We start from the raw sequence: 576,716 nt of genomic DNA on the forward strand, positions 1-576,716 counted from the left end.
TTTTCAAAGAATTTTTCTCTATATTCCTCATTTTAAAATTGGACCTGAGAAGCTGTTTGTCAAGAAGTTATGGGACTTTTTCCCTCTGCTTTTAGTTCTCTGCAAAGGCTGAATAGTATTCGCTGGACCAGTACTAAAGTGGCCCATGGCCTAGACTTTCAGACTTTGCCTATTTCATCCTCCGACTCATGAATCACACCCTCCAGACTTCCTAGAGAGAGTGGGATGGCAGATGATCAGTTAATACATTTTTGATAAGTCAAAAATCCAACTCAAAATGTCCTTATATTAGGGAAAATAACTCTGAAGAAATCCCAAGGTATGGTAACTTTAACTCGGCTCATTCATCAGTCAACAACGTCAAGGACACATGTACATTCCTCTTTTCCCATAGCCATTTTCAGTCTGCTGGTTTTGCCCAGAGGGTCACCAAATGGCTTCTACAATTCTAGAGATAATTTTCAGACATAAAAATTTCCAACAGAAGGAGAGGAACACATTCTTTCTTACATACCTTATTACAAGTAGAACAAGTTCTCCCAGCAATGTTCCCAGAAGACTTCTCCTTGCCTGTCTTTGGCCAGAATTCTATCTTATACCTACTCCCAAACCACTTACAAGAGAAAGAAGAATGAGATTCCTAGGGATGGGCGACTGAGATACAGGGCCATGCTTAAGAGTGGATTACCTAAACAAAAGCACAGAATCTACTGGGCAGGCAACTGGCCATGTCTGTGTGTCTGCTGAAGTCAAGAGTAAAATTGGGGACTGTGCTTTTATGAAATAGCACAGAATTCACGTTTGATGGCAAACTCCAGTGAAAAACAAAAACACCACTAGATAGCTCAAACAATTCTTATACAAAAAATGTATTTCCAAATTTAGCACAAATAAGAAACTGGCTATTTTTCCCCATTATATTCAAAAGCCACAGTTCTTCAATTTCAATTTTTGTTCAGGAATATATTTGAGGGTGGATAGGCAGTACTTGAGAGCTTTGTACAATTTGGAGGACTTGTGTGCTTTCTCAGCAAGTGGTAACCAATTAAGAATCACTTTGTTTTTTTCTTCTCTTTACATCAGAAATACTTGACAAACACAAACCTGTGACCTGCCAAAAACATGCCACTCTATTTTGAAAATGTGCTTTTTGGAAAGAGATCACTGGTTCTCTCTGGCAGCTGAAACAACGTTTTCAGGTGTATCTCTGTCCCCTAAAAATCCAAGGAAAAATGAACCTAATTTATGTTTCCCCATCATTTCATGAGTTATCTAGGTATTTTTGAAGCCAAGAGACATTTCATTATTAGGGACTCTTCATGGGCAATATTTAGTAGCTTTCTGCAAACAAAGGGCACAGTTGAAAACACAGCTATATTTACATTCTGCAATAATGCACATGAGATCTTTTTTCCATTTCTTAGAACAAACTGGTTTTGGGTAAACTCCTAATATTTTCCAGAGTTAAGAGTAAAGCCACCTTTTTTTTCCGTTTACATCATTATCTATCACCTCCTTCCTGAAATTCTCTCGCATTCACCTTTCATGTCACTTAAATTTCCTTCCATCACTTCCATGACTTCCACGAAGCCTTCTCAGTGACCTTCACTAAACATCTTTCTTATTCCTATTCACAAGATAGACATTCTTCTATGTTTTGTTCTCAAGCTCTCATTTTGCTCCCTCCATATCTCCTCCTAAATCTTTCTCGTTGGTCTTAAAAGTGCCCCCAAACTTGGGCACTCATCTCTTTTCAGAGAGCTGCTGGAATACTCTCTCTAGCCCACATGACCCTATTTCCAACTACTTATTGGGAAACTCCTCTCAGAAACTATCCAAATGAACCTTAACCTGCTTCTCATGCCTTTTATTCCCTTTTTCAATTCATAGCACCACCTTCTTTCTCATCACTGATGCCACAGTTACCCCCGACTCTATCCTCCTCCCTTCATTTCCACTCTAATTACTCAGGGGACAGTCTTAGATTTGACCCTGGTAGGCATTCATATCTGTCCCTCTTGCTACATTTACTACTCAAACCAAAATTAAATCTTGTTGAAATGACCATGCACAATTGCAATAATGTGTAAACTGAGATTACTCTTTTCTGCAACTTCTTCTAAACAAAATGCACTTCCCATGTTCTGCAATCACTTATCCTAATGTATAATTCTCATTTCATGACTGCTCTGCGCAAGAAACTTTTCCTTACTCCCTATGGCCTTTGTCCTGGCATATAAAACTTTCCAATTTCAAGCCCCAATCTATTGGTCCAAGTTCATCTCTCTCTACTCACCTGTTTCCTTCCTTTTATTCAAATAGGATTAATTTTCTATTGTATCACCTGGGGTGGGTAGAATTCTAAAGCCCCCCTACTTCCCACCCTCAATTTCTGTTCTCTGGTTATTAAGTCAAACACTAATCTATGTACTGCTGTGAAAAGACTTTGAAGATGGAATTAAAATTACTACTCAGATGATTGTCAAATAGAGAGATTATTCTTGATTATATGGATGAGTACAATGTAATCACATGAGCTCTTAGAAGCAGAATGGGAAAGGAAAAGAGTCAGAGAGATATAATGGAAGATGAAGGAGAAGAAAAAAGAAAGCAGGAGACAGAGACCCCACCCATAGACCAAGCCACTGCCAGGAAGGGAGGCCACATGGAAAGCATGCAAGGAACACAGGCAGCCCCTAAGATCAGATTAATTCCAGGCTAACAGCCAGAAGGAAATGGGGACCTCAGTCCTACAACTGCAATGTGTTGAATCTGGCCGACAGCCTGAACGAGACTGGACGTGGATGCCCAGAGCCTCCAGAAAGGACCACAGCTCTAATACCTTATGAATGGCTTGCAGACTCTAAGCAGAGTACTTAGCTAAGTGATGCTGCACCCAGCATTCTGCTGTACACAATTATGAGGTGATAAATGGGCATCATTTTTAAGCCACTAAATCTGTGCTAATTTGTTATGGCATCAATGAAACCAAGCGTAACCATCAGTTAGATCCATTAACCTGTAATATGCTTAATAAATAATAAACTGTAACCTGCTTTCACTGGTCAAGCTCATTTTAATTGTTTTTATGAAATTTGCATACCCTCCAAGCATCCTATAGCCTCAACAATAGTTACAAAACCCTTCCACTACCCCTATAGATAAGTATCTCTAACTTAGAAGTCATAAGGTGTTTGCAGGAGTTATTTTTTGGGAAGCTGGAGTCAGTGTCTGTCCAATTCAAGCTTCAGCCAGTTAAGATTGGTCGGGACAACTGACCCTCCAGCTGGGAATGAGAGTGTTCATTCGGCGAATTTTTGACATCACAGAACCAAAAACTCCACCCTCAGAATGAAACAGAACACAACTCTATGGTCCTTCCCCCCACAATGTCTTCTACCTGCCTTTTGTCTGTAGAGAAGCTTTAGCAAAAGAATAAATTTAATCAGAGAAATGAGAAAATGCAGAAGCAAAGGAAAACACACAGAACAAAACAATTACAATTTAGTCCTTAAGTCAAAGACCTTTGGTTCCTTCTCAACGGCTATACATAATATTCTGAGCCACATCCTGTGAACTGTCTTGTAGAAACTGAAACCTCCACCAGGCAGAAGTTAACTCCAGGATGAGCAGACTATAACCATGACATAACACAAGCTGCCACGATTCAGAAACACTGATCAGACCACTGTATGAGCATTCAAGCTGACTGTCAGAGCTGACTGTGCTGCTTCTGCTCGTAGCCCCCTCCCTCCACCTATACACCCCCGAAACTCTCCTTTAAAAGATCTTGCCCACTGGTTGTCAGTAGGGGGAAGTCTGCCTTTTGATACAGGTTCCCTCCCCCTGCCTTGTTTGCTGACGTCCAAAATAAAGCAAACTTATTTTTCTACCAATCCTGTCTCTTTATTAGCTTTAGAGCAGCGAGCAGTTGGGCCCACTTTTCGTAACAAGTTGCTAACTCCACTATTTTCTCAACATGCATCCCACAAAGAAGCTTGTAGTGTTGTTGCAGCTGAGCAGAACACCAATTACCTCAATTTTCTTACCTCCAATGACCTTTCCCCATAAGTATCTCTCAACCTTATCTTCATGGAGGCAGATATGAGATATTATTTTCCCATCCCCTGGCTTGACTGCCTAATGAATAAACCCTTTCTCTGCTGCCAATTTTAGCATCTCAGCCTTTGGCTTACTGCATGTTGGGCAAAGGAACCTGGCTTAGTAGCAGCAATAGAAATGAAAGACATCACTCCGTTTATACTCTGCCTTCTTTTCCCCATGTTTTCCACTTTCTAAACTGGATACCATTTGGTGCCAAGGTCTTAGACTTTCTACAGCAATGCCATTGGCTAGAAACATGGGGCCACTTACATGGGTCTAATGCAAGCCCCCCACAAACATTTCCCTTTTTGTAGCCAATGTTGTGGCTCAACAGGCCCTTGTGCTTCTTATTTTGATTGCAAGACACACCTCAGCAACGAAACCAGCAGAGAACTTCAGGAAAAAAAAAAAAAAGAGAGAGAGAGATTTTTTTACTCACAAGTCCTGAAGGGTATGTGGCACACCTGCAGCTACACAGCAGGACTACAGGCAGAGAAAGGAAGCAGGCAGCCCAGGGTTCTGCTTTTATTGGGGTCGAGGATGAGGTGCCTAGGGTTTTACAAGTTCACCTTTGCTGGGAATTTAAAACATAAGAGCAATAACGGGAAAACTAGCAAACGAATGGTCAGATACCAAGCTAATCAGAACTCTAAAATAAAGGGAACTTCTGGGGTGGGGCGTCTGGCTCTTTATATAGTCCTGTATCTGGCAATGAGTTTATTTGAAATAGCTGTGTTTGAAGAGGATGCTGCAGCAATCAAAGGCTAATGTCAGGCATGTGGGTTACAACATAAAAACAAGTTCAGGTGCTTACAGTGCAAACCCCTTCTCCATCCTTATCTTGTCTGCACCATCGGCCCCAAGCCTACCTGTCCTTCAGTAGTGCTGCAAGTTTTAGAAAGTCTTTGTAAACCTGAGGCCTCTTACCTCCTCTGCAATGCCAGAATTCTTTACACTTCTTTTAAGACACTTTTCCTAGTTACTGAATAGTATACTTAAGCACAAACCATTATTTCCCCTGTAGGTTAAAATATATGAGGGAAACCTTAATTTCTCTATCAGTCAGTATTTTCTGTGTAGCAGAAGACCACTATCTTAGTGGCTTTTAACAAGAAGCCTGTATTCTCCCACTCTTATCTGCTAGTTAAAAACATACTAGTGAATCTCATCTAAACTCTGCTGAGGGATTGTACTCATTTCTGGATTGTGGGATCCGGCTGGGCTTGGATGCACTGTAGAGCTGGGCTTGGGTCTGGCCCCATGAATGTTTCTTCTCAGGTCTGGGCAGAAGGACCAGCTACCCAGCTAACATGGCAGATCTCAAATTACAAACAGCAAATTTAATCTTGTGAGCCCATGTCAAGCACCTGCTTCCATCCCATCCATTAACAGCTCATTTGCCAAGTCACATGGCCAAGACCAAAGTGAAGCGCAGATACATCCACCCCCACCCCATTTACCATTGTACCAGTGTAGATGTAGACATCTATTATAGGAAAGAGCAAAATTGGAACCTTTCATTCAATTCACTGAGGTATTCCTTAAAGATATCCTGATCCCTCCCCTAATCCAATATAAGGCAAATGGTCAGCACATAGCCATCTCTGTGTTAGGTACACGGGAGGGAGTTTATTTAGTCTCTTCTCTTGACCATACTTTGTTCCTCCTGAATAGCTGTCCCCTTCCTGGTTATTCAAAACGCATATCCCCTTTATCATCTATAGAAGTACACTTATCTGTGCTTCAATTTAGCCTTCAGTTCACTTATGATTTTTTCAAAATTATCTCCAGTATATACGTTTTACCTCCCCCAGAGAAGTCATGAATTCCTAAAAGATAACCCTGCTTCATTTATTTGTTCCAAGGCTCCCATGTGGTATCTAGCTGAGGGCTGAAAAAAAGTGCATACCCAATAAGAACCTGATGACTGCTATTTCCCATTAAAAATGATGGCTCTTCTCTGGGAATTTTCTGAATGTGTTTCCTCTCTTACCATACAGAAAACATCAATGGTGTTTACCTCATTACAAACCTGAGTGGCAGCTTTAGCTGTATTTTATTTAAAGGTGAATAATAATACATAAAAGTTTCCTAGAGTCTTGAGAAGCTGATGTGTGACATTTCCTGTCAATCTGAGCTTGTTCTGTCAGGGTAACTGACACTCTTCTTGAAATTCCTGCTGATAAAGAGCATATCTGTGCTGTTGGAGAATTAAAGGAACAGCTCCTTTCTTGTAACAAGTCATTGGTGATAATCTAATACTACTATTTGGTTGTTGGACACACGCTGAGTTGTTGAGGGGATACAAGGTGGAAGGAAGCTTGGAGACAAGAAGTGTGCTACCCCTGCATTTGATGACATTCTAGAGGGTGAAATGGAGGGCAGGAAAAGCTTTCCAACACACTCTTAAAGATGCAAAGTAATATGTTGCCTTGACTTCATTATTATTCATAAATATGCCTCTGACAAGTTAATAAACCATTGGAAAAGGCTTTGGCATTGTAGCTCATGCTATATTAAGAACTATGGCATTAGAAATTAGTCTGAATCAGTTTCTTAAAGATCTCCAGCTAGTTTCAACCCATAGCAGGTGACTGAGTCATGCTCTGGCTTCATCATCATACCTGGCAACCCCAGAGATAAAGGCAAAAACATCCCTTTGGCATGTATATGAAAATAAGTGGCTCTCCATAAACCAGAGGAGTGGAATCATACAGCTGCTTTCTTGTAACAAGTCACAGGTGCAGTGCTCTCAGCAATGTATCAAGGTCTCCTAGTCAAACTAAAGTAGACTACACAATAATGTTATATAGACCTAAACCTACTATGGAATCAGAGAGAGAAAAGTCTAATGAATGACTTTCTGCTAACTTCAAAGCTTCAACAAGACAGAAACTCTATAAGCGTATTTATGTTTGGGGAAATTCTAGAAATCACAGTGAACAGTATACAGGACTTTCTACTACAAACACTGTGTTTAAGTCATGGTGATACAATGACTATGTACACATCAATTAATCTCTCTGGGCCTCTATTATCTCATCCATAAAATGGAAAATAATTTCACCTGCTTCCTCCTAGTGCTCTAGGAAGGGTTACATGACATCATATTTTGAAGTGATCCTCTAAACTAATCACATAGAGATCAAAGCTGAAAATGTCACATTTTATAGGAAACTACAGGTCAGAAAAAATGACTTTCCCAAAGCAAAGAATTATTGTTATCTGTGGGTACTTATAGAAAAAGAGTAATAATAATAGTAATAAAAATACCTAGCACTTAGTGAGAATTTACTGTGTGACAAACACTCTTAAACATTCTATGCCATATTAATATGTTTTGTTTCCTCAGAAGCCAACTATGAAGTGACTATTGTTATCCCCATTTTTCATGTGCAAATCTCAAAGAATTTCAGGAACTCGGCTGAGGTAATAAAATTAGCGAATGGTGGAGCCAATTTTAACTTCTTAAACCAAGAAGTCTAGTTTCAAAATCTACTATTGAAGAACAAAGCGCTGGAATATTGCTTTTGCAGATAGGCAAGATCAGCCTTAATCAGTTTGCAAGAGTTTACTGAGTTTCTGTTACGAATGTTAGAGTAGTCCTTCCCACTTTCTAGAAGCTTCATAAGTGCTTGTGACCATTTTCTAACCCTGACTAATTGTCCTTTCTCCTCTAGGTCTTCCCACAGAGATTTGGTGGTAGTAGTAGTTTGCTTTGTTTTGCTGTTGTACTTTTTTGTTTTGTTTTACTCTTTGCTCTGTCAATCACTCTGCAAAATATTATACCTGAGCAATGAATCCTGCTGATCCATGACCCTACTGTCTTCTATCAGCTGAATCTAAGCTGATTTAGTTGGTCTGTGAATCAGCCAAAATGAACCCTGACTTCTCCTGCCATAATGCCCCTTAGAAATGAAGGACACTTACCTTGTCGCTTTCACTTCAGTCCCAATGACATTAACCAGCAGGCTCAGCTGCAGCAACTACCTTTGATTAAAAAGATGTAAGTGATTTCTAAGCAAATCTTAGTGGCAATCTTCCCCTGGTTTAAAAACAGAAAAATCATTATTTAAAAGAAAAATGTAAATGAAAAACTTTTTGCTTGCTTGCTCTTGCTCTCTCTCTGTCCCTAACTCCCACAGGTATAGAGGAAATTTCTTTTTTGTCCTGCTTTTTGACTAAAAGAACTAACCCAAACTCTAGCTTAATTTGAAATATAACATGCTTTTTGGCGGGGGAACCTCTCATAACTTAGCCCATACTTGTACATTGATAAAATAAATGAGAGAAAATAAAAGGCTAGAGAGAAATAGTTCTGCAAAGTTGCTTATAAAGGAAGATTTTCAGGAAATCTTTGAGAACATTGTATCTCTTTTATAAAGAAACATAGATTACACATTGGTTACAAAAATTATTTGTTGCATACACCCCTTACTACTGCAGCACACCTGGTCTCCTGTGAGATGATTATATTATGCAATTCAAAGTATTAATACTTTATTTCTGTTTGACAAAACATGGAAATATATATATATATATATATATATATATATATATATATATATAACACTAAGTGGCTACTTTGCAGATTAGCCATAAGAATTCTTGGAATAGGGCCACATGTAATGGATACCCCAATCTACAATTCACTCACAGAGTGTATTTCAGTTGATGTGGAAAATCTAAATGTACCAGGCTTCCCAGGTAAGGATCACATCTATAGTAAACTACCATTGTCTTGACTCATGCAACATTTTTCTCCTTTCCTGGAAGAAGATCAGAGCTTTTATTTGAGGAGTCACTTTTCTCCCGTCATTATGTAGTATTGGTGTAACATCCAATCAGGGAGGCCTGTGTGCCCTTTGGTGATCCAAGTCAGGCAAGACTAATTCCCTGTCCTTGGAATTTGTCTCTTGAGAGGAAGACATGTGTAGAGATGACCAGTCCTAACTGTGGATATTTAAACCAACTCTCAACCAAGTTTATTATTCCCACCTAAATTGTGTCCATTCTAAGACCCATTTATTCAGTTAACTACCTTTTGTCCTTGAGCTGCTTTGCAGCTTCTTTTGACTTTCTCTACATAAGTTTTATCAAATAAAAAAAAATCCACGCTTAATAAGGAGAGACTTTATTCGAAAGGATTACTTAAAGGGAGGTGAAGATAGAGAAGGGACTATTACAATAAGAGAGTGCTCAAACCTTAAGAAATTGTTCTCAAAGGATAGACAAAGTGTTCTTTCGCATGGAGGGAAGTAAACAAGTTTAGAAAAAAAAAAGTTCAAAAAAGTGGGGTGAAAGTATGATTTGATAGATTGTAGATTAGAGAAGGCTTTAACCTGAGACCAGCCTGTTTCCTGAGCCTTTTAAGGAAAAGCTGTTTGTAGGCTCAAAGTTCAGGTGCCTAGGGGAAGGAAAGAAATTTAACCATTTGATCACAGAGCAAATTGTTCCAAAGGATCAGTGGGGACAAGCATCTGAACAATTGAGGAGGCAAAAGGAATGGGAATTTGGAGGGTCTGTCTTTGGTCTTGTCATAAAGAAACAAGAGGAGCATCCATGAGTCTATTTAATTCACGCGGGGAAGGGCGGTTCTTTGTAGTAAGCTATTTCCCAGGACATCAAATAGTTAGAGGATTCTTAAATTTTGCCATTTTCCAGAATCCCAGGGCTCCGATAAATTTCAACATTTTTAGTTTCTATTGCCTGCAACCAAATAATTCAAAATAACGTGCTACCTCAATTCCCAGATTATTAGAGCTAAAGTGCCTTTAATTTCTTGTGCCATCTGATGCTGGATGTAGGAAGTAAGGGGAAAAAAAAACGGGGGCAGGAAGAGAAAGGAAGAGAGGAGGGAAGGAAAGAGGGAAAGCAAGCAGGAAGGAAGGGAGGCTGGGAGGGAGAAAGACAGGCATACTTACTCTAACCACGAGATGAAAGCTCGAGAGAATAATGATGAGAAAAGGGTATGTTACTCACAACCTATGAATATGCAAACCTGCAAAGGCAAACAGAGACTTAGTTTACTACTGTACAAGTTTTTTCCAGCCTGTGAAATCTTTGGGGGCATTCTGACCATCTCTTTAGTGCATCTCATAGAGACCTGCCAGAAGTCTGCCTTGCACATTTATTTGGTACAAGGACTGCATAACACATGATATAATGAATTTTCCCAAGTGCCTCATCCTCCAATATAAGAAAGTACATGGAGTGTGAGATACATTGATAATAAAAAGAGCTTCTCTCTTGACTCCATTTCCTAGTCTCTGCAAAGCCTTGCAGAGAGGCTATTGTAAAGTTCTCAGTATTATTCCAAATACAATTGTGTGCTAAGATCACCCCTAAGAAAACTTGATGGACCCACGACAAAATGATCCATAATCACTCTCGGAACAAAATTAAGACGACTTAACACATTTCATTCCTTCAAATAAAGTGTATCACAGTTTAACATCTTCATTGAAAAAGATAAGATGATCTCAGTCCCTCTGCTTAATAATTACTGTGTACATATTTATTGTGGAAACTGATCATCAAAGAGAAAATTTGGAAAGAACCTTCAAAGAACCAAACAGCGTCAATATGTTTTTAGGCAAAAGGCAAATAATCATATTTGACTTGAAACATCTTTAAAGTCCTCATTAAGATCTTGAAATTACATCATGAATTCCCATTTTTCTCCCAGGACATGACTCAGTTGTTACTGGCTTATATTTGTTCATCACCTCTTTATGCCCATTTTAACCTTTTTATGGCTATTTTATGAAGTCTCATCACGAACAACAACCTGTTTCTCCTAATAGCACCTACTTTACAGAGCACATCATTTCCACTTACCTGCTCTTGGACTTTGTGTTAAATCCAACTAAATCAATTTTAACAAGCCTCTTCTTCAATTGTGAAGAAGCAATTAGCACTTAGTGATGTCACCCAAATTCTAGTAATTGTGAAGCACACAAGTCTTCCATCTTTCCTCACAAGTTTTAAAATTCTGACAACTTGGCATTGATACTGATCCATTTGCAAATGGAATTTAATTTGTCTTTAAAAAAGAAGTCACATTTTCCCTAAGTTGTTTGAGTTATATAAGAAAAAACATATTCTGAAACTCAGAAGTCTATGAAATAGCCTGGCTTTTATGATCATCCAGCCTCCAAAATATTCTGTATTAATGATGGGGGCCAATTCAAAAGAAGGTGGTGTCTGATTGACAGGAATTCTCTTTTCTTTTATATTCTATCCTGAGCTGTCTTGTCTAGGTAAAGAATCTTTTCATTACCCTCTCTTCAGTCTTCTGGCTTCTTAATTCTGGACTCATTAGCATTATGCTAATCCTGGTCTTGCTGAATTTGTTGCCTATTGGACCACATGCTGAAATAATCAAAACCCCTCTGTGTTTCAGCGTCACAGTCTTTTTACCTTCCTCTTTACAGAATCCCTCCAGTCCCACTTCAGGCCAGATCTTTCCTATGACTAGGAGTCTCCCTTCTCAAGTCAGCCTCTCCTACATAAAATGTCATAAGAATGACAGTAAGCTGTTTCAAAATTTGATGTCTTTTATTATTTAAAAGAGACTTGTTCACAAAATTCCTGTGATTATGAAGAGATAAATTTGGTTTCAATTTGGGGATAGATTTCAAGTTGTCCCAACTCCACATCTTGGGAAAATGGCTCAGGTTAAAAGAACAGATCTGTATGTTTGTATATACTTTCTTTTCTTTCTTTTTTTTTTTCTAAATTTTATTGGAATAGAGTTGCCTCACAATGTTGTATTAGCTTCAAGTGTACAGCAAAGTGAACCAGCCATGGTTATTCCCATTCTTTTTTCCCATATAGGTCATTATAAACTACTGAGTAGACTTCCCTGGGCAGTACAATAGGTTCTTGTTAATCACCTATTTTATGCAATAGCATGTATATGTAATTCCCATCCCCCCAGTTCCTCCCTCCCCACCTGATTAACCCTATGGTAACCATAAGATTGTTTTTGAAATCTGTGTTTGTTTCTGTTTTATAAATAAGTTCTTTTCTTTCTTTTTTATTAGATTCCACATATAAGCGAATCATTTAATTGTCTCTGTCTGACTTACTTCACTCACTATGATAATCTCTATGTCCACAAATGGCAAAATTTCATTCTTTTTTATGGCTAGGTAGTATTTCATTGTGTCTATATACCACATCTTCTTTATCCATTCCTCTCTCAGTGGACATTGAGGTTGTCTTGGCTATTGTAAATACTGCTGCCATGAACATTGGGGTGCATGTATCTTTCCAAATTATGTGTTTCTTGAGATAGATGCCCAAGAGTGGGATTGCTGGATCCTATGGCAGTTCTATTTTTAGCTTTGTGAGGCACCTCCATAGTGTCCTCCATTGAGGTTATGCCAATTTACATTCCCGCCAACAGTGTAAGAGGGTTCCCTTTTCTCCACACCCTCTCCAGCATTTATTGTTTAGAGTTATTAATGATGGCCATTCTGACTGAGATGAGGTGATACCTCATGGTAGATTTGATTTCCATTTCTGTAATAATTAGTGATGTTGAACATCGCTTCTTGTGTTTTTTGGCTGTATATACCTTATTCGAGGCTTCCATGATGTATCATAGATAAATGCAACCATGACTTTCTATTTTTAGGAGGAGTAAAAGATGTGCTTTCCTTTCTTTGAAAGACAATAGAAAGAAGAAAAAAAAACATTTTTAATGCGTTGACCCTTAGAAGGGAAGTAGAGAAAATATATTGCACATTTAAAGTTTATTGGATGTTGAATACCTATTGTCAGGTAGAGACTGGAGAATGGAGGGAAAGGAACACAATGGTGACTTAGCAGCCCTCTCCTTCAATGGCAGTAATATTCCAGTAGGGGAAAAAAGAGAAAATTTTAGAAATAATATACAGGTTCCCTTGCAAAAATCTTAGAAATTTTAGAGATTCTTTGAGTGAAGTAAAGAAAGACAAGAATGGCTACCTTGTGAACAGTCTCCTAAGAAACGGTGGTCTGTATGTTTCCTAGGCCTCCAAGTTTTAAAATATCTTCTGTCCTCACTTATTTTCAAACCATCTGAAATTCTATTAATTAAATATACTTTGGATTAAATAGTTTTTGAGAAACAGAAGTACCTTTGGATGAGTTCTCGTTTTCTCTGGTGTTCTAAATTTCATGTCAATTATTCCAGTCTACTTTTTTACAAATGGGTTAGTTAGACCATAAATACCAAGGAGATGGAACATCGAAGGGATATAAACTCCTGGAGCAGAGAGTGTCCTGGGGTTGAAGGTAGGCATGGGTGGGTGTGGTGAGGGAAGGTTTAGGGACATATAAAAGCTTGGGGAAAGAAGAGGAATGTGAAAGAGCTATAGAGACACAGGATGTTTCTAGGACAGCTTGTTTAGTTTGCCTGGGGTGAGCCATCTGCTCTGGACCTGGGGGAGAAACTGAACTCTCTGCATTTACATGCTTTCTCTTTATTTGCTTTCTATTTTCCTTCTCCTTCTCCTTCAATTTCACCTCAACCTCTCCTCTTACTGTTTTTCTTTCCCTGACTTGATTCTTTTATTCAAAGCCTTACCCACCAAATGCATATTATTATGTATTCAACTTTATTAAAAGTTTCATAAACTCAGTTTTATTATAAGTTTTAGGTCATGGCTTAAAGGAATTAATGTTCTCAAGAAAATGTGTTAGGAATTAGCCATAACCAAGTTACAACCACATTTTGGAAGAAAAAACAGTGTGTAACTTAGGTCCTGAATCCTTCTGCACTCAAAGGCACAGATTATGTATCTTTTGGTTATACTGATCCTAACAGAATGATTTTCCCAAACATAGGTGACTCTGGATGGCATGGACCTGGTTTGGCGTCACCTCCAGGACAAACACAATGGAAAATGATTGAAATCTAAGAGGTAAAATAGACTTTGTTCCTTCCCCTAATTACCACAGATTTGACTGTGTTTCTGTTGATTATACCCATTCAGAAATAATCATTTTAGTATCACTGTATCATAAATACATCCCTGTTTTCATTTTACTGAATTTGCTTGGATTCCATCCAAAATACTTTCTATTCTTGATCGCTTAATTAAAACCACAAAAGAACATGTTTAAGACTTAAATGCTCTGCCCTTTAATTTTGTGCATGAATATTATGGCCCCATAGTCTGGTTATAGACCTTACCCTTACAGAGAAGCTAATTCTATGGGACAGAGTTTTTCCTTTCTAAACATGACACATCCAAGTAGTATTGGTTACTGTGTGGGTGTGTGACTGTCTTTGAGTTTACAATGTGATGGTGACCAAATAACTGAGGACTTACAAAGCTTCAAAAACCTATCATTTAAGCCACCCTATAGATAAAAAGAGAGAAAGCCAAAATATCTACAGTTGTGTTATACATACAAATGCTTTTATAGATGGTTTTGGATGTAAGCCCCTCCCACAGAGCTACCATCTATAGATGAATCCATTAGACCAAATCCTGACATTAGTAGCTTCTTTCTTCTCATCCCCTTTCAGTCTTTTCCACTGTCAATGCATTTTCATTTGCCACCACAAAAACAGTGCATATAAATCCATGACTTCATTTGAGTCATCTTATAATGACTCTTCTGGTTCCCATAAGAAACTAGCATTAAATGAAACAGAAGACAAAAGAAGATGGTATTACTTAGGAAGTGATATTAAAGCACAAGAGAATAATAAAACAATGACTATGGTTATTCAGTATGGTACATTTTACTTGTGAATTAACATAGGAATCAATATAAATTCACCACCATTTAAAAAAAAAATATGTCAGCCCCTAATAGAGCTAGGAGATGATCAAGTTTTGATTTAGAGGTCTTAGCATCATCTTCTTGCTTCTGCCATGACTTCCTTGATGCCCTCTCACCTACTTACTAATGTAAGAAGTTTCTCAACCAGAAGGTGTTTCAGGAAACATTGCTTTAAAGGGCAGCAGAAATTTCAGTAAGCCAATCGGCAAGCAGAATAAAGAATTATCCTCTAACCTTGGCTACAGAGGTTTACTTACTTCTAATTTCTGGAAATTTTCTGACTAACAGACTAACCCATAAAGCGGAACCCAAGTTCTACTAACTCTTTAAATGCCAAAAGGAACTTTCTTCCTTTAGAATTCCACCTCTGGAAGGCTCTCACTTCACTCCTACTCAGGCAGGTCAGTTTAAATGTCCCTTCCCAGACAAACTCAGATCTTCTCTATGATGAACTTTCAAAGCATCCTCTGTGTTTCCCTGGCACCAGTACTCGTTAGAATAAATTCAGTTTATGTAATAGTATGATGGTTTCTGAGATAAGATGTTCTTAAGCTGGTTTCTAAAATTAGACAACTGCCCTCAGAAGTGCTTTGAGTCTGATGGGTGTGGCAGCTTGACAACTGATTCTGTCTTTGAACATTCTGTGGCCTTTATGAAATTCCCTAAACATCCTATGACAGAGATTCCCAACTACATCTTTGACTGGCATAGGTCAGTGGAGCCCTATGGGAAAGAATTTCATCCAAAACTGGAATTAAGATCCAGGATGGTCTGGATACACTAAAGGAATTGAGCTTGAGGGAGAAAAACAAAGGAAATCCCCAGATGCATAATCACTGTTGTTGTAGAGCTGGACAGGTTGAATAACAGGACCAGAGGAGATAGATTCTAAATAGGATGGGAGACAATGCCTCACCATTTCCTGAATCAGGCTCTATTTTTATCATTTAAGGCCCACTGGATATTCATATCTTAGTGATGTGATTCATACCTTTCTAGGACTAACCATTCACAACATGTACTGTCTTGGGAGAAGGTAGTAAATATATTACCAGATCTGTCATAAAGGGTTGCCACGTTTGCCCTTTGTCACATCTACTGACATCTCTTAAGTACCTGTTCAATTAATTATCTGCTTTTGTTCCCACTTTTTAAAATTTAATGGACACTAAATAATCACTCCAACAAGGCTATTCTTAACTTGAGACTTATGGAAACATTACACCAAGGAAGAACAGCCTTGAATACTTTTGGCTGCATGGCTTTTCCAAATTTTGTTCTCTGACTGCATAGCTTTCTCTTTATTATATATTTTTTCTTTTTTGGCTGCCCCCAAGACATACGGAAGTTCCCAGGCCAGGGATTGAATCTGAGCCAGACCTGCAATCTATGCCACAGCTTCAGCAACACAGGATCCTTAATCCACTGCACAGGCCTGGGATCAAACCTGCAATGCCACAGAGACAGGCCAGATCATTAGCCACTGCACCACAGCAGGAACTCTCGCTGTCTCTTGACTATTGAGACTCATTTCTGATCCTAATTCTCTTCTTGTTTCTTTCTTTTCAATTACTTTTCCAATGACTTCAATTCCAAGTCACGATTCCTAACCCCATAATCATTTACGGATTAATTTTATAATATCATCACACACTATTTTGGGAAGATTCTCTCCCAAATAATAACATTTATTGAGCTTTTACTATGGACTCAGGCATCATTTTAAGCACTTTACATGTATTCACTCATTTAATCTTTGTAGAAACTCCACAGTGAAAGGAATCTATATATTCTATAAATGAGGATATGGAGGCAGGCACAAATGCAGCTTGTAAATGGTAGAATTGGATTGAAACACAAGCAGTCTAGTTCCACAGCCAAATTCTGAGCTACACTATTTTAATAAAATCCAAGTGTTAGTGACAGGGTTAAATATAGCCCCCTTCCATTGCAAGATTCAGCAGAATAGAACTTCAAATTAAGCCAAGATTCAAATATAAAATTTGTGTTGAAATCACTTAATTAGCAATTTTAACTTCTGAAACATAAATTGGATGATAATTCATCTCAATGGGAGGTCTTAGTTTTATGCTTCAGGGACAATAATTACAGTTAGCAGTGGAATGGCATCCATAAGAGAAAAAGAAGCAGCACAGATTTCTATTGATGACCGATGTAGAGAGGCATCTGTATTTTGTCGTCAGGGACCTGGATTTAATTTCAGCTCCAACACTTACTACCTGTATGATCTTGATCTTCCAAAGTCTACTTTTCTAATACTCCATTTCCTCATACAGATGAAAATCAATATTTTGCTGAATGTCTACTACATGACAGGCTCTCTGCTAGTACTATATGCATGTGCATGTAATTTTTAGATCTAATAGGTGTTTAATATTATCTGCATTACATAGGTTGGGAACCTGAAGGTCCACACCCCTAAATAACCTGCCCAGAAATAGTAGCTGTTCATTAGCATAGCCAGAATCTAAATCTAGTTCTGCTCAACTTCAAAATCACTCTGATCTCAGCTATACCACAAAGGCCTATGGAGATAACCCATGATGCTGCCTCATAGAATGTTGAGTTTTGAACACAGATGTGTATAGGAAAAGTCACTATTATTGTAATTGACAAGTGACAACTATTCAATGTAAGCTCAATAATGCTATCAACATGGGTTTACAAAGGTCTCTAAATTTTGGATATTGTTTTTTTTTCAGAGACTCAGTACTATAATAGAGCATAAACATATCTACTAGTCACATAAACAGACAGCTTTCAAGGGATCTCAATATCAGAACAATTGAGGTCCTGTTTTACTTGAATGGTTCAAAGTCAAGTACATAGTTTAATTTTACCCTAAAAAGGCCCTCATGTTCACCTATAGAGTAGACACTGTTGGACCCCACAGTATGACTTTCCCCTTTTCTATTCTAGAGCACATGAGCTAGAAGTTCTGCTACCAGCATATGAATTTCTTTGCCATGTATCTCTCTGTGTGGCTCTAGAGCCTCTCTGCCCATGTTCATGTAGGCTTGAAGTGTCAGGGAATTAATGCCCATCAAAAACAGCTGCCCCAAGGAGTTCCCTAGTGGCCTAGTGGTTAAGGATCTAGCGCTGTCACTATAGCAGCTAGGGTTAGTGATGCGGTTCAAGCGGGTGTGACAAAAAAAAATAGATCCCCTAAAATAATGACTAAATGACTAATGGAAGAATGAAAGTTGGTGAATAAGCAGTCCAATTTCCCCACCTCTAGACTGGGATAACTCTGGCACCATGGTCTTTACTATTTCCAGAGTTCTGCAGAAGGAGAAAGCTCCAGGAGGTCATTGTGGAAACTAGCTTAATTATATTACATGTTTTTTATTCTCTTTCACTCTTCTTTCTCAATTCCTCCATTCACCTGCTAAACTATTTGCTTTTTATTTTTTTTCTTTTTAGAGCCATACCTCTGACATATGGAAGTTCTCAGGCTAGGGGTCGAATCAGAGCTACAGCTGCTAGCCTACACTACACCACAGCAACACTGGGTCCTGAACCCACTGAGTGAGACCGGGGGTCGAACCCACATCCTCATGGATCCTATTTGGGTTCATTACTTCTGAGCCATGACAGGAACTCCCACTATTTGCTTTCTAATCCTTGTTTCAAAGCCTTCCTCTGTGAGACCACAGAATAAGGAAGACCCCTTTGTCAAAATGTTGCTATGAGAGAGTCAATCATACAGGGATCATAAATATTTTTATTACTGATAAATTTGATCACCATCTGTGTGCAAGTACTCCCTCTGGAATTTTTTAAAAACTGCTTTTTCCTGACCCCATGGGGAAAATTAGGAAATGAAGAAATGTCACTTATATTCACCTTCAGACAGATTTGATTATTGGTGTTGAGTCTATATCACTACATATCTGTTTAAGGTCTTTTCAATCATCTCAAACTTGACAACATATTTTCCCCTTTGATTTCTCATGTCTCACACTTATCAATGTACAATACCTGCCTTATACTAACCAAGTATCCATATAATGGCTCTGAAGAACTATAGAAGAGTGTGGGGTAAGGTAATAGCATTTCAGTACAATTGAAATTGAGCAGGGCATTGTGAGGCTCATAGGCACAAACTTTTCTCTGTCCCCCACTTCTTATTTTTAAGGAATAAGTTTCAGCCTCCATAACCTTCCTTGAGTTCCAAAGGGCAGGTTCAAACAGATACTTATCAGGAAAGGGAAGGGATGCTCAGACAAGGGAGGAACAGTCAAGAAACAATAGTGCATGCAGCCTTGGGACAGGATTCTAGTTCCTCTTCAAGGAATATACATAACAAATCTTTGAGCTCTTCTGCAGAACTAAAAACCCCAATAAGCAAAAACGAGAGAGGAGGACCTCTAGAACCAGTTTTAGGACCACTAAACACTAACTTTGAAGAGGAATGAAAACTTGCATCTACGCTGATCCTTATCTGTGGCCCTATTTTTCACTCCTGAACTATAAAACCACTTCCTAATCTCTCCCAAGGAAGAGCACAGTCTTTCGGGCCTTAGCCTGCTGTGACCTCGTTTGCCTGGCAAAGCAATGAAAGCTAATTTTTTATCCTTCACCCAGAACTCTGTCTCCATGTTTCTGTTTGGCACTGGTGGACAGAGGTTGAGTTTTAGCAACACACTCAACTAGACATGATATAAAAACTCATAAAATGGTGTTAAAATAGCATAGATGATGTTATTAATTAACACAGTTAATAAACAAGCATTCATAAAGACCAAAGTGCTTAAGGAAGACTTCATGAAGTAGATGACATTGTTTCCCTTATTGACTGAATTAATAACCTTTTAGAAAATACCTTTATTTTAGAAATTAGAGAGTAAAATTTAAAAAAATGAGTGGAAGAGTCTTCTCAGAGAAAGATAATCTGGACTCGAAAGAAAAACATTATAAAGAAAGGAGAAATAAAGAAAGAAGAAAAGGCAGAAAAGAAAGAAGAAAGAAAGGAAGGAAGAGCAATAGTTTGAACACTATAAGAACCAACTATGAAAGCATTTGTGAATGTTTATTGAAATTCTACTCTTCAGGCACTGTTGAAGCTACTTCTTATCTGCCTTCAAAGATTTTACATTTCTGTGGGAGAGAGATGCCTAAGGAAATAGTAATATCAATGATAATTACGTGACAAGGTAAAAAATGCTCACCAGGTGGTGAAGGACTTGCTCTACCCAAGGAATGAAAGGGGCTTCCTTCACAAAAGAAGTCAAGGAAAGCCACTAGTTAAAACATTTCAAAGGCTGGTAGATTTTTTTACATTATTTGTTTGTGTAGGTTTGGCATCCGTATACCAATAGCTGCACCCTGATTTTCTAATAGGAAACCATCCTCTTGTACTTTTATCCCAAGTTCCCTGTCATTCATCTTCATGTCATTCGGTTGGAGTAACTGACTCAGAGATGGGCTGAAAGCCTTCAAACGAAATGCAGGTGTGGGAAATACTGGTGATGTTCAGCTGATAAGCTAAAAAGCTGGAGTTGCACATACCATGGCAGAGTGGGAGCTTGCCTAAGAAAACAGCTTAAGAGAAGAGAACTGATAGTGGTGAGAAATAGATTTAGCTCTAATGGATCTACTTGAGATCCTGAATGTAGCTGTGAATAAAGCAAACTCTAATACTGGGCTTTTCAGTGACATGATTTTGAGAAATGAAACTGTCTTTTGCTTAAACCCCTTTGAGTTGTGTTGCATTCAAATAAGAGTAGGACAAGCTGACTATTACAAGGAACTAATGATGAGTGTGTTATTCTGTCTGAGATAACATTAGCCCCAAGTGAACAAAGAAAGACAGTTTCAAAGAGAGAACATATATTTTTAACAAGCTGTCACCAGCAACACCTGGCATGTGGCAGTATATTCTGCTTTTATAGCTTGCATACCACAAACAAAACCCTTTGTATTTCTAATTCTGTGAGTCATCATCGCTAAACTGATATTGTTTGTGCTGATAAAAACCCACTTAGGGACCCTGTGTGCTTTGTTTGTTTTATTTCAGACACAGGATTTTTTTCGACCCTGCAATTTCCCTTATTTTCATTGATGTGCTGGTGGTGTTAGAGATGGATTGGTATAATTCTGCTTATTGGTACCTTCTGAAATGAAAGTTGCCACATAATAATTACTGGTGAGAAGGTGCCTGGTTGTGCTGCTAGTTGCAGCAAAACAGAGATGGGCTTTACTTAATCGCCCTCTTCAGGAAACTATTAGTTTCAGGATAGAATGTGGAAGCTATTTTTTTTTTTAAGGAGAAAAGGATGAAGATACAGGTAAGAAAGGAGCTGCATGTTTTGAGCGATAGTAGAACTAGAAAATGTTACTAAGCTGGAAACCTACCAGGCACTATTAATACTGGTTTTAAAAAAAATAAATAAATGAGTGAAGAAAATAGAAGGTATTTATTACCATTGAATAGAATTTTTTTTTAACCTGATAACAAATCTTTCTTGGAAAGCATAAAAGTACCTGGAGATACCAACACAATCTGGTTTGTTCAATTAAACAACCAGTTATCTTAAGGATAACAGACAGATCCACAGCCACTGCTAAAGGGCCACTGGTATAAGCTGTGGATGGAGATTGTGGGGACAAAGATTCTGACATTCACTTCAAGGATGATTTTTCCCAAAGGGCTAGAGGATGCAGCCAAATTGAGTATAACTACAGGGAAAAATAATGATTATACCAGCATCAGCTTCACGATCATAATTCAAGAATGTGCTCACTTTCAATGGGGCTACAAAATAAATTACTGGCCAAAAAAATGTTAAGTAACAATACCAGTTGAATTCATTGCAACTGATTACTAACTGATTGAGTAAAACTGGCTGCATAGGAATGCATGAGTTCAACTGCTTTTTTGTCACAGAGCTCTTCTTTTGGAAAGGGAAGGGTTGTGATATTCTCGCCAAAGACAATGGAGAGTTTAGTTCAGTCACCCTAAAAATAAAGGTCACAATAAGAAGCACCATCTTACAATTAAAATAATATATTGTCAGCAGCAGTTTCAGTTGCTAAACTATATGTGGGTGTACAATAAAGTTTAGCAAAAATAAATGTAGCTTTCCAAACAACAACAAAATTTTTCAGTGAAATAGGAAAGTAAAATGCAAAGGATTGGCCCTTATAGGTATTTTGAGAAGGAGCAAAACCTGCACTTTAATTTAGCTATGACAGTGATATTCATTGACATTTGTTTGGAAAAAACGGCAAACATGTTGTGAGGAATCTCGACTCGTCTGAGAAGAAAAATCAAAATAATATATTTTTTAAAAAGACACACTCAATATTAGGAGCAGGTATATGCATTGAATAAAGAGCCTACAGTTTTCTAGTAGTTTCCGACCCCTTGCATATGTGCACTCCCTGGGTCTGCCCTCAGGGATCTTGAGTCAGTGACCCATCAAGAGTGTATGTGGCATTCTCACTGGGACAAGCATTTTTGGTAAAGGTCCTATGTCTCTTACAATGACACTTCCTAGAAGTCAGGCTCAAGAAATTGGAGCTTGAGATCCAATGGTGGGTCACTGATCATATTAACAAAACAAAAACATCTCCTTAGTTCAATTCCAACTCAAAGAGCAACCCAAACTCTCCTGCTTTCTCTACTCTTCACATCATAATTATCTCCCCTTCCTCTAACTGTCCTTAACAGATAATCTAACATTCATGTTCAAAGGCCTCCCTGCTCCAGAACAAAGAACAGAATCACCTCTCCTGCCAGCTTCCCTGACATGTATAATTAATTGTACCACAGTTCTTCAGCCACTCAGGCTTAAAAAAGTGTGGCTGCCTTTGATTCATGTTTCTCACTGTCCCTTCCTTTCATCTGTTCATTAGCTAAACATGAGCAATTCTACTTCTGTCGAGTTGTTCATGTATTCACAGTCTCATGTCCTACTTCAAGAGCTTCCTAACTCACATGGCTCTTCATAGTCTCCTCTATTGGGATATGGTAAACATGACAGTCTTAAAACAATCCATTTGTGCAAATACCCATCTCAGAAACTCTTCCTGATTCATTTCTCCTAACTCCTTCAGCCTTCTCTCATCTACACTGTTTCTCATGAAGCCTTCAACCCACACTAAATATTCGACTATCACTAATAAGTCCAACAAGTCCCCTAAAAAAATGCAGAAAGATGTGTGAGCTTTTTGCACATTGTTCCATGTTAATATTTTATGATGAACTGTTTTGACTTCAAATTCTGGGTGACCATTCTCCTTGAGTAAATAAAAGAAGTGTATGAAATATAGTAACCAGAGTATGAGAAAATAGAGAACATTAACTAGCTTACTATGAAGTATTAAATAGAACTCTCCCCTAAATGGAGATAGGTTGATAAGAATCTTACCCTAGGCACACAGTTAGAATTAACTATTGCTGGAGCAAGTGAGGCCTCATGCACAAGCATGTCCATCACTTGCCTTGCCCAGACCAAACTTTGAGTCAACAGGAAAAGAAAAAGTAGTAGGAATTCTCTGCTCACCATTTCCACAGTTGTCCTATTTATGGAATTACAGGATTCCTATTTGGTTTTGATTAATTCCCACATTTCCAAATGCCTGAGACAGCTCTGCTCAGAATACCTCCAACAGGACATGGTCAGATTGAAGCTACCACAAAGCAACCACAACTTCACCACAGCTCTCTTCCTTCAGACCTCCCTCAGCTTGTTCATGACACACTTATTTGTTTATTTTTGGCAGTGCTCATGTCATGCGGAAGTTCCTGGGCCAGGGATGGAACCTGCACCAGAGCAGGGACTAGAGCCACCATTGTGACAATGCCAGATCCTTAACCCACTGAGCCACCAAGGAACTCCAACACCCTTATTTAGAAAACATTGATTTAGACATCTTCTTATTTCTTCCAATCCAATCACCTTCTGTTTCTTAAAGATGAAATAGACTCAGCCAGGCTCTTGAGTCCTTTTTCTCATTTACACTTCAGCTCCTACTGTGATAGCTGAGATTCCCATTACTTCATATCTGGAAAGCTTAACTGAGCTCTCCTTTCCTCTCTCCTTTTTGAATCCATGAAACCTTCCAATGCAGCTCTTTCAGGCATGTGGGTCCTGTCCTTGCTCAAAGCCTGCACGCATGGTTCTATTTGCAAAGGTATTAGATCTAAATTAAATAAATAAACTGAGGACAGGCTGGTTAATGCTCCAGTATGACACTGACAGGCTTCTCACCACCTTCTTTGCCTCGTTTCCAAGTTTTGACATTGTTTTCTTAAAATCAGGAAACCACGTTTAAGAGGCACACACATCTTAATTCCCTTCTAGAACTATGTTAAACTAGACACATCAAAATAAACAAACAAATAAGAAAAAGGCTGGATAATGGTTCCATATTATTTATGGGGCAATAATAATTCCTAACAATTACATAGTACTTTCTGTTTGCCAGACAATGTGCCAAGAGCTTTACCTATATTAACTCATTTAATCATTATAGCACTCTGTAATGAGTATAATAACGGAACAATACCACGGTTCCCTTCCTCCATTGTCAGATTAATCTTTCTAAATCAAAGCCCAAAGTATAGCACTCACCCTTAAAAACCTTAGCTATTTCTCTATTGATTTACATTAAGTTCTGCTAACCCAGAAATCAGAGCCCTGCATGTTGTGACTCTTAACTGCTCACCTCAGAACTTGCTATTCCGTTAGCACAACTCTAACCACAGGCCCCCATCTCTAAATGCACCCCATACTTTCCCAATTCCACATCTTTTATCCCCAACACTTCCATTTCTCCTGGATCTGCAAAAATGAAATTATACCTAGTCTTTAGCTACTAGTATTTTTTACCAGTTGTTTTTCAGAAGATTTTAATTAATCCAGCTGTATGTGATCTCTCCATCCTCAATACCTACTATACTGCTGTAAATCTTTTAGTATTTATCACTTTACCACATTCCTTCTTGAAATCTAGCAATTTATGAATATGGTTTTTCTCCATTGTGAAAATTCACTGAAGTCAGGTCTCTGCCATTTTCATCTTTCTTTTTCAGAGGAGAATAAGTTGATGAATATGAAACTATTAGAACAGTGCCTGCTATATGGTAAATGCTCAATAAACGTGCGGTATTATTAGCTAGAAAAACCGCTGAATTTTCATGAGAAATCCAGCAGCGCCATGGTCCCTTGAATTAAGTATCATTATTCCTATTTCAATATGAAGAAGCTGCATCTCAATAGACTAAATGACATCCCCATATTTTTTATACAAGTAGTGGCAGTGCAAGCAAGGTTGGGAACCCAGTTTTTTGTTTTTTGTTTTGTTTTGTTTTTACTCTAAAGCAAATGCTCTCTTTATTTTACTGTTATCACACAGTTCTGGCTGCTCATTTAAGTCAATTACTGAATCCAGAGGATAAAATTAGGATGGATGGGTTACTAATCCAAGTCCTTAAGGTCAGGCCAAATTTGTCTTGTTCCTGAAAGGATTCTGGGGCAAAACACTATGTATATGTGTTGGGAGGAGGTGCCCTGCACCAAGCAATTCCCTGTGATACCAGCTGGGTGTCCTACAATGTAACTCAATTCTGATGTTATCTACCTGGAGATGGCATCAGATTCTACAGGTTAAGGGTTCAGTCCTAGAAGACTGCCTCCCCACAAACCCCAACACACACACAAACACACACACACACACACACACACACACACACACAAAGACAGTAGTCAGAAGCCCAGGTTGTAACCTGTGTGTCTAACCAACTGGCTACAGATGGGAGGCTCCAAGGATCTCCTCCTTGGGTTCAATTATTTTCCTAGAGCAGCTCACAGAACTCAGAGAAAATTTTACTTACTGGATTACCAACTTATTATGAAAGGATATGACTCAAGAACAGCCAGATTGGAACAGATGCATAGGGTGAGGTGGGAGAAAGGGCACAGAACTTTCACATGCTCACCAAGTACGGCACTTTCCCCAAGTCTCCATTCTTTCACCAACCCGAAAACTCTCCTAGCCCCATCCTTGTGAGTTTTTAATGAAGGCTTCATCACATGAGTACGGCTGATTAAGTCTTTGTCCATTTGTTATCAATTCAACTTCCAGCCCCTCTCCCCTCCCAGGAGATCGGGAGGGTGGTACTGAATGTTCCTACCCTCTATTCACCTGGTTGGTTCTCCAGGAAACCAAACCCCATCCCTAGGTATGCTCCAAAAGTAAATTCATTACCATAACAAAAGTTGCCTTTGCACTTTCCTCACTTACAAGTGTTTTACTGTCAGAGGAAAGCCCAAACATATTTTTCTTATTATAAATAAAAATCATAGTTGTAAATAGAGTTTTACTGAGATAGAGCCATACCTATTTGTTTACACATTGTTTATGGCTGCTTTCATGGCAGAGTTGCATACTTGTAACAGAGTAGTTGTGAGGCAGGAGATAGATGGCCCCAGGCTGAGCAGATGGAATATGTTGCCTGGGGACCAATACTTCAAGATAAAGATAATGGGGAGTTTGTGTCATGGCTCAGTGGCTAACAAATCTGACTAGGAACCATAAGGTTTCAGGTTCGATTCCTGACCTCACTCAGTGGGTTAAGGATCCAGCGTTGCCATGAGCTCTGGTGTAGGTCGCAGATGTGGCTCAGATCCCGAGTTGCTACGGCTCTGGCGCAGGCCAGTGGCTACAGTCTGATTAGACCACTAGCCTGAGAACCTCCATATGCTGCGGAAGTGGCCCTAGAAAAGGCAAAAAGACAAAAAAAAAAGAAAGAAAAGAATAAGGTAATGGCAGGAGAAAGGAGGGGCTGAGTCCTGATCCAGGAAAACATAAGGAGACCTAATATTTCTCATTCTTGAGGTCAAGGAGACCTCCCAAACTGCATGTAGGCTAAAAGTTTCCTCAGGGGTTGGAGAAGGGAGGGGGGCCCCAGACCAAATAGTTGTCAGCTTCCCTGAAACCCCTGCCCTAGAATCCATTTTGGCAAATAGGTGTGTATGCCCACAGGGGAGGGCCCTGAGTCAGACCCAATATGGACTGGAAGCCAGACAAAGCAAGAGGACTGGTCAGAGGAAACCTGGATGTACTGCCCGTGTAAGTGATTTTTACTAAACTAAAACCATGTGTCTCTCTCTGAGCCTACCTGTGTCTTACTCTTTTCTCCTAATAAACACTTTACTTGTTTCACTACTTTCCATCTCTTTGCTGAACTCATTCTTCAAAGCAGATAAAGAGCCATGGCCCTACTCCTATCCTCTGGCCCTCTTAGCTGGGGTAGGATTCCTTGCTCTCACTATTGCCACTGCCTCACAGCACCTCTACAGAAAAAGACTGCTGATCTGGTGTTTGTCAGTGATTCCCAATTCCGCATATTAGAATCAGCTACCATGGGGTCCTACCTCGAGAGGTTCTTATTACTTTGTTCTGGAATAGGAACCTGGGCATTTGTGGTTGTTAAAAACCTCTGAGGTGATCCCAATATGCAATCAGGCTTAAAAACTGCTGACTAGAGGAAGCTTTTACAAACTGATCATGATGATAATGAAGTCACTGGATGCAAAATTAGAAAATATGACCAAGTCACCATTCAGAATTTTGTAATATGCCTGGTTGGTGAAGACACTAGCACGATTTGCTCAGTGACTTCCTTGAGGCTCACAGTGTATAAGCACTAATTTTCTGGCTTGATGACAAAGCCATTGGAGAAACCTCATGCTAAAGGCTAGGATGATTCTAACACCCAACGTGAACAAAACTACATTTTATTCCAGAGGATCAAAGACAGTTAATTAAAAGATCACTTGTGCCTTGATTAGAAGCCTCACTTTGTGAGGAATACAGAATGCCACTTACATTAAAGACAACTGAAGCAAGTAGAATGAAACTTTAGTGAGCCTGTGTTGTTAATTATATACCTAACCAGCTTATACTTATAGCTGCCGTTGTGTATCTCATAGCAAAAAGTGATCCTTGACTAGCCCTCATACACACACACACACACACACACACACACACACACACACACACACACCTCCAGTCCACATTTTACGGAGAAAGGTTTATAAATCTTGTAAATATAACATTTTGGGTGTGTGTGTGTGCATGTGTGAGAGAGAGAAGGAGGGGGCAAGGAACTAACTAAACACTACTAAGATTAAATTCTGTAGCATGTGTTCCAATTTTGTAGCAATGCGGAGGTGATGTGAATTACGAAAAAATTAAAAGAGGGATTAACCTGTGAAGAGGATTTCTCTAGAGTTTTCATATTCACTCAGCTCATAAAATATGTTTTCACTCAATTCTTCCTTCAAGGTTTGGGAAGTTCCTAATGAGTTAGATTACTAGAAGGAATGTTTAGAGTATGGAACAACCAGGGTCTAGAGTTTACTGTCTGGTCTCATTAGAAGGGGTTATGGTAGCCAGAGAGAAACCATGAAAAAGCTAACTGAGAGTCAAACCCTGTGTCATGGAAAAGAGAGAGGAAGCCACAAAGATGATGGAGAAAAGCATGTTATAAGAAACCACTTGTTTTCCCCTAATTCTTGCCAACCTGTATACGAGGATATTTTATGGCTCAGAGGTAATGGAAAGAAAGAACCTACCCCTTTTTCCTCTCTTAGTAGCTGCTCCCCATAAGAGGGGGGATGATTTATTTGATTGATGAGACCACAGCCATCAGTCCTTATTTCTCTCATAGGCAGAACTGATGTGTTAAAGGCTGAATGTGCCACTTGAATCTTGGAAGCTTGGCCTTTCTGTGCTTGGCAAGGTATAGAGTTGGCCACTGCCTTCCGTGGGTGCCCTACAAGTGCAGTCTCCCCACTCGAATTTTGAGCTTGGAGAGAAGAGAGGATACATTAGGAAACCTAGTCTAAGTTTTGTTCCTGCTGTGTTCTTTAATCAAAACAGGCAGAAATGAAGCTGGCTCCTTGAATTTGGAATTTAGGGGGGAAATGAATGTGATTAACTAGCAGCTTCAAACCCCCAACAATACTGTTTGTTTTATTTACTATTCTTTATATGATTCACATCATAACCCTATGAAGTCACTGAAGTATTTCAAATCTCTTTTAAAAATTTCTGGTTATTCTTTCCTATATATACTGCAATGTATTTCTTCCTTTTTCCATCCTTCCAGCACACCTCCACCAAATGTATCTCTTTTGACAAATGCAAATAATTATCCCGAACTTTGGTGTTCCTTCTCCAACAAGCTCCACCAAGCAGTCTGGTTATCACTCCTAAGAAGTTTTTATTCCCTAAACTAAGCGTAAGGTGTCACAAACTGGTGGTAAGAGAAAAGCCTATATGTAGAGAGTGGATGAGGTGGGATGGCCTCATTCTCAACATAAAAGTATTTTGTTGTACCTCCAACCATGCTGCATATTGCATATTGCAGTGTTCCTTCCTTTTTACCCCTGAACCTAAGGCATATGGAAGTTCCCCGGGCCAGGGGTCAAATCAGAGCTGCAGCCATGGCAACACCAGATTTGAGCCTCATCTGCAACCTACCACAGCTTGCAGCAATGCTGGATCCTTAATCCAAAGGGCAAGGCCAGAGAACCAACCCATAACCTCATGGACACTACGTTGGTTCTTAACCCATGGTGCCATAATGGGGACTCCCAAAATAGATAAACCTTTAAAAGCAAAAATTATGTCTGCATTTACCTGTCTCATGGAAGAATTACAAAAAATAAAGAATAAAGGATATGACAATAATGGATACTGTAAATAGCCAGAATTGTTTCAAAATTCTATTGAGTATTCTTTTTAAAGGATGAACCTGAAGCATCAAAGTCTCTTTAAAATGCAGCAGCATATAAACACAATTTGCACATTTTATTTTAGTAATGATAAGCACTTTTCAGAGATTGGTTAATACATACTAGAAGGCGGATGGTCATCATGATTTTAAGAACATCCTGAGTTAATCTTGGCCTTGGCTTTCTTCAGATATTACAAATCAGACAACTTTAAAACCTGCTGGTTGGAGTGCAAATTATATCCTTTTTATGTTCTTTGTTTTTTTAAAAAAAAAAGCCCCCCAATTTTCTTCTTGAAGAAATTCATCAGTCTTTATAGTTTGGAGAGAGAGCAGGGAATCTGAAAGGAGTCTGCTCACTCTGCATTTTAGATAATTGCAATGAATATTGCAATCTTTACTAATTTAGTCATAATCACTGATCTGATTTTTGAAATCAACTAGGAGAAAACTTCATATTATATAGGTTCATGGTATGTTGGCATTTTAACACTATATTACTAAAAATTTTATATTATGTGTGGTTTTTTCCTTATATAACTTTTATTATGACACCCTTATAATTTTTAAAAATCAAGGTCTAAAATTGCTGATGCTCCTTATCTAAGAGTTTATAAAAATGAAAGAGAATCCATTTTGAAAACCTAACCCTGCTATGCCTCAGCTGAATGTCATTGGAAAAGTCACTTGACTCTGAAGATTTCTCATCTATAAGATCCAGAAAAAGTATTTACCTTAAAGTTTAACATAAGGGAATAAAATAATTTTGTGATGTTTGTTTTCAACTCTGCAAGCATCAACAAAATCCTAGCAGTGATGCACATTGTCATCATTTTCCCAGTTACTCTTCTCTATGTGTATTAGTCTTTTACATTAAAAAAAAATTAATTTTGCTGGAAGGCATTTGGATCCGGAGAAAAATGCTGGAAACAAAATTTGTTGTGGTTCTCCCCCTGAGTTCAGGTTTTAGACTTGAGATGTGAGCTTTGGCATTGGTACGGGAATGGTTAACAGCTGCCAAGAAAAACTGCTGGCCACTAAATATATTATCATTTGCCTGTGTGAATTATCTCCTCATGTTTGTCGCAAGAACAGGGCTTACCTGAAATGCTGCAGTATCATAAAATCATTCTTCAACGATAAATTCTGGATGAAGAGAGGCTATATCAGTCAGACAAGATTCCCAGGCCGTAAGGCTTAAGTATTCAAGTAATCAATGGATTTTATATAGCTCATAATGGATGAATTCATCTTTCACTTAAATAACCTGAGTAGCTAAAAGCTTCTGGTAATTTTCTCATTATAAAGTTCAGTTGTTTAAAGACAAACTGTTTTCTAACATTGACCAACAATATTCTGTAAATCACAATTCTGGCACCTTGTTCTTACAACCCCATATAAATATCTTCCCTTTTTGAAGTAGATTTGGGGTTCATGGAATATTCATTTGTGTGCCTGGACACTCCATCAAACAAAAAAAAATCCTGCATGATTAAACAGAATATATTCTGGCTCTGTATTTGCATAATAAATCAGGCCTACATTGTGGGTCATTGAGTGCCAGCTATAGCTTCTGACAAGTTGTGCCTTCAACCTCACTCCCAATTTTCAAATTAAAATAATTTTAAAGGGATACAGGGTTTCCGCAGTTCTGAAATTACAAATATTCAATAATATGTGGACTGTTTTAAAAGGAGTATTGCAGCTATGTGATGCCAAAGAAATTGCATCAATTACAGAGTTTTGGGTTTGACCTACTATGTAATTGTTGAAATACCTACTTTTGAAATTAAACACTGTATTAAGATATTATAGATACCAACGTCTCAGTCTAAACTCAGTCTAAGTATCACCAATGAAAGGTTTCTGCTTCTATTACTCTGTGTGCTCCTTTTTCCCTGTTCAAGTAAAAAATTATTTACTATACTATCCTCATGAAAGTATAAACCAAGATAACTAGACTCAAGTCATAAAAGCACTCACTTTAAATATTTAAATTATTAAAATATTATTTTAATATTTTAATATTAAAATTGAAAATAACACTGATCCATTCTGTCTGACTCTGATTCATTCTGTCTCTCATTAATCACGAAATGCATTATAAGTGAAAAAAATATTATCCAGGGCCTCAGTGACAATATTGCAATTGAAATTTATTCTACCTGAGGATACTTGCACACAGCAAAAAAACACTTTGAATATAAAATACATGAACTGATAATAGTGAACCTACATCAGTAAGTGCTTCCAAGGTGAAAGCTAAGTTACATTTTTTTCAAGGATTCAGACTTATCTGAACATCTCTGAAGACGGCTGAGGCAGCTCCACCAGAATCCTTTGAGAGATAACATCTCAAGAGAAAACAGAGTTGGGGAGGACTAGGTTGGTCTAAGAAAAATAGAATAATGATGAGGAAGAGAGAGTTTGAGTAGTGAAGAATATTGATCACTTACAGCTTTATAACTCAGTCTTCAAGAATTTATATCTTACAGTGGAGTAGATTGGTTGGAATTTTTAAAAGCAGTAAAAATAAAATGAAATAAAAGAACAGTGTAATTGAATTTTGTGAAAACATTGAGGAAATGAGGTCATTCTACTTTGTAACCTGGGTAACAGAGTAAATAGAAAGTAGTGAGGTGAAATATCATCTCTCTTCATCTTATGTATTGAGGAATGTAGAATATGAAAGTTAGTGCAAGCAAAATATGGGCTAGAGGAAGAAAGAAATGACATAGCCTATCAGTAAGTGTTTGGTGGCCTTGACAGAAAATAATGAAACAGAGGAGAAACAAGAACAAAACAAATAAAAATATGCACAAATTCATGAGCATGTAGGAATCCCCCTAGGATAACTCTTTAATAACTATTCTAATTTAATGACATTTTTTATAACTTTTTTCCCTGATGTTATACATAGTATATAAACCATATAGAAAAAATATATATAGGAAAGGTACAAATTAAGACAAATAGAATTTAGTTGTGACCTTATCAAAATCAGGAAGAACTAGAAGAAAATTGTATTCTTGCAGCAACCATAGCAAAATGATCTCACTTTTATTGTGATCTCTTGTTTACTCCTAACTGGGATAGTCCTGTTCATTTCATATGTTCATATGATAATGCTATAGATGTCCTCCATTCTATAACTTATTCCTTAAATAGTCAGCTTTTCCTGTCATGTTTATATATGCAAAAATCTAGGCAACGGCATCCCTAGAAACATGGAGTCGCAAGGCCAACAGAATATCTAGAGAGCCTCAGATGTATTTGTTCTTCTCTTGGTTATACACTGACCCTAGGCTCACTTTATTTTTCAATGAGTTTCTTTAATGTATACTAGAGCAGTCTACCTCCTAGAGAAGAAATCAACACAGTGATTAATACTGACCTCTGGGATATAATTTCATGTCATTAGCAGAGTGAAACCAATAGCAGTATCAAAATGATGCATATTTTAAGCATCTCTGCTTAGCCTGATTTCTGCAGTTTTTAAGAGGCAATTACACATGGAGTTTTGTCATTTTTTTCTCAGGAAATTGAATATCTAGGATGATGCTGGCTCCATTTACTGTTGCTTTAGTAAACATTCATGTCTACAATACCATCATACAGAACCCCCCAAATGGTGCCATCACAGCATAACGCAAGTGAGTTTGGTGGCATGGTTAAAAGGCATGGTCAATTATAAGACATTATTAAAGGAAAGGTCCTTCATTCAAATATTTTATAGATAAAATTAATGAAAGATTTGAGTTGAACATTTTGAGGCAGAGTGCTTCACCTCCATATCCCTATTTAGTTTGAGCATTTGAATCCCCACAATTGCATATTCTCTGACACATGACAGATGTTCTAGAAATGTGTATTGAATAAACGCATGCATAGATTCTCCAATTCTGAGAGTGCAATAGAGTTTTAAGGACCTAATTTCATTAGATTTACCAGCCTTTGTAGGATGGACAACGCATAATGGAATCAGATTACTGGATATCACTACATTACTGCTCTGTTGCTAACACTAGTCACATGGGATCTATCCAGTTGGTTTTCCTGTTCATTCTGTGCCTCTCTACCCAAATCCCATGCTTGGTCATTGTCTCCACCATCTCACTCCACTGCCTAAAGCTCTCCATTCACTACTGCAATACTTATGAATTCCAAACTCTTACCTTGACTTTTAAGAATTCCATGATCTGGAGTTCCCGTCGTGGTTAACGAATCCGACTAGGAACCATGAGGTTGCGGGTTCGGTCCCTGCCCTTGCTCAGTGGGTTAACGATCCGGCGTTGCCGTGAGCTGTGGTGTAGTTCGCAGACACGGCTCGGATCCTGCGTTGCTGTGGCTCTGGCATAGGCCAGTGGCTACAGCTCCGATTCGACCCCTAGCCTGGGAACCTCCATATGCCGTGGGAGCGGCCCAAAGAAATAGAAAAAAGACAAAAAAAAAAGAATTCTATGATCTGTGGCCCATGAACCTCATTTCCCATCATTCTCTTTCCCATGACTTTATCCTTTCATTGCTTTAATGTTTATGCCTTACTGAACCATAACCATTCAACTATCATTCCTTTCTCATGATTTCTGTCATGCAAGTTTCCTCTGCTACAGATACTCTTTGCTCCCTATGCCTTTCCAAATACCAGTCAGTCTTCAGTACATATACTCCATCCTCTGTGAAATCTTTTCAAACTATTGTCTCATTAATTTCTTGTTCATTCACTGCTAACTTACTCTGTACTGAGATAAAGAGTTACAGAGCTACAAGGAAAGCAAATATTAGTAAAATAAAAGTCCAACTTCTAAAATTCTTATATTCTAGTGGAAAGGTGAACATGCATCATGGATTAGAAAAATCAATATTATAAAAATGGCCATACTACCTAAAGCAATCTACAGATTCAACGCAATCCCTGTCAAATTACCCAGGACATTTTTCACAGAGCTAGAACAAACAACCTCAAAATCTATATGGAACCACAAAAGACCTAGAATTGCCAAAGCAATCCTGAGAAACAAAAACCAAGCAGGAGGCATCACTCTCCCAGACTCAAGCAATATTACAAAGCCACAGTCATCAAAACAGTGTGGTACTGGTATCAAAACAGACAGACAGACCAATGGAACAGAATAGAGAACCCGGAAATAAACCCAGACACCTATGGTCAATTAATCTTGGACAAAGGAGGCAAGAGCATAATATGGGAAAAAGAAAGTCTATTCAGCAAGCATTGCTGGAAAACCTGGACAGCTGCATGCAAAACAATGAAATTAGAACACATCCACACACCATGCACAAAAATAAACTCAAAATGGCTGAAAGACTTAAATATAAGACAAGACACCATCAAACTCCTAGAAGAGAACGTAGGCAAAACACTCTCTGACATCAACATCAGGAATATTTTCTCAGGTCAGTCTCCCAAGGCAACAGAAGTAAGAGCAAAAATAAACCAATGGGACATAATCAAACTGACAAGCTTTTGCCCAGCAAAGGAAATCAAAAAGAAAACAAAAAGACAACTTACGGAATGGGAGAAAATAGTTTCAAACGATGCAACAGGTAAGGGCTTAATCTCTAGAATGTACAAGCAACTTATACAACCCAACAGCAAAAAAGCCAATCACCCAATGGAAAAATGGGCAAAAGACCTGAATAGACATTTCTCCAAGGAAGATGTACAGATGGCCAACAAGCACATGAAAAAATGCTCAACATCTCTGATTATTAGAGAAATGCAAATCAAAACTACCATGAGATACTACCTCACACCAGTCAGAATAGCCATAATTAATAAGTCCATGAATAACAAATCCTGGAGGAGGTGTGGAGAAAAGGGAACCCTCCTGCAGTGCCGGTGGGAATGTAAAATGGTACAGCCACTATGGAGAACAGTTTGGAGATACCTTAGAATCTATACATAGAACTTCCATATGACCCCACAATCCCACTCTTGGGCATATATCCAGACAAAACTTTCCTTGAAAAAGACACATGCACCCCACATGTTCATTGCAGCACTATTCACAATAGCCCAGACATGGAAACAACCCAAATATCCATCAACAGATGATTGGATTAGGAAGATGTGGTGTATATATACACAATGGAATACTACTCAGCCACAAAATAATACTATTTGCAGCAACATGGATGGAACTAGAGAATCTCATACTGAGTGAAATAAGTCAGAAAGACAAAGACAAATACCATATGATATCACTCATATCTGGTATCTAATATACAGCGCAAATGAACATCTCCACAGAAAAGAAAATCATGGACTTGGAGAATAGACTTGTGGCTGCCTGGGGGAGAGGGAGGGAGTGGAATGGATCAGGAGCTTGGGGTTATCTGATGCAACGTGAAATGGATTTACAATGAGATCCTGCTGAGTAGCATTGAGAACTATGTCTAGATACTTATATCTCAACAGAACAAAGTATGGAAAAAAATGTATACATGTAAGTGTAACTTGGTCCCCATGCTGTACAGCGGGAAAAAAAATTAAAAAGAAGAAAGATGAACATGTAAACAAATAATTACAATATACAGAGATAAGTACAAAGCTGAATATATACAGATATGAGAGTACATTTGTAACTATTGCAATATATTCTACATATTTCATAAGGCTTTTTTATATTACACATGTTTATCTTGATTTTTAACTTGAGGACACACATCTTGAAGACAAGAACACTGTCTAATTCTATCGTGGTTTTGTGTTCTCCCCACTGCCTAGCACAAGAATATTTATTAAACAAATTTCCCTTTCCTACTCTGGATGCCTAGAATTATAGAAAAATAATTACAAATTAAGATAAACTATTTTTAAACACTATTCTTTAATAAGTCCTCTTTTAAAAGTTCCTTTTACACAAAAGGAATAAGCAGGGAATTCGTACAAAGAGAATACAAGTAGAAACTACAAGTATGAAAAGATATTCAAACTTACTAATATTAAAGCTGTTTACAATAAGTCAATAGCATACCATTTTACACAAAGTTTTGGGTGTTCCCATTGTGGCTCAGTGGTAACCAATCTGATTAGTACCAAGGAGGATGTAGTTTCAATCCCTGACCCCTCCCAGTGGGTTAACGATCTGCGTTGCCATGAGTTGTGGTGTGGGATGCAGGTGCAACTCAGATCCTGCATTGCTGTGGCTGTGGTGTAGGCTGGCAGCTGCAGCTCTAATTCAGCCCCTAGCCTGGGAACTTCCATATGCTTCAGGTGCAGCCATTAAAAAAAATTATAACTTTAGAATATTCTGTGTTATATATCACATAAGTTACAATATTTTTATAATTTAGAGTCATGTAAAGTAACTCAAGAATGTTATCAAAGAGGTGAGATTAAGATGGGGGAGGAGTAAGATGTGGCTCTCACCTTCTCCCACAAACACATAAAAAAAAAAAAAACCATCTACATTCAGAATGATTCACATAGAAAATCTGGAATACTGGAAGAAGACTTTAAACTTCCAAAAAGGGCAAGAAACCCTCCACACAATGGGTAGAACAAAAGGTGAAAAAGAGAGGGAGAGAGAAAAAGGAATCAGGACAGGACTAGCACAATTGACAGGGAGCTATGAAAGAGGAAAATAACCCACAACCTGGGAAGCCACCTAACTGACGGGGAGATCAGCCAAGACGGAAGGACCTTAAAGCCTCAGAGAAAAAGCATAGCAGTTGGACTGAGGAAGGCAAAGCAGAGGGAGAGCCCCACAGACCATCAGTCCCATCTCCTGGAACATCAGAGCCTGAGACATTCGGAAGGGGGCTGAGCACTGAGATTCAGGCTCCAGAGGTCAGTTTTGGGGAGAGGACTAGGGTGGGCTGTGTGGAGACAGCCTGAGGGGTTCGGGAGCAGTGCACAAATGGCTGGGGAACGGAGCAACACTGCTGAAGGAAGCCAGGAGGTCTGGGCCTGTAGGAGAAGCAAGGCACCATTGCTGGGGAAGGGGAGGGGCAGACTGCCATGGGAATATATTTTTCTGTGCATGCACGGACTCTCAGAGATTGGGGCTATGGGTAGCGAGGTACCTCTTGCTTGGGCAATGGACAATAGGCCCTTCTTGCATGGGTTATTGGTGGTGGCACCTTCTGTGTAGGCTAAGTATGATGAGGCACTTCTTGCATTGTCCGCAGTTGCTGGGGCAAACCAACAAAGTCATCTCAGACACCAGAGATGGGCATGGCCCTCCACCACTAGGCATCCATGAATAGATACCACCTGAGGCCCCAGTTACCTCTGAGATAGGCACAGAGAAGCACACTGCAACTGAGCACCACCCCTTGTTGCTCTCAATCCCCAGGGAATGAACATGCCCTGACACTGCCACTGCCACTGCCACTGCCAAATGCTTCTGGCACCAATTACACCTTCCTGAGAATGACTGCCACTTCCCATGGCCCTGCAACTAGGAGCAGCCTAAGCCATCTTCCCATGGGTCTTTGGCAATGTCAAGGGCCAGGCAACCAGGCACTGGCTACTAGCCCTGTTCAGTGCCTCTGTCTCCTAGGAAGCATGCACAGCACCATATCAAGGGGATAACAGCCAGCACACATTGAGGAAAGAGACATCAATCATCCAAACTAAAAGCAGCCCTCATGGCAAAAATAAATAGTAAGCCCTTACAAAATATCCAGGAGTGCTCTCACATATAAAAATAGTCCTCCAAGACTATAGCAGCTATTTTCCCTAAACTCACAGAATTAGAAAAAATAGAAGCAAAATGAAGAAACTCAGGAACCATTCCCAGTTAAAAGAACAGGAGAATTCCCCTGAAGGAGAAACAATAAAACAGACCTCAGCAGTCAAATAGACATCGAGTTCACGAAGGAGAGAGTAAAAATACTAAAGGAAATAAGAGTGTATATGAAGGAATCAAGAGTGAATGTAAACAGTAATACAGATTACTTTACAAAGGAATTAGAAAACATAAGGAGGAGCCAAGGAAAATTAGAAAATTCATTTGCAGAGATGCAAGATGAATCAAAGGCACTGAAGAATTGAATGAATAATGCAGAGGAACAAGTTAGTGACTTGGAAGATAGAATAATGGAAATCACCCAATCAGGACAGCAGACAGAAAACCCACTGAAAAAATACGAAAGCAATATAAGAGATCCATGGGATAATATAAAGCAGGCCAATCTATGCATAATAAGTATTCCAGAAGTAGAATAAAAAGAAAAAGGGATTGGAAATATATTTGAAGAAATTCTGGTTGAAAACTTTCCAAATCTAAAGGAAACATATTAAGAATCAGGAAGCACAGAAGGCCCCAAAGAAGTTGAACCCTAACAGGCCCACACCAAGACATATTATAATAAAAATGGCAAAAGTTAAATATAAAGAGAGGATTCTAAAGGCAGCAAGAGAAAAACAAAGTGTTAGTTATAAGGAAACCCCCATAAAGCCATCAACTGATTTCTCTACAGAAACACTACAGGCCAGAAGACAGGGGCAAGATATAGTCCAAGTTCTGAAAGGAAAAAATCTGCAGCCTAGCATACTTTATCCAGCAAGAATATCATTTGAAATAGAAGGCGAAATAAAGAATTTCTCCAACAAACAATAACTAAAAGAGTACAGCAATACTAAGCCCATTCTAAAAGAAATACTTAAAGGGCTCCTCTAAATTAAAAAGAAGTAAGAAGACATACTATGGATGAAATCACAACTGGTAAGAAATCACTTAAATAAGCCAGTATATAGGTCCAAAAAGAAAAAGAAAAAAAAAACTATTGTAAAAGAGATGATAAACACAAGGAATAGCAGAAGGATAAACATGAAGACGTTAAAAAAGAACATTGAAACCATAAAATGTGGAAAGGAAAGTAAGAAAATCTAGACTTTTTTTTAGAATGTGTTTGAACCTATATGACTATCAGGCTAAAGCAAGATATAGGAAGGAGTTAACATACTCAAAAAACAGGGCAACCACAAATTAAAACCAAACAATACATTCACAAAAACTAAAAAGAAGAGGACACAAGCATAAAATAAAAAGAAATCACCCAATGAAAAAAGAAAGAAAGGAGAAACATAGAATCAACTGCAAAACAGGTTTAAAATGACAATAAATACATATTTATCAATAATCACCTTAAATGTCAAGGGACTGAAGGTTCCAATCAAAAGACAGAGTGGTAGACTGGATTTAAAATATAAGAACCTACAATCTGCTGCCTACAAGAGACTCACCTTAGGGCAAAGGGCACATATAAATTGAAAATGAGGGATGGGAAAAGATATTTCACGTGAATGGAAAAGACAGGAAAGCAGAATTTGCAATACTCATATCAGACAAAATAGACTTTAAAACAAAGGCTATAAAGAAAGACAAAGAGGACACTATTTAATGATAAAAAGATCAACTCAAGGAAAAGACAGTATACTTTTCAATATACATGCCCCTAAAATAGAAGCACCTACATACATACAACTAATACTAACAGAGATAAATGGAGAAGTTTATGGGAATACAATAATAATAGATTTTAACACCCAAATTGCATCAATGGACAGATCCCCTAGATAGAAAATCAATAAGGCAACAGAGATCCTAAATGACACAATAGAAAAGTTAGACTTAATTGACATCTTCAGGACATTACATCCAAAAAAATCAGAATATACATTCTTTTCAAGTGCACACAGAACATTCTCAAGGATTGACTACATACTGGGGCACAAAACTAACCTCAACAAAGTTAAGAGTATGAAAATTATTTCAAGCATCTTTTCTTACCAAAATGGCATGACTAGAAATCAACCGCAGGAAAAGAAATGAGAGAAAACTGACTACATGGAGACTAAACAACATGCTGCTAAAAAACTGATGGGTCAATGAGGAAATAAAAAGGGAAATTAAAAAACACCTTGAAACTGATAATGAAAGCACAACCATTCAAAACCTATGTCATGCCACAAAGCAGTTCTTAGAGGTAAGTTAATAGCAATACAAGCCTTCCTCATAAAAGAAGAAAAATCTCAAATCAACTTAATCTACCACCTGAAATAATTAGAAAAAGAACAAACAAAACCTAAAGTCAGCAGAAGGAAGGGAATCATAAAGATCAGAGAGGGAATAAACAAAAATGGAGATTCAAATAGCAATAGAAAAAAATCAATAAAACCAAGAGCTTGTTCTTTGAAAGATTAAAAGAAATTGACAAACCTCTGGCCAGACTCACTAAGAAGAGGAGAGAAAGAATTCAAATAAACAAAATAACACATAAAAAAAGGAGAAATCTCAATGGATACTGCAGAAATTCCAAAAAAATTAAAAAAAAAATAAAAGAATACTACAAACAATTATATACAAACAAATTTGACAACCTAGAAGAAATGGTCAACTTTCTAGAGACATACAGCCTGCCAAAACTTAATCAAGAAGATATAGATCAATTGAACAGACTGATCACTAGAAATGAAATTGGATATGTAATAAAAACACTCCCTACAAAAAAGAGTCCAGGACCAGGAGTTTCCATCTTGAGTCAGCAGAAATGAATCTGACTAGCATCCATGAAGACAGAGGTTTAGTCCCTAACCTGGATCAGTAGGTTAAGGATCTGGATTTGCCATGAGCTGTGGTGTAGATCCCAGGCAGACACAGCTCATATGTGGCATTGCTGTGTCTGTGGCATAGGCCAGCAGCTACAGCTCTGATTCGATGCCTAACCTGGGAACCTCCATATGCCGGGGATGCAGAGCTAAAAAAAGACAAAAAAAAAAAAAAGCTCCAGTACCAGATGACTTATAGGTGAATTCTACCAAACATACAAAGAACTCATACCCATCCTTCTTAAAATTTTCCAAAAGGTTTAAGAAGAAGGAAGACTCCTAGTCATTCAATGAAGTCACTATAACCCTAATACTAAAACCAGACAAAGATACTACCAGAAAAGAAAATTATAGGCCAGTATCATTGATGAATATAAATGCAAAAATTCTCAACAAAGCCTTTAGCCAACTGAGTCCATCAACATATAACAAAGATCATACACTACAACCAAGTGGAATTCATCACAGGCATGTTTCAACACACACAAATCAAAGTCATGCCACATTAACAAAAGAAAAGTTTAAAAAAGCATGATCATCTAAATAGATGCAGAGAAAGCATTTGACAAAATCCAACATCCATTCATGATAAAAACACTTACCAAAGTACATACAGAGGGAACATACCTTAACATAATAAAAGCCGTTTATGACAAAACCACAGTCAATAAAATACTCAACAGAGAAAAGCTGAAAGCCTTCCCGCTAAAATCTGGAACAGGGCAAGGATGACAACTCTCATCGCTTTTATTCAATGTAGTGTTGGAAGTCCTAGCCACAGCAATCAGAAACAAAAGAAATAAAAAGTATCCAAATTGGAAGAGAAGAGGTAAAATTGTTACTCTGTACAGATGACATGATATTAACATATAGTATATAGAAAACCCTAGCCATCTCCACACAAAAACTACTCAAACTGATCACTGAATTCAGCAGAGTAGCAGGATATAAAATTAACATTCAGAAATTGGTTGCCTTTCTGTATACTAACAATGATATTAGAAAAGGAATATTAAAATACAAATCTTTTAAAATAACACCCCCAAAAATTAAATATCTAGGAATAAACCTGACTAAGGAAGTGAAAGATTTATATATGGAAAACTATAAAACATTAATCAAGGAAATTAAAAGGGATTCAAAGAAACTGAAAGATATTTCGTGCTCCTTGATTAGAAGAATTAACATTGTTAAAATGGCCATACTACCCAAAGCAATCTACCAAAGTTCAATGTGATCCCTATCAAATTATCCATGACATTTTTCACAGAACTAGAACAAACAATCCAAAAAATTTGTATGGGAACAAAAAAGACCAAGAATTGTCATAGCATTTCTGAGGAAAAACAAAACAAAACAAGCAGGAGGCATAACTCTCCCAGACTTCAGACAATACTACAGAGCTATAGTAATCAAGATGTTGTGATACTGGTACAAGAACAGACATACAGATCAGTGGAACAGAATAGAGGACCCAGAAATAAACCCAGACACCTACACTCAATTAATCTTTGATGGGACCCAGAAATAAACCCAGATACCTACACTCAATTAATCTTTGATGAAGGAGGTAAGAATATACAATGGGAAAAAGAGTCTCTTCAGCAAATGGTACTGAGAAAACTGGACAGCTGCATGTAAATCAATGAAAGTAGAACATATCTTCACATCATGCACAAAAATGCACTCAAAATGGCTTAAAGACTTAAGCATAAGTCAAGACATCATAAAACTCCTAGAGGAGAATATAAACAAAACATCCTCTGATATCAACAATACCAATGTTTTCTTAGGTCGGTCTCCCAAGCAATAGAAATAAAAACAAAAATAAACCAATGGAATCTAATAAAACTTACAAGGTTTTGCACATCAGAGAAAACCATAAAGAAATCAAAAAGACAACCTATTGGGAGAAAATAGTTTCAAATGATGAAACTGACAAGGGCTTAATAGCCGATATACAAACAACTCAGACATCTCAACAGCAAAAAAAAAACCCTACAACCCAATTGAAAAATGGGCAGTAGACCTGGAAAGACATTTCTCCAAAGACATGCAGATGGCCAACAGGCCCATGAAAAAATGTTCATTATTAATTATTAGAGAAATACAAATCAAAACTACAATGAGGTCCCACTTCATACTGATCAGAATGGCCTTCATTAATAAGTCTACATATAACAAATGGAACCCTCCTACACTCTTGGTGGGAATGTAAATTGGTACAACCACTGGAAACAGTATGTGGGTACCTCAGAAAATTAAATATAGAACTACCACATGATCCAGCAAGTCCACTCCTGGACATATATCCAGACAAAATTTTCATTGAGGAAGATACATGCACCCCTATGTTCATTGCAGCACTATGAAAAACCTAAATTTCCATTGACAGATGAATGGATTAAGAATATGTGTTACATATACACAATAGAGTACTACTTAGCCATAAAGAAGAAGAAAATAATGCCATTTGCAGCAACATGGATGGAAATAGAGATTCTCATACTAAGTGAAGTAAGTCAGAAAGAGAAAGACAAATACCATGTGATATCGCTTTATCCAAAATCTAATATATGGCACAAATGAGCCTATCTACACAAAAGAAACAAATCCATAGACATGGAGAACAGACTTGTGGTTGCCAAGGGGGAAGGGGAGCTAGCGGGATGGACTGGGATTTGGGGTTTAGTAGATGCAAACTATTGCGTTTGGAATGGATAAGCAATAAGGTCCTGCTGTATAGAACAAGGAACTATATCTTGTCGCTTGCAATGGAACAAGATGGAGGATAATGTGAGAAAAAGAACACACACATATATATATGTTTTATATAATATGTTTATATAGATATATAAACTGGGTCACTTTGCTATACAACATAAATTGACAGAACATTGTAAATAAACTATAATAAAACTATTTAAATAAAGAATATTATCAATCAAAGAGTCATTAATTCATCTCTTCCACTGAGAATTCAGTGATGGACAAAATAATTGGTATTTTCTTGAACTTTTATTCCAGTTGTATTTAGCTTTAGAATTAAGAGCCACATGAATATATGTATACATACCTATTAAAGCAGGTAGTGATAACTACAATGAAGATCAATGAAGCAAGGTAAGATGCATAGATAGTCTGAGGTTGTGCAATTACCCTGACAGTTTCTTTATTTCTCTTCCTACATATTGGTTAGCGATATTTCCCTTCACATTCACAAGATGGCTACTGCAACATCACACACTCATGATAGATTTTGGCACAGGAATAGTAAGAAGGAAGTGGGAATATCTTTCCCCTGTGGAAGCTTTCTGTTTTCAGTGGGATGGAAAATAATTCCCAGAACTCACTCTTTCTCTAAATCACTGACTCAGAATGGACAGTGAGGAGTTCCTGTCATGGTTCAGTGGTTAATGAACCTGGCTAGTATACATGAGGACATGGGTTCGATCCCTGGTCCTGCTCAGTGGGTTAAGGATCTAGCATTGCCATGATCTGTGGTGTAGGTCGCAGTTGCAGCTTGGATCCTGCATTGCTGTGGCTTTGGTGTAGGGCAGCAGCTACAGTTCTGATTTGACTCCTAGCCTGGGAACCTCCATATGCCTCAGATGCGGCCCTACAAAGACAAAAAAAAAAAAAAAGGAGAGTGAGACCATCACTGGCAAAAATAAAAATGATTCATCCTCTAGAGCTGGACAAGGAGTTTACCTTCAACCAAGGACACTGCCCAGCTTGATATCTGAACTAAATCATTTTTCTGTTGAAGAAAAAAGAGGAGGAAAATAGCTTTAGGAGAAGACAACCAACAATGTCTTTTCCAAGGTTAACTTAGTTTAAATTTCTTGCCATGTCACGTGACTAGTGTGACAGAGCCCTGACTAGAACCCAAGTCTTTTGACTCAATGCTGAGGGCTTTTTTAGTACTGAGAAAACTGTCAGCTCCATGCTGTTTTATTTTGCAATACATACCCATACATACCTCTAAAAAACATAGAGTCATAGAGTAAATGTGTGTGGAAGGAATAAGTGAATGAATAGAATAAACTCAATAGAAATCTATAATGTTTCTCCAGAATGTTAAGTATTATGTGTTTGTTTAAATATATTCTAGTTTTTCAAGACCTGAATAGACATTTCTCCAAAGAAGATATACAGATGGCCAACAAATACATGAAAAAATGCTCAACATCGCTGGTTACAAGAGAAATGTAAATCAAAACTACCATGAGATACCACCTCACACCAGTCAGAATGGCCATCATTAAGAAATCCACAAATAACAAGTGCTGGAGGGGGTGTGGAGAAAAGGGAACCCTCCTGCAGTGCCGGTGGGAATGTAAAATGGTACAGCCACTATGGAGAACAGTTTGGAGATACCTTAGAAATCTATACATAGAACTTCCATATGACCCCGCAATCCCACTCTTGGGCATCTATCCGGACAAAACTCTACTTAAAAGAGACGCATGCACCTGCATGTTCATTGCAGCACTCTTCACAATAGCCAGGACATGGAAACAACCCAAATGTCCATCGACAGATGATTGGATTCAGAAGAGGTGGTATATATACACAATGGAATACTACTCAGCCATCAAAAAGAATGACATAATGCCATTTGCAGCAACATGGATGGAGCTAGAGAATCTCATACTGAGTGAAATGAGCCAAAAAGACAAAGACAAACACCATATGATATCACTTATAACTGGAATCTAATATCCAGCACAAATGAACATCTCCTTAGAAAAGAAAATCATGGACTTGGAGAAGAGACTTGTGGCTGCCTGATGGGAGGGGGAGGGAGTGGGAGGGATCGGGAGCTTGGGCTTATCAGACACAATTTAGAATAGATTTACAAGGAGATCCTGCTGAGTAGCATTGAGAACTTTGTCTAGATACTCACGTTGCAACAGAAGAAAGCCTGGGGGAAATATGTAATTGTAATGTATACATGTAAGGATAACCTGACCCCCTTGCTGTACAGTGGGAAAATAAAATTAAAAAAATAATAAAAATAAAAAAAAATAAATATATTCTAGTTTTTCAACTCCCTTCCTAAAATGTGTCCACAAAATTGAACACAGGGCTGAATTCCGTCCATTCTTGAATTAGAATTTTTTTTTCTTTTTAGGGCTACACCGATGACATATGGAAGATCTCAGGCTAGAGGCTGAATCAGAGCTGCAGCTGCCAGCCTACACCACAGCCACAGCAATGACAGATCCAAGCCATGTCTACAATCTACACCATAGCTCACAGCAACGCTGGATCATTAACCCACTGAGCAAGGCCAGGGATCAAACCCCATCTTCATTGATACTAGTCTGGTTTGTGAGCACTGAGCTACAGTGGGAAATCCTAGTTCTTGGTTTATAAAACAAAGGGTTAAATCTTACGATTTCCATGGTCTCTTGGGTAAATGTGTTTCCTAACTGCAGATGTATCACTTTACCCAGTAAATGAATTCATATTCCTAATCCATAGACTTCCAAGCACTTTATGAAAAATGCATCATTTTATTATCAGTATAGAAACTTGTTAAAGAATTTGTTTTTCAAAGAGATCTAGCATTATAGGAGTTTACACCCTAGAACAGGCACATAGGTGGATATCTAGAGAGAAAACACATTTCCTCTACTTAATCTCATTCCATACTGATTACCCACTGGCTTTGGATTTGACTTTTTCCATGTGTAGCAGATGGTCTAGAATTGTGTGTAGATCTTGGGCTTCATTTGGTTCCAGACTTAGCTTAAATAAACTTGGCAAGTGGCCTTAATAAGCCATGTGATCATTCACAATCTCTACTTCTTCCCTTTAGAAAGAGGTTATTTGTATGCATCTTGTTGAATTTGGCCAAAATCATATGTGACTTTTCTATACGATAATAAATGCACAGTGCCTAGCACATAGTAATTTTTTATTAAAAGAAAAACATTGTTTTTAATACTACATTGTTATTTTTGCATCTATAATTTTTTAAAATCTCTAGTAACTTAGTTTTACTCGTTAACTATGTCTTCCCAAATCATCTCTAAGAGCCTGGAGAGCAAGGAAAAGAACAAATTATTTCTTTATTATTTTTGCTCTGCAGATTTCTGAATGCACACTAATACTAAATGTATGTGAAGTCAATGAAAATAACATATATACATGTATATATTTTTCTGTATGTATATATGTATACATAGATAGTATGTATGTATATTATATATATACTATACATGCAAATATTTGTGTGTGTGCATATATTCACAGTACTTGCTGTGAACTCCACATAAAGGAATGATGAATGATTAGCACTGAACCTCAAAAGTTGTATAAGTTAGCAGTTCTAAAACAATACATTTTGACTTAACTATGACTATGACAACTTATTTAGAAATCCCTAAGAAAATAATTCATTTTTTCCATTAAAGCAAAAGCAGGAATAAGTAAGCAAAACAAGATGAAAGATTTACTCAATCTGCAAAGACAAAGGGCTTCTTGATTTGAGATTCAAAGGGGTTAGTCAGTATAACCTTTCGTGAAATATTGGATAGAAAACAATCAGATTTAGTCAAAGTATTTGAAATTAAGTCTGGAGTGGAAATAAGAGGAAATACATTAATCTAGTTAGGGCTGCTCTCATTTTATGCTAGAAGAATGAGAGTGTTTTTATCAAAAGTGTCCTTTGATGTTGACGTCAGTTCAATTGCCCTCCCAAAGCAGAACTTCAGTGCAGGAGCCTAGAAGTTTTTATTTCCCATTCAATTATCTCCAAGGAAGATATATGAAGTCTGTATTTGCATTAGTTTGAATCACCAGCCTAAGGGAAAGAAACTGAAACCTATCTGCTTGTGAACAATGGGCTTCATTTCATTCTTTGTTCTAGGGGGCAATGGACTTTATTCAATCACTAAAGAACAGTAGCTAATTTTCCATTCTAGTCCCCAGGGCACAATTGGTATTAAATGAAAACAGTAAACTGTCATATAGAAAGCATTCAGTAAATGGTGGATAAAGCTTATCTAACCTTTGGATCATTACTATTGAAGTAGACTTTATTATTCTCATTTTGCAGATAATGAAATGGAGGCTCAGATACATTATATAATTTTGGCCTCCAACAGACCTGTATTTGAATCATGGCTTTGCCACTTTCAAACCCTGTATCCTTGAGCAAAATCCGTCCTCTTTCCGCTACGCAATAATATGTCTATTTTCCCCTCCAAGAGACAGTCAATTTCCATGGAACTCATAATTTGTGAACCTTCCACATGTACCACGTGATCTTTCCTTTGGACTAGGAAGCTTGGACACAGATCAGCACTGAGCTCTCTGTGGATTCACTGCTGGCTCTCACATCAGGATGCCTAAACTTCCTCTTACCTTGTTAGTGTCAAGAGGATTTAGAGCTTATTCTGTTTATGCAAAGTTTCAACTCATGAGCTAGGGAAGTGTTCCAACTTTTCATAAATGATTTGTCTTTTTGATAAAATTTCATCTGATAATTCATTAAAAAAGAGAGAAAACTATCACTACAGGGCACCTTGGGTTGATCAGAGCCCAATATCACAGAAACTTTCCCCAGTCTTTCCAGATCATCAAGTTAAATAATGAATCTGAAGTCTCCTGATGTCTTTCCTGCCATGAAGTTTAAATTAGATGTGGTCTCTCCTGGGTACCATTCAAAAGCGTTCTAATGACAGTGTAAAAATATTGAAAGGAGTGAAAGGAGATTCTTTTATTTAAATATGCATAACTATATATGTACTAACTTCACTTCATTGAGATGAAAAGGAAAGAGCTAACTTCAATGCTAATATCATTCTCTCATTGCTTGACTTTATATATAAATGCCAATAATTCTGAGGTTTTGCAAGATGGATATTTATAATTACTGCAGATTTCATTAGCTAAAAAGCCAGCATTAGAAGGTAAAAATTAGATTTTAATGAACAATTCCTTGGAAGGATGTCATGAATTGGTATCTGGAGGATATAATCATGATTTAAAAATCAAGCAGATTAAATGAGTCCCGGAAAGGCCTAGATAGAATAAAGATTAAAATAACTTTAAAGACAGGTCCCTCTTGAGCCACTTTTTCCACTTCTTGAGGGAAAATAACATATTAAGAAAAGGAATAAGAAGTGTGTGCTTTAAAAGTATAATTTGTATTTTAATGCTTTCTGTTTGATGGGCAAAATTTGGGTTGACAATTTTTACAGTTGTGATTTAACACAGCAAATTAAAGGCTTTGGCAGCAAATAAATAGATTCACAGTGATTGGTGCTGAAATTCAATGGCCTTCCACAGGGTATTGTCCAAACTCTGCCTCATCAGACTTCCTGAATCCATACCATCTTGGGAGAGGTTAATGACTGAAATAAATTTAGAGTATGGGTTTTCCAATGGAGCCTGGAAGGAGCTCTGTTGCTGCTGATGATAGAAATAATAACAAGGAATATTGCTATCAAGGCCAAATGCACAGAGCAGTTTTCTCTGCCATGTACTGTACTGAACATTCTATATACATAAAACATGTTTACTTGAAGAGATGATCTAACAAGGTGATTTAAGAGCCAAAATGAAAGAGACTCTTGCCTTGCAACCTTAATTTATTTATTTAAAGTGTTGTATATGGAGTCATAACAGCATCACATCAGGTTAGACTTGAAATTGACTTAATATTGCAAAAATAATATTTCTTTAAATGTAAGAGAAAGGAAGAGAACCACTTCTGTCTACTTACTGGTAATCATTAAGCATAAACACTGCATTCAAGAAGTTGACACTTATAAGAAGTTCTGAAGTTACTATGATCTTCTAACAACAGTGCTGGATTCGCAATAGATTACAGTGAGCTTGTGGTACGCTTGAGGTGGGACAAGAATTAGAATTCAGTCTAGGTAATCGTCCAGTACATCTCAGCTCACACCCAGGCTACTCATAATCTCCTTCCCTTTTGCTAAAATATATCTTCCCTTCAATGGTCTCATTCTGAAATATCTCTATCTTCTATGATTTGTATTTTATAAAGGAAACAAGGAAAGGGGATACTTTATGGCTCTGTCTTTGATCATCCACAATTCTGTTGTGGGGCATTGGCAGTAGATCATTTTAAAAACTGACCTTGATGAATTATTTGAGATGTTTTTGCCCTTCTGGAAACTTCATGTTGGTTTTTTGTTGGTTTTGGGGGTGTGTATGTGTGTGTTTGTGTGTGTGTGATGATTAAGGCATGAATTCATAGGGAGAAAACACATATGCAGGCACATTTCCACATTCATCTTCCTCCTTTTCTCTGCAAATCCTATTTATAGGCTAATTTGGCTATTCCCTGTATTTGCTAAAATGTAGTCTCTGCTACCACAAAATCTTTGTTTACACTGACCCCTAGTATTTTCAGATCTGTCCATTGACATAAAACCTATTTTTCAGGATGTAGGTAAAATATAACCATGTCTGTCAAGCCATTCATAAAATGCCAATCAAATACCCTCCCCATTCCCAATATCCTTTAGAAACATTCCCTGGAACTCCTCTATATATTATGATACTTTGCTAGTCACACATTTCCTCTCATATTAAGTAAAAGTACTTTGAAGACAAGGTCCATGATTTATCTGTCTTATCACTGCTCCTTATTCAGGGCTCTGCATTTTGAATACATTCAATAAATGTTATTGAACAGTGCATGCCTAAAACAAAATTTAAGTCCTACAGAATTTTTTCCTTTAATACCCCATTAAAAAATGATTTCTATAAATAAGAGGAATTTCTTATTTTAGTTTGTAAATCCCAAGGTCAAATGCAAAGAACGTTGCAGTCGAATTACATAGGTTCAGATCTAAATTCTTATAAATAATCAAGAGATTTTGGGCAAATTCCTTCTCTTTCTTTTTTTTTTTTTTTTTGGTTTTTAGGGCCACACCCACAGCATATGGAGGTTCCCAGGCTAGGGATCCAATCAGACATACAGCTGCCAGCCACAGCCACAGCCACAGCAACACAGGATCCGAGCTGCCTCTGTGACCTACACAGCTCAGGGCAACACCAGATCCTTAACCCACTGAGCAAGGCCAGGGATCAAACCCGCAGCCTCATGGTTCCTAAGTTAGATTCATTCCCACTGCGCCACAACGGGAACCCCAACTTCTCTTTTTCTTAGTTTCCTTAGCTGTAGAATGGACTTGATAAAAATAAAACTGATTATTAGCCCCTATTTTACAGCATTATCGGAACACTTAAACACGCTAATAGACATAAAGTACTTGAAAGTGTGTCCTCTGAGCATAAGGCACATGCTGTACAAATATTAATTCCACTGTTGTCTCTCATCTAGATGAGAGATTTCAAATTGTATCCACAGGCTAAATCTGTCCTGCAATCTTGTTGTATTCAGCCTGACACGGTTGTTATGCACAGTACTTTTTGGTTTGTTGCCAGCATTTAAAGGATATTTTGCATTATCCACATTCTGGATTTTCTTGTCAGAAATGAAAAGCTTGGTTAACACTGAAACCTTTACTAAAGGGGAAAAGTCAGCAGGAAGCCAGCAGTACTTGCCTTATTAGGCAAAGCATGAGTTCTCTGTAATTCCAGGTGCCACAGCTGCTTACTGCCTCCCCGACAACATGCCATTCCTCACAACCCATCTCATCCGAGACTCTCATCCAAGCTATCTAGTGAGCATATGTAGGCACTGGTTTTAAAAGACTCTGACGTTTTAAAAAGAATAATAATTTGTGAATACATAGCCAGTGATCACATATAGCAAAATGACACAGCCTGGATATTGATGTTACTGTTACAACAACTATAACATTGACTGTCTCTGCTACCAATGGCCAATCTTTACTGAAGACTCATTGTTTATCATGCACTGTTACAAACACTTGGTATAAATGATCTCTGCCACTATGAGAAACTTGCAAGGTAGGTATTATTAATTTACTCCTTTTACAAGTGAGGGAATGGGGGCTCAGTGTAATCCAGCTACTTGCCTAAGGTCAGTCATGGTGTCAGCGAGAAAATACAGGACTATCTTGCCCCAAACCCAATGCTTTTACACCACATTGACCTACCTACCTTCCACTTGTCAAACTTTCTGGTTTCTCTCACACAGTATTTATCCATATACCAAGGGACTTTGAAAGAGAATGATTTTAGCTTCATTGTGCATGAGGAATTAAAGCATAGGCAGATCCCAAAGGAAAAAAGTGACATGGATGAGTAAGCACAGTCCTGGGACAAAGGCAGACAGTGTTTCTCTATCCGAAATATGAAAATTAATTTAGAAAAAGATATGCTAGAGCCATTTCCAACTGAATCCTCTGAAGTGAGACAAAAGCCTTTAGAGATATAATTTTCCAATTGCTGACACTCAGTTCTATTTTAGAATATATAAAAATTTCTGTTTTGAAAGCATAACAATCCCTTTCTAATGAGGCAGAAAAACAATGCATTGCCATTAATATTATAAACTGGGAAGGGCATTTCAAGCAGGGGAAAAACCTGCACGCACATGCATGCTTGTGTGCGCACACACACGCACACAGAATCGGGTACTCATTAATTTTAATTAGAATACATGGACATTTCCATAATTTTACTAAGAATAACTTGCAGTTGCTTGTTAACAGTTGCTTGTTTACAGTTTCATGGATATACTTGGAGCTCAAACTACTACTGTTTTGCTGGATCGTTTGTGCTATCACTAGGCCTCACCCTTTCTGACCTGTTGAAGACAGAGGATCCATGTTTGCACATCTTTTCTGATTCTCCAAGAAGCAAAGTACTCAGTGCGATGTTTCAGTTCAGAATCAATTACCTAAAAAATGCAATGCCCTGGAAGTCTATCTTCTCTCTTTCCCTCATCTGGAAAAAATAGGAAAGCAAGGTAGAAATTGCCACAGTAGCAGGCTGGCAGCTCCAGTAGCCAGTGCTTGATTATCAAATCACAGTTATACTGGACTAATTAATATTTTCAAAATAAAATACTAAGTGTAAATGAGCTGGATAATACTTAGGAGAAAAGAAACAAACAAAAAACCATGAAACAATTCAAGGAAATCTCTTATAGACCAATTCCTATAAGCCCTGGAATAATTAAATCCAGAGAATTCATGAGCTCTTGAATGTTGATGGGTGTTCCACTAAGGCAGTTACCAAATAGATTCATGAAAACTCCTTACAAACAAATGAGCTGTTGCTTCAGAAAGGGGGCCAAAAAACCTCAAAATTCCTTGTATTTGTTTTAATTCCCATGCTCACTATGCTCCAGGCAGGAATAAGTGGGGGAGGGGAAATCCTAATAAGTAACACAGGAAAAATCCCTGGGAGTTCCCATCATGGCTCAGCAGAAACGAATCTGACTAGCATCCATGAGGCCGCAGGTTCAATCCCTGGTCTCATTCAGTGGGTTAAGGATCCGGCATTGTTGTGAGAAGGATCAGGCATTGCTGTGAGCTCTGGTGTAGGGTCGCAAATGCAGCTTGGATCTGGCATTGCTGTGGCTGTGGAGTAAGCCAGCAGCTGTAGCTCCATTTCAACCCCCTAGCCTGAGAACCTCCATAGGCCGCAGGTGCAGCCCTCAAAAAGATAAAAAGAAAAAGAAAAATCCCTGATCTCTATTTCAGTTACAGTGAGAATTGAGAGTCATAAGCAAAACAAACAAATGACCAAGCTCTGGATTCTATTGGAATTCACCTTAATCTTATTCAGATTTTGCCAATTCATTCTATAATAACTGAAAAATGTCACAAAAATAATGCCTTATTACAGTGTGGAATTGAGCAATTGCTGTAAATAAAGAATAATCAGGTTAAACTATTTTAACAGTATATTATTACTCTGCTGTTTTTAATCTATATGCACAAAGTAATTTATCGTGTATACAGCACCTACTCCCTTGAATATGTCAACACATCCATTTGGCTTTCTCTCTCTTGCAAGTTCTCAATCATCTTTACATAAGCAATCAGTCACATTCTAAGAGAAGCAAACATTCTAATATATTCATGCTATTATTGTTCCTTGGAAAAGATCCAGAGCCTCAATAAGGCAGTGATTGGAAATGCACAAAGTATTCTAATATCCTAATTATTTTGATTTAACTTCTTCTAATAGTTTAAATTGATACTGAATTTATTTAGAACCCATTAGAGTTTTTTTTTTCAACAGATCATAAACACAGACTGAACTTAATCTCAAGACAAAATTAATTATTCATGCTTCAAACTGCCAATACACTCTTCGAAAAACCTGCTGCCACCACCCCGCCTTTCCACACTCATGCTTTTATTTTAATTCCTTTTCCATTTCAGGAAAGTAATTACTGGCAATGTATATGTCATTCTGAAGAGCAGTGAGGCCTTCTTCTCATTGAACTGAACACAAAACAGACACTCAGAGCTACAAGGAGAGAAGCTGATAGATATCATCCATTGCGTGTCATTGTCACAGCCCACCATCCCCTTGAAGCTGAGCTACCAGGAGCAAAAGGACACAAAGTTACAAGAAGCATCTCTCCAGCATTAATAACAGGAGAATCAATCATTAAATTACCTCCAACATCACCCTGAGAAAACTCCAGGCTGTGCTTTCTGTGAACATAGTTCACTTTAGCATAAATTAAAGCTCAACTTTTAGCCATTTTTCTGAATCCATATGGCTGTTTTCAAGGAAGTGGGCTTTTTTCATCTTTTTATGGCCACACCTGCAGCATATGGAAGTTCCTGGGCAAGGGACTGGATCCTAACCACAGCTGTGGCCTATGCCAGAGCTGCAGCAATGGATCCTTGAACCTACTGCACCAGACCAGAAATCAAACTCACACCTCCACAGAGACCTGAGGTGCTGTGGTCAGGTTCTAACCCACTGTGCCACAGTGGGAATTCTGGAAGTGAGCTTTTGACTCAATGCAAATATTAAATATTCAAACTTGTTAGTAACCCACGAAGGCAAACCAAAATTTTGTGACCCTTGTTTTCTTAAACATGAGTAGGGTTACATAATAACAACAATTAAAAACCTACTAATGCCACAAATGGTGCTAGGCATTTCTCATTCATTAATCCATTTCCATTTTCAGAAGATCTTAGGAGATTAAGTTCTACTAATACCTTCATTTTATGATTTTTTAAAAGAAATCTAAACATTAGAAAAGTGAAGCAGTTTGCCGTAAATTCTATAAATGGTAAATAACAGCTAGTTCTGCATAATTTTCAATCCTGATATGATTAACTACATCATGCTACCTCTCTGCTTCCAGGGCACACATACATTTAGCTATTCATTCAACCCCTAAAGCCACCAGACCTCCTTGCATAGGACCCTGCTGTGTGCTGGAGGTTGTGAAAAATATCAAGATGTCTAAGAAAAGTTGTGAAAAATATTAAGATGCCCAATGATCAACAAACAATGTAAGAAAACAGAAATACTTAACAAATATACATTTTGATTGTAAAGAATGGAAGCGATCATTTGAAAAACACTTCTCTTTCTTTAAAATAAAGGGAGTTCCCATCATGGCTTAGCAGTAAAGAACCTAACTTGGATCCATGAGGACATGGGTTCTATCCCTGGCCTCGCTCAGTGGGTTAAAAGATCCGGCGTTGCCATGAGCTGTGGGGAAGGTTGCAGATGCAGCTCGGATCCCATGTTGCTGTGGCTGTGGTGTAGGTCCACAGCTGTAGCTCCAATTCAACCCCTAGCCGGGGAACTTCCATATGTCTCACAGTACATCCTAAAAAGCAAAAAAAAAAATAAAAATTTAAAAATTTAAAAATATAAAATAAGATAAACCCAATAATGTAAATGGAGAGAAATTTATAGCAAGAGTATATACCACCTAGTTTGACCAGGCAGAATCCAAAAGGCCTCTAGTCCTATTATTTTTGTCATTAACATCCACATTACCCTGCAAAACCTTTGACTCTCTAGTCTCAGATTCCTTATCTGTGAAGAGGGGGCTAGATTACTAGATCAAATTTTAAAGTAAAATATATCAAACTCCACTTAAAAAAAGAATAGAGCACTATTCAATCGTAACATGATATCTCTAGTTTCTCCTATGTAACTCATTTCACTTGTCTTCCATTGCACATCGTAAGAATTACTCTTACAAAGCTGCGACATATTTGTTTTGTGTTGCACTTTAATGAAGAGAACCTTTTTGGAGGAAAGATCTTATTTGTTTCCTTTTCTTCTTTTCAGGCTGATTTTCCTTAGGTGGACAGGGTCTGATCAGTGGTGTTAACCGGAGCCCAGGGCAGAGGAATAAAAGACAAATAACAAAGATTCGACAGGCTTGTCTCTCTTTCGTTCTAGTTGAAATAGCAATGGACAGGAAGCTTGTAAGTCATCTGTCTTGATATGGGATGCAATCTATTTCTGTGCATCCAGTTCACAACCTTCCAAACAACCACCCTATTGGGTCCTGCTGCACTATACTATCAGCATACCAATTATGTGATCCCAAGAGGTGTGATTTGGGCATAAATTACTTCCTAAACAAAGCTTCCTAAGCCATGGCATTTTCTGCTCCTCCTTCTTATTCCCTTCAGTGCTTTGCCCTTCTCTCTCATCCTCCTCAACGTACATCTCAATCTTTGGTTCACTGTCATGCCTTTCTTGCAGCCTTCCTTTGTCACAGTTTGGCTGTTAATTACAAGCCTTGGGTTGACTCCTGGCTCCAATCATTCATAGCTGTGTGAGTTTGGGCTAGTTAGGTAAAACTTACCTAGGTTTAGTACTCTCATCCTTAAAAGGGAAAACATAGTTCATTGTAAGAATTTATATAAACTAATACATGTGCATGACCCATAAGTGAACAAAACATGTCAATTAGTGTTACAACATGTCATAACCAAAACCCCTATAAACTCTTTCACTATGTGTAAATTCTACATGTTTTACCCAGGCCTCTCATTTGGGTGATAGCGTTAATTTTTTCTATTCGTGACAACACCTATTCTAGAATTTTCTGGGTGAGGCTTTCTAATTCAATGTATAGGATAAGAAAAATATGAGCTATGTATTTTTATATTCTCCATAGCATTGAGTAAAGTGCAGTCATATAAAAGCTGATCAATATGATTTGCTGTATAAATAAATGAATAAATGGGTGGCTTACTTGGATCCTGGAGTGTGGCCTCTGGCTAAGCTTCCTCTGAATATTTCACATGTTGGGTCTTTTGCCCCCACAAGAGTCTGATATTTGCATTATCTCCCAGCCTGTGGACAGCTTCTTCCCTTTTCATATTCTGGTGCATGCACTAGACAGCCAGTCTTTGGCTCTCACTCCATTGTGGCCCATTAAGAAAGGATAATCTCACACTGGCAGTGCTGAAGGCGGTTAGGCTCCAGGGCACAGAAGTAGAACAGGAGTCTGGACATTTGGTTGATTGACAAGAAAACACATTAAAATTTCAAGAGTAGCTTTGAGGCCAAGTACACTCACCAAACATTCAAGATATTCTTTCTAGAGGAAACAACGCAAAGTCTTCTCTGCAATATATACTCCACCCCTGCTATGTGAGGCAGAGGCACGTTATGGAAAATATCTTGGCCTTGAGAGGGAAATCAGGAAGGACCAGCATTCCTATTAGTCACTGTCTACATGAACTTGGGGAAGCAACATCTCTGTGGACCCCATTTCCCTTGTGCAAAGGAGGGTAAACCAGATGCCAGCTCAGATTTTTTCAAAATATACAGTTATATGAACATAAAGTGAATAATACATATAATAATGCATGTCATAATAAACCAGACCTGCATGAAGAAGGGGGTAGTTAAAAATAGAAGTATGTTGACGTCAAATTTAGAAAAATAAAAACCCCATTTCAGTGGATCAGGTTCACAGTTCAGTCTGGATCTGACATTATCAAAGAGTCCTTTGATCTGGAGTCAGAATGGGCGGGGGGGGGGGGGTGCTGTGCAGAGGAAAAGCAGTGACAAAAATCAGCCTATTTCAGAAGAGTGCTCAACATAAGCAAAATGCAATCGTTAACTTACTTCTTAGTTTTTAAAAGAGAGTTTAAAAAGTTAAAAACGAATTCTAACTGAGAGAAACACTGAACTGTGTTCCTACAGGTTCTTGGATAAGCAGGTTAAGAAGGCAGCCTGATATTTTAAAAATCTTTCTCTCCCAAGGAATGTGAACTCAAATACAGGAATCCGGATTTAAGCAGTTCCTATTGTTTAAAAGCTGGGAACTAAAAATCCTTCATATGAAATGCAAATGAGAAACAATCTAATGATTTGCTATCATTAGATTCTTTTGATATCTATCATTGTCCTCTGCCCCCTGCAACCCCCACACAGATCAGTATCTGTCTCTTCCGAAAGAGGTCATCTCGGGGAGAGGTGAGGAGAGAAAGGGAAGTTTGGTAGAGGAAGCTGTTTGCCATTTGTAACTATTTCCCAACAACCTGCAAATGTTCCAAGTTTCTTGGCAGCATGCTACACATCAAATTAAATCTGAAGTGCTAATTTGGCATCATTTTTTATTCATAACATCAATTCTCGACATTAATTTTGACATGTCTTTTTTGTTGTTGTTGTTAAGATTTCCAACTGAAACTAAAAATTACTTGGCAAAGTAGTATATGGTGAGAAATAAGATGAAGCTCCCACTTCTGGCTCTCTGTGGGCCGAGTTCCCATCCCTTCTAGGTAGGTGAGAGCTATTTCCTTATTAGGCCTTGGAGCCAGCTCTTTCTCCAGCTCTCTGCCATTCACTCAGAGAGCTGATAAATGGCATGTACTTCCTACTCTTGACCTAGCTTGTAAGCTCATAAATCACCCCAAACACCCTGAAACTGATTTGCTGGGGGCTCCTCTTGTTAAACCACAGAGTTTGGCACCTTGGAGAGGTCAGGGGATCAGCTCAGAGATCTGGGCTCTGCTTTTGGAGCCTATTAGGCTCAGGTGTAGGTCGTTTCAGTCATTAAAACACTGGCCAGATAGGAGGTTTACCATTAGAAGTGTATGTGAGCTCAATCTGCAGTCCGTGGAGGCCAATGAGCTGGACATTGTTTGTGTTTGTAAGGAGGAGGGAAAAAGGGAGGTACACAGGGTGACTAAGTACTGTAACACTAAAGATGAGAGTGCTTGGGTTAGAGTAGTATATCATCCTAGTGTGTGTCTTAAAGTGGTTTCACATACCCACTAAATCCAAGCATTTCCATATCACCTTGATGATTTTGCCACATCTATGTTCCCCATATAGTAATCAAAATTTTTACTTAACATCTGTATTTTCAACTCAGTATCCATCTCAACCCTTATCTTTAAAAATATCATCTGTGATGGAGTTGTGGCACAGTGGGTTAAGGATCCAGCGTGGTCACTGCAGTGACTTGGGTCACTGCTGTGGTGCAGGTTTGATCCCTGACCTGGGATCTTCCACAGGCCACAGGCACTGCCAAAAAAAAAAAAAAAAAAAGCTATCTGTGGAAACGATAGCATTAATGTTCTGCTTATATATTTTACAGTGCCTACTAAAATAAGCAAGAATACGTTTTTAAAAAGTGATCTAGGTAGCATTTGAAATTGTGCACTTATTAGCAGTAAATTATATAATACAGCTTGGAAAATTGCTCTAGAAGATTCACCATTAGTGATATTAAAGGTCAGAGGGCTAATATGAACAAGTGAAGTTTTTGATGGGAATGTTTTTGCTACTATGCTTCTAAGACAGAATGGAGCACTGCTGGGGGGTGTGCTACAGAATTCAGACTTCCTAGAGGCCTCTAGGAACTTAAGGATCCAGCAATGCTGTGAGCTGTGGTGTAGGTCACAGATGTGGCTCGGATCTGGCATTGCTGTGGCTGTGGTGTAGGCTGGCAGCTACAGCTCTGATTCGACTCCTAGCTTGGGAACTTTCATATGCTACGGATACAGCCCTACAAAGACTGGAAAAAAAAAAAAAAGGAAAGAAAATGCTTTATGATTAGAAAGGCAATATGCTAACATAAAACAATTTATCAATGAATGGTTTCAGACTCTTGAGAGACTTGAATTCAGTGGAAGTCCTTTTTCCTATAGGAGAGACTTAAATTTATCAACAATATTGCAAACAAGTCTCGGACCAAAACTGGGTTGAAACTTCATAAACCACACAATATTGAATTAATTTCATTAGCTGCAAAACTTTCACTTAGATTTTTCTGCTGGAACAGGCTTGGCTTACTGGCATAGACCTTGTTCAGAATTAAAGCTACAGTGGAAAAGATCAGGCCTTACACTTGGGTATTATGTGTTGGGTACTATGGCTCTCCAGGAGCTCCTGAACTGTAACCATTTACGCTGCTAATTGTACTGACCTTGGAGGAAGACCAGAGTCCTGGAAAGGTAGGTAAGCAGCTAGACCAGGTTCCATCCGCCCATAACACAACCAGCCCTCTGTAAATAGGAGCTCTATGCCACAAGCAGAGCAGAGGTGGAATGTAGATGGCTCAGTCCAATTCAGCTTTAACCTGGGAAAATTAGAACTCTTGCTCCAGGTTTAGAAAAGAAACAGAACAATTTTATTCTCCCAAGTCCAAAGGCCACTAAGCCATATGACAAATTTTACCGCAAAGATTTGAATGAGTTTGGCTGCATGGAAGCAGAATATTTTTGAACATACCTGGCTTTTTGAGCTGGATTTTGTTTTGATTTTTAAAAATCAATTTTATTATTTAAAATTTAATGAAATTATTTTATCATATGTATTATAATACCATATATATAATGTAACAAAAATTACATGAAATAAAATCACCTGTTTTAGACTTGCACAATTATACTTTCACAAGCTAAATACCTGTGAAACTAGCATCACAATCAAGATCAAAAATGTATCAATCACCCTAAATACCTCTCCCTATAAAAACCCATGTATTTCTTCTTCTTTTTTTTTTTTTTTGCCTTTTCTAGGGCTGCTCCTGCAGCATGTGGAGGTTCCCACGCTAGGGGTCTAATCGGAGCTATAGCCGCCAGCCTATACCAGAGCCACAGCAACTTGGGATCCGAGCAGCATCTGCAGCCTACACCATAGCTCATGGCAATGCCAGATCCTTAACCCACTAAGCAAGGCCAGGGATCGAACCCGCAACCTCATGTAAAAACCCATGTATTTCTATTTTAAATGGTTTTGATGGAGGGGAGTGGACAGGGCACAACCTTTAAAAACCACATACCAATTGAAAAGGAAGCAAAAACTTGTTAGAACCATGCGGGGAGCCGAGGAGATGCAGGAGGCCTAGGAAGGGAACTAGCCTGACAGCACAGTTCTGAAGGCAGGTTTCCTAACCAAGGAAAAAAAGCCTACCCCGCGGCACAGTTCCGAGGGCAGGTTTAGAAATAGGGAAAAGGGCTTACCCTGCGGCAGAGTTCCGAGGGCAAGCTCTAAAAATAATGAGGCTCACCTGCTAACCCGACAACAATGGCTACAATAACAAAATGAAGGCTTTGCCCGACAGTGCAAGAATAAAAATCGTTTCTTGGAAAAATCAGTCTTTCTTGTTATTTACTTATTTTTCAATCTTTCCTGTTATTTGTTTGTTATTCTTTATTATTTTGCTATATTGTTTTGTGACTCAATAAAATTGGAACAACAAAAATTGGAACAGTAATAAAATAATGAGTTTCACCTTGGTGAAATTCCCTCTATTCAGATCTAATGTAAGCAAAAACAAAGTGTTCATTGGTTTGTTACAAGTAAGAATAGGTTTTCGAGTTGGTTAATTGTGGAATGTACAATAGGTTAGAATAGGTTAGATGTACATTATTCTTGATGGAAAAAATAATAATCTTGCTTTTAATAAGTTCTGTAGGGGGCTTTTAAGTTTTATGAAATTAAGTTGCTTTGATACAAAAAATATTTTCTCATACTGTCCCCTGACCATAACACTTTGAAGTTAGTACCCCAAGCTTTAACCTAAAAAATGAGTTTTTGTAAATGTTAAATTCTTGTGCTTGTGACCTTTCTAGTTGTTAAAGATTAGCTTAAAACAATAATGGGTGGCGCTTGCTAAGAGTAACCACAAGATGTTTTATACCGAATTGCCTTATTTTCATATAATGTTTTTTCCCCATAATGATTTGTACCCATTATAATTTTACATGATGCATTGTATCTGTTAGTTTTAATTAAAACTCTTAGAATACAATGTATATCTACTATACCATGTAGTCTGAAATTTAACCTTTGAAAATATGATTTAAGCACTGTGATGTAAGCTACAATTAAGCTGTCTATATAAACTGTTACCTATGCTAATAAAATTTGAGCAGTCCACCACCCTGAAAGAAAGGACACAGAGGCTGTCTCCGTGTGCATTGCCAACACTGTCCATCCCCATAGGGATACCCTGGCTGCTGGAGCTGGACTCCGGCAGAACCAGTTAGGCCCAAGATGGCAGAAGGTTGAACTTCTAGTAGACCTTGAGCCTCATTATACACTCATTGTAATACATTAGCTAAATGACACATCTTCAGGTGCCATGACAGTTCTAAGGCTGACCATAAAAGGATAAAAAGTGGCAGCTGCCCAATTCCTGGAAATCTCTGCCCTTTCCCCAAAAAAGTTGGAAAAATCCTCCCATTCATTAGCAGGTGGAATTACCCGGCCCATGAAAATTCACCACCCCTATTTTAGGGCCTCTCACCTTCTGAGATGGCCCACATTCTGTCTATGGAGGGTTCTTCTCCCAGGGAAGCTCTCATTCCTTTTGAGATGGCCCATACTCTATTTTTAATAAATATACTTCCTACCTTATCACTTTGCCCCTTGCTGAGTTCCTTCTGCACTGAGACATAAAGATCCTGAATTTCAGTAAGTCCTGAGATGAGCTGTGTGATTTTAATTAAAAAAACAATGTGTTCTAATCCCAATTTGGGTTTTGGCTGGGTTCAAGCCTCAGCACATGGGTTCAAGTCCTAACCCAAATTTTATGGTTTCAGTTTTGTTGAAGACGGTAAACACTTGGTATTGCCTTTCTTCTAGTATGGGAAAAAATCTCTGCCTTTTAACTGGAGTATGTATATCATTTAAATTCATGATCTTCCAATATGAATAGGTTTAAATCTACAATCTTATTCACTACATCTGTGTCTGTTTATTTTCCCTTTTACCTTGCATTTTATCAGATTAATTTATTCCATCTGATCTCATCTATTAGTTTAGTGGTTGCTTAGAGTTTGCAATATGCATCCACAATTAAAAGTGTATAAGCCTGAAGTTCCCATTGTGGGTCAGCAGTAACGAACCCAACTAATATCCATGAGGATGCAAGTTCTTTCTGGTCCTGCTCAGTGGGTTAAGGATCCGATGTTGCCGGGAGCTGTCGTATAGTTCACAGACGTGACTCAGATCCCGCATTGCTGTGGCTATGGCATAGGCCGCCAGCTGCAGCTTTGATTTTACCCCTGGCCTGGAAACATCAATATCCTATGGGTGCAGCCTTGAAAGAAAGAAAAATAATAAAAAATTTAAAATGTGTAAGACTGATAGCAATATGCTTTCATTTTCCTCCTCTTATCCTTCATGCTATTCTTATCATACATTTTTCTATATATGTAAAAAACCCCATAATAAATTGATGTTTTTGTTTTAAGTAGTTAATTGTATTTTGAAGACAGTTAAAAGGTGGGACAATGTCTTTTATTTTTATCATTTGTAGTGATTTTATTGATGTAAATCCAGGTGACTCTCTGGTGTTACTTCCTACTACCTGAAATATTTTTTAAATATTCCCCATAGTATAAATCTACTGGCATAAAATTCCTTCAACATTTGTTTCTAGGATGAACATGTTTCATCTCACTTTAATTTTTCAAGAATTTTTTTGGCTGGATATGGAATTCTAGGTTATCAGATTTTCCTCACAAATACTTTCCAATTATGCTCCATTATCTTCTAAATTGCATATTTTATGCTATCTTAAATAATTCTTATCTTTGTTCTGCATTTTATGTGTCCTTTTTCTGTGGTAACCTAATCTTTGTTTCTCAGTACTACTATCTCCTGGTATTTTATATTATTGCTCCTTCCTCATTGTTTTATTTATCTATTTGATTACAATGTCCTTTGGTGTGGTTTTCTATAATCTGTGTGCATATAGTTTTCATCACATTTGGAAAAATTTGGTCATAATTTCTTCAAATATTTTTTCTGTCTTTTGACATTTTTTAAATTTGCAGCACAAATTATATGTATGTTATACAATGGATATTATTCCATAGGTCACTGAGACAATATTCTTCTTTAGTCTCCCCTTTGGTCTCTACACTTCATTTTCCAGAAATTATTTTGCTTCTTATTCAAGATGGATTATACTGTCTCTGAAACTTCTAATCTGTTATTAATTTTATTCTGTGAGTGTTTAATTTTTTTATTTCTAGGTGTACCACTAGTTCTTTTATATAGCTTCCCTTTCCCTCCTGTTAAACTTAAGTACTCTTCCCTAACTCTAAAAGCTGTTTTCACATACTTCTGAACTAATTCTATTATCTTTGTCATTTCTTAATTTTTTCAAGACTTTTTTAGAGCAGCTTCAGGTTCACACTAAAATTGAAAGGAAGATGTTGAGATCGCCCTATACCTCCTACCCCTATATAGGTATAGCTGCCCACTATCTGCATCAACATAAGAATGGTATATTTGTTACATTTAGTTCTTTCTTTTATTTCCCCAGTACATTATTTTTTTATTCTGTACAGCATGGTGACCCAGTTACACATACATGTACACATTCTTTTTCTCACATTATCAAGCTCCATCATAAGCGACTAGACATACTTCCCAGTGATATAGTCCAGTGTGAATTAATTTTTGTGAAGTGTGTCTCGATTTAAGGTTTTGTATGTGGAAGTCCAGTTGCTTCAGTACTGTTTCGTTAAAAAGACTGTCTGTGCTCTATTTTATTGCCTTTGCTCCTGTGTTAAAAGTCAGTTGACTGTATTTATGTGGGTCTACTAAACAGCTCTCTGTTTTGTTGCATTGATCTATCTGCCAATTTGTTTGCCAATATCACTGTCTCAAATCCTGTAGCTTGATAATAAGGTCTTGAAATCAGCCAGTGTCAGTCCTCTAACTTTTTCTTCTCCTTCAGTATTATGCTGGCTATTTTGGATCTTTTGCATCTCCATATAAACTTTAGAATAAATTTGTCAGTATCCACAAAATAATTTGCTGAGATTTTTGTTGGGATTGCTTTAAATCTATAGATCAAGTTGAGAACTAACATCTTGATAATATTGAGCCTTGTTATCCATGAACATGGAATAGCCCTCCATTTATCTGGTTCTTTGTTGAATGATCTGTTTTTAATGACTGATCTTTCTCTTGGTTTGAAATGCAGTTATCTGCCTTTGGCATGTGTGGTTATAGTTTGATTTTGTAAAGGTTATATTGATTAGTGTCTAAATTTGGTTGCCTTCCATTAATGAGCTGTGCTCTGTCAGGCAGTTAGATTATTTGTCTATTTATATCATCCCTTCATGGAGAGTTTAAACCACTTTCAGGTGAGTACAGAGGTAGAATAGCCTTCATTGTAGGATAGTCCAGCCTTACTTCTACAGTACGAAATTTCTGGGGAATTAATTTTTTTGGTCTGGGGCATCACAATGGGCTCTCCATTCTGGCTGATTGAAACTTGAACACCTCTTTATAATCACTGTGAGATTTCTGTCTAATTCATCTTATTTCTCTGTGATTCTTATGTATTCATCCTTGTAGTTAAGAGTTGCTTATTACTCATAATAACTCCAGGGGATACTTAGGCAGATTTCTAGATTTTTTTTTCTTCTACCTTACTCTCTTCCAGAGTTCTACTTTCACTTCCAGATGCCTCTGTCTCCTTGAATTTTGATCTCTATCTCCTCCATTCAGCAAGATCACCAGACCCTGTTCATTTGCTCTTCTCTGCCCCCATGATTCAAAAACTGTCTTTATGCATCTAGCCAGAGAAATTATAGTACTTGCTTCAATTATTTCCCTTCTCTCCTGTACCATATTCCAGGATTTCCCAGTGTTCAATGTATGAGTATGGTCTGTTAATATATTTTGCCCAATTTCATAATTGTCTATGAGGGTTCCTTTATACAATGGCCAGAAAAAGAAGAAAGCCCATTACCTCCCATATGTATTTTAAATTTTGATAAAGTATACCATGGTTGAGTTTGTTCACAATACAGTTTGCATTTTCAACATTCTAGATCTCATATAAAACAATAAATTTTGTATTTATGTCATGCCAAATAGTTAATAAACTATAGTCTTTATCTTTCCCCAAGTCATATAGAAATTTCATTGTTAGAAGATAATAAATGGGACATTTAAGTTAATCTGTGGATGGTGTCTGGTATCCTTTTACAAGAGTATTTTGTTTTAATAACAGATTATATTTGAATATCTGTAGTGGTGTGGAACTCTGCCCTCCCAAAGGAATCTTATCTCATGATAAAACAGTTCTGTTAAGAAAAATATTCCTATGTTGTCCTAAATTCTTTCTTCTTGTACTTTCCAACATCTGGCTCTTTTTCTAGCCACTGGAATAATCCAGAATTTATTTTTTTTAATCATTCATATCCTACCTGCTTCCAAATCAGATTTGAAGTAGTTTCTTCAGCAGACATGCCTGGCATATAGTTGACACACAAGAATGGCTCTCAGGTCCCCTAGGCATAATCTGGTCCAAATTAAGCACTCCTGGTCCCTCAATTATTTCTTACATGATAACAGATTAATTCCCTCATAAGAAAAGTCACCAGAAAATAGAATGGTGGTTGCCAGAGGCTAGGGGAAGAGGGGAAAAAGGAGTTTTTCAGTGGTTATATAGTTTCAGTTTTGCAAGATGAAAATGTTTTTGAGGACTGTTATATTGCTATATTTTACACTTCAAAATAGTTAAGGTGGTAAATATTAAGTTATATACTTGTCACAATTTTTTTTAAAAAATGACAATGGATGCATGCAATAAATGCAGTTGAAGCAGGAACCTAAACTGGAGTTCTCTTCCATATCACATAACATTGTTTTTATTCTATTAGCGTCAATGCTAGATCTCCTCCTCAAAGAATATGTCAAGTTAAACTTTGAGGGAGAGATAGGGGGAAAAAGGGATTAGGACCATAATAGGGATTCCAAAAATGAGGCTACAGTTTAGCCATCAGTTTGCAACTCAGTCTGGAGAACCTAAAATGCAAACTCTACTGTTACTATAGTGGTAGCCAGGGATTTAGAGGTTTTTACAATGGATTAAAATCAACACCTTATCTTGAACTTGGAAGTGACCAAGAGCCAGTGTCAATTAAAAAGTTAATGTCCTAGGCTGGGAAATCAGCCAAATGACTATGGAGAAAAACTTCACACTAGACTCAGGCTAAAGAAAATAACCAAGTCATCGGCAGAGTAAGCATACCTTGCGAGGCTAATGTTACTGTGGCAAGCCTGAATGTCACTGTGTAGGGCCACATGAAACTAAATACCATGGTTCTGCAAAGAAGAGGATTCTGTTGTTGTGCCCATGTGGCATCCATGGCCTCTTTGTCTAGTTATATTATCTCTCATTTTGGAAACTCCCAGTCCTAGTCCATGTGGTTTGGAAAATTCTAATTGACTCTAATCCTAGGGTAGACAAACAATTTAGGCCTTATAACATCAGAGAATTTCTTTCTATTGGCCACAGAGATGGATTCAGGGATTGCACATAACCCAAGCTACACTTAGTAGACTCAAATTTTCTGGGATTAATGAGAAAGACATACTTCTTCAGCTGCAGAAGCAGCTAAAAAAAGTAGGGTTCTAGAGGTCAGGCTAGAGATACTGGGTGAAGCAGAACCAAGAAACAGAGGTCATTTCCAGGTGACACTTTTCAAACCACTGGGTTTGTCTATGCAAAGTCCAGGGGTTCAAAATCCCCTCTTTGCACCTAAATCAATTTGAACTGGTATTCTATTATTTACAACACAAAATGATCTAAAAATAATACTATGCCACACTACATAATTCCAGAGCTCTTTCTCATTTCATATGCCTATAACTTGTGACTCTTAAAAGGGCTTGATCTCCCTTATGATGTATCACAATGCATAGCAAAACCCTAGAACTTAAGAAATTCTCATTTATGCAATTGGTGATTAAGCTCTATCTCCCTTACCACTCCAGCTTCATTGCACCATTCCTGAGTTTGGAAGTTCAAGGTTCAAATTGGAGCACATACCAGTGGTAGTGTCTGAATGGTTTTAGTTTTTTTTGACTGAGTCTCTGGTACCTGGAAGTTCCCAGGCCAGGAATGGAACCTATGCCATAGTAGGGACCTGAGCTGCTGCAGTGATAATACTGGATTTTTAACCAGTGGCACAAGGGAACTCCCACTTCTTTGTCACTTGTATATTTTCTCATGAAAGTGAAACTCTGAGTGCATGTTTTTAAAAAGATGTATTAAATTTTCTTTTGCATCAAAACCAACTCCCCCCTCAACAAAACACCATCCAAGAAGAAAATAAATCTTTTTAGATATCTCTGTACCTTAACTCTGCCAAAACTTCAGCTCAGCTCCCACTTGCAGGATTTCTATTGCAGGCATAACCTAAACAATGCCTACACGTCAAGGACTAGAGGGATCCTGACATGAGAATCCCAAATCCAGTACTATTTAAACGTGCTGGATGTTTCCATTAAATGCCTTGAATATTTAAGATTAGCAAGCTTTGCCCTCTTATATCTCTGGGAATAAGTAGGAAACAATAAATTGATTTTTCTTTCTTTTTAGGACTGCACCTGCTGCATATGGGAGTTTCCAGGCTAGGGGTCTAATCAGAGTTGCAGTTGCCAACCTACACCACATCCACAGCAACGCAGGATTCAAGCTGCATCTGTGACCTACACCACAGCTCATGGCAACACTGGATCCTTAACCCACTGAACGAGGCCAGGGATTGAACCCACCTCCTCATGGATTCTAGTCGGGTTCTTACCCCACCGAGGCATGACAGGAACTCTGATATTTTAAAATCCAAATGAAAGAGGGCCATGAGCAGGTGCTTTGCTTGGGACATAATTTGAGTTTGACTCCAATTGGCTTTTCTCATAAATAAAGAGCAAAGTTAAATACATGAAGAACAAAAGACGTGGTAGTTGTCTTAAGTGGTAAAGTGATCTAAGCAATATCATGGCAGTAGGGAGGGGCTTGTCTGGTCCTATTCTATTCTGGTGATATGATTAACAGCGTAAAATTAGAACTGGTGGGGTTGGAATTATCATTTATTAGCTGTATGACCTAGAGTAAAGTTGCCTCTCTGGGACTTTTGTAAGTAAAATGGCTTCATAATAGAATCTACTTCATGGGGTTATGATGGTCAGTTCATCCAACATATTTAAAACAGCTAAAATGGTGCACAAAGTAGGTTCTCAACAATGTCAGCTTCACACTGCAGAAGACAGCAAGGAGGAGTAAAGTCTCTTTCCATAGGGAGAGATAAACCTCCAGGATGAAAGAGGAATAAAACAAAGGAAACGAAACAAAATCCCCAGTCTCTCATTTTCTCCAAAGTATTCTTCCCTTCTCTCCCTCATGGGCTGAAGAAAAGCAAAGCAGTTTCTTCAACAAATACTATTGCATACCTAGTGTCCACCAATGTTCTAGATGCTATGATGCAGCAGTGGATAAAAAGGACAAAATCTGCCTAAAGGGGCTCACACGCTAGTGAAGGAGACATATGATGTGTTTTACTTGTTTGTCTGATTTTTGTGTTATAGTTGTTGATAAGTCCCAAGACAAGATAAAGCAGGGAAGAATTTTGGAAAATTTGTAGAAGACCTTGAAATAAACAAGAAGATAATTGAGTAGCCCTCCAGTGGAATACTGGGTTTTAGCTTTATGCTTCCATATCTTGACACTTGGAGATAATGCTTCTATGTACGTTGGGGTATGTGTATTTTTTTCAAATAACTTTTTTTTTTTTCTGATGTCTACCCAGCAGTGGGATGGCTAGGCCATATGGTAGTTTTTGGAGAAACCTCGATGCTGTTTTTCACAGTGGCTGCACCAATTTATATTCCCACCAACAGAGTAGGAAGGATCCCTTTTCTGAACATCCTTGCCAATGTTTGTTGTGTACTTTTTGATGACAGTCATTCTGAGAGGTATGAGGTGATAACTCATTGAGGTTTTGATTTGCATTTCCCCAATGATTAGTGATATTGAGCATCTTTTCATGTGCCTGTTGGCCATCTGCATGTCCTCTTTGGAAAAATGTCTGTTCAGTTCTCCTGCTCATTTTTAAAATTGGGTTGTTTTGCATTTTTGATGTTGAGGTGTATGAGCTGTTTATATATGTTGGTTATTAATCTCTTATCAGTTATCTTTTGCAAATATTTTCTCCCATTCAGTAGGTAGTCTTTTCATGCATCTTTTTATTCTATTCAGGCCTTCAGCTTGTTGGAAGATCCATATTAGGGAGGGCAATCTGTTTACTCAAAGTTCACCAATGAAAATGTCAATCTCTTCCCAAAATACCCTCCAAGTTAACTTTAGGTTAATCATCACAGATGTTTACCTGTGACATAAGAAGTACTATCAATAGTGAAGTGTTGAAATTTCAAAAGAATCGAACTCAAACTTAAGTGAAAGGACAAATCCTGTAGAAAACTAGGGGAAAAACATTCCTAGAAGACACACCAGTGAGTACAGAGGGCTCTGGGAGGAGGGTATTGCTCTAAGGAACAGGGAGAAACCAGCGAGACTGAGGCAGCAAGAGCATAGGAGAGAGAAGCAGGAGCTGAGGTCAGGGAAGCCATGTGAAGTCAGGTACAGATCAGTGAAAGCACACGGGGGTTAATTTATTTAATTTTTTATTTTTAATTAAAGTATAGTTGATTTACCCTGTTGTGCCAATTTCTGCTACTTAGCAAAGTGACTTGGTCATACATTCCCTTTCCTATATTATCTTCCATCATAGTCTGTCCAAAGAGACTGGCTATAGCTCCCTGTGCTCTAGAGTAGGACCTCATTGCTTATCCATTTTAAATGTAATATTTTGCATCTTCCAATCCCAAACTCCCCATCCATCCCACTCTCTTCCACCTCCCTCCTGGCAGCCACAAGTCTGTTCTCTCTTCTCTGTGAATCTCTTTTTGTTTTGAGGTCGGTTCCTTTGTAGGATACTTTAGATTCCACATCTAAGTGATATCAGATGGTATTGTCTTTCTCTTTCTGACATTTCATTTAGTATGAGAATCTCTAGTTGCATCCACGTTGCTACAAACGACATTATTTTGTTCTATTTTATGAGTAGTATAAGTAGTATTCCATTGCATATATGTACCACATCCTCTTAATCCATTCATTGGGACAGGGGTTTTTAATCTGAGTGAAATAGTAGGCATTCCATAGTATGAGCAGAGGAATAACATGATTCACTTTGCAATAAACTTTTATTGATACTATTTCAATTAAGTTGGCTGAAATGGTAGAATGATATATGCTTTTTCAGACATGTCTCAGATGTCATTTTAACAGGAATTCAAAGCATTTAGGTGAATATTGAAGGTCACAAAGCCAGCAAGTGACAGAGCCAGACACAATTCTCTTTTGCCTAGTATGAAAGGCTGACTTTCAGGTCACTCTGCCCTTTCTATGGCCTATAGGGTCTCCAGGTCAAGGTCACTATTTGGTGATTTTGAGTCATGATTACTGAATCCATTATTTAGCATTCTCAGAAAGAAGAGTCGCATTAGTCTAAAGATGAAGAGTCAACACCTCTTTTCTTTCTTGGGAGTGCAGAACTAGGATTTATAGGCAGTGGTGGCAGCCACTCCCACCTTCTACTGATGCTGTTTTGCTTCAAAATGTCAGTATACTCATTCTCCCAGATTTTAATCTACTCAGTGATATAAAAAAAAAACATGTTTTTTTTTCTTCCTGTTTCCTCTGGTCAGGAGGGTAAGAGATATTTCCCTGGATGCTGCGATTATAATATTCAACAGCAGCTCCCTGGAGAGAAAGGATCACTCAAAATCTTAAATAAGATATTCAATTTGAGATTAGTTAAGTGGTTATTTGGCTGAAAGGGATTTGACAAACAAGAAGCACTTCTCTATCATCAGGTGAAGGAAATATTCAGTTGGATTTAATTAGCGGTGGGATTTTTCTGGCACCTCTCCATTATGAACTTTCAAGCATCAAAGGATAATTAAAATTTCTGCAGGTTAATAATCACAATAAAGTTTCATTTAAAAAATGAGAATTCTAAGCTCAAGTGCAAAATACTGGTATAGGATTCCCATGCGTATTTTCCCCAAGATCACAGTTAATATGCAGACTGTAGTCATGCATTTTATTAACAGTCGTGGTCTTGATCAATTTGCTTTAAAATCACACAGCTTTCAAGTCTGGGTATTTTAGGCTTGGAAGAACACATATCATGAATAAATGTTGGCACTGAGTTTCTTCAAAATTCTCCAGGAAGCACATGATCCTCTGACACAGAAAAAATGCTTACAGATTAGAAGAGAGTCCTTGTCTCTTTGTATTGTCTTTGTTGGGCTTTTTTAGTGGAGGTACAGCAGCTCAGGATCAAGGCACTGCTGATCAAAACCAAAATGATGGTGAGAAATACAAGGATTCTGGCTGAAGGAGGTGGTGGGCAGTTAATATTCTACTCTGAAGCCTCATTTTATATATATATATATACACACACACACACATATATACATATACACACATATATATACACATATATTCATACATATATACATATATACACACACACATACACGTATATATACATATATACAATATATACATACATATACATACACACACACACACACACACATATATATATATATATATATATATATATATATATATATATATATATAGTCTTTTTAGGGCCGTACCTATGGTGCAGCATATGGAGATTACCAGGCTAGGGGTTTAATTGGAGCTACAAGACTCCCAGACTACACCATGGCTCACGGCAATGCCGGATCCTTAATCTGCTGAGGAAGGCCAGGAATCAAACCCACAACCTCATGGTTCCTAGTCAGATTCCTTTCCACTATGCCATGATGGGAACTCCCATTTTATATTTTCTAAGTGTGGGAGGACTTGATTCTCCCACTTCCTTTGCCCTTTTATTTCTCACTGGTCTTATCCCTGGTGTGGAAGATGGCTTTAAGCATGACATCCCAAAATTCTACTATGAGAGATGACAGATACTAGAAAGTAAGAAGTTTGCTACATTTTTAGGTGTTTCACCCATTATGAATGTGAGTGTTCAAGACAAAAAGTTTTGTGGAGTTCCTGTTGTGATGCCATGGAAACAAATCTGTCAAGTAACCATGAGGATGTGGGTTCGATCCCTGGCCTCACTCAGTGGGTCAGGGATCCAGCATTGCTGTGATCTCTGATATAGGTTGCAGACATGGCTTTAATTCCACATTTATGTGGTTGTGGCATAGTTCAGCAGCTGTAGCACCATTTGGACCCCTAGCCTGGGAATGTCCATATGCTATGGGTGCGGTCCTAAAAAGAAAAAAAAAAGGTAAAAGAATTGTAATGGGGAAATGGAGCTTCTGTGAGGTCCTAGAGGAAGAGTGATGAAAAACAAGGAGGGAGAAAACCAAGGGAAAGTGAACGCCAGGTGCCCTTGGAAGAAGGGGACGCTGGTAGAAGGGGACACAGAGTATGAAGCCCAAAAAGATCTCCTCCAGCCTCTGGATACTACGAGTATTCCTGGAAGCTTTCTGAGAGGATATCTTGCCTTTCCATGTTTGTAGAGTATAAGAGTAAGTTACCTTGTCTGTTTCCAAAAATGTTCAAAAGAATGCCTTGTATATACCCATCCATCTTTCACTTCTTCCAGTGATGTATGGCAACCAGCTCACACAGGCTCCTGAGAATCAATTGTTAAATTTTCAGAATCTTGTGAGGCTGTTAAATCATTGATAGCTTGGGAATGACCATAATAAAAGCACCAACACCATGGATTCCAGCAATGCTACATATCAGGCTCCACCCGCAGCGAGCCAGATTGTAAACCTTTTTCAGCACACCCCTGAAGTTTTCTACTCACTACTCCACACCATACCATGTGGTTGTTGTTTCTCACTTTCCATCCCACTCATTACCCTCCATCAGATGTCACGATGGCATCCTTTCCAAATACAGTTATTCCTCGCATTCATCCTGACCTCTCAGCATTGGACAGTGGCAACTGTGGTGTTCACCTTCCCTTTCCTCCCACAATGCTGTTATCGCTTGGGCCCCTGGTGATTCCAAATTCTCTTTTTGGTCAGTTTCAACAGTTCTGTTTCTCCCATTCTTCCCTCAAATGTCACAATTTTCCCTGAGTCTGAACTTAGGTGTCTTCGCTCTTTCTCTTTGGCCAACCCATTTGCTGTCTGGTTTCTCTCACTGCTCAGTGCAAATGACTGCCACATCAACCCCTACTTCCCAGACTCACAGTCAGTTCTGGGCTAGTATGTCAACAGCCTGCTAGCACATGGTAGACCCCATAGTATCATAAACTCAACCTTTCCAAAGGCAAACTTATTATCTCCCCATCTTTCCTCAGCTCATCCCTTCTTTATTTTTGCCAATGGCATCATTATCAGACCCATTCGATCTACCTCATCTGATGATCACAGGTAACTTATAAATAAGAAATGTTTAAAGATTCTTTGCTATTCCTTCCTGTTGACATCAAATTTATAGCACATCTTCCCCAAACATTTCTTTCTAATGTATCTCATGTGTGTTGCCCCTGACATTCCTCTTTGTCACACTGCTTTAACGAAAATCTGGTCTTCTTCACCACTGTGCTAGACCCCTAATTTATTTTCCTGTCCCAAATACATGTTGAGATGAGAGGCACCAGGTGGAAGGGAGAAAATCTCTATAGCACTCAGACGCTAAACTATCTTTGTGGGTTTTATTTAAATTCTTTGCTATCTGTCGCCTCAAGAAGTGGAGTCTAATGACCCTGCCTTTGAGTATAGGCTGGACTTTGTGACCTAATTCTCATAAAGAGAACAGAGCAGAAGTGCCAGTGTCAGACTTCAGAGACTAGGTCATTAAAAGCACCAACCTTCCTCCTCTCTCACTTTCCCTTGGATCATTCCCTCCAGGAGAAGCCAGCTGCAATGTCATGAGGATGTCAGGCAGCCCTGTAGAGAGGGCTATGTGATGAGAACCTAAGGATTTCCGTAAGTTCTATGAGACCGAGTGATCTCTGTGGATTCTCTAACCCACTGAAGACCTCATAGGATTATAGTCCTGGCCAACAGCTTGACCACTACCTCTTGAGGAACCCTGAGACAGAACCATCTAGCAAACTTATTGCTGGATCTTTGGAAACTGTGAGAAAAAGAGTATCTGTTCTCTCAAACTGGTAAGTTTTGGGGTCATGTCTTATGCAGCAATGGATAATTAATAAACCATTTATTTTTCACCCTGCTCCAAAGTCAACTTTAAAGTGAGAGCTCTGATTACACCATGTCAGTGCTAAAAATTTCCAATGGCTTTGGAAATGAATTTTCTACTAGATAAAGTCCTGTCTCTTTACTCTCGTGTTTAAGGCAATCTACAATATATCACCAAGGAACCGCTTCAGCTTTATATTCTAGAATAGTCTCTATTACAGTTGATGTTTCAGGCAATCAAAAATGTTATCCATTCTCTGTATAATAGGCTAGATTTCCTATCCCATTCCTATTCCTAAAAAGGAACGTATTTCTTTGTTATGGTGATCCTAGAGACTTTTAGCTTCACTATCTTTTCAAAATCTCTTCCTTAAAGAAATTCAGACATTAATGCTTTTCTTAAGTGTAGCAGAGGGAGAGAATTTAGAAGAGAAAGGCTTAGAATATACTTTAGGTCCTCTGGTCTTTCTGCAGTTGAAACACTGGGATCATTCTGTTTTATCTGGACAGGGGTGTGACTCTGTCCTCTTTTCTCTGCTCTTAGCCTCTATTGCCTTTAGCTTGGGCCCAGTTTCTGCAAGCATGCTGCTTTCTGAAGCATCCTGCTTAAATGTTCACTTGCCTCCTGCTTAGTCATCATACTTATTTCAACCTCCTTAATATTAAAGAATTGCTGTATTCCCAATTTGACCATAGATGTGAGTACCCTTTGTTTCCTTCAATTAGCCACTTTGCAATTCTATGGCTACCCCCCTTAGACTTATAATTAAATTCATTTCAGCATCTTGGTTTCTTAGCAAAATACCAACACCCACTACGCCCCCCTTTCCAAGGGTCTCCCAGACATGTCCTCCCTGTCTGGAGCTCCATGAAGTGATAGAAAGAGCAGCAGTGTGTGTCCCCTCCAGCCCGCTGGGTGCTTTTCACCCTCTATGGAGCATACCTTTGTGGAGGTGATGATGGGATGATTTCATGCATTGGCTGCCCAGAAAAATCTCTAGTCCTTTTCTTTCTCTCCTTTCTTCTTTTTCCTTGCTCTTGCTTTCTGTTTTTAAATCTTTATTCTCTGTCTTTTCCTTTCCTCTACACTTAAAGTATTATTCTTCATGCTTTCACCCTGTGGATAATGCGTTTGTGCAAAAATAGTCAATATTTTAAATTTTAGCGAAAACTAAACTCTAGTTCAGTCTCATGTAGCAGAAGCTGCTATAGGAAGAACAGACTTTTGATTTCTCCTGTCTGGTGCCTCTGACTTCACAATGGGATATCTCCAGTCCAGGTGCACATTGTCCATTTAAATGATCTTTACATGAATGATTTCAAGCCTATTTTAACACAACTGTCCCATGAGAACAGAGTAGCCAAGCATGAGTACGCTGTATGATATGTTTTTGAAGTGGGTAGTGACTTGAAAATACTTCTAACTTCTTTGGTGCCAAACTCCACTAGATTTATATCTGGAAGAATGGCAACAACAAAAAGTCACATTTGCTTCCTCAAGGCTGTCACATATATGCGTGACATTTCTTAGACAGACAATAGCCATTGGCCAACATTCCTACATGGAGATAATCCCACTGGCCATCCAGAAAAGGACATGAAAAATTGGAAGGACAATATCTTCTACAGGATAAATCTGAGTCTCAGAGAAATAAGTGACTTGGCCAGGACACCACAAAAGTCAGAGGAATCAAAGGGACATCAATCGCCTGCCAGACCAGTGTATATTTTGGGGAGTTACACTGATGACTTGTGATAAGTAGTGACTGTCGGTTTGGCTCTACCGCCCAATTGTTCAGTCAAACAGTCTCAAAGTCTCTGTGAAAGTATTTTTTTGATGTGATGAACATTTAAATCAGTAGACTTTGAGGATAGCAGATTATACTGCCATAATAGGAGTGGGCCTCATCCAATATGTTGAAAGCTTTTAGGGAAAAGACTGAACTTCCCAGAGGAGGAAGGAGTTGTGTCTCCAGATTGTCTTATGAGGCAAGATTGTAACATCTACTTACCAGAATTTCCAGCCTACTGGGTTGTCCTATTGATTTCAGACTCACCAGCCCCCATTATCTCCATGAGCCATTTAAAATAAATTTATGAATATATCCTATTTGTTCTGTTTCTCTGGAACCTTAACTAATATGTGAGGATACTGCATTTAAGCTGTGCTTATCATCTCTTAAACAACCAGATATGGAAACATTTACACCATTATATAGCACTAGTATTTCCCACTACCCCTAGAATTCCTGGCCATGATTTACAGAGTTCTTAGTCCACACCAGATTCTGCACTAAATGTTTTCCATAGATCATAGTTAGCATTTCTAAGGCAGTTTCTAAGTAGTTGGCCCTGGTGACAAATGGCTTAAATCCGAACAGAAAAACTAAAAATGATCAGTCTTTATCAAAAGACAATCTACAAATCAAATCTCCAGATGTGCTGGTTTCTTTAGAATAACTGAAATATAGAAGATTGATACCCCATTGAGTTTATTTACATGGCCTCATTGGGGCATTAAGATTAACACATAAGTGAGGTTTTCCTTTTTTCTTTTTTTGTTTGTGTGTGTCTTTTTTTTTTCAGGGCCACACCTGTGGCATATGGAGGTTCCCAGGCTAGGGGTCTAAACTGAGCTGTAGCCACTGGCCTATACCACAACCACAGCAATGTCAGATCCAAGCTGCATCTGTGACTTACACCACAGCTCACAGCAACACCAGATCCTTAATCCACTGAATGAGGCCAGGGGTCAAACCTGAAACCTCATCATCCCTAGTCGGATTCGTTTCCGCTACACCATGACAGGAACTCTGAAGTGAGATTTTCTTAGCTTCATTTTAAAATAAAAGGACTATGTCTTTTAATTTTCGTTCTTTCTTTTTTAAAATTACATTTGATCTACAATGTTGTGCCCATTTTTGCTGTCCAGCAAAGTGACTCAGTCATATATATACATATATACACACACACATATATACATACATATATATGACTTTTTTGATATTATTTTCCATCATGGTCTATCCCAGGAGATTGGCTATAGTTCCCCATGCAATACAGTAGGACCTTGTTGTGCATCCATTCTAAATCTAATAGTTTGCGTCTGCCAACTCCAAACTCCCAGTCCCTCCCTTCTCCCCCTTGGCAACCAACTGCAAGTTTGTCCTCTATGTCTGTGAAACTAAAATATGGCAAAATTGAACCTACTTTCAAAACAGAAAGGGACTCACAGACATAGAGAGCACCATCTCTCTTTAAATGCTGAAATCTTTAAACACAATTATTAACAAAGTTTTCTAAAATATACTATGCTTGCCACCTTCTTCTCCCACAAAAGAGACTGATCTTAATTTGAATGCAACTACCTGACATAGGGAGACCATTATAACCGTACCCTCGGTTCACAGAAACAGTTTCCAAACCTAATAATGTATTTAGAATTTTTTTTTCTTTTGCACTAAAGCGACCCAGAGGTCTGGGACTTTATATTTGTGCCTAGTTCTTATAATGCATCAATTTCCTTATATTATCTGCTGGTGCCCCTCACCACCTTCAGTGGGTCCTTATCGCCTTGCATCTTGTGTGCAAGGTATCTAAGTCTGAAATCCTTATCTTTGCCAAGACCTTCTTTTTCAAATAGCATTACTATTCCTCAGGCCCTAAATTTCATATTAATGTTTAGCTTCTCTTTATCTCTTGTTTCTCATGTTTAACATATTGCCAAATTGCATTGACTCTACTTCCTCCTATGACTTCTTAGGTGAGTTTTTTAATACCTATAATTCTCAGACGAGATTTATTCAAGAGTGCTTCTCCCTTTCCCTCAACCTTCTGTTAAAAGGAAATCAGGAGTTCCTGTTGTGGCGCAGTGGTTAGCGAATCTGACTAGGAACCATGAGGTTGTGGGTTTGATCCCCGGCCTTGCTCAGTGGGTTAACGATCCGGCGTTGCCGTGAGCTGTGGTGTAGTTTGCAGACGCGGCTCAGATCTGGCGTTGCTGCGGCTCTGGCATAGGCCAGTGGCTACAGCTCCGATTCAACCCCTAGCCTGGGAACCTCCATAGGCCATGGGAGAAGCCCTAGAAAAGATGAAATAAATAAATAAATAAATAAATAAATAAATGAAAGGAAATCAAGTGACAGGGTGGAGCTGCGGTCAGAGATTGGATCTAAGCAGTGGTCTAAGTGGATTTATACAGTAAAGAACCCTGAGTAGTGAGTGGGTGCCTGTAGGAGTAGACAAAAAAGGAAAAGGTACAGCAGCAATGATCACAACCCTCAGTAAATCAAATATATTTCAGTAAAACTTCAAATGGAAAAAAAAAAGGAAGAATATCTGTCAATATCATAGCGGAGGCAGCTAAAACAAATTTAATCAAATGAGAACAAGGGTGACTGATAAAAAAAGAAAGAAAAAGGTAGAATTGGCTGAGTGACTCCAAAGCAATTATGAAAAGGAGAAAAACTGGAACATGCAAAAGGAGCTGTCGAAAATCATGGCGAGAGTTATGATTCACATGCCCCATAGTCCTTGAAAGATGCAAACAAAAGATTTTTTTTTTTAAATTACTAGTTGATGACTAGACTGCTTCTTTAAAGTTCACACCTCGGGGACTGTCCTGCGATTTAGAAGCCATTCAAATTTCGTATGTTGAATATATGCCTGAGTAGATGAATAAACAAACGAGTAAAAATTGCTTTAATTTTCATGGATTGAGGGCCATTCTACACCCTCAAATCCTTGGTTTGTGGCAGTCGTTTTTCTCCTGTCTCCTGGATCCTCTTCTGTTCTTTGAAGGAGCTTGTCTATGTTCTGCAAGGATGGGAGTAGGGGGAGGTGTCACAGAGAAAAGAATGGAGGCTAGGAGTGTGGTGTAAGAAAGGGTATTTAATCTGGACAGAGGAGTCTCTGTTCTGCCCTAACTTGCTTCCTGTCCATGAGAAAATACCTCAATCCAAGGAAGTGACTGGCTAAGTCAACAGTCTAGCGTGAGGCCCCAGCACCTAGTCAGTGCTCAAGAAATACTCGCAATAAAAAAATAAAAAAATATAAAAAAAAGAAATATTAGGAATAAATTCTAATTTCCCTTCCAGCTTTTAAAGTTCTGAGGCTATACATCTAGCAAAGCAGTTTTGGGAAAACTTGATTCTTAATAGAGATATCCCCTGAGCACTGAAAATTTGGACTCAGGTATAGTTACTTTTTGCCCACGACTGGATGGATGACAGTCCCATCTGTAATGCCTATGAAATTATGCAGAGTGGACCACTGTAATATGCCTAATAAACCATCTGGCACTGCTTTTGTTTTGTTCCCAGAAACTGCCTACCACACATTATACACAAAAGAGTTCTTCTGCCTCTACATAGAGCACACAAACCTACTTGTTCACCAAAAAGTTTTCCCTGCCAGAGTTCAAGGTGAGTTGGTTACATGTACACTGCCTTTATTGGTTGTCTCCTAAAACTACCCAGAGCTAGGACCCTATCAGATCAGTGCTGAGGCCAAAGAAAGAGAAATAGTGTAGAAAAAAAAAAATGGAGGAAAAGAAAATGAAGACAAAAGCTATGTGAGCCTGATAACTAATGGGCAGTTACTCTCCAAGAAGCTCTGAAATGACCAGATAATCCATTGCCAAAGGGTTTGGCAGAAGTGGAATCCATATTGTCCTAGAACCAGTGCTTCCAGGATTGAAGACTCTACTAGGAGTCACCAGCTCACTTCTGGGGGAAATTGGGATGCTTTAGGTTGGGGGTCCAGAGTGCTTGGGGGTATTTTACCAAATTCCAGTGATTCTCTTCTCTCCATCACATGGCTCAGCCTGCGGAATTTTTCTTCAGTTTTCTCCTTGGACTCCAGACCCCTATTCTGTCTTTCTAATAATCCACTTAAATTAAAGCCAGGTGCCCTAATTTGTTTCTACCACTCCCTGGCCTGCAAGATCAGACCTTGCTGACCTCCCAACCCCAAAAGCCTCGGTAGAACCTGATTCATAAGCAACCAAGGAGTTCCTACTGTGGCACAGTGGGTAAGAATCTGACTGCAGTGGATCAGATCACTGTGGAGATGCAGGTTTGATCCCCAGCCCAGCACACAGTGGCCTAGGTCACAACTGTGGCTTGGATTCAATCCCTGGTCTGGGAACTTCCATATGCTGCAGGTGCAACCATAGATTTAAAAAAAAAAAAAAAAAAAAAAAAAAAAGGCAACATAGGCAGCTGACACTGATGATTGAGGACATACCAGCCTGACATGTAATATAATCACTGACTGGAATCTTTAGGTAACATGCCTTACCTATGGAATGGGGGCCAAACACAATATAGATTTTTTTATACCTCTTTGAATACTACATTAAATTCAAGAAGCAGACACTTACCTGGGTCAGACCAGGTAAGTCTCACTGGTCCTCTCCAGGCTTGCTTTCTTCTCCCTTCCCACTAAGGTCTCAGGATGCATTGTGACTAAGCAGGTGATCCCAAACCAACCAGTTTTTTTTCCCCCCTATTTGCAATAATACTGTGGACTCTCATCAGTAAAAAACAAAGTCGTGCTTGGTCAAATGTGCTTGTATATAATAGAACCACAGAGCTTCACTCCAGGGGCCAAAGTGGGGATGGAAGAGCTTGGCCTGCCATGAAGGCACTGGGAAGAAAGTTCATTCACAGGCATGAGACTCTATAAGGAATCCAACCTCCAATGGATGAAGCCACGTCTGTATCTGTGGTTTACAGGCAGCACTCTGGGAGCTGTATGAGCAGCTGGGTTTCAGATTACTTAGGGTTGGTATCTGGACAACACTTCCTTTATATCCACCTGTTTATTGAAGTGAGTAGCAAATATCAGGTCTTTCCTCTGAGAGGGCTTAGGTGGCCTATCTTCCCCATGTACCACGTCAAGGAAGGTCAAAAGGTTTAAGTCTTTATTTGTGTAGCTCAATTGCAAGGATTGAGACAGGATTTGTTGTGTGCTTTCAAAAAAATTATAACTCTTCTCCTTGGGTAAACACTTTCCCACACTCTATTTAGAGTAGGTCCCTGCGTGAACATGCAATTTTCTTATTTTAAACCATCTCCTATGTGTGGCATACCTGTGTGCGGGGGCTGAAAAGGAGGACGGTAGAGTGGAAACAGGAATAGGCATGTCCATTAGGAGTCCTGGGTTGAAATTCTGACTTTACCCCCCTACTGGACATATGACCTTGGACATAAGATTTTAATTTTCCAGACTGATGTTCCCACATTGTTTAAATGAACATACTACCTTGAGGCATTTTCATATTTTACATCATTTATTCCTTACAATATAGCAAATGGACCACCCATCACCATCTTTTTCTCCTTTTTTAGCTCATTGTCCACTACTCATATAAAACCTCCCATTCACATCCTTCTGCCCTGTACTCCTGATACCCTTGCAACATATTGCCTAAAATTAAAAAGCTAAAAAGAAGAAATAATACTTACCGAACAACTGGAAATACATCTAGAAATTGGAAATGCTATATTAGGTAGACTAAATAACTTTCTGCTTTGTTTGTCAGCCATATTAAAAAAAAAAGAAAAAGAATTCGATAGTTACCTGACCTTCTAGATTTCCGAAGAGTATTTTCAGGTTATTTCTGTGGAAGAAAACCTCATCTCACCTTAATTATTTCGCTTGCACTTGCTAGTCTAGCAATCTGTTAAAAAAATTTAAAAAAGCACACATGCCCAAGAGAAATCCATTTTCCATTTTTTCCATTTCACCAATTTATGTTTACCATCCTCGCACTCTGCATGACCAGAAATTTGACTTCATAAAACCCCAGGGACATCTATCCAGTCCTTAGCAGAAGAAAATCTCTACAGAGCAAGATGGGAGAATTGAATCTTTTCTGGTCCTTCTTCCAGACAGTACCTTGGCCAGGAGTGTCACTGAAGATAACTGTCTGTCCTGTCTTGAGCCATCTGAAATGCAGCACACTGAAGGGTTTGGAAAACTATCCTCATTGCACGGAGCAGCTTTTTTTATTTAACCCAGCTGACGAAGTTGCTTGATTTGGAACAGAATCAGTGTTGTTTCTAAGCTGCCCAAGCCCCAGGCCTGTCTAGACTTTGACCCACCATTTCATCAGCTGAGACCATCAATTAACCAGGCGCCCATTAACCAGAGAAGTGAATCTGAAACATTATTCATCTTTTAGGAGTAAAACAGTGAGGAAGGAAAAGCAATCGTTTTGATGTCATTCTCACCCGCCACCCTGTGATCACAAAAGAAACGTTTCACCAAATGTAAAAAAACAAAACCATTCTCACTTTGGGAACTCTTGGGGATTAAACGAGCACATCAAGTAGTGACATAAATAATGTTCAGAAATGGTAGCTACTTTATGATTTTCATCATCATTAATATTTTTCCATTCACTACTTCTTCATGCCAAACTTCATTCACGACTCTGAACTGTTGGCTTGTGAATTAAAAAGGTAAAAGCCTTTGGCTCTTTGGTCTTAGTGTTCATATAGACTCACACCAAGTCACAGGTTGGAACTGGACTTCACATTATGCATTCGTTTGCTTCCACCTCCAGCTGTCAATGCTCCCTCTGTGCCCTAGCCTTGGTCAGTGAGAACATCCTACCCCCAGGTATTCAGTGGACACTTGGCTAAGCTAGTCCCAGCCATTCATGAATTGTGTGTGTGTGTGTGTGTGTGTGTGTGTGTGTGTGTGTGAAATATTATATGTTGGTTCTATTCCTAAATGAGGTTGATGCTTTCATCTTGTGGCCAGAAGATGGCAGGGAGAGTGAACAGCTATTGGCTGAACAAATAATAAGGTTACTACACAAGTTAAGCCAGAGGGTATCCTCTAGAAGCTTCCACATCTTCTCCTCTAGAAGTAACTCTTCTGCTTACAGCTACCCCGCCCCCACCCCAGCACAGTTGCTGACCATGAACCTAAGAACAACATTTTCAGTGCACACTGGCTTGAGATACTCAACACACAGTCTAAGCAATGGATCCAGATTCATTAACAGGACATGTTTCTGTATGTTTAGGGCACATAACTAATTACTGTTACCTAATTATGTTTAGGTGAGTGTGTTTATAAGGCAATTGATATTATTAGAGATGGATTTTAGGATAATGCAAATTTTGTGTTTATGTGATTTTGCCCATGAGAATCACTAGATTAATACAGAAAACTTAACCCAGCTGAATTCAGTTGCAGAAAAATATACGGAACACACACAGACACAGATACCAAAAAACGGCTGGCAACCTCCATTTGCCTCTTGTGTTACGAACCACACCATTCATTTGGTGGTAGGACTTTATGTCAGATTTTGGATAAGTCTCCTTCTATCCCTTTAAAATAACCACAAACTGTAAGTACTCCACTGCCCTCTTTCTTAGGCAAATGTCAGGTCTTCTTCAAGGTAAGTGTTTTATTTGTGTCTCTGAGTGGCTGGTTCTTTTTCAAGCCAGGGACCAACTGCCCCCTTCCCATCCCCATTCCCAGTCACTCTGCTCCCTGTTATGTTTTACATTTTACCAATCAATATCTTAAATTATTCTTATATGTAGGATAGCACTGTATATGTTACATTAAACTTTACTATTTGGTCACCGTCCCCTTTAGAATATAAACCCATGAAGGCAGATATTTTATCAGCCTTGTTCACAGTGGTATTATCACCACCTAAGAAGTCTGCACCACATATGGATCAATAAGTATTTGTATTTTGTAAACCAAAGATCCCTTTTCATTTGTTTAACATGAAAACTCTAACAATTATTTCCTTCTATTTGTCCATCTGGAAATAATTTGGTATTCTCCCACTATAAAAGCATCAGCCTAACATGCATTTTCAAAATGCTATTAACCTCTAAGAAATAGGAAAACAAATTACCCAATGATTCAGAAACCAAACTTTGGCTTCTGTTTTTCATGCTGTTTTCCAGCTGGTTTTTTAAAAACTGTAATTACTGCACTTAAATTAATACCTAAGAATAACTCCCTGAATACGGCAGCTTGAATGGTAGCAGAGAGGAAAGACAAGAATCTGTGGATTCTTGACAAACAGCAACTCAACATGAAATTAGAGGTGATATAGCTGGGCAAGGGGAGTTGGATAGAGAGGGTGCCTCAGAGGTCTTTGCTAAGTGAAATGGAGTTACTTTCAACACTAAATTGAAAATTCAAGGTTGAATTTCAGCAAACATTTATCTAGTGCCCCCTCATGGGAATGTTCAGTGCTGTCAGCTAAAGCCTGGTGGTGTGAAGTGAAAACTAAAAGATCTTCCCCTAAAGGCACACAGAATTGGGTGAGAAAGGTGTAAAGGGATGTACAGAAACATAATGACAAATTTTAAATATGCATAGTTCAAAGTGGAGTATGTGAAAGCATATCAGAGAAAGAAGCACCTACTACTTAACAAGTGCCTTTGTGTTGGAGGAGATGTGTTGGATTTGACTTGGGCAGAACCTGAAAGAGGTGCTGTGCCAATCACCCATCTGTGTTCTCAAGTTGCTCCCTACTCCTCCCTGTTCTTCTTGGTATTTCAGAAAACTACATTTCCAAGGCTCCACTGTCTGCTGATCTGGGGCTGGGTTTGGCCAGTGGGAAACACTGGCTGCAGATGGGAGGCGCAGTGCAAGTTCCCCCTCCCTTTCATCTGCTTGGGCAATGGCCTTGACTCCTCCATGGCTCCAGCTTCTGCCAGACACATCCTCTATGATTTCAGCTTTAATCTGGTGGTCCTGGGTTAGAAGGACAACAGGATTGATGCTAATCTTGGGGTCACCATCCCCTATTTGACATCTTGGCTCTTCAGTTACTCAAGCAACAAATTTCCTGTATGAAATCCCTTCTGTATGGTATCTCTAGGCATGACTTTTGTTTGATTGTCTGTACCCTCAGTAGTGACACTGGGGAGAAGATACTCCTGATGGAGAAAAGCAATACTGGCTCTAGCCTGAAAAATAATGAAGGGGTGGAAGGAAGAAAGCCTATGGGAAAGGCAAGGTGAAAGACCATCTGAAAAAACAAAGTAAATTCTCACGCATGCTGGATTGTCCTAATGAGGCACTGCCTTTCTGAACCTGGCAGGACTTTGAAAAGTGTAAGGAGGGTTTTATGCCTGCACAAATGTTTCAATCAAATACATGGACAAAACATTTCCCACGAGGAAATGCCACAGGTGGAAAGGATTTGGATCCAGTTTACCCCTTTATTTTCCACCAAGTTTAAATCAGCTATTCGGGACTCTTGGGAATGACTCACCCACTCAGAATACCAGAGCTAGGTGTTCCTTTCTTTCAAAGTATATGCATGAGAACACTAAAGCTTTTGTATGTTCGAGTGCTTTGCTCAAGGTCACACAGCTGGCAGAGCTGGAAAGAAAACCCTACTCTCCTGATTCCAAGATCAAAGCCATTATTACCCTATCATTTGAGCCCCTCCCACTCCCCAAATTTCACCTCAGGTATATCTTGTCCTTCAGTAACTACAAGCTTATGAACAAATGTGAATGGGTTTGTTCCATATCAACAAGTTCTCATTTTCAAGGAACAATAGTGAACATGTTACTCAGTCCAATGCAATCTGTTTGGAGTGATTTTTAAATAAAGTAACAATAAAGCAACGGACATTATACGAGCAACTGAAACGCAGGTAGAATTCAAGTAGTAGAATATATATTTCACTTTGATATAGCAAAAAAAAAAAAAAAAAAGAAAAAAGACACACAATACCCTAAAAAACCAACCCCCTCAAACCTGTGGTATTTACTGACTCTCATGCAATTAGCCTTTATGAAACCCTATAGATGTACCACTTCTATATCTGGACACCAAGGTTTGGCATAAAATAAACACCTTGAGGCACAGACTTTAGAGACATTATCTGTTTAATAAATATGATTGTAAAAGCAATAAACAAGAGCAATTATACATTACACTACATAGTATTTAACAAAAAATACATCAAAAAAGTCATTTTAAAATTAGAAGTAGTTCCAATACTATAAGAAAACTTTTTTTTTAATTGGCTTCCTATAAAAATAAGTTGGCAAATGAGGGAATATCAATGCTCAGTTGGAATCCTGGAAAACACAGAACAGCTGCCAAGCACCCCACTGCTCTCAAAGTTGCTGTTTGGAACTTCTGAAAAAAAAGCAAAGCAAACCTCTGCATTTTGGACAATGAACCCAGTTAAAAACAAGGCAAAGGAGAAAACCTTGGTTGGGGAGTTCAGGGTAGAGCATGCATGGTTTGCCTTCTGGGCTTTTGGAAAATGTTGCAATATCAGATTTGTAGCTTGCCCTGAATCTTTGACCTTCTGCATCCATCCCTCCCCACCCACTCCTCTGGCCCCAAGCCCACCAAACTCCTCATTGTGTTTGCACCTGCTGTTAGCGAGTAGGTAGGCACTTGGGTCCCTCCCATTTGCATGCTCCGAAGTGATGCTAATTCCGCTGGTCTGGGTACCACACTTTGAGAACCATGGAGCTAGATCCCAAAAACAATGAGTTCACCTCTGAGCAGTACTTTGCCTCACTAATCTCCTACAGGTGGGAGGGAGCTCTGAGGGAGAGGCACCGGAGGACCCTAGAGATGCTGCATCTAGAACTGGCCATCTCTGATCACTTTCAAAATGCCAGGCATCTCATGTCCAATTCTGTTTTTAATTAGGATTTATAAGCTCATTCTTCCCTATGTCTTGTCACGTATTCATTCATTTATTGTTTCAATAGATAATTTCCTTCGTACTTACTCTAGGCAAGGCACTGTGCTAGATAGTGTTAGCCCCCTTTTCACAGCTTTCCAATGAAAAATAATTGAACTGCAACTCTGAGGACTTTCTGTGCTGTTTGGGGTGAGCCTCTTTTGGTTTCCAAACACTTTGTCTTCCAGATTAAATGTGGGAGGCTGCAACTGAAGAGGATCAATGAGGATGTTCCCCATGGGGTAGGAAGCCTGGGAGGTTGGGAATCAATTGAGTTCTACAAAGAGATGGCCACCTCAGGCATCATCCATCTCCCAGATTCATTCCAGGGACCTTCAACCATAAAAGCTTCTGCTTGATTAACTTCTGACTAAAGTTCTGCTTCTCTTCCCTGACCCGAGCTATCCTAGGGTGGGGGTCATCAGGATCTTAAGGACACCCCCCATGTTCAAGGCTTTGTTCTACACTGATGTTGGCCTGGGAACATGGCCAAGAAGGAGGCTACACTGCGAGCAGCCTGTTGAAAGCACTTTCTCCTTTATTTTGAAGTGGGCTTTATCCAATCCATCATACTCCAAACACTTCTACCAGACATACTTTTGTCTCCCTCTTTCTCCAGGCTTTCTTTCTCAATTGCCCTGGGAAAACTGGGATTTCTTTATGCTTTGAGCCAATCTGCTGAAGTCAGCTAACTCCTCCCCTTTATGAATTTTTCCTCTGCTGATACTATCTTACTCAGAGATCAGAGAGCACACAGTAAAAGAGTCTAGATCATTCTACATAGTCACAATCCCATCCTAATGTAAGATAAGACCTTAAATATTCTCAGACTTTTTGACTCAAACATTACATCCATTAACCTGCTGCTGCTTCTGGTTAAAAAATAAGTTTTATTTTACAAATATTTCCACTCTACTGTGAGAGAGGAAAATACTAGGTAAGGGTAACCATCACAGGAGGAAATTGCCCTGCCACAGAGTAACATGTTCCAAACATTTTTCCCAAGAAGGTTCTGGAATCTAACTGCAGGAGATTTTTGTTAGGGTGTGAGAATACCCCTATTCAGCTGCATGCTTTCTTTTCTAAGGTACAGGGCCAGGTTTGAATTGCTTTGTATATCTCAACTCTTATATTATATGTTTCCATGTGGGAAAAGGTGAGGCTATTTGGAAGAGGCAGGTTCTATAGAAGGAGATTAAAAAAAAAAATACACGAAGCTGAACGCTGCAGGGTAGGATGAGCTTGGTCAGCGTGTATGGAGGCTGGCATGCCTGGGTGTGTGAGCCCCAAAACTTCAGGTGGTAGAGGCAGGGTTGGCAGAGGCCAGGCCAGCATTTAGGGAACATCAGGATGAATGTCCAGAATCTAACGTGCTTGGGAAATAAAAGCAGGAGCAGCTGAAAGATACTTGGAGATTTGAAGGAAAGGGGACAGACGTGGACAGATCAAGAGCACACGTGGAAAGCAAACAAATGGGAGGGTCAGAATTCAGGTTAACTAGATTCTGTCTTCTACGTAGGGCAGAAGCAGAGAAAACTACAGGAGGAAGCGGTCATGATGGGAAGGGGGGAACAGAAAACACAGGTCCACTTCTAACACACTTGTCCCCTTGCCTGCCTGCCTTCCCTATTCTGCCTGCATCCATGGAATTTTAACTCACTTCTTTGTCTCCGTGGCCACACAGAATGGAGAAGGCAGTCCGGTGGCCGCTGCCGACCAACAGGGACTACCCAAGATAACTGAGAAGGGACAATGGCAATGAGGAACATGGAACAGAGAAACAGCTCAGGGTTTCAAACTCCTGTGCATGTCTTTGTGTCTTGTGAAAAGAACTGGAGTGGCTAATCCACCCATCAGCCTGTAGTGCTAAAATAGCTGTTAAATCTAGAGCCAAGAATATTTCCAAAAATACATGCAGATTTCCTTGGCCTATATATGTTAGGAATTTTCTACAAACACGACCGATCAGAAAAAAGAGAAGAAGAAAAGGGTAGGGGAGTGTTTTTCCATTAAAATAGAGCACCTGTACACTACCCCTCCAAGCATGTTCTCAAGGTATTGTCCACATGCACAGGCTTAAAGCTAAAAACCCTTGTTGTCTGTGTCTGAAGAATTAAAAAGTCCCGATGCAGTGAGTGTTTGTTTGTTTGTTTGGATTTTGATTGTTTTTATTTGATTTGTTTGTTTTTGTTTTTACTGGCGTCCTCCATTCAAACATTTACATAGGTAGGGATTTCTTTTGTGCTTTGATTCTCAGCAACTATGGAAATACTTCCTGGCAAAACAGGAAACAGAACAACAAAGGAAAGAAAGAAAACATAACGTTAGTGGTCATGAAGAAGGATGTACTTGACAAGAGCGAAATTCTTTCCTGATCAGCAGGTCGCCTGTAGCCTTTAGGGGTGTTCCTTAAATTGCAAATTGAGCCCCAGCAGATCCCCGCTTTGGCGATGCAGGTGGAGTGGCGTGTCTTGCTCTTTGCAATCGGAGAGATGAGTCACCAGGTTGAGTAGAAGGGGAGGGAGGGGAGGGTAAAGCTACTCTCCTAAGAGAAAACGTGTAACACTTACTCATTTAATGACACTGGCAATGGAAAGGTGTCAGAGACGTAGCAATATGTTGGGAGCTATTCCTGGCGAAGGAGCGATTGCTACTTTAATAAAGTCAACAGCAGCTGTGCTTCATACCCCGTGGAAAGGGGATTGAAAACCAAATGACCCACAAAAATGTACTTAGAAGCTTTAGAAGTAAATAGACAGGGTGAACGCTTCTCTGGACTTGAAGACGGAGAAGCCTTTTTCTTTTTAACCCGAAGCAATTACACATTTATCACCCTGTCTCCTCAAATAAAAGGAAGCACACTGTGAAAACTGGACACCGGGTGTGGGAGTCACGGTTACTATTACCTCTGATACAAGCCAGGCACTGCACTTAAATTTCCCTTCAATACAGCCAAAGACCTTTGCCATATTCATTTAAAGACAGGGTTCTGTTCTCATTTAGAAACTCATTTTTTTTTTCCAGGTACCAGATTAACAATCATCAGTAAGGACCTTCTAGGTGGTTCGGCTTTATCACATCAGAGTGGAGTCTGAACACTTATATAATAATTTATCCACGAGAGTCATCAATGCAGGGTCTAGATGGGAACATTTACAGCTTCCACTCCTAAGGCCATCAGACAGGAGGAATTGAAGAGTGAATGGATCACAATGATGGCTCCACGGGTTTTCTAATTTCCTATAAAATTTTCTTCTGCAATACATAGGTAGGACTTAGCAAGTCCCTTGAGACTCTCTACACCTAGCCGCTGGGTTCCCACGCTTCCTTTCCAGGCAGAGACTGAGCTCTGCTGAATGATGCTGAAACCCATTTTAAGACTTCTGGTAGGGCGTGGGTGGAAAGGAGGAGGAAATCTACCACCATGCTCAGTAACAGCCTAACCCTCCAGGGGTCTCTCTCAGGAAGCCCTACTCCTGAGATATTCTGCCAATTGTATGCCTCCTGTCCTCAACATTCTCAGGTTGCATGTTTCCTGGAGGACTGTTTTTAGATTATTGCCAGATTTTTTTTAAAAATTCAGGAGTGATCAGTCTGTCTCTCTTCCACAAGTGTCCTGGAGCAGTTTGTCCTAAGAGCTGTGCCCAGGTAAGGCTGCCATGGCTTGCTCTAGTCATTATACACCTTTCCCTCAAACCCCGCCCAGCCCTCCAGGCCACCAGCTCCAGCCTCCGAGGCCTGCCCTTCTTGGATACTACTGTTAGAGCAACCACTTTGTTTTTTACCAATAACCACGTCAAGCCCAATGTTTCAGCAAGGGTTTTTGCAAAAAGAAGAATCAACTCATAAGAGGAAAAAAAAAATAGGATCAAGAAGGCTTTTTTTTTTTTTTCCTTCTATATCTAATGGAAGGAAGCAGGGAAAGAGGCATCTTAGCTGTTTCTCTCAGGGATGTTAGAGCAGAGAAAGTGGTTATGTCAAGCCAGAAAGGGGTTAGAGAGAAAGTCAGCCATTGACTACTCAGGCTGAAGAGCTGAGGACTACCGGGATTCATTTACCTATGAGCTGGGATTCCACCTTCTCATCTATCAGCTGGCCAGGCCGCCTGAGTTCAGTCTGAGGGATATGGGGCCTGCTTTCAGGGTGACTGACTCGACTGACCATCTCTCGTTCTTTCTCATTCTGCATCTGGGCATAAACATTAATCCCCGGGATCTTCCTAAAACATTAACAGAAACCATCACTGGGGTGCACGGGACAGGTACGTCACTGCCACAAAAGCTTCTGAACCTGCTGTGGAGGAGGAGAGACGTAGATGGAGGGACACGTACCTTTTAAACTTGTAGATGACGAACACGGCCAGCCCCACAAACACCACGGACAGCAGCATCAGCATGGCAGATCCACTGTGGGTCGGCGTGAGGTCCACCAGCGGGGCTGAGGGAGAAGACGAGGCACGGTCATGAGCAGGCAGGTAGGCGGGTGGTATTCTAACAGGCTGGCACTCTTCACACACACAGAGGCATGGTGGTCCCCGAAAACCAAGTGGCATAATATGCGTGTCATGAGGCTTGACTTGTGGATGCTAGTGCTAGGCACATAGTAAGACCTTTATTAAGTATAAGCTTTTATTGCTACTGCTATTATGACTTTGAAGCACTATTTATAAGAGTGCAGTTATTAAATTTTCCTGTACTCTGAATACAAGCAAGCTTCTTCCACTCAGCAATGCAGAAAACTAGAAAAACCACCGACAGGAATATGTTTATGAACTTTCCAATCCCTCCTGCGCCTATCCCCGCAGTTGTCCTGTGAGAGAAAGAACTGGAGAATAACAGAACATGCTCATATGTTTGGCACATAGGAAACTGATGGCTAAGTGAATATTTTACAAGGGCAGCTGCTCTGATGCTACAGGAGGAGTGGGCAAGCTAGTGTCACCTCAATAATTTGCCAAAGTCTTGACTGCCCGCGCCAGGAGGCGCCAGCCTCTTAGAGGCCGTGAGTTCTCCTCTTGGACCAAGCAGATGCCTTTGCATCCATTAAAGATTTTCCCTCCCTGACTTTGCTCTTCGAGTACAGCTCTGGGCCCTCCTCTATTTCAGGGCCAAGTCTGTTGTACTTTAATGACTTTGCAATTAATTTTCACCCTCTCGAAAACTGCCATTTTTGCAAACATAGCATAGCTCAAGCATAAAAGGCAAGCCTCACGTACCCCTTAGATGCCTGGAAACTGACCTTTACCTTCCAATAATTTAAGCAAAGCCTGATAGCCAGAAATGCAGGTGACCTTTAAGCACCATTTTCTGTGGCTTTTCGCTGTTGAGAGCCAAGAGGGCAACATTCTGGTCATTCAGATACAAAAATTCAAGAATAGGTGAATTCTGGTGGTTTCAGACAAGACTCGAGGCTGCTTCTGCTCTATTTATTGAAGGATTATAGCCCAGGCACTCGGTAACCACCGCTGGAAAGCTATTCCATGAAACAGTTTGGGTGAAAAACAGAAGTCAAGCTCTCTTTCTCAGAAAACAGGCTTGGTTGTTTTAATAGAATCGCCTTTTAAGGAAGCACTAAAATGAAACAACCTCTGTGATCCTCCTCTGTAAGACAAGCAGTGCTTATGCCGTGAAGTGTGAGTATGAGAAAGGAGGGGTTCACTGGGTGGAACCCCCAAGGCAAATGTGCTTTCAGCTCAAAATTGAGAAAAAAAAAATGTCTCTTTCATTTGCTGAGGAAAATGCAGTGCAAAAGAGTCTGGAAATACTTCAGAACTTGACACAACTGGCTGGAAGTTGGGGGTGGCGGTGGGGACAAAACACCTACTATGTGTCATAGACATTGCAATTGACTTTCCTCAATGTCCCTCCACTGAACAGATAGGGACAGCAGGAGCCTCACAGGTTAACAGGTTAATGTCATTCCAAAGGACTCAGAACTAATAATCAGAAGACTTAAGACTTAAACTCAAGTCATTTCTTTTTTCACACACACACACTTTCCTTTTTTTGCTTTTTAGGGCCATACCAGTGGCATATGGAGGTTCCCAGGCTAGGGGTCTAATTGGAGCTATGGCTGTGGACCTATGCCACAACCACAGCAAAGCAGGATCCAAGATGTGTCTGTGATGTACACCATAGCTCACGGCAACACCAGATCCTTAACCTACTCAGCAAGGCCAGGGATCGAACCCGCAACCTCATGGTTCCTAGTCAGATTTGTTTCCACTGCGCCACGATGGGAACTCCTGGCTTTGAGTTTTGCTTTCATTTTGGTTTTTGTTTTTAGGGCCCTACTTGTGGTATACAGAAGTTCCAGGGCTAGGGGTCGAATTAGAGCCGAAGCTGCTTGCCTCCACAGCCACAGCAATTCAGGATCTGAGCCATATCGGATAGAGACTGATTCTGGGACCTATGCTTGCAGAAATGCCAGATCCTTAATCCACTAAGAGGCATCAGGGATTGAACCTGCATCCTCATGGATACTATCTGGGTGCTTAGCTCACTGAGCCACAACAGGAACTCCAGTTTTTGTTTTTCACATTTCTATATACCTCAACCCTGGGCTAATTTCAGCAGGGGATACCAGAAAATTAAAAAAAAATTCTGAGACTGAGAATGAAAGATAAAAGTAGAGCATAAAAAGCAAATTAACAAGTGACAAAGTCAAAATTCTAATAAGGACTAATTAGAATCCTGGGACATACACTCTTAAATGTTGATGACATGTATATGCACATATATGTGCACATGTGTGTATATACCGGTGGATTTTACGTGCACATAGAGAAATAAAGCTTCATGCCCCCACCACCCTTCAACAACCATCAACCCACAGACAATGGTATTTCATTTCTACCCTGGTCCAGTGCCCACAACCCCAACACTGGATTATGTTGAAGCAAATCTCAGCTCTCAGGGACTTTCATCTCTAACTCTAAAAGATAAGGTCTCTCTCCCTCTCTGTTTCTTTCTGAACATCATCGCAACACAATCATCACATTTATGGAAATAATGATAGAAGGGACCTTTAAAAATAATCCTCTAATGCAAACCCCTAATTTGACAGGGAGCAAAGGGAGGCTCAGAGAGGGGCCACAGGTTGCAAGGATGATTCGAGGCAGGTTAGCATGACTGGCTGAACTTCTAATTCCCAGCTGAATGTCCTTTCAGAATAAGCAGAACATTAGTTATGGAGCAACCAGAAAGAATACTAGGACTGCCTGAAAGCGCTGGCATTTGAAATAAATGGAAAACTAAAGAGAGGAAATTGCTTTAGCCAGGCTCTCACTGACACTGAAAGCAAACATACAAATGGACTCATTTCCTTTCTCTTCCTTTCTTCCTCCTCTCTCCCATCACAAGCTTAAATCTTTCCATTTTGAATCATCCCCACTCAAATCATCATTCCAACACAAGTGGCATTAACACTGTTAAGTAATTAGCATATCATCCTGGGAAAATAAGCTTCTACATTCCAAGTTCTCTGATCCCCTGTGTGCTCTCGTCTCCCCTCTGCCCCATCTCTGCATCACTTAGTAGCCTCTCAGTTGCAGGAAAGCAAGCAAGCAGGCAGGCAAGCAGGCAGCAGCACTGAGAGGTTGGGTACCACTACCCTCTGTATTTCCTGGGTAGCTGCTGCTTGCTGATCTGTGCCTGAACAGATACAGGACTCTAATTGCTCAGATGCAGGTCTTGGTTTGCCTCAGCACTGAGGTGGGCTTGTGTGTGTCTTGCTGAGGAATGAAAACTTGTGATAAATGAGATTCTGCTTGTTGTGTGGAATTAGCATAAACAAATCCCCCTCCAACTGCAGTCTAAACGAATTAGTAGGGGCAAGTGCTGAGTGGTTTATCTGCCACTGTTCACACACAGCAAAGCGTGGACACAGCAGTACTGCGTGTGACGCCACATTCTAAGTCTGGTGCTGGCACACACCGTTTCTACACTCCTGCCGATATACACTGAATTATTATATGAGGACCTGGATTGATGATGATAATAACAAGGATGCATACAGCAGTAACAAGAGTCTTCTTGTGAGAAGTGATACACACACAGTGAGGGCTAAACAAATGGCCAGAGGCTGCATGTACATGAGGAGAGTGAACCCAAAACTCCACCTCTGGGATGAAGTAACTGACATGATCCCTTTTGGAAATCAGATTCTTACTTGGCCACTTATAATCTAAATGACTTAAACTGAACCTCAGCTTCCTCATCTGTGAAATGGAGATAAAACTAGTGTTAGTTTTAGAAAGCTATGAGAATACAACAAGGTGGACTTTATAAAGCACTTTATAAAGTACATGGCCAACAGTTTTAAAACCATCTTATCATCACTATTCTATTTTTTTTATCTCTCTTTTTTTTTGGTGGTGGGGGGGGGGGGTGCTGTGCCCATGGCTTGTGAAATCTCCTAGGCCAGGGATCGAATACATACCACAGCAGTAACCAGAGCTCCAACAGTTATGACACTAGATTCTTAACTTGCTGCTCCACCAGGGAACTCCCCGATCATCACTACCGTATTTCTGAAAGTGTATTCTATGGAGAACAAGCCCTGATAGATGACTAGAGTTCCACAGTCAAATAATTTTGGGAAACAGTCTTTATGGCATTTCCCATTTTGGAGATTCTGCATATGAAAGTTCACAGCAGTTCTTCAGGAAAGAAGCTCACGTGACTTCATCATAGCGATTCACCAACTCATCAGAGCACAGACCCTTTGCAGACCTAGGTCCCACAAATCACACTTTAGGGAATGCCTCAGCCCGAGCATCACTTCCTCCTTTGCTGCAGCCTTGCCCCACTGGGTTATTTCCAAGTTTTAAAGCCAACAATATGGTGGCATCACCTGGTAAAGCCCCAGGGACACCCTTACTGCTGTCCATATTGACTCTCATTCTATCAAAGGGACTTGCTTGGACAACTTCTACCTGCTCTACAATCCTGAAACTCTGGACTTGAACTGCATGTCTTTTTTTTTTTTTTCCCTTTTGTCTTTTTTTGCCATTTCTTGGGCCGCTTCCACAGCATATGGAGGTTCCCAGGCTAGGGGTCAAATCGGAGCCGTAGCTGCTGGCCTACCCCAGAACCACAGCAACGCAGATCCAAGCTGTGTCTTCGACCTACACCACAGCTCACAGCAATGCCGGATTGTTAACCCACTGAGCAAGGCCAGGGATCGAACCCGCAACCTCATGGTTCTTAGTCGGATTCGTTAACCTCACTGAGCCACGACGGGAACTTCTTGAACTGCATTTCTAACCCAAAAGTTAGTAATATCAAGAAGTTACAAAAGCAAGTTCAAGTTTGCATACTTTGATTTTATTTCCCTTCTCCTGCCTCCAAAGCATTCCCAAACCAGGCTTTACTTACATACCTTGAATATCACAAAATCCATATGGTTTGAAATCCATTTTTAAGAAATGAAGGTGATAGGGAAATGACAGGGAGAAAGTTTATCTAGATCACAGAAAGGGTTGACAGGTCTTTATGACAGAGCATTCTCCCTTATCTCATCACCCTTCTGTCCAGTTCAAAGCCAATAATAACAGCCTTAAGGACTGCTATAACCAAGTGACATAAAAGCCATGATCTTGCAGGCCAGATGGAATGGGAATGCCCAGGAAAATTTCTAATGACTAGTGAAACACAGCTACTAGCTTTAAACTGAGGATGAGTCTTCAGGAACTGAGGTCACTTGGCCAAGTAATGACAAACATGGGTACCTCAAAGACCAACTTACCACTATAATTGATAGAAAGAGAAGGATGCCTTTTGGTTTCTTAGGGTTGCAAGTCAATGAGGAATCCTGCTGGCTATTAAAATATTTCTCAAAGTATAGTTTCTAGACCACCTGAATTGAAATCACCTGTCAAACTTGTGAACATCTGACTTCCTAGGCTTCACTAGAGAAAAAAATACATCAGTCTCTGAGAGAGTGTCCCAGAAATCTATGTATGTAACAAACTGCACAGGTTGTTATTATGCATACCAGCTGGTGAGTACTGTGTGGTTAGCTTCTCCTACTGTCATTCATAAAATACAATTCTTATCTTTTTTTGGCCACACACCCACAGCATGCAGAAGTTCCTGGGCAAGGGAATGAACTGGTGTCATAGAATGGACCCAAGCCACAGCAGTGACAATGCCAGGTCCTTAACCCACTGAGCCACATAGGAACTCCCCAGTTTTTATCTTTAGAGTGTGCCTGATCTTTATACACTCTGGGTCACTAACACAAAACAAAACTAAGCAAGAAAACACACCTCCAGTAGTAGCTCAATCCCATTATGACTCAGGGAGAATTTTCTAAAGTACCGAAAAGCATCTCAAATCTCCTCTAAACAACTGGTAAGCCTCCTGCAGATTAATTGCATCACTGGGTCAATTCTCTACTTCTTTCTGACTCCAAGCCTTGGGCAATTTGAATTTGAAGTTTCTCCTAGCAAGAGTTGAAGTCTGTTTCCTCACCTCCCTGAATCTGAGCTAGCAGTGGGACTTGACTTGGCAATGGAATGTGACACAAGTGATGATGTGCCAGTGGTGAGCTTCAAGGCCTTGTGCACTTTTGTTCTCCCTCTTGGAATCCTCTCCTTGCCATGAGTGAGCAAGCCCAGCGAGGCCTACTGAAGGATGAGAGACCACGTGGAGGAGAGCTTAGCAATCCCAACTGAGGCTGTTCTAGATGTTCTTAGTATGGACTTCTGTCTCCACTGGCAGGGTATAAGTGAAATGTTCTAAACCAGGACACTTTGCGAATGAAAGGGAACACTATTAAAACTTATGTAACACAACAGATATGGCCTGACAGTGTTGGTCACTCTAGGTATAAGAAAATTGGTGTCTAGGAATTCCCACTGTGGTGCTGTGGGTTAAGAATCTGACTGCAATGGTTCAGGTCACTGCAGAGGTGTGGGTTAAATCCCTAATCCATTGCAGTGGATTAAAGAATCCAGCATGGCTGCAGCTGTGGTACAGGTCACAGTTGTGGCTTGGATTCAGTCCCTGGCCTGGAAGATACCATGTACCATGGGTGCCAGAAAGTAAGAAAGAAAAAGGAAGAAGGAAGGAAAGAATGAAGAAAGGAAGGAAGGAAGGGGAGAAAGAGAAAGAGAGAGAGAGAAAGAAAAGAGAAGAAAGAGGGAGAGAGGAAAGAAAGAAAGGAAAGAAGCGAGGAAGGAAGGAAGGAAAAAAGAAAGAAACTTCGCATCTAAAATGTAGCTTGTCCTGAATTCTGGGATCTTCTCTGTATTCTGCATGTGTTCTCCTGCCTTCTTTTGCTCCTGCCCATTTCTTGGGACTATCTGCCTTGCCTTCCCCATGCATGAGGAACTGTATCTCCTGCATCCTGACCACTGCTGATTTCCAACCTGAGGCATGTTTGTACCCTGTTTCTGAAGTGCCTCTGATCACTCTCTCCTGACCATTCTCCATCCACGAGATTCTAGGTACATCCTCAGACCTGGCCACTAGCAGGCCAGCTACCCTATAGTCATCTCTGTGGGTTAAGTATCCGGCATTGCCACTGCTGTGGCTTGAGTCACTGTTGTTCAATCCCTGGCCCGGAAACTTCCACATGCCTCAGGTGTGGCCAAAAAAAGAAAACAAACAAACAAACAAACAAACAAAAAACCCTGAAGAATCTGTTAGAAGCTAAAGAGCAACTTACTTTCTGGTCTTTGGTAGATTTATGACAGTATCACATTCATTTAGTCACTTTAGGGAGTGGGCTATGTTTAATACCTTGGTACCTGGTATGACTTATCATAACACTGTAACAGCTTAATAATTGTCAAAAGCTACTGGGTCCACATGCCTGGAAAACAGCCTAATTATTTGTAGAGGAAAAAGATTATTTGAGGGGTAAAAGTGGAAGAAAGGAAAAATATTACTATCATGACTTTACTCACAAAAGACTTGTAAATGATAACTGCGTAGATAATAAGGCAACCAGAGACTAAAAAGACAGATAAATTTATCGGCTGTGGAAGAATTCCACTAGTACTAATTTCATCCCTAAATGGAAAATGTTATTGCAGCAATTTATTTCACTTTACAGTTCGGAGCTCCACAACTCCATAATTTGGCATCTGCATCTATAACAATGGGGCTTAGATTATATTATGTTTTCTAAAGCTTCTGGACTCATGCTAACTCTACTTTCCAGTGGAAAAGTTCTTCTCAGTGTAAATTGTTTTGCAGAATTCATGATGTATCCTGACCTAGGTGGAAATTCTAAGTGCCTTATCCCTTCCTACATTTACTCATAACATATCCAGAGGTAGCAACGAAAGCTGGGAAATATTAATTCTCTAATATCTCTGTGGTAATATCTTTTTATTACACCTGAAAAAGAAATTGAACTAGTCAGCAGTAACTATGGAGACCCAGATAACACAAGATAACAGTTTTATTAAAAGCCAACACATACCCTTGACAAAGGACAGTTTTCCTAAACACAATAGCTGAAACAAGGCAACAGCTAGACAGACAAGAGGGGTTGAGAGCATTATTAATTTTTTTTAATTCAACGTCTGAGGCTCTTCCTTTGAAAAGTATTAACCTTTCACATGTTTTATTGTCAGTATCCAAAACTCCAGAAAAGTGGTGACCCCCCCACTGGAAAACTAGAAGGGCACCCCGATTTTCCAATGTGTGCAGAAATATAGTGAGATGCGGATGTGTCCTTTTCTGTTCACACTAGTGCATTAATAACATGAGATAATATCATCTGTTTAACTTTCATAAAACTCATGGCCATTCAATTACATCTGCCACTAACATTCTAGTTCACGCTTTAATCATTTTTCAACTGCTTCACGGCCATGGCTCTTGGCTGGCCTTTGCCATTCATCTAGATTATGGATTGAGTATATCCCAGATTCAGAGACAGGTCTCATTTTTTTCCCTACTCCCACTGTCCTCTACCCAGTCTGCCAATTCAATTGGCTCCAAATATGCCAAGGAATTAGATTTTAATGTTTATTACTAGTTTCCTCCTACACTTAATATCAAGGGCTCTTATTTTTAAAGACATGCATGTTTTAGTGGCTGCCCTGAGTCGTAAATCAGATTTATTGCTGGAGTGAGCTGTGCACCTTTCCTTGTTATGCATATGGATTGCTATCTGTGGAATATTCCATAATAGCAGTTGGCAGGAGTTCCCGTTCTAGCTCAGTGGGTGAAGAACCTGACTAGTATCCATGAGGACGTGGGTTTGATCCTTGGCCTCGCTCAGTGGGTTAAAGGACCTGGCATTGCCTCAAGCTGCAGTGTGGGTCAAAGATGCAGCTCAGATCTGGCATTGCTGTGGCTGCAGCTCTGTTTGGATCCCTGGCCTGGGAACTTCCATATGCTGCAGGTGTAGCCCTTAAAAAAAAAAAAAAAAAAAAAAGCATTTGTTGAAGCTGGTGAAAGGCCTGGCTGCATAAGCAGCATTTGGGGAACTTGTTATAAATGCAGATTTCCTGCTCTCTCTCCCTGGGATATGAACTCCGATGTGTGCAGGAAAGTTAGAAGAACCTCTACTTTTATGAAGCTTCCTCAGTAACTGTGATGTACAATCAAAGGTAAGGACAACTGCTTCAGGAGTTCCCTTCATGGCGCAGTGGTTAATAAATCCGACTAGGAACCATGAGGTTTCGGGTTTGGTCCCTGGTCTTGCTCAGTGGGTTAAGGATCTGGCATTGCTGTGAGCTGTGGCGTAGGTTGCAGACGCAGCTCGGATCTTGCATTGCTGTGGCTCTGGTGTAGGCCGGCAGCTACAGCTCTGATTGGACCCCTAGCCTGGGAACCTCCATATGCCGCAGGAGCGGCCCTAGAAATGGCAAAAAAACAAAAACAAACAAACAAACAAACAAAAAACCAACTGCTTCATAGCAGAGTTCGCCTACAATGTTACAAAGAAGTGTTCCAACCATAGAACAGGGTTACATTTATCCCAAATACTTTGAAGAAACCAGTCAGCACCAGCCTGTTCAGTCCCTCTGCGTAGAAATGCATCACCCAAGTTTTAGTCTATTTACCCCCAAAAATAATTCCTATGAAACATAAAAAGTCCCTTAGTATTATTGTTTGTAATTTAGTATGAATCCATCTAACTAGGTTTTGTGGTGCCCTTTGCTTGCTTAGTCTTTATCTTCTATTCTCACTGACCTCATCTATTGTGCCAAAGAAGAAACAACACATTTTTTTAAGCTGCTTCTCCCATCCTCTGCCCCCACCTCCACTTCCAAATGGAATCGCTGAATTTACTCATAACCCCGGGTCCTCACTTGAACAAAGACATAGAGTTTGATGTAGTTTGAAAGATTTGCATCTGAAATTAGGGCTTTCGTTTACTACCTGTCAGCAGATTCCCTCCACCTGGTCTACTAAAAGGTGATAAAATAAAGCTCACAGTCTAAAGTACAGTCTGGTCCTCTTCTCCCCTGTCAGCCTGCTATTTCAGTAAGGTTTTTCACTTGTACATTTTACAACATCAAACCCAACATAACCACGAAACTTACCTTCTTTGGCAACTCTAAAAAAGGCTCCTTCTCCTAGGTTTTCAACTCTGTCAAATAAATTACCATCTTTTTCTACTGGGGTTAAAAAATTCTTGTAAAATGGGTAAATACTTTGTGAAAAGAAAAAAGATTATTGACTGTTTTCCAAATTTATTGTCAGAGTTCCCGCTGTGGTCCAGTGGTTAAGAATCTGACTGCAGTAGCTTCGGTCGCTGGGGAGGCATGAGTTCGATCTCTGGCCTGGCACAGTGGGTTAAAGGATCTGGTGTTGCCGCAGCTGAGGCTCAGATTCAATCTCTGGCCTGGGAACTTCTGCATGCTGCTGGTGAGGCCATTAAAAAAATAAAACAAAAAACTATTGTCTTAAAAAAATCCTTTTGGAGTCCCAACTGTGGCACAGCGGAAATGAATCTGACTAGGAACCATGAGGTTGTAGGTTCGATCCCTGGCCTTGCTCAGTGGGTTAACGATCCGGCGTTGCCGTGAGCTGTGGTGTAGGTCACAGATGCAGCTCGGATCTGGTGTTGCTGTGGCTGTAGTGTAGGCCAGTGGCTCAGCTCTGAATCGAACCCTAGCCTGGGAACTTCCATATGTCACAGGTGTGGCCCTAAAATGCAAAAAAAATAAAAAAAATTTAAAAAAATCATCTCTCCTGTCCCTCCCTTCCTCTCCATGTGTAAAATACTTTGCAATCTTAAATGTGCATTTATGAGCGTTTTCTCAACAGCATACATGGATGGACAATAAACAAGGTGTATATGTAAATGACATCCCAAATTGTTTGATTTCCCTGAATTTTATCCCTCTCCCTTTCCTCTGTTCATAGATTTACCTTCAATAAATATACCACTCAGGAATATTTGAGGGTATATGTCTAGATGCCCCAAACCATGTCAAGTTCTGCATCTCTTTACATATAAACCAAACAATGTCACTTTGCTCTACTTCTGCTCAAAAGAGCCCCTCAACCTGGCATACTTATCTTCTCTCCTTGTGGTGAACTCCTATTCAACACGAAGGCTCACTTTTACTGAACCTTCTGCATGGAATGTTTTTCATCCTCTTCATTTAGAATTAGGCAAGTTTCATGTGACTAGTATCTGGGCCTCAGGTCTCCATTGTTCACTGAGGGAGGGTCCAAGTTCACCTCAAATTCCTGGATAAACCATAGTTTTAAAGGAATCATTGTAAAGTGAGGCACAGAGTCATGTGAGAAGTAAACCGATAAGTCTGAAATGGATTGTGCCCTTGAGTAAATTCCAAGTTACCAGGGGCAATGAGAAAACTATTGGCATTTGAGGGATATTTTCTTAACAGCTCAGGTTTTTTCTGCCAGAAGTACCTACAGAAATCAAATGCAACAGATTCCAAGCCTTCTTGTAAGTCTTGCTAGAAAAACTCTTCCTAATTCATTCCTACATCACAGATCCCTATATCACAGCTCTTCAAATACAGAAAATATAAGTGAATAAAGTAAATAAACAATAAAAGAATAGAAGGCTAAGGTAAAAGCATCAATAAAAGAGAAGTCTCTGGAAAGATGCCATGGAAATTTTGGTACTGAGCTGAGCCTTAAAATGCAGAGATTTAATAGGTGTAGGAAAGATGTAGAGATGAGGGAGAAACATTCCAAATGGGAATCCCACAAGCAAAGGTACACTTAGATTAAATACCAGGTCTTCCAATCCAGCCCCAGCTTGACTGATTCCTACTCCCTTGTGTGCTAAACATGGCTGCCATCTGTCATGAGGTCCTAAAAGCCAATGAAAGGCTCAAATTTCTTGATAACAGCTCCTCATCCTCTCCTTATTCTCATACAAGCTGAAATCATTCCTTTCTACAAGACAGTTTCAGACACATAGCTGTCAGGAGTGGTTAGGCCCTCAAGAGGCATTGCGCAGAAACTAAGAAGCACAGGAGTAGCTAAAAACAAAATGAGGATTGTGTTCAGAGTTTAGCTCCGCCTAGATACCACAGTTAATGAACTTCCAAATAGAACATGTGGGGGAAACAAATGAGATCCAGTCTCTAATGACATCCAGGTATCTGGAAATGCTTACCTTGTGTTCCCATAAAAGCAAACAGGGAACTGAATTTGAAAAACAAAATAAGGCCAGTAAATTCCTGAAAGGAGACAGTTCTTTTCCCTTGGAGACAAACCAAATTATGCATTGCCTCTCCCACCAGCAACATACTCTGGCTCAAACATTTTTAAAAGAAGGCTGGTGAACATCTGCTGAGCAATTAATGGAATGCAGCAGCGTGTAAGAATGGTCCCTGGGAAAGTATTAGCAATCCTACTTATGAGACATGAAATGTTGCAAGCGGTGTCCTTTCTCCTTTTCTTAAATTTCATTTTATTTTTATTTTCTCCTGCCTGCAGAGAAGATGAGGGAAAGGGAGCAGAGGTGGAAATTCTGCATCAAATGCTCTCCCTCAGTGTTTTTTCTTTTCCCCAGGGACCTTCCTCCTTCTCTTTCTGGCCATCCTGATGTGAATGTGTCAATTTCAACTTATCAAAGAAATCTCAGCAATTGTCTCAGTCCACTAGCCAACTGATCCAGTAGCCAACCTGTCAAGTTTTCTACGTGAAACTTGAAAGGAGAAGTCCCTCCACTGTCTTGGAAACATAGTCTATCACCCTGTATTAATAGTTTAAAAAAAAAAAATCAGATCGAGCTAACTTAGGAACAATCTCCAAAGAACACTGATCCCTCCTATATTTTACCTATGCATCACTGAAGAGGGCCAACCTTAACACCAGCCTTGCCTTGTGCATATAAAAGTCTGGCTGAGAGTGACTGTGTATCTGTGGGTACCATTTTTAACACTATCATGATAAATACGGTTAAAATCAATATAGTGAAAGTTTCCACGACTCGGTTATTATGTCAGCCCTTGGCACTGCCTTCCTTTACTCTTCAAATTGGAGCTGATAACCCACACATAAGTCTACATTTACTCCTAGTAAGCCAGTCATCCAAGCCAGTGATCTGAGGAAGCTCAGTAACTGCCAAAAGGCTCTATGACCAGATTTAACAGGGAGGAACCCTGAACAGCCCCAATGACTGGAAGCCAAAGGATTTTCTCACTCTCTCCAAACTGCCCCTGTCTGAGTTCAGGCTTTTGGCTCAAACTGCAGTTTTATCTTGTTCCTTTGGCAACCCTGCACAGAACATAAGCATGCTGCAGGGGTCTCTCCTTCAAATCTGAGCATGTTTATGGAGCACCCAGGAACATACCTCCCTTTGCCAGCACCCTCTTCCCAGGGATATGAGTATTGTTTCCCAAATTTCCCAGCTGTGGGATGAAGTGAACATCAACTGGATACATTTTCCAGATCTTCACCACTTTGTATTACTTCTTGCCCTCTGGAACTGACATGAGTGGGGTTAATTTTTCCTGGGTATCAGGAACACCCTTTCTTTCCCACAAGGAACTAGGGATCCATGGATGCACTTGCTCTGTCACTTTCCCTGGCCAAGCCGCTGGCCAAACCAATTTCAGCTAATCGGCCACTTTTTGGATGCCTATCTTTTCCACTTGATTCCCAGGACTAAACCAGATGTCATCTGAGGAAGGCATCCTTTAGTAATCTTTAAAACAAGATTCACATTCAGTAAACTAATCTGAACCATCTTTGGAGTGTGCTATGACAATCTGTTAAATGAATACCAGGCACATACAATAACCAATGAAAGAGAGAGAGGTATGGGGAAAAGGTATGAAATGCAAGTTGCCTCTAGAATTGGAGATTGTGGTCAGTTCTCTACCTATCTTGACCTAAGGGAATGTGGTCAGTTCTTTGCCTATCTTGACCTAAGGGAATGTGGTCAGTTCTCTGCCCCCCTTTCAATCAGAAGCCCCTGGGGAGTTTTCTAATAAGTCAGGCTACTCTACAGCAAAATATGCTGCCTGAAGGTAATGTTCCTTTAGAAGCTGAGTATGGTCAGAGATGGTTGCTCACATTTCTTCAAACACAGAGTTCAGTATGGAGTATCAGGCATGGCTGTGTTTAGCCTCTAAGCTCAAAGAGGACAAGCATCTCTAGTTATCCTAAAAGAGAATGATGAGGGGCAATCTTCCATCTAAACAGGTGAAACTCTTTTAAGTAGCTAAAATAAATCTGTAAACTGATTTCAACCAATTTCAAGTAGTTACTTTCTCATTTGACAACATTTGTGGCTTGGTCATCAGGATGTGGCTTGGCCATCAGGATGACTACAAGGGATGTTTCTGGACTTTGTTTTCTAGTTCGACTTGGTATATAACTGCCATGTATCACCAACATTCACCAAAGACCAAAGGCCAAACCTTCTTGATAGGAAACAGTCAATCTTGATCATCAAATGCTTTAAGATAAGTTGGCAGATTTTGTCCAGACCATAGGCTTAGGGGTTGCCCTCATAGAGTTTCATTGTGCCCTATTCTCTTACACTTACTTATTTCCTCTAGGGCAGGGTATTTGCATCATTATGATTCAGAAAGTAGCACTGCTTCCCTGCTGGGCTTTCCCCAGTGATGGAAGCTTCATGAAGGTAGGGACTTGATCCCATGCTGAAAACAATTCTCGGTTCAAAGTAGCCAGGTACTCAAAAATGTCTGTTCCAATGGATGAATTAGAAGGACAAGCTGCAGAATGTCAAACTGGCTCCACTCAACCTTTGTTCTGAAGAGCCATCTTCCTCAAGTGACACTCTGAATCCATCACACCTCTGCTCATGGGTCTCCACAGCTTCCCAGAGCCCAGTCAAGGAAATACAAACTGCTTAGCCTGCTGTAATTCCACATTCCACCTCCATATCCCATGCTCAGGACAGTGCCTTTTAAATATTTGCATTTTTTTTTAATTCAGTGGGGATTTTTAAAGAAAAAAAAATTATGAAACCCAAATAAAGAATCCAAGCAGAAAAGAGGCCAGTAGCCAACCTGCTTGCCCTCTCTCTAGACCCAGGCACACCTCCAGAAACCTCCAGGAGACCAGAGAATGGAGCTGGAAACACTTGCTCCTTGTTCCTACTTGTTCTGCATCCCCAAAGCCCTCAGGGCTTTCTTGGTGCTTTGGTGCTTAGAATAATCTCTTGAATTCAACTCTACCCATCTTTCAAGGTCCTTCCCAAAGACCACCTCTTCCATGACGCTTTCTGGTATCATTTGGAGTGGGCACCATTGATCTCTGCTTTAAGTGTCCTGTAAAGCTTTGATTGTTAATAATAATAATAATAAAAAGTGAAAACAAAAATAATATCTTACTATGCACCAGGAACTATTCTCAGGGCACACTATTCTCTAAATTCACTTAATCCAGAGTTCCCCGTTGTGGCACAGCAGAAATGAACCCAACTGGTATCCATGAGGATGACAATTCTATCCCTGGCCTCGCTCAGTGGGTCAGGGATCCAGCATTGCTGTGAGCTGTGATGTAGGTCGCAGATGTGGCTTGGATCTGGTGTTGCTGTGGCTGTGGTGTAGGCCAACACCTGTAGTTCCAATTCAACCCTTAGCCTGGGAACCTCCACATGCTGCAGATGCAGCCCTAAAAAGCAAAAACAAAACAAAACAAGTCACTTAATCCTTGCACAATCCCACTGTGATAGGTGCTACTGCCATCACTAAGGCACAGAGGAGTGAAGTCTCCTCTCGAGGTCTGCATATAAGTGATAGAGCCAAGATGGAAACCAATGGTCTGGCTGCAAAGCTGCAAAGCCTAAGTGCTTAGAAACGCCTCTATAAAGGCATATACGCATTTCACTCATTGGGATAGAGCACCACTGTCCATTTCTCCCACCCACAGAGCCGCCACTGTTGCTACCACCAAACTTTGAAACACCACCACCACATTATGTGTTTTTTTGAGGGCAAAGACCATTTCCTACTCTATCCAGGACCAGTATAACACTCTGTGAAAGTAAGTACTCAATAAACAGTGTTAATTTAACTTATTAATATAACATAATAATATATACTTGGGATTACCTCAATTATTATTGAGACTTCTCTATAGCCTTAGGAAGATTTTCCCTTTTCCCTTTCACAGGTGAAGTGACAGAAATTCATGACATTAATTAATTTATAAGATCCTGACCCACCTGGGGTTCAACTCCTGGCTATGACCTGGTACAGGTCCCAGCTATTTCTATGGCATTATTTTATCCCAAAACTGAAAGAAAGAAATTCCTTTGTAAAGTGATGACTTAAAAATAAGGTTTTTCAGAAAGACCAGGAAAAAAAAGTAATTTGTAAGGCTAACTTTATTTTCAATATTTCTGTAAGATACAGTATGCTATCATTTGAAGGTCTTTATCTAAGTGATTCACTGAGTGTTTTTGCCAGGGATTTAGGAGGAAAAATCACCTTATTCTGTTGTTTCATGGGTCCCCATTAAGGCAAAAATACCAAGTAAGGGAACTTCTAAAGACAGATGCCCTACATCTGATTAGCAGTGGTGCCATCTAGTCTTGTTATGCTGAAAAAACAAACTGGGGTCCCTCTTTGCAAGAGCCACCAACCAGAAGCCAGGAACAGGAACACTGACCTGCTGTCAAGTGGGCTGCATGGACAAGGACTTGGACACCAGGCTTCAGCTCAAAGTGCACAGAGTTTTGGTTGAGCTTGTGAATTAGCAGTTCCGATATCTGAAAGAAGAAGTGTCAGAGTGAGTGGCACCAAGACTGTCACACTAACTATATGGAAGTTTGCTGAGCAACATTTGCCATATATCCCAATATTATACTTGTAAATTATATAACTGAGTTTTATACGATTTTGAGTTTTTAGTGCAGAATATGCAGGCAGAATTGTTTTCTAAGCATGACTTGACTTTACATCCAAATTGCTACAAAATAAGACAATTAGTAAATCACATCATTTCTACTGTTAAAAAAATGTTGCTGTTATTAGCTTAGAAAAAAATTTAAGAAAGGGTTTCTTTCTTTTTATTTTGGTAGTGCTTGTGGCACATGGAAGTTTCTGGGACAGGGATCGAACCTACGCCACAGCAATGACCTGAGCCATAGCAGTGACAAGGATGGATCCTTAACCCTCTGAGCCACCAGGGAACTCCATGAGAGAATATTTCTTATAAACAACAACTTAAAAGAAGTAAATATGCTGGTGAGATGTGTACCCATTTATTTTACTTCTTATAGTAGACTTCACTTTTTTCCTATCTTGGCTCCCCTCCCCTTCCCAAAATCATTCTCTCGGCTTTCTCATAATAGATATTTCATGGATATTTATTGATGATAAATACCATTCTGATAAAATAATAAATGATACATTTAAAACAAAGTATAACCACAACTTAAGTAACACATTGGCTGACCCTTGTTTTATGTTCATGGACCCAAAATTGCTCCTCAGGCTGAAACACAAGTACTGGGCAGGTTCCTGAAATTCTGGGCTTTGAAATATTTAATCCTAACAAGGGGCAAAGGAGCTGGTTTTAGGTAGTAACAGTATAAGGTAAGGTTTTCTAGACAAAGTATTAAAACTCCATGTGTTTAAAGTAGAAAATCCAGTTCAATGTGCTCTGTTTTAAAGTAGAAAATCCAGTTCAATGTGCTCTGTTTTAAAGTAGAAAATCCAGTTCAATGTGCTCTGTTTTAAAGTAGAAAATCCAGTTCAATGTGCTCTGTTTCACTCACTCTTTTGAGTAACTTGTGACATGCTATCAGAGAAATCCATACTCCTATTATCTGATCTCCTTGCCTCATTTTTAATATTCTACTCACCAAAGTAGTCTTTTATTTAATATGCTATTTGAGTCTAGTTAGATGCCTTCTGAACATCTGCTAGTTAAATTCTTCAATTATTTTTTTCTTTTATTTGTATTGATTTTCACTTAGTCCATTGATTTGCCAAAAATGACACCTTTGATCCTATTATCAATTAAGCAGGGTCTAGTGGCTTTGTTTTAAAGAAAAAAGTGCCCTGCCGAGGCCCTTGTCCAATAGTGGACCTGAACTGCTCTGCAGATGAATTTCTTTGCTTAATAACAGGAACTTGAATGACTGTCAGTGACCTATGCTTAAACACCCAGGATCCAGCTCATGCTCAGCCTCTCAAATGTTTCCACTTGGCCAACCATGCAGAAAAACAAGGTTGTGATAACATTATATTGAACACAATTTTATTCTCTCTATATAAGCTATTCTTTTTCCTGGGCCCTAGGAACTTTCCAGAATATTCCAGGCTTACAGGAAGAGTGGATTTCTAACAGACTCTGTACATGGTTTTCTCTGTGTTCTGTAAAGTGTTGACGTGCACAAGAATCCTATTCTATCTTAATCTTATCATTCAACACATAAGATCTTTATAAGAATCTGACAGTGAGTTTTTAGCAGAAGCTAAACAGAAAGGTTTTGGCTCTGAAATAAATCTATACACAGAGGAAAAAAAATATATATATGCATATGTGAGAAATATATATAATTATGCATGTACAAAATACATATGTTTATATACATATGCATACACATCCATACTTATATTTTCAGAAAAAAATATTTTAACTCAAATAGGAAAAACTTCATAGAAGTAATTAAGGAATTGTCTGGTTTTGCAGTCTATCACCTAGACAAAAGGGACTATGTTTGTAAGATAAAGACTTCTCTATTTCAACTAGTTAAAGAGATATTTATTTCTTCTCCCTGAGAATGCTTGTGGAAAAAAAAAAAAAGATATAGATAACTAAAGCAGAAAATAGTGTTCATCAGAACAACATACTTCTAACTTATAATTTCCAGGAGAGTCCCTTGTGAAAATAATTAACTTCCCAAATTTGTTTTGGTTTATAACATTGCTTCATTGGCTTTATCTGTATCATTTACAACATTATGCAGGTGAGGCAAGGAATAAATAATCTAGTAGCAGAAAGTGTGTTTCATGTATTTCACTTGCATCAAAGGGCATGCAATAAAGAATACATACTGTGTGAGAAAGAATTTATGCGCAGAAACAAAACTAAATGAAATTTACACTGGATACAAAAATAATCTCAATTAGAACCATGTATAATTGAACATGAAACTGTTGACAGATTTTGACAACATTTTAAATGTTTGCCATATCACTTGCAGGAATGTTTTTCCTGGATTGTTTTTATCTGTTTGTGAATTGTTACATACATTTGCAACTGTATTATCTATGCACTGAACACCTTACATTGGCAAAGGTGCATATTTCATACTTTTTCTACATAACGTATCTCAGGTGTTAGTGTCAGTATCTCCACTGAAAGGAATATAGAGCTTAAAGGACATTCCTAAATTTATTCAGTTAATATTTGAGAAGAATTGAGACTAGAATTTAGTTTTGTTTGACTTATAATCCTAGGGCATTTCCATGAAGATTATTTCCTTGACCCAGTTGACAAGGAAATAAAAAGTATTTGGAAGAAGGTCCAGCCAAACAGATTTAAGAGATAAAAAGTGCAGCATTTCATTCATCATGTTTCTATCTCTCATCCAACTGTGAAGCACACAACTTATAGACACTGGTCCAAGTCAGCTGACCAATATGAACTACAGGAAGAGGCAGTTCCTAAACCTAGCCTTGGGATGGCCACATTCTGTTCCCCAGTTAGCACAATTTGCAATGTTTGGCAGAGTCTTTGGCTAAAGGAGTAGAATAAACAGCAACTATAGAACACTGTGGTGACAGATTAAATGAAAAGAACACAAGCTTGCATGAAAAAGACTCGGGTGAAACAACATGTGATGGCTGGGAGATTGGCCCTGCCGGGGGAAGTTAAATCCATTTATTTTTCTTTTTCTGTCCCGTGAAAGTGTGTTGTCTTAGCAAGTTTCATTTACCCTTTGTACTGTCATCCCTCTTCTGCTGCTCTCCATTGTCTATTCTCCTTCAGGTATATAATCACAGCCAAAGAAAGAATGTATTATTCTTTTTATCTGCCTGTTTGGTGGAATATGCCTCTGATTCCAATGCAACCCACACTTCCTTTAAAGTACCACTTAAAAATACTGGGAACTCAATAAAAATACTTGGAAAGACACCATCTAAAGGATGTAGTGGATGGAGCCTGGTACAGGCCCATTCTCCTCCTCATCTTCTTGACAAAATACAAATTTTAAGCATAGCAATCAGAATAAGCTAGGTCAGCCTGAGGTAACAATGTTAAAATTTCGGGGACTTGAGACAAAGGAAGTACATTTCTTGCTCACATTCTGCATCCACTGGAGGCAGGCGATGGTGCTGTGCTCATTATTGTCAGGCAGGGACACAGGCTGGTGGATCAGCCCCCCTCAAATGTATATAACACCACAGGAGGGAAAAAGGATTCTCAAGGTCCCACAACCCACATCTAAGTACTTCAGCTTGGAAGTGACACTCACACTTCTGCTTCCATCTCACTGGTCAGAATTAGTCACATGGCTCTGCTTACAGAAGTAAGATGGGTACATGGGTACGACTCTACCAGGTACCCAGAAGCAGTGAGCTGGAGATGTTTAGTCAACAGAAGCGATAGGTACCACACAAAGAACACATTCAACATCTGAACAACTTTTAATGAAACCAATAGAGAAAAGCAGACTCTCAGACTATCAGAATGGAAGTGTCAAACATCGAAACACAAGAAAAGAGAAGTTTGAAGGCAATAGAGCAGTTGGCAATTTATGAAACATGAAACACCAAGAAGTGGTGGAAAGTGAAATGGGCTTTGGCAGATTTACTGATGGCCAAGCTACACTGGGCCAAACAACTATGCTTATCTCTGCATCTGGTAGGAGGAATGCAAACCCTACTAAACAGACATCGCATTTTGGTGCCATGCTTAGAGGGAGACTTGCCTGGGATGACCTGGGAACTGACCCAGTCAGTCAGTCCTCATCCTAGTATGTTATTCAGGCTCCTTCACATAGTAACTGAATGATACTACTTCTAGAATCAACAGAGGAAGTTCTTTCACAATTCATCTAGCATAATTTCTGGATTAAAACATAGAGTTAGCAATGGAGCCAAACGCAAATTCTACTTAACAATTCTCTTCTTTGTTAGCACAAAAGAATCAGCTTGATGAAAGTGCCTAATAAGGTAGGATGTCAAAACAAAGAAAGAATGTGGTCATATACATTTCCTTTCCTTGGGTTCCCCATCACCAGCTCAAGGCGTCTCTCTCCTGTTGTCATGTTCTTTGGCCCAGCTCTTAACCTATTCTACTTTCAGTTACAGTTTCCTGTTTTAATGACCTTCCTTGTGAACTCCAAAATATTTTTTCAATTCCTCACTTTAAAAAAATATAGACAGGACAGACTATGTGAGTATATAGAAAATAGTCTGAGATTATTCATTGCATTTAATAATTAATTTTAATTTCTTTACAAAATTTATTGGAAAATATCTGACTCACAAAGCTGTGTTAATCTCAGATACACAGCAAAGTAAATCAGCCATACATACACACATATCCATTCCTTTTCAGATTTTTTTCCCATACAGTATTTAATTTCTAAAAATGCTGCCAACAGACTGTTCCATTTCCAGAGGCATCTTTCCTTTCCCTCTGTTTTGTTTTGTATTCTGCACCTGTCAAATGTATATGCTAACACAAACAACTGAAGGGAAACTCGTTGGTGGTTGACATTTTGTCCATCATCTTTATGTTCCTTTTAAGTGTGTTCATGTCCTTTAGAGATTCAGCAAGAAAACATGTTGGTTCTCTATCTCCCCAGCACAGCATCAGGACCAGAGCACGATGGTCATTCTTCTTTCCAGGACAGCCAGATATAGATGTCCTCCCCTCCAATGACTCAGAGAGGAGCCAGGGAGTATAGCGGTAGAGGGGGTGGGGTTAACAACACACCTGAGCACCTGGCCTCAGGGCAGCAGGAGGCACTGTCCTTGATGAGGCCAGCTAAGGGCAAGTAAGTCTTTTCTCACTCTCCGGAGATTTCTGACATAAGGGTGGTGGAACCCTTCCAGACAGAGGTCACTTGATTAACCCAGCCTAGCGTTATCCGGATAACAAGGTCAAGTACTTCTCACTGTGAGGAATTTTCAATTTATCTCACAGACAAGAAAGATCAATCCAAGCCAGCATCCCTGCTCCCCTGGGGATGCTAGGAGAGGCTGTGGGAGGAGAACCAAGTGCCCTTTCCCAGGGTCGTGCTGTCAGTCTTCAGGGTCTGTCTGGCTAGGGTCCCACTCCTTCCCCTGGTGGGAACTCTGTGCAGTACCTTTACAAGGAAGGGACCAGAATATTAACAGAGGGGATGAAGCCAGCTCTTCCCAAGTTCCACCTGAGATTCAGAGGGCAGCCTTCAAAGGAGTGGGGTCCTTTCGGTTATCTGGTCTTACTCTGCATTCAGTTGAAATTTCTATGTAATTTATGACAAAGGAAGTCAGTTTCTTTTGCCTGTCTGCCATTCCTTCACTGCTCCACATTTTCCTTCTTTATTCTCTGCCCTTTTGACTTAGGAGAGGCTCCCTAAACCCCTAATCCAGGGAGGGTATAAAACATCTGCATTGTCACTGACAGAGCTCTGCCCCTCTGACTCCCATGCTAGTTAAGAGAGGCCCACTTCACCTAAGTCAAGCCAGTAAGAATTATCAACCTAGGTGCTTGGGGTGCACTCAGTGGGGAGGCACCATCTTTTGAATGGGGTTGATAAGTTGACTACATAAAACACTGGTGCTCCTCATGGCCATTCTTGTCTTCCTATGCATTTGCTTCATTCCCAGGCAGACTTCCCATTTGGTAGCAACAAAGAGGTGGAGAAAGAGGGAGAGAGGGAAGTAACTGGTGATACTTTGAGTTCCCCCATGCCTGAACTGCATCCTTGGACTTTCCAACTAAATAAGCTCATAAATTCACCTTTTCCCCTTAAATTTGTTTGAGTTAAATATATGTTCATTGCATCAGAAGACAACACACCCCACACACAAATTCAAAACAAAGCAAAGCATCTCCTGTTTGTTCCGTGGTGCAACAGCCTTAGTATTTTGGGAGCCCACGGAAGTCAAGCAGCATCGAAATCCATGTCTGTGGCATGGCTGAGTATGGGTGCTGCTAGGCTTGAGAGTTAGTCCCAGAAAACAGAACTAGAATTTCATTCTCCCTGAAGAGTTGTGTTACCTAAAGCAAGTCACAGCTTCCTGTTGGGGCCTGAATTCCTCCATTTTAAAGTTAAAGAGTCAGGAGTTCCCATCCTGGCACAGCGGAAACAAATCCAACTAGGAACCATGGGGTTGCGAGTTCAACCCCTGGCCTCACTCAGTGGGTTAAGGATCTGGCATTGGCGTGAGCTGTGGTGTAGGTTATAGACATGGCTCGGATCTGATGTTGTTGTGGTTGTGGTGTAGGCCAGCAGCTGTAAGCTCTGATTTGACCCCTCTTCTGGGAACGTCCATATGCCACAGGCATGGCCCTAAAAAGCAAAAAAAAAAAAAGACAGACAGAGAAAGAAAAAGTGACAGAGAGAAGGATTAAAGGGACTCCTGTGGGCAGCCTCTGTTTCATAGGTTCTTGACACATAGCTCAGTTTTATATTTTGACTTCAATACTGCATTTATTAATTGGAGTAATTATATTCTCACACACTGCTTATACGTTTGGTCTCGCCTTTGGTCACTGTATTTAATTTGAGTTCTGGATAAGACTGCTATACTGGCAATTTCCTTAACCAAAGTTACAAACTCTCACTTGGTACCCTGTTTTCCCTAAATGCTATCAACCTACACAATAACTTAGATGAGTTATTCTTCCTCCAGCTTAGTCTTTCACACCCATTCTGCTTCCTGTTGTTCTTGTTCTCTTGCGTAATTTCATTCATTAATCTTTTTCTCCTACTGTCATACAACTTTGCATTTCCCATATTCACGCCTCCTATCACAAAATGTCCATAAATGTAACCATCATCCATTTGCCACTTACTGAATATCTACTAAAGGTCCAGGGCTTTGCTGTATCATTTCTTTAATGACCCTATACATATTATAGATTATGTGGTTTTGGCTGAATTATTTAACTTTTCTAGTCGGAATTTTCCTCATCTAAAAGACATACACAATGAATTAGAGAGCTGAAACTAGAAATCTGATTTACTTTTCTTCAAACACGTGCTCTTTCTAATAAAAATGGCTGGACTCCCTACATGGGCATCAAATGTTAAGTTCCCCAGCCTTCAAATAAGCCAGGCCAGCTGCCTTTAGGGTTCTGACTAAATGGCTCATCAATAACTGACACCAGCCTGCCTTGGGGACAATCGCTCAACTCTTTGAGAATGTTTTTGGAGGAGCCACTCAGACAAGACAGAGAATAAAGAGAAAAAAGAACTCCAGGGAAAACAGACAGTCAGGACAAGATACGTCGCTACATAAGTGTAAGAAGGTTTGCAGAACACCTTTCCACATTTCCCCTCAAAGACACATCTAGAAAATATTATACTTTTCAAGAAAAATGGAAAGGATGAGAAATAGAGAGGCACAGCTGATGTGGTACCTAGGAAATGAGGCTGGCTCAAAATCTGAGAAGACATATTGAGAAGACAACAACCTGGATTTTACGGACAATCCACAAGCTTTCCAGAGGAGGAACATCTGCAAAGGTTCTTACCTAGAGGCCATGGACAGGGATCTACCTCCACTCTACGTCTCATTAGCAGTGTTGTGATAAGAAATAAGCTATTCTTTCTCCCACAGAAGTGCAGACGCAGATAAGAATCTGTAGACTATAATGGGAAGCTGAGTGCCAGGGCTGAGCAAAGTCAGATGCAAATCTAAGGAGTTACCAGCTGCCCACCTCCAATTGCAGTTCACTAGGAAATGGGCTTCAATGGGATTTTCCTTGACAGCTTTGTTTTTCATTACTTGCACATGAAAAAAATGATAGAGGCAAGACTTTCACCAAGTGAGAAAGCAGTAGTTGAAAGGAGGGTGTGTGCTAGGAGGTGGGCCCTGCTGGAATTCAGGGTGGTTGTTATAAGGGTGTTATAATAGGCGGCTTTCAAACCATCTTTCAAGATGAGACACCATGGGACTAGATTATGGGTTTATTCTAAGTACACTGAAAAGCTCCAAGTACTGGAAGGGAAAAAGCCAATATTTACTTAGTGTCTGAAAGGAATGCTATTTTTAATCTATCTGCCAGAAAGAATTGAGAAACCATAATCATGTAGTTTCTAACAGGGTAACCAGACCAAGACTGATCATTTTAAGTGAATGGATGAAGAGTGAGAACAACAGTAACAGCATCATAATTCTCACTATAGAGACTGAAGAATCTTTTGAAGATAAAAGGAAAAAAGAGGAGGAAAAAGACCTAAGGGAGCAGAAGAGAGAGAAACACACATGTGCGCACACATACACACACACACATCCTCTCTCTAATACTCCAGAGGTGGTGGAGATGAAGTAGACCCCACATAGCCAGGAGAGGTCCTTGGAGCCAAAATTACTCATTTACTATCAACTGAAATCAGGTCACCTTATGTATGGTGGTGATAAAGAGGATTCACGGTATATTTAAAAGGTGTACCTTTTTAAAAGATTATCATACTAAGTGAAGTAAGTCAGACAGAAAGACAAACATCATATGATACCACTTACATGTGGAATCTAAAAAATAAGAGAAATGAACTTATGTCAAAACAGAAACAGCAAAACTGGAGACATTAAGAAGATCAGTGGTTACCATGGATTAAGGGGGAGAGAGAAATGAGTAGTCAGAGCACTACTGTAATTGTGGATACATGTCATTACACACATGTCCAAACCCACAGAATGTACAACATCAAGAATGAACCTTAATGTAAACTGTCGACTTTAAGTGATAATGATGTGTCAATTCAGGTTCATGGATTATAACAAATTTAGCACTGTGGTGCAGGATGTTGACAGTGGGGGAGTTTTGAGTATGTGGGGACACAGAGTATGTGGGAACGCTCTGTATTTTCCCTAGAATTTTACTGTAACCTAAAACTGTGCTAAAAAAAAACAAATCAATTAAAAAATAAAAAAGAAAAAAAAAAAGAAAAAAAGAAACAGACTCACCGACTTGGAAAACAAATTTACAGGTATCAAAAGGGAAAGGTGAGACAGAGGGATGGATTGGAGGCTTGGCTTTGGCATATGCACACCATTGTAGATGGTCAACTGACCACCCATTGTCCATTGACCCATGGATGGTCAGTGAGGACCTACTGTACAGCACAGGGAAGTCTGCTCAATATTCTCTAATAACCTATATGGGGAAAGAATCTGAAAAAGAATGGGTATATGGATATGTGAGTCACGTTGTTGTGCAATAAAAATCATCACACCATTGTAAATCAAGTATACTTCAAAAAAACAGAAAAAATATACTCCCACAAAAAAATGTTGTACCTTTTAAAAAGTATGTCATTTGATTCTCATGACGTTCCCATACGAAAGTATGTGCAGTAAGATATAAATGGGCTCAACGTCTAGGTATTGTTCAGCCTCCTGTCTTCCTCCCCCACCTAATACGGTGGACAGTTTATCATGTCAGTACACATAGATTTATCTCATTCATTGGACGCATTGTAGAATATCTCACAGGGCAACATACTATGAGTGATGTAGCCACTGCTGACAATACACACGTTTGCGCATGTATTTTGGTAGTTCAGATCACCAGATTATGTTTCTCAATAGAGGACCAGGAGGTCAAAGACTCCTACAACAGCTGGTGCCCTCCCTCCCAAACGGAGACCTCCAGAGCTGCTGTGGTGGTCAGATACTAGCAGGGTTGGGCTCAGACTGCTGGAGACACTGATACGTCAGCTGGGGGACTCACCTGCTCCAGGTCTTCAGCTGACCGTTTGTTTTCTCCTGTCGGATCCTGATAGGGCAGGACAAAGAGTTCAGCGGCAGTGGGTAAGCCAGGGAGCACTGCCACCAAGATGTGCTGGCCAGGAACCCCAGTGGCCTGAGGGAGAGACACAGAGGTACACATAAGTCCTGCAGGAGCAGTGACAAGATGGGATCAAGGATTCAGTGGGGAATTGGGGGTGGATGGTTGAGAAGACATAGGGTAGGCAGGGAGTATAAAAGCAGGGTCCTGGGTGCACTGTGCAGGAAGGGGTGTGAGAGATGGCATGGTCAGGCTCTGAGGTTTGATCCCAGCTCCATCCTCGTAAGACCTTAAACACTTCTGTGCGTGTATCACCTCAAATAAAACATGGGGATAACAGCTGAACCTGCCTTGCACAAGTAAGTGGACCATGCCAGTGAGAGGGCCCTGATTTACTACACTTTATCTTCTGCCCCTCATGACTGAATACTTTCTAAGCCAGCTTCCTTTTCCTCCTGGCACTAGAGTTACTCCCCAGATGGACCAGTCATACTGAGGTATGATTGGACTTGCCCATACACAGTACAACCCACACACCCCTGCTGACTTCAAAGAGTCAGAGCCTGATGTCAGCCTGTTCCAGGAAGCTCTCTCAGCCTTTACTCTGCCATGCTAAATCTTCTGTTAACATGTTAGATATCACCCAAGAACTTCCAATTTCCTGAGCACACTCTCTAGAAGGTTCTAGAATCCAGGGCTAGAATCCCAGCTTCTCTCTCCAGCAGCTAGAGAGTCAACTGGTTGTTTTATGAGAATTTCTCATGTTCACCCCCCCAAATCTTCCTTCTACATGTGCATCGTGGGAGACCCTCCTTTCCCAGATCCCCCTGCTGGAAGTCTTAGGCTTACCTCAAATACTACCTAATCAGCCCATGAAATCTTGACAAGTCACCCTCCACTCTCATGGTCCTGGTGGTTCCTTCCCATTGAAATGCACCCCCCTTAATATCTCAATTCAACCTTTATGTTCTCTCCCCCAAGTTTTACTATAGCCTCCCCATCTCCAGGAGACAGGCTTCTACATCTAGGCTTAGTACAGTCCAACTCAGATCATGTTTCTCTATCTAACTTCATGCACAAATTCCCACTGCCAACTGCATTAAATACATATTCAAATCCTCCCACAATATGGTCCCACCTTTCCCTCCTAAACTAACCGTCCACAACTCTCACTGTCATCTTATGCTTAGCCAAGTGGACTCATGTATAATTTCTCAATATCCTAGTCTTTTCTTGCAAATGTTTTTGTGCAGGACATCTCTCACAGAATGTCTTTTCCATGCATTGGCTGCTAGAACATAACTTATCCTTCATGTCCACTTATTTCATTATATGACTAATTCAGTGTTCCCAGTATATTCATGCTTTACCAATTAAGTAATGGTTCGTTTCTGAACTCTACATGTACACCTTTTTTGAAGCAGCAAGAAATTTCATTTATCAGGTCCTTACCATGTGTCTGGCACTGGTAAAATGTGTCTCAGTTTTACCTAATGCAACCCCCTAACCCCACCCCTGCCCAGTAACTCTTTGGAGCAAGTATTTTTATGTCTCTCTTTGCAGGTGAAGACATGATACAGACTGGGAGTCCTCAGGAAGCTAGCTCTGAGTGTAGCACATAGGGTGTTTATTAGGGGACATTCTTGGAATCAACAACTATGGGAGGGAAGAAAAGGAAAAAGGAATGGGCAGAGGGAGAAGCTGAACCATGATAAAGGGCAACGTCAGCCTCAGAAGACCTTACAGAGAGGGACAGGAGCCCTTCGTATTTTTCTGAGTTTGAGCTGATTGGCCATGTCTTTATATAACTGTGCCACTGGACTGGAAAAGGACATGGCATGGGGAAGGTGGCTGAAGCCTCTGCTCACAGCACTCCTAGCAGCTAACAGTCTCTCCATGAGTGGGGATCTGGGCAGTGCATCCCTATTTCTGCTGTAGGACAGATAGCAGATGGAGGGAAGTTCAACAGTGGCTCAACATCATCTAGGTAGTGAGTGATGACACTTAGTTTGAATACAGCAGCTCTTATCATAGCTGGTATAATAATGTTTTATGGCCTTCTTAGAGTTTAAACTCAAAGATTACATCTAAACTATCAGCAGCAGCATCTACAAAAATGTTTACTGAATGACATCCAATTAAAGACTCCATTGCAGGAGTTCCCGTTGTGGCTCAGAGGAAACAAATCTGACTAGTGTGAGGATGCAGGTTTGATCCCTGGCCTCATTCAGGGGGTTGGGGATCCGGCATTACCATGAGCTGTGGTGTAGGTCGCAGGTGTGGCTTGGATCCTGCATTGTTGTGGCTGAGGTGTAGGCCAGCGGCTACAGCTCCAATTCAACCCCTAGCCTAGGAACCGCCATATGCTGCAGGTGCGGCCCTAAAAAGATTAAAAAAAAAAACAAAAAACAAAAAACAGAAACAACTCTATGGCAAAATGTCCACAGAAAAACCCCAATCAGTGAGGAAAAGGCAACTGATTTTATATCACATTCTGTTACAGAATGACTAGGAGGAAAACTACAAGCAAGATGACTCCCAGCTGTACATCTTGCAGAATTTATTAGGATACACTTGGAAACATGGTACTTCAAGGTTTGAGAAAGCAGCCAAGTGTAATGGCTGATTTCAATGACGGTGGGATTCTAGGGACCAGGGGTTGGCTCAGCTCATCCTCTTAGGATTCGGTAACCAAAAAGTCCTCAAAACTCCACCCCATCACATTTTGTCCTGAGGGATGCTGAGTCAACCTATTTGTTCTACATGTAGCTGATTACACTAGGCAACAGCCTAGAAATATTAATGACCAGTCATTTCTAGCCTAGTGGACAGCTGGTGTAAAGGTGGAGGCCCAGGGCATCTGATCCTTGGACAATTGATGCGAGGAGAAATCAGCCTGGAAAACATCACTGCTGAGCTAATGTCCAGCTGCTAAATCACCTGGGGCGTATTGGACAGCTGTCTAGGAGATCTACAGGGACCAGGAACTCTGGAGCACTGTGGATTGAAGGAGGTGGGCTGTGGGTTCATTGAAGGGTATAAGTCAGTTCTCTTGCAGAGCGGAGGAGAGAAACCAGCTGTCACACCAGGGACAAACAGCTCCAAGGGCAGAAGGGCCTATTCCAGCTGGGCCTGCAGCCTAGTGGCTGCACCCCCTGGTGGCCACAATGTTTAGCCATAACCAAGGTCATGAATGCTGAGTCATTCAGAAACACATAGGTACCCAGAGGCACTTGAAGACACCTCTTTCCACCCCGCAAATCCATTCATTTATCTCTGTTTTTCCACATAACAAGGCAAAGCATGGCAGGAGTAGAGTGTTTAGAAAACCACGAAATCAAGTTTCCGACCTCACTGGTCTGGCTCCAGAGTCTGATATTTAACTGTACTTGGCATGTTATCTGCCTCTAAATTCAGCTTTCTCACCTGTAAAATGGGAAAAATCATACTGTCTACATCCTAAGCTAGTGTTTGTGTGTATATGTGTGCGTGTGTGTGAGATTACTGTGTTTAAAAAAAAAACGCAAAACACTGAGAAGAGTTTCTGGGATACTCTCAGTGCTAAACCACATCAACAAAGATAATGAATGGTATGGATACAAGGAAGGCCAGCTCTTTGCCAAAGGCTGGAGGTGAGACCTGTTTTCTGAATAGGTCTTATCCCAGTGCCTTTATCTCTCCTCAGCCCTCTGTGTCATGAGGCACTGCCTACTGGGTGCAGGAAAGGATGTATAACTCATCCTAAATTGACCTCTCTCTGGGGCTAAGAATGTACCTTAAGTAAAAGTCATCTCTAATTTTCTGGTTTGAGCAATAAATCCAAGACGCTACATGAGCGGATCTCCCATTCCTCTGATTGCAGTTAGCTGTGAGGCTTTAAATAAGTTCTTTAACCTCTCGGAACCTCAATTGCTTAATCTGCAAATGAGGACAATAATATTCCTTCTTGGGGCAGTTGTAGGAGAGAAATGTCATTCAAAGAAATGGGATAGGAGTTCCCTGGTGGGTGAGCAATGAAGGATTCAGCATTGAACTTTGTTACTGCTATGGCTTTCCAGGAAACTTCTACATGCCAGAGGCATGGCCAAAGATAAATAAATAGATAAGAAAGAAAGAAAGAAAATGTTTGACCCTTGACTGTTGATCAGTCAAGCAGAGATCTTTCAAAAACAAGAACAGGAAATTTTAAAAGCCTGTTTACATACCTCCCTCCTCCCTCCCATACTTCCCTCCTCCCTCCCATACCTCCACTATAGTCATGGGTGAAATAATTTGTGGGAAAAAAAATTAGTGTGATTTGCAAGAAAAATAGCAATAGTGGGGGGAAAAAAAAAGAACTGGCACATTGTGAGATGACCGCCCTCCTGCTCAGGGTGCTGCTGTGCTGGCCATGTGTGGGAGTTGAATCCCAGGCTGCTCTTACTAAGTGTACCAGGCTATGCCTTTCAGTACCATGCACAGTAGCTGATTTTACAGGTACTAATGGCTGATCGCAAACTTTGACTGTCACGTATTCCCATGGTCATCTTCTCTCAGCAGAACAAGAATTTCGCAAAGAGTAAGGACCCCGTATTTATTCACTTTCTCTCCCCATCCTGTGATGTGTATGCAGCTGTGGGACAAGGTTCAGCAGGTACTCTTCCCCTGGCCTCCAGCCCTCTCCTGCCACCTCTCTGTGTAAGGAAGGGTCCCCTCTCTGGGAAGCTCTGCAAGGACAGAGAGGAAAGGACCTGGGCAAGAGGAGGAGCTGTCTGCACTCACTTCCACCAGGGACTTTTTGATGACTCGGCTGATGTCCCTTCTCCACTCAGGGATGTCCGGGTTGTAGTCGTCCAGGTTTGGAGAAAAGGACAGGCGAAGAGATCGGAATTCCTCTGGGGACACAACAGTAGGATGATGACTGTTAGGTCTGACACGTCTCTCAAGAAGTCTGTTATACTTTATATTTTAGGCAAAGCCCTAATGGAGGGTCCTTTTCCTCCATACTCACCAGAGAGCCCTTCCTGGAAGGCAAATTCGATTTCCCATCCCTCTTAATTCCCAGCTCATTTTTCAAACCAAAGCCCTAGGCTCTGGCCGATGCTCAGCTCCACAGCCCTTGTCCACTGTCCCCCATCCCAGGCCCTGCATCCTTGGACTCTAAATGCACACCCCTGGAGTGGCCTGGATGCATCGCAGGTTTACGACCCTTGGCCTTTGCCCACACACTGCCCCTTGCCTAAAACACCCCATCTTTTCCATCTTATGTGCACACGGCATCCAAGCTCTAGTTCGAGTATTTACTGACTGAATACTCACTATTCCTCACCAGGTTTTAATTTTCTTCCTTATGGTATGACTGTGTTTTGCACATACTTTTGTGATCATTGTATGATAATAATTATTACGTAATTACAATTATTATGGTGGTCATTCTATTGCTAACTTTTGTTTGCCCCAAAGTTTCAGTTAAAGGAAGGTTATAGGCTTTTTAATTCAAGGATTTTGTTAATTGTCTCTGTAGCCTCTGAGTTAATCTTGGAAATAGATGGAATTATAAAGGCAAGGACTTTGTGTACAGCATTATCTCTAAGAGATCATGGTGAATAAGCCAGAAGAGGCTGGAGCAATCAGACCGGATGCATATGTGACAGTGCAAGACAGGGAGGAAGAGTGACACAGATGGTGGGATATCTCCAGGCCAGCATCAGAGGAGTCCATGTCCCAGGAATCAGTCTGCCTAGTATTCCTACCACTCAGCCACTGGCTAGAAGGCATGGCCTTGGCCCTGGCACAGTCACAGATTTCACAGAAGAGCACAGCGTTTGGCACATGGCATACTCAGATCACATTGCTTCCCTGAAATTAGTGGGTGGCTCTACATTGCATTGAGAATAAAATTCAGCTTTTTAGTACAGCCTGCATAGTCCCACACAACCCAGCCCTGACTTTCTTTCCTGCCTCGTGTCCTGTGCACTGCCTTACACTCCAGGACCCTGTCCTTTCTGAGTTACTCTGTCTGTTCCTTCCCATGTTGGTATGCCTCCAGTTCCCTAGAGGACAGCCTGCTGGGCTCCTTTTCAGCCTTCCATCTCTCCTGGGAGGAGCCCCTCCCATCAGCAACCTCAGGTATCCTCCCTTTCACCAGCTCTAATACCCTTCCTCATACGGCCCTTATTGGTCTTCTTCATACTTCTTGCTACTTAAATGATTTTGTTTTTATTGTCTGTCTCCCACACTGGAAGAGGAGTTCAGTGACAATCAGGGCTTTGTGTTCCTAGCCCTTTAGGGCAGTTCCCAGTTCGTGGTAGGTTTTCAACATACTCATTTAATTAAAACAGTTTTTGTTGAATAAACAAATGCATCAATAGAGGCTCTCTGTAATTTAAGCATTTTACTATTCATCACACATTTCTTTCTTGTTTTAAGTATGTTCTGATGTTTCAGGAGGGGGTTAGCAACATCGACAATGCCGATTACACACACAGTAAACACAAAATCCCACTCGTGCATCTCCTAACAATGCTAAAGGCTTATCAGGCAAAGCATTAGTGTCTCTTACACTAGGAAGCCTGTATTTATGGCAGTCAGCTTATTCCAAAGATGTATTTTTCGAAGTTTGACTATTTTATGAGTCACTGGCCACCTATGTGAATGTCACCGCTTCAGTTCTGATGGAGAATAATGAAATGCATATTTATTAGCCACTCGGTAAATGGCAGCGCTAAGGAATCACCCACTGGGTCCTAACTCTTCACTCTGAAGATGTACGCTTTTGTCATTCTCACTTCCCTTAAACCTCTTAACCAAACTGTGGAGACTTCATCTACAAGAGAAGATATTTATCTTAATAAAAAGACACAAATGAGAAAGATGGTGCAGCTCCCTCCATAATTACTTAGTATGCTAAACAGCAGGGCAGAAACATTATCCCTAAGTTTATTCAACAAATAGGGGATGGGTGGTGGGGAGTGGACTGAAAACAGTAAAGGCCAAAAATGTATATATGCCTTTTTTGCAGCTGCTGAGAGAGAAGAATTCTACACATTTACACTTTCTTTTTGTATTTAAAGGCAAACCTGAGTCCTGAGGCAAACGAGGGAAAATCCTGCAAACTAAATTTTCTTTCCTCCACTCTATTTCATGGCTTTGGGTAGATAATCTTTCCTCTGTCAACTGCCTGAATATGACTCCTCCTTCAGTCTGACCGTGAGAATCTTAATGGTCCCCTTACCTTAAACTTCAGACAGGTTTCTTCCAGATGCCAGCCCTGACCTCCATTTTCTTAGAGCACTGACATTAGACAACTTCCAATGGTAAATTCTTTCTCTGTACTTTTGAGATGCACATCTTCTGCAACCCAGAAATACCTTTCTCTGGGACCTGGGAGCCATCTCTGAAAGGGTTATCATCCAGAATGATAGGACCCTCTGCCTAAGTTCCCTGAGCGCCAATTAGCAAACACCTGCTGCCTAAGCACACCGATCATCTCCTCCCCCTAAAATCCTCCAGTACTTTCTACTGGCTCATCCCAGAAACTGAAACCACTGGAATTCCCTGGTGATCTGGCATTGTCACTGCTGTGGCTTGGGCTTCGTCCCTGGCCTGCGAACTTCCATGTGGCCGACACCCCCCCCAATTCCTCCAATTTGTTTCTGTTGGGTTCAGTCTTGCCTGTTTGACTTCCATGACACGATTTTCCTTTAACAGGTCACACCTGTTGTTAGAATTTTCTAGTTATATATGTGAAACTCTGGACAACCCATCTGACTGAAGATGGACGAGGGATGTTTGATTACTCAGGAATTCAGTTAGAGGAGGGGAAGCCCACTTCCCTGCTCAAGCTTGAAATTAAGAGATCCTTTTAAGTGAAGATAAGCCATTCGATGAAGAGTGACTCGCTCTGACATGATGCCTTTAGCAAGATTTTAGGAAGAGGAAGAGCTCAGCATAGCAAGGGATAGAAGGTGGTTAGAAACAGTCCTGCTAGATGCAGAATGCATAGGCTCTGTTTGTTTCTTATACTTATCTCAAAATTTCTCACTTATGAAAGAGAAATAATCATAGCGTGATTCTTATAAATCTGTTCAAAGGATGCAATGAAACGGATCATATGTAGCAAGTGCTCAGGACAGAAGCTGGTAAGGGCCTCATCAATGTTCATTTCTACCACGGCCACTGCTATCATTATTATCAGATCTTGTTACTGACGAGCAGAATAACGTTAAGCCAGGATTTTCCAATTTGGGGGCCACAATTTCCTAGCTGTGAAATAATGGGTTGGACTAGATAAGCGCAAAGACCTTCTAGATTTAAAGTTCCGTCTGGTTCCAATGAGGAGGTAGCTGAGATCCTTCACCAAGAGGACGGCTGTTAGGTTGATGGGTCAGTGCCCATTAGTGACACCTGCAACATCCAAGAAGCAGAGAAGAAAGAGAGCTCCGACAGAAAAGACTCAAGAGCCAGTAGTGTAGGATAATCACAGCATGAGCTGTGGAAAGCCCAGCTCTGCCCTTGTCTAGCTGGGGCAAGTTTTGACCTCTCTAAGAAAAATATGTATAATATTCCAATACATATAATGGAATATTACTCAGCCATTAAAAAGAATGAAATACTGTCATCTGCTGCAGCATGGATGAACCTACAGATTATCACACGAAGTGAGGTCAGACAGTGAAAGACAAACATCATATGATATCACCATGTGAGCAATCTTAAAAAAAGAAAAAAAGGATGCAAAGGAACTTATTTGCAGGACAGAGACAGACTTTGAAAAACTTATGGTTACCAAAGGGGACAGGTGGGGGGGGGTGGTAGGAGGGATGGACTGGGGGTTTGGGATTGGTATATGCACACTGAGTTATATGGAATGACTGGCCAACAGGGACATGCTGTATAGCACAGAGACCTCAACCCAGTATTCTGTGATAATGTATGTGGGAAAAGAATCTGAGCGAGACTAGATGTGTGTATATACATGGCTGAGTCACTTTGCTGTATAACAGAAATTATCACAGCCTTGTAAATTAACTATACTTCAATAAAACTTAAAAAGAAGTGCATTGCCACAATGTAGAAAGGAGATGAAGAAGGAAGGAGAAGCAAAAGCTTTCCTCCATTCCAGGCCATCTGGCTACGAGGTCTTACTGACGAGATGCACAGGAAAACCAGCGCTGATTAGTTTCACTTAGTGTTTGGGCTTATCGAGCTTCTCCAGGAAGGGAGAAGGGAAGAAACATTATGAAATCTTAACAGGCAGCCATGCGGGAAGCAGGGTACTCAGAAATGTTCCAAGTTGCTTACAAATTACTTTCTGAATTTGAAGGTCAAGTTGGCAAGATGAGAAATGAAAAACAGAACCTGCCTCGGAATCAATTAATTCTGGAGCTGGGACAAGTGATATTTTTGGACCACAAGCTCGTGTGTCTCTGACTCTCCATCCCTCTCCATCTCTGCCTCACCTTCCCTTACTCCCTTCTTTGACCCCTCCCTCATGCTCTCTCCCTGCATAACATTTATTTCCCTATCTGTCTCCTTTTACACTGCTGCTTTCTAAATTTTAATTTCCCATGAAGGATTTGTGCCACTTTCATATTAACAATAAAAGTTCACATTTTTCCCATCTACTAAAGCACTTAGTGCAGAGCCATCTAAATATCTACGCAGAAAAAAAAAAAATTGCCAAAATGAGAGCAACTGTTTTTTTTTAATCTCTCATCAATGACTCTACCTTTGCATTACTATAAATTTTCATTCCATGTAATACCCTATGTTCAAGTTCCCCAACTGATGATAAGATTGTTCCATATAGCTGTTTGTTCAAACTAATATCTAGTCTATGAAGATACATGACTTGTGCTTATTATGACTCTCCTCTCACTTTTAAACTAGCAGAGTATCAAACAACAAGGTCCCACTGTGTAGCACAGGGAATTATAGTCAATATCCTGTGATAAGCCATAGTGGAAAAGAAGATGTAAAAGAATATATATGTATAATTGAATCACTTTGCTGTAGAGCAGAAATTAATACAACACTGTAAATCAACTATACTTCAATAAAATCTAAAAAAATAAAAATAAACTAGTAGATTTTTTTTTAATGATACACACATTTGTGGAAGAGTTTTTCAGAGCATTTAAACATTGGTAAATTCTTCTTAATGATCATGACTCTTGAAGTTGAACTTTAAAAAAAGCCTCAATATTAACCACTTTCTTTTATAATGGGTTTTAGCTATTTATATATCACCAAACCACCGAATGGGATGAATCAGCCTTATACATAATGAAACTCACTGTTCTCTTCCTAAGGTAGGTGAGCAGAGAGCTGCTCTATGGGCACCAGACCCAGTTTGAAAAATCAAAAGCAATGACCCCTTTTGGAGTTGAGACTACACATTGAGAACACCATTTTGCTAGCGAACTACATCTTCCCCAAATAGGAGATGAGACTTGACTCAGCTCTTTCTCCACTACTCCCCTCTGTTCTCTGGGTAGAGGTCATAAGCTAGGAGGTCCCTCGGCGCCAAGGTACCAAACCACTTCATCTGGAGCACACAAGGACAGTGTGCTCAGCAGAAGGACCACTCACCATACACCGCGATGGTTTTCGTGTCCTGCAGGATGGCATTCCCGGCTGAGACTTGCACGGTGATGGTGTTCATCCCTTCAGCAGTGAACTTGAACGATATGCTTCCCTCCAGGGTGATCAGGGGCTAAAACCAACAAGGGAGCAGAGTGAGGGGAAAGTTGCTCAGTTACAGGTGAGTCCGGCACCAGCTCCAAGTCACTAGCAAGCTCCTTAAATCAGCAGAGGCTTGTCTGTGTGACCACCTGCATCCATACCACCTATCACAAATCCAGGCCAGAGAGGGGCTGTTAGGGGCACGACCCCAAGAAACGCTACTCATTCCTTATGAATCTGATACCCTTTTTCTGACAGCATCCTGATTCAGGGCTGGGGAGATCAATAGGTCTGGCCTCCTGGTGGAATAGAAACTTCACAGAGAATCCTACACCTCTCTTTTTGACAATCCACTTGTATCCAGCAGATGGCTTAATCCAAGGCAACATTAAAATCAGACCAAACCAGGGATTTTTTAAAATTAATTCAGATTTAAGCTGTAGTCACTGAAAAAGAAAATTTATAATTGACTAGTTGTTCATTTCCAGGGTATACTAGTTATATAAAATTACAATGGAATGGAGTGACCAAGGACACTCAAACTACACCCATTAGACAGGGGAGGCCTCGTGTGGCCTGGCTTCCTCTGAGAGGCTCTATCAGCAGTTTCCTGGATGGAGCTGCTATGGAAACAAGTACTAATTGGATAGTGGTTTGAGGACTCAAAAAAAAGAAAAAAGATTTGGAGCAGTGCCTGTAATGCAATTGGACACTGGGGCCCTAGAGGAAAAGATTATTAGCCTACTAACCTCCCTTGACTCACTCCCCACAAACATTTCATTCCTGTCTTTCCTTAATTAATTTTAAGATCAAAATTCATTTAACTCCTGGCATAACACAAGGAAGACTAAACCCAGCATAAGCAGTCTACTCAACGTAATCTGTTGAGAATTTGGTTTTCTGTTAAAATTCAGGAAAAAAAAAAAACAGAAGCAAGTTTTTGAGGACTTTCACCTTCAGGTACCAGCTTTCAGGCAAATAACATAGCTTTCTCCTCTGCCACTGTGGGTAGCAGGCCCAGTTTGGGCCCGATTTACATGCATCTCTTCTCAGCAGATTTATGGCAGCAGTAGAGGCCAGAGATTCCTTGGACTTCAGGTGTACAACAGGTCTAGTGTCAGGAGAGGTTTCCTCCCAGGGCTGGTGCAAAGTCATGGCTGCAGTGAAAGCCACAACTCAGCTCTGGGGTATAAAGGGATTTGTATTCACACAAGATGTGCTGCATTGGAAGAGCAAAGTCACAAGTGAAAGCAACTCTGCTGGAGGAGAAAGCTTTCCAGTCCAAGGCAGTTGGTCCCAGTGTCCTTTGGGATGTTTCAGGGCCTCAGTCCTTACTGCCTTTTCTAATGTTTGCAAGCAAACATCAATTTCTGCAACTGGACTGAGTTCCAAACTGAAGCAGAGCATGCAGGTTGGCATGAGAGGAAGACAAATCCATGTAGGCCCAAGAAGGCCTTGGAGTTGGCCTCTGCCTGAAGCAGCCGAATGAGATGCGAGGAAGCCGATTCATGCATGTTCTCATCTTTCTCATCTGTACAATGAAGGACTCAGAGACATGAGGTTTAAGGTGTCTACTGGTTTTGGAACTGCTGCTGACTTTGGATCACTGGGAATGTTTGGGGGAAACATATAGCTGAATGCTGAGCTGGGAGTTCCCGCTGTGACTCAGGGGGTTAAGAACTGGACATAGTCTCTATGAGGATGTATGTTCAATGTTAAGGACCCAGCATTGCCATGAGCTGTGGTGTGGGTCACAGATGAAGCTTTTGGATCCTGCGTTGCTGTGGCTGTGGCTAGGCCTGCAGCTACAGTTCAGATTCTACCAGTAGCCTGGTGACTTCCACATGCTGCAGGTGCGGCTATAACAAAAAACAAAAAAAAAACAAAAAAAAACTGAGATGAAGAAGGGCCACATCTGATTCATGGTGAGGAGGTCATGGCAGGGAGAAGGACCAGGCTGTATAGACATCTGTGGCTCTAGTCTGTCTGGTGTCCACTGGCCTCTTTTCCTTGCGGGGTCCATACTCTCCCTCCTTTCAATCAGGTGGTTATAGGGAAGCCGACTTCCCCATCTGTTTCCGCCCCCATCACTGTGATCAAGGCCTGGGTGATATGACTCCATTCTGGGACTTCTGTTAGTGTTCTGGGGAAAGACAGCTTCTTCTCTGCTGAGCTGTGGGGGCATAAAGCTCGGGCTGCTGCCAAGGGCCACAGGAAGGCAAAGCCCACCTGGGGAAGAGCTACCTCAGAGGAAGGCAGGGGTAAGAGGGAGGGTGCAGCTAAGAGAGACCGAGGGCATACTGATGACATGACTGGGATACTCAGAGCCCACCCGAAGCTGTGACAAGCCCCAGACTCAAGTAACGGCAGCTATTTCTTCCCCCTTTCTGCTCCAGCCAGTTTCTGTGGAGCTGCCCAGACCCCGTGTGGAAGGTGACCCACCTCCGTGTTGTTTCCGTACCACCACACGTAGGTGAGGGTGCCCACCTGGCTGGGCCACAGCACAGCAGTCGCATTGACCTCTTTGTTCTTCGTGGTGACAAAGGGAAGAGACAGGTGTACGTGCTCCAGGGGACCTGGGGACAAGAGGAAAGAGGAGGCATGGAGAGAAGAGCTCTCCCTGCTGCACCTTCCCTGCTCTGGAGAGGATACATATCTGTCCTGGAAGCTTCCAAACCATCAGTCCTGCTCCCTAAGGGCCTAGGTGCTGTCCCTAATCTGGAGAGGTTATATTGTAAACAATTCTATCTCGACAGTTTCCATTTACCAGTCTTTCTTCTAGGCCTAAAACCTGAGTTATTTATGTGGTAAAACCTACAAGTAACTGATGAAGTCCTTAAAGGAATAGGCAAGATATGAGATTTCACAGGAAGATGTCCAGTGTTTCCAAGAGGTTATACCCTGGTATATTTCATAACCAGATTATAAAAACCTCACAGAATTTGTGTTGGGTGGGGAGTGGGGGTGGTTATTGTACAAATCCCTCAACCACTCTACATGTAATCATTCTTTACTCTTTACCGGATTTTAAAGATCCATGTGAGTGTGTGTAAATGTGTGTTTGTGCATGACTGCATGTGAGTGTGTGTTTGTGCAAGTGCAGGTAAAGCTAGCCACCTGTGAGGTAAGCACGGTACTGAGTTAAGCTTGAACAGGACAAAGGCAGGCATGAGTTGGCAAGATCAAGGGTAGAGATTGCTGGTGGGCCTCAGGTTCTCAGGATACGCTCAGCTGAAGAAGGGGATAATTCCACCCACGGGGGCCTGTAGACCAGAAATCTTAACCAGATGTCAAACTCACAAGGATACAAACATCCTCTTCCCAGAGAACCACTAGTCCTATCCTTCAACCCCTGACCTCTCTGAGTCACTGTTACCAGACAAAATGCCTTTTCCTTTAAGGTAACATGACAAACACCTGTCAACCCAATCTTTCTTCTACAAGGTGGAGAATAAAGTGGTTATCTCAGGCCTTTCCATGCGCCTTAATCACATCTCCTCTTCTACTTGACCATTCCATGTGATTCTTTGGGCTTTTTCTCCCTCCAGCTACACTTCTGAGCAATACCATCCGCACCCTGACCTTCGACTATGAACTACATGCTTAGGGATCCATCTTCTCAACTCCAGACTCAATTAGCAGCCAGATGTTCCTATGAATGCCACCATTTTTCCCCTCTGCACTTTCCAGTCTTGATGAATAACACCCATGTTTATCCAGGGGCACAACTCAGAAGCAGAAAGTCAGTCCCAGTTCCTTATCTCCTTGCTGCCCGCATCCACTGATTTGGTTTCAAAACCACCTCTCAGAGCCCTTCTCATCCTGCCCTGGTTCATGCACTAAACACCCCTCTCGCCTGGGCCATTACAGATTTTCCACCCTCCAACCCTTCCCCACTTTAATCTATCCTTCTACTCTATGCATTCAGTGCCTGCTTCCCTCAGTAATACAAAAGCTGGACCAAGTGCCAGGTGTCCCCATCAGTTTTGCTCCAGGGGGAGGGTAAAGCAAACACACAGAGACACTGAGGACGAGGTGGCTCTCCATGTCTGAGGAATAGTAAGAAAAGGAGCAATGGAGGGAAAGAGTGGAAGATGACGAGATCTCAGAGGCATTTAGGACATAGAGCATGTTGGCCTTATTGGTCCTGAAATATGTATAGGTGTGTTTGCGTAAATTCATTCTTGCATATTATGTGTGTGTGTGCACATATACATATTATATATTCATATGATGTATAGTAATGACTACGTATGTTTTCACCCTCCAGATTGTGACAGTGATTTTTCTAGAAAGCCATGCTCACTTGCTCAAAATTAAGATTGTTATTACCTAATTATAATAATAACAATAGCTAATACACACACATCTACAGTTTGTGAGGCAGAGAACATAGGCTGTAAATTTTTAGAGGGGAAGCATCTTTCATAGTTCTCTTTTTAGATAAAGGTGTGCACAGTTCTTGAGACAAAGCAAGTACAAGAACATTGGCTGGATAAGTGGACAAATGATAGAATTTCAAGTTTCTGTGGTTGTCCTTGTTTTTCTTTTTTATAGATCAGAGTCTTGGAGACTAGCAAACAGAGTGGAAGTGATTTTCTGGTTTATAAAACAAATGATAAGAAGTGGTTGATCATAAGCCAGAATGATTCAATGAGATAATATAAGGGCCATGTTTACTGAGCAATGATCCGTACCACACATTCTGGGGATAACTTCTTATTCTCATTTAATCTTCACAGCAACCTTAGGAAGTAGGCATTACTATGCCCCATGCAGAGATGAACAAAAAGCAGAAGTCATCTTCCTCAACTCCAGGGTGTGGACCAAAGCAGTTCAAGTTCAGAGCGTGGGCCAGCTGACAAGTGCTCCATAAGACCCATGCTAATGAAAGAGTTATTAAGAGTCACTGCTTACTGATGACTTAAATATGTCGCAGGCACTGGGAACTGCTCATTACACCTGCTCTTGTTAATCACACAGGTTGCTCCAGCAGGCTCTGCCCTGCTCCACCCAAGGACTTTGCTTACACACCTCTCCCACGGGACCTGTCACCTCCAAGTCTCAGTCCCAGTGTCCTCTCCTCTATGACACTCTTCCTGACAACCCTAATTGGAGTTACATCAATTGATTAGAATGCAAGAGCTAGATAAGCTCTGACAGACATGTCATGTCCATTCTAAAAGGGTTCATTTTGGTCTCTGTCACGTAGGAGGGTTCAACATTTTTTTCTAATTCCAATTATCGAAGTAAGGATGATGTCTGTGTGTCCTGTTAGCAACACATGTTGAATCTTGCTCCTGAAATATAGTCACTCCTGCCTTCAGTGGATTTTGAGTGCTACTATGTGTCAGGCACTATTCTAGGTGCTGGGGACACCTGGCACTGGGTGGAGATTATGTATTATTGAGATAGGCAGTGAATGCAAGAAGCAGGGGTTGGTGAGAGTGTTATTTCTGAGAGGATATTCAAGTAAAATCTCTCAGAAGCAATGACATTTAAGAAGTGACCTGAACACCATGCAGGAGTATACCAGGTAACTCTGGGGGAAGCTCCAGGCTGAAGGTAGGGCAAATGCAAAGACTCTGAGGAGGAGGTAGCTTGCCATGTGTAAGGAATGGCAGGAAATAGCTTCAGTGGAGAGACTGAGGAAAGAAGACCTGACACTCAGGACACTCGGCATGTCACTGGAGACCCTGAAGTATTTGTACATATGTTTGTATAAGTTCCTTCTTGCATGTATACACATCATCCATTCTTACAGATATGTGGAATTTAGCTTTCAGATCACCAAATCCTCTTGTGTCCATTGACTTTTTATGTGTTTAATATACCTGGTTCCTGATACCCAACGCCCATCTTTCAAGCCTCACTTTTCTGCCAAGACGGTGTGATCTGCCCTCACAGAGTTTTAGAAGTGAAACTCCAGCCCCTGGGGGCCCCAGAGGGCTGGCCACACTCAGGTGTGAGCAGAATAAGCTGGCGGGAATCACTTCTTCGGACAAGTGCCTGAAATGAACAAAAAGGACAGCAGGTGGCGCTGCATTACTCCTTATGAACCTCCCCAAGGTGGTGAGAGAAAGGGGGAAATTGTATGCATTGAGATTCCCTTCTCGTGGTTTCTCTGTGCTGCAGAGTGATGTCTGTGTGACCGAACACACTGTGTGTGTGTGTGTGTGTGTGTGTGTGTGTGCGCGCGCAGACGTGCACATGCACACTCTGCTCTGGCATTTGTTTTGACAACCTCCTGACCACCAATTTAAATGCTGTGTATGTATCATATTGCAGTTTGTCTGAGGTGTTAAAAAAAATCCACTAAAAGATATAAGAGAAACTCAAAGTGTAAAGATGAGATCCTACAACAGAGTCCCTCAAACTTCAGTGTGCATGAAGACTACTACTCTGTTAAAGACACATCATGACGCTGCACTTCCAGAAATCCTAATTTAATAGGTCTGGGATGGGGCCCAGGACAGCACATTTCTACCATCTAACTCTGGGGCAGGTGGCTCATTAACCACACTTTGCAAAACCCAGGTCTGATACATGCTGGCCTGGGTTTTGATCATGTGATTAGTTTCAAAGCTACACAGGTTTTTAAGAAACTTCACACTTTACCCTAAGATGGGGCCAGAAAGGCATCTGCAGAGGGCTTCTATGTAAAGGGGTACTTGAGGAGAGAGGTTTGGGAAGTATCAGAAAACTCCCCTCATCTTTTTTTTTTCACCATCTCTTCTACAAATTTGCACAATATACATTGGGTTTTTTGTTGTTGTTTTCCTGCAAGAATGGCTGAGGTACGTCAGCCTTCTGAGTAGAAATCTCCATGTCCTCTAAATTCTCTACCCCATCCTGCTGAAGGCAACCCTGGCTGAACCACATGTCTCATTAGTTTGCAAAACTAGTAGAGCAGAGAGAATACATTCCCCAAGGAATGCTCAACGGTCAGGCTACAGCAGATTACCAAGCTGCCCCGAGAGCTGCCCGGGCCTGCAAGCATTATAGCAGGAACATCATTTCCACTTGCTTCTGATGACCTCTGCAAATCCATATTTAAGAACCTCTGATTTAGAATCAAAGCACCTTTCTGAATTGGAGAGTAGAAGAAGTGTGTGCTCAAGACGGGCTAGGGGGCTTTCTGGAAAAGCCCTGGGTAGGGGGGAGGGGAAGGGACGAGGGGCTGAGAGCACATTTGGCAAGCTAAGAACCCACTAAGTACAAGACGCACAAGCTGCATTGTGATAATGGAAAATCAAACTTTGCTAGTTGATGGGACACAGCATACTTTCAGTGATGGAACTCTTGGGAAACAAGATGTGCATTCTTCATATGATGGAGGAGAAAAATTAGTTTCAGAGAAATGCAGTGACTTGGCCAGGAGTTCAGGCCAGCATCTGGACCTAACAACTCCCAATGCAGTCCAGTGCTTGTTTTTGTTTTTCCTACAAAGCCATCTATCTCCCTTCTATATTCTGGAACTGTGACACTAAAAACCACCATGCTGTCCTTCATATTTGAGATTATTGAGAGTGTAAGTCAATTATGGTTTTATAGTCATTTCCTTTTAGGGTAAAATAGCGTCAAATCATAGTACTTTTCTAATCTTTGCTTGTCTCATCTGAAAGAAGGGCCAAATGCTGCCTGTCATGGTAGAGGAGAAAGGATAAGCAGAGAAGTTCACATGCAGAAGAAAGCACAATGGGTCCTTCAGGAGAGAAGCCCTAGCAAAGAAGTTAGAACCTGCTGGCATGGCTTAGTCCATGGCTTTGAGACATATGGGAGTTAATGAAAATTTAAAAAATAACCCTGCTTTAATATGATTAGTTCAAAAAGTTGATTCTTGTTCCCAAGACCAGGCTTAGAAAGGGGTCCTGTGACAGGAGGCAGCTTATCTGACTGCTTAACCCATAAGTCTGACAAAATTAAAATCATAACACAGAACTCTCCATTACAAATCATCTGCCATGGAGGTTAAGGTCAAATCGCTTAAGCCATTCAATTAGGCTAATGAGGTGAAAGAAATTGCAAGTGAACAAAGCAACTCATTTCTTTCGGAAATCTTGGCTTCAGCAACCCTTAATCTTGGGCAGAGGCAAGCTCTGTGCTTTTTTGCTCCCCAGAATTCAGTCAGCCCAGAAGAAAGCTAGGATAGGGAAATTTTTTCCTATCAAGGGATATGGTTGTATGTAGGGGGAAGGAGATCTGGCAGGGCAACCAGGACAGGGGGAGCTGTGGCTGCCTCTATGAGAGACTCTGAGAAATGGAGATGAAAAGCTGCTGCTGAATTTTAACTTAGTTAAATTTTTTTTTTGTCTTTTTGTCTTTTTTGTTGTTGTTGTTGTTGTTATTGTTGTTGCTATTTCTTGGGCCGCTCCCGCCGCATATGGAGGTTCCCAGGCCAGGGGTTGAATCAGAGCTGTAGCCACTGGCCTACGCCAGAGCCACAGCAACGGGGGATCCGAGCCGTGTCTGCAACCTACACCACAGCTCACAGCAACGCCGGATCATTAACCCACTGAGCAAGGGCAGGGACCGAACCTGCAACCTCATGGTTCCTAGTCGGATTCGTTAACCACTGCGCCACGACGGGAACTCCAGTTAAATTTTTTTTTGGCCACACCTACAGCATGTGGAAGTTCCCAGGCCAGGATCTGAATCTACACTACAGCAGCAAGCTGAGCCACTGCAGTGATGCCAGGTCCTTAACCCACTGAGCCACCAGGAAACTCCTATAAATCAGTATTGATATGTAGTTGGAGTTCAGGGATGTTTAATACATATATGGGACCTGGAACACCACTTCTCTCTCTCTCTCTTTTTTTTTTTTCTTTTTAGGGCTGCACAAGCAGCATATGGAAGTTCCCAAGTTAGGGGTCAAATTGGAGCTGCAGCTGCTGGTCAGAGCCACAGCCACAGCCACAGCCACGCAGGATCTGAGCCTTTTCTGTGGCCTACACCACAGCTCACAGCAATGCCAGATCCTTAATCCACTGAGCAAGGCTAGGGACCAAACCCGTGTCCTCATGGATACTAATCGGGTTCATTACTGCTGCGCCACAGCAGGAACTCCTGCAACTACTCTTATTCTTAAGGAGAGTAGATCTCTAACAGAAACCCTCTTTACAGAATAAGGTTTGCAGAATAAGCTGTGAGGTAAGCAGCCATTCTCAGCAAACGTACTGTCATTTGTGTTGTGATATGTTTTTTCATTTATAATCAAGGGTTGTGACGCATTTTAAAAATATTTTCGGAGTTCCCGTCGTGGCGCAGTGGTTAACGAATCCAATTAGGAACCAGGAGGTTGCGGGTTCGGTCCCTGACCTTGCTCAGTGGGCTAACGATCCGGCGTTGCCGTGAGCTGTGGTGTAGGTTGCAGACGTGGCTCGGATCCCCAGTTGCTGTGGCTCTGGCGTAGGCCGGTGGCTACAGCTCCGATTTGACCCCTAGCCTGGGAACCTCCATATGCCGCGGGAGCAGCCCAAGAAATAGCAAAAAGACAAATAATAATAATAATAATAATATTTTCTTTTTTAATTACTTCATGAATTTTATTACATTTATAGGTGTACAATAATCACAACCAAATTAAAAATATTTTCTGATTACTCCTAGAAAATGATCAGTTCCTCCCCCATACAGAATGATAGAGAGGGAAGGATTATCTTTTAGGAAGAGGGAACTCCATGAAGTCTATCTTGGGCATCTGAGGGGAGGCATCAGCAGAAAGAGCCTGGGAGACATGTCTGGAATATCTGTCATTGTGTGGTCAGTACACGGCTTTTATCCTAAGTGTTCACATTGCTGCAGCATGATGTGTGAAGACATGGAGGGGAATCCAAGCTGAGGGTGACTCAGATCCTCCAACTCTGAGCCGGCACAGGAGCTGAAATAACAGTGATCAGGAGCTGGGGTTCCTGAGACCTGCATCTGAGGCCTGGCTCTGCTAGACAGTAGGTCTGCAGCTTCAAATGGGTGACTCAAGCTCTCTGAACCTTACGGTCCTTTGTGGTGTTTCTAACAGTGCTTACTTCATAGGGCTGTTTTGAAAAGGAAGACCGTACCCATAAAGAACTTGTTTAGCACAAAGTCTGGCACACAGTAAGAGCTTAACAAACATTGACTGAAAAGGGGGAGGTGGAGTTGGCAGGCTGGGGATCCTGTAGAACATTGTTTCAACCCAAAGAAGCACCCGGGTGTTTCTTCGAAGCCCCTTGGTCCTGGGTATAGAGATGGATCAAGAATGACTGATGGAGGAAGTTCCCACTGCTGCTCAGCTGATTAAGAAACTGACTCGTTCCCATTGTGGCCCAGCAGTTAATGAACCTGACTAGTATCCATGAGGACATGGGTTCAATCCCTGGCCTCGCTCAGTGGGTTAAGGATCCAGTGTGGCTGCAAGCTGTGGCACACGTCACACACAGAAATGGCTCTGCCCCAGCATTGCTGTGGGTGTGGCATAGGCCAGTAGCTGCAGCTCTGATTCAACCTCTAGCCTGAGAGCTTTCATATCCTGCAGGTGGAGTCCTCATAAGAACAACGACAAAAAAATAATGACTAATAGAGCAGACCTCACTAAGGAACAATTTCTCGGGGACCCTGAAATAGTCTTGTCCTCCCATTGGATCACAGCAGCTTAACAAGAGATCCTAGTTGGTACTTTCTGGGCTCCATCTGTTTCGATAGGCGAGAGTCATGAAATAATGTCCAGCCTTAATGCTTCTGGCCTAGAACTTGGAATATGAACATTCATATAAAGGGGCTAACTTTCATTCAAATGTAAACCATTTCTGCAGCAATCTAACCACGTTTTATGCCCATTTGGCAACAACCACACACTGACCATAAAAGGCATCATGGCAGGCATTTTTACCAAACATAGCATAGAAGCTACCATTTCTCATTAGGAGAACAGCCTCTGACTTCCACAACAGGGGAAAAGCTTTAACACGTCTTAAAAGTCTTTCTTATTGGAGCTTCCTGAACATTGTTTACCTTCTTTCCCTCCACACCAGCTTCTAGGACCACATCATCACAGAGCAAAGTCTAGGAAACATACTTAAAAAAACTATGAGCACAAGTCTAAAAGAATTATTGGCAGTGAGATATAACATGGAAAGAAAAAAAATCACTAGAGATTCTCATACTAAGTCAGAAAGAGAAATACCATATTATATCTCTTATATGTGGAATCTAAAATATAGCACAAAGGAACCTATTTAAAAAAAGAAACAGACTCACAGACATGGAGAACAGACTTGTGGTTGCTAAGGGGGAGGGGGTGGGATGACTGGAAGTTTGTGGTTGGTAGATGCAAACTATTACATTTAGAATGGATAAGCAATGAGGTCCTGCTGTGAACACAGGGAACTATATCCAATCACTTGAGACAGAACACGACAGAAGATAATATGAGGAAAAGAATGTGTGTGTGTATATATATGTGTGTGTGTGTGTGTGTATATGACTAGGTCACTTTGCTGTACAGCGGAAATTGACAAAACACAAATCAACTATACTTCAGTGAAAAAAAATTAAAAAATCAGATGGGGAAAAATTCCATTACTTGTGCTAATGTGGACTGTTCTCAAATATTTCTGATTAACCCTCCCCCAAATAAAACACCCACACATCCATCAAATCCACCAGCTCAGGCTGCAGATACAGGTATCATCTGTCAGAAGCATCTGGAAGAGGCAGTCAGTGAAGGGAAGTATTCTGAAACAAACCAGATTATGCAAAACCACGCCCTAGTTTCTCCCTATTTCCTCTCTCCTTGTTCTCTTACTTCCTCACTCCCCTATCCCTAAAAGGTAACTAGGGAGCTTCTCCTAGATATGACATTTTTGATTGTATATTTAAAAGGACATGATATTTAAACTATGTCATAAACCAACAACAGTAATAACATACAAGTTACATGTAAGTACAGGACGGCGCTGTCAGACCCCAGACTGTTGTCCACCTGCACGGTCACTCGGAAAATGCCCACATTGTGATAGACGTGCTTGATCCCGTCTTCTGTGGAGCTGAGGTTGACGTAAGACACTGCGATGCCATCCCCGAAGTCCACCTGGATGAGCGTCCTCTGGACGTCGCCCTGAAAGACAGAATGACACCAGAGGAAGGGGAGTCAGTGTCTGGCTGCTTCTGCTGCAGGGGCTGGGGCTTGTCCTGGTCCGGGGCTCAGGGAGGACAGCAGCCCCAGTTCCCTCCTGCAGCTGGGAACATCTGTCTGTGCCACAGAATCCCTGTGACATTCCTTGGCAGACAAGCATTTCCTAGGATGGATGCTCTCCAAATCTGAAGGGCACAGACTACCGAAAGTTCCAAGGTTTGGAAAAGTGTTTGACTTTCAGCTCCAATTTGATACTCAATGCCTCTGAAGGCTTTGTTTTAGTCTACTCAACCACATAAATAAAAGTTGTATAAACACAATTCTAAAAATTCAGCCTACCTGACATGGCTACAGACCCTTGAATCTCCTTCTCCCCACCCGCTGTCTTTTTTTTTTTTTTGGTCTTTTTACAGCCACACCTGCAGAATATGGCAGTTCCTGGGCCAGGGGTCGAATCAGAGCTGCAGCTGCAGGCCTATACCACAGTCACGGCAACACCAGATCCAAGCCACATCTGCGAGCTACACTGCAACTTGTGGCAACAGCAGATCCTTAAGCCACTGACTGAAGCCAGGGATGGAACTTGCTTTCTCAGGGACACCATGTCAGGTTCTTAACCTGCTGAGCCACAATGGGGACTCCTGAATCACCTTCTTTACTTCTGGTTCCCCAACCACTTTGGAAGGACAAGAGACACCTTGCCTTCTATCTGATATGACACTGGACTCAGCCCTATTATTAAGGTAAGGATGGTTAATTCTTTTATATTTCAGCATTTCATACTATAAAAACATTCTCATTTTATTCTTCACAGAAACTTAGTCTGGAGAGGAGAGTAGGCAATGTTTGCCTATTTTACAGATGAGGATGCTGAAGGGAAGAAAAGTTTAACCATTTGCTGAAGGTTACCATAGCAAGTCAGCTGCAGTCAAGATTTGAGCCATCTCCTTGGACTTAACATTTCACTCATTGTAAGTGGGAAAAGCACTGACAGCTTCCTCCAGGCTTGAATCTCATTGTGCCATTAACCAGCTGGATGACTTCATGCAAGTCATTAAGCTCCCTTTGGTCTCAGTTACCTAATCTCTGAAATGGGAATATTAATATCTTACCGTCTTCACTCCAGGGGTTGTTATAAAGGTCATATGAATAATTAGTCATCTGTAAAATTCAACACCGAAACAAAGGACTGTAAAAATAACACAGCCGTAAAAGACCTGCAATAGCCCATTTAAAGTTTGATTGGAATCATATGATTCTAAATTTCTGCAGGTAGCTAGAAGAAAAAAAAAAAAAAAAAAGCCTGTGGAATTAGTTGAGATTCTCCAGGAACAAAGTATCTTAGAAAAACCAACAAAACCCAGCTTCCCTCACAGATAATCCATCCTTTACCAAGTTTGTTTGTTTTGTTAGTGTTTCCCATTTTCAGAGTGGGGGGGGGGGCACAAAAAAACCTTTGAACTAGAAATGTATTTTCGATTAAGTAAGGTTCATATGGTATCATATTTTTTGAAAAGGGCAGCTTAAAACACTGACATTTAAAAGATTAATTCACAGGGAAAGGAAAAACAGTTCAAATCCTATGAATCTATGTGACCTACTCTGCTGATCTGTACCCAGCCAAGCATTTTGTGGGAAACACACAGCTGCTAACCCTCAGTAAGGACATGGGCAAAAGTTCTCCCCAGAGTGAGAAAAAGAAACTCCATTCAAAACCAGAAAACAAATACCCACCAGCCTAGACATTGTGCAATTACTTAATTCCCTTCACTGATATATATAAATGTCAGCCACTCTTGCTGATTTGTCTCTCTTTGGGACAAACAAATTAGACAGGTCAATTTCTCATTCTGCTTCTGGCCAGTTTCCTCCCATATTTTATGGATTTTCAACAGAGATGTTGCCAGTAAATCCTAGGTTTGGGCATGGAAGAAGAATCCACCTTAAAATCTAGACAAGCGTCTCAAGGAAAGTAAACAGTGGCTAGGGGTAACCAGGTCAGCTATGGAGTAAAGCAAGCAATGGTTTCAGAGAGAGAGAAAGAGATTGAGAAAGACAGAGAGGGAGAGAGACTGAGAGAGGTTGAAAGAGAGGGAGACTGAGAGAGATTAAGAGAGACAGAGAGGGAGATTGAGACTCAGAGAGAGATTCAGAGAGACTGCGAGGGACAGGTGTAAGGCTCTTCATGAAGAAAAGAGTGGCATCAGGGAAGACAAGAAGACAGAAGGAGGATTCACCCATCAGCTGATTCTACTTCAGCCTCCCCTGAGAGAGAACAGCTGCTCACACAACTGGAAAGGTACAGGTCTGGCTGCCACCCCTTCAGGCTACCTTGTCTGGCTCTATCAGCTTGGTACCCACACTCTGTGTGGACCTGGGCTCAGACTTCTTGTGAATCACCCAAAACTCCTCCCAAGTTCTGTCTGGATGTCTACTGTCTGTCATGCTGGTCTGGTAGCACTCCTCATTCTCCGCTGCTGACAATGCTCTCTATGTACATTACAGGTAAAAGGAGGGAGCCATGTGGTATTTGGACCAGTGCAACAGCAGGACTGCCTTTAGAGAGGAGGAGCCAGGCTTTCAGAACATTAGGGCAGGTTCAGGGATGGAGATGTGGACATAGACATAGATACATGTGTATTAGGTTTACCACACACCTGAGAACACCTGTAGGCAAAAACATGGAATCCCCCAATCCAATGAGAGGTTCCGAGGGCCTCCTAATGTGGCTCAGGAGGGGCCAAGTCTGACAGCCGAAGGTGGCAGATTTCATCCTTGCTGGCATAGCTTTGTCCACTCAAGTAGAACAACTGGATCTCATACCTTGGCTTTCGGGGGCTCCCGGGTGCTTGGAAAGCCTAACACAGCTATAGCTGCATCACTTAGGTGCTCACCTGTTATCAGCCTCTGACTTCCTTAGGCCACAATTACCATCTCAGGAGGGAATACCAACTTCTTTTAGAGAATAAAAAACAGGGCAAAGGAAAGAGCCCCAAAGTCCTAGGTCACCACATGTCCGGCCATAACAGGCTTTCTGGTCATTCATTCATTCAACCAACCGACAGACATTTACTGAATGTCTATCTTATGTCAGATACTAAATGGAGAAAATGCTGTTAAGTAATTATAGCCAATCAAACAAAAGAGATGTGATCTGGGCTTTCGTGAGCCAAAAGACTGCTAGTGAGAGAGAGAACACTGTTTATCAAACGAATACATAAAAAGTTACTATGGGGGATGATATGAAAAAGAGGTCCACAGTGTTACAAGCTTGTATAATAGGTGGAGAAATGGAAAGCTAACCCAGACTGAGAACTTCAAGAAAGGCTTCACAGAAGAAGTGATTTCTGAACCGAAAAGGCCTAAAGGGAAGAAGGAGATCAACCGAACAAAGGACATGAGAGAATGAGATCCAGGTGAGAAGTCCAGGCAATTAGGGCAGAGGGAACCAGATGGACAGTTAAAGGAAGCTGAAGATACAGACACAGCAGGAAGGTATGAAATTAGACTGGAGGGGAGACAACGACATTCTAGGACTTGAGGGCCAAATTTCTGACTGATATAGCTCCAAAGAGCAACTGGAGACATGAACCTATTTGATGTGGAGTTTGGGGAACGATGGCATGATAATATCTTTAATTCAGAAAGATCACTCTGGCTACAATGTGGGGGATGTGCTGGAAGGAGGCCCGAGTATTCTGGGAAGCCAATCATGGGACAGTTCAGGGTAGATGATGGTAGATTTTGATATATGAGGTGCAACAGGAAATTACATTCACTTTCCTGTCAAAATTAATTCCCATAGTTTATTGGTTTCAAAATCAGTGAATCTCAGCCTTAGATATCAACATCTCCTGGAGAAATTAAAAGAAAAAAAGCTGATGCCCAGTTACCATCCAACACCCCCCTCTTGGCTCAGGGTCTCTGAGGAGGATGCTGGATCCAATTGTGGCCTGAGAAAGTGCACCGCTGACGCTGGGCTGCACTGAAGGCTGAGACCCTCTGGCTCAGATGGGTGAGCATTAGGTTTTCTTGGGGCTGAATTCATTGGAAAATGAATATGTTACAGCACAAGCTGATGCCATTCCTATTCCACTTTGGTACCATGGTGAAAGTTTTCCAGGATGGTTTAGGATTCTGAGTGCCAAGGGCACATCCATAAAGTCAGGTACAAAAGAACTAAACCCACTGTTAGTGACTGTGATCAATCACAAAATTTCCACAATACGGAGTTCCCATCGTGGCGCAGTGGTTAACGAATCCGACTAGGAACCATGAGGTTGCGGGTTCGGTCCCTGCCCTTGTCAGTGGGTTAACGATCCGGTGTTGCCGTGAGCTATGGTGTAGGTTGCAGACGCGGCTCAGATCCCGCGTTGCTGTGGCTCTGGCGTAGGCCGGTGGCTACAGCTCCGATTGGACCCCTAGCCTGGGAACCTCCATACGCCGCAGGAGCGGCCCAAGAAATAGCAACAACAACAACAACAAAAAAGACGAAAAGACAAAAAAAAAATTCCACAATACATGCACTCACGGTTAGTTAACTTTTCTAGGAAATCAAGTTGCTGGATAACATGTGGGCAGTTTGTATAAAGGGCTAAGATGTGTCCTTAATGGCTATATCCCCCGTACCTAACACCGTGCTTGCAGCCAATTCTTTTCTGTTCAATACATTTTGAAATTTGATTTAAAAAAAAAAAGAAAAATAATCTGTCTTTTTAGGGCCACCCCCATAGTATATGGAGGTTTCCAGGCTAGGGGCAGAATTGGAGCTGTAGCTGCTGGCCTATACAACAGCCATAGCAATGGGGGATCTGAGCTGTGTCTGTGACCTATACCACAGCTCATGGCAATGCCGGATCCTTGACCCACTGAGCAAGGCCAGGGATCGAACCTGTGTCCTCATGGATGCTAGTCAGATTTGTTTCCACTGAGCCACAATGGGAACTCTAAGAAAAATAAATTCTGAATATTGTGCAATTCTAATATTGCATCAAAGTGCTTTCCTATATATTATCTCATGTGGCTGTGAGGGCATCTGGGAGAGAGTGAGGTCAGATGTTATTTCTATTTAATATACCAGGAGAACTGGGGCACAGACAGGTTAAACAAGAAGGCTCAAGTCCCACATCTGGTGAGCAAGGTTTAAGATGATCTGTGGTTTAACTTATATCCATGCAGCTCAGTCCTTGCTGAGTTTCTTTAGTTGGAAGTTACTTGTGATGCCTTTCAGAGTGAGAAAAAAGATGAAAACAAAGGTAAGCCTCACTTTCTTTTATTAGACACTATTCCTGGCTTTGACCATTTCTGCCTCTCACAATATTTTTGCTTATCAGTGGAAAGATGGGTTGTCATGAACTCCAGGCACCACCCTTATGCCTTCCCTCTGGTGAAGCAGCATCATGTTCAAGCCATAAATTAAAAAGAAAGAGAATATGGGAAGCAAGAGGTATTCCTAATTACTAGTCAGAAAAATCTGTGGGGACTTCAAGTGAATAAATGATAAGCCATCATGCTTGAGACACAACATAGGCTGGGAAATATCAAGACTGTCATGTAAAATTCTTCAGACCTAATGCCACTTGGTCACGTGCCCTAATAGACATGGAACTGAGAATACCAGCTCAAAAGAAGTGCTCACGAAAGGTAGAAAGGCCACAAGACACCTATGTGTGGTTTCTCCAGGGGCGGCACTGACATCTGTGATAGGAAAACAAATATATCAAATGGCTACAACGAAGCCAAGGTTAACCTGAAGAATGAAAGGCATATGAACCTATCAGTTCCTGTTAACAGCTTCAGGGAAAAGAGGAGAAACAAATGCTGCAGTAACTCAATACTGACAGCCTCATCCGGAAATGAGATTCTGAGACACTCTTGAAGGCACGAGGCACCCACTGCAGAGAGACACTGGACTCGTGTCAGAGGCTGGTCACTGCAAAACTCAAGGGTGGGCCTGACTCAGGCTTCACTGAAACTCAGTCTTGGAAGGGACGTTGATGTTCCTGCAGTGAAAACAGCATTGAAAAACCTATAGTAGACCCTAATGTTTTTAATGCATATATGAACTATAAGTCTGTATGGGTTTGAATGAGCATAAATATACTGGTAAAAAAATAACCTTGACTCCTCCAGAGCGGAAGGAAGTGAGGAAGTGAGCAGAGGAAGATGAGCAGGATTAAAAGAGAGAAGTAAATGAGGAGAAACAAAGATTTCACCAGATTTAAAAGAAGGGGCAAAGGATGGTGTGGAAAGTAACATGATGTCTTTTCTATCAAAGGAAATCTTGGTGACTCCATTTTGCTCTGGCTTCGCCTTCCTGTGACCCCCACCCTTCCCCTTTCCCTCTTCTCCCAGTAACAATGTGTTTCATATTAGCCAACCAGGAAGAATGTGCGCCCTGACCTGACCAATGGGAAGGGGACAGGTAAACCATCTGCGTTAGGGATAAATAGGGGAGGGTCCTTTGTTCAGCGCGCACACTTTTTGGAGTGCCTGTGTCCTTCTGCAGAAGTAAAGAGCCTTGTTGAGATTTCTCCTTGTCCACGTGTCTCACTTTCCAACACTGACAACCTGAGCCAGAGTTACTATGATTTCCAACAATGGTACAACACAAGAAACATGGCAGAACACAACATTCTACCCTATGGTTATGGTAAAGTATGTCAATATTGAGGAAGTCTACAGGAAATAACCAGGAGGTAACCCAGACCCTGGTCGGACTGATAATGGGATACAGCCAACTTTGGTCTTGGGTTTCTGCTGTTATTTTAATGACTTTTGAGGCGTTCCCACTGTGGCTCAGCGAGTTAAGAACCTGACTAGTATCCACGAGAATGTGGGTATGATCCCTGGCCTTGCTCAGTGGGTTAAGGATCTGGAAGCAAGCTGCAGCACAATTCACAGACGCAGCTCCGATCTGGCATTGCAGTGGCTATAGCACAGGCCAGCAGCTACAGCTCCACTTTGACCCCCAGCCTGGGAACTTCTATATACCACAGGTGCAGCCCTAGAAAGACAAATAATAATAATAATAATAATAATAATAATAATAATAATAATAATATTCTTTTGACAATGATATTTGAACAAATTTATAACTGAGCAGCATTAAATGCCAGAAATAAAAATCAGGCATTTCAGTCTTTTCTTCTATGGTTGAAGGTATGTAGGCAGGGTGGGGAGTGTGAAATAAAAATAACCCCCCGTTGCCTTGTATGCCCTACTCCAGGGCATGCTACTCAGGCTAGTGACTTTAAACTCAGATTGGTGAGGTCTCAACAAGAAACAGCAAAGACGGAACTGCAGTATAATGTGCTCTGGTCCCCAAAGGAGAGATTTTGTCAGCTGATGGAAAGGAGTTCATGGAGAGAAGCACTATCCCCTTTGCAGTTATTCAATACGACTGAACACTCACATGTAACTTCTGACATGAATTGTGAAAGTTAAGATTGCTCTAGAACATCCCCGATGGTCACTAAGGGAAAAGACAGAGAACATTCCTTGAAAGTTTACTATCCCACAAGAGCTGTTCTCTATGTAGTTTCTCATTGACTCTTTAACCCTAAAAGACTCAGACCTAAAAGATTGTTAACATTTGCCTAGAGTCACAAGATGAGTTTGAACCAAGCTCTATGTAACTCTAAGTTCAGCACTATTACTTCTGGTTCACAGAAGCCACTTGAACTCTTCCATTGTGCTCATCCCAGGTGGGTGCTGAAGAACAGACTAAGGTGCAAAACCAGAGAGTGTTTGTAGGCTTTAGGAACAAAAATCCTTTAGAGAAACGTCAGCACAGACCAAATTCTTCATCAAAGAGTGATGTAAGAGGAGCCCAGTGTAACATGCCAGCTCTATAAAATCCCGAGGAAGTCACGAAGCGCATTTGTGAAGGCCCCTGGTGATAAGAGTATTTGACAGAGAGTGAGATGGCTGTAAACCAGAGGCAGCTGCTGCAGCTGTTTTGGACCTACCATTTTACAATGGAAAACAGACTCCTTCTGGCACAGGACGGCATTAGTCCACGATAAAAGGTAGCTGCACATGCTCTAGCTTCTGTTCCTAAGCAAGAGATACAATGTTGATGAAAGCAGAGGCTGCCTCCACCAGACAAGCTGGGAAAGAGTGTTTCCTAAATGTCTGGTTTGAGACATGCCCTGAGCCTCTTTGCATCTTCAAAACTGAGCTGTGGATATAACCCCAAGATATCTAGATATTGGCATAATTGCAAAATATAGAAATGTCCTCTTCTCCTTGCTTAGTCAGAGATGGTTTTCAATAGCCCTACCTTGATTCACTTTTTAGGTGGTAAAGGGCATTGCTATGCTATTAGCACTACGTGGTGGCTTCAGGAATTACTGTAGCAGGCTTTGGCAGGAAAGTTATAGGGCTGCCAAATAACATACATTGTACAAATGGTTTTGAATGACTTAAAAAAATCACTCTAAAAGTAAACATTCAGGTACATAATAAGAACAAAATTACATTTAAAAAAAAGTAGGAAGATTCCTTACTCCTTTTCATAAATCTATAACAAGTTTTCCCTACTAGTTATGTAATAGAAATATTTTAAATTTATTGAAAGAAGAAAAAAAACTGTGTGACTTATTCAAGAAAATTGTAGAATATATATAAAATTTGGAAGAAAATTCAAATTGCTCATATCACACCACCCAGAGATTACACTGTTGGACTGATGCCCACCATACTAACCAATGACAATCCACATGAACACATATATACACACACCACCACCACAGCAACACTAAAATTATTACACTGTTTTATGTTATCCCATCAACATTTTTAAACACTTTTCAAAGCTTTTAAATCTAGAATCACTAGGTAGATTTAACTGAGCCATAAGCTCCCATCTATGGATATATGATTTCTTGCCCTGGAGGTCACTTCATCACTTTTCCAAGTTTTCCAAGTTATTAGGTTGCTCTAAATGAGTTTACAGAGGTCTATAAAGGAACTATTTGTGGAAGAGGTGCCCTACAGAATGCAGGTGGTGACCTGGGATTTAGAAGACCCAGTTAAATGCCCTTTGAAATGCATTTTACAATTAGACCTCAAATTTCTTTACCTATAGATGGGCAGAATGAAGATGACCCTAGTTGTCATTTCTAGTTCAAATAACCTGCAACTTTTATTACCCTGCTCTTCTTGGGACTGGCATTACTGGACATCTGCACATATTCCAACATCCCTCCAGGTCGTTGAAATAATCTCCACTCTCAGGTGAAGATGCAGAATTGATTCAAATACTATTGTCGCATGATGGAGACATTCCATTGCATGTGAAGGGTGGATAACACGGAGGAATGAGCTGATAAGAGAGAGGGCCATGTAATAATGAAGGGCAGAGTGCAAAATCAGAAATCCCAGGAAGTCACACACCTGGGCAAGAACTGTGTGGTATGGTGAAGCTCTGATGCAAGGGGTGGTGGACATCTGTATTGGAGGGCTTGAAGCAGACAGGATGAAAGACTGAAAAATCCAAACTGAAGACTACAGTTTCATGACCTCTGCTCTTGGGATGCTCACCATAGTAGAACCCTCAGTAATGAGTCAAGTATCTCTCTTTGCTTGCCAAGGTAGACTGAAGGTCTTTGCAAACATCTATTCTCTGAAACACTAAAGAACAGCAATAACCCAATGCACATGGACCAGCATTAGGGGGAGAGAAAAGCAAAGCCTTAGAAAGAGCTGTTAACCAATCCAACTTGAACTTCATGCATCAGGCCCCTGGCTAAGGACAAGCTATATTGTCTGTGTCTTTTCCTCCTTTCCTTTTTAACCCCAGGCCACCAGGGTGAGGAAATAAGGTGGCTCAATCACCTTGCTAGAGTCAAAGAGAATAAAGCTCAATGGTGTGAAGAATACAGGGAAGCCTCTTAAATCTCAATGCAATCAGCTCTCGTTCCTTTGTGTGGAAGAAGAAAACAGCTGAGCCTTCTCTGTTAGACCTGGGCTGGCTTTGAAAGTGATAACTGCTTGGACTCAATGCTACCTGCTAACTCTCTGTGCCATTTTTAAAAGCTCTGCTTTTTCTCCAGATGAAAAAGTAGGTCACTTAGTATGAGAGTCTCTGGTTGCATCTATGTTGCTGCAAATGGCATTATGTTGTCCTTTTCTATGGCTGAGTAGTATTCCATTGTACATATGTACCACATCTTCTTAATCCATTCATCTATCAATGAATGGAAGATATGAGAAAAAAATGTATACATATGTTTGACTAGGACACTAGGCTGTACAGCAGAAATTGACACAACATTATAAATCAACTATAATTTAAAAAGTAGGTCAGATTCCTTTATCATTTCAATAGATGAGTGTCACACACACGCATGCGCGCACACACATGAACTGATCAAGTTACCTTCTCTACCATCTCATGGCTGGCAGCATCCTGCAATATTTATGAAGTGTTATAACACTGTGGTTACTTTTATGCTGCCATAAGTCTTTCAATGTATGTGAAATTACAGCTCACTGAAATCCATTTAATGAGGACACTGCCTTCACATTTTGGAGTTAAATCTCACAGAAGAAGTTATAATCATGAATTTTCCTTATTAAGTTCCAGTCTTTGTATGTAAATTGAAGTATTAAAACAATGAGATACGGATCAAAGTTTTTAATTTTAGTCCCTTGCCTCAGATTTAATTTAAAAGTCTTAAATTATGCAGTGAATTGCATCTCTTTATTCTTACAGCTGTTTAAAACAGATTTAATTATCTCCTGTAACATGCAGACACCACTTCTGCCTAGCAGTCCTCTCAAATGAATGCCTTTCAAATCAGTTTTGTTGAGTTCTTAAGACTGATTAGGCCCTTTGCCATCCATCCTGTGCCTTCAGGTTCTCACACTGGATTTCCCTAGAAAGCTGAGTTACTGCATTGAACGTCTACAGACTCATTAGGTGCTCATTAGTGGTCCAGAAGACATCCATCTTCAGTGATTCTCCAGAGAGAGAGATGCCACCTCTGCTTGGATGCAGGGGTCTGACTGCAAAACACTTTCGATCGGCTTTCTAAATAGCAGGTGTCTTCATAACATGTAAAACATTTGGCTTCTTAAATACAACTGCATGGACTCCTCCTCTTCCCTTTTGGTTGCTTCTGGATCAATGTTCTTTGTCCTTAAGAAAACACTGATGAATATGGCACAAATTGTATTTACTGCACGTAATGTGAAAAAAAAAAGAATGTATACATGTATCTGTAACTGGGTCACCATGCTGTACAGTAGAAAAAATATAAAGAAATAAAAAATATATACTGATGCATAAATGCATGGTGTGAATGTGTGTATGTGTGTGTGTGTGTGTGTGTGTGTGTGTGTGTGTGTATTCTTGGATATGCCAAAATGAGTGAATCTGGGATGGAAGCAAGACTGGCTCCTTTGCCTTGTGGCTTCTAATGAAGATTCTTCCATTGCAGTATATTTGGAGAGAACCCTCAAAGCAGCAGCATAGGTTCCCGACAACAGGGCTTTTCATCAACTTCAACAGAACTATGTGGTTCTCTGAGTGACCAAGTTGTGGAATTTTGAAAGAGTTGTGTTATGGAGTCATTGTGTCACCTAGATGTGGAGGGTAGCCTCACATGTCATTTAAAGAGAGGGGTTCCATGTATTGCCTTTGTCTAAGCTGCAAAATTTTGGCTCAGGTGTGTACTATCAAACATGAAGTTACAAGCTGGTCTCAGTGTACTTAGCCTTTGATTATCTTCAGTCAGTAAGAAGTTCTCTTATTTGCACTGGTTTTAGCATGGTTTTCATTGATATTCTTATGTTACATGCACTAGAACAGAATAAAGGAAGGGATTTAGATTTCAGATGAAGACTTTAACACGTTTGGGATTTATTCAAATTTTAAGAGCCTTTTCCTTTTAAGTTTAGGCTTTATCTCTACACTCCTTAGGGAAGCCTATCCATAGTCACACACATCTATTGAGTTCCTATCAATATGTTGGGTATGGTAAGCGGTAATGCTTGAGCTGCAACCAGGCATGATGGGATTCCTACGTTAACAATATTTATCATTTATTGGGAGATGCCAAAAGAAGATTATTATTATAGATGAGTAATATAGATATAGATGTCTATAATGAATATATATATATATTATTATTATTGTTAGAATATATTTCAGGGAGTTCCCTTCATGGCTCAGTGATTAATGAACCTGACTGGATCCATGAGGTTGCGGGTTCGATCCCTGGCTTTGCTCAGTGGGTCAAGGATCCTGCATTGCCGTGAGCTGTGGTGTAGGTCACTGACATGGCTGGGATCCTGCATTGCTGTGGCTGTGGCATAGGCCGGCAGCTGTGGCTCCATTTCGACCCCTAGCCTGGGAACTTCCAGATGCTTCAGGTGCGGCCCTAAAAAATAACCGAAAAAAAAAAAAAAAAAAGAATATAATTCAGTAAATTTTGTTTTGAATGATTATAAAATATTTCTATTTTATAACATCTATTTTTCTAGTATTTTCTACCTTGAGTATTTAGATTTTTATTTAAAATCTGATATAGCAGAGGTCCTTGCTAACCCAAAACTTGTATTTCCACAAACTGAAATATGCCTAGTCATAAGTGAAAAGTACATGACATAAAATTGGAATTCAGTGAAATATTTGTTGAAGGATAAATAAACCCACATCTCTAACTAGCTGGTGGGAGAGTCGATGCCTCAGGTATCTAATGCTATAGTTGATATGCCTAAGAGATGGAGCCTACATGGAGCACTTGTGTGTGCAAGTAACTGGGGACAAAGAAAAGAGGGTTTGCATCAATCTCTAGCCCAATCTGGCCTCAGAGACAGAAGACAAGTGTACAGGACAAAGAACCAGGAAGAAACCAGGAGACACAGAAGCATGACCTCTGGTGCCCAAATGATAAAACATTACACTGGCTTGGATAGTCTTCTGCCCACATCTCCTTAACTACACTACAGGTCATATCAAAATGTAACAGGGACCTCCTGGTTCCTTTGGCAGCTGGAGGACTTGCCACTTTAGGGGCATCAGAAGCATGGCATTAAGATCCCTAGGTGTTACTAAGGAATTGGCACTAGGTATGGCGGCAGGTTGGACATTTTATTCAAAGTAAATTTAGGAGCAGCAAATTCAAATGAGAAGTGAACTCACAGAAATTTTGAGGAGGACATAGAGACCCCAAGTATTACCAGCAGCACATGCCAGAGGACTTTGTTTTTGTTTTAGATTTAATTAAGCAATAATTATAGCCTAGTTCATACCCAGGACTCTGGATACATGGATGTTAAAGTCCTTGAGTACTGTACTCTTATGTTATGTTTTCCAGCATTCTTTAGAATAAACAGCACCAGATACAATGTAGCCACTCAACAAAAGCATTGTTTTGTAAAAAGGGAGATAGATGCCTGCACCAGGATATGGCCTCTCTCTTTGCTAAATTGGTTTTCAACAAGCTGAATCCAAGTCATGAATATTCTCAGAAAATCCAGAAGAGTCCAGACTGAACTATGGCTTTCTACTTTCTTTCTACTTCTTGTTCCTTGATCTGGCCTCCAGCCAAGCATTTCTAAGGAGGCTTAGGGACTACATGAAGTTCTTTGCCAGAAAATAGTTCTTCCCAGCCCAGAGAAGTGGTAGAAAGGCAGGATACCAAAGAGCCTGGATTTGACTCCTTGCTCAACTGCCTAGTAGCTGTGTGATCTCAGGGGAGTCACTGCCTTTCTGTGCTTTGGTGCACCATCTATAAGGTGATGATAATGATAATACCTACACAGAGAGGACTGCTGCTATAGGATGGAAATGAGACAATCCATGAAAGCATTCACAAACTGGACCACAGTTAGTCCTCAATCACTGCTGGATATCTGAATTATTATTATGTCAAATTTCAATGCTCCCCAGCTTCTCCAAGATACTCTGCTATTCTGTCCTGCATTGCTCATCGCATGTATCAGCCATGCCTATGTATATAACTTCCAGATTAATAGAGAAATGAAGGTTGTTTCTACAAGGAGAGCTTGTGAGTCATTAGCATAGGATTCAATAATGAAATGTGAGGTCCCCAAGGCCTCCTGCTATGGGGACAATCTTACTGCTTGGTGCTCTGTACTGGGAGACAAGAGCATCAAGGAGCCACATCCGACAGCTGAAGGCAGCAGATTCATCCTTGCTGTTGTAGCTTTGCCCACTCAAGTGGAATGAACTGACTTGTTATTTTTCTTCCCCTTTTTGTGCCCAGAAGGCATGAATTTACACATCTTAGAATCAGATTCCTCAATCTGTTCCCACATCGCTCAGCCAAGTTTGAGATGCCTGATGATCTTTGTTACACAGAAGAGCAAAGATGAATAGATGAGAGCTTGGCATCTCTCCCTGGAGGATGTACAGAGGTTGGAGCTGACCAGGACTGAATTCTTATTTCAGATCTTGCTCTACAATGTTCTTTGAAATGAAACAAAAATCTAAATTCTGAATCCTGTGCTGGCATTAACATCAGCTGCTTCAAAAGTTGATGTTCTTTTTGAGTATCATTATCAGGTTCCTTATATTTCTGGGAAAGGGACCTTCACATTCACCACAGGGTACAGGATTGACCTGGAAAAATGAATCCCTCCCTGACAGTTTCCTATTTGTTTAAAGTTCCTTATTGTTTAAAGGCCTACATACAAAGTACTCTATTTTATTGAAATTTCTAAAATGATGTTTAAGTAAGCTTTTTTTTGAATATAGCAGAAAGAAAACTATGCATATCCTTAAATATGCAACCTGAATTTTACAAAGTAAATGCGTTCATTAATAATCAAGAAATTTTACATTGCCAATACCCCCAAAATCCTCCTTGCCACTCTACCTCCAAAGGTAATAGTTATTTTCACTTCTATCATTAAATTAGCTTTGCCTATTTTTTGCAGTTTAATTAAGTAGACTCATATAATATGCACTTTTTCAGTCTGATTTCTTTAGCTCAATATTAGATGGGTGATTCATTCAAGTTTTTGTATGGAGAAATAGTTTGCCCTTTTTAATTGTTGCATGGTATTCCATTTTATAAATATGCTGTAATTTATTTCTCCAGGCTAATGTTGATGAATGTATATTTTCAGTTGTGAGCTCTTAGCAATTCTTCCGCTAAGCATTTTACATATATTCTTGTGCATATCTGTATGCACTTCTGATGAGTATAACTTAGGAGTAGAAATGCTGGCTCTTAGGTTTGCATATATTCAGCTAGAGTAGTTAAGGTCAAACTGGTCTCCAACATGCCACTCTAAGCTCCCAATAGCTGGAGTTCTCGTCATGGCGCAGTGGAAATGAATCTGACTAGGAACCATGAGGTTGTGGGTTCGATCCCCGGCCTCTCTCAGTGAGTTAAGGATCCGGCGATACTGTGAGCTGTGGTGTAACTCGCAGACATGGCTTGGATCTGGTGTTGCTGTGGCTCTGACATAGGCTGGCAGCAACAGCTCTGATTAGACCCCTAGCCTGGGAACCTCCATATGCCAAGGGTGCTGCCCTAAAAAGACAAAAGACAAAAAAAAAAAATGATAAACTCCCAGTAGCATAGGATGACTGACAAGTTATGTGATATTATTATTCTTTTAAAATACAAATCTTCTGATGATTGCGCAGAATAACATACTGTAGTCTTTAAGTTGCATTTTCTGGATGAGCAGTGGTGATGAGACTCCTTTAATATGCTCATTAGCTATTTGGTTATCCTCTTTGAGATATCTAAGTCATTTGTGCATTTTTCTATTGGGTTGCTGGAATTTGTCTTATTGATTTTTAGTATTTATTTATATTTTTCTGGATATGAGTTCCTTATTGAATGTATGTACTGCAGATAACTTCTTCTCCTCTAGAGCTTCCCTTATTATTTTTTAAAAATAGCGTCTCTTGAAAAACAATTCTTAGTTTAATATAGCCTAAGTAAACCACATTTTCTTTTATATTTATCAGGTTTTGTTTCCTGTCATAGGTAGAACTTTATAGGAGTCTTGAGAGCATAGTCTTGTGCTGTTCACCAAGGCTTTCCTTCTGGATAGTGCCTCAGTTCAAATTTTTATCTCCCCAAAATGTAGTAAAAATATGTCTGACTTCACACCCTATTAGTGACTTACTCTCTATTTTGCCTGTATCCTTTAGAGATTGTCATATAATTCAAGGGAAAAGAAGCACATAATACTGTATGAACTCTCTAGATTCCCTTTCTCACTGGGATTTGACCTCATCAGTCTCAGGGAACCTGGTGACCTTGAAGTCCAATTTTTGTCTTTCCATCCTTGCGCTTCCACAAATAACTGTCTACTGTGGATATGAAATCTGACCTCTTCTACAGTGTGATGTATGAACGGGCAAAGTTCTTGAGGGGAAATAACAGCATAAAATGTTGGACTCATCACAGTGAATTTCCCATCTCTCAAGAAAAGAATTGTACCTTCTCAAATCCTCTTCCTCCTTCTGTCTGTATGTCTATCTGTCTCTCTCTCACTCCCACTCTCACTCTTGCTCTAAATATATATGGATATATTTGTTTTGCAGTAAGCTAGTCTGTCACAGCCTCAGGCAGAAGTCCTCAAAGATTTATTTCTGTGAAAGGCAAGCAACTCCAACTGGCCTAATTTGGTCTGCCTCTTTCTAGTTCCAGCTGAAGAACTTTGAGGAGCCATAGTGTTCAGAAGGTTGGGTATGGTTAAAAGGCACTTATTAGGGAGACAAAAGAAAAGAGCATTACGTTAGAGTGGGGGTTTTCTAAGGGTTCCTTACACTAAAAGCATCAGCATCATCTGAGCCAGAGTTTCAAACTCATTAGTTCACAGTTGTTTTTTTTTTTTTTTTCTATAGGAATTAAAATACTAAGTATTTGGAACAACCATGACAATGTAATCCTAACTGCTTCATCTTTTCCCTTCATGTCAGAGCCTCTCGGACTGGACTATCCCTTTTGACTTTACCCTTGTTTCTTTCTTTTTTCTTGAGGCATAAGGCATAATCCCTGAGCTCATTAGAAATGCATCCTCTTGGGTCCTATCTCAACCTACTGCATAAGACTCTTTAGAGATGGAGCTTGGATAACTGTTTTAACATGCTTGCCAGGTAATTCTCACATGTGTTAAAGACAAAGAACCAAGGAGGTATCAAAAGAGAAGAGGAGAAGTTAATGTTGTACCTCTTCATCCTGGTGTCATTATGAACTTTTAAAATCCCTTTTATATTCACAAGGTCTAGCACAGTGTTGGTCATACTTGAGTTACACAGAAAACATGGTTGAAGGAAGGACGCACAGCTTAATAACAGATCATTTAGTCCTTTAGAGGCTGTCTTACTCATTTACAAGATGACAAATATGCCTGTGTACACTGTAAAATAAAGAATATAAATGTCATCTTATTCTACCACTTGAATACTCATAAATTTCAGAAAACCATAACTTGGCAAATAATAATTGGTGCTTATCATGATATACCTGAGGTGCTCTTAAAAATAAACCTCCCGTCGTGGCTCAGTGGTTAAAGAACCTGACTAGTATCCATGAGGAGGCAAGTCTGATCTCTGGCCTCACTCACTGGGTTAAGGATCTGGCATTGCTGTGAGCTGTGGTGTAGGTCACAGACATGGCTCGGATCTTACGTTGCTGTGGCTGTGGTGTAGGCCAATATCTACAGCTCCAATTTGACCTCTAGCCTGGGAACCTCCATATGCCATGGATATAGTCCTAAAAAGACAGTAAATAAATAAATAAACCTCTCAATTACCAAATAAATTATAATTAATTATGTTTAGATTGGCCCTGATGCTTATATGTATGACCAGCATGCTGCCTTTGGAAAGGAAAAGCCAAGACTTGAAGGTAAGAGAAGATGGCATCAGCAGCTTTTAGGTTAACTGAGCATATGTGTGTAAGTTGTTCTAGGAATACGGTTGATGTATTCTGAGAAAACATGTTGCTAAAGGGCCAATAAGGCAAAGTTAAAACCAAAAAGAATCCCTAAGAGGTGAGAGATTAAGTAAAAGTGAAGAACAATTTGCAGGGAAATAAAAATAAGTGAAGAAATGCATCGGAGAAGGTGAAATGATAACAACAAAAACCAAGGATGTAAAAGTAGAATAAAAATGTGAAACAAAATTAAAAATGAAGGAAGTATACACATGTAAACAAAAACAGAAAGACATAAACAGAACCATGGTTTCTGAGGAAAAATTACTGGCTCTGGAAGGCAGAGAGGAGATGGAATTTGTCCTACCTCTTCCAATTGAACCATGAGAGTCACATTGTGGCCTTGCTCTGCTGTTAGCTTTCCATCAGCAGTGACAATCCGGAGCCCTCGAGGTGCCTTCCCTGGACACTTCTGTGGTTTGGCTGTGTATTGTTCTCTCACTCCATCCGTGCAGTTATTGGAAACCACCTTTCGATACCTATGCAGAGAAAAAAAAAAAAGAGCTCAAATTGTAACCCAGCTCATTATAATATGGGTGACTCCCAGCTTTTAAAGCTGGACCCTCTGCCTAGCCCCAAGGGCTATCCATTGCTACCTTCGTAATGCTCTAAAGATGACACTTTATTCACAGAAGGTTCCCAACAGAGATACAAATCATCATAGGAACACTGTATCTATTATCCACATTTTAATTAATTGATTTTATTCATTTAGTCAGTTTTATTCATTTAGTCATTCCTTTGATCAAGGAATCAAATCATTTCAGTAGAAGACATGGTCCTTCCTTGCCCTTGATAAGTTTATAATCTAGTTGAAAAGACAAACATGGATAATTGAGGATATACGTCAAAGGCTACATCATTAAGGGTTAGGATGAGCAATACATATTGCAAAGAAATGTTTCCATTTAGAGAAAGATGCATCATATCACTCAATATTAGGTACCAGAGACTGTAGTATTTGTATAGTGCAAAAAGTTGGATAGATCTCATAGTTTCTACTCAGTATCTCGTGAGGGGTTACATATACTGCCTTCTATTGAAACTTCATATTAAGGAGACTTCAGTCTGCAGATTGAGTAAATCCTTCCTACTTTTTGTTTTTTCTTCTTGTTTTCACTTTAATAGAAACAGACCAAGAAATTAAGATTCATAGAACTTAACTTGTTTTCTCAAGATCAGATAGCCAGCACCCTAGACCATTTGTCTCTAGAATACACATATTCTTTATTATTACACTACTTTATTTTACTACATACTATTATACTATATTCCTTAATATTACTATTCTTTACTATTGCCCTAGCTGTTGGGTATTATCACTGCCCCCAACTCTTTAAGTATCCCACCCACCAAGCCAGCTATGCTGGTCCCCATCCTTGGAGCTCCTGCTTCACCTAGCAATCCAGCAGCAAATGAGTTAACACCTCACACACCAAGGATCCCCTCCAAGCCCTGCTCCTGCACTGAGATTACCTAGTTATTCTAATTGGTCATTGCCATGTCTGAGCAACTTCCACAACATCCCATCTGATTTTTATTTTATTTTATTTTATTTTATTTTATTTATTTATTTATTTATTGCTTGCTTTTTACGGCTGTACTGACAGCATATGGAAGTTCCCAAGCTAGGGGTTGAATCAGAGCTGCAGCTACCAGTCTACATGGTCTACATCACAGCCATGGCAACACCAGATCCCAGCTGCATCTGCGACCTACGCCACAGCTCACAGCAACACCAGATCCTTAACCCACCGAGCGAGGACAGGGATCGAACCCGCATCCTCGTGGGTACTTGTCAGATTCTTACCGACTGACTCACAATGGGCACACCTATCTGATATTTTTAGAAGTCCACTGTAGATGCTTATGACTGTATGCTGATTTAAAAAGAAAATAAGGGCAGATGAGAAAGAGAAGGGAGGAAAAAAGGTGCAGACAGTGAAGAATAGTAACTTTCTGGTACCAGCAATAGTAGCAAAGAAATGACCAGCTATGTCACACAGTAATTATGGCATCTCAGTTAGTTAAACTGCAACAGAAACTCCCTGTGGGCTTCAGAGGCAAAGCACTATGCAAATGAAAGGCAGGTTATGATTTTTAATCATTTGGCATCCAAGTACACCTGTGACTTTATCTTGGCGAGCTGCTATGGAGGCAGGGGCTCACCGTCATCAGCTAGAGAACATTCCTGTTGTTTGTCACTGTTCCGACCAATCGTTGCCCCAGGCTTTCCTAAACCCTGCAGCAACAGGAGTTCTGCTTAAATCCAAAGCACGAATCTTTCCCCCTGGGATTGTGCCACAGAGAAGACTGTTGGTAATTTTTTTAAATGCTCATTAAAAAGCATTCTGAAATTGTTATATTTCCTGGATGAAAATGGCATTGCATTAGCCCAATCAGACTGGTCCCCGAAATTTAGAAGAAAATTGTGCAGAAATACAGAGTTCATTTACTCAAGTAAGCACACACCTGCTTTCTGCAGTACAGAATGGTTCTATTTTCATCTCAGCAGCTGTCCCTGGGTCTGTTACATAAATGAATAATACATTTAATATGTTATTAAATGGGGCTGCTACCTCTGCAATAACAAGGCAACTTATGATTATGTTGGACCTAAGCTCTGAATATTACTGGGATGCATTTAGTTGGTAAAACATTTTTCAATCTGCCAAGAAGGAAAGTGCTTTGTAATGGCAAAGGAGTCTTTGTGCAATTTCTGAAAGGAAACATTCTGCAAATATGCCTTTGATATTACCGACCGCTCATCAGTAGATAGTGTCTGATTACTTCAACAACCCCAATTTAAACTATTCTCTTCCTTCCTTTCTTGATACTTGTCTGTCACCTTTTCCTTTTTACCCCTACCCTCTTTGATTTTGCTTCTGTGCTGCCTGCCAGTCTTTAAAAAGATAAAGGCCATAGTTTTTCTTTGTGAGAGTAAAACAGGAAAAAAGCACCAAAAGTCTTCATATCCTGTGATCTTACTATTTAGTAGGGGTTTTTTTGTTTGTTTGTTTTTTTAACTTAGGATTTTGGTACAAATGTTTGGTACAGACATTTATGACTATTTAGCATATGTTAAGGTGATAGTATATTCTAGCTTAGTCAATCACAACCCTGTCCTCGATGTCAAAGCCCTGCCCCCAGAAATTATGGTTTAATTGAGAATTCTGGGTATCAGTATACTTTCATTTATGTTTTAAGTTCCCCTGGTGATTTCAGTGTGCAACCAGGATTAAAGATCACTGCCCTGGTGGTCAAAACTAGTGTTGTGGAACCAAATTGCCTCAGTTTAAATGCAGGTTCTTACTCATTATACAAACTTGGGCAATTTACCCAGACACTAATGCTTAGGTTCTCTGCCTGTAAAATATGGATAATTACAGAATCTTTTCCTAAAGTTCTTGGGAGCCGCAAATGAGATAATGCATTCATGAAGACCACACAGAATCTGGCACACTGCAAGACCTTACCAAATACTAAAATATCAAAAGGTAGTAAAAAGTTTGTATTTAAAGTATTAAATATTAACTTGGTATTATACAGCAAGTTCCCTGAAAATAGAAACTAAACTCTTATTGCCAAGATTCTCTTAAGATCAAATTAGACCATGTTAATTTCTTCCTTAAAATAATTCAAAACTTCCCATGGTTTATTCATAAAGGGTAAAATTCAGGTTTAAAGGAGAGGTCCATGGTCTGTCCTCAATGCATTTTTCTTTTTTGGCTGCCCCACAGCATATGGGGTTCCCTGGCCAGGGATCAGATCCAAGCTGTGGTTGCCACCTATGCCAGATCCTTTAACCCATTGTGTCAGGCCAGGGATCAAACCTGTGTCCTGGTGCTGCAGAGATGCCACCGTTCCCATTGCACCACAGTGTGAACTCCAATCCCCAAGTATTTTTTAAGCTTTATCTCTCTCCGCTGCCTGACATGCTTCCTGAGCTCAGGCCAGTCTGACGTTGACATGCCTTTTCCTGTCTGTGCAATTCGTTCTGTCTGGGATGGTCTTACTCCAGTCAAGATTCTATTTATTCATTAAAAATCAGTGTAGAGGGAGTACCCCTTGTGGTACAGTTGGTTAATGATCTTACACTGCTGCAGCTGTGGCAAAGATAGGTCACAACTGTGGCTCGGATTTGATTCCTGGCCCAAGAACTTCTCTATGCCATGGTGCGGCCAAAAAAAGAAAAAAAAAATTCAGTATAGAAATGACGTCTTCCTATGATGATGTTTATTCCCCATTTTCACAGAAGTTATTATTTGTAATGATCAAGAAGAGCTAGAACTTCAGGTTTTCCTATAGCCAAGGCAGGTCTTATTGTCACTGAGCTCTGGTATCCCTCATTTGTGTGCACAGTGAGAAGAACTGAAACTGTTTAATATAATCTTGGATTATACTACGAATCTCTCTTTTTAAAGGAAACTTCCTTGTTACAATGACATGGAACAAAAATGGGGCAAGTCCTGGGGACATAGAAGAGAGCTAGTTCTGGATATAGTCTTCTGCTAACACCTGAAATCTTTCTAGACCCTATGTGCCCATATGTCATCAATAACCCTATATAGCAGTATGGCTGCTAACATACTACTAACACCAACATTCAGAAAGAATGGGGTTCCATGGTTGACTAAGCAGGTTCGCCAAGTGTCTCTCCTCCAGGCAATAGCTGAGGACTTTCTCCTTAAACCAAGTAAATAGACCTCGGGGACTGCTGTCAGACAGAAGACTAGGTGGAAGGAAGAAAACTTTTCTTGCATTAAATAGGATGGAAGCACACATCTTTTAATTTGAACAATAAATAGAATGTAACTACATCTGAATGCCAACTTGATGAAGCGGAACATATGGCCAACCAAATTCAATGACTTCCTATCAAAAATCATGAGAATGGCTTGTGGAATCCACTACCGGAGCCAACCAGCCATCTAACTCACAGGGAGAATGCCCCTTCTTTTAAACACCTGCAGTCTTAATATCAGATCATTTCAAATTGGTCATGGACATGTCAGGGCCTGAAGGGATCTCAGAGAACATCCAACACAATCCCTCTAGGTTGCACAGAAGAAAGAGATACAGTGTAGAGGGTTTCCCAAGATCACACAGGAGATGAGTGGTGGTTACAGACCTCTGGCCTGAATTTTGCGCTCTCCTGCCACACAATGCAGTACCACTCAGATGAGTATTGTTATTGCCAATGCCACTGACGAGGGCAGGACAGCGATGTGGGGAACCAGGTCTGCACATGCAGAGACGTGCGCCTTCCTCTCCATTGCCAACATTCATGCCATCCCACAAATACGTGGGGGAGATGCATCTAAGAAAGATATTCAGAAGAATCAACTTTGTAGCAACAGCCAATTATAGTGCATCTGCTGTGAGACTGCGTGGGTGTTTTCCAAGAAAACGGCTACACGGGCCCCTGCAGGGTTGAGTCTGTAAATAATGCAAGTGATTTCCTTTCTGTAGACGTGAGACCCATACACCGCTTTCGGACCCATCATTCTCCGAGATGTACACTGACAAATCCCGCTGAGGAAATCCGACCGAACACCAAGATCCCCATCAGGTACAGAAATGGGGTCACTGAGGAAAAGACCACAGCCCCCAAAGACCCTGGAAATAGCAACCCCAGAGCAATGGCAGGATAGCCTGGGTCTAAGTGTTTTCATGGCTGACGTCGAGAGGAATACGTTTATAGAAAGCATTTTTAAAACATTCTCAATGTATGTTGACAGTATGGAGATTACTATTTTGCTATATTTATGTGTATATATTTTTTTCCTGGACTCACTAAATGTTCTTATATAGATACTGAATTAATGCTATTTTTAAATCCTTTTTTTCAGGCTTCCTGAGTAAATATCTCCACTGAATATTGAGAAACTAACCCTGAGGAAAAATAAGAATGTAAATTGTATGTTTACATTCTTCCAGGAGGGATTATTGGCTCCTCTAAAGTAACTCCACAGACAGAAATTTCTATACCCACTTTTTTTAAAACACATCTAGAAATATCTCTAGCTTAATAGCAAGAAGAAATCTGTCCCCTGAGAAGATTATCTTGGTTTCTTAGAATAAACCAGCCCAGTGCCCACTTTATTTTACATCTAAAGAAACTTTTACGGTTGGCATGAAACAAGCAATGTTCTATTTAATTTAGCAACTTAAATTTGTATTATGTTCCCTGGATCCCAAACAGTATAAACAAGATTTAATTGTATATCAGTTCGGCAAAATAAACCTGTGCTTCTATATGTGCAAACTGAGATATTTATAGTCATTGATGGAGAGGCAAAGAAGAATATATTTGGGATTATTTCAGTACTAAATGCAAGATGATATGTAGATGAATACTGATTTCATCTTATTTGAAGAAAAGGAAGTCGTTCACTAATCAGGTAAATGTGTCTCTGCCTTGAGTGGCAATGATGGACCGGACACCTGTTCTGGTGTATGGTGGTTTTCTAATTATGTGACTTTATGAGCCTATACAAGTTATCATTTCAGTTTATAGATGAGGAAACGGGTTTGGATTAAATGCGTTCAAGATCTCAGTGCTGTCATGACTCTAAGTGTCTGACTCTAGATCCACAATAAAAGAAAGTTTTCCCCTTCTTTTTACCTTCACCTCCAGAGGAGTCCATAGGTGATGACCACTGGTGATGGTACCTGCCCTTTGTAAAGTGATTACTATTTGCTAGGCACTGTGCTGCAGGCTTCATACACAGCATCCTATTTCATCAAACCCCAAAAACAAACAGCAAAATTTTATAGGTGAAGAAACTGAGGCTCAAAGAAAGGAGGTCACTTGCCAAAAAGAACAGTAAATGTCAGGGGTTGTGTTTCACTTTAAAATCACGCTGTTTTAGAAATATACTCACACAGAGTACAGACTTGTGGTTGCCAAGAGGGAGGGAGGGATGAATTGGGAGTTTGGGATTAACAGATGCAAACTATTATATATTCAATAGATAAACCACAAAGTCCTACTGTCTAGCTGAGGCAACTATATAGATTCAATCTTGTAATAAACCATATAATGGAAAAAATATATACATATATGTGCATAACTGAATCACTTTTCTGTACAGCAGAAATTAACACACCACTGTAAATCAATCTATAAAATAATTCTTTTAAAAAAACATATCATGGAGGAAAAGAGAAAAAAAAAAATCTCTGTTTTCTACCAAGCAACCCATCCCCCATTAGAGTTCCCCCTCTACCCATAATAGGCTAAAGGCTCTAGTACCAGCCTCCCTGCCTTCCACGGAATGGCTTATGGAAGGCGTGAAGGCCAAGGGTGAAAAGCAGCAGACAGAATGTTGTAGAACCCTGCTTACATGCCATCCACATGGTGTGGACATTGGAAACCTGACACTAGGGGCTGGTGACTACAGCCACCTGGAGGGACATGCTTCACCCACTTCAGCTCTTATTCCAACCCATCTTTTCTAAGACCTTTCCAAGAACTGAAACAAAAATTGCATACCCATGCACTTTTACGTGGTGAAGCTGTGACAGTCTGGGCATCTTCTCAAAATACCATTTCTACTGGGCATACGAAGAACCGAAGTTAGACTGTGAAGTGAGTGAACCTGACAACCCAGCTATCTACACAGGGTAATAAGCTGACTGAGAGCAGCCATAGCCATTGCTAAAGTGAGCTCTTAAAAAAAATAAATAAAAGGCAGGTTTACCTGCATGCCTTCAACTAAACTCTCATAAACGTGCTACTGGCAGAGCTGCCTGTTAAACTTGAAGGACAAGGTAGGATTGCTCAGCAGACCCCCTTCAATTCAAGTTCTGACTGCATGGCTGTAGCACATGGGGCAAGGAAGGTACCTGGGGAATGAGACCTATGGAGGCCAACCCTGAGCTCCTGATTCCTCTGCACTTCATCCCCATCTGAGCTAATACCGATTCTTTAAGGACAACCCGAGATGCCCGAGGATGGGTTAAAACAGGCATTGGAGAGGTGTAGGAGGCAGGGTGGCTCCTTAATTCTGCAGACTTCCAGGCACTGATATCAGGGCTTGTCCTTGAGAAAACTATCAGCATGGCCCTTTCACCTGAGTCATCTCTTGTTTCTTTTGCTTAAAACAACCTGCCTCACCTTGTCAGTGAGGGCAATCCTACTTACCCGTCCTCTCAGCATTCCCTTACTGGCATATGTATTTTAAAGGAGAAGAGCAGTTAATACAATTGAATCTCTGGGGCTCACAGGCAGTGTGTGGTCAGGAGGCTGGTGTTTTGTTTGTTTGTTTGTTTTTGTTTTTCCTTTTTTAGAGCCATACCAGTGGCAGATGCAAGTTCAAGCTAGGGGTCAAATCAGAGCTACAACTACAACTGCTGGCCTACACCAAAGCCACAGCAACGCCAGATCCAATTTGTGTCTGCGATCTATACCACAGTTCATAGCAATGCCAGATCCCCCAACCCACAGAGCAAGGCCAGGGACCAAACCAGCATCCTCATGCATACTAGTCAGGTTCGTTTCTGCTGTGCCACAACAGGAAACCCGAGGAAGCTGGTGTTTTAACATTTATGGAGATGCTTGGCAATGCCTGGAGACAGAGCTCTAAGAATTAACCAGCTCACTGGGTGGAATTTGCTTTAGGAGCTGGCAGAAAGAGCTTCAATTGCCAAAAGAGACTCTAATTAATGTTGTACGGTTTTAATAACAATTATTATGGTATGAGAATGCTAATTACAGCATGCTTTATAGTGGTAGGAAATAGGAAATGATCACAATGTCCCTGAAAGGGGTGACTACATAATCCCAGCTGCTCGATTACAGGAAGTTCAAAAAAATTTGATAGCAAGTAGCTTTATATACTCTGACCTGGAAAGATGCATAAGACACATGTTTGAATGGAAAAGGCAAAGAGAAAAATAATACATCTAGTTGAAAATTGCATCTAAAAACTATATCCCAAATTATATATTTTTCTTGACATAATTATTCATTGACAAATGCAAAGGAAGGTGTTTAAAAGCATGCATGCCAAACAGACCACAATTGTATGGGAAATGGGTCCAGGATTGGAGTGATAATCTAAATTAGCTTTTTTTCTTCTTTTTACAGCTGACTTTGTGGCATATGGAAGTTCCCAGGGGGGTCAAATCAGAGCTGAAGCTGCCAGCCTGTACCACAGCCATTGCAACATCTGATCTGCATCTGTAACCTAAGTCACGGCTTGCTACAATGCCAGATCCTTAACCCACTGAGTGAGGCCAGGGATTGAACTCACATCCTCATGGAGACTATGTTGGGTTCTTAACTTGCTGAGCTGCAATAGAAACTCCTAAATTGGCTTTTTAAACATAAAAATATATGTGTGTGCAAGTGCATGTATATATAGTAATTAGATGTCTTTAAGTGAAAAGCTAAATGATTAAAGTCAGCCTTGTAATGACTATAACATTACTGAGTATGTCCTTATGAAATGCCACTGAGTCAACATATAGATAAGTGACATCTGGGGTGAGGGGCTGGAGTGGGATTAAGAAGGACAGAAAGTTCTTTTTCAAATTCATCTACACATTAGCTCTTGCCCACTCTTGAGTTGGCTATAGACACTGCAAATGGGAATATGAGGTCTGGACCCTCCTTTGAGGATGATTTCAGGTCCCTGTCCTGGCCAACAGTCTTCTTATTCCTGATGCAAATGTGTCATGTAGACAATGCATCATCTGTGGGGCACAAATGACACCCTTTCCCCTAACCTTAGTCCATAGGGCCTTATGCAGGTGGTCACTCCTCCTCCTGGGAGCATTTAACTCTGGAGAACAATGCATTTATCCCACCTGCTGATGGCTGGTATTTATCATATGTTCTTTTTACACAAAGTCACTCTTTGATGCTGATGCTTTTCTGCAAAAAGTCTGAATGAAATGAATAGAACCAGCATACGCAATAACTCAACAAAGATCCTTTAGGATCAGACGCTCTCACGTAATACCCACGGATAGGAATAACCTTCTGAGAGCAGAGACAGAGCCTTGGGAAGTAATATTTGTGATTTGGTGATTAATAAACACAACTGCATTGACAAACATGTACATACCCGGACATTTATTACTGAACCACTTTTGTCACTGAAATGGTAATTTTATGGGGCACAGTTGAAAAATCCCATTGAATAGAATATTATAAATTATTCATCTCTGATGTTTTACTTTATATGGCTTAGGATTAATTTGGGTTTCACAAACTAAAGTTTTCCAAAGGAATGGTGAAATCTTTTTAAGTAGACTTAAAATAGTGTATGTTTGTATATGTGTGTGTGTATACATATATATATAATTATAAAATTAGAATAATATATATTCTCAATAAACTGAAACATGAGGGGTCATCAGCCGTTATTCTGCCTTATTGCAGCGAGTTGATTAGCATCTGGAGCAAATTAGACTCCTCTGAACTTCAGCTTCCTGTCATCAACATCAAAGAGGGAATAAGTATAGCTTCCTCAACTGACTTGTGAGAGAAAAATCAATTCTGAAATTAGCTTCAGGGGCTCCCAATGTGCATTACAATACCTAAACAGGCTGGTACCTGCAAATGATAACGCCCCTTCCTTTGGCATTTCTTCACCACTGAGTTTAGTTATTTCATCAGCCCTTTTCCATTTGTTCCCACAGTGCTAGATGCTGAAGACCTCGCTACCCCCACGCTGTAAAAATGTTATTTGTACTTTTCTCAGGTTTTGTGCTACACTTCCAACAAATTGCAGCTTATCTCTTTATTCAAAAGTTGTAGGACTCCTTAACATCACTGGTAAGAATATTGACATAGGTGCTTGTGTTTCTTCTCTCCTTTAAAAAAGTAGGATTTGTTATTTTGTTAATTTTTTTAAAGAAACTTCCAAAATTTCAAATACAAAAGTACATAAATGAAAACATGGATGTCCTCACCTCTCTACTGCAGCTGGTATGCAAAGAACAACTGTCAAGTAGTACCAGTTGCTCCTCCCCTTCCCTCTTCCTTCCTTTCCTCCTTTTCCTGGTCTGTTGGTGAGGTGCCTGCTCCTCTCTCCCTCTCCCCATCCCCCCTTCCCTCTTCCTTCTTTCCTCCCTCCCTCTCTCCTTCCTTCCTTCCCTCTCTCCATCCCTCTGCCCCTCCCTCCTTCTCCCCATCCCTCCCTTTCTTCCTCCCTTTTTAACTTTTCAATGTCAGAATTCGCAAATATGCACAAACAAGAGAGAAGGCAGTATAATATCCATGCCTCGTTAATTTATCTTCAACATTTATTAATACCTACCTTTTCAAAAATATTTTAAAACAAATGTCACATATTATGTGTTTCTAAAAGATAAGGTTTCCTTTTCTTTTTTATCCTAACCAGAATACCATCATCACAGCTAAATATATAATATCTTTAGTTAATATGATATACATATTTAAACTTAGCTATAACTTAGTATCACCTGTGATAGTTAAGTTTATGCATCAACTTGAATGGGCCAAAAGGTGCCCACATATTGAGTCACATATTATTCTGGATGTTTCTCTGAGGGTGTTTCTGGATGCGAGTAATAGTTAAAGCAATAGGCTGACAAAAGCAGATTGTCCTCCCCAAGATGGGTGGGCCTCAGCTAATCCGTTGAAGGCTTAAAAAGGCCAAAAAGGTTAACCCTCTTCTGAAGAAGAGAAAATGTGCCTTGTCCCACTGCCTTCACCCTGGACATGACGTTTCCTGCCTTCACACTCAGATGGAAACATCAGCTCTTGCTGGGTTTCGACCCTGCGGCCTCGGCGAGGAACGGCACCATCAGCTTTCCTGGCTCACCACCAGTGTCGAGACTGGAACTGGAAACACCATCCATTCTCCTGGATCCCTAGCGAGCCAAGAGATCTCATGACCTGGACTTGCCAACCTCCATAACTGGGTGATCCGACTGCTTATAAGGCATCTTTTTATTTATATACACATGTATATCTCCAATTGAAGATAGAAAAATGCATCTCCAGAAAACCCTGATTAATACCTCACTCGTTAGGCCCTCTTCATCAATGTGTTTTTATAGACTGTTGAATTAGAATCCGAATAGTTTCACCCACTCTATTCTCAGTCTATAAATATCAGTTACAACTGCAGGTAAGTCAAAGACTATTTTCCCTTTGAGGGTGTTTCTTAAATAATATTGTATAACCCCCCACAACACAGAACATTAAACACACAATTTTAGATGCTGATTTCAGATTTATAAAGAAAGAATGCATGCCTTCAACGTGTCAAGAGCGGACATGGAGAAAATTAAACACAGTTCTACTAACACTAGCACACTCTTGAAAAGTCAATGAGCTTCCTTTCTGCCTCCAGGTTCCACATTTGTAAAACAGGAAACACACATGGAAAATACTTATTTGGCTGTCCACACAGGGATGGAGTGAAGGTAAAAGGTATCCTCATATGACTGAACAGTTCTGAAATAAAAGTTTCAAAAAATGAAGAAATGACTATTATCAATACTGCCACCTTCATCTAAAGAATTTGTTTCATTTCTTTATTTGCACCTAGGGTCTTATTCTCAGGTGAAATTTGCCTTATCAAGGCAAATCTGTGCTGCATTACTAAAATGAACACAGGCAAATACATTGGTGCTGTCATGAAATAGGTATGGTCTCTGATCAAAGCAATTCTGTAAACTTCACACATGTTCAAAAGCAGCCGAAGTTGACCTCCTAAGGCCCCTGCTTCAGACACTCACCCAGTGCTATTGAGGTAACTCTGTCCCAAGCTGCAGTCCTTCGACAGAGAAGACGGATTGAACCAAAATGCTGGCAGGCACTGGCCATTGCTGTGTCGCTCATAACCGTAGTCACTGTTGGGCAGAGCCGAGAGAAACCTTTCAGTAGGTGACAACGTTACTGAGGACAATTTCATGTCAGTCCATGGCCAACCTCTACTCTAGTCAATTCGTCAAAGAACAAGCATTTGTTGAGTCAATGCTTTTCCAAAAATGGAGGCTTTTTTTCCCCATGAATTATCTATAAATCACCCATGGAAACATTCTAGAGAACCCATTTTGAGAAATGCTAACTTGGAGGCCAGAGAGAGGCATGTGTAGATAGGAAAGCCTAATGCCCAATTAATTCCCATCAAATACTTTTAAGTCAAGAGGAGACACTATTCTCCTTAGTGAGAGACACAATACTGACTCTGGCTGGACCCAGAGAAAGCTATAGTGGGGGATGCTCCCATCCTCAGTGTCGGGTTTCAATGAAGAGTTGAATGACACCACAGGTGGCATTATCCTCACACTAGTGATGTCTTTGGGGTGCTCTTCCAAGACATCTGGATACACCAAGGGGAGCTGAGCCAGGGCTTTCTGTGCAAAGCCATATGTTTCAAAGTTAGCAGGAGAAGAAATGTCCTTCAGGAGTGTTGCTAGCATTCCCCCAAAGAAAAGCTCTGCTCTCCTCAGTTAACACTGCCAATTGGGAAAAACTGCTTTAAATCATCTCTCTAGTTTGAAAACAGTCAAAGACTTTTCCCTTGCCTCCAGGAGCCTCTGAATGGCCTGATATTCTTGGCGTCTGAAAGATAAACTCGGGTGCAAAGATGGCAACAAATTGCACCTCCACATGCACAGACAAATTGCTGGCAGCACTCAGCAAGCATTAGTATGAATTGGCCCATCTGTGTCATGGAGGTGAGATGCTGGCGCATGAAGGCTGGGAGAGAAGAACTCAGCTTGCTAAGGACCCTGTCACCAGGCAGCTGGCACTCAGAATTATGCACATACCAGCTGGATTTGATGCCAGCTCAAGACAGCATGGGTAGGAAGACTTCAGAAATGCTGCCTACAGGGTGCCCAATGTTCATGTCTGGAAGTTACTTTACAAATGCTGGAGAATAACTGTCAAGGTCATCTGGGTTGTGCGGGGATAGGGGAGTCTGTCCAGGGGAGAGCCAAGCCAAGACAGAACACTCAATGACAATCACCTTTTGTGATGCAACAGTCAGTTGGAATTACCTAAGCTCTAGCTACTGTGAGAAATCAACGAGGTCATGGTGAGCCTTCCAAAATATTTTCAGAAATCATGCAGTTTCAAAAATCCCATTTGACCAGATAACCTTACAGTGACCTCATTCATGATGCACTTCCCACTCCTCTGATGACATTTTAGTTAGTGGGATGAGCAGCAGATTGCAATCACAAAGGAATGCAAGAATTGGGCCAAGCCTAAGGGGAGTGAGAGATGAAGGAAGGGAGAAACTTAATCTCTTTCCTTTAGCCCGAGTTCTCTTCACACTCAACTAGCTTAGAATTGAACAGAAAAACAATACATGGTAAGGCCGACAACAAATGACTGGCTTATGTTGGGACCCTGTAGAAAAGATTCCCAAAGGAACAGGAACAGATGTTTTCAGAAAAATTAAGGGAATTGGGACTGGCTTTTTTTTTTTTTTTTGGTCTTTTGTCTTTTTAGGGCCACACCCTAAACATATGGAGGCTCCCAGGCTAGGGTTCTAATCGGAGCTGTTTCTGCTGGCCTACGCTACAGCTTTAGCGACACCAGATCCGAGCCATGTCTGGGACCTACACCACAGCTCATGGCAATGCCAGATCCTTAATCCACTGAGCGAGGCCAGGGATCGAACCCACAACCTCGTGGTTCGTAGTCGGATTCCTTTCTGCTGCACCACGATGGGAACTCCGGGACTGGTTTTTATGAGAAAGGATATTTGCCCTCTGCCCAAGAATGACTGTTTGGTAAGGCTGAAGTTAATTCACTAAGACAAAAAGTTAGGCTCCCCTTACAAACTCTCCTTAAATAGAATAAAAGAGACGCAGTCAGGCTTCAGAAAGAGGGATGTGATGAACGACAAACACTCCGTGGACATTTTCCCTGTGAATGTGTTTCAGGATGTTAATCCTAAAAGGTAGGACAGGGATAAAATATCTTTATGATTTTAACAACGTTGCACAGACTGAAAAGGAAGTCAGGGCTGGGGAGGCCTCTGCAGAATTCCTGTGAGGCTCCCTGTAACTGAAGCTCTGTTTGGCCTCTGGCTGAGCCCAGCTAAACACAGTACTGGCTCTTGGCTTGCCTTCTCTACCAACAGGAGAGGAACAGCTTTGGGTGATCAGTCTGAGTGCTGGCAGCCAATTTGCCAGGCCTGCCCAGTACTATTTATTTAGAGAATGCTCCTCAAGGCCTCCATGAGAGATGACATCCTTTTTCTAAGATAAGAGATGTGTATATACACAGTATATCAGTCCAATCACTGATATTTTGATGACCAGATATATGACCTATGATGGCCACACAGCTAATCCTATTGTTAAATGAATGGCTTTGGTTCTTATGCTGGTCAAGTTTAATTTATTTAACACCGATATATATATATATGGAGCAGTTGCTTTCTCTAAACCCAAAATATATAAACACATTTTTAAAAAGAAGGAGGAAAAAAGAAACAGAAACTGAGATGGATGCGATCAAGGGAGTTACCACCTACTCACCCTCAACCATGTTTCAAGCTCATCTGAATGTCGAAACTAGAACAAAGCAAGGCCATCACTGGCCCCAAAACTAGCTTTCTGCTTAACCCATGCTCCAGAAAGAACACTGTGGCCCTCTGACTACTTTTCCAGCTTACACTAGCTTAATTGTGGTAAAGGAAGAAGGCGGCCTTACCACTGGGTTCACAAAGCCAAGGATGGCAAAGCCATGGACTCCATCTTTGAATTGAATTCAGAGGAGTCTTTCAAGGCTCTCATAAACAACAGCTAACCACTGATTGAACGTCTCCAGGTAGGAGTTCCCGTTGTGGCTCAGTGGTTAACGAATCTGACTAGGAACCATGAGATTGCGGGTTCGATCCCTGGCCTTGCTCAGTGGGTTAAGGATCCAGCGTTGCTGTAAGCTGTGGTGCAGGTTGCAGACGCAGCTCAGATCCCAAGTTGCTGTGTCTCTGGTGTAGGCGAGTGGCTACAGCTCCAACTGGACCCCTAGCCTGGGAACCTCCATGTGCCACAGGAGCAGCCCTGGAAAAGACAAAAAGACAAAAAAAAAAAAAGAAAAGAAAGAAAGTCTCCAGGTAGACTACCTTACATGACCATTGTCCCACTACCAGGGGAATCTTTTATACCCTAGATTCTAGAAAGGTTTTCATCTTAAACACAAATACATTTGCTCCCTGAAAAGTTCACTTATTATTCTCAGTGTTGCTGTCTGAAGAAACTCAGGGTGTATCTGGTCTTTCTTTTTGTGCAGAGATCTGTTAAATATGTGAAGATAACTACCAGCCATCTTCTGAATCTTCCTTAAGCCTAAAGAAACCCCTGGTTCTTCCTTATACGCATGCACACAGCTAGGAAGCCATGATGACCCCAAGCGGTAAGCTCACAGGAAGATGAGGCCTGCCACTTGGATCTATGCATGTTACTAGAAGTTCAAATCTCAGCTTTCACTAAGGTCCACGCTAGTTTGCTATAACGGATGACTCCATGGGAGAAGCGCACAAGCTCACCAGTCAAAATCGGCCTCTGTGCAGACGCAGGGCTCTGACTCCATAGCTCCTGCGTATTTTCCTTGCATACATTTCCGCTCCGATTTTCTCTTCTTATATATCCTTTTTGCTCCCATGATGCACGCTTCCCCCTGTAAGGACACAAGAACCTCACACAGTCAAGTACATGGCTTGGACTTTCTCTACTCCACATCAGGACAGTTTGGAGATATGTTCTCAAACCTTAGTGTAACCTGGACTCACATAGTCTGCTTTGTGCTAACAAGTATTTCCTTTTTTGATGTCTAGAGCCCTATTAATAGCCCTATTATAGATAAAGGTCATCCTAAGAAGGCTTGAGGGTGTGTCAAAAAATTCTCTATGTATTCTGCAAGGCTTTACCTGCCAAGGTGCTAGGTACAGTGCTATGAGGAATACACAGATAACTAAGAGAGCCTATAACAGGCTATTGGCAACAAATCTCAGTAATTAACTTCGATCTTTCTGCATTTGATCTTTTACAAGCATATGGGGGAAAAAAAGAGTATTGCTAAGAAATACAATGGCCCATGTTGCCCCGATTTACTCTCTATCCACTCAACTTTACAGCACGGATTTTATATACATCCACCAGACAAGCAAGAGAACTAAATTCTGTGTCTTTCCACAAAAGACATAAAAACACTGAATATCATAATGCCTGTGCACTCCAAAGGGGGAAATACCAGCAATGTCAATCGGCAGTAATTTTACTGTTGAGCCTCCAGGTAGAGAAGATGATTCTAGCCGATGCAGTTCCCATGGTCAAACTCAGCTCCCTCTGTGTATCTCAGGGACTAGAACAGAGCTTTGTCTAAGCCACGCTACACTGCCTTTCTTGAACAGACTCACTGGAACCAGCTGCATGACACATTCCACATGTAAGTATGTCACTTAGTTTAGGTTTAGGGTATAGGATGTGTCACTGCCGGGATGTGGTGACGGCTCTGCAGCAGAGGACTCTGTCATGTCCTTTGAGAGACCAGCAGAGTGACTTCTACCTCAGGAAATCAAAGGAGAGAGGCTTTCAGCCATGCATGCTGACATAAGCTGAGTTGGAGAGGGGCCTGGATGAAGGAAATTTTCCTATTAATAATCCCACATCCTTATTTTTAGGGCCACACCTGTGGCATATGGAAGTTCCCAGGCTAGGGGTCGAATTGGAGTTGCAGCTACCAGCCCTATGCCACAGACATAGCAACTCAGGATCTGAGCCGCATCTGCAGCTTGCAGCAACACCAGATCCTTAACCCACTGAGTGAAGCCAGGGATTGAACCCACACCCTCGTGGTCACTAGTTGGGTTCCTAGCCTTCCAGAGCCACGATGGAAACTCCTAATTTTGCGTACTTATAACACCAGTACCTTGGAAGGAGATAAGAACTGCTACCTAACCCTAGGGAATCACAGCTGTGGAGAGGAGGCATTTGACTGGCACCACTCGCCAGCTTAATTTTGTTATTTTATATTTCCCTTTGCATTGCTAGATAAAACTGAAGAGCTTTCCTCACCCCTGCCCCCACCCTGCAACCAGATAACATGCTCAGATAAATTACATTTGGATCTCTGTGCTGAGCTGCTATTTCATCTTAAGTTGTAAGTCTAAGCCAAGCACATTTGAATTTTATCTCATTATATCGTAGCACAATAAAAACAGAAATTACTTCACAACAAGCCATAAATGTTGAGTTTATTCACTGCTATAGAACACAAAACACGTAAGAAAGTCCTAAGTGGACATTTTTGCTCAGAGAACCCCAATTCTGACACTTTAATGACTAGCTTTCTTCCCAATACTCTTCATGCTCCCCACCCAGGACTCAACCTAGCCCCCTCCTCCTACCTGGCTGTGCAGCTGCCAGGGTCTGTAGTCCTCCTCGGCACATCGCCTATCGAAAATAGACTTATAGTCCACTTTGACCAGCTGCCATTCAGAGCGGTGGCTAAAGTGTCCAAACACTCTGCAGAGTTCATGATGATAAAAAATAATCACAATAATAGCAATGCCAATGGTTATGACCACAGCTCCCATGTGCTGAGTGTGTGCTATGAGCTTAGCACAAGGCTAATAAGCCCTTGACATCGGTCATATCATTTGATGCCCTAAACACATTTCTGAGGAGGGTTGCTGTTATTGACTCCACTTCGCATTCTGGTAACTTGAGGCTCAAAGAGTTTTGTTAACATGCAAAAAAAACAAAGTCAAATCACTAAGAACTGATAGAGTCAGAACCCAGGGTGTCTGACTTAAAAGCCCACTTCTATATATTGTACAAGAATGATTGAAAGGAAAAGATGGAGAAAACAATCACAAATGCCACCTTCTATGCAGTACGAGATTATACTCCTAGGTTCTCTTGGTAATGCACACGGTTCCCATGGTTTCCACCCTATTTCACTTTCCCATCAGTCCCGAGGGAAAGTGGGCAGCAAGCCTGAGGAGTCATAACTATTTCCTACCGTGCTCATTCTCCCCTCCTTACTCAGGGAGACTCAGCTATTTAATGAGGCATTTGAATCACCTATTGAAGATGTGAATAAAAGCCACAAAGTAGCCTTTTCAGGCAGCTTTTTTTTCATCTGTGTTTTGCAAATATAAAAATTGAATAAAGACAAACTATACAATAACATTTTAATCAAACTATGTTTACCATAAGCAAAAAGGTAGCTATTAGGCATATTAAATTTCTGTTGATCTTTTCCACTGTATTACAAAAAAAAAAAAAAAAGCAGGGGGGTAGGGGAGAAAATATTAGAAAAAGATACCAACTATTCATTTTGATTTAAAAATTTTTGTTGCTATAGGATCAACCCCTTTAAAACCTTCCCCTCTCTGTTTTCTATGTCTGATTTTCCAGGAGAAGGAAAAAAATCCATTTCAGATTTCACATTCAAAGCTCACGTTTTAAAACCCATAGGCAGGCAAGCCATTAATCAAGTCTTTCACAAATTAATGATCATCACTTTCCAGACAAGAATGAGCTGTAAATGCAATTTTATAAGAACAGACTGTTCTCACGGTTTCCCTAATATGCCTCACAATTGGGTTAGGTAAAGAGCCAGGGAAAAATAACGTCCTTTGCAGCGTTTTGATCAAGCTCTGTGTTCTGCCTGAAAGTGAAATCATTCCTATATAACTGTAATTTTCTGTATATCAAGCGTGTTTATTATTAAAGTTTTAAGTTGATAGCTTTATTTTCTATTGAAATAATCACATCTCATTTCCCTACACTCATTCAGTATAGGAAGAAATCGCCTGTACCATTTTGCTGCCAGCCCTCAGTGTGGGTCTCCTAATAGCGAGTAAAGAGACAAGAAAATGGATAACCACATTCTTCTTTCCTCTTTGCTGGGGAATCATGAAATCAGAGGTACTGCCTTTGCTAGCAACTTCAAACCTGACCGTAGCAAGTTGAATAGGTTTAACTAAAAACAGCATGTTTCTGGATTTATGTCAAAACTAGAGGACAAGGCAGTTTTCCACTTACGTCATGATTAGAGTTTCTTCCCCAGGCTCACCCAGAACCCCATCCACAAAAAGTGGAATAGATGTGAAACTGTATTTGCTCCAAGACCTCCCTTCATCAAAACTCAACCTAATGACAGGAAAAAAAAAATAACAGTCATCAGCTCTCAAAAGAAAATCCTTTCCATGAAAAGATACTATTACCAGGACAGGATACATTTTAGAAGTATTTGGGGCATTGTCAAAGTGTGCCTCTTCTATGACTATGGGTTCTTAATTACATCAGAAGATAGAGGCAGTTAGCCAAGTGATTTAGGACCCAGATGTATTACAGCAGCAGTAAGGGGAGAACTGCATGAAACAGGAATTATAATAAGCCTTTGATAGAATTTTTTTAAATTTTGGATGTTTTATTAGATCTCAGGTTTCAATGTGAGCCTCTCCAAAACCTCACTGCAATCAAGCAGCAAAGCTTACAGGTGATTCCAAGAGCAATGGCCTTATGAGACCCACTGAGACGGACTGGAACCAGCCACCTCTATATGATCAAACCCTCAGTGGTATTTTTCTTACATTGTTGTAAATCCTGGTTGACTCAACTGAGTGAAAGGGTGTAGAAGAACAGACTCTAGAAAGTAAGAGAGGACTTGCACCCCTGATGGCCGCAAAGGACATTTCCTTTGCTCTGCCCTTCCCCAAGCTAAGCCTCTGGTTCTCTTATTCTGCAGCTTTTCCATTGGTCCCCAAAGTCATCATCAGAGGAGGGAAAATCAAGCTTCTGACTTTGAATAAGCTCGCATGTGGAGAGAGCCGTGTTCAAAAACAAAGATGATCGAGTCTGTTGACATCCCTCTGCATGTTAGGCCTTGCATGTCAGCCTATGGAAGACCTACAGGAAGACTTTGAGAATATCACCTCTCCAAAAGGAAGCTGAGGAAGTAGGGTCAGGAGAAATGGGACTGGAGTAGAAGGGTCATGAACTGCTGATCCCTGTGTAGAATGCACATAGTGAATGCAAATACTAAACTCCAGGAGATGTTACCTGAGACAAGTGGTTGCAAAAAGATAAGCTATTCAGAGATTATCCTTGATGCATTATTCTACTCACAAATATACTGAAAGAATAAGGTATTAGGGGTGCTGGGCGGGGAGAGGGTTCTGCCACATATGAAAACCATAACACAATTCCTCTCTAAGGGGCAGAACCAAGCTGCCTCTCTCTTCTTCCCTCCCTCTCTCTCTTTTCTTCCTCCTTCTTGTTTTAGTAAAACAAAGGAATAAGTTATATTCTAGCAGACCTCGACAATTTTCTATAAGCACAGTCACAGACTGATAGCCTAACTCAGATTGGTCTTAGCTGTGTGGAACCATCAGGTACATGACCCATGCGCAACAGATGCCTTTACCAGAGATGTCGAATTGGGAGAGATGTGTGCTTCATGGCGACCAGGACTCCACCTTGATCCAGATACAAAACGCTGTGCTCTTCTTCAAAGATCTGGAAAAGGAAAACACATACCCAGGGACACACACCCACATCCACACGTACCCAGGATTCAGAGAACTAGTCTTCCACAGCAGAACTCTCTCCATAATAGAACTGGGTTCCCCCAAATCTTTGAGAAGACACAGTTATGAACAATGCTTCCCAAGGCTGGCTACAAGTACCATGGGAGTTACATAAAATACCTTTAGGGAGTTCCTGTCATGGCTCAGCAGAAACAAATCTGACTAGTATCCGTGAGGATACAGGTTCAATCCTTGGCCTCGCTCAGTGGGTTAAGGATCTGGCATTGCCGTAAGCTGTGGTGCAGATGGCAGATACAGTTCGGATCTCGTGATGCTGTGGCTGTGGCGCAGGCCAGTGGCTACAGCTCCAATTTGACCCCTAGCCTGGGAAACTCCATATGCCACAGGTGCAGCCCTAAAAAGACAAATAATAATAATAATTGTTGTTATTATTATTTTAGGTGTTCCACAAAATAAATTTAAATAATTAAAATTATGCATTTATATTTGTTTTCCCATTTTTTGGTGGTAAGTCTATTGATTCTCATTTAAGAAGATGTTGGAATATCGGGTAACTGTCATATTGGGTAGCATCTTTAGACTGAAGAAACCTTAGGGAGACTTTATTGCAATATTCTCATTTTTCCAGATGAGAAAACTAAGGTGTAGAAATAAGGGTGAATTGCCACATCAGTTACCATTAGATGGTAACTGATGCTGATGGGACTTGCAGCATTACAGCATCCATTACAGATGTAATTATTTCAAAGTTTTCCAGTATTATGAGGGCAGATGTACTTGTTCAACTCAGAGATTCTCTAACAAGCTATAAAGTAGTTCTGATCAAAATGGGATCATCACTTGGGTACAAGTGCCAGTGGGTCTTTCTCAAAATATAAAGAGACGAATTGGAGGTCAAAAGGAAACAGGATGAAAACAACTTCTAAGTCCTCTCTGTATGAGATGTGGGCTGTTTTCTCACAATTACACTGTTAGTATCGGCTTGTCTGCGGTTACACTATAGGCATAATTTTCCCCCTTTCTTTACCTCTTATACCCAAGAGTATCCCAGGAGTATAGCAGAGATTTCTTAGCTTTCTTCTTTTTTCAAAAATTTTATTGGAGTATAGTTGATTTACAATGTTGTGTTAGTTTTGGGTGTACAACAAGGAGAATCATGAGTGTATACACACACACACACACACACACACACATACACACACACTACATGGGAAACGAATCTGAAGAAGAATGGATATATATATCCAATATCATGTGTGTGTGTGTATAGATATATAGATATATAGATATACATAGCCATTTCTTTTCAGATTCACTTCCCTTACGGGTTATTATGGAATATTGAGTAGAGTTCCCTGTGCTATACAGTAAGTCCCTGTTAGTTACTTATTTTATATATAGTAATGTGTATGTGTTAATTCCAAATTCCTAATTTATCCCTTCTTGGCTTTGTTTGGGATGTTAGAAAGAAAAAAAAAAAAAATAAGACCTTGGATCTCATTCTCTTCTTCATAGGAAGCTTAATATCCTGCGTACCTCCTAGACCAAAAGACCAGAGACTTCTTAAGCAAGTTTCTTTCTTGCCCCACTCTTCTCAAAACATGGGAATTGCAGTGCAGATCTATGAAGCTAGGAAATGGTAGCTAGATCATAACATGAACATCTCTATATAAAATTTAAAGCAGAGAGTTCTCATTGCAGTGTGATTACCTGTGTGTTAGATTTCAATTTATGGTGTTAGTTATTGTATGATAATTAAATGTCAGTGGCTTATTAAAACATATTTATTGAAGTGCAACAACTAGGCATCAGGCACATATCTTGTTATGATTGCTAAACCTCATTAAGTGTCTGTTTTATAAGCTATGATTACATAATTTTCATTCAGAAGAAAGAGGAAGCATTTAAGCTAAACACATTGGTTTAAAGTCATTCCATTTGACTTTCCCTAACATATGCACCCTGATGGTTATCACTTTGTCTTTTGCACATGAGCTTGAAACATCTCTGACACCACCTGGGTAATGGCTATTTCTATATCATCGCATTCCTCTCTGTTCTGACTTCAAGGCAAGGGGAATTTATGAAGGCAACCCAGTGTTGAGTAGATAATCTCCCTTCCAGGTTCCCTCCATAATAAATTCCCGAGAATTCTAGTTTTCTTTCATGGGAAAAATTCAGTCACATCTAATTTGGTTTCACTGACACTTATAAAATTTCTTACATATAGGCTCTGAGAACATTTTTATCAAACAGAAACCAAATTTTGTAACTATTTTACTAAACTCAAGACTTTTTAAAAAGACTTTCATAAAACAAAAAGGAAAATAAACCCGTTGGCAAACTTGAGGATTTATGTGTGGCTGAGTAAGTTCCCAGAAGTGAACCAATTTTTAGATTCTTTTAACTTCAGTAACTTGACCCAGGATACTTTCTTACCTGCCTCCAAGTGTTCCCTGCATCTGAAGAGACAAACATGCTGATGTCGCTGTCTGACAACTCAGAGCCTATGTTACCTGGAGAGAACACATAACCATCAGTGAAGGGAACTTTCTGCAAAAGCTAATGATGGGCTATGCTGGCAGTGTGCCTTGCCTGAGATGGATTTAGACTGCGGATGTTATATCTGAGCAGGGTTTTGCAGCATACTTGCCTCAGGGTCAATGGTTTTGGCGTCTTTCAAAAATATTTTTAGCTTGCTCATTAAGTTCCAAGCACAGAGAGCTAGCTTCTTAAAATAACGCACTTTACAGTAGCAAGCAAACCAGGCAAGCTTCTTACCTGAAGCCACTATGATGCTGGGAGCTGTGTCTCGGCTGGCAATGATCCCTGAGGTGTAGGGATTTTCAGAGACCTTAAGGTGAAGGTGTAGTGAGCAGTAGGGCTGAGAAGAGGAGAAATGAGGGTCATAAATGCACATAATCTAAATGGTCACTTAAAGCTCAGATTCAGAGCATCCATCCATGAACCCACCATTCATCCATCTTTCATTCCACATACATCTGCTATCCACTAAGTATAAGACAACTGCCAAGTCTGTGAAAAAGAGAGCACCTGCAATTGAAGTTTAATCTACTGCTATAATCACTATTTGGCCATTCAACAAACACTTTAGTAGTGTATTTACAAAACATGTGGTATAGCCTATGAAACAGTTATATTCACTAATTTTGGTTTCTGCCACTATTGAGTATATATATTTTAAGATCTTTTTATTACTATTAAGAGAATATTTTAACAGACATGGGATCAGTACAGACAAAATATGAAATTCTGGAGGATAACTAGACCACTACAAACTTTGGATTGGGGGAGTTTCAAGGAGAAAATGGTAGCCAAGGCAAAGGTGAGTAGATATGAACCACAGATGAGGTAGTCAAGAGGATAAAGGATATTTTCAGTCTGAGTACCATCAATAACAAAGAAAAGAAGTGGAAGAGTTGAACTGTAATACAGTAGGTAGTCAGGTACCATCAAGGAGGAGAAATGGGATATGACATAGGAAGAAAAGTTTGGCTAGGCTTTGATGAAATCACTTAGTGTCTCTTAGCCGTTTGAAATCTTGGTCTCAGTTCCACAGACAAGCTGCATGAAATGTGAAACTGTCCTAACATCCACCAGATAACTGGCATAGGGTCTGTGTCAAGGTCTTATCAGACTCAGTGTTATTCAACATAAAAATCATTCTTGTAAACAAAATGCACTATTAATAACAATTTAAATTTAAGGGACCTTTTTGTATGTCAATACCTCGAACAAGTTCTCAGATTAAGACATCCATAGTTTTCACAAACAAGATAATAAATCTCATACAAATTTTATTTAAAGATAATTCTTATACTGAGTAGTCAAAAACTAAAAGTTTGTGTCTGAATCCACATCTCTTTTCATCTCTTAGGAAGATTATTTTCTAATCTTATCGACTTGAGTTTTTAGAATCACCAATGCGTCTCTGTTATTACTTTCATTCTGCTCTGTCTCAGCCAGCAGATATTCAGAAAGCTAAGGAGATACAATGATTACATTTATATGGGACAGAGTAGACGACAAACTAAAAATGAAACTCAGGAATAAAAGTAGCCAAAAGGCTGGTGAAATAGAACACTGGATCATAACAGAGGGTCTTTGCCTCACTGCCAAGACAGAGAGTAAACTCTCAAGGAATGATGATTGTAATAAACTATTTGTTTTGCATGAAAATTTCATGTGAAGCTTTCAAAAAAGGAAACTTTTTTACTCTATAATGCTCCATAAGAATAAGGAAGGCCACCCTATAAGAAGAAAGAGTCAGACCCCAAAATAGGGCATCCTTTTGTCCAAGAGGAAAACCAGAGGGAGTATTGTTTTCTGTTTTAGGGTCCCAGAGCAGTGCTGCACAAAACTTAGGCAGATGTGGACACAGGATAACACAGAGGTGTCAAACTGTTTTTCCATGAAAATTTTCCTGACCACTGCAGCCTATCAGGACCTTCCCTGATTTATAATTACCAAGCAGAGTCCTGGATTATCTGTCCAAGGCATGCACAGTTTTATCCCTCTAAGAGACACATGCTACAAATAAAGAGAAAACATTAAGTACTACTTTGCATCCTCTGTAAAACCTCGCATAGCATCTAAAAAAGGCAGTCAATAAACACTTGAAATATAAAGCTTTCAAGTTAGGACATGAAAGACCTTACTTTACTGTTTTACTCAGAACAATGCCAGAAGTACATGGGCTTATATGTAACCACATCATCAGAATAATGTGAAGATCTCCATGGCATTTTAAAAAGTGATTATTCCTTGGGGATTATACTTAGGCATATGGGCTTAGTGGGGGGGGGGGTTGCACCACCCAACATAGCAGGACACCTCTGGTCAAGTGAGTACTCGGTTTGGAATCATGAGCCAGCCATGCGCCACATGCTCCATAACCCTGCAGTCTGGAAGACTGAGAAGCTAAGTTGCCACCTGACCCAAGAATTATTTGATATAGGGCACTTGCTATTACAAAAGAAAGAGGGCATTTTCCATCGGCCATCTCAGCACTAGTCTGCTGCTATGACTTTCAGAGGCTGGAGCTAAATTAATTTGAGAAGAAACGACACCACCTCATGCAGTTGCAGCAACATCAGAAATGATCTTTTTTGTGCACTTTTTTTCTCCACTCTCATATTTGTAGTACTGGATTGCCCCCAACTGGTACAAGGAAAATATTCTGTGGCTTTTCTTTTCCCTTCTTCCATTTTTGTCAGGGAAGTTATACCGTCCACATCAATGTTTGCAGAAAAACAATGTTAAGTGATTCACCTTCACTTTTTTAACTTAAGCTTTTCTACTTGAACGGTTCTGGACATTTATCAAAGTTAAATCACCAAAGATTATTAGGTAGGTTTGTTAAAATGACTATCAAGCCATTGCAAACTCATGAAAAACACAAGACAAGGCTCTCTAGTTCTCATAATGCACATTTTGCCCAGGCAGAGGGCACTCTGTCCACTTTTCTCTCCCTGCCTTCCTTTCTTCCATTAGCAGACATGTACTGAATATCTAAACATCTTTCCAGAATTACTGCCAATAGAGTCAAAGTACAGCTTATCTCATAGATATTTCTCTATTCCCCTCTGTATTAAGAAAATGCAGGCCTGTTCAGTGAAACCATGATGATCTAGCAGCTAACCTACAGAGAATGGTTGGACCAGCATCTCTGTTTGTAAGCTGCCCCTTGTCCTTACTCATACATAGTCACAAGGCATGGAATATCATCAGTTGGCTAATACTAGAAACAGCTAGGTCTGTATTCTTTTTTTTTTTTTTCAGAGTCAGGTACAGAGTTTGAGAATCTGATGTAAATTGAAGACTCTTTTCAAGAAAAAGTGCATAAAGTCAAGCACAGACAAAGTTTTGTATTCGAATTCAGGGAGAACACAAATTCCTCAGGTCCATCATGAACCTCTATGCTCCAGTTACCTTCTTTTGCCTTATTCTTTTTTTTTTTTTTCTCACTTTAACCAACAAAATCATTTGGCCATTGCAAGTGTTAGGTAAGTGCCTGCTAAATTCAACTGATCCATGAACTAGATATTATCGTCCTAGCACTGCAGGGTAGCCCGTGGAGAAATAACAAATGATACAAGGCAGTCCCCCAAAATGAAACAAATCAATTTAAAAAAACTGTGGTGCAGTGGGTTAAGAATCAGACTGCAGTGGCTCCAGTCACTGGGGAGGTGTGGGTTTAATCCCTGGCTGGCCCACCACAGTGGGTTAAAGGAACCAGAGTTGCCACAGCTGTATCACAACTGTGGCTTGGATTCAGTTCCTTACACAGGAACTTCCATATGCTGCTGGTGCAGCTATAAAAAACAAACAAACAAAAGAACCAAAAATAAAAACCAAAAAACTGATTATTTAAGTCAATCAGCTTCTCATTTCACTTTCTCTTTCCCCCTAACCTCGGAATTAACAGCCTTTACATCTCCTCTTCATGGTACCTTCATCCTTATGGCTCCTAACCTGAATACTGTACTGAAAAGCCAGCTCAGAGCTTTCATAAACAGTAAGGCAGCAGGTAAATTCCCCAAAAGTGTCCACCCCCTACACACATATTTGTGCAGTTTCTGACACTGATTTGGAACATGGAATCCACTTGATTTTTCAAAGAGTCAGTGGCAAAGAAGAGAGAGGCCCAGGGGATTGTACCCCAGACAGCTGGCTGGGTGTGGGGCATTCAATCCTGCTTCAATTCAGCAGAACAAGGAGAGTAACAGCCTATACAAAGGAGTAGGAAGCAGAGTCAAGCGCCTCCTGGGGTAGCTGGACGCTTTAGCTCTAGTAGAAAACTGCCAAGTGAAACCATAAAGAAGTCACGACCTCTCTCCATGAAACACTATGCTTTCCCTAGGGGCCCAAGGATTTGTCACAGGCTCAGCTCACATCCTACCTCTTGGGAGCCCGATTCTAAGGTTTTGGAGGCAGGTGGACCATGACCTACAACACCCCATCTAATTGTCTTAGACGCAGTCTTCAGAGGAAAGAAATCCCAGCTGAACCCTCCAGGCAATCAGTCTAAAAGTCCTAAAAATACAGCCCCAAATTACCTTGGATGTCTTATTTCTAGAGAATACATTTTACCAGGAACATTCCATTTGGGGCTGCAATTCTGAACTTGTTCCACATTTGTAACAGCTCTGCTGGAAAAATCTCTTTTCTAATCACTAGGCTGTGCTTTCAGTGACACTGTCACTTTCCAAGTATTCACAACCTAAAATCACTTTTTATCTCCTTTCTGCTACCAGCTCCCAAACCTACAGAAGGTTTTCACAGTCTGGGTTTTGTTTCCTATTTTCTTCCTTTGGCAGATTTTTATAAAATTATTTTGGTTTCTTCTTCCTTTTGTCATTTTCCCCTTCTCAGCCTGCTGCCTGTTTTCTAAAGCTCAGATTAGACTACATTAAACAACAGGGTTCATGAGGGAGAAAGGCCAAAGGATTCTTGGGTACCACACATTGGTATCTCATTAATTCATCTTTGCTCAACCTTGATGAACCTACTGATTTTGCAATTTGGGGTCAACTTGTGCCTTGAGCTTCAGGAGGTGGATGCTATGACAAATCCTTCCATGTGACTATCAATGGCAAGGAAAGGTTTCTATTAAGGTCCAAATAGGAAACTCACACATATGACTGTGGTGTGACAGCTTCAAACAAACACAGCACCCTCAACAACTTGTGTGGTGAGCCCCTACCATGCATCAAGTGTGACTGTTGAGCTGATTCTCTGGAGTGACCAAAAAGAGAGCCACGGCCCCTGCACTCATGGAGCTCACTTGCAGCAGAGAAAGCTGGACCAAAACCCAATAAATGCACAGGCTGGCTTCAGAGGGTAAGAAAGTTCATGAATATAAAATGCTGGGCCAAGTGAAACTTCAGAGAATGCTCAAGGAAGCTTTCTGAAATTAAGGTGATCAAGCAAGGATCTGAATGCCAAGATAAAGCCAAGTTAGAAGGAGGGTATTTTAAGACATACGATGGCAAATGTAGAACATGAAACATAAATGAGCAGAGTGCGCTAATGGTATAGAAAGGTGTGCCCTGCTCCCCAACTGTGACCTATGAGTAAGGAAGGAAGAGTTGAGACTAGGCAGGACAGGGGCCAGACCATATGGGATCTTGTGGGCCATGGTTAAGTATTTGGACTTCATTCCACCTGAATTAGAAAGTCATTAAAAGGTTTAAATAAAGGAAGGACATGCTCTGAATTTTTAAAGCTCAAGTTGATTCAATTTACATAAAATTTTAGAAAAGAACAATCTAATTTCTCATGAAATAAAACAGATTAGCGGTTGTCTGGGGCCAAGGGTGGGGGGGTGAATATTGATTGCAAAGAGGCACAGAGCAATTTTTTAGGGTGATGAAAAGATTCAATCCTGACTGTGCAAAGTGGTTATATGAGTCTACACATTTGTCAAGATTTATCACTGTACTCTTAAAATGGGTAAATTTATGTATTCATGTTTCAACTCAATAAAGTTGGATTTAAAAAAAAAAAAAGGTTGCATTGGCTGCTATGTGGAGAAGAGACTGGCAGGTAGAGGAAGGAGGAAGGATGATGGCTTGTGTTAGGATGGTCACAGTGGAGATAGGGAGATGCTGATACTGCATTTAGAGTTTGGAGGCACAGCAGTAAAACTTCCTAACACTGAGCTGGGGATTGATCAGGGTGCTAAGTGCTTCATTTAAGAGGCATTTCTAATGGCCCATTTATGATGCCAGAGCACCCAGGAAAGCCTCTTCATGTGATACAATTAATTCTCTCTCATGAACATTCAATCACCAAAAAGCATGCTGGGATGGAGGATCACATGAAGGCACAGTACCTGCTGGGCATCTTTGGCTAAATATCACGTTGTTCCAACTTGGAAGAGCTGAGCAAGGAAGCCAGGGGCGGGGGGGGGGGTTGTTTTTAAAATGCTATTGAAGCATGTCTTGCATAGAGTAGGCATTCAATAACTAACTGTTACACTTACTTACTCTGTAACAGGCGTTGTGCCCTTACTGTAACAACTGGCTTCCCACTGCCCCCTACTCCCCTCCCACCCCCCAGAAGTTGCCAATAATAAGCATAGAAGGTGAGTGGGAAGCTGAATTTCAGACTGCTTCCCTGATGCATGGTGACAACCATGATATCCTCTGCAACCAATAAGGTCAAGCTATGGATGCTGGCATCTTCTCATCTAGGAGGGTGACCTGTCTACAGCTGTAGGAGATGAACCTGCAAAGTGACTACTCAAAATTCATGGGACCAGAGGAAGGGCACGGAGTATGGGTAATACTCAAGTTGGGGCTGTATGATGGGTATCAATACTGATGAGTATCAAGCCCTTCTTACTTAAACTATGAGGTCTCTCCTCCGCTATACAGACTAATCTTTTCATTTTATGAAATGAAATAAAACTTTGGAACTGTTTTCTAGACATTAGCATTTAATGATACTTTGCTTTACAATCAATCTCTTCCTCCCCTCCATCTTCATTCACTCAGTGTCTATTCAGATGTCAAGTACAGGGCAGGCAACAAAACTATTAAAAGGAGTGAGGTGTGACCTTGTAATCATTCACTCATTGATGTATTCCCTCCCAAGTAGACAATAAGCACCTTGAAGGCAGAAACCATTTTTGATTCCTCTCTTGGATACCATCATATAACCAGATATATAAATAAATTCATCTGGTAATTTTTAAAAAGCCAAACTTCAAAGCAAGGATCAACAAACTTTTGTTGTTAAGGGCCATATAACAAACATCTTAGGCTTGAAGGACTATACGGTTCCTGTCATGACCACTCAGTTCTTGCCACTATAGAGCAAAAGCAGCAATCAGCAATATATAAATGAATAAGCATGAGTATGTTCCAATGAAACTTTATTTAAAAAACAAGTGGTGGGCCAGATTTGCCCCACAGGCCACAGTTTGCCAACAACAGCTTTCTACAATGACACAAATGAATGGAACATATTATAAAGAGTATAAAGGGGGAGTTCCTGTCATGGCTCAGTGGAAATGAATCTGACTAGCATCCATGAGGATGCAGGTTCAATCCCTGGCTTCACTCACTGGGTTGAGGATCTGTGTTGCTGTGGTGTAGGCCAGCGGCTATAGCTCTGATTCAACCTCTAGCCTGGGAACCTCCATATGCCTTGGCTGCAGCCCTAAAAACAAACAAACAAACAAACAAAAACAAACTTATAAAGAGTATAAAGGATTTAAATCACCTTTGAGGCATAAATTCCTCTGAAAATATGAATCAACATCTCATCTGGAAAGTAAATCTACATAATTCCATTTATCAATTCTACAGCTGCGTTTCTGTATCACTAGCTTCACAACAGATCACTCATGGGAAAGTAAGGGTCCATTTCCTCACCATAGATGGATACTATCATTTTTTCCCTTACACTACAATTTGAGGTCTTCATCAGAAATGGGGCAGCAACTGAACATCTTTGGAAGTGAGCAAGAAACTTACTCATGTTTTCTTATTGCTTTGGTCCATCACAAAAGGCAGATCTGTGGCTCTTCTACACACTGCCTTCAGGACCTTCCCTGAATCCTTCTGATCATCAGTTGAGCAAGAAGCCATGGAACCACGTTCATCTGCGTGTTTAACCTCCTCCTCCAGCCCTCAGTGTGTGGGGGCATTTCACCCCAATATGAAGACTCACCAGCAAGCAGTGCACAGGGTCCCCCCTGAGGTCCGTGTCTGGTGCCTGCAGCAAACGCCAGTCTCTGCCTTTGTTGTACGTGATGAAAGTCTTCACTTGGTTGTCAATCTTCTTGTTAGCCAAGAACATTCCCTTTATCCCTGCTACCTGGGAAAAATTGACATGGCTGAAAAGTACATCCATTTGAGAAGAAATATATTTGTTGTACTTAAAAAAAAAATACAAAAAAAAAAAATCCAGCTGTGAGCAATTGTCTTGGAGGAAAGATGGGAAAGGTGTATAATGACTCTCTGGGTTGTAGGACAGAATGAAATAGACCCATGCCCCTATGGTGGGGGGATCCTAATCCAAGTTTGATAGAGGTGTCTTATTTCCCTAAGGTAGGCTAGTAGTACCTTGCAGTTGCCTAGAGATAAACTCTGATGCCATTGGTTTTGTGCTTGGCAAATGATAAATAAATGGGGGATATACTTTTATTTTAGGCGTAGCACCCAGGATCTTAAATATGATATCTAATTTAATCCTTGTAAGAGTACTTTTGGGTAAGTATCACTTATTCTATTGTGCAAATGAGGATACTAAGGCTCACTCAAGTAAACTGACTTGCCCAATGTCACACTGCTGAAGGTCATATAGACAGTAGGTAGTGGACCAGAAATTTTGACCCAGAGCTCTGTGGGTTCACAGCCCCTTATCTTTAGTGACTAAATCACTGTGCAGTCTATAGTCTTGGGCAATAGAAAGAGCTCCGTTAAAGCTCATGATCCACTTACTATTACTTTTTTTTTTTCTGTAAAAGATCTCTCTATTAAGCTACCAAAGTATACTGAACAAAAGAGAACGGCTTTTGAACTTGAAGAAGTAGTAGTTTTACTAAACTTTCAAGCAATCCCTCAGCCATTTCTATGACACTATTGTTCTCACTATAAATAGTCCTTATTAATTATTTGGTTCTGAAAATAAGATTGCCTTCTCTCTTCTATATGTTAGGGACGAGGTAACAATTGATAAGTTGCCAAAGCTGTGTAGTAACACATCATTAATTGTGTGTCACATTTTTCATGTGTTTTAGAACTTATGAAACCAATTCATACATATTTGAATCTGTTTGCAATTATGACAATCCGGAAAAGATGAAGGCAGGGAGAGAAAGGTCTGAAATGTGTTGACTAAGACATTTCAACACTATGCAAAGGTCATCTCATTTAATGCTCACCAAAAACAACCAACCAACCAAGAAAAAACACTAAGCGATATAGTTACCCTCAGCCTCCTTTGAAGATGAGATAACAGAAAGTTAGATTAAGCAGCTTTGTGGCACACAGACAGGAGAGTAAGCAAGTAAGCTATCAAGCATATTTGAACCCATTTAACATAACTTAGGCCCCTTATATTATAATTTTAAGCAGAAGAATGAAACAGTAGTATTACTTCTTGCCAATCTGAACCACTGTTACTAATACTTTATGTACAAAACGGCCAAAGTTCACTATAAACAGCATAAAAGTTATTATCATGATTCTATGGATGACGAGAGTGAGGTATAAACAAAATTGAATTGCTTAATCCAGGGAGTTGAGGTTCAGACCTATATCTGTTTGACTCCCAACATTTTTCTCAACAAATACACTCTGAATTTGTCAATTCAAAGAGGTTGGGTTTCAATCGATAGAATACGCATGTTGTGCCTTTGCTTTCGACATAGTCAAACCTCACTAGTTTGTACCTGCTGATTTAGCATCTGGCAACATTTAGAGGTGGGCCAACTCTTTTGGAACAATAAGTTTGTTAAGCAAATAAATGGTGTATAAATGAGTCGCTGGGAGGAATACTTTGAAACTACTTGGGAAATCAATCTCATTTGGGGTCAGCAGCAATAGACAGCATACTTTCTTATACATTGTAGATCCTTGATGAATGTGAGGACATAATTTCCAGGAGTACTCTACCCCCCAACAATACTATGTTAATTAAAAATAATATTTAGTTATTCACTATACCAGCTCCCTAAGGAACACCCACCAGGGAACCCCATGTTGGTTTTGCATATGTTGGAGAAGCTGTTACATAGTTCTATGACTAAACTGCCAATTCCTTAAAGATTAAATTACATTTAGAATGGGTAAGCAATGGGGTCTGACTGTATAACACACAGAGCTACATCCAGTCTCTTGGGATAGACCATGATGGAAGATAATATGAGAAAAGGAATATACAGGTATGACTATACAGTATATGAACGAATGTATAGGTATTGACTGGGTCACTATGCTGTACAGCAGAAATTGAGAAAACTCTGTAAATCAACTATACTCTAATAAAAAATTAAATTTCATAAATCAGAATTTTCTCACAGCCATACCTGTCTTCCCTCCAGAGCAGACTCAGCCATGAGAAACAGCACTGTCTTAACCATGCAGCAGGCCAGACGCTTACAATCCGTAGAGAAGGGAGAAAAATATCACCTGTCCTGGTCGTTCCCTTGCCCATTTCCCTCCCTGCCCTCTCCCTCCTTTGACCCAGGGTCAGAACAGGGTTATGCCTGTTTAGAAGCTGGTTCATTTGATTTGCAGATTCAGTGACCTTATTGGCCCCCCATGGCCTGACATTACCAAAGGCCACTTGAGTAGAAAGGCCTGTGCTTTGTAATTCATCTCTGGCAGCCTGGCCTTCAGGTTTATCTTGAGGAATAAAAACTTGGCAAAGAAAGCGGAGGGAATGTGCGAATGAAGCTGGAGAGGGTCTGCTTCTTTTTCTCTTGCAGCCAAGGCATTTAATCTGTGAAAATCCCGGGTCTTCTTATTTATTTATCTTTGGCCTTTGTGGTCTGATCTGCACGGATGGGCACTCCTGCCTGCTCTTAGGTTTTTGCACTGTTCGTTGTTCCTTTTGCCCTGAGCCTGAGAAGCCCACCTTTCTGTGTGTCTCCATGCACCCCTTTGCATGAGGTACCTTCCTCTATGGCTCTTTTTGAGATTTCATCATATAGTTCTTAGAACCACTACCCTCTTCCTACAGGACTTTGGATATCAAAGAAACAGTACTATTGCCCAAAAGGTGGAATGTGTGTGAACTGGTGTGCTGATGGGTGCATTTCTGTGAACATGTATGTGCATGTGTATTAATGTGGGTGTGTGTGTGTAAGGTCTGGGCTTCAGCTGAGGATGAGGAGACATGTTTTCGTAACCAGACAATCCTCTCTGCATCCATCGTCTGTGCCTGTTTGGGGACTGGGGTGAGGCTGTGGTGGGAAAGGTTGGGAAACCAGTATTCCAGACCACTGGAAGTCATGCCTTCACACAGACACAGGGTTCTGAGGACACTATTCCTAGTGGGGTGTTACATCTCACCACTGGGAGTTTGTCTTCCTTCAAGGAAAGACCTGTTGTTACCTTTTCTACTTTCTGAATCCTGCACAAAGATGCCAAGGGTATTGAGAAGCCACTTTTCCTTCTTTCCCTCTCATATGGGGGGAATTTGATGCCAGAATCTTCAAGGTAATTAGTAAGTCTTTCTTTTTCTTTAAAAAAGAAGCCAAAATACCATTTGATTAGTTTTTTTTTTTTTTTTTCTCCTTTTTAGGGCCACATCTGTGGCACATGGAAGTTTCCAGGCTAGCGGTCAAATCAGAGCTGCAACTGCTGGCCTATGCCACAGCCACAGCCATGGAGAATCCAAGCCACAACTGTGACCTAAGCTGCAGGTTATGGCAATGCAGGATTCTTAACCCACTGAGTGAGGTCAGGGATCAGTCATGTCCTCATGGATACTAGTTGAGTTCATTACCACAGAGCCATGATGGTAACTCCCCTGATTAGATTTTTAAATCTGAAGTGTTATAGCTCAAATTTCAACCCAAAACAAAGCGTATCAGAACTCTGGCCATGCCCAAAGATAATAACCTCAATGTGTTACCTTCCCTCCTCTTACTTTCTTTGATCACGTAGGCGCTCCCTCACTTCTCTTGGTAGCATCTTACAGGTCTCGACTTATCCATCTTCAAGGCCCAGCTCACTGAGACTTTATCCAGAAACCAGGACCTCTTTTTCATTCTGAATTTCCCCAACTCTTCATCCCTGTCCTCCAATGTGTTTCTCACATACATGATATATACATCTCGGCTCTAAACAACTTCTCAAGGGCATCCGTCTTCCTAGAAACTTACCTGGGACTCCTTATATTCCTTACCACATGTTAATTCTATAGCATCTTCTGTCCTTCCTCACACCACGGTCTCTCACTCCAGTATAACTTTTGGATTATCATTCAAGCCACCCTGTTCCTTCATTAAAATTAACAATTGAAAAGTCACTTAGGGAAAAAAAAAAAAGAGTTCCTGTCATGGCACAGCAGAAACAAATCTGACTAGAAACCATGAGGTTTCAGGTTTGATCCCTGGCCTTGCTCAGTGGGTTAAGGATCTGGCATTGCCACGAGCTGTGGTGTAGGTCACAGACGTGGCTCATATATGGTGTTGCTGTGGCTGTGGTGCAGGCCAGCAGCTGTGGCTCCAATTAGATCCCTAGCCTGGAAACCTCCATATGCTGCAGGTGAGGCCCTAAAAAGCAAAAAAAAAAAAAAAAAAAGTCACTTTGTACAAGAAGTCCTATTTTGTTTGTAATAATACAGGTAGTAAGAATTCTGCCTTAGAAGATACAGAACAACAATAACAGTGCCCCCAACTTATTGAGTCCATAAGAAATGTCAGGCACTACAGGAATGGCTTTGCAATGTTAGCACATCAATCTCTCAGTGCATTCTAGGTAGACTCACTGCATTCGTATCTCATACATGCAAGAACCAAAGTCTGAATGTGGTCAGTCATCTGCCTGAGGTCATTCCTGATAGAATCTTAGGACTAGACTCCACATTAGTCTAACTCAGAGTCCAAGCACTTTGGCAGTGCTATTTCTTCAAATTTCTCCCTCATTCTAGAGTATCTTGAACAAAATATCACGTCTGGATAATATACTTACAGGAGGCTACCTTTTACTTACTCTTCAGTACATGCACTCAATAATTGTTCAATTAATACTTTTTGAACCTTTGTCACATGTCATGCATTCTTCTAAGCACTGGGAATATGGCACCTGGAATGTCTAAGTAATTACACATTCACTCAACAGATGACTTTTTTCTTTTTTCTTTTTTATTCTGTGTGTTAGGATATGCTAGGTGCTGAGAGTTGGGTTTCTTTGGTGATTTAAAGAAAGAACCCCAGATACTTCCCTTGTTTTTTTTAACTATCCACCCCTAGAGGGAGCTCTCCTGTCCCAATCTTTCAGAGGTTCCACATGGAGGCTACTTCGGGAAGACCCTGCCTTGCACAGGAGTTTTCACTTATTTCTGTCTCTGGTACTGATCAGGCTGACTCCTCCCACCCCCTCTGCCTCAGACTTTAATTACAAACCTGAAGTGTCAAAATCTGAAGAGAATTAAAAAAAAGATGAATCAACAACTATGGCAAGAAAGAGAACCTATCCGTAACCATGATTTCTTGGGGCTTTGGAAACAGGAGGAAATCTGTTCTAAAGAGAGGATCTCAGCCAGGAGAGATCATACTCAGCAAGGGCCAAGGGTGCCTCGGCCATCAGGGAAACCACTGCCAAGAAAGTCTAAGTGTTCTTTCCCTCCTTGTTGCTTTCGTCAGTCAGCACTTGCCTACCCAGGGAGAAAGTCGTCTTAAATAATTAGGTGGTCCATTCTATGTGCTGTAATAAATATGTCCTGGATGGAAGAGCATTTTCCTTCCCTACCTCTTAGGCTGCATTGTAAGGGGCGGTAAGCTACATTATCATTATCAGAACCATGAAGCTTTCTTTTTTAAAGAAAATGTACTCATAACATACAGAAACTATGAAGTTCCTCCTGTGGGTCAGTGGTAACAAACCCGACTAATATGCATGAGGACATGAGTTCAGTCCCTGGCCTTGCGCAGTGGGCTAAGGATCCGGCATTGCTGTGAGCTGTGGTGTAAGTTGCAGAAGTGGCTCGGATCCACATTGCTATGGCTGTGGTACAGGCCAGCGGCTGCAGCTCTGATTTGACCCCTAGCCTGGGAACTTCCATTTGCCGTGGGTGAGGTCCTAAAAAGCAAAAAAAGAAAATAAACAAACAACCAAAACAACAACAAAACCTACAGAAGACACTAGGTGTGCAACAGAACATGGACTGGTCATTGGTTCTGTCTTTCACGATGCCCACTGTGCCTCATTCGTGAGTGCATGCATTCTGTGCATTCTGAAGTTGTCACCCAGGTGGCTTCATTCCCAACACAACACTTTCCGCCTGGCTGGGGTGAACTGTCATTGTCCATTAAACTGAAGCGCTCTTCATCATCATTAATTAATATTCCCTTCCCAGAGGAGACAGTATTGTCCAAAGCTGTCAGACACCTCTCATCACCCATACCAGACAAACACACTAGGACTCACATGTCTCAGACACACACATCACATCTCTTTTGCTCTGGCTACCATCAGACACGCTCTCTTCTGTGACTCATCCCACATGGTGCCACCAGGGAATTTGTGCTATTCAGGAATGACAGGATTTTAGGACACTTGTTTCTAGGATTTTCTTGAACAAAAACATCCACTAGACAAAACTGGGAGCCCCAGGATAAGACAGCTTGAATTTACCTGTAACTGCAGGCTCGGGATTTGGTTCAGGGGATGGTGAATAGGTCCTCTACTGATTATGTTTCTGTTGGCTTTCCCCAGATCATTTTCTTCTTCTTGTCTCTTTTCTCTCATTGCTTGATAAAGTCTGATATTTATTCTGCTCTTTACTAGGCTTCTACCTTAGCGTTATTACTCAGCGCAATCAAATATAAGCCTGAATAGGGGTTCTGTTGTGACACAGAGGAAGCTAGCCAACTAGTATCCATGAGGATTCAGGTTTGATCCCTGGCCTCGCTCAGTGGGTTGGTGATCTGGCATTGCCATGAGCAACGGTGTAGGTCACTACGTGTCTCAGATCCTGCATTGCTATGGCTGAGGCACAGGCTGGCAGCCGTAGCTCTGATTTGACCCCATATGCTGAGGGTGTGGCAACGTCCCCCCAAAAAAGAAAATATATATACTGATCTTTCCCAGGGATATGCAATAGTTTCATCCTAATTCTGGTACTTCCTAGCTCTGCGATCTGTAAAAACGATTTCATTCTATCTGCCTCCATTTACTTATACATGGAAGTGATTAAAATCTGTGTCATAAACTGAATATAGACTGAATAATTAGGAAAGGTTCTTTATAAGGTGCCTGGCACATAATGATATCCCACAAATTATCTACTTATTATGACCTTTCATCAACAAAAATAACTATCTAGCAGTTCTGCGCTATAGCCAACTTTCCTGGCTCCTGTCTTACTCTTTTGAATGGGGTCGATGTTCAATGGCCAACTTACACTGAGGGAAATTCTGATATTTCAATAACCCTATACCATGTACGATGGCCTTCAGCACTCTTGCACCAACATTTCCCCATCTCATCACAGACACATATATAGTTCTGCTGTAGAGACCACTACGACAGTTGTAAGGTTCCAAGGTGTGAGTGAATGAAATGACTGATTTCAGTGAGAACTGTGCCTCCCTCTGCACTTCACACAAAGACTCATCAACAGTACATGTTCCTGACACACAGACTCATCATACAGTCATACACTACACAGTGTGCCTCCACGACATCATTTAAAGAGGACATAAGAACAGTAGGTAATCAGCATGCAGAAGCATATGAGCAAAGAGCACACGCCATCCTCCTCTGTCACCTCCACGTGTGAGCAGACACGCACTTCATACGGTCCATCTGCTACCCCCACCTTGTATACTGCTCATCTCTCATTGTTATTAATTCACTCATGGATTTTCTTACTTTTCATTTATCTCTAACCACTCATCATTCATTGAAATTCTACTGGGAAATTCATACTGGATGGTTTTCAGCTTCCTGCGAGGCAGAACAATCCGATTTAAGGAACATTTGTGCCAGGTTCTGTGTCAGCCAATATTCTTTCTATCTAGGTAATCAGCAGATACGGCACCGCCATTCTAATCACATCAATTTCAATTCAAGTTGCTGTGAACTGTCAGGCTAATAAAACAAAGACTCTTCTTCCCGGCCCCAGGATGCAGAACTCCTTTACATAATGTAGTCATGCTGCTGCTCAAAGGGATGGTAAGAAGAGCCAGCAGTTTCCCCACAGATAGTCACACAAAGGGAAAACATAAAGATTACCCAAAAAGGGTTTTCAGTGGCCAGAGGTCACTGTTTCCTCTGACTCCCTATCTGTTAGCGATTTTCGAATGCAGAAAATCATGCAGGGAAACAGTTGAAAATAATAGGACCTGCCAAAGTCACTCATGTTCAAATCTGCCATCCTTTCCATTCACCAAGGGACTAATTAAAATAGTCTCTATTTTGGCAAAAAACAAAACTATCCAGAGAAACTATTCCACATTGACTTGAAAAGATGGGAGAAGATAATCCAGAAGGAAAAATGCAGCCTGAAAATCAGAAAACGTTTTCAGGAGAGCAAGGAGAAAGTTGAGGCCAGGGAAGCAAACCAGGTGATCAATCTGGAACAGAGGATGTGACTTTATACTCTCAAAGCAAGGTATTTCCATTGTAAATACAAGATCAAGGCAAGAAAATGCATGGCATTTCCACAAAATACCCTGAAAGTTTAAATGTTTATAAGACATTTACAAAAGAGGAAAGAAATGTGGTAATTTACATTTGTTTATAAGACGACAACTAGCTGGTGATAAAGGATGTCATATGGCCATGCTAATTGCAATATGGGATGGAGGAGAGTTCCAAAACAGTGGAAATGTGTTGGACATTTAAACAATGTCGGTAGATTTTAAGAATACAAGACCAAAACATTGTATTGGAACTTAAACTCACTGGAACATAATATTAATGATGCTATCTATAATTTGTTAAGTCTTGCTATATTTCAGGCACTGTTCATGGTACTTTAAGATTACCTTATCTAATCCTCAGAGAAATCCTATCAAGGAGGTGCCACGTTTCTCTCCTTCTTTTAAACAAGGTCACTGAGGCTCAGACATTCCTGGATTTATCTCAAGAATATATACATGCGGTATGGCCAGGATTTAAACCCGGCCAGCCTTGACTCCAAAAGTTATACCCTAAAAATCACAATGTTTACAACATGAATTCGAAAGTAAATCACTAGAATATGTAAATGTTTTCCAGAATACATGTTCAGTTTGAGGCTGAGATATATGATACTATATTTATCTAGAACATGGGCAGGAAATGAAGTGGAAGAAACTTGCGAATGCATAAAATAGTTCACAGTGTATTTTTCTAAATATATACGCACAAACTGTGTCTTATGCTTGCCTCCTATAATTTTCATTACAAATACTGGAGCTCTGAGTTGGGCACACAGTTTTGTTAACAGGCTTTTATACAGACAGAGACCTTCAGGTACTAGAACAGAATTCCCAAGAATACCTAAAGACGAAGGAATGGAGAGTACTGAAAGGAGTTCCAATGACAGGTTTAAATTTTTTAAGTGAAATTGGTTTCTTTTTTTTCCCCCCCTGCTTTTGTTTTAGAGCCACACCCAGGGCATATGGAAGTTCCCAGACTACAGGCTGATTTGGAGCTGCAGCTGCTGGCCTGTACCACAGGCAGATCCAAGCCAATCTGGCAGCTCAAGGCAACACCATTTCCTTAACTCACTGAGCAGGGCCAGGGATCAAACCCACATCCTCATGGATAATAGTCAGGTTCTTTAACTGCTGAGCCACAATGGGAACTCCACTAATCCATTCTAAATGTAATAGTTTGCATCTACTAACCACAAACTCCCATTTTATCTTGAACCTTGGTCATTCTGAGAAACAAAGAATCAGAGTTCCCCTAGGGAAACCTGGTAAACTCTGCTTTTTGTTTCTCCTCCCTTCTCCCCTCTTAGGAAAAAAAGACTTATGGATCTTATCTCACTCAGTGGCCCTCTGAGGGGCGGGCAATTAGCCAGTAGAAGGTAGGTAGTCAGAAAGGTCTTCAAGTCCAAGGCAGTGTCTTCTGATGCAATGCAAAGACGTGCGCTCAGGTCTTTCTTCAGAGAGACTTAGGGAGCACTGCCCATGCCTGTTACCTCCTTGCCCCACCCCAACACCCTACTGCCTGTTCAAGACTATTTTCGAATTTCACACTAGGGTCACTCTTGTTCAAATTCTTTAACTGACTGTGCTTCCCCAGACACTTTCCAAGTCTTTTGAGGCTTCATGGCCTTGGACTTAGTCAACAAAGAAGCCCTCCCAGAGCTGTTTTGCAGATTGCCACTTAACCAATAAAAATATTCCACAACTCCCCCCCTCTGCCAAATGGAATAAGCCACATAACGAACTAGTAATTAAAGTGATTGAGGAAACAGCCGACGCTGGGCCTTCACCCACCAGTCCAGGCCCTGCAGTGACCCACAACCACACGTGCCTTGTGACATACCTCATAGAGGTCAATCATGACATTGCCCTCAGGGCCTCTACTGCTCTGGACATTCTCCAAGGCCAGGGTGAAGTAGACACCTCTGGTATCTGAGATGTAGAGGTTGTATGTGTCATTTTGGTTCCATTCTTGGACGGCTGCAAACACTTGGTTCTCATCAGTGCTGATGACGTGCATGTCCTGAGGAAAGACACGGGGAAGGAAAGAGGAAGAAGAGGTTTTTTTAAGTGCACTTGACACACATCCCCAGAATGTGGAATCTGACGAGGAACACCAGAATACGGGTGTAGGCACTGCAAGGGAGGACATAGATATTCCTTCAGTCTGTTTGTGAGATGATAACAAGTTACACGGCAGCCACATATTTCCTTTGTTGTTATGAGGTTAGGCAGTAAGGTCATCAGAAAAAAAGGACACAGTGATGCTTGACAGCTCAGTTACAATTTAATTACCTCATTAGATAATTTGAAGAATAATTTCTCAAATACATATGACTTTGGAGAATCAGGTATCCAGATGTATTTGCCAAGCACAAACACGGGGAAGGCTCAGAAGGCATATGAGGGGTGAATACGAGGGGCAGAGAGAACACAGACAAGCCTTGAGCCTCTCAGAGTGGTCCATGGACCTGCAGCATGCCCATCCCCTGCAGGTTTGTCAGACACACAGAGCATGGGGCCTCACTTATTGAATAGAAATCTGTATTTCAATACGATCCAGGGATGATTAAGATGCATATTAAAGATTAAGAAGCATTGCGTGCAGGCTTAGCCACATCCAGAAGCCCCAGAGGAAGAATGCTCACCTGAGAACCCCAGAGCCCTCATCTTCAGGTTAAGGCATGTTCAAGAACTTAGCTTATCTAAAATTCATCTCTGAGAAGTTTATCAGGAAACCTTAAATACAAGAGGGGAAAACCAAGAGTTGCCTGTGCCACAGCTAGTTCAGTACCCAGCATCATCACTGCGGTGGCTTGGGTCCTTGCTGCAGCACAAGCTCGATCCCTGGCCCAGGAACTTCCACAAGCTGCCAGCGAGGCCAAACTCAAACAAACAAACAAACAAACAAATAAAAATCAGCAGAAGGGAGGGAATCAGTCTGCATAATTGATGATATTTTCGGACTCTGGTTTTCTTAGACAATAAAAACAAGGCAGAGGAATAGACATCCCAGGGTGGGGACTCAATTTTTTCTCTAGCCATTCAAAACTTTGGAGGAGTAGGCATTCAGGCTGACACAGAGAAAGGCCTGCTGTCTCAGGGGGACACCAGCTCCCTGCAGCCTCCCACCCCCCTTTACCCAAAGTGGTACACATTGGTATCACTTCCAAAAAGCAAAGTACAATCCAAAACAAACCTAAAAAAAAAAAAAAAAGGATTACATATAAGTCTAAAGGTAGAAGAACAACCTGGAGAGATTCTTAACCTTTCTGTAGTTCAGTGCCAAGATCTTCCCAGACAGACCATCCACTATCCTCAAAAAGCTTCAGGAGATCTGTCAGTCTTCCCTGGCAACAATTCCACTGCTGGAAAATTCTGCCTCCTAACTTCTCAATTTCTATTGTAATATGCCCATGTGTCCTCAATCAATCAATCAGCAATTGAGCTTCAACTCTGCTTTAGACATAGACAGACAAGTCTCTCACTCCTCTTTAGCCTTGATCTGAGTGACCTCAAGTGATCTGAAAAGGAAGAAGTCCTTTTCCAAAAGTTTCATGTTCCTGACCCCCTCTCAGGCCTTGCCGCCATACTGTAGAGCTGGATCATGTTTTTACAGAAAGAGTCCAGAGTGGGGAGGCCAAAAATGAATCCTTCTCATGAATTCAAGGTGGTTGACAATACCAACTAAGGTTTGGTATAAAAGCTGGCCATGTCATACATCTGCCCAACACCTAAGTACATTTCTTGTGGCAACTATAGCTTGACGTTCTTTGAAAAACATCCTTATCCTCAGACAAATTTCTTCCCCATACTCAATCTTTGCTACTTTCTCCCATCCTGTGCAATTACAAGAGAGAGAGAAAATGTTCTTATTGGTTCACAAGCAGTTAGAATATTAACAAAGTCTAGATCACATGAAGACATATCTTGGAGGTTGAAGACAAGCCAATCCTAAAAACATAGGCTCAAAAGGAGTTCTCCTGTGGCACAATGGGTTAAGGATCTGGTGTTGTCACTAAAGTGGCTTGGACTGCTGCTGTGGTTTGGGTTCTATCTATCCCTGGCCCAGGAACTTTCACATGCCATGGGAGGAGCCAAAAAAAAAAAAAAAAAGGTTCAAAAGATGGAGAGAGATGGTCCAAATTCTGGGACATTTTTTGAGTCACTGGATGTGGATATCTACGAAGCCTGCCTTACCTATAAACTTGTTAGGACAGAAGAGCAAAAGGATTAAAAGAATGGTCTTCGATGTAATAGTACTTGAGTTCAAATCCTGTCTTTGTAAGTTAGTTTTGTGAACTGAACTTTGTGCTTCAGAAACTGTCTCTCTAGTTCCCACCTGCAAACTAAAGATAACACTACTCCCTTTGCGGAGCTGTGAGGATTAAAGCAGTCAGTGAGTACTGGGCACTCACACCAGTGCCTGGCACTTAGCACCCCTCCACACTTGCTAGCTCTTTTCAGTTAAGCAAACCCTCAATCCCTTTATTGATTAGGCAAGGTTGACTTGGCCTTTCTGTTCACTGCAAACACGAGGGTGCTAACTCATATGTTTAACAATACATGGTTTGACCAAATGTTCTGTAGCTTTCTAATGGAGGGAATTAGCTGTGGAAGTTAGCCCAAGGACCATTCATCCACTGAGGGCCCAACCTTCCATGGCTCCCCATTTCTTATGGGACAAAGATCAAAATTCTCATCCTAGCATTTAGAACCCTGAAACAATGACTCTCTTAACTCATGTGCCCATCCTTGTCAGCAGGATGGAGCATCAATTCACTGAATTCAATTCACTGAATTCAAGTGAAAAATTTTCAGCCCTAACTGGTCCCTGCATGATTAATTTCTACCTCTGTGCCTTTGGAGTAAATCCTTGCCCTGGTGAACCTCAGATGCCTAGCTCACAATAGACAACTCATCAAATAAAGCCTGGGGCTAGGGTAAATCACCTATACAATCCCAGCCCACTCAAACCCTTGCTTGGTAGACGTGGAATGGAAAACATAGATGTATCAAGTGTTTAAGTCACTTGGAGAGCTGGTTACAGAACAAAAATAGATTAAAATGGTCATTGACAGATAAGGGTCAAGGGCAGATCTCTATATATACATAAAATCTAACTACATTGAATAGACTGTTTAAAAATGATGCTGGTCTTAAATATTTTAATTGAAATGTTTGACTTATTTAAATGTCATTTGTCCTTTTTCTTCTTGCTGATATCCTCTTGTTTCAGGAAACTATGCTCTTGCTCCCAAATGGCACTTTATGTTGAAAGCTTATACTGAGACACAAGATTTTGGACCAAAAAGTGAACTTAGAAATCTTCTAGAGGATTTCCCAACATCTGTTCCATAGGACAACAGTATTGCTGGATTTTAATAGCTGTTTGTTTGTTTGTTTTGTTTTTTGTCTTTTTTTTTGGCATTTTGGCTTTTTGGCTTTTTAGGGCCACACCCACAGCATATGGAAGTTTCCAGGCTACAGGTTGAATCGCAGCTGCAGCTGCCAGGCCACACCACAGACACAGCAAAGGGGGATCTGAGCCACATCTGTAACCTACAACCACAGCTGACAGCAATGCCAGATACTTAACCCACTCACCAAGGCCAGGGATGGAACCCACATCCTCACGGACACTATGTCAGGTTTCTTAACTTGCTGAGCCAAAATGGGAACTCCACAATTCTTCTGTAATTTGAAAATGATTTCAAAATAAATTGAAAGGGAAGGAGTTCCTTTTGTGGCTCGGCAGTAGCAAACCTGACTGGTATCCATGAGGATGTGGGTTCAGTCCCTGGCCTCGCTCGGTGGAATAAGGATCTGATGTTGCTGTGGCTGTGAGTGTAGTCCAGCAGCCTATATACGCCATATCTCATGGGTGTGCCCCCCCAAAAAAAAAGTTAAGGGGAGAAAACTATAAACTATACCCAAATCTCATCTATGCCACAGCTTGCAGCAATGCTGGATCCTTAACCCACCGATCGAGGCCAGAGATCTAACCCGCACCCTCATGGACACTAGTTGGGTTATTAACCCACTGAGCTGCAATGAGAGCTCCTTTAACATATTTTTTTAATGGATCCTTTTGTAAAATTCTTTGATTAATGTTAATTATTATATCTTTATTGCTCACGGGACATCCTAGAGCTTTCAACATACCGGTGGGTTTCTGTTAGTCTCTAGGCAAGGAGTATGGAATGGAATTTACTTCTTTTTTTTTTTTAAACTTATAATCATAGAACCAAATTTTCATGAATCATCTCTAAGGGCATTTTATTGAGTAACACATTTGAGAAGATACTGCTGTGAATCTAAGCTCTGTCTTTTAAAAATGTAAAACACAAACGAGCAAAAAAGGAAAAAAAAAAAAGAACAGAGAAAGAGAAATTGATAAACCAGCCAAAAGTTCAAAGCAGATGAGTGACAGATTGAGGTCTGGAATTAGGGTCTCTTGCTATGAATCAAGAAGCCTTTTCACCACCCACACCCCACTTTCCATTGATCTCTTCCAACACAGACAACTAGATCCATACTAATAATAATATTACCTTGCTTTTATAGAGTATCTGTCCTCCAAAATGCTCTAAGCACTTTCACATGTATTGCCTCATTTATCTCACTTGAGTAGCTCAGAATGTGTTCCAAGTATGTTAAGGGAGGGAAACTGTTACTGGGTCTCCCTGTCTGGAGGGGATCCCAATCGTAATGATAACAGTGATATTAAAATCTCCCCATCCCCCTCTCTGGTCATCTTTAACATTATATATTTTTTTTTTAAAAAGAATACAATTCAGTGCAACCACAGTCTTTCAAGAGCTGCTACAATGGAAGGGGATGATTAAAGAAAACTCGAGCATGAAAGGGCTGGTTGGTCTCAATTCTTTTGGTAGACAGGAAGCTTTGTTCCTTTCCAGCTGCAGAGGCCCTGCTCTGATAGAGGGCTCTGAAATATATGCACCTTTGCCAGGCATCACTCCACCCAAGCTGGGGCATCTCTGCGAAGGTGTAATGGGGCTGTAATGAGGCCTCTCATGGCCTTAAATAATAAACACCTGCTTGGACCAATTGCTGTAGTGGCTCCTCTTTTTCTGGGGACAAAACTAAATTAATCACTGCATTCTACCCTCAGACTCCGATGAGGCAGAATAATGAAACATACTCATGTGGGAGAGACGGGGAGGAGAGAGACAGCCAATTCAGGTTCACAGCAAAACCTTTTCCTTTCTGACTGGTGAGATGCCACTGGGGCAACTGTCAACAGCGATCTGCGCTACGGCTCTGAACAAACAATGCGAAGTATGTGTTTCCTAACATGTCAGGAAAGGGGTCAAAGAGGATTCCTGGGTTTTAAACTACCATTTGGGGGGTTGATTAGGCCAATGGGACTTTTCTCTGAATACCCCTCATATATTAAAATTTGGGGGGGAGGTGATGCTGCTCCCTTTTAATAATAGAACTGCTCATTGATTTCAAGAGTAGAAAAGTATAATAGAAGGAATGCCAGTTTGGGAGTCAGGAGACTTGGATTCTCACCTCAATTCTGTAGCAAATAGCATTATGTTTGGTTGAAACTTATTCCACTCAAAAAGCATATGCCGGAGTTCCCATCATGGTGCAGTGGTTAGGGAATCCAACTAGGAACCATGAGGTTGTGGGTTCGATCCCTGGCCTCGCCCAGTGGGTTAAGGATCCGGCGTTGCCGTGGGCTGTGGTGTAGGTCACAGATGCGGCTCGGATCCCGTGTTGTGGTGGCTCTGGCGTAGGCTGGCTGCTACAGCTTGGATTGGACGCCTAGCCTGAGAACCTCCATATACCGCAGATGTGGCCCTAGAAAAGACAAAAAAAAAAAAGGCATATTCCTGGGCTTAAGCAGGCATGAGATAAATGACTTGGATCTGTCACCTGATTGGCTCTCAGTTCCTACATGCCTCTTAAACAGAAGCATCTCACTTCATTGAGTTAATTATTGTTTTTAAAGGTGTTAATATTTCTCTTTTTTTGGTTGTACCAGTGGCATGCGGAAATTCCTGGGCCAGGGCTCAAACCCACAATGCTATAGTGACAATGCTGGATCCTTTACCCACTAAGCCACAAGAGAAATCTTAAAGGTATAATTCTTGCAAGCCAACTATTTCATTTGTTGGTCAATCAATGAAGCAGCAAACACAAGGGAAAAACACAACCAAACACAACCAAACACCTCTGTTGGACTTACCGAGGTAACATTATCACTGCCCAATGGACCTTCTTAAAAGATTACCAAGGGTCATTTTCATAACACTGCCGTTTTCCTTTTACATACTGACTTTACACCATTCTTATCCTAGGCACAACTCCAATGCTGTGTTTGTCTTTGGAGAAAGTATTTTAAGCCAAATCAAGAGCAAGGACCACCGAAACATAAACAGGCACCAGCATAAAGTTCTGGGCAATTACCACTGTCATTAATCTCTGAATCTCTTACCAGCTGAACATAATAATGACTCACATGGATATATTTCCTCGGAGTTAATAGCGTAATTTAATGTGTTATTACCTCTCATGGGCTGAGGTTTACAGCTCACCTTTCACTATCATAGAGTTAGGGGGCAGAGGGATGGCCAAGAAGGAGGACTCTGCCTGGAGAAGGCAGAGCACTCAGATACTACTGGCTTTCCAGGGGAAGGGGATGTGTAGTGCCCTTGTGCATAAAACCACAGATTTCCTGGGCAGGTAGCTGGCACTGGTCCAAGGCAACATACTACAAAGTCATGGATAAAAATATAAGAGTCATGAAAACACCATAAAAATTGTTTATTTTCTTTGTTCAACCAAAGAGTTCAAAGTTGAGCTAGAACTATATTTAAACATACACTGTCTCGTTCTTACAGCCACATACCTCTCCCTTGTCTATGACCAAGGCACACCTGTCAGAATGTATATTGTCAGAAAGTCTACAAATAACAAACGCTGGCAAGGATACAGAGAAAATAGAACCCTCATACACTGTTGGTGGGAATATAAACTGGTGCAGCCGCTATGGAAAACAGTATGGAAGTTCTGTAAGATGCTAAAACTAGAACCATATGATACAGCAATTCCACTGCTAGGTATATATCCAAAGAAAACAAATAAACAAAAACCCACTAATTCATAAAGATAAATGCACTGCAATGTTCACAGCAATATCACTTACAATTGCCAAGATATGTAGGCAACCTAAGTGGCCATCAGCCAATGAATGGATAACAAAGATGTGGGATACACACATACAATAGAATATTATTCATCCATAAAAATGAATAAAATCTTGCCACTTGTGAAAACATGGATGGATCTAGGGAGTATTATGTTTAGTGAAATACATAGGACAGAGAAAGTCAAATACTCTACGCTATCATGTATATGTGGGATCTAAAAAATAAAACAAATAAATATATATAACAAAACAGAAACAGGAGTTCCCGTTGTGGCTCAGAGTAAACAAATCTGACTACTATCCATGAGGATGAAGTTTCAATCCCTGGCCTTGCTCAGTGGGTTAAGGATCCAGTGTTGTCATGAGCTGTGGCTGCAGACACGGCTCAGGTCTGGTGTTACTGTGGCTACGGTATAGGCCAGCGGCTACAGCTCCAATTTGACCCCTAGCCTGGGAACCTACATAGGCCATGGATGTGGCCCTAAAAAGACAAAAAAGAAAAGTAGAAACATACTCACAGAGATAGAGAACAAACTACCAGTGGGGTGTGGAAGTGGGTAGGGACATGAGGATAAGATAGAGGTATAGGATAAAAGACATGGACTACTATGTATAAAATAAATAAGCAACAAGGATACATTGTACAGTACAGAGAAACATAGCCAATATTTTGTAATGACTTTAAGTGTAATATAATCTATAAAAATACTGACTCATTATGTTGGACACCTGAAATGAATATAATATTGTAAATCAACTACACTTCAATAAAAATTTAAACTAAAGACACTGGAAATTCAGCGACTGTTGCTAGGGGGAGAAAAGGCAAAAGGTGTTGATTTCTGGCAACTTTATTAAAACACATCACAGTGGCAGCAAGGTCTCAAATCCACAGCTTTGAGCGCCCAAGTCAGTTTCAACTCCACTAGGTGGCGCTCTGTATTAACATAGTTTAGTGCTTTTGGCGAGCCTGGGGACGTCTGCAGCTGGAAGTCTTTTAACATTTGTCTGCCACTATTTTCAAAGGAGCGTGTCTTTGGGAAAGTCTAAAAAATTAGCTGTGTCTCCGAACCCTAAAGACAACCAGTCTCATAAGTTCCAATGAGTGAAAGCACAGTCAGACAGTTACAGCTGCACAACCTCTCCATAATTAATAACAAAGAAATGGGATGTAAATGTATCCTGTCTGTTGTACTACTATACTGTGTAGCCAAAGCATAGTTTCTGTCTTGCTAGAAAACCAATAATACACTGGAAAAGCAAAAGCCAACCAGTTATCTGTTTACTCAGATGCTCCTATACCAAGAATTCCAAAGGATTAGAGGGGGTGGGGTGGGGGAGGGATGGAGGAGGGAGGGACCACTGAGAGAAGGGAAGGTTATGACATTGGCAAAAAAGAAAAGAAGTGAACATGAGAATCAGAGATGGGGGATGCAGATAAATAAATAACTCTGAGAGACAGAAAGGGTCCTTGGGGAAAAGAGTGGATACTGAAACTGAGAGACTGATTCAGGCCATACCTTAGGCAAAGCATACTTGGGCAGCTTCATCTGGGCAAAGGTATTCCTTCGATAGGACACGTAGTAATGTGGCCGTCCTCCTGACGTCAGCTGGAGCATAAACACAAAGGTCGTAAGAGGAGCTGTTGACAGCAGTTCCAGCTCCAGGTCCTACAAGACCAGGCCCTGAATGCAAGTGGGTAGCTGCCAACACAAGGGCATGAATGACCGCTGTGGGCACATGTAAAGAGTTGGCATTCTTTTCCAAAACAACTTAGACAGTGTATGTGAGTTGGTTAGAGGCCCAGACGGAACCCAGTGGACAAAAATACAATCCTGCGATTTGCCCTGTGGCTGGGGAGCCAGGAAACATTTTTGTTGTTTTTTTAAAAGTGATACAAGCCTCAGGGATCAATGTGCTGCAGCAGCCCAGCAATCTAGCCCTGAGACTGAGAGTACCCGGGCCAGATCAGAAGCGAACCATACACGTCAGAATCGGAGTCCCCTCCACGCTGGGCACTGAATTCTGTGCAGTCACACTGCTGGCTGCGAACATGGCCCCCAGAGCAGTGGTGCCAATGTGTTAGACGAAGAGCCAAGCCAGGATCACGGTTCAGACTCATTCCAGTGCAGTTCAGAGTCATTCTAGCCCAGGGCCTCCCAGAAGAGAACTGTGAGCTACCCCTCACAGCCATCAGCCACTGGGTCTGTCCAGGGCGTCCAGCCCCAAGAAGCTGTGGGTTTGAGGGAGAGTGAGTAGCGGCTTGGTCTCCACCTCAGCTAAGCACCAGCAGGTGACTTGGCAGGGGTGTACCGCCAATCTCTCTCTCCCTTGGAGCCACGCTTTTTTCCCAGCTTTCTCAATATACTAAACAAATTACACATGCGAATTTAAAGTGTACAACAGGATGACCTGACAGGCATACTTTGTGAAACTATAAGGTTAGTTACCACATATAAAATCAGTTAACACCTTCATCCTTTCCCTTAAGATTTTTGTGTGTCTCTGTGTGTGTGTTGTTGGGGATAACATTTCAGAGCTATTCTCTTAATACCTTTTCAAGCATATAATGTAGTATAGCCACCAAGCTGTACATTGCATCCCCAGAACTTCATCATCTTATAACTGGACATGTACGCCCTTTGACCAACAGCTTCCCATTTCCCTACCCACACCTCCAGCCAAGGAAAACCACCATTCTAACTCTCAGTTTCTGTGAGTTCATGTTGTCACTCTTAACTCATGTAAACATCTGGAGTTTGAAGTCAGCTGGAGTTTGTGTACTCAGAATGTCAACAAATGCTCTGGGGGAATTTCATCAGATGCATGAAAAAGGTGACTAGAAAGTTATCATCTTCAGCACCATGTGGCCAGATCACCTCTTTGTCCTAGTGATGGGTTACAGGATCATGTTCCTAGTGGCCTGGGCAGGAAATATATGAAACTCTAAATGCAGAATGGATTCACCTTTCTAAATCATATATGTGGATTATAAACTTGTTATTAGAAAATTGGGTCAGCCCCTGGAAGCAAGACTGATAGAGAAATGAATTATAAATAAAACTAATAAGTGTAACCATTTTCCATTTTAATGTCACTTGATAATTTGATGCTGAAGTTATCAGAGTGCTCATTACTCATTTTCCTGAAGGAAAAGGATGTATGTGTGTATGTATGTGTGTGTGTGTGTGTGTGTGTGTGTGTGTGATTATGTACACAGGCAGATAATAAGCACTTGGAACACCTGCTTACCAATACATGGGCTTAAATACTCTGAATTATGATTTCTTGTCCAAATAAATACAATAGTGCCTAAATGTCTCATAGTAAAACCATATATGTATTTATATATACACACTATTTGGCAAATATACTTTTGTCAATTTTAACATGGAAAGCAATAACTGAATTTTTAAATGTTCTGTCCAAACAAGCCTAGATATGAAAAAAAAAAAGCCTATTTATTTGCTCCTTCTCTCTTCTAACCACCCTTGAACCCACAGCTTCTCTTTGGAGGTAAAAAACCTGTCTGAATACATTTCGTCTACATTCTCTCCATCCTAATCACAGTCGTGCCTGACAATAATGGCTGATTACATTCCACCTCAGCTCTGCCTCCCACCACCTCCAGCCACCACACCGCTTCCTGTCACCACCTGTTTCTGCATTTTCAAGGCAGGTACTAGGAGGAGACTCATTGTCTGAATGCTCTCCTGATAGGAAGAGACCCCCTTCTTCTGCTCCTTCCTATTGATGACTGAAGGGAGCCTCTCTGGAACGCAGATGAGGGGGAAGAAGGCAAGTGCCCCTGATCTAGAGACAAAGCTGAGTACTCTGGGCACTGTCTGCAGCACCCCCACTGACAGGGTCCTCCAAATACTGCCCCAGGGAACTAATTACTACTCTGTTAGGATTCAAGCTTCAACTTGGTAAAGTTCCTTTTGTTAAAAAAAAATAAGGCTTTTTTCTTTCTTTATTGCTCTTAAGGAAGTGTAAGCAGGCAAAGGGGGCTGCCTTAGGAGCAGAAGCAGGGAAAGGAAAATGTCTTTGAGACAATCCAGGGAAGTGGATCTTTCATACCTGAACAAACACGTAATCGTCCTGGACAATCAAAGAGTCTGGGTCAATGTAGCCTGGGAAAGGTTTATTTCTGTTGGCCTCTGTGCAGTTCTGCATTCTGCAAGTCAGATACTGTGAATCTGAAAAAAAAAAAAAAATGGGGGTAGGGTGATAAGACACATGAGCATGAGGGTCACAGGCGACATCTCCAATTCTTCGAACAAACCCCACGTTTTTTATTAACTACATTACTGTCATTGTTATTGTTAACATTATCATTATCATTTTACTCACTTGTTATCAACAACACCATCACTATGTCTACCAATTCTTGTTATCCTAGAATACTAAATTCCTGTTACATTTTTTCCTCCCAAACCTAAGTAAAAGTATTTTCACAAACTGGCAACAGTGTTTGTGCTTTCACAGTTATTTCTTCTCATGAAGAGGTCCACCTTTACATTCTGACTCCTGATAAATCAACACACATCCATGCAGTCATCAGTCATCTGATGCAGTTGTTATGAACAATAAGGTTCTATGTCATGATCAAGGTTTTTCTTCCACTACTAACTGAAAGTAAAGTAGAACGGAGGAGATTACCAACTCAAAAATGGTGCTCTCATTTTATAGATGAGTAAACCAAGACCTAGCATCTCACCTGAGATTACAGCAGGTGATAACCGTCAGTAGTAATAACTTAATAGATGTGATTTCTGTTGCTGAAAATATATTGTATCAGGGAGGCTGTCCCTGTTTTTCACCCACAGCTATTCCGCCCTCTCTACTAATCAGATGTCACCTCCTAACTAAAAACTCCCTTTGCCTCCTTGCACTCAGAATAAATTCAAGCCCTCCACAACCACTCCTTCCATCTCCCCTCAAGCTCATCTCTCCTCTCCCTGTGATTCTTCTAATCTGACCTACACTTTGTTCAGAAATTTGGCCAAACTTTCTACCATTTCAGAAGTTTTTCATTTGTATGCCCTCTGCCTAAAATGCTTCTCCCCAGGTTGTTTCCAAAGAAGGTCTAGAGTTCAGCCTGCCATGATTACTTTTGGTAACACTCCATCCTCTTCATGTCCATCATGGAACTTATCACAATCTAAAAACCACCTTGGTTATGATTTATTTCTGCTCTGCCCCAATCAGAATTTAATCTTCATGAAGACAGAGGAGACCTCTTTTGCTGTTGTTGTTCCCAGATTCTAACACCGTTCCTGGCACATAGTACCCAATAAATAAATACTCCTTGGCACATGCCACTTTACTGGACTCTATCTTTTTGAGTAAAAAAGTAAGTTATATTACCTCTTTTTGATGCTTAATGAATGGGTGAGTTTGATTTTAGGACATCAAAGATGTATGAAGAAATCAACTCTTTCAAATGAAAAAAAAATCAGGACATGATTATTTATGTGCAATGGGAGTAGAAAATAGTATGCTGAGCTGGATATAAGGATTCACTAATGATTTCCCTTAAGGAAACATCATCCAATACCTTTACTTAAAGAACTTGGGTAAACTTGTATTCTACAAGGAGTGCCACTAGGGGGCGGCATGCACATTGGCTCCATCTGGCTCTAAGGACAGGAGGAAAGCTTTATCCAAGGTTTTCCTTTACCCCACTGTCAGGTGTGGGTATGGGGAAGCTCTCAAGTACTTTATCCCATCTAGTCCTCCAAAGAAAAACTAAAGAAAAGCCTTCTACAGTGCCTTCCCTATCTCCTTTTCCAGACATCCTGATAGTTTAATTTTAGGGCATAACTCATGACCTGTATCCTTGAAAAGAATGTCTGGGACTCATCCTTTTCCTAGATGGTCTTCTCCACTGCACACAATTTTTTTTTTTGTCTTTTTAGGGCCACACTTGTGGCATGTGGAAGTTCCCAGGCTAGGGGTTGAATTGGAGCTGCAGCCACTGGTCTACAACACAGCCACAGCAATTCAAGATGGGCGCTACACCTGTGACCTACACTGCAGTTTATGGGAATGCCAGATCCTTCACCCACCATGTGAGGCCAGGGATGGAACCTGCATCCTTGTGGATACTAGTCAGGTTCTTAACCCATTGAGACACAATGGGAAACGTGCCCCTCTGCCAACAAAGTTCACACTCCATCAGACCCTTTTACAGCTTTTAGCTGAGTTCTGTTTTTCAAAAGGTGTCTCAGGGTCATATATAGGGAGACTGGCATCCATGAGACCTGGGCTTGAATTCTGGTGTGGTCACTTCCTAGCTGCATAATGCAAAGGAAATCTCTTCGTCTTCCTGAGTCTTGCTACCTGCATCCATTAAATGAGGATGCCAAGGTTAACTATCTTACAATTTGGCTCCAAGAATTAACAGAAATAACATATGTTAAATGCTTTGAAACTGAAAGTTGTACAAATGTCAGGTGTTACTATCAACAATACTATGCCTGTTTTCTCTTTTGGTACTTTTCATAATGATTAAATCAGTGTGAGGTACACTGAAGTTCCTTAAAAACAAAACAAAACAAAACAAAACAAAACAAAACAAAACACCTGAATTTGAGTATTTCAGTTATATTTCACTATCGGGTACTGTTGGTGACCTGCCCAGGGTCCATTCCCCCTCTGCCTCTTTGCCAGAAAAAACAGTACTGGATCTGATGGCTTGTCTTTCTTCCACATGACTCAGAAGCTCTGACATGCATGGAATAATCCACTTGGGTCTGTGCCCACTCAAAGTCTTCCTATTCTACTTTTCACTGTTTGCTTTAGGTGAGGGCATTTAAACTAAGTTCTAATACATAAGAAGTGAGAGATCTTTAAAGGGGCTACAGGGAGGCACAACAAAAGACCCTCTTCTACCACCATACCACACTGCGTCAGTGTGATGTTGGGACAGCTCTAGCCTTCTTGTACATACAGTTAAGTTTACATAACAAGTATGACACAGAGATGGAACGAACTTGTTTCTGATGACATTACTGAGTACATGGTTTCTGATTGTACTGAACCTACAGCTGCCTTTTCTCCATGCTTCTACTTATGTGAGATAAGGAATAAAAGCAATTGACTCAAAGATTCCTAAAGTCTCAGGCTTCAAATCACAAAAACAACTTTCAATTAGACTTTCTAAGACTGCCATCTAATGAGGACTTCTTGATGAATACACAGTGCTTATTTCATTTGCAATGGTATTTAATACTTTCTTAAAACCTCAACTTCTTCTTTAAAGGTCTCTGAACAAACATAAGACAGAAAATATAAAAATAAACTTTTCAGTAGTTTCCTGGTGACCTAGCGGTGAAGGATCCGGAGTTATCACTGCTGTGGCTCAGCTTTGATCCCTGACCCAGGAACCTGAGTATGCTGCAAGGTTGGCCAAAAATAAATATAAATATAAATATATATATATATATATATAAACTTTTCATATTTATAACTCAACTGTACAGAAATCATGAATCTGAGGGATTTGAGGAGAAATTAAAAGAACAAGAAAACTAATACATCTGTTGAGCATCTATGTGTCTGGTATTCTAATGCATGTCCACATTTAATCTTAACAATACCTCAGAGTATATTTTATCAACTGATTGTGCAGATAAAGAGAACGAAGCTCAAGGAGCTTATAGAAATGGCAGTATGGGGTTTCAAACTGTGTTAGCCTGACACCAAGTCTGGTTTATTTCCACCGTGTTGCATAAAAGACCCCAGAAAATTTGGGGTCAATTTTTGTTAAGTGTATTTTGGCTTCTAACTACTAATGGATACACCTAGATGCAAAAAAAAAAAAAAAAAGACGATTTGTACATTTCTATTTTTCTGGGGGGTAATTTGGCAATGTGATCAAATACCTTTTGACCCTTGTTCATTACTGAAAGTTCTACTTGAAGAAATAATTAATGATGTATGTCAAGATGTAGCTACTTTGGTAGCTGTATGGTGCTGTTTATAAGACATAAAAAACAAAATGGCCAACAATTAGAGAAACAGCTAAATAGGCTGTGGATCATACAGAGCCTGCTATTAAAATTCTGCTTCTGGAGTATATATGATTTACAGAAATGCTGAATACATTTTATATCACAAAAATAACCATTAATAATGTTATATTGATGTCAATTTCTTAGTTTTAAAAAATAGAGCACGGTTGTATAAGATGTTAACATTAGGGGAAGCAGGCTAAAGCTGCACCATCTTGGTAACATCGCTGTTTATCTAAAACTATTCCAAAATAAAAGTTTTTTTTAAAAGTAGGTTACCAAAATACGTGCATATGGACCCAATTTGGCGCAAGTGGTATATATAGATATCTACATATGTATGTTTGCATGGGAAAAGTGAATAAAAGATACATATGAGATGTCACCACTAGCAGAGAGGCAGTGATAGGAGAGAAGCAGACAACCAGGGTGCAAATCTCTAGTCCGCATCTCTCAGGGGAAGGGGCCGAGGCTCCCTGTGGGTTTCAGCAGTCCTACTCACAAGAATTAGAGAATCGTTTCTAATGCCTCTGCATGTCCTAGCTTCCTCCCCTCCTCAAGCCACCAACTGAGGCAGAGTTATGCCATGAGCTGAGAATTACAAAATGGACTACTGAGGGGCACAAGAAAAGTCCTGGGAAGAGGTCCTGAAACCACCATTTCTTGCTTAGTGTGGCTCAAAGTGAAATTTGCAACCTGAAGGGGAAATGATGAATTCCCAGCCGCCTGCCGGTGGTGAAGTGCTCCTGGTTTGTTCTCTTTCCCCTCCTAATGAAACAGAAAGAAATTGGCTGTACTTCATAATGAGGGACCAATCACTCTTTCTTCCCCTAGGGGCTTGCTGTAATAGCATTAAGTATGATGAACTCTTTCCATATTCAATTCTGGTGAGTGTATGATGCGATTCCATAGGAAGTATCTTGTAATTTGGCATTAATTAACGTCAATTAATGTAGGCAACCGCTAGACTTTAGAATTAATTTCATTACTTTCCCCACACAGATGTTTTCCTTGCCACAGGTAATTAGGACACTGTGCTGCTCTTTTTAAGCAGCCTCGTTCTCTGCAACAGCTGCTGCTTGGAATAATGCAATTCCCATGCCCCCAATCTGTGCTGCACTAAAGAAAAGAAGCTGTCTTTTATAGGCTAGATGTGAAGCAGAGGAACAGGGGTTTAAATGCAGGCTCAAGGCCTGTTAGCTTGGTAGACCTAGGCAAATCACTTTACCTCACAAGTCTGTAAAATGGGAATAAACAGGCACCATCTTTCAGGTGGTTGTGAGGACTTCAGTCTGGACTCAAGAAATGTGTTCAGCCAGGGTCTGGCTGGACTGTGCTCAAATAATGGGAACTGTGCCCCCATGATCAAAGCCCCCCTTTCATCACCAGTACTGCTCACTGTTTCTCAAGGGAACCAACTATTAAGTACTACAGATTTCTACCTGAGACCATCTTCCCTCCTTCCTTCCTTCGTTCCTTTCGTCTTTTTAGGGCCACACCTGTGGCACGAGGAGGTTCACACATGTGAACCTAAGGGTTAGGGTCAAATCAAATTGGAGCTGCAGCAGAGTCCAAATCAAGGGTCAAAGTCAAATCAAAGGTTAAGGGTCAAATCAAATTGGAGCTGCAGCAGCCAGCCTATACCACAGCCACAAGAATTTAGGATCCAATCCAAGCCGAATCTGTGACCCACACCACAGCTCACAGCAACGCTGGATTCTTAACCCACTAAGTGAGTTCAGGGATCAAACTCATGGATACTAGTCAGGTTCATAACCCACTGAACCACAATGGGAACTCCAATATCTTCCTTTATATTCATTTTGGGGGGGTTCAGATTAATGCTATTTTTACAGTAACTTCTTTAAAACACCAAAGACATTCTCTGTGTATAATTAACAGATAATAAACAGTCCATGCAGGCAGGTGAGGTAGTTTTTGGGGCAGAACTGGAAAATACCTAGGGCTCTGAGGAGGGCAGGCAGTCACCTTGGCGCTCAGCACCCAGAGTGGCCTGCTGGCAGCCACGTTTGTTGGTCAGGGTCTCCCTCCCCTTCGAGTGAAGTTCTAGGTCTGGGCTCTGTCTGTCACATGCTATGTGACCCTGAGAAGGTCATTTACCAAATGAGGCTTCAGACATTTTCTCCATAAAATGAGGGTTCTTAGAATTTAAAAAAAAAAATAGATTTTCAAAGTCAGATGACTGACTTCAAGGTCTGACACATTGTTACCATATTTTAGCCATTGAAACCTGTTTCCTTCTCACTCTTCCCCAACAAAGCTCTATGATGCTGCTGGCCCCTGTGTTTCTCCAGGGCTCTTCTCTTTTCTAAACCCCACGTGCATTCCTGGCTGGCACCTCATGCTCATTCGGAGAGCTCCCTTGCTTTCAACTGCCTTTTCTTTTCCTATTATCCTATCTAAATACTTCCTGAGCCTTCTTCTGGAGAGTTTTTCCTGAGGCTCAGGCAGACCTCTCCCTTCCCAGAATGGCTCTATTGACAGCAACTGCAGCATTAACCTCCAAAATAACCAGAGCAACCTCTCCTCTGGGTCAGGAACTGTGCTTAATGGGATCATATACCATGCTTTTTTTTTTTCTTTTAAACTTTGTAAAAAATCCAGAGAAAGGTACTTTTTACAAGTGAAGAACTCCATATTTAGGAGGAGATTTGTACAAGCTGATATGCTACTAGATGATGAAGCAAAAACTGTAGTGACGATTGCCAGAACTCTATTCACTGATTCTACCATTTAACACATTTAAATAGCCCCAAATCCTTTCATATGCCTTCATGTTGTAAAAGTTTAATTTTAAATAAAACCATAAATTATGCCAGCAAGATTAAGCACTAAAAGTCTCCTTCGCTCCCCCCATTAATTTTCAACTTTAAAAAAGTTTTTAAAGCCCCTACATCTGTATATATATTTTTTGTTCTTTCTACCATCCTAGTATTTGTTCTAGAACATTCCTATTAATGTTCCCACCAAACACACACACACACACACACACACACAGGTGTACACATGTCAACGAAATTGTGCTCAAATAAATTTCATTCCCATCAGGATCCTAGAGTTCTCTGTAACAGATACTAGCTAGAAACCGAGATCTTCCTAAGCGAAAAAGAGAAAGACAAATATTATATGGGGAGTTCCTGTCGTGGCACAGTGGTTAAGGAATCCGACTAGGAACCATGAGGTTGCGGGTTCGGTCCCTGCACTTGCTCAGTGGGTTAACGATCCGGCGTTGCCATGAGCTGTGGTGTAGGTTGCAGACGCGGCTCGGATCCCGCCTTGCTGTGGCTCTGGCGTAGGCCGGTGGCTACAGCTCCGATTCGACCCCTGGCCTGGGAACCTCCATATGCCGCGGGAGCGGCCCAAGAAATAGCAACAACAACAACAACAACAACAATAACAACAACAAAAAGACAAAAAAAAATATTATATGGTATCACTTATATGTGGAATGTAAAATATCACACAAATGAATGTTTATGAAAAAGAAACAGACTCACAGACACAGAAAATTGACTTGCAGTGGCCAAGGGGGAGGGGGCTTGGGGAGGGATGGATTGTGAATATGGGATTAGCAGTTGCAAACTATCTATATAGGATGGATAAACAACAAGGTCCTACTCTAAAGCACAGGGGACTACATTATTCTGTGATAAACCATAATGGAAAAGAATATGAAAAAGAATACATATAACTGAATCACTTTGCTGTATAGCAGAAATTAACATGACACTGTAAATCAACTATATTTCAATAAAATATATTTTTAAAAAAAGAACCTGAGATCTTCAAAAGTGAGACTCCAGCCTCAGCCCCTGAACGACTATATTGAGGACAAAAAATTTCTGGGAAAATGATAAGCTTAGATCAAATGTTCTCCTTGGCATGAGGAGCCGGTGGCATCACTCTCTTCTAGGGAATCTCTTGATTTTGGTCCAGTGTAACTTTCTAACTGTTATCTTGTATTGCTACCTATTGGACATTCAGGAGGTCATGATTATTACATGGAAAGTCTGGGGTCACACGGTTTTTGCCAAATGCAGGACTGGAACTTGGGGACAAGAGAGAGAACAAGAAGATAGAATAATTTAGTAGAATCCAGAAAATCACTTACCAAGGATGATGCAGTGGAGTGAGTGTATCCTGGGAGAGGTGCAGGTACAGGTGCTGTGGGCCCCCAGGTGAGAGGCATCTAACCTTCGAGCCTCTACAGATGGCCTACTCTGTATCAGGACTTCTCCTATGACTCTGCTTTTATGCTACTTGATATCCCACAGAGCTGTAGACCTGTTGTGCACTCATGGCCTATAAAACACTTGAGAATACAGAGTATTTTACCATTGACTCCAACTCTCAGAGGGACAACTACCTGGTCCGGGGGAGGGGGGTGACGTGAGCATGGGGACAGCCATGGAAAAGCTGACAAAAACTTGGAAGTTTGCTTGGAACTCTGCCTGGAAGAAAGCACCATTCCTGAAAGCAGGAGCACTGGGCCAGAGCAGAGGTCTGAGAGAGAATGGGATATGGGCCTGGGGAAGGGGGGCCATCTGTTTTGTGGGAAAACCACACTAGAACACCAAGCTGTCCATAAAGTCACACCCGGCCATGAAAATCCAAAAAGCACATTTGTTCCAGAAACTTTCCAAACTAAGTTTTACAAAGAAAAGGGGCAGGGTAGGGGAGAGGAAGAAAAAGAAAAAGGGAAAGAGACGGCGAAAAGAACAAAGTAGGAAAGGAAGAAAATAGGAAGAGGGAGGGAAGGGAGGCAGGAAGAAATGAAAGTTTTGTGCATGGTGGAGAAAATATGCAGCATGTCTTCCCCAGGGCTTTTTGAAGGGAGGGACATGCAGTATTTACTTATATATGTTATATGATTAATGTCAGAGCAGAAAGTCAGTTCAAGGCACAGCCTCTGAGACATGTGGGTATTCCAATCCACTACTTCTTCACTTACTTTCTGTTTGTATCACTTTTAATACTGAATATCATACTTGAAGCATGATAAATGTTCAGTAAAGATCAATAAGGCATAATATTTGCCTTCCAAGGTGATATAAACACAAAGGGACAACACATTTGCCTGCCCTCTCTGTCCTCCAGTCACCTTGCCTCCCTGCTGTACCTCAGCCATGCCAAGCATGCCCAGATACTCAACCCTTCACACATGCTGTTCCACCTGGCTGGCCCAGGTCTCTTCCTTATTTCCATAAGGACTTGGCTGAAATACCAAATGCCATCTCATCAGAGCTTCCTTCTTTGACAGCTCTCAATCACTCCCTGGCTAGACTTTGCTTTGTTTTGCGTCCTAGAACTTATCACTGTGGAAAGTAACATAATGTCTTTTCTATCAAAGGAAATCTTGGTTACTCCATTTTGCTCTGGTTTCGGCTGGGACCTCGCCTCCTCTTTCCCTCTTCTCCCAGTAACAATTTGTTTCAAGTTAGCCAACTAGGAAGAATGTGCACCCTGACCTGACCTATGGAAAGGGGACAGGTAAAGCACCTGCGTTAGGAATAAATAGGGGAGGGTCCTTTGTTCGGTGTGTGCGCTTTTTGGAGTACCCGCACCCTTCTGCAGAAGTAAAGAACCTTGTCGAAATCTCCCTGTGTTCATGTGTTTCATTTTTCAACACTGATGATCTGAGCCATGTCCCCAACATCGCCACCTGGCATTACGCATTTGCTTATAATCTGTCTCCTCTAAGCTCTACAAGGGCAGGGCTTTTGCAACTTCCCCTTCTATGCCTTATTCTAGAAGGGCATCTGGCATAGCATGGATGTCTAACTATGTTTTTCAAATGAATGGCTAATAAATAGTTCTGGAGTGAACCAGACCCAGCTTCAAATTTTAGTCCCTCAGCAATGGCAAAAGTGTTTAATCACTGTAGCCTCATTTTTCTCAGCTGAAGTGAGGAAAATAATAAGAAGCTGTATTTCCAAGCATTGTTCTAAGTAGTGCAGCTAAAAAGTATCTAGTGCAGAAGCATCAGATAAATGATAGGACTATAATGCATGATTGTAGCACCTTTGTTGCTTGAGAACATATAGGGCAAAGAAGAGGTATGAGTGAGTGCCAAGATCTTTATGATGCTACCTTTTAAATTTTGTGTGTTTTAAAGCATGAGTCAGAAGTATGAGGAAATTTCCAAACCCTTAGAAACTGCCACACATCCATGGTATATGGACTGGTACTGCTGAGTCCTGAGGGAGCCTGAGAACCCTGGAGAAAGCCAGTCCTTTGCCCTAGAATTAAGATCTGGAGATGACAAGTTTCTTCTCTGTGCTCACATCCTTGGGAAATAAGGGCACAAACCTCACAGAGGGTGCAGGGGATGTAGCATGAAATGGATACAAAGGACCTAATTTGAAAGCTGCCCAGCTGAGTCAGTTACTGCACTGTCACTGTCAGGTTTTTCCTCGTTGAGTGGGGAGGCCTGTGTTATCTTATTTCATCCTTTTCTTGTTGGTTTTCAGGTCTGTCTTTAGCTGCTACATCAGAGAGGCCAAGTAGAAATCAATAGTGGTTGAAATCAAGAGACTTGGGCAATATGAAAAATGGGGTCAGAACAACACTATTAGAAAGAAAAAAGTGTTAGGTGCTGCCGGATTAAGCCTGGATGCTTGATCTGGGGACAGAAAGGAGAGGGGAGGGTATCTGGTAAACGTGTCAGGAAGTAGCAGGGACCTTTCAGAATCTGAAGCCAACCAGAAATGCAAACTTCTAACCTCCCCCCAGGCACCACCCTAGAAGCTACTAAATACATTAACTGTTTGATGGAGAAGGTAGGTGAAGGCTATGAAATGCGTAGTCTAATAATCCAGTGGGTGTACTTGCGTTGGGAGTCTGGCTGGAGCAGGGGTGGCAAGTGTGGTATTTTTAGACTTGCATAAAAATACCAGTGTTGCTGTTCTCTAGGAACATTAAAGAGATGTGATATCTCTTGAAGGTTCACTGAAGACGAAATACAAACAGCCAAGAAAAATAAATACAAATTTTTAACATCATTCTTAATTAAATAAATGCAAATTAAAACAGTAAGGACATGCCACATTTTTGCTCAGCAGATGGGTTATGTTTAAAAAACTTCATAATATTATGGACTATTGAGAGCTTGCAAACACAGGCACTCTCATATTCAAAGAGTATGTAATGAGGAGCTTTCGTTGTAGCTCAGCAGTAATGAACCCAACTACAAACCATGAGGTTGCGGGTTCGATCCCTGGACCTGCTCAGTGGGTTAATGATCTGGCATTGACATGAGCTGTGGTGTAGGTGGAAGATGTAGCTCGGATCCCACTTCACTGTAGCTGTGGGGTAGGCTGGCAGCTGAGGCTCTGATTCGACTTCTAGCCTGGGAACTTCCATATGCTGCAGGTACAGTCCTAAAAAGCAAAACAAACAAACAACAAATGAAAAGTATGCAATGCTACAACTATTTCAGAGGGCAATGTGACAAAGTCTGTAATATTTTAAATGTATACAATTTCATACCCAGAGATTTCCCTTCAGTAATTTTTCTTTGAGCAGTGTTGGTTGCTTATACATGTTTGAATGCTTTCTAACCAAATAAGTTAATATGTGTGCATGTGAATGAATCAGCACTATTCTAAATGTCCCAATATCTATATGCCTATCAATGAGACAGTGATTAACAAAATCATAGTTGAGTACATAATAGGTTTCTATGTAGTGATTAACCACGAAGTGGCTAAATTTACATGTGCTGGAAAGATTTTTAACTTGCTCCTGTATGTACTCACGCAGACTTTGGCATAAAAGTTTTACACTATGAACATTTGTGAGTGCGTATGTACGTGTAAATAATACTTTTATCCAGGAAACCCAAATAATTTCTGGGATAATAAAAAAGAAAACAAATATTTTTAATACCAATTTTGGGGAATGAGAATGAAGGTCAGGAAGTGAATTCTCTTTTTCACCTGACACACTGGAGTACTGCTTATCTTCTGTATTGTTGTCAGTGCTACTTTTTAAAAATATATATATATGTATAAAATGATTTTTTTTCCCATTACAGCTAGTTCTCAGTGTTCTGTCAATTTTCGCTACTTTTGCTGGTCTGAAAGTAATAAATGCTTACTGTATGAACTCACACCACTTCATTGTTAATACAGTGAGGACAGATGAGAACTGAGGTCTCTGTGTCTGCGATGCTCTGCTCCTACAGTATTTCAGCAGTGCTCCCTTATCCAGATATTAATATGCATGCTGTTCAAGACAACAATTCAATTGCAGGAGTGGAAAATGGGAAGTAAAAATGAGATGTTTCACTCTCACCCACAACCAGAATGAGTGGGATGGTGGTGGAATAGAGTGGTGAGTTTCCTTTCATTTTTACCTCCGCTTATAAAATGCTGATTTGAGGTCCACTTCAGAAGGAGTTTGGGGGCAGTATTTTCACGACTGGTTAAAGCGCTAAGGTTGTTGGTTCCCCAGTGAAAGAGATTAGTCCTACAGCAAGGTGTTACAAGGTTAGTTACTCATGCAAATAGACATGGAGACCAGGAATTGTTCCCTGTCCCTGCTAGCACAGATCACTGCAAGTGCAGAAATATTCAGGTCACCAGCCAGGCCTTTCATTTCAGAAGTAAAAGGGAGAAGCAAGAAAGTCCCAACTTGGTAGTGCAGGTTCTCTAACAGGATAATATACATAGATGAGCACTGATATAAAACTGCAGATCCATGTGCAATTACCACACAAAGAATCCTGATAAAAGTTATGTCGTTTTCCTCCAAATCACATACACACATAGTAAGTGGTACATGATTTCAGAGACTCTGAGTTTCTCATACTCATCCATTAGCCCTAACTCTACATACTATGGTTAAAGGTCCCCTCTCCTTTTTTTTTTTTTTCCCCTTTTGGCTGTGCCCACAGCATGCAGAAGTTCCTGGACCAGAGATAGAACCTGCGCCATAGCAGTGACACCAGATATGTAATCACTAGGCTACCACAGAACAACTACAGGCCCTTCTTTAAGAAGATATGCCCATACAGTGACACACACAGGTATTTATTAAGTCAACATACATTGAATGCACCAGATTCTAAGCTATGTTCTATACCTAGAACCAAGAATAAGTAAGACATGACTTTTCACAAAGCTTTTCAATCTAACAGTTTGGTCAATATTTTCTAACTACATATATTACATGCACACACACACACACACACACACACGTACTTATATTAAGTAAATCAATAGAACGCAGGTTTCCTTTTTACTAGCCTAATGCACTGGGTAGCAATTTAAATATATTAGGTATATAGTGTGTGTACATGTACACACTCAGTCTCCCCCCACACACAGGGTATTTAAACAGCAAAATCTTTGTTTCCTGAATAAGGACCTGTCAATTTGTTCTCGGTTGAGTGCAGGGGCCAATAACAAATGCCACAGCCAATAAATATATTCAAAAATTTGCAGTAATACTTGCTATGATTGATTGTCATTGAGGTTGCGCTCTTTAGCTGGCCTCCCAAGGCAGAAAGGCAGGACGAGAAGAGAATAACATCCCTGTTGTGGTTGTAAACTATAGAACATCTCAGAACAACATTCAGAGAACTGTTGGGAAGAAACCTTATGTGGATCATAGACCCTCACAGAGCAAAAGCTTTCCAGAGTTCACCTCTCCTCAACAAGAGAGATTATCATTGAAATAGAAATTAATTATAAAATGTGATTTAGAGATATGTGAAATGAGACTAAAATTAAACTTCAAATAATAAGCCCAGATAAAGACTCACAGACAGTGAGTATACCAAAGGAAAGGGGGAGAGCAGGGATGAATTGGGAATTTGGGATTAGCAGATACACACTACTATATATAAAGCTGATTAAACAACAAGGTCCTACTGCATAGCACAGGGAACGATACCAATATCTTACAATAACCTATAACGGAAAAGAATCTGGAAAAGTCCTGCTGTATAGTACAGGGAACTATGTCCAGTCACTTAGGATGGAACATGATGGAGGATAATGTGAGAAAATATATATATATACACACACATATATATGACTGAGTCATTTTGCTATACAGTAGAAATTGACAGAACACTGTAAATCAACTATAATAGAAAAAATAAAAATCATTTAAAAAATTAGATACATGTATAAGTGAATCACTTTTTTGTACACCTGAGACTACTATAATATTGTACATCAGCCATGCCTGGATTAAAAAAAAAATGCCCAGAGAAGCATCTGCAATTCACTTCATGGGGAAGAGCCAAATAAGTGAGGGGGGATTTTTTTTTTTCTGTGTCATATGCTCAGTGCATTGGCTACAAAATTCTTAAAACCATCAAATCAGAAAAAAAAAAATGTTCAAAGTAAAATATAAATAGATACTATTTTGGCATATAGCCTATCGGATATTGAATATAAACAATGGATATATTTAAATTTTGTACTAAACAGTAGCAAAGAGATAGAAAAACAAGAAGGGTCCCAATCATGGAATGGGGAGAAAGATAACACAGAGACACTGGAATTCTTGGAGCAACTGGCCAGCCTGGAGTCTGATTTTGATAAATACACTCTCAGTTACATTTGCTAATAGCTGGCTCCTCTGACCTCTCTGTGTACTTTTCTTCCTTCTCCTCTATGTTCCTTTGACCTGAGGCCCTGGTTACTGACTCTCCTGAAGAAAGACAGACAGACAGACAGACAGAGGGAATACAATACTGAGAACTATCTCATTTCTTTTATACTCAGCCAGGTCATGTGTTATATGCATAGATCCTTTATTTAAGTTGGCAGGGTTTTTTTTGTTTTGTTTTGTTTTGACAGGGATAACTTTCCGAATTAAATCCCTTTATTGAATTTTCACTCTTGGATAGTTTTTGAAGATGCTGCCTTTGCAAAAAAGTAAAATAAAGTAAATAAAATTAGAACTGATATCTTTCATGCCTTGTGAAAGCTGAGCCTGAGATGACAGTTTGGCATTATCAACCTCCACACCTGCAGGGAGCACAGGAATAATGTTGGGTGAGAGAAACGTACAGATCAGAGGAAGTGATGGCCTGGTTGTTTTCAGGATATGGGGTTACATGCCTTAGATGACACAAGTCAGAAAGCAGCACTATCCCCCAAAGCTTGGAAATAAAAGCAATCTGGGATGCTATCAATTCCATCTAGAGCTTTCTAAACAAGGGGTGTAGTCATGGGAGACGGACACTAAAGCTTTTTCATTAGTTTTCTGTTGTGGGTCTTTGTTACTCTAAGCATGTTCCACAGATCGGTGGCATTGGTTTCACCTGGGAGCTTGTTAGGAATGCAGACTCTTGGGCCCTTACTGAGTCACAATCCACATTTTAACAAGATCCCTAGGTGGGTCATTTGCATGTTAAAGTTCAAGATGAAATGCTTTAAAATTTCCAGACAACTTGGTAAGTGAGGTTAGGTGGCCAGCTGGTAACCCTGACACTTGCTCAACTGTGTGATCATTCATTCATTCATTCAGTAAATACTTATTAAGCCCCATTTACATGTAGACACTCTGGCATGTGCTGGAGATGCAATACTGAACAAAGGAATACATGGCACCTACCCTCACAGAATTTATAAGCTGGCAGAGAAGAAAAGTCATGATCAAACAGTCACATAAATGGAATGCGTAATGTCAAACTAAGATGAGCATCATAAAGAAAAATAACAGAATTGGATGAAAGCAAACAAAATAAGCTGGTTTAGATTAGGAGTTCAAGAAATACTTCCTTAAGAAATGGTTGCTTTTCCTGGTTCTGCTATGGTGATACTGGATGTTATCCCTGAAGGAAGCTAGGTGAAGGGTACAGAAGAACTTGGTGCTATTTTTGCAACTTTTATGTGAGTCTAAAATTATTTCAAAATTAAAATGTTAAAAAAAAAAAAAGAAATGGATGCTTACCCAGAGAGGTGAGTGAAGAAAGGAGAGGGGGAAGAAAGAAAGGTATTTCAAGCAGAGGAAACAACAGGTATGGAGCCTTATAGGGTGACAGAACCTTGTGGGTTCCAAGAATTGGAAGCAAACCCAAAGTGAATTGTAGAGGAATGAGAAAGACACAGAGTGAGATGGGGCTGAAGAAATGGGCAGGCATCAGATTATGCTGCAGCTACAGGTGAGAACTTGGTTCTTTATTATTAGAGCAATGGGAAGTAAAACAAAGCTTTAAGTGGAGAACATGGCAACTTCTGACTTAGGAAAAAGACAGCTCTGACTATGGTGTACCAAGAACTAGACCTTGGAATCCAAGACAATATTATCAGATCTGGTCACCACCAGAGAGAGCACACTAAGAGGTGGGAAAGAAGCTCTAACCTGTTGAGTTTATTCTATGTCTGGTACAGTCTGGGCATCTTACCTATCACAGCCCTGCCTCAGTTTATAAAAGAGGATGGAGATGGTGAGCTTGGACTCTGATCTGTTCCCCCCACTGATTCTGCCAAAGAATATATTCATTCCCCAAAAGGGGAAAGGAGCCTCTGGAGATAAAAAATCTCCCTGTGAGTGCATAGTAATGGAGTAGGTGTGGTCTCTGGAAAGTTTGGATGGCAGGGGTGACCAGCTTCTTCTAGCTGTAAGCCGGTAAATAATCGGTATCATGTGCCTTCCCGTCAGAAGAGTGGAGGAGAGTAGACAGGCTCAGTGTCAGTGAGGATAAAGTTTTCGAAATTGTGAGGGCTACTTCCCTAACAGGAAAGGTCTCAAAAATTAGATCACGCTCTGGTTCAGTGCTGAACAACTTGGCTGCGGTAACTGGAGAGGCCATTCTCTTCCTTTGCAGGGAGCCGAGAAGATGCAAGGAGCCAAGGAAGGGAGCTTGCCTGAATGGTACAAAACTGAGGGCAGGCTCCTAATCAGAAAAAGGGGCCTGCCTGAATGGTGCATGCCAAAGGTGGGCTTCTGGTCAGAATGAAAGCCTGCCTGCACAGTACAAGCCGAGGGCAGGCCTCAGGTTACACAGCTCTCATTTTGATGTTGATGGGGAAAAATTGGCGCTTTCCTGGGAAAACAATTTCCAAGTTTGTGCCTGAGAACATGGATTGTTTCTCGGGTGACCTAGTCTTTCCTGTTGTTTTGTTATTCAGTTTTCCTCAATCTTTCCTGATTATTTACTTATTATTCTTATTTCCTATTCTTATTTTCCTGTGGTGATTTGTGATTTAACAAAATTACAATAATAGTATAATAAGAATTTCATCCTGAAGGACTTTCCCCTATTTAAATCCAACTTAATTAAAAGAGTGTTTATCTACTAACTAGTTATACAGAAAACTTTAGAGTTAGGATTTTAATGAGTTCTATAGAAGCTAGACATATATTATTCTTGATCAAAAGAAACCCAGCTGTGAGTTTTGTGCTTGATTTTAGAAACTTTTAGTGGTAGCTGGCTAAGTTGATTTGTATTTTCTCACACTGTCTCCCTGCCAAGGACACTTTGAAGATAGACACTAGTCTGAAGACAAAAATTGTTATGTTTGTGGCCTCTTCAGCTTGTATAAGTTGGCTGGCCATGAGATAGTTGGTGCTGGGTCTCCTCTTTCCCACATGATATGCTGTGCCTGTTTGTCCTTGAATTGCACTCACTAAATTTAGTTAAACTGAAGATTTTGAAACATGACGTATTGCTACTATACCATGTGATCAAAAAACAAAGCCTAATAGTTAACCAATGTACTTTTAACACTATGACGTAATCTGTAGTGAAAAACTGTCTATATAATCAACCACTTATGCTAATAAAATTTGACCGGTCCAGCGCCCTGAAAGAAGGGACAAAGAGGCTGTCTACGTGTGCATCTGCTGACCATCCCCACAGGAATCCCCGGCTGCTGGAGCTGGACTCCGGCATTCCTTCTCTACACTCCAGACGTCTTTCTTCTCATCTGACTCTTCTCCCTTTTTCCTTCTACACATTTATCTCATTTCTCTTCTTCCTTTTCACCTGCAGTGCCCATCTGGAGCCCAGCAGTATCCCCTTCTAGAGATCCTCAGGGCCAAAGAAAGGGAATGACATCCATGGTGCTGTTGTTTAAATATATTAAACTTTCTGTGCCTTGGTTTCTTCACCTGTAAAATCCTCACCCAACTTACAAGTTGGGAGGATTAACCATGAAAAAGTATGGAAGGATACTTTGGCATAATTCTTAGTACGAGGCAAGTGCTCAGTAAATGTTAGCTACTACAAGAATCATTATCATTAACTTGTTTAATTTACAGTAAGGAAACAGAGGCACTAAAGAGTTTAAGTAACTTTTTAAAGATCACACAATAAGCAAGTGAACTTTTCTGATATTCATTTTTTTTAAATATTTAGAATCATGCAGTCCAAGGCAATTATAAACATGGATAATATGATGAAAAGCAACTTGAAAAATATGATAGTACCAAAAATGGAAATCAAACTATACTAATCAGGTTAACGTAAATTAAACTTTCCAATTATTCCTCAAATCTCTATTGTTGGCCTAGTTTTTATATTAAAACCTAGTTTTTATCTCGAATGAGACAGAGATAATCCATGTATTCAAAAGCTTACTCTCTCATTAGAGGTGAGTGAAATATGATGTGATGATGCTTGATAAGTGCTAACAGCTATCATTCATTAAACAAGGCATTTTAAATACCATTTAAGCACTTACATCTATTAATTCACTTAATGCTCATAAGATATATGAGGTTGTAATTATCCTTTTCCAGACAAGGAAACCAAGGTATATACATTATTAAAGAAAGTGTCTGTTAATTACAGTCACAATTAGAATCAAACTAAGAAACAGGGAAAATTGGAACTTCGAACAACTGGAAATGCTGATCATTCACATAAAGATGGCCTTGGAAGATATAGGGAGGAGCTGAAATTACCTAGAAAAGGATATAATGGAGGAAATAACAAAATGGTCCCCAACTCTCCAGACTCTCCACTCATTTTCCTTAACTACTCTTTAGCATCTTACACTAAATTGCAGACTTCATCAAGGGAAGCACATTATCCAAGCAAAGTCCACCTACTTATAACTGCCTGATGTTTCACTCATGGCTTTAGAGAGAAAATACTCTGCTCTCCCTACTGTACTCTCTTCCTCTTTCTTGCTCAAGCCAAATATTTCCTTGTCTCTCTGATAGTGAATTTGTGAGTGACTCAGACATGGGTTTGGATCCTGGATTTGCAACCCTCCTCTTTATTGTGTGCTAAAGCCACAAAGCCCACAGGAAGTGTGGTTGTCCACTGTCACCAACTTAACTGAGGTTGTTCAGAACCACCAACTGACTTTTCCCTCCTGCCCTCTATGACGGGAATATTTGGGATGATTCTTTTTTTTTCTCAGTCCTTTCCAAGTGCTTTTGGCATCTCTCATCAAAACAGTGAGACAGGAGTTCCCATTGTGGTGCAGCAGAAACAATCCAACTAGGAACCATGAGGTTGCAGATTCGATCCCTGGCCTCACTCAGTGGGTTTAGGATCTGGCGTTGCTGTGAACTGTGGTGTAGTTCACAGACATGGCTTGGATCTGGTGTTGCTGAGGCTCTGGCATAGGCTGGCAGCTGAAGCTCTGATTAGACTCCTAGCCTGTGAACCTCCATATGCCATGGGTGTGGCCCTAAAAAGCAAAAAAAAAACCAAAAAACCAAACAAATGAAAAACAGTGAGGTGGTGCCTGGATAATATATGATAAAAATAAGGAAATTGGAAAAATAAATCAAAACAAAACAGCAGCAATAACACAATAATAACTGTTAACTTTAGAAAAAAGGCATTTTGGAATTTTCTCAACACTTGCAAAGAAAAAAAAAAACTTGATTGGATGAGAATCATTGAGAATTATTAAGACAATTTTAGGTTACAAAGGACAAAAAAAATGTCCTCAATTCCAAATGACTTAGATTATTGCAGCTGTGATTTCCTTTAATGCAGATTTGATTGATGGCAGATTGATAAAACATTATCATGGTGGAAAAGTTGCTTTACTTACGACCATCCACAGTTCTGGCCTCGAGATGCACAAGATCTGGTTCCTTGTTTGACCCCATCACAGACCTAAATGGTGGAGAAACATCAACATTAATTAATTTCCATGTGCCTTAGAAACTCTCAACTGAGCCCACAGACCGCTAGTGTCCACGGGATTCTAAAACCACCATCCTTGGAATACATCTACTGTACGTATTTATATAGCCTGACAGTAAAATTTCTACTTCAAATAAAAACGATAATGAAACCTATATTTGATGAAGGCCAGGCTTAACTCCGGCAAGGATATTGTGTATTATTAGCTCAGACTTGCAAATAAGTCCCATGCTTGTCATATGGAACAATCTCACCCACAGTGTATTAAACTTTCAAGACTTATCAGGCAGATGCCAGGCAGGCTGTTTTAGCTGGGTGACTTGAACAGTGATTTACATTGAAAACAGATCTAATTAATTTTTTTTTTCATTTAAAAATTGCATAACTATCTACTATTACCCTATGAACACACCATATGACCCAACCGATACAGTGGCCAGAATAGCATAGAGTCACCATTTTCTATATTGTTGAACTTGTATGAAGGGGGAAATGCAAATGCACCACACCGTAAGGTATGTGCCAGAAACCACACGTGTAAGTAAAACACAAGTCTATTTAAAATGCCTTGAAGGCACATATTGTTTACTTAATCTTGCAGTGAGCCATATTAAGTAGAAAATATTATTCTGTTACATAAGTTCATATGGACAATCATACTCTAAGACTTTCATACAGCAAGATTAATTACACTTGGGACTGTCTATAGACTTTTTTTTCATCAGATTTGCAGAGCTTTCATTTAATCTGTTCCATTTCCACATAGAAAACAGTAACATGCGTTAAAACTGGTCTCCTTCTGCCTGCCCTGAGCCACTCAACCCAGCCATCTAATCCATGTGAGAAAACGCAGATGTTAAAAAACACACATTAAGTCCAGGACTCAGGGTACCCAAGACCCACCTTGATTTAGCCACCCCATCTCCTGCCCCTCCCTGAAGGTGCCTTGTTTCTTTCCTCAGGCCCCTGTGAGCCTCTGTATGTTTTTCTCTTCAGCTTGAAAGGCCCTTCTCCAGTTTCACCTTGTCTTCTTTGACTTTTATTTTAAGACACATCTAGAAAGTCGCTTCCTCCATTGCTATTTCTCAGTGTCACCAGGAAAACCGTTCTCTTCCTTCCAACAAATATTTCTTTTTTATATAAATCCTGTAAAGCTTTGTTATAAATAATTATTTTTGTGTCTTTCTCCATGTTACAGCAGCTCCCCCCAACACATTCCAAACTGAGAGCCATTGGAGGAGCTTTGTTTTAAACACTTCATATTTTTATATGAATATGCATATATATGCATAAAATAATGCCTGAGTTACAATACAATAGATAGTCAAATGATGAATAACAGAAGAAAAGAATGAAGGAAAGAAGGAATAAGGAGGGGAGGAAGGTAGGGAGAGTGTATAACGGTCTTTGAGCTCTTTGAAGTGATTTAATCATTGTCCTCAGGGCATTCCCAGAACTCTTCTTATTTGAACTCATCTTCCCAACTCAAAGTGTCTGAAGCCTTGCAAACTTAGTCTCTCTTCATCCTAAGAAATCTCCTTAAAGCCCTATTATCACTGTCAACTTTTCTTTGATTGATACACAGCCTGAAATTCAGAGCCTATGCTAGAAACATTAAACTCTGCTCTTTTTTTTCCCAGAAAGCATAAATGTCCTAACAAGGGTTTTACAATTCCCCTCAAAGAGACAGGGGCATGCACATAGACATTTGGCCTGGTTAGAATCTGAGCACAGTTAGACAGTGACACTTTTGCCATTATCATTTTGGTCAAGTGCCTTAGTGACTGCTTGTCTGGATAAGGCAGCTCTCCACTTGCCATAGTGAAGCACTGATTGGACTCGGAAGTGACCTCTACTGCCAAGGTCACAGTCATGAGCATTAAAAAAGAAAACAAACTCTCTTCTGGCAACATTCAAACTAGAAATCTTAGCAGGTAACTGGTTTTTGCAAATTATCACTGGGTAGTAACCTACTGTTCACCTCCCACCTTATCTGCTGCAAATTTTTTCCTTCAAATAACCAGCAACTATGACTCCCAGAAGCTGGGGTCCAGAAACACAGTGTTGCAACTAGCAAGCAAACCTACCCCTCCTTGGTTTGTGGTCATTGTCAATAGGAGGCACAATGATTTTTGTGTATCCAGTTGCATCTTCCCATATGCACATGACCCCATATAAATAAAAACAGGAGTCTCTTAATCTTTTATTATCTCTAAAGGCAAGAGCTATCGTTTCAAGTGACATTTCCCTCTTATCAACTAATGGAAAGAGACAGAACCAAAACAGAGTCCTTTGTCTTTCCAAAGTCAATGGTGGCTAACCAATTCCCTTACCCCGCCTAAATTTTTTTCCCACGTAGAGTAAAATAACTGCAACAACTAAATAAAATTTTAAAGTCAGACCACAGTGTTTCCAACAACTTTTATTTGCTGATGTGCTTGCCCTTTTTCCTGGAGGTCTAGGGTACCTCTAGATATGTAGTCACAGATTATAAAGAATTATAGCTGCTTTCACTTTGGGGCACTGGTGAATTCAAGAGCTGAACCAAACAATGTTAAATGTCCATGGAGGTGCTGGTTTTAATGGTGCTGTCACTAACCAGACACTTTGCAGAAACACGCACTGCAGATGACCTGCAGAGTATCATTTTCTAGCCCATTTATACATTTTGGTTGAAACTGAGGCGTCGAATGGTTTTCTGTATGCTTTAAGATCAACTGTTGTTCTTACTAATGATGATGATGGTAAGTGGTTGCCAGAGGCTGGGCAGCAGGGATACAGGTGGGGAAAGGGGAGAGAACAGTAAGAGTGTGCAAGATGAAGAAGGTCTAATGTACAACATGGTGAATACAACTGAATATTGTATCGTGTAACTGCAATTTGCTAAGACAGTAGAACTTAAGCGTTCTTATCCACAAAAAATGGTAAATATGTGAGGTGATGGATGTGTTAAGGTTATGGAATTCCTTTCTACTTTGTGAAATCAAATCATATGATTTGTATATGTATATCAAGTCGTCATGTTGTACACTTGAAATAGACATATTATAATTCTATGTGTCTGTCGTACTTCAATAAAGCTAAAAATAATAAATCAAAGAAAATCAGCATAAATATAAAATTTAATCAAAAATATTCTCTTGATCTGATTTTTGGGAGTAAGAGCTCAAGGATGGCTTCAAGGTTCTTTACCCAATCATGTAAGTAACTGACTTTAGGTGTTGAGCACAGAGGTTTGGGCACCTCTGCTTTATGTTTCTAGATTGCCCTGTATACATCCCTGTCATGGTTCATAATAATTTTCTGGATGTCTTTGCATAAACACTGAACTCCCCAAAGGCAAGTGCTCTGTTTTTCTTTGTCACTGTATTCTCTGTGCTTACCAGAGCATGGAAAAGGTTTCCTCAATAAATATATAGACACTTTTACCCTGGTCAATATTTACTATACTATCCAATTCTGGGCTTCATAAAGAATCTCTCTATAAAAATGAGATGAAAAAATCCGGGTGCAGGATTCCTTTAATTATATAAAGAGACAATAGGTGGCTGTATCTTGCATATCTTCATATCATCTTTATGTCTAACTGGGAAAATGAATTCCCTCCTTGAGCTAAATTTCAGAGAAGGGAAGGAACATCTTCACGCCCTTGCAAATGTTGGTGCCTCTGCCTGGAATAACCTCTTACCCTACCTCCGCCTTCTCAATGCTTCTGGTCTGTGGCTCTGCTGTAGATGAGTGAAGTTGAAAAGTCCTCCCAGTGGGGGTGCCACTTAAGCTAAGATGGTTATCCTTTCTGAGGCTTCCAGAACCGTGCACATACTTCTGCACAGCATAAATTAGGCCATGTTTCAAGTGGTGACTCATTTGCCTGTCCCTCTGATTGACAGATAAGCTCAAATCTTTTTGCATTTTTGGGCCATGCACCATGCTTATCATATACAGATATTCAATAAATGTCTTCTGAATGCTTTTGGATAAAGGAGAAGTGCAAAACCAGCCATTTCAGCATTTATCAATTAATGTGTATGTATGACATTTGTAAGTTACTTCACAGCTCTGGGCTTTTATCTTATTTTATCTTTTAAGGATAAAATGAGATGGTAGTAAGTTTTCCTCGAATATACATCTTAAACCACCTAGCATATTGCTGGCCCACAGCAAGGGTGTGTGTTGTTTGGTGGGGAAAATTAATCCTCATGTGAAAATTAATCCTCATGTGAAAATTAAAATTGATGTTGGTAATAAAAGCTTCTTGGGATATCATGGGTCTTCCATTAGCAGCAAAGATTTACCATCATAAATCAAAAGACAAAACATGAGTCAACGGTCTAGAAATCAACCACAGGAATAAATAAAATCATTTATTAGGTGAAACATTCTAATGCTTTATTATGTGATAAGAACAAGGGCTACAGATTTCCTGCTGTTATGACCATTAGAGCTATGGGAGAGACAGCAATCCAATGAAACAAAGGTTCTAATATTCAATGTGGTATCTGAAGACACAGGGTCCAGGAAGCCTTTAGAGTCAATGGATTGAATCTTCAAGGATATACAATAATATGACCAATGGATAGAGGTGGTGGAAGAACATTCCAGATAAACATCAAGTAGTAAGGCACCAGGTCAGAGAGAGGATGATCCCTAGATGCATGAACCAGTAAGTCAACATGGAAGATCTAATGTTTTCAGAGTAGAGAGGTAGAAAATAAAATGAAAACTGAGGCATTGCATGCAGCATGCCAAGGTTTTGTATTTGATACTAAAAGCCATGGGATGCCACTGAAAAAAAAAGTTATGCACAGAAGTTTATAAATCACTGAAAAAAAAGTTATGCACAGAAGTTTATAAATCACTGAAAAGAAGAACTTGTATCCCCATTTATCTATGCATAAGTCTCCCTGCCCAAGAAAGTCTAAGGTGAAAGCCCTCAGGCCAAGCTAGATCCAGCTCTGTTGATACAAATGAGACAAAGCTAGCCTCCTGCCTCTATGCTTCCTGTATCTTCAGTTGCTGCTCACATTTAGGAGCAGTTTTGGAATAAAATCTAAGGATTTTCATAGTCAAGAATGCAAATAAAACACTCACTCTCTGATATAGGGCTCCACGAAGTTAGCAGTGCACTATCAGTCTTCTGAAATACAATCAGCCAAATGCAGCCTTTGTAGACATTTTCTACAGAGAAACTCAAAAATGTCACCAGTTTATCATTCCCCTGGCATTTTGTCTGAGTTTATACCAGTTTAATATACTGCTCAATAAAGGCTGCAGAGCCACAAAATGTCCTGATAGAGATAACTGCAGAGCAAGTATTAAAAAATAAACACCGTGTCGGGATAGCACCTATTTATTTAGATTTAGACTTGCTGCTAATGGCCGAGGGAGGAATGAGGAGGGATGTGAAGAGGAATGGAGGCTGGGGAGAGACACCTGCCCTCCTTCTGTTTGCTCTCCATGGAACATTCAGGTTCCTGCAGGCTCTCTCCATAAACAATCCAAGGATTAGTAGCTGGATACTCTGATTTTTGCCGCAGTCAAGGGTTTCCTCTTTACCCAATGCTTAGTTAGGCTCTCAAGACAAATATTACCAGGAAAGTCTGGCTACTGCTGCAATGTTTACTTTTTTTTTTCTTTTCTTTATTACTCAATGAATTTATTACATTTGTAGTTGTACAATGATCATCACAATCCAATTTTATAGATTTCCATCCCACAACCCCAGCGCATCCCCCCACCCCCCAAACTGTCTCCTTTGGAGACCATAGTAGCTTGGCCTGAGGTCTCATCTCCTGTCCCTGTGGGGGTAATGAGGAAAAAAAATGCAAAGCAGTCTGAAGGTGGCTTTTTTCTTTTTTTTTTTTTTGTCTTTTTGCCATTTCTTGGGCCACTCCCGCGGCATATGGAGGTTCCCAGGCTAGGGGTCAAACCGGAGCTGTAGCCACTGGCCTACGCCAGAGCCACAGCAATGCGGGATCCGAGCCACGTCTGCAACCTACACCACAGCTCACAGCAACACCGGATCTTTAACCCATTGAGCAAGGGCAGGGATCGAACCCGCAACCTCATGGTTCCTAGTCGGATTCGTTAACCACTGCGCCACGACGGGAACTCCGAAGGTAGCATTTTAATTCTCCCTCAAGCCCAGAAAATGTTTTCCTCTGGTCTCCACATTGTTACACTGGTTTCCCAGAAGCAAGGGTGGCTACTACAAGTAACAAATAAATAGACAAACAAAAAATGATGCTTAGTTTCTTGAATGCATATTGGTTTCTGAGAATCAGCACGACCAACATCCTTAAACTCATTAAATTCTACACCATGTCATTCTTACTCCCTAATCCAGAAGCCTGACTGCTAGGTTATATATCAATAACAAAATGTAGGACAGACAGACAGACAGAGAGTGTGTGTGCAGGAGAGCAAAGTTAGGAGTGGGGTGTCTGGCCCAGAATGAGGGAATGCCTAAGGCTCAGGAGGGTGTGGGAGGTGAGGATGTTTGTTACTGATTAGAAATTGAACTGCTGGGTAGAAATAAAGCTGAATGTTAAAAGGGCAATGAAAATGCTTAGAAATAAGTAGCATGTCTGTCCCTGTAACCCAGCATGAACCTAGGGGGCTTTCCCAGGGCAGGTCCTTCTTCCATGTCCTCTGCTTTAGTCCCTCTCTGAAATATCTAGATAATAGCACCTGATGTACATTTCCTGAGATGTTTTATGGATGCTAAAACCCCTACCAAATGGAAGAAATTAACTATCTGATATTCATGAGCATGTAGTCCCCAAGCCTACAGGCTCCTAAGGAACCCTTGTGACACCCTGCTGTTACCCCATCATCAACCAATCAGATAGTGTTATCTCACCATTAGCCAATCAGAGAACTGTGCACAAGCTGATCACAAGCTGATCACTTACCCTGAAACCAACCGCCCCCCACCCCCCGCAATTGCCACTTGGCTTTTAAAAGGCTTCACAGGAGTTCCTGGTGTGGCGCAGTGGTTAACAAATCCGACTAGGAGCCATGAGGTTGCGGGTTCGATCCCTGCCCTTGCTCAGTGGGTTAACCATCCGGCATTGCGGTGAGCTGTGGTGTAGGTTGCAGATGCGTTGCTGTGGCTCTGACTTAGGCTGGCAGCTACAGCTCCGATTTGACCCCTAGCCTGGGAACCTTCATATGCCATGGGAGCGGCCCAAGAAATGGCAAAATAAATAAATAAATAAATAAATAAATAAAAGGCTTTACAATTTTGGGTTGGGGAGTTCAGGCTTCTGCAGGGCAACAAGCCACCTGTCTCCTTGCATAACCTACAATAAATCTTTCTCAGTTCCAAATTCCGATGGTTCGTTTAGTTTGCCCTCACTGCTCCTTGGGCACTTGAACTTGCACTAATATCCAGACATCAATATGACCAAGGTTTAAACCAGTTAGGATAGACCATTCTTCTATAATGCTTCCCTCCCCTTCCACTTTCCCTTTTTCTAATGTAATAACATTTCTTCTTAGACCACTGGTGGCATTTCCTGTTTCATTCTTATTTTCCCATTTTTATGGCCTCTCCCATCTCTCTCCCTGTTTCCTGAATACAGATGAGAAGATCTGAGAGAAACCAGGGAACATGACCAGATCATGAGCCTGATCCCCAAACAGAAATGATAGTCCAGTGAGATATAGAGAAATACACTTTAAATGATCAAAGAGTTTAGGATCAAGGTAAAAGAGGAGTTCACAATATTTTTTTAATAAAGTTTCTTTTTATCTTTTTAAACTATAGCAGTTTCATACCCTATGTATTTTTAGCAACTTGTTAATTTGACTCAATAACATATCTTGGAGACTGTTCCATGCCAGAACATAAAATTAATGAGAGAGATCTCTAACTACTTTATTGCAATCTATTAAATGAAAATACCCAATTTATCTAACTACTGTCTATTGATTAACCCAAAGCAAAAATGCATATAAAAGGAAAAAAATGCTGCTGGAAATATACATTTAAAACTCATAATGGTCATCACCTCTGAGAAGTTTTAGAATTGGGCAGCCATAGTTAAGGGATCATTATGCTTATCAGTAATTTACAAGGAGCATGTATTATTTTTAATATTAATAAACCTGTACTATTAATAAAAACAAGAATGGGAGTTCCCGTTGTGGCTCAGCAGAAACAAATCTGACTAGCATCCAAGAGGATGGAGGCTCTATCCCTGGCCTTGCTCAGTGGGTTAAGGATCCGGCGTTGCTGTGAACTGTGGTGTAGGTCGCAGACACAGCTCAGATCCTGCATTGCTGTGGCTGTGGTGTAGGCCAGTGGCTACAGATCCAATTTGACCCCTAGCCTGGGAACCTTCATATGCCGTGAGTGTGGCCCTAAAAAACAAACAAACAAAAAATATTTCTATAGTCAGGAAAGTAAAGAATAAGGGGGTTTAATATGTCCCACATGACAAAGGGATAGAGAGTATAGACTAGGGATGTTTTTATGAGGAAGAGATGTGGACTTTTCTTAAATTTTAGAATACCTACAACTCAGATACCATCTTAGTAAGTGTTGGACATCAAGGCCTCTTTAAGGAGAGAGAACTCAAAGCCTCTGGCCAAGACAAGAATTTCCATACTGTTATCACCCAACCTTTCTCATTACAACGCCCCCTCCCCCACCTTGAACAACCTGGCCTATTTCTTCTTGCCCCCTACTAGGAAAGGTACTGTGCGTGGCTCACTGCTCACCCTATCCCTACTGGGCCATTATACACCCCCAATCAACCAGAAAATATATCTTAAGACCCCTCTTTCCCCAACCAATCAGCGGGTCAGCAGGTATATCTTAAGACCTCTCCACTCTCTGGGCTATAAAAACAGATACGACCACATGCTCGAGGTCGACTCTCCCTGATTATCAGAACGTTGTCCCATGGCACTAGCAGCATCTCTTGCCTCAATAAACTTTGCTTTCTCTCACCTTGCTATACTGGAAAATTCTTTTTGCCCACCCCCTGCACAGACCATGACAGTAAGAGTGCTTAGAAGGCTGAATCTCTGAGAGTATAACAGGGAAAAAAATGCTAGGGACACCAGGAGGGGTATATCTGTGCCAATCTTAAATTCAGAGTGAGAGGAAGAAGGTGTGAAGGTCTTGCAACTAGAAGGCCCATATTAGTAGAAGACAAGGAGATGAGACAGCTTCTCCAATTCCCCTCTCTCCCCACATCTGTAAAGGACAAAGAACTTCAGACAAGAAGGGAGAACACTTATGAGTATAGAAGAATGGAAACCTGTGCATTTTGCTACTGGAGACAATCTGACCCAGAGAAATTAAACTCTGTAAGAGAATTCCAAGGGCAGCAATCTGCAAATATTTTATTTGAACACATCACTGAAGGAGGAAAAAATGAGCATGCACCCAATAGATGACATCATTAGTAAGAGGTCGTGGAAATGCACTAGAGTATATTATATATATACACACACATATATATAGCTTATATATTAACTTAAGAAAATATACACAAAATAGAAATCAAATAGCAGACAAAAAGTCAGAAACTCTAATACTTCCCCTTACATCTCAATGAGTCATGTTTTCCACTCTCCCCAGGTAACAGGTGCTGCTGCAGGTAACTCGCTATGGAGACCATAGCTCTGAACTGAGGATTCCTGGGGCATCCTTAATACTTCATGCCATCAGGGCGGACAGCCGATCCTCAACTAAAATTTTTAATGAATGAATGAATGAATTCAACAAATATTTGCCATGTAGCAATAATGCACCAGTGGTTGTTCTAGGTGTTGAGGGCTTAGGAATGAATAAAAGAGAGGATATTCTCTGAACCTCAAAAGGTTGACATTTCAACAGAGAAGAGAGTATAGAAATATAAATATATATCAGGTATACATTATATGCATAGATTTCTCTTTTTTTAATGGCCACACCCATAGTATATGGAAGTTCCCAGGCCAAGGACTGAATCTGAGCTGCAGCTGTAATCTACACCACACCGGATCCTTTAACCCACTGCACTGGGCTGGGGATCAAACCAACACCTCTGCTGCAGCCCAAGAGGCTATAGTCAGATTGTTAACCCACTGCACAACAGCAGGAACTCTTTTTTTTTTTTTTTTGGCATGTATTTTTTGAAAGTTGTGTAGGAAAAAAAAAATCTAAACTATAAGGGGCTTTAACTACCTCAAGAAAAAAAACCAAAAACAAACAATTGTCCACTGGTGTCAAACAACGTCTAGTGTCCAAGTGTGTCGTGTGGGATTGATGTCACATAGAGACTGCAAGGCTGTGTGCCCTTGATGGTGTCCTGCTCATCAACTGTCAATAGCTTGGATAAGAACACATATTGTGTGACTAGAAAATTCATATATGACACAAATCCAGGAAAAATAATGATGATAAAGAAAGGCTGTGCTTGTCTTGTAAGCGATTTTCTTGCCTAAGGTCATAGGGTTATTAAATGATACAGTCAGATTGGAACTGAGGCTTCCTAATTTCTCTACAACTCCATGTAGCATCTGTAGAACAGGTGTTAGTAACAATAGTGCTGTGACCAGTTAAAGAGTATATGCAGCTACCACTACAATTAATAATATGAATTAAGGGATCCCTTGGAGACAAAAAGACTTTTGGAGACAAACTCATCCGAATACCATACGTTAACAATAAAGGGAACCAAAAGGCTTCAGGATAGCACATACCTTTCCCAAAGTCACACCACTCAGATAGCATCAGGCTGGAACAACTAACCCCAGTTCCTGACTCACTCCAGTGAACCTTCTCATGAAAAAAAAAAAAAAAAAAAAAATCCCTTTTCTTTTCTCCCCTTTGGGTCTCAGAAAAGTTAGGGTTAACTCAACAGGCAATGTGTGAATGTGTCTCCCCCAAATCCACAGGGTTATTTTGTTTTTTGTTTTCTTCTTTTCTGCCACATCTGTAAGTTCCCAGGTTAGGGGTCAAATTGGAACTGCAGCTGCAGGCCTACACCACAGCCACGACAATGCAGGATCCAAGCCCCATCTGTGACCCATGCTGCAGCTTGCGGCAAGGCTGTATTTTTAACCCGCTGAGCAAGGCCAGAGATCAAACATGCATCCTCACAGAGACAGCGTCCAATATTGGGTCCTTAACCTGCTGAGCTGCAGCAAGAAGTCCCCAAATTCACATGTTTAAACCTAAGCTCCAAGGTGATGGTATTAGGAGATGAGGCCTTTGGTGGGTAATTAAATCATGAAAATCATGAAGGTGGAACTGCTATGAATGGGATTAGTGCCCTTATAATAGAGTGAGACGCTCCCTTGCCCCTTCCACAACATGAGGACAGAGTGAGAAGGTAGTGCCAGAAATCCAGACCAGGGCCTTCATCAAAACCTTACTACTCTGGAGTTCCCATCGTGGCACAGCGGAGAAGAATCCGACTAGGAACCATGAGGTTGTGGGTTCGATTCCTGGCCTTGCTCAGTGGGTTAAGGATCCAGCATTGCCATGAGCTGTGGTGTAGGTCACAGACGCGGCTCAGATCTGGAGTGGCTGTGGCTCTGGCGTAGGCCAGCAGCAACAGCTCCGATTAGACCCTTAGCCTGGGGACCATCACATGCCGTGGGTGCGGCCCTAAAAAAAAAAAAAAAAAAAAAAAAAAAAAAAACAAAAGACAAAAATCTTACCATACTGTTACTATGATCTCAGACTTCCAGCCTCTAAAACTTCGAGAGAGAAATGTGTGTGGTTTATAAGCCATCCAGTATATAGTATTTTGTTATAGCAGTTGGAATGGACTAAAACATATATTGGGGATTAGGGTGGAAAATTTCCATTAGAATATCCCAGGTGGGAGTTCCTGTTGTCACTCAAAAGTAGCAAACCCAACTAGTATCCTTGAGGACGTAGGTTTGATCCCTGGCCTTGCTCCATGGGTTAAGGATCTGGCATTGCCATGAGCTGAGGTATAGGCCGGCAGCTGCAGCTCTGGTTTGACCCTTAACCTGGGAATTTCCATAAGCTAAGGGTGTGGCCCTAAAAAGACCAAAAAAAAAAAAAAAAAAACCCCAGGAATAATCACTGCAGGCAAGATTGAAGGATGAATCCTAAAATGCATGATCAAAGTCCATCGCCCCAAAGTAGCTCCCTCAACATATTTAATGATTATGGTGATTTTTAACATGTGTTCACCCAGTTTCTGATACTCCTGACAGGAGCTAGAGCTTGAGTCTCTTTCCTTCGAATGGGAACCAGACTCAGGCACTTGCCTCGAACAAAGAGAGGCTGGAATAGGGAAAATAGTCTGCAATGGAAAAACCTGGCAGGTGCCACCGCCACCAAGTGATCAAGGTTCACATGTTTAGTAGTGGGACACACTAATGTCTTGCACTCTTGGAGGTGATGGCATGAGAAGGACACACCATTTCTGTGATTCTTCTTCTCAACCATATAACCCTGTCATCATGGGAAAATATCAGACTAACCTAATTTGAGGAACATTCTACAAAATACCTGACTAGCATGCTTCAAAACTGTCCAGGTCATCAAAGTCAAGGAAAGACAGGGAAGATTTGAAGAGACTAAAAAGATGACAAAGGAATGCAATGTAGGATTCCTGTTTGGGTCCTCAATGAGGAAAAAAAAAAGGGGGGGGCATTAGTAGAAAACCTGGCGAGATCTAAATAAAGTTTCCAGTTTAGTTGATAGTATTAAATTAATGTTAATTTCTTAGTTACAAATATCACACCATGGTTAAATAAGATGTTAATATGAGTGAAGAGCATATGGGAACGCTCTTATCCTTTGCAATTCTTTTTTTTTTTTTTTGTCTTTTTGTCTTTTTAGGACTGTACCCACGGCATATGGAGGCTCCCAGCCTAGGGGTCTAATAGAAGCTATAGCCGCTGGCCTACACCACAGCTCACAGGCAATGCCAGATCCTTAACCCACTGAGAGAGGTCAGGGTTTAAACCAGCAACCTCATGGTTCCTAGTCGGATTCGTTTCCACTGCGCCACTATGGGAACTTGCAATTCTTCATCTTCTTTTTAGGGCTGCATCCATGGCATATGGAAGTTCCTGGGCTAGGGGTCAGATAGGAGTTGCAAGCTTCAGACCCCTGCCACAGCCACAGAAACACTGGCTCCAAGCGGCATCTGTGACCTATGTCACAGCTTGTGGCAACTCGGGAGACTTAACCCACTGAGCGAGGCCAGGGATTGAACTTGCATCCTCATGGATACTATGTTGGGTTCTTAATCCACTGAGCCACAATGGGAACTCTGCAATTCTTTTGTAATTCTAAAATTATTTCGAAATAAGTTATGACATGAAAACTACCCAAATCTCATAAGGATATACTCATAGCAAAGCAGCAAAGTGATCTGTTTTTAATGAAATCACTGTCATCATATGGAATGGATTGGCCATGTTGTCATTTCATCCTGTAAGTCAGGTAAAACGGCTGTTTCATTTCTGCTGTCCAGAGTTTATGATTCATGGACTTCAACAATCACAAAAGATGAAGTTATATGTTTTTCAATGAAATGTTAGGATCAGAAAAATAGCTCTTACTACAGGGATATTTTTACTCTCCATTTGTCCAGAAGTAGAAAAGAACATGGACAGCCAGAGTTCAGGGCTGCCCTGATTACGATGGGAAGAGGCTGATTTCCGCTGACAACATGAAGATGTTGGGCTCAGGAGCTGTTGACATTCGAGGTCAGATGTGAGGTTTGTCTGTACGCTGTGGCTGTTCTGGACTCCTCTCTCTTAAGCACCTTGTTTTCCTTGGCTACTGAATTACTCAGGAAGGCTAAGTTCTCATAGAAGGCAGGTGAAAGAGCTAGCTTGTTCTCTGGGTTGGGGATGCAGAAGCTATTCCAGGCACATAAATATTCTAACAAATTTCATCTTGTCACAATAGAGTCATAAAGTTGCTCTGTTCAGCACATGATAATGGCTTTGTAATTCAATTATTGGTGGTATTTGTCTTCTGGGATTTATCTGCCTTAAACTTCGGCACTCATGTAAAACCCTTTACCATAAATCTCATAAATGCTGCAGCAAGTTCCATCCCCCCACTCCAGGGCACATCTTGCTATGTCTGGGAAAACCTTGACAGCTTTGCCTAAATTATGGAATCACTCTGTTTAGAGGGGTTGATGTTTTAAGTGCCAGAGCCAATGATAAAAAACAGTGGGACTAGTCCATTTCCTTCAACTACTGTCTTTAGAGAAAGATAGATCCTGATAGACAGACAACGCTCTCTCCTCAATCCTCTTAGAATTCGGTATAAGAGATTCCTGTGAGTTAGAAGTCAGATGTGAAAGGCCTTTAGTTTTCTAAGACTCATGGTTTTTTTTTTTGTTTGTTTGTTTTGGTTTTTTTTTTTTTAGGGCCACATCTACAGCATATAGAAGTTCCCAGGCTAGGGGTTGAGTCGGAGCTGCAGCTGCCAGCTGACACCACAGCCACAGCAATGCGGGATCTGAGCCACGTCTGCGACCTACACCACAACTCATGGGAATGCCGGATTCTTAACCCACTGAGTGAGGCCAGGGATTGAACCCACATCCTCATGGATACTAGTCAGGTTTGTAACCTGCTGAGCCACCAGGGGGACTCCTAGAACCCTGAGATTCTGATGCATAAACACATCAGGGCCAGTCATCAAGGATTCACTAGTTCTATAGTTAGTTTTAGGATTTTCCTTGGCCTGCTCTGCATTTCATTTCCACCCAAATGATCCAGGTTCTGGGTCTTCACTACCTTCCTGTCCAGAATTTACCCTTCTTTTTCCCATTAATATGTATTAAAGCAACCCTATCCAAACTTTGATTTGAAAAATAAATACCGGTGGTTGCCTTAACTCCTACATCCATTCCTCACTTTTCACTTATTCAACACATATTTACTTGCACCCATTTCATTAAGTCCAAGAAGCTCGTATCTTTTTCATTTTAACATCTCTTAAATCAGCAGATATCGTACAACCACTGAAATGATAAAGTTTAACCAATAGAATTATTTTGACAGATATACAAAATAAGGGTGCATCTTCATTCAGTGAAATTTTAAATTTAAAGATAAATGGCATGTGCCAGGTACTGTTCCAGGCACTTCAATAGCCTAGATTTTTGGTCAATTTCTTCTCATCTTTTGTCTATTACCAGACAAATCCTTTAATATGCAGCTATTTGTGCATGAGTGTATGTGCATGTGTAAGTCTTTTCTTTTCTTTTTCCTTTTTCCCATTCCTCTGTTTCAACATAAAGTGTGTTAATTGTGGCTCACCGTACATGCCAGTATTTTAATTATGGACTATAGCAAGGAGAAGGATGACTCACAAGAATGGGAACATCCCCCAAAGGGAGATACAAGGACATGGGCAATTGTTTTTCATCTCTTTAGGAAGATATTTATCATATTTTAAGATGTATGGGCAGGGGTTCCATCAGGCTAAGTAGATGCATAATTTTGTTTTTGTTTTCATTTGGAAGCTACATAGGGTTGAAAATGATGTGCACAGATGCCGTGTTTTCAAGGGTTAGACAGTGGTGATTTTGCATTACATCAGAACTGCAACTGTATCTTCCAGAGTCTCTGTATGGTTTCAACTTAGAACTCACTGAAAGAAAATGTATGTGTCATTTGGACAGCAGGAGGCAAGGGGAAGCCATTTTACTCTGAAAGTCCCTTTGGCGAGAGGTGGTGAGAGGCCGTGCAGAAGTACCAGCAGGTTCCATCTAGTTTGTCCTTGATCTTCCCTTCCAAACTACATGCTCAGCTTTTCTTCCAGGCTGCCTGTCTTAGAACCTTAGGCCTTGAACCAGATGCTTGGCTGTAAACTCACGCAGGGGCAGCTATACAGGGGTTATATCCTTTCATACTATTGCAGCTCCCTTGGCAATCCCACCTCAGCAGTTGCAAGTCCCCTTGAGGGCAGGGGCTGTCTCCTCTATCGTCACAGCCAAGAGTTTGCGCTGAAAATTACTCAACTAATGTAAATTACATGCACTGGGCAACATAAAACTTTTAAAATAATTGAGAAGTTATAAAGTAAAACAGGCTGATTTGCTACCCCTTATTCCTAATTCTGGGGCAACAGAAAAAGTAAAACACATCACACATTAAAAATGTCCACTGAGGAGTTCCTATCGTGGTGCAGTAGGAACCATGAGGTTGCGGGTTCAATCCTGGCCTTGCTCAGTGGGTTGAGGATCCGGCATTACCATGAGCTGTGGTGTAGGTTGCAGACACAGCTCGGATCCCGAGTTGCTGTGTCTCTGGTGTAGGCGAGTGGCTATAGCTCCAATTGGATCCCTAGCCTGGGAACCTCCATATGCCGCGGGAGTGGCCCTTGAAAAAGCAAAAAAAAAAAAAAAAGACAAAGAAAAAAATGCCCACTGAAAATATACATTATTAAACTGAATATTAAAATGAGATGGCATTTCAGAAACTCATTAATACCCCAACCTGCCCCCACTTCTCTTTTAAACAACAGTTAATATTTATTCATCATGTATTATGTGTTAAGAGTTTAACCTGGATTCTCATTATAATCCCAACAATAAATATATGCGGAAGACACTATTGCGATGACCATTATACAGAGTGAGATGGTAAAAAGCTTAAAGACGTTAATTAGCTCATTGTCATACCTCTTGAAAACAGGATTCTAACATAAACATTTTTACTCCAAAGCTCTCACTCTTAAGCACCAAACACCATCTCTCATTCACTAATGGGAACATACAAATGTGGACAATGATTGATTGAGCAAGAGAAACCACATATACAGATACTTGACAAACCAAGAAGCTCTTAAACTTGAAGGCTGAGGTCTGATCACTAGGGCATAAGTCAATATACACACATTTTAATATTAGTCTAAATTAGGAAGCCACAGGGATTGCCCTTGTGGCTCAGTGGTAACAAACCCAACTAGTATGCATGAGGATGTGGATTTGATCCCTGGCTTGCTCAGTGGGTTAAGGATTCCTCATTTCTGTAGCTGTGATGCAGTTTGGCAACTGCAGCTCCAATTTGAGCCCTAGCCCAGGAACTTCCATATGCTGTGAGTGTGGCCCTAACAAGGAAATACATGAATAAATAAAATAAGCCACAATTATGAGGATTTTTTTCCCCTTCTCTTTTACTCTTTACTGCCATCTCTTGAACTCTGCCAACATAAGAGTTCGTAGCCAAAATCTAGAGAAATTATTGAATCTCAGAAACTCAGAGACAGAGAAGCTACAGTCCATGGAGACAGTCATCAAGATAAGAGGACAGGAATCAATGATGGCCATTAGTGAATGAAGGTCATGAGAAAAGTGATGGGCTCACTGGAGCAGAGAAAACTGAACTTAATTTGCAGGGAAAACTTGCTAATCATAGGAGGACATTAAGAAAAAGAGGGAGGTCCATGTGGGTTGAGAAATAGCACTCAAGTAGAGCTCATTAACAGGAAAAAAAAAAGATAAAACACAAGGCCCCTCAAGAATAATGAAAACCCTCTCATGCAGCACTCTGAGTACAGGTACCAGAAGTGCCCCAGTGCAGCTCTTGGTACATGATCTCAGAGATGTTTTGCTGCTATGTATCCTCGCTCCTTCCCTAAGCCACATAGTAGTTCAGCTCAGAGGGTGAGGGCTCAGATCCAGAAGAAACTGTCTGGGCGGGGGACTGGGAGTATAAGAGAAGAGAGAATAAAGTCCATACTCCAGAGAAAGGAGGGTTCCAAGTACTTCTGAATACCACGTTCTGAAGTATGCAGAAGCTTTGTCCATATTCCGTAGGAGAGCTCCCTGAGTCTAGGAAGCAGCCACTCTCTTTCTACTTAAACTCCTCTGCTAACTCAGATCTCATGCCTCCTTTAGGCAGCTTGTTGAATAAATAAATAACCTACTGCACAGAAAAGTGTTCCTTTTACTGATCTGGAACAACACCCCTTTCCCCTGCTTTCAATACATACTTTGATGGATTCAATGACTTAAAAGTGTAACCTTTCCAGGCAGGAAGGAAAGACAAGTCATCCCTACTGGTTCCCTGACTTAACAAATAAAGTCCATTCAAAATGTGTTTCAGTCTGGAGGTGTATGTGTATTTGATGAATTTCCCTATCTTATGCATGTGTAGTGTTATGCATGTGTAGTGTCATACACAGGATAGAAATGTGTGAAAGTCCTGGTCCTTAAGGAACTGGCCTTTTAGCAGGAGAGGGAAATGAAGACATAAAAAAATAGATATATATGCGGAACACACTAAGTGCTAAGTTACTTAACAATACTTACGATAAGATGCCATTTTTGATTCTCAAAATAAAACCTGGAAGAAGCAAACTGAAGCTCAGGCGGGTGAAGTAGTTTACCAGATCACCCAAGTAGTAGAGAGTGAAGCTCAGATCTGAAGCTGGATATACTGGCTCTGAGCCTGTGCTCTTGCTATCAGTCGCATACATACACAGACCTGTAACACATGCTATTATGCATTATATTTTATTTTTGACATAATCACACTGAAATTCAGAGAGATTCTTCTTGCCTAGAAAAAGAAGAAGCAAGAATCAAAGAAGGCTCCATGGTAGAAGCAGCCATCAATATAAGGTCATAAAGATCCAATCCTGTGATCCTGATAAATGACAAAGGCCATCATTATCTCTGTATTCAAAGATCAAAACTGTCCTAATAAACAGGAAGTGCTAAAAATTAAACACTGTACAAACGAACAAAAAAGATAATTTATTCTCCAGGTAGGAGTATGTATAAAACCATAGAGATAAGAGGTATAGACCGATCCGTAGACTAACTGGTGCTTAGAATTACTTACCTGGCCTTTTGGAATTTAGCACACAGAATCGGGAGCATGGCAGCTGGGTCATAAAATGCATATTGACCAGGTTTGCAAGAACCTAGTTACATTCTTACTCTTTTCAATTTTATGTTATAAACAATGAGGACTGAGACAAACACTTGATCAGGGAAATGCTTATACAATTCCTGAGGCAACAGTATGATGTGAGGAGATGAATGGAGGGGCTTTTTTTTACTATTCCAAGTGAGAGAGAAGATGGGGGGAGTCTTGAACCAGTGTACTGCTAGGGAGGATGGAAGAGGAGGGGGACAGGAACAACTTCATGGAGGTAGAACTGATGGACTTGGAAACCCAAAGATTTAAGAGGGAAGAAGCAAGAGAAGATATTTGAATATGACTCTAAAGTGCTAAGGCTGGGATACAGGGAATACAGAAATATGGAAGCCTATTAAAAAAGCTGACTTTGAATAGTGAGATGTTCCAATGCCTGCTCACATAAAAGAAAGTGATGGTATTTGTTTAGATGTTCTCTGCACATAAAGACCAGCTTCACAGATATGGTGAAGGATGAGGCAAAGTATCTGCAAAGAACAGCCATACACCCTATCTAATATGGTATCACATTTTCTAGTTATTTTGATAGCACAAAGTTTGACTATATGTATAGTAATAGACTTTGTTTGTACAGTGTATAATTTTTAGCACTTCCTATGTATTAGGACAGTTTTGATCTTTGAATATTACTATATAGTAATAGACTCTACCCCGTTTCCAGTGGAGAGGGTGAGAAAGAAAAAGAATTATCTCATGTCATATTTTCAAAGTCCCTTTGGTATGAGTGCCTTAAAGATGCTGGGTTGAATGCCAGCATTTCTGAAGGAGGATGAGGAAGGGCCATGGTGACCTGGTGAATATACAACAAACTATCAAACAGGGCAAAAAGTACCCCAGAACCAACAACCTGAAATTGGCTCTATGGCAATATTCAACATGGGTTGGGGATGGGTGATAGTGATATAAGTCAGAATCAGAGATAGGAGACTATTTCCAGTCCTGGAGTATTTTCCAGCCATGACCAGATACAGTTAACAAAAGTTTATGGATCTGCCTCTTACATCTGAGGTTAGATGAGAGGACCTTGGGTAGGGACAACAGGTCAGGTACATGGACAAATGTGACTTTAATGACTGGTTTGGGGCCCAGTGATATGAGCCCAACAGGAACTACCTGTCAGTATAACAGTTCTAAGTAAGAAATGATCTCTGCAAAGCAGGGTCCTCAAAAAAGCTGGAGTTCAAGCCAGCCTTTACTAGCACAGTGGGCTGGCAAAGATGCATGGGGGAGAATACAGCACGGTGCATACACAGCACAGGCTCTTCACCTAGACATACCTTGGTTTAAATTCCATCACCATAACTTATTCATGTGGGACAAAAGACAAAATTATTTAACCTCTCTGGGATTTTGTCTTCTTATTTACCTTATTTATTTCTCATTTAAAAATGGAATTAAAACATCTATCAGCAAGAAGCACCTCTTGTTGATGCCTTCCCATTCAACTTATTGCTTCCACTGGGACAAGTTGCCCCAAATGCTCCCCTTTCCCGGCACATCTCCATCCCTTAGCTTTCTGTCCATGTGATTTACCGGAATTTAATTCTACTTCCAGGTCCAGATGTGAGCATGTTACCTATTCAGGGGCCATAAGATTTAAACTCAGCAGTTTTGCTGGAACATCAAGCAAGAAGCTATTTTCTTTTCCATCAGAGTGAATCTGGGAACCCATAAGCTGCTGGAGACTACCAGGAAGAAGTCTTCCCGGAGTGAAGCTAAGACAGAGGAGAGTGGAGCTGAGCAATGGGAAGAGATCAAGAGCTGGTAGTTTCAACAAGCCTCTGGATCAAGGAGAGTTTAGAAAAAGTAACACTTTCTGATGTTCCAGACCCATGAGCCAATACTGCTTTTTAAATTTGTTTTTTCTTGAAATCGGTTGTATTTTTCTAGCACATGTCTTGAAGGAGTTTTGATCCATAAATCATTTCACATCATTGCTTTGGGGATTGCTCAAACGACGTATGCAAAGCACTCAGCACAGACCTTGGCACACAGTACATGCTCAAGAAATGGGACTGGTCGCCAAAGATGTGGAAAGGAAAGTCATTCATACTGACTGGAATTGAGCCATGGAAATGAATGAGAATGTGTAAACTTGTTCAAACACCTTGAGTATGGAGCTGGAAGTATTCCTGTCTCTCTCTGCTGTATAACACAGTTGTAATATACCCCCCCAAGGGACATCAATGAAACAAGATGGCATTCCAGAATAACAAAAGGTTCACTGTCTAGCAGACTCTTTATTCCCCATGTGTGAGTCAGTCACAGAAAACATGTTATTGCCATTCAGCTGTCCCTGTTTTTAGCCAGCCCCTTGTACGTCAGAACAACATATTCACTAAGGTACATCTGAACCTATTTTTAATTAAGTGAAACAGTTCCCAGACTGTCTCGTCTTTTGCATAGAAAATAGATCACTGAGGGATTTACAATGAAAACCGTCTTCCGTTATTTTGTCCTAAACTTGAATTAGACTCCAACGAACCACACTCATCAACCTCTAATGGTAAACTTGGCTTTGGGCAGAAGCTTTAATTATTCAAGGCATTTGGGTACCACTGGTCCTCCATTGCATGTTCTTCCTCAATGTCAAATGCAACACCTTCACTATTGTTGATTGAATTATTAAACTAATGGTAAGTATGGGGATACAGGTGGAAAATAGGTCTTGAGTTTGGAGGTGAACTTTACTATTGCAAGTAAAGGCCATGGACCCAGCTAGGCCAACTCTTAAAACCTTGCTATACTACATTTTATGTTGGACAAACAACATCATTTTTCTATTTCATCAAAATGAGGATAAGAATTCCTACCTCATAGTCTTGTCATGAGGATGAAATGGCATGAAGGATTTATCATGTACCCAGACTACTGTGGTTACTTAACAAATTTTTATTATGGGACGTTATCTTGCTGGTTTTCAGTTCTTTCATTTGTATTTTTTTTCCCTAATGAAAATCTATACTCTCTTTTATGATAACGGAACCCATTTTCCCCCTTTTTTGGAATCTTCTCTTCTCCAAGCTTGAACCAGGCAGTCTGACTGGGACAGTGCACTGTATCCTACTGTAGCTCCCAAGGATGATATGTGTCAGACCTACACAAGTAATGAACTATCTTATATACAGCTCTGATCTAAGCCAGACCACTCAGATTCATTCCCTGGAAATATGAGAAAAGAGACTGGTTTAATGGATCTTTCCAAACGTAGATTGGAACACTAAAGCCGATGATGTCCACCATTACTGTGAGTGGGGAAAGCCCACCTGATGTGACCAAGCAGAGCCCTGTGGGGCTCCTGGGCACAAATGCCCTTCTGGGTCCCCATTTCTTTTTTTTTAGGAAATGGGCCTCATTCAGCCTCCATGGCCCTCCCCAAATTCCAAATGACAGGTTTGGACAGTTGCTGATCAGGAAAGGAAGGGGGTGCAAAGACAAGGGAGGAAGAGCCAAGAAACAACAGTACAGCTTTGGGGCAGGATCCTGGCTCCCTCTCAGAAGATACACATGATGACACAGGCATTTTACACACCTGAGAGAAACATTATATTCCTTATGCTTCTTTTAGAAATGAATACTTTAAAACTGAACAGCTTGGAGCCCTTCCTTGTCCTTCTCCCTGGCCTAACTGCACCCTAAACAGAATCATCTGTAAGCTAAGGCACCCTGAGCACAATTGCCTGTGGGTTAAAGATTATCAGCACAGGATGTTTTTCAGTAACCTTCCTAGTTTGTTCAAATCTCTGATTGCTACGCCTTTTTCCCAAGTGCTGTTATTCCAGAAAATAATCCAGAAGACCACCACCATGATCATGCCGAGATCTCCTGATGCCAGCTTCGATGACTAAGATTCTCCCAAAGAAAGAAGAATGCATGTCTACCCCAATCCTGATTCTTCCCTGAAACCCTGTTTTTCTCCTTTTGGACAATAAAACTCCATTCAAGTCTGCCCCAAGAGAGGACACAGTCTTTAAGGTATTAGCCTGCTGTGGCCTCCTTTGCCTGGCAAAGCAATAAAAGCTATTTTTTTCTCCTTCATCCAAACTCTGTCTCCGCTTTCTACTCAGCACCAGTGGACAGGGTTTCGATAACACTGAGAATGAAGAAAACACGGGGAAAACACAACTAGGAAATGTAAAAAAGTCAGCTAGTATTAATAATATTACTATTAGCCAATGGGAACTTAATACAATTCTTAGGTGCCAGGCTATAACCAAGTCACAAGAAACATCTCCTTTAATTAAGTAGGTATTACTTATCTTCACTTTACAGGGAAAAACAAACAAACAAACAAACAAAAAAACAAAAAAACTGAACAACACAGAAGTTAACTTCCCCACAACTCTTTACTTAGTAAATGGCAGATCTAGAATTCACACCTCAGTATCTCTGAGCCCCTTAGCCTCCAGGCTGTGTCCTGCCTCCCAGTATAATTGATTTCTGATGTAGTAAAGAACAAGACTGCTATAACAGTTAAATAAAAAGACACCTATTCTATTAAGGGCAATCTCGTGCTAGGATGTGTTTTATAAGATGCCTTAAACATGCAAATCAGTTTTGGAAGCAATTTAAATGTCTTGGAAGAAAGTTCATATTTATGCCAGTATGGCTGTACTAGCAGCAACCACTGTGAACACAAGGATATGCTCTTAGATTCCATAACTGTTTTACAATTGCCATTGATTACTTCCAGGGGTGGCATTACTACGGACATCCCATATAAAGATACTTCTTAAATGTAATACATGATGAGGAAAAGATAGGAACTCATTTTCATTTTTCTCCATGAGAAATGCTATGTTATTACCCAGGGCCACTCAGCCATTCAATTTAGCACTAGAAAAGTTCCCCTCAGTCCCTCTACACTCCCACAGCCAGGCTTCAAGAATGATTAAAGAGAGCTTCTTTCAATTAAGCTTGCTGAATAATCCTAGATAACCCTATAGTTCTTAAGTAATTTGAAGGGACTGATCTCTAAGAGTGAATCTATTTAATATTACTTTGATTGACACCTTTCCTGCCAGCCTCAGGAAGTTGCTCAGAGTCAAAATATAGACCGTGTGGCCACAGACCAAGAGATTTCATCAACAGTCATGTGCACTGTGCAATGTACAAGGTTCCATGCCTTCTCTTGAAAAACCAACTGAGCTTCAAGAACCTGAGGGGGACATCTGCCAAGCCCAGTTGGAGAGACACGCATGCAGGCATGGTGGTCAAAAGAGCTTTGGGTTTTCTCTACTCATCTGTCTGAATGAGTGGGATTTCCAGGGCTCACACCTCTAGCTCAGAAGAAAAAGGAAACAAACAAAAAAATCCAAGAGGCAAAGGCTACAGAATCTCTTGATTTAGTAGCTCATGGGTTTTGAAGACAATCTGCCTACATTTGAATCCTAGTTCTGCCTCTTTCCAGGTGTGTGACTTTGGCTAAATTACTTACCCATGCCATAGATTCCTGATCTGTTAGGGATGATAATACAAGGCTTACTTCATAAAATTGTTCAGAGGATTAAATTGCTTATGCTTGAATAATGCCTATCAAAATGTCAGGGCCTGAAAGGAGAAGTATGTCTCTATTCCCAAAAGCACAAGGAGGGGTATCATTTATTTCACTCAACAGATTAATTAGAATTCATACACAATCATGTGTAAATATTTTACAAAGATAATGACATGACATTTGGTTACAAGGACTTTGCTAATCAAGATTATAGAATGAAGACCCCCATCCCAAGAATAGATAAGAATGGGTTCAATTATTACCAGCCAAGCAACCATGGGATCTGCTTGCCTCATAATGCCGTGTAAATAAGACCTTCCCTGAGCTAGAAGATACTGTGTAGCACTTGAGAGGAGAAATTCTCTCATCTGAGTTTTTTTTTCCTCGTTTGTCTTCTTAGTCAAGTTTCTCTTTCTTTCTACTTGTTGGAAGAAACTTCTGTCCAGTCCTTTGTGAATTGCAACTTTCTACCTTCTACTGCTGGATCCATATGCAGATATTTTCAGACACTTGGAAGCAGAACTTGAGGAAAGATTTGTCTTTCATACTCTTTCATTAGCAAAACTAATACAAAGTTGATACTCCGTTTCCAGGTTAAATTAGGAGGTTCATTTATTTATTCTCTCAGGCCTTTCTATACACACTTAATAGTCAGTGAAAGAAAAAAAAAAAAAAAAGACACAGACCCTCTTTCCTTTCGAAAAGTGACTTTAAAACCTGTAGGCAAAATACATAGACGTTGCAAGGTGTCTCATGAATAAGTGACACCATGAGTAAGCAAGAAAGAGAAGAAATGCTAATCAGAGAAGGGAGATTCAGACAGCTAGAAGTGAACTCCCTGAGAAGGGAGAGGCTAATTTAGACACTGGAAACAAAGCTTCAGCCATTCTTGAGTGGAAGCAGCAGTGAATAGCTTCTATGCAACAGAAATCTTAAGTTAACAATGTTTCTGCGATAGGAAAAAAAAAAAAAATCTCTCCATACAGAATCCTCTATGTGTTATCTCTGAGATTGTTTGCAAGTGACTCATCTTTAACCTTTTCAGAAGGTTTTACTAGTGTTTTAAGAGATTTATCTGCTATCTGGCTTTCAACTCTCAGGGGGGTCTTAGCACAGTGTTGGAAAATGAATAAGATAAAAATGCATTTCTCTTAGAAGTGAGGGAATTGGGATGAGGTGGGGTGCTATGAGGTACATGGAAGTCCCAAAGCTGATGAGAGGAAATGTGATTTCAGGAGGAGTAAAAGGAAGACAACTTTTACTGTCATACTTGCTAAAAACTCATTGGCTCTTAAAGGTCATTGCCTCAATGATTCTGAATGATGGGAACAAAGAATATTTAAACTATTGTCTGAGCTAGTCCTAGAGAGCACTGCTCATACTAGCAAAAGCCTTAAAACAATCTAAACGCCTTTTCCGTAGGCATATTAGATAAATCAGGGTAAGGCAGAATCACATCCTTTACAGGGGTTGGGTTATAAATTCAAAGGGGATTGATAAGTAACATCCACATTACCCTAGAATGCTTTGTACTTTGCCAGGGTCCAGGCTCTTAGACTGCAAAGCTAAAAGAAACTTGTATTATTCCTTGTATACAAAAGCTAAAAGAAACTAGTATCATTGTAGTCACCCAGGGAAGGAGGCCATCTCTAGTTTAATTATGGGATGGCCTCAGGAGGTGAAAAAAAAAAAAAAAAGAGTATTACTTTATTTGTCTCTTTCCTTCCTTTGTTGCTTAATCTATAGTATTTTGTTATAGCAGTCCACTCTAAGAAAAAATATATTTATATTTGTATGTGTTATGTAATCCACAGAACAGTTACAGAAGGATAAGTAATAAACTAAGAACATTGGTTGCTTCCCATATGATGATGACAATGCCTAAAAGACATCAATGTCTAGAAGACTTGCAATTGGGAATGGGAGAAAAATCTACTTTTAGAATAAATAAGACCTTATTTACTCTGAAAACCCTGATTCGAACACACAACATACATGTGCATAATAAAAGTCACCATTAAAAAGATTTTTAAATGACCATCTCAAAGTCTCATCAAAATACAACAAAACAACAAAGCCCTTCTTGTTCATTAAGCTCAATTGTTTGTGTGTGTTTGTTAAGTAATTTATGACACTGCTTTATCATTCCTTTTAAAGTTCCATTCTAATGTCACATCCTGCCCTAGGGGCATGTGTGATCCCAGTAAGAACAGACCTTATGTGAGAGCTCTGGGTGAGGAGAAGATTCCAGTGCTCGTTTTGTCAGGTGATATCTTAACGTGCTAAAAAAGAGAGTGAGACTTACCAGTAGAACCTGTTCGGTACAACCCCTTCCTGGATAAGCTGCCACCTTCTTCCAAATTCAGCAGAGCTGTATAACTGCAGAGAGGAGAAAGTGTTCAGTACCTTAGAGTACACTGAATGCATAGACATAGGTTCACTGGCTCATCATCGTCATTAATACCTACCATTTATTAACACCCATCATATGCCAGGTTAGGGCTCCACATACCATCTCTAACCCCTACATACATTCTGAAAGGCAGACATAAATATCCCCCTTTTACAGCTGAGCAAACTGAAGCTCACAAAAATGAACTGACCTGTCAGAAATTACATGCTCACTAAATACTACCATGAACGGGGTTTTATAAGCCATCTGTCTGGGGAGTTGTACTGCTGGTGCTGGCCCGAGTGTATGTAGACCATTGTCCAGAATATAAAGAAGTACAAAATTTAGACCTGGCTCTAAGAAAGCTGATAATATAACCCAAACCTGACCAAAATAATGAGAAATGCATGTGGTCACCAGTGACAGAAGAATACAAAGAAAGGAGACATGGAAGACAATCAGGGATGCTCCTGAGATGTGCGGAGATTCACCTAGGAGCCATATGAATGGCAGAATTCAAGCTGACAAAAATGGGACAGGCATTACCCATAAAGAGAAGAACTGGGGTCGAAGGTGAGAAATGCAGGGACAGTGAATAAATAAGCCTGGCTTATCTAGATACATTTAGATGAAAATGTTGAGGGCAACTTAAAATAGTCTTTAATTTGCAGGTTAGGGAGACCCAAATCAATCCTATAGGCAGGAGGAAGCAGTGTTGTTTATTTAAGCAAGAAGCAAAGGAACTTCAGGCTCTATCATATGAACTAAGCTCTTACTATGATCCAAGTGCTTCTCATGCGTCATTGCATTTAACCCACACACCATCCATCCCAGCAATAAATGAAGTTATAAGGCCATCTTACAATGGGTGATACAGCTTGGTAAGATTTCAAGTGCATTTGCTATACTGCTTCAGTACTCTCCAAGGGTAACAGTAAAGAAACACTTTCATGAGACAGGCTTGAACCCTCCACATATTCCATCCCCTCCAGAGATTTTCTTCTTTTATGTCTTGTTCCTTATTACTGGCTCCTTCCATACCCTGCCCCTCTCCAGTTATTTCTGCAGCACCATGGATCCTCTTCTGGCCCTAGAAGGATCCTCTGAAGGCAGCCCAGAGGTTCCTGTTGTTCTACGCATTCTGGTTCCCATGGACATTTCACTGCTGATTTGAAAAATGTCGTTTGAGACATCTCCTTTATGCTATGTGCCTGGTCTGTAACCCACTCACATCCCAATCATCCACCACTGCCTTTGCCAAGTGCCACTGTGAATGGATGGTGAGTCACTCTGTACTAAGCACCATGACTGTCCTCTATCTCCAGGGCCAGCACTCAGCGCAGGTCGGATGACTCACCAAGTGACTCGCCAAGGCTGCAGATGTACTGAGCACGTCCAAGAAATAAGTCAGCTCCACGAGGAGTTACTGACCCTTGGAAGAGCTTGCTGTAACATTGTGTCCACTGGATCAAAACCCATCATGAAGTCAAAAAAGGGCTGAAATATTCGGCTATTCAAGCAAGCAGTTCACTCGGCCCCAACGACATAGGATTTTGGCATCTAACCGAGAAGAGTCTGTGACTTTTTCATTCAAGTCATTTTTTTTTTTTTCTCTGCTCCATCATGCCTGGGGGAGAAAGGTTTCCTGGGTACATTTCATGCTTGATTCATTTTCAGAGTGTGGAGGAGAGATGGGGAGACAGCTCCCCTTGTAGAGACAACAAAAGATGTGACAACTCTTAATTCAAGCAGCCAGAGGATGCACATCCTGCTTCTTATTCCCTAGTATGTCCTGAACACCTTGCATTGTAATATTTAGACTTGGATCACAACAGCAAACACTTAAAACAGGAGTGTCTGCTGCTTCCTCTCCCCTCTCCTCTTTCACCACCTTTTTTTTTAAACCCTAGAGTTGCACTGCTTTTTATGAGCTTAAAGGGAATAGAGATCACATCACTGTGTGTGCCTGTATCTATTTTAAAATGTATGCTAACATATTTATATACAAAGATGTATGAAAATGTAAGAAAATAGGGGTGTTTGAAATAATAGGTGCATGGAGGCTGGGCTCACCTAGATCCTGAAAATCATATATAAACTCCGCCCTCTGCTAGGGCTACACCAAGGGTTTGCCCTCTCTTCCTTCACACAGAATTCATCTTTGAGGAACTGCCAGGTGCCAGCATCTGTGTGTGTGTGTGTGTTTCCTCTATATCTTTTTTAATTGATCCCCCAGGCTTGGATTTAGAACCTGTGGACCAGTCAGGTATGTCCCATGATATTTGTTTTTATCCTCTTCAAGGGGATGCTTTGTTATTTGTGAGCATCCAGAGGCCCCTCAAGCAGTGGGTATACCAAACAATCCAATAAAGCAAGCCTCTCTTATTCAGCTCAATGACATCCCTTCATAGTTTCCCATCTCAAAAGGTATCCTTCAGTGTCAATAAACTCAACTCCTCACTTTTCCTTTCACACTTGGGCACAAGCCCCCACCATGACTTCCCTGGTATTACCCACTCTGGCAGAGATAGCTTCAAGACTTGCCCACCTCAAGGCCAGTCTTCTTTTTAGGTCCAAATCAGAGGATACCTTTTCTGTCAACCTTCTTCTACACACTCGGATTTCCCAGTGGCTTCATTTCCAAAGAACCACAGTATAAGCAATGCTATCAAGCCAGAGTCCACATACTTACCTTGAACTTTCTAAGTAGCCTTTCAAGAGAGCCTTTTATATATGCAAGGCAGAAATTCCTTCCTATCTAAAGCTACTCTAAAATATCTGAGCTCACTGCTTGCCTCTTGGATGAGATCACAAAGTTTTTAGGTGATCAAGGGGAGAAAAAAAAAGTATTGACTTTACACCATGCAAATCCCCAAGTGATAGATCTACCTAGTATAACACTAAGGTTCCCCAAAGAATAAACAAAGGTAATTTGGCAGAGGAATATGTTTTACTTCCATGGATCCATACCTAGAGGCCTATACTTAAACCAACAACAGCAAAAAAAACCCTCATAAATATCAATACATTTGAAACGCCCATGGATTTGCAAGCAGGGTCTAGTATATTCAGCCCTAGACAGAGTGGCTCTGCATATTCCACCTACTGCTTCAAACATTTCTCCCTAAGAAGTTAATTGTCCAGCCTGATGTTACACCAAGAAAAGGGGAAAACAACTCACAGCCCTCCAAGTAAAAGTGTTAATTAAACCTGCAGCGTCTGGCAGGAAATTTTCCTCCACAAAGAAGAGAATGCTTTCAAAGTCTTTTTTACCCAATGACTGCCTCTACTGCCAGTGGAAGGCTTTCTGTGTAGAACAAGTCAATGTCCTCTAATAAAATTCATAGCGTTGGCAGCACCTAAATAAGATTTATTTCCCTCCCTGTCTGTCTCCAGTTCCAAGGCTTCTTTTGACTGTCAGAACACAGAACTGAGAACTATCATTACTATCTGTCACATCAGAGAAAGCAGCGGCAGCTTTCTCTAACAGTGCCAAGCTGAGAGAAAGCCAGGGAGAAAGATCAGGGGAGGAAGGGAGAGTATGTGAACTAGTTTTAAGAGAGCAATGCTCATCTCCTAACCCTCTGTCATGAACCCCCAAATGCCATTCTTGGAGGGGCTTAGTTTTGTTTGGTGTTGCTAACACTGGTACAAAATATTGGGGAAAAAACTGAAGAAGTAGACTTTTTATAAAGGGAAGGGTAAGGATGTTGGTTAACAAAGAGCGCAAGGTAGAAAACCCTTCTGAACTATCCGAGATCAGCTGTGTGCATCTCAGCAAATACAGTTTAAGGAGCACAAACCCACAGCCCATCAACCCTAAAGATCTACAACAGCCTCAGGGTCCAGCTCTCCACTCCATCATTACACTAGTCTGGGGCTGTCAATACTTCTTCCTGTGCTGACAAGTTCCTTCCCTAAAAAGTATCGTTCCTTCCTTCCTTCCCTTCTTTCTTTCCTTCCTTCCTTATTCCCTTTCCTTCTTTATCCTATTTATTTTTGACATCTCTCACATTGGCTTGTTTTCTTGCTGTCTTCCTGTGTCTGCTAGAAGAAAAGTACAAATAAAGACATACATAATTGCAAAGGATGGATTCCATGGGTTGGTTTGACGATGAACTTTTATCCAATTGTACAATGATCTCCAGTGCCATCTTCAGGAGGTCTGTAGAACTGCAAGTTGGCTGAGGAGCACAGGCTCCAAGGGAGAATAAGGAGGAAGACACAGGGGAACAAATAAAATAGCTTGGGGTGGTCGAGAATGAGATTTACTGACTGTGCTCAGGATCCCTCATCTACACCAGAATAAGAGGAGCTTAAAGAAGTGCGGTATGAAAGGAGCTGTTTTCAACTTTCATTTTCCATCCTCTTACATTTTGGTTCAATCCTCAGGAGAGCAGCATCTATCTCTGAAGAAAAATTCAACTTCTCTCTGTTGATGCAAAGGCTTGCAAGCATCACCATCCCTGGAAAGTCTTCTCAGTAGTTCTAAATCAGATCAACAAAGCCCCTCACTTTAGATGGTTGGGTACACATTAAGAGTTTTCTTTTGCAGCTAGAAAATCAGTGCTAGGACACAACTGGGTAGAAGGCAGAAGCGATATAGCATGTTTATCTTTGGTTGATGGGACTGGATGCTTTCACTACAAGGCTCCCCATGGGGCCATTCCCAGCAGGAGGCAGGTCCCCGGGTCTTCTCCACATGGGCTCCTGCAGAGGCTTCTGTGTTGGAGGAACACTTCCTGTGGTTGGCTCTTTTCAAGGTTGCCTGGTCCCTCCTCTCTGCTTCTGTGCCCTTAACATTTTAGAGGTAGGAGGCTTGCAAATTGCCCTTCTTGAAACAGCTGACAGAAAACCCTGCCAGTGCTGGTGGATTTGCTTCATCCTAATGCTGCCTTGGGGAATGGCCTGGGTACAAAGCACTGTCTACCTCACTGATTCACCACTGCTCACTCTGTTACTGCATTCTTTTCAAAAAGAAAGAGATGGTTCCTTGAGGACTTCAGATAAATTTCTAATGTCAGGCCTGAGGCATTGCAAATATCAAGCTCTTTCCCCCACCAGCCTCAATAAGGAAGAATGAGAATCAGGAGTTCCCATCGTGATGCAGCAGAGATGAATCTGACTCGTAACCATGAGGTTGCAGGTTCGATCCCTGGCCTCCCTCAGTGGGTTAAGGATCCAGCGTTGCCATGAGCTGTGGTGTAGGTCACAGATGTGGCTCAGATCCCACATTGCTGTGGCCATGGCACAAGCCAGCAGCTGCAGCTCCACTCGACCCCTAGCCTGGGAGCCTCCAAATGCCATGAGTGCAGCCCTTAAGAAGAAAAAAAAAAAAAAGTAAGAGAATCAGTCCAGAAAATTCCAGGGTCTGCAGAGATATGATTTAATGTGCTGGTTGCAAAGCACAGAGGGTCAGGACTCACTCTTAGGAAAACACATCATGAGGCACCTGAAACTTCACCAAGTGCTGACAGAGTCGTCTCCTTGGCTGGTGGGCACAGGGGCAGATAGAGACCTATGACGACCATCCCAGCCCAGCTCTCCCACCCTCAATAGATGTAAGTTCCTCAAAGGAAAAGCCAGCTTCTCAGATGCCATCATATGCCATGTACAGTAATGTCCTGTATTTTGTCCACAGTGCTATGGTGGCTGATATAAAAGAGGAGAAGTTGGGAATCTGCCAAAGCTTTCAAGGTGGGATTAGAAGCACAGTTGAAACATCTTAATATTAAGATGTGAAGAGTGCCAGGGCATGTGGGTCAGTCTGAGCAAATAAACTGAGCTGCAAAGATGAGAGTGGTATCTTTGTTCTTCTTTTGTCAACTGCAAGAGACCTGGTTTGGTGGGAATGCATAACAAAAAGTCAAGTGGGAGCAGAGGCTGTAAACAGAGCCTGGGAGGAGGTTGATGGATGCCACTGAACCGTAACTTGTGGGAAGCTCCTGTAGACTGGACCCAAAAGACAAGGTCAAAAGACAAGGGCACCAAGGCTGAGCATTCAGGCTTGGCTGATAAAGAGTGAGCAGGAATGATGACATGTTACCGGCTCCATCAATCTCTCCCGAAGCTGGATTTATCAAATCTGTCACTGGTCATTCCCTTGCTGTCACTGAAGTCTGTCACACACCCCACAGTTGTGTTTGGCACTTGGAGGCAGGCTTGGGGGATCAAACATATGTAACTGGGGCTGGCTGGGATGGAAGGGTCAATACGTGACTGTGGGCCAGTTCAATTTATGGACACTTCCTGTGTACCCAGGTTTGGATGTATTTAGGAACATTTTTAAATGGAATCTTAGCTTTCAGATTTCTATAACAGAGATGTGGAAATAAGTGTAAGGTAAACAAAATAATGAGAAACTAAGATAGGGGTCTATATCACAAATCCCTCAATATCTCGACACTGATGAAAAAAAAAAAACAGTAAGTAGCCTTCAATAACCATGTAATCACGCCATTATTTAAATGCATAGATGATGACGCTCAGCAGTTCTGAAAGACAAAAATAAGCAGGAGGAGAAAATTGTCACTTGGAACATAATTGGAACTGTGCCTCTGTAAGATGGATCCATTAGCCGTGTGAAGATGGAACGGGGGAGAAAGAACAATCAGTTAGAAGGTAACTAAAAAAGGAGAGGGAAGAGATGGGTGTCCAGATGAATCAGGGCCCCTGGCTGTGGGAAGGAGGAAAGGAAATAACAATGATGATGATAATAATAATAATAATAATAATAATATAATATCCAAAAAACTTAGAAAAGAAAAGCATCTGACCAGAAGTAGAGTACAAGAGGGTCACTTTTTTTTTTTTAACTTAAGTATAGTCGATTTACACTGCTGTATTAGTCTCAGGTACACAGGGAAGTGATAATAAAAAAAAAGATACATATTTTTTTCCATTATAGGTTATTATAAGATATTGAATATATTCAATACAAGATACTGAATATACTTCCCTGTGCTATACAGTAAGTCCTTGTTGTTTCTTTATATACAGTAGTGTGTTTCTGTTAATCCCATATTCCTAATTTATCCCTCCCTTTGCTTTCCCCTTTGGTAACCATAAGTTTGTTTTCTATGTCTGTGAGTCTGTTTCTGCTCTGTAAACAAGCTACTTTGTATTATTTTTTTCATTTCCACAAATAAATTATGTCAGAGTATTTGTCTTTCTCTGACTCAGTTCACTGAGTATGATAATCTTGAGGTCCATTTATGTTGCTACAAATGGCATTATTTCATTTTTTATGACTGAATAGTATTCTATTCTGCTTCTCTCTCTCTCTCTCTCTCTCTCTCTCTCTGTGTGTGTGTGTGTGTGTGTGTGTGTGTGTGTGTGTGTGTGTGTGTGTGTATACACCACATCTTTATCCATTCATCTACTGATGGACATTTATGTTGCATCCATGTCTTGGCTACAGTAAATAGTGCTGCTATGAACACAGGGGTTCACACATTTTTTTCCAATTAGAGTTTTCATATTTTCCAGATATATGCCCAGAAATGTGATTCCTGGATCACACAATAGCTCCACATTTAGTTTTTTAAGGAATCTCCATACTGTTTTCCATAGTAGCTGCACCAATTTACAGACACGGTCACTTTTGAAAGCTCCAGACCTTCTGCCTGGGCAGAGGGAGATTTTACAAACAGACCCCTGGACTGGAGCGGGTGCAAGGTTGGTGGAGATGTGCAAGGGTCACAGTGTTGTGTTACAAGCCAGTCTGATGAATCACGAGGGTCTGCCAGCTGCCTGGAAGTCAGGGCCAAATCCCCTCTTGCGTGTAGGTCCCTTCCTCTCCCTTTCTCTGCTGTGTGATCTTCAAACAACTCGCTCTCTGCTGTGAAACTCTGCTCTTGAAATGGGTACTACTGCATCTGTCATAGGGAATACGTCTCATGGTAGGTTGGACAGGGAGAAGATGGTTAAATAAAAATAGGAAAAAGATTGGCAATTAAAGGAAAGAAAAAAATTATCACAATGGCTTTTCTAGGAAGGTAAATGTGGTTCAGCAAGGATGGAGTGAGAAGAAAGTCACAGTGGGTTAGACCCCTAGGGAATTTTCTTGACTTCTTAGACCATGAGAATCCCCAAATGCTAAGTAGGCATAATGATATATCTAATCTTTACTATAAGAATAAAATTGCATAATCAATGTGAAAAGCTTGGCAGAATACTTGCTGCGGAGTAAAGGGTCAATACTAGTTCTCATTCTCTCCTTTTTCCGCTGATTACTGTCTCCAGCCTTAGCTGTCCACAGCCCCTGGGAAAGGGAGGATCTTAGGGAGAAGCAGTTGTGATTGCTTTCTTCTTCCAGACTTTCAGGAACCCAGGAAGGACCCTGGACAGCGCTTTCATGTCTTGGAGATGAATACTGCTTAACAGCGCCTTTCCTGGAGTAGCTGAGGCTGTTTGGCTTTGCACCACAAGTCTTCTTGTCCTGGGGCATTTTCTCATCATGTCTGCAGTTAGAGCAGCCAGGCAGGCAATGGAACTAAGCAAGACAGGTGAGTGACAGCCTTGGAGACCTGAGTTTGTTACTTTCATCTGATAATATTTTATATTAAGAGTACAGCTCAGTAAAGGGACCTGGTCATTCTAGGAGGTTGCTTACTTCTGGTTTCCTCTTGCCAGCTATGATATCCTGGCCAGGCCTATAGATCTCTTAGAATCCTGAATGTGCTTCCCATTTGTAATTTGTACTTACAATAGCCTATTTTACTGAAAGGAGGAAGTAGGACCAGAAAACATCTAAAGGAAAAAAAATTTTTTTCTTATGGCCACACCTGCAGCATATGGAAGTTCCGAGGGTTGGGGGTCAAATCAGAGCTGCAGCCTATGTCAAAGCCACAGCAACACCAGATCCAAGCCGCATCTTTAACCTACACTGCAGCTTGTGGCAATGTCGGGTCTTTAACCTATGGAGCAAGGTCAGGGATAGAACCTACATCCTCAGGAACATGATCTTGGGTTCTTAACCAGCTGAGTCATAACAGGAACTCCCTAATATGAAACCCACAGAGTCAACAGTGTTTTCAGAGTGCCATAAATTGGTTCTTGCCTGCTCCATTCATTCTGGTTCAATGGTACCTTTTAGTGATTGACAAAGAAGACATTCATAACATATGTCCATGTACAAGCCCAAGTCTTCCTCCTCCCTAAACCACTCCCCTCCTTGGCAAGACTTTTGGTTACAACCACTCTTGACAAGGAAGAATACAGGAACATTTCAGCACTACTAGATTTCTAGAGGGCCATCCTTAGAGACAGGTCTTTTCTGGATATCCCTGGAGCTCACTGAAGAAAGAGATCCAGGCCCTCCTAGGGCATCAAATGTTCTTCAAACTTTCCCAGACCAATGCCTGGATTAGGAGGCAGCTTAATCCATTCTAGACAAGTGTTGGTGGGTAGAATGGATCAAAAGAGCTGGATTAAAAAAATTGCACAAGTAAAAATATAATTTATTTCAAAGTCCAAATAGCTTGTGTCCAAGTAGCACAACTGTCTCTTCCCAAACTTTTATTCCAATCATTTCTTTGTTTCTCCTTATTTCACTTCTGTTTCTTCTTATTCTTACACCCCCTTTCATTCCAAGTTGGGAACAGGTAGATCCAGCTGTTTCAGGTAGCAATCACAAAATAATGATACAACCTGGTTAAACAAGTTATCTAAGGTGAACAGAGACCTTCCTTGTTTGCATATGATGGCATTTCAGCTTGAGAATTTGTTTTATAAACAAGCACTGGGGGTGACATTTAGCAAGCTCCCTGGTTTCCACTCTAATTGCCATTTTTGTACTTGGATACTTAAATTATTTACATATTCATGAGATTAGAAATCAGCTGTGACATTGGGAAATTTCAGCACATGGAAAGCTTGCCAAACCAGCATGGTATATAATGTTTCACATATTTCTTATAAATCACAGAGTGCCTCTTCACTAATGCAGTGCCTTGGGAAACATGATGGCACTGGGTAGATATCAGTTTCCTAAGTGTTTGTGCTTGTACAGAAATCATTTGAATATCCCCAGGGGTTGAATTTGAAAGATCCATTTGTCTTTTATTTCAATCTTACCCTTTTGACACGAAGGGAGTGGTAGGTCTATACAAAAACAGAGTTACTGTGAAGCCAAATACTTTAATATTTAATGGCTTACTTTTATTATAATCAATAATATTTTCTGAGTACCATAAATTGGTTCTCGCTTGCTCCATTCATTCTGGTTCGGTGGTACCTTTTAGTGACTGACTAAGAGAATATCAACATGGACAAAAGCATCTATGACTTCAGGTACCTGAAAGACCCTGCATTATTATTAAAGCAGCCTTGTGTCTAAATTCAGTTAAACCACACCAGGTGTCCCTCTCTCAGGTCTTTGAATAAAACACTGGCGAGCATCCATGTGATGCCAGCTACATGCCAGGCTCTATGTTGAGTATTTTATGTACTATATCACAGCATCCTCAAACACTCCTGTGAGCCAGGTACTGTGACTACTTCCACTTCAGAGTTGGAGAAACTTTAAAAGTTAAGTGACCTGCAGAATGTCACATGGCTCTTTGCAGGGCCTGGCAGAGTAAAGAACTGATGTTCCTACCCCACTTTCTGTGTTGTCCATTGTTGGTGAGAAACCAATTGGAACAAGTTCTTGAAAATGCTCTTCTTTTATCCAATAGTCATCATTTCTCAGGGAATTCCTGGCTTCCGAAGCAACCCTGAAAAGCAATAGCCCTCTCTTAGGGCCCAGTCAAGAAAAATAGGAAAGATGAAAAAGAAATAAGTGTGTCTTCTTTTTTGTTTTTAATAAATGGATATGAAACTGTTTAAATAAAATTGCAACACTGGTAGAAAGAAAGGAGGGAGAAAACAAAATTATTTTTTTATTTAAAAATATGTATTTTCAGGGAAGTTACTAAAATTTTGTTGTATGCTCTCAAGCGCACTGGCAGTATAGTTTTCCTTTCCTATAAATATTTGAATTTAACTCAAACTCATCCCTCGTTTATACAGAGAATACTGCTGTTAATAGTTAGGGCTTCAGCTCTTTGTGAAAGGATCTCCTTATCAAAACACATTCTCCTTTAAAGCCGTGTTTTTGGTTGTAATGCATGTCTTACACACATTTTCCAAAATATTGAAGGTGTGGCCACTGTGTGAGCCTTAGGATTTTTTTCATTAACAGTGACACTTTGGAATATAGATGAGAGCAGAGATGGTACAAGCCCCCACATGATATTACTTGACTGCTGACTCACAGAACCCTGGAATAAGTGAGGCAATATAAACTCATGAATATTCTAGCACTGATATAAAATGAAGGGTGAGCTGTCCTAAGGCTTTTGTCCTCCTTCCATAGAACTGATCACTCATTTGGGTGCATGTTTAAAATTCACAAAACAATTGAATGTCTCCTGAAATAAAAAACTGGCAGGGAGATCCATGAACAGGAGAAAAACAAAGATGATGGGAAAGACAGAGAAATAAGAAAAAAAGTTATTTGGGGCCTCATACAAAGTAGCAGGTGAGGCTGACTTGTCTTGCACAGCTTTCTGTTTTAAAATTTTGAACTAGTATAAACACTTCATAGGAAAATAGCATATTTCAAACAAAGCAGCATTACTTATCTAGAGACATTCTCAGAGTCTGGTGACACTGGAGGAGCCATCCTTGGTGGCAAGAACAGCAGGCTGAAGACCTCCTCCAGCCCACCCCTCCCCACCTCACCTTCCTTAATGAACACCTGCTCTCCAGTCTCCCACAGCTCAGACCCAGCCACTCTGTTCCGCTACATACATGCTTGCTTGTTTTTGTAGGAACTGAGTTCATGGCCTAGAAGGACTTGGGTATCCGCAGGGTAGGGGAAGAAGAACACTGAAAAGGATGGAGAAAAGTGGTGCCTCCTGCTCAAGGTCAGGGGCAGAGGCAGCAGGTGCATCTGCAGAGCTATCTGAGAAAGAGGCTTTGCTAGAGCAAGGGGGTCTCTCCTCCCAAACTCCTGGGCCATCTGAGTCTTGAGAGCATTCACGGGGCATCACAACACTGCAGACTCTCCCCTGTACCGTCTGCTCTGGTGCAACCCCACAGAGAGGCCACAAGCCCAGCACCCCACGATGGTTGGCAGAACTGAGGTATATGCCTATTCTTATGCTTTTCTCCTGTTTTTTTTTTTTTCTTCTTGCAGTCACATCTGCGTTTTGTTTTCTCTCATTTCAAATGTTTCCCAACACAACATGTTTAGTGAGGTGTTTAAGACAGACTGAGAGATGCCGTTGGAGGCAATGTTTTATAGCACAGTTTGTACACTAGTTTATTGCCAAATTAAAATAAAGATGTAATCTGGCAGACTCAGCCTGCTGCTAAGCCTTCCTTGGGTGGTTTCCTGTGCTGAGGCAACAAAGTGGGGGAAAAGACAAGGAAGGAAAAGACGTGTTCTCTCTCTGTTCTCCTGGCTGCACAGTTTCCAAATGCCAAGAAACAAAGGAACGAGGAGAATGTTCGGTTTGCCTACTGCTTAATTACAGAAATAACAAATAAGGAAATAAAGGAAAGTGATCTGTTTGTGTTCCCATATTAAATACCGTGCAATTCTTCATGGCATCCACAGTGATTCACTGCCGTTTTGTGAGAAGTTTAAAAGGTGTGACTGTATGTGATAGGTAGCCCTCTGCCCAATTGACATGGACTTTGCATAATGTCTACAACGCTTATTTTTCCGGAAATTCTGGGGCTTTTCAAAGTCACATCTTCACAAGACCCTTCAGAGGCCAAGGAGTCTATCACCTGTACCTATACCAAGGAAGTCCCCTGACAGGGCTTCATAAGAAGTCAGGGGACTTCCCGTCATGGCTCAGGGGTAACAAACCTGACTAGGATCCACAAGGATGCTAGTTCAATTCCCTGGCTTCACTCAGTGGGTTAAGGATCTGGCATTGCTGTGGGTGTGGTGCAGGTCAGCAGCTGCAGCTCCATTTCGACCCCCAGCCTGTGAACTTCCATATGCTGTGGATGCAACCTTTAAAAAAGAAAAAAAAAAGAAAAAAAAAAAGAAGTCAGGCTACTTCTTTTAGGGCTTTAAAGGGGAAGAGGTTCCAAAGCTTTTCTCTTTGGTCACTCAAGTGGTGGCTGGAGAGTCACATGCTTATTCAACAAACTTTTACCTCTTGGCAACCACCTAAGTATTAAATATCACAGGTAGATGTCTTTCTCTAATAAAAAAAAAAGGCTAAAACATCAAAATATCCTGATTTTATGAATTTCAAGGGCCTTTGGCCATACACATTTCTCCCTGATTAAAAGCTGTGAAAGAAAGAAAGAAAGAAAGAAAGAAAAAGAAAGAAAGAAAGAAAGAAAGAAAGAAAGAAAGAAAGAAAGAAAGAAAGAAAGAAAGAAAGAAAGAAAGAAAGAAAGAGAAAGAAAGAAAGAAAGAAAGGAAGGAAGGAAGGAAGGAAGGAAGGAAGGAAGGAAGGAAGGAGGAAGGGAGGGAAGAAAGAAAAACAAACACTGGCTGCCTATGGAATTGATGGCCAGTAAAAGCCTATCTGGCAAGAAAGGACAATCTGCTCAATCAAACTCTTTGAGTCCCTTAAAATGCTCACATCAAAAAGCCTCCACTGAGAGTTCAGACGCTCAAGATGAAACGCGGCCGGAGCAGAACAGCACAGCCCATATGGGCTCCTTCCTGTAAGCCAGAGATCCAGACTCTATTCTTGGGGCCATCCCAACGTCTCCTTCACTGATGGAGAGACGATGCAATGGCAGGGAAATAGAGGGAAAGAAAGGTGGCTGTGTACTCAAAGGAGGGAGTGTATGCCTCAGAAGATGGATGGCAAACAAGGTAACAGAGAGGAGGGGGCTGCCCCCAGGTGAGCTCTGAAGAAGCTGCCATATGGGCCAACCTGATACCGTCTATCAGATAGCACCTGCTGCCTGAGAACTCTGTTCACCGCCGGCTAGTGGAAGACAGCATCGGCAGAGTGAAATCCTAGCACCAATGCTACTGGCTTAGCTTGGGAGTTCTGTAGCAGCAGCACAGAAATATTGATGAGCAATCCTTACATGAAAGAATAAATGTCCCCATTTCCAAAAGTCATTGGCCTGCCAGCACCAGCACCGGGCCCTCCTTGGCACCCACAGCTGCATCTCATCAGAGTTAAAAGCTCTGTGACTTGTAGATGACTGCCAGCTATTATTTCCTTATCACTGATCCACTTGAGTGGCCACAGACCCTTCCCACTTGACTTTCAGCCAACACCACCAGCTAATGGCTCCTCTGATGCCCGCAGCCCACTTCCTCCCCTCTAAGGCCCCACTCTCCATTCTGTGGTTCAAGCCTGACACATGGAACCTTTCTCCAACCCCTACTCATATTTGCAGATTATCCTCAATCCCCACCCCACCTCCCTGGGATAATTTTTCCTTCATCCTTTTCTGGAGAAACAGAGAACTGAGTAGAAAGGCTGACTTCTGTCCCTTGGCTAATCTCCAGGTATCACCATCAATTTAGTAGAGAACCCTACTAGATCTCATATAAGGTTTTGGTCACCTTAGACATGTGATACCAATGAGTGGTTTTCCCCCTTGGGAAAATTTATTAATGCCTCCGATTTTAGTTTTGTTAGTGACACAGAGAGCAAAGATTGTGAAGATATTTACCTCTAAAATGAAAGAATTCATTTGGTCAATGGTCACAAAAGACAATTTTTGGTCCAGACCAGGACTACAGTGATCTCACCATAACTGGTCTTCTTGGTTTTGGCCTCATTTCCACAGTTCATCCTAATGTTGCTACCAGATAAATCTTTGTAATCTATAGCTCTGAATACACAATCCCATTGGCCAAAATGTACAAAAGGCTCCTAACTGGGATAAGAAACATTATTTTGCCTAAGAGTCAAATCATTCCCCCAAAACACAAGATTAGGTTCCAAGAGTACATGCATGTATAATGAACTTCCCCAGATTTCAGTTTCAGGCAAAGAGACACATTTACAATCCTGTAAATGCAGGTTTTCTAACTTTACAGTTTTATAGTATTGTTTATAACATTCCTCTTGTGTAAAATACCCCACCCCCTAGCAGAAATATGACATATTCATTAAAGTTCAGGTGAAATCATTTTATAAGATCACCATCTCCTAAAGTTTGGGCTGCCAATTTCATATAATCCATAAAATATGTGAATGAGGGTTCTATCTGCCTTTTTGGTTCCTCTTAGACTAGTGATGAACTCATGTGTATTTATCTTTTTCCCCTATTGGATTAAATACTCCTTGATATAGTTATTTTACACAGCAGTGCACCATACTGAGCACATAAACCAGACACAGTGTCTTAAGATTTGCTTCTTTGGTTTTTTTCAGTCTCATCAGAAGTGCACCTGATATTGTAATTATCCACATAAACACATTTTAAGGCAAAGAAAGCCAATACCAAGTACATTCCTGTCCATGGCCGAGTGGAGCCGTAACCGCCACATGCCCACATGTCCTGACTCTTGCAGGGCAAGCCACTCTGCCACAGTGCTCAGGAGTCGTTGTGTGAGTGCTGGCACGTGAAGGGTTATATGTTTGGGTATCTCCTCTGATATGCTAACAAAGATGCATAGTTTTCACTTAGCTAGGTAAATCTGGCCTTCACTGTGCCTCTGGCATCAGGGGGAAAATTAACCAACTGTCAAATAAAATACAAAAACCTAGTGGATTAAATGACTAATACTCTGTGTCCCGATCAGCTTAGTTTTGCCTCTGGTAACTGCACCATCCTGGACAAGATGCACTGTGGCTTGACTCCAGGAATGAAATTGTACATTCTGCTGAAAGGGTAGCCAGGCTGCTCAAGAGGAAAAAAATACTTAATTGTAAATCTTTTCTATTTTTAGGCTAATGTGCATTTTATTTGGCAGGAAGGGCAGCATGAATAAAACTCCAATCCTAAGAATTTTAATTTGCTTCCTCAAATATGTTCGTGTCAGTAGAGAGCTTGGAAAGTTGCTTCTACCCTTCCCCTCCCTTCAGGAAGAACCCCCGCACATCCATGCCAGCCCAGATAGATAAAACCCTAGAATACCCTCCTCCCTCAGGTAAGTCAAATATATGGAATTTCTAACAAAATTCCTCCAAAGAGAATTCTCATAATGACCTCACTGAACCACGCATTTCACAAAGAGCATTCCAATATTTTACCTATTTTCCTTTTGGCTTTTATGGCCAGAGTCCCTCCCACATTTGCCTAGGTATATTTTATTTCTTCTAATTATAATTAGATTGCTTTTGCTGTTTCTAGACTTAGATTCTACCTGAAACTGTAAGTTCTTTAAAAGCAGGAGCTCTATGTACTTTGTAGTGGAGCTACGGTAGAAGAGTGTAGAATGTATTTGATAGCATGTATCCCATAAAATATATACATATGTCATACACACACACACACACACACACACTAGCATAACCTCATTCAATGTTTTTGTTAAAAGTAGACCTATCCTTCAGCACCCAGCTAACAAGTGAAGAAAAGTGCTGAGATTACAAGGTTCTGAATAATGTTATCTATGTACATTAGTATTGCTCCTCTGGCCATTTCTCTTTCTATTTTAACAAATCACTGGTTAATGCTCTTAACCTTTACAGGGTCACCCTTCCCTTAAAGGATCTGAGAAAGCTATGGCTCCTTTATCCCCAAAACACTGTCTTAAATGCCATCAGGGTTTCTTGATGGCCTGAAACTTTCAGAATGAGAACTGCCACTCCAGGGTCTAGCTTTCCCTTTGTCTGTTGTTTTGGATATTTACATAGCTCAAGCAAGCAGCCTGAGACCACACTACTGCCCATCACCCTGCTGGCACAGAGCTCAGGCTACTGCATAGGACAAACTCGACTACAGAGAAGAAAGGCAGAGATGACTAAGGGGCTGTCTTTCTCAGGACAGCTATGCACCACTCTCTCAAACAAAGTAATCCTGCTCACCTTTTGGTCCTGGCTGTACGCCAGAATCCAGTCCTCTTGCTTGGGGTGGAAAAGTAAACTCTGGATGTAAAAGTTCAGCCGGTACTTTTGATAGGTGGCCCCTTCGTCTGAGCTGATGAGTAAACTGCTCTCAATCTCCGGGTCTGTGAGCAACATAATCTGTGGCAGAGAATTGTTTGGGAAAGAAAACAACAGAAAAGTTAAGTTTGCAAATTTATGAAGCTTACAGATAACCTAAGTTTTTGACAAGGGAGGGGAAATGAGGGGTCAAAGAACACTCATCCAAAAAAGGACCTTGGCTCTGTCAGGTTTGCTCTCCTACCTTGGACCAAAGCCATGAAACTGTTTATACCAAGAAAGGAAGGAGCCAGGACAGGCAGAGGTAATAAAGACGTGCAATTTCTTCCCTTCTCTAGGGATCCTTGTTTCTTTTCCAAAGTAATTCGCTTAATTGGAAATACTTCCCACTGCTCCCCTAACCTCAACCCTCCTTCCAAGAGGGCCTTGTCTAGTCTCCATTTGAGGGGAATGAAAGAACCAGACTTGTTAGGGTGAGAAGGGGAAGGAAACAGACAGAAGATGGAGTTGATCAGTTTTTCTCTCCTGCCACAAACCCTCTTGTTCACATCAACCGTATCCATGTCATCCTGCCTTCAGCCTGATTTTCTGAGTCTAGAGTCAAGGGTTGGGTGTTGAGAAGCCTTCCCTGGGGCACTGAAAAACGACTCCTTTACCACCTGCTCACCTACTACATAGTTTACTTATTTATTTTATTCACTGTCTATATTCTCTCTCTAGAACATAAACTCCATGAGAAAGGTGGTCTTTGACATTTCTCTATTTTTCTCCTCCACAGGTGTATTTTCAACAGCTAGAATGAAGGCCAGCGTATATTATATACTCAACAAGTATTTGTCAAATGAATGAATTCAAGGAATTCATTAAAGGAATGAATAGAAAGAGTTTTTCAGAGCAGTCACATGGATCTAGAAAGATGCCCAGGACAGTGTGAGCAGATGTGACAGAACGGAAGTTCCTTGAAAGAGGGGTTGGAGGCCCCTCTCCAGCTTTAGCCTACTGACAAGAGAAGTATGCTATACCCGTGTAAGAACTCACTGCTCCAGAGGCTTGGTGATCTCTTGCTGGGATGGTTAATCTTGGCCAGAGCAGTGTGAACAGTCCACAATAGGAGCGAGACAGAGGAGCAGCCTGGAAAATTGCTTTTGATTCTCTCATTTTAGGCCTCTAGGAATGTGTGAGAAAGCACTTCATTACCAAGTCTCTGCAGGTTGCCTTTCACACAGGCAAAGTGCACACCTAATGCCTCCAGACAGGTGGCCTTAATGCTACCCATTGACTTCTTCCCCATCTACTGATTAATTGGCACTTTCTGAGTTTGGTTCAGAGAAGCATGAAAGATGTGTTTAACGTGTGGCTGTATGAAGAGAAATCATTGCAGCCCAGGCTTTAAAGATTACCAGCCAAGGATGTAGCAGTTCCCAGAGAGAGAGTTCGGGGAAAAAAGAAAAAAAAAAAAAACTAGAGCAATGTCAGAAAAGAGCAGGGTGCTAGGAAACACACAGGGATTTCTCAAGCATTTGGAGGCAATCATAGAAAAACCTCAAGATAGTTAGCATCATCTTCCAAAGTGGTGTCCTGCCTCTGCAAATGGCACATGAGGATCACACACCAGACACGCTCATCCTGAACTGTGTTTGTGTTATCCAGGATGAATTTAAGGTTCCTGGCTGTTCTTGCAATCTTCCCTTCTTGAAGAGGAGAAAGGGAGGTGGTGGAGCGAGCAGAAAACGCTGTGGCTGTCAGCCCCACCCCAAACAAGATGGAGAGCACACACAAAATTGCAGACTAATTGCCTCTCATCGCAATGTTCCAGTGAAGCCATTGTCCATCAGCCATAAATTCTAACAAAGTTATAGGTTTCTCTGTCTTGCAAGCACCAAGCAGTCAGTGTTCGCTTCTTGGATGTCTGACACAGAACCATTAGGTAATCTGCTAATACAAACTTGTGTGGCTTCGTTAAAGTCCATTGTATGCATTAAGCAAGGACAATCAGATGGCTCCTAAATTCACAAGGATATTTCCAAGTGATTTCATATTTACTGGCACATAAAAGCTGTCATTTTCCACATAACAAATAAGTCATCAAATGATCATATTGCTTTGTGTCTCCAATCACAATTAACAATAATACATAACAACCTTTTTGCACTATTGCCAAAAGTAATTTCCATGATAATATGAAGAGGCTCAATTTTATGGAGCATCTACTGTCTCAGGCACGGTGATTTCCAGTTCCTCTCTGATTTTCCATTTCCCTGTAAACCAGAATATGTTTTACTCTTTTCCCACAAGTGTGGGTCTCATCACCTGCTTCTCCTAGCAGATTGCTTCATCAAAATAAAAACCCTGGGCCCACAGAATATCCTCAAATCAAGTTGATTTTTATTTATCATTATTTAAAGTATTTCTGATACTCCTTTATGCTCTAAAGGAGACTATAGGAGATATTTTACATCCAAAGTACTACTGGATGGAGGAGGAAGAATAATGCAAATATTTTCAAACATATGGAGATTTGAATATTGAATAAATAAAACTCCTAGTTTCCTTGGTTTTTCTTCTGGATTCTAAAAATATGTCGACCAAAATCTCACCACCTCTACGCAGCCTTCACCTAAAACCTTCTATTTACGGATTTGACACTTTGGAAATTATGGACGATGTCTGGCATTACTTATCAATCCCTTTTGAATTTACAACCTAACCCCTATAAACAATGTGATTCTGCCTTACCCTGATTTATCTAATCTGTTTATGGAAAAAGCATTTAGATTATTTCAGGGCTAGGTCTCTGGAAACTCCCCCTGTAAGATTTATACATATATCAGTACTACGCAAACCTTCCAGTGGTTCTTCTCTCAAATCTCTGCTCCAACCCACTCAAAATAAACCAGTCAGTCTGGATCCATTTTTGTTTAGCCATTTTTTAACTGCAAAAACAACCTTGCAAAACTGCCAGCAGAATTCAGAATAAAAGAGAAATAAACTGCTTATGACCCTATCCTTTCAACAAGTTAAAGCATGTTTGTGCTCCCTTCTACTCCTTTATCCAGTTACATAAATACCATGGATTGAGCTTTTAATCCTTTTTTTTCCATTTAATATCATGGTCTATATCCTTTTCCACCTGAACCTTAAACATGCAAATGCACACACACACATTAATATACACTTCTGCATACAATGTATTTCAATTACTTCATCACAACTTTCAACAATTAAGTTGCAATTGGTACAGTGGTTGAACCACAGTAATACTTAATGAACTATTATTAACTGAATTGGTAGAATCTCTATTTCAGTCTTTAATTTACTAAATGTAAATTCTTTAGTAATTGTATTTCAAATGGGTTAATGTTTGTTCTGCCATTTTATAGATTATCAAAGGCAAATATGTTAATATGCAGAGAATTTAAGACGTAAATAGAAACTGTTTAACCCATTTGAGAAAAAAGATATAATGTAAATATTAAGTATGACCCAATCTTTAAAGTCCTATTTTCTCAAGGAGGTATTCTACTAGGAAATACTGTCAAAACAGTAACTTCAAATACTCAAAAAATAATAAATTACATTCTTTAAATATATTCAGTGATCCCTGTTTTGCTGGTTTCCACTGGCTTTCTACCTTCTTTCGGCTGTTCATGTGACTTTGAATAAATAGTGATTTGCTGTATTTAATCCTCTGCATCCTGGAATATGATCTGAATGACAGAACTCTAAAAAGCCTTGATAAAAGACATGACTCCAAACTTTGCAGGATTCCTGAAGGGAGCTCTCTAAAAAGAGAACTTATCTGCCTAGCATAAAGTTCTGTCCATAGTAAGTCCCTACGTCTTCATAAATGAACAAATGAATGAGTCCTTCCTGCCCCTGCCTTCTGCTAAATGCAGTTCATGGATCCCTGTGACTTTGGGAATTGAGTCCTCTTAAATCCCTGCTGTTCTGCTTGGAAGTAAGGAGGGTAAAGACAATGAGAAGAGTCTGTCTTTAACAGGAAAGTAACTATTCTCTGTTCAGGTCAGCCCATGAGATCACAACTTGTTTACTTATGCCTTGCAGGGTGTGCAAATCCTGCAATGACCACATCTACAGATGAATTGTTTTCCATAGAAAGTCAATAACAGCGACACTAGTTCCCACCACCTGACTCCAAGCAATCATTCATCACCCACCTGGAGAGAAGGACAAAACCCTAGTTCCTTTTCCTAAAGGTGACAAATGAACATGAAATGGAATTTATAGATTTCAAATACATCTCCCTTTTTTTGGTATTAGTCCTTCTGAAAGCTCGGCGTCGTCAAAAATTAAATGCGTCTCTGCTCTCTTTGGCTCCAGATTCAACATGTGGCTACATGATGTAATTCTACAAAAGGTTGCATGGCAGATTTCTGCTCTTTCCACCTGTCAACTCAGGACATTTCTCCTAAAGGAATGTCCTTAATGTTTAATTTTCCAGATTCTTTTCCTAATTGTGTTGTTCTTGGAATTCCTGTTTAGACAGGGTAGAGTTATACAAGTCAGCTTCACCACCTCGAAGCATATACCTTTTCCTCCAATTTCTCTACTCCTAAAGCAAAGGGTATTTATTTTGTGTGTTGTTCATTGTTTGCTTGCTCATTTGTCTATTCCTTGTCATTCACACACTGGAATCAAGAAGAGCTCAAGTGTTGAGGATACCTTTCTCTTACTTTTGCTCAAGGCTCAATGCAGATCCAGATACCCTTATCACAGGTGCATAATTTTCATAATGATAATGACAGTGACAAGTAACAATAGCAATAGCAGCCATTTATCTAGCCACTTTATTCAAAGAAAAATCTATCTATAAATAGTATAAGAGGCTACTTGCAAACCTCTGGCTCCAAAATAAAAAACAAACTGGGCAAAATGTAATCAGAGCAAGTAAATAACTGGCTGACCAGTGTGGATAGAAAAGCTGCCTGTTCCCAGTGTTAGCTGAGTGTTTATCCTTCCCAGATGAGATGACGGTGAAAGCAGTAAGTGCTTATCAATCAGCAACTGTTTGGAGGACAGTGTTAGGGAAAGTTACATGGCACCCGAGAATGACCCATGGAAAGGAAATCACTCAAGTACACATAACAGTGAGAAAAGGAGGGGAAGATGATTAAAAAGAAAAAGACTCCATCAGGTAAACAATGACAGGAGAGAGTCTATAGAAAGATGAACCACTCACTCATCCTAAGACCCACTCACCCCCTCCTCCAAACTCAGTGAGGTTCACTTAACACATCCCCCATGTTCATTAGCACAAAGTACGGTCATTTGGTACCAGGGAGACCAAGAGAATGTCTGAGCGATAGACTATCTCCTTGTGGCCTGAAAACTGATTCCGTGAAATTGTAGGGAAATTTTTGCATTGTATTCTCTAGTTTTTTTTTTTTTTTTTTTGATCCTTACTCACAGCATGCGTAAGTTCCTGGGCCAGGAATCAAATCCTATGTCACAGTCTGTGGAAAAGCCAGATCCTTAACCCACTGTGCCCAGTCTAGGAGACATGCCAGAGACAAGCCAGATTAGCAACCTACTGACCACAGGGAAAACTCCTCTAAACTATTTTTTTTAAATGAGGGCTCAAAGTCTGAATTTTCCAGGGGAAAATAGAGTTTTTAAAAGTATATCAAGCAATTTCAGTCCTTCACACTTCTCTACATAGCCTTGTCAGAAGACCTGACCCATTACTTGTTATGGAACAAGGATGATAATTCATTCAGTACTCTTTCTGCCAAACCTTGTAGGGTACACAGAAGAGCAAGGTTCACCAGGAATGACAACGTATGGCTTATACTCCCTAGAAGACAATTCAAGAAAGAAAGTTTATGGAAGACAGCTTCTGATTTCTCTTGGGACTACTGAACACAACCCTCTCCCTTGAAATAACCTAGAGAATTTCAAACTAATTAACACCATATCCCTGTGAGACGCTATTCCCTATACGCATGAGGTGAACTGATCTGCAGGGCTGAGCTTGGGCCTCCTGAACCACACACTTGTTTTCCACAAGAGCCATGACTAATTCCTAAACACAACCCTCATCAATGCTGTCGTGGATGTGTGCCTTTTCTCACAAAAGAGAAATAAGGTGATGAGTTCCTGCTGTGGCATGATGGGTAAAGGGTTCAGTATTGCCTCCAGCTATGCATAGGCTGCAGCTGTGGTTCAGATGTGCTCTGGCCTGTGAACATCCAAATGCTGTAGGTGCAATCAAAAAAGAAAAAAAAAGGAAGAAAGAGAAACCAAAAGAAGGTGAATTTTGTGAATCCTATTCAAGGCATGAGAAGAAGGAGAAACAAACTATAAATACATACCATAATCACAGTATCCCACGGGGCCTAACTCCAAAGACGGGTTTGAGTTTCATTTCTATCAAACTTCTTTGTGCCATTTTGAAGAGCTCATGGCTCACTTCACCTTTCTTTGAGCCTCAGTTTCATCACTGAAGGTGGTGATATTATTACGGAGGTGACATTTACTGAGCATCTGCTGGGTACCAGTCACTGTACTAAACCTTTAAAATGTATTACCTCATTAAATCATTAAAATACTTCAGATAGATATCATGACCATTTGACTGATGAGGAAAGGAGGCTCTGAGGAATGGGATGATTTGCTCAAGGTCATACCGCTAATCAGTAGGAACGCAATCTATGGGATATGCTGTATAAGTTTTCCTGAAAATCAAACAAGATCATCTTGTGAAAGCAAGGTTGAGTTTTGGGGGAATGCTATTCTTTTTACTTCACAAAGAATGTCACAGTACTGCATGTTCTGATAAAATGTGATGGTTGAGTTCTAAAAACGCAAGAGATAAACCTTGTATTACAAATATCTCATAAAAATATATTGCCTAGACAGGAAATAGGTGTGTGTGTTGGGGAGGCAAGCAATAAGAGACTAGGCACTAGATAATGGAAATTCAATAACAAGATGATTCAGTAACAAGATATTCTTGAAGAAATAAAAATTTAGGAGGGGACTTTTAAGTATAAATCTATGGAAGCAAAATACCTAGCTCTGTGGGTTAACACTCAGATTTTTCACAATGGCCCCTGGCCTCTTTTTCCTTATTCTTCTAGCATCTCTCCTCCATAAAACTGGTTTTATGCTTTATCATAAGTATGGGTGAGGAAAAAAATGATAGAAATGGTCAAAAAGCTCTGACCTAATGATATTACAGGTAGGCAAATAAGCATTCAACTATAAGCTTGTTCTCAAAAATGTTCATGCTAAAAACCAATAAGAATCAGTACAGTGTAACTGTTTTTCCCATAAACAGATTCTGCGTCTAGGTGGCATTTAAAAAAACAAAACTCATTTTGCTGGAAAAATTGCAATTATCACACTAAGTGGATAGGTGGGAATACGGAATACTCATTAATGCATAGCATTGCGTCTTCTTGTTTTAAAAAGTGGTATTTTAAAGGAAAAGAATGATGTACAAATTTGAGAGACATTTTTATTTTTGCAGTCACTATGGAAACTGATTAAATACCTTGAGAATATTTGAGCCGCCTTAAAAAAATGCCCTTATTATCCACAGTCTCTACTCAAACCCAATCAGAATACACTTCCATGGTCTTTACATGTCCCAGAGTAACTTCTCTCCTAAATCCCCAAAGATCTATAAATGCCAAAAGGTTACATCACATTAAAATGTTAGCTGCTATCAGAGGGAGCTGTGATGCTGGGAGAAACGGACATTCATCTTCTTTGCTCCTGGGAAACTTTACAAGAAATGATGTTCATTTAATGATAAGAAATCTCTTTATTCCACTAGAAATGATAAAAGAGAAGAAATGAAGTGAAGGAGCAAGCAAGAGAAGCAATCAGTATATTTTAACACTGATTTAGGTGAGAGACACACTTTTTTGGGTAAAATTTCTACCTTGTGCATTCAATTTTAGAGTTTGAATAAATGTCAAGTTGAAAGTCTGGAGAATGAAAAGAAGAGCCTATGGACATGAATCTATCTGAAAATGAGTGAACAGAATGGACCCACCTTCTTCATCCTTTGCTCTACTTGTATCATCATCTTGAGGAATATGTTTCAATTTTACTTCTATTAATGCTTCATGGTAAACGGATAAATATACCAGGGTGTGCTGGGGAAGATTAATGAAGTCTCAGCCACATGAGAACTTGCTAATGTATTTTGCTATTAAAGCTTTCCTGAGAAGCTGATGGAGACCACTGGGGGTTTCTCAACAGGATCTGCAGATTAGTGAAGTAAGAATCTCCCCAGATTCTCTGCAGAGCTCTCAGGAAGATGGGGACTGAGGAGGGATCACCCAGGAAGAAGGGCCTCCAGTTAACAAGGAGATCTAGTTCATGTACAATTTTTTCTTCGTTCCTTAATTATTTAATGACAGACACTGCTCATTGCAAGCTTCTTTGAGAGGCAGAACAGGGCGAGTGTGCTTCATCAAGCTGCCCCTGAGCACAATTACATTCTGCTGCTGCTTCTCCTTGCTCCCTTCTTCTTTCCCTTCTGTCAGGGCTGGCGACACAGTAGTGCAATGTTTCCACATTTCTTTCCCCATGATTGCATCTCCTCAGCATTTCTATATTTTGGGCTAATTCCATCTCAAAGTAACTCATCCCAGAAGCAGCAGAACTCATCCAGTATATTAAGAGAAAAGGACCTCTGTTCTGCTTCCTTATTGCTGTGCAACAAATTACGTCAGAAGAGTGGCTTAAGACAACCATTTATTTTGCTTTTGGTTTGGTGGGTCAGAAACTCCAAAAGTGCTCAGCTGGACAGTTAGTCTCAAACCCACATGACGTCAGATGTGGTGGCGGAAACCACAGGTTACACGTCCAAGATGGTTTCTTCACTCTTGTGTTGGTCTTGGCCTATTTCTCTCTACATTGTATCCCATCCTCCACATAGTATTCCAGTTGAATGTTACATGTTATTACAGTGTCATGGTTACTGGATTTCTTTTCTTTTCTTTTTTTTTTTTTTTGTCTTTTTAGGGCCGCACCAGTGGAACATAGAGGTTCCCAGGCCAGAGGTCCAAATGTCCTACGAGGCCAGGGATCGAACCCGAAACCTCATGGTTCCTAGTTGGATTTGTTTTCGCTGGGCCACAATGGGAACTCTGTTACTAGATTTCTTAATTGGTGGCTGGATTCTTCCAGTGTGAATGCCCCAAGGAACTCCAGTGGAAGCTGCAAGGTTTCTTATGACCTGTTCTCAGATATCCATTTTGCCCCATTCTACTGAACAAACATATCACTGATTTCAATTTAGATTTAAAAGGAGGAGAAAGGTAGACTCTACCATTCAAGAGAGAAAGGACATAATAACCACACCCACAGAAGGATGGTAAGAATAGATGTCAGCCAATGGTGGAATAGAAGGACTGGAGCTCAACTTCTCTCCTAAAAACAACAAAGTTCACAACTAAAAGCTGAGCAATTTCCACCCAAATGGACTGGAAACCTTAAAAAAGATACCCTACTCCAGAAGACAAAGAGGAGGCCACATCAAGAGGTAGGAGGGGCGATTTCATGATATAAACAACCCCATACCTCCTGGGTGGGAAGCTCCACAGACTGAAAACTAACTGGTTCACAGAGACTCACCTACAGGAGTGAGAGTTCTGAGCCCCGCATCAAACCCTCAAGTGCGGGGATCTGGCACTGGGAGAAAGAGCCCTTGGAGCATCTGGCATTGAAGGCTAGTGGGGCTTGTACACAGGACTGGGGGAAATGGAGACCCCATTCTTAAAAGGTGCACACGGACTTTCACATGTGCACTGGATCCCAGGGCAGAGCGAGGTCTCCATGGGAATCTGGGTCAAACCTGACTGCAGTTCCTGGAAGACATCCTGGGAAAACAGGGGTGAATGTGACTTGTTGTGAGGGAGGGACATTGAAAGCAAAGCTCTTGGGAATATTCAGCAGCAGTGCCTTTCTCTGGAGGTGGCCATTTTGGGAAAATCTGGCCCCACCAGTCAGTCAGTGCTGAGAAGCCCTAGGGCAAACAACAATCCAGGTGGGATCACAGCCTGCCCCTCAGTAAACAGGCTACCTAAAGAGCTTCAGGCACACAACTGCCTCTAATCCCATCCAGAGACTAAGCCCCACCCACCAGAGGGATTAGAATCAGCCCATCCCATCATGAAGCCTACAGCAAGCCCCCATACCGACTTCAGCCACAAGGGGGGCAGACACCAGAAGTAAGAGAGGCTACAACTCTATTATCTGTAAAAAGGTCACCACACCAAAAACCTATAAAAATGAAAAGACAGAGAACTATAACTCAGATGAGGGAGAAAGGAAAAGCCCCAGAAAAACAGCTAAGCCATGAGGAGATTCTTAGCCTCCAGGAGAAAGACTTTAGACTGTTGATGCTGAAGATGATGCAAGACATTGGAAATAAACTGGAGGCAAAGATGGATAACTTACAGGAAACACTGACCAAAGAGATACAAGATATAAAACTTAAATAAGAAAAGATGCAAAATACAATAACTGAAATAAAAAATTCACTAGAAGCAGCTAACAGCAGAATACAGGAGGCAGAAGAACGAATAAGTGAGGTGGAGGACAGATTAGTGGAAATTACAGATGCAGAACAGAAAAGAGAAAAAAGATTGAAAACAAATGAAGAGAGTCTCAGAGAACTCTGGGACAATGTTAAACGCACCAACATCTGTATTATAGGGGTGCCAGAAGGACGAGAGAGAGAAGGGGACAGAAAAAATATTCCAAGAGATAATAGCTGAAAACTTCCCTAACATGGGAAAGGAACCACTCACTCAAATCCAGGAGGCATGACGAGTACCATATAAAATAAACCCCAGGAGGAATACACCAAGACACATATTAATCAAACTAACCAAAATTAAAGACACAGAGAAAATCTTGAAAGCAGCTAGGGAAAAGAAACAAGTAACATACAAGGGAACCCCAATAAGGTTATCAGCAGATTTTTCTGATGAAAGGAAAAAACCTCCAACCAAGATTACTCTACCCAGGAAGGCTCTCATTCAGATTTGAAGAAGAAATCAAAAGCTTCACAGATAAGCAAAAGTTGAGAGAATTCAGCAATACTAAAACAGCCTTACAACAAATACTAAAGGAACTTCTCTAGGCAGAAAAGAAAAGACAGCAACAGGAAACAAAAATGCCACACATGACAAGGCTCACCAGTAAAGGTATCTATACAGTAAAGATATGAAATCATCCATGCACAATTATACCACCAAAATCAGAAATCATGAGAAGAGGTGAGTACAAATGCAGGACACTGGAGATGAACTTGCAATTAAGAGAATAACAACTTAAAACAATCTCGTATACATATAGACTCATATCAAAACTTCAGAAGAACTGCAAACCAAAAATCTACAATGGATACACGAACAAGGACTCTCTGGAGAAGAAATATATCTCATAGTAAATAAGTGCATAATCCACCATGAAGGGGGTCATTTGACATCATTCTTGGAATGCTGAAGTCTTCTTAGATCTGATTCTGATTTCCTCTCCATCAAATAATTTATGATAATTATAATTAAATAATGCAACTGTACGATTAAATAATATAGGTCTACAATTGTATTATTAATAACCATTTCTCCCCATGGTACAATGTAACGTCTATAACGTCTTGTTTATCACATCACCTAGAATGGGTAATGCCTATATTGAAGAATCAGTAAGACGTAACAAATTGTGAGGACATATTTATATAGTTACACTGTTTTTTAACCAATTTATGCATTTTATATTTTACTTATTTTCAGAGGGTGTATTATTTTTGTTATTCTTACCAGTTATTATTTTTATTATACTATATAAAATATTTAATGGTATATAAGGCTTTCTTTATAAATTTTAGTTGCATAATATACACAATTTTAATATAATGCTAATTTTAAAGGAAAATTGAAATGTAATAGATAATACTAAAAGGTAAAGATGAAAGCCATACAAAATGGGATAAAGCATATAATAAATTTCCTATTTGTCTCAGCATATTTTCCATTCCACTTCTCCAGAGGGAAACACTTAATCTGTTTCTTAAGATCCATGATATTATAATCTGTCTGAATGTAATAAATATATGTATTTTATTGTGTTAAAAAATAAATTCTGTGATAATCTATGTGGGAAAAGAATGTGAAAGGGAATGGATGTATGTACATGTATAACTGAATCTCTTTGTTGTACAGCAGAAATTATCACAACCTTGTAAATCAACTATACTTCAATAAATTTTTTTTAAAAAATGAAAAAAAAAAGTTGGCAGTGTGAGCAAAGGAGGAAAAATGGAAGAGGGTCTTTTAGGAGGGTAATTTTTACTGCCTCTTTGGGACAAGCACTGTTCTAAACATACTGCTATATTAGCTCATTTATCCTCACAATAAACTTATCAAGTGACTGCTAAAAAAAAAAAAAAAAAACAAAAAAGAATACATGTCAGCCATCTTATAAATTTATGACCACAAGTATTTTCTGTAAAATATATCATTTATAGTTAAAAGAAGGGGATTGTGATAAAATATTATTATGATATTCAATATGCATAATAACATCTCATAATCATAATATATCTGGGATATAGATCACTTGAGGTTATCAGATTTTTCGTTGAGTCTTGGCTGTGAAATAGCTGTTACTTTAAATGTTTAAAGATTGTAAATCCCCAATCTGGTATCAATTCAAGGTGACTATTTATTGAAGGCTAAGTAAATTTTATTGTTTTTCTCAGTGACATCAAGAGACCCAAGGTCAAGGAATTTCAGTCAGTGGATTTTCAGGGTACATAAATTATCCAGATTAAATTATAGAATAATAGATCTGCTGAGTGTTCAATCAAAGTGTGCATAACTAACTCCTCAATATGGGAGCCCATAACTAGGCAGTATAATCCCATCATTTAATTAAAGATCTCAAACTATAAAAAATGGGCTTAAGAGAAAAAACGATTCTTGTCCCTTTATGTTCACAACAAAACCAATTTCAACTCCAAAAGAATCTAGCAATTGAAAACAAAATATTTATTGTTTTCTTAGTTCTTGAAATAAACTGACTTTTTAGGTAGCTTGGACCAACAAAAACAACAAAAGGCCATTTGGGTGTCAGGGTGAATGACTGAATGGTAAATGTGTCCCACAAACATATAGCAAGTTCAATTTTTATCATGCACAGGCTGGTATAAAACCATCTATAATTTTTATTTTATGTTTTTTATTTTATATGCATCCTGCTGCATTGCTCAATTCCTGCTGCTACTACACCAACCCTATAAAACACTCATCTGCTCCAAGTTACTACCAATGGGGAATCTACACTTTAAGAAAATATCCACAAAACCATCCCTCTTGACTTCAGCAGTATTTCTCATTGCCCCAATTCAAAAGGAATAAAGGTTTCCCAAAAAAGTTTCAAAACAATAAAAATTTTGCCTTTTATGTATGATCTTTTATGTATCCGGGCTAATATAACTTATGTATCTAGTTACCACAATTACTCAGAAGTTAGCATCCTTAATGATCATAATGATACCTAGTAAGGTGCTATCACGCAATCCAACCAATTATAAGAGTTCCATTTTATGAGTTCCCACTGAGGCTCAGCAGTAAACAATCCAACTAGTACCCACGAGGATCTGGGTTTGATACCTGGCCTCCCTCAGTGGGTTAAATATCCAGTGTTGCCATGAGCTGTAGTGTAGGTTGCAGATGCAGCTGGGATCCTGCATGGCTGTGGCTGTGGCATAAGCTGGTGGCTGTGGCATTAGCTGGTGGCTGTGGCATAGGCTGGCAGCTGCAGCTCTGATTTGACCCCTAGTCTGGAAACTTCCATACGCCACACGTGTGGCCCTAAAAAGCAAAAAAATAAATAAATAAAAATAAAAAAATAAAATATCCATTCCATTTTGTAACTGTGCAAAAAAGTTTTCCTGTTGAGATTCATATTTATTTGGGGTTGAATACACCTATAAAGACATCATTTACAAAGGTGACTAATCTTGATTTAAGAGCTGCTTTGACTATATGAGAGACAGTTCACAGGCAGTTTGGTTCTCTCTGCATGGATCATAGACAGGGTAAACATATGTCATATTTTGTCCTGAACAGTACTGGTTTATCCCTGTTATACCATCGTAAATATTACTGACACTCAGAAATGTATGGGTAGGATAATAAATTATATCACCTTCCTACTGAGAGAAAGATTTCTTTATCTGAAATCCTCAGAGAATTCTTTCCCCAAAAGAATTTTCTATAAAACTGAGTAAATTTTTAAAAATAGTGACCATGTTTAATAAAACAAAGAAGTACCATGTAATGCTTAAGGGAAAAAAATATGCATGTTGTATACATGAGGTCCTCAAACTCATGGTTAGACCCACACCTTCCTTGAAAGAATAAACCAGATATCACTGACCATTCCTTGAAATCCATGGTCATTTGACTATAGCACAGTAATTTCACTAATGGAACCAGCGAAATGTGCTGAGCTATCCCCTGAATACCAAAGAATATTCTGGGTTCAAATCATTCTCCATACCTTACCTGTCATCCTCATACCCTTCCACTGTCAGGCTCCTACTAAAAAAATAGAAACCTCTTTTCCATCTTCAATCTAAATAATTCTTTTGATGACATATTTTATTATTATTATTGCTTTTTGGGTCTGCATCTGCAGCATATGGAAGTTCCCAGGCTAGGAGTCAAATTGGAGTTGCAGCTGCCAGTCTATGCCATAGCCACAGCGACACCAGATCTGAGCTGCATCTGTGACCTACACCATAGTTCCCAGCAACACCAGATCCTTAATCCACTGAGCCAGGCCAAGGATTGAACCTGCATCCTTATAGATACTAGCCAGGTTCATTTCCGCTGAGCCACAATAGGAACTCCATATTTTATTAAATTAAGAACACATTCTCAGAGTTTCCATTGTGGCTCAGAGTGTTAAGGATGTGACGTAGTCTCTGTGAGGAGATGGGTTGGATCCCGGGCCTTGCTCAATGGGTTAAGGATCCAGCGTTGCCACAAACTGTGGTGTAAGTCATTGATCTGGTGTTGCTGTGGGTGTGGTGTAGGCCTGTGGCTGCAGCTCCAATTCAACCCCTAGCCCAAGAGTTTTTATATGCCACAGACTTGGCCATAAAAATAAAAAATTTAATTAAGACTACATTCTCAACGTAAACCTTGTTCTAAAATCAATTTATGTTTTTCTAGAAATCTCACTCAAATATCCTTATAACCAAAGGTAACCTTGCCTGTAAAACACTGCTGGCTACTTGCCTGTTCTTAGTGTAGAACGCCACTTGCGTGGACCAGCCTGTTAGACTGGCAGGTTCCTCCTCAGAGCCCACACTGAAGCACCTCTTCCTCTGAAGGCCACACCTGAACTGTGTGGTTGCAGCTTAGTCTTGCCACTATGGGGAGGGAGCCTCTCAAACTTGGTCCCTTCTCAATTCACAAACAGCTGGTACTCAATCTAACTCCCTCACTTCAGAAAAAAAAAGGATGAAGACAAAATGCATACCTAGTAACAGGGATGCAGGTTTTAAGCTACTTGGCAGGTGTCTAGTTTTTGCTAAATATGAATATGCCAAAGATACAATGATTTTGTTTCTTTTAAACTACTCCTTCTACTTGCTTTAAAATGCATTTTTTTCAAGAATGAGTAAGAATTAGGAATTCCTGTCATGGTGAGGCATTAGCGAATCTGACTAGTATCCATGAGGACACAAGTTCGACCCCTGGCCTTGCTCAGTGGGTCAAGGATCCAGCATTGCTGTGAGCTGTGGTGTAGGCTGGCAGCTGCAGCTCTGATTCAACCCCTACCCTGGGAGCTTCCATATGCCAAAAAAAAAAAAAAAAAAGAATGAATGAGCTCATTGTAGAAAATTTTGAAAAATGCCACTCAAAAAGTAGTTGAAGTAAGAAAACTCACTCTAACATCACTACGCAGAGATCATTATCACTAACATTTTGAAATTTGCTTTTTCAATCTTTGTTTTTCTGTATGTATAAATACATATAAATAAATGAGGGGGGAGACAGAGAAAGATAGATACACACACACACACACACGGTGAAGGGAGGGATAAACTGATTTATGCAGCAAGAGAGAGTACCACATGATGCTCTCTGCTTTTTTAACCTACTTTCTCCACTTTAAAACTACACCGAAAACTTTTTCCAGGCTATTAAGTATTCAGTATTATCAATTTTATTGGTTACATAGAATTTGATTGTATGGATAGGCCATTATGCAATTAATTTCTTATTAGAAAGAGTTCAAATTTCACTCATATAATCTTATGCCCTAATATACATGAATACTTCTATACTTCAACTATTATTTCTTCAAGTAATTTCCTCAAGGTAGAATTTATGGATCAAAGAATATGAATTTTGTTACCCTTTTGATACATATTACCAGATGTCTTTCAGAAAAAGAGAATACTAATTTATGGTTCCGTCACAGGAACATGGGAAGTACATATTACCAACACTTCGGTTATTTTTTTGTCACTTTTTATATCATTTTCTAAGCCGACTAAGGACAAAGGCATATTTTGTGTTAAGATACATTCCTAATGAGTGTGGATTTTACTTTCCTCCTTCCCTTCCTTTTGTGACTTCATTTGAACATCCTCATTTGGTAGATTGCCAGTTCCTATATTTTCTCCATTTTAAATCATGATTATTTCTCTTTCTCTATCGACTTATATAAATACCATTCCTACTTCGTGGTGTATTTATAATAGTCTATTTATGCACATTTTCAATCTTCATCTAAATTTCTAGAAAAAAGTAATAAAGTATTATTCTGCACATATTACATATGCATATGCATAAGGGACCTCAGGTGAGCATTTCAAGTTTGAAGACAATTAAGAAATTAGAAACTTTCAACTTCACAGCATTTCAGTAATTGTGATTCCTGAATAAGGGAGCTACAGAAAATCATTATTTCTACATTTTGACTGTATCACAGCAAAATCTTTCTTGTCATCCATTTATTACATATTGTAAGATGTTGAAAAATACTTCACTGCACAAAGCTCTGCAAATTTGTTATGCTATTATTTAAGAAGATTTTATAAATCCATGATGTTTAAGTATTACATAGCACTTTACAAATGTTAAGATATTCCAACTGGTAATTGAAGCAAACCTCAAAGAAGTGAAATTGGGCAGGGAGAGACATTATAATTTCTTCAAGAACATTTCAGAGCATTTTTGGCATCTGCATGGCTTATACCCAATAACCTGGTTCCCAAACTGCATTAGACTACAAAATAAGAAAGTCTCCTAACCAGTCAGCATGGGCTCCAAGTATTTATTTTTTTGGTTTTGTTTTGGCCATGCCCATAGCATGTGGAAGTTCCAGGGCCAGGGGTCAAATCCGTACCACAACAGTGACAAACCCAGATCCTTAACCCACTGAGCCACTCGAGAACTCCACTGGAGTGGTTATTAACGTATATGTTTCAATTTGTCTAAAACACAAGAAAAAAATATAAACTAAACAGAATATTCCCTCTTTTATACAATTTACATTCAATTCATAAATGAGCCACTAAATGAAATTGTATAAAGTCTGTCTTATCTCTAAGGTATTTTAACAAAAATATAGAATTACTCTCAAAAATTAAAATTCTCAGAATCCATCCTCAGGTATTTCAAGAACAGCTCATGTCTGCCCACTCACCAATGGAAATGAGCACACATGCCTTTTTAGTGTTCAATAAAGTCCTCAAGCCGCAGAATGTGCGATCACCACAGAGAAAATGAAAAGGCTACAAAGAATCATTTTGGTGAAAAACTTGTTTCCCTGAGCAAGTAGCACAGCAAAATGCAAAGACTAAATCTCCAGGGTCCACAGGCTGACTCTGACCAGCGCCCAAGCTCTGTTCAATGTACATAAATTTGACCCAAAGAACAGTTTATCACCAATTTTCCAATCATGTTCAGATTCACCAGGACTGTATTCCCAGAGGGTCATAATAAACAAGAGCTTTAGAGCTGTTATCTCCTATGAGAGAGGCCATATTCTCTCTAGTTTACTACAATCTGCATTATCCTCTGTTGCCTTCTCAGCAATAAAAGCTGGATCCGTTGGCTTTTGTCATTAGTAAGAGAAAAAAAAAACAAAACGATGCAGCATAAATTTAGAGCTTAAATAAAAGAGAGGTGCCATGTCCTTGTTGCTATTCAAAAATGGGACATCAAACAACAGATTGAGTGGACTGAGATCATACTGGACACTGGGGATATTCCTCACTTCCCCCAATTCACATGCTGTCTCACTGTTTTTTCCTTGCAATAAAATGCCTCAGCCCACATAATCCCTAGTCACATCTCCAATTATCTGTTCAAGCAATAGGTATTTGAATTGAGATTCCCCTAGGAGCTAAGAACACAGGCTTGACTTCGAGTTCCAGTTCTCATTACTAGCAACCTTTCCTTTCTATGTTTGACTCTTTATTTTCATGGCTATGAAATGGGGCCAAAAATGTCCATTTCACAGGGTAGGTGTTTACTATGACCAAACGGAACCAAAACACAGAACACACCATTTTCTAATAAGCAAAATGAATAGTTATAACATCATAAAGACCCAATAGTTATGTCAATTTGAGAAAAACTAGAATAAAGAAATAAACTGTCAAGGTTGACTTGACTTATTAAAATCTCTGAAAAGCACATTCTGAAGCAAAAAGAGAGATAGGTTTTAACATTTGCTGAATGCACTTGAAGACAAAGTCTGTTTTTGTTCACGGAGATTCTAGAGAATTAGGGTTCTGAGGAACACATTTTAGAAAACACCGATCGACTGTCTACACTGCTGGCTCACAGAAGAAACATAACAATTGTTAGTTCACTCCTATAACTTGCTCTAGGATTTCTGTGGCTTCAGATCAATCTCATTACTTTAAAATTTATCTCTGAGAACAAGATACAAAACAGTAAGAATGGGGACACTGAGAAACAGATCAGTTGATGTGGTGCTGATTACAGATGTGGTAAGAAGCTCTGGTTCTGAATATCCTACTTGTTGGGAAAGATGACCAAAACCACATCCATTCTGAGCCCTTAGAACAACGGTCTTTTCTGTTATCTTTGGCATTTATTGGGAACAAGATGTTTACACCAAGTACTCAAGCCATCCAACATAATTATGTTTAAAAAAAAAAAAAAAGAAGTCACACAAGTCTAGGAAAAGGAAAGGCCAGTGTTCCAAAGGGGGATTTCTTGTTTATTTGTTTGTTTTCTTGTCTTTTTAGAGCCCACCCACAGCATATGGAAGTTTCCAGGCTAGGGGTCAAATCGGAGTTATACCTGCCGGTCAAGCCACAGACACAGCAAAGCAGGATCCGAGCTGTGCCTTCAACCTACACCACAGCTCATGGCAATGCTGGAACCTTAACCCACTGAGCAAGGCCAGGGATGAACCCACATCCTCAGTGATACTAGTCAGATTCATTACCACTGAGCCATAACAGGAGCTCTCCAAAGAGGCATGTACTTTAAAGTCGGGTGAACCACGTGATAGTCAAGGGGAAAGGAAATATGCCAGGAAATGGAGAATAAGGTCCATTTCCGCCACTGGCTGGTTCTGGGACATTAGGAAATTAACAACCTCTCTGAGCCCAAATTTCCTCATCTTAAAATGCTGGGTTAGAACAGAAAGATAGTTTCTAGTGTCTCTTTCAGCTCAAATCTTACACAGCTATTCTAGGTGAAAGATACATTCTGGTGAGGTAATAAGTCAAATTTTCGTGAATCAAATCCTTTATACCTAAAATAATATTACCTTTTTCAAAAATACCATTCTTTACATTCAGCTGATCTTTTCTTGGCAAATCCTGACATTGGAGTTTTACATTTTGCCCTTATTTGGCAGGACATGCAAGGAACACCTGTTATTTAAAAGAAGACGGAGCTGGAGTTCCCATCGTGGCTCAGTGGAAATGAATCCAACCAGTATCCATGAGGATGGAGGTTCAATCCCTGGCCTTGCTCAGCAGGTCAAGGATCCGACATTGCTGTAAGCTGTGGCATAGGTCACAGATGCGGCTCGGATCCCACATTGCTGTGGCTGTGGTGTAGGCTGGCATCTGTAGCTCCGATTGGACCCCTAGCCTGGGAACTTTCATACGCTGCAGGTGCAGCCCTAAAAAGCAATAAAATAAAATAAAATAATAAAATAAAAGAAGTCAGTGCTATTTCTTTGTGTCAAGTGAATAATTTCTTAATTTACATATTTGGCAGTTCAGATTTTCTGAAATCAAAGTAAACCTGTGGTAAGAAGGACAGCAGAAAGCAAATTTGTGTTAAATGGAAGCTTTAGATGATAGAAACGTTAGCATGCTTCTAAATCTAAGATGGCACATTTTTAAGAAGATGTAGATCTTCTTGACATATAGTGTTTCTCACCAGTCCCTTTATCACATTTGTTTTTTCCCTGAAGGTAAAAGTAAAAGTGCTGTATTATAAGCCTAAGTCCCACCCCATCCAGGCTCAGTTGCCAATGATGCTTTAAGATTATATTTACTTCTTTGAGCTAAAATATAAAGGTCACTTTGTTTATTAAAGCTCAGCCTTGAGGCTAAATATCTTTCTTCACTTCTCCTGGAGAAAAGGGTAGAGAGAGAGAAACAGATAAGTTTGGGAAATGGAAACTATTACAGATTAATTGATATGAAAACTAAGCTCCCTGGACCCTAACCAAGTTTAATTTGGCTCATCCATAGCTGAACCAGAGTTTTCACTTCCAACCAAGAATAAATCCTACACAGAAGAGATAGCACCTTTCTCTGATCAAATATCAACTGTTTTTCTCACTGATCTGTCATCTATAAGAGATTCAGTGAGATTATCTACTGGGAAAAACAGTGTCATTTGCTCTGGCTCTTTTTGTCTGCATCTAGTGCATCAGACACCTCTGAGAATTTTGGAATTCATAGGCAATAGGAATCTCCATTTTTCAAATACATCACTTGGCTAAAGGATGTTTTGCTCTAAGACTGACTGAAAAGAAAACTAAATGATGCTGCTAACTTTTGGAAATCTTGACCTGAAAAACACCCTTATCTTTTCAGTTCACAGGACCCATACTTAGGCTATTTTCCTGAAAACTGCACAGATTCTCTTTGAGGCTCTGAATACAACCCTTTTCCAATTTAGTCTCTTGCTGAGGAGGGTTTTGGCTGTGCCAGGGTATGTGAAATACAGAGGAAAGGAATAAACAGACAGGTGCAGCCATGAATTTTTAAACCAGGTCTGATGAAAAACATGCAAAACAAAACCCCTCCAACTACCCTTGGGGTAAAACATCAATCTGAATAGTATCCAGAATCATCTCTGTTATGTGTCTACACAAGCTCCAGACAGATGGCCAATTTACTTTTTTTTTTTTTTAACCACCTTCAAGTCCATGCAGCCAGCTGCTCCCAGATGATGGCTTTCGTAGGCCGGAGCTCTGATTTTTTTGTTTGTCTGTTTGTTTGTTTGCCTTTTAGGGCCACACCCACAGCATATGGAGGTTCCCAGGCTAGGGGTCTAATCGGAGCTGTAGCTGCCAGCCTACACCACAGCCACCAGCCACAGCCACACAGGATCCGAGCCACATCTGTGACCTATACCACAGCTCATAGCAACACCAGAGCCTTAACCCACTGAGCAAGGCCAGGGATTGAACTCACAACCACATAGTTCCTCCTCGGATTCATTTCCACTGTGCCATGACAGGAACTCCTGGAGCTCTGATTTGAGCATTCTGGACACAGGGAATAGCACATCCCCAGAGTGGCAAAGGGATGTAGAAAGTAAAGCTAATAAAACAGTCCTTCCAAACACACACACACACGTGTGTGTACAGGAGCAGTAGACACAGATGAGCCAAGAAATAAAGTTATCTGACACAAAAAGTTTACTTCACCTATCTTTTAAATATGAAGAATCATTTCTTAAGGGTCCTAAAAGGGGGATTAATTGCCTTTCGTCACTTTATTCTTCCATTTCCTACAAGGAAGCCTAGGATTCTTCAATTCAGACAAACATCTATGTAACTGAAGGCAGAACTATTGCATTCATTCCCACATAGTATTTGGCTAATGGAACAAATCAGGACCTATTACAAGGAATCAAAATTTTCTGGTTGCCCTATTTTGCTGCAATTTACACAGACTGAGCTTCTGATTTTGACCACCGCAACTGGACATGTTGTTTCATTTCTAAGTGACCTACAGTGACTGTTATCTTCTTGCACTTGAGCTCTAAGCTATGGCTCCAATCTCTCAAGCAAGAGATGATGGCCTATTAGTAAAAAATTAAATGCAGAAGTAGGAATTATGTGCCATTATCACCTCCATGAATCATTCTGAAAATAATTAAGTATACCTTAAACAACACTTACATAAAGCTAATGCATGACTGCAAGACTTCCTAAAGGTTAGTATCTTGTCTTCCAGAACATTTCTAAGATTATAAACAAAACCATAAACAAGGGGTTACTGTCTCTATGTGCTATAGTTCACCAATGAACCACCAACACCACACACAGAGGGACCAAAAAGTAAAGAGAGTGTAGGCCCATCCTGTAAAGAAACAGGAAGTCTCTCATGCCGCCAGCAAGCTGAGAAGGTGACTTTCCTCTGTCCTTCAAAAGCACACCAGGTGTAAATGCTACATCCCCAAGCCAACCATCCCATGTTGTTGCTGCTTTATGTGTATGTCTCCTCTACTAGACTGCAGTATCAATATCAGACATGGAATCTTTCATCTTCTTCTACTGCCTTTTACATAGTAAGCTGTTACTATTTGGTTATAAAATGGATAGGAGCATATGTACATTTTAAAAAATTTTCAGATTATTTATTCATTAATTAACTCATTTAGTATTTACATAAGCACTAAATATCTACATGTTATCACACGTGCCCTTATTCATAATTTTAAGGAGAGTTGTTAGGACAAAAAGAAAAGGAAAGAGAAAAATAAGGAAGAAAGAGAGGAGGGAAGAAATGAAAGAGAAGAAGGGAGGGTAAAAATCTAAATAGTATTGTTTGGGGCATTAAACTAAATTCTTCTACGTGCCTTACAATTAAACTATAATTTTTATTTTTTACTATTTTGCATAACAATATATTTAATAACCCTTACTGTGTGTGAGATTCCATTCTAAGGAGTTTAGGCAGGTCAACTCATGAACACCTATAATTTTATCAGTTAGCTCCTATTAATACTACCATTTTACAGATTGCTATATTGAGGCACAGAGAGATGAAGTGACTGGCCCAAGATCACACAGATAATAATTGCCCAAACCAGGATTTATTTATTTTTTTTGGGGGGGGGGGCACACCTACAGCATACAGAAGTTCCCAGGCTAGGGGTAGAATCAGAGCTGCAGCTGCTAGCCCATATCACAGCCACAGCAACATGGGATCTGAGCCTCCTCTGCAACCTACAGAGCTTACAACAATGTTGGATTCCTGACCCAGTCCTCATGGATACTAGTTAGATTCGTTTCTGCTGTGCCACAATGGAAACTCCCACACCAGGATTTAATACAAGCAAATGTCAGCGTTTTCACCCCTTATGCTATACAGCCTCACCGTGAATTGACAAACCTTTATTGAGGACATGCAAAGTCCAAGTCACTCAGTCTTATGAGGGTTAAAGATGTCTCAGCCACTGACTTGTAATGCCTTATACTGTCAGTTTCTTTACTAAGTACAGGTTGTAACTTCTGAAACACAAAATAAGCATTGTGAGAGTAAAGACAAAATCTGAACAGGGTGTAGAAGTACAGGGTTAGAAGAAGTGTTTAAAATTGGGTAGATGCAGAAAGTATTGTGAGGGAGATAAAGTAAGCTTGACTTCAGAGAGGATTTGCCTATAGAGAAAATCAAGTACAGTGAAAGAGGTGCTCAGCAAAACTTGACATTCTACAATTAAAAAAAAAACAAAAACTATGGGACATGCTTGTATACATGCAGAATGCAGACAACACAGGAAGGAAAGAACTAGCCTTTATTCAGAGACGATCTTGTCCCCCTTTTGATTAGGAAGACTGGGCTACCTCTCTTTTCACATGGTCGCCTCACTGTTCACAACATAAGTCAAAACCAACCTGGAGCACAGACCTTGGGCCCAGACTTCTGTTCATCAAAGCTAAATCATCAAGTTTGCATGATCTAAAAGGAGACACTTAACTAATGTGCCAATAAGTGAAAGTCATAGTTCTATAGTCCTAGAATGAGGTTCATATTCTATTCTATTCTTTCTTTCTTTCTTCTCTTTTCTTTTCTTTTTTTGCCACAGCATGAAGCAACCTGATGTGTGAATCTCAGCTCTCAGACTAGGGACTGAACCCAGGCTTCAGTGGTAAAAGTGCTAAATCATAACCACTAGACCACCAGGGAACTCTCCAGGGTCACGTTCATGATGAAACAGATTTACGATGTCACAGTCACTCCCACAAACACCCATGCCTTTAGAAAGAAGTATATTTTACCCTCTAAAAGGAGCACATTCCTATCTGGGAAATACTGAAGAGAGGGAAAATCCACAAAATAGTGGCACTGACCTACAATCATTAATGTATTTATTATAACAGGCTATAAGCATTCACCTGCACATGCAGAAAAACAATCTTGATGCCAGGCAGTGGTTTTTGCTCTTACAATACTTTGTAAGTTTGAGCGATTAGATTCTGTTCTCTTGATAGCAATGGCTGAAGGCGGTTAGTAAGAATCCAAGCTGTTGTGGGTGCTGGCGCTGCTCAGGATCTCTTCCCCTCCATCTATCAGCTCTTTAGGCCTCATTATCTCAATGACACATCTTGGCTTCTCTCCAGCTAGTATATTGTTTATTGATTGATGTGAATAAGGTAGGAAGAGTAGAACATTCTCTGAAAGTTATGAACCACTGATAAAAGAGGTTCCAAATGCAGTATCTGTCGGATTTCTAACAGCTGAGGGATGCAATGAGATAGATTACAGCACGTCTTCTCCCTGCCTCCCAATCTAGGCTTGCAGCAAAGAATTACTAGAGAAAGTTTCCTATTACTGTTGATTTCTACAAGGACATTTTTCATATCAAAATCTCCAAACATCTTCTATACAGATGATTCCTGTGAGTGAAACTGACATGCAACCATTTAACAATCAGCCTATCTCACAGGTTAAATTTGAGGAGGATGTGGGGCCAATTTGTGGGAAGAGCATCAAAAAAGGAAAGCATTTAGAAGCCTGGTGTTTTGTTAGAAAGAGGAAGTTGGGCAAGGCGTAGGTCATTCAAACAAATTGATGAGAGAGAGAGAGAGAGAGAGAGAGAGAGAGAGAGAGAGAGAGAGGAAAGTACTTGTCATAGCTGCTGCATCAAGGAAAATCTCTTCTTATTCAAAAAAGAAGACAGGGTGCCCAGAGATTAATTAGGCAAGTTGCCACATCGGTTGCGGTTTGGATACACAATTAACAGCTGTGTGTACGGAAATAACTACTCTCATGCTCTGGGGGTAAATGTAATGAAATGTTGTGTTCCAGAACAGACAAGGGAGGATTATGTTTCAGAATTTGGACATCTGGAAATGATGTTTGAGAAGGGGAAACTTCTAGGTCAGTGATGTTATGGATCCAGGTTGCATGTTTCTTGGAAGTCAGTGGGGACAAGGGCTGAACACTGGCTGCACACAAACCTCAAGCCCTAAAAAGAACTCTTATATCTAGGAAAGCCAAACATCTACGGATATTCCTAAAATCCAACTGAAATCTAAAAAAAATAAAATAAAGAAACACAGGTAGAATTCTAAGAAAATAAAGTAAAATAAAATGAATATCAGGGGGAAAAAAAAGTCAGGTAATATACCCTTCCCAGATTTCGGGGACTTTTGTGTTTAACTCACCAAAGCAAAATCCTTCCACAGAAGTCTGAGTAAATATTAAGTATAAAGAGTTTTTAGCAGTCGGAAAGGGGTTTTCATCTCAGGATCTATAAAGGGCAATATATAAAAGTGGGAATTCTTGAAATTCTTCAGGGTGAACATACCACCTGCCTCTTAGCCTTTTACACCAGGACTTTACAGATAAAATGGTAATTTTATTCCTGGTTTCCCCAAATCTCAAGTTTTCATATCTCAATATGCCTGGATTTATATTCTTTAATCAACTCCCTGATTTTGGTCTATTATAAATACTTCTTCCTGCCTCATCCATGGTGGATAATACAGACCTCATGCTTCTATTAGGTAGCAGGTCATTTTTGTTAAGTTATTTCTCTCCAGGTCAGTTGCCTGAAGGATAAGGTATCCTCTCTTTCAGAGGTTATTCTCAAACTCCTAAGTCCTTTTGTTTAAATTGAGGCATGGCTAATTTACAATAGTTACAAGTATACACAAAGTGATTCAGTTCTATATATTTTTTCAGATTATTTTCCATTATAGATTATTACAAGATATTGAGTATAGCTAGCTCCCTGTGCGATAAAGTAGGTCCTTGCTTTTTACCTATTATAGGAGTGTGTACATGCTAATTCCAAACTCCTAATTTATCTCCCCTGCCCCCTCAAACTCTTAAATCCTTGCAGTGTCCAGACTCCAGACCCTCTGACTCCTCTTCAAAATGGATTATCTGGGCATGCCCATCTTCTGTCTAAAATTTCCAGTGTCATTCTATCCCTTTCAGCATAATATTTAAACTCCTCAGCATGCAATACAAAAACCTTTGATGATTCTGACTTTTGCCTCGCATAACCCAGTTCCCCCATCCTCAACTCTAAAGGACTCTCAGGAATCACCTGCAAGCCCATGAGTGCTCTTTCTCACAGCTATTTGCTCGGTTCTCTGTATTTTCTTATCCCCCATCATTGGGAATAAGTGGATTTCTCTTTATTTTCTTAGTCCCATTTAGGTATCTCTTCCCTTGGAATGTCATTCCTAACCCTCTGCCTACCTTATATCTGGGTGTAGTACTCCTTCCATGAGATTTTAGTTAAGGAACCCTGCTTTCTATGTGGCATAACAATTGGAAAGTAAGTATTAACTTTATGATATATTATGCATTTTTCACTAGATGGCCAACTGTGGAGAAGATGTATCCTGCCGATCGTGTCCCATACCTAGGCTATTACTTCATGTACAGTAGATGGTCAGTAAGTGATGGATGCATCCATTAAAGAGCATGGCCTTGTCTGTGACGCAGCTGGGAGCTTGGCACAGGACCATAAAACCCTGACAAATAGAGCTGAATGGCCTGAAAACAAGTTGAAAACTCGTGTTGGGATGTGTCACGCTTCTTCAGATAGATGCCATATTGTCTCTTCAAAACCATCATTAACACGCCACCACAGAGTGGAAACCACATCAAGTCATCCAGTCCAGTGTCACTAGTAGAGGCATGTGTTGTGACTTTGGGTCACATTCCTTCTTCAACAAAAGGCTCTTATCAAGCTAAGGATGGCACACTGATAGAAACTAGGTCCATCTCTGCGAGGCTCTGCATCCATTCTGGACATGAAAGGGAGGATGGAGGCAGGGGCAGGAAAATGGTTTGCCAGTCTTTTTACTTTTCTCTCAGAAGGTACCCATATCTTCTCTGTTTCAGATACACTGGGTAATTCTACTCTGAAGATCCTATGTGGAACTTCAAATACAGCTATCCCTCGAGCAAAGTTGCACCCTAGAAGTTTGGGAGAATCAAGCTAGAGTTTCATGGTGAGGCATCAAATGATAAATAAATACCATCATCTGAAAGTGTAATAGGATGGGAACTGACAGCCAGGCAGGGGGAAATTATGGCATTTAGAAAGAATGAGCCCCTTTGCAAGGGAGATGCTACAGGTTAATATGAAAAGCACTAGTTCAGAGGTTCACAAAAGTTCTTCACTTTAATAAGCTCCTCAACAAAGTATAATTGTTTCAATTTAAGTCTTTATAAAACTTTAGTTTCTTTCCTGTTTCAGATCTGAAAATTCCTTATTAAAAGTAGCAAAATAAAAATTTTAAGAATGTAGTTTGAGAAAGTACTTATCCAAGGACAATTTCTTCTACATGAAAAAGAGAAGCAAGAAAAGCAAGTTAACACACAATTTTTTTAAAAAAAATTCATTCAACCAATAAAGTAAAGAAGGAGGTCCTGTGGTAATGAACACAACTAGTATCCATGAGGACGTGGGTTTGCTCCCTAGCCTCGTTAGGTTAAGGATCCAGCATTTCTGACAGCTGTCGTGTAGGTTGCAGATGTGGCTCGGATCTTGAGTGGCTGTGGCATAGGCCAGCGGCTACAGTTCCAATTCAACCCCTGACCTGGGAACTTCCATACGCCCAGGTGAAGCCCTAGAAACAAAAGGACCAAAGGGAAAAAAAGTAAAGAAGATAGGGTATCACTTATATATTACCACAACCACTGCAAAGGATAATGACCTATTTAATCTTCATATAATGAAGGAAATGACAAAGAATATGCTGTTTAATAAGGAAGGTGAGGATACAATTTTGAAATATTTTTAAGTAAAATAAAAAGAAAACAGGCACTACTATCTTCTGAAGATAAACTTCAGTTATCTAGAAAATACACTTAAATGGAGCATTATAATCCCCTAGTGTGGTCCACCCACAAACAATATGGAAATATGTGGTTCTCTTAATGAACATACTATCTCACAGCAACCCCACAGCACAGAGGTATACTCAGAATCAAAGCAGATATTCTGGAAAAGAATATCACTATTTCCAAAGATAGACAATCCATTATTTGAGTACTCTGACACAAGTACTCAAAGAAAAGGGTTTCTATTTATATTTACTTTTGCAAACGAGTTCCTGGTTATTTAGTTATTTCCAGAATGACATTCACAGATGCCATAGGATTATGTGCAAACTATAAATATGAGAAATTCAATTTCAAAACTATTTGTATCAACCTTAGGATTCAATTGTCATAACTTATTTTTTTGTATTTCCCCCACACATTATTTTTTTCTACTGTACAGCATAGTGACCCAATTACACATACATGTATACATTCTTTTTTCTCACATTATCATGCTCCATCATAAGTGACTAGACATAGTTCCTAGTGCTACAAAGCAGGATTTCATTGCTAATCCATTCCAAAAGCCATAGTTTGCATCTATTAACCCCAAGCTCCCAATCCATCTACTCTCTCCCCTCTCCCTTGGCAACCACAAGTCTATTCTCCAAGTCCATGATTTCCTTTTCTGTGGAAAGGTTCATTTGTGCCTTATATTAGATCCCAGGTATTAGTGCTATCATATGGTATCTGTCTTTCTCTTTCTAACTTATATTTCACTCAGTATGAGAGTCTCTAGTTCCATCCATATTGCTGCAAATGGCATTATTTTGTTCTTTTTATGGCTGAGTAGTATTCCATTGTGTATACATACCACATCTTCTTAATCTAATCCTCTGTTAATGGACATTTGGGTTGTTTCCATGTCTTGGCTATTGTGAATAGTGCCGCAATGAACATGCAGCTGCATGTGCCTTTTTTAAGGAAAGTTTTATTTGGATATATGCCCAAGAATGGGATTTCTGGGTCATATGGTAGTTCTATGTATAGTTTTCTAAGATACCGCCATACTGTTCTCCATAGTAATAATAAAAGCCATTTATGACAAACCCACAGCAAATGTAATACTCAATGGAGAAAAGCTGAAAGCCTTCCCACTAAAATCTGGAACAAGACAGCGACTTGTTCCACTCTCAACGTTGCCATTCAACATAGTACTGGAAGTCCTAGCCACAACTATCAGACAAACAAAAGAAATAAAAGGCATCCAAGTAGGAAGAGAAGAGGTAAAACTGTCACTATATGCAGATGACATGATATTATAATATAGAAAACCCCAAGAACTCAACCCAAAAACTACTTGAACTGATCAACAAATCCAGGAAAGTAGCAGGAGATAAGATAATCATTCGGAAACCAGTCGCATTTCTGAATACTAACAATGAAATATTAGAAAAGGAATACAAAAATACAATACCTTTTAAAACTGCCCCCCCAAAAATTAAATACCTGGAAATACACTGACCAAGGAGGTAAAAGACTTATATGCCGAGAACTATAAAACATTATTCAAGGAAATTAAAGAAGATGTAAAGAAATGGAAAGATATTCCATGCTCCTGGGTTGGAAAAATTAATACGGTAGTAATAGCCATACTACCCAAAGCAATCTACAGATTCAATGCAATCCCTATCAAATTACCCAGGACATTTTTCACAGAACTAGAACAAACTATCCAAAAATGTATATGAAACCACAAAAGACCCAGAATTGCCAATGCAATTCTGAGGAACAAAAACCAAGCAGGAGGCATAACTCTCCCAGACTTCAGGCACTATTAAAAAGCCACATTAATCAAGATGGTGTGGTACTGGTACCAAAACAGACATACAGACCAATGGAACAGAAGAGAGGAACCAGAAATAAACTCAGACACCTATGGTTAACTAATCTTCAACAAAGGAGGCAAGAACATAAAATGGGAAGATGACAGTCTATTCAGCAAGCATTGCTGGGAAACTTGGACAGCTGCATGTAAATCAATGAAACCAGAACACACCCTCACACCATACACAAAAATAAACTCCAAATGGCTGAAAGACTTAAATATAAGACAAGATACCATCAAACTTCTGGAAGAAAACATATGCAAAACTTTCTCTGACATCAACCTTACAAATGTTTTCTCAGGTCAGTCTCCCAAAGCAACAGAAATAAAAGCAAAAATAAACCAGGGGGACCTAATCAAACTGACAACCTTTTGCACAGCAAAGGGACCCAAAAAGAAAACAAAAAGACAACTTACAGAATGGGAGAAAATAGTTTCAAATGATGCAACAGACAAGGGCTTAATCTCTAAAATATACAAACAACTTATACAGCTCAACAGCAAAAAGCCAACAACCCATTTGAAAAATGGGTGAAAGACCTGAATAGACATTTCGCCAAAGAAGATATACAGATGGCCAACAAGCACATGAAAAAATGCTCAACATCCCTGATTGTTAGAGAAATGCAAATCAAAACTACTACCATGAGATACCACCTCACAGGAGTTAGAATGGCCATCATTAATAAGTCCACAAATAACAAATGCTGGAGAAGGTGTGGAGAAAAGGGAACCCTCCAGCACTGATGATGTCATAATATTTAACCTTGTCTTCTGAAAACTAAAGATTTATCCCTCCCTAGGCTACCCAAAAGATTTGAAAAGGTATTTTATCTCAATATACAGCATTTAAGTTCATTCAGTGCAATCACTTGCTAATGGACATCTTAGCTGCAAATTAGATGAAAATGGTGTTTAGAGATAACAAATCAATTTGTTAGATTAAAGGATGTTATCAAACAAGTATCAGAAAGCCCATAAGGATGATAAGGAACTAAGTGGAGATTTTAAAGGATTAACTTATTCCTCGAAGAGGTAAGACTTGGGATCTATTACCTTCAGAGCCCCCAGACTGAAAGCCAGCAGCTGCAAACTACTACATAGTTTTATGAAGTAAAGATCAGGTAAAGAGAGAAGATTGCAGCAGGTATCAAAGAAATTAGAATATGTTAATTAGTAAGGGCCCCTTGGCATTTATGTGAGATCTTAAGGATACTGTCCATTTATCTCATTTAAAAAAATCTTTTCAGGAGTTCCCATTGTGGCTCAGTGGTTAATGAATCTGACTAGGAACCATGAGGTTGTGGGTTCAATCCCTGGCCTTGCTCAGTGGGTTAAGGATCCAGCGTTGCCATGAGCTGTGGTGTAGGTCATAGACGTGGCTTGGATCCCAAGTTGCTCTGGCTCTGGCGTAGGCTGGCGGCTGCAGCTCCGATTTGACCCCTAGCCTGGGAACCTCCATATGCCATCTTTTCAGCAACTGGTGCTGGGAAAACTGGACAGCCACATGTAAATCAGTGAAACTCAAACACACCCTGACACCACACACAAAAATAAACTCAAAGTGGCTTAAAGACTTAAACATAAGACAAGACACCATCATATTCCTAGAAGAGAACATAGGCAAAACATTCTTACAAATGTTTTCTTAGGTCAGTCTCCCAAGGCAACAGAAATAAAAGCAAAAATAAACCAATGGGACCTAATCAAACTGACAAACTTTTGCACAGCAAAGGGAACCACTAAAAAAAAAAAAAAAGACAAACTACAGAATGGGAGAAAGTAATTTCAAATGATGCAACTGACAAGGGCTTAATCTCTAGAATATACAAGCAACTTAATAGAACTCAACAGCAATAAAAAAAACAACTCAATTGAAAAATGGGCAAAAGATTTTAATAGACATTTCGCCAAAGAAGATATACAGATGGCCAACAAACACATGAAAAAATGTTCAACATCAGTAATTATTAGAGAAATGCAAATCAAAACTACTAAGAGATACCACCTCACACCTGTCAGAATGGCCATTACTAACAAGTCAACAAATAACAAATGCTGGAGAGGATGTGGAGAAATAGGTACCCTCCTAGACTGTTTGTGGGAATGTAAATTGGTACAACCAATGTGGAAAACGGTGTGGAGGTACCTCAGAAAACTAAATATAGAACTACCACATGACCCAGAAATCCCACTCTTGGGCATGTATCGGGACAAAACTTTCATTGAAAAAGATACATGCACCCCTATGTTCATTCAGCACTATTCACAATAGCCAAGACATGGAAGCAATCTAAATGTCCATCAATGATGAATGGATTAAGAAGATGTGGTACATATACACAATGGAATACTACTCAGCCATAAAAAAGAACAAAATAATGCCATTTGCAGCAATATGGATGGAACTAGAGACTCTCATACTGAGTGAAGTAAGCTAGAAAGAGAAAGAAAAATGCCATTATGATATCACTTACATCTAGAGTCTAATATATGGCACAAATGAACCTTTCCACAGAAAAGAAACTCACAGACTTGGAGAACAGACTTGTGGTTGCTGGGGGAATGGGGAGGGTGTGGGATAGACTGGGATTTTGAGGTTAATATATACAACCTTGTATTTGGAGTAGATAAGCAATGAGATCCTGCTGCATAGCACAGGTAACTATATCTAGTCACTTGTAATGGAATATGATGGAGGGTAATATGAGAAAAAGAATGTATACATGTATGACTGGGAAAAAAAAAGAGCTGGACTCTCAATGTGAAGACATCTTAGACGTATCAAGTGATTTCATATTTTCTTTTATGGATGCATAAGAGAACTATGATTAAAATGTCTGCCTAATGAATCTAAAATAACTCTTCCAATAAGTACAAAATAAACATTTTAAGTGATGAAAAAAAAATCCTAAAATGCTAACTATTTTATTCCCACAGGCCAAGAAGATCAGACAGTTTGCCCAAGGCCACATAGCCCTTTGACTGGCTTGTCAATCAGAGGTCCCAATGCTGAATCTGCCATTAGAGAACTGACTTGTATGTCCATGCGGCATTTGGGTATGACATTTATTAGTTTCTTTTTTTTCTCATATATACACATATATTTGCATATCACAATAATCTAAAGGACATAGAGAAAACAGTGTTTGATGGAGCAACCTCTACACTTGGGTATTCAGGACAATACTGAAACTACAAATTATACAGCAAGCAAAGTCCTGTGGGAATAGAGCCCATCTGATGGGAGACGAAGCCTTTTAAATAAAGAAGCAATCTCCACCTTCCCTATTACCCATGACAAATGCATAATTGCTTGGCTCTTTTCAACATCCTGTCCCACCCACTTACTATCATGCTAAAAGTGGAGCTGAGACACTGTATTTTAATTTTCATAGTCCTGAACAGAATATCAATAAAGACATAGGAGAAAAGCACATATGTTTACCATCTTTCTCTTGGAAATTGAGCACAATGAGATTAACTCAGGGGAACCCAACAAGCTTTCCCTTTCTTTCTCATCTGATTACTTCTGTAGCTGCTGAGCTTGTACTGTAATGTAGGTCAACAACACTATCAAAAGTTTTTTTTTTTTTTGCTAACATGATCTGCTTTGGAGAAAGAAGGTAGGAAGGAAAGAGGCAAAGAAGAGAGGGATTCCATCTATTAGAAAGATGTAGGACTGGGAGTTCCCGTCGTGGCGCAGTGGTTAACGAATCCGACTAGGAACCATGAGGTTGCGGGTTCCGTCCCTGCCCTTGCTCAGTGGGTTAACGATCCAGCGTTGCCGTGAGCTGTGGTGTAGGTTGCAGACGCGGCTCGGATCCCGCGTTGCTGTGGCTCTGGCGTAGGCCGGTGGCTACAGCTCCCATTCAACCCCTAGCCTGGGAACCTCCATATGCCGTGGGAGCGGCCCAAGAAATAGCAACAACAAACAACAACAACAATAACAACAACAACAACAACAAAAAGACAAAAAAAAAAAGAAAGAAAGAAAGATGTAGGACTGGATACACACACACAAAACCTTTCTTTTCCTAATGTTTGTGACTGGATACACACACACACACAAAACCTTTCTTTTCCTAATGTTTGTGTCTGGATAGAGACCAAACCACAACAGTGAATAAGAATCTGTCCCTTTTGAAAACGCAAACCTCCATTTGAAGGGCACTTAAGGCATGATATAATAAACTGCCTCATCGACTAAGCGTGGGGACTCGGTTGCCATCTCTACCTCAAAAGCCTGAAGGCCCTATTGCTTGCCCCTCCCCTCTGGGCTCAGATGTTGAGTTTGCAGATCTATACAAGAATAGCGATTTCTCTTGGCTGGGCATTTCTGGCTGTGGCTTTGCAGGCTTTTCACTGATATATAAAACCTGACCACTTGGAGTCATTAAGACTCCCTGGAAACTTTCTGCAAGGGTAGTGATATTAACAGCAACTGCCCTGGCCAGATGCCATTCCAAGTAATTGGATTCCACCAGGCAGTTTGTGACAAAAGCATTTCCCATGCTGTCTTCTTGGGTTCCTCTGCCAATAGGAGACCAGCTGCTGAGTTCTAACTACTTTTGAATCAAAATAGTTTCTGGAACTAAGTTATTTGCAGAATATGTACAGTGAGCCCAATCACCACAGTCTCCTGCATCATCTGCAGTGATTCTCCCATCAGCTTACAATGTCAAAGCATTCTTGAAGACTTCCTATTTTCCAAGGTCCAGCTCAAAACTTTTCCTTCCAAAGACTCCTTCGAAAGCCTGTCCTGTAGGGATCAATCACACACTCTTTCAAGTTTCCTCATCATGGTATTAATGCAGTTATAGATTATTTAATTCAACTTAATCGGTATGCATCTCTTTGTGTTTGTCGTTTCCTGGTCCTTGCCAGCATATAGAGAGCTAACAGGATACATCTTCTTATCCCTATTCACAGATGAAGAAATAATAGTGGTTCCCTGAACTATGTGGTTTTACATGTACATAAAGCAAAAGCATATTTAGTTATAGTTTTGTCTGGATATATGGGAAGGAGGAGGGTGTGGTATGGATGGGGAGTTTTGGGTCGGTAGATGCAAACTTTTACATTTAGAATGGATAAGCAATGAGGTCCTACTATACAGCACAGGGAACTATATCTTGTTCAGTCTCTTGAGATACAACATAATGGAAAATAATACGAGAAAAGGAATGTATCGATGCATGACCAGTATATGCATGACTGGGTCGCTATGCTGTACAGCAGAGATTGACACAACACTGCAAATCAACTATACTCTAATAAAAATAAAATAAAATTTAAAAAGAGTATATTTAAGGTAAAGTGATAAATAACATCTTTTGTTAACAAGGGTGGTGACTAAAATGAGAAGGCTCCTCTGCCTTCATCCTAGTCCAGGATTGTCGTTTTCTTCTTGAAAGTCCCTCTGCACCATAGTTGGCACTTCCCTTTTACAATTTTGCAAACCAAGAAAAAAAAAAAAAAGACCACAAGGTGTAATCCTCCAAGAATCTGATTCCTACTTCTTTTTCCCCCATACACACATTTCTCCATATCTCATCTAATGTCTTCTTCCATGTAAAGCTTACCCTTCTTCTCCATGGTCACATTTTTTCCAAAAAGTTGTCTTGGAAATAAATCTAAAAACATGATCTTGTACATGTGAACCTCATTTTTCAAATATCACAATATCTTTTCATATATGACTGTGCTGTACTCTTAATAACCCCTAGAGACAGGAGAATTAGTATTTTCTCCACTTTCCAGATGGAATGAGATGAATGGGATTCTACCACTGGTTCTGAAATAAAACCACCTGATAAACCTCTCAGAACAAATGGCTCAAACCCTTCTGGGTTCCACTTTCTCCAAGACCAATCCCACTAGTCACACTTGCCTAAAACAGGACCAACTTCCCCCTTCAGCAACAGCTTCCTGCAGGTGTAAATGATCTTCCAGAAGGAGGGACATCTCCTACCTTGCAATTGCACTTGGAGATTCCCTGCAAAGGACACATCAGAATAAAATGTCCAACAGATTTTGAGTTTACCAAAGAAAAAACTCTGGTACCTTGAATTTGTGTCTAGTACACAGTAAATACTCAAGGATATTCACCATGTGCTTTGTGTATGTTGTTTCCTTTTTTCTGTCTATTGAAGTCAAGTTGATTTATATTACATTAGTTGCAGGGGTACAGTGTGTCTTGTTTCATTTCCTGTTCACCACATCCCTTGTCCATATTACAGCACAGAGGAGTACATCCTCAAGCACTCACACTGGTGCCACTGAGGCTGGGATTCGGGTGGGGGCTGTGATTCAAGTGGGATTTTGGTAGAGGCTGGCTGCTTCTAGGAGCCATACTCCTAACCAACCACTCTTCAGCATTCACCCAAATGCAGGGAGGACAAAGTTAACACATCCCCTGATGCTTCCAGCACCTTTTCTGCTGCCACAGATAGTGGTTACACTGCCTCTTGTTTTCCTACTTTAGAGCTAAACCATAAGAGCAAAAGGAAATAAAAAGGATATTGAACTTGTTCAGAGAAAAGCTGAGAGAGTTTTGAAGCAGTTGTCCATTTTACTGCCAGTTGTAAAGAAAACAAGATGTGGGATTTGAGCCAAGTCATCAGACTCAGATTCCTTTCTGACAGATTTTTTTTTTTTTTTTTTGGTAGCCAAAGCATCACTTTCTCCTTTTCTTTCTTGACTTTTTTTTTTGGCGGCAGGGGAGGGGGGGGTTCAGCCTTACAGGTATACAGTCCTTTAAAAACAAAAACATAAAAACAAAAGTAAAAACCTCCCAGACAAAAAGGCTCCTCTAAGTTCCTGGACATCAGAAATGAAGTTTGAATTTGGCCTTGGCACAGGGACAGAAGGTGTCAGGCTTGGAGGAACTCACTCTTTTCTTGTCTGAGAGGCTCTGCAGCCAAGCTGCCTTTTAGTGAAGGCAGCAGGGTCCAATCTGCAATGGTCTCCCAAGAAGCCCCTCTCATCTGGCCAGGAGCCCTCCGTCAGCCCTGTTCAGTTCCACTCGTCACTGTGGGAACTGGAAAGACAGGACATTCAAACTGGAAAATGCAGGTGAGTGACAGCTAAGCTTTGGTGATGCTGGGGCAGAGGAAGGGGCTGGAAAAGGAGCATCTGGTGGTATACAATCCGTTTATTCTTCCATTCATCTTTTAGCCTTCATAAACTTCCCTTCACAGTGAACAAATTTCCAGAATCTGTTTGGTAGACTGATCTGAACACCTGGCCCTCCTCGATTAAAGTGAGAGAACCCTCTCTGAGCATTCATGTCTGTCTCTTTTCAAATTGGAGTCATTTTCTTCCTTTTTTGCAGGGGTGGGGGCACACCTGTGGCATGGGGAAGTTCCTGGGCCAGGGGTCAAACCTGCACCACAGCAGCATCTAGAGTTACTAGAATGACAATGCCAGCTCCTTAACCCACTGAGTCACACAGGAACTCTTCCTTTTTTGTTGTTTTGTTTTAATTTCTCTTATCTAGTGTTTGTGGGTGGTGAAGGGGAACTTGCATAGACATGAAGTAAAAAGTAGCCATGTTCACTGCCCTCTTTCTCTCTTTTGGAAGGTGGAGAAGGTTAAGTTCAGTAATAGGTGAACACTTACACATCCATGCTTCCTTAAAATTACCCTTTCATTGGTCCAAACTCAAAGCAAGATAACCCCTCTCTTTACTCATGTTCCAGACCATAACACACATTAGACTTTATTCCCAACTCTGTTTCAAAAAAAAATAACCTGCATTTTTTTCATGTTCCCTCTCATGGGAATCTCTGAACAGCAGTTTGCATCTAATAAAGCTATGTGGGCACCTGTGTTTCAAACCAAGACAGAGCCACTTGTGCACAGGAATGAAAGTGGACTCCCAGAATAATGGAGTGGAACTCTCAAAAAATAAAATTTCAAGAAGCCCCCCTCCCTGAGATTATCAAATATCTTTGAAAACATTGTAAAAGCATCCTCCCACACCTCTGCAGAGTCACATAGGTAGCAGGCAGCTCTATAAATGATTAATTCTAGCCCCTACTTCATTCCTTGGTGGAAGAATTAAAGGGTACCAAGCAGCCTGCACCCTCCTTCCTAATCCACTCCTAAAAGTGGTGGCTTCTCCACCTCCCTAAATCTCAAAGATGCCCTGAATGTGTTGGTGTACTCTATACTTTTATCCCATCTAGTGGTCAAATGCATAACACAGCTATCTTTCTGCAAGGGAAATAATGAACTCAGTTTTAATGTCAAAGAGACAAATGGAGAAAAATGGTCTAAATTTACATCAAATTTTCTGTTGTCCAGTAGAGGGCAGCTGGCTCCAAACACATATTTTATACTTTTGTCACCACTATCAAGAACTTTATCTACTTATTTTTATAAAGAAATATGAAACCAAAAGACTCCTTGAAAAAGGCTACCTTACAGTTAACACAGCTCATTTCTGTAGGTGGTTAAAATGCAGATTCTCAGAGCTTCTGACCCAGAATTTCTGAGTAAAACAGGACCTCAGAATCTACATTCTTAACAAACTTTCTAGATGATTCTTACATATGCTGAGGTCTAGGAACCTCAGTACTAATTTGGCCACTTCATTCCACAAATCTCTGAAAGGCAGATAGATATATGTCTAAGTATTTTCACAGAGAGAGAGAAATCCAAAGATATCAACATTCAAGCTATAGCACTCTTCTATAAATGGCTAAAAAACAGAATTACTGTTACTGCTTGCTTCATTGAGCAGAAGCTAGCATCTCCTATGCACCACTGGAAGAAATAACTGTGGCCCTAGGGAAATTATACTCTTTAGTTAATACATAGGGAAGGTGAATGTAGCCAAGAAGCTTAGGAAGATTTCCTTGTTGCCAAGTCCTTGTGCAGGTATAAGCCACACAGTGTGGTCAACTCATTCTCTGAGACTTAGTTTTCTCAATATTAAGATGGTGTTTATGGCATTTATCCTGATTTCAGAGTTTTGTTTTGTTTCCGCATCAGCTATCATCATGTGTGGGAATGTTCTCAGTACATTTCACATGTGCACATCTTACTGCTCAGAGTTTATTACAATTATTCACTTGAGAAGCATGAACCATTGTTTTTTTGCTATGTTTCCGAAAAGTTTGAGTCTAGGTTACTTCAAACACTATTTAATTTTAGAAGTAAAAGGAGGTCTCTAGTTCCAACTTAGGTCCAGTTTAAACAATCTCCTTTCTAATACTTCCTTTTATATATATATATATATATATATATATATATATATATATATATATATATATATCTTATAGTTTTAATTATCTCTTTGATTCATATGTTGTACAAAAAAAAAAGAAAGAAAAAAAAACATCGGGGAGGGGGTGCAAAAGGTTAATTCACTAGGAAACATGTGTCCAATCTTAGAAGAGTAATTTTTTTCCCACTGATGATATAGTGGAAATTGCTTAAAAGATGAGGATCTCTTCTCTAAGGAACAAAAAGGGAATAGCAGGTCCTGAGGAAAAAGTGGGTGCCTAGAGCTCCAATGATGGTACAGCATCTCCAAGATTAAAGGCAATGATGGAGTCACAAGGTCCAATCAGAGCCCATGGATAAAGCTATACCAGGGAAAGAACAAGTACATGGCAGTGTATGCATGTGGTGACAGAAGGGACATTTCTCAGCAGTAATTTCTCCAAGCAGCATCACTTTGGACAACTGAGTCTACCTCTACAAGATCCTGTATCAAATACTGGCCAGTTATCTTGCTCTTCAGGGCACTGGTCATAGGTGTGATGGTAGGATGGGTGCACTTCTGACCTGCATTCCATCCAGTGGAAAATAACAAGCCAGAGTAGACAAATACATATTGTGAGTAAACAGAGGCAGCCTACTGGGCCCCAGGGAAGCTCAGAGGCAGGGCAAGGGACAGTGCCAATTACAGGCATGTCATGACAGAGGCAAAAAGCATTATGACGGTCAATGCCCATCCTCCTGCCAGAGCAAATCCATCCTGTTGTTGGCAGCTCTAATCTTAGAAATACTGAGGATAAAAAAATATTCCCAAACTTTCTTTTATTTATTCATTTATTCGTTCATCAATTTATCCCCCCCCCTTTTTTAATTAGCAGGTGTTGACTACATTTTTCCAGGGTACCAGTACTGGGTCCTGGGGTTAAAATGAGGTTGCCTTGGGACTCTCTACATGCAGTCTTTTTCAGATTTTTAAAGACATCAGGCTTATCCTGTAAAGCTGTCAAGGCTGTTATCAAGAAATGTTAAACAGAGGGCTGGATGATTTTATACAAGCTGACTTAAAATGTGACATATGGTTTGCCTTTACATTTTCTCTGTGCTTTGCATTTTATCTGAGATTATGTAATTCATATTTAAAGCATGAAATTTATTAAAGGTCTATAGAGGAATCCAACACTTAGCCTCAAGAACTCTAGTAAAAAGCAACCATGCCAGACAAGAAAACTGGAGCAATGTTTGGAAAACAGTAAACTAAGAAGGAACATAGACCAGAAATGCAAAGATTGGCTACTAATTCAAGTCCATCAGCCACTAACTAGGTCTCAGGTATAAAAGCTCATAACCTCTCCTACCCATCTCACAGAGTTTTTATAAGGATAAGATGTTTATGCACTTAAACACACATAAAATTACTTTGAAAATATATTCGGTTTTAAATATATAAGTTGGTCTTGTTACTCCATTTTTCATATAAATGAGCTTTGGGAAGGAAAGAAGGAAGGAAAGAGAGATGGAAGTAAAGAAGGAAGAAGACATAAACTAAGCAAGTGTGTACAGGTAACATCCAATTTCAACAGCACTCTTCCCACATATTTATTTCAGAGTTCTTTGTAATTCCCCCGAGTTGGATCTGTATGGGAGGAACATAATGAACCATGGGCACAGCTCTGTATGTGTAATAAATGGAGCCAAAGAGTTAGAGTTTGATCATCTTCTGATGATCAAACAGATGAGCTGAGCCAGTTCCGATTGGTTGCTGGAAAATGGGATGCTGACATGGGTCTCCAGATGATTCACACTCACCAAGTTACACTACTAGGCTGTACCTGGACCCATGGGGGAGCACAAGTGAAGTGTTGTGGCTCGTGGGAAATTTTAAGCCTTCCTACACAAGGATAATCTGCACAAATCTACACAATTTCAAACAGTAAAGGCAGGAGGACATGGGGGAGGAGAATATAACTGCAGGAACTGTTTCCTCTGCAGATCAAAGAATTAATTGCATTTTCTCAGTCTGGTTGTTCGCACTAACCATGCAGGGAAAAGAAGGTGGGAGGAAAGGCTGTTTCTACAAGAAGAGGACAGTGCTTTCCGTCCAACTTTAACTTGCTTAGATCTGGAATTTTAAACTAAACAGTGAAAGGCAAATTTCAAGCTCCATTTACTTTTAGCAAATCGGGACTTCTTGTCTCAATGTGACTATGAAGAGACTTGTTCCTGGGCCACTGTGTTTATGTAAGGCCATTTCTATTAAAATAACTGGTGGAACTTGTCTTCAAACTTCATTAAAATGTCAGCAGCACCATACCTCTGTTAGGACAGAAAATGGGGGATGGAAGTCAAGAGCAGCAATAAAGAGTTACAAAAGAGATGACATGTCTCAGAATACACTATCAAGTTCATTTCCCTAAATTAGTGAGTCTTAAGGCTACTGTTCTGCCAGGGATGGTAATCTTCTTATGATGAACATGTATGATATCAGACAAACTACTTCTGGCTCTAATGTCTCGACCGCAAATCCCATTAAAGGAAGGACTTTAAGACTACCTAAAAGGCTACCATCCTAGCAATGTTAGTAACACAAATAATTTGACATGTAGCGGCTCCACGCCTTATTTCTGCACTCTGAGGTTTTAGTCCCTCTGTCAGCCTCTCAAGGAGCAGGCCAGCTAGGCCTGGGGCAGAAGAACTCTTGCAATTAGCAACAAATCATCATCATGAATTAATTGGTGTGCTCTGCTGATAAGTGAATCCAGGAATAAACCTGCAAGCCATGTCCCAATTTTTGCCTAATTATTTTATTTCTTGGGTCATTTTTTGTGTTGCCACAAAAGGTGATTGAATGGAAAACACATTAACTCTTGAGGTCTCCCCTTTTTCTACCGGAGAAAACATATGTTTCCATTCGCGGATCACTTTTATTATTTGGGGAAGAAAAATAAGAAGATAACTAAGAAGAAAGCATCCCACCAGTCACACCCAGGCATTGAGCCAGAATTACAGCAAGCACTGCAGGGGTAAGAAGCAGATAGATTTTAATTGGTGCCTAGGGGTAAAGGTCAGCTCTCTTGGAACAATGGGCATCTATGGTGGTAATTGACTGAGTCCTCTGTGGGAGTTGGTAAATGTCAGTAATGCACTTCCAAAGAGAAGCATAAAGGGCTGGAGCCTGGGGGAACAAAGACAGCATTAGGCAGTTGAGAAAACATGTAAATCTGTTGGTTAAAGAATGTATTCAAGAAGCCTGAGAGGTGAGCACACACACACAAGCTGCATAACTTAAACTCCAAAGAAAAGAGACTGCTTCCATCATCAGGCAAGCACCTTCCTGAGATCCAAAGTCTTCTTCCCCAGCACAAGTTCTGCTCTTTTCCTGGATTCCTCTGGAATTCAAACACTATAATAATTAAAGGCAAGCTGGATGGGTGGTTTGGCACCTAAAGCTACAGTCATCCTACTGAAATTTGGGTTTACTGAAGGAGAACGCACCAGCATTTATTAAGTCGTAGCTGTTCTTTCAAAAGAATTGGGCTCCTTTTAGAAAGGAGTAAGGAAAAATATGAACTACTAGTCACTGAAACATCAGACATGCCCTCTGATATCCTTGACCACTTGAACTTATTGCCATGTTTCACTCCATTCTTGTCACTTCCCTGTCATCTCCAATATTCACCTCCTCCTGCCCTGATCTGGGTGCTCTCCTAAGTGTTCAGTAAGTTTAATAGGACTATATTTTCCAAATCAACAATTAGCTTAAAGAATTTGTCAAAGGAACACTTGAAGGAGCACTTTTAGGTTGCAAAAGAGTGGGACATACAATATATATTATCAGATTATTAAGATTTCAGAAGATGAAGGGTACAGTACCTGTAACCAATGTAACTCCCATGCTCATCTTGACCTGCATACCTTTTCCTTCCCTCCTGTTCTTTGCAGACAGGGCTCTGACTGATGCTGGTTTGTCTCTCTACTACCTAGCACTCAATAAATGTTGGTTCACTAAATTGTATTTTTTTTTGTTGTGAATGTCATGACCCTGTGTCATACTGGTCTACATCATTGATCAATCTAAGCCCTTGTGTGCTGTTTTCCTGACAATCCCAGACAGTCCTCTCTAAACTCTTAGAGTCTGTGTCATCTGTACCATGCAATCCATCATTTTCTGTCTTGCACTATTCTTTAATTGCATCCTTGCACAGGGAAGGTAAACCCCAAAGGGCAATACATGGTTCACACTTTCTTAGAGTGTGTGTGTGTGTGTGTGTGTGTTCACTGATATGCTTATAAAGAACTAGGCACAAGCCAGGGTATTCAATAAAATATGTGTCAATTTTGATGTCTTAAAATCACACCTCCAATTTTCATCAATAGTATTGTCTAATAGTTACTTAATATAAATTCTGAATATATCAAATCTATAATAAGGTAAAATTTGGTTTTATTAATTCAATTTTAATAATGTCATCACTGACTGTTTACTAACTTTATAAAGACAAGGGAAATTGATATCAATTGAAAAAATTATGTTATTATGTTAGAATTGTAATTCAATTGGGCCATGAAGACTTTTATTTTGGTCTAATTAATTGGTATAGTCATATATAAATGAAAATTAGCATGTTAAGAGAGGCAGAAATATTTGAAATAGGCATATGCCTATTCATTTAATATTTGCAAATCAATTAATGTTATTATTCATGCATCATAGTCTGTTTACACTAGTTTCTCACAACATATACACTGAAAGACACATGCCATCTTTTTTTTCCCTTCTCCTTTGACAAATATTTACTTCCCTGTGAAGCCTTCCCTGAGTCCTCCAAATAGAGTTCTATGTATATAACTATTATGATACACAACCTCTGCACTGTAGTTGACTGTGTTTTTAACATTCACCTCCTCTGCCAAACTGTGCGATCCTTAAGAGCAAAGACAATGTCTCATATTTCTATTCTACTTCCTAGTTCTTAAAAAGATCTGTCACAAAATAGGCATTTAATAATTTTGGTGGAGTTGACAAATGATAGCATAAGGCATGGCCATACAATTTGAAACAGACAAAAATGATAATGATGAGATTAACATTTATCGAATACTTACTATGTGTCATGCACTGTCCCTCTTGGCTTGTTTTAACTCTTCTTATAACCACCTCTTAATATTGACAAAATAGTTATATTTTATGTTACGGATGAGGAAACTATATCGCAGAGTGGTTAATAACAGACAAATCAATAGATAAAATCTTGTCTAAGAGCAATTAAGTCCTACTGTATAGCACAGGGAACTATATCCAATCTCCTGGGATTGACTATGATGGAAAATAATATTTTTTTAAAAAGAATGTGTGTGTGTATATATATATATATATATATATATATATATATATATATATATATATATGACTGAGTAACTTTGCTGTGGAGCATAAGTTGCCACAATGCTGTAAATCAACTATACTTTAATTAAAACACAAAACAAAACAAAACCTTGTTTAAGGGTATATACCTAGTACGTGGCTTAGCAGGACATTAGAGTCAGGCAGACTGACTCCAGGGTCCATGAACTTAACCATTATACCAGGAAAAAATCACAATGACCGCTTCAAATGACAAAATGTAACTCCAAGTGATTGCCAATAGATGCTGAGTTGGTGCACCTGACATGTGCAGACACTAAGATGTGCATATAAATAGAAAAGGCCATTCCACAGAGAGACAGGAGTAGCTATGTGAGACAGTGTTAAAAGGACAAAATGTTATTAACTGCAGGCAGTAGCAATGATATTTGAATCTGCTGCTGGGGAGCTGGGAAGCCTAGATCAAGGCCAGCCTCTCCTCCACATTTGAGTCATCATTGTGTTTTCCTTGCTGGCAAAACCAATTTTGGCCACAGCCATCAACATCTTTTCTCCCTCTGAAAGCACTCAGGAAGAACAGAGAGATAAAGGTAGACCGTACTCCCTCTGAGAGCCTTAATACGTTCCCAGTAAATTAGCCAGCCCTCCTCTCTCTGAGAGATCTCAAGAGATTCCTAATCTGCTGTTGAAAATATTTATGATTTCATTCTTTCCTTTTCTCCAACCTTATGTACTAGCTTTTTCTCATCACCCGTTTTGTTGCTTTAAATGCTTTTTAGTAATCTCTGTCATTTTCCCTCTTAGCTTAACATGTATCTTTCCTTCTATACCTTTTCCTCTCTTAATCTGTGGGAGATTATGGACTGCGTATTCAGGGTGGGTTTTTTTCCCCATTCTTTTTTTTTTTTTTTGATTCATCTACATCTTCCTTTTCTCCACTACAGGTATGTTCATACGATGGTTGGCAAAGGCTGCCAATTACAGAGACACTAAGTAGTCTAGTAGCCAACAAGCACACACAGCTTCAAGGGAGCAAAGAAGAGATTGCTCTGTCTCTGTCATCAAACCTCAGGCAGTGTTACTTACGGAGATCTAAGCCCATCTTGTTGCCTACAAACTATGGCATTTTGTCTTGTAAAAGTTATCCTAAGCAGTTGACTTGTAGGGTTATGGAACAAGAAACATGTTAGTAGTTAGGGACCAAGTAAAATGGGAGTTGGATGCTGAAAGAAACAAAGGGAATAGCCATCAAAAGAAGATTTGGTCAAGAGAAAGGTGAGATCAGAAAAAGGGATGTTTAAATGGCAACAATTTAGCCCCTAAGGCTGACGGTATTAATTTCTCCAGGGAAGAAAAAAAAAAGTGATTTTATTCAAGATTCATTGACATCAACTCTGTTTTTCCTAACAGCACCAAGAGAAAGCTCAGGGCGGATCTGATATACTGGAGTGAAACATCCTCACCCTAGTAAATATGGCACATTTCCTGTAGCAGGGGGCATTCATCTCCATCCATCATGAGAGCAGCATGGCTATTCACTAGAAACAAATGTTCTAGATACAGAGTGTCAAACACTGAATGATGGAAACCTCTGAGAAACCACAGGGAGTAATGCTGGAAGCAAACAGACCAGAATGTTGAAAAGACCTCTGACCATTTTCCACAACAGAGCATAACTTGGAACCAAACTGAAATAATGCATTTGACCTTCATAAAAGGGTAATGGATGGGCATTTAACATCAGGCCAGCCAGACTTCAGAGAACACGACTTCTAATAAGGACAGATGATGAGGCAAAAATAAATGAATAAGGAGATAGATAACTAAATAAAAAAGGACCTCCCCATAGAAGGTTAAGCAGATAGTCTATTAGGCATATTTGAAGAAGGATAAGCCTCTGATACAGGCTTCCTTTCATTTTTGAGAACGTCCACCTGGCCACAGAGGCAACCTCCTTCTGAGACCCGCTCAGTGGTATAAGAAATATGCAGTTTGCAGATCAGTCTTATTTCATAATATTTTGAGACTCATTCAGGCTATCTCTACCTTGATTACTTCATTTGCTAAAAGGGAACAACACCAAAAGATAGAATTCTATTTTTCCCCCTTTGGGAAGGAACTATCATCTGAAGTCAACTAGAAAACATCACCTAAACTTAAAAAAGGTTGATCTGTGGGTCTATTTATCAGCATTCTACCTACTTGAACTCTAGCTAGCTACCTATATGTTTTTCTTTCTTTCTTTTTTTTGGCCACACCTGTGGCATATGGAAGTTCCCAGGCCAGAGATGGAACCTGTGCAGCAACCCAAGCTGCTACAGTGACAGCACCAGATCCTTAACCCACTACACTGCAAGAGAACTACTGTTTTTCACTTTTTTGTTACACATAAATGTGGCTAATGAAACTCTGAATTATGATATCAACATCATAGAAACTTGATCCTTATACAAATATAACTTCTTTCTTTTTAGATTAGCAATTCATGCTTAATATTTAATGTATTAGGTGCCTGTTATATGTGATAGACACTCCATCTTACAAATGAGGAATAACAAATATGTGATGCTAGTTATGCAAGAAGTTTCTTTCTGGCAGCAACAAAGTAATACTTAGTGATACTTAAAGCTGCATGAGATAAAACAGCTAATTACTAGTTAACTAATGAGTGCTGAGAAACCAGACACATTCTGAATCTTCCTTTCTTTTCTTTTTTTTAACATTAGTGTTAGAGAGGCCCTGATAAGATTCAATAAAAATCAGCTGGTACCTACTCTGTAACATACTGTGCTAAAATAAAAAAGACAGTGATTTGATTAGCTTTTTAAATCTATAAATGTTATCAAAGGTGGTTTGAGTTAGATCAAATTGTATGAGGTATATGGCTGTTTCAACTATAGTTCCATGTACAGAGGTGGAATGGCTTAGATCAGAGATTTTTTCATTCTTTTTTATTCCCTCAACTGTGTTCTGTGGAGCCCAGGAGTTCCAGAGGGCTCCCTAGGGCTACCCTGGAGTGAAGGGAGTTGCTAGTGGGCACTGCTCCTGGCACACTGCGCCTGTTTCAAACAGAGCACTTTGCACTTATTCTGTAGTTTGTTTGAAACCCGGGGGCTTGGGTGAGTGTTGCAAAGTCACCCAGAGGGGGGAAAATTATAGATATGGCATGCCTTCTTGGATTTGATTCGGCTTTGAATGCGCAAGCAAAGAACAGAACTTGATGGACTGAGATAGTATAAACACTAAGCTGTACCCAGGAAGGATCAAAGGAGAAGATCCCTCTCTTTAGCCATCATTGCCCAGGTTAAGTGCAGGAGAATAAGCATGCATTTGCTACACAGTCACTTGTCCTGAAGTTTGGAAAATGCCACTTCCACTAGGTCTCTGAATTCACACACTGCATTTCCTTATGAATGAAACATATGCTCTTTTTTAAAAGATTAGAGGCAAGTCATGATCTTGTGTACAAAGGGACAGATAAAAGAGTTAAGGAAGAATGAGTAAGTGTTGCCTGTCTGCCAAGGGAAGTGTCATGCACCCCCTTTGATGTATTATACAGTAACACTAGTTCCCCTTGGCCTCGCCAGATAATGTTGAGCGAGAGCTATGCAAAGTCCTGGCATTTTAAATATTAAATATGCTCTTTGTGGCTAGAAAAGATAAAATTATACATTAGGGCCAAGAAATGACTATAACCTATAGGGATTTTTTTTTCCTTTCCTTGTTTATTGACTTGAAAGAATTAATTTTATAATTAGAGACAAGAAACAAAGTCAAAGCTGATTTCACACTGTATTTTCCTTTTCAAGTTCCAGCCTAGGAGTCCCAAACCCAACCTATGCTCAATTTAAATCTCAGCCATGTGCTGGACATGAATGAAGCCCTATACTCTGCTGGTTAGAGACAATCAAGCTGATAAAGGCACTGTATTCCATCCAGAACCCTGCATTCTAAAGGGACAATTACATGGGGTCAAACATAACTATAATTCAAAGTAAGAGAGAAGTGTTAGAAAACAGAAACAGATGCCTGGGAAATCAGGGGAAGTGAGAAAATCTCATTAGCGGAACTGATTTGATTTGATAAAATAAACGGCATTTGAAGCTTATGGAATAGACTTTTTCATTCACCAGTTGCATGCAACCTCAGGCAAGACATTAATTCTCTGGACTCAGTTTCCATATTGGTTAAATCCAAAAGCAGAAACTGAAAACCTCCAACATCTTTTAGGCTCTGATTTCACGATTCCACCATTTTTTCTCAGAGAAGTCAGTGGACACTCTTTCCTGTCTCCCAAAGTCACATACATAATACAGACCATCCAAACAAAGGCCCAAAGAAATGAAGCATGCACAGGATATAAAGAGAAGAGGTAAGAAGTCAATAACCACATGCTTATTTAGAAAGTGTCACATACAGTACAGTAATTAAAACCTAAACATCTGTAGAAAATGAAAACAGTGTTTACTGTTGGCCTGTACCAAGAGACCCATAAGAATAATCAATGTGTTCCAAGGAGCCTGGGTCCTATATTTATAGGATAAAAGTCTTGGAATGCTCTCTCAGCAGGAATAAAATTAATTAAGCCATGATAACACCGAATGGAGAAGGAACTGGGATCTGGGTGGGGCACAGGAAATATAAAGAAAAAATAATCTCAGGATTTTTTTTCTTTGCTGGGAGCACAGCATACAGAGAGCACAGGATATAACAACTAAATTAATTGGCTGTTATGAATTAAAAAAAAAATACTTTTTTTCTTATTCACTCCCCTGATGAATTCCACCTGGGGTTTTGTATTCTTTAATCCTTCAAGATGTTACACAACAGCATGTGAAGGGAGAACCACTAAGGCTGGCTGGCGGTAATGGGAAAGGTACTGCTGGTAGATACATGTAGGGTATAAAGAAGTTTTCTTTATCGACAGAAAACAAATAAACACTTTGAAAATTTAAGAGTAAAACTGAGATTTCAGCATTGAATTTTTTTTTTTTTTTTTAGATACATTTGTACTCATTCTTCCCATCACACTCTACATCCCAGAAGCTCATTTCAGGTGCAGGTTAAATCATATATATGCATGCAGCCAATAAACCACCTCTGAAACTAATGAGCCTTGGGATTTATCATGACCGGTAGGGTGGGGGGGTTGCTTTCCCTTGGAGGTATGGTGACAGATTGCTAGCCTGCCTCTCCTCTGGCGCCAGGACCCACTCATCATTGTTCTTTGGGGCCAACCTCATATATCAGAGGCCAGGTGCAGGATCCCTTCAACAGAGAGATGTTGACCTAGGATAATACCTGGGAGTTGGCTTCCTACATCTCTCAATCAAGATTTCCTAGACTGGGAGTTCCTGTTGTGGTTCAGCAGTGACAAACCCAACCAGTATCCATGAGGATGCAGGCTTGATCCCTGGCTGCGCTCTATCAGGATCTGGTGTTGCCATGAGCTGTGGTGTAGGTTGCAGGTGAGGCTTGGATCCCACACTGCTGTGGCTGTAGCCTAGGCCAGAAGCTATATGTCTGATTCAACCCCTAACTTGAGAACTTCCACATGACATGGGTACAGCCCTAAAAAGACAAAAAATTTAAAAAAAAATTCCTAGACTCACCTAGGATAAGATTTCAGTTTTTATTATAACCAACACATCCAAGGAAAGCTGCTGTCATTTACAGCAGGCTTACAGAGAAACTGCCAATGGAGGATCATCAATTTAAACTGTAAATAAGTGCCTGTTTTGTTCTGGATGCTGAGCCCTGTAATGCCCCTAACAAGCTGCTTGCAAAGCCAGGGCATGATGCCCGCTGTTGGAGGCATGTTGATTGAAGAACTGCACTGGTCCTTACAAAGCAACTAAAAATAGCAAGAAGAACGCAAAGGCAAAACAGGTTTCTGAGAACTCAAGATAGTTACCCCCCTGTTGGTTTTATTCCAGTTACCCTCACTGATGTGAAGAAGAGAGAAAAGTATCTGGTACAAAAGATGTGAACTTGCTAGACAGGACCCCCCCCCCCGGAGACCTAAAAGAATTAATCCAACCCTTTAAAGAAGGCTGCCTTCTCACAGGAGGAAGCAGAAGTCCTAGGAGAGTTGCAGCAATTCTGAATGCCTTTGTCCTGAATAATTAATAGAGCCTGATAATTCTTTTCTTCTTCTTCTTCTCTTTTTTTAAAACATAAACTCTCATTGATTGGGGGAAATATATTCACACTTTAAAATGTTGTGCAGGTACTATCTCTTTGGTTCAAGTATGTCCCTTTGTGTCGGGGGGGGGCATATTTCATGGTGATAAATTCACCTCATAAGTAGAAAAACTGAACACAAATATACTGCTATGTCAACTTTATTGATTTTTGCACCATTGTAAAGACCTTCATCGTCCTCCAATATTCTTAAATCTATCAGCATCTCAGAAAGTGACCCTGAAGCCCTCATTTATCTATAGAGGAAAAGATCCTTTCTCTTTGGTTCACCCATAAACATGGTGATTTAAACAGCTCAGGCTCACCTCTGCTTCTGGAAGGTAACCTGCACAGAGAAGGCTGTTCTCATAGTCACTGGCAACAGTAACATTTTCTCTGGAAAAAGGATCAGCCAAGTCTTAATTTTAGCTACATTCACATGGCCTCATGTCCTTTTTACAGTCCTACAGATAACTAGAGATTAAGTATACAGAATGATTGATACTGATGTATCAATATGAGCACATTTGATGGCTGGGCTCCTTTCTGTATTCCATCTATCCTTTCCTTCCAATCTTTCGCTCTACACCTGGACTTGAAAGTCTCATTCTTTAAGTGCTGCTCCTCTCAGAGCCTTCAGGTCACCACCAGATATTCTCCTGCTGTAGAAAAGCCTAGGCTCACATTTAACATTTGACATCGTACCTTTAAATATCACTTTTTTTTTCTAATGGCACCAATAAAACAGAGATTACCACTACATAAAAATAATTCTAAGGTATCTTCAGCTGGAAATCCCCTCATTTTTGCCTATATCATGTGACAAATAGGAAAATGTAAATGACTCACCCCAAGTCACCTGCTAGGTGGACGGAGAATCAGAGCTCTCAATTACAAAACATCTGAGTGCACCGATTACTGCAATACAGGATCTTTAAGGGAGGAAATCTGGCTTATTTCTTTTTATATTCTATGGTGCCTACGGTTTGTGGATTGTAAAATGAAATTTATTAAAAATGTGAACTAGAGGAAAAATCAATAGAGATTATAAGAATTGATTCAAAACCAACAAACATAACTAAATCAAGTTATAAAAGCAAAGGATATAAATTCAGCTCCTCAATTTAGGACTGTATACAGAAGATCAAATTTGTTGAGATGTTATTGTTGATGATGGACCAGTCATCAGCCAGTAAGAGGAAGTCAGGAATGTCCAAGGGAAATCTCTAAATTTGTAAGGTTGAAATTATTGAACATGCTGTCCAATACTGTGGCCAGCAGCCACATGTGGCTACTTACATTCAAATTAATTAAAATTAAGTGAAATGGAAAATCCACTTCCTCAGTCACACTAGCTATACTTTAAATACTCAAAAGCCTCAAGTGTTCAGTGTCCATAGTAATGGACAGCTGAGAGGAACATTTCTATCACTGCAGAAAGTTCTACTGAACACTGCTATTTGTAAAGGACAATCATTGCTATTACTTCCAATAGCTACAAGGAGGAGGAGAAGGAAGATGAGAAAAGGGGAATGAAGTGATCATGGACTTGGAGAACAGACTTGTGGTTGCCAAGGGGGAGGGGGAAGGAGTGGGATGGACTGGGAATTTGGGGTTAATAGATGCAAACTATTGCCTTTGGAATGGATAAGCAATGAGATCCTGCTGTATAGCACTGGGAACTACATCTAGTCATTTATATGGAGCATGATAATGTGAGAAAAAATAATATACATGTATGTGTGACTGGGTCACCTTGCTGTACAGTAGGAAATTGACAGAACACTGTAAACTAGCTATAATGGAAAAAAATAAAAATCATTATAAAATTAAAAAATTGTGAAAAAAATAAATTTGATGATACTGTGCCTAGATATGAAAGTAAATTGCCACAGTTATACACTTATTAATTGGTTTAGCTGGGTTTTTACTCAAGCCATCTGACTACAGAGTCTAGGTACAATGGTAAACTATGCCACTCCAACCCCAAAATTTGAAATGTTTAGAGCCAGAAGAAGCATTATGCTCTACCTAAATGGTTCTTAATCCTAGATACATGCCATAAGCATCTGGGAGTTTGCTCAAGATATAGGTCTCTGAGTCCCATGTCAGAGCAACATGGTTGGGGCCACTGTTTGAACATTCTGAGACTCTCAATGCTTTAGATGTATAGCCAGATTTGAGTATGAGTGTTCAAAAATGTATTAATTCCATGGGCCAGATAACATAACACAGCACCTACCCAAGGTCACCAGTGGTACCTACTGACAGATCTGAATTGAGAACCTAAGAATCAGTGCCATCACCCAAACAAAATATGGCTTAGGACACATTACTAAATAGCACTTTTATAGTTCCTGATTGATACTGTTATCTATTCATAGAACTCACATAATACCTAGAAATTATGCTTCAGAATTCAGAATTTGATAGTGCAAGTTTTTAAAACCAAAGGATGAATGTTGCACCAGTTTCCTCCTGAAACAGATAGGTCTTTCTCATTTAAAAGCAAACATTTTCTCCCCAAGAAAATACCAACTTTCTCTGAGGAAGAGACAAACCTTTTTCATAGAGGCAGTATAATGTAATGGAACCAATATGACTACCAATCAAGGAACCTAAATTCTCGTCCCAATGTGCCCATAACTCTGTGATGGGAACAAAACATTTCCTTTCTTTGACCTTAGTTTTCTCATCCGTAAAGTTTGCGTGTGCTGTATGATGACCTCCAAGGTTTCTTCCAGCATTGTCTCCAACTTGACATTTGTGTGCAGGCTGAATATATTTTAGCAATGAAACTTCCAACCTGCTATAGGAGAGAGCATTCACTTCAACTGTAGCCAATATATTTACTTCGTGTCAAGGGAAAACAAGGGGACATCTCAGGAAAACCCCATATCTTCTTCTGCTTTGTCAAAGCTCATTCTGATTCGTATCTCTGATTGGCCACAGTCCTCATGAGAGTCTGGAACATCCACTCAACAAGACATCCCCAGAGCTGCCTTTTGGAAACGGTAATGATATACCTACCCCTCTCCCTCCTACATTCACAGCTGCTGATCTGAAAATTATTATGTGTCAGACATTTTACCACCTTCACATCCATCAACTCTTCTTTATATCTCTTCAAGTTTAACTCTAATGGAGTTTTAGGTGGCTCAGAGAGGTTAGCCAGCCAACACATAAGTCATACCATGAATAAACAGCATGCTGAATGTACATTTCTTACCTTACGCTTGTTGGTAGGACACACGTAGAGATAGCTTAAAATTGTTTTCAATCCAACTTTATCATTCAGCTTCTCATAGGTTGTCCCATAATCAGTTGACCTATAATTTAAAAGGAGCATTAATGAGGATAGAAGTACACGTCATTTGCCTGCTTGTCAGTATAATACATGTTTTACATAGTAGAATGGCTCTCTAGAGGTTTCTAAATGATTCATGTAGTATATAATGATGCTTAATTATGTACACAGTAGCATCATGTGAGTGGTTAACATTTGCATTTAAATTGAATTGGTAAAAATTAAAACTCCATCTCGCCAACACTCCTCAATGTATGCATATTGCATAAAGGATGCATTTAATTTTAAAAGATTAAGAATGAGGGTGTCCTTTGAATTGACCAAAGCAATAAAGAGCTTTTACTTAGATTTGACATTTCCAAACTTCTGCTTTATCTCTGGCACAGTGGAAAAGCAGGTTTTCCTGATTTATCTACAAATTGTATTTTCTTTCATGAGTCATCAAATATATGGTGGGTCAGTCCCTCCAAAGGTCATTCAGTCTTTTCCTATTATTTAAGAATAAGAAAATGTCTTCATAATAAGTGGAATTTCACAATTCTACTCAGTGGCCTTTTCCAGTGTTAAGCAACCTGATGTTGGGCAGGTATTACTTCTTGGCACTGACTCTATCTTTTTTGGAGATTCTTTCATCTTTTCTTGACATTGGTGAATAATTTATTCATTCAGACTGAAGAAACAGGCCTTAATCACCTCTTTGTACATCCATTATATATTTCAGGGTTATAATCTGATTAGATCTTCATTACAACCAGGTACAATAGGAAATATTACCTGTACTTGAAGAAAGTTGTTGAGAGAACTTAAGTGACCTATTCAAAACCAATTAGAATTTGAATCTAGGTATTCTGGCCCTAAGCCCTGTTACTTGCATTATAACGCAGCTTTTTTTTTTTTTTTTTAATTGAAGGGAAACAAATGTAAAATTTCCTGCAAGTCTTTTTTATACATATAGGATATTCTTAATTAGACCGAAATCCATTCATTCATTCATTCACCTTGTGGAGTCTCTAACAGGGACCAGGCTCTGTGGCTGTGTACCAGGATATAACACAAGCCCTTACTCTCAAGAATCTAATAGCTTTGAGAGGTATAAATACAAAGTTGCAATGTGTTGTGTGCAATGAAACAAGACTTAGAAAATAAAGTTGGTTTAATTATAAAAACACACAGAAATGTAATTATTTTAATCCATTTCAGATATTGATAGAAGTTACAAATTCCCACAGGCCATAAAGACTAAATAGAAGAAAAAATTTTCTGGACCAAGCATGAGAGGAATAAAGCTATAAAATACATGATTTTGAAATTAAGTAAATATTTATTATTTATTATATTAACTTATTATTAATAATTTATTATGGCTGAGGATCCAGTTTTTTAACTCTAATAATTTACATATTAAATACTATAGATAATATTATATTATTATGATATGTAATACATATATATAAATTATAAGTAAACAAACATAAATAGTCAATACCTTATAGAATTTAGATGATACTCCAAATCACTGAGATATTATGCCAAGTTTCCTCGAAGAACTATGGACTTTGCAAATGGAAAATGGGTAGGGCTTTAGAAAAGAGACACAGGGTTGACCCGGGAACAACCTAGAGTCAGAGGCCCCAACTATCCTTGCAGTCAAAAATTAGCATTTAACTTACAGTCAGCCCTCTATACATGCAGTTCCTCCACATTTGTGGTTCCACATCTGTGCTTGTGCATCTGAGGATTCGACCAACCACAGATTGCATAGTGTTATTTATTATTGAAAAAAAAAATCTACATACGCCCTATGTTCATAGCAGCACTATACACAAGAGCCAAGACATGGAAACAACGTAAATGCCTACTGACAGACGAATGGATTAAAAAGATGTGGTACATATACACAGTGGAATACTATTCAGCCATAAAAAGAAAGGAATGATGCCATCTGCAGCAACATAGATGTTATTAGAGATTATCATACTAAGTGAGGTAAGTCAGAGAAGGATAAATACCATATGATGACACTTACATGTGGAATCTAAAATATGGCACAAATGAACCTATCTACATGACTCACAGACATAGAGAATAGACTTGTGGTTGACAAGGGGGTGTGGGGAAGGAATGGGATGCACTGGGAGTTTGGAGTTAATAGATGCAAATTATTACATTTAGAATGGATACACAATAATGTCCTACTGTATAGCCCAGGGAACTATATCCAATCTCCTGGGAGAGACCATAATGAAAAAAATATTTAAAAAAGAATGTATATCTACATATGACTGAGTCACTTTGCTGGTACAGCAGAAATCGTCACAATGTTGTAAATCAACTATACTTTAATTAAAAAATAAAAACAGAAAAAAATCTGCATATAAATGGACCCATACAGTTCAAACCATGTTATTCAAGGGTCAGCTGTAGTCAGCACATCATAAATTAGAAAGAACCCTGTGTAACTGAAATATATAAGCTTTCTTCAGGACCAGTCTGTGCTCTAGCCCCATCAAACAAGCATTGGCTTAATAACCAAGAACATTTGAAGAACATTCCCAAACTCCTCACATAAGATCCTACCCATGGACCATTACAAACTTCTTTAAATTCTCCTTCCATATTCATCTTTTATTCTTTAAACTCCTGTGCTGTGAAATTTCCTCCTACTTCTAAGAAATATCTGAGACTTCTTTCCTTACTCAGTCCAAACTTAGTATTTGCCCATTTTTTCCCACTCTTACCCTGGCCTTACTGAGTCAACTTTCTCTTCTTACTAAGGTTTGCTTGTCTGCAAAATTTCACAAGCCTTTTTCTAGCTTCTTTTATTGGATAACTTTTTATATTTAGTATTATGAATAATTTCACAAGTTCAAGAACAAAAAAAGTAGATGGGAGGAGGATGAAATGTACAGATACTTCTACATTAATACATTTTGCCTAGTGATAGGTGAAAATCAGTAGGACTACGTAGGAGATGAGAGAATCGTTCCATTTTCCTAGTGGAATAAAGGGCAAAAGAGGCTAGAGAGGTAGGGATCGGTCTATAAAAGAATGATAATCAGGTTCTTATAAGTTCTATTAACTTGATCCCTGAGATACTCAATGAATATTTTTTACATTAAAAAAAAAAACATATTAAAGGGCAAACTCTGCGTGTGTGTGTGTGCATTTAACCGAAATCCCAATGTGGCAAGGTGATAATACAGTGATTAGTTTAGATTTACATTAACAACTTTTTTCAGATAGCTTAAAATATACTAATGGGCATTTCTCTCTTATTATAACATCATCAATCCAGATTCTTCAAGATCTGCCATTACTCTTTGGACAGAGTATTGACATTGGTCGTGGGTAAAACTAAGAGTCAACTGGAATACATTGGTACAATGATGCAGGAGTGAAAATACTCAATACTTGCAAACCAGCTGGTAAATAGTTTCTGCACCAAGATCTCCGAGTAGCTCATTTTACCAGCCGCAGCACCATGAACTCTCCTTAGAGAACTTCCAGATCTCCTCACAGTTCCAACAACCAAAAGATTGGGGACTGGTAAAGCAGAGGTCCCCAGGAAACTTTCTCCAGCACCTGTTCTGCCTACACCAATGAGCCTGAGCCTCAGTGGAGGAGACATTGACCTTGGAGGACACACTGCACCCTGGAAGGCAATTCTAGTGCCCATACACACACCCCCCTTCACAGCTAACAGATGCTTCCAGTTATGTCTGCATGGTTGAATGTGGGAAATTCAGTCTCCTAGGGGTGTGGGCTCTGAAAGAGCAGAGGAGAGACAGACAGTTGAGCAGCGGGCTGGCTGTTGAGCCAGTGCATGAGCTGTTAAATATTTTAAGCCTCATTTCTAGATATGGGGGGAGGAGTGTTTTCTAAAATCAAAAAATGTAAAGAAATACTTGATTAGGCAAAACTTAATGTTTCTTTACTTTAGAATTTATAAATATTATATACCTAAATAAATCTTATTATTCTAATATATACTGTGAACCTCTTACATGCATATCTCATGAAATATTTTCAAAACGAGTTTGATGATAGGATCCATTCTTAAGAGATATCTAATGAGATTAGTGACTATTAATGACATACTTTGGTAAATAATAACAAGGTCAAAAAATAAAAAGCCAAAGAAAGTTTCTGGATCTTGGTTCCATAAGAAAAGGGGTATAATAAAAATGTTTTAAAAATCATATTATAAAGAGAAATGTCAGTTACACTAACCATAAAGTGACTGTTGTCATAAAGCAAGAAAAAGAAAGTAATCTTTTTTTTTTTTTGTCTTTTTTGCTATTTCTTGGGCCGCTCCCGCGGCATATGGAGGTTCCCAGGCTAGGAGTCGAATCGGAGCCGTAGCCACTGGCCTACGCCAGAGCCACAGCAACGCGGGATCTGAGCCACGTCTGCAACCTACACCACAGCTCACGGCAACGCCGGATCGTTAACCCACTGAGCAAGGGCAGGGATTGAACCCGCAACCTCATGGTTCCTAGTCAGATTCGTTAACCACTGCGCCACGATGGGAACTCTAAAAGAAAGTAATCTTAAAAACATGCATCATACATAGACACATTTAAGATGCAATATAAGCAACCCTGAATTCTCAACTTGTACCATTTTTCTAAAACATTCTAAAGCAAGTCTTTTTTTTTTCAGATTTTTTTTATAAGGTGACTAATCTACAGAAGAAAAACATAGCTTCTGTCAACACTGATACTGGCTAGAAGATGCTGAAAGCTTAAAAAATAAGCATTCCAGGAAGATAAATACCAAGTGATTAAATAAATGATTGTAGGTTTTTGCTTTTGATCCTTAATCTTTACCCTTTTTACAAACATACCTTAAATAGTGACTTTTAGAATATTTTAAAGCATGTCTTTATTTAAGTATTTACTATATGCATAAATCTGAGATGAGCTTCTCTGAAAGGTGGAGAAACCACATTCAAGGCATGGCACCTGCCTTCTAAGACCTCATGATCTCTTCAAGATGACAAACTCTCCCACCTAAAGACGGCAAGAATACAGGGCATGGATAGTTTCCACAAGGAGGGACAGAAATAAAATGTGTGATTGGATTTCTTCTACTATAATATTATACCATCAAGTGAGTAATAAATAACTGCAGCATCATTTGCAAGCTAAATTCATCCATAAAACACTGAGTGCAATGGCTGGTATGTATAATCTACCAATGATAGCTTTTGTTATTCATTTTATTACTCATTTTTTTCCTTGATGATTTTTTTGTATTCTTGGCCCCACACTTACTAAAACCCATCACATGAATCCTTAAGGGAAATATCAACACTGAAAATGAATTAGATTTAGTTTCCTTAGAAGATAAGGCAGTCAGGAAGCTATTACCATTTTTAAATGTAACCGTATTTAGCCTAACATATTTAAAATGATACTTGTTAGTAGTTTTGCGGGGTTCTTGGATCAGAGACGTAGGGGTAAGAACTGGAATTTGATAAAGATTCCACACTCTGCTTCTACAATAATTGTGTCAGAATTCCACTGCTGAATAGACTATTATGCTTAAGAAACCTAAGAGATAATAAAAATGAAATAAATAAAAATTTATTGGGTTCTTACAAAGTGATCTAACCTCTTCAGCTCAAAGAGAATCCCATAAGATGGACACTGATATTAGTCACGGGCTACAGGTAAGGAAGGCCCAGATGGATAACCAACCTGCTTAAATTAAGGCTAAAGAACTTGGAGGTTCAACTCTCATTCAGGGCTTAACCTCAAAAGCGACAAGAGGAAAAGGAAATGTATTTATAATATCTAGTTCTGCATTTCTTAGTAAAAGGAATATGAACTGAAATTGTTAGAACTTCCTTGGGGTGTAGGCAAAAACCTGGCTTCCCTTCATCCATTGTAAAAATACAGAAGGCCTGCCAGGGAGATTCCAGAAATTCTCAAAATGATGTCTGAGTAAAAGAAATTATATCTTTGATCCAGTCCACCTTGGCTCCTGGGAAGGTTAGAAATATGGAGAAAGTGAGTGGGTCAACCCCTTAGTGATTTGATGATGTCTCATGACGATTGCCAATGTGTCACAATCAAAAGTATTGAAGTCAAAAAGAAATGGACTCAGGAACTCATGAGCTGAGTAACCAGTCAATGCCATGGTCTCCATAACAAACTCCAGACCTGCTGTCCACAAGTCACCTTTACTTTTATACCTAATAGGTTTGCAATATAACTCTGAGATGTCCATCCCCAAATCTCTTTCCTTTCTCCACCTCCTCCCCATCCTTGCCCAGTCCAGCTTTGTTATTCTCTGCACATGGAAAGCGCTTTCCCTAGATATGCTGACAAGTGGCCCCCTCACTTCTTTCTGGATACCATCCATGCTACATAAAATGGTAGCCCCTCTCCCAGTCCACTCCACATTTTTAGCCTCTTTTATATTCTCTTCACAGTATTTATCCCCATCTGATAGATTTTTTAACTTTTTATTGTCTGCCATTACCTACCAGAATGCAAGCTCCATGAGAGTTAAGAAAGACATTGACTTTGCATACTACTTTCTAGCTCTCGGCAGAGGACCCTAGACACTTGTGAAACCCAATTATTTTTAGCTGAGTGGCTGACTTCACAGATGCTTGCTCTTCTTATGTGGCCTACTGGGTTTTCTAAGTCAGAATTAGGAGGCTCTTCTAGTCTGGCAAGAACCCTGCAGTCCCTGTTATGAGCAAGCACAATTAAGTTGTGCAGGGTGAAGCAGGACTAGGGTGATGAGCATGTTCTATGCTCCTCTACTCTTCAGTTGAGAAACCTCTGCCTGGCATCTATTTCCTAAGTACCAAGAGCACAGCGAACATTTTTGTTCACCCCCAAGTCTCCAGTCCTCAGGATGAGGCTGCCACATATCAGGTGCTTTTGCATACAGAGGGTGAATGAATACATGAAGCCAAATGGACATACTCTTGGAACCAAGGATGAGCCAGGCTCCTTCTTCACAAAGACTTTAGAAGGCATCCAGATAACCTGGCCCCCTCCTTCTCCACCTCCAAGCCCCAAAGAGGGACAGTACATTCTCCCAGCACACCAAGCCAAAATGCCAAGATCACAAAACCAAGACATGAGCTACAGAGGGAAGCTTGGAAGCATCAGTGTATCACTCATATCAGCTCAAATGAGATGTCCTAAAAGCGGAAGAGCATTTATCTCTAAATCATTTGGCTACAGCTTCTGTGTTCTGTTTCCTTCCTACAGTCATTAAGAGCAGCCACTTCCATCACTCCTGGTGCATTTGGCAACATAAAAATAGCTTCCAAAGGCAAAGGTGTGCCGGCTGCATCACAGACTCTGCTCCTGAGTAACTTAGGATGCATGAGGTTAAAGCAGTGCGAATAATTTAGGGTTTGGAAAATGTTTGCGAGTGAGTCGACATTTAAATAACTTCATTATCATTCATTGACAGATTTTTTTTTAACCTGTCAGTGCAACTGATATTTCTATTACCATGTTATAACAAACCCCTGCACATTTTAAATACAGTCACCAGATTCCATTAGTCTACCCACTGTCAAGAAAATATCTCCCAATCCATTTTTCATAATACCTCGAGAATATAATAGGCAATCTACATCAAACGATGACGTGGAGCTGAAGGAAATTGTCTCCCGCTTTCTAAGGATTCTGCCCTAAAATACGTTGCCTGTCAGCTGAAACATATAATTTAAATGTGCTGCTGAGACGTTGTGGTGCGTCCTGAGCTGAACAAGCTTCCCTCTGTTTCTTGGATTTCCTGAGCTCTTCAGATTAACCTGCAGAATCAGAGGAGCAGGGGTTAAACAGCAGGATCAGGGGAGGCACGTTAGTGTGCCATACAGACGCTTCCACTCTGCCATATGTCACAGAATTTGCAATTCAAAGGGGCCTGTTTGTGTGGTTTTTTCTTTCATTTTTTTTTTCTTTTTGGCCAAGCGTGCACAAGTTCCTGGGTCAGGGGTTGAACCCGAATCACAGCAGTGACCTAAGCCACAGTAATGACAACACCAGATCCTTAACCTGCTGAGCCACCATGGAACTCCTTAAAGGATTTATTTTTAAATATAAGGGGCAATATGTGTTAATAAGCTGTTGAAGGTTCTTTCTCATCTTTCTGTTGTCTTTGCTCTTCCTTTCCTTGGATCACAGCACTGTGTTCCTAATGCTTCTAGTCACCCAAGGCAGTGGAGATAAGAAACTTGAATATATTTGCTTGTGACTGTACATATGATGGAGACTGTACATATGCACGTATATTGCTCCGTGGGAAAGTGGCAATAGAGAATACAAGACAATGCTACCCACCCACAATTCAGCAGTAAGTAAATCGATCTATATTTGAGTCAGCAGTAAAGGGATCACCTTTACTTCTGAACTACCTTCCAGTTCATTTTTTGAAAATAAAAATAACTAAAATTGGTCCTGATACCTGGCTCTCTGATCATTTTGCTTAAGAAAGGGAGGGTAAATTAACATAGGAGCAGGTCTTCTGTTGGAAAAGGCACAGAGAAGAATATTTTTCTTAAGAAGACGATGTTACAAGTTCCTTTCTCTCTCTCTCTATTACACACACACACACACACAGGATTTTCTCTGGGGAGATAAGACACTGGGGACAGAATGGTAGAGGGTACTGTTCACTAAGTTCTCTCTCCATCTCTGGGGCACGCTGTCGCCATTTGTGAAGTGGCTAGATCTTGCTGCATTAGTCCAGGAGTAAATACTAATCATTTCTTTCCCAAGATGAAGTCTCCCTCATGCCTCTAGTTCTTTGCAAATACAATACCCACTGCTAAAGAGACAAGCTGGTAGCAGTGAGGAGAGAAGAGGACACATGCTCCATATCATCATTCAGGATTCCCTTCCATAGACTTTCCTACCTCTCCTGACAAAGCCAGTCAACTAGCAGCCTTTAGTCTTTCCTCTTCACCATCCCAGACCCCTTCACATTGTACTGAAATTGTCAATGTTCACAGTTTTCTGTAATAACATAAGAAATCTGACTACATGTTGGATCTGTTTCTTTTACTTTAACCTTTTTTTTTTTAAGAGCCACCCCACTTGCGGCATATGGAGGTTCCCAGGCTAGTGGTTGAATTAGAGCTGCAGCTGCCAGCCTAAACCACAGCCACAGCAATGATGGATCCCAGCCACCTCTGTGACCTACCCCACAGCTCACAGCAACACCGGATCCATAACCAACTAAGTGAGGCCTGGGATCAAACCCGCATCCTCATGGATACTAGTCGTGTTCCTTAACGGCTGAGCCACAACGGGAACTCCATAACCTTTTTATTCTATTGCATTTGCTATAAGCTATAGTCTGAGATATACAGGATAGCCCATTCTCGAGGCTCTGGCTTTTAAAGGTATAACATTTTTCCATTATAAAGAGATATAAAGTTGCAGAACAGAGAATAACATTTGTCCTGCCGGAGGTTTACAGGAACATCATGACCCGACCTATGTGACTATCTGCAAGAACAAAGGATTCTCCAGCCAAAACGTTTGCAAAAACCTATCACATCACCTTTCCTTTTAGTGTGAAAGAAGCCTGAATTCTAACTCAGGTAAGATTGTTCTTTGGGACACCGTCTTCTTTAGTCTGCTGGCTTTCTTAATAAAGTCACTGTTCCTTGCTCCAGAAACATCTCTCAATTTATGGGCCTGTTGTGAGGCAAGCAGTATGAGCTTAGACTCAGTAACACTAATAGACTGTGTTTTCTGAAGAAGAAACTAGATCACATTTATTCTTTGACTCTTCTTCATGCTCATCAAAATTCACTTGTAGTCCAAGCTGTACTCAAACATCTTTTCCTTCACTGCGCTTTCTCACATTCTTCCTTGATACCTGTGTAACCCCCCGAACCTATCTTATGTTGCTTTTTACATTCTGCCACATATTACCCTTACATGAAGCTACTCCCCTCACTGCTGATGGCCAGCTATCAGACAGCAAGTTGCATTTATGCTTATTTTTCTCTCTCCAACACTGCAGCTTCACCTTACCATCTAAAAGGTGCTCAAACAATGCTGCTGATTCAAAACACAATACCTTGAAATTTTATCCTCTATTACCAGAAGATATAATCTGAGAAATTTCACATGTGTTTTTTTGCATTTCTTTTTGGAGGATGAGAAAGCAAGATAATTTCAGGGCTCCCTACTGAGTCTGAGCCAAGCAGGAATAATTCTGAATCATAAACAGAAGAGAAATTAGGGGCTTACTTAGGAAGCACTCATACAAATATGTATACAAAATGTACTATGCATTAATGTATTAAAATATTATATATAAGTAGAGCAATGGAAAACATAATATGCATTTATCAGTTACAGGGGTAAAGATAAATTTAGGAGGAGAAAGCATGTCTACTCGGCTTTTTAAAGGGTTCCGCTCTTTTGATATGACCCTAATCTGCAGGCATTGCTGATTCAACACAGAGAGCTTCCATTATCGAGTTGAGATCACATCATCACAGGCTGCATTACCTTATACTCCTAACTGACGGTGCCAAATAGTTTATGAATAACAAAAACAGACTTCACTGAATGCTATAACACTCCACAAGCTGGGATGACAAGCACTGTGCGAGGATTACCTTATTTAATTCTCACAGCACCCTCTGAGTTAAGTACTAGCATGGTCCCAATGTATAGATTGAGACTCAGAGAGGAAGAGCAACTTGCCAATACTACACAGCAATAATGAGCAAGGCCTGGATTCAAACAGTCTCCAAAGCCAACTTCATAGATGAGACAAAGTGGCTCATCTATTCAAGTTTTGTGCTTTAGAGAAAGATATAGTAACTTGTCTAGAAAAAAACTGTATTTGCCAGCGAAGCTCCCAGAAGTTAGATCACATTCTTCTCAAATGATGAACCACCAATGTTTATAATATTTGCCAATTATCACTCTAAAGTCAACTTTATATTTGAATGAGGACCCTTTGTCCAAGCATCAAATAAACCAAAACTCTAAAGGCACCGATGGTTCTAGGGACTACAGCACCCTCTCTCCATCCTTGTGAAGAATACACCGTACCAGACATGAAATGACACACACATGCATATCCCTCATTTTAGAATCCTTATCAGAAAATGAATTTAACCTGCCACTTCTCATTGCCATGTGCTATTTCTGCCAGAGTGCTTCATTCTTCTCTCACATGGCTCTCTGGTTGATTAAAGGAGCAATGTGATTATATTGCTGGAAATATGCAAAAATAAGTAAAATATTTATCAAATGAAGCCAATGTTACTTGTTTCTCCGACTCCTTCAATCAGAACATACAAATGGGGAGATCCCGATGTGGCACAGCAGAAACAAATCGGACTAGTATCCACAAGGGTGCAGGTTCGATCCCTGGCCTGTATCAGAAGGTTAAGGATCTGGCATTGTTGTGAACTGTGGTGTAGGTTCCAGACTCAGCTCAGATCTGGCATTGCTGTGGCTGTGGTGTATGTAGGCTGGTGGCTACAGCTCTGATTCGACCCCTAGCCTGGGAACTCATATGCTACGGGTGTGGCCCTAAAAACCAAAAAAACAAAAACAAACAAATAAACAAAAAAAAACATGCAAATGAAAACTATGGAAAAATGTCTTCTAGAAGCATAATTAGCAGAGATAATGCGATTTACTTGATTCCCTAATGTTAAAATATTCAATTATCCTAAATTATAAAAGTTGTTCTCTAGGTGTCATACATAAGATCATTTTGTTTTGTTTTGTTTTTTTTCTTTTTCTATAAATGGTGGGAGCCTTGATGGTGTGCAACTGAACTTTTAGCCTATGTTTTCTGAAAGTGAAGTGGAAATGAGTAAATTACTTTCTCACATGTAAGCAGAGAGGACTAGACCATCTAATATCTAGCCATGACTGTAACATTCAAGAATTCCTGCGGCAGGAGGAGTTTGGGAGAACACTCTATCCATTGTTAAGCCTAGACTTAGGCTGAGAGATAAAGAGCATCCCAAAATTTTAGGAGACAACCAGAGGTTAGAGTGTAAAGATGGAGGTATATCTTCTTTGTTACATCTTGTCCATCTTTTCTATTTAGCTTCTTTAAGGATGAAATGATTGCACCTGGACAGGAAACATGGTTTGTTCACTCTTAAATATCACTGCGATATCTTAACATGTCATCATTTATTGGGAGGCACTTACCTATTACTGTGAGGAAAGCTAAAAATTCTAAGATAGTAGATCTTCAACGAAGTCTTAGAGGTAATCTCACCTCTGCTCAATGGTTTCCTTTCTTTTTTTTTTTTTTAAATTAAAGCAGTGGGGAGTTTTAAGACCTCATTTAATCATATAGTAGACACATAAGGAGTTATATTCACTGAAAGCCCCATCGTCCACCCCAGCCCATCCTCACAGACACCCTCGTTTCCCTCTTTCGGTGACTCTTTAACACGTCCACACGACCTCTTGAAATCAATAAAGCACAGTTTCCACACAATAAAGTAAATCTGACCTTATGGTTTTTCAGATAAAGAAGCTGAGACTCGGTATAAAATAAGTCAAGCATTTAGTTGAGATCCAAGTCATAAAGAGAACCCAGGTTTTCTGATGCTTACACTAGGGAGTTTCTCAGAATTACAGGTTATCAAATATGAAAAAGGACCTTCATCTCAGCAGAGAAAAAAAATTAAGTTTAGCCATCTTAGAATTAATGAATACTGTAAGAAACATGATTCTATACATGAAGTTATTCTTCTCCAAAGGAAAAAAAAAATCAGAGGCATGGAAACTATGTGCCCCCATACATTAGAATCACATCAAACTGAAATTATGCTTATAGTTGGGAAAGGGACCAGGATGAGGGATAGCAGTCAATCAAAGAAGATATTAAGAATCACAAATGAGGGGAGTTCCTATCATGGCTCAGTGGTTAACAAACCCAACTAGTATCCATGAGACCAGGGTTTGATCCCTGGTGCCCCTCAGTGGGTCGAGGATCCGGCATTGCCATGAGCTGTGGTGTAGTTCCCAGAATCAGCTCAGATCTGGCATTGCTGTGGCTGTGGTGTAGGCCGGCAGCTACAGCTCCATTCAACCTCCATATGCCATAAGTGCGGCCCTAAAAAGACAAAAAAGAAAAAAAAAAATCACAAATGATAGAGAATGCTTACCGAGAATGTAGTCCAGGATCCTTCATGGGATGGAGGTTTGAAAGAAAAGGTTAACCAGAAACACTTCAGTCATCGACCTCCAAGTCCACCACTCGACAAACTGTGATATCTCACCAATCCACAGGCAATATGCTTTCCATAAAATCTGATGGTTCAGCTGACTGGAGCTAGAGCTCTAACCTTCCCATCACTCTAGGCCACACTGATACCTGTCCGTGAGTCCCCAGGAGAACTGCCAGGTCCCACCTGCCTTGGCTTTCCCAACTTTATTCAAAAAGCAAAGTAATCCAGGGAAAACTCTGGCAGTACCATTCACAATCTCACCAGTACCCTTAAAAATGTCAAAATGAACACAACACAAACTAAAACACTCAGGCCCTTTGTGGCTTGTGTCTTTCTGTAGCACTGGACTGGTGACAGGTCACATGGAGGCAGAGGCTGCAAATGCTCACCAGAAACCTAAGACATTCCTCACAATCAGACGCAATGTGTAGTTAATCTAATGATTAGAAATACAGTGTATTAGTGTAGCATAATGGTTCATTCCTTCCTCCCTTCCTTTATTCATTCATTCAATAAATATTTATGCTGTGTCTCTCATGTTCCAGGCCTTAATCTAGGCACTGGCAAGAAAACAGGGAAAGGAGGAGCTCCTATTCTGTCTTAGCAGTAACAAACCAAATTAGTATTCATGAAGATGTGGGTTCGATCCCTGGCCACACTCAGTGTGTTAAAAGTCCAGCTTTGCTATGAGCTGTAGTGTAGGTTGCAGGTGCAGCTTGGATCTGGCATTGTTGTGGCTATGGTGCAGACTCACAGCTACAGCTCTGATTCGACCCCTAGTCTGGGAATTTCCATATGCTCCTGGTGCAGCTCTAAAAAGAAAAACAAACAAACAAAGAAAATCAAATAGGGAAAGGAGAAAAAAGTACAAAATTTTCATTCCTTCGGTGCTTACATTCTAGTGGACAGAGACAGATTATAAACACATCAACGAATAAATAAATATTTTTCAGGTGACAGTAAAAGCCACAAAGGTACACAAAGTAAGGAGGACGGAGAGTGAAAATGGGGTTACAGTACACAGCATCGTCAGAGAGGGCCTTACTAACAAGGCACTGGAGGATAAATCTGACTGATATAAGTGGGAGCTATATATGTTGAGAAAGAATGTTACAGGGAGATGGAACATTCAAGCTCAGGGTGTTTGATTTACGGCCAGGAGGTGAGCATGCCTGGAGCAAAGACTGCTAACAAAGAGGAACAATGTTGGTCGCTCACCAAGATAATAGCACGTCCACCACACTGAGCCTAGCAGGCCATGTTAAGCCTTTGGAGGGTTCTGAGAAGGGGAAGAGCTTCATCTCACTAAGGTTTTAATAGAGTGAAAGTTGTAGATTTACAATTGGCAGCTTAGTTTCCTTGCCTGTAAAATGGGGCTAAAAATGGTATCTATCTCATAGAATCATGCGAAGGGTTGCATGAGACGCCCCCTAGAAAGTTCTTTAGTATTAAGTATTGATCATGTAAGCAGTTATTAATGCAGTTGATAGTTTGCTTCCAAGGATCAGTGTTAGAAGATAAAATCTGAAGGCTCAAAGGACCAAAATCAGATAGGACATAATAACTCACCAGCTTAGAACTACTTATCCTTTTTTTCTTTCTTTCTTTTTTAGGGCAGCACCTGTACCATATGGAAGTTCCCAGGCTAAGGGTCAAATCAGAGCTACAGCTGTCAGTCTACACCTCAGCCATAGCAGCAAAGGATCCAAGCCACAACTGCAACATACACTTGCAGCAACGCCAGAGCCTTAATCCACTGAGCGAGGCCAGGGACTGAACCCGAATCCTCAGAGACACTATGTTGGGTTCCTAACCCTCTGAGCCACAATAAGAACTCCCTCCCCTTTGTTTACTGTTTAGTATGTACCTCCATTTATTCAAGAACTACTTATCTTAAATCCTAAAGGAAGGAAAAAAACACAGAAGAAATAATGGGCAGTGAGATGCAGCATGATTTCTTAAAACTGAGATCATTTTCCTTGACATATTCCTGAAGGATATTTAGTAGGGCATGTTGATGAAAGTGGCACCCGTGGAATTTGTATGTTGGGCTTCAAAGGCTGAAATGGTATGTACTTGAAAACCAGATTTCATCCTCACAAAACACTGCTTGATGGAGGTGAGTTGGTGGCATATCATTTTAGAGAACTAAACATATTTAAACGGAACTTATTTCTGATATCATGACCCACACTCTTCTAAAAGGTTTTGACCCTATAATGTATTATTTTTCATCTCCCAAAGCCACCAAAATTGATTTTCTACATACATCTCTGTTTTTTACAGTCCTATTTTTCAAACTACATTTCTCTCATTTTCTCAAAAATAATACGTCCTCCAATTCACCTCCCTTAAGCAGCATTTTCAATTTTCAGTATCTGGCTCCAGTTTCTAATTGCACCAATAACTCCTTCAACTCAAGGCCTTCACAATTCTCTCCCCTCAGAACATTTAGTGTTCATATGCCTACCTCACAAGAAAAACGATTAGGGGTCACCCTTCCAAGAGGAGTCAACGCCAGAGCTTGTCACAGTAATGGGCTCTGAAGTTTCCAGTGCAGGCTTTGCCAATGACCTGCTGAGTGACCTTGGGCAAGTTGCCCAACCTCTCTGGGCTGTTCTTTAATAATGCTGATTGACCTCACAAGGTTGCTAGGAGGAATCACTAATGAACCTGATTGGGAAAGAGTCAACATTGAGCTCTTTATAAATATTTACTAATATATAATGAGCTCACTGCATCCAAGAGCCAAAAGATTAGCATAATCACAGAAAAACCAGTCCTGGACCCCAGAGTAATAATCAACATGGTGCCTGAAATTGTCCTTTGGTCTCGAAATTTAAGGCTACCAGCATTTTGGAATGGTTTAAGTTTTATATCCCAAGAGAGGGAAATGAATCAGATCAGTGAAGCTTTAGTTACCAACTAGACAAAGAAAACAATGATTCTAGCCCACTACAGTGGTAAAGTGGTATGCAGGGGTTTAAAAAAAAATACATATACATATATATACATATATATATATATATATATATATGACACTTTTAGAATAAAGTGTGTGTACAACTGAGGCTGTCACTCAACAAAACCAGGTAAACTGAGGACAATAGATGACATAAACTCTTCTGGATACTGGGGACAAAATATTCAATAGAACAGGCAAGGATCCTATTCTCAAAGAGCCTGCATTTTAGCATAAGACACAATCAATCCCAACAAAACTATTGGATATTTTCTTATACATAAATATTCACACAAAAACAAAAGGGAGTCTTGCTGTAAAAAGTGACAGTGGTGGCTACTGTACCTGGGATGGCTTGGAAGACCTCTCAGCAGGTGACATAACTGTGCACTGAAAGTAGAATTAAAATGCAAAGGCTCTAAGAGGTATTCAAGAAACCACAAGAAAATGGTGTGCTTAGAGCTTAGAGGGGGATGAAAAGAGAGAAAGAGACAGGGGCTAGATCATGTAAGGCCTTCCATGGAGTACAGGATAGGAACTTCAGATTTTTCTTCTGTATGAGATTATAAGGCATAGGGGTGATCTGGTCAAAGCCAAGTTACTTTAAAAGATCATTTTGGCTACTGTGTGGAGAATAAATCAGAAAATGGGAGAAGCAGAAAAAGCAGAGAGTCCAGTTAGGTGATAATGGCTTGGACAAGAGACCCAGGAGTCATTCCTAGGTTTGATTTTTCAGTGAGGAATACTTAGAGGCTATCATCAAATTATCATTTGCACCAAAATATAGTAACTATAGTTATTAACATTTCACAATAATTTATTTCATTATACATAACATTTTCTAGGTATAACTCACAATACTTTCTTCAAATTACACTCTTCTTTAGTACAGTCCTGGTTCAGTGCCTAATCCTCCATTTTCACGTAGGACTAGACAATTCCTGAGGCGTTCTTGTTACGGATAACACTGCAAGGGATGTGGCTTTTTGGACATTGAGGGTGTGGTTTTCATAACCAACATGAATAATTCAGCAGTGTATTAGTTATGCTTCTTTATTAGTGTTTACTTTTCCTTGAGCTGTAGTTTGGAAGTTAAGGGCCTTTTTTTTTTTTTTTTTTTTAATCACCAGAAGCTCATCCATCACTTTGCATCCAAGGGATCTATCCGAATATAAAGTTTTCTATTTATAGCAACAATTGTGATTCAAAATAAGAATCTAACCTTAGGTTAAGCCCAGGATTTACAGAAGGCACTTACCGGAAGTGAGATGAAAGCACATAGCTGGAGATTAATGCCAGGGCAAGTGCTCAAAGAATGTGCTTTCTGGCTGCTTCCCAGAAAAAAAAAAAAAGGTTCAATAGTGGAGCTTGTGTGTCACAGCTACATAGATGGGTGGCAGAGGAATGAGAGGTAAGATGCCCTGGCATTTTCCCATCAGGGTTCATGAGCCTAATTTTCTCAAAATGAAGTACGATGTCCCCAAATCCTGTTCAGAGATTGCTTAAGGAAAGGAGTCTCCAGGGCTCATTACTTAAGCTCCTCAATCCTCAGCTATTTATTGAACATCACTTCTATTTACGTGGTTAGCTGGGAGTTCAAATAACCATGTAGCATCTTGTATCTCTTGCAAATAGCACTACTGTGAACGCCAACCTAATCAGTCTTTCCCCATCCTGGTACCTGATGATATGGTGTGTTCATAGTGTTAAGAGGTTTTTCTAGAGTGAGTTTTCTGTGGATAGAGACAGTTTCCTTTGCACAGTGCCTAGCATACGACTGTAAGTAATTAGGCACGTACCAAATGTTTCTGACAGTGATGAAGTTAATGAGAATCAGTTACTATTTTTATACCTCCATAGGCATTTCAACCCTTGTTTGCTTTAAAATGTGTTTTAGAATCCGGGAGAGAACTTTTATTTTTGCCACAGTTGGCTTTTCATATAAATTATTAATAATAGCCAATATTCCCTAAAATTCAGGGAACAAAACTCAGGCTGTTTCATGGGCTTTGGGAGAAAATTCCAGCGTTAGCTGGTCTACTTTTTTTTGGTGGCGGGGGGGCGGGGGCGCGGGGCGGGGGCGGTGCTGTACCCAAGGTACGTGAAAGTTCCCAGGCCAGGTATAGAACCTGAGCCCCAATTGTGGCCTTCATCACAACTAAGGCCACACCAGATCCTTAGCCCACTGCACCACAGGGAAACTTCCAACATTGTTCTACTTTTGAAGAAGTAGACCTATATTAAAAAAATGGACATAGCCCTCAGAAAAATTTTGTGAACAACGGAAAATAAAATACATATGTTATCTGCTCCTCATGACAGACTTCTAGGCCTGAACTGGATTTGAATTCTGGAAAAGGATCTAGGAATTTGCAGATTCTGGGAGAGTCCAGTCCCTCTGGAAACCCAACTTTACCATGCAGATTAAATAAGCATCCCCTACACCAAAGATGAACCAACTGCCACATGCAGAACCCTGCTCTGATGCAGTGGGGCTTCTCCTACAGCACCTGTCAAGGGATTCTTATAGACAGACTTCTGTACTTTACAGATGAGGAAAACAAGGCTCCAAGAACTGTGGGAACTTGGCCATGCTCATACAATTCATAATGATCATCGGTCCATACTCATAACCTCTCTCCAGACCACCTCCCCAGTGCACTGCCAAGAAGGACTGAAGATTTCAGGTCTCCCAACCCTCACTCCTTACTTATCCCTGGCCCTATGGTAGACATGGTCAGGTCCCATGTGACCTATGGAATTTGTTTGGAGGAATTACTACACCTTTATGAGCAGCCCAAGAACAGTCACGGCTTCTCTTAAATATCTAGATACAACCAATCCACCTTCCTTATCTTTCCCAGTGCTGGAACAGCTGGGGTGTCCCCATTCCCCAGGGGACTCTGTAAATGTATGGGATGCTTTCATCTTGTCATAATGATTGTGCATATATAGGGCAGAGGGCCTAGGGATACCCAATGCCATCACACATAATTTTCCAATGCCCCACTAGTTTTCATATTGCTAGAAAAATCTAAAACAAAACTCAATTTTACACAAAAATGTAATTTTTTTCCCATTGTTAACATCCACTAAACGTCACAAAATCTGACTCCAATGTCACTTGAGGGAAAATTACATTTCTTTTTTTTTTCTTTTTGTTTGAGGACTTTACCAAGAAATGTTCACCATTTCTGAAAAATCACATAACAGATGACCATGCTACTCATAGAACTTGGATTTCCAACCCTACTCACTTGTGCCTATGCTCCTCACAACTCTTCTTGCTGACAATTTTATCTCTAATAGGGTATGGTCTAAACAGTGATATATTAAAATACATTTTAAAATGGATTCATTATACTTCTTTTTATCTCTACATTACAGTTAGGAAATCTGTTTTTTATTTGTTTTTAATGATGTCTATAGGTGAGTATAGTAGATAGAATATTGTCTCTCCCTTCGAAGATGTCCTCTCCTAATGGATATGTTACATTACATGACAAAAGGGACTTGGCATTGACAACTGAGATTACTAATCAGCTGACCTTAAAAGAGAGAGGGTAGATTGGATTATCTGGGTAGACCCAACATCAAATGTGCTCTTAAAGATAAGAAAGTAAACAGTAGAAGCAGGTTGGAGAGTAAGCAGGAGAAGGACTGACTCCAGGAGCTTTTATTGGATTGAAGATGGAGAGGCCACGTAAGAAGAGATGTGGGTGGTCTCCAGGAGCAGAACACAGACCCAGATGACAGCCAGCAAGAAACAGTGACCTCTGACATACATAAAGCCTCAGGAGCATGTATAATAATGCTTCTCCTGGGCCCCTAGATGGGAGCCCAGCCAGTAGAGACCTTAATTGCAGCCATGTGAAACCCTGGGCAGCAAACCAACAGAGTTCACCTGACTTCTGTTCTCCATAACTGTGAGCTTATATATATATAAATACATACGTACATACACACATATATACATAGATGGTTTTTTCAGGAGTTAGAAAAAAATAGAACTAAGCATAGATGCTTAGTTCAGTAGTTAGATGCTTTTTTTAGTAGTTAATTTTGATAATTTGTTCAGCAGCAACACACATATAACACAATTTCAGGTGAGAGATTAGCTCTGATAAAATTGATAATGATAGCATTAGGCAGTTGGTAGCAAAGGTGGTTGGAATGCAAAGTGTAGTCACCGTCCTTATTTGGAACCCAGGACAGATAATGATCAGGCTCAGATGAGAGTCCAAAATGAAATGCACATTTCAGGTGTTTTTTGGATGCAAACTGTTATATCTGGAATGGCTGGGCAATGGGATCCCACTGTACAGAACAGGGAAATGTGTGTGATTGGGTCACTTCGTGGTACAACAAAACTTGACAAAACATTATAAGTCAACTATACTTTAAAAATAATAAAAAATAAATAAATAAAAATAAAACTTGGAAAATACCCCCCCCCAAAAAAAGAGTCCAAAATGAAGTCTTTGTGTACAAGAGTTCCATTTCACTTGTTATACAAGCATGTTTTGTTCTTCCTGACAGCAAGCCATAAAGAGTTATTGCACTTCAGCTATATTGGTGTTAAACATATTACGAGCTAAAGTCTAGCCTTGGAACTAAAGTACAATAAAAAAAATCTTCTTGTGTTTAAAAAAAGGATAATATATATATGTATTTTATATATATATATATATATATATATAATCAGGAGTTTATATATATAAACTTATTTATATATACTTATATATATAAATAAAGTATTTCCTAATTATATATATATGTAATTAGGAAAATACTTCTAAGTTGAGGAGTTCCTAAATTTTATGTCTTTGAGGGGCACTGAAGAACCAACTCTCTAGGACAGTCTGCCTGACATTTATAATGGATGATGAAGGGAGTCTGTAAAAAATTCAGATTTCTGGTCCCTTCCATAGAGCTTTAATCCAACAGGTGCTAGAAGTGCTCTGGAGTCTACAACTTAATAAGCACCCTAGAATTAGAACAGCTTATTTTGAGAAAAGGTCTGAAGTGGTTGAAGCTCTACTGGAAAAACAAAGAGTAGGATAACAAACAAAAACAAAAAGGTAGAAGAAAGTGGAAACAATGTTAGAATTTCTCTCTGTGTGAACATGCGGAATCCACCATCCTCAGAACCAGCAGTAGCTCTGTTCAAAAGCAGAGTAAATCCCTGCAAAAAGGACAAAAGAGATGAAGTATTTTCGAACAGAAAGACTTCAAGGGTCTAGTGGGAAGACCATGGGCTTTAGAGAAATAAAGCTAGACCTTCATTCAGAGCCTGGCTGGTTCACTCCTAAGGTGACTATGGGTAATTTTCCATCTTCTCGAAACTTTAGTTTCTTTCTCTGCAAAAGAACAATAGGACCTAAAGCTTAGGACTGTGGTAAAGATTCAAAGAACTATTATGATTTTGGCATACTGTAGCTATTTAATAAATATCTATTCTTCTGTCTGATCCCTGTTAAAAACAAAAGTTCCAAGGGTGATAAATAGATTCTAAGTTGACTAATCCCTACCCCTGGTCTTTAACCTTTTCAGAGAGGAGAGCGTGCATCCTATTATTTTTTAAAGGCCAGAAAAGGAAATTCATTAACATCTTTTAGTCATTTGTTCCAGTAGCATCATTTATACCAGGAAAACCTTTTTCACACCCCACCTAATAAAACTCAAGCCTATTATCTATCCTAACACATACATATGGAGAAGAAAATTACACCAAGACAGCTGAGTTAAAAGATCAACAGGCTTAACAGCAAGGGAAGATGAAAACTTGCTGCCATTCTACTAACACTCCATTGCTAGAAAAGATTTCTTATCTGGTATCCTATCAATCTCAGTGGAAACATAATGATTCTGATACCACGTGCCCTTTGATATGACTGTATCATTCACCCAACATGCAGTGAACATCTGATTGTAGGCCATAGGCCCTAGACATTCACTGAACACATAAATGAAAATGAATTGGTCCATTTCCCTCTGAGGTCACTGAGGGCAAGTTCACCTAAAGTGAAATCTAAGTTATTCTCTTTTTCAGATGCTCAATGAAGGCAGCAAATGCCTAAATTCTCTGCCTCTGGATTTACTGTGGTTGCTCCTGGGTTGTCTGTGTATTACTCTCATCTTTAACAAGATACCTGCAGATGGGAAACTGTGAATATAGTTTAGATCAGGGTTTGATAACTTTTTTTTTTCCTCTAAGTGGCCAGACACTGAATATGAGCCACTAAATAAAGGGTCTCTCTTGAAATTATTCAACTCTGTAGTGGTGGCAGAAAAGCAGACAGAGACAGTATGGAAACAGATGGGTGTGGTTGTATTCTGATAAATCTATTCATGAAAACAGATGGCAGGTAGATTTCAGCCCTAGCTTGCTGATCCTATTCTAGATTCTTTAGACCAGAATTCCTAATTACTGATCCTTTGTCTTTATTTTTAAAAATCCCTTTTTACAGCCACACTTGCAGCATATGGAAGTTCCCAAGCTAGGGGTTGAATCAGAGCTGCAGCTGTCAGCCTACGCCACAGCCACAGCCACACCAGATCCTAGCTGCATCTGCAACCTACACTGTAGCTTAACGTAACACCAGATCCTTAAGCTGCTAAGCGATGCCAGGGATCAAACCTGCATCCTCATGGATACTAGTCAGACTCTTAACCTGCTGAGTGATACTGGCAACTCCAGATCCTTTGCTTTTAATCTTGAGATTACACATGCACACACACACACAGACTCTTAATGAGGCAGGGATAGCAAAACAAACAAACAAGAAAACAGTGGTTTTCCTGATAGAGGATAAACATCAAAATACATTGTCTGGAGATTGTAGCCCAGGGCTGGATCTGAAGCTCTGTATTTGATGGCTATTGAGGCTGAATGACTAAATGTAAAAACCAAAATAAAAACACAGCAAAACCTTCCTAGACTCAAGTTCCATTCTGACTATACTGAACTACTGTCACCACAGAGACATTAGAATTTCTAGCACTCTGCCACAAAAGCTAGATAGTATGCAAAAATAACTGCTGAAAGACTCAAAAGAGGTTTGACTTAAAGTGACCCAAACATGCTTCGGAGCTACTCATCCAGCCTGTTCCCCTTGCCATTTGTAGAAAGTCATTCACGTTTTGGAGTAAGCAGATGTCTTTCAATTTGATTTGATTTTTAGAAAAGCCACTTGCCAACAACCTAAGATATGTATCTGAACACCATAAGCATGTTAAAGTCCTAAGAGTACCTCAGAATGGGAGGTGAGGTTCATCAGTCGAAAATACATTATCAGCAATGTTAATAGTACCTTCACATTTTTTTTTTCTTTCCCCTTTGAAATAATTCACATTTCTCTTTCCTCTGGCAGATTCTGTGTCACATTCAAAGATTAAATGGGGGGTAGAGGAGCTTGTGTGCATAAAAAGAATTAGTAATCAATGGTCTTTGGTTGCCACTGATTGGGCAGGGCTGCTGCCCTGTCACCAGCTAAACTCCTATCTTCAACTTAAGCTTCTCTGACTCACCAGGGTAAAGAAAATCACAATGTTTCTGAACTTGCACAGGTAAGTCAACCCTTTATACAGGGTCGCAGCAGGAAGAACCTAGTTCTTTCACTGTTTTCTATGTTGACATCTCCCATGAAGGCACAAAGCCTCACTCGAACTTCCTAACAAACCCGTGGCTAGAGTTCTGAGCCAATCCACTGGTGTTTTCCCTGCTGAGAACATCAGTCATTTCTCAAGCCCCATCCCTGTAACACTGCTTCCTCTTCATTCTATGAGCTGCTCAGCATCTAGGAAAGTTATCAAAACTTAACTCCTTCCTCCCTTATTCTTATCTTCCTCTCTTCTTTCTTTTTCTCCTAAATACATGCATGGCCTTCCTACCATGTACTATGCGATGTAAGGGTCTGGGGGGTTCCAGTGATTGAAAAACTTAGCGTTCTGCCCCTTTATACAAGATTCTAACGACTCTAGCCATAGCCCATTGTGGAATAAACAACTTTCTGTCCCTCAAATAGAGTTCCAAGACAATATAAGATCATCCACTTGGCAAATGAGGCACCTTAACCTTCACATCCTTCTTTTTCCTTCTTTTAAATTTATGGCTACCATTTAGGGAGATTTCAATTCCCATTAATAATATGTGCAATTGATCTACATTTAAAAGAATTTAATCATGTCCTGGTGACAAATTTAGCTTAAAGCAGAGCTTCACTTAGGACTTCCAAGTAAATTTCTGTTGAAAAGGTCAATTTCTAACATTTGTCAGTTAAAGCCCATACCAGACAAATTAAATTTTCCTCCACTTGTCTGAAGCACAAACACTTCCATTGCTGAATATTACCACTGGTTGTCAACTAGGAAAACCATCCAAAACAATAGAGACTGAGAACATTTTTTAAAGAAGACCTGAATATGTATTTACTCAAGTTAGGATTTTTTTTTTCCATGTTAAAAAGGTATCTCAAGATGGTAATAGAAAGTCAAAACAAAACATTTTCTTATTGGATAGTTAAAATCAGTTCAATGCCACAAGCATCTGAACATGTACTATCATGGAAAGAAGTAAAAGGAGATGTTAAGCCTTTACTGAAGCATATATATCTCTCTGGGGATACAAAGCATCCTTAAACAGTTGGAAATTAACATGTAATCATCATCAAGGACAGTGCTTAATAAAACCAGGGTTCTTGTTATGCTGAAGACAGTTTATGTTTTGGATAGGAAAAATGTATGATGTTTTGAATTTCTGGTGAAAGTTTTATGGAGCTGGAAGAATATCATAAATAATCGTTTTAAACAGAGATAGTGATCACATCATGGGTGCTTTTTTTTTTCTTTTGCTTCTCTATGTTTTTCTAATTTTGTATATCACACCTGAATTATTTTATTAAAATGATAATAAAGATTTTTAAGAAAGAAAGAGAGCTTAGAACAAAGAGAACCAAAAAAAGAAAAAGATAAAGAAGATATTTTTCAATTTATTCAGGTTAGTCTCAAATCAAAAAGGACTTAATGCCCTGCTTTTGGCCTTCAATTATTAAATGGACCATAATTTACTCCAAAGAAGAAGGCTCACGGCCAAACATCTAAAAATCATTTTTGACCAGGAGGTCAGCAGAAAAAGACCAAGAGTTGGCAGGTCTTACAAAAAGATAGCATGTATTGTTCTAGCAAGTCTGAGCAACTAATAAGGCTTCTCTGAGCACCACTGGGGGAAAGAAATGCAGGGCAGCCTCAGAGCAGAGGAAACAGAGAGGCTCACTGTCTCGTTTGCATGCTTGTCTTCTAATAAAGAAGAAGACAAGGCAGTGAGAGCCACAGGAGATTATTTTCTTAGAAACCATCAAAATCAAATACTACACATTCACATACACTCACACACACCCTCATCCTGGGTTGAGAGGCAACACTAACTAAGCTGTCCCAAGATTATAGAGGAGGCTGTCTTTTCCAAGTACCCTGTGATTACTATCGATCTGTTAGCTCATTGCAACTCAACCTTACCAGGCTGGGCATGAAAGAAGGATGGATGTTATTAAAGATCCTGAGGAGCTGCTCTGCAGGTTTCATTCATTAGAAGTAAACTAAATGTACTGCCTTCCAAGCATACATAGAGATTATGCAGCAAATCATTCCCTTGCCAGAACCTAGAACCTCTAATGTGCAAACAGGCTTAAGTGGAAGCACTGATTCTCAAAGTAGGACATAGAAGCTCAGCTTTATCAGATGATACAAATAACTGAGCAAAGTCAGGACTAGATAAGTTGGTTTCAATAACCAGTAGTTATTTATTAAGCTATTATGTATCCAGGGCTATGTCAGGCACTAAATAGAGTTGGTTTTTTTTTGGTCTTTTTAGGGCCATACCTGCAGCATATGGAAGTTCCCAGGCTAGGGGCTGAATCTTAGCTGCAGCTGCCAGCCTATGCCACAGCCATACAGGATCCAAGCCACATCTGTGACCTACACCACTGTTCACAGCAACGCCAGATCCTTAACCCAATGAGTGAGGATGGATACTAGCCAAGTTCATTACTGCTGACCCACGATGGAAACTCCAAGAATGTTTAGAAAGAGATAACCAGAGATACAGGAAAGCCCTATGTCCTTGAAAACACAGTGGTCTGCACAGACCAAAATTTCAACGCCCTTTGAAGTTAACTAGGAATATCATTTACAAATGGTACACATAGATTACCAATGGACACACATACAGTCACATAAGAGTGCATTAATATATTAATCCTAATAAATACTAATATCAATTAAGAATTAATTGTGATTAACAATACACACTATGGGAGTTCCCGTCGTGGCACAGTGGTTAACAAATCCGACTAGGAACCATGAGGTTGCGGGTTCGATCCCTGGCCTTGCTCAGTGGGTTAACGATCCGGTGTTGCCGTGAGCTGTGGTGTAGGTCGCAGAAAGTGGCTCAGATCCCACATTGCTGTGGCTCTGGCTTAGGCCGGTGGCTACGGCTCCGATTAGACCCCTAGCCTGGGAATCTCCATATGCTGCGGAAGTGGCCCTGGAAAAGGCAAAAAGACAAAAAACAAACAAACAAACAAACAATACACACTACCATATATAAAAGAGATAACTAACAAGGGCCTACTGTATAGCACAGGGAAATCTACTCAATATTCTGTAATAACCTATATGGGAAAATAATCTGAAAAAGAATGGATATATGTATAACTGTACCACTTTGCTGTAAACCTGAAACTAGCACAATACTGTAAGTCAACTTTACTCCAATAAAATTTTGAAAAAAATTAATCATGACTGCAATATTTCAATAAATTCAAGAAAATTAAATATATTGTTAAAACTTCAGAACTGGTGATAAGGTGAAGTGAAAACTGAATGAGAAATGTGTTGCTTTACACTATTTTGAAAGAATATCTCTATTTCATTTCAGCAATAATTCCCACCATGTCTTTTTATTATTTGGGTTAAAAAGAAGAGATTAAGGTGGAAAAATCACACCAGACATTCAATAATCTTAGACGGATTAAAGGGTTATAGCAAAATGAAAAAATGTTATTACTGTGGCAAAGTCATGAAACTCTAGATTAAAATATAACCTCCCAATAAAGAAGCAGATATAATGTGCTCAGCACACAGTAGGCTCTCAATAAAAGGGAATTATTAGTAGTAGGACAAATAATTAGCTTACAAAATACTTTCCTATGTGTCAGTCACAAAATCACTCTAAAAAAGAAATAGGATCTAGTGTTGAACCCATCAGATATTACTTTCTTAAACTATATTCTGTAATGTTTAAATGACTGTAATTTTCATTGCAAATGTATTGTTTCCTCAAGTGTTGGCAATTTATTAAATACCCTGTATTTTTGTGTCATTTTTCTCACATACAGATACACTATACCTTTAGACAGAGTGCCTAGCTGAAAAAGCCACAAACTATGTGTCACCAGGGTTGGTTTCTTGTCTTTTCTTAAATCACTGACCCATTGGGTGACATGAAGCAAATACCCTACTCTTTGGGCCTGTTTTATCAATTATACATGGGGTCAGTGCTGGCTCCTTCCTGCCTTCCATGGTGTCATAAAGACAAGTATGAAATAGAATTCGAGAACGCTTTGTGGATTCTTAGAGGAAAATACACAGAACACAAGTACTTTTCCATTTTTCAGAAGCTGGTTTGAGATAATAGTTTTTTATAGAGTGAATGCAGAGAATAAAATATCAGTGGCCTAATAAAGAGGTAAAGTGTCCAGGCTTCTAACTTCTAAGACTTCTTTTCTTTTCTTTTTTAGAGCCTCACGCGCAGCATATGGAAGTTCCCAGGCTAGGGGTCAAATCAGAGCTGCAGCTGCCTGCCTACTCCACAGCCACAGCAACACCAGACCTGAGACGCCTTTGCCATCTACACCTTGGCTCAAGGCAATGCTGGATCCTTAACCCACTGAGTGGGGCCAGGTATCAAACCCTAGTCCTCGTGGATACTAGTAGGGTTCATTAAGATCAAGCTGACCAAGGCCTGCTCAACAATTAGAAGATATTTGAGGGTGGTGCCTGTTTAAATTGGTTAGAAGCCTTTTTTCCTTTCCTTTCCTTTTTCTTTTGCCACACCCACAATATGTGGAAGTTCCTGGGTCAGGAATCAAACCTGAGCCACAGCAGTGTCACAGGCTGCTGTAGTAACAACACCAGATCATTAATTCACTGAGCCACCAGGTAAATTCTGGAGCCTTTTTTGTTTTTTTAAGTTCTTGGTAGAAACAGCACTGAAAGGAAGTCAAAAGATGGAGGCTCTGAGCAACAGAGGGGATGTAATCAAGACAGCCCTGTGGACCACAGATGTGGTGTCAGGATTTTGCTGAGTATCCAGAAACAGTAGATGACCAATAAGGACTGAATAAAAGGTTCCAATCCTAATTTTATTCTTGGGGACTCAATTAGCCTCAGTTCCATTAGATAAGAAGCGAGTAGCAATATTTTGCTTTGTTGGCCTCGCATGTGATAACTGCATGACCAATCAAGTGTCACCTCAATGACTATCTCATATAGACATAACCCATTCTCCACTGAACTAAATATGCTACCTACATGGGAAAAAAAAAAAAAAAAAGCACCAGGGAGTTCCCATTGTGGTACAGCAGAAATGAATCCAACTAGGAACCATGAGGCTGAAGGTTCGCTTCCTGGCCTCGATCAACGGGTTAGGCATCCAGTGTTGCCATGAGCTGTGGTGTAGATCAGAGACATGGCTCAGATCCTGCATTGCTGTGACTGTGGCTGAGGCCAGTGGCTATAGTTCTGATTCGACCCCCTAGCCTGGGAACCTCAGTATGCCACAGGGGCGGATACAAAGCAGTGAATGATGATTAGATTCTAAGCTGATAAGGATTGAAGAACCCACGTCCTAAACCTTACTTCAAGCATTGTATTTGGTGCTGGAGGAACAAAACAGAACTCATGTTCAAGAAATCAATTACCATATATATAAAAGCATCTGGGGAAATTTAACGGTATTTAAAATTCCAAGGTGCTGTTTTTAAAGAGGCCTGTGTGCCACAAGAACTGCTGGAGAATAGTTATTTGCAAAACATCAAGGTCATGGCAATAAACATTTTCTTTCTATGGGAGACTAACTTCAAAAACAAAAGGCCTGTCTTGGGTGTACATATTCAGAACTTAATCCTCATCCTTCTACAGCTTTAGAGAATGACAGAGACAGTCAAAACATTACTTTCTTTTTTTTTCCTTTTGGCTGCACTCACAGCATGTGGAAGTTCTGCCTGGGCCAGGAATCAAACCTGTACTGCCACAGAGACAAGACCGGATCATTAACCCCTGCACCTCAGCAGGATTCTCCAAGATGTTACTTTCTGAGAGGGTAGGCTGAGGCATCCTGGGACTAAGCCCCGTTCTCTAGATTCGGTGGTTCCCCAGGCTGCCCAGACACTGACGGAAAGCTCACCCTCCCTACCTTATGACCCTTGGTAGCTCTAATGGGCAGACAAGATGGCCACTACCCTGCCAACTCTCCTTTTGGAACAGCATTGGGGAACCAAAAAAAAAACAACCCAGAGTCAAAGGTCATGCCACCTCATACGCTTTCCACTACCCAACAGCAAAGGCACCACCACTTTTAGCTTTTTTGGCACAGAGACTTACACTACATACCTAATGAAATACAGCCAGCTAACTTGCAAGCACATTAAAGAAAAAGAAGCACTGTCTGAGGCCTAGCTTGACTTTTCTCAATTTGTCTCCCCAGTAGCTTTGATACTAAACAAACCCCCTCTTGCTTTATGGTGGGAAGAACATAGTTACTAGCCCCATTTGTGGCACTACGCTCTTCCAATAGCTTCACACTAATGTTTCTTCGCACTAATATTCCTACACCCTGGTCTTCCAAAAGCTTCTCACTCATCTTCCTTCTCAATGTGCTCTGTGCAAAGAACTACCTTCAGGGGTGAAACATCTGGGATGTTTGTAAGAAATACAGATTTCCAGGCTCCACCAAGCACCTACTGAAGTTACTGAGATGGGGAGCTGCAAACTGTATTTTTAATCCCTCCAGGTAATTCTGAGGCACACTCAAATCTGGGCACCCCTGCTATCTTCTTTGATGGAGGTTGGCTCTGAAGACCCTTGGCCATCTTTCCCTCTCACCTCCCTCTCTCATTCAGAGAGGGACATTCTGACATTTCAGGCTGTCTTTGTTTTTCCCTCCATTTATACAGATTGTACTTTTTCCCCCATCTCTAAATCATCAGGGGATTGTTTTCCTCTAATAAAATGGCTACATTCCTGATTAAGGAAAGTGATAAACCTGCTGTCAATTACCTTAATTGATCTGACAACCTGATTAGGCCCAGAAAGGGGAAGATGTTCTCATCAGAGTCTTATTAAAAAGGAGAAAGCAAAACAAAGGCCCATGTAATTAAAATGTGATCGCTGGCGATGAGTATGTAAAATCAGCCCTGAGAGGCATCGGTGATGGGAAAACTTTTCTAAATGGCATCTTCAGAAGACAAAGAACTCAAGATGGTCAAATAAATCAGTGGGCTATCAGGGGAGAATGCTGAACAGAAATAAAAGAAAGAAACTTTTCTCAATTCTTCTCATCAGTAGCTTTTTTTTTTTTTTTTTTTTGTCTTCTTGCCTCTTCTAGGGCCGCTCCTGAGGCATAGGGAGGTTCCCAGGCCAGGGGTCGAATCAGAGGTATAGCCGCCGGCCTACCCCACAGCCACAGCAACGTGGGATCTGAGCCTCGTCTGCAACCTACACCACAGCTCACGGCAACGCCAGATCCTTAACCCACTGAGCGAGGCCAGGGATGGAACCCGTTTATTCCTCGAGATTGAAGGAACAAACGTCAGGTAGGTTGTCACTCTTCTCCCAGAGACATTGCATGCCAGAGAAGCAGTACATCATAGAGGTATTTAATGGCACAGACTCAGAGTCAGACTGCCTGGTGTGAATCTAGCTTTGCCACTAGAGTTCACCTTGAGCAAGTTACTTAATTCCTCAGGATTTCGTCTGGTTCCTAGTAGGATTCCTTAACCGCTGAGCCACGATGGGAACTCCCTCTCATCAGCAGCGTTGACATTGACAAAACCCAGCCTTGGTGTAAGGTGGGAAGAATAGAGTGACTAGCCCCATTTGTGGCACTATGAACCCAAACAAAATGCCAGTTATTGGCAGCACTTATGGTTATGGGAGTGATTTTCTTTTTCCCTTTTCTGACAACTACGCTTTAAGTAGAGTCCTAAGTCTGTATCTCAATGGGACCGAATTGGTTGTCCTACGAAACAGAGTTGAGAGCATCAATTCCCCATCCTAGCAACCACGACAGCTCCAGCAAAATAGCCAGCACTTAGCATGTGTTCCAGATTCAAGGATTCTTCTTTTAGTACGATTTATGATCTATTTTCCTTCTCTGACTCACCCTCAGTGGCACAGAACTTCTGAACTTATCTCACACTGAAGTAGACCTCAGACCTTCAAGAACAGAATGCAATGTGTTATTTTATACAATAAAAATATCTAGGTCCCAAGAGTGCTGAAAAATAGAATATTATTAGCTAATTAGGATGAACTGTCACACTGGAGTGTTTGATTAAATTAATTAATCAAGCCGATGATTGGTCTAGAGAGGGTAGGAAGCTGTTTTGACAGTGCACCTGGTAAATTGTGCTATTAACCAGTGGTCCTTCAAAATGCAAAGAAAAAGTATTTCAGGATGAGAAATAAATAAGTTAGCATAAAGGTGATGGAGTGATCCGAATGAACAATAATAGCTGTGTGCAGTAGGTGCCAAATATATGAATGAGTGAACAGACTGAGTTTAAGAGTTCCCTTTACCCATCTAATTATACTAAAGTAATCAGAAGTTTCAATTTGGAGCGTCTTTAAATTAAATATAATGTTTTCCTCTTTGACAATTACACAGAATAACAGATTAAAGCAGATGAAAAAGAATCCACATAGCAGACTTTCTTCTTAATTTAGGGCTTCAACTAAACAAATCTGTCCCTCCATTCTCTTTTTTATAGACATAAAGAAGAATTAAAAGACCTCTAGCTTTATTTGACAATCCACTCTCATGCTTAACTCACTTAAGAGATATACTGTTTTTCCATTTCCTTTTCGGCAGCGGATAAACCATTTCTTCCATTGCAGCTTTCCCCAATTTGGACAGCACCAACACTGCCTGAAAGCTGCCCAATTCACTCTATTCATTCTATGCCAGACTACATTTTCACATGGCCCAGAATATGCCTGATGCAAAGCCTTCTCCATATCTGTGAAAAAAGCCTCCTGGTATTTTACCCTCTATATGAGTTTGCTACTAGACTAATCTGTAGATGCGAAATTGAACAAAATTGACCAAGATTTCCTTTGTGGTCAAATCAACTGGGATCCCCGTCAACAGGTCACCAAGTACTCCTTAGTGGCTTTAGAATTAAGCCACAGTTCAAATAGGATTGCACCTGCATGCTATTTCTCTGATTCAAAAACCACCTTTTATTCTAAGTCACCTAGGAGTTTGAGTTATTTTAAACAGATGCAGCTGTTTACCCGTTTTAAACAGTCCCCAGACAATGGTCTCCATCAATCACAGCACAGTATTAACTGGGAAAGCTCAGGGACTCTATAGCATCTAGCACATTACACTACTCCATACCAGCGTTTAGCAAAGGGTTCTCACAGTTCAGAGCTTTAAACTTGAATAATGAAGGCTGTAGGCACATATGTTGGGACTTTGTCAAAGCACACGATTCATCCACCCATTTATGCACTCATCTATACGTATATTTATTTCAGTTATTCCACAGTCTTTCATGAAACTTCCTTCGGGAAAGATGTAAATATAAATAAGGATATAGGTCTTTCCCTTTAAAGTTCCTAGTATGTAGTATTAATAGTCTAAAGGGCTTTAGATAAATTAAACCCCATATATTACCTACTGAACTCAAATGTTTTGAATGAACATTTCGGGGGTCTTAAAAATAATAATAATAAAATCACTTTTAAAACTCTCTCAATAGAATCACAGGGGGAAAGACCCATATGAAAACTTTATCAACCGCCATTCCCCTCCCCTCACCCAAGGATGGAGCTTTTTTTCTTTCTTTCCCTCAGAACCTTGTTCAAAGGATAAAGCTTTCATAATCAGATACCAAATTTGGCCACATTCAATAAATACTTTAAAAAATTAGATTCTACAAAGTCCACAAAATGAATGCAAACATTTCTTTTGATCTAAAATATTTAGTTTAGCTCAGATTTTATAAGGCTATATTCACTGAAAGCTATTTATCTATATTTTTTTCTTCACTATTTGCCTAAAAGCTCCATGGGGGCAAAAGATATATATACTTCTCATCATTAATATATTATCTGAACCCAGTACAAGGCCTAGCACACACTGTGCTCAATAATTATCTATGGAATGAATGAAATTAATGAATGAGATAAAACTTTCACATCCAAAGCTGGGAACATCTCTAAATAGCCTTAAAATTAAAAGAAGCTACTGTCATATGCTACATTTAGTCAAGTGAAAAATAAGTAGAAAATGACTGCAGCTCATTTCAAAGGTCCAGGAAAGGTAATTTCCTTTTCTTCCCCCTAGAAGATTTACAGAGGAAAAAAAAAAAAATGTGAGTGGAAAAGAATAAGAGAGAAGGGAGAATTTACCTCAAATGCCAAACTGAACATTTTTATTCAACACTTTGTAGTGTTCAAAAATGGATAATGACTTCCCCAGCTCTCCAGGTCAGCAGCATGAGGTTGAATACATCATCAGTTCTGATATAAAACATGAGTTTGCAAGTAAACAGGAAGTTTATCTTATAAAACAGAGCTTTTATTTGCATTGAAATTCTTCATTAATAAGAGAGATGGACTTTCAGCTACTTAACTACAGCTGTGGCTCTCTGCCTGACATATGGTGCTTTTTAAAGGGGAAAAAAAATACAAGTCAGAGGAATTTCTCAGCAAATTCAATTCCTTTTATTTTCCAGAGGGGCAGGAGTGAAGCAGCAGGTGGCAAATTCATTTTTATCTAACAACATTTGATCATGTGACATAGTTTATTTCCACAGTTAATATAACTTAATGAACAGCAAATTAGGAAAATCTGCCAGCTTGTGGGGAATTCGGGGGGTGTGTGTGTGTGGGGGGGGAGTGTGTGTGTGGTCCGTGCAGAAAGAATGGGGAGGCTTGGGTGGTGACGGTGGGGGTAGAGGAAGGATGCTGTTATCTGTCCTGTGGAGGAAACCTTTCTTTCAAGTCACTAGTTCCAATCCATAATGAGAACAGTCTCAAGCCCTTCCATGGGCTGGAGAGACCATCTTTATTAAATGAGCTTTGGTGAGAACCAGCCAAGTCCTTAAAGGAGCGAACTTTAAAAATAACCCCAAGGCTGATAGCAGCAATCCTGGAGACCTCCAAGATGGGATTACCAAGACGTGTGTAATAAACCGTGCAGCCTATGAAGCAAGAATAGGACTTGAAGGAGCTGTCAGTTGGACCTTTGCCACAAAGAAAAGTAGCTGCTCATCAAATTCAAAGTTATACCTAGTCTTGACATATGTAATAACCAGCAAAACAAAGCTTTCTAAACAGATAAAATAAAAAGGCACGCGTTGTTGTATCACATTATTGACAATATGAAGAATCCCAAACTCTGGGAGAAGAGCTAAGAGCTTTGGTTGGATTCCAAAACATTCTTAGTGGAATTCTGGGCAAGTTATTTTTCCCACAAACCTCAGCTCTCTCAACCCACCGAGATAATCAGACTAGTGTTTCATATGGCTACTGGCAGGACTATAGGATTTTTTTTATACATACACCAACATATTAGCTTTCTCATAACAGATGTAATCCAGATGTCAGCTGGGAGTGTTCTGGACAGGGATTCGGAGGTAAACTCGGTCTAGTCGAGCTTATAGACTGTATGCACCTTAGTTCATTTGTCAGTTTAGTTCAGTGAAGACCCCGAACCTTCTCATTTACCTTCCTCAAATCCCTCTTGGGCTTTCTCTACCCCTTTCCTTCACAGCAGGGCTTTTGAAAACTCTGGGGGCCCCCAAGAAATGTTGGCAAACAGTATTTATTCCAGACACTAATTCTTCCACACACAGTCTGTGACTGTTAGGTAGAGTAGCTTTTCTTTTTTCTTCTTGTTCTTCTATTTTTGTCTTTTTAGGGCCACACCCGCAACATATGGAGGTTCCCAGGCTAGGGGTCAATCAGAGCTGTAGCCACCAGCCTACGCCACAGCCACAGCAATGCCAGATCTGAGCCACGATTGCAACCTACAGCACAGCTCATGGCAATGCCAAATCCTTAATCCACTGAGCAAGGCCAGGGATCAAACCTGTATCCTCATGGATGCTAGTCAGATTTGTTTCCACTCAGCCATGATGGGAATTCCGTGAGTAGCTTTTCTTTAAAAGATAAAAATGAAGCTGGCAAAGAAGTGAAGAAATTGCAATCCTGTGCAATGTTAGGGTTATAAAATGGTGCAGTCACTACGGAAAACAGTATGTGATTCCTCAAAAAGTTGAAAATAGAATTACCATGATGACTTAAAGAAAATTATATAGAATAATTATGATTGATCACAACGATCCTGCAATCCCACTTCTGGGTATATGTCCAACACAAACTGAAAGCAGAGTCTCAAAAAGATACTTGTATACCCATGTCCATCACAGCACTATTCACAAGAGCACAGAAGTGGAAGCAATACAAACCTCAGTCAGTGGATAGATGCATAAACAAATGCAATACATATATTCAATGGAAAAGGAAGGAAATTCTGCCATATGCTACAACATGGATGAACCTTGAGGACATTTTCCTAATAGGCCGGTCACAAAAAGACAGAGACTATATGACTCCATATATTTGAGGAATCTGAAGTAGTCAGAAAGTAACAGAAAGTGGAATGGTGGTTACCAGAGGTTGTGGAGAGGAGAAAAGGATAGTCATTGTTTCATGGATGTAGAGTTTCAGATATGCAAGATGAATTCTGGAGATCTGCTTTATAGCAATGTGAAAACATGTAACACTAATGAACTATACACTTAAAAATGGTTAAGAGGGTCAATTGAATGTGATTTTTTTTTTTACTGTAATGCTTAAAAAAAAGCTAAAAGTTAATTTTGCAGACATACCAGATCTACATTCTCTGCACACTTTGCCCAACTAAAGCATCCACCCATAACAGATTTTAGAGCTGGGCCCACGTTCTTGAGTTCCCAGAGAGAGGTGAAATGACTCAAGGTCACAGGCTCAAGTATTCTGACACCCAACCCACTCAATTTCTATTTTTCATGCCCCCTATATTATTTTATCTATGTGCCTGCACTCAGAAAGGTTAGAAGGTTTTGAGGATATGTGATTGCCCATGATTGCTCTGCCGCTACTTTCCTCAACTCTCTTTCAGTTTACCCTTAAGCTATGTCCTGCATAAAAGGGATGCACCAGACTATGATGGAAGATAATATAAGAAAAGGAATGTACATATAGGTATGACTGAGTCACTTTGATGTACAGCAGAAATTGGCACAACACTGTAAATCAACTATAAAATTATTTTAATTAAAAAAATAAAAGGCATACACTTTTTCTATTCATTACCCCTTGGCCTGAAATCTTAATATTTTATAATCACATCATAAAAAATCAGTTTTGGTGGTTGGACTTTCTACATCTCCATATCATTTCCACATTCGATGTTTGCCTTCGTGTGTGTGTATGTGTGTGAATGACTCAAAATCCACTCCTCCTTCCCAACACCCAAATTGCCTTCTAGGAAGTTACTTCTGCAGCCCTGAGAAGAAACAAGTGTCTGCTTCTTACTGTAGATTTCCAAGGGCTCAGAATCCTTTTCCCTCTAGAGCCACAGAGGGAACCAATGGTCTGCAGCCAAAGCTCAGACAATGGGACACACTAGCCAAGGATTTTGCACTTTAAGAAACATAAGACTGGAAGAAATATTTGGAGTCTGGACATATGCTATCAGCATCCTGACCTGATACTTACTGAAGTTCCTGCTTCTAGATCTCTGCTGCTGGCCTGGTCACCACCTACCCCTAAGCTGGAACGTCACGCCTATTAAGTGTGTAAGCACCAGCTATACTGCAAGTCAACTTCCTTTCAATTAAATTAGCCAGAGTTAGTTCCTGTTGCTTGCAAAGAGAAAGCACTACCTAACAAGGGTCAATCGCACAGGTAATTTCAAAAGAGCAATGCTGTGGCCACCATCTCAAAAAGCTCCTAGAGCTCTGTGATAGCCTCTTACTCACTTGGTTCTTAAATGGAAAGATTTTGAAAATGCTTGCATGTTTCTACTTCTAGTCTTGTCATTTTGCTCCTCAGATGTCTTTAAATTCATGCTGATCAGCTGCTGTTCTGCCCAACCATGTCCCAAACTATTAAAATAAACCCACCTACAGCACTGAGCCTGCTAATCATCCTCCCACCTAATTAGATTTCTGACAGCCAATTTCTTCAGGAGGATTTCTGTCCTTCTGTCGGGCTTTCCTAGCAGGAGTTTCACAGGTAGATTAGAAACTAGTTAACTGCCCACATTCACAATCTTCTTCCTCTGTTTATTCATGAGAGAGCAACTGTTCCAAAAGCCCTCTGGCACAGGAAAGCACTGTCCCGGTGTCAAACAAATGGCCACTAAGACTCATCAGAAGATAAACTTTTTGGCATGTAGCGGGGAGGGGGTTCTCAGGGTACAGATCTAGGTTACACTGCTGAGGTGTAGGCGGTGTGGTTGACAGGAGCCACAGCCAGACATGTGAGGGTGTGAAAGACACATGGGGCTGCTAGCCTGGTTATATCATTCTTCTTATTCTCTCTTTGTTTTCTCCCCAAGAAATGGCTCCTGATTTTCTCCACCATGCTAATGGTTTCTTACTCTATTCTAAGCCACCCATTTCCAACTTTATTATTAAGTTTCCCACAAACCTTAAAGCACAATTCTTTATACTCTGTCTCTACTTCATAAGTAAGGGACCCACTATATAGTCTTGACTACTCTTGTCAGAGTAGTGCTGGCTTTTTCATGCCTTTCCCTTAAGTTATGAATTACTTGCTGTTCAAATTATATGGTTCTTAAGGGTTTGCCAGGCAGATAAATATTCCTTAGGTCATTCAATTCTCAAAACAATCTTTCTGGATGGTGAAGAGCCATTCCAAAGTTCTACTGGTAGGTAGTGGTACTACTGGAATGAAAATCCAGGACTAAGTCATGTTAACTTGTTTGTTTTCCTGTAGTTATTTTAAAAACAAACAAACAAAAAAAAACCCATCCCAACCCATTTGCTCTTCCCTTCAATCTACACAGGAATCCAGGCGGCAGCCATGAAGTCCCCTGTATGGATTTCACATTGAGCTCCAGGTATTTAACAGTACAAGTTTGACAAGAAAAGCGAATGCTCCTTTGGGATTGAGAATTCAACTAGGCACTAATGGGGAAAGAGGGAGGGAAGGAATGGTGGATGCCAAAGAAAGAAAAATAACCAACACCCTGCCCAATTACATCACCCCATTCTCTTGCCCCTAAACTGTCAGTCTCCCTTTCCAATGTCTACAGGATGAGCGGAAAGCCATGCAGTCAGTTGCCTAGTCTGAAACACTGAAAATCATCCAGGGCTGCTCCATCTCACTCATCTTACTGCCTACCTTTACAGCCTATCTCATATCCTTTAGATTCCACTTTTTTCACCACTTAAAACGGTGACTTAAATTCATTCTGCCACCAGGGCTTACTACCTTTTGTGCTAAAATTTCTAGTTTCCCCAAATTGGTCTCCTTGTTTCCAAGATCACATTTCTATAAGTATCTTCCAAAGAGCTCTCTGCGTAAAGCCTTTCCCCAAGGCTTTTGCAAGGTCCTCACAACTCCCTTCACAAGGTCATCTATGACCTGACAAGAGCATGGCTCTCTAGACTCAACAATTACCACTTGACCCAAATGAACCCTTCCTTCCAGGTTTATAGAACTAATATAATATCCCAGGCAAAGCCATCTTACTTCACTATTCCAAGTTCTGGCTCATTATATTATACAGATTTTTCTCCCTAGGGTGTCCATACCCCTTCCTTCTTTGCAAAGGGCTCATATTAAGAAAAAAGAAAAAAAAAACTTAAAAATCGCATCTAGTGGAACTACTCCCCACCTCTCCCAAATCACACAGTAAACAGTCATGGCTTCTCCTCATGAGTTCTCATGGTTGTCTCGCCTATGAATTTTCACTGTACCTTGTTTTGCAACTTGAAGCAGCATGCATTTATCATACTGTTTGTTAGCTTACTCCTTTGTGCCTAATAAACGAGATTGTGAGGTACTTGAGTTTGGAAACCAGGTCTTAGTCATCATATCTCAGTGGCTTTCATTGTGTCTGGTGACAATGTTTGTTGATATCAGAATTGAAATCAGAAGTTTTACTGCCTGGTTTTGAGGTAGGGCATGATGATCACAGCAATGGTCAGGTATAGACTTTCCAGGGATCTTCAGTCTCCCTGGTATTGCAAAGCTGCCAGTCCTTTACCCGTATCTCCTTGGCCGCACCACTCAAATGTATTAATAGCCCTACTTCCAACTGTCTATGGCTCTTCTCTGGTTGCAAGAAGCCCCCTTGCCACCACTGACTGCAGAGGCAGGCAAGAGGTGCCAGAGAATGAACACACACTCCCTGCAGCAGCCCTCAATCGATTTAGATAGGGCTTGGTATATAAACAATCTAATTCCCTTACTTCTTATATAGGACAACTCAGGGGTGTCAGTTCTGCACCAACTCTCAGGCTTCCCCAATGAGATTAAGCTTCATTCACCCACCATGTTGACTGGCATGATAACATTCCCTTTATTGGATGATTTCCTCCACCTGTCTCACTTCCCGCCTCTCCAAATTACGTTTCCAGAAATCATCTGCAAATAAATGACTTGTACTAGAATCCCAGTGTCAGAATATGTTTGTAAGATATATCTGATACTATTTTTATAAAGATAGTATCTGATACTATTTTTTAAAGCTTAAAAACAGTTGTATAACTGAAGCAGAAATTAATACATTTGAGTGGTGCGGCCAAGGAGATACGGGTAAAGGACTGGCAGCTTTGCAATACCAGGGAGACTGAAGATCCCTGGAAAGTCTATACCTGACCATTGCTGTGATCATCATGCCCTACCTCAAAACCAGGCAGTAAAACGTCTGATTTCAATTCTGATATTCAACAAACATTGTCACCAGACACAATGAAAGCCACTGAGATATGATGACTAAGACCTGGTTTCCAAACTCAAGTACCTCACAATCTCGTTTATTAGGCACAAAGGAGTAAGCTAACAAACAGTATGATAAATGCATGCTACTTACTTGGAATAGTGAAGTAAGATGGCTTCGTCTTTGTATTACACATACAAAGAAACTGAGGTACAGAGAGGTTAAGCTTCCATTATGTTTAGTGTGTGCCTTCTTTTGTTGGTCTCTTGAGCATTTTTAGTTAAAAAGCTCACACACCACTTGCTGATGATGCCCTCCATCCAAAAGGCTGCATCATGGAGAAGGTTTATAGTCCAGCACATAAAGTAGCTCTTAAAACAGCTGAGCTGGCAACAGTATAGTTGAAGCTAGGTGCTCTCCTTAAGAGAACATTTGGGCCAAACACAGAGATGACCTTCGAGAGTCTGGGGAACAGTGTTGCCATCAGTGTTCACCCAGGATATGAAGGTTTCACCCACAGTTACTAGACAACAGCCCCATGCAACGCACAAGGCAAAATGTCTTCCTACAGATTGATGAAAACCAGTAAAAAGGTATGTAAGAGACAGAAAGTTATCCACAACATGAGAGAGTGGGAGGAGAATACATTAAAATGTCCCACTTCCTAAGCAATCACAGATACACAAAGTTTTTAAAATGAGACTTTACTATTCTATTACAAAATAAGCAAAGATTAAAATAAGATAATGTTCACGACTTGCCTAACTTCATTAAAATAGGCACTTGGTATGTCAGTGGGAGTATAAATTGGTAGAACATATTTGAAAATTAATTTTGCATTTTATACAGAAGCCTAAATATGGACCCTACTATTTAATGTGGTAATTTTAAAAATAGTCCCTAACCTTCAATCCAGTATTTTTTTCATATAGATTTACCTTAAGCATATAACACCCACATATACATATATACAACAAAAATGTGTCCTGAAAATCACATTATCTATAATAGGCAATTAAAATCACCTAAATGTCAACCAAAAAAAATTACCATTCAACCATATGATAGAATACTTAAACATTAAAATTTGAAGTTTTTAAAGCTAAAAAATGGCATGAAAATTATATACAAAAATTAGGGAGTTCCCACTGTGGTGCAATGGGTTAAGAATCCAACTGCAGTGGTTCTGGTTGCTGCAGAGGCTCAGGTTTGATCCCCAGCTCAGCACAGTGGGTTAAAGAACCCAGCATTGTCAGAGCTACAGTGTAGGTCACAGCTGCAGCTCGGATTCAGTCCCTGCCCTGGGAACTTCCATATGCCATAGGTGCAGCCTTAAAAAAAAAAAAAAAAAACCTAAAAAGATGTAATCTTTATAATTTTATATATGATATGAACTTACTTTTTAACATTAATAAGCCAGAAAAAAAGGATAGGAAGAGAATATTGAGTGAGCCATAATTATGATAATTGTTAATAGGATTGCAAGTGACTTTTCTTATTTACATTTATTAAATTTCCAAACTGTAATACACAAACATAATTTTTATATTTATGTGAGGTTCTCTAAAAGTATATGCTGACTATCTTGGGCTGTGGGATGGAAATCCTGTGAAATCAGATTGTTATGATCATTTTACAACTAAAAAAAATATATATATATACTGACTATGCCTGGGACACGAATCTGTAGGTGGTTATTTCTGCCTAATGGGATAACAAGCACTGAATCAAGAATACATACTAGCTGGTGAAATAAAAGTAATTAACGTATACAGTGTACACACTAGCAGGTGAAATAAAAATATTAATGTATATGATGTTCCTTTGTTTAATTCTTCTTCCAAATCTGGTTGGTATGTACCTCCATTCCTCTTCCATTTTAATGTTTTCAGTCATAACATCCACCATTGGAGAGTCTTGTGGTTAACAGAACTGTGCTACTTCCAAGGGCTCATGGACCCCTATGAAGGCATTGGTTTCTGCAAGTTCAATTAGGGTGGCAACTGACGAGAATAAAAAGCACTAAAGCCAAGGCCATACATCTAATAATAAATTGCTTTCTTGAATTGAGAAAAGTGAGGTTCACTATAAGCGCCAGCTGCTTCTTGTCATCTGTAAGAGTTGCAGCAGAATAACCATCAGAAAATTAAAAATATTATCCAAGAAAATCCTGTTGTGACTTGGCTCTGTGTTGATTTCCCATACCATATCATCTCTTACCAACTTTGCCTAAAATTCTATAAATTAATGAACATTGTTTATTTTGGAAGATCAAACTAACTCAGCAGGACTTTCTCAGAGACAAGAAAGAGTAAAGAATTTGAAGGGAAAGCAACGACTAAACCAAATGTATTTTTAATTATATTTAAATTACATCAATAACAACATTCTCAGTGGGACAAAGAAATAAAATCCTACTTACTATGAAATTTCTCATTAGCTTACAAAAAAGCCTCCTTTTCTTCATTTGTTTGATTTTGTTTTAGGGACTGGAGTATTTGCAATTCTAATAATTTATGTCCATGGTTTTATGCATAGGATGTGATATAGTTTCACTTGCCTGTTTAAAGTGGTCTGAGACCAGTGATAGGTTTTGCATCACTGCCATTATTTGCCTTGTAATAATTTAGGAAAATCAGGCTTCTTTCCCCAGCCCTGAATCAGAGACTAGAAGTCAGGAGTATTAACTCTAGGAAAACACAACTTCTTTTACTTATAGGTGAAGCAGAGAGAAGTTATTTGACATTGTCTAAGTTTACATATTTGCTATCATGGATATCATCCAAATCCTGGAATATGTCTAATAGTTAACACCAAGGAAATCCTCTATGTAATAAATATATAGCTTTGCCTAAACCCCCAAGTCTTATATGTGACCACGAAATTTTCCAAATCATGCTGATTTGCACCAAGTTGAAAATTTAAATTGGTCTCAACATTATAATAACCTGGAATGGAAAATAATCTCGAAAAAAAAATATGTAACTGAATCACTTTGTTCTCCACCTAAAACTAATACAATATTGTAAATCAAAACTATCTCTCAATTAAAACAAACTTTTATTCAGTTGCTTTTTGTATGCATGGCATACGCTCAAGACGTTTAAGAATCCAGACAGCCTTCTACAAGTTGACTCTCTGATGGAGGAGAGGGGAGCCATATATCAATATCTCAGCCCCAAGAAGAGGAAAAGTGCAAAGTGCCAAGGGAAGAACACGCCGGAGGACCACAGGAGTTTAGCTGTGAGACAGATCACACCTGGGCTGGTCGGGAGGGTGGAAAATAGGTAGGTACTCTGGGTACTTTTGAGACTTGAACTAGATCATTATCTGGTTTTGATACAACGTCAGGGGTTTAATGGCATTCAGATCCTCCTCCCTTTCCTTGGATAAAACCATAAAATCACAAAAAGAGGAACAGCCAGAGAAGTAGGGAAATAAGATTATAGCTAAACCATGCCAAGTTTAGAGAAATCCTTCTCATTTTCCCACAGATGGGAGATGGGTCCCACTGACAGGCCCTTGTTGGCCAACTTGTATTTAGACACCTAGTCTAGAATAAGGCAGAAAGCTGGGATCCATGACTTCTGTACTGAGCCGTTTTATTGGCTGACTTCAAGAAGTAAAATTAGATTAGGAGTTCCCTTCATGGCTCAGCAGTTAAAGAATCTGACTAGGATCCATGGGGATGTGCGTTTGATCCCTGGCCTCACTCAGCAGGTTAAGGGTCCAGCATTGTCGTGAACTGTGGTGTAGGTCACAGACGAGGCTCAGATCATAGCATTGCTATGACTGTGGTGTAGGCTGGCTGCTATAACTTCAATTAGACCCCTAGTCTGGGAACTTCCATATGCTGAGGGTGTGGCCCTAAAAAGCAAAACAAACAAAAAAAGAAACATAAAATTAAACAAATTCCTAAGTAAAAGCAGTGTTACACTAAGAAATCAGGAACCCTCTAAAAGAACTGCTGAGTGAAAAAGGAAATAAAAATTACAATACCGACTAATGAGACTAATAAGAAAATAATGCAAATGCAAACACTATTATCAAAACATGGGATATAACAGTTTTACTGAGCAAATGTTTAAGCTCAAATGTTTTAATAATTAGTAAAAATGAAAGTTAAAAAAATAATTATTAAATGTAAGAATGGAGAAAAACAACTACAATCCTTAACAAAGCAGGAAGACAACAATAATAAAAGTACAGAAAAGAATGACTTAGAGAAAAAAAGAAATAGATTAAAATTGATTAATAAATCAAGGAGTTGTTTCTTAGGAAACAATATGAAACATTAATACACGAATCTGGTGAATTTATTAATAGAAAAATAAATTAATAAAATTAGAGACAGACAAGATGAATATAGAGTTTAAACAATATATAATTTCCTCTATTCAATTTGACTTCGAAGTATTTGAAAACAAATGTATTTCTAAGAAAATAGACACTATTGAAACATAATAAAGAGAGGCTCAGTGGTTAACAAACCCAACTAGTATCCATGAGGTTATGGGTTTCATCCCTGGCCTCGCTCAGTGGGTTAGGGATCCGGCATTGCCATGAGCTACGGTGTAGGTTGCATCAGCTCCGATCTGTGACTGTGGCGTAGGCCAGCAGCTGTAGCTCTGATTCAACTCCTAGCCTGGGAACCTCCATATGTCCAAGGTGCAGCCCTAAATAGACAGAAGACCAAATTGTAAAACCTTACTAGAATTATGAGGCAAGATTATTAAAAGTTAATAAATAAACTATTACTCCCTCTTCTCTACCTCCCTCTCTCCCCACAAAAGGCTATTGGTTTAAGGCTAATTTGCAAGTGACTTAAAATATATATGTTATTTTCACTTCATGTAATTTTAAAATTAAAATGGTCAGTTATCAAGAGAAACAGACCAAACTACAAATAGGCCTAGGGTTTCAGAGCTCTGGTTTTCCAATAATTCATTGTGTGACCAAATTACTTTTCTGATTTTCACTTTCTCTCTCTGTTATATAAGCATTGGTGCATGTGTGCATGCCTGTCTGTATGTGTCAAGAGTGAACTGTATCAAATGTCAGTCAACTCTACCAGCAACCCTGGAGACACTGAATTTTAGAGTTATGAAACTCTAGAATGCTTTAAAACAATTTCACAATTTGTTATCAGTCCCTCCCATAATCTACTGCAAACTCTTTGAACTGTCTCTGAAGTTATCACTAACTCAATTTCTGTCCTCTTATAGCCCCAATCTAATCTATCTTATATCAACACCTTTCCTTCCTCTGGGGAAATATTTAGGTTCAACAGCTTTAAGTTATAATAACAAGTGAGTCTGGTTTAAAATACAAATCTTGAGAGGCCAGAGCACAGAAATTCAATGTCCTGCTCAGATCCCAAAACATCTCTAGTTAACCGAGTGCAAAACGTTCAGCTGTGACACCCCGGGGAAGGGGCTGGACGTGACTGAGGGATGTGCCAAGTGACTAACTTGCCAAAATGTAAAAGAATCAGCCTCCTGACATTACAAAGGTCATGCAGACCCCAAAATGCCATTTTTCCATGCCTTCGTTCCAAGCCAGCAGATGGACAAAAATGGAAAAAGAATGTTAACACCTGTTTCTGCCAGATGTTCAGGGAAACAGGTAACTGTATAACTTGCTGTAGGTATATATTCAGTGCAACTATTTCAGAGAACAACTGTTCACACCATTTTGAGTGAAACTTTTGCAAGATTTCCTCATTGTTTCCTAGCAGGGAAACTGCCATGTCTAAGGATTTTATCCCAGTACAACATAAAGCAATAACCCATCAGAAAGAACCTAATATGCAGTGACGGGGGCACTGGTAAGTACTGTTTGATATAACCATTAAACAAATACAATCACATATTAAAATCACGACACAGATTAATTTTTATTGACATGGAAATATGATTAGTATACACTGATCTGAGAAAACATAAAGGATATAGATCAAATGTGCTATGATTAAACTAGCGATCATTTTGTATCTATACATACAGAAATAAAGAATATATATAAAAATATTGGAAGTTAAATTTGGATTCTGAGATTACAGTGGACTTTATATCCTTTCATTTTTCTAGCATTTAAAAAGTAAATGTTACTCTGATAATCTGCAAAGTGATAAAGGTATTCCCATTTTGATGCACATAAGAGTATCCACAGATAAAGTCAAAAGATTATGCCACATATATACTCTACTCATACTGTAAGGAGAATCCTAGTTCCTCGTTTCCCAGGAAAGCTGAATTAGCCACAGACCATTCTTGTTCCTCTGAAGTCTTGAATGTATTCATCATTTGACTCTCAGCGTATGTTACCTTGAGTTCTTATTCAACCACTTTCTCTGCATGTAGGTCTTTCTTTAGGGGTCAGAAATTAATGATTTATATGTATATATTTATATGCCTATGTATTTGTATCTGTACCACCAATACCCAACATGATAGCTTTTATATATATATATACATACATATATATACACACACACACACACACACACACACACACACACACACATCACACCCAAGTAATTGCATGTTTCCCAATACTATCAGCTAACAGTTCCATGGGTTATGACTTCTGGGCATATGTCAGGGCCCCTTGTCCTAATTTCCCAACGCTCTCAGAAATGTCTAATACAAAGAACAGGTGTTTTGGGGGTTTTTTTTTGTTTGTCTTTTTAGGGCCACACCCATGGCATGTGGAGGTTCCCAGGCTAGGGGTCAAATCAGAGCTGCAGCAGCTGGCCCACACCACAGCCACAGCCACACCAGATCCCAGCCACATCTATGACCTACACTACTGCTCACAGCAACACCAGATCCTTAACCAACTGACTGAGGCCAGAGATTGAACCTGTGTCCTAATCTATACTAGTCAAATTCTTTTCCGCTGAGCCACGACAGGAACTCCAGGATAGGTGTTTTTAATCACTAAGTTGTACTAAGACATCTGAACACACAATCATGGAGAATTTAGGTGTCAAACCTGAAGCTAACGTAACTTGCCTGTCACTACTAAGGGCTTGCAGGAGCCTTTAGCGTCAATCCTCTTTTACTCCAATGACCCCTTTTGTCCCTTCTCTGGGCTGGCATGGTTGACGTGGGGAGTCCAGCTTCTCTGCTTCAGCTGCCCAGCTGGGGAACTTCACTTTATGGATGAGGCTGTCCCCTCCAAGACCCGGCTGGGTACATCTTCGGCGGGATGGACTGTCCATTCTTTTCCGAGGGCCTTGAAAACTGGAGTGACCTTGCAACAGAACTGCTCCCTTGGAGGCAATGGAAGCTGTCCAAGGTGGGCAGGCTTCACTGCTTCTCCCAGTCAGCTCCTGGGCTGCTCATTCACGACTTCGGGAAACTGTTAAAGCCTCCTCTAGGACTCTTCAGGCTCCACCACCTAGCTGCCATCATGCCTTCTTTAAACATTTCCATTTACTCCATTATTTCTGTCCTGATGGCACATGAATTCTCTCTGCCTTTCTTGCTGCTTCAGATGCTTGGAAAGAAGTGTATGACTGTCTTCCAGAGTCAGCTTTTCCTTGAGATGGGCACCTTGGCTAACCCTACAACACCCACCAAGCATGCAGAAAGCTTGCCCCCTCCACCTGCTTCCTTCTCTGAGCCTAGGAGCCCAGCCCCCTTGGTGTTTGGGAGGAGGCTCCAGTACAGCCTTCTGAAAATTCACAGAACACATGGTCTTTGAGGATGGCATTCAATCTACACTGGCTGCCTGGCTGCCTTGCCTGCTCTCAATCCACTGCTCCCATGTTGAGGACCCTCGCTGATTTCACTGGGGTGAAAAGAATGCATTTCCCTTTGTCAGAAGTCAACATCTTTTCCTTGCAAAGTGGCTGTAGGTATCGAGTAGGAGAATACAAAATGAAGGCAAGAGGGGCTGGGGAGACAATGTACTCAGCAACAGAAAATGAGACAGAGAAATGCAGACCCACACACATGCCCAGCTACAGAGAGGGATTTGCTACCTCCAGACCATGGCATCATATCCGCACTGAAATCCACAGATGCATCCCCCACCTCACCTCTGCCAAACAGCACACAGATAGGCACTTTCCTGTTACTGCGCAGTTCTGTGCAAGCAAGGCATGGGGATATGCTCTTCTACCCCAATTAACAGCTTACTCTATACCACATTCTTCCTGAGATTTTTATGCATTCTCAGAATGTTTAAATTTCAACATGAACCCAGCCTCAAGCTGGTTTCTCCATCTCCCTTGCTTATTACATCTAGTGGTTGTTTCTCTGCCTCTAATCTGTGAAATGTAGTCCCTTTTCCTTGAAATCTCTGCATACAGCCCCCCCACAACATATACCTACACACAGAGAGGCTCAAAATACCTCTCCACACAATATATTTGCAGGTATTGCTGAGACATAGTTGCTGATCTGGGGGGAGAGTTAAGTGTCCAGAACTTGGCACAGTGGGGAGAAATCCATGTTTATATCATGGCAGGGGAAATGACTTCAAAAGTTTTCCAGTAATTTCCACTCATTCCCACATACTCAGTGGAGTTTTTGTTTTGTTTTGTTTTGTTGCCCCATCATTTCACTTTAGCAAAGCAAGGTAACTTTTCTAAGTAGATTATACTGAACAATTCTGTCCTCTGCAGCCCCCACCCCCAAACTTAAGTCTGATTCTACTCTCCCCCTACCAAGGGAAAAAGTCTTTGTATAGCAGAGGTAGAAGAAAGCAGTTGATAACTGGGCTCTTGAGTTAAGGAGCCTCATTTTCTACCAGTGTGACATTTGGGGTAAGCTACTTCACTCCTCTGTGTCTCAGTCACTCTCTCTATAACTCAGTACTGGCTAATGACAGTAATGAATTATGGGGTTGTATGAAGCATAAATGAGATGACGCAGAAAAGGTACTTGTCAGTTACCTGGCACAGGCTAAGCCCTCTTTAGTGTTTGCCTTAGAGAATCACATGGGAGTTCTTATCCCATCTTTCTTTCCCATCAATCATTACAAGAGGTCTGGAGTATGCAGATATATTATCACCAATGACACTAGTTAACACAAATGTCTCCCAAAAAAGGCAAAGGAAGTTCTGGTAATTTGTTTGTACAACACAGTTTTTCTCCATTTAATCTATAAAATAATTATCTATTGAACATAAACACACACACACACAAAAAAACAATGTCATAACTGGAGTAGTACTACTCCAACTACAATCACTTGTGTGCCAACACCAGGATTCTACCTCATCCCTGGACCACAATGCATGCTATATTTACTTCTTCTTCTTTTTTTTTTCTTCTTCAAGTCATCTCAGCTATTTTTCTCAGGCCTCAGCTAAGAAAAAAACAAAATTACAGGTCTCAAGCACTATTCATCCTTGCTTAATATGCATAAAATAAGTGGTGAGGACTAACATTTTAAATACGTTTATCTGCCGTCCAACTATGATACTAGTTCCTGCATTTGGAAGAGGAATCATAAGACCTGAATTATTGCCCTACAATATAGTCCAATATATTATTGATGTCTGCCCTTGGAAAGTCATTTAAACTCTCTAAACCCCATTTATCTCATTTGGTTCAGTTCACAGATGTCTTGTAAAGGTCAAGGAAGAAAATGTATGTGAAAGGGTTTTGTAAAGTGTAAAGCACTATGCAAGTGGATGGCACTAATTTTCAGTAGATGTCCAAGAATTATTCGTTGCTGTTGAAAATAGCTGTATATTTAGCTTCAACTACCAAACAACTGGTTTTTCAAAAGAGCATTTCCTTCATCCACGGGATCCTGGGCTGATGTGTCACTCAGGATTCCACGAGGTGTACACCCCAGCCAGCACCACATTGGCTCACCCCACTGTGCTGGCACAGATTATCTGCATCACCCTCAGAGTCCAGTCATGAGGACAAGACCTGCAAATGTCTTTTTTGTTTCTCTTGACATTTTTTTTCCCAGTCACACAGCCTCAGCCCTAGCGTATCAACAGATGAGCTTCAAGCCATCAGTATCAGAGAGCCAAGATCCCCAACTCAGGATGGAGCAGGGAAGTAGCCCTAAAACAAAGACCTGGCTGCACTGTCATGGACAGTTCTGCAGACATAGTATAGAACTTTGCATTTCTGTGCTGATCTGAGAAATCCTGTGGCTTCTCACCTTTCTCTAGCCCAGTGCTCCTCAATCTTAGCTGCACATTACAACCACAGAAAATCTTTAAAAATACCAGTCTGAGCCCTGCCCCAAACCAATGCCATTAGGATCCTGGGTGAAGACAGGGGTTCAGGTCACAGTACAGATTAAAAGCTCCTCAAGTATGAAGCCTGCTTGGGAACCACTGCTTAGAGCTAACACCACAGCCAGACTGAACCTAGAGAGAAGCAGAAATAGAATCCAATGAAGGTGTTTAATTCGGCCAAATCCTATAAATCAGAACACCTAAAATCAAGAAACTAAAGAAAACCAAGAAAAATACAACAGCAACAACCCTGACAGCCGGCCTGTGCTACTTTTTCTCATTAGATGATCCTTTTATTTCTGGCACCAGATTTTATTAAATTGTCACTTCTGACCCTCACCCCAGACCTAAGGGAATCAGAGTCTCTGATTTGAATTTGCATCTCAACAGGCTCCTCAGACCATCTAATTGCACAAACGCTCAGGACCACTGCTCTTCCTGGGATTACATTCATTAAAGAGCTGCATACTCCTGTTTTTTCAGCAGTATAATCCTTTTTGGGGTTCTCCATTCTGGCTGCACAAGAAGAATTGAGGAGAGCTTTAAAAATACACACCTGTGGAGTTCCCGTTGTGGCAGAGTGGGTTAAGAAGCCAGTGTTGTCTCTAAGACTACTTGGATTCAATCCCTAGTCAGGAAACTTCCATATGCCAAGTATGGCGAAACACACAAACATACCTGGATTCCACACAGTTATCCAGGTGGGGGACCTGCACTGCTAAATTTTTTTTAAAGTTCAAATAGGATTCTAACAGACTGTGAACCTCCACTACGAAGGCGATATCCCTGGGCAGTAAAAAAAAATGAAATAAAAATTAGAAAGAAAGAGAGAGAAAGAAAGGGAAAAGAGGAAGGAAAGAAAGAAAAAGAGAAAGAAGTTCAGGAGGAACTGTATTTCTAAAGTATCTTTTCTTTGGCCAGGTGTCATTACCTAAACAAACTTCTCTATGACAATTCTCTTCTGAATGAGAGAAATGGAAGTCTCCTTCCTGTCAATTTGCCTTCTGCACAGACGGGAACACAGATTTAGAAAGTATTTAAAGCAGTGGGCACTCCAAACATTCATTATTCAACGCCAGAACCAAAGGCTCCCCAGGCGTTGTTAAACAAATTGATGAACACTGTGGCTGGATTTAGAGGGAAGAAAAATGCTGCTGGAACTGAAATACAATGATTCTTCATCAAAATGTGAGTAAAGACTCAGCAACTGACTTCATGGATTTTCCTGGAGAGGTGACAGTATTTACATTTCAAAAGCCCCCTTTGCCTGCCTTCTCAGCGATGCTGGCCATTGAGGACTTAGAGAAAGAGCACAGGGTGAAATGCAACTTAATTCTCTCCATGAAGGAGAGAGGGGTTTCAAGCTCACCCTGCTGGGTGCTGCCGCATGGTGAGGCAGTTATTATGGCCTAAACAAATGGAAATCCAAGCCAATTACTCCTTCGACTGCCTGGCTTGCTTTTCACTAGTCCTTCGAGGCATGCGAGATGGAGTACCAGATCTGGTCTGAGTTCATGACCTAACATGGAAGGATAATTTTTCCTGTAAGTCTTCAAGGCTGAGTGAAGTCCCTGGAGCAAGCCACTCTATTCCCACTCAGCAGGGTGGCTGCTGGAACTGGGCATTGGAGGGACAGAAGCCTAAGAAATTGTCCTTGAGGCAAAACCACATTCTTCTAGGTGACAAAAGGGAAAAACAAGAGTCACTTGCCACTCAAAGAGAAAAGGAAATGCAGGTTGAGCCCCTATGCTGCTTTTAACTCCTCCCCAAACCAAACCAACTCCCACACACAGCCAATCAGAGGGAAGACAGCAATTTATTCCCATCTCTCCCAATTCTGTGATTGGCTTCAAAACACTGCCATCAATCATCATAATAAACACTTAAAAAGTAAATCAAAGGCTTTGACATTGAGCCTGCTCCCTCCAGCAAACCATAAATGCCCCAAATTTACAACATTTGCTGAGGGAATGTAAGAAGATGTTGAGTTTTAAAAACACATATTTATTAGCTTGTTTCTTGTACTGGAGTCCCTCCCTTTCTCCCCTAGGGACAGGGATAAACTAAAATTACTGGATGCTAAATTCTTAGTTAAGGTTCATATGGTTATCCAAGCTATTCTAGATTTCAGTGGGGTGATTTACAAGCATGTGTAGCAAAAAGCCACAAAACATGTTCTTTTTTAATAAAGGGGCCCAAGCTGTTTGATCAACATCCGTCCTCAAAGTGCAAAGAAGTGAAATAATGCTGCAGGCCACTGCCTTCAGGATCAAAATTCTAGGGGACAGAACCAAGTCCAACAGTGAAATAAATTGGGATAGACGGTAGCCACACCCTGTCACTAATAAGTGGGGTAAACTTGGATAAATTATTTACTACCCCTGCAACCTCAATTTTCTCAACTGTAACAAGAGTGATTGATCTAGATAATTTTGAAGATCCCTTTCCAAAATGTAATCCCACATCCAATTAGCTCATTGGACAGAACAGCATTAATCAGCTACTTCAGGGCTTACAGGAATGGCTAATGTGAGACCCCCATGTTCCTCCCTCCAAATTGTGTGCAGTGAAAGTGTCCCCCACTTCACAAATGGCAAATCTGATTTCCCACCCTTCACTTTCTTTCTCCTGTCAACATACGCTCAATACTGAACTTTGATTTAAACTCTCTCTGCTCCTTGCTTAGTGCAGATTAACAGTGCTGTCAGCTGCCAGGGGTAGGCTGTACCCATTTTCAAGTCTGCGGATTAAGAGATGGCACTGTGATGGGGGCAAGGCACCAGCCTCTTCAGAGGGAATAGTGTCAGCTTTTAATTAAGCAGGAGCACAGCAGCTGCTTAACAGCAACACAGACTGTTCTCTGAGTTCCAGAACTGCATTTGATAACTCCTCTGGGATGTCTCAAACACACTTCAAAATCAACTTTCTTAAAAATGAACTCGTGATCTTCTTCCCCCAAAGAGTCCTGTTCCAGAGTTTCCTTTCTCAGTGAGTGGTACCTTATCTATCCTGCTGGTGTGCTAGATATCTAGCCTTCATCCTTAACACCCCATCTTTTTTTAATGGTTTATCCCCAAGTCCTTTTTTTTTTTTTCCCTGTGCTTGCAGCATGTGGAAGTTCCCAGCCAGGGATCAAACCCGTACCAGTGACCAGAGACACTGCAGTGACAACTCCGGATCCTTAACTCACTGCACCATAAGGAAACTCCATCCCCAAGGCTTATCTTTTACTCTCTGAGCATTTCTTGAATATGAACCAATGCATTCCTTTTAATACGACTTTAACCTCTTCACTGTCCCTCTCCCGATTTTCTGCAAAGTTTTCCAACATGATTTGACACTCTTTTCTCTTGGATCTTCCAAAATCCCTATTTGCTCCCTCCTCCCCCTTTCCCACCTGACTCAGCCCCCATCCTATCTCCCTCCTTCCTACTCTTCCCTACCAGTGTGGTCTCATTTCACAGCCTACTTCTCATGACCCCCTCCACTGCAGCCCCAGTGGAGGTCCCTACCTTCTTCTTTCTTGCCATGATTCCTCCCTCCTCTTCTTGCCTTTTCACACCCTTCCTTTCCACCCCACTTCACCTGGACTTCTACATGCCTCGTGCTCAACACTTTCCTACATTCCCTGTCACTAAAACTGTCTAGCAAAAAACCTCTAATCATAGGTTTTTATAAGGACAGATATGCATTCCCCTCAGTATTTATATGAATCCTTACTTTTGTTTTTCATTTCAGCAATATCTTACCCACTAAACTGTAACTTTCCTGAGAGCTGAAACCATTTCTGATTTTGCTCACTAATATGCTGCCAGGGTGTAGTACATCAAAAGTACTCAAACCTATATATTGAGTGAATGAAGTGGACAGTTGCTGAGAGTAATTTTTTTTTTTTTGGGGGGGTTTTCCACAGCACCATCGGCCATTCTGGATCCAAGTCCTTGCTTCTAAGTATATGCGTTTTTCCTGCCTAGAGATCACAACATACAGTTGCCTGCAGTAATCCTTTTCAAAGACAAAGAACCTACTTTTCCAAAAATTTCCTTTTTCAGGGTCACTTTTATATAATGTCACCACAGGGAGCCTCCCCTTTTGCCACACCTACCAAAAAAACATGGAAGTTCTCAGGCCAGGGATGGAACCCATGCCATAGGTGTAAGCTGAGCCACAGCTGTGGCAACACCAGATCCTTACCTGCCGCACCACAGGTGCACTTCTGTTACAGGCCCATTTTAAAAGAAGTCTGGTGAAAATCAAGGTTTATTACTCTCATGTCCTGTTTCAACCAAACCAGCCCAGATTCTTCTTTTTCTCTTTAAAATGAGACGTGCTGACTTCTCTCTGCAAATCCTTGCCTGTGCATCCTCTCCCACCCTCTGCTGCCTGTGCACCCCCTCCAACTTCCCATATCCTCCTCTAGAATTCCCTCATCCCTAGTCATTTCTCCCTTCCCTGAATTCTTACCAGGTTTTCTTGGCTTGACTATTCCCCATCTATATATACTGGCACATCCTCCCCACCCACCCCCACACACAAATCACTCAAAGTCAAAAGCTTTTTCCGGCCTCAGAGCCTAGGGCACACAGCTATCTCTATTTACTTTTCTCTTCTTTCACCTTCTCGGCTTAACTATCATATTCTCAGAGAGGTTTCCCCTGATCAGCAAACCTAAAGAAATTCTTCCCGTCATTCTTTCTCAGAGCAATACTGACTTTTCCCTTCCAAATAGGATTTCTTCCATCACACAGTAAATTTGTTTTTTCTTTTTAGGGCCACACCTGTGGCATATGGAAGTTACCAGGTTAGGGGCTGAATTGGAGCTGCACCTGCCAGCCTGTGTCACAGCCACAGCAACTAGGATTCCCAGCCACATCTTCAACCTACACCATGCAGCTTGTGGCAACAACAGATCCTTAATTCACTGACCACCAGGGGTCGCACCCACATTCTCACAGAGATAACATCAGGTCCTCAACCTTCTGAGCCACAAGAGAACTCTGGTGTTCTCCTTCTTAACATGTGTCCTCTGAAGTAAATTCTAAGCGTCTTGAAAAAAGGTCCGACTACAACTACCAACCATCCTAAAATCTTGCAGAGCCCCTGGCACGCAGCAAGTGCTCAATAAATATTTCTGGATGTGAAATTATTTCAACTAATGGATGGGCGTATTGCTCTGGCTTCTGAATCAGGGCTCTAAATTACTCGAGGGCTGATACCATGTTTCTTGATTTTTTTTTTTTTTGCATCCCCCATTGCGCTACACCCAGTTAGGTTAGACCAGGGTTTGTCCACTCCAGCACTGTTGACATTCAGGTCCAAAATTCTCTGTTGTGTGGGACTGCCCTATGTATGTAGGACGGTCAGCTGCATCCCTGGCCTCCACCCACCAAATGTCAGTCGCAATCACCCCACTTTGGTCATAACAACCAAAAAATATGCCCAGACATCACCAAATAGCCTCTGAGAGCAAAATCCACCCAGTGCTGAGAGACACTGGGTTAAATGCTTACTCCAATCAATATTGATTAATGGATTGCAAACTGGCTTGGCAATCTCTGAATTCTGCAGAGTCCCTCAAACATTGGTGGTATTGCTCCAGGATGGCCAAGGAATAGAACACATATCTAAAAGTAACCGATCTCTCCTATGAGTGGTACTCACCTCAAGTGCTGGAAACTGAAGCCAAATTGACCGGGAGCCTATGGAACTTCTGCCTCGGGAATTGTTTTCTCAATAGCTGCAACTCATTTGAACATCCTTGGAACAAACACTAGGTGAATGAATATCTTGTTTACTGTTCTCTGAACTCCCCAATTAAGTTTTCATCATCGCAACTTTTTTATTTCCCTGTCCACTCCATTCTCCTGAGGGGTAAGAATCTGCACCGATTTACTGCAGTGCCTTCTGCCAGAAACAAGAGCACCTGAGCAAAGTGGCTTCTTGATAACAAACATCTACTTGAACTTTACTGCTCACCCTCACATACGTTATTTCATCAAACAGTGAAAGGGAAGGAGGGAGGGAGGCAGGGAGAGAGAGAGAGAGAGAGAGAGAGAGAGAGAGAGAGAGAGAGAGAGAGAGAGAGAGGAGGATAAATAGTGTATTTAGTGGTCTGAAAATCTGTGACCAGGAGTGGAAAACAAGTAATTATCTCCTTACCATAAGTTTCAACATCTGGGCTCAGATGCAGAGAGAGGAAGAGGCAATGCTAGAAAAAAATTTTCCTACTTATTTTTAGTGTAAATGAGAAGAACTAGCAGGAACTTTCATAATGAGTGTCTTGAAAGTTGTATAAACTTAGTATATATTTTAATGTCTTCTATAACCTGACAATTTAAACACCTCTGTAAAAAGAGGGGATGGTATGATGGCACTGGCCTTCTCATTAGGAAAGTTATATATCTGCTAAATCTTACATATTAAGTAACAGGATGACAATACATTCGAGTCTTTTTTTTTTCTTTTGTCTTTTTAGGACCGCACCAGCAGCATATAGAGGTTTCCAGGCTAGGGGTCTAATCGGAGCTATAGCTACTGGCCGACGCCAGAGCCACAGCAATGCCAGATCCGAGCTGCATCTGCGACCTACATCATAGCTCACGGCAACTCCAGATCCTCAACTCACTGAGCAAGGCCAGGGATCGAACCTGCAACCTCATGGTTCCTAGTTGGATTTGTTTCCACTGCACCATGATGGGAACTCCCAAGTCTTCTGATTTTAAATCGTATATACCTTCCAACCTGATTCCACTGACTCTTAAATTAAACACACCTAATTCCACTGCCTCCCTGTCTTCTTTTCTGCTGGTTGTAGTCATTTTCTCTCTCCTACTCTTGAGCATGGTCTGCCTGGGAAAAGGATATCTGCTAGGACCTTGAACCAGGAGCATGGAAGGATTCCTAGGGAGATATAGGCTCTATAATCTGATACCTCGATTTAAATGCCTTGTCTGGATTCTGATAGGGGTGTGTGTGACCTGCAATACCATCAAGCGTGAAGCAAATAAGCAGTAAATTCCTGAGCTACTTTCTCCAGGGGATGCTTAATGGTGTTACATGGTAAATGGCATGATGCTGCACAAAAGCAGAATATGATTTCAGCTCTTACCTCCAGCACAAACAAACAAATTAAAAATCTCTCTTTTTTTCCTGTAGACTAAGAGCAGCAGATTATGGGTAGAATGACCATATATGGAATTCCCACTATGTCTCAGTGGGTTAAGAACCTGACTAGTATCTGTGAAGATGCCGGTCTGAGCCCTGGCCTTGCTCAATGGGTTATGGATCCAGCGTTGCCACAAGTTGAAGCATAGGTCGCAGATGTGGCTTGGATCCAGTGTTGCTGTGGCTGCAGCTCTGATTTAACCTCTAGCCCAGGACTTTCATATGCCATATGCCGCAGGTGCAACCCTAAAATAAAAGAAGAATGACCATATACGCCCTGGTTTGCTCAGGACAATCCCAATTTATTCCTGTTGTTTAAACATGATTAGTCATAGTGTCCCTTCTCTAAAGGGTCCAAATTTGGAAGCAAAACTATATAGTCATGCAAAATATAGCTCCAGTTTCACATGGTGCATGACTGGTGTATTTTTAAGGTTCAGGTATAATCACATTTAAAATGGTTATGTTTCCTCCCATAGTCGGTCATGATATTAGATAGGTTTTAGGAAGAGGATGACAAATTCCTACCCCCTCTTTAGCAGCTACAGCTTTACTTCTCAAAAAAGGAGGTTTATACTCCCACCACTGTTCCCCCATCACCACAGTTTTCCAGGGAACCAAGGTCACTGCAGAGAGAAAAGCAGATGCTGAGCATGAGCCACAGGGGGCACAGCCCACCTACTGGGACCCAGGGCCAACATCCACATTTATATCTCTATCTCCAACCAGATGCAAAACAAATATGACTAGAAATTTAAAAGACAATTTTATTTGTCTTCTGTTCAATTTCATTCTTTGGGAGCAAACTTCCCCTACTCCTGATGAAATCTCTGGCAGATCCCTGGGCTGTTTATTTTAATATCATAGATAACCCTAAAGTCACTTTAAACCATATGCACAGCTTAATTCAATACATAAAAATGTCCAGTTGAATATAGTAATCAAAATACTGTATTCGACTATTAAATCCTCCTCTTCTCTCCCTCCTCCTCATACCTCCCACCCTGAAGCCCTCGACCCCTTTCCAGCTGCACCATGGAATTCTCAGAGCAGTCTACTCAAGCTCCCTCAACTTTCTACCCGCTGCCTTGCTCCAGGCAGGCAGGAAAAGGGGGAGGGGTGAGGAGTAAGGGTCATTCTTACCCATGAGCAGTTTCTAGCCCTCTGGATACCTTCAGGGCTCCCAGCTGAATCCCCTCCCCTGCATTCCCATGACCTGGATTGGGATCCCACCTCCATTCCAAGTAAGAACTGGAGGTGGGGGCTTGCCATCTGCCTCTACACAGATTGAATCATGAACCACTGCAGCTGCCGACCCTCCACACCCCCTAAAATGCTGGCAGAACAGGTCTTCAGAGAGTAAGATATTTTCAGGAGAAGATTTTATAAGCCCAATTCTTGTATCTCCTCCTATCTTGAAAAGCACAATATCCTTCATGGCGACAGCTGCTTCTCGTGAGTAGTGTAGCCTTCATGAGACTAGAAGCAACCTTCTGTAAAATGTGTGCTTGGCTGCATGTACCTCACCCTTCGCCCAGATCACATATATACTGACATTTCCCCCTGGTTCTTCGGAGCCATTTCTCAGAGGTATCTGAAATGCAGCCTCTGGGGCCATAGTCCTCATTTTGCTCCTCATTTGCCCCTTAACTCTCAATGTTTAAGCTGGGCATCATTTAAGTTGACACAAGGAAGAACTGGAGAGCATCTCTGCAGCTGGCAGTCACCTGGACGCCCAACTCCAACTCCTTCCACCAAGAGGTCTCGTTGCCTGTTTGGACAGCCTACTCAACGAGGCTTGAGAAGACCCCAGTGACCCTCTCTCCTTCATGGTTCTCTCTAAACACTCCCACCTCCCCAGACCCAATGCACCAGAGCACCAGTACTCTTTCTGACCCACCCTCTAGTAGATGGTCACCTCTTACTTCTCTTCTAGGTACCCCAGAACCAGACCCCAATCCACAAACCACTTTAACTGCATCTGGCAAGAGTCAGATGCCAGGGAGTTCCTTTCGTGGCTCAGTGGCTAACAAACCCAACTAGTATCCATGAGAACATGGGTTTGATCCCTGGCTTCACTAAGTGGGTTAAGGATCCAGCATTGCCGTGAGCCATGGTATAGGTCATAGATGTGGCTTGGATCTGGGGTTGCTGTAGCTGTGGTGTAGGCTGGCACTACAGCTTGGATTTGACCCCTAGCCTGGGAACCTCCATATGCCTCAGGTGCAGCCCTAAAAAGACAAAAAGAAAAAAGGCAGGTGTCAGGCTTTGCCTCGCCAAATTTGGGGTGAGGGGTATGAGCAAAGCTCTCTTGAAGACCTCTCCTTCACCACCACATGAGTGGGACAGGAAACATCCCATGGCTATATGACAATGCTTTCTCAAGAAACCCTCTTCATCACATGCAAGTCCTACTGAATGTTTCTGCCTCCCTGATCCCTACCAGGCTCAACTGACATGACAGGCAGTAACCGCTTGAAACAGGGAAGAAGGGGTTTATTTAGCATGTAAATTTCTCTTCATCTCCTTGTGAGGATACCCACCTTACAAAATTCTCTCGCCCTCCTGACCTGTTTATATATCCTCTACCCAACCCTTCTATTTGAGTGAAGGGTGCAAATGACTCCAAACAGGTTACAACAATCATTTGCACCCCAAAGATTACAATAATCATTTGCCTTGTAAATTAGTTCATAGGAGGCAGGGCTTGAGGAGGGAGAGGAGCATCCAGCTCACACTTAACCCTGGGATCTACTGTACTGGCACCTCAGTAGAAACTATAAGTACCTATGACTCTTTGTGAGAATTAACAGTAAGGGTCTAGTGCCCAGAGGGCAAAACCAGCTAAAAGCAGGCTGACACCCCTCCTCTGCCCCATTACAAATTCAATCTGAACAGTGATTATTTCTTTCCGTGTTGCCTGGGTTTCCAGGACAGCTCTCTCTAGGGTCCTACTTCTACAACCTAAGCACCTTACTCCCACCAGGGAAATCTAAGAAATTGCTTTCCTGTGTGCTATAGCTTACAAGTTGAGAAATCCCCTCTGATCTGCTGAACTTTTGAAGTCCCAGAAGTGGAAAACACTAAGAAATACACAGAAAGGTCAAGAATCTGAAAATGCCACTTGTAAATGGACAGTCTTATTGAGTAGACATTTCTCCTCAGGTGGTGAACATTAAGGCTTAAGAAAGCATGAAAGGGATCAGCTACTGTGGCACTTTCATTTTGCACCAAGGACAAAGTTTTGCTATTCTCTAGGCAGGTTTCATGAGTTAGGTACTCAACATACAACTATCACTGAGCAGTAACATAGAACCCCAGGAGAGGAAGAAATTATAGGGTTGCCTTGTAGAAAATGTGAGGGGTGAGAGTGCTTGGCTTCAACTCAACCTGAAGGCTCCAGCAGGTCCCGTTACATGCACAGATCCCCACTCCTCTTAGAAGAGCTTATGAGACTAATAAACACACAACACAAACAGACAAAACTATTAATAAGTAAGTCAAAGCATTGATAACATAAATCATAGAATTGTCCAAAGGCTTTGAGTGCTTTTTTAACATACATTCTCAGAGAAGTTTTAGATTCATCACAAAATTAAGTGGAAAGTACACAGAGCTCCTACACACCCTTGGCCTCCAAGCACCTAGTCTTCTTCATTATCAACATCTGCACCAGGGTGGTAAATTTATTATACTGGATAAGCCTACACTAACACATCACCATCATTCAAAGTCCACAGATTACATGGAGGTTCTCTCTTGGTGTTACCATATGGGTTTTGACCAATGTATATATATGGCACATAGTCCACCACTGCACTATCTTAGAATCGCATCACTGACCTAAATACGCCCTCTAAATTCTACCTATTCACCTCTCTCCCCCTCTCAAGATCCTGGCAACCACTGATTCTTTTATGCTCTCCATAGTACCTTCTAGAATGCCATATAGTTGGAATCATGTAGCCTTTTTCACAGTGGCTGTTTCCACTTTATACTGGGCACTTATGGTTCCCCCATATTTTTTCATGGTATAATAGCTTATCTCTTTTCATCAGTGAATCATAAACCATTGTCTGGTTGCACCACAGTTTATTTCTCCCTTTACCCACAAAGCACATCTTGGTCGCATCCAAGTTTTGGCAATTATATATGAAGCTGCTATAAACATCCATGTGCAGGTTTTTTGTGTGGACATGAATTCTGAAGTTATCTGGGTAAGGAGCAAGACTACTGAATCAGACGAAAAGAATATGTTTAGTTTTGTAAAAAAAAAAAAAAAAATGCCAAACTGCCTTCCAAAGTGGCTGTACCATTTGTATTCCCAACAGCAATGAATGAGAGTTCCTGCTACCACACATCCTCCCTAGCATTTGGTTTTGTCAGTGTTTTGGATTTTAGCCATTCTTTAAAAATGTGTAGTAAAATATCATTGTTTTAATTTGCAATTTCTTTATAACATATGATTGTGGACATCTTTTAATATGTTTATTTGCCAGCTAAATACCTACTTTAGTGAGGTGTCTGTTCATACTTTTTGCCCATTTTTTAAAGTGGGTTGGTTTCTTACTGTTAAGTTTTAACCATACTTTGTATATTTTGGATAACACTTCTCTGTCAGAGTTTGTGTGTGCGTGTGTGCAACTATTTTCTCTCAGTCTGTGGCTTCTCATTCTTTTGAAAAAGGCTTTTTAAGTGATCATCTACTTTTGCATTAAAAGCAATTTGTTCTGTTTAGAAATGCATGATGATGGTATCCAATACTCAATGATTTAAAAGAATCTTTAAAACTGCCCAATCTGGTAAATAATAAAACAAAACCAAACAAAATCAAAACAAACTAGCAAAACCATGACATTTGTTAATATTATGAAAACACCACAAATCACCCAATTATATATACATTATTTTATACTTTACAAGGACCTTGTCAAAAGAGTTGCCCGTCATCATCTCTTTCTACTTCTGCAGTTATTAATGCTGCTGCTGGATAACCCATGAGAGACAGATAAATAGGAATCTCTAATCATTTAAATATTCTTTTTACATTTAACTACATTTTTTTTGGTTTTTACATTTCAAGGTAACACAATTACAGTGTGAATTCACTTTTTCATTCTATAAGAACAGACAAGCAAAATGTATTCTTTGTGTAATTTTCGTAAATACCTAAGGTTTTATTAATCTTTGTTCTGCTTTCAACAATTTTCAGATGTTCTGATTTATGCAAAATAACACTTCTTTTGTTCGCTTGCAAGACATATTTATACCTAAAGAAATACATACTTTCTAAAACATTACCTACTTCAAATATTATTTTTTTAAATTATACTTTTACTCTTCAATCCTACAGTATGCATCAAATAGTATACACTACAAATCTCTCTTTGTAATCAGTGAGTTCCTACGGATTAAAATATCAAAACTCTGGCAGTATTACTAATTTGGAGCAGGCAAAGCCTCACGATCCTTGATAAATGACTGTCTTCTGTATTATTTTTCATTGTGTAGCACAAAGGCCCCTTCCACTATCCTGTCTTCCTCTACAGTCAGAGCAGCCAGATTCTGCCCAAGGTCAAGTGCTGGGTGGCTACTACTCCTGCTGTGCCCTCTGTGTGGTTAGTTTCCACAAGGCAGGGCATTCACTTTCTGCTTTTGGACTCCTGGATGGGACCACCAACACACTGAACTGGCTAACCCTGTAGCAGAAGCTTATCACTCAAATTACACCAGCTCCCTGCTTAGCATGAAATGGGCTTGAAATACACATGCTCTTACATCACCCCTCCTGATGGCCTCAAGCTTGCTTACTGATACCTAACTGTTTGAGACTCTTAGGAGCCAGAGTCTCTACAAACCTGAATAGCAATTTTCCCCCTCTCTGTTCTCTCCATTTGACAGTCGCATGAGAGAAGAAATAAGAATGTTTCTGCCCAATTAGTTTTTCCTTTTATGTCTGAATAACCTGAAATTTGTTCATGCAGCATCTCCCATATAATTGCTTCAAGTCTATTTCTGTGTTTTTACGATGAAATTGTTACTTCTCATTAAAACAATACAATAGACAACAATTGTCCTATATCTTTGGGGGTAATACTAGAGCCCAAGGGACAGTATGTTTGGTAGAAAAGTAAAGCTAATGATTTTAAGATTTCCTTTGATGGAAAGGAACTGTAGTCATTATAAGTATATCAGACTCTTTAAAATAGTGGTGTTCTAAGAAATCTGTGCATAAAACTAGTGTTTTATATAAACACATTACCTGGGGTCTGCTATTAAAAATGATTCTAAAATAAAACACTGAAAGTAAACCATAACTTAAAAAAAAAGATAATAACTCCATGACTGGAAAATTTCAGGGCTCACATTGGATATTACCATCCAATGGAGAACACAAGAGTATATCTTAAAACAGCAAATATATTTAATCCCAGCTAAAGTATATAGTTAATGTGTACTAAAGAGTTATGCAGGGCACAGCATTCTTTACAGTAATGAAAAAAAAAAAGAAACAAAGTAAATGTTAATCAAAGGACAATATTTTTAGGATTAAAAATACTCAAGTAGCTCCATACAATGAGCTCTATACGTTGCTGCCATTATGAATACACATTTTTAAAAATAATTTGTGTGCCTTAAAGAAAAAAATCTCTCTCAAATCAAAGCAAATTGAGTTTTAATACTATCTTGCCTCCCTACCAGCCATTTAAGACTGAATTTGTCACTGCCTTTCTGAGCCTTATCTGAAAAGTAGGGAATCAAAAAATGCACAGTTGGGCCTTGCACTACACAAGTTTGACTGTGCTTGTCCACTTACTGCTTTTTCAATAGCAGACTGTGCTTATGACACAATCCATGGCTGGTAGAATCCTCAGATGCAGAATCACAGATACAGAATCACAGATACTTAGGAACTGTGTATAGACAGGGCTGACTATAAAGATTGAGGATTTTCCAGTGTGTGGAGGGCTGGTGCCTGTAACACCTACCTTGTTGGAGGGTCAACTGTGATTACTTGAGAGATCATCTAGGAAATTAAATGAGATGGTCTGTGTTAAGTAATTAGCAAATTATGAAGTTCCTCTTTATTGAGCACCCACTATTATCATTAGATTGAACTGTCACCCACACATACTCCAGGAACTGGGAAGACCTCTGCAACTCATTTCTATTCTTCTTCCAAAACACCTGATGTTTGTCAAAGATGTTTACCAGTTACACTTCAAAAGAAACATGACCTTCAACTGCCCTGAACCAGTTCCAACCTAACTGCAAGAACAGTTCCTGCTCAGAGGAAACCTAGAAGGGTCCGAAAGTTCCTTTGCTTCATTACCATGCTAAGATCACTACCCAAAGGCAAGACCTGTACCTTCCTGAGCAAATGGAAGGGAACCTGAGGGACCACACATCCCTGGTTGTTCCTGGAAATCTCTGCCCTTTCTCCCACTTTCTGATGATGCACTTGCCTTTTATCCCTTAAAAGTCCCTCACTTTCCTTCCTTCGGGGAGAAGGTGTCTTGAGAACATGAGCTCTCCCTTCTCCATTCCTTGATCATCAAATAAAGTTTCTGCTCTACTTTGTTGAATCTGGTCTTGTTCAACTGGCATGAACAGCACCAGTCAAGGGAAAGACTCAGTTGAGGTCCATCAGATATGAGAGGGTTAATAGCAGAACTACATTATAGTTCAAAAAGGGGAAAGGGAAGTGAGAAGGGATAAATTAGGAGGATAGGATTAACAGACAAACTATTATATATAAAATAGAGGAGTTCCCGTCATGGCTCAGTGGAAATGAATCTGACTAGCATCCATGAGGACACAGGTTCAATCCCTAGCCTCTCTCAGTGGGTTAAGGATCCAGTGTTGCCGTGAGCTGTGGTGTAGGTCGAAGACATGGCTTGGATCCCGAGTTGCTGTGGCTGTGGTGTAGACTGGCAGCTACAGCTCCAAGTGGACCCCTCGCCTGGGAACCTCCAAATGCCACAGGTATGGCCCTAAAAATAGACAAAAGACACACACACAAAAAATAAAATAGATAAGTGACAACAATTTATTGTATAACATAGGGAAATATATTCAATATCTTATAATAACCTATAATGGAAAATAATCTGAAATATATATATTGAATATATATCTGAATCACTTTGCTGTATACCTGGAACTAATACAATATTGTAAAATCAACTATTTCTCAATTTAAAAAAATAGTCAAAATTGGGAATGTCATATGGTTAAAACCAGTGAAATATTAGGGATGAAAATAGGAAAGTAGGATGTAAAAGTAGACTATAAAATCCCATTCAGAAGTATAAATAGGCACAAATCTAACAGTTAATTCTGATGTAAAAGAATCATTAAATAACTTAGTAGCACTGTGATGATATTAGATCAAGGGTCTTAAACTGTAACCATTCTTCCCAACAAATTTCTAAGGTGTGTATATATATATATATATATATTTTTTTTTTTGGTACACCCCCCCCCCATGAGACAGGATTTCTAGGGAAGATACGTCTCTGTGACAATGACTAATGCTTAGGTCAGTAGTAACACTGTTATCTATCCAGTTACTAGGAAGAGAACATAAAAGAAAAATAATATACAGTACAAGGTTATAGCCAGGGTTTTTCCAAGCCAAGTATGTAGATGGGCGAGAGGACAAGCCCTGGATTTTTGGAAACAGGACCACATCTGAGCAAGTGATCTGGCCTTTCAAGGAACTATGGGCAAAGATGCCCTGCTCTCCGGGGAGAAGGCAAAGAACAGGCAGGACAAGGAAGGCTGCCCCACACAAGAAAGGGTGGGGATGGCTGCTCCCACCCACCTACCCCCATGTCTCCTCTTTCTCACTTTTGCCTTTTCTCTTTGCAAATAAATTTTCAATATTTTAAATAGTTGTCTAAATTGGTGTATAATGTGTATGTAGTTTTAGAGGAAAAAATATTTTTACTTGCCGTTACGCCTAATTAAAGAATACTGTTAAAGTGTGCAGAAGACACATTAAAACATCCATAGGAGAGCCACGACTCTCACAGGTGAGAATTCAGTGGCTCCTTCTGTGTCACTTTGTCTCCATGAATATGCTTTAATGGTGAAGAGCTGCTCCATGTTCAAGGGTGGCTTAGCCTTAGAGGAGGGACTTAGAAGGAGATTATACTGAAGATCAGAAGAGAATGAATTTTTCCAGAACAAAAGACTCCTAAAATCTTCTAAAATTGCTCATCCATTTTCCATCTCCTTTCTGCTATACATTACATGCAGGTCTCTCCATAGCAGTGAATAGAAAAATTCAAATCATATTTTTAAAAAAGGAAAAAGACCTGAGATATTAGAAGAGAAAAACATATTTGGGTTGTTTCCATGTCTTGGCTATTGTGAACAATGCTACAATGAACATGTGGGTGCATGTGTCTTTTTCAAGGAAAGTTTTGTCCGGATATATGCCCAAGAGTGGGACTGCTGGGTCATATGGTAGTTCTATGTATAGTTTTCTAAGGTACCTCAACACTGTTTTCCATAGTGGTTGTACCAGTAGAAAATCGACAGAATGTTAAATCAGCTATAATGGAAAAAAATAAAAATCATTATATGTATATAAAAAAAAGAAGAGAAAAAGATATGAATTGGTCCATTAGAGAAAAGTGAGTTCCACAAGAAATGGCTTGTGTTTACTTTCCCTCTCTATTAAAAAGGCCTTTTTAGAAAAGAAAAGGCGCCAGCACTTTCTTCCTCATTCCCCCTCCCTAATAATCTGTCACACCTAGACAGATTAGAGTCCTAATCAGTTTTTGGGAAAGCAGATCACCCAAGAAAGACTATTTTGCAAGCCTTCTGGTTCATTTTCTCTCCATTGTTTTAGTGTCCTAAGTATGTGGAAAATCAAACTTTGTCAATTTAAAGCTTCTATTCTTGGCTATAATTTTGGAGTACTCAGTAAGGTTCTATAACAAACAAATGACTACATGCACTTGTGAGGGTATACACGTAAGTGCACACACACTGACACACACAATATATCAGCTCACTTATTTGTTGAGATCTCAGTCATAAAGATGAAAATAAATGGTGTAGAGTCATTAGAATTCCCAAACTAATCATTTTGAGTACAGTGTAAAATGAATAATTGTTTTGAAAGAAGGGGTGGGAGTGCCCTTTTTGCTTAAGTAAATTAATCAATTAAAGGGTTAAGATTGATTGGCTAGAAAATCACCAGGAAAGGTCACTCCTAACAGAACCATTATGCTTAGAGTAAACAGCCATCAGCTTACCCTGAAAAGTAAGTGGCATGGCTGCTGTATATCTGAATACAAATTATCTGCAAAACCTACTGCTAGCCTTACCTCATTTTGTCACTGGGAATACGCAGGCATTGACATTTGTAGGTGTATGCATGCATATGTGCATTTGTGCATCTCATTATAAACTGCTGTCTTTGTATTAAAGAAAATAGCCAGCTCACAGGCATGGCATCAATACAGGCAAACTGCCCTTACCTGCCAAGTGCTTAGATCAGGTGCATTTTGTTTCATGTTGGTTTTTTTCTTAATAGAATCTGGGAAAACACTGTGGTCCTCAAGAGTCAAGACTCCTGTTTTGTTTTGTTTTAATCTCACTCTGAGGAGTTCCCATCATGGCGCAGTGGTTAATGAATCCAACTAGGAACCATGAGGTTGAGGGTTCGATCCCTGGCCTTGCTCAGTGGGTTAAAGATCTGGCCTTGCTTGGATCCTGCGCTGCTGTGGCTCTGGCATAGGCCAGTGGCTACAGCTCCGATTAGACCCCTAGCCTGGGAACCGCCATATGCCGAGGGAGTGGCCCTAGAAAAGGCAAAAAAAATTAAAAATTAAAAAAAAAAAATCTCCCTCCGAGTCAGGTATGACCCCTAAGTGAAATTTCTATCAAAAGTCCAGGAAAGCTAGTGCCCTAATGCTTCCATAACCTCCTCCTCATATCAGCTCAAAAGCCTCAGTAAACCAAGGACAGATGTGAGGGAATCTGCCTTTCAAAGATAGGACAGTCTCAGCAGATTTAAATGAAGCTTTGCAATCAGAATTTCCTAGAGTCAAACTGCGGGAGACTGGCTGGCTATGAGGTACATTAATGCAGATAGAGTAGCCTTGGGAATTCTCTCAAACTGCAGGTGTGTGATTACGGAAAAGCACACGTTGCGGACTAGATTCAGGGGGAAATAAATACTGACTATCTGATCTTATCCCTAATGCTGAGAAAACCTGGACACCCTTGTCTTGACCCGCCCCTCCTGGCAGACTCTGTGGGAGGAGATTGCACTTAGATCCCATCTAGAGAATTCCAGCAATATTGTTTTGGATCTTTATTCATTCATTCAGTCAGTCAGTCATTTAACTAATTTTAATGAGCCTACTTCATGATCCAGACACCCCAGTAGGCAAGGGACATACAAAGAAACATTGTCTGATCATCAGAGGGTTTAGAATATAGAGGCAAGACAGAAAAGTGATGAAGTACATTTGATGGGATAGAGCAAAAAGCAGCCACAAGATCAGGGTCTCAGAATTCATAGGGAAGGACCTAGAAGAGGGTAAGGAAAATACTTGGTAATAATGGCAGAAAACTTGATTTCACCATGCAGGCCTCCAGTGAAAATCTCGTTCTCTGAAAGTTGGCCATCTCAAGTGCACAAATACAGATGTTTGCCTGTTTCTAACTCATGAACCCAAGAGCCACCAGCCCAGAGGCATCACCAGGGGACAGCCTCCTCCAGTTTTCACGGATCATGCCTTATGAATAATGGAAACTTTCCAAAATGATTTTGGTTTAAGATCATGGATAAGTCCTCTTGTGGGGCTGTATATGTCAGCACTCTTCCCTGGCAAATTATCTGCAGACAGCATAGTCTATCAAAATGAGCCCACCACTGTTCATTTTCCCCTGCCTGCCATGCTATTAACTACCATTTGTCATTTTTAAAACATTTCTGGAATCAAAGGTAAGAGGAGAAAGAGAAACAAAAGGGTGATAGGAGATAAATGCACTGCAATTCTGGGTCACATGTGCCAATAAAATAGGAAAAATGTCTGGGGAAAAACATGCAGATTCTCCCAAAACAGCAGATCTCAGATTTGCATGCTTCCAGAAGGCTCAAGAAAACACAGGATTTGGGGGCACTGACATTTATACTCTAGGAGTGCTCTCACCGGGAAATGATGTGTCGGCTGATCAGCTGTCCATCCCTCATTTTTGGAGCAGTGACATTATGTGAATATCACCCACCTCCATTCCCTCACTGAAAAAAGCATACTATGATATTAATATAGGCTACAAGTATATTATTATTTTTGAGAATTATATAAATTTCTTGAAATATCTAGAGACACCCTGAGGTTTAAAGAAAAAAAAAAAACAGTGTAGAAATCACTGCCTTGAGTAAAAATAACTTCACATTTGGCTGTGGATAGCTCCCCAATACCATTCATTTGGCATTTAATCATCCTTCCTTGAAGCACCTCACACCACTCCTGTCACCCTGTGTTATTCCTGGAATCTTGAGTTGTCATATAACTTTGCCACTGGGTGACAAAGCAAAGGTATATGTTGGTGCCTTAGAGGGACAGCCATCATTCCCCCCAGTCCTCACCACATAGGCGTACGCCTGTCTATGGCATGACTTATATTTGCTTCTTGGACAAAATGATATTCTAGTGGGACAAGGAACTAAAGAAGAATAAATATGTTAACCATCCATGAAAAACAAAGCAACACAATTCCAAAGACTCCAGACAAGGCTTTACTCTAAGGGCATCCTCAACACACTCCCAAAATGAGCTTGTCTCCTCCGCCCTCCATAGCATCAGAAGTACCTTCAAGGTAAGCAAAAGCTTCCCCTCCCTCGAAAAGGGGCAATGGCAACATTTAGAAGATTGTGCCAACACAGTTGCAACTAAACCCTTAAATAGGAATTAGGAATTAGTCTCCAATTCAAACCACCTTCCAAGCACCCGCCTCATCTCATAATGTTACGGAGGGATTACCAATAGTTTGACTCAACCAGTCTGAGACCCAGGCCTCTGCAATTTACAGCATATCAGTGATCTTAGTCAACATTAATCTTCTCCATCCTGACGGTCATGTTTTCTTTCACACGACAAAAGGGTCTAAGCTGATGATTTACATGGACAGCACGACTGCATTTCCGAACTAGATGCCAAAGAGATTACACTCTTAATGTGGATAATAAATTTGCATCCCTGATAATGTAGAAAATGTTAGACATGACAAACGGCAAGATGGGAGAACATGCTCACGGAAACTTAGATGACCAGAAGTAAGTAATTGGCAACATTAGCAAGTAGTCCAGTCAAGCAAACCCCAGGAAAACAACTGATCAAGAGTTCATTGATTCTGTGTCTCTCACAAGTTAAAAATCACTTGGGAAGCTTTTAAACTACCTGTGTCCCAGGCTCAGCAAGCCTATTTCAATTAGTCCTGGATGGGACCCCACAAATAATATATTTTTTTTAAATCTCCCCAGGAGATTCTAATGTTCCTAAAATTAAAAGCCACTAAGTAAGAAATATACTCAGCATATTGCCAGGCTTAGGCTGGCAACTAACATAACATCAGTGATTTATTAATTCACAGATTCCTTAAAAAGATGCCTACTGAGTACCAACTATGTGACAGGCATTGTTCTCTAGTCTAGTGCTATAAGCCAAAAAAATTACAGACTAAACACTTATTCTCCAAAAGTCCAATATCTAGTGAATTACAGTGGTACCTGGACCATTAGGATGCCCTCTGCCATGGTGGAGGAAAATAGAAAGATCAAATTTTCCCTGCTCCCACTCCCAGCTAGGAATAACTACCATCCACAGAGTCCTTTACAAAGAGCAGAGCATCTGGACCATTATAACATCTGGTTACCAGATATCTACGGCAACCTTAACTAAGGAAAGAATTTCTGAAATATCTACTTTACCAATCAGGGAACTGAGAGTCACACAGGCTTTGCAGTAAATGATAACTAACTCTTTTTCCTCTTTTCCTTCACAAAAATATGAACACCTAGGTTTCAGTTATGTTTTTACCATTTATAACTTAAAATATGCGAAGCAAATTTTTTTTAAAAAATTTACTCTTTACGGTAACCTGATAGAATTATTATTATCCCCAATATATGAAAATTAAGGTCCAAAGACATGAAGTAATTTAGTCAAGGTAATTTATTCTCTGTTTTCTATTGTTTTAACTTGGTGTAGAGGTTCTCTAACTCAGTGGCCATGAAATATGAGGCTTCTGACCCACAAAACCAGAGAGAGTTTACTGGCTGTTCTGCCTCTTTCTAGTGGTGGACACACATTTAAGGAAAAAACATCCTAGAAGAAACAGGGATACTAATGTTTTCTCATTAGCATCCCAAAATATATGAGGATATATGCTTTGAACAAGGCAAATGTTTAGGGCAAAATTCTTAGAAACATGAACATTGAAGCCAGGTTAAAAATCAGAGTCCATGTAGTAAAAGCTTATAGATGAGGCGGCCAAAATTCTATGAAAATAAAACACTTTGCCTACAATCACACAATTAGTGGCAGTGCTAAGATTAGAACACAGGGCGGGCTCACACCAACTCTCAAACATGCCCAGGACATGCTATTTACTTTTCATAGGATAAACCAAAGTAGTTATCTAATAAATGTACTATTCTGATTATATTTGCAAAATTTTTGAGGAAAATTCTTGGAGATTAAGCACATTCAATTTTCATTAGAATTGCTAATACTTCTAGAAAGTACTTTGAAATGTAAGAATTAAACTTGAGAACTGGCGGTTTAGATGCTCTCTTCTTTTGAATATGTACCACTATTACCACCTGACTGAAGCACACACGAATGTTCACTGCTCTTTACTACCTCCTGAAAATCTGCAAAAGTGATCTTTGCAGGATGGTATAGGAAGCTAACTACTCTTAAATACTGATTCGTTGCTGAAAATCTCAATTCCTTTGTGTGTGCATGTGCATGTGTGTGAATATAAAAAACCTGATTGAGGAGTTCCCCACTGTGGCGCAGCAGAAACAAATCTGACTAGGAACCATGAGGTTGCAGGTTCAATCCCTGGCCTCACTCAGTGGGTTAAGGATCTGGTGTTGCCGTGAGCTGTGAAGTAGGTCGCAGACACGACTCAGACCTGGCATTGCTATGGCTATGGCGTAGGCTGGCAGCAACAGCTCCAATTAGACCCCTAGCCTGGGAACCTCCATATGCCACAGGTGCAGCCCTATAAAGACAGAAAAGACAAGCAAACAAACAAAAACAAAACCCTCATTGAGGGTGCCAGGTACACTACTAACTAGCTGTGTGATTCTGTATAAGTCTTTTAGCCTTTGAGCCTTGGTATCCCTATTTATAGGGAGTTAATTTTTTTAGATTGAATTTGATATACAATGTAAGTTACAGGTATACCACATAGTGATTCACAACTTTTAAAGTTTATATGCCTTAGAGCTATTCTAAAACATAGGCTATATTCCCTGTATTCTACAGTATATCCTTGTAGCTTACTTATTTTATACATCATAGCCAATTCCCTTCTTTTCTAAATTTTGACTTGGCCCCAAGCCATGAGGTGACACACAGCAGTTCAATGAGCTTCTTCCTTCTTTTCACATGGGTCCTGACTGGCACCTTGAAGTACCAGTTACATATTTGTCTTCGGCGAAACAACAGGATGGGAACTAACACACTGCCCCACATCCTATGTCCAGCAAAAAGCACACATCTGAGAAGCAATGTGGTCAAGAGACACTCAAATTCAAGACAGGAGCTTTGATTTGGTCAGCAGATGGAACAGCAGGCTCTCTCTCAGACACAGGACATCTTTCAGGAGATCAATAATAATACCTTTAGGCCATAAGAAAAGAATACATTAAAAATGGTATGCATAGAGGGAATTCACATATAATGAGACCCTACTATGCATCTTTTCTCACAATAAACTTGTATGAGATGTACTTGTGGGGGATTAGGTTTTCATGGACACTGGGAAGCTGGAGGCAGGGCTATTGTTCAGGGATTTACTGAACTCTGATTTCCACCGTAGATCATATGTGGCCTTGATGACGGCAGGTTTGACATAAGCCCCAGAGGAAACTGATATCTGCATTCCCTTAAAGGAAACATTAAGTGCAAAGATTGTTCTTGAGTATAATGCAAGGCTCAAAAACTGTGGAAAATCAAAATAGAACACTTCTCAGACATGCCAAGGCAAGGACCTACATAGATAAAAATCATCAGTAGTTCTTTGTGATCACTGTGTTTTCAATAAACTTCTGTCCTTGGTTAAATACGGCAGAAACTCAATCTAATCTTAAAATAGTGTATGTATGTCCTCTCAAATCTAAAATGATGAACTATTACCAGTCCAAGTTACCAGATGAGAAATAGGAGGACCAGAAAGGGTAGCACGAACTAAGGCTTACTAGACTGAGTAACCACCTCCACTCTACTTTTTCTATAAAGATAAAAAACAAACAAAAAACCTATGAAAAAAGAAAGGGCCATGTTATCTCCACTGGGTATAGGGACTACTTGGGAGTAGAAAGTGTCAAATCAATGAAAAAAGCAGGCCTAAGAAATGAGGGAAGAGGAACCCAAAGCCACACCATTCATGCTCTACTCTAGTCTAGGAGGCCTGTTTCAGGGGCTTACACAGCACAGACCCATCAGCTTGTTTGCCATTATAAATTAGAATGGCTCCTGCACCTTGACCTTTGCCCTACTACAGTGAGTTGCTAAAATAACAGATGTGGCCCTCATTTTCATTTGAAGTATATCTTTCAGAGTTATATCTGCAGAAGATGAGGAACACAGATAAATTAGTACCTTGAGCTGCCATGCTGGCTGGTGAAGCTCAGCTATCCCGCACTGTCCTGGAAGCAGCCATTCTCAGCTGTCTCTTGCTGCCTGGAGTCCAGATAGCGGCTGATTTCGCCACCCCACCCTCCATCCCACATGTTTCCTGCTGACTGGAGGAGTCACTGTATCATGCGCTTAGACTGCCCAACGAATCAGTAAGCAGGGTCTTTTTTGAGTAAGAGACTGAAACAAAAACATTGCTGGGCTGCTGGGCAGAGACAGAGTCCACAGATTAATGTGTCATCTCAGACTCAGAGCATCCACCTTGGACCTCTGCAGAGCAGCCAAGAAGGGGAACTCAAAGGTCAGACCTTGCTCGAGAGTACAGCAGTTTTTAACGAAGCACGTGGTGTCAGAGAAACTGTTTGCCAAAGCCACTGCAGGGCAGGACCCACAGCAGCCTCGTGCAAGTACAGTCTCCATGTCCAAACATTTGTTTGTTAAGTTCTGAAGAGACAGGTCTTTGCAATTGTTTTCTGCAACCCCCAAAGAGGACATGCAATGTAGAGGGAAGAGGAGAGCTGAAATTCTCAAGTACTTTTTTAAGGTCAGAAGTGACGAAATCCCAAGTGAGAGAAAGGCAGTAACAAACTGAGAAAGGGTGACCCAGGAAGTTGGGAAATGAAGTCAGTATAAGTCAGAAAACTGATACTCCAATAAATACTAATCAAATTGGAAGAGTTTTCAGACAAAAGAATTTCTTACCTGACCAAAGAGAACTAACTCATCAACCAGAAGTTATTGCTAATCCAAGGCCCCAGCTATTTCAAAGTGTTCTGTGTTTGGCACGCTGCAATGAGTATATATTTCCCAGTTAATTCGGTTTAGAGCTGGGGGAGGAGGAAGACAGACTTGAGAAGTCATCTTCTTTCTTTCAAACTCAAAGAGTGAAAGTTACGTTCACACTGGCCTGACTCAATGTTCTTATTTGAAAGAAGCAATGAAGCAGGACATTCAATGATAAATTCTTTTCAAAAAGCTCTTTTAAGTCTTGGTCCCCAGAAATGCTGGCAGAAATAAATATACATTAAAAAAAAAAAAAAGTCCTGTGCCTTTCATGAATTGATTGCATCTCCTGCTTCTGCAAGCTAAGAAGTCATAATCCTCTGCAATCACAGATTGTTTGAAGCCAATAAACCAAAGGTGATGACCTTGCTAATACATCCCAGCAGGGGAAAGAAATAAAGCCGTGCTGAGGAATAACTCTTCAGCACACCATTTCCCTTTGGAAAGAGGAGAACGGAGCCGAAAATGCCCCAGCTTGATTTATGGATGAACAGTATTTAGGAAACATCACCTGAAAAAAGGGTTTTCTAAAACTCTCCTGTGATGCTGTTTTCATCCCTCTTGTCCTGCAGCACACAGGGCAAAGTCCCCACCCCTAGGGACCACCCTCATGGACATGCATGGCCCCCCTGGCCTTTGCTCAGGGTCAAGTCTGGCCTAGATGGGGGTCCCAACTCCCCACATAAAGTCAATTCTCTGGTAACAGCACAGTAAGCAGTGTTCAGGATTAGGAATTCAAATGGGCCCGATATTATGTTTGTTTTTAAACAACTCTCCCACGCTAGCCAAAGGAAAAGAACCTAACTAAGAGGAATAAATTCACACTCACAGAAGCATCATTACAGACTTGCAGCATGGCAGTGTCAATCTACACGCCAAAATCAAATGAATATTTGCCCTTCAGATGCAATGACAATGGATGAGAGCAAGACTTATCAGTTGAGTAAACTACCTCCTGTTAACCTGTGATACATAGGATGGGGCAAGCTTTGCATCAATTCATTAAATCCAAGATGACAAAGATCATGTTTTTAAAAATCTCTTCTCCCCAATATTCTATCTCCTAGTGCAGAACTGTACTTGGTACCGGGGATGCAAAGGCGAGTAAGATAATAGGCAACCTTCAAGATGGTTCCTGTAAAGGGAATAAATACCCAGGAAGTGCTAATGATTCAAGTAATACATCAAAAAGAAAAATATGTGCAACAGAAAGAATGAGAAAATGAGCAGGGATTTATTCTGTACAGAAGGCTGTGGTCAGGAAAGGGACCACACAGGAGACGGTCCCTGGGAGGTTCAAAGTCTGAGCTCTGGAGCCAGTCTGCCTGCACTCAGATCCCTTCTCCACTGCTTGGTAAGCTTTCAACTGTCTGCACAAGTGTCCTATAAAATGGGTATAATGATAGTACCAACCTCAGAGGACATCGAGAGATTAATTTATAGTTGATACACATAAAGCTCCCAGAAGAGTGCTTAGCACATAGTAAAGCATCAGCATAAATGGTTATCATTATTTATTAAACAAAAAAAGGAAGGGAAAAGGCAAGCAAAGAAGATCACAGAAGTACAAGATCTAAGGTTTTTGTTTGTCTTGTATTATTTACTCTACTTACTATGCGTTTGATAGGTGACACACATGTAACAAAGTGTTACTATAATTCTACAAGATAAATACTATCACAGCCCCCTTTGTGATGAAAAACAAAGCAATTAAGAAACCGCCCCATCACCTTGGAATGGACAGACCCTGGATTCAATGCCCAAGTGCAGGAGCTGACTCGTTTACAGAATGGCCTTCTGAGAACACATGCTGTTTAGCAGAACCTACAGGTAGTTCACCATGGCTGGAATATGTAAAGATTTTCTTTATTGAGATTTTATGAAGTGGAGTGATCAAAGTCAAGAACTATAAACACCCAAGAGGAGAAAGAAGCCAAAGGCAAAGTCAATTGAGAGTCCAGAAAATTGAATTCCAAAAAATAGACTTATATAAAAAGTGTGCATTTTTGGCATGGGCTCTAGAGCAAAGTGTGATAGGAAGACAAAAGTGACCAGAAAGTTGATTAACATCACTTTAACATGACATCTGGGCTGGCCCTTCTTCCTTGACAAAGGCATCGTGGTGACTTTGATCAGATGTGGTCCACAAGTCTTTACCTGGATGATCTTCCACAACCAGATCAGAAAAGCCTGCTTAGTGTCCTCCAAGATGTGGAAGTGAGGTATCACTCACAGAACATGGGGGTCCTGACAAGCAGATCCATCTCTTCCACACACATGCAGAAAAGGGGCAGCTGCTCCAACAGAGCTGAGTAGATTTCTTAATAGCAGCTTTCATAAATGGCTTTTCTGATTAATTTTACCTGCTCTGACCATCTCCTTTTCACAGAACCCCTGGTTGCTAAATGTGTCCTAAATTTAATATTATAAAAGCTCATACTCCTCTGCATATTAAGTGTTTCTTTCTTTTTTTTTTTTTTAGGCTTTTAAACATGCTTGGATTACAGTTCCCACTTTTTCACTCTTTGCCTCCCCCTAACCCCTAGCTTCCTCATCCCCCTGCTGTTATCCTTCTCCAACACCTCCCTGTACCACATGACCAACTGCCTTCTTGAGCATTACCCACAGCTCACAGGAGTGAGAGCACAGGCATGTTATCCCCAGTCTGTGACCTTGGCTGGTACACAGCATCACCCACTGCACCAGCCTTCCCTGAGTGGTCCATCCTCCTGTCTCCTTAGCAGCTCTTTCAAACGCTCAAGCCTCTTCTTAAGTCCATTATCACTCACCATATATCCAAATGGCAGAAGCACTCTCAACTCCAGGTCTCCCAGCAAAGTTTTTCTATGTCTCAGGTAAGCTGTGGCTTCCCTTCTTGGTCAAAGAGCAAGACCTTGGACCTTTTCCCACCCCTCATCCACGATGATCTACCATGGCTGGACCATCCCCCATATAAGCTCCATATCCAAACCCCCTCTGCCACCCAATCCTCTACCATTTTTTTGTTGTTTTCTTTCTCTTTCTTTTCTTTCTTTCTCTTTTTCTGTCTTTCTCTTTCTTTCTTTCTTTCATTCTTTCTTTCTTTTTCTTTCATCTTTTTAGGGCCACACCCATAGCATGTGGCAGTTCCTTGGCTAGGGGTTGAATCAAAGCTGTAGTCACCAGCCTACACCAGAGCCACAGCAATTCCAGATCTGAGCCATGTCTGTGCCCTACACCACAGCTCACGGCTTAACCCACTGACTGAGGCCAGGGATCCAAACCTGCGTCCTCATCGATGCTAGGCAGATCTGTTTCTGCTGAGCCACGATGGGAACTCCATCCTTTCTTTTTTTTAAAGTATAGTTGATTTACAATGTTGTGCCAATTTCTGCTGTACAGCAAAATGACCCAGTCATACATATAAATATAACCTTTTTCTCATATTATCTTCCATCATATTTTATCCTAAGAGATTAGATATAGTTCCCTGTGCTGCATAGTAGGAGCTCACTGCTTATCCATTCTAAACATAATAGTTTGCATCTACCAACCCCAAACTCCCAGTCCATCCCACTACTTCCCCACTCCCCCTTGGCAACCACAAGTCTGTTCTCCATGTCTGTGGGTTAGTTTCTGTTTTGTTCTCCATGTTTCTGAGGTTGTTTCTGCTTTGTAGACAGGTTCATTTGTGCAATGTTTTAGGTTTCACATATAAATGATATCATACAGTATTTGTCTTTCTCTTTCAGACTTACTTCACTTACTATGAGAATCTCTAGTTGCATCCATGTTGCTGCAAATGGCATTATTTTGTTCTTTTTATGACTGAGTAATATTCCACTGTGTATATGTACCATATCTTCTCAATCTACTCATCTGTGAATGGACTTTATGTTGTTTCTATGTCTTGGCTATTGTGCATAGGGCTGCTACGAGGGCTCCACCATTTAAAAAAAATTGTTGAAGTATAGTTGATTGATAATGTGTTAACTTTCAGGTATACATCAAAGTGATTCAGTTATAATATATACATATATCTACTCTACACATTTTTTCCATTTCAGGTTATTACAAGATATTGAGTAGAGCCTCCCTTGCTATACAGGTAGGTCCTTGTTGGTTGTCTATTTTACATATAGTAATATGTAAAATGCTAATCCCAAACTCCTAATTTATCCCTCCTCACCACTTTCCCCTTTGGTAACCGTAAGTTTGTTTTCTACATCTATGAGTCTATTTCTGATGAACAGACAAAAAAAAAAAGTGGTGGTACATATATACAATGGAATGCTATTAAGCCACATAAAGAATGAAATAATGCCATTTGCAGCAACATGGATAGACCTAGATATCATCAAACTAAGTGAAGTAAGTCAGACGGAGGAAGACAAATATCAAATTATATGTGGAATCTAACAAAAATGATACAAATGAACTAATATACAAAATCCTCCATCAGTTTTATTCCTCCTTCAGTTTAAAAAAAATATTTTCCATCTCTTTGCACTGATTTAACCTTCATAAAACATGGTTGGACTTGTCCTCACTTAAAGAAAGGAAGATGGTCCTTTAGTCTATGACCCCCTTTACGCAAAATTGTGTTTACTCCTTAATGTCCCTTCACTGGTAGCCTGCCTCTTAAGACACACTGCAGTCAAGGCACAATTTTCATTCAAGAGACTGGAGAGATGCTAAGTATTGAAAAGACCCAGTTACTGGTGAAATCATCAGCAAATTAGTCTATAATTGTCTGTGGGTATATGAATTATCCCAGCCACCTTGGAAAGTAATTTCAGGTATCTGTTAACATTATAAATGCATTTGGTTTTGATCCAGCAAGATCACCTTTAGAACTCTAGAGTACTTGACGGAGAGAAAATTACCAAAATGTAAAAACATGTCTACAAACATGTTTATTGAAGCCCTGCATGTAATACCAAATATTGTGGACGTTAGATAATAATCCAATAAAAAAGATCATGGTGAGGTAGTGTAGCTTGGTGTTAAGAGAGCATGGCCAAGAAGTGCAGACTTGGGGTTTCGGTGGGGGAAGGGGAGGGAGTGGGACGGATGGACATTTTGGGGGTTTTTTTGGATGCAAACTGTTATATCTGGAATGGATGGGCAATGGGATCCGACAGTAGAGCACTGGGAAATGTGTGTGATTGGGTCACTTTGTTATATAACAAAACGATGAAACATCGTAAATCAACCATACTTTAATAATAAAGATTTTTTAAAAAGAGAATACACTCAGAATCCATCTCTGACGCTCACCAACCACATGACCCCTGGGCACATTATTTAATTTTTCTAAGCCTCACTTCTCTCATCTGTAAACCTGGTAAGCCAGCAGTGCCTGTCATAAGGATAAAAAACACTGAGAACACTTCTGGGCACAAAGAAGCACTACCTAAGTTCATTCAGTGAGCAGCTGTTAAATTCAGTATAAAGGAGTTCCCATCGGGGCTCAGCGGAAACGAATCTTGACTAGGAACCATGAGGATGCGGGTTTGATCCCTGGCCTCATTCAGTGGGTTGAGGATCCAGTGTTGCCATGAGCTGTGGTGTAGGTCGCAAAGGCAGCTCAGATCTAACCTTGCTATGGCTCTAATTGACAGCTACAGCTCCGATTAGACCTCTAGACTGGGAATCTCCATATACCGTGAGTTCGGCCCTCAAAAAAAAAGACAAAAGACAAAAATAAATAAATAAATAAATAAAAATAAATTCAGTATACAACATCCATACTATCTGATGCTTATAAACCAGATCTATTTTTAAAATGTATTCACTAACAGACAACCATGACGAATTGTTAAGTGAAAATAAGAGGCTGTCAGAATCCTATGAACAGCTATTCCTATTTTCTTAAACAACAAAAAAGTGGTCCCGACATATGCATATATCTGTTGGTAATTTTTGAGGTGAGTCATCATGACATGGATGGTATCCCCCAAAACTCTTAGCATCACTGATGCTGGAGAAGCTGGATCTGTGCAGGATGTAAAACATTCTAACAATTTTTTTTTTTGGACTCTGCACTGTTTGACTTATTTTAATGAGCATACTTTTTTTACTTTTTTTAAATAATAAGATCTAATCAAATGAATGTATAAGTCCAGGACCCACAAACAGCTCTGCCCGACACAAATGTGGGGATGGGAGTGGGAGCTATAGAGCTGGGAGGAATCCAGAATCCAAAGTACCCCGTGATCCTGTTGAGGAGCTTGGGTCTCTCCTGGGGGCCTTCAGGAAGACACTAAACATTTGCAAGTACAGGGATAAATAACATCACAGGATCCATGTAACATGAAGAGCCCTCGTGCAGGACAATTTTACACTCTAGCTTTATTCCTTCTTTTTTTCAGGGTGGATATCCTTATTCTATATCTTTGTATTTGCAGTTGACTGAAAATTGGATTGTGTGGCAAAACAGTCTTAAAGCTGGGGCTAATTATCCAAGCTGCCCTCTGCTTTTCGCCTGGGTGAGGAGTGGGAAGCAGAGACTTTCAGCTAGTGGAACTACCCACCGGGTTGGCAGAGCCACTGTCTTGAGGTCAGCTTCTGTCAGCCTGAATCCCCGGAGCCCTCCAAAAGTACTAGCTGCAGCCAACCCTACACAGATGCTGCCTCGAGGCACTCTCCAGCCATTCTCTCCACAGAGGCTCTACTAGGAAGCTTCTCTCGATGACCTTTGTGTGTAACATTCAAGAAGAAAAAAGGTGACTCCTATGGTAAGGAAGCAGGGCTGGCTCCCACTACAAAATCAAACAGCCTAACCCATTCTCTCTACTTTAACTGTATGACCCCCCCCCCCCGCCCCCGCCCCAAGCAGGTATTGCTGTTTGAGAGTATATGATTTTGGAAATCTATTTGGAAGCTTGTGTTTCATGTGGACCTGAAAATAAGATACTAGTGACTTTGAGAAGTGAGCCACTCCAGGCAAGCCCTATGACAGACACACTGAAGGTTGTGTCCCTTTAAGAGAGAACTATACCTGCAGTCTTTCCAGAATTGCTGGGGGGCTTGCTCATCAGCTAAGCCTCTCACAGCAGAGTGCTGATTACCCTACCGCAGAGGGGAAAAAGATTAATATATTTCTTCTCAGAGATACTGTATCTAGATTTTGACATTTTATTTATCTCAACCTTTAAGCTTATCTTGCTTCAATATGGTAAAACCGTCAGCTCTACCAAATCTCACAGCTTAATCCACTGTAAAGCAGAGAAGATTCTGAGGTGCAGTTAATTGTTCTGTGTCAGATCAGCCCCCTTCCCTCAGTTTGACTCCCTGAGTGAAGACAACACAAAACAAAACAAAATCAACAACTCGCTCCAGGATTAAGGTGTAATCAATGACAAGCCCAACTGGGAGCAAAAGCTCATTAATATGGTACAGCGGCATAGAGCTCTGTCAGCCAAGGTTTGTGGATTCCGCCAGGCTTAAGGCCCTGGAACATCACTGCAAGGTCAGCTGCCTCTTGGCCTCCCTCCTATTCTAACATCCCTAAGGCATTTGCCACTTGCCCCCTTTGGACTGCTCAGCTGGTAAAAGTTGTAAAGAATAAAGGCTCAATTGAAAAGTGCATGTATCAATTTGCCGGATGGGAAGCCATTTCCGTTGCTCAGTATTTCTCTGGAATGGGGCAAAAGTGGCTTAAAATGTCACAGTGCTTTGAAAAACCCTATTTTTAATACACATATATAACAATTTTATATATACATACACACACACACACACACACACATAATGATTCAAATGCTGTTTGCTGACGTATGGCAAGATCCACCAGCAGGCAGATGGGACGTGAGATGAAAAATAAGTAGTGATATGACTGAAGTTTATTAACTAACATGCCTCTAAGTGTGTGGGCCATTATTTACAAACTTTGGCACACTATACAAATAAACTCAGAGGATGCAATAATGTATGTTGAGCACTTTGCTTTGCACCTGACACATACGGAGTGCTAGATCCAAGTTAGCCTTTATTATTGCTGTCACTATTTTCATCAACAGCATCACTGCCATTATCATGAAACCAGCAAGGTGTTGGGTTTAAGGACATGAAGTCTAGCTGAGAACAGAAAATATACGCATGAGCAAAGTAAAGACGCACCACTACTCTCATGTCTTTATTACAACACTTAACGGTTGTGTGACAGTTTGTCTATTTACATTAGATTTAACACCTTCTGGGATATGGCAGTTCTGGGTACAGCTTAAGTCCCTTATTCAATACAATTACATAAGGCAGGTTACAGGCAAGTACAGTTCTCTCTCAATTTAACTATTCACAGAGTGTGGCTTCTCTGAACAATGAACTTCTGTAAGGCGGAGCCTACATGCTGCAGATCTATGCACTCATCCACCTTCTCTTCCCTAGACAAGAAAAATGTAAGGCCTAAAGAAGTCAATCGATTCATCTGTGTTGAATAAATGAGTGAGAAAGAGAATGCTATGTTAATGACGGTGCATTAGAGATAAAACTGTAGTATTCACTGGTCTGTTGAAAACCAGATACGTGCTGAGCATTCTCCATGTGCTATGTCCTATATTCAAAGTGACATGAGAATCTCTAAAACCTGGCCTGTGCCCCTTGGAAGGCCCCGAATGTTGGCAAGGGCAGGTTTTCTGACAAGAAAGTACAAGCTGGTGCAGGAGAAAATGATTCAACCCATAGCTGTCTCACCTGCCACCGTCATGACTGAACTTGATGATGTGAGACCATGAGGACCTTTCTTTCTGGCCCCATCCTTGACCCATCCAGGCCTATCTCTCTCTTCCTCTATGTCAGCACCCCCAAAAGGTTCCTTAAAGACCAAATACAAGCATCATGAGCCACTCAAAAAAATGCAAGTCCTGCAAAGCATTCATGAAGTATTCCAAATATTTATTTCTCCTTCTTTCATTTTCTAAATTATATTTTCCTTAAGGTAAGTGCTCTTTTATCAAAGTATCAGGGTTATAATAGCACAAATACCCACAGTCCTATTTGTCACATAGGACGTGACATGTATGGCAAATAACTATTGTGGGTATAAGAAAAGCAAATATATGTGGGTATACTGTTTATGTATAGATGTGTGTATTATGTGTATATATTTGTATGTATGCATGCATATTTGTCTGGTTTTGATATGTATGCATGCATATTTGTCTGGTTTTGATATGACATATATATGAATATATCCTTGAATGAAACTGATTCTAAGATGGAAAAGACAGCAGGTCATTCTTGCCACACTTTCCCAAGCTTAAAGCCCATGGAGGCTACTCCATCAGAAGGGAGGTCTGATACAACTAGAACATGATGTCATTTTCATTTCATTAACTCCATCCCTTAAGATGAGAAAAGAATATTCTGCCTGGATTGGAGCATCAGTATCAAAGCCCCATTACAGTGAGAAAAGCAGGCTGAACGTGAGCTTCAGCAGACCAGGACAAGCTGTCCCTCATGGCCTCCCATATGCTCTTCCCAGTACCACTCAGGTTGAAAACCTGGCTGTTATGTGTCTGTCCTACTGAGACAGAACTGCATATCTTTTAATTTTCTAATGTACCGATGACACTTTCTATGGCAGAGTAAAAGCTGGCTTTTACTTTCATTTACGTACATACGTTAGAGAAATCCATCAAGAAAACATAAACTTACTCAGAGTCACAAAGATGCTGACAAACAGGTACTGCATTTAAACAATGCAGCAGGTGTCAAGCCTTTCATGCATTAAAGATCTGAATTTTTTGAGGCTCCTACCAAACTTCCCACATTTTAATTCAGTTACAAAATTTCCTTGGGACAGAAACTCTGCATAAGTGACCTCCTAGTTGGGGAAAGAGCTCAGTAATTTAAGTACCTGACAACAAATAATAGAACCTAGCCTTTTTCCTTTGGTCTACTAGGGTTCTCCTAAAACACATGACTATTTATTTGAGGCTTCTGGTACTGAGTGTAAAGCCCAAAAGAAAACAGACATCTGATGAACATGAAATTTAATGAACAATCTTATTTGAGGGCCCGGTAGATTCCTTCTGGATTTTTATCCAATCCAGACACCTCCTCTTATATGACAACTTCACTCCCCAACAGAGGCAGCTCTTGCACCAAACTGCTACCAAGTAAATCAACTTTGCCTCCCCAGCTACTGTTGATTGTACAGTGTAAGCAGCTTTAGGCAGGAAAGAGCTCTCCGCAGGAAGCACCCTTTTGTCTTGTCACTAACCTTAAACCAGGCGCCCCCATGCTCTACTCATCTCCAGCCCTAGCACAGCTTTAAAATCTTTCTAGCACACAATTCCTGGCCTAATCTGTGGGTTCTTTCTCTAGATCAAAGGAGAAATGGAGAATAAGTAATTAACAGACGACCAGCTCTCTTTCCTAGCTTCCCCTTCAGTAATCTTGTGAACAAACCACGAGGACAAGATAGCATCTGAAAAAAGACCACAAGGAGTGGACAAGCCTACACATGAGCCTGTGCTCGGGGGGAGGGGGGGGGAATGGCAATGACTCTGACCCCCCTTCCCCCATCTCAATGATTAACTGAGATTATTACTTCCCTCCTTCCCTTTAAAACCTCCATGGCCAAGTAGACTATTCAGAGGCAGTTTTGGGCAGATGCTGGGTCCACCAACACCCAGACTATCAGCATTCAGATGAAAGGCAACTTTCCCTTCTAGCAACATTTGTGAGTATTGATTGTGAGCCATGAGACACCATTCCATAACATGGGGTGGGGGCCTGACACAAACAGGACAACTGGAGTCTTTCTCCCTAGAGCTCAGTGTTGAGACTGATAGCCAGTAGCCAGTCTCTCCTGGTCTCCTGGTGAACTGATAGGTAATGAATCCCCCACTGATCTTATGTTGTCCCATACACCACTCCTGCCTTTCTGATATTAGTATAGTGACTCTCACTGTCTATATGTGTGTGTGTGAGAGTATATGTGTGAATAACATTTTTTTTCTTTTTATGGCTGCAACTGCGGCATATGGAGGTTTCCAGACTAGGGGTCAAACTGGAGTTATGGCTGCTGGACTATACCACAGCCTTAGCAATACTGAATCTGAGCCACAGAAGCAACTTATTCCGCAGCTTGTGGCAATGCTGGATCCTTAATCCACTAAGCAAGGCCAGGGATCAAACCTGCATCCTCACAGAGGTAATGTCAGGTCCTTAACCTGCTGAGCAACAATGGGAACTCTGTGTATGAACATTATTTATGGAGTTTTTCTCCATCTTCTCCCAGGTCAGGGATCAACATGTGATCCAGGGCTGAACAATCAGAGGAGGTGCTATCTTGGACTTCAAGGATTGGTTCGGGTGTGGCCACATGGCACAGGAGTGGAGAAGAGCCCATCAGAAGTGAGATAAATCAAGCAGATTTTTTTTTAAGAAACAAAACAAAACAACAGGATGTATAGTTTCCAAGAAAAAATGAGGAGAGAATAACTGCCTGAGCATCTCAGTACTTTCTTTTGTGCTGAATCCAATGAGTTAGTGTGGCCTTATAAGATTTGTTCATTCATCTCAAAAGCATTAACTGCTGAGTTCTCATCATAGCTGAGCAGCAATGAACCCAACTGTATCCACGAGGACGCAGGTTCCACCCCTGGCCTCGTTCAGTGGGTTAAGGATTTGGCATTGCCATGAGCTGTGGTGTGGGTTGCAGACATGGCTCAGATCCTGTATTACTGTGTCTGTGCCTAACCTCCTCCCTCTCACCCAGCCAGCAGCTGCAGCTCCGTTTCAACCCCTAGCTTGGGAACTTCCATATGCTGCCCTAAAAAGAGAAAAAAAAAAAGTATTAACTGCACACTTTACATGTGTGACAAAACAGTGTGAATTTCAGAGTTAAGGCATGCATATTATCGTGTGTGCACATGGAGTTCCCATTGTGGCTCAGTGATTAACAAATCCGAATAGGAACCATGAGGTTTCGGGTTCGATCCCTGGCCTTGCTCAGTGGGTTAAGGATCTGGCATTGCCGTGAGCTGTGGTGTAAGTCGCAGACGCGGCTCAGATCCCATGTTGCTGCGGCGTTGGTGTAGGCCAGCGGCTACAGCTCTGATTGGACCCCTAGCCTGGGAACCTCCACATGCTGCAAGTGCAGCCCTAGAAAAGGCAAAAAGACAAAAAAAAAAGAAAAGAAAAGTAAAAAATAAAAATAAAAAATAACTGTGTGTGCACACCTTTGTGCCTCAGAACCTTGGAACGGGAGCTGGTAGCCCTAGTGGAGTGTTGCCCTGGTAGCCTGCCTGGGTCTTGCAGGCCTAGAGGTTGTTGATCCCCTTAGCAAAGATCTCCTCATTCTTTTGTTTCTGTTCCAATTAGCTCACAGATGAGTGAGAAACGTGGGAACCAAAATGCATAAAGACAACCTAATGAACAATTTAGCAAAAAAGATCTGTCTATAACCCCCCAAAAAAACGGGTCTATAAAAAGTAAGGATCCAGCCTTCCTGGAGAGAAACCCCAATCCATGGCTAAGGGAAATACAAAGCAAACAGAAGAACAAAAGGTACACTTAACCAAAACCCGTCCCACCTGGAAAAGGGGGTGAAGAAGAGCAGCCCGGGCATTGTTTTAAATAACACAGTAATTATTAACTCAATTTCCTACCTCCAAAGCGAGCTCTCTGTGATGCTCCCCAGGTTATAGTCATAGAGCTTTGTCAAAATGAGAATCACCTGAAGGCAAAAGAAGAAATCATGGTTAGTTTCAAACAATTACAATCTCATAGAACTGAAATGGCCCAAGGGAGGGCTTAGAATCCCTTTAATGGGTGCTTAACATAATTGAATGAATAGTTGCAGCATCCACTTACAGAGACCAGGGGAGGGTTTTCCTGTACCCGTCCATAAACCACTCAAGCCAGGGATCCCCTGCCTAACCTTCTCCCTCTCACCCAGCAGCAGGCATTATGTGCCCATCCAGGCATTTCTTATCCTGGTGGGCTTAACACTTTCAGGGCTAACTAGCAAAGTGATCAGAGAGAAGCCCTGCAAGGCAGCCACTGAGCAGAAAGTGGAAAGAGGAAGGTCAACGACATAGGTCCCAGCCCCCCTGGTTGTACTAGACTGGGGAGACCTAGCGTCTCTGAACCTCAACATGCTACTTCTCAGAAAGGGTGGCTGGGAGGAGTTAAATTAGGTAATAAATGCAGATTACTCTTCAATTAGCATGGAGTTTCTTAAATGTTAGTTCCTTCTCTTCCTGCTCTTTTGGGGGTTTGGCTTTATCTATTTCTCTTAATCTACCAACTTCTGGGAAAGCCACTGGATAGAAGCTACTAGGACTAAGCAACAGCATTTTAATAGGCACAGGCCAATGTTTTATGGCATTTCAAAGCATTTTCAGGGTCTGAAAGCTTAGAGAATTCAGGGAGCCTGTGATAAAATATATATGTGTATATATATATATATATATATATATATATGTATAAAATTGTGAGTTCAAACCTTTCAAGAACACATCCTGGGATGGGACCTGTGCAATTAAGGGACACCAAAACTTAAGCTTCCTTAGCTTCACTGCAAATCTTCCCCTGATTTTAACTTGTTGCTCTTTTCAACCTCACCCAGAGGAAGCCAAGCTATTTAGTTCATTCTTTCACAATTCAACTCTTAGGAAACATTTATTAGGAGCCCAGGATTTGGCCCTGTGTCAGAAGAGAACACAAATACAGATGGGGCCTGGTGGTCTGTGAATTCATGCCCATCGTGGCAGCTTGAAAGAGCGGCTTGCTTTGGGGGCCTGCAGCCATGACCTGGCACCGCCTGGCTCCACGTGAAACACGGGACACTTGGGAAGATACAACAGAGCTGTGTTCCTAACCACAAAGGTTCACTCTCCTTACAAAATGAAGACCTGCTTTGTTTTCTGTTGTGGTTCATATTTCTCTCCTGACACTCATAACCTAGAACATTCAGCCCAGTCCTGCTGTTTTCAACTCAACAGAAAAATGCTGCCATTGATTTCCTTGATTTTCTTTGGAGGCCAAGGGATCAGTTCTAGCCACAGTGAACACAGAACATTCTAACCTTGAATTCCAAGGCAGCAAACTGCCCAGGAGCATTGAATCCTAAGACTCACTCTACTAGCACAGGGCTGGCTTTACTGAAGGCACAAGAATTGATGGACAGCTTCTGATCCCTTCGTTCACAGCAAGAAAACTGAAAATGGATGCCCTTTAGTTTGTTCCAGGTTCAAGGGAATGAAGGATCATGGTCACCCCAAGACAGGCAGACATCTCCAGACCTGTGCTCTAAGGCCACTCCTCCTTAACCACTGCACAGGCTTCAAAACTTACTTCTTTAGCAAAATGTGAGCATGTGTGAGTCGCTGGGCACCCTATGGGCATGTCAGATGGCCCACCTGTGGTGGGGGCATATGTTTAACAGATCCATGTGCCAATTAAGTTGCTCTAAGTGGTAAATTTCAATCACCGCCATCCCAGGAACACTGATCAGTGACAGTGGGGTGGCTGTTTGTTTGAAGACAACGAGTGATGTTGCAGTTCCACCTCGGTATGATTTTGCTGAATAGGCCTATAAATCCCCCACCAAGAAAATAGGGGTGTGGGCATAACGCATTTCTAGGTAGTCGCTCTCCTGAAACAAGATGGCAGTAAACTAAATAATGCAGTTCTGCTGGTCACAAATTGCATCTCCTGTCCATCTGACCAGGGAATTCATTGGAGCCCTAAGAGAAGGAACATTTTAACCCAGCGAGGAATGGCATGGAGCCCCTCACACATGCAGACGGACATTGTTTAAGCAATTCACAGGCAGGTGGGCAGGGAGGTAAAAATCCACTTCCTGCCTCTTCTTGCTGGGCTAGTAAAACAAAAATGCCAATGATACACTCAGGCAGCTTGTCAATACCGCCCCAGAAGAGGCGTCCTTTATGGCATTTCAAAGCATAGCTGTTTGATCAATCTACTTTTTCTGTTTTCAGAAGGAGAGCAAGAAAGAAGGGGGAACAGCTAACCTTTAGTTATGTTTTCAGTCATCCGAAATCTCTTTTCTCCTTCCCTCTCTAGATGCATTATTTACCACATTACACCTGGATGGTGATATGTCATGATATTAGATCTGATTTGTTGTTCTTTGTTTTTCTGTTCTAATTAATTGGCAATGTGATTTTTACAGAATTAGCATTTGCTAAAGAGGCATAGCCAAAACTAGCACCATTGGATGAAAAAGAGGTAAATGCAATTACTTGCCTATTCTGGTCCGATTGGCTACGATGTTTGCATCTTTTTCAAACTTAAAAAAAAAAAAAAGGTCACCTGAACTCATTAATCAAGTGAAATGTTGTATGTACTTAAATAATGTATAAATGATCATTTATTTTTATTCACTTGGTAAACAATTTTCACATATAGATTGAATTCACTGTCCAAGTGTATAGCATGTTTAATTATAAATACAATCAGTAAGAACAAGGCTGTTTTGATAAATACATTCATATAAAATGGATTATCTATAAGCATCTCATTTTTTTCCATATGTCTTGTTCTCATTATATAGTACCAAAATATTTCTAATTCAAAATAAGTGGTGACCCTATGGTAACACTTTTTTAGGTTACTCTTTAAATCTTAGGATACTTTCTTTAGATAGCTATAGTCTAGACATCTATGGCTTGAGAACCACTGCCTACATTGTATCCGGAGCTCAATGCTCAATTATTTCTGGGACTTTCCACAGTGACATGTCTAAGGATCGCCCATCCAGTCTAGGAGATGTAGTCACCATAAGTCCTTTTTCTGGGGCTCCCCCCATATCCACTGTTTACAAAGCTTCTGCTGGAGGCAGAAGGAGGAACTTCATTTTGTCCACACTTATAAAGAGGATACTAAAGCCCATCTACTAAGCTGCTGTTTCAAATCACTCATTCCTTGGAGGGTAAGAAGGCATCAGAAACTGTGCCACACTCTGTGCAGGGATAAATCAGGGTCTTCCTTTGTGTCTTTCTTCCCAGCACTGAGCCAGATGTCCACTAAAGCTATTATCCTTTCCCAGCATCTACCCAAAGCTCCCACAAAATAATTCCGCCAATCCCAGCCTCTCACCTGCCACTCTGTACACAGGTGTTTAAAAAACCATCATCTAAAGAAAACATAGTATTCCACACAATGAAATATTACTCATCTATAAAAAAGGAGGAAATACTGACACTGGTGCCAACATAGATGAACCTGGAGGGCATTCTGCTGGTGAAATTAGCCAGATAGAGAAAAATAAATACTGTCTATTTATATGCAGAATCTAAAATAAACAAACAAAAGTGATTTTATTGAAGCAGAACAGAATGCTGATTGTTAGGGCCTAGGGAAGGGGAAATGAGTAGATGTAGGACAAAGGATATAAACTTTCAGTTTTAAGTTCTGAGGATCTACTGTATAGCATGGTGACTATAGTTAACAGTACAATACTGTACATTTAAAACTTGTTGAGAGTAGAGCACTCTCACCAAAAGAGAGAGAGAAGGAGAAGGAGAGGGAGAGAGGGAGAGAAGGAGAGAGAGAGGACGGGGGGAGGTCTTGATCTTAGCAACCATTACACAATGTATTTGTATATTAAAGCACCTTGTGCCCTTTAAATACATTCAATTGGATTTGTCAAGAATTCCTTAATAAAGTTGGGGGAGAAATCACAATGGACCCTAGGAAAGGAAAATACCAATTAACTCCTCCCCTCTGCTAACCCCAACTTCTTTCCGCACTCAGTTATAACAAAAGCAGAGATAGAGACACTAGCACAGCCATCCTCAGTATCCACAGGGGATTGGTTCCAGGATGCCATCAATATCAAAATCTGTGGATGCTCAAACCCCTTATATAAAATCATGCAGTATTTGTTCCTAACCTGTGCACATCCTCGGGTACACCTTAAATCATCTCTAGATTAATTATAATACCTAATACAATGTAAATGCTACATAAAAATGCATCACTATATAGAAAATTAAAGATTTTGGGGGAGGAACATTCTGAACTTTTTCCAGTGGTTGGTTGAATTCAGGGATGTGGAACCTGTGGATATGGAGGGTAGACTGCATGTGGATAACTAATGGAAGTGTTTAAAGTTGCAAAAAAACAGTAAAAAAAAAAAAATGTTCTGTTGTCCAAAATGGCAAGACATGCCTTCTATCCAGGTCTGAATTAGAATGAATTAACATGGAGACAGGCCAAATTAATACATCAGAAGTCTCCATGATGCCAAGTATTAAGACAAGTGATGCCTTAGAATGTGACAGCAGATGTTTGTTTTTTTGTTTTTGTTTTTGTTTTTTTGTCTTTTTTTTTTTTTTTTTGTTGTTGTTGTTGCTATTTCTTGGGCCGCTCCCGCGGCATAGGGAGGTTCCCAGGCTAGGGGTCTATCGGAGCTGTAGCCACCGGCCTACGCCAGAGCCACAGCAACGCGGGATTCGAGCCGCGTCTGCAAACTACACCACAGCTCACGGCAACACCGGATCGTTAACCCACTGAACAAGGGCAGGGACCGAACCCGCAACCTCATGGTTCCTAGTCGGATTCGTTAACCACTGTGCCACGACGGGAACTCCAGATGTTTGGGTTTTGACTTTTTTAAAACATAAAAATACAATTCAGTGCTGGAAAGAGAGTGGAGAAAAGGGAACCCTCCTACACTGTTGGCAGGAATGTAAATTGGTGCAGCCACTATGGAGAACAGTAAGAAGGTTCCTTAAAAAACTAAATATAGCACTACCATATGATCCAGCCATCCCACTCCTAGGCATCTATCCAGAGAAAACCATAATTCAAAAAGATACATGCACCCCAATGTTCACTGCAGCACTAATTGCAATAGCCAAGACATGGAAGCAACCTAAATGTCCATCAATAAAGGACTAGGTACATACATATAATGGAATATAACTCAGCCATAAAAAAGAGCTAAATAATGCCATTTGCAGCAACATGCATGGTCCTAGAGACTATCCTACTAAGTGAAATCAGATAAAGATAAACATATGAGCTCACTAATACGTGGAATCTAATTTTAAAAATGATGCAAAAGAACTAACTCACAAAACAGAAACAGACTCAAAGATTTCAAAATGTAACTTATGGTTACCAAAAGAGAAGCATAGGGGCGAGGGATAAATTCGGAGTTTGGGATTACACACTACCATACATAAAATAGATAAGTGACAAGGACCTACCATATAGCACAGCAAAATCTACTCAATACTCTAATAACCTATATAGGAAAAGAAATTGAAAAAGAATGGACATATGTACATGTACAACTGACTCACTTTACTGTACACTTAAAACTAACCCAACATTGCACATCAACTATAATCCAATAAAATTTAAAAAATAGAAAAAAAATTGAGGTAAAATTCACAGAATAAAAAAGTACAATTTAGAAATGAAACTCCAAACATTTAAGCAACTCCTAAAGCACCTTCCTAAGTCACCTGATTCTACCCAGTATACTTTTAAAAATGTCTGTAAATTGACTACTAGACTGCAATGATGCAACACTGATGCTACATTTCCCAAGCAGTAACACAGGAATTCTCCACTTATTTTCCTAAGGAAAGGACACAGTGTTTTGACCCTTGGCTAACTCAGAGCATGCACCCCAGAAGAAGGAGGATGGAAGTAAAAGTGGAGGGTCATTGGGGTTCCCCTTCATCCTCTAAGAAGGAATGTGCACAGTACCCCAAGGAATGGCCTCTCCTAATTATGTTGCTTAAAAATAGCAACCTGATTGAAAAAAGCAGACTATGAGAATCTTTCTTGAAGGAGGAGTTGGCCCTGCAAGCTTACTATTCTTATTAAACTATGAATTTAGGGTAGCTCTGGGGGAACTAATGCACATTTAGGGACATCTAAGTTCCACCTGGACACCCGGCCTAGGCCCTGTCCCTCACTTGATCTCACCTTCACCTCAGGGAAATCTTAAAACAGTAGGACACATCTCTTCATTTTTCAATTATGGATGATTTTTATTCCTTTTTTTTTTTTTCCCCTTCTTGCTCTGTGTCTAACTGCGGAAGTGGAATCTAATCTCAGAGAAAACAAAAGCGTAGCCTTAGGTTTCTTCAGAGGGAGCATTTCAACTACAAGATCCTAAAGTCTTTTCATTCTTGAGAGTCTATGGCTCCAAATCTTGAATAATGAAGAGGGTGACAGAGGTCCTATTCTATAAAATAAGACATTGTCTTCTGCAATGTTCTCAGGCGTTAGTGATTCAGAGCCAGCCTAGGCAGGTGCTTCTGTCCTTGTAATGCAGGTACAGGCTCCCCAGAACTCAATCATGCTCGTGCTCACAATCCTTGTCTCCTGAAGTGTGAGCTGCAGTCTAGCATGGATAAGCATTAGCATGACCATGCTGAAGACATCAGCAGGTTGGTTCAGGGGCTGAAGGTGGCTACCTGCATCCTTCCCCCACCAGCTTCCTACAGGCCCTGGTGTTCCCTCATCACCCAGTCTCAAAGGACCACCTCTCTGCTCACTGCATCAGCTCACCAGTGACATAAGGTGGGATGTTTTTAAAGATGTGGATGGAAGTGAATATGGGAACAGAGAAGAGTAAGGGCCCTGAAGAGATGTGGAACAATCTTCCACGGAGATCAAAAATTTGGATAAAATGTAAGAGGGGTGGGTGTTGAGCAGCCAGAAAGTCGTTTTGGTTTTTTTATCCGCACTCTAGATTTAGGGAAAAGAAGCAAATTCACAACAGTGGTTTCCATAAAATACGCATGTTCCAAATTGTATCTTTGGCTCAGAAAGCATTTATTTCAACTTTTTCACTTAAACAGATTCTCATTCTTTTAAGAAGCCACGAATTCTTTAAGAATCTGCTGCACTAAAAGCTATGAGCATAAAACAATGAATATAATGTTAATGATTTCACTGATCTCCTGAATCCTAGGGGGGGTCATGAATCCAAGGATAAAACCCTCTCTAATTCTCAGAAAATGAGAGCTTTGTTCAGAAGAAAGAACTTTCAGCTCTAAAATTCTCCACATTTAATTCAATAAACATTTATTATGCCTTCTTAAGATGCAGGAATAAAAAATATGTGTCATGAGGACACAAAGGGAGAATGAGACCCTGTACCATTTCCTGGAAGTTCACAGTCTAGTGGAGAGGCAGAGTTGTACAAAGATGGTTACAAAATAAGGAAGAAACAGGTATGCAGCAGCAGCAGCAGCAAAGTGTTTATATCTTTTAGAGAGCAAGAAACATATCATCAGGAACAGGTTTTTACAAAAGGAGGCATTCAAGATCAACCCCAAAGGATGTTTGTGATGGAGTCAAGAGGCTATAGAGATGAAATTCTAAGGGAAGGGACCATGGGGATAAGGGTTCAGAGATGTGAAAGCTCACAAAGCAATAAAAAGAGAGCCAGTCCTCAGGCTGAGCTCTGGCTTAGATGATGGGCTGGGGCGCACACATATCAGAACTGAGAGAGACATGTGGCTCGCCTATGCATGGCCTTAATATTAGGGTGGTGATGTGCTTTGCTAAAAAGAACAAAGGCTTTAAAATCCTCAGAAGACCAGATTTTGATTCTTGGCTTAGCCACCACATCCCTTAATATGTCTTTAGTGTAAGAGACGGAATACAAAAAAACTCAAACAGTAACAGAACTATTAGCTCATCTAACAAGAGATCCAAGAGTTGATAGAGTTCCATGACTAAGTTAGCCTAACAATATCATCAAGGACCCAAGCCATGGACACATTCCCTCTCTGACAGTGTCAATGCTGGCTTCTACTTGCCCTAATGTTTGCAAGGAGGCTATAACCCTTCTTTACAGCACATGCAGACATAGCTACTTCCAGCAAAGAAAAAAAAAAAAAAAAAAAAAGAACCTCCAGTGTATGTCTGCTTTTGTTCTGTTTTGTTTTTTGAACTAGAAAGGAAACCCTTTCCCAAAAGCCCTCCCAGCAAAATCTCTATAATCTCAACGACCAGGATCCAACTGCATGTCCACATGGTATGTGCAACAAAAACTGAGAAAATAAGGAGCTGGTACTTTCCCTTGGCACATTCTACGCTAAGAGGTAGACTCTGCTAGTGAAGAAAAAGTGAGGCATGATCACCACATCAATAACACCTGCCACTGCTTAACCTTGAATAAGTCATGTGAATGCTGAACTGACTTCTCTAATTAAAAAAAAAAAAAGTATCAGAAAAATAAAGAGATAAGGTTACCTTTCTTTTTTATCGTGTAGAGTTGTGCGAAGCAAACACAATAGGAAGTGGAAAATCTGCAAAGGTTAAAGTACTATACATTTACTATTCTTTGATACCTACTCTGTGTGCCAAATTTCATTATCAAGGGCATTTCAAGTAATTACCTGATTTTCTGATGAGGAAGTTGAGGCACAGAGAGGTTAAGGAACTTAGATTACTCAGCAAGTAAGTAAGGGGCAACTTTAACTCACATTAGATACAGACTCTTAATCACTGTGCTCAACTCTCCCCAAAGTACTCTACTTAACAAGAGTATGACTGTTACAGAAGTTTCTGTTGTGGCTCAGTGGTAACGAGCCCAACCAGTATCCATGAGGATGCTGGTTCAATCCCTGGACTTGCTCAGTGGGTTAAGGATCCAGCACTGCCACCAGCTGTGGTGCAGGTCACAAAAGCAGCTTGGATCTCGTATGGCTGTTGCTTAGGCCAGCAGCTGTAGCTCTGATTGGACTTCTAGTCAAGGAACTTCCATATGCTGCAAGTGTGGCCCTAAAAAGAAAAAAAAAATGAAAAAAAAAGAGGAGTATGATTGTTGCCTTGCCTAGAGGCAAGGCAAAACCATGGAAGAATCTTCATTTTACATTCAATTAAAAAGGACAGAAATCTTGTTACTTATATACATTACTGGTCATAGGCTTCTCTCTTCAATTTGCTTTTTCTAGAAAGTCCTGCAATAGATTTCCTTATAATGGACAAATTAAATTTTACCTTTCTACTGCCCTCTGGTCAATGGCATCTTTTTTTTTTTTTTGTCTTTCTGTCTTTTTTAGGGCTGCACCTGCGGCATATGGAGGTTCCCAGGCTAGGGGTCCAATCAGAGCTGCAGCCACTGGTCTATGCCACAGCCATAGCAATCGGGGATCCAAGCAGCATCTGCAACCTACACCACAGCTCACAGCAACACCAGATCCTTAACCCACTGCTCGAGGCCAGGGAATGAACCTGCTTCCTCATGGATGCCAGTCAGGTTCATTAACCGCTGGACCACAATGGGAACTCCCTCAATGGCATCTTTTTGTCTTTTTTTGGGAGGAGGGGGGTGTCTGTGGCATGTGAAAGTTGGCAGGCCAAGGATCGAACCTGAACTATAGTAGTGACAACGCCAGATCCTTATCCATTAGGCCATCAGGGAACTCCTATTTGTTAGTTTTAATTTACTATTTTTCTTTTAAATTTTTGAGCCATCATGAAATGCTTTTGTTTAGGAGCTGATCCTTCCACTTAACTCAAAACAGAACTTGGCTATTCTCAGATCAGGGGGTTCCTGATAATGAATGTGCACACATCTAACCACAAATTTCAAAAGACTGGTTTAAAATATCAACACTTTCGGAAGATTTATGTGCATGCGTAGCAGTGCTCCACTTGAGTTAGCAAATAGAGGAGAAATCAATAATGGCTAAACTGGATTAAGAGGCCCCAGAAGGAAGCTGAAGGGTTGGTAGGATTCACACACCCACTCGAAGTCATCAGATGGAGGTAATCTAGCACTTACAAACACAACCTGAAATGAAAAACCAGTATAAAGAGTGGGATTAATCTGGGGTGCAGGGCCAGTGCAGTTAGTAGATTTTTACCTCCAGAAAACCCTTCATGCCCAAACAAACTTCATATTTTGTAGAAGCCCACATATAATTTAATGTAATGTTTATTCATATAACATGCTCTGTGTGACACTGAAATGGTGTGTGTTAAAGACCCACTGGACCAAGCCCCCGTCCAGGGAACTTAAAATCAACAGAGATGCAGACAGAAATAGTGCACACAGATAAGCTAATCAACACAAGAAACAAGGAAAATTATGGCATACGGAAAAGCCTTTATGGAAAGTGGAACATTTTTTGAGTAAAATTTGCTGTGTCTTTCCTGTGAGTCTGTTTCCCCACAGAGGTCGCCTGAACTAACATGTAAGGCCAGAGCTGGCCCAGGAGCTGTAGACCAATGTTCCAGGAATTTGCATGAGAGAAAAACTGTACATTTCATTGGAGGCAACTCTTATCTCCTGGCCCCTTTCTACAGAAAGTCAAGTGCTCTCCTGTCAGTAACAAAGTAGTAAAGAAATGCTTTTAATAAAAAAACTAGCATACTCTAATTCCAGGCCCAGGTCATTATATTTAGCGAACAAATCCAAGACTTAAATAGCTTTCGTACACAAATCTTGAAAATAGAACCTTTGATCATAAACTTGCTTTTCTGTTCCCCAAAGTGAGAGATGCTATCAATTAAAAAAAAATACTCTCTCCAAAATCTATTAATCTTACAGTGCCTAACCAAACAGACTGATGACACTTTATTCCTATATTTTTTTATTTCCTTCTCCTCCTCTTCTTTTTTGAACAAGGAAACAAACCCATATCTAATGTATACGACAATTTCACACACTTCTTTCATTTAAATTATTCTACCCTAAATTATACTCTATTTCAATCTTCTGCATTACAGCAGGGGAAGTAGGGAGAGGATAAATTAAATAAAGCATTTTTTCTAAAAATGAGCCAGATATCAATACCAATGTAATCCCAAAAAGAGCACCAAGGAAAAATGCACAAAATATGAAGAAAATGTATATTCAAGACAAAACCTCTCCCCATACAGGGATAGTAAATAGAAATATTAAAAAAGAATGGGAGGAAGTTTCCATGTAGCATAGAGCGTTGCCACAACTATGCTGCAGGTGCCAAATGCAGCACGGGTTCGATCCCTGGCCCTGGAAACTTCCACATGCCAAATGCATAACCAAAAAAAAAAAAAGAACTGGAGACCCAAAGCCAAAGCTTCAACACCTAAAAGCAACTGAGGCTATGAGGCTAGAACACAGGGCAAAGGAGCTGGCGGCTCAGTGGGTGGTCTGGGTCTCTGACAGTGCAAGGAAGGAACCCACTGGAAATGTTCTGTGCAAGCCCACTGTTTCATAGTTAAAGAAACAAACTATAGATCACATTCTCCTCTTTCCCCTCCTAGTATTTAGAAAGGAATGGAGATTTTACCCAAACTATCTCCCTTTGAGTTAATCCCTATTCATATTAGATCATCTGATACTTACAAAAACACAATAAATGCAGAGAATTTTGAGTTAAAAGTGCAAAATAACAATAATAATAAAAATTTTGCAATATTTCCTCTCCGGAAATCTAGAAAATAAAAGAGAGGAAACCTTTCATATGCTAAAGAAAAAGGTGCACAAACCTGAGTTTGGTAGGAGGGAGCGAGAGGGGATGTAAATAATGGAGAAATTCCCGTTCAACTTCTCTGAGGCACTGATCTGAGAAAGACAGAATTCCAGGCTCTCAAATCACTGTCTGTCTGACTTATAGACACTCTCTAAATATTAAGAATCTTCCTAGGTGAGAACCCACACACAAGAGGAACGCACCATTAACCAGCAAACAGTGTGTTCAGGATGAGGGGCCTTCTGTTCATTTACTGCTTTAGCTTTAACTTGGATGGAAAGAAATGAAGCCAGACTTTCCCTTTCCACTTCTCCTTCTTCAGTTTTACTCTCTTGTGATTCATGGGTCTGAAGAGGTTAACTCAATTTTTTAAAATACTATTTTTTCAAGGATAACAAAACACACAAGGAGCTAATAAATAAAGAAGTGCATATTACGACGAGCCAAGTGTCAGACCATGAACCTCAGTAAGACGCTAGAATAAAAAAATGAAAAGAATGTAAGCTTTCAATTTTGTGTTTTCATTTTCTCTTCTCATTTACCACTCAGCGCAACTAAGGAAAGCAACAAGAATAGTGTGGTAAACAATAGGCTAGAGTTCAAATGGGCCAACTTCAAGTATTTTCCTTTACTACAAGTAAATATTAAGGTGGGCCAGAAAGAAAGAGAAATAAATCAACAATACCCACTGATCATCTTTATGAGCAGATCTCTGGTTTGCCTGTCTGAAGTGTTCAATGGAACATAATTTGCCTAAAAGGAAATTTGAAACTTAAAAGAACTGGCTTGAAACTGAAATTTAAATAACATCTTGAAATCCCAAGTCAAATACATTAACAAATGATAAAGGTTTCTGTTGGAGGAAAAATCCTATAGAAGTGAAGTGATTTTTATATATTCCTTGTCATGTAGTCACAAAACCAAACTGTTTCTACGTGATTCTAATTCTAATCCTCTACAACGGGATCCTAGATGGCTGGGTGGGTGGTTATTTTAAAAATGAGCATTTTGGAGTTCCTGCAGCAGCACAGTGGATTAAGAATCTGACTGCAGCAGCTCCAGTTGCTACAGAGGTATGGGGACAATCCCTGGCCCAGTACAGTAGATTAAAGGATTTGTGGTGTTGTCATAGCTGTGGCTCATATTCAGTCTCTGGTCTGGGAACCTCCCTATGCTGTCAGCACAGCCAAAAACTGGGGGAGGGGAGCATTTTGCCACGCTGAAAACAAACAAGACAAAATTTGAAGGGAATAGAAAGATCATCTCACTGTCCACCTCATTTGACAAATGGCGTAGTTTACACTTTTAGAAAAATCACCTTGTGAATAGGAGCTTCTGAGAGTAAAAAAATAATCTTAATAAACCATATGCGGATTTGGGGCATGAAGCCAAGAGTTCCTGGGTTCAGAAGGAAGGGCTGGATTGGGCCAGTTCTGAGATGCGGGATTTGAAAGAGGTAGACTAGACTGCAACGGGTAGGCCCAGGTTTTGTGAGGATGCAAGTCATACAATTTGGGGGCTTCACTTTAGGAAAATAATATAAAATTATCAATAAAATGAAGTTTCATTGTGAATATCAGAATGACAAATTAGATCACAGCAAATCACCAGTGTCTTAAAGATTTGCATACTTTTCTTCTGCGATATCTTTAGTTTGGCAAAAATGAGGAAATAGAAGTGTTTTCTGATTGCAACCCAGCTTCCCCTATACACGTGAAAAAAACCTACAACTCCCCAGCACTCTCAGCACGCCCATGCCTATGAAGCTCAGAATCTTGAGCTTCAGTAACTTCACATTTTCCGGAATTTCTCCTTATAGGTGTAAATCACCTTTAAGAAGGATTCTACATTAGATGCCCATTAAACCTTTTCAGTGCAGCTGGGCTATGAATCAGGAGATGCAGACTTAATTCTGAGCCCTGCTGCTGACACAATGGGACACTGAGGCAAGGTACCTCTTTGGGCTTCAGTTTTCTCTGTGGTTATACTACATGCTCATAAGATGTCTTCCCATTATAATACCATTCAATGCCCAGTACCTCAATCTTCAATGTCATCAAGCTTAGTAAACGCTACTGCCCTTGCTCAAGCTAGACCTCTGAGTCTTGCCTGATTCCAAACCTCTCCTTTCTCCCCAAATCCAACAGTCACTACATCTTATAAACCTCTCCCATCTAACATCACATCAACCTGGTCTGGCCAGCACCACGCCTCTGACATCTCTGCCAGCATCTCATCTCACTTTCCTCACTCTGTGCTGCTACCACTATAATCTCTTTTAAAATAACAATCTTGGAGTTCCTGCTGTGATGCAGCTGGTTAAGGATCCAGCATTTCCTCTGAGGCAGCTTAGATTTGATCCGTGGCCCAGCACAGCAAGTTAAGGATTCTGTGTTGCTGCAGCTGTGGCTTGGATTTGATCCCTGGCCCAGGAACTTCACATGCCACGGCACAGCCAAAAAATAAATATATAAAAAAATAAAGATATGAGTTCCCATTGTGGTTTAGTGGGTTAAGAACCTAGCACAATCTCCATGAGGATATGGGTTTGATCCCTTGGCCTTTCTCAAGGGGTTAAGGATCCAGTGTTGCTGCAGGCTATGGTGTAGGGAACGGATGCGTCTCAGATCCAGTATTGCCATGGCTGTGGCATAAGCCTAAAGCTGCAGCTCTGATTTCACCCCTAGCCTGGGAACATTCATGTGCCACACATAGGTGCAGCCTTAAAAAACATAAAAATAAAAAAAAATAAATAAAAATAGCATTCACATCATCTTCTCCCAATCTTTAAAGCATTTCTCTTGCTTCCCATTTAAGTTTAAATTTCATAATATAACCTACAAGGACAAGTCAGATACAGCTTCAAATCAAATCAAGTCAAAGAGGTAGGAACCAATGCCTCTTTGACTCTCATATGTGACCTTAGACATGGAGTTCTGCTGACCTAAAGAATTTCAATATTTATTGATGGTCTGACTGACTGACCATACGTATATTGATGATGAACTTTTCCAGGTATAAAGAACATGTTTCAGTTACATGAGCAATTATTGTAGTAAGCTTTTAGAACAGAGTGTGATCAAAACCCCCGACTAATTGCAACATAAGAGCAGTGCCATTTCATGAAATTCCAATTTTAGGAATGACATTCCAAACACTCTGGATTTCCACTTAGAAGCCCAAGCTGATTAAAGGATTAAATGCTATGGATAATTCAATGCTGTGTATCTCTTTGCAGAGGGCTGGGGATTTGTAAAACATGTCTATGATCCACTCCAAAGGTTTATTGATTTTCTGTCCTTTCACCCAAGAGCGTTAGCTTTCATGCGCAGATCTGTGAGATATCTGAAGGTTGGCCAGGACACTGCAGAAACCCACTTCCCAGTCTGTGAGTTTCTTCTGTCTAGGAAAGGACAGCTCTGGATAAGTGTAAGTGCATCAGAGTACAGATCTGAAAGCAAAGCCTGAATGCCAGGTCTTCCAACAGTTTCCTGTGGGCCCCTCAACCCTACTTCCTCTGTGCAATGGGGACCAAGTGAAATGAAGTTGGTATGGGTGGCAGAGTGGAGACAAAGTTAGAAGTCGAGAAGGTTCTGGTTACAGAGCCAAATTTAATTTCTTAAGTGACTTTAGTCAATTCATTGAACTGTTTTCTTTTCCCTATCAAATAGGAGTGATAAAATTAGAATTCCCTTTTCTAACTAAATGATTATCATCAGTTTACTGAGTACTTAAAATTTCTTGTCCCTCTGTTAAGCGCTTTGTATAACATAATCTCTATGTATTTTAAACTATCCTATGAAGTCAATACTTCTTTTATTATTTTTATGGTCTATTTTCAGATGGCAAATCAGAGTTTAAGGAATTTTCCTAACATCAGCTAGCACACAAGTAGGAAAGCAAGGATTGAAACCCAAATAAACTGAGACCAGAGCTCAGGTGATTATCCACCATGCTACATGGCCTTTTTAGACAGGGAAAAAGAATAGCTTTAAAGAGTTTCAAAGATTATACTTGTTTTTTTAATCAGCCAGAGGAAGCTCTGTCATATCTATCTTATCTATTTATCTATTATTTATTCAATCTATTTAATTGTCTTTCTAGACACTGACCACAAAGTCTGTTTTTCTAAATGTTATGGAGGATGCTAAAAGAAAAAACAGGAGTTTCCATCATGGCTCCATGGTAACAAATCTGACTAGTATCCATGAGGATACAGGTTCAATCCTTGGCCTCACTCAGTGGGTTAAGGCTCCGGCATTGCCGTGAGCTGTGGTGTGGGTCATAGACGAAGCTTGGATCCTGAGTGGTTGTGGTGGCTGTGGCAGCTGCAGCTCCGATTTGACCCTTACCCTAGGAACTTCCATATGCCACAGGTGTGGCCCTAAAAAGACAAAAAGAAAGAAAGAAAGAAAGAAAAACAGATACCTGCCTTCATTATACATTCAGGGAAGGGGTAGGTGGGTTGGGGCAGTGTGTGGCTCACTGAGTTGCCAGATTAGAATTCCTTGGAAACTAAGGACTGTGGAACTAAAGAGAAAGTAGCTGGATGTAAATGGGGCATTTCCAAGCTCTTACAAGCCAGGTGCTTTGCACACTTTACAATCCTAGGGAGATGGTTTTTGTTATTCTCCTGCAAGAGATGGGATGGGTCTCAGGTCACACATATTTAAGGCTAGATCTTGGCTTCTGATGTGGAGCTGGAGCTTTGACAGATGGGGTGTGTTAACTCTTCCACCATCCTACGCGGAGAAGTACTTTGTCTCTTACTCAATGAGACATCTGTGGATTCCAGGCCAGAGAGCCATGACTCTCCTAACCTACTATCAGGGATAAAACATGGAGGGCTCAATGCTCAGAAAAGAGGAGAGAGACTTCCCCTAAATCTACAACAAGAACATCCACCTGCCACTCTACTAAGGAAGGGGCTCAAAACTCAAAGTCACTCAAACGTCCCTCACTCCAACACAGGACAGGAGGCCTCAGTAAAGCAGAATAAGAAAGGCTAGAAACAAATAATATCTCTATTCCACATGGGAAGTCAGCTCCAAAATGGATAAGTATGGCACTGTTGCTTCTCTTTTTAACTGGTAAATCCTAAATCAAAATACCCAGTGTGCCCTAGGAAATGCAGATACCCAAGGAAAGAACCTCTTTGCCCTGTGACATGACTGGGCCATTGAGAATGGCTTTCTGCAGAGAAAAGGAGCAACAGTGTTCCCAACATGGAACAGAGAGGTGAGTGAGGGGGTCACTGGCCCAGTCCGTGGGTTCAGCAAGTGACTCAGAACCACTGGGGGGAAAGGATGCCTCAGCCAGAACTCTGCCCGGCTGCTGCATGAGGCAGTAGGCAAAAAAATCTTTTTTTTTTTTTTCTTGAAAATGGAACCACTTCTTTAGACTTCCTCTGATTCTTTTTTTCCTTTAAACTGTCCAAGATTAATGTGGCAAAAATAAAATGCCCCACAGGCTGCTTATTTTGACGCTGACTACAGCACATAAAAGTGAAGAATTAGCATGGAATGAATAATTTATTTAGCGCTTTACTGTTGTTTTAAACAAATCACTTCCATGAAAGCAATGTGTATTCAAGCAATAAATCACTGTTTAGCACTCTGTCTCCAGGAAAAGATACCAGTTGCCAAAATTATTGAATGGCAGTGCCCTGCAGGAGGCAGGCACAATAAAGATAAAGGTGAGATGCCTGCATAAGGGGATTTTGTCTGGATCTGGAGGAGGCCAGCATTGAGAGAGATTCAATAGAGATTCCCTTTTCTTTATCCACAAGGTTTAAATGAGCACCTATTCAAGCTACTGCATCAGATGTTAGGACTAACATGGTGATTTAGAATTACATCATAGCTATTATTATTTTATCATTGCGATGACTATGGGCCAAGTACAGCTAAGTGTCCTGGATACGCCACTGAAACAAAATAATGAATCCTTTCCCCTTGAAATGATCACTATCCTGTGGGCTTCAGGCCACTTTATACAGTGTGATAAATATCATACAAAATGCCATGAGGGAGTTCCCATCATGGGTCAGTGGTTAACCCAACTAGTATCCATGAGGATGAGGGTTCCAACCCTGGCCTCGCTCAGCGGGTCAGGGATCCAGCGTTGCCGTGAGCTCTGGTGCAGGTTGAAGACATGGCTCAGATCCCACTTTGCTGTGGCTGTGGTGTAGGCCGGCAGCTACAGCTCTAATTAGACCCTGGCCTGGGAACCTCCATGTGCCGTGGGTGTGGCCCTAAAAATACAAAAAGAAAGACAGAAAAAAAAAGAACAACCCTGGTACTCTTGCTACAGTCAAACTGAAAGTGGAACCACTCTACTGTCTTAGCTTTATGAAGTTCTCAGAACAAAATCCTAATCCAAGTCTTTGCTAGGGAAAGAAACAAAACAGTTCCCACAAGGCTAAACTCAGATTACCATCTTTGAAATGTCTTCTTTTTGCTTTTTTAAAAGCCACTATCATAAACATAACCAAAGATCTGACACTCAAAGCTACCATGCCCACGGACTTCCATTACTCCTGGAAACTTGTGACAATTAGTGCAGGCTGATCATTCCTGCCACAGCACAGAAGCCTGAGGGCTTGACGTATATGTGTCTGGAGGAAGCATAAGGTCCTTCCCTACCATCAACAACTTCGAACGTTTCTTATTTTTTTTTCTTTTTTTTTTTTAGGTCTGCACCCTTAGCATATGGAAGTTCCCAGGCTAGGGGCTGAATCAAGAGCTACAGCTCCTGGCCTATACCACAGCCACAGCAGCACCAAATCACTGCAGAGCCACATCTGCAACATACACCACAGCTCTCAGCAATGCTGGATCCTTTAACCCACTGAGAAGGATCAAGGATCAAACCCACGTCCTCATGGATACTAGTTGGGTTCATTATCACTGAGCCACAATGGGAACTCCAGGTTTCTTAATTATCTCATTTCCCTTTGGCTTAAATAATAATTAAAAACATGTCATCTTCAGGGAGTTTAGAGAACCAGTATTTCCCACCTTTACTCTCACAAAGAATAAACTTTCCACTTTTTATGGTAGTTTCAACTTTACCAAAAATTTGCTGATTGCTGAAAACACCACTTCTGGCCACTAGGGTGAAGGTGACAGGCAGAGAAATGTCAAGAATTTGATGCTTCTCATCACCTAAATGATATTTGCTGCTTTAAAAAAAAAAAAAAAAAACACACCTAGGTGTCAGCATTTTATTAAGCTCAGAGAAAACTCAAAAATGTTGTTGGCTACTAGCCAGCCAGAAACACTTCATTCCCAGGATGAAATTAATCAATGGACAACTCTATTGAATGTTCGTTATGTTCAAGGCAGAGCTGGTAGAACCCACGGGAGACAAAATTACACATAAAATGTAATTTCTGCCACCCAGGAATTTACACTCTTGGTAATACCCAGTCGCCACTTTCTTGTTAAGAAATGCTCAGGGTTGCCTTGTCTCAGGAAGCTTAACTTCCTATTCTCCAAGACACCCACAGTCCACATCTCTTGTTGCCACTTCTCCTTGCAATACTACAATCCTCACCTTCTTGCTATTCTGTGAACCACTATGAATTTTCAGGTCTCTGGGGCTTTCTCAATTTCCAATACCCAAGCTCAAATGCCATCACCTCCAAGAAGCCATCCTGACCTGAGTATGTTACATGTTTAGTATTGCATGTTTCTACTACAGCCAAGCACATCATTTTTATTATTTGTATACCTGTTTCTTTCATTAGATTTGGGTCTAGTTTAATCTAATTTTTGCGCTAATATAGAGCCCATCATAAAAAATAATTATAAAAACCAGTACATGGTCAATGAATAATTATTCAATATGCAGACATGTTTTCTTTGTTTTTTAAATTTTGTTTTGTTTTTGTTTGGCTGCATTCATGGGATGTGGAAGTTCCTGGGCTGGGGTTAAACCTGTGCTATAGCAGCAACTGGAACTGCTGCAGTGACAATGCTGGATCCTTAACCCACTGTGCCACAAGAGAACTTCCCAGACATGTAAGTTGAAGGCATAAGTCAATTCAGGGCATACAAAATTATTTATATGCACAAGCCAAATGCCCTCCTTGATACACAGTAAGATCTCAATAATAATTAGTTTAATTAACAATCATCAATGTCCATTGAAATCATAGTTCAAAGAATGATGGGCAAATTATACTGCACATTTGGTTGTAGCAAATTCTCAAAAGTTCAGAATTAGGGCAAGCAGGCTGTGTTTGTGGTTCATCATTTAACCAGCCGGATCAGAGAGCACAGTGATGTTTAAAAATATGGTGGGAAAGATAAACTAGGATCATCTTTGAATAGTTTCTAATGCCAGGCTGAGAGATCTTGAGGGGTGTGTGTGTGTGTGTGTGTGTGTGTGTGAGAGAGAGAGAGAGAGAGAGAGAGAAAGAGAGAGAGAGAGGAAGAGAGTGTGTTGAAATAGGAGAACAAGTAAAGATTTTGAACAGAGGTGACTCACAGTATCCTGAATCCTGAAGATGCAAAGTTAAATCTGACAGCTAGGTAAGAAATGGATTAGCAGGTATCATCAAACTATTTCTCAAAGAACAAGTTAGTAAATATTTTAGGACCACAAATATTTGTTGCAACTACTCTATGCCAAAGTTGTATCATGAAAGCAGCCATAGATGTGTGACTGCAAATGGGTATGGCTGGGTTCCAAATACCCCTTATTTACAAAAACAGACCATGGGCCAAAGTTGGCCCCCAGGCTGTAGTGCGCCAACTCTTGGATTAGAGCAATAAGTGGCTGAAAGTTAAGAGTCTATTTGAATATACTGGTGTAAAATTGGGGAGGCTTGTACCAGGGTGATGGGACTAGAAACAGAAAAAAAAAAAGAACAAAAGGAAGAGAGACTACAGGGGGGGAAAAAAGAGGGACTAACTGGACACTGTAAGGAAAACAGTATCCAATATACTGCAGGAAGACTTGTTAAGGTTTTGAAAAAAGAGGGCGAGGAGAATAGAGGCGTCATTAAAAGGGCAGGGTCTTCTTTCTTACCAGTAAGAAATGCCTAAAAAGTTGGAAGAAAGCAATTTGAAGACATGCGCATGTGGAAACCAGAAACTTGAGACAATCAAAGAATTATAGAGAATTTTGGTGCTAGGAGGACTTAAGAGATTATTTAGTCAAAAATCTGTCATTTTATAAAGTAGGAGGGTGGGTAGTATTTCTATCACAGCAGATGACTGTCAAACCAAAGCAGCTCCAAATCATGTTTTGTTAGTCCTACTGTTCATCCTACGTGATATTGGCCTTCAGCATGTTTTAAAAGCAAAGACAATTATTTGTCAGCATTTCACACCCCTGATTTTTTTTTGTCTTTTTGCCTTTTCTAGGGCCACTCCTGCAGCATATGGAGGTCCCCAGGCTAGGGGTGTAATCAGAGCTGTAGCCTACGCCACAGCTCACTGCAATGCCGGATCTTTAACACACTGAGCGAGGTCAGGGATCGAACCATCAACCTCATGGTTCCTAGTCAGATTTGCTAACCACTGAGCCATGATGGGAACTGGCCAGCATTTCAAAATCAGGAATTTAAGTACCAAACTAGACTTCTTTCTTCCCTTGGAAAAATAAAAATTAGAAGATCTGGCAATACTCAGATGACACTGCCACCCAGCAAAAGTGACTGGAAGGATGCAGCTGGAGTTCCTGCTTAAAGAATGCCAGCTCTCCACCTGCTGGAGCCAACTGCATGCCATCACTCATTGACAGCCCTTGTGTGGTCCTAGCAGACTTCTGGGTTTGTGAGCCCTGATCTCAGTGTCTGGGCTTTGGAATCAGACTGTCAGGCTTGTGACCTGGCTGTCACCTTCCTGTGGGTGCTAACTTAACTTCATTAAGTGCCTCCATCATGGGATGTAGAATAACTACCTCATAGGATTACTGAGGATTAACTGATATAGTCTATGCAAAGCACTGGCACACAGTAGTCCCTCGAATATTAGATACCATGATTATTATCACGATGAGAAATTGAAGCCTAGAGAAGTTATATGAATTGCCCAAGAACAAACCATCAGTTGGTGGCAGAACCAGTAACAGGACTCATTTATCATGACTCCAGTGTGATTTCCAATACCCTGAGTGTATTACAACACAAACGCTATGGGGATGTTTGAACAATTTAACAAAGGTATACCCAGAACCAAGAAGAAAAAGAACAAAGTACAAGTTAGATATAATGTGGGGCCATTTGCAGGTGTGATACTCAAAGGTAGCATATTAGAACAAACATATAATAATTATGTGTCTGCGAGTTACCTCTCTTTTTGCCAAAGCCACATAAAGGAATTCTAAACATTTATTTGACCATTTGCGACAGTGTAAATTCCAAGCCAGACCTCAAGTCAAAGTTTGGTGACTTTTAGTTGTATCCTATCCTGGAGAACAAGTGTAGGTAAAAAGGCTAGCAGAAATACCCTGGAGCCACTCTGTCCTGTTTATGAATTAGAAGTCCCTGTCTGTTTCAAAAGTGGACCAAAAAAACTGCTAACTCAACCAACCTCAGCTAATTAGTTCTTTCTATTCGGTGACTGTAAATCAATGACAAGCAAACTTCTAATACTTTCACCCTGGCTGAAAAGTTTGCTGCCTTTCACCATCCATCACATTTGCCTGTAAGTGGCCTTGCTGAGCTCTGTCTAAACAGCACCCTAGTTCTCTGGTTATATGCATTTCCTCTCTTCTGCAGCCTACAAGAAAATATGCTGGTGACAGCTGTTTAGAATAAGCAGAAGGCTTTGTGAGACCAATGGTAATGCAAAGGTCAAATTTCCTAAGCTCTTCATAGATGGCAATCTATAAGGTTATCATGTCGCCTGCTGTCAGTAACTTAAGGTGGAGAATTACAACTGTTAACAGTTCGTCAATTCTTCCTTCTTTTCCTTCAACACGCATTCCCCTAAGAGATGTAATTTATTTCATTTAAGTGTGATTTCTTGAAATTTAAATCTTTCACTTATTTATGAGGAAGGAAAAAAACAAAACAAAATAGGGTAGGACATCATAACTAATTCCTTAACAAGTTTCAAGGAACTTAAACCAATCAAGACCTCAGTTCAGACAGGAGTGATTCCTAAAGACTATGTTCCAAGAATCCAATGATCCAGAAAATGTGTTTATGTTGTCAATATACATGAGGCTTAACACCCAACCCTGCTACCCCCTAAACTAGCAAACAAATAAATAGGAAACAAAAGTTCCTGAAATGCACCACCACACTAAAGGAGTTTCGGCCTGTTTGTAAGAATGCATTTACTGTAACTGTGCACACCCAGGAGTCTGTTCAAATGCATTGTTTAGGAAAATCATTAAATTCAAATTTAGTGAGACTGTGAGCACTGAATTTGCTATACCTGGTTTTGGGTGGAGGTTATAAACTTCTTCAAGTATCTGATGACAGCTACAGACGCTACATACACCACGTCTAATGAACAATGGTTGTAAATAAAATTCTGGGGCACCTTAAGAAGCTCAATGATTCACCTCTGAGGAAAGAAATAACTGGTTATAGACATGCACTTGTTTTTTTCTTTTTTCTTTTTAGAGCTGTGCCTGAGGCATATGGAGGTTTCCAGGCTAGGGGTCGAACTGGAGCTACAGCTGCCAGCCTATACCACAGCCACAGAAACACCAGATTCCAGCCCCATCTGTGACCTACACCACATCTCACGGCAGCGCCGGATCCTTAATCCACTGAGTGAGGCCAGGGATCATACCTGTATCCTCATGGATACTAGTCAGATTCATTTTCACTGAGCCACGAGAGGAACTCCAGTTGATCTTTCTCATACAACCTGTGTGCTTTCAAAACATACAGAGGATAGAGGCAGACACTGTAATCACTTCTCCTAGGTACTTAAAACCTGAGAGGTTTCGAAAGAATAATTGATTTTTCATCTTTGAGAAATTTTCCCCTGTCTTCACCTCCAGGCTGAGGCGTTAAAAAAAATGGCAGTGCTGAGAAAAATAACCAGTTATCCAAAGGGAAGACAGGTAGGACAGGCTCCTCATCACAGTACCAGGGGGCACTTAACAGGCTACATGCTTCATTGTTTGTTCTTCCTGTCACCTCCTTTCCCCAGAAATGCGCTCCCAACAATTTGGTTCTCAGGTGTCCTTTAGGATGAGAAACGCTCAGGGATCTCCTGTGAGATGCTCAGAAAAGGCTAAAAGCACCAAACAGTCACTGAGGGTTCCTGAGTTTCTAACCCCAAGCACCCATTCAAATCTTGGGGCTTCCATCATTTTTATAGGGTTTTAAGTTCCAGGTCACCAAAAATTAATCATCAATACATTAGCCAAAGTGTGGCAATTATTCATGTAGGGATTTTGGTACCTGGGGATGGTTGGATATAATTAAAAGTGTTAGGACATAGTCAGATTAAATTTTGTGTAAGGAGCTCCCATCATGGCTCAGAGGTTAATGAACCCGACTAGCATCCATGAGGACACAGGTTTGATCCCTGGCCTTGCTCAGTGGGTTAAGGATCCAGCATTGCAGTGAGCTGTGGTGTAGGTCAAAGACTCAGCTCAGATCCCACGTTGCTGTGGCTCTGGCATAGGCCAGCAGCTACAGCTCCAATTTGACCCCTACCCTGGGTACTCCACATGCCACGGATGCGGCCCTAAAAACACCAAAAAAAAAAAAAATTGTGTGTAAGAGGCTGAATTGGATTCTTTCACCACAAGAAAGACCATTACTGAAATCTGTTCAAAGGAAATACAAGCTTTAGACCCAACACAGCTTAGTGGCAATAATTCTCATCGTGATGGCTTATGAGGATAGTATGAATATATATTAATACATATTAACCTATATAAAACACTAGAGGAATACATATAACTACAGCTAAATAAATATTGATATGAAAAATTGCTAACAAAATTGTGTTCCTGCCTTCCAAGGTACGGATTGTGTTTTTTCAACATACTGTATATTCATTAGCCAAGACATCTAGGTTTGGAATTTCACACTATGTTAGTCCATGGAATGCGGAAATGTAAACAGAACTGTGCCCAGTTTCAAGGATGAGAAAACTAATTTAGATTTTAAGGGTGTGTGTGTGTGTGTGTGTGTGTGTGTGTGCGCGCGCCCGCGCGCTTGCTTTTACCAAGCCATTACCATTTTCAGAAATCTACCCAAACGCAACAGCTAATAAAAATATCTTTTGAAGACACTCCACTGTTAAGATCGCCATTGCTTTCTGTTTCCCATGGGTTTGAGTTTGTTCTCAGTTCCATAGAAAGATCAGTATCACAGGTCAAAGGTAAAACGAGCACAATTAAATATCCTAGAAAAGACAAAGATCTCCCAGTGCTGGTTCTAAGCTTCCTAGGGCCATATTTAATATTACTGGAATGCTATCAGAGTTTGGTTAAATTCACCCATGAATATGTCATTTCCCCTAGTGTTAATTTTTTAGGGATAGGAAATAACCACATAAAGAACACTTGATTAGTCTTGACTAATCAGGACTTACGGAGACTCTTGACATCGGAGGCCTCACTATATTCACCTTCTATCACAAGCAGCTAGCTTCCTGGCACAGGGGTATTTATAACTATTGGTCAAGTGAATGAAATACCAAAGGTGCTTAAAAAGGACATTCAAACCAGTGCTAGCTTTTAAATATTTATTTCGGTAACTGCGTATGCTATATTGCCTAACTCAGAATAATTATACATAAAATCTTATTCTGATGTTACTTTCTTTTTTTTCCTTTTTACATATGTAAATTCCTGGGCTAGGGGTTGAATCAGAGCTGGAGCTGCCAGCCTACACCATACCGGAGCAAGGCTGGCTCTGAGACGCATCTGTGACTTAACATTGCAGCTTGCAGCAACACCAGACCCTTAGCCCCACTGAGCAAGGCCAGAGATAAAACCCTCATCCTCATGGACCCTATGTTTAGTTCTTAACCTGATGAGCCACAATAGGAACTCCATTTTCTATCTATCTAATAGATATTATATATATATATATATGTTATATATATATATATATATATAATATATATGATATAATCTATCTAATAGACATTGGACAACCCAATGTGTAGAATTCTGAAAATCTATTGTAAATACAAATCATGAATCTATTCACTATAAAAAGTCTATGGTAAATTAAAATACTAATTGGTCTTCTCTTTCCATAAGCTAATTGGGACTCCACCCAAAACAGTATTGTTTTTGTTTTCTGGGGTTTTTTTTTTTTTGGTAATGTAATAATTGGCTGAGATAAGCCATTCAAATAAAAAGTATGTCCACACTTTCCAGGGACTAATTTGCCTTTTTATGACTGCTAGAGTTTCCATAAGCAATCCTGTCCACAATCTCTGAAACCAGATTGTGCCACATTAGTATTCATTCTCATAAATAATAACTGCTGGTAAACATTTAAATTGATACAGTGTGCACTGCCATCTCTATTTGCCCTTACCACAAAATTCTAAATTGAAGAACTTAACACAAAACTGCAACAATAGCAAAAGAGAAGCCCAAATCACCTAAACAGTAGCAACTGTGAGGAATTTTCCAGTTGGGGAACCAACAGCATAATTCTTGTTAGCTCCAACTGGTTCCAGGTCCTAACGGCAATTTGTAAAGGTCACATTTAACTTCGTGTTTGTAAATAGGGTGAAAGTTAATAAGAAAACTGACAAAGCTTTTTAAAGGCCAGGTATTAAGAAAATGTAACGCAGTTTTGGGGTTAATGGAAATTATCAATGCACTTTATATAACATAGGAACTGAAGTATAACAAGGGACCACACATTTAAACAGGACTAGAATTTTTTTTTTTTTTTTAAGGCCTTGCCCACAGCATATGGAGGTTCCCAGGCTAGGGGTTGAATCGGAGCTACAGCTGCTAGCCTACGCCACAGCCACAGCAACGTGGGATTTGAGCTGCGTCTGCAACCTACATCACAGCTCACAGCAGATCCTTAACTGAGTGAGGCCAGGGATCAAACCCACAACCTCATCGTTCCTAGTCAGATTCATTTCTGCTGTGCCACGACGGGAACTCCCAGGACTAATTACTTTAATCAATTATAAAATAGATGTTTAAAACAAAGAAGGCCCACTGAACCATTATTTCAATAACCAAGTAAGATTGTAAGATTTAAGAATTAGGCTGGTAATTTGTGAGAGTGATTAGTTTATTTTTAAAACCAACCTGGAAATATTTCCAATGACAGGCTTATTTACTAACATTTAAATTGCCTACCAATGTCTAAAATATTTCTCCAATTTCCCTGCAAAGCTTTAGGTACAGCTAAACTAACTTAACTTTTCAGAATGAAAAAGTGATCACTATTCTTAATACCATTCTGACCACCTTTCATGCAGCATTAAAGACATGGAAATGAATTTTATCTTTATTAGCACATACTTATGAACACATTTCAGAAACACCTTCAATCCTGAAACCTCACGGACACATAAATACAGTGAAAACACTAGCAAACATGAACTACCTTCTAGTTAAGTTGCTTAACATATGCAAATTTTCAGAGCTCTATGTTTTCCACAAATGTTCTCCAAAGCCTTACAAATGGAAACACATCTTGCAGGTAGAAACATTTAAAAATCGGGTGGAAATTACCAGACTTTCGATTTAGGAGTGGAAAGTGGACTTTTCTGCCTCATAAAATATACTCTATGTTTTATATCATATAGAATAACCAGAATCATTATATTCAAAGACACTTTCCAAATGCCCAGAAAGACAAAAGAAAATAGGAGAGGAAGTGAGCATTTACAGAGCATGTCTTATGTGGCATTGCATTACATCTGTGTGTATACTATAAGCACAGTCAGGCTTCGTAACAGCCATATGGGGCAGCTATGCTTATCAGCAAAATGAGAGATGATGAAGTGTGACACAGAGAGCCCCATTCTCCTAGGGTTCAGTCATTCAGCATCAATGTCAATTAAAACCCTGGTCTATTTGCTCATAGGGCTATCATATTCTTTCTTCATCCTTATGCTCCACTGGTGATCATCACGTAACAAAAATTTCTTAAGAACCAGCTCTATATTAGGTAACAGCCTTGTCTAAAATCAATTTTCAGCAGCTTGACTACAAGATGGCTAAGTGTGGCTTCCTTTATATCTATCCTACTTGATATTGCTTAGCTTCTTAGATTTTTTTTTTAAATCATATATATATATATATATATATATATATATATTTGGAGGTGGGGATTTTTTTTTCTTTGTACTTGGATAAATTTCTATCAGCCTATCTTACAGCCTATTGATTTTTTTTTTACACTCTTGTCCAATCTCCTCTCCCAATACATATTTCCATTTCATACAGTATTTTTTTCCACTTCTGGCATTTCCACTTAGCTCTTTTTTGATAGTTGCCATTTCTTTTCTGAGATCTCCATCTCTTCTCTCAGTATGACCATCTTCTCCTTTAAGTCTTTGAACATATCTGCAATAGTTTAAAAACTCTGTTGTTAACTCTTAATATCTTAATATCAGATTGGTCTGTCTTGACTACGTTTTCCCTTCACCATAGGTGACACTTTCCCCTTTCTTTGCATGGCTAGTAATCTTTTATTGTCCTTTGAACACTACGGGTAATGTGTGGCAGGAAGGAGTTCCTATCGTGGCTCAGAGAAAAGGAGCCCAACTAGTATCCATGAGGATGTGGGTTTGATCCCTGGCCTTGCTCAGTGGGTTACTTTACCCTTTCTTTGCATGGCTAGTAATCTTTTACTGTTCTTTGAACATTGTGGGTAATATGTGGCAGGGAGGAGTTCCTATCATGGCTCAGAGAAAACAAACTCAACTAGTATCCATGAGGATGTGGGTTTGATCCCTGGCCTTCCTCAGTGGGTTAAGGATCTGGCGTTGCTGTGAGCTGTGGTGTAGGTCACAGACATGGCTCAGATCTAGTGTTGCTGTGGCTACAGAGCAGGCCAGCAGCTGTAGCTCTGATTCAATCCCTACCCTGGGAACTTCATATCTCAGACATGCAGTCTTAAAAATAAATAAACAAATAAATAATAAATAAATAAAATTGTTTAAAAAAAATTACTGGCTGATTACCTGGAGCTTGCGGAAGCTTGGCTTTACATTCTATCAGGATGAGATGGTTTGGGATTTTCATTTAGGCCTCTGGCAATTCCTGAGTCTGGAACATAGTTTTTATTCTTAAGGTGTGTCCCTTCTATGACTTCATGGGATCAAGGCAAATATTTACTAAGAATTCCAGTGGAGCAGAATTCAAACCTAAATTCTGTTTCCCTTGCAGAAAGCAGTAGATGAAACCCCTTTTGAGCCCTTTCAGTCTTCAAACTAATCCTATCTGCTGGAACCAGTGACTATTTGAATCAGATTTTGAGGCTCCCATATCTTTGGCATCTTCATTTCTGAGATAGCTCTATAATCACTAGCCTCTTTGAAAGCTCCACATTCCATCCACCAACCCCCTGCTTGAGGTCTATCCACTCTGTGCCATATGGATAGGGGAGGACCCTCAGAGGAAAAACCATACAAAAAAGATTTGGCCCAGTCCCATTCCTTTCTTTCATGAGTTAAATCCCTTTCTGTTTCTGCTTGTTGTCTCCCTCTCCAATGTCTTCAAGTAGTTTTTTCTTTCCTTCAAAGTTTATAATTATTATATACAGAAGGACTAGTGCAATACATGATACTTATCTAACACCTAGAACTCCTTCTTTAAAACAAAACAAAAACTCTATACATGCACCCCTATGTTCATCACAGCACTATTCACAACAGCCAAGACTTGGAAACAACCCAAACGTCCATCAATAGATGGACTGATTAAGAAAATGTGGTACATGTATATACTGGAATACTACTCAGCCATAAAAAGAATGAAATAATGCCATTTACAGCAACATGGATGCAACCAGAGATCATCATACTAAATGAAGTAAGTCAGAAAGGGAAAGATACATACCATATGTTATCACTTAAAGGGGACACCTAAAATATTGTACAAATGAACCTATCTACAAAACACAAACAGGAGTTCCCGTCGTGGTGTGATGGTTAACAAATCCGACTAGGAACCGTGAGGTTTCGGGTTTGATCCCTGGCCTTGCTCAATGGGTTAAGGATCCGGCATTGCCGTGAGCTGTGGTGTAGGTCACAGATGCAGCCCGGATACCATGTTGCTGTCTGTGGCTCTGGCACAGGCTGGTGGCTACAGCTCCGATTCAACCCCTAGCCTGGGAACCTCCATATGCCGAGGGAGTGGCCCTAGAAAAGGCAAAAAGGCAAAAAGCCAAAACAAACAAACAAACAAACAAAAACGGAAACAGACTCAGACATGTAGAACAGATTTGTGGTTACCAAGGGGAGGGGGTGGTATGGACTGGGAGTTTGGGGTTAGTAAATGCAAACTATTACATTTAGAATGGATAGGAGTTCCCATTGCAGCTCAGTGGTAACGAATCTGACTAGTATGCATGAGGATGCAGGTTTGATCCCTGGCTTCATTCAGTGAGTTAAGGATCTGGCATTGCCATGAGCTGCAGCGCAGGTTGCAGATGCAGCTCAGATCCCGAGTTACTATGGTTGCGGTGTAGGCCAATGGCTACAGCTCTGATTCAACCCCTAGCTTGAGAGCTTCCATACACTGCAGGTATGGCCCTAAAAAGGAAAAAAATGACCAAAAAAAAGTATAGATAAACAACAAGGTCCTACCTACAGCATAGAGAACTATATCCAATCTCCTGGTACAGAACATGATGGAAAATAATAATTTTAAAAGACTGTATATATATATATATATATATATATATATATATATATATATATATATATCTGAGTCACTGCTGTACAGTAGAAATTGGCATAATACTGTAAATCAATTATACTTTAAAAAAAACTCCATCTTTTACAAGTGCTGAATCCTTTTTTTAACTCGATTTAAACAACCTTTGGAAGATGATGATGATGATTACAAAATCAATTGTTTACTTATGCTCTAGGGATGCTTTTCATGCTTTTCTGATTTTGTTCAAGGGAGATTCCTTCAGTGCTGACTTTAACAAAAAGTGATAAAAACAACTATGCCAACAGAGTAAGCCCATTTTACCAGGTCCATTCTCCTTTCCTCTTGCTATATTACTGAAGTATACAGGATGCCATAAAATTGCCCTTTCTTCCCATGCCTGGTGAATTTCCTGTATCATGTCCAATTAAATCATCAAAAATAAAGGGAAAGATAGAAGTAGACTCTACCTCATGTGTCAACTTTGAAGAGCACCTTTATTCTATAAAATGTGAGTCACACCACACCTACATTCACACAGGGCAAAGGGATCTATTTACTTCCAAAGTCTAAAATCAAGGTGGGTTTAAAATTACTGTTTTATCAGAAAGGTGCCAGCAGAAGGGCAGTATCCATATCTCAACTGACAGACGTGGTGGATGAAAAATACATTCTCTCTGCTTACCACTGGCTAAAGTGAGGCTGCTTGGTATAACCTGCAGCTAGGGTGTTTAGAATTATGTCAGTCTTTCAGCACGACTTCTCAGTAGCCAAGAAAATCTGTCTACCTCTAGAGAGAAACTCGCTGTTTCTAGGGAGCCACTGGGTTGAAAAGTGGATAATCATTTAATATTTTTTTAGAATTCTCTGCAAGAGGGCAGCCTTTTAAGAATAAAGTAGGGCAGCTCCTAGGATGCATTTGACTGCTTTTCCAGAATTATACACTCATATGATGCCTGGGTATCAGCAGAGTAAAAAAAAGTACATTAATATTTAGCACTCATATAGCACTATAAATGCTTGCAATGCACCACAATAAATAAAATCAGGTCTCAAAATGTGCCTTTTTAACACAATTGTAACACAGAAATATGTTTAGACTTTTTAAGAACCTCCCAGGGAAACAACCAGAAGTCCGATCCCATAATCCTACAGTATTTTGAGCAAAGTAGAGAAGACTGCTCTATAAAACACAATCTTATACTGATGAGATAAGGATCACATGTCCCTGGGAGGGGCTTTTTCCTCTAATTTAAATGATGTTAGGTTACCAAAAGTGCTTTCTCTAAAGCCACCCTGTAGGTGGTCTATCTCCCAAGGCAGTATCCCCACTCTGTCAAGTTCACCGATAGTTAACAGTAACCTTCAAGTTTGGGGAGTTAACTCTCTTTCACTCCTTTTCCTTACCACCCATCACTAAGCCTGATCTACTCCTGGTCTCCATTCAGCAAGACATTGCTGCCAGTTTAAAGCTCATCCAAAATGCAGCTTCTCCAGCAGGGCCCCTTCCCATCACACCACCAACCTCTTGCTCTTTTCGCATAGGACTTTCATGTTGAAGCAACTAGTCCTGGGTATGCCTTCATTGACATAATTCATTTTAAAGCAGAATGTTTCTTAATGTGCAGAGACCCTTAATTCGGCTACATCCATGTTGCTGTTCATATTAAGGGTCATTTATTGAAAAGGTAATAAAAGGAGTCACCTTAAAAAAAAAAAAAAAAACTACTCTTGGGATTAAGACACCTCCAAAATAGTATAGAGCTTTATTCTTAAGAGCATCTTGCTCAGAGGCAAGAAGGAGAAAGAGATGGTCTCTTCAGGTCCCTCCAAACCTAACACATCTTATTCAGTCCAGGCCTAAAGGAATGAAACTTCATCCTACCCATAAAACTCAAATTCTTCTCACAGTCTATACAACTTAGTCTACTGCATCTTTCACATTACTCTTTCATAAGAAATAGTGCTGCTACCAGTGTTATGGTGTATGACTGCAAAGATCCCAAGAGCAAATGGAGATCAGTTGGTTGCAATGAAGAGTAACAGGATTTAAGAAGACTGAAGAGAACCTAAGCCTTCATGTGCCACTTTCCATGTCTACCTATAGCCTCTTCTTGCACATACACATGCCGTCAATGCACAAGGTCTACTTTTAAATTGGTTCCTAAAATAAAATAGGCAAACAAATACAACCCATGAAAAATACAATAATGATTGTAATTCCATTAAATGTTTATAATTTAAAGAGATTTATAAGCACTTCTTTTCACTGAGGCAGGTTATCTTTTTGCAAAGTGAGCGATGATTTTTTTCACTGGTGCTTGTCATCGTTATAATCACTGACAAAAGAGGTTTGCTGAGCAGAAGACTCATCCATGGCCACTGATTACTGGAGTGCAGCTATTCGAAATCATGTTGAAATGAAAGCTGTCACTTTTTCACCTGTTCAGTATTCTAGGAGCCTAACTAATCTGACTTATGCTTATATTTAGCCATTTGTCAAATACCAGGTACAGCAGAGAACTTTATGTTCCACTGCCTTTGACTTACATTTTGTATTTGACACGTAGGGCCCTTGGGATACAAGAGAGCTTTCCACCCAAGCCAATGCCTACTCAGCATGTGTTCCAGGAGCCAGAGTGTTATTTCAGCTTCCTGTTCCCTGATTGCAGGAGTCAAATGGCTCGATAATTCTCTCCACAGTGATGTGTTTGACAAGCTGGTGGGAGACGACACCCTCATCCTGGCCTTTCCATCCCTCAAATACATAGAATCAAAACCTGAAACAAAGAGAACACATGTTTGGCCAGATTTTACTGGTGAGCTGGGCTGACATGTTTGAAAGTGCAGAGATCTTAATTGTAGTGGGCAATTCTAACTTGAAAATTGATTATTTCTGATCAGATCTTCTCTGTGTGAGTCCTCAACTTAGGCCTGCCAGCTTTACTGACAAAGGCAATCATGCCTTTGGAACAAAGTCCACAGCACTAGGGAAAGGTGAATCCTGGATTTTCAGCCTTTAACACCACTAATAATTATCTGTTTTTGATTAAAAGATTCATTACCCCTGCAGCAGAGGTGAATTTTAACTCTAAGGTATGTTACAGAAAATGCCAGAAGGGGGAAAAGGGAAGCCCTACACAGGGAGAAAGAGAAGAGAAGGAAGAAAAGAGGGAGAAGAAAAGGAAGAAAAAGCATGAAGCTGAGATTGTATAAAATCACTTCTGCATTTTCCTTTTGTAGCTTCGTTTTCAAACTATGCAAACGTCTCATTAATTTCTACATTTAGAACCTGATTCTGATGGTAAAGTAAATTACTCTTTTTGGTCTTTTTATCACCACTTCTACCAGCGACAGATCTGAAAGAAATGAAATATTTTATGCAATTAAATAGCCTGTGTTATACAATGTGACTCTGTGTGAATACTGTCTCAATAACTTAGAGTGAAGATAGGGACAGGGAACAAAAAGGTGAGGACAGAGCAATCGACGCAGGATCACAATGGAGAGACTGTTGGATGCTTGCTTGTAATTTGCTTCTTGGTACATCTCTGGAGAACAAGAGCCTGTGTGGGCTTAAAAGCACTGGCACTGACAAAGGAACCCCTGGCTTTGTATATACTTCCCCACCATTCACAATGCTCAGACTTCCTCTCCTAGTTATAATAATGAGAAACAGGAATGCTCGTCTGTATAAGCTAAAGCCAGGAAATCAGAGGTCGATTTGGGACTTAATAGCAATGGATTATAATAGAGTGAAACATATCTTAGGCATTTTCTAGAGTTTATCCAAAAATGGGAAAACTATAAAGTAGTTTCATGATGTGTATCACAGATCCCGATACTAGGCTCTCTTGTCAATTCTAAGATCCAGCTACTTTCTTATAGGTCTTTCACATGTCAGGTCTAGATCCTATTTCCAGGGCCAAGGTTTCAAGGACCTCTTCAGTTCTCCAAGGGGGGCTGGAAACTCTTCCCACGCATCTCTTTGAAGAAAGCCTTCATGCCCGTGCTATGACAGCAGACCACTCCCTTGCTTCAGTTTGTGACACTAGCTTACAGGAAGCTGTACTGATAGCTTTGATTATACCTGAATGCAAGTTACACTCAGTATAACCCTCAAAGCATCTCTGTTACACTATTTAACATTTCTGTTTCACAGATGAGAAGATTAAGCCTCAACAAAATAAAAGATTTCACTATCAAAGACCAAGGGGGTGTGATGGAGGCAAAACATTCTTTAGAATGTTTGATTGGACAGGAGTGCCCAGGAATTCCTTTTTTTCCAAACAAATAATTTTTTTTTTTTTTTTGGCTGCACCACAACAAGTGGAAATTCCCTGGCCAGGGATTGAATCCACGCCACAGCTATAACCAGAGCCACAGCAGTGACAATGCCAGATTCTTAACCCACTGAGCCACAGGAGAATTCCAACAGAAAAATATCTTAAAGCCAAAAAAACTAGCTAATACATTTTTTTCAATTAGTATTTTTAATGATTTTTATTTTTTGCATTATAGTTCATTTATAGTATTGTCAATTTTCTGCTGTACAGCAAAGTGACCCAGTCTCACACACACACACACACACATATATATACAAAATTTTTCTCACATTATCTTCCATCATGCTCCATTGCAAGTGACTAGATATAGCTCCTAGTCTAGCTAATATTTTTGTTCCTTATATAGCAAATATCACTGCCAATCTGACATGGTATGAAGCCCCAATACTCACATTTGGAACCATCAACACTTTATTTGAATGTATGCAGGAGAAAAAAACTACTCTTTTTGAAGTTAATCATCAACCAAGTAAGCTTTACTCATCTAAGGATATGACATGAAAAAGGAGAAATTATAGGAAAAGGAAAATTACAAACAAACATAATCTCAATTCATGATTCTGATAAGAAAAATAAGCCCACTTTGCTATTAAAATAGGCTCATTAAAACTCTAATTAAACCTAGTCCCAAGGAGTTTCAGGGAACCTGTGTGATAATGAAACTCTCCTACCTACAGAACTGATTCTTTTGAGGTCAGCTTTTTACATAAAGAATGACCACAGCTGGACAAAAATCCTTAGGAAATATGCTGAATGTTTTAAAAAACAGGAGCCAGAGAAAAATAATATAATCAGGTATCTGTTCCTCTACCAGTATGTTACTATTCAGCATGTTAATTCAGTTCTAAGTAATCAGGGAATTAAAAAAATAGGATTAATATCACATAAATATCAAATAAAGATTACAGAGATACAATTCTAGCAACTGGTCCTTATTTAAGCCAACAGACAGTTTGGGAAAAGATCCTCAAGCCATTTTTCTTGAAAAATGCTATCAATTTAAATGGTGATTTTGGTTTTAACAGCTGATTAAAACTATTTTGGACACAAGTACAAGCCACTGAGCTGTTTTTGCCCTGACAAGTACAAGCCACTGAGCTGTTTTTGCCCTGAAGCAAAAGCAATAGTTCTTAAATTTAAATTTTGCTGGCATTACTTGAATGTGAAAATATTGGTGAAGGTTTAACAACTCAAGATATAACATTCCAAAACGGTGCTGAATATTTCTGAGGAAGAAGGGTAAGATGAAGAGGCAATAATTCACTGATGGCAATCCGGCTAAGCCTTGACACAGAGCCTAGAGGCAAACACCAACTTGCATTTTGCCTCTTACCTTCTGTGCAAAGATGGCAAGTAAACCCTTACTGGTCTATCCCATAAAAATTAAATGGAAATCTTCTCAATAAAAAGCCTATTAGTCTGCTGTGGTGTGGGTTCAATCTGAGAGCTTTTAAATACCACAGGCATGACCAAAAAAAAAAAAAAACTATCAGTAATAACTGAAAGAGGAGTTAAAACATATATGGGAAGGATGGATATTAAGGGGTTAAAAAAGTGAGATTATTGTAACAGAGAAGAAAAGAACAACTTTAGAAATGAATTGAGAATTTGAATCAAAAGGTACTGAATCCTGGAGTTACACATCTGTATGGATGATAATACAGTGCTAAAAGATAATTTCCAAAAAATGGTAAAATCATATAGAAATATAAAAAGAATACGAGTTCAGGAGTTCTCTGGTGGACTAGTTGGTTAGGATCCAGCATTGTCACTGTTGTAGCACTGGTTCAATCCCTGGCCTGGGAAATTTTGCATGCCACAGGTATAGCCTCAACCTCCCAATCCTGACCCCGCCGAAAAAAAAGAACATGGGTTCTTTTTTCCAAAAATAACCACAGCACTTATTTGGGATTTTTTTTCCCACCACCATTAGAAAGATGTGTTCCACATGACTTAAGCTTGAATTTAAATATAAGCACTAAATCTTCACAGTGCTATTTACTTATACTACCCCAGTAAGTCAACCAGTAAAAAAAAAAAAAAAAAAAAAATTATTTTTATTCTTTTTTTATGTGTGTCTTTTTGTCTTTTCTATGGCTGTACTTGCGGCATATGTACTGGCAGCTGTACTCCCAGGCTGGGGGTCTAATCGGAGCTGTAGCCACCAGCCTATACCACAGCAACATGGGATCCAAGCCACATCTGCGACCTACACCATGACTCACAGTAATGCTGGATCCTTAACCCGCTAAGCAAGGCCGGGGATCCAACCCACAACCTCATGGTTCCTAGTTGAATTTGTTAACCACTGAGCCATGACAGGAACTCCTATTTTTACTCTTAATAAGGGAAGCTGAAAGGTGTTATAACCAGTCAAAGGAGACGTCCAAACAGCACCAATCTGTATAGATTTAAGAGTGCTGACATGAATATGCAAAAGGTAACAAAACCTTCAGAGGCTTGGGAGAGCTGGTAGAGACTGCAGGTCAGGATTGGAATGTGCTTGTCTTCAGACAAAAATTATTTTGCATTATTATCATTTATCTACAATTTAAAGAATTCTACAAGAGCTCTCATAAAATCAGAATCTGAGAACTACCAGAAGGGTGTGCTATAGACAATGTATAGTTTTTCATTGAGGCCCAGATTTCCCCCCACAACAGGGAGTGATCTGAGCTAAAACCAGAAACCCAGGATCCTTAGAAATCAGTTTAAATTCCACATTAAAGTCACAGGCATAACTTCTCCGAGGCATATGACCCTACTCCCACCCACCCCACCACCACCCACCTCTCTTTGTACCAAGAAATCAGAAGCACATTGTTTTCAGAGCTACAATTTTTCCATTTGCAAATGAGGCCTTTCATTGACATAACAGCAGACAGGCTATCTGGTGATCATTCCAGATAATTTGAGCAGAGGGTGTCACCTACATAATGAGATCAGTGCTGGTACTCTTTGGAGAAATGACGAAGTCCAATTTGCAAAGAACTTAAACACAATGTCTCTACCTCTACCCCTGCAGGATACTTGCCCAGGGCCCACAGGGCAGTTATAAAGGAATATCCATCATGTTTCTAAAATGGAAAGGAAATATGCTTAAAATCACAAAAGCAGCATATGGAACTCCATTTAAATGTCTTTTTTGGAATCTTCTTTTCATTTAGGGAAAAGGAAAGAGGAGGAGGAATGTATAAATTATTTTGACATCCTTTTTTTTTTCTTTTTAAAACTGCACTAAAATAGTTGTTGGGTAGAGTGTTGTGATCACAAAGCTGGAACTACATAAAATAGTCCTCTGATACTCTAGTTCCCAGTAATGTGAACTACCCTGGGAGCAAGAAACCAGGCCTTATTTATCTTTATCCTTGGCACAGTGCCTGGCACACAGGAGGTGTATTATAAATAGCTGGTGAACTCAGCCTTCGCCTTATTCTCCATCTCTGTCCTGAGTCACTCCCGGTGTGCCCACCCCTACCTCTGTTTCTGTCCTGCCGCCGATGGTCTGGGTTTCTGACTCATTTTTCCATGCCTGCAACTTGGCCATGCACCAAGAACTTCACTGCAGGAACAAATTCTCTGAACCTGACCCACTGCTTATCTCCTTGACCATAGTTGGACTCAACTATCACAGATGTACTGCCATAGAACAATCCCCCAACTTGCAGATAAATAACCATCCCAATTCACATCATTTCCAAGCACTTCACACTCCTGCTAAAACAGAGGGTTTGTTCCAAGTCAACTGAAGAAAACTATAACCAACCAATACAGAGAGATTTCCTTTATTCAGAAAACCTCCCAAAGGGCATCGAAAGTCAGAGAAATGTCCAATGCTCTCAATAAGGCTTCTCCTAAAAGTCTACATACACACTGTGGTTTAAAGTGTAAGCATATCGGAGTTCCTGTTGCAGCTCAGTGGGTTAAGATGCCGACACAGTGTCTGTGAGGATCCACGTTCGATCCCTGGCCTCACTCAGTGGGTTAAGGATTCAGTGTTGCTGCAAGTTGCAGCATAGGTGGCAGATGCAGCTCCACATGTGTTGTTGCTGTGGCTTTGGCATAGGCAGGCAGGTGCAGCTCCCAACCCCTAGTTCGGGAACTTCCATATGCTGCAGGTAGAATGAAAGAGAAAAAGAGAGAGGGAAAGAGAGGAAAGGAAAGGAGACGGGAGGGGAGGGAATATGATTTGGCTATTTTTGTAGCAAAAAAAAATTAAAACTTAAATACATAAATTCAAAAGCATGCTTTTGTTTAGTGAACTGTCTCTCTCCATCACACTAAGCATCGTTCTCTCTCCAATGCCTCCCCCCAAAAAACCCCCAGCCTCCATGCCCACCTCCTCCATTCCCAGCTCCCCGGGTTGGGAGAAGAGAGAGAAAGAATGGACTTTGCATTGGAGACCATTTACTCTGCTTACTTCTCAGGGATTCAGCAGATTCTTTCACTGCCTGCTTTTACTTTAGGAGAAGACTCCAACTAAATGCGAGAGAGGAGCTGCCTTGCAAATAGAACAAAACAAAACAAAACAAAACAAAACAAAACAAAAAAACAGATATCTAACCTTCAAACCTCCTGGTATTGATGATGTCAGACCCTGAAATTTCATAAGCACCTTTGACCAGAGATTCACGCTGCCTTTCCTGTCATCAGGATTCCCAACTTCTGGTTACCTTCATGTCTTTAATGTTCAGCTAAGAAACACATTTTGTTTTTGGAAGGAGTCCTAGGTAAGAGTGGGGTAAAGGAACGACTGAATACAATTTCATCCCAGACTCCTTCTATTTTTAAGAGTGTACTTTAATATGACAGCTAGTCTTAAACTACTTTCAAAGGCTGATGACTTGACCTAGAATTAAAAATAAGCTGTATTAGATACTTTCAGATATACCATTAAAGCAAAACAGCCATTATCTTTTTTACATTAAGAGAAGGGCAGAATGCCATCCCCTTTCATTTCCCCAGCAAATCAAATTGAATTATTCATTAGCACTAAATGTTCCCAAACTCCCCCCTCAACACACACATACCATTACCTCATTTTAAATAACTAACAGAACAGCTTTATCTCTTCTAAAAATAACCCCTCTGATACACTGAGCTCCTAAGGTTTTGGACTTTGCAAAAATTAATTTCTGTGGTTAGTAAAGCTAACAACCTCTTGAATAGAAACAGACAGTAAAGACAATAGACGAGCAATTAAAAAGCAGCTCCCTGTACTATTTTTTAGTTCTCCCATTTGTTACTGACTCTAGAACTTTGGTGATGAATAATTCTTTAGACCTACAGTTGGCAAGGAATGACTCAAGTTTTAAGAAATAACGAGCAACAAAACTTTTAAAGTATCACATTTGGTCAAATGAAGGCAGGTCCTCAAATACCAATCTAAGAGCCTGTGTCAAACCACAGCTATAGATATATGTGATTAAGGTTTAATGGAAACCCACATGCAATGCCCTGCACCTTCAGCCCCTAAATACGCAAAAGCAGACACATGCCATCAAGGATGCACACATCTCAGCATATACACACCCACTGACACACATACACACGCGTGCACACACACACACATCTCAATATCACCACCACCAAACACATACACTGATACATACAAACCCACACCCTACTGCACACACACATCGTGCACACATACACACACCCCAGCGTGCACACACACACACAAATAGACAAAGGTCATTTTTCTTTTCTAAGATCAGATCTCCAGACACTGGAGACTATTTCATTTGGAATCCCATCTCCCATCTTCAACTCTGATCCTTTTGCATCTGTCGCGTCCTGTTTCATTAACGGGAACTCATCGGAGGCACATCAAACAGTGAAGATGCATTGTTTCTATTACCATTTATAGCACCATTTGTTTCATTTAAGAAAACAGTGCTTAGTCCCTGGCCTTAAATTACACAGCAGAAACAGAATTTTAGAGTTCAGGGTACGTATTTATTCTCCCATCTCTTCACTTTGTCAGAAATCACTTCAAGTTGCCTTCGAAGACAAACTGCTTCCATTTGCACCAGCAGAAGCTCAGCTCTTTCAAACTATAACTTAGCTTCAGGGACTCCTGAGCCATTCTCCTTTCCAGATCAGGCAGTAGGCTCAAGAGTACACCTTCTTAATTCAGGCCTTACACATTCAGCCAAGGGCCAAGCTCAGAATTTTACTTATGCATGATGAAGATGGATTTCACAAGGGTAATGAGAAGGAAAACTGTATTCTCTTCACAACTGAACTCAGAATTCTTAAGAGGAAAACTGTCTTTGGTTATTTGTGTGTGTGTGTGTGTGTGTGTGTGTGTGTGTGTGTACTTTGGCCACACCAATGATATGCAAAAGTTCCTGGGCCAAAGGTCAAACCTGCGCCATGTCAGTGACAATGCCAATCCTTAATCCACTGAGCCACCAGGGAACTCCTTCCTATTTTGATCTGTTTTGTTTTGTCCAATTTGGGGTTTTTGTTATATTCATTTCCTTCTTTAAAAAAAAAAAAAGGTCTCAAAAGATAACAGCTGGGCCATGGGAGAGGAAGTCTGGAGATTCTGGAACAAACTAGAAAGGAGCAGATGAGGCAAAGAGAATGGTAGAGGAAAGAGAAGAGAGAAACCAAACAAGAGTCATGGTAGAAACCTGTGCTCCTGTGTCATCCTTCCCCCCCACACCCTCTGGCAAACCTTTAATTGAATCTACAAAACTAACAAAGATTTTAAATAAGTTATTTTTTTCCAATACCTGTGAATATAGCAGCTACAGAAAGATTTGCATCATTTTTTGTCTTTTTAGGACCATATCTGTGGCATATTGAAGTTCCCAGGCTAGGAGTCAAATCAGACCTACACCTGCCAGCCTATGCCACAGCCACAGCAATGTGGGATCAGAGCCGCATCTGCAAGATACACCACAGCTCAAGGCAACATCGGATCCTTAACCCATTGAGCAAGGTCAGGGATAGAACCTGCATCCTCATGGATATTAGGTTCATTACCATTGAGCCACCACAGGAACTACAAGATTTGTATCTTATAGTGTATGGTACACACCACAGAACTGGATGCCCTGAGAATGTACTTGACCCTCTCAACCCTTCAAAACTGATAGAATCCTTGGGAAAGTCATTAACTATCAAGTCAATTTTACCCAAAACTTGAATTTCAGTAAACTTCAAGCTAACACATGGCTTAACCAGAGTATTTAAATTAGTACAGGCAAACACTGAACACAGATTAATAAATAATACTCATATCTTAACACATTATTCTCAGTATTCTACTTGCTTCAGAGACTCATGAACGAATGCACAGTCCCTGTCCTTAAGGAGTTTACAGTCTAGCAGGGAAGACAGATATGGACAGAAATAATTATAAGGCAGAACAGGAAGTGTGGGAACATGGATGGGTGAGAACAATCAATGCCAATTTCAAGGAGGGTAGAAAAGAAAGATGTCAGCAATTATTTTCAAAGAATACTAGAAGAAGGTGTTACTTGAGGGAACACAAATACTGGGTGGTGGAAGAAAGATTATGTTATTAGCGTTTCTTGTATAATTATCTCAACATCCCCCGTATTATATTAAAGGATGCTAGGAATGTTTTACTTAACTCTACAATGTCTTATACACAGTAATTCCTTAAAATTAACATGTAATTGAATTTCAGGCTCAAAATAAACATAAGCAGAGATGGCTCAAAATAAACATAAGCAGAGACGCAGAAAGCGGCAAGGCGTAAGAAATTTCAAAAGTCAAGTTTGTATGGAACTTAAGATATGAGGTAGAAAAATGTGGTTTTGTTAGACTGGGGCCAAGGGGTAGAGGTGTCTGCACTGGAATTGGCCTGTTTGTTTTTGTTTGATTGGTTTTGTTTTTTTAATGCAGAGAGGAGTACAGTGTAAGACTTCTTGGTCAGGGAAAGCCAGCACAGGGCACATGTCAGACGCAGTCCTCCAAGGTTAAAATCAAAACACAGTGGGAACACATCTGTCAGTGGAAGCCATCCCAGTAGTCAAGTTACAAGCCAAGCTCTGGGGGCGTTCCCATTGTTGGTTCAGCAGGTTAAGAACTCGAATAGTATCTATGAGGATGTGGGTTCGATCCCTGGCCTTGCCCAGTGGGTTAAGGTTCTGGTGCTGCTGTGAGCTGTGGTGTAGGTCGAAGATGCGTCTGGGATCCAGCTGTTGGCCTATAGGAGCTGTTGCTCCTATTCAACCACTAGCAGGGGCACTTCCATGTGCCTCTGGTGTGTCCCTAAGGGGGGAAAAAAAAAAAAAAAAGCTCTGGGGGTTCAAGCTGGAGTTGGGGTAATGGGAATAAAAAATAGTAGGGCACTGTAAGAGATAGAATGAGGCTGTGTAAGAGCTGGAGATGGCTTCAAGTCAGTTTAACAACTATTTATTGAGTATCTGCTGTGTGCTCTGGCTAAGGCAGTTAAACTCGACTCCACAAGGATTCATGCTGAATTGTTATTTTTGGTTATACTTGAGATCTGAGTTGGAAGGGAGGGAATTTATTAACTCTTCCTTCAGAGAATTTATTTTCCTTTAACTTCTTACAGCAGTGAGGTGTCACTTTTATGATTTTGAAAAAAAAAAAATCCAAGAATATGCACATTTTTTTAAAAAAATGTGCTACACAGCAAATGAACTTGGCAAAGACCACTTGGTCTGCATGCCCAATCAGGGAAAAGAATAGCCCTGAGTGAATTAAAAATCATCTTTATCTCATCATTAAAGCAGACCCACAAGCATCACCACAAAAGGTGTTAAGCTATTAGTTTGTGATTTTGAATCTAGCCCCAAGTAATAAAGCTGTGTTTCAATGGAGAATGTTACATTTTTCATGCTTCTCATTAAGCCAAACTAGTATCTCTCAATAATACTGAATTTTGTAAGGTCAGATTATATTGAGAAACTAAAAAATAATTATCAAGTGAGTGAAGCTTCCCAGTCTTCTTTAATTATTCTGTCAGACCCAGGCCCTAAGAAAGCTCCTACCCGAGGACTAATTTAGGAAGCCTTGAGACACAGCCACTCTTTGGTGCTAGTAGAAGCCTTTTCTCACTATATGCAACTTTTTTCACTTCACCTAGCTCATACTGAAGCAGAAACTGTAACTAATGAGTCCTCATTTCTACAGCTGCAAAAACCTTGGAGAATTTAAGAAAACAGAGCATAACTCACCTGCACATACAATCTCACATGAATTCGTATGCATGTTGGACGTGCCAACAAATGAATCAAGATAACCATGTCTAGCAAACCCAGGCTGCATTCAGCACAGATAATCTCACCTACGTCTATCGAGAACTCAGCCGCCAGGTTCCACTCTTGTCTCTTTATAACATAACACCTCTGATTTTAAATCCTAGAAGAAACAGCATGGGCTATTTTTAAACAAATGTGTAAAAGTGCTCCATGCCTTTGTCCCACTATTTGCATACTTGCCCCAATCAGCGTGGGTGCTGTTACCGAGATTCCATGAGGGGACTGATAATTCTGACCAAATTCAGCTTCGAGTTATAACACTTGGGCCACTCATTATGATGAAAACTGGTTCTACAAAGGGTTCCCAGATGCTTAAATTATTTGCAAACTTCCAATGGAGCAACAATGTAAGAACATATGATTATATGTTTATGGATAGCTCAAGTGTATATTTATAGCCATATCGACATTGATCCTGGAAACTCACTACCTGCTTTAACTGCCTCATAAGACAAAGATATTTATCGTTTAGATACATGTCTAAGGGAGGGTAATAGGTCTGATGCTTTTCTGTTGTCTCATCCAGATCTAAAATTCTCGGCATAAAAATGCGCCAGCACACTGCACTGCAAACCGCATGGTGACGATGTTACCTGCAGGGTCTGTGGAATTCGGAAAGGAGTCTCTGGGCTGCTGTGGGAACAGCTGTGTGGGATGGAGCCCACATCCCAAGGAAGATACTGCCTCCCACTGAGGCCAGTGCCTTTCATTACATAATTAGTACAGCCCTAAATATTTGGGAGGAAGGAAGGGGTAACGGAAAGGAGAGAGGGAAGGAGGAAAGGGAAAGAGAAGGAAGAAGCAGGGAAACAGTATGACTGTAGGACCTCCCAATTAAAAGCAAGCCACATGACCATAATTAATAATTTGGTACTGTATACCTGGAAGTTGCCAGGAGTCAATCTTAAGCATTCTAACCACACACACACAGAGTTAACTCTACGAGATGATGAAGATGTCACTTATCTTGATTTTGGCAATCACTCCACAACATATATGGATTTCAAATCATCTCACTTTACATTTTAAAAACATACAATTATAACTGTTAAAAATGTTATTCAATTATACCCTCCAATTTCTAATCTAATGTTAATGTATAATTTTCCAATACATGTCCATTATAAATATATACAGAAGTATTTCACCATAATAATCCCTACAGTGTGTTCTACTGTACGAATAAACTTTAAGGTCTTTACATACTGAAAAAAGAAAGCGACAATGAACGACTTACCTCGTGATATCTTCAAGAGTGCATTTTATAGAGCATTGCATAAATTGTAAAAGTTAACAAAGTGTTTCTTAAACTCTCTCCGAAAAATAAACTAATAAGTAAATAGCAGAGAATCCTATTGTCACTGTGTGTAATAACTCCCCCCACACAAGATTGGATTTATTTTTGTTGTTGTTGTTTTTTTTTTTTTTTTTGGCTGCACACAAGGCATGAGGAAGTTCCTGGGCTAAGGACTGAACCCACGCCACAGAGGTGACCTGCGCCATAGCCACAGCAATGCCAGATGCTTAACCTGCTGTGCCACATGGAATTTCCACAAGTTTGATTTTTTTTGTTTTTTGTCTTTTATTAGGGCTGCTCCCACAGAATACAGAGGTTCCCAAACTAGGGGTCAAATCAGAGCTGTAGCTACTGGCCTATGCCACAGCCACAGCAACGTGGTATCTGAGCTGAGTCTGCAAACTACACCACAGCTCTCAGCAACACTGGATCTTTAACCCACTGAGCAAGGCCAGGGATCAAACACCAAGTCCTCATGGATACCAGCTGGGTTCGTTAACCACTGAGCCACAACAAGGAACTCCTCCAAATTTGGATTTTTAAGCGGGCTTCTACAACAATTCTTCAGTTCCTTTCTTTCATTAATTTCCATTTATTCTCCATGTCTTAGTTCAAGATCTGGGAAGACCTCCTTGGACTTTGGGTTGTGAGCAGAAATCAATGAAAAGGTGGAGCATGTCATCTCCATTGTAGTAGAGATATTTGTAAAAGAAAAAAATACATCTCCTTATGCATACGTGTGTGTGTGTGTATGTGAGTGTGAGTGTCCAAAGACAGCCAAAGCACTAAATTAACAAAACAAAAACAAATCATCTGGTCCTGAAGAAACTTTCTCCAGTTGCTACCAATCAAATACTTACTGGACAGATACTTTAATGCAAACTTCTGAAAAGAATAGCTCTGCACAAAGAAAGAGTCCTGGAATGTTCATGGCTATTACCAAAAAAATCCCAAATACAACAAACAATTCTACACAAATTGACACATGGTCAAAGATATGTGCGTAAGAAAGTTCATCACAGTCTTACTTGTAATAGGAAAAAGAACTGATTACCATGTAAACCTTAAAAACAGAGGTAGTTTAAACTTGAGAAATTTTATATAATGGGATAATATAAATAGCAGAAATACAATTTTTTGAAAAGTATTTCAGAAAATAAAGGCTAAATATGAATTTAACTGAAATTTTAAAAAGTACATAAGCATTTTGATCCTATGATTCCAAAATTGTATTTTATGTTTTTTTCCATACATATATATATATATATATATATATATGAGTAGTATATATATATATATATATATATATATATGAGTAGTATATATATATATATATATATATATATATATATATATATAAACATAGTTATCTCTTGGTATAATTGTAAGTAATTTTATTTTCCTTTTTGTAATTTTCTGTACTTTACATAGTTTCTATAATAACAATACTTCGCTGCTATAATCATAGTGAAAATTTTCTTCTTTTAATAGGTAGGATCATAAAAACAAAGATGAATTGCAAAAATAGACCTAAGACCCTGAGATATTTTCTGGCATTAAAATTAAATGGGGAGTTCCCGTCATGGCTCAGTGGTTAACGAATCTGACTAGGAACCATAAGGTTGCAGGTTTGATCCCTGGCCTTGCCAGGTGGGTTAAGGATCCGGCATTGCCGTGAGCTATGGTGTAGGTCACAGACACGGCTCGGATCCTGAGTTGCTGTAGCTGTGGGGTAGGCCACCAGCAACAGCTCTGATTAGACCCTTAGCCTGGGAACCTCCATGTGCTGTGGGTGCGGCCCTAGAAAAGGCAAAAAGACAAAAAAAAATTTAAATGAAACTATATGATCTGGCAATCCCACTCCTGGGCATATATCTGGAGAAAACTAAAATTTGTAAAGACAACATTCACCCCAATGTTCACTGCACCACTGTTTACAGTAATCAAGACATGGAAGCAACCTAAATGTCCACTGACCAAAGAATGAATAAAGAACATGTGGTACATATGTACGATGGAATATTACTCAGCCATTTAAAAAGAATGGCATAGTACCATTTGCAGCAATGTGGATGGACCTTGAGGTTACCATACTAAGTGAAGTAATCAAAGTCAAATAACATATGATATTGCTTATATGTAGAGTCTAAAAAAACTGACACAAATGAACTTATTTACAAAACAGAAACAGATTCACAGACTTTGAAAACAAACTTACAGTTAGTAAAGGGGAAATACGGGGGAGAGGGATAAATTAGATGTTTGGGAGAAACATATACACATGACTATATTTAAAACAGAGCAGCAAGGACCTACTGCATAGCACAGGTAACTCTACTCAATATTCTGCAATAACCTATATGGAAAAGCATCTGATAAAAAACGTGTATTTGTACATGTAAAACTGATGCAGTTTGCTATAACCTGAAACTAACACAACATTGCAATGTCACTATACTCCAATATAAAAAAAAACATTTTGAAAAATTTAAAAATGGAATGCAAAAACAAGAGCATGATCACTCTATTAGAAAGTGCTCGGTATAAGAAATAATGATTATTAAACTAAAAGTGAATAAACCCTTAGTACTTTGGTATGAGTGTTGAAAACATGACATTATAGCTGTTAGTCATGCTTCCTTGATAAGATTATCTTCTGGACTATATAGATTTTCCTAGTTGATATGTTAGAAGATATACTTTTTTAATATACAAAAAGACAAGTGCTTAAGGCTATTAACTTTCACAAGGAATTATTTAAATGTTTCTAATAAGAAAATGTAATGTATTTGATTTTTAAGTAACAGAACACAGAAGAGAATGGATAAACATCACTAAGCCAAAACAAATTAAATCAAGCTATAGTTCTTTTTACCCATCTGTTGATGCCTAATTTTAACTATCTGAATGAAGACTTAGAATTATTTAGAACCAATAAATATTCAGCTGGTATGCTATTATGACCGAAAATTACATAAATTGTCAATTCTTGATTTTGTGGTAATTTGTTTTGGGCTGGAGTGTGTAATCTTAGCCTGGATTTAAAGCCCCTTTTTATGTCTGTTACACCCTGCAAATCTATTATACTACTTACGATAGAATAGTGGGAGGGAAAAAAGAGATAGTCACTTATGATGGAGCATGATAATGTGAGAAAAAAGAATGTATACATGTACATGTAACTGGGTCACCATGCTGTACAGTAGAAAAAAAATAATGTATTGGGGAAATAACAATTGATTACAATTAAGACTACTTGATAAGAAAAAATAAAATAAATAAGTAACAAAGCTTAAAAAAACTCTAAGAAAAAAGAGAAAACTCCTACTTATGTCTCTATCCCAGTTCACCCTGTGATTAATACATAATAGGTATGAATAAACATTTGTTAAGTAGATGAATGAATGAATGATGACATATTAAATCAGAGCAATGAAAGAGTAGATAGCAGAAGGACACACTGTATAAGCAATGACAAAATTAAAGAAACCCAGGAGGGTGACAAGTAGGAGTCCTTTGAGGGAAGAAAAAGAATTGGGCTTTGAAAGAAGCGTACATGAAAATAGTAAGTTTCAAATTATGTTCCACAGAACCCCTAGATTCTTCTAATCTTATCCCTTTTCAAACTACATTTCATATTCTTAATGGTAGTAATTAAAAAACAAAGTCATGCTCTCAAATGAGGCCCACAGCAAATATCCAGACTCCAGAGACAATCAGAGTGTTCATTTTTCTCCCAGGTTAAGTCATTTCCTGGTGTTAACCTCAGTCTGCAACTTCAACTGCAGTCCCTGTGTCATTATTTCAAATTCCTTGTAAAGAGGCACTGACTATCAAGGTGGTATCTCTGCATGGTGACCCTTAATGACGGTCACAAATTCTTTAATACCGCTCCAAGAAGAGGGTCTTTGTCTCATCTCTGTGAATCTGGGCAGGCTCTTTTGAAGCTTTGCCAGTAGAATACAGCAGAAGTGATACTGTGTCATCTTTCAGACCAGGCCTTAACAAATTGTTACCTTCTACTTCATGTCTCTTGGAACATACTCTCCTCTAGCCCACCCTTCATCCTGTGAGGAAGCCCAAGAAACCCTATAGATAGGCCCCAGTGGAGAAGAAGAAAGGCCCCTGGCTATGCTCCCAGGCATCAGACAGCACTACCTTGCTAGTCATGTGAATGAGCCATCTTGAAATGCGTCTTCCAGCCCAGGTGAGCCTCATCAGCTGACACGGCCACGGCCAAGCCCTGCCCAAATCGCAGGTTCATGACAAAATTAAATGTCTTGGAGTTTTATCTCATAATGTTTTAGAGTGATTAGAAACTCAGAAATCAATATGTGGAATATTCTGCATGAGTCTTTTAAACAGATTTAAAAAACCAGACCTGTGCATGTCCATCACACTTGAGGATGCTAGTAATTAATGCACTACTTCAGCACATCTGAGCCATACCCAACTGGGTGCCTTGTCATGACCACCTGATAAATATGGACTAACAAATGAATACATGCCATATTCTTCTAGAATTTCAGTGCTTATTGTTTAGGTCTTGCTATAATAACATACAATTTTTGTATGTTGTCTAAATTTTGGTACCACTTTTATTTATTTATTGCAGGTTAAGTAATTACATTAGAAGTGCATCATTACATTTACAGATTATTATTTTTTAATTCGAATGACTGTTGTGACACTGATCAGCTCCAAAATGAGATAGCAATTGATACTGACATCATACGATTCTTCAGCTACTGCCAATGACAATTTCACTAGTACCTAAAATAGCGCTGTCCCCAATTTTTTCCATATAGTCACTCATAAAAAGATAACACAACAAGCATTTATCATTGCTTTCACTTTTTACAGTGATATAAGTCCAAGCCTTGCATCTAATTTATATAGTACAATTTTGAAAAATAGTGATCCACCCAGCCAAGTCACAAGGTCACTTTTATACAAAATACAAATATATCTCCCAGATTCTCTCAGGGACAATTAAATATATAAATGTTCTTCGGAGTTCCCATTGTGGCTCAGCAGAAATGAATCTGATCAGCATCTATGAGGACGCAGGTTTGATCCCTGGCCTCACTCAGTGGGTTAAGGATCTGGTGTTGCCGTGAACTGTGGTGAAGGTCGCAGATGTGGCTTGGATCTGGCAATGCTATGGCTGTGGCACAGGCCAGTAGCTACAGCTCCAATTTGACCCCTAGTCTGGGAACTGCCACATGCTGCAGGTGCAGCCCTAAAGAGACAAACATAAATAAATAAATAAATCTAAATGTTCTTGAAAAAAAATGTATACAAAGAAAACTCAAACATGTTGATGAAAATTCAGTTGTAGCATTGTTCAATGTAAATTGCTTCATCACATGTATGAGAGATGGGCCCACAACAGACAAAAGTTTATTAATGCCTTTGATAAGTGACACAGCAATAAGTAGTTTGATGAACAGATCATATTATAATTGGAAAGAGTATTTGATAATGTAGCGCAGAGATGAAGCCAAAAAAGTGAATTCCACATTCTGGATGAATTTGCTCAAAGTCTGGATTATATAGGATCAGAAGAACTCAAGTGAATATGAAAATAAGTATTGTCTTTCTCTCTCCCTTTTGCCGATTTTGGTAACTTGTGATCATGCAAGGAGATAGTAGGAAGATTTGTTATTTGGTTAAATTATTCTGTATTTATACAACACAAACTCTTAAGGATCTGGATCTGTTTTTTTTTTTTTTTAAATCATATAATCCAGTATGGTAACTATGTACTCACATCTGTATTGCTACTGAGAAAACCACAGTAGGAAAAACTGTAAAGTGTGATGGCCCTTATAAAACTTATTCTCCACATATGTTCAAGCAGTCTTTGCATCTTGCACAGACTAGCACCACTTTTTTAAGATGCCATCTTCTATCCAAACTGCATTGGGGAGTTCTCGTTGTGGTACAGCAGAAACAAATCTAACTAGTATCCGTGAGGATAAAGTTTGATCCCTGGCCTCAGTGGGTTAAGGATCCAGCATTGCCATGAGCTGCAGTATAGGTTGCAGACACAGCTCAGATCTGCTGTTGAAGTGGCTGTGGTAGGCTGGCAGCTACAGTTCCGGTTTGACCCCTAGCCTGGTAATTTCTATATGCTGTGGTTTCAGCCTTAAAAAAAAAAAGCAAAACTGCATTGGAAAATGAATTCTATACTGTTCACTAAATCACAGACATTTTAGAATTATTTGGTCAGAGAGTTATAATTTTTCTTTTTTCACTTGTCCTTCAGCAAATCTGTTCAATGCAAGGTACAAATGTGAATATTTCAAATGAGACAAGAAATTACTTCATTTTATGCACTTCTAAAACAGAATATAACTATAACAAGATTCTTGTGAATCTTCAAGTTCTTAGTAAGCAGAATATGATCAATCTGGCAATACAAGGCATAATGTTATCGAGTTTACAATTATGGACAAAGTGACTGGACTGAATTTAAAGTTTGTCCCAGAATGTGACACAGAATAAAATGTCCTGTTTGGAAATATTAATGGAGTCACTGAGAAGCACACCAAAATATACACAATTAAAAAAAAAGATTGAAAAATATTACAATCTCATACACAGAAGTATTTTCTAACAAACCAAAATACCTTTTAACTTGAAGATGAACGTGTTTTTTCAACTTCCTTAAAGGGATTTCTGTTGAGAAATGCAAATAATTATTAAATGATGGTAGTGGTTCAATTTGGAAAAAAGACCAGTAGGAAAACTGAAGTATATATCTTGGGATTAAGATTTAAGTCGTTGAAAAATTGTTATTATGTGTAACTACTTAACTATGTGAGCCAGTATATCGTCATTTCTGAAAAAGTAAACTAGCATAAACAACCATGGCACCAAACACATAGCTAACATCAGCGAGAGACGCCCATCGCATATATATTCAAATCTGTGTTCATCAACATTACCTCGGTGTTTGAAGCTAGGGATCGTAAAATCATGTGGAAGGTCTGAACTTATAAATTAGTTCAGCAAAATGCCGCTTAAATCTTTTGGGGAGGGTAAAGTCAAGGAGATTTCACAAAAGGTTTCATTTATCACATGGGCTCTCCACTATGTACGTCTGAAAACTCACTGGGCCAGAAACATTTTCAAATAGTTGCTCTGCAGGACAGAATATGAAAGAAAACTCCAGCCATACCTGATCATGCTTCACTGAGCTGAGGCCAAGTTACTTTGCTCACAAGGCAGAGGATTTTTTTTTTTTTTTTCCTCTATCAGCTTTCTTTGAATGACTTTCGAAAAGCAAATGCCATTCAGGGAAACATCCTGTGTCACGGAATAGTCATCACTCAGCTCATCTCCCCTGCAGATGTGTTTATCCACAGCTCTGTGATGTCAAGTACTGGGGCATCAGCTCCTACCAGGCACTTCCCTCAGCCACCAAGTGGAAAACTTGGAAAATCAGCCCAGCGCAAGAAAGTTGAGTAGAGACTGACAGAATAACTAAGTTCACCTTAGGATTGTGATCTTTTGGGGAGGGCTCACATCTCTGAATAAGTCAGCATCTCTTTACATAAGGCAGAGCTCAAAGCTTGGATGGTCATAATTAGACAATGGCAGCGTCTACTGGCAGAGCTGCCCTGCATTGTTTTTTTCCACTGTATCGAACACGTCTTGCAGATAATTTTAGCTTCTCTCACACTGAAGCTTTCAGATCAGATATACCCAACAGAGACAGGAACACAATGATTTTTCACAGGCCCCACCAGAAAATGTGTAACTCAACTGGACCATCTGGAACCAAGCCTTGCTATTCTGTGACACACTGTAAGATCTGCCTACACTGGGGAGATTCTCACATGCTCAGCCAAGGAGGAAACTCAGGAGGAACAAAAAAATACTTCTTCCATAATTACCAAGTCATGCCAATTGGGGGTCAGAAGGTACCCCATGAATAGCAATACCTTTGATCAATCTCTCCACTGTTTGGCCATGGACAGCATGAAGGCCCCTGTCTGGGTCTGTTTTGCTTTTACTCTCACTTTCACAGAGCACCAGTCACAGTGGGAAGAACATACCTATTCCTATCTTTTTAAATTACAGTTGATTTACAATATTTCATCAAGTTCTGCTGTACAACAAAGTGACCCAATCACACATATTTCTCTATGCTGTTCAGTAGGATCCCATTGCCTATTTCTCAAACCACTTTTCACTTCTTATTCAAATGTCGCCTCCTGCAGGAGGCATGTGCTAATTGGAAAGCCTGAGAGGAAATAAAGAGATTGAACTCACCAAGCAAGAAAACCTTCCCCCATAAAAGAGAGAAAAGCACACCTAGTTCTTAGAAGAAACCCATGCAAACCTCAAAGAGTTGTGCCCTCTCTCTTTTGCAAAAGCAGAGTCTTCGCTTCTGCCCTGCAAGACACCAGATGACCGCTGCTTTAGACAGATGCTACCTGGACTCTCACTCGTACTTTATAACCCGAAGGTTCACCCTGCAGCTACTCACAACCTCTGACAAAACTCCAGCTCTCTGGGGGTCCTGACAAGTGCCCACCTCTTGGAAACCTCATTCAAGGTGTTAAGACGTTTTTCAGACAATTTGACAGAATACTACAGAGAACCCAACAGAATGTTCCCACTTCTCCCTAATTCCCACTCCGTTATTTTTGACTTCCCTAAACACTCAAAGTCACTGCCTATACTATAGGTTCCCTCTCCCCAGCCTCCTGCAGTGTGTGCCATAGAGAACCCTGAAGTGAGCACACCTGAAGTTTGCGAGTAAGGAGGCAATGGAATGAAAAGGTCAATCTGTTCACACCTTGAGATTTCACTATTTTTATCTTTACAACCACCCCCGTTAGAGAAGGAGATCCTCATTCCTAAAAGGAAAGAAGCATGAAAGATATTTATTCCTTCATTCTCTTTCTTGGAAATGTTTAAAATCAGAAGCAAGCACCTGAAGATGGCATGACTGCCATGTGGATTTGTCCAGGCACCAGGCAGAGTGATCTATTACTGCAATAGGTTTGGATCTCAGGAGTTCCTATGTGACTTTGTCTAAGATGGCAATGGAGTCATTTGCTTGGCTTAAGCTTTGCACCTGCCTTCCATACTCCAAGGTGTGGTGTGGCTTCAAAGAATAGCCTTGAGTTTCTTTTTTTCTTTCTTTCTTTTTTTTTTTTTTTTGCTTTTTAGGGCCGATCCTGTGAAATATGGAGGTTCCCAGGCTAGGGGTCAAATCGGAGCTACAGCTGCCAGGCTACACCACAACCACAGCAACACCAGATCCTTAACCCACTGAGCAAGGACAGGGATTGAACCTGCAACCTCATGGTTCCTACTCGGATTTGTTTCCACTGTGCCATGACAGGAACTCCTTGAGTTTCAATCTAGTTTTATTTCACACACTCCTTTCCTGATTTTTGTTTGTTTGTTTATTGTTTTTGGCTAGACACACAAGCCATACTACAGAAGTTTGTAAGTACAGTGTAGTATAATGATGAAAAGCCCAAGTCCTCATGTGGGACAGGCATGGCAAAAAATCCAAACAGAGATACTTAACTGCTCATATGGTAGTTGAGGGGTGATACATAATAAGTATTTGATAAGGGAACCAAGTTCTCCTAAAACCAAGTTCCACTTTCAAGTTTATGATTAGCATTTCTATTCACAACTTTATTCCCTTTCTCGTCCCATGCCATTCCCCTCAGGATTGAGGAGTACCAAATAAAAGAGGGAATTTAAAACTGAGCAGAATCCTGCGGGGACCTCCTGAATATAAAAGCCCCTCCATGTCTCCTCTTCCTTTTTTTTGCAGCAAAAGGCTTTAGTCCCCAGATGCCTCCCCTGAGTTCCTAAGAACAGACTCAAGGAGTTACTAATTAGGAAAGTGAGGGAATGCTAAATAATACATAAATAAATACATAAACAAACAAATAAGTGGAAAAGAAGTCAAGCAAGAAAAGCAATGCTAGGTAAAACACTAAGTCAGCAGTAAAAGAGTCCTAGTTCCTCAAGAGGTATGCATAATAATCTGATGCATATAGTTGAGTCCTTCTGCAGGAACTAAGAGCACCACCTAGATGGAGAATGGTGACTACCCACTGAGCACAAGCACAGAGACCCCAGACTGGTTGGAACCCAAAAGTTGATGGTTAAGATTCCCAAGACAACAATCTGTTACCCTGCCACCAACCAATCAGAAGGAAGTCCACAAGCTGCAACCCTTACCCAAATGCTACCTTTAAAAACCCTTCCCTGAAAGCTATCAGGAATTTCAAGTCTTTTGAGCATAAGTTGCCCGTTCTCCTTGCTTGGTGCCCTGACATTAAATGCTGCACTTTTCTTCACCACAATCCAGTGTCAGGAGATTGGCTTTGCTACGCAGCAGGTGAGAATATTTGGTTCAGTAGCATTAATAAAGAATAATAATAGCTAATATTTATTTAGTTCTTACTCTGCTAAGCACTTCCGATGCATTAATGTATTTTGTTTTCCCAATTACTCTGTGAGAAAGACAGTATCATTATCCACACTTTACATGCAATGACTAAAATGTAAAGATAGGAAGCAACATACACAAAGAGTTTAAGTTACTGTCCCAGGGTCACAAAGCTAGTTAGTAGAAGAATCAGAAATTGAATGCTATCTGCTTCCAAAAACTGTGTACTCTAGCATTATGTTACATACATGAAACTGAAGGACTGTTAACAGCATGACTGTTAACTCACTGAGATCCTTTCTCCTCTATCACCTTCTTAATATAATTCCCCACAGATACCATACAACTCATCATGTTTATGTTATTTATAATATTTTGCATTTGGCATGCTCCTCTCTCTCATTTCCTTTACTTACTTCTACAAAACAGTAAGGATGTATCTCAAGTCATGACCTTCACTAAGAAGCCTGGACCTGCCCCTTGTGGGCTGAGTTGGTATTCTTCTGTAATCCCTTAATTCCTCTTCATCTCACTGCCTAACAGCATTCACTTCCACAGCCACGGAGGCTTATAGGAACACCAGGTACAAGACAGATAATTGATGATGAGTTAATACACCAAGTGAAGTCGAGTTACTGCCCCATTGCACCTGGTAGCTTTCCTTCACAAAACGAACCTGCATCTTTCGTAACTGGTAGGTTTGGAGAAGCACAAGAAATCAAATCTCTAAGAAAAGTTGGGTAACTCAGACGGCATTTAACCCAGAGCGCAGGCCTCATTGAAATTCAACAGGAAGACTAGCAGAAGTTAAAGTCAGTGGCATAAAAGATTTCAGATCTAGCCAGGAACTCTACAGTGCACTGAGATGGAACCTGCCACCCAGAGAAGGGTAATTAGTTCTGAGATAACCTCGAATCACAGGTAGCCAGCAGGAGACTCACTCTTGCTTTGGATGAGCTAATAAGAGGCGGCCATTACCCACCTATACTTTATTCCATGGCCATCCTCTCCCTTCTGCACTAGCATGAGGATTAGCATCAATAATGGGCTGTCTGCGTATTTACACACTGTAACTAAGCCTAGGTGAAGAGCTCTTTAGGGATATTTATTAAAATGCAGCATCACCTCAGCTTGTTGGCTACCTCTGGCCAGTGGTTGGAAGACAGAATTAAATAAATATCGACTCTGTAATGACACTATCAATTCCCTCCAGGCCTCCTCCTGCCAGTGTGCCTGACCTCCTCATGCTACAAGGATGGAGGTCCAGATTGCTTAAGATTTTGTTTGTCACAAGCTTATCGGGGGCTTAAAGGTCTATAAAAGGTATAACCCTTCCAACTCTTGACTCCTGCTAATTCAGAATCTCTAGACCCCCACAAACAAGGTATACTCAGGTCATCCTTAGAAGTTATACTTGGTCCACCTTAGAAGTGGCTCAAATGTACTCACTAAAAAAAGAAAGGAAGAAAGGGAGGCCTGGAGGGAAGGAGGAGAGAAAATCATTTTTTTAAAAGGAGGTGGGCGTTAAACGAATGTGGTGGGGAGAAACACCTTCCACCATGGAGCATCCACCTCGTTCTTCTACCCTTTCCCCTCTTACAGGAGCCACTGTTCATTTCAGGGGATACTGAGCTCTGACGATGCTTTAGAGTTCAAAGTTTGGAAAGTTTTCTATAGCAAGTAGGAGACTGAGGTGTACCAAAACATTTCTTTCCTTCTTAAGGTCACACACAAGGGGGTACAGAAGCCAGGTTCCTTGCTTTCTGATAATTTATAGCAATGTTTCTCAAAGTGTGGGGCTAGACCAAGAGCAGGTGCATAATCTAGGGACTTGGTAGAAATACAGATCATCTGGCCCCATGCTAAAATTAAACAAGTGAATAAATAAATACTGGTGTTGGAGTCTAGCAGTCTGCATTTTAATAAGCCCTCAAAATGATTCTAATGGACACAAGTTTGAGAATGCTATTTTACAGACTTTCTATAGAAAATAAAAAGGTATGTTTTATTTCTAACCTGCATCTTCCCTCACTCTAGGATGAGCACATGAACTCCTAAAGGAACAGCCAGTGTCTGAGTGTGGTCAGAGTCATCCTTTGCTTGCAAACTCTGAAACCATGTATTTCTGGATTGAAGTGCTAAACTCAGGATTAGGATGAGTTCTTTCCAAGAAGCTCTCAGACTCTCATGCACACTGACTTCTTCAGATCACACCTTTTCACCAGATCATTCCATATAATCCCAAATAATCACAGGTAGAGATAAACCAGGCTTAAGGAAGAAACCTATCTTTCATTTCAATTCATTCAGCAAATATTTGTTAAGCACCTACTACATGCAAGGTGTTGTTCCTGCCTTAGGATATATTAGCCAACAAAGCCAAGACATCTGCTGTTGTGGAAAGACAGACAGATACTAGGCAGAACCTTATCAGCAAGTATATTAGCAAGTGTGTCAAAAAGTGACAAGAGTTACTGCAATCACACACACACACACCCAACAGAGCAGGGCAAGAGGATTAGAACTTACAATTTGAACTAGAATTAGGTTTCATCGAGAAGATGATGTTTAAGCAAGGTCTGGAGAAAGGTGAGGGAGTTGGGCATACCAGGAACTGGGGGAAAGACATTCTAGACCCAGGGCAGAGCTAGTGCAGAGTCAAAGTCAGAAGCACCCCTGGTGTGGACAAGGACAGTTCTCATGGAAACAAAATGCAGAGAATTGATATGCTACATTTGAAAATAATATTTAGACTTTGAAATACTTTCAAAATGATAACTAAAATAATATAATAACTTGTAACACAAGGATCCCTGGCTCTCTGAATGAACCATGGTCTTAAATAATTAAGACACATGTTTAGCATGAAATCTTCCCTCATCTGTCAGCATATGCATTGAACTAGGAGTTGAGAGTTTCACTTCTATCATTTCTGACTGAAGGTAACAAATCTGTAAAGATCTCAAAGGAGCAGCTGTGAAGTAAAAAACATCTAAGTCAAAAATAAACCATTAGCAGTTGATTATAAACTAAAACGGATGGAAACAGAGTTGGCCAATATGCAAGGGTATCATAAATAGCAAGGTAAATTTATTTACTTTTATTTTTTTTGTCTTTTTAGGGCCACACCCGTGGCACATGGATGTTCCAGGCTAGGGGCCGAATTGGAACTGTAGCCGCTGGCCTACACCACAGCCACAGCAACTCGGGATCTGACCCACATATGCGACCTATACCACAGCTCATGCCAACACCAGATCCTTAATCCACTGAGCAAGCCAGGGATCAAATGCGCATCCTCATGGATGCTAAGTCAGGTTTGTTAACCACTGAGCCACAATGGGAACTTCTAGGAAGGTAAATTTAGAGGTCTTACCTTACCAGATATTAGGATTTTTTTTTTGTAAATCTATAATTATTAGGATAATATTAAAGGATATCCATTGGAAAGAAGAGATAATGCATAAAAAGCTTCATAGAGATGTTAGACATGATTTACAACAAGGTTGTACTGCAGAACAGTGGGGGAAAGACGGTCTTTTCAATAAATGGTACTAGGTCAACTGGATATATCCACATGGAAAAAAAAATCCGACCCCTAACTTGTGCCATACACAGAAATCAATTCTAGGTGGATGGATGGTAGATCTAAATGTGAAAGGCAACACAATAAAAATTCTGGAAGATAATATAAAAGAATAATTTTGTGACCTTGGAGTAAACAAGGGAATTTCTTCAATAGGACACACAAAGCACCAGAGAGGCAAGGAATGGGAAATTGATGATTTTAACTTAAGAGCACTCCACTCATGAAAAGAAATCATTAACAGAGTGAAAAAGGAAGGCGTCAAGTGGGAAAAAAATATTTGCAACACATATAACTGATTAAGGAGTCATGTCTAGAATATATAAAGAACTCTTCAATCAAAAGCAAAGATTACCTAACAGAAAATAAAGAGAGGACATGAACAAGGAATTCACAAAAGACAACAGTCAGTTGGCTGATAAAACAATTGAAAAAATGCTTAACTTCATTATTCTTTGGGAAAATGAAAATGAAAGCCATAATGATACACATGGATGTACCCACTAGGATAGTTATAATTAGAAAGACATGAAAAACTATGTTGATAAAATGTGGAGCCCCTGAAACTCTCTTATATTGATGGTGGGAACATTAGTTACTTTGGAATTAATGTTGGAATTAATTATTGGAAAACTCAGTGTTTATTAAGAATAAGCAGTACTTAATCTGGAATCCAGGAATTACACTTCTGTATATATCTCCAACAAAATTATATATATTTGGGCACTAAGAGATAAGAAGAATGCTCATTTCAGCATTATTTTAGAAACCAAAAACTAGGAATGATACATATGTCCATAAACAGTGAAACTGACTAATTAATGTTAGAATACTGACACAACAGACTACAAAGTACTGAAATGAGCAGACTACTGCTATATGAAACAGTAAACACAAATATATTTCATAATCAGAATTCTCAGCAAAAGAAACTAGACATGAAATAATAGAGAATGCATGATTGTATTTACACAAAGAACAAAAACAGGCAAAATCTAATACACTCAAGTCTACTGAGTTAAAGTCAAGTTGGGAGAATGGTTAGCCTGGGAGAGAAAGGCAGGGACCTGACAGGGGTTCCTGGGTGCTGGGGATGTTCTGCCTCTTCAAGGGGTGATGGTTTCCTAAGTGCATCCCCTTCTCAATCATTCACTGAGCAGTGGATTCATGATTTGTGCATTTTTATGTACATATGTGATACTTTATATAAAAACAATTTAAAGACCGAAAGAAAAAATAATAGGCTTGTGACATGGCAGTTCTTTAGAGGGAACACCAAACCAAAAAACCAGGAATCCCAGGTTCTAGTCCCAGCTCTGCTGTTTAATAGCTGTATCATTTTGGGTGACTCAGTTCACCCATCCAGACTTCAGGTCTTGCACCTGTGCAGGGGAATTAATGTTGGAATTAATTATTGGGAAACTCAGTACTGCAAATACTAAATGAGGTAATCATAAACTGTTTTGTAAACTCTTAAGCAACATATATGATGATGATGTCTAGTGGGTAAATTGTACATTTGGAATGTAGATATAGATTGTAAACAAATGCTCCATACACAGACTTTTTAAAAATCAGGAGATTTGTCATTATAAATAATGGTTTCAGGTTATGGTTTTTAAATCTTTTTTTTTTTTTTTAGCATTTGAAGATCTTAGAGTCTTTGGCACAAATTCCTGATGGCAACAACTAAGTTTAGAAGTAAGTGTTCCTCTGTCAATGGACCACATATTTTCAGGCTCATCAGAGTCTCCTCCATCCATTTTTATTGCTAGACTGGTTATTATAGGAATATGAGTTTGGGATCCACAGAAAATATTACTATTAAGATTTTTTCTAAAGTTGTCTAAATCAGAAAAGCAATTACATTGCAACATTCCCGAATGAAGCAAAGAGATCAGGGTCTGCTAGAGAAGAAGCCCATTGACCCCGCCATTCCTTTCCCGGTGCCACATACTTCAGTCTCTGAAAGCTCCTTCTAGAAGCCATCTCTTTTAAAGAGTGCCATTCAATCAAAATATAGCACTGGAATGTCTCGAATGCTAAAGGCAAGTACAGACAGGCTGCTCATTGGGTTCCAGCAGCAGGTAGCTGTCAGATGTGCGCTGTGTGTGTGTGTGTCACTGTGCTGAGCCCACTGGGGCATGAGTCTGCTCTTTTGGAACTTATGATCTACTTAGGCAGGCAACCCAGGAAGCTATTGGACTGACAAGGAAAGTAAATGCCAAAACAAGAGCTGCACACAGAGTGAGTACTCTGGGGTTCCAAGAAGAAGCAATCACTGAAAGCTACAGAAAAGTCCAAAAAGGCTGTTTAGAAGCAATGAAATCATTGAGACTATGAACCTACAATTCAATGAGCCAAGGCCATTCTGCTTCCTCTTCCTAGGGAGAGTCACCCCATATCCCCTACGGTGATGGTGATGACCCTGAAGTTGAAGTCAATTTGGAATGAGTGCTTTTACCTCAAATTATCCAAGTCACTCTGCCCAGACAAAAATGACTAAAAGCAGGTACAAATAGGACAAATGACATCACCTTTTACGCTACCTAAATATACAGCCTCTAATCTCAGAATTTCACTAATGGGCTTTTTCAAAAAAAAACCTCCTTTGGTTAGAATTACAATAGTAAATGAACAGCAGTATGAAATTAGAACAACCCCAAAACGACTTCGCCTGTAGAATTTTGTTCAAAACTGATACCCAGTGTGTTCCCTGGATTATCTGTTCTCTGCAATGCCTGGGGGTGAGAGGGAAGGAGAGGGAAAAATATCTGATGTTCAGAATTTTAGAAAGTTAACTTGTGCTCCTACAGATGTTAGCATACTAAAGACTCCTAACCATTCTTCAGTGGGGAAATCCGTTTAAATCTGGCATTCCTAAATGTTTCTGTGATTAACATAATCTATTAACTCTGATGGAATCAGTGTTTCTCAAAAGACACTTTCAAGGAATTCCTATTAAAGTAAGTTCCAAGACTTATTTTTGTACCTAAACCATCAGACAGTATGGAAAAGAAATGCTGAATCCTGAGCAAAGCCAGGGATAGAATTTGCATCCTCATGGATACTAGTCGGATTCATTTCTGCTGTGCCACAACAGGAACTCCAAAGGGTAGTTGATTCAGAGAAAATGATGTTATGAATTTTTGGGTAACACAAGGAAGTAATGCCTAAACTACTCAGGCAAAAGTCCCCTCCCTCCCCACCACCCTGGAAAACTAAATTCTCAACCAAATCTGCCTAACTGATCCCCACTTAACTCTCTCTACACACATACAATGCACATACTTAGAAGATACAGAAATTTCACTTGGGTAATTAAGCTTTTTTTTCCGTCTCCATTAAAAAAAAATCAGTGAAACAATTTTTTAAAATCCTGATATTCAGTATCTTTCATATGCCCGATATTTTGCATGCAAAATCTCACGAACATCACAACAATTACAGAAAGTAGAGACAGGAAAACAGACCCAGAGGGCATACCTAAGGTCACCAGAATTTTAGTCTAGATTAATATGAGGGATGCGTGTGTGTGTGTGTGTGTATGTGTGTATAACTCAACCAGTCAGAACAACACAGCATGGTTCAGACTTAAGGAAGCTCAAATGCACCTGAGTAACTTCCTCAAATACCCATTTCTAGGTCCTTCCCCTAACATTGTGATTCAGGGTATAGGGACAGAGAAGCAGAACCACTCCCGGTGGTCTTCCCTTGAGTCTGGCAGACCACAGCCTGAGACACTTTTCAGTGGACTAGGACCCTCGTCAAGAAGGGCTTGGGTTCCAGGGTCAGAGGTCTGGGTGTGAACCCGTGTGACACAGATTCCGAGAGGTTAAGTGGGCTATCTGGTTCACAGGGGAGTATGCATTTAGGAAAACACAGGTGATAGTAACTACCTGCAGTGATACTGTGAGAGTTATATTTACTGAAATTACTGAGTCCAGAGAGAGCATGCCATAGAATTCCAGCCACCATCACATTAGCTGCAGCCACACGGCTCATTACGGCAGCATCACGACGACCCCCAGGTCTCCTGTCAGTACTGTGCTCCTTCACCCCCACACCACAGATTCCAAGAAATGCTGACCCCCCCCTACCTCAAACCCAGATGAGCAAGGTCTCTCTTCCTCTCAGGCTAACAAGAACTTTTCTTTCATTTTCTGCCACTCTCTGTCCCCAGACTATCATTCTGGAGTTTTTTCATTGGTTGTATTCATTTTAGCATTTCAGAATTTAGGCAATATCAATTTTTTTCTTCCCCCTTGAGTCAAATCAAGCCCTATATAAAAATATGTGCTAGGGGTATAATGGTAGAAAAACAAAAAAACATAAAGGCAAAGCTTGGGACATGAGAATTTTTGCAGTCTCAGGAAAATAACACAAATTTAAACTAACAATTCAAGATAGTGTTTGGTTATTTATCAATACATAGTAGAGGCCAGAAGGCCTAGTAAAGCTTAAAACATGGAGAAATCAATTTGTCCTGAAATTAGGGGAAAATCCCTGAAGGAAGCCATGGAACCTGAGTTAGGCAAAGAAGGATAGGAGGATTTGTTGTAGTTTTGGAAAATAATGAATATTTAACAATGAAAAGAGAATATCATACTACCTTGCTTCTCAAAGCTTTCAAAAGTATTGTCAGAGGATAAGCCCATCATTGTCACCTGGGAATTTGCTAGAAATACAGTTGTCCCTTGGGGGATTGTTTCCAGGACCTGCCACGGGTACCAAAATCTGCAGAAGCTCAATTTTCGGTATATAAAAGAGAGTAGTATCTGCATGTAATCTATGCACTTGCTCCCACAGACTCTAAATCACCTGGAGATTACTTATAATACTTAACTCAATGTAATTGCTATATAAGTAATTGCCAGAACATGATAAATTCAAATTTTGCATTTGGAACCTTCTAGATTTTTTTTCAAATATTTTTGATCCTTGGTTGGCTGAAACCTGAGGATGTGGCACCCATGCATATGGAGGAGGCCAACTTACCAAGATTCCACATCTGACCCCAGATTTCCCTAATCAAAATCTGCATTTTCACAATATTGTCAAGTGATCTGTGTGCATGAAGGCTTGAGAAATGCCAGTATTATCATACTAGTGCTTCTTAGCACACAGTACCTATCCCCCATACTCAGCAATTACCAACTGTGAAAGGATTTCACTCTAAAATAGAACTAAAGGATATGAAATGGAGAATCTTACACACACACCCTCAGAAAAAAAGAACTTAAGAACTGAGAGACTGATTTCCATAAATGCCTGACTTACAGAATACCAAGACTCACCTCCTAAACAATGAACATGCATCAAACATCTTTTGCCATCTTCAAGCCACTGAGCTTACTGCTTAGACTCCAACTGGACTCCCTACTCTTTGCATTATTTACCCATGAGTACAGCCTCCTCCTCAAGTGGACTAGCCTGTAGCTTGCTATTCTGTGTGTTTCCTGAAATGCAATTCCTCTGCTATTCCCAAATAAACTCAATTTCTGGTCATTGAGCTTGCCTTAGTTTGCCTCTTTATTTACGTTGACAAATTCATGGTGGTCCATCTTTTTTTTTGTTTTGTTTTTGTTTTTGTTTTGTTTTGTTTTGTTTTGTCTTTTTGCTATTTCTTTGGGCTGCTTCCGTGGCATATGGAGGTTCCCAGGCTAGGGGTCTATCGGAGCTGTAGCCACCGGCCTACGCCAGAGCCACAGCAACGCGGGATCCGAGCCGCGTCTGCAACCTACACCACAGCTCACGGCAACGCCGGATGGTTAACCCAATGAGCAAGGGCAGGGACCGAACCCACAACCTCATGGTTCCTAGTCGGATTCGTTAACCACTGCGCCACGACGGGAACTCCCCATCTTGTTTTATTCGTACCTCTGCCTACTTTCTCACCCTCATTTGAGATTATTTTGAAAGAAATCCACTATGTCATATCATCTCATTGGTGACTGTTTCATAGGGTATATCTTTAAAAGACATGATGTCTTAGAAAGAATAACTAAGACATTTACCACATTTAAAATACAATTAATTCCTGAGTATCATTAAATATTCTGGAAGGGTTTAAATAGGTAAGGAAGAAGGATATTCTATTTCAGAAGAATCTGAGGAGATTTAACTAGCCTGCCTGGAGCTAAGGATTAGTCATCTCAGTACTGGAGAGTTGTGAAGCTGAATAGTGCCCCCAAAATTACCTGACGTAAAGCACAGCATGTTACCAATAATATTAATTATGGCAAACGGCTTTTGTTAGATGTTGTATGAAGGGTCACAAAACTGAAATCTAAAAAGCAAGGGCACATTAGTATAAACGGCTTAACAATGGAGCAAAAGGGACTGCAAATGTTAAAACTTTAAAAATAAAACTCTGTGAATGGTTAGGCTATAAAGAAAATGAAATGGATAACACCCTACTTGAAAATTCTAGGCGTTCCCTTGTGGCTCAGCAAGTTAAGGACCTAGTGCTGTCACTGCTGTGGCTCTGGTTACAGCTGTGGCTCGGGTTCCATCCCCGGCCCGGGAACTTCCACGTGTCCCCTGTGTGGCCAAAAAGAAAAAAGAAAATTCTAGTTAAAACACAGAGATTTATAACTATCATCATGGCAAAGTCTGTCTAAAAAGACGGAATAGGGAGTTCCCGTCGTAGCTCAGGGGAAACGAATCTGACTAGTTAGTATCCATGAGGATGCAGGTTCGATCCCTGGCCTTGCTCAGTGAGTTAAGGATCTGGAGTTGCAGTGAGCTGTGTTCTAGGTCACAGACGTGGCCTGGATCTGGCATTCCTGTGGCTGTGTTATAGGCCAGGGGCTACATCCAATTCAACCCCTAGTCTGGGAAACTCGATATTGGCAAAGTTGCGGCCCTAAAAAGACAAACAAAAGGAAGAAGGGATCAAACCCAAAAAATGCCAGCATGGGTGTAAATAGCTCTTCAGGCTCAAGCAAATCCCAGATACCTGGTTAAGAATTATGGGAAAACTTCTCACCCCTGGAGCTTTCAAAGACAATGCCCTTCTATTGAATCAGGTGACTGAAATTACAGTGGAAGTTTAACAATGAAGCAAACTATCAGAAGCTATTTCGGGAGGGGTTTACAGTGAGAGAGAGAGGTGCACTGAGGTACTGACCTGTACAATGCTTAGTATAGTTGTATATAGAGAAGATGAAGAAAATCAGATATCCTGGAAACTAGACCCCCAAACAAAATCAACTGATTGCAGAATATAAGAAAATGGTTAATGTCAGTGTCTCAAGGGTACTCCAAGGGGAATCCAAAAACCACAGCATATTTCAAGAAGATAAATTCAGTCAGGGGCAGGTTAATTTCTGGAAGACCCTAGATGTCAGACTGAGGAGATAGAACTTAATTCCACAGGCAGCAGGAAGCCACAGAGTCTTTGATGGGATAAATACCAGCCCCTCAGGAAGGTGTATCTGACAACAACTGTAAGCAAGAGCCAGAGCCTAGAAGTGGGAAGGCCAGTGAAGGGATTGCGGAAATAATCCTGGCACAGAGAGATAAGCCCTGGGATGACTGAAGAAGGCCAAATGAATGTTGCCCTTGAGAGTGGCATCTGCCTCTCTTCCTACAGCATAAAAGTACTCCTCTCTCTGAGGCTCCATGGGTGCCAACCTCAAAATCTACCATCTGCCACAGGAATGTGACCACCCACATTAGAAAGGAATCTCAAGCAGCATAGTAAAGGATACAGGACTTCAAATCTCTACAGACGTTCCAATGAGTTTAACACTGGAATGTTTCATTTACACACTGGAATGTTTCTGAAAAGTGTAACAGGATGGAGAAAAAGGTTATTTACCTGAACTTCTGTCACAGTATAAATTTCTTCAGGTGAACAGATTGATGGGTTTACTTAGAAGAGCAATAGATGTATTTGGAAGGGATGCTTTAATTAAAGCTCGAAGCAGAGGCTGCCCCTAAAATAGTTTTTCCAGAGAGCGAGAAGGGAAGGGAAGGACCAGGAAAAAAGAGAAAAGGAAGGTGTAAGCATGGCAGTGGGAGACAGAGCCCAGCGTGATGTGATGTGACATCTCCCCAGGACCCTTAACACTGGCAGTAAAGTTACCCAACATACAAGATAATTGATATGGGTGGACGTGCATGTCTCGGGTGTAAACCAATTAAAGAGCTGAGTGTGAGCAGACCTAAAATCTAGTTTATATGAGCAATTAAATTTCTGTAAGTCAAATGTGAAAGGCTCTCTGAAAGGAACTCTCTAATGAGTCCTTTAACAGAATGAATAACTCATGCCCCAATTTATCTGGTTAGTAATTAAGGTGCTTGAAGCTCAGGCTTTCTTATACAGGGGTGGTCCCAAAACACCTCCCCAGAGGCAGAGCAAGCAAGTGAAAGCCTGGTTACACGATGCGTAAAATATTAACTCTTTAAAATAGGGCTGGAGGGTAGGGGTCAGGTAGGAAGATGTGGAAGCCTTCCAGGACATGGCTGAGTGATGTGCCTCTTCTCACCTGGATAATGATGTTGTCAGGGGCTGCCTGAAGGATGAGAGGGGTGATGGGGACTCTCTATTCCTCACTCATGTCCTCATCCGAGCATCCGTTTTCTCATTTACGATCTCCTTGACACTGACTCTATTTACATGGCAACGGGATTAATCAGCCAGGAGTTTTTCAGCTGCAAGAATCAGGCAATCCGTGTAACTCAGCGTGGCAGCATGACATTATCACCAGCTAAGCAATATTCATTCTGTATGATCACCATCTCCAGGGAACGTGCTGTGTGATAGGACTTCAGGTGCCGAAGTCATAAACCATTACACTCATCCCTGAGCAGCAGTATGACACCATTCCTCAAGGACAGCCACAGCAAGCCATGCGGTGGATCCAACCTGATTTATTAGCAGGATCGGCAAGGGCACCGCAGAAGTTTCAATCACCCACTGCTGCAGGGAAAGGTACCCATCCTCAACTCCTCCGGCAGGTCCTTCTATACAGAATTATCTGAGATGCAAACACAACCCGCTGGCTCAGTGGCAAAAAGATTTCTGTCAGATTATTTGTTGGCCTGCTTGTCATGCCCCAGTGAGAATGTGAACGCTTTGGTGGAAAGAACAGGGACCTATTCATTTGAATCCTCAGTTCTCCACCTGATGTCTGGTGCAAAATAAGTTCTCAGACTCTGTTTGGTAAATGAACAAAAGAATGAATACATGAGTTTTGGTGAATGAAACAATAGTTACTTTTCTAAAGAAAACAAGAAATTGGGGTTGAATTTGCTTTTTTTTTTTTTAATTTATCTCTGCCAAGTTGAACTAATTATTACTGAGGAGGGAGGTACTTTCTATAGTAACCTATTCCTGCCAGGCAGGTCAGGTGTCACTATTTTCACCCGGTAAAACTAATCAGTTCAAAGGAAATTTCAACGTTGAGGCTATCATACAGCCATCCCTTGGTGTTCACGGGGGGTTGGTTCCAAGGCTCCCTGGGGATACCAACACCTTTGGGTGCTGAAGTCCCTTCAGTCGGCCCTCCATATCCGTGGGTACACATCCACAAATACAGAGGGCTGACTTTTTTTTTTTGGCTGTCCCTGTGGCATATGGAGGTTCCCAGGCTAGGGGTCAAATCTGAGCTGCAGTTGCAGGCCTACACCACAGTCACAGCAATGCCAGATCCGAGCTGCATCTGTGACCCACACTGCAGCTCACAGCAACGCCAGATCCCTAACCCATGGAGTGGGGCCAGGGATCAAACCTGAATCCTCATGGACACTAGTCGGTTTCCACTGAGACACAATGGGAACTCCTATCAGAAGGCAGCACTCAACACTTTCTTAGCTGACTATCCTCACATGTTGAGTTCCCCATCCTTTTCTCATGTGAATTAGCAGACAGGGAATAGAAAATGCTTCTTATTCCTACAGATCTGTGTCACACTCCCTTCTGTACTGCTTCCTAGTTCTGTCATTTTGACAATGGATTCATTTCCTTGGAGCCTCAGTTTCTTCATCTGTGCAACTGTTCCAGACCACATGCAATTGCAGTGACTAAGTGAAAGGCTGAGTGTAAAGGCTCTAACATATTTTCTCGGACTTAGGTGGATGGTAATACTGTTAACTAATTTTCTTGAGAGAGAGTAGCAATACTTGGTTTGGGTGAGCGGTTGCTATATTGGGTAAATCCCCAGGAAACCTTTTACAACTGAACTAAGCAGCATTATAGAAAACAACCAACCAACTATGGGGAAGAGGATTGTGAATTCTAGTAATAATGCCTACTCCCAAAGTTCTCATCTGCAAGCAATTCTTTTTCTCTCTCTCCCCTTCTTTTCACTGCAGGGGCCTAACAGATTATATACGCTTACTTCTAAATCAAAGAAGCACATGTGTGACCTTTGCCAAGTCACTTAACCTCTCATGGCTGCTCTTTGCTCATCACTTAAATGAATCGGTGGGACTAGATAATCTTTAAAGTCTTTCTGGCTCAGTGCTCTGTGATTCTAGGAAATGAACACTCCTAGCTCCTAGATAACAAATCAAGAAGTCAGCCCAGTTTAAGATATTAAACCAAATGAAGCCCTATAATTTTCTTATCTTTGCTCTAATGGGAAGATTAATATATATTAAGCCCTAAGGATGTACAGACACTGGGCTAGATACTCTCCTACAGGACTGCAATCAATAGCTATCCCTCGATAAAGCCGAATGATTCCCTAAGGCAAGCCTGAGTTTATGTTTGTTTTTACAAGAGGATGTTTGGGTCGTTCCCTGACAAATTGGCATCCTTCTGTAATACTGGGTGAGTAACCATAAAACATTTGCATCCTGGTCAATATTCCCTTCCACTAGGCAAGGGCAGGGGTTTATCAGTTTGGGAGCACATTAGTCAGAAAAAGTCCCACTAAATCTACCAACCCACAGCCTCCTCTACACTGCTTATTCAAACATTCAGCTGCCAAAATCAGTCTTCATGTCCCTCTCCCTGTAATTCCCCCAAACCACAGTATGCAGGAGACACTCAAAAAAATGTTAGCTTGTTCACTCCCAACAAAACCCCAAGACTGAAAGGAGAGCCTCCCCATTGTAAGTGCATTGCCTAAACTCCCCATGGGACATTCAATTAACCCAATAAATATGCATTGAACTGATTTTGCATCAGGCCAGAACTAGGTATTCCAGATATGGGAGGAAGTCAAGAAATTTTTTATTTCACAGACATTACAATTAAGGGTGTGAAATAGACATTAATCAAATACAAGCAGACACAACAGCATGTACACATACACATACAAAGTCATTCTGTCTCCATTCTACTCTTATCAAGTTCTAGGCTGGTAGGCAGGCTCTTTATTCTTGTATCAGAGACTGTTCAAACATCAACTGCACTTAAGGGGAAATGTGCGCTTCTGTGACATCTCTGAGGCAGGAAGGAACATCACGGCAAGAAAGAGGTGGAGGCAAGAAAGATGGAAGGTGTGTTTGGAGTGCAGCTAAAGAAAACAAAGGTGCCAACCTTTGGAGGGTTATGCATGTCTAGAGAAGATTACCATGTCATGTGAGAACCTAAGAGATGCTGAAACTATTTTAACCATTTTGCACTTGAAAAAATTAAAGACATCAAGAGTGGTCTACTCTGCGTTACACCTTTTGGTCATAACATATCTTTTGTTAGTGAAGGGCCACATTCAATACTTAGTACCAGGTGGCTTCAGACACGTCTAATGTTAATAATAAAAGCAAGCATTTGAGAATGCTTAAAGACCTGAGCTAAGTACTCTAGTAACATTACGTAGTACTTCATCCTCCTATCTACACTGTGAGGTAAGCATGATATTGATGACAAAGTGACAGATAAGAAAAGGGTTAAATATCTTGCTTGAGGTCATACAAATGTTACTAAGTAACTGAATTACATATAAATACAAAATTTGTACAATCCAAAGCCCTCTGTGCTTTTATCTATGCCTTTATGTGTCTAAGCTCTCCATACCCATAGCTATGCTATGCAAAGGAAAATCACAAATATAACAGATGAGCACATATACTAACGAGGCACATTTAAATCTAATTTCAGGGAAGTGAAACAGCAAAATTTAATTACTCAGTGGTTTTGTTTGTTTGGAAGGATAGTGAAAGGTTGAGATAAATGTTTATTCATGGCCAAATGCACTTGATTCTGAACAGGTGCAAAAACTCTACTCAATGAGAAGTTCCCGTCATGGTGCAATGGAAACAAATCCGACCAGGAACCACGACGTGTCAGGTTCAATTCCTGGCCTCACTCAGTGGGTCAAGGATCCAGCGTTGCCGAGAGCTGTGGTGTAGGTCGCAGACATGGCTCGGATCCCTTGTTGCTGTGGCTGTGGTGTAGGCCAGCGGCTACAGCTCCGATTAAACCCCTAGCCTGAGAACCTCCATATGCCGCAGGTGCGGCCCTGAAAAGACAAAAAGCCAAAACAAAACGAAACTCTGCTCATCATTTTCAGGGCAAAACTCATGTTTACATCCTACTGAGTTTGAAACTGAAAAGGTTAAAAGTACAGGGAAAAGGAAATGGACAGAAGGGGGAACGGTGACACCAGAGAGGAGAAAGACTGGTAAAGACCTATGGGAGTAAGACATAAAATCCCAAATGCAAAAAGGGGACCGGAGAGACACCAGGAGTGAGAATTGACAAAGGAGGGATACACAGAGGGGCCTGCATCTTCTAAGGACCCCTGTGCAATTCACCTGAATTTCAGAACCTCGAACCTCTCTTGCTGCCCTTACAGAAACAATGCAAAAGATAACAAGGACTCACAGTTCTCAAACTCTTCTTTTCCCAGAAACTGGCCTGTGTACAAATGGGCTAGCTTAGCTCACCTGGAAGGCATTATCATCGAGGCTGAAGCAGATGTCTGAACAGATGAAATCACACCAAAAGTCAGAGGTCTCCACCTCCGTGTGAAAATACGGATATAACAACCTCTTCTCTCCCTAACCCTTGAAGTAACCTGAGATCTTGAGAACTATTAGGCATGTAAGTAGTTGCTTCTTTCATTTATAGCTAAGTTATCTCGTTTGGTGTCATTAAAAAATAACTTTCCAGGGATCCTTTCCAACCCCTGACAGATTTTTTCTTTCCATTTCTAATGCATTTTTTGCTAGCCATGGCCCATAATACTCATCAAATTAGCCATCTGAAAACAACTGATGCTGTCCACAGTCATTTTAGGAATCGATGCCTAGGGCTGGGAGACACAGAGTAACATTACTGGCAAATTGCCTTGAAAGACTTTATTTCTACCCTATCGAAAATGACTGACTTTTTTGGAAGGTTTCTGTGACATTGGTAGAAAAGAAGAACTTTGCATTAAGAGCCTCAAAATGTGAATGACACCCAATCTATGTTGAGACCTGGCTTTCCGGCCATAACTTTTAATGGCTCTGAGGCCATCCTTTCCGGGCTTTCCTCTAACACTTCAAAGCATATTTATGTTCCACCTACTATCTCCTCTGCTTCCACTTGGTTCCCTTCTCCCAACTTTTTTCAAATGGTTTTTATTTTTTCCACTATAATTTGTTTGCAGTGTTGTCAATTTCTACTGTACAGCAAAGTGACCCAGTCATACATAGATATACATTCTTTTTCTCATAGTATCCTCCATCATGTTTCATCATAAGTGACTAGATATAGTTCCCTGTGCTATACAGCAGGATCTCATTGCTTATTCACTCCAAATGCAGTAGTTTGCATCTATTAACCCCAGACTCCCAGTCCATCCCACTCCCTCCCCTTCCCCCTTGGCAACCACAAGTATGTTCTCCAACTCCATGAGTTTCTTTTCTTTGGAAAGATTCATTTGTGCCATGTATTAGATTCCAGATAGAAGCGATATCATATGGTATTTGTCTTTCTCTTTCTGACTTACTTCACTTAATATGAGTTTCTAGCTCCATCTATGTGGCTGCAAATATCATTATTTTGTTCTTTTTGATGGCTGAGTAATATTCCATTGTGTACATGTATCACATCTTCTTAATCCATTCATCTGTCAATGGATGTTTAGGTTGTTTCCATGTCTTGGCTATTGCGAATAGTGCTGCAATGAACATACAGGTGTGTGTATCTTTTTCAAGGAAAGTTTTTTCCGGATATATACCCAAGAGTGGGATTTCTGGGTCATATGCTAGTTCTATATTTAGTTTTCTGAGGTACCTCCATACTATTTTCCATAGTGGTTGTACCAACTTCCCCAAATTCTCTGCACTAGGACCCTATGTTTCTGCTTTCAAAAATCAGAAATATGAACCACCTCTGACATGTTGTTCTTCCCCATGTTATTCTATTGTGTTCAGAATCTCAGACATATGCAGAGTCTGGTGGTGCCAACGACAGAAAGGAGAAAGAAAGGACTCAGCAGCAGCATTTGCGACCTTTTGATAGTCAAACCCAAGAGCATAGCCTCACTGCTTCTCTGTTACCCGGAGCTCCATTCCAGACACATAAATATACGTAAAACAAACAAACATATGGCTAGCAGTAAGGACCCTTGTGGTTACAACAATTAACAGACACCAGCTGAAACTAGATTAAGCAAGAAAGAGAAAATTAAAGTGATTCCATTCATAAAGGGGTATGGATTAAAAGCCTTGGGACTGAAAGCAGGCATGAAAACCATGAAGATCCCAAGAATATTCTTTGTACATCTCTTTTCTTGATTTCTCTCTGCTTATCTGCATTTTCCCCTCTCCTGCTCCTGATTCCAAAGGTTGGGTGGAATATGTCCTTCTGAAAACCACCAAGGTCTGCAGCACTTATAGAAATAGCTACTCTTCCTCAGTCCCAATCTAGTTTCCTGGGGGTGGGAAATCTAATTGACTTCAACCAGGCGTACGTTTGAGGTAAATCACTCACTACAAGCAAGCTTGCTGGGCACTTCCCCTCATCACTCTCACAGATACATGGAGAGGTCTCCAGAAAAAGAGGGGTCTCGTGAATTGGGTGATTCTCCACAATGTCGAATGTCAAAGGGAAATGACAACAAAGCTTTTGTTACCTGAAAACTGTTCAATGATAGAGGTAATCAGACCAGGCTGGAGTAACACACTTCAACTCCCTCCCATCCACACACTTCAGACTGTATCACACCCTCCAACTCACTGCTGAAGCCATCAATCGAGAAGCAAACCTTGCCCACTGGAAGGAATTTTTTTTTTTTCTTTTGCACAGTCAGTACCAAACCTGTCTATCCCACAACCTGCCAACAGAGCAAATTCATCACCTTCCTTTAGAAAGGAAGGCACAGTTCCAAGAACCAGTACTGTGCACTAAACCCTTCCCGATTCTTATTTCCCATTGAGCCTCATTCTCATAGCTACAAAATGACAACGGTTTGATTCTCAACTGGAGCACTGCATAGGCTATGTAAAGTGTGTGGCTAGTACAGTCCACAGGTGATGATAAATAAAAGCATGTTTAGTGTTATTGATATCTAACAATAAACACTAATTTTTTTTCAATGTGCCTAGAGCTATGCTAAGCTCTTACTTCAATTAATCAGTGAACAATCATGTACCAATTCAATAAGGTAGGGAATCATTTTACCTACAGGAAAATATTACAGATAAAGATTAAAGACTCCCATTAACAGTATAAAGAGAGTTTCCAGAGTTTAGCTAGTTGTTTTTTTCTTTCTTGAGGTTTAAGATCTGCTTTTCTTAAATCCTCACCCCCATTCCTTCATTTTCCAAGTTCTGTTGTCTCTAGTACAAGTGGGTTTTGGTACTTCCAGGAGAACTCCTCAGCCATGTGGGGCAAGAGAGACGGGAGCTGGTGAGCCTCCCAGATAATGGAATACAGTTAGGGCAGGCAGCTGCTTGTGGTCCATTAATCACTCCTGATGTTCTGGGAGACGTGAGATATAATTACAAGCCAGTTAATCCTCTAGTTCTTTGGTAGTGTGGTGGGGAAACTGTTAATCAGCATCACAAACATATTTGGAACGAGATTTCCACAGGACAGCTTGGAAAGAGCAGAGATGGGCAGGCCAATTAAATAGGAAAACCACTTATCTGTCACATCTGGAAGCACCCTGGTTAAGTCTTAAATAGACTGTGTAGTAAAGAAGACCTCATAAACAGAAATGGGGGGGGGCGGAAGGGTCTGGAGGGAGCTTAAGGCTGTTGAGTCAATACAATTGGCCATGTTCCGAGTATTAGAAAAGAGCCAAGAGTTAGGAAGTCAGAGGCTGCTTGAGGAAGGGTGGGTAAGAGGCATTTGTGAGCCTGCCACCTGTCCTTCCTTCATACTTTAATCTGAAACAACACTAATAACCTAATGGAGAAAACGCTGTATCTCTCCAGCTGCATTGAAAACCCGAAGAATGGAAGAAATGCCCCCTCTCTGATGGGGATGGGTTATCAGGACACTGACTCGTACTCTTTTTTCTACCAGAAATCCTTTCACAATTTTTCCCCAGAAACACATTTTACTCACTTTTCATTTTAGTACAGATATAGTGAGTTATCCATTTACCTGTTTTATTAATTAAATATACAAAAATACCACCCTGACCTCTTTGAGATAACCAGTGTAAGAGGGGTACCAGCCAAAAGCTGAGTGATTCAGCTCTTCTGTATAATGAAGAACACAGATACATGTGCAATTCCAACTGGGCCTCTGCAATATCAAAAAAGGGCTCAGGAATTTGATTAGCAGCAACCAATCTCCACATGGGGAGGAAGACTCTACTGCAGCTGATCACCAGGCTTTCTACATCTTCATAGATGTGGAGATAGGTTCTATTCCAGTGTTACTGTAAGGTGTCTTGGAGCATCTTGCTTCAGGGAATTCTTCCAGATAAAAAAATCTTCACACACAATGTTGAGTGGGGTTACTTTTGCGGGAGAAAGCACAGGGAATTGGGCGCTTTGCTTCCCACCAAGAATGTCTCTTTCCACTTATTTTAAAAAAGCACCTCAACTGAACATAGTGAACTGGAATCCCACCCTTCAGCCAACCCTGTACCAGCAGAACCATGCCTTGGTAGGAGAGTGGAGTGAAAACCATGCTTATCATTAGTTAACAGATTAAAAGTTAATCAGGATGCTCCATATAGTGTTTAATCATCTGGAGCTTCACTGTCGATGAGATTTTCCACAGATGAGGCTCAGGGTTCACTGATTAATTGCAAACATCACCTGTAATTTGAGTTTTTTCTTCTCTAAATTGCTTTTGCCTGTCATTGGTAAAGCTCTCATCAATTAAAAGTCATTCCACATCTGAAGATTATTAAACCACCAATGTGTTTTAGAACTGACTAATAGTTAAAGGGCTAACACTTCTAAGACTGTGACACTTTAAGTAATATACCCAGATAGTTTCATTTACTCTACACAAACTTCCTATGAAACTGACATGATAATTGCTACCCCCCCTTCAGAGTCATAGTTATCGTAAGGGGCAGAATCAGGGTTTGGGCCCAGACAGTGTGATTCCTAAGCACATATGCTTATACTATGCCATAATATTATACCTGCTAGGGAAAGAGTGACATTAATAGCCTACCCTGGATGCAATTTTTTTTTGTTTAATTTAGCCAGTATAAGGAAAAGATATTTGATGCTTTAGTAATAAAAATGCTGAATTTTTAGTCCTTTCATTTTAGATACCAAATACAGGTAGTATTTGAAGTGAGGAGCCAATGCCAGTATACTTCATATTCACACACACACACAATTAGGTTGAGGAGAGAGTTACCAATACTGACATAAGTGAACTTAAATTCCCCAGTCCTCCAAGCCTATAGGTGACCACAGCAAGCTACTCAGGTTGCTGAGCCCAGACAGTCATTGTTTCTCTCTGAGCTCTTTCTGGCTTTCTTTTCTTTTTCCTTTTTTTTGTTTTTTTTTGTTTTGTTTTGTTTTTTTGCTTTTTAGGGCTGCACCACCAGCATATGGAAGTTCCCAGGTTAGGGGTCAAATCAGAGCTACAGCTTCCGGCCTACACCACAGCCACAGCAACACAGCATCTGAGCCGTGTCTGCAACCTACACCACAGATCACAGCAACGTCGGATCCCTGACCCACTAAGCGAGGCCAGGGATCGAACCTGTGCCTTCATGGATACTAGTTGGATTCGTTGCCACTGCACCACAATGACAACTCCCTTTCTGAGTTCTTTCTATACAACTGTTCACAATGGTGACTTATTTATTTATTTTTTAAAGGAATATATGTATTTTATTTATTTTTTAAATTTTATTTAATTTTTATTTTTTCCATTATAGTTGATTTACAGTGTTCTATCAATTTCTACTATACAGCAAAGTGACCCAGTCATACATATATATATATATATATATATATATATATACACATATTCTTTTTCTCACATTATCCTCCATCATGTTCCATTACAAGTGACTAGATATAGTTCCCTGTGCTATACAGCAGGATGTCATTGCCCATCCACTCCAAATACAATAGTTTGCATCTATTAACCCCAGACTCTCAGTTCATCCCACTCCCTTCCTCTCCTCTTGACAACTGCAAGTCTGTTCTCCAAGTCCATGAGTTTGTTTTCTGTGCAAAGGTTCATTTGTGCCATATATTAGATTCCAGATATAAGTGATATCATGTGGTATTTCTCTTTCTGACTTACTTCATTAGTATGTAAGTTTCTAGTTCCATCCATGTTGTTGCAAATGACATTATTTTGTTCTTTTTTATGGCTGAGTCATAGTCCATTGTGTATATATACCATATCTTTTAAGCCATGCAATGGTGATTTTAACACAAGTAAGAACTACAGCTATTGCAATTGTCTACAGTTGTAGCTCTAAGACTTTACAGACCTCCTTAGGTAAAACTTCCTCCCTTTTAGCATCTCCTGCGTATTCTCTGCTAAACTATCTAGACTCAGACTACCCAATTCTCATTTTGGTGAAGGAAATCTCTTGAAGAAAAAAAAAAAAAACTCAAGTTCTAAAATATTAGGTAGTGCCCTCATCATCTTCTCTTATTGTACTAGGTTCCATTTATAAAGAAGGCCCCCAACTATGGAGAATAGTATTGAGGTTCCTTAAAAAACTAAAAACCGAATTTACCATATGATCCAGCAATCCCACTCCTGGGCACATACCTGGAAAGGACGAAAACTCTAATTCAAAAAGATCCATACACCCCAATATTCACAGCAGCACTACTTACAACAGCCAAGACATGGAAGCAACCCAACAGTCCATCAACAGAGGAATGGATAAAGAAGATGTAGTAGGTAGGTACATACATACATATATACACATGATGGAATATTACTCAGCCATGAAAAATAATGAAATAATGCCATTTGCAGTAACATGGATGGACATAGAAATATTAAGTCAGAGGAAGACAAATATATCACTTATATGTGGAATCTAAAATATTATACAAATGAACTTATTTACAAAACATAAACAGATTCACGGACATAGGAAACAAATTTATGGTTATCAAAGGAGAAATATGGGGGAGAGGAGGGATAAATTAGGAGTTTGGGATTAACAGATACACATCACTATATATAAAATACATAAACAAGGTCCTACTGTATAGCACAAGGACATATATTTAATATCTTGTAATAAACTATAATGGAAAAGAACATGAAAAAGTGCGTACACACATATACACACACATAACTGAATCACTTTCCTATATACCAGAAACACAGCAATGTAAAGTAACTATACTCCAATTGAAAAAATAAATATAAGTAAGGCTCCCTTTTTGCTGGTATTCAATTAGAAATGAAGGAAATGAAGCTGGCTTTCCAACAGATTCGGTAATTGTAGTATGTTCCCATGGCGACACAAGTTGTGTAGAGAGTTGCAGAGTGCATGGGCACACACAGTATCCAAGCTCCTAGCGAGAGGGGAGTGATCTATCAGCAGCCAGCCCTGATGGCAGTTCGGTAAGAATTAAACCTCTATACTATGTTTGCATTTCTATCTGGCTTCTGGAGCCAAAGAAGCTTGAATAAATATTGGCATATTTTATAAATGAGCTGTGGGAGTAGGGAAATCCATGGTTTTTCTCAGATAAAAATCATTTCCAGGCACAATCATGGGGATTTAATCCTCAAAATACTGAATACTGTCATTCCTACAAAACAAATCATTCAATTGTCTTAACATCCCTTTGAAGTAACACCAGAAAGGACCATTAGTCCCAATTACTTCAGCTCTAGAGGCTAATAGGAGAAACCAAGTTCCAAACAGTATTTTAAAAGAAGGCTCTTTTTCTTTCTTTTCTTTTTTTTTTGTTTTGTTTTTTGTTTTGTTTTTTGCTTTGGAGGACACCTTATTCGTTTCCCCACTTACTTATGCCTAAGTGTACCCAAACAAAGCTATTAGGTGGAAAAAGATTTGTTAAAGTACCAAGCTGAGCCTCTATAAGCTTTTCTAAATGGAAACATAAAACACATACACACAAAGAAATTTCTCCTAAAGTTGAACATATGAAGGGGGAGAAAAAAAATTAAAAAAAAAAAAAAAAAAAAAAACAGCAGGGAAAGCACTCAGCAAGGTAGTACAAGGAATCCTAGAATCAGGGAGGAGATGTAGCCCTGAATCAGCTGCTTAATAACTATGGTCCCAGGTGAGCTGCTTAAATCCTGTTGCTTTTAACTAGTAAAATGGAGATGAGGGTGAATGGAGAACCTCCCTGTTAGGGTGGCATGGATTTAATGAAATAGCACACACTTAACATTGCCCAGCACATGATACACATTCTAAGTGCAACAAAAGCTACAAAGTTAGTACATCCGTCAGAAATGGGTCATGAACTTGCATGATGTGAACATCAATATGTTCTAATATTTATCATCTATAGGAGGGGAGTTGGCCTCCCAATGGCTGGATCAGTTAAAATATGTATAGAATCCAGCACTCACTCTACCTTCTAATTCTGCCGACAGGTCAGCAGCAAATGGTTCTTCTTTTGAATAGAGCAGGAAAAAGTCAAAATATGATAGGCATTAGGTCCAGAACGCTAAGATATGCTTAAAGAAATGTCACAAGAGTTTAAGCTAAAATAAAAAGGACTCATTTACAAGAGCAGAAGATAAATAAACTCACAAACACGACTAAGTTAAGCGATAGCAAGGTAATCCGAAAAGCAAGGAATAAAAAAGTATATCAAATCTCTTTAAAAAATTTACTGAAAATGCTGGAGTTATAAAATGCTGCTTTCTCGCTTGTTCTATAGAAACTTCTAAAATTAAAATGAGCCAAGAATATTTTAATAGTCTCTAGCATGAGCCAAAGTATCTTACATGTATCTGGTATGATTATCTCCTGGTTCTCAGAATAACAGCTCAGCCTATTTTTCTGGGATTTTTGGAAGTAGCCTTCTTTCTTGTCTGACTCCTTCTTTGGGTTCAGCTGGGAAGCACTGGGTGCCTCTTAGACTCAGCAGCTACCAATTAACCATGTCCTAAGAGCTCAGCAGTTGATCTGTTTTTTAGAGACCTGACAATCCTCCACCACTGCAATCTATGTTAAATAGAGCTAAACATCTGACTACCTCAATGGAAGGTTAAAAAGACACCTATTCTTACAGGATTAAGTAAAGTAAGGCTACTTAATACCATGGAAGTCCAGGAAGCCAGTGACAAAGCAATAATGCTGACATCCTACAAGGATTCCTAAGCCACTGTGAACACATTAACCGTGTTATACAACAGCCAGCGACTCCATGGACAAACGTGCCCCCCACTTCACAATGTGTGTTGCTTTAACTAATGGCCCATCTTTTTTTCCAGTTTCCTCCCCGCCATGTTCATTTTCTCTGGGTGGCTTAGGTGCAGATCAGTAAGAAAGTCAACAGCAGTTTTGTTTTATTGACTTAGTCTCACTCCACATTTAACTATGCCAGATAATAACTGCGGAAATACCTTATGGAACCCAAATCATATAAGCTGAACACAAGGATGGCACATGTGTGGATTCTCCCCTTCATGTATTTGGCCCAAGACTAAGGGATACATTTCTTCCCTGAGCAGATGGGACAGTACAAGTAATAGACCCTCTAACTTTAGAATATAAAATACATCTTTAGATTAGCAAGACAGGACAAATTCTCATCACTGGCCTTTCTAAATTTAGGCCAGTGACGAGAAATCTCTAAGACTCAACATACTCTTTCATAAACCAATAATAATATTAGCATGTACCTCATAGGGTAACCCTATTAGGGCTCTAGCAAGAATTCAATGAGACATTTAGCATAGTACCTGGCCAAGGGCGAATACCCAATAAGGATTTGGATGTCAAGTGGCAGTCATCCAAGTTGGAAAGCTTATAGCTTTTAACCCAGCAGATCTACCTCCTGGTATCTATCCCAGAGAAATAATCTCATATGCAGCCCATGGGGTATGTAAAATGCTGTTAATATAATAATCATTTGCTGTAACAAAGATAACTCAAGTAACTTAAAAGCTCATTAACGGTAAAATTATGAAATAATCAATATTATAGTTTTCCGTGTAATACCATGCAACAGTTGAAAAAACAGATCCCAACATTTTTGGGGAGGAAAAATGCAAGTTCAGAGCAAATGTGTAGTATGATATAATTTGTATGTAGAGGGGGAAAACCCACTAAAATACAATATACTTTACCACATGTATTCCTACATGATCATTTATGCAAGAGAGCACATGGTCCTATTGAAAGCAAAGAGAAGCAGCCACAGAACTCTGGTTAATGCCATCCCTGGAAAGCAGCTCTCTCCTTCTGCTGTGGGTTAAGCATTTTGTGACTGGTAGCTAACTCTGACACCTTCTGCAAGACGCTGGCCGAGAATGACATCCATTTACAGAAATGTGGAGAGAAACTGAAGCTGGGAAGGGAGATCTCTTGAAGACTAAAGCACTGGGATCCTCCAGAGGGCTTGAAGCTAGGGCTACCCCTTGACACTGCAGTTCAAAAGCAGTAATTTCCCTCTCTATGAAGTCAGTTTGAGTTCCATTTGTGTTTTTCATTTGCAAATGAAACACACTCAAACTCCAGGCTCATTTCTCCTTTCCCTCCACCAATGTTTTTTAAATATTTTTAGCCCTATATTCAAATAGAATTTTACATAAAAGCCCAGAATGTAAATCCAGCTATTCAGTGAAAAGTGAAGAGGAGTGAGATCACAGCCCTCAGAAGCCTAAGCCAGCTGGGCTGGGACACTGTGTCTCAAAACGGACTTTCAGAGTATGTATCTCCTGTTCCAGAGACAAACCAATTAAACTTTCAGTGCCTCGATTTCTTTATCACAAATGGGAAAAAAATATTATGTTTCCTATCTATCTACCTATTAGGCTTGATAAGAAGAAAATAACAGCTCTTAAGTCACTTTGGGGGGAATGAAAAGCTTCTAAAAATTTAAATCCTTGTTGTAGTATCAAGTTTGAGTTCACAATATTCATTAACCTTAAAATGCACCATCTCAAGCAAAGAGATGACAGTCTTCACAATTTAGCAATGCTATCAACTACGAAGCACAGCAAACTATAAACTCCAAGGCACATCTTCTGTAATTAGGCTTGGAACAACCACCCAAAATAAAGGGTGCTAGCAAACCAGATAGCCACAGGCCTCCCACGGACTGTGGTTTAGAATGTGTACCTACAGATTTCACCGCTGTCATTGAATCTGCTGTCATCATTTCTGGCCTTGTACTGGGGAAAAATGATCCAATCACTCAACCAAAACAAGAACTATGAATAAGAAGAATGCTTGGCTTTCATTGGCAGAAGGGGTATGATATTTACCAACTTCTAAAATAAAGACCTCAAGGAGCCCCACACAATCTAGAATTATCAAGAGCCATGGAGATCACCTAGAACCAGGCTGGCAGATAATTTTTCTCTCTGTTGCTAACTCAGTTTTGTTCCAATGAATGTTTTTTGAGGCCATTCTGTAAACAGGTTAGGAGGTCCCTGGAGAAAGAGAACCAAGAACGGCTTTCTTAAGTCGTTTTTTGGCTTAAGCCATCTTGGGATCTAAGGGCCACAATGTTTGCCCTTAAACAGGTCTCAGGAAGTACTGATCTTAAGGGAACAAAGGAATGCAGGAACAGAAAAAAGGCACACAATAGTGGAGTGATAAAGCTGAGTCCTAGGTTCTCCTCAAGGGATATACATAATAATATATATCTTTGAGTTCTGTAGGCACTAAGGCCCCCAACCAGATGGAGGATGGATGATGCTGCTGACCCTCATGACTTTAATCTACTACAGCTCAGACTCTGCGGACCTTTTACCCAATTCTGTGATGAATTTTCCTGGCTTACGCCCCTTCATGAATATGCATGTACCCTTAGCTTAAAACGTACCCAGTTTTGCAGTTCAGGAGACACTGCTTTGGGAAGATCCCTGGTGTTCTCTTTCCTTGCTGCAAGTAATAATAAATCCTTCCTTCTCCTGATCTTTGGCTTGGTTGTGCCTTTTGGCTCAACACCCACCAGGAGACAAACCCAGTATTCTGTTAACAATCCTAGTACAGTGTGAATGTGTTACAACAGACCAGCAGTACCTGCTTTTTGCATGAGAAAGGAGAGCTGGAGCTCTCATGGTGCGATAGGAAATTCTTGATTTAGCTCCAACTACCAGTCTGCCATTAGAGAAGTGATAATTGACCCCCAAACACCAGTGCAGCTGGATGGGCATGAACTCTATGTTGGAAATTCTAAGGCTATTTCAAAATAAAATGCATCTGTTCAAGAATTTGAGCTGGATGTTCCAACTTATATTATTCCAAAGATTCCAGGCATCTAATGAATTCATCTTCTGTCACCCTTCAAATATAGAATTAAATTAAGCATAGAAACCTTTCCCAGGAGAAAAAAAAAATCCTCCAAGATAAGTCAATCTGATAGACAAAAACTATTTCCAGGGAAATATTGAGATCTCTGGATCCTCAGCCATTAAAATCCAGTTCTGGCAAAGAGCTAGACAGCATCTAAAGAGAAGGACTAAGCTTTTATTCAGGTCCTCAGGGAGGAAGATTTAGTATTAGTAATGGGTAGCTTAATAGGTCTTTTCTATCACAAGTTTTTATTCAGCCTGAGGGTTACATATTGAAAAGTGTTGATTTTGCCATGTGAATGGTTCATGTTCTCTCTTGCCAGATGAAATGATGCTCTTTCCATGAAGACATATGGGAAACAGAAATAGCTGTATGTATGAGTTTATAGGAAGAATAGCTCTCCAAATACACGAAGCAATAAAGTCTTTCTGGTTTTCTTTAAAATTATTAAATATTTAAATTATTAAAGAAATTTTATTATTAAAATTATTAACACGTTAACAAGTCTTTCTTAGCTAGTTCAGGGCTGCTCCTCCTCCTTCCATAGCCTGAAGGCTTGTTAAGTGTTCAATGTTCTTCCATTGTCTGAAAATGCTTCTGTTAGCAGAGCTTTCAAAGGCACCCCCCTCACTGCCAAAATCTCGTCCTGTCTTAATTCTTTCAGTCTCATGTTTCACCCTCTGGCCCAGCCTTTCCTTAGGAAACTATATGCTTACCAGAATCAGTAATTATATATATATATATATATAAAATATATGATATTTGTGATTTATATTTTTCATTGTTGAATATCAACCTACCTACTAGAGTAAAAAACTCCATGAGGGAAGACCTATGTCTCTGGTTCAGTAAACATTCAAAGAATTGAACTACACTGTCCTTCCCAAAGGTCCGCTTGTTTCTGTCTCTGGATCTTTGACAATGTGTCTGCCTTAAACTATGAATTCCATAAACGTAGAGATTATGTAGCTTGTCCATTTTTATAGTCTCTCAACTAAACACCTATACCTTTCCCACATCAGCTTCTCTACCCTTTTTCATGCCAAAAACAGATCACCTGCAATAGTCAATGTTGGTTCCTTTCTAGTTTTTTTCTTCTCCTTTTTACTGGAAAAAAAAAATTAAATAAAAGACCTGTGATGGAGAACTCTTTATAGCGAAGGAGATCTTCCATTTCCAACGGTTTGCTTACAGTATTTCTCCGGTGACTTTCACTTTGCCTTTGCTTTGAATCTTGATATTACCTAACCCAAATACATGCCTGGCTATGACCTTGTTAAAAAAAAAAAAATCAATCAAAGGAAAGAAAGAAATCAAGATATCCCATACTGCATGCCTAACATTTGCTAGATTCTGTGTTTAGCCTTAAGGATTAAGAATATTAACAAATATATGAATAAACAAGCAAATACACATACACACACACACATATATATACAAAAAAAAACCAAACATAATAATATACGGCCCATAAGAAATAAGCCTTGTAATTTTTAAAATAAATAAATAAGAAATAAGCCACGCTTTTAAGAAATGAGCTTTCTAACTTGTAAGGGAAAAGCCATGCCAACTAAGGAATGTCACTTGCCACCCGGTTCTACAGGGATTGAGTCATTAGTCATTGCAATTGCTAACCTATGGTGTACCTTGAAAAGACTGAAAATAAGGCACTCTGTGCTCTGGGAAAACTGGCAGCAAAGGCCCTCAGACAGTTAGATATTTTTAGAGAAATTTTTATGACCCTAGATTCTTGTATCTTCCCATTCTTAGAAAAGCAAAAAAATATTAAATGAGTTATCGTGACCAGCAGCAACCTTCTACCAAGACATCCTTGACTGCTTGTACTCCTTTGCCAAAATCATATATATATATATATGACTTTCCTTCTATCTCTTTTGACACAGTTCCTGAGAGATCTGAGAGGCTGTCTCCTATGCTACAATCCTCGGTAAGTCCCCAAATAAAACTGAACTCACAGCTCTCATGCTGTGTGTGTGTCTTTAAGTTGATAGTCCCAAATAAAGAGATGCAATAATGTGTCATGAGTGGTGTATCAGACATGTGGGCAGGGCATGAAAAGGAGGCGCCAATTTTATATTACGGGCTCCCTAGGAGCTTTAGTGAGGGGATGGCATTTGATGTGAGTTTGTAGGAATACATATGAAACTGACAGCCTGGGAAAGAAAGGAATTTAGACCCAAAGAGAGGATGGCTTACCTGAATAACTTCATGTATGTCATCAGGGCTAGAGAAAGAAATGCCAGGCTCTATTAGAAGCTGGACCATACTATGAAGGATAGTTAATGCCAGGTTAAAGAGCTGGGCTTTATTCTGTGATGGAGGACCCACACAGATATCTGATAGAACAGTGGCTATGAGCTTAAGTTTGCATGAGAGTTACATGCCTTAAACACAGAGATTCTGATCCAAAATATCTGATTCAATTAAACGGGGCACAGAAATTTGAAATTTCATTAAAAGGGACCTCGTTAACTGGCCTGGGTGATTCTCACATGAGTAGTGAGGCCCCTATTTTTCCTAAATTCACTGCAAATAGAAGACTGCAGCTGCCACTACTGACTGGAATGAAAAGGTCAATAAAATGAAACTGACCTTTCCCCAAGTGTACACATGGGAGGTATTTTCAAAGCATGCAATATCTGACTTGAAGCCCATATCTGCAGAGTCTTATGCGGCATGGACAACTTTAGGCCCAGTCATGCAAAACAGTTTTCAATTCAGTTTATCATCAATTCTCCACAATTAGGAAGAAGGACCAACTTACCCTTTAGGTATAACATGCAGAGTTCCTAAGACTCATACTAGTTTTAAGGAACCAGAGCAATGTTTTAATTTACTTTAAAATCTAAAGCAAAAAATACAAATGTTAGCTCAAAGAAGATGTTCAAATAAATAACATTATATACTTTCCTTTATACTAATTCAGTCATGAAATATAATTGCAATATGTTTTTCTAGGGAAAGAGACCCCAAAGGCAAACTGACAAAAGCCCATAAAAGCCATCATGCGACCAAGAAAAAGAGAGTGAGAAAATGCAAAAGGATTAAAAACTCTTTACACTGGGCACCAGCAAATACCTCTCCTGTACATCAGGGTGTGTGAAAGAAGACATTTATGATGCCAGCAAAGAATGTGAAAAAGAGAAGGGATTTGATTCCAGGAAAGAGACTGTCTGACTTTCTAAATCCATGCGTTAATTGCTGGGATTTAAAAATCTTTCCAGAAAATTCAATCTTCAGTTAGGATCAATATCCCTTGAGGACTCACCACACTCTGGACAACGACTCTGAGTAGAGGGTGCAAGAAAGAGCATGAAGCAAAGAAAACATGGGGTCTCTCAAACAGTCCCTAAACCATGAATGGTGGCTTATGTATTTGAATTTCATAAGGTTTCTGGAAAAGGCCCATCTGGCATTCAATTTTATTTTAGACAGAACCCAGATGTCAGCAGAACAAGTAGTTAAAAAACAAAGCAAAACAAAACTATTGTCAGTGGCGTCAATAAACTTAGATGATTAGTTTGCAGTTCTTTCCACTATGAAATTGTCTGTACACCATTGATGGGTCATTACTTTGTTACCATTGCTTTGATTAACTCACCTTTCTGCCTGAAACTTTATTATTAGGAACTGTCTACATTTTAAATAATGAAAATGTATTACTCTGAAAATAAGGAAACGTGTTTTAAATACATATTTTTTAAGTGGCTCTTATATTCAAATTTCTCACTTTCGCACTTGGGAACACTACAGTGCTCTCTCAATAGCATCCCACTCTCTCCCTGCACTTGAGCCAAAATGGACCATGTGTTACTTCAGGGCATTGCCAGTATTTTCCCAATGTCATGTCCTCATACAGGTTTCCTGTGAATGGAGTCCCATCCCTACCTGGGCCCACCTCCCACACCCTTCTTCTGAGGAGACTTTACAGTTACTGCTCCCTAGGTGGTCCCTTTCACTTTTTTCAAAGCCCCTTGATACTGTTCTGTATCTCTCCCATTAACTTGAATATTTTCAACATTATGGCTTTGCTATGTTTTTGCATTTCCTATCTCCCTCATTAGATTGAAAGTGCATTACAGGGAATGGGCTTTTAGCACAAAGCATTGCATATAATTGGTGCTCAGGAATGCCCAGTAAGTTCCTTAGTAACACCACAAATAACCTTAGAATACCATCTCACTATCTTTCTACTTATTCTGCCTTTCTTCTTCTTAACACCACTTGAAATAATATACCTTACATTAATTTGTTAATTTGTCTCTCAATTAGGGTGTAAGCCCCATGACAGCAGGAACCTGCCCTTTTATTCACTGATGTATCTCCAGTGCCTAGGATCTTGCCTTGGATATATCTGCAGTGCAAATGTGTTTAAAAGAATTAATAACTGATAGGTACTTATAAGTAAATATATTATGGGGCATGTGAAGATGGAAAACGTCCCATGACCTTCAGAATGGAGCTGTCTCTACAACATTTAGTCTTACGACTAAATATGAGTTAACTGCAACTTTTCACAGCCATTCAGTTTGTAGGTGAGAATTTCTGGATAGAATAAAAAAGTGATCTGTAGTAAGCCTAAGTGAAAGGCCACAGAAGGGACACAGCAAACGAGAGAATGGCTTTTATGAAGGACAAAGCCACACAAAAAGGCCATGTTTAATGATGTACTAGAGACTCTGTGTTTGAAAACCTCATATAAAGGACTCTTGGAGAAAGCAATACAAATCATAAACCGGTTATTATCTTATTTAACCCAATGCAGATCACACACTTGAGGTATTTTCGAAGTTTGTGGATATAAAGTCCGTTGAGTCACAGAGCCATATCCATGCAAAGAAAAACAGATGGACTAATAAACTACACCAACTTCCAGCCTTTGATAAGATGAGGACACTGATAGTTCTGAACCTATATAGCGTGGGCACTGGTAGTGGGCACAGCCAAGGGATTCCCATTTGTAAACTGAACAAACACCTACTGAGTTACTACTGGTGTCGGGGCTCAGATGGGCACTGGGTACACAATTAAAGTCCGTACGGAATTTACCACCTAGATGCTCAGTCAACTCTCCTCTCCCTGAGTTCTCTAGGCATCCAAACCACAGAATGCAAAGGCACCAACATCAAAAGGGGGTGCTGAGACAGGTGCAGGGGATAAACAACCAACCCAGGGAGTAAGCTCTGCTGGTTGAACCCCAAAATACAGCCATCTATGGTAGGTGCTAAAACATACTCATTTTTACATTTTTGTGAATAGGAAATTCCATCTTCTACAACATAAGAAAACTTTTCCCTTTGTTTTTTTCCTAAGCATTGAAGTTTATCTTTAATGTATTATTCAAGTTGGGCAATGATTAATTAATCAGAACCCTTTTGTACTGGGAGAAGAGAACCAGGCTCTTGGCTAAATAACACCAGATGTTCCAAGTTAGAGTCTGTCAAGATGATGACAGTGTCAAACATTATTGTTAATTATGCAGTAAAACTTACAAGAGGTTAGAAATGAATCTGGAATTTTAAGGAAAAAAATTCCAGTACTTTTGGCAGATACATAATGCCCCTAAACTTCCAGCTCTGGATGATGGCTTGTAGGCAGAAAGAATGATCAGTAAACAAATGCAACACGCCTCACTTTAAAATTCTGGCTTCCAGCCCATTTAATAAGGGATATTAGTGTATGAAATTGGGTTTGCTGTTCCACAAGTACACATTTCTCCCAAGAGTTTCAGGGAACCAGGCCCATGAGCACATGCTCCTGAGGGAACAGGACTAATCAACCAAAATTCTTAACTTTGAAAAACCAGCCTAAGGGAGAGATTTAGCCAAAACAAATACATTCGTTAGTTCATCTTGCTGAATCTCAGATATTCCTAGATTTGGCTCAATAACTGATGCTTACCTATAAGGGTCAATTCTTTTATTCTGCAGCTCATCATCCAGGGCTGACAGGTTTTCAGACAAAAAACGTTCACTTTTAAACACTTGATGCGACATACAAGTCGATTTAATAAGAACAGGAATATAGGCTTCAGCCAAAAGGAAAATTCCATTTCCACAATCAGAAGAGGTAGATTCCTGTGAGGAGAAGACTCTGGGACACTGCTTTCTGATTTTGAAGGAAGTATTTTGGTTGCAGGGGAGAAAACCTGGTGATAAAAATGCCACCCCACTTAGGTTTTATTTCTGGAATATTCTAGTCGCACTAAATGAAAGGAGATGCAAATCACTTTTAGTGGACCTCTCCTCAAAACCTCGCTTTTAGTGGATCTCTGCCAAGAGTTCATTTTGTCAGCAGCTGGACCAAAGCTCCCTTGTGTATCCAAGAAATGGATCAGTCCATCCTGACAACTTGGAAGAAATGTGACTGGGTAGTTTCTTTCTAGAACCAAAAGCACCCTACAGAACAACTTAGGAACCAGATCATGAGAAAAGTTTTGCAGGCTAGAGAGCAGAAAATCCCTATTATGCCAAAGAAGAGCTGGTGAATTTTCCAGGGTTCAGGCCTTATCCTTCCCTCCACATCTTTACAATAATTTCAGTGAGCTGTCCTTATTCATTCATATGTCCTCTCAGTTTTTCATTCATTAAACCATGTAATATATACCCTGTGGCAGGTTCTACTTCCTTTCTTCCTTTGCTTCCTCCCTCCCTTCCTTTCTCCCTTCCTTTTTTCTTCCCTTCTTCCTTCCCTGCCACACATAACCACTGAGGACCTATTATAGATCAGTTTTAGGTATGTGGCATATGACAACAAGCAAGAAGTCAAGAATACTGTTCTCAAAGAGCTTATAGTTTAATGGATGGCAGCACATGTGTGAAATGAAATAATAAAGAAGAAAATGTCATACTTAGCTACTCTTGTCTTATGAGGATAACAAAACAAGGCATAGTGATGGAGAGTGTCTGAAGATAGGGTAATACTTCAGACCTTTCCAAAGAGCTGAAATCCCTGAAAATCTCTGGAGATGGCAGAGTAATAGTCAACTGCCCTGGCCCTAAGCTCTGAGCCATCTGGCATGTTGAAGATATAGAAATTTCAGTTCAGGATTAGGGTATCGGGGAAAAAAAATTATAAGAAGCTCAGAGACCAGTCCAGAGGTTCCTAATGCATTTCTCCTTTTCAACACCCTCAGGTACCTGGTGAAAACCAGACACTCTCCCCAGAAAACACCCAAACATACATTCACAACACTCACAGACACACACTAAAGATATGGTAAACTTATTTCGGGGTTAATGCATCCATTGATGCCCATTTATCTACCTATTGGAGGCTCATAGACTCTCGATATAGCAGAAGAAGGAACGACTTTGGGGTTTATGATGCTGCCCTTAAAATCTGACTTAACCAATTTATACTGAGGTGCACATTTGTGCCAAGCATTTTCAGATACATCACTAATTTAATATTTACAGGAGGAACTGAGAATCCCAGAGATGCAGAATTGCTTTAACAACATTAAACTAAATGGACTTTTATGTTCTAGCCCCTGCCTGGGCTTGCAGCTTTTTTTTTTTTTTTTCCCCCATTCATACTTCAATTTTTGCTTCCAACGCCTACATGATTTAGTGTCATCAGCAGGTGTCATTAGCAAGCTGCTTATCAAGCTCTTCCAGGTCATTAATGGAGCTGTTAAATATCCCAGGTCCTCACCCACCTCTGAGGAGGCCTACTGGTTACAGAGATTCATTTACCACTTCTTAGCAGCTGGGAATCTAGGGACAACCTCAGACATGATGATAACATTTTAGGCCAGATCAAGAATCATTTTCAAATTTCAAGATCTGTCCAACCAACTGCAACTCAGTTAATCAAATAAAAAAGGTCAGATACATTTCTTCTAAGGAAAGTGACCATATATATTATCAATTAACCAGGATGTTTTTGAAAGGGGCTCTATGAATAAAGACCCATGATAATAGAAAAAAAGTGAAATCCTCCAGAGCAAGGAAGCACATAGAGTTGCCTTAGTTTCCTGCATCTTCAGATTCAAGTAAGACTTACTGAGCACCAAGTATTTGGCAGGTATAAATGTATATACATATATACATAGATATTTTATATTGCACCTTCTTAAAGGATAACATAAAGACATAAATTTAATGCCAGACTCCAAAGTCATAGATTTTTGAGAACAACAGTACCACAGAAATCCTAAATCTGCTCCTAGCCTCCCGTGAATTTGTTTCTATCTTCTTCTCACATCTCCCCCATGAATTCTTTTCCTGCTCCTTGTCAACTTCAATTCTACAATGGGAATTTTTTCTCATCAAATTTTGTGGATTATAACCTAACGGAATAAGCACTTTTTAGAACATTAGCGATATGAAAAATCTTGACATCAACTGTTGCAGAAAATGGTCTCACCACCCCCACTGAACGTCACAGAAAACTCAGAGCCAACAAAGGAACCTGACCCTCTCCCCTTCTCAGCATTTTTACTAACACTGTGTGGCTTGCTATTACTTTAAGGACATAATCAGCACAAAGCAGGAATCAACGACTTTCCAGGTGAGGCAAAATTATGAGGCAGGAATGTATCTCACTTGGGAATATATTTCCTATGCGTAAATTAAAAGCCTACAGGGAAAAACCCATTGCTTTCCCTCACCTAAAAGCCACTCAATCATTCACTCAAATTCTTAAGAAACTTTGTTTCAAGCCAAAATCTATTTAAAAATCTTTGTGATTTCTACTGGTAGAAGACTAATCTATTATTCATTCCAAACACGTATCCCCCACGTAAGTTTTAAAATGAGTACTTCCAAGGAAATCTTTATACATTTAAAGATTTACTGTTCTGAGATAAGAACAGTTTGCAACAGACTTTTGACACTGCTCAAAATCTTTAAAATCTTTATTTCTTTAAAAAAAAAATTTACAGGTCACCTTTTGCCACAGGTAAATGAAATCAGTCAGGCAAAAGTTAAGTAGGTAGTCAAATATGAAATGCAGAGTGAACCAAATAGGAATATTTATTCTTTACCATTTGTGTATGTTTCTCCTTGAATCAGAGAAAACATTTTTAATCCATTCAAAAAGTCACTCCAACGGGAAAAGAAGGCTGATATGCAACCCAGAAGAGCTATACTGTTTGAAACATACCCGTGGATAAGTAATACAAGGTCTTTCTGCTGAGTTCTCTGAAAATGCTTGCCAAAATCTACCTGGGCAAAGGAAGAGGCAAATCAAATGATTAAAAGTCAAAATGGTTGTATTAAAAGCACAAGGAAGCAGAAACCCTGTGTTTCATCAAGATTTTGGTTTCTTCCCATCAACTGCCAGGAGTTTGCACAGGTCTCTTCAATCACACAAGTTGACCTCCTGCTGCATCTAAGCTGTCCCCATTTAGGAAATGCACATACCTGTTTGGCAAAGAGCATTTCTATAGAGACCCTACAGTGTGCAGTCACTATTCGCGTTAGTAGTTCTCACTTTAGAATCCTCTAGAGGAGTCAAAAATACATCCCAAACTGATTCCAACTTAACTGACCTGGAGTAGGCACAGCTATCAAACTTTTGAGGGCCCCCAGGTGATGTTGATATGCATCAAGCATTGAAGACCCCTGATTTGGGTGCTATGTATTTTGAAAAGGCTCCACAACAAATAGGTGGCAAAGGATAAGGGCTACGGTGCAGAAATGGGAAACAGGCAGTGGAAACCTTCACAACAGGGAAGGTGCACGTGGCAAGGGAGCAGTGTCTTAAAAATTTTAACTTCACTATGTCCACTGTGATAAGTAGTGAGGCTGCACTGATGAATAGAACCAGCCATGGGCCTTGAGCAGGATTCTAACTGCAACAACTTTTGTAAAAGAAAAGGTGCCTAGAACTGTAAGAGCAGGCCACTGGGGGCTTGTGTTGGCAGATTTTATCAGGAAGTTGCAGCCCTGATCTGAAGAGGGAGGAGAAATAAACCAGGTGAAGAGGGGAGGACTGCAGGCAAATCAGCACAGATGCGGTACCTGTGCGACAGAAAATAGCTGGGCACATTCAGTGGACAGAAAGAAAGTCTGGCTGGAACTGAGCACAAGAGGGGGAGATTTGAAGTGGGAGTCACGGGTAACCAGGGAAATGTCACATTTAGAGTCTTGCTGAAAGACTAACCTGATAGCCCAGGGCAGGGAGTGAGACGGCCAGGCTAAGTGCCGGGAACTCTACGCCATTGGACATTCATTAATCAACAGCCAAGTAGCAACCACAGGGCAGGAGCTCTGCACTGACCAGAGTGGGTTCTGGTTTGTCAAACTCAGTCTCAACACTAATTTCCTCTCCGACTTGAGCAAATTATTGAAGCATCTCTTTATCTATAAAATGTAACGAATGGTGGACTCTGCTCTGAGGGCCCACTAGGTAAAGATTAATTGAGATCATGCTTCCTGAGCCCCTGTCACTAGGATGTGTCTAAGAAGTATTAGCTGCTCTTATTAGGACTCTCAAGAGCCTGCCATGTAGTCAGAGACCAGATATGAACACAGCTACCTTGGATCCAACAGAGGATGTGCAGAAGATCATGGGGGACCTGAAATAAAATCCTATAAGAGGACAGAGTGAAAAAGGATTGATTTTGAATCACAGGACTGGAGAAGACTTCACAGGGAGAGAAGATGCTGAGAGACCTTCAAGAGCAAAAAGCATCATCCTCCTCTTCTCTCTGGTTGACTCTGCCATCTACTCTTTCATCCCTCTTACCTCTGTGTTCTAAGCAATAGCCAAGCCCTAGTCTCCTTCCATGTTAAGCCAGAATGCAGGAGAGAAGCTGAGATTCTGTACAAAGGAGAGATGCTGACATAAAGGAGGAGCTGCTGAGTTCAACTTCTACAGGCGGGTTTCATAAAGAAGGTGCTTCACAAACGATCCTACCTACAAAACAGAAACAGACTCACAGACATAGAGAACAGACTTGTGGTTGCCAAAGGGGAGAGGGAAGGAAGTGGGATGGAAGGGGAGTTGGGGGTAAGTAAATTGCAATTAGAATGGATAAGCAATGAGGTCCTGCTGTAAAGGACCTGGGACAGACATAATGGAAAATAATATTTTGTCTTTTGTCATTTTAGGGCTGCACCCATGGCATATGGAGGTTCCCAGGCTAGGGGTCCAATTGACGCTATAGCCGTCAGCCTACACCACAGCCACAGCAACATGAAATCTGAGCCGCGTTTATGACCTACACCACACCTCATGGCAATGCCAGATCCTTAACCCAGTGAGCGAGGCCACGGATCGAACCTACAACCTCATGGATGCTAGTCGGGTTCGTTAACCACTGAGCTAAGACAGGAACTCCGGAAAATAATATTTTAAAAAGTGGGAGTTCCCATTGTGGCGCAGCAGAAACAAATCCAACTTGTATCCCTGAGGATGTGGGTTTGAACCCTGGCCTGGCTTAATGGACTGGGGATCTGGTGTTGCCGTGAGCTGTGGTGTAGGTCACAGACACAGCTTGGATCCCGCTTTGCTGTGGCTGTGGTATAGACTGGCAGCTGTAGCTCTAATTTGACCTCTAGTACCTAGGAACTTCCATATACCTCAGGTGTGGCCCTAAAAAGCCAAAAAAAAAAAAAAAGTACACTGTGCAGCTCAGTGAGCTAAATATATATATATATATATCTACGTATATGATGTATATGCATGCATATATACACACTATATAATATATATACACACACAAAGACTGAGTTACTTTGCTATAAATGAGAAAATTGGCACAACACTGTAAATCAACTATAATAAAAATTTTAAAATAATTTTTAAAGTGCCTCATACAGACCCAAAGATGTCCTATGTTACTTGCAACGAAGATGACTCCAATTGGCACATCTTTACAACTTATGCAAAATATAATTAAAAGGAAAAACACTTGTTCAAAGCAACACTCATCTTAAGATTTGTTGTCATCAGTTTACACATTCCTTTTTATTATTGATGTGTGGCTAACTGACAATGCTGTGTTACTTTCTGGTGCATGGCCTTCCTCTTAGACTTCCACACCTCCCCAGAGGGCAGAGGATGTTGCTCTGAGTCACTCCACACTGTGTGAGAGCCCTCTGCTAGATCCCAGGCAGTGACAGCACTGGACCATGAGTATACAAAGTTCTGTGCAGCTTTTCTACCAGATAGCCGCAATGGCAGTTTGACTCAAAGGGAAGGGAGGCCCATCAGGGTGACGGAAGACAGGGAAAATAATACAGTGGGACATATCTAATTAACACCTAGAGTTGCCTCATGGTTGCTTTAGAAATAGAGATGATATCAGGATATGCCTGTTGAGCACAGCCTGCCTCAGCGTAAGCCATATCTGGGCAGGAACAAGGAGAAATATCTGCTCAAAGGAGTTGCTGTCAGAGCTGGGCCGTAGTTACCTTTTCCCTTCTGAAGACTGAAGTGACCCATGAGGGATGACTTTGAGAGATGACCCTTCTTTACATGCCCCCTTGGACAATGTGAGCTCAAAGCATGGAGAAACAAAGCTACTTAATTTCGGAAAACAGTAGTTTCTTTAAGACATTTGGCAGAAAAGAAGGCAAGGAGTCCTTGCAGACATTGGCTGGTACAGAGTGCAGACGTCCAAGGGGCTTTCATCACAACCAACAGCCCATCAGCCATTATAAAAAATGTGCTCAGGAAGGGGAAAGCAGCTCATAAAAGAGACTTGATAAAGCAATGTACTTGTGCAGTTCAGTGAGCTGAGCAACAGTCCAGGACTCGAGAGGTTAACTGCCCCCGTATCCTGGAAGCCCAAGACACTGCCACTCTCTGCTCACCCTCCTGCCTCTGCTTTGCAGGGCAGATCTGAGAACTGTGGGCCCTCACTCTGCCACATACAGATATAACATCATTCCTCTGCCACTGAGCTTTTCTTTGAATTTTAATTGTTCTCTGCCAGTTACAGGGGATTGAACAATAAGCCATGTATGCAGGTGGCAGAGAAACTTTAGTTTGCAGAATATAATGACTCATGAGGACAGGAGAAAAATCTCTCATCCTATAATCAGCACGTACACACTCACAGTTAATCTAAAGATGCATAGGAAGCAAAATATCATTTGCCTTTTTCATTTAACTCATTTATTAGTGGCAAAGGGCAAGAAGGCAAGGAATAAAGGAAATCAGTTGATTCAGCTGGCTGAGGCAATGGTGACATTTAGTCTCTGCTCATCCAAAATTCTTCTAGGTTAGAAAGAGAAAGCTGGGCTTCTGCCTCTGATCTTACTATAGTTTTATAGCAAACATCCAAGGCCCAATCATATAGGGGAGGTTCATGTCACTAAAGCCACAGCTAACTGGTATGCCCGCAAATCAGACATTTTCGGTTGAATTTCTTTTATTTTCTACTTGTCTTTTTAGTCTATCCCTCTTTCACCATGCCCTGGATGGTTTTCTTGTCATCAGATACCCAGAAACTTTCCTTATCAGCTCCAGCAACCAACCTCCCCCATTCCCAAACCTCAACTGCTTGATCACCAACTTTTCTCTGTTCTAAAAGCCATCATTAAAACTCCAAAAAATGTGACTAGGTCACATAGAGAAGTGAAAAATACACCACCAGATCTCAAAGACAAGAAAAGGATAAAATCAGCATTTTTTTATTCTCAAATAATCAATGCATGACCACTTTATAGAATAGATGAATCCCCCAGAAGAAAAAAATTGCCCATAAAATGAGTTTCTTGAACACAAATATCAAGATTATTAAAAAGCCAGCAAAAGCATTCTTTCTTGGACACACACAAACACAACCCAATACATAAAGAAAAATTAAGATAATGTCCTGTCTTTTATATAACAGGCATTATAAAACATCATCAGTCTCTGCCTCTTGGGAGTCATAGCCCCCAAACATCTAGTTCACCTTTCCCGATCTGCAGCTCCTCCAAAGACCCAAGAGCCCTTAACTCCTGAACCTGAACAAAGTAATTCCTTCTCATACTAAACTCAAGTCGAGTATAGAGTTTCTACACATTATGCGTGGCTGTCTATCCTAGTTTTTCCCTCCCTTTCTTCTTCCTTCCCTCTCTGAATCCAGGTTCTTACAATGTCTAATGGAACTGAGCTTTACTATTTTGCCGAAGATTCCACCTTTATTTTTTTTGTTTTGTTTTGTTTTTTAGGACTGCAGTTCCTAGGCTAGGGGTTGAATTGGAGTTGCAGCTGCTGGCCTATGCTACAGCCACAGCAATGCAGGATCTGAGCCACGTCTGCAACCTCCACCACAGCTCAAGGCCAACGCCAGATCCTTAACCCACCGAGCAAGGCCAGGGATCAAACCTGCATCCTCATGGATACTAGTCAGGTTCCCAACCTGCTGAGCCACAACAGGAACTCCCGAAACATTCCGCCATTTAACAATGGGCAATCACAGAATAAAAAATAAAGTTTAGATTTCAATTTGGAAATTCCAAATTCTACGTAGTCAGTTCACCTCAAAAATCACATTCTTTGGGATTTCCCGTTTTAGCTCTTCGGGTTACAAAACCGACTAGTATCCATGAGGATGTTGGTTCTATCCCTGGCCTCAGTGCATTAAGGATCCGACAGTGCAATGAGCTATGGTGTAGGTCACAAATGCGGCTCAGATCTGGTGTTGCTGGGGCTGCCAAGCTGGCATCTACAGCTCCGATTCAACCCCTAGCCTGGGAACATCCATACACCACAGGTGCCGCCCTAAAAAGACAAAAAAATAAAAATCACATTCTTTGGATACAGAAGATGTGGTACATATACACAATGGGGTAACTACTCAGCCTAAAAAAGAATGAAATAATGCCATTCACAGCAGCACAGATGTTAACTAGAGATTATCATACAAAGCAAAAAAAAAAAAAAAAAGACATATACCATAAGATATCAGTTACATGTGGAATCTAAAATAGGACACAAATGAACCTATCTACGAAATAGAAACTGACTCACAGGTAAGGAGAACAGACCCGTGGTTGCCAAGGAGGAGAGATTTGGGTGAGGGATGGAGTGAGAGGTTGGGGTTAGCAGACATAAGCTATTATACATGGAGGGATAAACAGCAAGGTCCTACTGCATGGCACAGAGAACTACACTCAGTGTCCTATGATACACCATAATGAAAAGGAATATTTAAAAAGTCTCTATTATATAAAACTGAATCACTTGTGGAGCAGAAATTAACATAGTATCTCAAAAAAAGTTTAAAAATGACATTCTTAAACGACACATGGAAATAGAAGCATGCTGCAATCAACATGTTAGTACTGCTTCATCTGCCCACTTCTGAGTTCATACATAGCCGACTTCTAGCCATGTCTGAAGCGGCAAGGAGCTCTCTGGAGCCTACTTCATAAGGCAATCAATCCTACCCATGAGGGATCTACCCTCATGACCTAATCACCTCCCAAAAGCCTTGCCCCCAAATACAACCACCTTGGAGGGTAGGTTTCAACACACAATTTGGGGGGGAAACACGCTCAGTTTATAGCACCTTAAATGAAAACCAACTCATTTGACTGGCAGAACATTTTTGTTACTACTGATAAAAGAAAGACAGCATAGAATCTGATAATGCAGCTACCGGAGAACAAGAATAACAATCTTCCTATAACAGAAATGGGTCCATCAGCCTGTTTTTGAAGATGCTGGAGATACCTACCATCATTATCCAACATGGCAGATAAATAAATAAGTATTTCTGGTTAATACATATTCTGGCTGAGGCTTTTTCTTTAAATAGGCAACAGAGACGGCCATTCAAAAATATAGAATGTGTGGAGTTCCCGTTGTGGCGCAGTGGTTAACAAATCTGACTAGGAACCATGAGGTTGCAGGTTCAGTCCTTGGCTTTGCTCAGTGGGTTAAGGATCCAGCATTGCCGTGAGCTGTGGTGTAGGTTGTAGATGTGGCTCGGATCCCGCGTTGCTGTGGCTGTGGAGTAGGCCGGTGGCTACAGCTCCAATTAGACCCCTAGCCTGGGAACCTCCATATGCCACAGGAGCAGCCCTAGAAAAGGCAAAAAGAAATATATAAATATAATGTGTTATATTATTAACAATAAAATTATCTTGACTATTATTTTCCTTGGTGATTCAAGAAGGGCTCCAGGCTCTATGCTGCACTGTCTCAGGGTGCAGAAACTCCCAACTCAGAATGTCTGAGTTTGAGTCCCAGCCCTCCTATTTATCTGTTTGGTATAACACACAAGCTGCTCAGTATCTCCATGCTTCAGGATGCTTATGGGTTAAAATGGGGATAATACTACTGACCTCACAGGGTGATGAATCAGTCTGTGCAAGACTGTGTCTGGCACATGAGAACAGGAAAGTAAAGGTTAGCAATTACAAATATTGCAACTATTAAATATCATTAAAGTATTGGTCCACAGAGAATTACGGTTGTTGTTGTTTTTTTCTTGTTTTCTTTTTAGGGCCACACCTATGGCATATGAAAGATCTTAGGTGAGGGGTCAAATCGGAGCTGCAGTTGCCACCTTACGCCACAGCTATAGCAATATGGGATCTGAGCCTCATCTATGACCTATGCACAGCTTGCAGCAATGCCAGATTCTTAACTCACTGAGCAAGGCTAGGGATCAAACCCACACCCTCAGCAATAGTAAACTGGTTCTTAATTTGCTGAGCCATTACAGGAACTCCAAGAATTATGGTTTATGATTCCAATTGTCTAAGATTTTTATTTTCAAGGAGTATGACTGAAAGTATTGCAAATATGAATCTGGTATCAAAAGGCATTAGGGTAACCAATTTTTCAACTTTTCCAAGAAAACTAGGGAAATCACCAACAATAAAAAAGCACATTGCATGGAGTTCCTATCGCAGTATAGTGGAAACAAATCCTACTAGGAACCATGAGGTTGCAGGTTCAATCTCTGGCCTTGCTCAGTGGGTTAAGGATCTGGTGTGGCTGTGGCAAAGGCCAGCATCTGTAGCTCTGATTAGACCCCTAGCCTGGGAACCTCCATATGCTGTACGTGCAACCCTTAAAAAACAAAAAACAAAAAACAAAAAACCAGCACATTGCTAATAGTACTGCCCTAGCTTTTTTTTCATATGCTGAAACTCTCCCCTGAAATGCATCTTGTGATGGGAAACCAATAAGCCATTTTTATATTTTCACTGATCAAAATATGTTTCCTATGACTAGTGTCTGTATAAAAATTCCTTAGCATAATCTAAATCATCTCTAACACAGAACATAAAACCTGTCTTTGTTGTTTTCTCATTGGAGCTTAGGGTTACAGGAAGGCCAGCCAATAAGCCCAGAACAAGGGACTTCACTCCATAGAGCTGGCTTCTACAATGAGGGCGAAAGCAAATCCCACGCACACATTATAAAGACACTCTTTCAGTAAAAGTGGCAAAGGCAAACAGTCTAGTTTCGCTGAAACTGTGACACTGAAGTGGCTATAGTTTCCCACACAATCTTATTTTTCAATGTTTTCCATTCCAAGACAAGGACTTTAAAACAAAAGCAATTACTTTGCGATGTTTCACACTGTTTAAAGGCATAAGATCTCAGGTTGTAACAAGGCTCTCTGCTGCCTGGGAACTGCTCAGAAGGCAGAAGTTATGTTCAAAATCCCAGGAAAACAAGAAGCCCAGATTTCCTGTGAGGTCATAACTGACAACGAAAGAAAAAGTCTCAGAAACGCTATGGATGCCAGATTTAAGGACCTGCAGCCCTACTCCCATAAAGAATCCAGGAGATGAGGTATAAAGCATGAGGCTGTTTAGCGCTTTGACTATCAGCTTTATTATGAAAGGACCTTTGGAGCAATAAGAGAGGAGACACTAATGAATTCTGTAACATGAAAAGGACCTCAGAATTCCATCTGTCCCATCCTCCCGCCATCAAGCAGGTTTATGCTCTGCAAGCCCAGTCAGAGGAGATCCTGCTTTATTTTGCATTTGGCGATGTCAGATAGATAAATAAATAAATAACAACCTCAGAAGTCTACTCACAGACTCGAGAGTAGATGTTCTACCAAATGAAATAAAATTCAATTACAAAGTACATCAGCATGCCAAAGAACATCAGATTTGATTATCGTGAGGGGCAGTGAATGCTTCTGACAGACACAGTGATCTTTAATTTATCATTTGTCTTCACAGACAGAATCCTTACCAGTGACAGCACAGTTGTACCTTAGCTAATCCACTGCCATACCTTATCACGCACATGCACGCACGCACACACACACCATCACATGTGTACACATGTATACCCAGCGTCAAAATGTAGAAAGATGGAAACAGTAATCCAAATTTAGAAAGTTTGGATTCAACTATCCCCAGGGCTTTTTATCTATGTATTCTCAACAATTTATAATCTATCCAACCTCTTTTTTTCTCATTGGTAAAACTAGGATAAAGGTATTGAGGAGGGTTCTTGTAAGGTTAAAATTAATTAATGGATGTGAAAGGCTTTGACAATAATATACACCCAAGTGAATTTCTTTGCTAGAATTATTACCCTGTACATAAAGAGGGTCCCAAACCTGCAAATGGAGAGCTGCAAGACCTACCCTGCAAGACCTACCCTGCCTTCTGCCCACACAAGACTGTTCTCTCCTTATTTTCCCCAACATGCCCTCAGCCCTTGAGCATCCCCTTTTGATCAAAGACACCATGAAGGAGAGTCTCCCGATTCAATATCTTTGCCAACAACCCCTCTCCTTTGCTTTGCGGTCATTGTGACCACAGGGCCCCAGCTCAAAATGTTCACTCTATCTTAAACAATATCTTTTTACATGAAAAAAACCTATCAAACCCAACTCATTTTTGCATTCTCTTCACTGCCTATCATGTTTGTCTTTCTTTTCCTCAAAATGTTTAAGATTTTTAAAAATCATATTTAATTTTATTTCACCACCAATACCTAAACCAATGAGTTTTAAATGCTCAAAAAATATATACCGAATCAAATACTCACATTTTCAAATATCCCTTCTCTTTGCCTTCCCAAGTTAACTCAAGAAAATGCGTCTTCTTTCTCTACTCCATCCAAAGAGATCTATGAGTAAAAAATAGCAGTAATCTTGCCTGACAAGTATCAGAACTATGCTAAGTGATGAGTTTCATCAAGAAAAAGGGAAGATAGGAGATCCCGTGGTGGCACAATGGTAACAACCTGACTAGTATCCATGAGGACTTGGGTTCAATCCCTGGACTCACTCAGTGGGTTAAGGATACGGCATTGCCATGAGCTGCGTGTAGGTTGCAGACATAGCTCGGATCCCATGTTGCTGTGGCGTCGGCTAGCAGGTGCAGCTCCAATTTGACCCCTAGCTTGGGAACTTCCATATGCCGCAGGTGCAGCCCTAAAAAGACAAAAAGAAAAAGCAAAGATAACGTGAAGGAAAGTTAGACATAAAAATGAATCAGTTCAGGTGTTCCTGTTGTGGCACAGCAGAAATGAATCTGACTAGTATCCATGAGGATGTGGGTTTGATCCCTGGCCTCACTCAGTGGGTTAAGAATCTGGTGTTGCCATGATCTGTGGTGTAGGTTGCAGACATGGCTTGGATTCTGAGTTGCTGTGGCTGTGGTGTAGGCCAGCAGGTGCAGCTCCAATTCTAACCCTAGCCTGGGAACTTCCATATGCCTCAGATGTGGCCCTAAAAAGCAAAAAAAAAAAAAAAAAAAAAAAAAGTTGACTATCAAGTAATCTAATGGTACTCAATAAGAATTTTTACCAGTTATCATAATCTATATCGGGGATGAACGTATACAAATAAAGGATAAGAGAAAAAATAATGTGTACGCAAGGATCCATGATGGATGTTTAGCACATGAAAAACAAACTGCGTTTACAAATACCACTCTGACATCCTAACAAAATTCTACATATCTAATTAAAATTCTTATTTCTAACTGCTAAAAATCAAAGAAAAGCACATGACTTTAAGACCATTCTTAATCTTTTTTTTGGCAATAAAACTGCTAATAAAGACACCATTCATTAGGGTTTTCATCATCTCTTACATAAAGGCCACGGCAATACATTCCACTTAGACTGTAGTACAAGAGAAAAATCTATGTTTGAAAAACCAACATCTCCTTTTATAAGATAGCAAGAACTCCATAATTCATTCTTCCCTTTTTGCCCTTTTGTGGGCAGCTCAGAGTAAAATTCAGGGATCCAGTATCATAGCTCTCCTAATCTAGGTTCTGATATAATTATTCTTTAAACCCTTTAATAATTTGGTTGTTTTATCTCACTCATATAACTTAAGGGTTTTTTTATCTGTATCATATAATGTAAAATATCTTAAAAGTTATTTTGGAAATAAGCATGGCATAATAAATGCATGAATAAATCATTACAAATTGCAAATACGCTGATTCCATAATAAGATTAAGTCAACAATAAAGGTGAAATAAATATTAGAAGCTAATCTGAAAAGATAATATTAGTAGCTAATCTTTATTGAGTTTTTACTCTGTATCGGACATTGTTAAATATACTTCACATGTTATTATATCAATGAATGATCACAATAGCCCTATAAAACAGCTATCAGCAGCCTCCACTTCCTCATTTATCAGTGAGGAAACTGAGGCCCAGAGAAGTTAAGAAATCAGTCCAAAACCACACCATCTGCATGCTACATGCATATACTTTTAAATGCAATTTTATTTAACTTGAAAGAACTTATATTTATAATAATAATATTGATAAAGGAATGAATATTGAATTTAATTTTTAAAGTTGATAGAAAAATCAAATCATTTATCTTCACCATATTTTTTGTTAACATGTTTAAATTCACTAATACCTCAATAGTAGTGTTTTCTATTATTTCAATCAAAATATTACAGATGAGTGAGGTAGTTGAAATTAATTCAGGATGGAGCACATTTACATTATAATTACATCTAACTAAAGGCACCTTTTTCATTACATTATTCATGAAAACCTAAGTCGACGTAATGGTAGAACACCACAGGGAGCTAAACCTATTTCTAATCTAACTTTCATAGTTCAGAATAATATAGCCTAGCTGAGATATGAGGTCTGAATTTCAGGAAAATAGAAGTTAAATGTTTAAACTCTAGAAAGACTGTCACAAAAAGAAATGCAGCCACTCCACAGGTACACAGGAACTGATCTGCAAATCACCTGGATTTATATCAAGCTTTTATCACTTCCTTTCTCCATATGTTAATACTCTCGTCTCTGCAGTCCCCCTAAATTCAACAAGGTCAGAGATATTGCATCTTGAAATGTGACGGCAGTGGTATGTGTGAAGATGTAAGAGTTTTACTGCTCTAGTGTTTTATTTTTGATTTTCATTGTTTTTTCAAATACTTCTTTCTGCCAAGTGAAAAATTCCATACTCTTTGTTTCAAATTATGCAGGAATGAATATGCTTTCATAAAACTGGACAATCAGGTAGTGGAAGCAAATGATCTTTCCTTGCACCATAAGAAACTCACCACATGAGTGACTGCTAGATGCTAGAAAGTTGGGTAGAAAGAGTGTGTGTGTTATTCTCAAGTATGTTTATGTACCTATACATGTCTGCATGTACGTATGTATATGTGTATGGTTATACAAGGAAATGCACCAACATATTAGGAGGTATTTCTTGTTAGTGGAAAAATGAGGGCTTTTTTGTTCTGTATATGATTCTCTCTCTCTCTGTTTTTCCCCTGCACCTGCAGCATGCGGAAGTTTCCTGAGCCACAGCTGTGACATAAGCCATAGCTGCAACCTACGCCACAGCTGTGGCAACACCAGAACCTTAACCTATTGCACCACAGTGGAAACTTCTGATTCTCTAATTTTCATATTGTCTAAAATAAGGAGGCAGTCATTTTATAATAAAACTGCATAAAAAATATATGAGGGAATGAGGACATTAAACACTTTTATATTAATTCTATGAAAGGGGAACACTCCAATATTATAATCAGTTGACAAAGTTCTGCAGAACAAACCATTCAAGACCATTTAAAAGCTGGTGGCTTATTCGATTCTGGTGAATAAAATGTAACCATATATACCAATCACAGAAAAACCAATTCTCAAACACAACGAAGTTTAACATGATTTAATATCCTTTCAATAATTCAAAAGGCAATCCAAAATTTCTTGGACCCTCATGGTCAAAATAAAAAATTCTTACGACTTTGTATCTCAAGCAAGCCTGGTTATTTGAGTTTTCAATTTTGCATTCTTAATGAAAGGAACTTATTAGCTGTGCATGTTTATCAATTCACATTTTATAAACTTATGGATATAGATGGTAACATTCTGGCACCAATCCTGAGCTTTCTCACACCACAGTTAAGCACTTAGATAAATCTGCAGCAACTTCCTCAGTTCTCCACACTCCCAATTAAAAATGGAAATTCTCTGGGGTCTTGCACAGGTTCATGACAGTAACTTTAGCTATAATGAAATCTGGGTGAATTTTAACACACTTCAAATAAATGAAGAGGGGGCAGAACAGTAAAGCTACCTGGTTCAAAATGTTCAGTAGAAATTCAATACTTGCTGAACCTCATTGAGTTGAAAGACATTATTAACCAACTCTCTTCATTTCCTCCCCATTCCACCCCCAGTCCCTTCACTAATTATTACTTTTTGTTCACAAATGTTTAAAATTCTCTTAGGCAGCTACCTGTGGCTTTCCTGAGTAGTTCAACTCATTTCTACTTTAACATTTAAATAATTATCCTGGCTGAGAATAGAAAGGATTAAATAAGGTACCAGCATCTGAGGCCACCCACTTAGAATCCTAAACTCTGAACTTGGAAGGGACTTAAGGAATTCCATAGACGCCTCCGTCCTACCCCTGACTCTCCAACCTCCCCAGTCAATTGATACATTCAGCTTGACAAATTCTAAGTCTTCAACAGCCTGTCACTCAAAGCTGTACATTTTCCACCTGAAAGAGTGAGGAGGAGCCGCTCACTATGGCACAGGTAACAGCTGTTCCCAAGGAAACAGGGCTCAAGGCAAGAAGCAATAGCCAGGAAAATGATTTCTCTCTGAAGCTTTGCCTCCAGACTGCCTCCTATCAAGCTCCAGTTTATATAAACAGCCTGCTACACACGGATCTCCACTTTCCATGCTGGAATTTCATTCATCTTTACTCCCTTTGAAGGTGTGATTATCATCTGTCCCCAAGTGGGATCTACCTTTCTGATTCTACCCATCCTTCAGCAGAAGATGAATTTTTTTTTCTCGTCTTTTGTTGACAGCAATCTGTTTTGTTGTTGATGCACTGATCTATTTTTATGGAATTAAATCATCTCAGGAAGCTTGGTCTACAAACTTTATTATACACCCCCCAGTGGTGCTGGTACGTATTAAAGGAAGCAATATTTCTGTAGTGCTATTTTTGCAATAAGCTTCCATTCCAATCATTTCCATCCATTGTCAGGACAACCATAAAGGGTTATTTACTGTGATTCCCATTTAACAGAAGAAGAAAGTGAGTCTCAGCTTTCTTGCACAGGGACACCATCTAAAGAGTGCCAGAGTACAGAATCCAAATAAAAGCAATACCACTTCCCCCTTTATTTTTATTTTTTATTTTATTTTTTGTCTTTTAGGGCCACACCCATGGCATATGGAAGTTCTCAGGCTAGGGGCTGAATCGGAGCTGTAGTGGCTGCCTACATGACAGCCACAGCAACATGGGATCCAAGCCATGTCTGCGACCTACACCACAGCTCACAGCAACGCCAGATCCTTAACCCACTGAGTGAGGTCAGGGATCGAACGAACCTATGTTCTTATGGATACTAGTTGGACTCATTAACTGCTGAGCCATGACAGGAACTCCGTATTTTAAATAGTTGATTTACAGTGTTGTGCCAATTTCTGCCATACAGCATAGTGACCCAGTCATACATACATATATATATATATATATATATATATATATATATATATATATACACATGTTTTTTTTCTCATACTATCTTCTATCATGTTCTATCCCTAGAGATTGGACACAGTTCCCTGTGCTATACAGTAGGACCTCATTCCTTATCCCTTCAAAATGTAATAGTTTGCATCTACCAACCCCTAATTCCTCGTCTAGTCCACTCCCTCCCCGCCTCCCCTTGGCAAACACAAGTCTGTTCTCTACCTCTGTGAGTCTGTTTCTGTTTTTAAATCCTAGAAATACCTGTAATTTGAATGAGCATTCTCTCACCCTACCAATACCACAAATCCTAAGGCATTCTACATATACTCAGCACCCCTAACTAGAATGTTCTGACTCAGCCATGAGAATGTGGCAAAGGCCAATAATAAAAAGATCAACGTTAACATTTAGCGAGAGCTGCAGGCTTCTAAAATACACTGAATACTCATACATAATCATATTTCATCTTGAACAGAAACTCTAAGGGTGGGTACTATTATTTCCTTCATTTCATAAGTTTCTCTTGTTTTTCAAGCTCCCAAGCCTAACAGATTGCAGAGACAGGATTCAAATCCAACCTGTTTAGGACTTCCCATGGGGCTCACAACAAATCCAACCTGTTTGATTCCAGGGCCGATCACTTAGCCACCATCTTCTCATTATAATGAAAACTTATTTCTCAACCTTCAAAAAGGAAGTTATCCTCCCTTGGGAAGCTGATTCTTTGAAGAGAAATGGAAATGTTAATGGTTCTGAATATTTTTACGATTTTCCCCAGTCTTAAGTTTTCATCAGATCAATCTAGATGACTCCTTTTCTCATTTTGTCTGAAACTAAGAGGGTATTTGTAGCTCTGAGTCCACCCCTCGGGGGTTCCAAGCATCATGAGCATTTTCTCTAGCCATTTAGCCATGAAATAGCTCCGGCGTTTCACTCAGGAGTTGTCTCTGCAACCTATGTTCCAAAGAGCCTCAGATTCCTTCAGGCAGAAAACTACTTCGTGAGTTGCTACCATGTTTATTATCCTTCAATCACTTTACCAAATAAAAATGATTTTGAGTGAAACGAGAATGTGTTATGCAAACCATAAGGAAACCTGTAAATATTACTTAGTGTCTTTAGCCTTCCTTTTCAAAGATAATAGCTCTCTGAAAGTGAAAAGCCAGCCATCTGCTACAAGGCTGCAACAATGAGTCTATTGCCCTAGATACTGGAGACACAAGGCTAGAGAGAAATAAAGTTAATGATCAAAAGTCACTTAGTTAATGCTGATTAAGCCTTGACTCTTACCTCAAATGATTCAAAATGCCTACTCTGTTATAATAATGTAATCATTTGACGATGATTTTTCTCAACACTGCTGAAATTTTTCTAGGGAAGAAACCTAAACAGGACTGGGTCCTCCATGAGTGATTAAGAGAGAGAAAAGGAGGGAGAATAAATAGTGTGTTCCCAACCACACAAGTGGAAGGAAAGGAGAAATGGCCGATGCTGATTTGTCACCATTGGGATACGAAAAATCCTGTTACTGGCCATAGTTGGGCCCTATGTAACATAATCTTGCTAACTTAATTAACCAACTTTAATACTAAAAATGTGTGGTCAATACAGAAAAGCTCTAACACCACATTAGACACACCTCTTTGCTAGGCTGAGAAACTCAAATATTCCAAGAATTTAAAAATGGGGACTATAGGTGGAGTTATGGTAAAACCACAAAGAGTTGACAGGGCAGCACAGTTTCATTGGGGCAAGGCTGGAACTCAATCATTTCAGAGATAAGACCATTGCAGGGATTTCAGGTGTGGGATTCTGAGGTCATCCCCCTGGGTTCAGTCATTCATGGACTCATCTCTTCTCTAAAGGTAGCCTGCCTTCTCCTCTACTAGGAACCCAAGGAAGAAAAGTGGCTGGTTGGTTCAGCTTTTTTTCCTCAGTCAACAAGTTGTTGGCTAGTCTCTGGATGACCATCTTCTGATCCTTGCCCAGTGGTCTGGAAGAAGGTCAGACTATACCTTTTGCAAGGCCCCAGCCATGAACATTTCCTTTGGAATGGGGTATCAATTAGTCTAGCACTCCAAAACATTTTAGCATAATTTTTGTATGTGCACAGATAGCATTAAAAAAGTTTACAAAATTGCCATGTGCTTTTCAGGCAGAGCGGGTGTGAGATTTGGTTCCTAAATAGAGCTTTTTAGGAACTATTAGTTTCCTTCTTTTACACAAGATTTATCATTCAGAAAGGCATGTAACACAGTGCCTAAAAGCAACTGGGAACCAGACTGCCTCAGCTAGAATGCCTGTTCCCTCAATTACTCACTGTGCTACCTTGGACAACTCTCTATTTTGTGATCCTCACTCATTTTCCTTTAAAGAGTACCACTTCATATGCTGTGAGGATTAACTAAAGCAGTACGTGCAAAGTGCTTAGAAAATGCCTGGCACATTAAGATCACTTAAGCACTGGCTATGGTGACAAGGATAATGACACAGATGATGAGAAAGATGATGATGATAATGGTGGTTCAAAGCCCCTATCCCAAAAAGCTGTCAAGAGAAAAAGGAAGAAAAAAAGAAGAAACTCTAGCTCCCTGCTGCCTCCATGGCAAGCCTAGAACAGCATAACTTTGCTAGCCCCCTTAAGACCCTCATCTCTCCATCTTCAAAGTCTGGCCACTGTCACAAAAGTGCTGCTGGGAAACAAATCGAGGTGATTTTAACCTTCCTCCTCACCTTAGCTTGAAGGAATCTTTTTCTAAGCTGCTCTGGGGAAGCTTGTTACTACAAATCCTGAATGTACTCTGGACTCCTGCTTTTGGAAAGAAAGGCCTGGAAGATTTGTAAACCACATTCATCATTGTTCCTACCAATTTCCTCCCTGAGACAACTAAGCAGGAAGCCAATGACCTGCTTGAGTTTGGTGAAACAGTAGAAGGCAATCAGGAGGAACAACAGATTAACTCCTCAAGATATTACCAAGCCCCACATGCATTATACCTGTTAAATCTTGTGACAAATCACCAAGATTTGGAGACGAAAGCGCTTAGTATTTTCCTAAAGGTTATGTAACAAGTGTTTGAACAAACATTAATTTAGGCATAAGTCAGTCTGACTCTAAATATAAGTTGAGTTTTCTTTCTCCCCCCCTTAGAAAGCTATCTTCCTGGGGAGGGGATGTATCATCCAAGTACAATGATAGTTAATCAAACATGAAACCCTGCCGGTGAGAGAACACACTGGTAGCAGATTCCCAACCATCCCTGAAGCACATACTTGCTATTTTGTTGTTGATGTCATGTTATTCTGACTATAAACTGAGTTCTCCAATTCAAAGAGTGTCTTAAGTTTGGTTTGATATTGTAAATACAGCTATGGAATGAAGAAACACCTCTGGACGAGCTCAGCAGCCTCCAGCTAAGGGGATCCCCTCATGTGACCATGGAGGGATCTGACCTGGGAAGGGAATGTGGTCACAAAACTGCAAGATGTCCATGCTGACCCCATCTGCACCTCTATCATTTTCATGCCTCCAGAATTCCATTGCAGATTCAAAATTTTTTAAAACATGCCCTAAGTATCTCTTTTGAATTAGATAATCAGTCTTTGTTTAAAAGAGGAAGGAGTACAGAATCCAAACCAGGTCACATGCAATGATTCTCTCCTTCAATGCAAAGGACTACTTTTTATCAACTGTCTTTTTAAAAAAAGTTATTAAATGAGATATAACTAACATACGCTAAAACTCACCATTTTTAAAGCATACTATTCAATGAATTTTAGCATATCTAAAGAATTGTGCAGCCACGATCACTATCTAATTCTAGAATATTTTCATCACCATAAAAGAAACTCCAGGTCCCTTATCAGTCACTCCTCATTCTCCCCACTCCAGAGCCAATAATTTATTTTCTGTCCCTACGCTCAACAGAATTGCCTTTTCCGGAGCTGTCATATAAATTAAATCATATAGTATGTAAGCCTTTGTGACTGATTCCTTCCACTTAGCAGGATGCTTTAAGGTTTACCCATGTTGCAGTATGCAGCAGTATTCCATCCCTTTTTATGGCTGAACAATATTCCAAAATGTGAAGAGACTACACTCTGTTTATCCATTTGCCACTTGGTTGACTCTGGTTCGTTGTTTCCGTTTTTTGGCTATTGGGGATAATGCTGTTATAAACATTCATGTGGAATTTTTGTGTGTGAATATATGCTTTCATTTCTTTGGGATCTACACCTAGGAATGGCATTGCTGGGTCATATGGCAACTTTCTGAGGAACTGCCAAACTTTTCCATCTTATACTCCCACTTAACTGCCTCTTTCCTCACTCTGTAAGAATACGAGTTAATGAAAAACAACAGAGCAGAATTGCAGAATTTAAAACCTCCGTTTTGAGCACTTATCCTCCATTTAAAGCATCTTTTCCTAGGCTTCCAACTGTGTTCAGTTTCAGGGGCTGCAAAATCAAAGTTCAAGAAAGACAAATAATTTACTTTCCCCTCATCATTTCTGAAAATGTCCTCTTTTTCAATCCACTCTACCAACTCCTATAGGGCAAGAGTAATACAGAAAGATAATTCATGATTTGTATGGCTGTATGTATTGTTAGAAAATTCGTAAAACAGAAATTACCATTCTTACCTATTTAATGATTATGGTACTGAATATTAGAGAATCTAATGTGTGTATATGTTTATATTTAAATATATATTTATCCTGTGAATATTTGTGCTATAAGGAGAGTGATATAAATCTCCCAGTGATCATTTTAAGAGAAGGAAAGATATCTCAAAAAAAAAGGTTCCATCAATGAGGCTTGAGTCACGTGACCAGGAGGTTTCCATTTGGCATTTACTAAACGTTTAATACTGAGAAATGCAAAGATGCAAAGTGTAAACATTGGCTTGGCTCTATCCAGTCTGAGGTCGGGCATACTCTGGAAGGACCAGCAAGAGTCAGAATCCCAGCCCATCTGGCTCAGATTCATGCTGCCAAAAAGAGGAGCATGGGCTTGGCAGGGAGAAGGGCTGTCCTCCCAACAGCAGCCTCAAGGGCAGGAAATATACTGGGAGATTTTTTTTTTTATGTAGTTATTTTTATTTGTGTTCACTCCCAAAATAATTCTCAAGCTTCTTTCTTTTCTTTTTTCTTTTTTGGCTGCGCTCATGGTATATGGAAGTTCCCAGGCCAGGGACTGAATCTGAGCTATAGCTGTGGAAGCACTGAACTGAGGATTGAACCTGTGCCTCTGCAGTGAGCCAAGCTGCTGCAGTCAGATTCCTAACCCCCTGCACCTTGGCAGGAACTTGATTTTTTTTTTAATCCATCAATATTAATGGATTTAATTTTTTTTAATCCATCAATATTTTCTTCCCAATAACCCTACTAAAAAATAACAGTATTTCCTTTTACAGATCAAGGCTCCATTAAAAAAAACCAAAAAAAAAAAAAAAACCTACTGAAAAGAAACGCCTCTCCTTCAAAAAGCTTCCGTTTGCCCAACTCTGGCACACAAGTGTGAGAGATTATGTGAATCCCCTGAAAGCAACAAATAAACTTCCTTAGGGACACCTGCCTGAGGGCAAGTCATTTCACCTCTACAGAATTTGCTTCGAGGAAGAAAACATCCTTTGCGATAGTTAAGGTTAAGATGATAAATGTGACAATTTCTTTAAGTAGCATTAAAGGCACCACATGCCTGGAAAAATTGTTCCTCCAGATTAACCCACTTCCTTGGATCTAAGAACGGTATGGAGCAAGCCACCACCCAATTAGCATTCTGCCAACTGGTATTCACTCTCTCTGGCACTATTACCAAAGACTGGTCCTAACACACACATATCACTCAGTCCAGTCACCAGACAGAAAACACACAACTTACGATGACAGAGTTTAAAAGGAAGAATTGTGAGATAGGCATAAAATTGTTCACTGGGTAACTGACAGTGTCAAAAGAGAACTTGAAGGTATCACAGAAGTAGGTAATCACGGCAAAAAGCCGGAGGGAAAAACAGGAAGAGGTAGAACTTACCAACACTTATACACTTAGACCTGTGATGAGGGGGTGCTTTTGGCTCCTGGGGCATCACTGAGGGGCACTGTGAGGTTGGTTCTTCGAGTGTTGGCAAAACTGCAAACTGGATTCAACTGCAGCTACAGGCAGGCATTCCTGCTGCCCAGGTGAAGAAGCTTTGCTAAGGTAACGCCCACAGTAATGGGAAGTCAGGGAGTCCAAAAGGAGAAAGGAAGGAGTCCTTTCTGCCCCCTCCAACCTTGCTGGTTTTCTTTAGCGTCCTCTATGGGCAGAGCCTAACATAAGCCTCCAGGGAACCAGGAAGGCTGTCAAGGGAGACCCAACTTCAGCTTCCCAAAGCCAACTACAGAGGGGTAAGCTTGAAGCTAATAGTAACAAGCAAGCCAAATTCGCTCAGTAAGAGTCCTCAGATTTTTTTTAAATTTTCAAATCATCAATTAAACAAGTTTCTACCTACCTAACCCATACAAGTGCCTTAGAATACCTAACACACTAGCAACATACACTGAGCGCTTGCTATATGCTAGAAAAGTGTGGTGGTTTAGTTAATTTAATCTATACTGTTTCATTTGATCTCCATGACACGAAAATTCCCCTCCCTTTCTTTATCTTGCTATGTATATGTGTGTGTCTGACTCTGTGTGTGTGTGTAGAAAGACACACATATACATATGGACAGATATACAGATACATAGAGAGAGAAAGAGAAAAAAGTGAGAGTACTTTATATTGCATAAAGAAAGAGAAAGAAGTTGGCAGCACATGTATTATCTGGAACAATGCTAGAGATCTAGTATAATACTCATTTTTAAACAAAACAAAATAACAACAACTACAACAACAAAAAGGAACTAGCAAGACAGGGAAGGTTTAAATAATTGCTCCAGAAGCCACATGCAGATTGGACTGTCAACCCTGTGCTTTTAACTCCTCTATCTACACTACCTTAAGCCAGCAAGGGACATGCTAGGTCTCCGTCTAGAAGGCCACTTCCCAAGGAGGGTGCTCAGTGGTGTTTGGTGACACTGACACAAAGGCTCATTGTTCCCCGAAGCTGCAGGGTTACTAGAGTTCAGGGGACTGGGCAAGCACTGGGACACTCTGTCTAGTTGATGCCCACCCAGCTCCTCCTAAAACCCATTCACTGTAGGATCTCAATTACTTTTAATTACAATGAGCTACTGCTTCAATTACATGTAGCACAGATATTCTTATGTAATTCTTCCCTAAGGATACCACTCTAAACAGAAAGAAAGATTTGGAGAAATGGGATCAGCCAAGGTGGACAGGCCATGAATGAAAGGGTAAAGAGGTGCTACTAATTTTCTCAGGAGCATTCACCTGACATTTACACTAAAACACAAAGCAAAACTAAAACTAAAAATATTAACCCAGCGCCAGACAGAGGGGAAGCAGGGTTTGGCCATTGTCCTTAAGGAGCTTACAGTCCAGCTGACGATAGAGACTCGAATTCAGTAACTAATATTTGTTGACTATTCATACCTGCCAGTCACTCCTCAAAGTACCAAGCATGTACTAAGTCACTAAACAAATACTCCTCACAACTTAGAAGGCAGATATTCTTAGCACATATCTCTATTTTACAGATAAGGAAAAGAAAATTTAAAGATAAGCACAGAAAATTTAAGCTACTTTGCCAAAGTCACATAGCTCAAGAATGGTAGAGGTAGGATTGAATTCCAGGCCTTCTGACTTCAAATCCTCTGTGCTTACCTAAACCATACTGGCTCTTGCAATAACAATCAAGAAATGCCAAATATCATACAGAACTACATACACTTAAGGCCTGGAGAAATGTTCTAATTTGGGAGACCAGAAAGTTACATGGAGAGGACAACATTGAATGTGGGCTAGGATATCTATCTATTTATTTATTTTTGCTTCTTAGGGCTGGACATGTGGCATATGGAAGTTCCCAGACTAGGGGTCTAATCAGAGCTACAGCTGCCGGTCTATACCACAGCCACAGCAACACCAGATCCAAGCCGTGTCCGCAACCTACACCAAAGGTCATGAAATGCCAGATACTCAACCTGCTGAGCAAGTCCAAGAATCGAACCCATGTCCTCATGGATACTAGTCGGGTTTGTAAGCTGCTAGGCCACAACAGGAGTTCCGCATATCTTTTAAATAAGATGCATTCTATGATGGAATTGCTGTCATGATCTGTTACCATTGGTAATGGTGACTCATATTTATCGAATGTTTATTATTTGTCAGGCAGTAGACATTCAAGGCAAAGCTTCCCCCAAATGGGGTAGTATACATCGATAAACATCAGCCTAATTAAGTATATTCACCTGGAAGAAACCTTCAAAATAATTACTAGGGATTTTATAACCTGGGCAATTAATTTTTATAACTGATCATACTGAATTTTATATATTAACACAGAGGGCTTGAGGTTTTGATGTAATAAGCCACACATAATGACTCCTCAATTAATCCTAATTTAAGAAAGTGATTTTTTTTTTTAAATTAGAAAACAGCACAATGCAGTGGAGAGAGTTGGGAAGTAGGCAGGCTTTGCATTGAATCATCAATCCTGAACGATGAGATGATATAAGTATTTTGATCTCCCTGAAGCTCAGTTTCCTCATTCGCAAAGTGCAGTCAATGCCTTCCTTAGAGTGAATGTTCTTGGCATAGAGAACTGTATAAACTTACTACCCTCCAGAAGTTAGATTAATACTCTTACCAGATAAAGCATGACTGTCAGAAACCCTCAAATTCACAAATACAGTACACTTCTTCAGAATCTTCTATTTCTCCATTCATATGTCTCTAAAGCTATGCGTTTTGGCACTAGCTAGAAAGCTTGGTGAAATCTGTTCTCAAACAACTCTTGTTTCTATACAGATCACATGGTGGACTTGTTCTGATCCAAAAACGCCACAGCTGAATTCAGTTTTTCATTCCTTGACATCTCTGGAATTTCCATATTCTGGCAAAGGTTTTCTCAGAGGTCTTCACATTCACTTTATTATTGCCACATCAGCTGACTTTCTTCTGGTGCACTTTGTTTCACAAAGAAACAAAGCTACATCACTTTAAACAGATGATACCACCAAGAAGGAAAATTGAGGAGGTGGGAAACAGCTGGACTCACTAATAACTAAGTGACTTTCTGTACAGGTTCTGAAATCCAAGTACGTACCTGGAAAAAGTCACACTTCATCTCAGATCATCAGTTTCTGAGGGCTGCCCACAAGTTAATGATGTTGTGAATATCAAAGTCTCTTGCTAGGCTTCTGGTAGTGTTTAGCAAAACATCAGGACCGTTAAGATACTCTGAAAAACTTGCCTGTAATGAAATAAACTTAGCAATTTAGGCTTCTTGGTGATTCACAGGGCACACGAACATATTAAACTCTCTGAAGTCCTGCAGCCAAAAAAATCTATTTAAGATCACCTAAGTCAGAGGATCCCAAACAGATTTTTTTTTTTCGTCTTTTTGTCTTTTAGAGCCACACCCGCGGCATAAGGAGGTTCCCAGGCTAGGGGTCCAATTGGAGCTGTAGCCACTGGCCTACACCAGAGCCACAGAACTCGGGATCTGAGCCAGGTCTGTGACCTACACCACAGCTCATGGCAACGCCAGATCCTTAACCTACTGAGCAAGGCCAGAGATGGAACTCACGTCCTCACAGATGCTAGCTGGGTTCGTTAACTGCTGAGCCACGACGGCAACTCCATCCTGAACAGATTTGACTATGAAAGCCTTTTTAACATTTTTCGTAATAAAACATATTAATATCCTTTAGTACGGCTATTTCTTATGGCATTCTTGTCTGAACAAAAGCACATCACCCCAACACTCACAAAACCGTACCCAGCGTAACATGTAACATTTGAGCAAAGTTTAATTTTTTCCAGCAAATATTTACTAAAAATTAATAATATATAAAGGAAAGTTGTTTATTCACGTGGTTCAGTCTAAGGACTGAATTCACTCCCTATCCTCAGAGTCAACATTGAATGAACCCAGTGATGGAGCTTTTGAGAAAGTTACATACACCCATTTGCGAGGAAAGAGAGGTAAATGTTTTATTTTGGCTCCCTTTGAGGTGAAACAACACGGTGAGATGGACCCTTCAAGGTGTTTCCTGGAGTGTATTTTCCAGATTTTTCTAGTGGTCACTGCTATTTCATCTGCTATTTCATTCATATCCTAAAGCCATTTTTTTTTTCACTGTACTATAGAAGTATGGGACTTCGGAATGAAGGAAACATTTTCATCCCAAGAAAAGTTAGTGGGTTTATTCAATATATTTAACTCCTTTGTGAAAATCTTCCACTGCGGCACTAGCATCTGACATGCATCCTTTATCTGTTATGCTTTTTCAAGATGAAAGTAGCTTGTTGATTATGTGCATCTGTTACTTTTAATGACTCTACCTCGGGGGGATTTGCCCTATTTTTCATTCCCAATCGTTCTTCTCTTCCTTCATACTTTCTGTCTCCACTGACCTAGAGTTTCACGTGCTCCAGTTTCAGTTTCTCCCTCTGATGTTTTATTAGCTTTTCCCCTATGGTATCTCTGAGGTGTATGTAGTGACATCATGTTTCCAGCCTTGAACCTACTCAAACAGTTAGGTAATCAAATTCCTGAAATTAAATCCCATTTTTACAAATATGTTTAGTTCAAATTAGGTGATATAATGAATGTTACCTGCTGGATGAATTCTAAACACAGTCTCAAAATATGTAAAAGATACAGACTAAATAATTATGCCATTTTTATAGACTTACTACTTACCTACAACTAGGTATTGTCAAAACTATAAAGTAACGGACATGATTTTACTACAGTATTTTCTAGATATTTATACAAAATGGACCTTAGGAAAACATAAGATCATTATAGATAAAGAACAAACTAGCTCTACCCAGCATAACATGCGGTTATTAATAACTGCTGATGCGCGTCATCATAAAACAAGTATTGTATGAAGCACTTCACATCATATCTCATTTAACCTTCACAACAATGCATCACGCAGATGCCATTATCGTATGTGCCTGACAGTTAAGAGAAATGAAACACAGATCCGATTAAATGGATCAAGATGACACTGATGTGAAACACAGAATCAGGCCTCAAACTTGGATATCTCTGACTCCAGACCCGTCCCTCCTCTGAAACACTATGCTTCCCTTTGCAGACTCTAGAAAATGACAATCCACTCTATATATGCTACATATATCAAGAGGAAAAATTACAGAAGAATACAGCAATTAGGGGAGAAAGTAACATTTAGGAAGAGAGGTGAGAATTAAAGAAGAGAATTAGGGTGAGAATTGGAGAAAATCAGGTAAGTCCTTTTCACTAATTTCTGCAATTCTGAACCAGCATATAATGTCTGGAAAACTCATGGTTCCCATCTGTTAAATGGAACTGCTATTCCTTGATCACTTACAATCAATATAAAATGTTACGTGAGTTAAAGAGTTTTTGAAACTTTCAGAGGAAGCCCAGTATATTAGTTTTGAAGTGTCTTTCCTACGTGATGTACAACATCAAATACTATCGTAAAACGCTTTGGAATAGTGGTTCTATTTACATTAATTCAGCAACAAAATCTTGCACTGTACCGGTGTCAATTTCTCTGAGAAGGCCTCAGGGTTAAATAACTTACAGCCAGAAAAAGGGGGTGCCACCCTGGAAGAGGAGAAATGTTTGGGATTAAAGAAATACTAATTCAATTCACCCTAGTTCTAGCTCAGCTTGCAGGGGATTCAAAACAAGATTAGAAAGGAGAAGGTAATTTATCACCCAAGGGAGGGAAGCCTGTTTCTGACATTGAATTATGGGGTAGACTTTGCATGTGAGTTCTTTCTACATAACAGTCTTCACCAGATCCCAGATTGAAGTGTCCTCTGGCGATGAAAGCAATTCCAAAAATATTGAATGCCTTTGGTCTGGACACACCTTTCCCACCCAACCCAGTTCCCTAACACTCCCTTAGCACCCAATCTTCAGGACGCTCTTCGCATTTCTCTCCACCATCTGTGCTTAGGAAACTCTTCACATTTTGAATTACTTAAACTTTTGTACTAGACCATTCTTCTAGGACCACCATGGACCACCCAGCATCCTTCTCTTCTAAGCTTCCAAAGCAACTACATCCCGCCTCTTATAATTTAGCACTGAACCACTGTCAGGTCATTTATTGTTTCATGGTGGTTGGATTTGTGCAAGGTTCTCTCTGCAACTTGCCTTAAATTCATGGATCCCAGGTGGCCACGTTTTATAAAACTGTATCCCTCAGGAAATACATAAAAGGCACTCAAGAAAGTTAATTGATTTAAAATGGCAGTGAGATCCTAAGGGAATGCCCTGAAGGTGATAACACCTCTGACTAAATGCAAAATTGTCACCATTCACTGGAAGCCTTCCAAAGGTGTGCCAACACAGATCCTAGCAGGAACTGGATCACTGACATTAAGCAGCTAAGAACTACACATCTTTTATTTTATTTTATTTTTTATGACACTGGACTTCTTTTTTTTTTATTAGAGTATAACTGACTTACAGTGTTGTGTCAATTTCTGCTATACAGCATAGTGACCCAGTCATATATATATTCTGTTTCCCATACTATCTTCCATCATGTTCTACCCCAAGAGATTGGACATAGTTCCCTCTGCTGTACAGTAGGACCCCATTGTTTATCCATTCCAAATGTAACATATACCTTTTAAGTAGCCACATTCTAGAATGATGGTTAGAGTGGAGGGTTGGCTTTGCCCAATGCCTCACCTGATCTTAGCACTTATTCCCTCAGGAGACAGCAAGTTAGTGAACAATTGTCACTTGCTCCAGTAGCCACCGTTACAAAATAATTTTTGCTACACCTTTCAGTGTAAAGGCAAGAACAAGGAGAGAGAAAGTTTGCTGGATGCCAGGCTGTCAGCTAATTCATCCTCAAAAAAAAAAAACAAAAACAAAAACAAAAAAAACCAAAACCTTTGCTCCCAAATTCTGGAAAGTGGATAACACAAAGCTGAGGCAAAAGATTCTCCAGGAACAAACCAAGAAGGTCCTGGGTGAGAAAGCCCTTGCATCTGGCCAGCATCTTTGGTGAAGGGACGACTCTGTGGCAGTCAGCACAGATGCCACACAAACATCGCCAAAGGGAGAACTCTGAGCCGGCACAAAACCTGGATTTACTGGCTAATAATGAAGGTCTTGGATGGACCCCAGCTCCTGCCTTTGGCTGGCGTACAATTTTCCTCATGAGCTGCTCTCATCTAAAAGATTAATAAAATAAAATGTAGGATAAAAACAAAGAGAGATTTAGCTCTCAAACTGTAACATAATTACGCTCATGCAATCCAAATAATTCTCACCAGCCTGGAATTCCTCAGAGACCCAATTGAATATATTACAAATGCTCTGGTCGTAAAGCCCGTGTTTCCCAGCAATAAAATTGCTGCAATAAACATTTGGATTCTTTTCCATTTTTAGAACGGTTTTGAACAACCTGCTTCTAATGTATTTTATTAGCACCCTCCAAGTCTTCCAATGAATGACAACCCCTCCCATGCTTTTTCTGAGTTGCTGACGCTAAACAATAATGTTGTTTTCGGTGGGTGTTCATTCCACTGCCAAGTGATAGCTTTCTGCTGGTCTCTTAGCACTCAATCTCTCCCTGAGATGCCTCCTGCAATCTGCAGGCAACTAGTGAAATGAGATGGTCTCTCTTGAACCCCTGTCACTCCAGCATTAGCCAGAAGGGATGCTGAACACCAATCATGCCTCCAATTTAAAAACAACTTACTTCCTTTAATTAAAAAAAAAAATCATCTACTCTTTGACAACTGCAGTCTCTTCTCCAAGTCCCTGTGGGGTCTGGTAAAACCATATGTGTCGAAAAGATCTGCTCCTTGGTAATCAAGCAGTGCATCATTTTATAAAGAGCTCTGCACACGAAAGACCTTCTGTAATCAAAACATAAAGACAGTATTGCACTTATATCAGAAGCACTTTGAATGCCACAGCTAAAAGCTGTCCCACTGGTATGATAATCAGAAGAGCAATTTTAACAAGTTTTGCTCTTTATTCACTTTAAAAATTCAATTATTAGAACAATAAAACTAATACCCAATCTCCTAAATTAATTGTAACCTATCTGAATGGCTTCAGAAATCATATTTCAAATAAAATGGTACAGAAAATTCAGAGGGCACTGTTGGCCCCCAGGATGTTAGTCCACACCTTCTCTCCATTGGGACAACTGTCTGTCATGGTTATAATTCTCTTAAGAGTTAGGAGGTTAAGTACATTGCATTTATCATCACATTTAAGTCTCATAACTGTATCAAGAAGGATTACTGATATTCTCATTTTATAAATGAATCCACAGAGGTTCAGAGAGGTCAGTCAACTTGGTCACAAAGCTGGTAAATAAGTACTGTAGACACAATTCAGTTTCAGGTCTGTCCGATTCCAGAACCTGCAGCCCTAAGCACCCCTAAACTACCTCTTTAATCGTTTTCTCTCTGTTCTATAAGGAGGCAGTCTCATAACCTGACCACTCAGTGGATCATGCAAAAGTTAGAAAACATTTCTTGTAACAAGTCTCAGGTCCTCAAATCACAGGCTGACCCCAAACAAGATGGTCCAAGAGAAAAGTACTGTGCATTCCTTCTCAGGGAACTTTCTATAATTCACTGAAATAGAGAGTTAACTTCATGGCTTTTTATACACGATGTGAACAGAATGTGAATTCCAGGACATGCCGATCACTGTACTAAACCCTTCCATCACCGACCCACAAGATCTGCCGTTTTGAGCACTGCTCTCAACTACGGCACCCCAAGCCGGCTGCCTATGGGTAAAAAAACCCAGATCCTTTCAATGCTGCTTTCTTTCTGTGTATTCTATAACAACTGCACGCTATCACATTCAGAACAGCTAATCATATTTTGTGTATTGCCTGATCATGGCCGTCACTTAGTCTGTTTCTAGATGTAGCAGATTTTTAGAGCTAATAAATATATGAAGACACAGAGAGAAAGAGGGGGAAAAAAGTATGATGGAGAGAAATAAAAAATAAAAAGGAATAACATGAATAATGACAACAAGCAAAAAAATCAAGAGCTACTGTGATTATGGGTCCCATCTGTGGCTACCCAGGTCATGGGTTATTAACAGGATCCAGAAAACCACAAAGAAGAATTCAAGCAAACTGTGAGCTCCCTGGACCAGTGGGAAAGTGGTAGAAAAACCCTATTGTCATCTTTCAACTCACACAAGTAGAACATACATGGTTGTGTGTCTATGTCTGCGAAGCAAATAATCTGTTTAAAACTGATAAAAAGAGATTCTCCCAAAGAGGTAACAGCACTTTCCCATTTGGCATGTTTGAAGCAATGGTGCCACTTTGTTCAATTGGCCAATCTGGTGTGTAACTGCACAGTTTTCCCTCATTTTAATTTCAGGGTTTGTTTGTTTTTTAATCACACCTGCCCTTCCACAAACTCTCAGGGCAAAGATTTTCCTGACGTCAAAGCACAGTGTCCCAGCTGTCAGAACAGGGCTTTGTCTGCCCTCAAGGACTCTAAGGTAGAAATGAAATAGCCTCAGATATTTGGAACTTTAGTTTCACTTCTCTTTAAGAGGAGCTTATTTTAATTTTACAAGTTATTTTACTCTTTAAACATTTTTTAGGTATACCTTTAAAACATTTTTTTTTTCATTAGAGATATGGTTTGTTCAAAGGCAAACACTGTTTTTAACTACACAGAAAAGTAGGTTTTGTTTGTTTGTCTTAAAAAAAGATCTTTAAAATCTAAGAGCTGGATTTCCTGATAAGAGAAGGGCTCTATGAGAGTCAGAGGCTTGAATATTTGAAAGGTCTTAGTACCTTTACAGGCAAGGCTCACCCCCATCACCAGGAAGGGGAACTTGGAATTTAGGTGAGCACATCTGAAGAGGAGAATATCTAACTCTAAAGTGACATCCTATGATATACAAATCTTGATGGACTATCAATTTTATAATATATTTCAAAACCGAATTCTCATTTTGCTCTGTTCGTTTCCAATGAATGTTCGAATGATTTTGTTTAAATCATCCATTTGTATTTTTTTTCATCTTATTATTCCAATCCCATTCATATGCTCTTTAATCAACACCCATCATGGAGTTCCCATCATGGCTCAGCAGTAATAAACCCAAAGAGAATCCATGAGGATGTGGGTTTGATCCCTGGCCTCACTCAGTGGGTTAAGAATCCAGCGTTGCTGTGAGCTGTGGTGTAGGGTGTTGGACCCCTAGCCTGAGAACTTCCATATGCTGCAAGTGTGGCCCTAAAAAGCAAAAAGAAAAAAAAAATACCTACCCATCATGCCTTAAGACACAGCCATTTAAAGTACAAGAGCGTCACCGGTCGTACTTTGTGTGTGTGTGTCCTAACTTTCAGAAGATTTAGTAGTGTTCATAACCATTGTAATACTCCAAAACAATTACCTCCCTAATTCTGAGAAACGGGACACATCTTCAGAAGACTCCTAGCCTGCCCTGCCCCAGTCTTTAAAATGAGTCAGAACTATCCTAAGTGAAAGCATTTCTTTTCCACAAGGAATCTGCATCCTTAAAAGAAAGATGCTGAATAGAGTAGAGTTGCAATATGGATACTTAAACAGAAACCATTAGTGGGGAAAGGGACAACCCATGGCTTCCAACTTAGAGTCTGACTGCAAAAGGTCATATTGGGTTTGGTCATGATTCTTGAGTTCCAGGTTGTGGCCTTCTGCCCTCTTAGTAAGGGCATGACATAAAGCTGCTGGATAATTATCTAGGATTAGATGAATTAGGATATACCCTTTCATACTGTAGCTAAGAGAATTTTTGAAGTGTATACACCTAACACTGTAAGAAACAACACTTAAAGCTAATATGAATGTCTACAGCAGGGCAAAAAAAGGTAAATGAAAAAGAACTGTATTATTTCTTATTGTTAGAAGCCAAATCTTCATTTAAACCCAGTTTATAACCACAGATGTTAGTGTGTGTTAGGGGGTTAGTCAGAGAGAAAGAAGGAGGGAGAAAGGGGGAGAAAGAGAGAAAGAGGTGGGGGAAAGAGGGAGGAAAATGAAAATACTGAATTGAATTTTCTGGTGTAAAAAATAAAACTTGGGAAACTGAAATGTAATTCTGACTATTAATGTAATTTTGACTATTATCAATAATAGTCTACAATAGAATTACAAATGCAAATAATCAAATACACTCTTTGGCCTCTTCATATGAAAGACAAATAGAATTACCCTAATGCGTTCTTTGATGTATTTCTCAACTGACTTCCTGCCCCCTAATGAGACTAAGTAAATGCTACAAAACCACAAATAAAAATTATTCAAAAGACACTGTGATATTATTTATAAAGAATACAGATTACAAATTATTGGGGGCTCTATTCTATTCTAATTCCTGAAAAACAATGGGATCATGGTTCATGAGATCCTCATTGCAAGTTTTTTTAGAGTATTAATGCTTTACCTGATATAAACTCATGAGCATGCGAATTTTCTAAAGTTCAGTTTCTAAAACACTGTGCTCATATCTCACTACCAATACCGTGTCTTGATGAGAGGTTAGAGCAGCATGAAGTTCCCAAAACCTCTGTTTTATTGAAGAGACCTCAAGTTCCAGGTACATAAAATCTTAGGGACACAAGAGACAAGTCCTTTTAGCCTATTCACATTTGAAAAGAGATGAAGAGTGACACAGAGAGAGATAGAGACAGAGAAAGAGATGCCATTCCAGATGGCGTGTGACTAGGCTTTTCTAAATCATCATATTTCAGAAACTCTGAAAACCAACATTGTGTGATTTTTAGGAAGGCTGGATTTGTTGTTGGGTAATCCCATTTAAACACAACAACAAACAAAAGCTGGCTAGAACATCAACATATTACGGAACTGACTCAACATGGGTCTCCTCAAAGGAGTGACTTACTATTCAGTTTAGTGGTTAGTCTCTTGCAAATAAATGCGAAATGTACTTCCAAAACACAGAAACATGATCAAAGCTCATTTTATGGTTTGTCCTTTATGGACAACTCACACCACACTTTATTTTATTAAACTCTTAAATAATTTATTTACTATCAAGTAGTATTCTAATTAGGGACCACAATAAGAGAGGCGCATTGTAACCGTGGGGAAATGTGGGAGAAAAAAAAGTGCCAGGGGCTCTTTTGAAGAGAAATGGGGCAAGTAAATCAAGTTCCCAAGAGCATCTGCTCCATTTCCCAGCTTAGAAAATACGATTTATGTCAGAGTGTTCTGCCTATGTTTTCCTCTAGGAGTTTCATAGTATCTGGCCTTACATTTAGGTCTTTAATCCATTTTGAGTTTATTTTTGGGTATGGTGTTAGAGAAAGTTCTGATTTCATTCTTTTACATGGAGCTGTCCAGTTTTCACAGCACCACTTATTAAAGAGACTATCTTTCCTCTACTGTATGTTCTTGCCTCCTTTGTCATACCACGTGTTATCATTTAAACGTGGAACTAAAATCCGGCATGAGTGAACCTATCTACAAAACAGAAACAGACTCACAAACACGGAGAACAGAATTGTGGTTGCCAAGGGGAATGAAGGAGGAGGTGTTATGGACTGGGAATTTGGGGTTAGTAGATGCAAACTATTACATTTAGAATTGATAAGCAATGAAGTCCTACTGTATAGTACAAGGAACTATATCCAGTCTCTTGTGATGGAACATGATGGAAGACAGTAGAAGAAAAAGAAAGTATACATCTGTATGACTGGGTCACTATTCTGTAGAGCAGAAATTGGCACAACACTGTAAATCAACTACACTTTACTTAAAAAAAAAATACAGTAGGTTGGTGACACCCAAACACATGACACATGTTGAAGATGGATCTTAATGATCCCGCCTGGCGGAATGCTGCAGAAGTATAAGCAGAATCCTTTTTAACAGCTACACAATGTTTTTCTCAGGAGGAGTCGACAATGAGCATTTTGTATTATGCTGAGGCAATTGCATTACAGACACTAGCTCTACATTTTACAATCACTCACAAAGCAATTGGAATTTGACAATAAAACAAACCAAGGCCTTTTCCCTATTACCAAACAAATTTCTAAGCCTTATTGTTCAAAAGGAGAATGTGACTGAATAAAGAACTCCAGAGCCTGGAAGTGACTTGGGGTTTAAAGCACTTCCACAGATGCTGTCAAAATAAGGATTTCCAAAGCTTGCTTTCACAGTGTAGAGATCTCAGGCACTGGAGAAGCATCTGAGGAATCTAATATAAGCATAATACCTGGAGGCTCATTGCTTTCTAAAGACATATAAGCATTTAATAGTTTCACAATTCACACAGAAATCCTAATGCACTCTATATTGTAGTAAAACCCAGCCAAGACCACAAAAAGTCCAAGATGTGAATATACAGATGCAAAATTCATCAACTCTCAAACCTCCAGTGTGCATAAATGATGCATTTAATGACAAGATGGATTATTTTGGGGGTAGTGAGTGGGCATATCTAAACTCATTAAGAGACCAGATTTTTTAATAAATAAGAGAAGTTAATATAGAAGAGCTTAAAATGTGGAGATATTCTGAAATTTTTATCCTGTATTTTTTAATCTAGTCAAATAATACCTTTACCAAAACTACACATAATATGTCAGAGTGAAAAGACCATGAATTTGCAACCAGATAGGTCTAGATTCAAATTTGTGACTTTGTCACTTGTAGCTGTGTGACTTTAGGTACACTAACCAATCTCTTGGGTTTTTTTTTTTCATTTCCCATTGGGAAAAAATAATGCTATTGCAATAACATGCATATTACTGTTACTGGGTGGAAGAAGAGATCCACCAGCATGGTTTGGAAATACAGAAGTCTGTTAAGTCAGACTATTTAATTCCACCTAGAAGTATTACCAATAACAGAAAGAGCACTAGACTAAGAGTTACAAAATTTGGATTTCATTTTCACTCCTCTGTGATTCATGTCTTTTACTTTAGGTCAACCTTGGTTGTGTTCACTGTTGAGGACAGAGAATTGTACCCTATAAAATTCAAGAAACCCACTACATTTAACCTGCCACCATGTGGCTGGCTGGCCTTTCAAATTTAGAGCATTATCAACAGCTTGAGGCAATTCACTTTTTTTTTTTTCCTGGAAAGCATGGCATTCCATAGTGGCACCAGCCAATCTGTTTTTATTAAGCAGCTTTATCATTGGTCCACATGTTCAGTTTTCCTGGAGAAAAAAAAGTTTTAATTTCATGAATAAAAGGCAACAAAGAATAACAGAAAGATCCTGAAAGACTTAGGTAGATTAGTTCTATTACTTCCTAGCTATAATATTAGGCAAATTTTTAATGTGTCTGAATAACCATGAACTCCTCTCTATAGAATCATGATCTCTTGAATTGTTTCAAGGACTGAATAAATTATAAACACACACACACAAACATATACATATACATCATACATACATCACACATCACCAAGCGTAATTCCTAGTACCTGATACGTACTCAATACATAGTAGTAGTGATGATGAAAGCGATGACAACTGAGTGACAAGGATTAACTGGAAAATTATTAGAACCCTTTATAGGAAAGGCAGCCAAGATGTCAAACAACTGAGGAATTAATATTGCATTCATCATGAAGACATGGAAAAGCTGGGATGTAGAGTAGAGGAGGCCATGGATGGACCTAGAGATTATAATACTGAGTGACCTAGGTCAGAGAGAAAGACAAACACCATATGATATCACTTATATGTGGAATCTAAAAAAAAAAAAAGATACAAAAAAGATACAAGGGAACTTGTTTAGAGAACAGAAACAAACTCACTGATTTAAAAACCAATTTATGGTTACCACAGGAAAAATCATGGAGGGGAGGAATTGGGAAAATGGGCATAGCATAGCATATACACACTACTGTATAGAGTAGATGATTAACCGGAACCTACTGTATGACCCAGGGAAATCTACTCAATAGTTTATAATAACGTACATGGGAAAAAAGAATGTATATATATATCACCCATTGATTCACTTTGTGGTACGGCTGAAACTAATATCAAACAAGTCAAAATTTTTTTTAAAAAATTAAAAATTAAAAAGAGTAGAGGGGGGCAAAAGATAAATATTAGCAGAAGACCACCATCTGCAGAAACCTTCTTTACAGCCTCTACCTGTTTTTTCTTTTGGTTCCTTGAGTTTCTTAGTTGCCATGGGTTGAGTAACTATCTCACTGAAGGGATTTTTTACTTTTAAAATGGCTTGAATGTTTTTGTTCCCACTCTTTTTCTCAAAGGCTGTATACATGTTGCACGGGTGATAGTTAAATTTATCATTTTATCAATAGATCTCAGAACTGTAAGACAAGGTCAAGTTAAACATCAGGGAGGCAAGCATATCACCTTGGAAACTCAATGACTGACAAGCAGCTTTTACAGTGGCTCCTTGCGCTGCATCTGGATACAGCCTCTGGTAGGAACCTTGCTTTTTTTCCTGGTTGGGGAGGGATGGCTGGCACTCTGCTTGTCTGTGTGACAACTGAATTGGTAAACCAAGATGTCTCTGACATATAAGAGAAGCTGTGTAATTAAGCATGGCAGGCTCAGAGGCGTAATGAAGCAGGCATACTGGTCAACTGGCTGACTCGCCTTTAATCAGAAAGTCAGCTGGTATAGCCACTACTTGATGATCAGCAGCTTTCTGCCTCTATCTCTCTGGCCACAACTCACTGGCAGCTGAACCAGACCCAAACAATTAGAGTGTCTCTTCAAGTCATCTGTAATTTAGATGCAGAGTTTAAGTTACACCAATGGTGGAGACTTAGAATAAAATTTCATGAACAACTTCTGCTACAGCCCCTGGAGTAGCCATGGATCCTCCTTTTCCTGGATCCTTCTTCTTCAGCTCTCTTTTTTTTTAAATTATTTGTTTGTTTTTATGATTTTTTTTCCATTATAGTTGATATGCCATGTTCAGATTCTCTTTGGATTAGAGAGAGATCCACATTCCTTCCAATTAGTACCTCTTATCTAAGCTTTCTGAAAAATTACTATTTATGTTGCTATAATTATTACCATTATTATATTTTAGTTGCTATTACCAGAACTGAAATTGCAATAAGAATCTGACTTAGAATCACATGATATACAAGTCACTCCTGAAAAGGCAGTCTGTATGAACCAACGGCTTACCTGAGACACCAATAAGGATAATCACCCTAAATCAAATTCCTATATTTCTTATGAAAGTATACGAAAAACTCTCATTTTGGGGGCATTTTAATTGTTCATTTCATTTTGTTGGCTTCTGGCTAAAACCAATGTTTTCGAATTCCCGTTGTGGCTCAGCAGGTTAAGATCCCAACATAGTGTCTGTGAGGATGTGGGTTGGATCCCTGGCCTTTCTCAGTGGGTTAAGGATCCAGCATTGCTGCAAGCTGAGGTTTAGGTCACAGATGTGGCTCTGATCCTGTGTTAGTGTGGCTGTGGCACAGACTGGCAGCTGCAGCTCCAATTCAACCCCTAGCCCAGGAACTTCCATGTGCTACAGGTGTGGTCCTGGAAAAAAAAAAAATTATAAATAAATAAATAAATAAAATCAATATTTTCATAGAATAGACTAATAAACAGTAAAACTGATGTGAGCTGACTAAGAATGAACTAAGAAAGCTCTTTGGAGTAAACAAAAGAATGGCATAGACATTCTAGCCTTTACGTGATTTTCATCCAAGTACTACTAGTACTGTCCATTGTCTATTCCTCTGAGTTTCAGGAAAGCTTAGTCTACATTAATCCAAGTACATGAAAATCTAAAAATTAGAAAAAAAAACTGGAGATTTCTGGAAATCTTGAAAAATCTGCAGAAACTAAAACATGTTCATATGCTTTAATATCATCTAACACATACCGCCTCTCTATCTCTGAGGAGTAAGGAAATGTGTGTCCTTCTCACTGCTGTGTCCCATCACTAAGCACAGAATCAAACCTCGAGCAGGCACTCAAACTGGTTATTGCATAAATGAAACAAAAGGGTTTTCTTAATACAACAAAAAGATGATTCAAATCTGCTGCTGTTGAGCAAAGGCGAATCAATTATCCCAAAGCATAAATTGCAGGATGCTTTCTGTCTCCTCTATATCTTCTCAAACACCACCTCTCTCCTCCCGAAGCACTGAACTCAGAAAAATGGCACAAAGCTCGATGCAAGTTACTCTAAGTTATTATAGTCTTACAATAAACCCACTGAAGTCTAGCAATATTTATTCCATCCATCTTCACAATTTTTAAAGGAGTCTAAAATTGTTGAAGCTCTTTTTAGACTTAAACACTGAACAGGAAACGAGGAAAAAGGAATTATCCCTGGACCCACCAAATCCCTTATGTCTGTGTCTATTTCACTTCATAACTCAGCCAACAATGACAGAACGGCATTAGAGAGCAAAGGCAGTGGGGAGCCTGAATATCTTCCATCGGAGGGGCCCTGGCCTCCCTCTGGGAGGAGTAAGCCTTCTTGATCTCCTTTCCTCTTACTCAGTATTCCTTGAAAGGAGACAAGAAGCATCAAGAGCACTTTTCCCACCAGTGGCCTGTCACAATCTACCCATCCCTAGAGAGAACCTCACAGAAGCTTAAGCCTAAGTGGGCACAAGGGAGTAGAAAGGGGAAGAAAATAGAATGGGCGATAGCAGCTTCCCATTAACATGTAAACTGGAGACTGTTTTTTAAAATTAGAATACAGTTGACTTACATTGTTGTGTCAATGTCTGCTGTACAGCATAGTGACCCAGTCAAATATATATATGTATACATATATATGTATATATATATATATTCTTTTTTCATACTATCATTCATCATGTTCTACCCCAAAAGATTGGACATAGTTCCCTGTGCTGTACGGTAGGATCCTCATTGCTTATCCAATCTAAATGTAATAGTTTGCATCTACCAACCCCAAATTCCCTGTACATCCCACTTCCTCCTCCCTGCCCCCTGGAAACCACAAGTCTGCTCTCCATGTCTGTGATCTGTGTCTGTTTTGTAGACAGGATCATTTGTGCCATATTTTAGATTTCACAAATAAGTGATATCATACAGTATCTGTCCTTCTCTTTCTGACTTACTTCACTTAGGAGAATCTCTAGTTGTATCCATGTTGCTGAAAATGGCATTATTTTGTCATTTTTTATGGATGAGTAGTATTAAACTGGGGACAAATTGTTTCCTGGTATAACTAATTTTTTTTTAGTATAGGACAAGAGAGCAGAGAGTGATTTGGATTTATAACCTGGGCCTGGTCACTGCTTTGCTGACCTTCCCTTTTCCACACATAAAACGATGGCAGTAGAAATGATGACGATGATGACTGATAACAATTCTCATCATTTATATCTTCCAATATTTTTAAGATATTAAATGAGAGTATGCAATTACTTTATAAAATTTAAAGTTGTGAGTAGTTTTTAGCTATTCTTTCCCAACTGTGTTGGAACAGCACTAAACCTGGATGCTTAGCGGGGTTGGAAGATGCTGGACCTGGGAGAGATGCTAAAATGATTAATGATAAATAATGATAGCCTCATTGACTGCACACTTTGGACCAAAGCCTTTATTTTGATGAAGCAGGGTTCCAGCAAGGTTGGCCAGTAAGATGTGAAACTGGGATGCAAAACCCAAGTCTGCCTGGCACACAATAAGCCAGGCCTTTCATTCTGTGCTCTCCTATCCTTCACTAGTCCAACACCTTACAGCTGAAATGATGTGGAGAGATATTCTGGGTCTAGGACTGATGGGCAGAAATGACATGGCCAGAAATCTATTCTAATCCACACATGTATATGCACATACACACAATCTATTGAGTAAAGGGATGAAAGGGGAGACAGTCAGTGACATAAAAAAAGAGCAATCATATAGGGAAAAAACTACCCCCCTCCGTGGGGCTTTTGGAGGAAAGAGCAAGAAAGACTCAAGCCCTCTGCTATGGTGCAACTCAGGAAAACAGCCACAAAAGTCGTTAATACAGCTGTCCTTTACCACCTTTTATCACAAATCTTGTCCTGCAGCTGCTGCTGACATTACTCCTCTACTAAGCCCCTCCTATCTGTGCAGTGGAGTCAGTGAGTAGCCCCATTTGAGTCTCTTCTGATAAATCCCCTAATCCTTACCACTTGCTTATGAGTCTCCAGCAACAATGACTGATGGCTTAGGATTCAAAGTAAATCCTATTCCCTCTCCCATTAAATGGAATCAGTCTTCTGATGATGGAAATCCACTGTTTCATCATGTAATGATGTAGACATCTTTGCATCATACAGACAGAAGGTGGTGTCTAAAGTTAGGATAGGGCATTAACGTCCACTGCCAGGAAGATAATTCTTCCAATGTTTCTAACTTGTGTCTCTGGCTTTCTGACAGTCCTGTAAACTCAGGAAGATGAGTGGAGTATCTCAAGTCATCATGAACAGATTAAACATGAGCTTGAAATTCCAGAGACTTAGTTCATCTGCTATCAAATTAAGATTTCAGGTGGGAAAGAAGTCACTGAGATTCCATCACCTTCCTCAGTCATGCTTACTTCCAGCTCCCTGCCTAAAAGCTTTCAAATGCTAGGAAACCACTGGAGATGCCCACCTGCCTCTAATGGCTAGAACTTGCTCCCGAAGAGTCTAAATGGTCCATATGGCTACAATTCATTTTCTTCAACTCAGCCTTAGGATAGAGAAATGGAAAAATCTCAGTATTTCCCAAGAGCCAACTAGCTGCCACATGGTTTCATTATCCATCACTCACCTTCTGGCGATCCTGTCTTTGTGTACAAGTGGGCCCCATGGAAATGTACCTCAGTGCATATAGGAGCACCTACAGAACCAGAAGATGACAGAAGATGCAAGCGGATTCTGAGAAGAGCTGCGCACATGATTTAACAGTATTGAAGTTGATTTATGAAGGAAGACAAGAACTCTCATATAAGCCAACTACAGAAATGTGGTAAGGAGAGCACACACATATACCTGCCATTCAGATATGCTCCTACAAAGAGGGACTGGAAGCCATCCTAGGTGCAACTGTACAACCTGAGCTCAGGAAAAGGACTAACGTTTCTTAAAATTTAAGTATAGTTAGTTTGCAGTGTTATGTCATTGCCAAGAGCACAGCACAGTGATTCATATATATAGATATAGATATAGATATATATTCCAAATTCTTTTCCATTATATGTTATTATAAGATATTGAGTAGAGGTCCTCCCATTGATTATTAGGGGTATCCTGTTAGACTGTACGATATCAAGGACACCTCAAAAGCGAATGTTGCCCAAGACTGAAGTGTGCTATTTCTGCCATGAAAAACCAGGATATGAGACAAGGATTCTTCAGGAGATGGCTATTTACATCTATGGAAACTGCGTAGTGTTGAGCCTCACTCATCTAGAAAGTAGGAAGAATATCATCTGTATTACAGGATGAGAATTACTGGATGTGGCACAGGGATCAGCACACACTAAGCGCTAAATGCATGATGACTATCAGTGCTGACTCTCAGTGTTACCATGCTCATTGCCTTGGACTTGACAAGGATGCAGTCCAATACACCTGCTTTTAAGATTCTTTATTCTTCCTACTCAGGAGCCAAATGTGCACTACATATAAGCAAAGAACTGATGTGACAACTTAGTAACTTGATATGAGAGACCAATAACAATTTTATTTTTATATTCTCTTTACTCAGTAACCATAAAATGCCAACTGCATCTTTGTATGGCTTTCAACTTGAGAACCAAGTGTAGGACTCAAGAAACAGAAGGTTCTGCGTTTTACTTCTAAGCACCTATACCAGACAAATCCTGAAAGCATTGAAAGTTTTGATGGTTGTTTTTTTGGGAAAAGAGTCCAAGATCCATGGGCTAAAAGCAAACCATGAAGAAAAAACAAAAACAAAAAAACCCTAAATCCTTCATGATCCCACTTTGCTTTTTTTTTTTTAGTTCAAAAACAAAAGAAACCATGACAATAATAATACCTGATAATGGTTTGAGTTTCATGAGCTAGGCACTATTTTTGTTACTTCTCATGTCATTTCTCATTTCATCTTTATAAAATCCCCATGTTCCATAGGCTTTAGTGGAATTCTATTAAGATTTCATAGTAAGGGATTGAATTACAACTTCAACCCAAGCAGCCTGGCCACAAAGAGCCCACGTGTTTTAACCACAATGTACTACATATATACCCAACATGTGCACAGTTTCCACTACCTGTGGCATCGCATCCTTGGTCTGAATCAGCTCTACCACTTGCTTCAATTTCTGAAATAGCCTCCTGCAAGGAATCTCTTAATTCTAGCTTATTCTCGACTGGAGAAATTCTGTTAAAAGTGAGCCTCTCCTGTCATTGCTTGTTTAAAAGCTTCTATTGGCTCTTCATCTCCCTCAGAATCAAAGCCACATTCCCCATGATGGCCCGCAAGGCCTTACACCATCTGCCCGTCACTCTCTCTTCTGCCCTGACCTCTATGATGCATCCCTTTCTATTCTCTTCCTCACTCACTCTGTGTCTCCTTGCTCTTCCTAAACACATCAGGTTGTTCCTGCCTCAGAAACTTTCCACCTGCTGGTCCCTCTGCCTGGACCACTATCCACCCAGATGTACACATGGCTCACTCCCTCATCTCCTCAAGATTTTTCAACTTTCATCACTCTAATTCAAATTTCAAAAAGCTCTGTATCTTCCAGACATCCTTTCATTATTCCTTATTATATCTTTGGCACAACACTGATGAAATGTCCTTCGTATTTTGCTTATGTATATATTTTCTATTTCTTCTCTAGAATATCAACCCTATAGGGGCAGATATTTTTGTTTATTTTATTCTCTACTATATTTTCAGCCCTCAAACAGTGATTCATGGTAAGCATTTGTTGCTGAATAACTAATACATAATTTCAATTTTCTAAGGGACATCTATCAATCATGGAGAGACTCTTAACTCCCTGAGAAATCCTATTAAGTATTCTTCCTAATTGACATTAAGCAGCTCCAATTTATTATTAAAGTTGGCTATTATTTTGAAATATTACATTCCAAATTATGCTCCTTCTTGGTAATTTTTTCCCTTAAGCCATTTTTTTTTCATTAAGAATAGACCAACAGGATGAGGCAATATAGTCTAAAAGGAGAAAACAAGATATACAGACTGCAGAAATAAGTTCATCATTCAACTGCAACTTGCAAAAGTAGTGAGGTTTTGTTTGTTTGTTTGTTTGTTTTTGTTTTTGTTTTTTTTAAGCCATAGTCTCTACAAGAGATTTAGAGCCCAAGACCTTTTGATTGGAAATGATTAGATATAAGAAACAGACAGGTGGATTCTGTTTTGAATTTTTTTTTAATTTCCATGTATCAGTGGTTGGGAGAATGAGAGAGTAAGATAGTCATTAGGTAGAGAAGAATACAGGAGCAGTTTGTCAGACCAAAAATTAAAACAGAGGGGGAAGAGAAGCATTTGACCGTGAACATTGAAGAAACAACATGGTTAAATAAAAGTTTGACCCCTGACACAGCCAGCCCTGCACCATTTAGAGAGGGAACAACAGAAGTCTTATAGATAAGTTTGATGATCTGTGGGAAGGAGAGATTCACCTGATTTCTTTCTGAAACATGGGAAAAGGCAGTCTTCAGAGTGTCTCATATCAACACAGGTGTAAAGATGTGGAAACTGCCTGGCCAAGTGTAAGACATAGGTCTTTCCTAAAGGCACTGGCTGGTATTAGGCAAGAGGTGGTAACAGTGGAGAAGGGGTGACGGTAGATGGTCAAGCTAGGGATTAAATGGCAGCCAAAGCTAGTCTTGGGGAAAAAGACACTGAACAAGGAGGCATTAAGATGGGAGCCTCATCCACTAGGGGTGTGATCTCAATGCACAGCGTACAAAAGGAAACAGAAGTAACTTATCTCATCTATAACTGCATTCTTAACCACAAAATTAAATGTCTGAATAAGGTAGGTGCGACTGACAAAAGGTAGGGTAGATATAAATTTCTGAATTTTATTTATTTTTATTTTTTTATTTTCCCACTGTACAGCAAGGGGGTCAGGTTATCCTTACATGTATACATTACAATTACATTTTTCCCCCACCCTTTCTTCTGTTGCAGCATGAGTATCTAGACAAAGTTCTCAATGCTATTCAGCAGGATCTCCTTGTAAATCTATTCTAAGTTGTGTCTGATAAGCCCAAGCTCCCGATCCCTCCCACTCCCTCCACCTCCCATCAGGCAGCCACAAGTCTCTTCTCCAAGTCCATGATTTTCTTTTCTAAGGAGATGTTCATTTGTGCTGGATATTAGATTCCAGTTATAAGTGATATCATATGGTATTTGTCTTTGTCTTTCTGGCTCATTTCACTCAGTATGAGATCCTCTAGCTCCATCCATGTTGCTGCAAATGGCATTATGTCATTCTTTTTTATGGCTGAGTAGTATTCCATTGTGTATATATACCACTTCTTCCAAATCCAATCATCTGTCGATGGACATTGGGGTTGTTTCCATGTCTTGGCTATTGTGAATAGTGCTGCAATGAACATGCGGGTGCATGTGTCTCTTTTAAGTAGAGTTTTGTCCGGATAGATGCCCAAGAGTGGGATTGTGGGGTCATATGGAAGTTCTATGGATAGATTTCTAAGGTATCTCCAAACTGTTCTCCAGTTTACATTCCCACCAGCAGTGCAGGAGAGTTCCCTTTTCTCCACACCCCCTCCAGCACTTGTTATTTGTGGATTGATTAATGATGGCCATTCTGACTGGTGTGAGGTGATATCTCATGGTTGTTTTGATTTGCATTTCTCTTATAACCAGCGATGTTGAGCATTTTTTCATGTGTTTGTTGTCCATCTGTGTATCTTCTTTGGAGAAATGTCTATTCAGGTCTTTTGCCCATTTTTCCATTGATTGGCTTTTTTGCTGTTGGGTTGTATAAGTTGTTTATATATTCTAGAGATTAAGCCCTTGTCCGTTGCATCATTTGAAACTGTTTTCTCCCATTCTGTAAGTTGTCTTTTTGTTTTCTTTTGGGTTTCCTTTGCTGTGCAAAAGCTTTTCAGTTTGATTAGGTCCCACTGGTTTATTTTTGCTCTAATTTCTATTGCTTTGGGAGACTGACCTGAGAAAATATTCATGATGTTGATGTCAGAGAGTGTTTTGCCTATGTTCTCTTCTAGGAGTTTGATGGTGTCCTGTCATATATTTAAGTCTTTCAGCCATTTGGAGTTTATTTTTGTGCATGGTGTGAGGGTGTGTTCTAATTTCATTGCTTTGCATGCAGCTGTCCAGGTTTCCCAGCAATGCTTGCTGAATAGACTTTCTTTTTCCCATTTTATGTTCTTGCCTCCCTTGTCAAAGATGAATTGACCATAGGTGTCTGGGTTTATTTCTGGGTTCTCTATTCTGTTCCATTGGTCTGTCTGTCTGTTTTGATACCAGTACCACACTCTTTTGATGACTGTGGCTTTGTAGTATTTCTTGAAGTCTGGGAGAGTTATGCCTCCTGCTTGGTTTTTGTTTCTCAGGATTGCTTTGGCGATTCTGGGTCTTTTGTGGTTCCATAGAAATGTTTGGATTGTTTGTTCTAGTTCTGTGAAAAATGTCCTGGGTCATTTGATAGGGATTGCATTGAATCTGTAGATTGCTTTGGGTAGTATGGCCATTTTTACAATATTGATTTTCCCAATCCAGGACCATGGAATATCTTTCCATTTCTTTACATCTTCTTTGATTTCTTTGATGAAAGTTTTATAGTTCTCGGCATATAGGTCCTTTACCTCCTTGGTCAGGTGTATTCCGAGGTATTTGATTTTGTGAGGTGCAATTTTAAAAGGTACTGTATTTTTGTATTCCTTTTCTAATAGTTCATTGCTGGCATACAGAAATGCAACTGACTTCTGAATGTTAATCTTACATCCTGCTACTTTGCTGAATTTATGAATCAGTTCAAGTAGTTTTGGGGTTGAGTCCTTAGGGTTTTCTATGTATAGTATCATGTCATCTGCACACAGTGACAGTTTTATCTCTTCTCTTCCTATATGGATGCCTTTTATTTCTTTTGTTTGTCTAATTGCTGTGGCTAGGACTTCCAAAATTATGTTGCAGAGCAGTGGTGAGAGTGGGCATCCCTGTCTTGTTCCAGATTTGAGGGAGAAGGCTTTCAGTTTTTCCCCATTGAGTCTTATATTTGCTGTGGGTTTCTCATAAATGGCTTTGATTGTATTCAGGAATGTTCCCTCTATACCCACTTTGGCGAGGGTCTTTATCATGAATGGATGTTGGACTTTGTCAAGTGCTTTTTCTGCGTCTATTGAGATGATCATATGATTTTTGACTTTTTTTTTTGTTAATGTGGTGTATGATGCTGATTGATTTGCATATGTTGAACCATCCTTGTGAAAATGGGATGAACCCAACCTGGTCATGGTGTATAATTTTTTTGATATGTTGTTGGATTCGGTTGGCTAAGATTTTGTTGAGAATTTTTGCATCTATATTCATCAATGATATTGGGCAATAGTTTTCTTTTTTGGTGGTATCTCTGTCTGCTTTTGGAATGAGGGTGATGGTGGCATCACAGAATGTCTTTGGGAGTATTCCTTCTTCTTCAACCTTTTGAAAGAGTTGAAGGAGGATGGGCACCAATTCCTCTTTATATGTTTGATAAAATTCACCTGTGAAGCCATCTGGTCCTGGACTTTTATTTGTAGGGAGTGATTTTATGACCTCTTCAATTTCATTTCTAGTGATCGGTCTGTTCAGTTGGTCTGTTTCCACTTGATTCAGTTTTGGCAGGCTGTAAGATTCTAGAAAATTGTCCATTTCTTCCAGATTGTCAAACTTGTTGCCGAATAGTTGTTCATAGTATTCTCTTATGGTTTTTTGTATTTCTGCTGTATCCGTTGTGACTTCTCCTTTTTTCATTTATAATTTTGGTTATTTGGGTTCTTTCTCTCCTCTTTTTAGTGAGTCTGGCCAGGGGTTTGTCAATTTTGTTCACCTTTTCAAAGAACCAGCTCTTGGTTTTATTCATTTTCTCTATTGTTTTTTGAGTCTCTATTTTATTGATTTCTTCTTTGATCTTTATAATTTCCTTCCCTCTGCTGCCTTTAGGCCTTTTTTGTTCTTCCTTTTCTAATTCATTTAGGTGGAGGGTTAAGTTGTCAATTTGGGATCTTTCTTCTTTTTTGAGAAAGGCCTGTATTGCTATAAATTTCCCTCTGAGCACTGCTTTCGCAGCATCCCATAGATTTTGAGAGGTTGTCTTCATTATCATTTGTTTCAAGGTAGTTTTTAATTTCCTTCTTGATTTCCTCATTGACCCATTGGTTTTTTAGTAGCATGTTGTTTAGTCTCCATGTAGTAGGTTTTTTCTCTTTCCTTTTCCCATGGTTGATTTCTAACTTCATGGCATTGTGGTCAGAGAAGATACTTGAGATAATTTCTATGCTCCTAAATTTATTGAGGTTAGCTTTGTGTCCGAATACGTGGTCGATTCTTGAGAATGTTCCATGAGCATTTGAGAAGAATGTGTATTCTGCTTTTTTTGGATGTAGTGTCCTGAAGATATCAATGAAGTCTAACTTTTCTATTGTTTCCTTTAGGATCTCTGTTGCTTCATTGGTTTTCTGTCTAGAGGATCTGTCCATGGATGTGAGGGGGGGTATTAAGGTCTCCGACTATGATTGTATTCTCATCAATATCTCCCTTTATGTCTGTTAATATTTGTGTATGTATCTGGGTGCTCCTGTATTTGGGGCATATATGTTGACGATAGTAATATCCTCTCCTTGGATGGATCCCTTAATCATTAAGTAGTGTCCTTCTTTGTCTTTCTTTATGTCTTTTGTTTTAAAGTCTATTTTGTCTGATATGAGTGTTGCGACTCCTGATTTTCTGTCATGTCTATTGGCGTGAAATATTTTTCCCCACCCTTTCACTTTCAATCTATATGTATCTTTTGTCCTAAGGTGAGTTTTGAATTTTTTTTTAAGTGCAGAATCTAACTCAGAGAATTTTTTAAATGTGGAACTTTGAGAGGTAGTAGCAAATGGTTAAACACATAAACTAGAGCTGTCACACATACGGCTTACATGTCACCATGCTCCCCACTACGCTTCCAAAGCAGACATCACCAACTGACCACAGTGCTCATTTCCACTCAGGCCAAAGAGTCCCAGAATCTTAACACAGCACAACCGCCACAGCCAAAAGATAAACACAAAGAAACTCACTTACCATTTCTTTATGAAACGACCCTGGTACTCAATGCCTGCTTACTCAATAGCTGGAATTTCCACAGTTACATTATTTAGTAAATTTGTTAATTATGAGCTTAATAAATTTATAAAGAAGAACCACATGTATTGGTTACAAATGGTTTTAAAAATATGCAGAATGCCTAGGCCATTCATTTCCTCTGATCTTCAGCAGAGTCAACATGAAAGATCAGGCGTGACATTCTTCAGCGTTAAGTTTGCAAGAGCCAGAAGGTACCCTTCGACCTCATGCCTCTTTCCCACTTTATCAGGGGGAACTCATGGTCCCACTGGACGCAGGAGAAAGAGAAGGGGTAAAGAAAGTCCTCTGAAAAAAATTAAGTATCCTCTCTAGAGAGTTGGATTTAACCTAAAAGCATTAGATTTAAACAGCAAGTGAGATAAATTCAAATGGCATATGAGTATTCCTTCCTTAAGCAGAAATGGGTGCTGGTAAGCAAGCAATATTCAGTTATGGAGAAATAAAGTTATATTTCTACCTACCTGAGTCAGAGTGTATAAATTTAAGATCCACTCTATATGGAAGCCCAGTGATTTATCAGTGCTGAGTTTTACAGTAAAATAAAATTCTAGAAAGTTACCAAATGGCTAAGTATAGGGCAGAAATCATGAGGAATAAAAAAAAAGTTACCTCTCATCCAAGGAGCACAGTAAAAGTGATTCAGATAAAAATATTATAAAGCCGAATATGAAAAATAGTATGTGCCCTGCTTACAATAAACCGCATAACCCCAACATAGTTATTTCCAAATGGTGTGTGGGATTCAATTTGCATAAAAACCCAAGAATAAAGATACACTTCACAACTTGCCCAGGAATTTTCCTTTTGTATTTATGAAACTCTCACTGCCTAGTCCCCATTTTCACCCAACTAGAAACAATGATGAATCTCCATTATAAAATATACTAAATGACACAATCAGTCATATTTGCTAATAGATGAATTATATCTTATTCAGTGTTTGCAGAAAACTCTAAATGCAGATAATGCATGGCTCAGTTACTGTTGTACTACAGAAGAAATAGATGAAGTTATTTTTCACCCACATTTAATGAGGAATATGATCTTGAAGGCTTTGTGCTTTGCTTTAGTAAGTGTTAAAGGCAATGACTCTAAAATAAGCTAGATGCCTAGGGTCAAATCCCTATCACCACATACTACTGGTATGACTTTCAACTTCTTTTTTTTTTTGTCTTTTGTCTTTTTTGTTGTTGTTGTTGTTGTTGTTGTTGTTGTTGCTATTTCTTGGGCCGCTCCCATGGCATATGGAGGTTCCCAGGCTAGGGGTTGAATCGGAGCTGTAGCCACCGGCCTACGCCAAAGCCACAGCAACGCGGGATCCGAGCCGAGTCTGCAACCTACACCACAGCTCACGGCAACTCGGGATCGTTAACCCACTGAGCAAGGGCAGGGACCGAACCCGCAACCTCATGGTTCCTAGTCGGATTCGTTAACCACTGCGTCACGACGGGAACTCCTCAACTTCTTTATTGCCTCCATTTTCTCACTTGTAAGTGGTTAAATATTTAACTATTGTGAACACAGAGATTACGTCCATAAAGACACAGCTTTAGCACACAGCTGGCCATATAATGTGTACTCAGTAAAAGTTTGCTGAAATTATCAATATTGTTAAAGGTCAAATTTCTAACATAACCAATCAGAAACTCACTCAACACGGCCCCCTCATTCCTGCTTAAATCTCCCATCTCACTTTCCCCATTCACTTTTCTCTGCTATCCCAGCACCACTTTTCCTCAACCTCTCATTCTGTATCAAACGCTTCGTGTACTTTAAAAAGAACAACCTCCCTCAGTATTGAGATCTTTGCTCAAACACAGACAAACTCACCCTCACTTTCTCACCAGGTCCACTTGTGATGAATGGGAAGTTCTGGACAGTGACTGGTCAGTGTTAGGACAATCTTCAGTCAAGGAACTGAACAAAATCCTCTGTGCTCCTGTGATGGAATCCAGGAACTTAGTCCAGTGTGCATTTTATTTGAAACAAGTGAATCAGAAATGGAGAACTTAAGAAACAAAAACTCTGGAATCAGAAATCTGTCATCTGATTCCTCCATTGCATGCTGGTAAATGAATCATTTACTTACTCTGGGTCACAATTTCTCTTATTATAAAATAAGACAGACAATTTCTATGTGCCCTTCCAGAGCTTTGTCTACCCTCCTTCCTCACACTGTGGGCCATAGGATGCTTACGTCTGGGGCTATAGCACCTGGGCCCCCTTGCCCTTTTTTTTTTTTTTTTTTTTTTGCATTTAGGGCTGCACTGGCAGCACATGGGAGTTCCCAGGCTAGGGGATGAACTGGAGCTATGGCTGCGGGCCTATGCCACAGCCACAGCAACACAGAATTGGAGATGCATCTGCAACCTACACCACAGCTCATGGCAATGCTGGATCCTTAACCCACTGAGCGAGGCCAGGGATTGAACCCGAAACCTCATGGTTACTAGTCGGATTCATTTCCACTGAGCCACAACGGGAACTCATTCCCTGTGGCTTCTTGTTGGGTCAGTGGGAGGAACTGGCAAGAGCTGGGGGACTGGAAAGAGAAAGAGAGACCAAAGCTATCATCCCTCGTCCCTAACCATCTGCCTACCTACTGGTTAGTGGTGGCCACCTTCCTCTCTTTGTGCTTGAAACTCTCCTACTCTCTGCCTCCCACACCTATGGCTCCCTCTCCATTCTAATCACCACGTTCTCTCTTCATCTTTTCAGGACGAGAGGTGATGGCTGCGTAATTTTGAGTGCCTATCTGCTTCCTCATTGCTTACTGGTTTCCTTTAACTCCACCAACAACCTTTGAATGGTTCCTTTATTAAACTCTCCTTTATTTCCACTTGAATATGTCATCTCTTTGCTTCCAGGACAGACTCCTACAGAAGTCTGTATCACTGACACGAAAATGCTAGGGGATAAAGTAAGTGAAAATGCCCCATCCTGTCCCTGTTACACAGTAAGATGATCAATGAATATCTACTACATCCTACACATGAAAGCATTTTCTGCAAAGCATTATTGTAATAGGATTCTGTTCAGGTCATGTCTTAGTCTTATGCAAACAATCATTAGACTAGCTGCAAAGTGGCCAATTTTTATGGTATGTCTTTTTTTTTTTTCCCCAGCATACTATCCAGGTTGTTCTTTATATGATGTTAGATAACTACTACTGGCAGGTAGTTATGACATTTCTCATTAGACCTTTGCCGACTTGTCTGTATTTAGTTCTTTCATCTGTCCTCCCAAGTCAATCATTCCCAGCCCCTTAATCCTGTGGCTCCTCTCTGAACATCTGAAGTATCACTCAGAAAATGAGGGGCCTGGAATCAATCACTGTTTTCTAGGAGCCGCTTGCCAAACCAAAGAACTAGTCAGTGTTCCTAATGCAGGCTGATGAGCTGACCCTTTGGTCTTGAGCAATAACTACATGTTTTGGTTTTCTTCTCCAAGAGGCAATCAGGCTATTTTCAATTTTTTTTTTTCTTTTTGTCTTTGTGCAATTTCTTGGGCCGCTCCTGTGGCATATGGAGGTTCCCAGGCTAGGGGTCGAATCGGAGCTGTAGCCACCAGCCTACGCTAGAGCCACAGCAACAAGGGATCTGAGCCGCGTCCACAACCTACACCATAGCTCACGGCAACACCAGATCCGTAACCCACTGAGCAAGGTCAGGGATCGAACCTGCAACCTCATAGTTCCTAGTCAGAGTTGTTAACCACTGAGCCACGATGGGAACTCCATAGGCTATTTTCATATTTTGTAAAAATAAAAGACCTGGCAAAGGAGTGTATCATATGGTACAGAAGTATGTCAAATTAGGAAGTTCACTGTTCTCTGCTTGGGCTCATCAAATACCTTGTTTTTAGAGATGACATAACTTTATAAGGAAAGAGAGAATTTAACTAATACCTTGTAGCATAACTCTCAACACTTTTGGAATAACTTTTGCCAGGAACTGAAATCAGTTCCATGGAGGTATCAATCTGAAGGCCATACTGACAAGTGTTAGATCCACTTTTAATGACCTTTACACCCATGTGCTTTTTTCTGTGAGATCCTCTTGCATTACCCTTGGGAAGCATGTATTAATAGCCATGTTTTAAAAACAAGAAAACTGAGATGTAGAGGTATTACATGTTAGACTCAGATCACTAAGTAAATGGCAGAGACTCAGAACTGGACTAGAACTTGAACTTTATGACCCCAAACTTCACTCTTTTTCACTCAGTAACTTTTTTTGTTTGGTGGGGGTTTTGTCTGTTTGTTTGCTGCTTTTTAGGGCTGCATTCGCAGCATATGCAAGTTCCTAGGCACTAGGGGTCAAACAGGAGCTATATCAGCCAGCCTACATCACAGCCACAGCAATGCAGGATCCAAGTTGAGTCTGCAACCTACACCACAGCTCAAAGCAACACCGGATCCCCAACCCAATGAGCGAGGCAAGAGATCCAACCTGAATTCCTCATGGATACTAGTCGGATTTGTTTCCACTGCACCACAACGGGAACTCCCTTACTCGGTAACTGTTCATGAAAGACTAACCACGTGTGAGGTACTGAATGAGGCCTGGTATGAGCTTCTGTACAAAAATAAAAGAAAGATACAGTGCCTAATTCATTGAGGAAGTTTTAGTTGTCTTGAGAACGATCTAAAGTAGAGTCATACAGAGATACAGAATTTTAGAGCTTCAGAGGCAGCAGAAAAGGGAGACCTCACAGGGGAGAAACAGTTGGGTTCAGTCTTACTTGATAAATGCAAGTTCTTCAGAGGCAACTTAATAGAAGATATATTTTTCCTCTATAAACTGCTTGCTACATAATGTACCTCTCTCTGCATTTCAAATCCTATCCACTTTTTAAAATTTTTTAAAACTAAAAGTATAGTTGATTTACAATGTTCTATCAATTTCTGCTATACAGCAAAGTGACCCAGTCATACATATATATGCATTTTTTTCTCACATTATCTTCCATCATGTTCTATCACAAGAGATTGGATACAGTTCCCTGTGCCATACAGTACCTCAATGCTTATCCGTTCCATATGCAATAGTTTGCATCTACTAACTGCAAACTCCCAGTCCATCCCACTTCCTACCTCTTTGCCCTTGGCAACCACAAATCTGTTCTCTATGTCCATGAGTCTGTTTCTGTTTTGTAGATAGGTTCATTGGTGCCATATTTTAGATTCCACATATAAGTGATATCAAATGGTATTTGTCTTTTTCTTTCTGACTTATTTCGCTTAGTATGAACATCTCTAGTTGCATATGTGTGGCTGCAAATAGCATTCTTTCATTCTTTTTTATGGCTGAGTAGTATTCCATCCTGTATATGCACCACATCTTCTTAATGCATTCATCTGTCAATGGACATTTAGGTTGTTTCCATGTCTTGGCTATTGAGAATTCAGTTTTTATTAATTCTTCTCCATTAACTCTCTTGCCTTCCAGAGGTCTATATTCACAGCATCTTATCCCAACCCTGAATTGAAGTTTTCTCCAACATGTGCAAATTCTATCCACTCTTAATGGAGAAAGTTTTTGAGGGAGAGACAACTAGAAAACATAAGAGTTTTACATATCCATCTCCTAAAATATGACACTTTCCATAAACATGTCCAAGCACTGAACTTCTATTCAAAAGAAAAAAAAAACTAACTCTATTAAGTCAACGAATGACCTATGCACAATGTGACATGACAGCCACTTGCCACATGTGCCTACTTAAATTTAAATTAAATACACTAAAATTAAGTTAAATTAAAAAGTCAGGGGGAGGGAGTGGGATGGACTGGGAGTCTGGAATTAATAGATGCAAACTATTGCATTTGGAGTGGATAAGCAGAGAGATCCTGCTGTATACCACAGGGAACTATATCTAGTCACATGTGATGGAACATGATGGAAGATGATGCGAGAAAAGGAATATATATGTGTGTGACTGGGTCACTTTGCTTTACAGTAGAAATTGAGAAGATACTATAAATAAACTATAGTGGAAAAAATAAAAATCATATATAAAAAAATAAAAGATGACAGAAGGAAAAAAAATTCAGTTTCTCAGTCACACTAGTCACATTTAAACTGCTAATAGCCACATGTGGCTGGTGGCTACCATGTTGAACAGAGCATGTATAAAAGATTTCCACCATTGTGGAATGTTCTATTCAACATCATCCGTATATACTTTAAACACATTCTCCTTAAAACTGATGAATCAAAGAACCATGGGTTCATAAACTGAAACCATAAAATAGAAACTTATAATGACATTACTTCTGAGAATAATCTAGATTCATTCATTCATTTGTTCTGAGTGGATCTAAAAAATATGTATTAAGTGCATACTATATATGTCAGGTATCAGACTTGCAGTAGGAGATACAATGGGTAAAACAGACATGATTCCTGACCTCATTCAGCTTAAAACCTAGAGGAGATACAATAAAACATGTATTTCAAACAGAATGTGATTAATTATTATTATTATTATTATTATTATTATTATTATTATTTTGTCTTTTTGCCATTTCTTGGGCTGCTCCTGCAGCATATGGAGGTTCCCAGGCTAGGAGTCAAATTGGAGCTGTAGCCACCGGTCTACACCACAGCCACAGCAATGCAGGATGCGAGCCGAGTCTGCAACCTACACCACAGCTCACGGCAACACCGGATCCTTAACCCACTGAGCAAGGCCAGGGATAGAACCTGCAACCTCATGGTTCCTAGTCAGATTCATTAACCACTGCACTATGACGGGGAACTCCAGAATGTGATTCATTATTTAATCCTACCTCTAATTTTGTTGCAATCATAACAACAAATGACAGCTCTCTTACACTTGCACATGCAAAGAGAAGTAGACATTTTTGTCTCCTGAGAGGTTTTACTCTTTAGTTACTCGTGCTAAAGAAAAATTTCTTCCAGAAACATCTACAAGTTTTTGAGATGTGACTTTATTAATAAGCATTTTAGTCGTTTTGCCCCACATACATTCAAATGAGAGTTTTTCAGGCATGGGTGCATTTTGTAATAATAAGTAAATAGTCTCAGACAGTCTTCTTGGTAAAGTCAAAGCTATCCTGTGTCTAGGAAAATGAGAAAACAGCATTTAGTGAGAATCTCAAAATAAAAAAAATTAAAAAACTTGAAAATCAATCTTTGATTGGGTTGGTTTCAGTCATCCTTGTTGGTGGGGAAAGAGTTCTTAACTTCAGTTAATCAAGCTGAACATGACCCAGAGGAGCCAGCATTAGTTCTAACAACTTTGGTAGTTAGTGAGCTGGATCTTGCTTATTCACTCCTGACATTTTTTTTTAAACCATTTTTAAAATTAAAGTATAGTTGATTTACAATGTTACGCTAATTTCTTCTGCATAGCAAAATGACCCAGGTGAACATATATATACTTTTTCTTTTATCATCTTTTTTTTCTTTTTTATTTCCCCAATACAATTTTTTTTTTCCCACTGTACAGCAAGGGGACCCAGTTACACATACATGTATACACGTTTCATCATAGTCTAGCCCAGGAGATTGGATCTAGTTCCCTGTGCTATACATTAAGATCTTAGCACTTATCCATGCTAATCTAAGATTTTGCATCTTTTAACACCAAACTCCCTGGCCATCCCACTCCCTCTCCTCTCTCCCTTGGCAACCACAGTTGGTTCTCTATCTCCTGGCATTGTTTCAAAAGCTAACCTCTTCAGAGGAGTCAGGAGAAAAAAGTTAACACCCATTTAAGAGCAAATGCTTACCTGCCAAGATTCTTAATGTTACTTCAAAATTCTCCCTCCTGGGAGTTCCCGTCATGGCTCAGTGGTTAACGAATCTGACTAGGAAGCATGAGGTTGCGGGTTCGATCCCTGACCTTGCTCAGTGGGTTTAGGATCCAGCGTTGCCATGAACTGTGGTGTAGGTCACAGACACAGCTCGGATCCCGCGTTGCTGTGGCTCTAGCGTAGGCTGGTGGCTACAGCTCCGACTCGACCCCTAGCCTGGGAACCTCCATATGCCGCAGGAGCGGCCCAAGAAAATGGCAAAAAGACAAAAAAAAAAAAATTTCTCCCTCCTGAAGAAAAAATGAATTATCTCCGCTGAGAAACAATAGACATGTGTTCTTGCATGAAAATCAATAAACTAAAATTTGTGTTAAATAACATATTTTCAGAAACCAAAATATTTCTATGGACTAAATACTTATGTGCATGTGTATGTGTATGTGCGCGCTTGTGCACGTGCACACGTGTCTGGAAAAAGTTGACTTAATATTCTTCAACTTGAATGTCTTTAAGCATGTCATTCTCCAGTTATCTACTGGATAGATAGAACTATTGATAGTTCCATCATGTCCTATCAATTCTCAGCTGACCAAATTTGTACATATATGTAAACTACCCAGTCCCTTTGGTCTTTTGAGTATGCAGTTCTTGATTTACAGTGGCTCTACTTGTTATTTTTATTTTCCTTGCTATGAAATACTCAATGTGCATTTTCAGCATGGATGAGACAAAACCAAAAGGGAGCTTTCGACTTTCTAGATCTTAAGAGACTATATTTATCTTATTCACCATTTTCTCCTGACTGGTATAATGCATTACATAATTTGCACTTGTTGCCTCAATAAGTAAAGCACAAACAAATTAATGGGTAATAATAGTCACAGCATTTTAGGTACTTCTTATTTTATTTTGCTATCCACTCCAACACTGTGGATATGATGAGAGGGTTTAAAGTACAGAAAGAAAAACCTGTAGCTTTTCTTCCGCAAACCAAGCTGCTTGCCTTACCCACCTGGAGCTGGCTTTGAGGAGACCTGTGAGTTCAGGGAAATCAGTTGGAAAGGTAAGGTGTTAGGAATCAAAGCCAGGACAGGAGGAGCAAACAAGTGCTACCAAGTGAAGACTGGTTGCCAGCAGAAGCATACACTGAATTGTAAGTGGCTCACACTCTTAATGGTATCACTTGTTTTGAGTTACATATGAAAGGGAAATCTAACTGGGATTTGTTAAAGGTGTTTTATTTTGCTTCCTATATCTCAGGGGGCATTTCGTTAAGGTTTTACTTGAGCACTAAAAAGAAAAAAAGAATGAAAAAGTCTTGCAAAACCAGAGGAGTCAGAGCATCGACCTATTAGATGCAAAGCTATGAACTGCAGTTCTTCAGGCTAACTTAGCCTTTTCTGCTCCGACAACTGAATAGACTAAAAATGCACACACAATAAGAGAGGCAAGTATGTTAAAGATATACAAAACCTTTACATTTTGTGAGCACAGAGCTGTCCTGTGATCACTGTCCATGATACTTTATTAGAATTAAGCCTACCCTACTGGGGAGTCACAAAAATTGAAATACTATTGCCTTCAAATGCTTGCTATCAATCTTCCCTTTTCAGTGAAATAACACAAGACGGTGCAGAAGCATTCTATCCCCACACCTCTATCTTTTCCACACTCCTTCTGAGGCATTGTCGAAAGTCACAGTGAGCTCAGGAGAATATGATCTGAAAGTCTTGTATAATTTTTATAATTCTTTAGTCACTATACCAACACACAGTTTCATAACTTAAACTTGGACATTTTGATTTAACCTGATCACAGGCAGAAGGAGAACTGGGTCTGCTTTGCAATTAATCATTTCTGTATTACATTTTTCACAAAACAATATAAGAAACAAAGGAACAGGAGCCACCCTAACCCAGCCCTTGGTGTGCAAATAATTGGCCTGGCTTCGTTTTTGTCATTGTGCAGGGAAGTGGTGCCAACTAAGGTGTATTAATATATGCTTTCTAGACAGAGATAGAACATAGATGTCCTGCCCAACCTGAAGGCCTGGGAAATTCACAAAGATGCCTCACTTTTCCTGCTCATCCGTTTTCACTGAAGTTTCTTCCTCATAAGAACCCTTTGTCCAAAAATACTAATTTTGATCTTCCTACTTTTAAATACCAGAGTGCCTGAGGCTTGAAAACTACATGCTTCTTTGCTCTTGGTTCAATATGCTCAGTGGGAGAAATTTGTCATCCAAGTTGTTGCTGTTGGAGAAATACAGAGAGCTCCTTTCCCCTCAGTCCCCGAAGCATCTGTTGCCTGGACTTCTGTTTGTATTAATGAAATATGCCATCTGTATTGTGTAGGCTTTTACATTCCGGTAGGAAGCAGAGAAGGGAATCCCAAAGAGGCATCCATGGGCCACAAAATGCCCCTTTGTGCTCCTTCCTGCATGACCCAAAGACCAAATCCTCTTGACCACCTGTGGCCACTGCCACAGGCACCATTTTAGAGCAGGGCAAACTCAAGTTCAAAACAAGCCATCATTTCCTTGTGAGCAGAGCTGCAATCCACTCCTCTATTTGGAAAAAAAATTTCAGATATGATTTCTCCTGCTTTAATGGATGGTGGGTTAGTCACTTTTAGATACAAATGACAGAAACTCATTCTGTCAAGCTTAAGTAACAAAGTATATATTCTGTCCATTTATCTGAGACATTCAAGGAGTGATCCTCAGGTATGGCTCCCTCCAGGTGCTCTAATGTCATCAGGAATCAGCCTCTCCTCATCTGTCAGCACAGCACTCCTCACTGCTAGATGACACCTCAGCAAATTCTCACCAGGGTGTCAGACTCTTGTACTTGGCTTATATCTCACCTTCCTAGCTGCCCTAAGTTGAAAAAAGTCCCCTTTTTCCATTATTTCCAAAAACAGTCCAGAAATTGAATCTCTGTAGCTTAGAAGGTCTGGCTTTGGTCATCTTCCTTCTCTTGAGCCAATGTTTCTGGCCAACAGGGACACTATCCCTCCTCGAAAGGCTAGAGTCATGTTTCTCCCGGAATCTGGATGTGAGATCTACTCTACTGTAGCCACCTGGACTGGGGGTGGGGAAGAGTAAAGAACATCAGCATGATGTTCCCAGGAGAAAAGCATGTTTAATAAGCCAAAACCACAGATGTCTACTTCAAAAAGGGAAACTCAGAAGACTTTTCAGGACTCAGCATGTTGGAAAAGTTCTTAACCTTATCTGATCCGATTATAAAACAGCCCTTTCCTTTGCTCAGCCCTCCTTCACCAAATTCTCTGAGGAGTGCAGGGACGTTCCATTTACCCACACAGGGACAGCTCAATTTTTAAAGAGTCATCTCTGAGTCTAGATTACAGGAAAGAGCAGGCAGGAGTTAGTAACCAGACCTAAGAAACACCAAGCTTGCAGGTTATGAAGTAACCTCAGTTGTGATGGGAGACAGAATCAAGAAGAAAAGAGCTAGAAGGGTCAGGAGCAACCTGAATGCCAGTGGCGTATCCAGAAGAATCAAAAAGGAAAAGAAATGCTGGACAGAAAGCCCAATTTTATTTCTCAATTAACATATAGTTTGAAAGCATAATAATAATACTAACAACAACAGTTCATGGGTATTGAGTGAATACTATGGGTCAATAACTGTGATTAGCATACCTTCCTTAAGTGAAGAACTAAGTTCTGGGTCTAAACACAGGGAATGGTTCAAATTAACTATTTGGAGAGTCAGGGAAGCATCAGGACAGGAGGTAACAGCTCAATTAAGATCTAAAGGAGATGTGAAGGGAACTATAGAGGGAAGTTGATCTAGAAAGCAAACACAGTATAAGCTCAGGATGTAGAGATTAGAAAAGAAAGAGTACTTGATAGCTGAAGCACAACAAGAGAAGGGCAGAAAAAAAGGGAGAGAAGAGTAGAAGTGGTTCAGAGGTTAGAACAGCAGAAGAAACAATATTAATAAACTGTGCTGGATCCAGATGTCCTTGAATCCTGAGGGCTAATAAAGCAAGAGATAGTTATGCCTCTGCTATTGGATGTAGATGATGAGAAATTAGGATTAGGATCTCTCCTCACCAAATAGTCTCTCCTACTGCTATGCACATTCCCATCATATAAATGAGACTCATTCTTAGGATACTTTTATAGTGAAAAATTAATCCATCTTTCTGCATGTGACTAGAACAAGATGTTCCCCCCCCCATAATAATCATACAATAGGACAATTATCCCAGCTACACACTGAGAACCTAATCTTGGTATTCCCCAAATCTAGCACAATGCCCAGGATACCACAGCTCAATAAATATTTGTTGAAAGGATGCTATGAACAGATAAGTATCAAATGTGTTTTATTGAGCTCAAATCAGACCCAAGGAGGGATCTAGGTATTTTCACCTTAAGCTTTTTGGCATAAACCACCTTGTCACAAAAGCATTTCACTATAAGCATTCTTGCCACATAACTAACCATAGGGCCACATCACCATAAAAGATATGATAACAAAAATAAAAGGAGGGCATTCAATGATTTTTCAGTAACAGAATTAAAAGGACTAGGGCAAATACAAAATTATCCGGATACATTTCAAAATGTGTAGATTCATGGCAATCTGTGCAAATGACTGATTTTGTTTTGTGGGTTATACCTAAGCACTTGTCTTTCAAGTCTTACTATTCATACTAAGTTTACCATATTGTATGCATTTTTTGCTTGTTGATTCATTTCCTTATTAGACATCACAACTTGTTGTTGTTGTTGTTAAATTTTCTTCCTTCATTAAGGGAAGTATCAGTTTTCCAACCACTAGAATGCATATCTGTAACTGACCTGTGTATTATATTGTGAAAGGCTTCTACGCTGTTGTTTCTTCCTGGCATAGGGTCACATGTCCGTTAACAGACATTCCGAAGTTTGATGGGAAATGTGAGTTCAACTAAGAGCTTTTGAGGCCTTCAGCCTCTTTAGGATTTATATAATATAAAAATGGGTGTACTCCATCAATGAAGAAATGAAAACAAACTGCCAACCAGTTATTTTCTCTTTTATAGCAAAATTGCCTTACAGCCAATTAGTTATGCAGCAAAAAATGAGGCAACCACGCTTATAGTAGAGATGTTTACAGCAAAGAAGCTTAGGGTGAAAATATCAGACATGCCTGAGAACTACCTATTTATTCTGCATTTATTTAGTTCCCAAAGAAGCGACACTCTTCTACAAGCCATCTATCTAAATACCAAATGGTCTTAGCAGAAAAAGCTATTGTATCTCTTCAGCGGATGGCTTCTGCGTTGCCCTGAAGAAAAAAATGCATTCAGTTCTCAGTTTCAGAAATAAAGATTCTTCTCCCTAACCACAATTTTTTAATCAAGAAATTAATCATATAAAGCATGAGCATATGTTTTTTGATTTAGCTCCTAGAAAGTTGACAGTGAATTTAGGGAATAATCCATGAACTGAATAGGACCTTACCATATGTATATGCCCATGATAAATTCATCTTTGGACTCTATTACTTTCTTCCACTGATTTACTTATCATCCAAAATCCTTTGATTTAAAAAGTATTCTTGCCTTATTCCATAAGGTTGTGAGGGATCTTTATAAATTTTTATATAATGTAAAAGGATAAACAAATCAATGGGTGACTGCACAGATGAATTTATATCTAATACCTACTCTGGTCTTTATGCTCTTGTCCACTTCTACTTTCTTAAAGCTTTTAAAAATACTTGCAATATTAACCCCATTTTTTCTTTTGGGAAACTAACCATATACTGACTATACCATCATCTTGATTTTTTCATCCAGTTCGAGCATCAATGGGACATGTGACTAGACGTGGATAATAGGCAGTTACCAGAAACGACATGTATAACTTTCAGGTCAGAATATTCAATTATAATACGAGACTTTCCAGGACTCTCTTCTCCAATGTCAACAATTAGCAAAGTTACAGATAGTGGAATTTTCAATGCCTGGGTCCCTAAGAGATAATTAAGCAGAAGAGAGCCTCCCCAAATGAATCACATGGGTCATATAATATAAATAAGATACAAACCTCTCCTGTTTCAAGTCTCTGATAATTTGGGGTTGTTTGTTACTGCAGCATCAACTAATCTATCCTGACTGCTATACACCCTAATGAAATGCAGTGCAGAGCCAGCACAATGAAGGTAATACACAAACCTCTAAAATTACCAAATTTACTAGTACAGGAAGCAAAATAAGTACGCAAA

At 40.1% G+C, this 576,716-nt stretch overlaps 1 protein-coding gene across 3 annotated transcripts; it reads right to left on the bottom strand.

Annotated features, from left to right (window-relative positions):
• Positions 1–87,529: 87,529 nt before the first annotated feature.
• Positions 87,530–421,092, bottom strand: SORCS1 (sortilin related VPS10 domain containing receptor 1). 3 transcript variants are annotated; one of them, XM_047761867.1, is made up of 26 exons: positions 421,025–421,092; positions 332,859–332,958; positions 278,345–278,503; positions 261,297–261,370; positions 234,494–234,558; positions 214,555–214,673; positions 211,995–212,084; positions 203,134–203,313; positions 192,641–192,787; positions 184,721–184,823; positions 184,379–184,455; positions 181,816–181,907; positions 180,432–180,539; positions 178,787–178,904; positions 176,927–177,057; positions 173,154–173,267; positions 160,738–160,909; positions 142,287–142,473; positions 132,819–132,952; positions 130,284–130,407; positions 124,473–124,585; positions 119,655–119,786; positions 109,413–109,512; positions 92,697–92,802; positions 92,424–92,584; positions 87,530–87,803 (listed from the first exon to the last, which is right to left on the bottom strand). In XM_047761867.1, the coding sequence occupies exons 3-26, from the start codon at positions 278,498–278,500 to the stop codon at positions 87,724–87,726; spliced, it is 2,883 nt and encodes a 960-aa protein (XP_047617823.1). In that variant the 5' UTR covers positions 278,501–278,503; positions 332,859–332,958; positions 421,025–421,092; the 3' UTR covers positions 87,530–87,723. The 3 variants fall into 3 exon arrangements, with proteins under 3 accessions (XP_047617823.1, XP_047617824.1, XP_047617825.1); XM_047761868.1 differs by having other exon boundaries at positions 87,530–90,910; XM_047761869.1 differs by lacking the exons at positions 92,424–92,584; positions 421,025–421,092 and having other exon boundaries at positions 332,859–332,909.
• Between the last annotated feature and the right edge of the window lie 155,624 nt (positions 421,093–576,716).

Source organism: Phacochoerus africanus, chromosome 15 (assembly GCF_016906955.1).
Source record: "Phacochoerus africanus isolate WHEZ1 chromosome 15, ROS_Pafr_v1, whole genome shotgun sequence".
NCBI classification, from domain to species: Eukaryota; Metazoa; Chordata; class Mammalia; order Artiodactyla; family Suidae; genus Phacochoerus; species Phacochoerus africanus.

Bases quoted from the DNA above. Each gene is read 5' to 3' on its own strand.
- SORCS1 (XM_047761867.1), bottom strand. From the start codon at position 278,500: ATGTTGCTCACAGACCCGGAGATTGAGAGCAGTTTACTCATCAGCTCA. The intron at 214,674-234,493 runs GTAAGTAAAGCA...TTTTTTTTTCAG, and splicing joins GGCCAGAACTGTGGATGGTC to ATTCACAGTATCTGACTTGC. The intron at 181,908-184,378 runs GTAAGAAAGTAT...TTCCTTTTCCAG, and splicing joins CAGGGAACACTTGGAGGCAG to ATCTTTGAAGAAGAGCACAG.